The sequence below is a fragment of the Gambusia affinis genome, linkage group LG06 (genome assembly GCF_019740435.1).
Source record: "Gambusia affinis linkage group LG06, SWU_Gaff_1.0, whole genome shotgun sequence".
Lineage (NCBI taxonomy): Eukaryota > Metazoa > Chordata > Actinopteri > Cyprinodontiformes > Poeciliidae > Gambusia > Gambusia affinis.
In genome coordinates, this window is record NC_057873.1 from 7,450,561 (window position 1) to 7,925,223 (window position 474,663).

At 36.4% G+C, this 474,663-nt stretch overlaps 14 protein-coding genes, 1 long non-coding RNA gene and 1 pseudogene across 24 annotated transcripts; 5 read left to right on the forward strand and 11 right to left on the reverse strand.

Annotated features, from left to right (window-relative positions):
• Positions 1-1,488: 1,488 nt before the first annotated feature.
• Positions 1,489-114,101, reverse strand: gbe1b (glucan (1,4-alpha-), branching enzyme 1b). The gene is made up of 16 exons (XM_044119717.1): positions 113,859-114,101; positions 100,931-101,100; positions 97,304-97,419; positions 94,076-94,201; positions 90,009-90,144; positions 84,482-84,572; positions 82,911-83,120; positions 67,668-67,783; positions 66,148-66,275; positions 65,796-65,894; positions 58,239-58,349; positions 57,979-58,150; positions 38,746-38,930; positions 31,123-31,253; positions 15,605-15,722; positions 1,489-2,163 (listed from the first exon to the last, which is right to left on the reverse strand). The coding sequence occupies exons 1-16, from the start codon at positions 113,954-113,956 to the stop codon at positions 2,101-2,103; spliced, it is 2,070 nt and encodes a 689-aa protein (XP_043975652.1). The 5' UTR covers positions 113,957-114,101; the 3' UTR covers positions 1,489-2,100.
• A 27,001-nt stretch (positions 114,102-141,102) lies between these two features.
• cadm2b (cell adhesion molecule 2b) lies at positions 141,103-291,607 on the forward strand. 4 transcript variants are annotated; one of them, XM_044118730.1, is made up of 11 exons: positions 141,106-141,440; positions 240,537-240,563; positions 257,077-257,226; positions 269,613-269,765; positions 270,178-270,315; positions 275,591-275,749; positions 276,051-276,141; positions 276,298-276,476; positions 285,795-285,821; positions 290,145-290,267; positions 290,366-291,607. In XM_044118730.1, the coding sequence occupies exons 1-11, from the start codon at positions 141,380-141,382 to the stop codon at positions 290,482-290,484; spliced, it is 1,227 nt and encodes a 408-aa protein (XP_043974665.1). In that variant the 5' UTR covers positions 141,106-141,379; the 3' UTR covers positions 290,485-291,607. The 4 variants fall into 4 exon arrangements, with proteins under 4 accessions (XP_043974666.1, XP_043974665.1, XP_043974667.1 ...); XM_044118731.1 differs by lacking the exon at positions 285,795-285,821 and having other exon boundaries at positions 141,103-141,440; XM_044118732.1 differs by lacking the exon at positions 240,537-240,563 and having other exon boundaries at positions 141,124-141,440.
• Positions 291,608-299,880: 8,273 nt separating this feature from the next.
• rwdd2b (RWD domain containing 2B) lies at positions 299,881-306,258 on the reverse strand. Its single transcript, XM_044118735.1, has 4 exons — positions 305,947-306,258; positions 305,791-305,858; positions 304,440-304,808; positions 299,881-304,352 (listed from the first exon to the last, which is right to left on the reverse strand). The coding sequence occupies exons 1-4, from the start codon at positions 306,157-306,159 to the stop codon at positions 304,100-304,102; spliced, it is 903 nt and encodes a 300-aa protein (XP_043974670.1). The 5' UTR covers positions 306,160-306,258; the 3' UTR covers positions 299,881-304,099.
• A 429-nt stretch (positions 306,259-306,687) lies between these two features.
• On the forward strand, positions 306,688-312,336 carry usp16 (ubiquitin specific peptidase 16). Its single transcript, XM_044119675.1, has 18 exons — positions 306,688-306,911; positions 307,038-307,105; positions 307,186-307,376; positions 307,464-307,567; positions 307,654-307,766; positions 308,110-308,342; positions 308,419-308,514; positions 308,614-308,744; positions 308,849-308,936; positions 309,201-309,282; positions 309,378-309,469; positions 309,899-309,952; positions 310,048-310,215; positions 310,320-310,974; positions 311,088-311,182; positions 311,267-311,353; positions 311,432-311,573; positions 311,934-312,336. The coding sequence occupies exons 2-18, from the start codon at positions 307,045-307,047 to the stop codon at positions 312,053-312,055; spliced, it is 2,514 nt and encodes an 837-aa protein (XP_043975610.1). The 5' UTR covers positions 306,688-306,911; positions 307,038-307,044; the 3' UTR covers positions 312,056-312,336.
• A 10-nt stretch (positions 312,337-312,346) lies between these two features.
• On the forward strand, positions 312,347-318,908 carry LOC122832682 (transcription regulator protein BACH1-like). 2 transcript variants are annotated; one of them, XM_044119676.1, is made up of 5 exons: positions 312,347-312,499; positions 314,182-314,439; positions 315,624-316,790; positions 316,872-317,078; positions 317,774-318,908. In XM_044119676.1, the coding sequence occupies exons 1-5, from the start codon at positions 312,419-312,421 to the stop codon at positions 318,134-318,136; spliced, it is 2,076 nt and encodes a 691-aa protein (XP_043975611.1). In that variant the 5' UTR covers positions 312,347-312,418; the 3' UTR covers positions 318,137-318,908. The 2 variants fall into 2 exon arrangements, with proteins under 2 accessions (XP_043975611.1, XP_043975612.1); XM_044119677.1 differs by having other exon boundaries at positions 312,470-312,499; positions 314,165-314,439.
• A 3,274-nt stretch (positions 318,909-322,182) lies between these two features.
• On the reverse strand, positions 322,183-343,935 carry LOC122833027 (glutamate receptor ionotropic, kainate 1). 2 transcript variants are annotated; one of them, XM_044120323.1, is made up of 16 exons: positions 343,526-343,935; positions 336,419-336,586; positions 336,067-336,324; positions 332,943-333,124; positions 332,482-332,535; positions 332,073-332,246; positions 330,632-330,775; positions 329,498-329,605; positions 328,796-328,834; positions 327,602-327,715; positions 327,305-327,508; positions 326,993-327,216; positions 326,582-326,700; positions 325,835-326,052; positions 325,465-325,690; positions 322,183-324,842 (listed from the first exon to the last, which is right to left on the reverse strand). In XM_044120323.1, the coding sequence occupies exons 1-16, from the start codon at positions 343,608-343,610 to the stop codon at positions 324,553-324,555; spliced, it is 2,607 nt and encodes an 868-aa protein (XP_043976258.1). In that variant the 5' UTR covers positions 343,611-343,935; the 3' UTR covers positions 322,183-324,552. The 2 variants fall into 2 exon arrangements, with proteins under 2 accessions (XP_043976258.1, XP_043976259.1); XM_044120324.1 differs by lacking the exon at positions 328,796-328,834.
• LOC122833028 lies at positions 334,134-345,642 on the forward strand. The gene is made up of 3 exons (XR_006370925.1): positions 334,134-334,310; positions 334,694-334,769; positions 344,575-345,642. It is a non-coding gene; the product is annotated as an uncharacterized LOC122833028 (long non-coding RNA).
• A 662-nt stretch (positions 345,643-346,304) lies between these two features.
• Positions 346,305-346,891, reverse strand: LOC122833040 (annotated as a pseudogene).
• Positions 346,892-348,441: 1,550 nt separating this feature from the next.
• On the reverse strand, positions 348,442-351,025 carry LOC122832189 (claudin-8-like). Its single transcript, XM_044118714.1, has one exon. The coding sequence runs from the start codon at positions 350,748-350,750 to the stop codon at positions 349,662-349,664; it is 1,089 nt and encodes a 362-aa protein (XP_043974649.1). The 5' UTR covers positions 350,751-351,025; the 3' UTR covers positions 348,442-349,661.
• A 69-nt stretch (positions 351,026-351,094) lies between these two features.
• cldn8.1 (claudin 8.1) lies at positions 351,095-352,982 on the reverse strand. Its single transcript, XM_044118715.1, has one exon. The coding sequence runs from the start codon at positions 352,847-352,849 to the stop codon at positions 352,073-352,075; it is 777 nt and encodes a 258-aa protein (XP_043974650.1). The 5' UTR covers positions 352,850-352,982; the 3' UTR covers positions 351,095-352,072.
• Positions 352,983-355,774: 2,792 nt separating this feature from the next.
• Positions 355,775-357,172, reverse strand: LOC122832606 (claudin-8-like). The gene has a single exon (XM_044119522.1). It carries the CDS (start codon positions 357,109-357,111, stop codon positions 356,212-356,214), a length of 900 nt encoding a protein of 299 aa, XP_043975457.1. The 5' UTR covers positions 357,112-357,172; the 3' UTR covers positions 355,775-356,211.
• A 2,159-nt stretch (positions 357,173-359,331) lies between these two features.
• On the reverse strand, positions 359,332-360,342 carry LOC122832986 (claudin-8-like). Its single transcript, XM_044120267.1, has one exon. The coding sequence runs from the start codon at positions 360,307-360,309 to the stop codon at positions 359,629-359,631; it is 681 nt and encodes a 226-aa protein (XP_043976202.1). The 5' UTR covers positions 360,310-360,342; the 3' UTR covers positions 359,332-359,628.
• A 4,715-nt stretch (positions 360,343-365,057) lies between these two features.
• On the reverse strand, positions 365,058-412,406 carry LOC122832699 (rho guanine nucleotide exchange factor TIAM1-like). Of its 4 annotated transcripts, none has more exons than XM_044119706.1 (27): positions 412,230-412,406; positions 391,173-391,259; positions 390,170-391,085; positions 388,031-388,490; positions 386,870-387,042; positions 385,866-386,090; positions 383,992-384,177; positions 382,930-383,076; positions 382,689-382,763; positions 381,972-382,142; positions 381,720-381,824; positions 381,262-381,343; positions 381,031-381,117; positions 380,065-380,277; positions 378,895-378,995; positions 372,997-373,182; positions 371,797-371,865; positions 371,398-371,523; positions 371,191-371,299; positions 369,415-369,594; positions 369,181-369,299; positions 368,979-369,087; positions 368,032-368,090; positions 367,830-367,935; positions 367,659-367,746; positions 367,363-367,535; positions 365,058-366,657 (listed from the first exon to the last, which is right to left on the reverse strand). In XM_044119706.1, the coding sequence occupies exons 3-27, from the start codon at positions 391,073-391,075 to the stop codon at positions 366,116-366,118; spliced, it is 4,797 nt and encodes a 1,598-aa protein (XP_043975641.1). In that variant the 5' UTR covers positions 391,076-391,085; positions 391,173-391,259; positions 412,230-412,406; the 3' UTR covers positions 365,058-366,115. The 4 variants fall into 4 exon arrangements, with proteins under 4 accessions (XP_043975641.1, XP_043975645.1, XP_043975642.1 ...); XM_044119707.1 differs by lacking the exon at positions 412,230-412,406 and adding an exon at positions 397,907-398,021 and having other exon boundaries at positions 365,074-366,657; XM_044119708.1 differs by lacking the exon at positions 412,230-412,406 and adding an exon at positions 392,225-393,500 and having other exon boundaries at positions 365,074-366,657.
• A 1,134-nt stretch (positions 412,407-413,540) lies between these two features.
• Positions 413,541-438,820, reverse strand: LOC122832527 (SR-related and CTD-associated factor 4-like). The gene is made up of 18 exons (XM_044119353.1): positions 438,589-438,820; positions 437,026-437,109; positions 436,845-436,889; positions 436,352-436,513; positions 436,149-436,266; positions 435,902-436,029; positions 435,679-435,825; positions 435,520-435,593; positions 434,192-434,279; positions 433,978-434,055; positions 433,761-433,840; positions 429,073-429,254; positions 427,395-427,495; positions 427,182-427,295; positions 426,934-427,090; positions 426,742-426,833; positions 414,831-414,966; positions 413,541-414,634 (listed from the first exon to the last, which is right to left on the reverse strand). Exons 1-18 carry the CDS (start codon positions 438,616-438,618, stop codon positions 414,087-414,089), a joined length of 2,364 nt encoding a protein of 787 aa, XP_043975288.1. The 5' UTR covers positions 438,619-438,820; the 3' UTR covers positions 413,541-414,086.
• A 1,516-nt stretch (positions 438,821-440,336) lies between these two features.
• Positions 440,337-441,512, forward strand: LOC122832528 (melanocortin-2 receptor accessory protein-like). The gene is made up of 4 exons (XM_044119355.1): positions 440,337-440,592; positions 440,679-440,775; positions 440,903-440,970; positions 441,398-441,512. The coding sequence occupies exons 1-4, from the start codon at positions 440,418-440,420 to the stop codon at positions 441,427-441,429; spliced, it is 372 nt and encodes a 123-aa protein (XP_043975290.1). The 5' UTR covers positions 440,337-440,417; the 3' UTR covers positions 441,430-441,512.
• On the reverse strand, positions 440,989-457,998 carry urb1 (URB1 ribosome biogenesis homolog). Of its 2 annotated transcripts, none has more exons than XM_044119351.1 (39): positions 457,762-457,998; positions 457,545-457,684; positions 457,303-457,454; positions 456,640-456,766; positions 456,459-456,555; positions 456,287-456,372; positions 456,079-456,204; positions 455,863-455,993; positions 455,581-455,776; positions 454,855-454,992; positions 454,594-454,767; positions 454,394-454,514; positions 453,841-453,963; positions 453,643-453,755; positions 453,444-453,563; positions 452,439-452,555; positions 452,084-452,222; positions 451,838-451,996; positions 451,453-451,649; positions 450,391-450,609; positions 450,129-450,314; positions 449,209-450,043; positions 448,899-449,103; positions 448,272-448,446; positions 448,131-448,189; positions 447,845-448,032; positions 447,639-447,749; positions 447,483-447,546; positions 447,220-447,388; positions 446,992-447,094; positions 446,067-446,227; positions 445,888-445,999; positions 445,562-445,668; positions 445,199-445,342; positions 444,896-445,005; positions 444,020-444,226; positions 443,665-443,906; positions 442,481-443,041; positions 440,989-441,557 (listed from the first exon to the last, which is right to left on the reverse strand). In XM_044119351.1, exons 1-39 carry the CDS (start codon positions 457,886-457,888, stop codon positions 441,367-441,369), a joined length of 6,732 nt encoding a protein of 2,243 aa, XP_043975286.1. In that variant the 5' UTR covers positions 457,889-457,998; the 3' UTR covers positions 440,989-441,366. The 2 variants fall into 2 exon arrangements, with proteins under 2 accessions (XP_043975286.1, XP_043975287.1); XM_044119352.1 differs by having other exon boundaries at positions 441,045-441,557; positions 454,448-454,514.
• Between the last annotated feature and the right edge of the window lie 16,665 nt (positions 457,999-474,663).

Consider the following 474,663-nt stretch of genomic DNA (forward strand, 5'->3'; position numbering starts at 1 on the left):
CACTTAAAAACATCCACAAGCAACAAGGGACTCCAAAGAGATTCAAAATGAAGCGAATATACAGACTGGCAGGAAATCTGTTATCACAGTTATTTTCATAACATACTTTGTGACATTTTGTAAGTGTGTGTGAGTTCAGCAGTCAGCATCAGCGATGTTCCTCGGTTTATTTAAGTTAATCAATAACCTTCTCACAGAACAGCACTGCCGCGCTCCAAGAGCTGTTCGATAATCAAGCAAGTTGAGACAAAAGTCACAAAAGTCACAACTAATTGAAAGAGGCACGTCGCTCTCTGTGTGGATTTCCCTTGGTTTTTTTTTTGTTTTGTTTTTTTCGGGAACGATCTCAGGGGAATGCAACAGCACCTAATGAGCACGGTGTACATAAATCACACACAGGTTCCTAAGGTAGTCAAGTATGCGAGTCACACATGTAATACTGTCTTCTGTCTCACGGTTGTGCATGCTGAGCGATGGCGTCAACGTTTTGAAGTGGGATTTAGTTTGAGAATTTTACAGTAAAATGACAGCAGAAAACTTTATGCAAAGGGAAAAATTGGGTAATTTCAGCACAATCGTTGCTTTCATTTTATGCAAAAACCAAACAAATTTATTTTTAAAATGGCAAACTGATGACTATTCATAAATGAAGTGGTCAATAAATCAGTACAACATCCTAGGAATGTGAAGTGGATTTGAATGTGCTCTGAGATCCAATCCAACATCTAATAATAAATCGCACAGTGTGTGATTTATATACACCTTAGTCATTAGGTGCTGGCAGAGAGGCAGGAGGAGCTGTTGAGATCTGATGCTACTACAATCTGACCACACCATCTTCACTGTAAAATATGGCAGTGGCAGCAACATGCTTCAGGGATAAAGTGATCTGTGATGGATGTAGCTAAATAGAAGGAAATCATGAAAAGAAAAAAAACGTGCTACAAAAGACTTAAGACTGAGGTGGAGATCAGGACAAACAGCAACCTAAATTAACAAATGGTCCAGATCAAAGCCTAATTGTGTGCTAGAATGGTTTAGTCAAAGTCCAGCGCTAAATCCATCTAAGAATCTTTAATTAGACTTAAAAATAAAATTTTATTGACATACTAAAATCTAAAATATGGCTAAACTTGAGCAACTTTGAAAAGAAAAAGAGAAATGTCCCAGTAAATATGCAAACTTGGTGGAGATGTAACCCTAAAGAATTGCGTACTATAAATGCAGCTAACGTGTTTCTACAAAGCATTGACACAAAATGTATGCCACATTTTTCACATTACTATGTGTAACATTTTGAAAACAATGCGTAATTTTCCCAGAACTTCAAAATTACTGTACTCTGAATTTCATCTGGTTCTGAATTCAAATTCCAACAGAATGCACTGAGGCTTATCACTGTAATGTGACAAAATGTAAAAAGGTATAAAAAAAACAAGATCAATTATATACATTGAGTAGCTTTTAAAGAACAATATACAAGACAAAGTGATTTATCAATTTATTATTTAGTGCAAGGGACTTTTTATTTGTAGACAGATATGTTGAGCACAGATGGGTCACAGGTGGTTACATACACGCACATTTTGGTGTCTCTTTCTGTATTTTATTCTAATACAAAATGAATCCAAACAAATCACTTCTGTTTCAGCACATCTAACAGTCTGAAATACTCTTTATTTTCTTTGATCTTTTTTTATGTTTGAATAAATGAGTGCTGGCTCTGTCACAGTTGCTGGTCGTGTTTTTCAGATGTCAAGCCAAATGCAACCAAGCCGAGAAATAGCTGCTGGCTAGTGTCGGATGGACTCGGCAGGGTTTTTTAGCATCTAGCTGCTCGGATAGGTTGGACGCTTCCCAAATGGACCGAACTGAAGTAAATGGGGTTGCACACCGTCTAAGGTTACAGATGGTATTTTGAAAGCGCACAATTTTAAGAAGCCTTACTTTCATCCCTTCATTCAGAAAAAGGCTCAGAGACAAAAAAGTAGGTTTTGGCCGGTGTGCAAGGTTGACACTTTAAGATGAAGGTGATTGTTAACACTCAGTTTGAGCTTGGAATCTGTTCTCAATCCCGGTCTCTGTGGAGACAATCATCCTCTAATAACAGTAATCTATCTCCTCGTTGGCCAGGACAATAGCTGTTCTGCAGGGGATGTAGACCTGAGGAAGAAAGAGACAGGAAGAAAGAAAGAAAAGTGAGACAACTGAAGATTAATGATGTTAACAAGATCACCAATTTGGAGATTACCAAATCTTCAAGTTTATTGTATATATTTTTTTAGAAGTGACACAGACATTTGGTAGTGCCTCATGATGAGGCATAGACACTTTATTAATCCTTTTTAACCAAGGTCGATGTGTCTGCTAGGGAAGGATGAGGAGGAGGAAAAAGACAAAGAGGTATATTCACATGTGAGCAAAAAGTAAGTCCTGATAGAAGACAAACGCCACAGCTTTGATCAAAGTGAACCGTCAAGGTTAGGAAGGTTTAATTAACATGACAGTGTTGCAGCTCCTCGGCCTCTGGATGGCACTAGAGTCAGGAAACTGAGCAAAAGGGTGTTAAAGCCCAAATCCCACTGCTGCTCTCCCCTCAACAACATTTTGGATATTTTTGGTTGGGGAAAGCAACTCTGAGGCGTCTGACAAAAAAAACAAAACAAATGAAACTAATACGTTTACATTAATCAAAAGTTGCTGAAGGTTGCGTCTGGAATGCAGACCCAGGGTCAAAAACCAAACCACCACAAGGCTTCCCACATTAGACTCAGTGCAAAGATTTTAGAAGTAGTGATGATGACTGTGTTAAATTATTTAAGACAAGGGAAGGGGAGCAGAAACACATACATGAGAAGGTGACCCACCTGCTGAGCGACCAAAATGCAAAGGCACCATTTTGAAAGGGCAACCAAAATTTGTGTGCTGAGTAGCATTACTACCAATTCCAGCGACTTATTGCTCAATCGAAGCAGTTCTTAGAAAGATGTTGAGTAGTGAAGTTCATGTTATTTACGGCTTTCACATTTGAGTCACAATTGAATGTGCTGCAAGTGTAGTTTGTGGGGAAAAAAAAACTTTGGCCTTAAGGCTACAGGAAAGCTTCTTTGTGTAAAGGCATGACAATTTGTTATTATAGCACTTGAAGCAATTCAAAGAGGATTAGGGAGGTTTGGAAATTCAAGGCATGTTCTGTTGCTTTTTTTATTACTCCACGCACAATGACAGGAAGTAGTGCTTTTGTCAAACAATTGAATAACCTCTTGATAATGTAAGAAAGATTATGCACTCATCAACCACTTAAGCAAATTGTGTTCACCATGTTTAGGTGCATACGCAATGAGTTGCTGCTAAGTGTTTGGCTGCATTACAATTAGAAGATGTTGAGTAGGTATACCTAATAAAGTGGCCGATCAGTGCTGGGGATGAGGCTTTACATCAGAACTGCAAGCTAAGTATTGCTTAGTCAATTAATCATCCTCACAATGCTATTGGATAGAAAATATTAGTTCCAGTCACCGACCCATGAACATGCTCATCTCTTTAATTTATCTGCATTTGTTCAACTTATTAAAATATCCAAAATTATAGATGTTTGAACTATTGAGCTTTTTTAAAATCATATGTTTGTCATATTATTGTAATTTTTTTAACACTGGATGTTAGCATATTATATCTTTTAGGAGTGCCAAACTCATCTCCATTTTGGGCCCTGTCAAAATTGAACTGGTTGAGACAAATTTATTGATAAAACCAATTAACTTGTTTAAATACTAATAAATTGACAAAATAATGTTTAAGTACACATTTGTTATTTTGAAGGTTCTATTAATGTGGCTCTCTAGAGTCTATGGTGGGCCAGATTTGGCTAGCTTCAAGTTTGACAAACGTGTCTTAAATGGTCATCCAGCACTTCTCGTATGTTCACATATAGACAAAATGTTTCAGAAATTCAAAAAACGTTCTTGTTTGTCTGTCACTTAGTTGTGCATTTAATTATCTGTTAAAATGTATTTAGTTTAGACAATACTTAAACACTTTATACATAAAAACTCTATCTACCTATCTTAACATATTTTGCCTTGCATCTTTATTGCTTTTGTTTTGATTCAATCAAAGTTAACACAACATAAACAAAAAAAATAAAATAAAATTGTTGATGAGAAGCCTTTTAAAACACTTGCCCAACAAATATGTGGGCAAAGAACTTTGTAACTTCATGCTAAGAAGTGTCCAAATAAACTGGACACTTTCCACAGGATGGTGCACTCACACACACCGCTTTTGGAGCAGTCGGTCCTCACCACATAGTACTTGTTAAAATATGGTCCTTATATATATATATACACACACACATATGCGCACAAACACGCTTGCACCTGTTTTAAACTCTATCACAGTTACTGAACATGAACTGAGGTGGAGATAAAATTAATATAGAATAATATCACATCAAAAGCTTATCTCAGCACATTGAAAATAACCAGAGTAAATATTTTATCATGACTTTTGGTAATAAATGGAGAAAGACTTGATAAGATTATGCTTCATGAAATGTACTGCCTGGAGGAAAAGTAAACCATTAACCTTGCAAATGTATCCATGAATTATATTTGGTCTGACAATATGAGGGGAAACTGCAAAATATTTGCTTTTAGCTAGTTGAAATGTTACAATCTAACAAAAACATTAAAAAAAAAAATGTTGCTTTTTTTAACATTTAAAATATGTTAAATGCTCCATCAGAGATCTCCTACAACATCATCTAGCAGGGGAAAAATTCTTTCATATTTTTTCTTGTCTGCACTTAGGTCCTACATCCATTTCTTTAAACAATTTAAGGATAGCTTTCTAATGTTGAAAGCCTTTTAAAGCTTTCAATTGTTCAGTTAATTTTGTTGAAATTTTGTAATTTTTTTTTTTAATCCAAAGCAATTTCATTCACAAAAGAGGAATTGTGCATGAATTGGGGGCGCCCCATCTTCTAAAATGTTAATTTCCAAATTCTCCAATCAATGCAATAACTGTTTCTCATTATCTCCCAACTACTGGCTGTTTATCCATTGTAAATATGGACTTGTGTGAAGAAACACAATCTGCCACCGGGCAAAAACTGATATAAAAAAAAGCTCTGTGGACGAGGCAGGAAAAACAAACAAAGCTTGTAAATGTCAGATTGCCTAAATATATATAGTACAAAGAGTCGGCCTAGTGAGGGACTCATTTTCAAGCCGTGTGGCTAATAAAGCCTTTGATCAATCCTTTTGATATTCACAGAGTCATTTGGAGGCGAGAAGCCATCGTGTATCATTAGTCACTTCAGATTCATGCCAAAGGAAAAGCAAGACAGGCAAAAATGATGCGATATTTCCCCAACAAAACACTAAAAAAAGTGAGCAGAGTTGTAAACAGTTCAATCACCCTGCTGAACTCTCCCAGCCACCCCTCAGCATCAGTGGATCTGAGTTCGCCGTGGATGCGTTTCTTTGGCAACAGTTTGTCATTGAGGGAGTCGAGCAGCCCTCCGCTGAAACACTGACACAGACATTGGTGCCTAATTAAACAGTCACAGTGGGAGAGTCTGCATGCAAAGGCACCACAGAGGGAAGAAAAGCCAGAATGAATCGCTGCACCTGTTCAGACAAAAGCTACCACTGCGCCAAACCTGGAGTATGTCAACAGCTTTTATTTCCACTAAACGGATAGTGTGACAAACAGTGACACATTCTGAATGAAACGGAAAATGTAGAGAAGCGAGGAATACATTCAAATTAACAAATTACTTCAAACATACATTCTGACAAACACAGCTAAAGACTTTCATCTGCTGACATAACTCAAATGCTACGGGATTCCCTCCACAATCCGAAGATTCAATATAACGAAATACTAAAGTCTTTAATAATAAATAATTCAGTATTCAGTAAAAGCTGCTCAAAAAGAAAGTGTGGCATTTCTTCTAGTTAAACTGAGCATAAAACTGCAGCAATGTCAAGAAGCATCTCATAAGGAGCATACAGCATCTACAGCACAATGCAAACATTTTTAATTGCCCTTAATTCCGTTACTTTTTTAATCTTTTTTTTTTTACAATTTAGTGGGGGTTTTTTTCTTCTTTTTTCTACATTTTCACACCTGACTATGTCGGTGTGTTGTGCAGCATGCATTTTATTTGTAAGCTTTGAAACAAACCTACAGCAGATGAGTATTAACTTACACAATTTGTGGTTTCTCTAGATTTCACAAACTCAAATTTAAGACTTTTGAACACTATTATGAATTAAAATATAGTAATAAGACATAAACGTCTAAAAAAAAATCTGAGTGCATATAAGTTGGTATATATATATATACACAGTACAGACCAAAGGTTTGGACACATCTACTCATTGAATTCAATTAGAAAGTGTGTATATAAAGAACACACACATATAGAATAGATTTCATTTTGAATGTAAATGGGGCAAACCATTTGTAGCCACTTCATATTCCAGTAGTTTTTTTTAATTTTCCTTTTATCGTTTACAACTCTTCTCTCTTTTGAGTAATTTTTGACTCCAACAACAATTGCTGGACTTGAATATCCATTTATTTTGCTTAATTACTGGTGCATAATTGATAACTTACTTCATAACTACCTTTTCAATTCTTTTGATTGATAAGGTATGGACAGCGGATACAAACATTTAACATTGGGTTAAGTAGACTTTGCAGCTCAATCAAAGCTGCAAAATCTTTGATTTGCCGTTTGAATCATCACTTTATATGATAAAAGTTGCTGACCACTGTGCAAGTGCCAAGAACTAGTTTCTAACAAGATATGAAAAATTTGTTTTCTGCTAATAAATAACAGTAGTGTTTAAAACGGTTTCACAAATGCATAATCTGTGATAATCCTTATGATATTCCTTGTTAATGACTTCGCATCCCCTGTTAAACCATGTGGGGGATTCATGAATCATCATTCCCATCCACTCACTCACTACATATTCAAATGAATTACTCAGAAATATTCAACTTAATTCTCTTCAATGCATTACTGTTTTTTTCGTCAGGGCAAACTGTCCGATGGGATTTGTGTGAACATGTCTGCAAAGTCTCTGCTGCCTCTGATTACTCATTAGGAGTAGGTGTTTACTACTTCAGCCGCTCTCAAAGCACATTTCATTCCCACACTCATAAGGAACATCTCATATCTAGGCAACAGCAGGCTCCTCTAACGGTCGGATCAAACAGCATTTACTATAGAACAAAAAAAACCTTATCTCCACTTTACTCCATCACAGGTGCACAGCTTAATGAGATGAGAGGGAAGCAAAGTAGATTTCGCTTTTAAATATTGGATTAGCAGAAAGTTTGCCGACACACTTTGTCCTTTTTTTGCCTCCTTTTGTCTGGCGGATGTTCTTTTGTTGCCTCATTGCGTGCTCACATGAGAGAATTTGGATTTTGCACTCCCCTCAAGAGCTGAGTCCAGCCTTTGGGCTAATACTCAATCTGATCAATGTTCAAACACACTGATAAAGGATTCATGAGGCGCTGCGCTGGAACATCCACTCTCCGCTCTCCAGACCCCAGCTGCTTGTGAACGCATTGCCTGACTATCTGTGCACTTTAACTCTCCAGACATGTCTCTGTTTGGCTCCATTACTCACTTAACAAGAATCCACCCGCTGTAAGCACTTCTGTAGACAACATGTAGTTTGTATATTAGACAGACAAAGAATCTGGCAGGGTAACAATTCGAAACCTGCCGTGGAGGTTGGCAAAGGTTTGGATTTAGAGGATTATATGCTCACAAGAAGGGTTACTAGATTGTCAAGCTAAAACATTCCATTCTGATGGATTTTATTTTTATTTGGGTAATCTCGAAAAGAAAAAAGGTTAAATCAATGTATTATTTTCCATTCAATGCACTTGCTGTTTGGAGTATGGATTACATAAAACGTCTAGTCATTTTGTCACATTGTGACCACTATCTAATTGCATTTTATTACAGTTTGTTGCAATATACCAACAAAATTTAGCTCAAATTTTAAAATTTACACATGGCTTATGATGGAGGAAGGTTTAGTGTCCACTTGTATTCAGACTTGTTTTTTATGATCCCTACATGTTAAATAAAGTGAAATCAAGTCATTTTACAAGTCTTCTAATTAATAAAGGTCCACCGATGTGTAATCTCTCCAAAATGTAACTTTCAAGGCAACATGGAAATTGATATGTGTGTCTGCATATCACCCTCAACACATCATCACTATGGAGAAACATGGTGCTGGCAGCATCATGCTGTAGGATTGTTTTTAAGTATATACAGCATGGATCAGAGTGGGCACTCCTGGTCCTCAAGGGCTGGTGTCCTGCAACTCTTAGATGTCTCTCTGGTCCAACACACTTGAATCCAATAGCTGAATCACCTCCTAAAACCACTGAGGTTTGCTTAGTGGCCAGTCTAGCTAACGTAACAAAAATCTTTATGTTTTCCTAAATTGTTGACTTCTAATCACTTTGATTAGATGGTTATTGAAGGAGCATAGTTAAAAGTACAGTTTTTGGAAAATATATACCTTTTTTTTCATTGACAGTTCTGCACTACTTTCTGTTGGTCGATGAGATTAAACCACATTTAGCATAATAGTGTTTAGGCTTGCAGTTACTATGTGAAAAACTAGACTTTTGTGATGCAGTGCAAAGAGGTGTGAGAGGATTTAACAGCACTCTGTTGGATATTATATATGTATGTAAAAGTACGAAGAAGGTCCTTTGCTTGCTGTCACAGTTTTATTCTGTTAGTTCATACCTCCTCATCAACGTCAGGTCTTAGATCTGCGTCACGGAAATGAACAGCTTTTGATCATTTGCTACAAGCCTGCTACATTTCTCTTCACTTTCCTTCTCCTTCTTATTTCAGATTAATTTCTTTTTGAGAAACTGTCACAGGAGACAACCCCCTTTGATGCATGCAAAGTTTATCAAAAGGTTTCAGAGCAGCTAATTATTCTTCACACTTTCTTAGCATTACATTTTTGACATTAGAACACTCAAACAAAACTGTACATGTGACACAAACTCCAAGAAGGATAGCCGAAAATTTCCTCACTGAGGGAGGTTTAATTCTCAGAGTATTTAAAAGTTTCTGTCAAGTTAAACTAATAAACTGTGATTGTTCAATAGTAGTTCTTGATGTACAAAAGCCTCATAAAAGGCTCCCCATAGGAGATCAAACTGTCAGTTCTCTTAGACAAAGAAAGTTGAAGAATCTTTATCTAGATAAAGAGAATGAGAGTATTTCACTCAATTTTATCTGTATCCATTTAAAACAATTCCCTTTTACATATTGCCCTTAATGAGGCAAACTGCTAATCTAAACTGCCACGATTAACAAAGGTTTCACAAAGACATGGTTATAGACAATGGATGGATGGTATTATGTGCTCTTTAAATGTCAGTATCTTTTGGACGTAGATAAAACTAACAAATGTGCAGAACTTTTTTATATAAAACTAAAAAATAAATCTTGAGCTGGGCTGGGAGAAATTATATTCTAGCTACATGCAATGCAGTGAAAATATGATGATTTAATTAATTAAAAGAAAAAAAAAGATATCCATACTAAACTGCCATTTGTGAAAGCATTAATGCTCTCCTTGTAAAATAATAAATTACCCAAATTTTCTTTATTTTTTAAAATTTATTTCCCTTGAAACATCCAGGTCTGATCAAGAAATTGCTTAAATTGTAAATATCTGTAGGCCAAAAGACCAAAATGCAAAATACAAAGCCACACTTTAAAGAAACTCCAACACAGGTGAAGAACAAAGTTATTGACTGCTACAAGGGAAACAAGGTCATTTTTTAAGCTTTGGGACTGAACCCCACTGCATAAAGGTACTGTAGATTATACTTATAGAGTTTTTAACCACATGACTTCAAATCAAATCCGTTATTTTAAGAGATCTTTGTAATTTTATATATGCTTTAATTTGCTTATTTAAAACAACTAGTCTTTATTTGTTCAGTCAGAAAAATGGCACTCCCATATTTTACCCTACCCTAACTGTTTTCTGGAGAATTTCTTTTGTCAAATAAAGGCTGTAAATATTTCTCACTCTGTGTAATGAATCTATATGCAATTATATATTAGCTTCACTCTAAATTCATTAAACATTTTTTTTCCTCACATTTTTACTGGTCAAAGTTTAAAAACTAATTAATATTTTTCTTATCAGTTCACAATGATGCACTAGTTTATGTTTCTCTTTCATTAACAGTCTGAATAAAACATAATATGGTTTGTGGTTGTAATGTGGCAAAATGTGGAAAGGTTTGCAATGCGCTGTGTATACAATCTATAAGCTCTTTTAGGATCTATGTTGGTATTTTCCTTTGTTTGTTTTGAGGAGTTGGATCTGTTTTATCCTTATTGATTTCTTTGATAACGTAGAAAAGGATCCCACAGACAGGCCTAAATAGATTACAGTAAGCCCTGACCAGATTTGCAAACACTGGGTGTCAGGGTTACATAGTGTTCTCCAGAGCCTACCAGGAAACAAGGATGCTCCTGACTTTGCCTCCTTGATCTAATTATGTGCACTCACAGGCTGCAGTGTGATGCGTTCTTGGAAAATATAGAGTTTATTACTGCTCTGTAACGAGGAAGCTTGAGAACAGTCAGACACATTAAAAAGGCGGGAGAAAAGAAGTTTGAGCAGACTTTGAAAGCATTAGTTGTTAAATAAAACATGGATGATGTGGGCACCTTACTGCATCCCCCGCAGTGGCTTTTGTCTGATTATTCTTGTCATTACCCGGTAGGTGTGAAGAGGAGGAAAAAAAGTAGCTTTATTCCAGACTATATTCTTATTGTCAAGTCTCTATGAAGCCGCTTTTAAAGGAGATTGGGTGCCGCGTGTGCAGAAGGGTCCCTGCTTGCCTCCATCCTTTTCTCCCTGTTGGCTCCTTCCCTCTCACTTCCTCTCATTCTCCCCATTAATTTGCACGAGTGCCAAAATTAGCAGATGACTAGCTAACTAAACTTCACATTTTAGCCAGGAGGGACATGACTGAAGAACTTGTGTTTAAATTAATAAGACTCAGAAAAAAAAAAAAGTTAACAGATTGGAGAAACTGTGTCATTAGGTGATGAAACCTAAGCTAATACGATAACGGATCAGAGTCTGCATGAAAATGGAAGAACCTCTGAAATAAAGTGGACAAAATATCTCTGGAATGATGTGTTTAGAAATGGCTGAAGATTACAAAAGAAATTCATGGCAGTTTGAAGTTCACAGCCCAACACCTGATATTGAATTATATCCTCCACCCATTTACAGCAACACTTTCAGTATTGATCCAGAGAGGTTCAAGTGAAGTTCAAATGAACAAGCAACCCAGCAGGTGCAATGTCAAATATGGTACAAATATAAAGGGACAGATCAGATATCTTTAACAGTGGCTCTGTCAAGAAATCAACAATTAATATCTTACATGCAGCAAATACTAACAGCTAGCGACTTCATCTGAAATTCGGGGTAAAATTGATGTAAAATCTTAGCATAAAAAAAGGTTTAAATCACATTGCAGTCGTTTTGTGTTTAGATAATCCAATATATAAGATTTACTTCAATGCACCATAAATGTGCAGTTTTTGGGAAATCCTTTCTGATCAGAGGAACTTCTCATCACACCCCTAGTGCGTTGCCATTTGATATGCTGCACAGCATTTTGAGCTGGTTAAATGCTCCAGGCAGCTGGATTTGGACATTATCAGATTTTTCTCCATTATCATTGATGTACATTCTGCTTGACATTGTTTCCGGTGAGTAATTCAGTTAAGTGCGAAGCGGGCTACATATCTTATTGCGGTTAAAAAATATAAATGTCGACATAAAAATTTGGTATGGTTCACCTTACTTCCTGCACTGTAGCTTCATGAGAAAAACCTTATTGCTCCCAGCGATCGCTGTGTGTTGTCTCTGTTTTGCCCTAGTGTTACTTTTTAAAGTTGCCCTACAGAACAATACATCCAAACATTGTGCATGCACTAATGTTTAAAACAACACTGCATATGTGCATATCGAACTGAAGGGCTTTTCCAGATATGTTTGGTAAAAAAAATATCTGATAGTATAAAAAGATATTAGTTAGGCCCTGTCATGGAAAGGAGTAGGGATCAATCAGCCTATTTTGATCTCAAAATCACCATGGATAAAGTCACTGCTTTAATCTATGGGTAATTTTTATTACAAATTCAATGTCTTAAATTTCATCTGATTAAGATTTATTTTGAACAAAAAAAAAATAGTACAAAAGATAACAATAACAGCAATTCTAGTACTAGGGTAGCTTTACAAGAGACAAATTACTGTTCAAAATATTATTCAAGTGAATAACAATATAACATTCACCCAGAGTTGATGAGTCACTTCAGTGAAGAGAAAGGGGTGTGATGCGTTGGTTCTGAGTTTGTGCAAATATTAGGTTTTTACCTGCATCTTTCACCTTGTTTTGATTTGATTGGATTTTGAATTCCGGCCTGGCAAGCGCAGACTCTCGCAGTCATGATTTCAATTTCAAGGGGAAACTTGAGTGGATGTGTTTAGGACTGGAAAATCAGTAAATTCAACTTCAGAGTACAAACAGAAAATGCCATGATTAACAGTTTATCTGCCTTGAATGCCAATGTGATGCCAATTTCAAGAGTACATAGTTTTTCACACAAACCACTATTATGTGTCTAAAACCAGTTTAGTTTGAGGTATTCAACTTCCAATTGTTTTTAGTCAATCTCCCAGATTTTAAACTGTAAGAGCAATATATATCGATTTATATTTAACAAAGAAGACTTGTGTACTGCAGTCATGATATTAAATGCTTATGACCTATTGATAGAACTTTACAAATTCTGAACTTTCTCTTTAAATAATTTAGACACAACCATAAGATATTTACAAAGCACAAGAACAACAAAGCAAACGTAAAAGGGACAAAAAAAAACACTAAGCATCGCTTCATCATTATACCTAAACTGGATTAAACATAAAGCAGGTAACCATTTGAGTATATCTGGGCATCAGTAAAGCAAACATGACAAAATTGCCATTTTTAGAACCAATGCTATTTGATCGTATGAGCCTGAAGAGGTTCTCATGATGGAGGACCAGCGGTTCGTTGTTTCAGGTAGTTTACATCCCTACATGGTGCCGTGGAGGTTTAAAAGGCATGCACATGAAAAGGTAAGTTCTGACGCCATGAATAATGCACACTGTTTGCTGGGGAGACTGAAAGAACCACAGATATCAGATTCCCATGACGCCCAATAACTTCAGGGAAACTGCCAAGCTTGTGCAGAAGAAAATGCAGAGAAGGCAAATATGATATTCACAAACAAAACCTAATGCAATGGAGACTAGATATAGTACTTTCATTCCCCCTGATGGATGGATCTAGCCTTGATGCATGTAGCCACATTTGATCATTTCTTTATCTGAGATTAAAAGCTTGAGAGGAAGCTGGTAAATTATGGGGCTGTTGTTAGGCTGAGAGTCCCAGACCAGGGAGATAGTGGCACTTTGCCAGGAAAGCAGCCCTCTTTCATGCCAGCACACTTAAACCTCATTAGAATGGCTTTAAAACATTCTCTCACTGCAAACCCCATTTCAGGCCAATTAAGCTGATTTGAGAAATCAAACATTCAACATAAAAAAGGAGAAAACATTAATGCGCTGACAGCTATTTCATCAGACTTTGTTTCTCCTGGCAGCACTTACAAAATTACTTTGCAACGGTAAAACTGTGAGAGTAAAATAGTTAAAGAGATGCATATCTGCTCAGTGAGGGCGGGGTGAAGGCATACATGTTTGAGAAAAGAAAAGCAAGCAACCTCTCTCCTGCCAAGAAGAAGAAAAAAGAAAACCACTGCCAAGAAAGCAAGATAATGTAGACAGATTTTTGGCAGTCAACATCCAACAGCAGTCACATTCAAACTCTAAATGCATAAGAATATACCCCTTCATTAAAGCTATTCTGATTTACTGAGCAAAAGAAGGAAAGGAAACAGATGATAGATATCAATGATAGCTGTCATCAATTTAAATAACATCTTTTAAAACAATGCTTGTCATTGTTGCTATGAATTTATTCTCAAAACTCTAAAAACACTCCAATCCTCGAGATTCATCAATCACATTGTGTCAGTAAGATGTCAGGTTAGTATATATATATTTATACGCAACACTTTAGGCTTTTGCCCAAACTTTACTGAGTGTCACTGCATAAAGTAACATTATCATTGTTTCAGTCCATAAAATATATTCTAGAGTTAATGTGGTATTATTCTGTATTCATCTGATGAATGAGAAGACATCTGTCAGAACTTGTGAGTGATGGAAAATGAACAAAAAGTGCTCAAATCATCAACATGGTGTGTATTTAAATAAGAAAACCCATCTCCTTTCCTTCAAATGCTGCCATAATGTTTTGGATTTTAAAAGTAGGTCTTTTAAACCTCTGGGAATATAAAACATGAAAACAAGCAAAAAAAAAAATAAATAAATAAAATATGCAGGTGATGGTGGCGATCTACATCCACAATGCTGAATCAGGATTCAGCATCAATAATGTGGTTAACTGGGTCTAATGCAAAGAATGAAGCAATGAAATAAATGTACACTGCCTGGCAACAGTATTCTTTCCCTTGAAAACTCAATGTATTCTATTGAGATTTAATATGAAACACCTCATATTGCCACATACTTATGGAGTGAAAAAAAAAAACAGACAGTTGTCTGCCAAATCTTAATCTATATTGCTCTTCATAAAACAGTAAGTAAAACTAAGCTCAGCTTTGTCGACTCAAAAACAACCTGAAGGAGGAGTTACTGACCTTACCTTGGTGCAATCTTTATTATAAATAGAATGAGGAAAAAGATTTCTGTATATATTTCCAGATTAATATGTATTAAGGATCCAGAGTAAAAACAAAAGAAAAAATTATAATAAAGAGGAATTAAAGAAAGTAAAAAAAACAACAACAACAAAAAAAAAAACAGAATAAAACCAAAGATTCTGACACAGTACTGCTAAAAATCTAATATTTATGAAGAATTTATTTCTCTCTAAAGGTTTAGTTGAGAGCAAAAGTTGCTTATCCATACTTTGTTAGATATATATTAAATGTTTTTCTGGCCAATTCCAGTGCTGTCTCATCAACGCCCACAATTCCTTTTGATGCTTTTCAGCTGTGACCAACTCCTCAAAAGAAAAAAAAAAGCCCACATTTGTTTACAGCTATGTGGGACAATAGTGTCTATCAACAGCACACTCCATCCTCATTTAGTATGCATGCTGACATTTTTGAGTCTGCTTAATTTTGTGTGAATATACAACCTCCCAAATCATACTCGAATTAGTATGCAGAATACGACGTTGATACAGCATTGGTTTGGAGAAAAGTGGCCATAGACTCAACAACAGCAGCCCTGAATCTGTAATTGTAGTGTGCTCCAAAGCTAGGACTCAGTGACATTCAACAAAAAAAAGAAAAAAACAAAAACAAAAACAGTAACCTCTGATGAGTCAAAAGTATCAAGTTGAAAATATTTACCAGCATCGAGTTGGAGCGTCCGTTGAAAGGTTGGGGCTCAGTGAAGAAATCAGTGTTGTGGTCGAGCCGTCCGTGCCCTCCATACTGAACCTCGTCTGAATCCAGCTTGATTTTGTATCTGACAAAGATCGGAGTTAAGGTGCAATAATGGTGGGAAGCTAGCTTAAGAGCTTGAAGACAAAAGAAGACAAAAAAGGAAAGGTTTTATCATCGGTGCAGACTTGGTTTAGCAGTGCTCAGGTGGTGTATACTTTCTGAAATCCTCCCATCCATTAGCATTCCTCTACTTCCCAAAGCACTAAAATGTGACAGTGAGAAACCAAAATACTAATGCTGCCTTACATGAACTGAATAAATTAGTTAATGCTTAACCATACAATCAGATAATTTTGTCTAATAGGCTGGATAAATAGTGTTTGATGATAAATTTAAATAAGAGGCAACAGATGTTTATTTTTTTTCTTTAATTTTTTACAACACAAAAATGTAGGGCATAATTACCTCCAACTCCTCCAAATTATTATGTTCACTCAAACTGAGGATAAATACAATTAATTTAGGACTTTACTGAACTCATCTGAACTGCATTTTTTCAGAATGGAATGACAACACAACAAGCAACATATTTTGAAGAACTTGTGAGCGCAGTACCACTAATCTTCAGTTAGCAAGTTCCTGGGAAGTAATTGTTGATGGCAGATTGGGTGCTGATGGCATCAATTGTTGAAGCCATCAGCACCTTGTTGATGGCAGATTTTACTGCCATCAACAAGGTGCTGCAAAACTATCGGCAGAATATTTGACCACTTTTTATATCATAAATGGTAGAACAAATATGAACAAAGAGATTTTAAGGTATTGATGCTGCTTTGAGGCATAACTGTCCACAAGCTTTCAAAAGGGTTGAAATTGCAGATGGTGCAGCAGTTTTCAACTTTCCACTGAAGAACTGTTTGAGGTGAAGTTGAAAAATGTGAATACAGTAAACCATCGTTTTTTGCGGGGGTTGCGTTCCGAAAAGAACCCATGATAGGCGAAATCCGTGAAGTAGTTACCTTTATTTTTTTACAATTATTATACAGCATAATTAAATACTCTACATTGAAACCAAAGAGCAAAACCTGCTTTCAGACCCAAGCATTTTTTAAACAAATATAACGCTTTCTTACAAATTACAGTAAAAATCATTTTAATCCTTAATACAAAGTACAGTAGGACAAATTGTGACTCGCGTATTTCCCTGTTCCTCTGACTGAGACTCTGCAGCCTCACTCCGCTCTCTAGTGTCTTTTTCTTCTGAAGGTGTGTTTTTTCAAAAGAAGAACATACTTATCTGTATTTTTCTGTACTTATCTTTTTTTCTTCTGGGCAAAAACATTTACCGAAATTTGCCAAGCTGTTTTACATATATTTAAATAATGTAACGTTATTGGCACACAGGTAGAGAAAAAGCATGGAGACTGTTTAGCCAATCAGGACGCAGAACACAATGCACTGTGAAAAAAAAAATTGCACTGTTTATTGTTATTTGTTTCTATTTATTGAGGAATAAGATGCTGCATGTCTGACAGTTAATGCCATCATCAGTTATGTTTAAAGACCATTGATGAACAGAAGTCTGATCTAGTGTGTGGAAGAGCACCAAGCTTTTGGCTGAACAGATGAACAGTTAAACTCTTTTTGTTTCATCCCCTTATTTACATTGGATCTGTATTTTTTTAGTACTCATGTAAAAAGAGTACTTCGTTTAAAGCGATATTTATACAGAAACATGAGCATCTGCTAACTTCAAAGGACAACTGCCCTTGAAGGCATCCATATGCTTTAGTTTGATATAATCCAAACAAGCACTTTATCAGTTTTGTAGATCTAAACACCACAACTATCCCTATAATCCCCACATGAACGCTGTTTTAACTGTACGTCAAATGAAATGTGTTCTGTTAATTATACATGATAAGATTTATATTTGACATTTTATTCATTATCTGCTCTTTTGTGTCAGGGAGAGGCTAAAGAGCTGTGAAGGTTTGCAGGTATAAGACAGTTGAATAATCAAGAGAAAATGTGATGCCTTTAATCAGGTGTGGAGAAGCATTATGTACTGTATGTGAGGAAGGAGGAGGAAGGCAATCCCACGTACTGTCACTTTTTTCCCCCTGTACTGTCTCTCCTCTGAGCATCTGAATGAGGATGCAGAGATACTGAAGAGCAGGCCGATGGCAGCTCCCATTATGAGGCTCCCATGAATTGTGTGTATTCTGAAAAAGGGACCACAATAGAAAGACACGCCATGAAATATGTAAATCACGCCATATGCTGAGGCTCCGGGATGTATCCACCTTTCGTAAGAGAACCCAGTTCTGTCCTTCAGCTGGCTTATGCGACCTAGCTGGAAGAGCTATTTTCCAAGGACATTTTCAGAAAACTAACACAAGAGTGCTTGACATAAGAGTAATGCATATCTTCTGTCTTAAGGAAAATAATGGGTGTAAAAGTCAGTTAAAGGAGTGGTATATATGGGAGCCTCATAATGGGAGCAGAGAAAATATATAGGAGACTAAAAACCCAAAGTGCCATAAAGTGAGACTTAAAAATTCAGAAATCCACACATTACCTAGAAACTTTGCAACAGGAAAATTTGGATCCAGAAATAATCTCCTTTTGCAATAAAATGCTAAACTATTAAGATGCAGAGAGGAAGTCATTTACAATTGTCTATAAAGAAGTAAACAAACAATGATACAGGAGACATATGAACAGTACTTTTCCCCCCACATGTTCTGATGCAGCATATCAGACATACCAGATGGACAAACCAGTTGCCTGAATATACCAGGACAGTTTAGAAGAAGAAAGCAATGGCTCCTAACTGCTTTTATTGGCTTTAGAAAATCAGGGTAGCATCTGAAATCGAAGTAGACAGATTCTGTGAATAGAATATGAACTGCGTATGACCCATAACCTTGCAGCACTCGGCACCAACAAGCAGCGAGGGGCAGGTAGCCTCGACCACCAAGCACTGCATACAGCACACCTCCCCACAGAGTAGTCAAACACCCCACTGAGGCAGGTCGGCAGTGAAACACAGGAGCATCAGCCCTCTAACCCCCTTACTCTCATAGCCCCATTAACACAAGCCAAGCCAGAAACCTCCAGAGCAGAACTGCCTCCTCATTGGGAGGTGTCACTGAGTGAAATCCAGAGTCCACAATGCCATGTCTTAACTGGTAAAGCAACTTTCTTTGTTGGTGACCGAATTGCAGTGCTACGGACATCTCCAGTCAAATTTTGGACCAATCCTCTCTGCAGAAACTCAAAGAAATCCTTCGAGTGGCGTTATGAGAGTAAAAGCTTCAGGTCCTTCCACAGCTTTTCTGTCAGAGTGAAATCACAAGAGTCATTAGGTCAAGCTATTACACTGGTAAACGTTTTCATTAGCCACTCCTTTGTGGTAATGTTGGAACATTTTATTACTTAAAGACCCAGCATTGTTTTGGCTGAGAAAAATGTTCTCTGTTTTAGAGTATCTGGTCTTCTTTAATGAGGTGAAGTCATCAGAGAGGCAGTCCCTAAGCACATTGCTCCCTCCTCTGTGCTTGACTGTGGATGGTGTTCATTGGGTCATACTTTGCATTTATCTTCCTTCGGACACAATGCATTGACTTTATGTCAAAGAGCTCAATTCTTTTGTCATCTGACACCAGCACTTTTTTCATAGCCTCCTATGAATTATTTCAATGTTTAACAGCAAACTTGTACAGACAAGTCGGAACATGTGCCTCATACTGCAGGGGACTCCAGGATTTCAGTCTATGTAATGTAGGATGACCTTGGTGACTGGTCTTAAATGTCTTCAGATAATTAAACAACTCCTCTCATGTATTTGTGGTGTGATGAGTCCTTTCTGATGATTGCCCTTACTACACAAACCAGAATGCTGTAGGGAGCTTGAGAAGGGCGATTACTGGTTGGACATTTTATATATTTTTGTTTCCAAATAATCAAACCAAAGGTTGTTGCCTAATTAACATTATGCATTTATCAGGCACATAATGATATTTTATAGCACAATCAAGTAACTATAATGCCTTAAGTTCATATAAAAATGCTGTAAATATTAGATATGTATTAAAGGAAATTGACTACTAACGTGATGCCTTAAAATGAGCCTTTAAAAAAAAAATAAAAAAAATAAGATTTTCTTTTGGCACAAGTTTGATAATAATCTGGCAGGAAGCGGTGCAGAGAGAAGGGGGTAAAGACATGTGGCACAGTCACCAAGGATGGGAGTCAAACTCGGGACTGTACATGAGGTGCTCGCTGTAACTACTGTGTCATGCCTGAGATGTGGGAAGTTTGACGGTAAATAAACACCTTAAGCTGTTTCCCTTTCTAAACTTGTCTTTGCTGTGATGGGAAGAACTGGAATAAAGGGGGCCAGGCTGATTCTCAGTGTTCTGATACTAATTTTTTCCATGTCTGCATTATTGCTTTAAAGAATCAGCCCAGCAGCTCTTCTGTGACTACGCAGGCAAGTGTTAGCTCTTAAAAGCAGTTGGTGCACATATCCCCATCATTTGGACCTCTCCGGTTTTCTGCACTGCATTTGGACACATTTCTCAGGTTGTGCCTCCTTTGGAGTTGTGCTTATCCACTAGTCAAGCAATCTCAATCAAGCCCTTGTTAAAGTCATTCATTTTTACTCTAGACTATTTTCCGTGCTTTCAGCACATCAAATTCAAAATACTGAGTGAGTTTTCAGTCACTGCAAAATATATCCCAGCTCTTGACAGGGACTACTTTAATGAAATAATCAATGTTATTCACTCTAGCTGTCAGTAGTTTTAATATTGAGGCAGACTAGTGTCTATGTGTGTGTGTGTTACACAGAAAGTCCTGGGAATGAGGCACAGTTACAGTAATTTGGAGTTCCCTATCAAACTCTTCTGCAAGGAAGTGAGAACCAGCACAAATTGGTAGTTGGAAGTGTTTGAGCGATTACGTCTTTGTTAGTAGCTACAGACGGCTGCAGAGACAGCTTGCAGTTCAGCTGGGAGACTCTGTGATCAATACAGCCTTTGTGAATAAAGAGGAAGATTAAAGAACACAATCAGTTTTAAGCAATGACTAGAAAGAAAAGACGGCAGACCAAAAGCTTGAAGATTAGAGTCATTGATGACTTGAAAACAATCATGCCATGACCACAATTTCAGCCCCAGCCACCACTCAGTTTCTCTGTAAGCTCATTGTTGCTTTTTTCTACCTGTATGGAGGTAATAGCATGCCACCATGGGTAAACAAGAGTTAAGTGAGCTCTGTGCACACATCTAAAGAATGTGCGTGGCCTTTTAAGTGTTATAAATGCCATGTCTAGTCTTTTTATAGTCAATGTCACCACACGTTCCGATTTAAGTTACATAAGAGAGGAACAAATGGTAGAGTTGATTTCTATCATGGAAAAAAAATAAGAGACATATAATAATGTAAAATAAATCAATCTTCAACAGTGACTAACTTTAGAGAAGGGCTAACAAATTGTCTGAAATAAAGTAGGTATCTAAGTGGCTTACAATCAAAGAATACAAGCTGATTTAACACAATGATTAAATTAGATTTTAAGTGGGAATGGAAGAATCCAACCTTCGAGTGAATGTATTGAGTTGAAAAACCCACATAAATAAAAATAATAAAAAATAAAGCACCGTTACTTCTGCTGCAGGTTACGTCACTTCCACTGTAGCTTTTGTATCTCCGTTGCGAGTATTTTATTTGTGTTGGGGCTATTGTATTTCACCTGAGACCTCTTGGCCACCATACCTAGCTCTTGTCTGATGAAACAAAAATGGAGAAAACCCTGCACATCTGGTAAAAAAAAAAATAAAAATAGTTTCAATCCAACTTATTCAAAAATAAGAAAAATAAGAAAAAGGAATCATCCACATTAACACCTTTGCTCGTAAATACTCTCCAGTGATAAGCAGAATGGTGAGGTGACATTTTATCTTTGCACCTTTTGGTGAACTCTTACCACATCAAGATGTATTAAATATCATGTAACCATTTTTACCAATCTGATAAATGCACAAACTTCCTGTTAAAATCTCAGTGGAGTTTAGCAACCCTGCACACATGTAAGTTTGTGAGGAAAGCAGACTGTAGATATGGATAAGTTTTAAAAAGCAGCTATTTTCTCTTGGCTGTACTTATAACTTATAACATTCAGCATACAGCTGCCTTACCTAAAATGCATGTGCACAGATCTCCCATACTTCAGGGTGGCTGCATCAAATCATATTTGTACCTCCAGGAAAAAATATTTTTAAATTCATTAAAAGTTCTCAGAGACCCTGAAGACAATAACAACAAAAAATTTTAAATTCTTTAAAAGTAGGGTTTTATTCTTGATGGTGAAATTACGCTGCTGAAACAAAAGCTTACTGTATTTTAAAGTTGAAAAGACATTAAAAATGCTGAGTATGTGAAACTAACATTAAGCATTAACAATATTAAACCGTTTTCAGATTCTGATAACTAATTTAACAAAGCTCCATTATTTTTGCACAGCTGGTAAAAGGCAGGTTATATAATGAAGAAAACTGTCAGAAAAAGCACAACCACCTCCACCAAGGCCAAACAAAAGTTTAGCTACAGCACAGCAATACCTGAGGCTTTCTGCTACACCAACTTGTTAAATAAGTTCTTCAGATTCAGCTAGCTATAACTTTTCTTTTCTTTTTTGGTCTTGTAAAATGCACTTTTATGTCCACAAATAAATTACCATTCCATCTAAATTTTTTCCTCGTAGTCTCCATTTAACAAGGCACAACATTCCGTATAATTATGCTTTTAAACTTCAAATACTGCATCAGCTTGATACAAGCTGAGTAAAAAAAATACTCTTAAGGAATCATAGAAGAAAAATCGGAATATTTGAGTATGTAGACTCAAAGGCCAGATGTTATTATAATTAAGAGCCAGACACCCTAAAAAAACAACTTGAAAGTAGAATAACTAAATCACAATAAAAAATTTCCATCCACTTTTAAATAATTCTGATCATTTTAAATTTAAACTTTCATAACCAAAAAATTGCCTTTTGAATCAGACTTTCAAAAATCACATATGCTTTTTTCATATATGGATGATGATATTTAATTTGAACCAACGCCATCTGGAAGCCCGTCATGTCCCAATACAGATCCATTTATTACATATTTTGTAATAGTAAAATGTTTAACCGATGTTTGGTCACTGAATGACAATGTAGGGAAATGATGGGGCAAGTAATTTTGTTACAAAGATAATTTAAGGAAGGTTGGTTAGCTTTGTGAAATTAAATGGGTGAACAGAATCATTATCCAACTACAGACTAAAGACACTCTCCACTGGACACACCTCTTGCCATTGAATAACAACACAAATCTGAAGGAGATAATACAAACAGGTTATGCCAATGTAATGACAATAGCTTAAGCAGGAAGTAAACAGCCAGTTCAAGGCAACAACTGTGGGTAAAGTTAATCAGGTAAGAGGCCGTAACAAACTGTTGTAGAGAAACCAGCTGTGGACAGCGTGCTAGAGTTTTAATGTGGCTATGTTAGGATTCCAAGGTACTCCTCTAAATAAAATTTTTTCTGAGTTCTTTCTCCTCACCGGGCTGGTATTGAAGGCATTTTAAATTTTTGAAGTGGAACTGGAAACTTTTCCACCAATAATGTTTTGGGTGGACAACTGCCTTGTGTTCTTTTTTTTCACCCTTTTTTTATGCTTTTTTCAATTTCTGACATAAAAAAAAAAAAAAGAACATAGCTACAAGCTTGAAAACATGGAAGGTTGTGACGACATGACATTTAAAACACAAAAAGCTACGTTGAAACATTACCTTGCATAGATTGCATAAATGCATTCACTAACAAACAAATAAAATGCCACCTTCTCCCTTTTAAACCGTTTTTAGGGTCACCCTTTGGAGGCTCTAGGCATTACAAGTTGCATATAGAATAATTATGCGTAGAGTTATATTCATTTACCTTGGAGCACTTTGCTATGAGCAAAGCTTAGAAAAAAAGAACTGAATATTTTTTCCTTTACTCATCCAAAAACTGATCATTTTAGGAAATATTGTCTATACACTGTAGTGCTTACTTTGATCAAAATTCTAGTGAGTAAGTGACACCACATCTACAGTTGAATTATTCTGCACGGCAGCCCAGGAAACGCTCAGACAGAAAGGGAGAATGATAACCTGACACAATCGGAACTGCCTATTGGCACAGTGTAAATCAAAGACCAATCTGCCCCTACAGGTACAGCTTTCATGACGGAATCCAGCTGGGATTTCAAATACTCTAACCAGGCAGATAAAGACCACTGTCTGAAGATTGTGTCCACCATGAGATGGAGAGAAAATAATAAAAGACACTGATGGGAGACAGCCCACTGAAAACCTAACGGCCGCTGCATTTTAATGAGCAATGTATTTTGTTGAGGGGCCTTGCTCAACTTTTTTTCTCCTTTTCATCACAGAGAAAGATAAAAACAGACGCATATAAAGATAAGCCTGTCAGAAAGCATAAAGAGGCCAAACTGTCACCGAATGTGTGACTCCTGAGGGATACATTCTTGTGATATTTGTTTTAAAGTCAAAATGTAAAGAGTTTCAGGTTTTTATTTCTCTTCATTTAATTCTGCTCAGAACTGCTACGTCTAGAATTTCCTAAATGATTAAGCTAAAATAAAAAAAAGAACTACAGAGCCAGCTGCACGTATTAACACCAATGGTAAAGGCTATAATGTTCATTTTTAAGTTTAAGTTGGATAAATCAAGCGAAAGCCCTGACGTTGCAATCCTATGCTAAAGTTTTGCCTGACAATGGAGCTATTTACCTTACAGCTCAGAGTATAACACCTCCGAATCTCAACCTCGCATGCATTGCGGTAAGCCCTTTGATCAATCCTCACACTTTGACACAAAACCTCTGCAGTCACAGACTTTCATGCTTATTATCTCTACCTTCATCATTGTAATGCATATAGGATTCCTTTTTGAACAGAAGGAAGTCACTACCTGACATAATGCGTAGGTTGTCTATAAAGGACCAAAATGTTCTTCCCTTCTTTTGCAGACTGCATGATGCTTTGACTGCCTTGCTGTATGATGGTTGACCTTGTTTATAAAGAACAAAGACTGATTATTGTTTTTGACTTACTTTCATGCTTGCATACATTGGATCTCACAAAAGGTAGATTAATTACATAAAATGTGCAAGAGGGAGGAGTGTAACAACACTATCAGCTCATGACAGTAGCTAAAATTACACAATATTATGTTGACTACAACAAAATGAGATTTTGGAGAAAACTTTTTTACACAAAAAGAGAGAAAATGTGAAAAAAACATCCCCAAGCTGGGTCTAAATGAACTTGGTATTGTTGAAGAATACTCTAATCCAGGTTTAACCAGTCTATATATTGCAATGTCTTTTATCAGTAAATATTGTAAATATTTGACAGATCGTCAAATGTGGCTCAGAATAAGCCCTCTAGTATAGTTCTGAGTCTGAAATTGTCAAAATGCCAGAGGAAACGGGGGAAATGCCAGAGGTCAGCAATCACTAAATAGTTTGCTTTTTAAAACTCATAGCCCTTTTATTGTTATTTTTTGAGATAGACCTGACTCATGTCCTATCAGAATCAAACTTCTAGGTTAAGTAAAAATAATTTTATATTTAAAACTGTCAAAGCTATGAATACTTTTGGGCTTAACTTTAGATAAAACCGGGCCCAAAACAATGGCTTAGACTTACTTCATTAGAGAAAGTCATGCTGACAGCACAAACTTCACTTTAATGAAAAATACCATGACAATTTAATATCTTGAGATCTCATTACAACCCAAGTAAAAATAAATTATGTTTTTATTGCAGTGGCATTATCTCACACCGAACAATTTTCTGCATTTCTCTACAAGTGAACTTGGGATATGTATTTACGTTCCTTATCCTCTCTGTGAACTGCAGCAACATAAACTTGAGTTGTTATTTAGCTTTTTGTTAATTAGTATTTGTTTTAACATCTAATTTTTTGGTACTGGGTTTTATTTACAGTTTTTTCCTCCATTCAGAACAGGGGCAGAGAAGAAAGGGCAGGAACCAGAAAAACTTCTTGGTTTGGGAGTTTATCTCTGGGCGGACGCATCAATGAGTGGCCTCTGTATAAGGGATGCCCACGCTTCCCAGCTTTTTTTAGTTCTCTGTAGTTGTTATAAACTTTTTAAATTATTGCTGTCTCAGAGACCATATTTTCAAAAATTACTTACTTTACTAGTCAAATAAAGGTTACATAAATACATTCTACTCTTTTTCTAGTTTTGAGAAGCTGCTAAGAAAAATGAGCCTGTGTCATACCATATCAAATAAGCAATGCATTTCTGTTTAAAGATTTTTACACCGTCTTAGCAACCCAAATTAGAAATAAGGCATTTAAAAAAAAAAAGTTTTGCTACATTTATATGACTGTCAACTATGATGAAAAAAAATGTTTCATTGCAAAGGATTTTTTCCAGTCTGTACCTTTTCCAAATTAAAGGCTATATTTACCAAAAAAAAAAAATTAACGGATGATTATGTAACTGCATTATAGAATGAATGTATCGCAAGTTTTTTTTCCCTAATTTTTAGCAGGCAACTGGCACTTTTTAACAAAAAAGTTCTTGTACACATAAACAACTCTCCGCTTGGTGACACCATACTTACTTAGCTGAATAATTAACTGCAGAAGCTCCACAGGTGAGAAATAACACCTGGAGACCAGCGTTAAAACGCAAGCGGCATCCAACATGTGACAGAAAGCAACAAAAAGAACATTAGTGATGCTTTTTCTTTTCCTTTTTACTCCGGAGGGACACTCACTTATAGTACGATACTTGCTATATTGCCAAAGGAAACATTATTCCTTGGTGGATCAATTTTCAGCAGCACAGAGCATGGTCAGCTTCATTTAGCCATTAGTTCCAGATACGGCTGCAGAGCAGAGCTCCACTGCGACATCCTGACCCTCACACAGGTAGAAGAAAGTTTAAGTATATGACAGCTGAGTGTAATGAAAAAGCACTTTTGGACTCTTTGAGCTTGTCTTGTTTACCTCCACTGCCTCTGAGTGGCACTTTCATCTGTCTTCTCCCCTAATTGGATCCTCTGCACACATTCCCATCGGAGGATCTGCATCTCCTCATACACGTGGCGCATTTACCTTGCTCACACACACAGCACATTTGCCTTTATGTGTTTACCGCCTCTCTGTATAATGACAGCCAGAGCTTTGCCCTCACATTTATTTGCATTTCCTCTCAACCCACACCCAGTGTCTGAGACCTCTCCTTAAACATCAAAAGAAGCACCAGGAGGAAAATATGCGGTTCTATCTAAATGAAAATAAATCCTCAAAAACGATGTTAGAGACACTCTGCAGCTTGGCTATTAGCGCTTTGCCCAAAATTCACCCTCTCGACATCGAGCTAATAACACGAGGCAAAAAGTACAATTATCCCACATCAAACAAACTTACAAAGTATCAACCAATGCCTAGCAAACTTCCCTTGAAGTTTAGTTTTGTTATATTAAAATCACAAATGTCAGAGTGCTTTTTATGGGCATTTTATCCAATAGAGCAACAGAAAGTGTATAATTATGTCATGGAGGAAAATAAATACAGGACTTTTTTTTAAACCTCTCTGTTTTTTAATAAATAAAAATATAAGTGTGGAAAGCATTTGTCTTCATTCCTTGGTCGAACTATTTTTTGCTGCAGTTGTAGATAGCCCCCTAATTGCATTTTTGCTGCATCCTCTAGATGGGACTTCTTATAGGATTCTTCTACTAGCAATGACTACATAAACAACACTGCACAATGATGGATCTCTAGAAGCATTTAGCATCTATGCACCAAAAATCTGGAACAAACTTCCAGAAAACTGTAAAACAGCTGAAACACTGACTTCCTTTAAATCTCAACTAAAAATCCACTTGTTTAGAATTGTATTTGAAACGTAATCAATTGCAAATTTATTGACGGAATCTGACTTGATGTTGTGTTTTTATTGTTGATTCTATGTTGCATTGTGTTTTTGTGTTTGATTTGATGTAAAGCACTTTGAAATGCCTTGCTGCTGAAATGTGCTATACAAATAAAGTTTGATTTGATTTGATTTGATTTAGAACTCATCCAATGTTACCACTGACTTCTTGGTAACTTCTATGATTAAATGCTCTTCTTGTCTGACATGTTTCAGTTTCCTTCCACCTCAAAATGCAGTACATTGTGTTGGTCTAATAGATGCAATCCCCATAGAAAACACTGAAGTTTGGGGTTGTGACAGAAATAAAACATGAATGCTTCCAAGCCTTAGAAATATACTTTAGCATTTAATCTGTTACTGCTTTATGGAGCGATGCTAACCTAATTACCTCTAATCTAACTCTCAGAAAAATGGATTAAATGCCTGCTTGAGATCATTTATGTTTTTATTGATATTTAAATGCATTTTGAAGCTTTTGTTATGGCATCGTTAGAAAGGGGGGTACTTTCACATAAGACATGATCTTAACTCATCGTAGATTAGATTGAGATTTTAACAGCCAGCATTCAGAGTAAAACAAACTTGGATTGCATTCTAATTCATTATCGCTGTATTTTAATCACAACCAAAGAAGCAGCACAGCCTCCTGTCCACCAGGGAAACTGATGGTGTGAGATGTAGTCGGCCTCATAAGGGAGCAATGTCCGCGATGAAAAATACAGATCTGTCAGCTTCCTGTCCCCCTACACATTCCTGATCATTAGGCTAGCTGCAATAACAACTGGGGGACTCATTAAATTCCTGACAGCCAATGTTGCTAAACAGAGTCTTTCTGAATCAGTGGGCTCTGATATTATTTCTCTCTAACAGCATAACAACAATGCAATAAACAACCAACTCATATTCCCCCTCAACAATTACGACACAAAGTGCTAACCTCGGAGATGGGGGGTGGAAAAGTCATTAAAACCGTGCGTCTTTACAAGTCTCGTTTATTTTTAACAGGGCTCCCGCAGAGTGCTTAAATCTCTGATCCACTTCTCAGCCTAGAGTCTTCTCAGGGGACATTTTTAGTGCCCTAAAATGTCTTGTGCCTCTGTCAAAATGTAGGAGTTTAATTAAGAGACAAGTCAAGCCCTTAAGATCATCAAGAGTAAATGTGAAGATTAAAGGAGAGTTTGATGCAAATCTGAGAAAGGAGCACAATATAAATAAAATAAATCAAAATCATGGAAGTTTCTTCTTAGAATATTTAATAGAGAAGGGTTTATAGTAATGGAAAAATCCACAACCTTCATCAGTTCAACTCTTTTACATCTCCATATATAATAAAAATGTTCCGCTGTTTAGGTTAGATCTGACAACATTTATAAGTGTAGAAAAGCACATGAAATCGAAATGTTACTATATCTTTGTGGATGCACTGACAGTTCTTAGTCTGTTGGGTTTTGTACACTCTAGGTTAGCATTTTTCATATATAAATAAAACCAAGAACTAAAGGAGAGTTCACATTCTTTTTCACATAACCGGTTTTAGCACCTAGTAAGGAACGAAACTATGATGATTGACATATTGTTAGTGTAAGCATTTCTTGGAGAGTGCTGACAATAAGAGAAGTGAAGACTGTATCAGCTGCTACATTAGCAATTCTGTAGCATTTCCCTATGCAGCTGATATAAGTGGAATGCGGTTATTACTTTAAATTTATATTATATGTATAATGAGGCATCATTATCTGGGGACTTGCATTCAGTTTTCACTAAGCCACAGAGTTCCTTAGGTGTACAATAATATTTTCTAGCAAGTTAAGGAGTCCACTTCTCTGTGTGTGGATTGTACATATGCAGCTTTCCAATTTTCTGTCTCCTTTTATTATCTTCGCAAAATACTGTTAGCAATTTTCTCGGGAAGGAAAGAGATAAAATAAATAAAAAAAGGTGTCACAAATATAATGCATTAAAAGAGGCAAGTCAATAGCAGTGACATTCACAAGTCACTTTTTTTCCAAACCCAATTCAGATCTCAAGTCTTTAAAATGAGCAGTGTCCCTTCGTCTGTCATCTCTTTGGCCAAAAGTATGGAATCACTGTAGCTTAGGAATTGAATTCAGTTATATGCAAAATCTTTATAATTTTCAGAGCATGCAATTAGACATGCAAAACCTTATCAACTGCTGTGAATTATTTGGAATAGAATTACAACATTTTACATGAAAATAATATATGCCCTACTAATAATTTGCAATTACTACCAAGGTCTAGTATATCTGTGTATTTTTATTAAAATAATAGCAAAAAAATGGTAAACACTGGTCATTGTTAAACTTCTAGAAGACAGCAGTCGATTTAGCTCTGAAAAAAATTGTGTGCAATAATGTTGTTTATACTAGTCCATCACAATACAGTGCATTATACAGAATTAATAGATTTTGTTCCCTCCTTATTTTGAATACAAAGATTTGCAAGATTAGGAATCTATTTACTAAGTCTGTATTTAAAACCATTTGTCTCAATTCTGAAGAGTCAACCTGTCTAAAGGTGTACCAACAGATTATCAAATGGAGAGTGAGGCATGATGTAATAACGGAATCAGAGGGAAAACTGAATTTCTAAAAGTAACTGTGAAAAGAAGTGCTTTTATTTTGAAAAACTGAAAGTATTATAATGGCACTCGTGTAACAGAGAAAGAAGAAGATGTTGAAGGCATGCTAAGTTTATTTTGTTTAGAAATTACCCCAAGCTATTGAATACAGTTTAGTTGGAAAGATATTCAAGAGATCATTATAACATTTAAAATGTTGGCATTAACAAAATAAACGCAGCCTTTATCAGGAGAATTTGTGCCTCTGCATTAGAGTTACAGTCTGTAGCTCACATTAAGTAGATACTCACTCAATGGTGGGACTAAATACAAATAAAAAAAGGTAGAACCAAGTGTTACTATGACAACCTGTCATATGTTTACTCCACAGTAACTCAGAATGGACACAATTATTTACTCAAATGATTTACCTTACAGTCTCACTCTCACCGTGACTGCATAATATAAAGATTGTTTATGAGATTCTGGTCCCAGAAATCAAGCCAGAGTCAAGTCTCAAACATTTAAAGGGCAAATCTCAAGTGTTCAGAGCATCAGTCTGTTGTACCTGAATACAGGTATAAATTAAGTCCCGAATCTTTAAAGGGCAAAACGAAGATGAGCCTCAAGTCTTGAGAGCACGGGTTAACATCTAGGGTCTTTTAAGCACAAGTTTAAGTCAAGTTTGACATTTTCTTTGTACAACTAAGGTGCAACTCAACTTTGCCCCAGACTTGAGTCACCATCTCTGGTAAGAAGGCTATTATTGCTGTTAGTAACATTAGATTTTGTGGAAGGAATTTCAGTATCTGAAAAGAAAGTAGACATGACATGGCATATCAGAATAAAAAAGGATACTTTCCTGGTGCTTCTACACCCACTCTGTAGTCCTGGAAGCTCTTGTTGGGGTGGAAGTTGAAGATAAAGAGCACATTTGCCCTATCAAACACAATGACCTTGTCCCCTTCATGCTTGGCACTGACGTAGGCCTGGAGGAGGAAAAGCGAAGGGAAAATTAAAGTTAAGTATTTCTTCATGAATAGTCATTACCCCTCTCATACTGGATTTAAACAGTCATAATGGGTCACATTATATCAGGGGAGCACAGATACGCAAAAAGAATGAGACATACTCCCACATCAAAATTTCAGGTGGCTCTCATCAGCGGAAAGCAGCGGCCCTGATGGTGTGAGGCAGACGCTGTCAGCTTTAGACAGCTGCGTGTGATAAAGGCGCCTCTCTCTCCTCTGGAGCAAGCCACGGCTAACGTGTCATTAGCAGAGATTATCAATGTCACCCAACCTCCTATTTTTGGTGCCTTGTTCCCCAAGCCAATTTCAGGGCAGCATATTCACGGCTGAACGAGATGATAAGCACCCCTGCAACTGGACCGGCAGAGAGGATGGAGGTTAAAGAAATGAGCTGACAGCCTGGAGTCGCTCCATTTCTCCAAGAGCTCTGAAGTAATGCCAACTTCGTCTGGCTTACAGCGACTCCTTTGGAATTGCAAAATAAAATTTAGCTTGCACCTAGCAAGCAGTGGTCAAATAAACCCATGTGATTCAGTTTTACATACATGTTAAAAAAAACATGCGAATCGTCTACGCTGCTGTTCAGACCAGTTGCAAATATATGTAGAATCTCTTGTTGTTTGCTTACAAAATCCAAATTATGCATTAGAGTTCCACAGTAATGTCCCCATGAGATAAACAAACATATGTTTGCCTGATATCAAAGTGAGAAATTCTAGTCTGAAGTTAGGTCTCAGAGACAGTCGAGTTTCTGTTTTTGTCACCGCCTGCAGCGCCACACTGACCTGGAACAGTTCTGAGCCAATCTTAGCCATGGAAAGAGAGCAGGATGAATCCCCATTTGTGAAGTCAGCACTCTCAGGAAGATTTTCTTTTTTTTGGACGGGGGGAGGAAATGGCTCAAAGAATGCCCACAACCCATCAGTCTACTCCTCTTCCCCCACTGTGACAAACATTTAGTCAGCTGCAGATGCTCTCAGTTTACCAAAAGACAAAATTATATGAAACTTAGTAAGAATTTTTTTGGAAAAAATTTCCAAACATCTCAGTCATTTTAAAAGCTCTACTCCTTAATGTGGTTTGGTTGCATTTGTTTTTTGACTGTGTTTGGAGTAAAGCAGTAAAAGCCCCACAATTTTGCCAATTTTCTCACCCGATCTTTGCATGATTTTAGGATTTTTTTTTTATGGTTGTGAGAAATTATCTAGAAAGGAGCTGACTACCAAATTATAATGAGAGATCTCGAGATGAAATGTCAGAGTAATGTTGTCATAGCGATCATTTAATTGGGCGATTATCTTGAAATACAACTTTTAGCTATCTGTTTCAGTTACAACTTCATCATATCATGTTGTGATAATGAAAGTTATCATTATTTCTGTAACTTTAATAATGCATCAAAAATAACACATCAAGTTTGGTTGCAAAAGCTGTTTAATCATCTAGTTTTCTGAAGTTATCTCACATTCTTGACCTAACAGACAAACAGTGACTTCAATCAGATGCGTCTTAAAGGACATATGAAAGCCAGATTACAGTTTGAAAATCCACACAGGAACAAAGGCCTTCATTGTTAAAAAAGAAAGAAAATAGCCCTGTGGTTTGATGAATGAACATTTCAGCCACAATGACCATCATATTTGTTTTGGTTGTATTCATTGGGAATATAAAAAGCTGGGATCACCATTCCGATTGTAAAATCTGAAAATACATGTTCAAGTGAGGCAGCCTACACACCGGACTGTTCTGCCAGTTCTTCTTGGTTCTGACATCAGGAAGAATGGTGTCAGAACTTCAACAAACTTTTGTGAGAAGTTTGTGGAAGGAAGCCCAAGAAGTTTGACCCAAATCATACAGTTCAAAGAAAAATCTAACAAATACTGAGAACAACTAAGTAAACTTCTGATTTGTACACCATCAATAAATAAATAACTCATATTTTCTTTCTCCCATTATTGCATTTAGCAAACAGAAATCCTTTTGGTAATTCTAACTGACTTAAAACATGAGAAGCTTAGTCTTTAACTTCAGACGGTGAGAAAAAGGTCTCAGCCCGTCCAATGTGGATGCTGGAGTCCATTTCTCATGATGTTCTGGTTTTTATTGGCATTTCTTTCCTTTGTTATAAATCCAGCACTGGTATTGCTGCATTGACAGAAGTTTCGGTTCACATCCACAGTTTGGGCCTTTGAAGCTCTACATCTCTGATGTTTCCACAAATCACAAAGTCTCCCTGCGTGTTTCCATTTTCTCTCAGTTCATTTGCACCTGAGACAAAGTGAAAAAAAAAAAAAAAAAACTGCTGACAAATCATACCGTGCTCCTCCTTTCAACTACAAAACGTCCTTGGATCAGGCCGGCACTGAAATATTGAACCAGCTGAGCTATAGAATGTATCTAATAAATGCAATTACCTTGGCAATGTCATTGATAAGCCCTGCAGAGGATTCAGACTTATCTGGTTATTACAGCTGAATCTCTGAACATTATTGGCATTATCTGTGAATGATGTTCGACAAAGTCTTTTTCTGGTATCGTATTAGCCCCTGAATAAATGAATAAGACTTTTCTCAGCTGCTGCTCTGCAGAGTCTGACACAAAGGGTCAGTTACAGGAGCTACGGCAATAGAAATATTATCTCCCTCTGTAGTTTGGTCTTCAGATAATTTATTTAGTCTGTTATTTGTATGTGCTGTAATATTTCCCAAGAGTCCACTCTAATGCCACAATCCTAAAGCTATAAAGGTAGAATGTTTTGAATTATTCATTCTAATGTATTAGTTTATGAAAAGATTATTAGATCAGATTTGTTTTGCATTTCAAAACAAGCTATGTAATTCTTTTGATATATTACTATAGGATTTTTTTTAATATCTAAAGGGCATACAATACTGAACTATAGATGAGTAATTCTACTTTGGAATAACAGCACAGTAATCACAGTATCTACATGAGAGTTTAACACAGAGCATCCTTTACAATTACTTGCCCCCTTTATGACCTATTAGAGCAGTGTTTATGATTTCTTTGGAGTATGAATACAATGTGAGAGAATATGTCTGCAACGGAAGGCAGAAGTGTGTAGTCATGTAAAGACTAATATTAAATATTTACTCTCTTTTTCCCATTTCTCTTAGCTTTCCAAAATATACAAGAGAACATAATATTCAAGCAAAGTAAATGTAAATTGATCCCCTTAAATCAGGAAATATTTATAATTAAATAAATAGAAAGGTCGTTTAGCACGGCAGGGGCAGTGAATAGGCTGGAAGAGGAGTAAGTTTGTTATGAAACCATGCAAATTCAACAGGACAAGAAAAGTTCACCATTGGTCCTGTGGCCTTCCAGGTCACAAAGTCTTGAGAACCTCTAGTCTATTGGCTTTGAACATGTATTTTCAGATTTTACAACTGGAATGGTCTATTGCCTTTGACCAACAGACCAGTGGTCAAAACACCTGTGTACTGACCAGTGTTTTTGTATGTTTTTTTTCTGTCTATTTACACCTTCAGTCAGTCGTAGCAGAAGAGTGCTCATCCTAAGCTTGACTTAGTCTTTCCTTTTACTGAGTCTTTCCTTTTTCCACATGTTTACTGAGGGATTGCTGGATGTTTAGTCAATCAAACCGTAAAATTGCGGCAACATGCCAATTTAAAAAAAAAAAGTAACGCTTTTTGACCAAGAGTTTTTGCTCCAGGATAATGTGCTTTTTCAGCCATATTAAGCAATTTTTCAAGCAATTTTTCACATCACACGAGTCATGTGATCAACAGCAGGATGTTACTAAAAATGACTCCTCATGAAAAATAACGCCAAAGACAACAGGAAGTAGTATCAGCTGTATAGTTTGTTTTTGTGTTTTTTTTTCAGACAGTACAGCTTACTCCACCAAAGCCCTCACAGCACGACACAGCTCATAAAAAGTTCTGTCATTCTAATGTGTTGAATCTCTTCTGTAAAATCTGCTACTACAATTTCCCCAAAATACCACATATTTATCCACTCCTAAGTATAACGGGTCTGTCACGCCAAAGCCTGAATTAGACGCCGACGTCTCCCCTGATACTGATAGATAATGAGTGCTACTGCCACGGCTAAAATAGCAATATTTCAAGTAGCTGTTTACATTTGCCACTGCCATGATTTTTAATGACTTATTGCGTGAACAAGCTTATTCACATGAGTTTAATTAAATTTCTTACTTAATGGAAACACAGTTGAAAAATTGTGTATTTTTGACAATAGAAGAATATAGACATAGATCTGTGCACATTTCTAATTGGAATCCATACTGCTGCCATATGCTTCCTTGTAGTAAATATACAAAGTAATTGGTTGGGTTTGCTTACATAGATAAATGTTTGCTAATTTACATGTGGTGCCTTGAAATGACATTTGTTGTGAAATGTTTTATAATAGAACTGAACTGAATGGAATTGTGGAAGAGGGTAGAAACCTGCCAGGCAGAGAGAGAGCAAAAAAAGAGGAAAAACTTGCATTTTGATAAGTTCCTAAAAAATCCAAGGAAGGATTCTCGGTAAAACATCTGATTAAAGGAACTTTAATGAAATGAAATGAAATAGTATTAGAACGGCAACATTAAAAAAAAAAAAAATTTATCTTTGTACAACAGGATAACAGAAAGAGGCCAATGTCTACTACAGAGTAAGGTTAAGTTTAGGGCCAATAATCAAAAAACTATTCAGCTTTGCTCAGATTTTAACAAGAAATTATTAGAAATGGGTTAAAGAAATCAAGGAAAACATCCCAGTTCTCAGCATACTTCACTTAACTTTCTGATAGGAGTCTCTGAAATGCCTGGCTAATTTCCAGGTCATTTCTGAAGAACCCAATGGCCCTGCTCTTTGTTCTGCTACAATTTGTCTTTAGCACCAGCTGTGTCTGCTCTGCTTCCACCTGTTTAGCAACAATAGTAAATATCGCATCTGCAGTTAAGTTTTCCACAGCCCAATAACCCTGCTGGGCATTAAAAACAGCTTAGGGGTCGACATTAAATTGAACTAAATTTACTTTGATTTGCAGTTTGATTTGGAAAACTGCCCCGCTGTTTGAAGAATCAACATGAATTTCTTTTTCTCTGCCTTTAGTCGGCTGAGGTGTCAATAAAATGACAAGGAGACATTTTGCTTGTGATGTACGACCCGGCTCTCCCCCAGATCCCTGAGCTTCACACACAAAAGCACCTAAAGGCAATTACAGTCACACACTGTTACTATATAATTTGGCAATTATTTTACACGTGACTTATTTTACAGATGGTGACGTCTTAAAGGTGTGTTGTGGAGCTGTCAATTACTGAACCATTTTACACTAAAAACACAGAAAGAGCCAAGAAAAACAGCCTCCAGTGTGTAGCAGGTCAGCATTCGTGCCAATGATATTTGTCTTCTTTGCCAGGAGTGTCCTCTGGGAACAGCATTTCATATCACTCTCCCAAAAGGCTCCTTTTCCTCTCCCTCACATCCAAAGCTCTGTCTCATTTACTTCCATGGCATGTAAGAAGATGCACTGTTTAATGTTAGAGCAAAATTCTGAAATAATTCCTCTGATCTAAGCATGCGTGTAATTATGCTGGGGGATATTTCTCAGACTCTGCTGCTTTTAATCCATCTGCAGGTCAGCATGAAACATCAAAAGGTGGATTTTGTTTTGAGAACCATTTCCGAGGAATATTAGGGGTGTTTTGTTTTTCAGTCTCATCTAAAACCTGTTAGTTATGATTTTCATCTGTTTTATTCCTTTACTTGTCTTCACACTACTTCAAGAATTAAACCTTTCTTCTCTCGCAATAATAGGTAAAGATAGGAGTTCAAAAATGTAAATGCAATGCATTTACACAACTACGAGAAGATCCAAGAAAAAACAAGTCAATTTACAAAACAAGCTCCATTTTTGAAGCTTTTATTTCTGCATGCTATCTGAAGAATACATGTGTTTGGGGACAAATGTTTAACAGACTTAATCTCTAAATAAAATTTAAGTCTTTTAACTTGTTTTGAGTGCAACTAACGGGGGAAATTCATTACATGTTATTACCAAACAATCTAGAAATATTCAAAGTAAATCACAACCAGATTTTTTTTTATTTGTTTTTTTTTCTCCCCTCCAGGGGGTATTTTGTGGGCTCTAGTGTCCCTTATTTGAAAGTAGGATGACAGGAAAGGGGGAAGAAGACGGGGGAAGACAAGCGGTAAATATCGACAGGTCCGGAAATTGAACCCGCGACGGCCGCGTCAAGGATTCAAGGCCTCCAAGCGTGGGTCGAGCTATCCCCTACACCACCACAGCATGCCCCTATTTGTGCTTTCTTTAAAATATAATTCTAAGACATACTTTTCTGACACAGAGCTACAATTCTCTAAACCAGGAGTCCCCAAAGTCGGTCTTTGAAGGCCGGCATCCTGCATATTTTAGTTCTCTCCCTGGTGGCACCAACAACCTTTTCAGCATGTCGATGTTCTTCTTAGGCCTCCTAACGAGCCATCATTTGATCCAGGTGCGTTAAACCTCTCCCTGGTTTAACGCACCTCTCCCTGCCCTCGAGGACCAACTTTGGGCACCCCCGCTCTAAACTAAAAGGTAATGCTATACATGACTGATCATATTTTAGGTGCAATCATACAGTCCCATTGACACTGACAAAAAAAAAAAAAAAAGTTTACTTACAAGAAATATCTAATGATACAAATGTCTGAGTTTAAAAAATAAATTGGTAAAAATGGCAAGGTTGTCTTCCCCCTCCACAATCAGTCTTTGTTCAATATTTTTTTTTTTTGTTGCAGGATTTTGAAACAACTGGAACCGTATCTTCAAAAGAAATAATAATCCAAAGCTAACAAGGACACTGTGTACGCTTTATGATTCTCCCCCCCCCCCCAAAAAAAACAAACAAAAAAAACCCTCCTAAGTATTGTGGTGAACACTTAATTAGGTGGAGAAAGTAAGACTTTCAGCTACTTCCATTTACTGAAAACCTCGCTAATGCGAAGCATTCAAGGTACGCAGCCTCTAAAAGAAATAGGAAAACGGATCAATGCCAGTCAGAACCAGGGCAGAAGTTATTAGAATTCTGCTATATATGAAATTTTTTCATGCAAATAAATGTCACAAGTAGTCATTTAATACTGGGGCGTTAAAATAGCCTGACTGGACTTTCCAAAGAGTGTTTTAAACAACTGGACAGGGGGCCAGTCTGTCAAATCCAAGTAAGTAGTTTCACACACTTGTTTTTTTTCTCATCATTGAAAACCATGTTAATATCCATCTTTTGAATTAATGTTGAAGCACTGATGCCTGTGTTTATTGTTTTGTACGCATCACTCAACAGGGCTCAGGTGCCTTTCTTTATTTCATAATATTTTTCAAATTCTGTGATTTTATTATTTAACCCTGCACAAAAATTCGAAAGGTCAGTGTGTGTTGTCCTTACAGGTTGAGCCGCCAGCCAGCCGTACTTGTCTTCGGTGCGGTTCATGTCCCGGTCAAAGGCGTAGAGCTGACAGTAGCGGAGATGATCCATATCCACCAGGTTAAACTGCCGCCGGGCGTAGTGGTAGCTCTGATTGTTGCCTTCTCTGGGGAAATCCAGCCACTCAGGATGGCCAAACTCATTTCCTGCAACACAGAGAGTGTTATTAAAGAGCGCACGTAATGAAGGGAAAGGCGAGTCGGCTCAGAATTAGCATACTCTCGTGTCATGCTTTATGAGGTTCTCTTTCCTCTGAGGTTTTGTGAAATTTTAACAAGAGCGAAATAAAAAAAGGATGAGATCAAACACACAAAAGTGGCAGAGAGTTTTTGACCTTTTTACCACCCCCAGAGGTTAACACATCCTGTAAAAAACAGTAAAAGATGTGACAGTCTTGCTGCAAGTTTAGATCTTGTCCTTACTTGGCCCAAACTTAAAAGTAAAACTACAAAAAGCAGAAATATTTAAGAAGAGTTACTGTAGATTTACCAACCAAACCCTATCCTAACAATATGTTGTAATAAATTGAGATATTTTTGCAAGGCTGAGTAAAGTTCAATTCTGTGTTGCAAATTAGAAGATACCCTAGAAAACACTGCTGTTTAAGTTAAAACTACCAGCACAAGGAAATAAAAAATTGACTCCAGAGTACAGCTTTGAGTTAATTCAAAGAAACTTAAGAAAACTTGTACATTTTCTACCATTTTGGTTTTTCTAAAAATCTGGTAATTAGGAGAAAATAAAAGCTAAGCATGTGAATAAAACCTTCAGGAACAGTTTCATTATTTCATAAATCTAGATGCACACTGCGAAGGTATGCGGAACTACTGTATCCTGTCATGCGAAGAGATGAGATAATGAATCCGTCAGTGAATGTCATGAAACATCATAAAACATTGGTTGGGATAATTGAATTCCCAGTAGAGGAAGAAACAGACAATAGACGGAGGAGGTTGCAACCACAGTAAATAAATAAATGAAAATGAAATAAGAAAAACACAGTAATCGGATGGAGTGGAACTGACGGGTACTGACAGCAATTTCTAATGAAAAACATTATGAAGGTGTTAAAGAAGAGGCAAACAATAAAAAAAAAAAAAAAAAAAAATTGAAAAAATGGACTGCCAACAAAACAAGCGCAATCTGCCGCCGTCGCCTCGAAATTAGGGCAGCGAAATTTTGAAGACGAAGAGACAGACGTGAAGAGGAGAAGAGAGTAAGGAGGGAAGGAGAAAGGAGAGAGATACGTTTTTTGTGACATGTGCATGAATAAAAAGCCTCCCACACAACCTGAATTTGGAGTTACACCTCAACTCCAGCACCTAAAATCTAGACTTCTTCCTTTCACTCTCTCTACCAAATGACTGTGTTCATCATATAGTCTGGCATTCCTGTAAATATTTAACATGAAACAGACCAAATAACTTCTGCACACTATAAATAAATAAGCCATTTGTCTGATGCCTAGACATTTTATTTAAGAGGAAAAAATAGAGACAAAATTATTTAACAGCAAGAAAGAACTTTATTGAAACTGTTGTCGGAAGATAAAGAAGAGTATGGAATAATTATGTATGCCATCTCAACATGAACTCACTTCCCAAGAAACATTTTTATATTACATGGACAGTTGGTACATTTGTTTATTTGTACTACTTATTTGCACTTTTTTTTTTAGAATTTGAATATGTTTTATTTAATAACTGTACAGTCTTATTTCTTAGTATTTATCATCAGAGATGGGTGATAAGAGATAAGAAATTTAAATTATGTTAAATTTTCTGTTTTTATACAGGGATCTTAAAAAAACTTTGTTTTAGGCAACTTTTTGGGTGTAGCTGCATGTCTCTACAGTCACTGTCCCACAAACACAAATACTGCAGTTAGAAAACAAACATTTTGAAATGTCTTTGAAACACCAGTTACAAAGAGAGAAGTGACTTTGGTGTCTACATTCCACCAAGTAAAAGCATCTTCACAATAAATTCAAACAGTAATCACGATGATGAAAATGTTCATGACAACAATAAATGACACGATAAACACCCATCCATATTCGCTGTTGTCCATTATATTTTACCTTTGTATGAATCTACAAGCTTCCTTTTGATAGTCACTTTGCTGCTGGTACACCTGAATTTCCCCACTGAGTGAGAATAAAGGATATTTCTATTATATTGCAACATTGCCTATTCTTTCCCTCCAATCATCCATAATGCATTAGCTTTAGTTGTTGGCAACCTTGTGTTCTTTTGTTCATGTGTGCAAGCCTTATTTTGTTATGCATTAGAGTTAAAACTGTAGGTAGCTCAAAACAGACATGTTTCTTTTCCATTTTTCAGAATAGCTATTTTATATTTCAATCCTTTTCTCTGTTAACAAACAACTCTGGTAATTTTACGTGCCAACCAGATAGATGCCACAACTAATTAAGTTCTGCGGGACTCCAGTTTTGCCATAGATTAGCACACTTGTGCAAGCATACAGCACAACAAATCTCTAAACTGATTTTATTATTTCAATCTGATAAATAATGGCCACATGTTAATTCAAATGTAAATTCAAAACTCAACTGGCCTTCCTGCCATCTCGCTAACCGAAAAGCACTTTTTTTTTTTCCTTTTTAATGATTCCAGTGTTGTAGAACAGAATTTTAATCAAAAATACTGGAGAGTCAGCAACTTTCGTGACTTTCCTACAATCAAACTATACGGCGCACTCTAAACCAGGGGTCCCCAAAGTCGGTCCTCGAGGGCCGGCATCCTCGAGGGCATTAAACAAGCGTTAATGCTTGTTTAATGCTTAAGGTGTGTTAAACCTCTCCCTGGTTTAACATACCTGGATCAAATGATGGCTTGTTTGAAGGCCTAAGAAGAGCATTGACATGATGAAAAGGTTGTTGGTGCCACCAGAGAACTAAACCATGTGGGATGCTGGCCCTCGTGGACCGACTTTGGGGACTTCTGCTCTAAAGATTTGGACTTGCACCAAACCGTGTATTGCACTTGTTAGTAAATCAATACGTAAATAGGTGGTAATTGTTATGGGACCTGGTCAAAGTTGTTTTTGCAGAATGAAGAAGCCCCACTCAATATACGGCTGGCGGTAATTACAGTTGAGCTCTAAAACGAAAAACAACTAAGACAAAATATATAGATTCTTCAAGCAAAGAGAGTATTATACCATTTTCTCTTATTGCAACACAAAATTAGTGAGCTAAGAGAATCCAGTGGGATTTTCCCTTCTTAGTTATGAATAAGTGTGGTCATCTCCATGCCCATCAGATTCATGTCTGGAGTGTTCTCACAGTGTCTGTTAGGAAGGATGCTCTTAATAATAATCACCTGTTCCTCCAGCTGAAACTGCATATTTACAGACATAACGACACACTTTTGCTGTCTGACATCAAGTCGGATTTAAGTTTTGCTGTTTTAGGTCAGTTACGATAAATGTATTTGTTCGTGGCGGCACAGCGGTGCAGTTGTTAGCATGAATACAGTACATAATAGGCAGTGTGGCAAAATGTGGTAGCATGCCTCACCTGCTTTGTTTGTCACTGTTCAAGCTGCTTAAATCTTTTACAAATCTCTGCTCCTACCGCGTTGTTATTGGAAGTGGTTATGCAGACATCTATAACATACAATTATAGTAATTTCACGATGACTTTCATCCATCTCTCATTTGAATGGACTTTCATCCATCTTGTCTTTTCCATTTTTAAGAGAGGCTAAGGGGAGTGGGTCATTTAAATTTTTACCATCAAGGGAAGCAATGAGTGATGGATTAGAAAGAGGTTCCTAGAAATTATAATCAACTTTAAATTACAAAAAAAGGAGTTGTATATATTTAATAGAAATTGTTAGTGATTCCAATAACTAAGGCTCTTGTAATTATTCAGGACATACAGATGTTACTGCAAAAAAATATTTTATATGAAGACTTTTACACCTTTGTACCAGAGATGTCAATAAATAAAATGTGCTGTAATTGGAGCTATACAGTGAGTTATTACATATATATATTAAGGCACAACATAGTAGTTGCGGTGACTGAAGAAATAGTCCAAGGAAAAGAGAAATACCAAATAAAAGATTTATGCATGTTATGGCATGTTTTTGAGAACCCAAAATAAAAGAGCCATCATTGAAGTCTTCGTTTTCAGACCACAAGACCCTTTTTCTGCTCGCTAGTCAAACCAATATTCCATCCAACAAAAAAAATTCAAAATTGTTTCGCAGCAATGTATTTTGAACTGAGCAGATTGAACTGAGTACTGATATGCACGGCTTGATCTTCGCTGCCCCTGCAATATATATTTGGAACAACTTTGAGTTATATGGAAATGACAGTGCTGTAGATTGTGCTGTGACAGACAAGCCCAGGCAGTGGAGGAAATTGTTGCAGGCCGGTGGTGCAACAGGCATATCTGTGCTGCACAAGGTACATCAGGAGGTTGGAGATGGAGACTTAATATGTGAAAGTTTTACAAAATTGATCTACTGGACGGCTGATATGGCCGCTGCATTTCGGCCACAGCAAGCACAACCCTCATCTGACTGTCATTTCAGAATGAAAAATCAGTTTAGTGTAGTCTGCTGGTTTTCTTGTAAATATGTGCCTGGTAATTTCACTTACACCGAAATACAATAGATATACAAATACAATGTTTTTCAAAATAAGGGGAAACAATCTGCTAACCATAGGTTCCATACTCACATCTTACCTTTAGAAAAGTAGAAGCACAGGTGGTCAAAAAGGTTTTAAATCTTAAAGAACAATGATTGGTTCATGGTCATCAAGAAAATTACATATCTGAAACAAGCATCATCTCTGACTCAATCTTTCAAAAAAATTTGACAGTAATGCATACTTTCAAAACTCCCCATAATGGCAATAGTCAGGCTTTCATAAGTTGCATACCAATGGTGCAAAATGCTGCTGCTCCACTTTTTTTTAAAACTGGAACAAGTAAATGTGAACACATTTCTCCAGCCTTGGCTTTGTTTCACTTCACTGGCTCCTAGTTCATTTCAGAATCCATTTTATAATTCTTCCATTAGTTTTTAAGTCTTTTAATAATTTTCCTCCATCTTATCTATCTGAACTGCTTCATCCATATATATAGGCTATATATATATATATATATCTTCTCACTCCCTTGTGTCAGTAAACCAGTTGCTTTTAACCGTTCCAAAGGAAAACTTAGAGGTGACAAAGCTTTTGCTGTGGGAGAACCAAAATTGAACAACGCTTTGCCTGTCAGCCTGGCAGCTTCTCTTGTTGTTTTTTAAATCTTGTTTAAAAACACATTTTTACTCCCTGACTTTCAACCCAGTGTGAGACGCCTACTCTGACCTCACAGTTTTTACATTTGTACTTGCTTTATTTGTTTTTGATGTTTCTTTTTCTTATATAGCATTTGTGCACCTCTTGTTCTCTGGCCACCGTTAGCCTTTTATGTTTAGCTTTGTTGTTTTATTATTGCACTTTGGTCAGCCTTGCTGTTATTTTAAATTGCATTATGAATCACATAGCATGGTATGTAATCTTTTGGCATTGTGAGTGAAGAAAGGTCAAACTCCATTCAGATTTATTCAAGTTCTGAAATGACAATTAATGTTACAGCCAGTATGCATATAATTTTGTAATACAGTTACCATCTGTACTGTTATCATCTGATCTTATCATGAAAACTACAGTTAAATCTGTGCTTTAAACACAGAGGCTCGTGTGGGTTTGTTGTGAGACTGTGTCCAACTTCAAGCAACAAAGTTTTGGGTGCATGTAAATTATTGCAATAGCAAAACAAAACCAGGATTCTGAAGTAACTGGGTCACAGTTTAGCTAAATTTCTTCTTCTTTGTCTGTTTTGATAAATTACATGTCACTCTGAAGCTCTGACATGTCCTAATATGATTCTAGCTGAACTGTTCACTGCTGCAGTTATAATAAACATTGCCTTTTGATTTTAACTATATTATTCCTCTAATTACTGGGTAACCTTTTTGTTGTTTAAATATTTATTGAATTTTTATTGAGCATTAAAGCTGCAATATGCAACTTTTATAAAACTTTTCTTTTTTGTTTTTTTACATATTTCTTGAAACTGTCACTATGTCGGGACAATATGGCATGATGCATGTAATCTGTGAAAAAAATTCAACTCCTCTGCCTTCTCCCGGTTTCTAACTAGAAAAAACCAATCAGAGCCAGGAGGAGGGTTTAGAGCTGTCAATCACCTGTCAGTGTGTCGTTGCTATTTCATGTTATGAATCCTCAGCCTAGTTATTATGACCAATGATGATGATGGCAGGTAAACTGTCTTCCTGTAAAGGTAAGTTGTTTCTCTGCCATTTGCACATTTAACTGTGAGAACATGAGGTAGATAGACAGAGCTAAGACCCTCTTCCTGGCTCTGATTGGTTGTTTTTGCTTGTCTTAGCAAACCAGGAGCGGCGGATTTCTTCAAACAACAATAGTAGCTCAGGGAGGAGGAGGAACAGATTGATCTGTTCAAAGATCATCTATTTCATAACATGCTACCATGGCAAGGTGACAGTTTTAACAAACATGTAAAAACAGTTGTTTTAAAAAAATAAAATTTACAAAATGCACCTTTGAAACAAACAACATAAAATACAAATAACATCACAGACGGAACAAAGAAGCACACCATACATTTACAGCTGAATATAAATATGGTCAAATTCATTTTAAAATGGTGACTATGAGTGAAATGATAAAGTGAAGTAACATTCCTTGTTTCTTTCTTGTAAACCAACTGAATATAGAGATTATTTTTCCATTAATCCGTATAAATGTTAACCTGCTTGTCTCTTTACAATACCTGTCAGAGTGGATAACTTTTCATTGGTCACCAACAGATGAGAAATCAAGATGAATGTGGCATCTATATTTGAATCTTGTTTTGTTTGGTCCTTCTACTTTGTCTGAAAAAAGCATTACTGCTCAAGCTGAGAAGAAATGTCGCCTTCTGAAAAGAGCATTCCTGCAAGCATATCCAGAATAATTATAGGTTTCAGAAACAAGTAACAGTTATGTTTTACGATCTGTGATAATTCATTTGTACATGATGTCCTGGTCTTTTCATCCCTGACCACATTCTCAACCTACAGAAACAAAAAAATTACTTCTAAAAATAGTCAAATATGCAATTTGTAGGCCCTCAGTAAAAAATAAAAAGCAAGGAAAAGACCACATCAATAATAAGTTAAATTACATTTTGCTGTTGTTCTATGCGCGTAACAGTGGAGTTAATGAAGCAGCAAAATATTCTGGCAAATACAATATTTAATTTAAGATTTAGATCATCCTCTTAATCTTTGAAAGATGAAGCTATGATTATATATTCTAATCTAAAATGTTGTGTAATGACACTAGTCCACAAGTAGCAAGCACAATTCATACAAAGCATCATGTTTAACATGAGAAGGGCTATAAATAAAAGTTGATATTTTCCCGTTTACTACCAGGCAGCTAATATATGCCTCCTAATCTACTGTTCATAATCCATAGAACTAGTCATTGGCAGTGGGCCAGGATTTAGTCCAGGATGTTCCTGTCACATCCATACATTTTTCTGCTTTATTTATTAAAAATTAATCCAGTGGTAAGATGATGGATGGGTCCAGGAAAAGTTTCAATCTCTTCAGTTTCTCACATACTAGCTCAATATCATCTAACCACTTCTTCTCAAATTCCATGTTTGGATTGTATTTGTCACTTTTGGCATAAAATGTTTTAAACATTTTTTTATGCAAAACAAAGCTACATCATTTGACCAGATGTCCATAATGTCCCCATTCCCAAAACTTGTTTACGCACACACAGTTGTGACATTTTATTTAAGCCCAACTTCCTGGAACCATATCAATCATTACCAGTTTCTCTCCTCCAATCAATTTCTGTTACCCCAGTTAAAATAATCTCATTTTACATTTGGAGAAGTAAACATTCTTGAGCATCAAGATTGTGATCACAGTAGACAAAAATAAAGTAACTTCTTCCATCACTAAGCTAAATTTATTTTAAATTAAGAAACATGAATTAACGTATTCATATAAAGTAGATATCTCAATAGATTTGATTTCTGTGTAAAGAACACAAGAAACTAGTCTGCTTTCCTCTCTTCAAATCAGAGAATTAGAATTAGACAATACTACTCTGTTTACCTTGGATAACAACCTGAAAATGCGAGGCAGAGAAAACTACATTCTTTGAAAAAAAAAAAAAAAAAAAACTGCTTTTTCTCATCGAATAATACCAGTCAAAGTAAGCATTGTTTTCTATGGGCTGAGAAGGCTTTTACATAAAGAGAGGCATAGAATAATGTTTTCAAGCTCTGTTCTAGATTCTCCACTCGAAGTAATACATTAAAAATGAAGTATATGATCACCTCAGGGAACTCTGCTAGAAAAAATACACTCAGATGTCAAACATCAATATGAGGTGTTTAATGCATATTTCATAACTTTACTGCATCCTCTATCACACTGGCTTGTAAATATCTACAGTACATTTGAGTTCCTGCATTTCCCAGTATTACTTTCAGCATGCCCTAGAGAAAAGGGTCTCTGTTGCACTGAGTTGCACTTGGTACATCTCGAAGTGAGAGCTACCACAAAGGCATTGTCCTTTTTTATATAAAGAAGTAAGAATAAAATAGATCAGTTATGTGGTGTGTAGCTCAAACTACAAAAAAAAAAAAGCTATCACAAAGGGACTTTACATACTACTGATGAAACTCCAACCGAAACGCAAGGCACAAATGCATTACACAGGTATTCAAACATTTTCCATAGATATGAAGGCCATCTGGGGTCTATCCATTTGTGATGCAATTCAGAGCAACTTCTGAACATGAGGTCCTCTCAAAATTGCAAAATTATCAAAGATTATGTACTATTGAGAAATCTCTGTAAAACATTACAGCCCTAGAGATCAAGGTAGGAAGAATGGTTCCCTGCACTTACACAACTCATTTTACTGGGATTTTATTTATTGTCAGTGACTAATAGAAATGTGAATGTTTAATTTGTCCAGTGAAATAGTTCAACAGATGGCTAACGCATGCATTATTTAATGGTATCTAAATATTACCCTGCAAACTTTGTATTGTAGCAAAGCTATTTCTCTACAAATGCTGGCTGAATTGGCATGCAGTGTGCTGCAGGTGTTTATTTACCCGTGAGAGGAAATTTTATGCCACCATTATCTGGGCCAAAACTTTTTCCCCCCTCTTGACCTGTAAATGTACTGACATTCTCATCTGTTTTCATAATGCACACATGCACTAAGATACCTAGCAAGGTTTCAGAAGGATTATATCTGGTTGAGGTACACAATACACAGCTCAGTGAAGCAATTTTACAGGTGATCAGAGCAGGAAATAATGCATTCATACAGCGGGAACAAATTTAACAATCATTAACAATGATCTTTTTCAAAACATTTATCTCAACAGTTAAAAAAATAAAATGTATTAAGTTGACAGAGTCTAAGTGGTGAATCTTCGAAGTCATGTATTCTTATTTTTACTGTGCGAGTATAAATCAAATCAAATCTTTAGAACATGTCTAAGTCAAGTTTTCAGCCTTTGTTTTGCAACCAAGTGCGACTCAGGTTCAAATCTCAGACTTGCATCTTAAAAATCACATAGATCATTTTTTCAACTGCCGTTCAAACTGAAATTATTTCACAGTTAAAATAAATATAAGGAAGTCTTAACGGAAATAACTTAAACCGCAGTTTATGTCACCTGCTGGAAAGACCTGACCTGAAACATGGATCAGCAAACAATAACATCTCACTGAATATTCATAGTGAATATTTTTTGCAGTAACTGTGGAAATAAATAAGGGGTTGGCTTTTGCATAGTGCTGCATTTCAAAGTATGAAACTGCTGCATGAGGGATTTTTCTTTAATTAGTTAGTAGCAGTCCTTGTCATATCAATTTTTTTTTTTACCATAAAAGGCAAAAGGAAGCCAGACACACACAACGCACACAAATTCAGGAAGAAAAACAAAAAGGTTTAAGACAGAAAAAAATTCTCTTAGCAAAAAAAACACAAAGCTACGATAGAGGCCAGAGCTCTGATAAGCAGCTCTTTAAAAGATACACTTCATTAACAGCACATGTATGCCGAGTTCTTTCATCTGTTTCAATTTTCAGATGTTGTACTTCCTAAAGTCTAGCCAAGATGATTGCTTGGCTTCAGAAGTTGATACGGCAACCCATGGAAGCCTTTGACTCCTTTTTTGATTTCAGCTTTAAAGAACTACATCTGACACACCTCCATTAGGCAATCATTTCCCTCTTCGCTACAATAACACAGCACAGTTCCTCCCATCTGCCTGCATTAATCACCGTAATAATCACCTTCTTCTGCCTGCCCAGAGAGGAAATAAAGCAGACAGTGTATTATACTGTCCAGGAAGAAGCTGTGATGGATTCTCACCCTGATGTACACATAAATAAAGCCAACATTAGATATTACCAGCATTGCCACCAGGCATATAACACCAGGTGTTTTAGTGTGATATAAAATGATTGTTTGTGATCATTAAAATATCATTCTAGCTTTGTTGCAGCTTCCCAAAACAAATAAGTGTAAGTCTGTTATTGCTCAGTAGAATTTTGTTATCAGTTTTATTGTCTTTTCAAGCAAACCTGAGGAATTGTTTCAATCTCTGTCTGACAGCTCATGTTCTTGTCAAAGTACTAAGTATAGATTTAGTTTGGAGCTTATCTACAAAGAAATTAAATAATAGAAAGTGTGTCTTTGTTTGAACTAAAACATCTTTTGGGACAAACATCAACCTAGAATCATCTGACAACTTCAGGGGAGCTACAGATAGACATCAAGATTGGGCAGCATTTAATCACAGTGTTGAGATCCCATTTACGTAAACATGTCTAAATCAAATTGAAGAATAAGGAGCTTTGTGTACATAGGCAGCGCTTTGTGGTAGCATTTAGGCTTTCCAGAATGGCTGGAATTATAGTTTTGATGAGGGAATGATATTACAACATAAAGCTCAAAAAGTCAAACCAAAGCTAAGAGTTGCATTCCAACTTTTAATTACTTTTCTTCATTATGTCAATGATGTGTAATTTTGTTTGGTTTTGTTGTTTTATATTTTCATCATATAAACCACTTTGAGTTGCCTTGTTCCTGAAATGTGCTATGCAAATAAATTTGCCTTGCTATGCTGTACCTAACATTTTTGTAACTTTAAAATACCCCAAAAGTAACACAGCATAACAAAAGTAAGCTGTTACTTAGAATTTCTGACAGTTTGTATTGAAAATACTACTGAAAATAGAAGCTAAAAGTCTGTTACTAACTGTTTTTGTGAAAATGTTTATCATTCCCAGATCAATGCTCAAATTTCCAAGACAAACTGAGCTTACTACTCTCATCTTACTTCAAAATAAAAGTCTCACAGACAGGATGTAAAGCAAATAGCACTCCTTTATATGCAGTGTCTGGAGTATTTGCTTCTTTACTTGACAAAATGAACTACTGACATCAGCTGAATAGTATGAATTGTCAGGGCAAATATCACTTTGACAGTGACAAGTATTGCAGCATTAATGCCTTATTAGCCCCCTAATTATTAATACTCTAAAACGACCTCTCTGATGAACAATTGAAAACTGCCTGAAAGATAATTTTTTTCAAACAAATTAAAATTTGCAAAATAGACCTGTTGGGCAATAATGCTAATTAGATTTTTTTTTGTCAGTTTCAATAAGAATCAAAATAATTATGCTATTACAGGTAGAACCAGATGTGCCTCCACATAGTTATGTCAGACAGCATTTCAGCTGGCACGTCCCATTACTTGTCTGCACAGCCCTGCATCAGTTAACCGCCTGACAGTGACACAGTCCCCTCAGTAATTAGCAGCACAAGAAGGAGCCAAGGATCAATGTGTTTTCCATTGGAGGGATTCTGGCAAAGGAAGATCAATGAGGGGACAAGAGAGCAAGAGTCACAACAGGTTTTAGTTGCAGTGCAAAACAACAACAAAAAAAGAAGCTACAGATGTTATACTCAGATGATTAAGAATTGTTCTAGATTTATCTCATGTTATTATGATAATGTCTCTTCTACTCTCAGTTTGCACATTAAAAAACTGTTCCTGGTTAAATAACGGAGGCGGGACGGGCACACTCATCCGAATCCCCAAGCAAGCAAGAATAGTCAGCTCTAAGAGGGATTATACATTTGAAATGTATGAGAAAGAAGTGCCGGTTTTCAATTCACTCTTCAAGGCTGCAATAGAATGGCTGCCTGTTGCACTGTAGTCCTCTGTGAATGCAAAGAGGTGGGAGAAGTTTCAGCTCAGAGACTTAGACTGTAAATCTGCAAGGTTATCTTAAGTCTCCATGAGCCCTGAAAGTCAGGAAGTGAGAGCACTTTCATTTTGTCCCTGCTGATGTAGTGATAAACCCACTGAAGCATTTCATTAGCGCCACGCCACTTGGTGCTTTAATGTCATTGACGCTCCAACATCTTTTACTGTATCCATCCAGCAGCACACAGAAAGTGAACACCCCCTTTGTCCTCTTGCTCTGTGGTGTTTGCTAGTGGCCATGAGTAAATGAATGGTTTTTCTAGGCTATGCACTTCAAATTGATTTGCTAGCTCAAATAATTTGCTCTTGCTCAGCACAGGCTAAATGACTCCACCATTATTGATCCAGTGACATGGCAAGTCATCTCAGATTTACTTGATTTTCTTTTGTTTTTTCCCATAAAGGATTTTCCTCAAACACTCTCACAATGGCCTAAACCTGGAAACATTTCAAGAGTGATTTTAAGCATACATTAACTCTCCAATTCTCTGATTTAATATTGTTCAGGATGAAATACCTATAGCCTTGTCTTAATAAGACAGTAGCATTATATTTGTAAGTCAAAATTCATTTTAATTAGAAAATTTTAAATTATTTGCTCTGGTTGTACATCTTTACACTTTGATAGAATATATCAAAGTATCAGTTCTAGACAGTGCCTTAATAAATTCGGAAAAAAAGTGCAAGTATTTGTCTTAATGTCAAACAAATAAGAAATAGAAACATGTGAGATATATTTATACAGATCTGCCTATTAATCTGTAGAGCAATACTTTTCTTGTAAAGAAATTACTAAGAACAAAGCTAGTTTTTAAATCAAATTCAAAGTGTTTTAGAGTCACTTGTTAAGTTCATAGTTTCATGGCGTTAACATTGACATGAAAAATAACAGAAAAGAGATATTCCCTAAAAACACAGAGAAGTGAGAAATTCTTTGTTACTATTATGGTCTGTAAAATGTATTTTTCTCAGTATTAGGTCTGGCCTCAACCAGCCCATGGCACGTTAGCAATAGCATCTTACCCATTATGTAAATATATATATATACATTTATCTATCTAGATGGATGGACTATTTTGTGTTGACTTGGATGTTTGAGGGGTTCACAGTGGTGCCATAATTGTTTTGTGTTTGGGGTTTTGACTTTTGGTTTGATTGTTTCTTATGGATGATTAATGCTTCATAGTTTCCTAATTCTTTCTTTGAGCTCTATTTCATAGCTAATTGTTGTTTCCCTCCCTGAATATTTATTTCCCTCTCATGATGTTCTGTTTCATTTCAGTTCTCTCTTACCATGTTTTGTTCAGTCCCATATATTAATCATTACTGAATAGGTCTTGTAATACATGTTTATTCTTTTTTATTTAATTTTAGTTTGTTCTTGAATTTTGTACTTTGTGTTAGCATACTTTATTTGTCCTCTTTAGTTTCTCTCCTGTTATTAGTCTGCCTCCCATTTCTATTGTATTCACGCTCACCAGTAATAATCACTTGTGCCATTCACCTGTCTCATCATCCCCCTGTATCACCAGGTCTACCAATCAAATAAGCCCTTGATTTTCTACTATTGAGTGCTGGAGTCTCTGTTTTCATGCCCTGAATCACATCTACTTCTTTGTTCTGTTCTATGTCCCATTTTTTCCGTTTCTGAGTTTTGTAAGTCTTGTTTATCACATTTTTCGACAATATCTCCCATAAGAGGCTGTCTGCAAAAAGACTGCTGATGTCACATACAGGTTTTTTGCTGCTTACACAGGTGACGCTGTAGGGGGGGTGAACATACTGCTGGGGAAACGCAGACCTGTTAACACCTGTTACAACACCAGAAAAATTCCCGGTACACACCGACCCCGACATCGGGGTAAAATTTTAAAGTGCTGGTAGTGTGTAGTAGTGCATAATAGCACTAGTTCTAGATATTCTTAAAACTTAAACATTAGAAAATAGAAAAGAGTGACCCAAAATATTTTTGAAAAATAATCAACATTAATTTACGTTGGTTAATTTTGAAAATGCATCTCGTGCTTGGAGACTTACCAGACTGCCACCCAAACAAGAATATTAAAAGCTCTGCTTAGCTATAATTTGCCACAAACATGAGCCCAGTTTGTGACAATAACTAAAAAAAGCAATGGAAAGGCCGGTTAGGATAAATTTATGTTTAATAATTTTAAATTTGTTTGCAAAATTGAATAATAGTGTAATGCAGGAATTAGCACAAATGATTTAAATGGTATGAATAAAAATAGCAGAATTATTTAGTTACTTCTCAGATTTAGGAAGGATCTCCACATGCTTTGATTCAAAGGGCCTTTCCCTTTGATTACATGTTAGCCAACATGTGAGTGGAAACCGTTCCACAGTCCCAATAGGGTGGGGATGGCATTTACTTTAAGAGTAGTTCAAGCCTCTAAAAGTTCTTTCCAACCTCTTAAGCAATCATTGTGCTTTTGAAATTATCTATGAAACGCACCTTTCTACATTGAGAGGGGTAACATTATGACTTTGTCAGGCTGAGGTGTCATTTTAAAAAGGACACTGTATCTATAATCAGATACAATCTTTGTAAATGCTACTAAATACATCTTTAAATGTAATTAAAGTTGTAGAAGTTTGAGATTAGTTCAAATGGGTGCAACTTCATAGATTGTTTTATAGAAATTCAGTGGACTTAATCAGATCATTGTCAAATAAACTTTGAAGGTATTCATCACTCATCCCTTCATCATTCTGAATCTGTAATGATTAACTGAAAATGAATGTGGCACAGAAATCCGTGGGGGAGTCAAAGCACCAAGAGAGCAGCAGAGAGTGCCTTTCAGCAATGCTTTCGCCAAAGAATCAGATATAATTACTTTCAACTGTCCTTCAGCAACCCACATGGGGTCAATCCTCTGACATTCTAATCATTAAAAGCTGTCCAGTTAGAGCTATCCAAAGAGAAAAGCTGTTTTGATTGCGCTCTGTCCAAACCTCCCCAACACGTTCATCCAAGTAGCGGAATTTCTTACCGTAACACACACCACCAAGGGGAACAGAGTCTTGTGCTGAAATCCAGGCAGGTAAAAATATCTGTCTAAACTAAAAAGTTCAGCCAAGACCAGGGAACCAAATCCTCTGGTGGATGGAAAGAAATCTCCAATCTAGGGTCCATTTCTATTCAACACCATCTATATTAGTGTCCCCCCATAAAATCTAATGCAATATACTACCTTGAGAAGTCAGACACAGCCAAAACTCCCATGGTTACTCTAGAGTAGAGTTTAGATTTATGACCAAAGTCCAAAAAAAAAAAAAATTCAAGCTTGATAAAAATTGAAAATTGTTTGCGTGATGATTGAGTCGGGCTAAGGTTTCTGTGGTGCATTTTATAAGCCTACAACATATACAACAAGGAGAAAACGACAATGCACTGTAAAAAGTTGTTATTAAATAGAGGATTTGGATACTTACTCAGTTGAGGAAGAAAGTCAGGTGTAGAGGTTCATTAGAGTCTACAGGAACACGGCACTGCAGTAAATGCACAGTAAATGTGAACGCAACTCCGCTCCTATCACTCACACCCCCCAGGTAATTTGCAATTTACTCAACCTGTGGCTACTAAAATGAAAAATGGAGACAAAATGGAGCTGGAAGGTCTTAACCAAAAGCTAAAAACTAAAGAAGTTACACTGCTGGATTTTGCTGGATAGAGATTGGACACAGAGCCTATATGCCAGGTCTGGTTTTTTAGGCTTGATCTAAACTCTCCTCCAGAGGAGTATCCATGAAAGTTTTGTGCTTTACAAATGTTGCTATCATGCAAGAGTGGCAAAAAGAAAGACATTGTTTAATTGAGTGTTTCCCGGCAGGAAAATAACCATGAACAAAAGTTACAATGGAATGGTTCATGTGACAGAAAGAGCAGGTCCAAGTTCAAATCCAAATCTAATTCTCAGCTGTGCCACATACAGAATAGGTAAAAATTTTTAATTTAAAGACTTATAGCATTACACACCGTAAGACTTGCAGATTTTAAAGGAACAAAAGTTGATTCTCCTAAGAATTGTCTTAAGGGGCCCACATCCAAATGTTTGCCACACCTTTTAAATGGGTATTTGCTAAAAACCATGAATCATTTTTGTTCAACACAAAATTTTAAATTTGGTTAGTAATGAGACAAAATGTCAAGGAAAGTTACAAGGAGTGTGAACATTTTTGTAAAGCATAATCAAAGGTGCAATACAATTTACATTAAATCTGAGTGTTTCAAAATCAAGGAACTGCATTCCTTGCACTCAAGGTCAACTTCCCACGGTATGTAATTAATTATGACTTTATTATCTTTACCAGCAGGAGCAGATAAAGTCATGCCCTGGTTCAGATGATGAGTTGCAAATGAGGTGCATCTCAACAGTGACTGCAGAGCGGATCCATTTAGGGAATAAAAGCAATCTATCTGATTTTTGTCCCACAATTCACAATCAATTCAGGAAAGTGGGGTCAACTCAACTTCAAACATGTTCTTGTGATTCCAATCAGCTCCTTCAGACACATTTTATGAAAAGGAAAACAACAAATTAGACAAGTGAGCTCTTTGTGTTGCATTTTCTTTTAAATTACTATGGGACTGAATAAAATTCATGTTTTAAAAAGCAATGCAGCTAATCTTGAAATTAAACAACTAATGACAAATACAAAAATGATTAATAAAATACATTGCTCACAAAAAGAAGCATTCATATATACAATCTCTATATAAGCCACTGAACTATTTATTCTAAAGGAATGTTTGTTTGCTCTTCTCTGGGCAGCAGCTTGTCTTAAACCGCCTGCTTGCCTGTGAAAGACAGGAGAGTAAATGCATTTTTCTATCTGTTCATTGAACACTTAGGGGAGCGTTGTGTCTGCCTGCGGGCAAATGCTCAAATGCAGCTGGATTACAGTGCATGACAGGGATCCAGAAGCATTTTCCTCGCCTGTTTCAATAGAGGAAAAAAGTGTGAGCTGCCACGTAATGACCTTGCTCACCTCTTCAGCATTTTAATGTCACCTGAACAACACAAATATGTGCCCTGATTGTAAAACATGACCTAATTAGGGAGGACGACATCAAAGTTCACTGCAGAATGATTCCTTTTGTCAGCTCACACAATGAATAAAGCAAAATGCAATAACGGTGCAAACTTGAAATATTTACACCAGATGTATTCTAAAACTGATAAAGTGTTGTTCCTTCAACTTTAATCTTGACAAAATAGTCTACAATAACACACTGAAAACATGTTTTGGGTAATTTAGGAAAGTTGAAAACCCTGAAACGCAATAGGTTATATCAAGTATCAAGAATAATTGCTATTACTCAATGATTTCCACTGATCATCCTTGAGACGATCTTGCAAGTTGATTTAGGTTTAGCTGATTTAAATTCAGTCAACTCAACAGGATTTGGAACTGTTCAAACTTCCTGTGAAAGTTAGCATATCAGAATAAAAACCAAGCACTAAAGTCAAAGCAATTGTCTGTATACTTCCAGAATCTGATTGTATAAAAGCACAAATTGGGATAATGGTACAAAAAGGATGCAGCATCACTGTCCCCAAAACCCCTCTTATCTCCGTTACTAATAAAAAGTGTGAAAACATAGGGATGCTCCGTAGATTAGAGATGATTCATTTCTGAAGAAAAACAGGCAATGTTCATTACCTGGTTGACACCAGTATTACTGTTAATTATGGAGGCAGCAGCATCTTGCTTTGGTTTATCTTTAGTTCATTCATTTAAAAAAAAAAAAAAAAATGTTGGACTAAAATGAAATGCTGCCCTTCAGTTTCTTTTAATTGAGTAAATATGTTGTGGAAATCCACTAGCCAGGTCTTTCCCTTCAGGACAATAGTATTGGTGGTAATGCAGTTCTTTTTTTGTGTTTTTTTTTTTTTCAATCTGTCAAATTGTTTTTGCATTACAACATCTCTTACTTAAGAACTACAACAGATGGTAATAACTTATATGGCTGCAAAATTGTGAGCTAGTTGCATTTCTAAACTTATTCAAAGCTGTACAAATACCTTGATTTTTTTATTTCAGTTTAAGCTTTGGCTTCAATCGATCACAAAAAACAACGTCAACGAAAGACACTGAATAAGATTATTCAGACACAATTCATTAAACAAGTACTCCCTCATCTTATTCTTTAGGTGCATCAAAAATGTTAAGTTTCTAAATTTAAAGAAATCATGCTAGATAACTGTTACTAAAAAGACTGATTAAACACAGTGATTTTATATCTTAATTCTCAAATCAATCATCAACCAGCTCGCAAACCTCAGATCAAAAAGTAAAAGAAAATAAACACAAGTAAGCCAACGGATGCAGGAAATTTAAGCATCTATGCTACTGAAGCTTCACAGACAGTGGGATTACAGAGAGCGGAGCAGGTTGAGAAATTACTGTCTGCTGTAGAAAATGATGCGGGGAAGAGCCGTGCAGAGTAGAACTGTGCTGTAGCATGTAATGGGAAGCCACTAGTAAATGTGCATGTCAGACAAGCTATTATCATGCTGTGCGCAGGAAGTGCTTTTTGAAATAAAAGTAATCAGGCCTCATTCTTTATAACATGGTGCAGCAAAAAAAAATTGTTTGTCTTATCAGTAGTAATTTTTCAGCATTTTTAATTGGACGTTGCCTCTATTTGCAGCATTAATATAAATATCCTAATAAAAGACAAAATAAAAACATGGCACAATTTGTTTGTATTCATATATTTTGGAAAAAGTGCAACTTATACACCCCTGTAACTATAGATTCTCTGTGTTATAGTGATGACTCACCCATAAAGTTCAGGTATCCCTCTCCACCTAAGCCATGTGTGAGGAGGCGGATCATCTTATGCAGCTGCATTCCACGGTCGATGATGTGCGACATGGGAACCAGGGTACTCATATTGGTGTACATCTCTTTGTCCATTAGCCAGAAGGCCAAGGTCTTATCACCAACCAGGGCCTGAAAATGTGTGTGATATTTCATTATTCACAGCAGAAAAAGATGCTGACTGCATGCACTGTAAAGTGAGATAGGATTAAATGAGTACCTGGTCGTGGCTTTCTGCATATGCGATGCACTTCTCTCCATACCGCCTGTTGGTCAGCGTGAAGACAATATTGCCCATGTCCCACTCTTCATCCTTTAACTCCTTCAGGATCTACACAATGACAGAGAGGGCTTATTGAAAAAGGGTATGATAGATGTATAGCTGAAAGATCTTTTCAGACTGACTGATGCCTTCAGCTCAGTATTTCAGTTCCGGCAGTCTTTCTACCTTTCCCAAGTTTTCTCTGGGTTACACTTCTTACCAAGATCAATCTCTGTTTTGACATCTCTATATCCGCACTGTGAGTTATGTCTACCTATAAATGGTGGTAATGGAGTTTTTAATAACTGCACTACAGCCCATGGGTAGTAAGGCATCAGCTCTCCAAACCCAAGATGGGCAAGGTCAGAACCTTTCATCCAATGGAAGGATTCAACAATAAATCCAAACGGTGGCACTGCACTGGCAAGTCAACATGCTCGCTTACTGCCAATTGAGTCATTTCCAAAAGGTCAGGAGAAGACAAGAGGTCACGAAAGCATGCATTCCAGGCACGTCTTTCAAGACGGTATCACAATAAAGAATTTGTTCAAATGCTGTATACAAAAAGTATACAAAACCAACAACAAAGTAAAGGGGTGGGAAAAAAGATCATGTGAGCGCACTGAGAACAAAGATAATTCAATCAAGACGAGGAAGTCTGGAAACCCGTAGAATCATTATGAATATGAAGAAAAAAAAGTCCTCCAAGAATCCTTGGCAATTGACATGTAGCTGTCTGAGAGGTGGGTGACTCGGCAAACCCATTTCAGAGACAGGCTGAAGTCTGCTCAGTGGAATTGGCAGTGACAGCTGATTGACACGTCAGGAAACCTTTATATTACTCTACAGAGCCATAATCCTCTGAGTAAAGAGAGTAAATTGTGCCGATCAATATGTCTGAGATGAACTGACTGGTCCCCCTAAATAAAGGCAATACGCCTCTCTATATCACCATCTGTTCACATTCAATTTTCTTCACCTTTGCCTTGTGTGGCTATAGTCATCGCCATTGCCACCAAAGACATTTACTGGGGCAATTCTTTTTATACTTGCAACATAATCTCAGAGGTTTTAACACCTTGAAGGGCTGACACATTTTCAGATCCTAGAGCTACACACTTAGAAACTCTCTTAAGATAAGATCAATATAAAATATCAACACTAAAATGTAAGAAACACAAACAATCCAACTATTTAAAAATAGGTTGTTGTATGTTTCTCTTCAAAGCAATTCTATACCAAATATTGTAATTCTTGAATTAGAATAGACTAGCAAAGGACCGGCAGTTTTTGGATTGACCAAAATATTTAAATAGGCAATTTCCAAAAAGTGAATGCAGCAAAACTAGGTCTGGAAAGCTGTGAAATATAGTTCCTGCAGAAAAAAATGGAAATGGCTAAAATCAATATTGATAGTTGGCGAGTGTAGTTTTCCTGTTAGTCAGCCCATGATGGCTCTTGTTTCACTGTGGTCTGTTTGAAGTTGATTTTAGAATTTATGTTATGTAGGATATTTTTTATTGCTGTTTTATTGTCTTTGCGATTGTTGTATATTGTTAACAGCAAATGGGGACATACTCTGCAAATTAGCTTGGCTTATAATTGTTATAGTGTCAGTATTTGTCTATACTTAACACTTGTTCCATTGCAAATTAACAATAAGGAAAGAACAACAAGCTGTTTAGTAAGCCATTTTGAATAAAATAAATTAGCTTATGGCATGCATATTTGTTTTAAATTTCTGTTTGTATTGTTATAAAGTACATAATATTTCTACTCACAATGTGGGGTTCCTATACCAACATTGAATTATTAATATGTAGTTATACACCAAAACAAAATACACAAATGTAGTTTAAAGGAAAAAAAAACAAACATAAAATTTTATGTCTCCTCAAGGCCTTTCTTGAACAAATGAATCCACTAGCAGTCCCCAAGAGATCATCAAGGCTGCCTCCACATCTACATACAATCAGACATTTTACACTTCTTTATGAATCATTACAATTCAATTCAACCGCAAAAGTGGTCTGGGAGCAATTAATTTTGGAGTGGGACTGTCGAAGCAGAGACAGAAGTGAACGGGTTGATGACTTCCCTACCACCAGCTCACCCGCATCAGCCCCGGCCAGCCGAGCTTCCTGGCACCGCTGACACTCCACTTCATCAATGATAATGAGCAGTGCACAAATCTTACTTTACAAGCCTGCTGTCAGGAGCCAACCAGAGTGCCCAGATTAATTAGACAGAGCTAGAAATAAAATAATAAAATAAAAAAGTCTTGCCGTGCAGGATGAGGTCATTTTGCTGCCACTGGCATGCTGTGACTGATTTAAGAGGCTCTCACGCAGAGCTGGAAAGGATTTAATGGCGGAGAAAGGTTTAACTTTTAGCCCCATTTTACATTTTTAGGTTGATCTGAGCAGCAGTTTTTTTTTTCCTATGCAGACATCTCATCATATCATACAAACACTGCCTCTCAAATCTACTAATTCTCTGCTTTTCAGCTCCCCTAAGCTGACCCGTTAACATTTATTACAACGTCATGAAGACAGTATTTACCCTCGTTGCTTGTTTGTCACATTTCAGGTCAAACACATTTAAATATAAGACCAAAATAAAAAAATAAAAAAAAAAACATAAAAAAAAATTTAGAAAAATAATTTTAGTCATAGAAGGGAAAATGCTATCTGCCTCTTATTGAATGAATGGATGAATGAATGAAGATACTTTATAAAACACAGAGGGAAGTCATTTTTTTAATTCATTATTGGCTGGAAATAGTGTTTTGCAGAGTTTAAAAACAGAAAAAATTCTATGTCCAAGCATGCAATGGACTCAACACGAGTTCTTCCCAGTCTTTTGACCTGCAGACGGGATTTTTTTTATTTTTTTGAACATTTCATTTTAATATGTAGAAATCTCCTATTTTAAATTCAGTTCCTTGGACTAGAACTATGTCCCAAGTAGACCATCAAAAATAATCTTACTCTCAACTTTGAAAATTTCATCAGGAAAGCCAGGAAAAGTCATTTTAACTGGTTGGGCTACGTTAAAAAAAAAAAAAAAAAAAAAAAAAGATTAAAAAAAAGCATGCACCACTAAGTCCTCCAACACAAACGTCCAGATAACTTCACTGCTTAACAAAAGGTTTTGCCAACAGAAACATTGGTGGACTTTGCTCAGCTAAAAAGGCCCACTTTGGGTCATGTCACAGTTCCTGCTATAAAATGGCTTGCCGAATGCCTGTTAACACCACACCGAGGTGGCCTCAAAGTGCAATTAAGCTGGACAAAACTGAAAAGCTGCTGCTGTTAAATGCAGGCGTGCAGAGGGCGACACCAGCCGAGCAGGTCGGAGCGAAAGACTGGCGATAAAGCCCGCGGCATGTTTACGTAAACAAGCCAAGCTCAATCATTGCTCGCCGACAGCCTGAATTTTATTAAGTCATATTAATTGAAAGTGTTTCTGGCATGATGGACAGAGCGGAGTGACTCAGAGAAGAAATAGATTTTTTTTCTTTCCCTTTCCCTCCCCTGAAACTAATAAGGGGGAGCTGTTCAGACTGATATTTTCATTCAATTAAAATAAATGGAAGAACAGAAGCAAAAATTGAGACAATTGACTCGGAGGTCATTCAAGTTGAACAGCCGAGAGAAGCGGAGGGATGCCGGCGAATTCTCAGCATCAACCTCTCATCTCCTAGCCGCCACCATGGAGCCCTCTTTCTCCTCTGCCACTAATTGTTTCAATTACATCTCAATCTATTGTAGCTTGAGGGAAGGGTGCTTGTTAAATTAGAGGGCTTTGTAACATTATCCATTAGGAGTGACAGCATTTTATGGTCATAATCAGATCGAATCATCCCAACTTGTGCCACCGCGCCTTATCTGGTCCTTCTCATTAGGACATCTTAATTTTTCACAGTCTGTTGGTCCTAACAGCCTTCTGCAGCCAGTAAATGAGTCATATCAATCAGTCATGCTGAGGACAAAACACAGCATGGGGGCCCCAGCTGAAAGAGATTCATCCGTGCACACATGTGAATCTATAAATAAGCTCGCAGCTCTGTTGCTCTGCGTCTTTGTTTCTCTTTCCTTCTGTTTCCTCCTGTCTCGCCCTCCCTTCCAGCTCCAATTCTCCTTTTCTGCAACATATACCTCACTGGAGGCTCCACTTCAGTCCATTCAAATCCCTCCCTAATTGACACTCTGTGAGAAGAGGCAAGGCTAGCCCTGAATGCACTTCACTGACTATACCACAGCATGTTCATATGAATGCTTCCCTGCACAGATATGGAGAACATTTTGCTCTGCCTCCAGCATCCACTCTCCTTAGGGAGGTTACAAATTTAATTAAAACATGTAACAATGAGTAGCATCAAAACAAACAAACAAAAAAAGGCTTTTAATGCAGTAAGTAAATGCAAGAGCAACCTCTCAAGAAGGGTTACTGGGAATATTGAGCGAAGCCTCTGAGGTACAAGCTCAGCAGGCTGCACTGCTACTTCCAGCATCACAGAGGAAGGTCAAGTCGTGGACTAGATCTCTCACCTCCTTTTCTCCTCCCTTCAAACCCAACGCTGAGTAAAACCAACTGCTGTGAGAGACAGACTTGATTAACGATGCATTGACTCCCCCCGTTGGGAAACACAAGAAGTTGTAGTGCATGCATACTGAGCTGAGGTCATACTCTCCATCTTGTTCCCCAACCCTCCCCAACCCTGGAATATGAGTAAATATTTTAAAATTCACTGGACCTGTAGCAAAGAAATATGCTTCCCATAAAAATGTTACAACAGCCAACCTTTTTAGCTATTCTGCAATCACCGCTTTTCTTCAAGCGAAGGAAAACGGCCTCCACGTTCTTCAAACAAACACACACACGCACACGGAACAATCTTCACTCATCCGGCAGCCAAACCCATACACGTGTCTCCCTACATAATATACTGCCTGGCTATATATTTATATATTCCAAATCGACTACGCAACTCCACAAAATACTTGGTGATTAAAAAAAAAAACCAACAAAAAACAGTTTTAAAGCGACAATAAATCGGTGGCATTTTTATCAAAACAACCTTTGTCAGAACACAAACATTCTGACAGTGTGTCAGCTCATCTAGAAACAGCAGGAGAAAGATTTGAGATAAACAGTTTTATCTGTGCATGAAGGATTGGGTATGAATGTTAAATCCCTCCACCTCCATCCAGCTCCCTCCCTCCGCTACTTGGCTTTACCATCACAAAGTTACGAACCTGATGACTGAACAGTTATAAACAATGTTTTCCCATTGTGGGCTATTAAGCACTTTCGCAGTGGCAGTTCGGACTGAAGTGTCCAACTAAAGGGTGCTTCAACAGTTGTTGTGGAGGATTTGTGAATGTTTGGTGCCCATTATTTCCCCTGCAGACAGATGCACTGTTGAGTGGTAACACGCTGAATAATCTTGTCATTTTTTGACAGTGCTCCTGTCATGTAAAAGAAAAAAGAATGAGTTTGATTGTAAAGGGAGAGCAGGTCATTAATTAAAATAAGATTATTGAAAGAAAATGAAAACATTTATAACACAGGTCTTAAACCTACTATTGTAGTGGGCATAATAGTATAACTTAATTCTCAAATTTAATTAGAAAAGTAAATTTCATAAATTTTTTAGACTCAGACACATATTTCAATCACTTGTTTCTATTCATTTTGATTAATTTTGCAATATTAATTGAAGCACAAAATAAACTAAGCTGTAAAATAAAATAAACTATAAAATTGGCTCGAGTTTCTAATCAAGAATAAATTTATTGAATGAAAATGATTTTCAAATACCAGGTGTATAAATAATTTTAGGCCGAGCTGTATTTAATAATCTGCAATAAATAAATAAATGAATAATCTTTTCACTGCAAGACGTTGCTAAGAAAACAAAGCTTTCACATGGTTTCCAATACACAGCAGTTTTCTCAGACCTACAAATGGAAATTAATAAAGTCCATATTAGAAGTCAATATCAACTGATTGACAATAAATCTCATAAAGAATGTATTTTCAGAATGTTCCTATTCAGTGTCCTTTAATAGTGATGCTCTTCACAATGTTCTATCTTATGAACTCAAGCTGTCATAAAAGGTCACAGGCTTCAAAGACAAAGGTGTTCATAGAAAAAAAACAATTTGTGCTCAAGAAAATAATCTTTGAAGAGAAGCATGGCAAGCAGGCTGATCGGTTTAAAAGTAAAACAATAAACTGCTTCTCTCTGATGATACCGCAGGAATGTGCAAAAAAAAAAGGGAGATTATGATCTTTATGGATATTTTGACTGGATAAATTTGATATTAATAATATTCTGTTTGAACAGTGCATGAGGCAATCCCACGTTAGGATACATTACAAGTTAATACATGTGATGACAGCTTGCCTTTCTACAAGTTCCAATAAAGAAGCCTGAAAGTTGACCTTTATGTTAAAATAATTAAGTTTATCTTTTTTCTTCTTCCCACAAAATTATAGGTATGTAAAGACAGCAATTACTGATCAAACAATGATGACTGTGTGCTTTTATTTTTTCGTAATAACTGCATGCGTCATTTATTCACAGCTGTGTGTCTGCTGGGTAAAAAATGTTAGCGCAGCAGGAAGAATCATGGGAGAATAAAGAAAAATAAATTAGCAAAGCTTTGAGAAGAGCAAACACTTTAAGCTTCTTTTGGCCGGTCCACGTAAATACTCTGTTTTACATCACTTGTTCTATAAAACCACCCCAAAAACAGACCTGTTTACCATCATGAATCCAGCAGCTGTAAGGATGTGTGTCATGATTTCAAGAACCAAATACATTATTATCCGTTTTATGGAAGAGCAGCACTTATTTAAAATAGTCATAATATGACTTCCCTGGATGTTTTTCACTTTTTTCATGTCCAAAGACTTTAATTTATACAACATCATGCTGTGGGATGCTAGAGCAGACAGCTGATGGGAAGATGGAGAGATCTAAAAACAGGAGAAAAGACGTCAAATTGGGGAGAAAGATTTCCATCTCGCAAGACATTTACCTCCAGAGCCGCATATTCATATTTTAGAATGGTCTAGTCAAAGTCTGGACTTTATGTCTGAAATTTTCAAGTCAAAACTCTCAAAGGTACATCCAACCTGAATTTTCTTGAGCCTCTAAAGCAAAATGAGCAAAAATTTCAGTCTCCACATGTGCATAGCTAGAAGTGAACTCCAAAATACTGAAGTTGTAGACAAACAGATTCTCACTTTTAAAAAAAATTGAAAGCCACGCATCATTTTTTTTTGCCATGAATAATTATAATCTACTTTGTGTTGATCTTCCACATAAAATCACAATAAAATAAATTATTCAAATGCGACAAATTCTTGAAAGTTGGTATTGTAGAAATGTCATGTTCACAGCATTTGACTTAAGAGGCATCACAAGTGTTCATTTCTAGAATTTTAACTGATGATTTGGTTTGTGAAAAGAATATGTTCAAGTGAAAAAAACCCTCCTACCTGAATCCATTTGTCAGGAATCGCCATCGACAGTCGATAATCGAAGCCCAGTCCTCCCTCCTCCACTCTTCTGCAGAGGGCAGGCATCCCAGACACATCCTGCAGAGAAGTCTTATTGTGTAAAACTACATTTTTGTGTAAACCCAAATCCCATTACTACAGGCTATATAATTTATGTGTTGAGCTAGAAAAATGTCCAAAAAGCACTGATCCAGATCACATTTTTTACATTAACTTTTAATTACAGCAACGGAAAAAAATAAGCAGGATATGCCTGCCTAATAAGTGCTTTTAATTAATAATAGCTACAGGCAGTGCATTTTGCAAAATGTGGGCCGATTTGAGTTTTTACCTCTGCAATAGTGATGCAGTCCGGATAAAGATTATGGAGGATGTGATTGGAAAGCATCAGGTACACCAAAGATTCTTCATCAACTTGTAGGCCAAAGTACTCATTGTAGCCCCCTGAGAAGCCAGTGCCTGAAGGGTAAACACCCACACAGTGAACACTCATCATGCTTTCCACCCCAACTTCCAAACTGACCAGATCTATTTTTCCAAGAGATACAACTATTTTCACTTCCTCCGTTTGTCAAATTTTACCTCCAGCATTTTGGGCTGGTTGCTTTAAACTAAGTTCTCAATTCAAGCGGAACTGCTTTACACTGCCTTGAAAAAGTATTGATACTAATGAGAAACAGGTCAAAGGGTAAGTTTTCAATTCTAACGGAACTGCTTTACACTGCATTGAAAAAATATTCATACTTTTTGACCTTTTTCTCATTAGTAAGTTTTCAATTCTAATGGAACTGGTTTACACTGCATTGAAAAAGTATTCATACTTCTTGACCTTTTTCTCATTCCAACCAAAAACTTTAAAGTATTTTCTGGGATCTTGCGAGATGGACCAACACAAACCAATACACAGTGAAAGAACAATGCTGAAATGTTTATATTATTTTAAGAAAACAAGGATCTGGAAAAGTATGAATATACATTTTTATGACAATTCTCTGAACATAAAGTTTTGCCAAAGATTCCAAATTGGATTTTTGATCATTTTACGACATGAAGACACTTTGATCTAAAATATCCTAGAAGAAAACCATCCACACTATATCATATTGCATTACCATATTTACCTACAGGCATGGTGTGTTAAGAATGCAGCGGTAGTTTTACATCACACATTGTGCTTCTGCCTGTAAGCTGAAAAGCTTAGGCTTTGACATTTTCTGACTCAAGCAACGTCTTCAACTTGTCTGCTCCGTCACCAACCTGTCTGTCAACAAACTATGGCTTCTTCCAGCAACAACTTTGTATTACCACTTCTTCACAAAACATGCATCTATAGACAGCATGACTAATAGTTGTCCCACCTGAGAGGTGGATCTCTGCAGGTCTTCCAGAGTCAATATGAACCTTTCAGTTGGTTCTCTAATATGTGCCTGGTCTGTCAGTTTAGGTGGACAACTAAATGCTGATATTTTAGCTTGTGGTCTCGATTTAATTTCTGGGTATTACAGTGAAAAGCACTCAAAGCAAATACAACATACTTTTCAGATTTTAATTAGTCAAAAAAGTGAAAACAGGGCATCTTTTTCCATCCTGTTTTCTACAGTCATGCATTAGTTTATGCTGATCTTTCACAAAAATCCCACCACAAGGAAGTTTATGGTTGTAAGAGACAACTGTGAAAAACTTTCTATTATTCTTTTCTTTTAAAACTGAGGCATTTTCTCGAACTGTATTTCAGATAAGTCAGTTTTCCAAGTCAGTTTTCCAACTCTATGCATTCTGACGTACAAACAGCACCGTTGTTACAGAGGAAAGAAAGTCTCCCTTGTGTATGCACAGATCGACCAATCTTACCGATGCCATGGTGATGGTACAGCATGGAGGTAATGCCGTCGAACCTGAAGCCATCAAAGCAGTACTCCTCCATCCACCAGCGCAGATTTGATAGCAGGAAGCGCAGCACTTCCCAGCTAGTTGTGTGCACACACAAATGGCACAAACAAAAACAATTCAAGGTCAGATAAGCAAGAGGCTGTGAATTATTCACACATCTCATCATGAATTTTAGTCACCAGAGATTAATTTTCCCCTGAAAGCAGGACATTCACATATTAACAACTGAAGCTCCATTATGTTGGCAAGGGAGTGGCGGTGACAGCAGACAGCGCTTATATTAACAATAGAGGGAACTACGTCTTTCACATTTTAAGATGTCATGATGAAAAATCGGTGGCTTTCTGATTTCCATCAGCCAGCAGAGCAAATATTATGTTCATCTAGGCATCCTGGTGTATTTAAATAAATGGGATTGCAATTCCACGCTTGGACAGCAGAATTAAGTCTTCTTACTTGAAAATGGGACAAATCATTTGTCTTAAGGCTTCATGTATAATGGGTTCCAGTGTTTTCCATTCAAGTGTGTGAATACTTCAAAAAAAGTGTACATAAACTGTATAAACTACCTAAACATTAAATGCAGCTCACCATAGTTTACAGCCGTCAGTGTGTCACGTAGCACACAAATGTGCTGTGGCTGTTGGCTGCAGGCTGGAGGAGGTGGATTCCATAAATGGCCTCCATCCTCAATCCTGACTGGAAGAGTCATCCAGTTCTATACAGTCACTCAAGGCAAAGTACACCGCGCACCTCAACTCTTTCCATTCAGTGGCGTGTCGCCATGGAAACATCAGCAAAAACTCAATATTTGGTCGTCTCCATGCAGTGCGCGTAATGAGCACCAAATGAAACACTGTACTCGGATGCAGCGCTGTAGGGCAAAGCAAAGCACCAAGGATGTGAGACGAATGACACATTCAAGATGCTGATTAAGTGTGAATCTCTGCCTCTGCTGAGGCTGAAAGACCCAACTCAGATCTACAGTATGCTCTCAGTTCCCAACAGTAATTATATTGGCATGTTGAATTTATTTATGGGTGAAAACATGCAAAAACATAATGTTTTAATTTTTTTTCTCTGTAGTTTTATATCAAGTGCATGCAAAATATGTTTATTATATACAGATTTATAATTGTGTTTAGTATAACATAAAAAAAAAAGTTTAGAGAAAAATACTATTTAAAAAATTGCATTTCTGTATGTTTACCAAAATTCAAATCATATATTTTCTCTACTTTTCATCAGCAGCTTATGTCACCAATTGCAACTTACTGATATGTGTGGTAAAATGTGTAAAAAAAAAACAAAACAAAAAAAAAACATTTCAACAAATGAATCTTTTATTGCTGTGGTTTAAATTTGCATTGACTTTAGAGTTTAAATACAAGTAAAAAAAAAAAATCCTATCAGAAGATTTCTGAGCTGAGCTGATTAAAAGTAAAACTTTTTCTGTAGTAATCAGTGTCTGTTCTCGTATGGTGTTAATATGATGTGACACAGAGGTAAAAACCTAGAAAGACAGAATCATTTTTTTTGAAGGATTTTGACAAATCTTTACCAAAAATGACAAAAACATGTGTAGGTGGTGCTACACCTCAAATGCATTCACTGTTCGAAGCTGCAGTATATAATTTTTATAAACAATAGAATTTGTGCATATTTGTTAGGACTGTCACTACAGTATAATATGACAAAGATAATCTGTGAAAAATAATTAAAAAAATAATTCAAACTCCTCGGCCTCCTCCCTGTGGTCTGAATGCCATCTGCCAAAATCCACCATTCAGTCAGAAACAACCAATCAGAGGCAGGGGGAGGGTCTTAGTACTGTTGATGCACTCATGTATAAGGTGCTCACAACCTAGCCCTTGTTCTTTGTTACACTCCACACGTCAGATTTTCTCTCATGTTAAAGTGTAGGACATATAGACTGTTATAAAAAATATGTTATAAAAAAAAAGAGAGAGACCTTTCTACAGTTTAAAAATTACATGCTGCAGCAATTAGGGCTGTGTAATTATATCAATTCTACGATATTTATAGATATTTTTTTCACCCTCGGAAGGTATACATTTTTCACCCACCAGTACGATACTTTAAACCGTAGGGGTCCTTAGGCTTATACCGTCTGGTTTGTGAGAATGTAGCAGCAAGACTCTGCCTCCCCCAGTCTCACTTTCAACTTGTGCTTAAAGCGCACATTATAAACGACACACCAGTCTTTTAATTGTGTTAATAGGCTAAGTTAAACCGGAGTCATGCTAAAATAAGTAAACTATATTTTTCCTAATGTCAAAATGTCAAAAACCAGCTTTTCCGGTTATGTGAAAGAAAATGAGCTTCCAAACGTAAAAAAAACGAAACGCAACATTCGATTCTTTTGTTTTTGGAAATCTCAAAAATTTCCAAAATTTCCAATAAATAACGATGGGCTGTATTTTCTGGCTAAGAAACAAAGTAAAGTTGCTCAAGAAACCATGAAAGGGAAGCGGAACGGAGTAGCGGCGCAAATGGAGCAGCGGCAAAAGAAGCGAGATCGCAAAATTAATGCAAAGTTTGGATATTGGAACGACCAATGGCATCCACTTCGTAATTTGTTTTTAGCTTAGTGGTTTCTGTTCTGTACGTAAATTACATGAAGAATGAACACGCAGCATACAGTGGTGCTCTGTTTTGAGCTGGAAAATGAAGAGGGGAAACCTCTTCACTGGGCGCAGTGAGGATAGCCATGATGACTATGGCGGATCGATCATTCTTATTAGCAACTGACAAAGAGTATCAGAGACTGAGAGTTCGATGACATCCTGGCAGTCTGAGAGGCAGCTACTCAGAGATCCAAGCAGGGGAATGGCGGCACTGCGCAGCTGCAAGGAGTCCATCACTACGGGGTGAGGCAGAGCCACTCCAGCAGCTAGTAGTAAACAGCTTACAGCCACGGCTAACTCCGGGACCCAAGGTAGAAAAGCCTTTTCTCTACAGTCCAAAAGACCCTATTTACTCCAAAACGCAGTCACAGTATGTCCAAAAGAAAACATAAGTGCAATCATTTTCATACTGAGAGTCTACAGAGGCTGATAATCTCCCCACTCAGCTCCTGGATCACTGTTGAAACTTTGAGATTTATGTCTAATCCACATGAATTAAATGACAGAAACTAATTTTCTCACTGCATCTTTGATTCATTTTGTCCAGCTGTAGACTGTTAGATTCTGTCCAATCTGAGTCAGGTATTGTGTAGTTGGTGCTTTTAATCAGTGTTCAGTTAATTAAATCCAAGTCTATGGCACACAAAATGTCACTAAAATCACTCTGTCCTTCTAAAATCTTTCAGAAAATTGGAAAAGTGCATTGAATCGTATCGTATTGTATCATTTGCCAAATATCGTGATACATATTATATTGTGATCAGAATATCATATATTGCATTGTATCGTGAGATTATTGTATTGCTACACCCCTATATGTAATGATTCAACAATTTCTCCCTTGAACAATGCAGAGTGAAAAAAAAATCAGTTCAGCAATAAAAGAATTAATTTTTAACAAACTCAGTAATATTTTAAGGTGTTAAACCTTCAATAAAACAACACAAACCTAATCTTGTTGTCAATACTTTCACTTTAGAAAATGTTTCGATTCATCCCCAGCACTCACTTGCAGAGGAATACATTCTATATGTCACAAGAGAGAATCTGAGTTTCTTTAGAAAAAGAAAGCCATGACAAAAAATAGATTTAAATGTTTTCCCTCCTGTGCTCCACTCCTCGGGGATGACCAGCGCCAGCGCTGTTTGACAGGTGTGAAGCCGCATGTTACATCTGCGCTTCATTCTTCCCTGGAGGAGCAGAACAAGGGAGCCTGGTATGATCCGATATAGCAGCCTTGCTGGGTGGTCACGCAGACCCTGTGATAAATAGATTAGGTCCTCCACTTCGGTGCACAGAGCCAACAAAGGCTCAGACACAGTGTATCCTCAAGGGACGGAGATAATAGCCAGTGAGAGCCAGGGGCCCCGAGATGAAACCATACTGCCACATTAAGGCCCACAACGCCATTCATCATCAGGTCCAATTATAGTGTGAAAGGTAGATCTCTATACCAGATGCAACACATCGCTTATCTATGCAGCGCCGTGAAGTTATCAGCTGGTTTGTGGTGTTAATATAAAAGCAAATTGCACATTACAGCGTCCTTAGATTAAAGTGTAGCAGTGACAGTGAAACCTAGTTAGGGAGCACTAATAGAGTAAAGCTCTAATATTGCTGCTTGTAATGAAAGAGAGGATAATCGGTCATGTTTTCCTGTTTTACATGCAAGCACACACACACGGAGGAGACATACCTCAAGTTAATTCAAAAGAAAATTTTCCCCACTAAAATTTAATGATTGTTAACGGAGCTCATTTTTTCCTCACTCGGGTCGAAACTGTGGCTCAAATCAAAAAAGATCTTCTTTCGTCATTTGTAGCTCAGCTGGTTTTACCTGTGTCTTGACCTTCTTCCACATTTGGTTGCATTACAGCTAAGAACTTAAACACATTTTACAGTTATGTGCAGATATCCACATCTCTTGTGGCGGAACAGTCCACAGGACAAATGTTTGTCATACAGCACACAGATGGGGCTAAAGAAGAAATACTTTGTTAAAAGAGAGCTAGAAGAAGCATGTTTTGAGGTGTTGCTGGGACGTTTTTCTTCAGAGAAATGGGAAAGGAGGGAAACGTTGATGGTAGAGTGGATGGAGACAAATGTAGGGTAATAATAGAAAACAACTATTAGGTCATCATTAGGTACAGATGTTTATCTTTTGACAGGATAGCATTAGTAAACATACAGCCAAAGAAATGGTGGAATAGTTTGGATTAAACCATATTTGTGTGTTAGACTAGTCCAGTGAAAGTCGACACCTCAATCCAATTTTAAATCAGTCGCAACACCAAAAATTGGTGTTCACAAGGCCAAAATGATTGTGCTAATCTTAATAAGATGCATTATGAAAAAGGCATAAAGGGTGCCAATACTTTCAGAAGGCACTGCGACTAAAACAACATGAGTTTTCAAATGTCAATTGTCCATAAAGTATTGTGGTAACTTGTCTTCATAGGGGAGAAAAAAAAAAGATTTAAGTTCTTTTTTCCCTAACGTCACAGGTAAGCTGCAGATAACAAATAAATTCAGGAGGCTGACAGGTAATTCAAGAGGAAGTTGGATGCTCAAACGACGACACAATGACATGTGTGATGGATGGTGACCATTTGTTGAAACAAAAAGGGACAAATGGGCTGCCTCTTCTGACGCATTTCAAACTTCTATATTCTCTTCAGCTGGCACAGGTTGAGGACTTTGATACAACTCTTAAACAGAAGCAGTTCCCTTTTTTTTTTTATTAAAAGTTGATCGGTTCGTTTAATGATTCTTTTTGCCCCCTTTTCTAATGGAATGGTTCTAATTGATTATCTTTTTATAATGTAGGTATAGTTACAAATTTGAGTTAGTCAAATGCGTGTTGTATGCTGAACTAAAGAAACAAATGTTACATGCAACAGCAGAAATTATGTAATGCTCAGGTCCTCTTTGGGAAAACTCTCACTGAGATGTCGATGCTTTGTTAGATATCGGCTGTTTTTCTGGCTTTCTTTAAACTGCCTGGCAGCTACCTGCTCTTGTTTGGCATCCTAAAAGGGTTTCTCTGCTGTCACTGAGAATATATGTTTGGCAACCTGTAATTAGTATCACTTTGTATTTGCTGTCCTTTAGAAATCAGTGGCAGCTTGTTGTTCCTTTTGTACATTGTTGTTTCTTGCAGTGTTATCCAATGGACTAAAAAAATATGCAGGAGGGGTTTTCTTCTCATAAAAAATTACATTATTTTAATACCCTGATCAGTTGGTTAAAAAGGCCCACTATAGAAAACTATATTTTTTGTAAAATCAACAAAAACTCTTAACTAATAAGAGTTGCTATTAGAACATTTACTATTGAATTTACTTTTAAGTCCATAACCTGAGGTATAAATGTAAAACATTAGCTCAATAACTCCTCCTCTAACTAGAAAAGACAAGCAAACAACCCATAGAAAAAACAAAACTTGTTGAAAAAATTGTTGAAAAAACAAAAATTGTTTTTAGCGTAAACCTGGCAATAAGAGCAGTAATTAAAACAACCGGAACTGGGGCTGAATGAGGATACAAGTTGCCACCACAAATAGTGAGGGGAATGGCTAAAGAGGAATAAAAAATTAGCCACAGGGTGCTGTTAGAGAACCGGACAATAACAGCCTTTTATTTTAAGAGTTATGCCCACATCATACCCAGGATACCAAGGACTATAAAATATGCAGAAGACAGGTTTCCATAAAATTCTTAATTACCGTAGTTACTTTGCTTAGTGTCTTATTGCTACAAAATCTAGAGGAAGGGAGTAACATTCTGTTCTAAAAAAATTCATCACATATAAAGTTTTTATTGGTAAATGGCACTTGATTTTTATTAACCTCCATAACTCCACCAGAAATATTTGATCTCAAAGCACAAGCCTCATAATTGTTCAAAGAACTTCCTGTTGAAAACTGAAGGCCATTCTTTAGTTTTATGCTTGCTGTTCTATGAAACCAGGTTCCAGTCAGTAACCAAGACGGAAGGCTCACTATCTTCAAAATAAGACTTTACAGTTATAGAAATACAGTAGACCCATGGCTATTTGGAGTACAAACATTTCTGTTGAACTCATTGCCAAAGTATTTGTGAAAAATGCGTCTATTTGCAGATTTTTTCATAAATAATAGCCAAAGTCCTAGTTAACATTTTTTGGCAGGCAAAGCAGTCAACACAGGAGTCCCATTCAATTTGTTGTTGCTGATTGGCTGTAACCCCAATGGAGATAAGAAATACCGTACATGTTAACTTCCACAGGAGTGCTCATATGGTTTCCACTGTCCCTATTACTGCAAGTTAATGTATATTTCGTGTTTGAACTATTGAAACAGAGTTACAAGTATTTATAAACTTTAGGTAGTTATGGAAGGCTGTAGTTCCAAACCCCCAATGAATGCCAAGTGTCCACTGTAGCCAATTTTATCTCAGATATTGTGCAGCAAACAGATCTCATAGGTGGTTTTATTGTTCAGTTTTATTTGTTGAGTGTATTGTTTGATTGTGTATGTCTTAAAGATGACATCTAAGATGAGTTCAAATGAGCAGAGTCAAAAGGCCAAACTGAAGCAAGCAGACCAATAACTGACCATTTAGAAATACTAAAACAAATTACACCTCAGTATTGTGAGAAGCAACAGGTCTGACTGTGACTCCGTACATGACTACCTCAACCCAATTTTCAAAATACAAGCACAAAATAAGGTCTTTATTCTAATGTTAAATTTTGCAACAGGTGTGTAATTTCTATAGCTAGGTAATGTGTTTTACACATCACTGCTATGAGACTTTATTCTGTTTCCCACACATAGTTTTAAAGGAGGGGTGCAAGCGGCGAGAGTGTTAAACTACATCTTTCCAGCACAAAGTGGAAGCACAACAAGCAGCTTCAACAAGCCACCATTTACACCTACTGCTAAGCTCAGGTAATTAGCTGAAGCCTAGCAGAGGAGAAAACCACTTTTCTCTTTTAACATAATTTCATGGTGCAAAAGAAAAGTGGTGCATGGTGCAAAACAAAGTCTTAAGACTTTGTTCTTCCGTGCAAGTGAAACTTGGAACTAACTTTCCAAGTTTGACTTTACTGAATGATCAAACAGAACTCAGACTTGATATGACCCAAAATTTGTCCAAGTATGTAAAAGTACATTGAAAGAGGAAATAGACATTTCTTTCCCAATTGTCTTACAGTTCCTGCAGACTCAACTGAAATTGATTATTGTTTTGAAGACTTTATTGCCCACAAAATAAATACTGTATTTCCTTCTACCTTGTTTGTGCTTTCAAGCCGTAAAACAAACTTTCCTGCTGCCAATTTTAAAATATAATAGGCCATGTTCAAAGCAGTTGGTTTGGGATTTCGAAGCAGAAACAAAAGAAATTCTTCTCATCAGTTTATTGAAAAAGGTAGACCTTTATTAACACATCTGAGTGGAATAAAGGCCACATATTGAAAAATCTTGTAAAAGAAATATTTTAACTGGGAGCTCAAAGGCACGGCTGATTTCTCAGCGTGAAAACATGAAGAAGAGTTCAAAAAGTCTTAAAAAGGCTGGCCCAGGGCCTATTTTTCATATCTTAAGAAGTCACACAAAGATTGATGAAAACTGGATGCAAATGATCCTCAGAGATGTGGAGGATTATAGAAAAAGCCCACATCAAGCTCCTCAGAATGCTCAGTACTCACCAGTCAAAGCACTGATCTGCAAAAAGGCTAAGCTCCTCTGGTTGCCAACCCGCTACTTAGAGAACTGTAGGCTCCATTCACTAGGTCATCGTGTCAAGGTTACTTGACGTCGTCTTTGAAGAAAATGACTTTTGACTGAACCATCCACATTTCTGCTAACTTCTTTCCACTCATAAAGAGCGGAAAAGAGTCTGGTGCGGATGTAAATCATACATCCTGATTAGTCTAATGGCTTAAATCAGTGTTTCTCAATTCCGGTCCTCACGCCCCCCCCTGCCCTGGATGTTTTAGGTGTTTCCCTTCTGCCACACACCTGGATTGAATATGTGGGTGATTAACAGGCTTCTGCAGTACTTGATGGTCATGCAATCATTTGAATCAGCTGTTCTGGAGTAGAGGTACATCTAAAACATGCAGAGCAGGGGGGCCTGAGGACTGGAATTGAGAAGCGCTGGCTTAAGTCAACAAGCAGGGTAACGTAGTGTGAACCACTAACAAGGCATAGACTTACAAACGCAGCCAGTGTTATTCTCTAACAACTAATTCAACCTTTTAAGAAATGTACCATCAAGAAAAACATACCAATTAAAGAAACATGTGGCCCAAGCTACAAACTGCACAGACTCAAGCAAGTAAGGCTTTTTCAAGATATGCATTGAAATTTTCAGTCGGGCTTAACTAGTGACTGACTCAAGTTGCACTGGTTCAGGAGAGACATCCAGATGGCCCTGTCCCCAATCTACTGCTCATTTTTAGAGATCTCAACATGTTCCCCAGGACAGGTGAAGGTCAATTGCTAATAAAAGATAAAGGTCAGTTTAAAATGCATTTCTCTCCAATCATTTTGTCTTGCATGTTTTATAGGTACTGTTCCTTCATACACACAAAGTGATGTCACCTCTACTCTGAATTAATAACTTTTCATTGCAAGAAGGAAAACAAAAAATTAAGGCTGTTTTGTTGTTGCATTACAGCTCTTTAACAGAAGTCCAAATTGGTTAAATTTGGCATAGGTCAGATCTCTGATTTTTTTTTTCATAAATCAGAGATCTGACATTTACCACAAAATGATTGATTATTGGTACATCTATATTTTGATAATAAACTTGAATGGTAACTCTGGTTAACACGTTGTGTCTGATTATATATGCAATCTATTTCAGTTATTTCAGCATCTATTTTCACACAGGTGTCTTAAGACTTTGTTCTTCCGTGTAATGACTTGCAACTCTTGCTTCTCCTCACTCCCTCCCAGAGTTTATGGCCTTGATTAGCACCTGAAATTCAGGAAACATTAAGATGTTTGAAATAAAAAGGTAAGGTATAATCTTAAAAACAAGCTTTTACTGCTTGCAACAAGCCTTCGTTGCTGTCCTGGAAAATACATTTTTATACCAAAAGAGCTGACTGAAACTGCAGCTTGACTTCTTGGAGAGAATCCAGGTCACATGAGAAATTTACACATTTATTCACTCTTTCTATCAGTAACGACAGAACAAAAGACACTCAACTGAAAAAGAGGATTGTGAAACTTCTGTTGCAGAAGCATCAGTGAATAAAAGAAAGAAAAGACCGAATGCCAAAAATAAAAGTGTGCTTGTGCTCATACTTTTTAGCTTGTTTGGACTTATGCAGTTCTGTCTTGTTTTATTTCTTTTTGTTAAAAAAAAAAACAACAAAAAAAAACAAAACAAAAAAACAACTGAAATCTTAATTGTCAGGTCTGTGGCAGTTCAGCTAAATATGTTGTGGTACAAAAAAATTCATACAAGAGAATAAGATATCCCTCTTTATTTATGAAATGTTTTTGAAAGCTGACAAAATAGCACTCCCAAAAGATGTTCCTATTGGTTACAAGTATTTCACAAGCCAAGTATCAACTCGTCTAATACATTACGGTAGATAAATTAAGAGTTGACCAGAACTGGCCATTTTTCAAGTAGGGCCCTGATTGGTGACTTGCCAGTCTAGTCAAAAACCCACTCTTAATTTGGCCAGTGAATGCACCCAGGAGCACTTAAAAAATGAGTTGGTTAAAAAGTCAGAATGTACTCACAAGACCAATTTAAAGAGCTCAAAATAACAGCGCTTTCATTAACCACAAAGTGTTTGAAGTTAAAAGAGGTACAAGAAAATCTAATCAGTCCAAACAAAATAACAAATTTGACAGCACTGTGCAGTGTAGGCAAGATAACTCTATTCATGACATTTAAAAAAAAAAAACACATTTAAAAATGTACATATACACAAAATTTATATTACTATTGGTTGGACAATGAGTAGAATTGAAGCAGAGCCTGATTGAAAATAATTTCCATAATCTTCCAAAGTACAGCCAGATACAAAAAAAACCCTCTAATTTGCCAATCCCTACCTAGCTCTAAACCTCATCTGTTCCACTATAACAAACACTAATATTTCCAGACTGCAAAAAGGTGAAAGTGAAATTAAAGCTGCAGAGTGCAACTTTTATAAACAATATGTTTTGGGTTTTTTTGGTTTTTTTTACATAGTTATTAAAACTGTCAGTATGTCATAATAAAATATCATGAAACAGAAAGTCTGAAAAATGTTTTGCTTCTCTGGCTTCTCCCTGTAGTCCTACTGCCACGTACAGACATGCACCACTCAGTCAGAAACAACCAATGAGAGCCACTCTTTTTGTTCCTAATACCCAGGTCAAAGAAAAGATTACGAAAAGAGTGCCACTTTAAAACCGAGGTATGCGAGTGATTTTTGCGTACCGTTACAACCCTAATGAACACTAAAGCTTAAAAACAGCAAGAGCATCCTGCAGTGGTGCATGATATGTTGCTTTTTAAGCTATTTTAGCCTACTTCAAGTTGTCAGATTGTGGCCTTTTGATTGTAAAGATATCAGGCCTGACTTTGGTTTGTGAAACTGTCAGTTGATTTCTGATTTAGAATGGTGAATTAATTTGACTGGTTGGTTTAAAAATCTGTTTGAAATAAATGAAATCACCATTTAAAAATGGATTATTATATTTACTCTGTTAATCTTTGTCTAATATTAAAATTTGTTTGATGATCTGAAACACTCAAGTGTAATAACAAAAAACCCCAAACTTCAGCCATTGTTTGTAAATTTAATGGGAAAGACAGATTAGGTTTGTTTTAGAAACTATTTATTACTAAACCACATCCTTCCTCTAACAGCTATGTTTACTTGTTTTAACAAAGTTTTGTACTGTTTCAATCCCTCCCCTGTAAGTTGGCATTCACCAGCAGCATAACTAATTCTAGCATTTCTCTCGCCTGGAACCAATGCCTGCAAAGCGAGACGTTTATAACGCTGAATGTCGATGCGTTTGACTCAGAGGCAACGCAAGTTAACAAATTGGATGGCAGGCATCTATCTAAACAGCATTTTCCCAGGACTGCATTGAATGTTTTATGAGGAAAAGCTAAAGTGGAACGCAGACTAGAACGAAAAAAAAAAGAAGGTGTTGTCTGGATGAAAATGCAGCAGCAAAGGCAGAGTAAAAAACAGCAAAAAGGGATATAAGGGCGACAGTCTGCATCAGTCAGCCTCTGTCATCCTAATAAGAACATCATGGTCAGAGTGCTGTGGCTCATAGAAAGGATGTTTGATTAAAAACACACTGTTTCACGCTGAGTTCATAGTTTGCCTCTGAGGTTCATTTCCCTCTAAAGTGAGTTACAGAATGCTTGACACAAACGACACGTCCAAACATCCTCTGACAAGTAAAGAAGACAAATGAACTGGTTATGACATTGCAGTGGTCCTTTGGGTTTTTACAAATGACTCCTCATATGCCTCCTAGTCGCAGCATATGTCTGCACCCTGTCTAATGAGGGCTTCTGATATGAGGACGGTTCAATAACTAATGAAAGGAGAACCTTGTTCTCTTATTATAGCCCACACAGCTGACACTAAGCATTGTATAATGTATTGGAAACTGCTGCACAGTGACACACACTTATTAAAAAGTGAGTTCAAAAAGGCATTTGATAGACTCAACAGTGCCTGTTCCTCCCAAATGTGCACTGGGATTATTTTCTGGGTGCAAAAGCAAGAGAGATGTCTAATTAATGGGGCTAACAACAACAGCACCCACCAATGTAGCCATACATTGGATTTTGGAAGAGGTAGAAAACAATTCATGAAATATCATTCCTTGACAAGTTCAATTTTGCCAATTTGGTATAAGAAGTGATTTTTCATGGTAGATTAAAATCAACACCTGCCATGTCAGGGGTTTAAGAGGTAACAATCAAAATAACCGGAACATTCCCCCTTAACATCCTATTTTGTGAATTGTGTCTGTCAGATAGACAGCTGGCCGGATTTCGTGAGAATGTTGCTGTGTGTTGCAACGCGCCATCTCTCTGATCATATCATGCTTCTGACCTTCAACATATCATTCTGCATCAGACAGTCTGAGTGGTATGTCAGCTCCCATTTGGCCTCATTTATCAGCCTGTTTAAATATTGCTCATGTTCATTTTACATCATGAACCACAGTAAAACTACTGCACTCATTTATACATCTGATGTAACCAGGGCAGTTTTTTAAATATCCCTCATGAGCTGAATGTGATGGGCAACATTAGGATGCTGCTCTTAATCTCCCCCAGCAAGAACATAAATGAGGAGTCAAAAATGCAGCAATCCAAAGGCCGTTTCCTTGCCTTAATATTGCACCATAAATAGTTAAAATAAGCTCAATTCTGATCTTTTGCTGAAATTAGATATTTTCATTTTTTTTATTTTTTGGCATGGTTGTTCATAATTATGAATTCAATCAGACTACTGTGCACATTAAAAGAAAGATTGTATTGGATGCTGCAGATTTTAGGTGTCTCATGCGACCTCTTTGCGCACAATGCCCAGAGAGCTGTCAGCGTACGTGGGAGATGAACAGAGAACAGTTGAAAGGTACTCATTAAAGTCTAAGACAACAAAAGCAAGGCAATGTCTTTGCCAGGATTTACTAAAACAATATTAAAAAAAGTTTATGAGCTGAATGATGGAACAGTTACATCAAAACATACCAGAGGCCTACAACCATATCAAACTGCTCTGAATTAAATCGATATCAGCAGGACCAAGATGCCAATTAGTGTGTGTGATGAATCAGACATATTTTTAGAAAAGCAAGTTTCCCCTGCAGAAACCCCAGTTTGGACAAAATATCTGTCAGTGTCTAGAGAAACTGAAACTGTTGCATCTGGAATGTAATTAGTGAGTGAGCTAAGTAGGACACACTCACGAAGGGGTTTTTTTTTCCCCCTGTGTCCCGTCTTGGCATTTTAGGCACATTCATAATGATAATCAGTGATGTTACAAAGATGAAAAATTTCCTATGTTAATTGCGCTGTATTCTTTAAAATTCAGAATCATCCGTCATAGCACTGAAGTATCAGTTTATGAAATCACATCTAGTAAATTTGGAAGACACCAAAAATCTTTATTGGGACAGCCATAATATAATGAGAGATTTTACTGTTTTAATGTTAAAATGTTCATTTTATGTAAGATTTACTTATGGCACAAAATAAGCTGATCTCAGAGGAAATGTGTGTACCAGACTGTTCAAAAAAGAAGGTTTAAACAAGACTTTGTAATCACAACATAACTCCAGTAATTAGTGGAACTACTATAATACTACACATAATATTCTGCAAGTCAGCTTCTTTATATGCTGATCTTAAAACTGGCCATGCCCTAATTTTATAAACTGCTATGAAATACCTTAAGAGCTACATCATAATCATTCTATACATGAGGTTGAATGTGGTTATAAGCAGCTTAAAAGCACCCAGAAAGAGAAGCCTAGTCTCCCTTTAAATTTCAGTTGGGTTTGAGTTGAAAGAAAAAAAAAAGAACAAATGCAAACAAATTCAGTTTTTTGGTCAGGCAGCAAAGTGCCTCTACACTGTGAAAAGAGGCTGAAAATTTGGGATATAATGGCCCTCAAACAGCCTTTATCAGGCTGGATTGCTGCTATTTGTAAGTAATATTGTTACCCTTACCCCACTCATCTTTTTAAAAATGCAGCACAGTAACATTTCGCCAAAGTTTTATCTACAAGGTATTAGTTGAGGAAATCATTAATATAAAAGTTGTGCTAGTATTTCAGTTCAAACAAAAATGAATGTGTGTCAACACCAAAACAATTGTTTTATGTCTGATTTCATGAGAGGTACGATAAGGAGATATTCAAACCTGATGTGGAATTATATTAAAGGGAATTGCACACAGCATGTCAAAGAAAACATTATATTTATGATTTACACTTATTTACAATAAATGACTGCAGTGTTTTCTAATTCAAGCATCTAATCCAGTTTTACAGCAAATATTATAGACTTAGATTTAGTTTACTGCTTTAATTCGAGTCATATGGATAGAAGAAATAAAGAAATTATACCCGTTCCTATGCAAAAAAAGGAACAAAGAGAATGTATGGATCCAATATACACAAATATTGCCCGAGTCATCCAGTTCATGTTTTATATAATGATACTGTATTATAATATAAAACGTAAACAAGAAGACATTTAACTCGAACAGAAGAAACATTTCAAAGAGAAAACATATTTACTCCCACCCCCCATTCATATATAAATGTGTTGTCGCCGGTGTAATTTGAGATTTAGTCAGCTGTGTTATGTATATGTAACACTGATGTCATTCATAATATCATCACCATATCAAAATTGTTACTTTTTGCATAATTTTAATTAATAATAGGTATTTATACTTTTCAATTATAAAGAAAATTATATTTAGTAATTCTATTAAGGAATTGGTGCTGATTTTAATGAGAATGATTTGGTACTAAAGATGAATTAGTTACTGGTGCGGTGGAGTGAAATACCTGGCGTAGTTAAAGAGGCGGCTGTCCCACAGAGTGTGTTCCCCTCTCGGCGGTGAGTGGAAGAAGCAGGAGTCGGACCCGTCAAAGGCATTAAGGCCATCCTCCGTGTTCTTGGATGCATGACTGTGGACAACATCCAGCAGCACCACAATGCCCATTGAATGAGCAACATCAATCATCTCTTTCAGCTCATCTGGGGTACCATAGCGACTACGAGGAAAAAAGACAGACACAGATTGAATAAATTAAAATATTTAAACTAGGAATTAATTTTTTAAATAGAGCTGACCTAAACTCCATCAAATCACTAGTCAGTCAATGTCTAAAGGAGGAACATAAGACACATCACAACCATTATTTCCTGTATTACAGATCAGTGGATTAAAATGGAGATTTACAGCACTTTATGCTAATTTGAATGAGTTTGAGTGATTTTAGTAAAAATAGACAAAAATAAAAAATCCCTCTACATTTGCAAAGCTTTAGAGACATACTTCAAAAAGGTAGTACTAACACAGTGGTTGGAGTACTAATGTGATACTGAACGTTGTATGTTGCAGAAAACTTTGAGTGCTATGAATGGAAGTGTAGCTATACTAGTAAAAACAAAAAAGCAACAAAAGAGTCATCTGCAAACATTCAGGCCTACCTAAACATAGTACACATCTACGAAATGTTTTCAAATACATTTACATAATCTTCTGTGATGATTTCTGCTTAAACTAGAAACACATTATACACACTCTTTGCATGAACCTGAAAGATAGATCTATAGCCTTCTCTCTGTCCTCCCAGACATAAGAGTGAACAGGCAAATTCACCCCTTATCTTAGTACACAAATTCCAAGGTTTTAAATTTGACTATCAGGCCATCAAAGGGTGAAAATGCAATATATACACTACTGATTGATGCAGTATAAACAGAAGGAATAAGCATATCTGAAAGACGATAAAGACTCTGGTCTGTCTTTATCTATGAATCCCCCCACTCTATGGATTAACAGCAAACGTGTTTACAGAGAGATTATTGATGGTGCCAGACTGCCTAACCTTGATTTGAGGTGACTGTGCTGAAGCAGCTCACTCAGTTTACAACAGAGTGCAGTTGTAGATACTACATGGAGTGGATAAAACTATAAATAGGGAAACTCTGCGACAAATACGCCTTTGAGTTCTAATCCCTCATAGTTCACTCCCAGCTGATTTGTTAACACCTGTGGTTACTGAAGCAAGTCATGAATCTCTATACTGGAAGCTGAACAAATGTGGCTCAGAGGATTCATCTCACTGTATTTATTTATTTTATTTACTTTATTTCAGTTTTTGGTCAGCACATGACAGGGGAGTGTGGTTCAGCATGGTAATTTCTGAATTAATGCACAAATACTCTCTGCAGAAGGATATGAAATGTGCATATGGATGAGCTTCTGCTCTATCCATGATCATATAATCCCATTTCCAAACAATAACCCAATACATATTACATTTATTGCTGTTTAAACAATGCAGACAATACAAAACAAGACTTGAAACAATACCGTTTAAAAACATTTATTAAAATGAAACTGTACCTGGAAGCGGCAAAGAAACTTGTAATCTGATATCCAAAACTTGCATAGTAAGCATGTTCCATGATCGCCATCAACTGAATGCAATTGTAACCTGAATGAAGAAAAAATTGAGATAAAAAAACATTAATAACTTTTTCGAATTTGCATTGCCTTGAACAAGTATTCATTCCACTTGAACATTTTTCACATTTTCTGAACTTACAAAGACAATATAAAGATAATTTACCAAGACTTTATGTCACCAATTAACAGCATCATTCACAGTTGTAAATTGAGGTCGACACATTGTTCACATGCAATATGACATGTGCAATTGAAAACCAACACTGTACAACATTATGAAACAACATAGAGTTGGCAGCATCATGCTATAGAAAGGTTTTTCTTCATAATCGACAGGGATGTTAACATAAGTTTATAGGATTAAATGCAGCTAATTACAGGAGGATTCTGCGAAAAAAATCTGACAGAATCTGTGTCTGTGAGGCTTCATATGTTTTTAGATTGGGGCGCTTTTTTATTTTATATGATCTTCAACTGTATTTTTATTTTAACAAAGTCAGAATTGTGACATGCATTTGTATTCAACCCGTCTAAGTAAAACCAAGTAGCAAACAATAATTTGATCAAGGTCAAAAACATGATAACTACCACAATAATTTCGTCCATTTTAAATGTAATAAAGTCAATAATGTAATAACTTATCACCGTAACTTGTTTTGGCTGTCTGACACTAACTTAATAACAGTTCAATAAACAAAAATCTAATTACTGCAGCTAATAATGGTCTCATATAAGCAGCACTGTAAATAGTTCCAAATCTAATTGGATGGACATTGTGAGGATACGTATCTCTAAGCCTAGCCACCAATTCTCAATAAGTTACAGGTCTGGACTTTGACTAGGCCATTTCAAAAGTCCTCTAATTTCATGTTTAGAGTAGTTGTACTGTTGGAAAGAATCCATCAGAGGTGTGATTTTCTTTGCCTTCAGATGTCTGAGAAAAATCATCTTTGCTCGATAAAAATCTTAGCAAAGCCGCCACATTCAGAGGATGTAACAGATTTTTTCGTCAGTTCCACTCCTGAGTCCTTCTCAGAGTGCACATGCTAATATTGATTTCATTAACAATGTGCAGACGCATCAGTATCTCTCCATGTCTTAGACTAAGCATGATGTAAAACTTGACTATTTCATGTAAATTAGCTGTTGTACTAACCTTCATTAGGTATGCACTAAAAGCACACTACCGCCACCATCTGGAGGACATTGTTATGTTTATACAATAGAATTATCACGTTTATACATTACATTATGTGTGCACAATATATTATCAAGTTTGTACAGCGTAATTATGTCATAACAGGACAGTGTTCAAAAATACTGTCCATCACTAAGCAAAAGGTGATGATTTTTATTTTTTCCCTTCCTACATGTGACAACCAAATGGCAATGAGTTCCTGATGCAAACAGAGTTTTCCATCTGATACAGCCAGTTCTAGCTTCATTAGATGTTCCCACACAGGTTTGTTAAGTATTTTTTTTCCTCATAGACATTTTGGATCTTTAAACCAATACTGTTATATTTCTGGTTTTGAAACAGAGGTGAGCTTGTTTCATCAGTAACAGCGCAAAATCTCTGCATCTCCATTTTTAAAGGATGATATGATGGTGCTTTCTGCTTTACACAACTTCCCCTCAAGCAGATCAGAGAAAGTTTGAAATCGGGTCAAACTCAGTTCATGCTGCAGAGGCTGTCTGAGTTCATGATTTGGTGATTATATTTCAACGTTTTTGTTTTGAAGCAGCCATGCTTCAAAGTTATGCTATATTATTAAAATGCATACATAAGTTCCAACTTTAAATGTGAAATATTGACATCAATTAGCACTTTAAATTGTTATTTCATCAAAGCTCTGCCTGAATTCATAAGTATTTCATCTATCAGTACTGCCTCAATAAAGCATCTCTCCAACATGATGTTCCTACAAACTTGTTTCTGGTTGCTACATAAAGAAATATGGCGAAAAAGAAATCACTGGGATTTGAATAATTTTGCAAAGCACTGTATGCAAATCTGGATCCAGATGGGATTGTGGGTAAAACTACTAAATTGTGTGTAGTGATAAAATAAGAGTTGAATACGTTTGGACAGAAAGGAACTGTTGCTTAATATCATGGTGCTTTTTTGTTACTAAGAGCATTACATCATTTCTATTTGGACGGTTCAAGATGGTGGGGGGTCTTGTCCTGTCAGCGCCTCCTTTCATATGATTCATTTAACAGGCGCCCGCTGCTTGAATTGTTCCTAAAACAAGCATGCAATAAATTGGCCATGCAGCAAAAGGAAAGAACTGCAAAGCTAGTATGAAAATGTCTTGAGTACTGAATGACAGTTTCCGTTTTGTTCGGATGCACTTAGCTGCAATAATTTAGCACAGGAGGCATCTGAAACCTATTGTTTCTTTTCCTTCTTCAAACCCTGATTCTATGTGACTTGTGCCAGTCGAAGTGTACTAATGAGCTCCAGGCATTTTCTCTTTGACACTAGCTCTAGCACCTTTGTACAAGCTCAGGTAAAAGGGAAACACCGACTATTAGAGTTAGGAGGTCATGTACGACATTTCAAAAAGACCTAGAAAAACTGTCTATGAATAAGAGAACAACAGACTTCTAAAGTGCCGCTGAGCACTCCAGTGGGAGGCCCCAAGGTTTTTCATTGTTGTCTGGAGCACATTTATTTATATATATCTTTTCAGGCAAAGGGAGAAAGAGATAAAACTTTACCTCTGAAGGAGTGTGACAAAGCACTGGGGTGAGAGGAAGTTTCTCTTTTTTATATTTATATATGTACACTCTCCTCAGTCAAGAAAATGAAATGGCAGGCAGAGTCAGCCATCACTGGAGACGATGAAATTTAGCCTCCTAGTGAATCCTATTGTGCAAAATCCCTGAGCTGTTGCAGGTGGATTCTTTGACAGCATTTAATCTGGCAGTTTCTTTACCCGCTAAACAAGATGACACAAGCAGGAAAACAGCATTTATCATAAGTCTCCTGGTGTGCTGCACCAGGCATATTGGCGCCTTTTAATAAAGCGACGGCAAGAAGGCGTGCGCTTACATACAAAATAATGCAAAATGATACCAATGGTGAATTTAACTATTTATATTTAAAGTTTGGTTTAGATAAATGCACTTATTGGTTGTTTAAGAAGGTGCAAGACCCAACATATAAAAAAGTACAGCTAAACTACAGTTTAAAAAGAATTTAGATTTGATAAATGTCATAATAATGAGCAATAGATTTTTAGTTTTACTTTCCACAAAGTTTTTCCACATATTTTCTGAAACGGTATGGACTTGAGACGAACATTTCAGATACTTTTCCATAAGCTTATCACAATAGTTTGCGGATAATTGGATCCGTTATACCAGACAGAATTATTTGGCTGATAGTTTGAGTTATTGCTTCAATATTTCCACAAAACACCATTTGGTCACTATGCCATCAATGTTGAGAAGTTAACCAGTCACTCATGCAGCCAAATATCCACACAACATGATGCTGCCACCACCATACTTCACAGCTGGAAAGCTGCTGTCAAGACTTGATTTATATTGTTAATGCTGGTGAAGCAATGGCTTCTTCCTTGCTGAATGACCTTTTAGTTCATGTTTACAATACATGTTTCACTGCAAATAATGAAGCTCCTTTACCAGCTTCAGCTAGCATCTTTACAGGTATGTACACCTGTCGCGCAAAACAATAAATCAATTAATCGCACAATAAATTAAAACTATCAACCTCATTTTAATTATCAGCTTTATCATTTCTTCCGGCCTTTTTCTCTTTCTGTTAATGACACTAAATGAAAAAAGGCTCAACACCACTGCTCTCCACTGACCCTCCCTTCCTCATATCCTTACTGTAATGGCCAGCACACACGACACATCTTAGAGTTGTTGGCTGATTGTCGGCCCATTTTCAAAACCTGAGATCACACATTAGCCGACAGAAATCCTAGGTATAACGGTTTGATTGGGTTCGATCCTGCCGTGTGGTGTCCAACAATGGTCACAAAATAATGGTTACAAGTCCAGTTAACTAATTTTAAAACCAGGCATTAATCAATGCTTGCTTTACTACAATCTACTTGCAACGCATGTGGCTCTAGTGTCAGCAAGTCCTGACTGAATGTTTATCAACTGCGGTAGCAACTTCGGTCCAACTCCTTCCCTTGTCATTTCTATATGCTTTGCATGAATTGTTGAATATACATTAATGTTAATTAATTAATTAATGTTGTTTCCACATATCATCTCCAATGTCTGCTGGACTTTGGGTTGGCTGTGTCAGCTGTTTGGGATTCCCCTCCGTAATTTCCCTTCAGAAAGCACAGAAGGCAATCCGCGCTTTCTGATTGGCTACCTGTCACATTCAACAAGCTACGTTAACACTCCCAGTTGGAAAAAATCCCTGATTTAGATCGGAGCAGCCACAACAATCTACCGTAACACACCACACACTACAGGATGATCGGTTACGGAATCACAAGCGACAATCTTAGAAGGCCCAACATTCTAAGATTGTCGTAGGGGAAAATTGTGGCAAAAAATTGTGTAGTGTGAACTATTGCATCAGGTAGTCGGATGTGCCCATCTTCTCTGTTTAAATCTAATGATTACTGAAGGGCAATATGGTAAACAGACTTCATAATCTGCACTCTTTTGGTTGAATGCAGTATTTATTTCCACTTTGGCTTTATGTAGTTTAGTTTTTATTCAAGTGCATTTCTTGTTACTGGAGACTAAGAATCCATTTTATTTTTGTTTTTGGTTGTTTTGTTTATTTTATTTATCAGTTCCAGTGTTAAGTGTTCTTTTGAAAATAAATTGCATCTATTTTTGCCAGGAAATCGCATGCATCATAACGTCATTTCCATTAGATCAGTGTACAAAGGTCTTCAAATAATATTATTGTTTATCGCAAAAATCTTTGAGGCAATTAATTGCTCAGCAAAATTTGTTATCGTGACAGGCCTACGAGGTATGTCCTTTAAATCATCAGTTTTGCTCTGACTTGAGATTGGAAGGCCTCTTTACAAAACACTGCCCAATGGCCAGAGATCCCTCTGGGTCGTGTCAGTACACAGGATGCTTAGGTGACTTTTTGCACAGGGAATGTGACAGGTCTGCCACAGAGAAATACTGCTCCTGGAGGAACAGTGGCACTCACTGCAGTAAAGCTTGTCTGCTATGTTATGGGCCAGTGCTGATAGAAATACCTTCAGCTATGTGAATAAAAAGGACAAACAAGAAAAAGTGGGAATTTCTTTGTTTTCTTGGCAGATTGTTGGGTCCAAATTGTGCATGGGAAGGGAGGTATACAACCACTGTTTTACATTCACCTCATCTCTGGCTGGACAATGTGTGATGCTTTTTAGCTCAATTTAAGATCAGTCTGAGCCACATGAAGACAACAAAATAAATAAGAGACCTAAGAAGGAAAATAATCCCACTGTCTTACCTAAATCTTTTATTCGAGGAAGCACATTGTGTGTGAAGTTTTGGTACGAGGCAATCTTCGGCTCTGGGGACCCGATGCCAACATGGGCTTCGTAAATTCTCAGGCTCTTGGGTTTCTTTGGGCGAGGATGGATGTGCTACAAATGCCAAAAACAATATGATATACGATGAAGATAACAGAGCACAGTTTCAGAGTAAAAAAAAATAAATACAATAAATGAAAATGATATGTACATCTTTGCTTAAACATTTTGCAAGGAATGAATCACTTTACAAATGCCTTCCAAAAATATTCACAACGTTTGAATAACGTCAAACTTTCTCATGTCACAGCCACAAACCTCCTTGAAAGTATTGACTTTTTATGTCAAAGACCAATACAAAGTAGTGCTCAATTCTAAAATGAAGGTAAAAATTATATCTCAATCTTCACAAATAAAATAAATTTTAAAAAAGCATGTTGTGCATATGTATTTAGTACCGGTACACTTTACTCTCATACCCGAAATAAAATTGCACAACACAAACTGCTTTCACAAGTCACCTAATTAGCCATTTGATTAGTAAATTGATAAATTAAGTTGATCTGTGTATAGGTGAACCACATCTGTTCTTCAAGGCTTTAGATGCTTAGCAAAGATATAGTATCATGTAGACCAAGAAATGAAGCACACAGGTTAGGGAAATAGCTATGGGGAGGATTAGAGCATGAATTGATTGAATAACCACACATTCCTGTCCAATTGTGGAAGAGCTGCAGAGACGAACAGCTCAGGTGGAGAAATCTGTTAACAAGATAATTCTTGGTTGTGCACACAAGTCAGGGCTTAATGAAAGAAAGCAATTATTGAAAGAAAGTCTCATTTGACATTTACCACAACACATAAGGGACACAAGAAATGTGAAAAAAGTGTTTTGATCAGACAAGAGCAAAATGTCAATGTTTTTCAATGTGGGAAACAATAACAATGTACTTTACCCTGAAAAATAATTGAAGGAATGGTTTAGATCACAGCATTTTTGAGTCAGTCTTAAGTCCTAGATCAGTTTTAGAATGTGTACAAGAACTTGAAAATTTGTGTTCTTTATTGAAGGTGTTCAATCTGAGTTTCTATTTGTGTAAAACCGGTGCTAAGCACACTTTGACTAATCCACTTCCACTATATACTACTGTAATACAGCGATGTAGCATCAGTGGAGCTAAAATTTATGATTAGTGCTTTAAAGTTAGCACAACTAACTTCTTAACTAATGGTGATTACTAAAATAATAATAACCCATACAAAGCTTGTAGAGACATATATTTGCTATAGACAAATTGTCAGAAAAATTCTTCTGGTTTTCAGCTTATGCTCTACTTTGCATTGGTCTCAGCATATTAAACCCTATATTTTGAAAAATAACAATATGTATGAATACTTTTGTGAGGTGCTGTCCTAATAGTTCCCTTAGTCTGTAATAAAAAATAAAAAAAAGAGAAGTGCTTGTTTTATAGATAGACAAAATTTTCTGAGAGCTACCCACAGGGCCTTGAACCCTCTAGCTGAAGTACATGATTGAGGCACTTGTAAATAAAACAAATACAGCACCAGTGAGAGGCCCCAACTAATTAAAATGGTGCCAAATAACCAACGATAAGGAAAGCAAGGTGGACGCTAATAGCCTCTTAGTATTTTTCCCTTGTTCACTCTTGAGCTGAGAACATCAAGTAGTACTGAGAAACATTGAGACACTCTGAAAAATCAGTTTTTATCTATAAACTATTTAAGAATAAAGCAACAGCCTCCCATAAAAAATGTAAAGTTCATTTAAAATGAAGGAGCATGTTATTCAATGCAAGAGAAACGCATCACAATCTAGTTTCAGATGCACAAATTCAAAATTATGTATTTTGATGTGGCACCAAATTATCAAAGCCACAATGAGGCTTTTAACAATTAATTGGAAAAACAACAACAAATTAATTATTAAAGATTAGCTTTTAATGGCCACAAACAGTTACTCTTCTGGAAGGAGACACTTTAGACACTCCTAATAAAAGTTTAAGAACAGGGAACAAAGTTACAAGTTTTAGAATTTCAACCTGCTGGCACACAACAACGTTGAAAGTTGAGCATAAAAAGACAAAAAGAAGAAACCAGGAAAGAAGTAAAAAGATGTAGAATAATCGAATTATTAAAGATGACATGTAACATGAGACTTACGATAGAGCTGCCCCCAAAGAAAAACCTAAACCAGATGTAAAGTGTAAAAAAAGGCTAAGGAGAAAGCAGCCCTATTGCTGAAATTGTTGATGCAAGTGTTAAGGGAATCAACTACTTTAGTAAACCTCCTTCGCTATATATACCTGAATGTTTTTATCTAGATTAAAATGATGAAAACATGCTATATGGTCTATAACAAGTTTGTTACTTCACTCGAAGAGATCCTTCACCCCAGTAGTCACAATACAGCCAAAGGTTCCAAGGTAAGATGGATTCCTATTACTTCCTTCTTCACATAGCCAACATACCAAACTGTGGTTTGATATCATCCTCATGCTGTGAAGTTTCTTTGTTCCATTGAAGGAAAAAGTATCCTGACTATGATGGAACTTTTTCTTTGTCATACCAGTGACGTTCGGAGCCATCATTACCATCCAGATCAAACTTTTTTTTTTCAAAGAAAAACTGTCTTCTTTCTTTCAATGTCCAGTGTATGGTGGTCCCTTGCAAAGTGTAAATGAATACGTTGTGGACAGGGAGAAGACGTGACCGTTTTTGTTCTTCAAGTTCTTCTTTCACAGATGCCATATTGTAGTTAATGGGCTCCAGTCAGCATGCAAGGACCTTAATTTGGGCTAAGGATCTGGCTGTGTCTTAACCGACAGCCCGTCAGATCCTTCAGTTCAGTGAAAGTGAAATTTCTTTGGTCTATCCCATAACTTTCTCATCCAACCTTCATCAAATTTCTTTTAAGAAATTTGAAGTGACTGTCTTTCGGTGTCCGACCTCTGCATTGACGGCAAGTTGCAAGAGGCCTTGCTTGTGAAGCTCTTTAATGCAGCCATGTTCAAAGACAGAAAGTAGTTTTGCCTTTACCCTCGGGGGGTGAGGAGTGTGAGTGTCTGACAGAAAATGACACGAAAGCTAGACTTACTAACAGATTTTGACATTTTACAATTATGGTTTTAAACTTCATTTTGCCATTCAGAGGTGGATTTGCTGGTCTACTGTAGATCACTTTGAAACTCCTTGAAACTCCCATAGTTGCCATGTCGTTCTCACTGTTGAGGCATGAATAATAAATGCAAGTGGATTTTGTAGCAGTGGGCAGATTTTTCTTTTGTCTCGTCCTGGAAAGATTATTGACATGCTCTTTAGTAATTTTGGTAGGCTGGTTACTCTTGAGACGGTTTACCACTTTTCAGTATTTATTTATCGTATTTATTTTTTTGTCATCTGTGGCTAATGGCTTTCAATACAGAGTTGTTGGAGCTTTAGAAATGGCTTGGTAAAATTTCATTTCTTCTCTGTGTCTGGCCAGATACTCCATAATCTAGCCAAATCCTACACTTCAATATTTGTAGATAATGGATCTGACTGTGGTTCACTGAAGTCCAAACGCCTTAGAAACCGAATATGACATTTTTACAAGTTTGTTAAATTTTGGTAGCTCCTTGTCTGATTTTTAATTCCTTTAGATGTGTGATGTATTTGATATTATTAGAGAAAGATAAACAATACACAATAAATGGTCTAGTCACTAGTCAAATTTGGTCTGGAATATTCTGAAATATTTAATATTCAAAATATTAAAACCCAGTTTGTGATTTGAGAAACATGGTCTTTTTATTTACAAGTGAAAAAAAATGGATTCTTTGTTTCTCCCATTATATTGCCAAGGTCTTTCTCATGTCGTTCTTGTGAACCAAGTAATTTGAATCACCTCATATTGTGGATTGGATGTTTTCTTCCACTCACTAGTCATCAACATTTAAATAAAAAAAGATGCCAAATACATAGTTAGGACAAAATAAAAGTAGCAAAGTAAATAAACAATTTAACCATTCATAAAATTCTTGCTTACAACATAAGGCTGAGGGGGATCCCAGTGAACCCAGTCACAGATGACAGATTTCTCCTCCCTGGTCACATATTTTGCCCAAGGCGAGATCCTGTAGATGCGCTCACCATCCTTAGTGTGAACTACCACCTGGGGAAATAAGATAAATGAGTGTTATGTTAAAGCAAGGACACCTTGAGTGATAGAAAGTGGACACAAATACAGCCACTACAGTCAGTTAGTATATGGTTAGAGAACAAAAGCAACTTTGCATTGCCTGATGAGCTGGAATGATAATGAAAAACAATTCAAACCCAAAATGAGCCCAAGATTTGCAGGATTTAAAATTTCCAAAGTTAAACACTTAAACGCAGATAAGAAGAGAAAATCTTTGAAAGTAATCAAAGGCTTCCATCTCTGAGACTCCTGCACATATCTTCCTCTAAATGTTTGTGATTTTACAGCCTGCACTTATTTACGCCTCCCAGCCATGAAATGCTTACATCATAAAACTGAGACATTAGTCTCTTTCCATTACACAGAGAGAATGTGCAGACCGTTCAACCAATAAACTAAACATTTTTTAGAAATCTTTCATCATAAAAACACACTTCTGTTCCATCTCCCTGCTCTGCGGCACCAAATGTATAACTCTGTATCTTTCTCAGAGAAAACAAGGCGACAAGCTGCAAAGTATTGACCAGAACACCAAGTGAACCTGGATTTGGTGGTGATTATGCTGCATTATATTTTCCTGAATGGGGCAACTCTGATTGGTTTTTAAAACAGCAACTTACTGGCTTATCTCAAGAAGGGATTTGAGCCAGGGAGCAAATTAGAAGAAAACAAAACACGACAAAACCCCCCTCCACCAAAAAACAGGACGTCTAAATCATTATTCCTTGCCTTTCATCCATTATGTCCTGCAATTGGGGTTTGGACGGGGCTAAAATAAACACACTTTGGAAATCTGACAAGTTACTTTGCTCCCATTGTCGAATAATAAAGGAGAAAAGCAGTGTGGGAGCTGGGAAAAACCCACCAAGAAATCGACGAATTACCCACAGTATGTGTTCGCCCCATTTTGTCCCCTGCAGAAACGGGCATTAGAACTCAAGTAAATCTGGCCACTGTTGTGAAGTAATGACCGCTCCAATGCCACCTGCCTGTGAGCCGGTAGCCAGACTCCCCTCTGGGGTTTTTTCATTATGGGCAGGCCACCTAGGAGTTAGCTGCCTGGTTCCCAGTATGACAAGCTTCATAGTTTATAGGATTAGGAAAAGATAGTTAGATAAATGGACTGGCATAAAGCCTGACAGAGTTCTGGTCCTGCAGACAAATTGGCCGGAATTAGGAACATTAAGGAAAACTTTGACTGCTGGGCAAACTGAAACACTGCATGAGCCAGAAGAACAACTTGGAGCTGGCCAGTGTGCAAGAAGTAAAGTGAGGCCAAAACATAAAGATATTTGTTTTAGCACTTCAGCTGCTGATTTGCTGTTTGTATACAGTCACCGGAATGAAAATCAATGTTTTTGAGGGAGGTTTACAGAATGATACAATACAACAAACATCTTCTAAGACAAGATACTTGATTTGCCAGCAGATCCTTGCAGATTTACTGTGATCCCGACAGGGTCAATCTGAAGCCTACTGGCTGAATTATATACATTTTGAATAAACCTTCTTATGTAAAACAGTTTTATTCATTTTTCTGTAACCATCAACAACCCTCTGGCATAATTCTAGCTGAACTTTTGACATCAGCTCATTTAAAATTGGATTAACTTTTGCTGTAGATTTTGTTGCTGAGAATGATCTACCATCTTTTTTCAATAGGGTTAAACTTGGGGCCATTCCAAAGCCTTAATGTTTTATCTGGTGTATTCCAAATCCAGTTGATATGCACTATTGTACTTTTGGAAAACCAAGTTATGTCCAAGTTGCATAACTGTTGCTTCAAAGTGAAGTTTAGGAATTTGGAGGTGCTTCTCCGTCACCAACGTAACTGTACTGCTCGCATACTTGACAGTTGTACAAGTCCATTCTCAATTCCTCCAAACATTCTTCTTGTCATTATGGTCAGGTGTTTAAGCAGTTTATAGTTTGGGTTATAAACTGGATTGATTTGGGTGATCCATCAAGAAAATTACTTCAAACACATGTTGAATAAGGCTTGGAATAGACACGGCAAGAGACTATGGTCAAGATTACCAAGTTGAAAACGAACTCATAACTAATCAAAGTGTATGTGTAAAATTTTTGAACCGATGCAGATAAGAATTCCCTTTGTGTAATTGTTGTACAATCCCCCCAGAAAAAAATTGTTAAAGTGCATCACTAAAAGCCAGAAATAAATGGGACATCGATGCCACTGATGAGTGCGTTTATACCTGACCAGCATTAAAATAGAATTTTTGCATTTTCCTTGCCAAAGCAACCCCCACAAAGGGCCAAAACTCGTTTATGAAGAAAAATTAGGCCTCGAACAAAGGGGATGGGAGGGCAAACCGCTCTCCATGAGAGTCATCGGAGGTAGGCTTTTGCATCCACGAGGGAGAGCTGTGGAACTAATTCCAAAGTGGGGCTCACAGCAAGACTGCTATTCATCGGCAGCAGGGGTGCACAAGGAAAGGCCAGGTGCCAGCATTTCCATCTGCTTCTTATCGTCCTTAGACTGACCTCTGCAGACAATGGGAGCTGGGCATGCGGTCCAGGGCGCAGGAGTGTGCCAGTGATGACCCGTTCCCAAGGAGAGAGCCCGTAGCGATGCCATCCTCTCCTCGTCTGGCATCACAATTTTTGGGTTATTTCTCATGCATGCTGAGACAATACATAAGGGGAGGTGCATCTTTTGCATTTAACCCTGAGGAATTATTTACTGAAGCTTAAAACTAATCATGTACATGGACTGTGGGGTGCATTTTGAACCGGGGGGAGGGGGAGGAAGAAAAGAAAAGAGAGCACAGCCCTGAGGTATTCCTCACAGTGCGCAGATGGAAGCTGAAATCATAGCCATCAGATGGGGCTCTTCAGGTGTATCTGCTCTCCGCTGTGCAGTCTGTGTACAAATAGTAATCTCACTTCTGCCCTGTGATTATGACATGTTGTTGATGGCGACATGCCAGGTTTCCCCTCAGTTCATAAGACACCGCACACGACAGCTTGAAAGTGACAACTCTCTGCTCCGTCACGGCCAGACGTCACCCACTGAGGGTGTGACAAGAAGCATGAAGATGTTCTGTTCTTTACCTTCAGCTTGGTGAGATGATCCACAGCTGGAGAGTTGTCAGACTTAGGTGGAATAGTCAATTCCCACTTGCCAAACTCTTTCTTGGAGTAAGGGTAAGAGAACTTGTCCCAGCCATCTATGGGGAAACAAACACAATTTAAACACTTTAAATTCAGTTTATTTACAAATTTCAATATGTTGATCAGGTCCTGATGACAAAAAATGCACGAGTTAGATAAATGGATTAAAGAAAGAAAAGGTGCATGTCTTGTAACTGTTTTTCTTGGTTGGTCTCTGCATTTATTAAGAAACATACAGCTGTGATTCTTCAGATGACAGTAATGGTTCAGTTTAAACCACATTTCCATTACTCATCTCTATCTTTTCCTTTTTGATCACAATAATGCATAACAAATTTTGCACTACAAATATTAACATCCCAAATTTAAAAGTCATTAAAATATATATATTTTTATATTATTTTGAAGAGAAACACAAAAAGTAGATTCATTTAGAGCCTATGTATGCAATTGGTGTTTATTTTCCATACCATCCAATATTTGAGGCTAGAAACATGTTAACGTTAATTTTAATATCAGAGTAAGGGAGTGCCAAAAACTAGGTGCTGTGGTTGGCACACCTCCTCTAATAGCAGAGTTAATTTTTCACTTTGGAAAATATTTAGCGCACAGCTTCCTCTAAAGCTCGAATTTACTTGTCACTTTTCCAAAAACCAAGTAAAGCCATTTCTTTCGCTGAAGCTAAATACCATGTCAGTATATGCCTTTATTATTTACTGAATAAATGCTGGATGATTAGTACTTTGGAAAAAACAACTTTTTAGTTAGCTGTGTCCACCACTGATTAGTGGCAACAATAATTTTTCCATCCCACAAATGGAAATGGGTACATTAAAAACACATGAGAAAATTTCTTGTGAAGATAAAAAGTAAAATACATGAATTTTCACAATACAGAAAAAAAAAATGCAACTGGAGTGTGTCTAAATAATGCATTCTGAATGTGACTCACTCCATTCACTCTCGACATGAAGAGGGGGAACAAAAATAAATAAAAATCATAAAAAATTTCAATTCTCCAGAAAAATGCACAATTTGGCCAAATCACATTGCCCTTCCAGAAAATAAAATTCAAAAAGCACAAAAAAAATTAAGGTACCGAAAAGTGCAAACACAAGTAATAGTTCATTTCTGTCAGTGTAGTTCATTTCCGCTTTTCTTTCTGACTTCTACGATCTATTTTCACACACCCCCTACAAAAATGCTCTTACATAACCCCTTGCTGTTGTGTTTGATCTCTCTGCTGATCTTTGGGTCATGTGACTATTGCAACAGAGAATAAAGCAGAGGCCCCCTACATCCAAAAAGAGAAAAACTGATCAGACTGCATCGTAAATTCGATATTTAAAGGCAACAACATCTCCAGTTGTCTATCACTGACAGAACACAAAACATTTATTATAAAGTGACCACCCTGGCCCGTCAATTTAAGATGTTTTCATTCTGCAACGCATATCTGCTTGCTATTCATGAGTGGATACAAGGCAGGGATAGAAAATGAATCACAGGAGATGCTCTAGAAGTGTTGGGGCACAACCCCAGCACTTTTCACAGGTAGGGAAGTCATATTTTTTCACTATTTATTTATCTCTCTTAGCCTAAACTCGACTGAAAAAAAAAACAAACAAAAAAAAGAAAACAGTGCATTATGCATCCAACCTGCACCATATTCATGACTAGGGCTGCTGGGCTGTTTCCACATTTGCTATGAAATTGAAATCAAATAATATGACTGAGCCGTGTCAAAATGTAATCTCTCACAGAATTGAATGTTGGAATTGAGCTGCTGCCCAAGGTCCTGGGAAGATAATTAAAAAGGAGAAGGAAGTGTAGGAATACAGAGAGAGAAAAGCGCAGACATGAAGCTAACTAGCACAAAAATGAACAAAAAACAAATTGATACATTTCCACTTTTGCACACAGAATCAATCCGAGGGTATTAACATTTCCACTAATGCTAATAATATCGTTTTCACTGTAGCAAAGAGATAAGAGTTGTACCGTCCTGCTGCCTTCTGGGTAGAACTTGGTCTTCCAATGTGGTTTTAAAAATATTAAAAATGTTCAGAAAAACTATCTTGAATATTTAACTTCTGTAGAAGACATTTTTTGGATGTTAGGCATCACAGATTTTCTGTAAAATATATTCACATTTCCTTAAAAAAGAGGAATAAATTTCAAATGATTGCCTATTAGCCAAAAATCATTTATGGTAAACTGTTAAATAAAAAAAAAATGAAATAGATATGGCAGATGCTCCATCAAAGAAGTATTTTCAACACAACAATGCATTTTGTTATAGAGTCATGCACAAATATAGTGTCATATTTGGTTAGAATTTGTAAAAAGTCCCAAATGGATTGATTTTTTGCTGAGCACATTTAAAAAAAATGTCATTATTAATTTTAAAAAGGATGATCAAATGGCGTGGTTTTCCTGAGCTACAAACCATGCAGGTTTTCTGTCAAACAAAAAGAGTTTGAGATCATTGATTTAATTATGCAATCGTTTCTAGTCTCTTATCTGTGCATGCTTGTTTTTTTCAGTTCAGTGTGATAGTCTCATGTCTTTGCTTTGATGCTCTCCTCTTTGTCACATCTGTATGTCACTGCAAAAGTGCCTCTACATTTTGCTGTAAGAGCAGTTGGACAGACGAGTGTGTGCCTCTGTAATGCATGCAGAACTGCAACTTCGAAGCAGCTCCGGGTGTAAGCACACCATTGAGTGTGTCAGCACACCATGGGCTCTGGGTGGTTTTCTTTGTGACCATGACCAGAGCCATCAAAGCCCTGCACAATCGATGCAGTGACACACCAAAGAGTTCTGCTGAAGCCTTGACAGCTCTGTCGCAGGACGCAGTCACAAGTTGCCAAGGATATGGGGGAAAGTCTTGGTTGAGTAGCACCTTCTGCCATCTGTCAATGCTTCGAGATTGTAATGTTTTGTTGCGAAAAAAGGAAATGGACAAAGAGCTCTCCAGCCACTCTGGCGAGACATGAGAACCGTAAAAATAACTGAGTCCTGAATGAGCTCCTTTGTTTTAACAACACACAGTTAGCAAAGGCTTAATCGGGCTTGTTAATTATTTTTTCATTTCTCTGCAGACTCCAGAAAAAAAATAACATCCAAAAGTATTGACCTAAAATTATTTTCAAGGACAGGAACTTGGAAAAATAAAGATTTCATTAAAAACATAGTATCTGCACACTTTCAACAACTTTCTAAGCAATGATGAAATGACGATGCAACTGAAATATTAACACAAATACTCCACATTTAAAGTCTTGAATATGCAAGTTTATACTGTGTAATCAATATTTCCTATATTTCTTTCACCCTGCAGAGCTGTTTGAACAAGCTCTCTTAGTGTTTTATGCTGACCTTTTTCTTACAGATTTAATCAGCTTAGAGCTTCGTGTTTTCTAAATCACCATAAAGACACGTTGTCATGATATTTCAGGATATATTTAATATAACAGGAAACAATACAAAATTTCAATAATCTGGGGTTAATTAGCAAAAACAAGTTCATCTGTTAGGCAAGAGAACAAAACCTGTGCTACTTACTGAATTCACCAGTAAGAAAAAGGGCCTCAGCAGCAGGAGCCCATTCCTTGAAAAACAGGCTGTTGTCGGGCAATCGCTGCACACCAAAGCTGCGATAGCTGCGTGTGAACTGGTCAATGCCTCCCTCTGCCTCCTCCAGCAGAAGGACTTGCTTCCTTAGCATGTCATACCTTTCAACCAAACAGAAAAGATAAATTAATGAAATGAAAATCCCACATCACATTGAAATTCTTATGGCTACATTCAAAGTTCTGCTATATAGAAGAAGGAAAGTTCACTAATTCTAGGTTTATTTCCAATATTCAGAGTGTCTCCATTTCTAAATGATTGTTCCTGAGTCTTTGGAAGACAAACAGCCAGTTGGCTGGTGATCACAATCAAACAATTTTCAGGTGACCAGCTGGTCAGAAATGGAGAAATCTGGTCTTTTACCAATCAGTGCCTGAGTGCTGATGTTAAAGGCCGAGCAATCAGCAACACTCTTGAGTGTGGAAGTTTTATTGCAAGGAGATGCCTCAAATCTTGCCATTTCTGGCATCAGTGCCATTTATTGATGAAATCAGAGCAAGCACAAACTCATCTACTCAACTACTACAACCATATTGTACACAGAAACTCACTGCTCAGGGGAAGCTTTGAGAATCTAGTTAAAATAGCTAGATTCCTGCACATTTTATTGCAGTTCTTTCTATATCGGCAGAAAACCCCAGAATGCACAGAGAGAATGTAGAAACTTCATGTAGAAAGACTCCAACCCAGCATTTGAGCCCAAGGCATTCTTATTGCAAGTTAACAACTGCTCCACCATGCAGACTTCAACAGAAACCATTAAAGGTGAAAGTTTAATAGTTTGTTTTAGTTTCTTAACTTTGGTCATGAAGCATGCTGGATTGGAAACCTTTGCCAGCCTTTTGGAGATGTCAGACTTAATGTTATTGTGTACATTCTTCATGGTATTGACACAAGAAACTCATGTTTACATTTACAAGTACGTCTCAAAAAATGCTAAGTTCAATATTTCTATCACTCATTTCATAACGTGAAACTCATATTCTATCATGACATATTTCAAGCCTTTGTTTCTTGAAATTCTGATAGATAATACTTACAGATAGTGAAAATTCTAAATTATGTGTCTTAGAAAATTTGAATATTGTGAAAATGTTAACTATTGAAAACTAATGGTGTCACACCCCAGTCAGTTAATTCATTAAAATGCCTGCAAAAGGTTTCCTGAGTAGGGTTCATTATATTAATTATAATCACAAGCACTGTATCAATAAAAGTCAGAATAGAAGAAATTACAACATAAAAAGTATAAGCTGGTCACATCAGGACAACCCCGTTTATTATTTTGCCTGAGTAATGACAGAAAAGAAGGCATTTGAACTATTTCTAACATGATGCAAATGTTTGACTGGTACGGTGTTTGGATATCTAAATTGTTAACAACAGTAAAAATAGATTTCCTAATTTCCTTTTAATTGTCAGCGCAACAAACAATTGCAAACGCAAAACAGCGTTCAAGCATTCTGCAGTCATGCATGGGAAAAGTTTGATTTCCTTTATCATTATAACATTTCTCGAAGCATTTCAAGAACATTCTAGCACAAGCAGCCCATGGTGCCTTATTTTTTTCTGCACCTTCTTTTTTTAATCTTTTTGAGGTTCTACCTCCAGATGAAAACTTGCCTCTCTGCCTTCAGAATGTATGACTACAGGCATTTCCTAAGAGATAAACGTCTGTCTATTACCTTGAACTGCAAAAGACAGACTAACTAGTTTACAATTTATCTCACTTTCATTTCTGCAGGCAAGCTGGTGTCCATATCAGATTCCCCGGGTACAGAGTGCCTCTCTCAGCCAGCAGAGTTAAGTGTACTTCGTCCCCTATAGCCCTGAACCAAAGCTGAGGCTTGCCTGTGAATGCCCTGGGGTTTAATGATGATTTCTCAGCAGCTGCTTCCTGACTTAAGCATGCTGGATGCAGGCAGTGGTTACCAAATGGAAACCTTTAAAGTCTGACCAATGCTGCCACATCCCTCCTATAGCACTTTGTCACAATTTTGAGAATAGGCAGAAAGGAAAGAGAGGACAAAAACGAAGTGACCCAGAGTTTCAGTATTTACACCCATAGAAATTCTGCCAATGACTTTAAATGAGGCAAGTAAACATAATTCAGCCCTTTATGGACAAACTGTCCTCTACTAGCAGTGTTGTAAACATGTATTGATTTATTCTGAAACATTTAATTGTTTCATATCAAACCAATGTAATATCAGACAAAAAATAACTTAAGTACTTATGAAAAAAGAATTAGTATGAATTAATTTCTGTAGGGGAAATCTAGCTAAATTTCTTGGACCTAGGTCAAAACAAAGAATAACTAAACCACCACATCTCTAGGACAGTTGCATTTCTACTCAGGACACCCAGGCTTAAGAAATCAGTTGAACTGAACATGTCTGACAACATGAAGTAAGCCAGATGAGCTCATAAAGCAGCATGTTCTAATCTAAAGAAAGTGAAAAAAAAAATGAGATGGTCATCAATATAATTTTTGAAAGCTTTATGCCTCTTTTGAACAAACTAATTTTTTAAGGTTTTTGTGGCACTAGTGAGCTTAATATTTAGAGCAGAAATGGGCAGAGAGAGGGGGGAAGGTTTTCAGCAAAGGTCTCAGGCTGGGAATCGAATACCAGACTGATGTGCCAATGAACTGCCTCTGGAAATGGGGCATCTGATCTATGTTTACATTCACAAAATGAAGAAAAATACAAAATTAAAACCATGTTGAATCTTCCCATGTGTAAATTAACACCTCATCCAGGAAGTCAAAGAACAATGCAAAACCACAGCTAAAGGACTGCAGACATCACTTCCATAAGATCAGGGTTCATGATTCAAATGCCAATAACATCTTGATAATCTGGGGCTGTTTTGGGACCTGAACAGGTTGTCATTATTGAGAACACCATGAACTCTGCTCTGTACCAGAACATCCTGGTAGAGAATATCTGACCATTTCTGCAGGACAATCATCTGAAGCACACCACTAAGTCCACCTCCAAATAATTTAAAGTTAAAAAGATAAAATGGGTCTTGGAGTGGTCTAGTCAAAGTCAAAGTCCAGATTTAAATCTGATGCTGTTGTATAGCCTTCATTTTTCCTCAAAAGCCTCCACTGTGGCCATTAAAAAAATCTTAAAAGAGGAATGGGTAAACATCTTTGCCTTATATGTATATTTTTGGGTGATCTGAAGCATTTAGGAATGTCAAAATAATCATTAACAGCAGAAATCTGGAAGCAGGCAAATATTTTTCATAGTACTGCATATTCTGTGTCTGTTTTTACTTTAATATGAATCAGAACACAATTTCTATACAAACAAACATGACAAACATACATGACAAAATGCACCTCTGAAATTTATTCTTTCAACACAGTTTTTTTATTTAATGTCTTGACAAATTATGTGTTTTATTATAACAAAATTCATGCAGCTTCACATGAGACTCTGAGGCAGCATTTGGTTCGATGACACCCGCACATAAAGCAGCAAAGAGCAGAAGCTTCGGCCATCTTATCACATATGGCAACCCTTTTTTTTTTTCCTGGAGTGCTGCTCCTGAATTCCAAATGCAGTGAAGTCGGTATTAAAACTGTAGAACTGTGGCTCACCTCATAACTAGTTTCTGAACTGCATTCACCTGAAACCTTCCTGGTTCTCTGTAGATTTTTATTATGTGTTGACATTTTATATCATACCATCTGTGAGGTATTGAGGCACTACAAACAGAAGCTAAGGGAAGGTTTTCAGACCCATTGCTGTTTTCCACAGTGAGTAAACCTTCAGATTCAACTTGAGTGAATTTTTTTTAATAGCTCTTTACACATAATTTGAGAATGTTGTAATCCATTCTTCTATTTAAATACACTATTCATCATAATCCTTCCTCTCAACAAGGGAGTCCAAAGTGTGGCCTGGAGGCCCATTTGCAGTCCTTAAAATTATTTTGTGTGGCCTTTGATCACAATTCAAAAATGCCATAAATTTATTAGGTCAGGCATTTTATGCAGATGCACATTAAAAATGATTGGGTGCAATTTTATTTCATTTTATTTTTTTTATTTGTCCAATACAGAAATTAAAACTACTTTGCTTTTTTTCATTAAATATTGTGTTTCATTTAGTGTTGAGCAAGTGAAACAAATAGTTTTTGCAATTTTAATCATCAAAATAATATTATGGCAAGTATTTTAAGGGAAGGTTTAGAATAAATACACCAAAAATTTTGTTGTATTTAATTTTGTTAATATTACATAGAACAAAATAGGAGTTCCCAAAATATTACCAAAACTTGTAGAGGAAAAGATGGTAGTTGAGGCTTTGTCACTTCATCTTCTCATCATGGAGTTTCACACCGGAAAAAAAAACAAAAACTTCTGTTTTGATACATTTTTTTTTCTTCTAACTTTTTTAATCCCCATTTCTAAACCAGTCTTTTAAGATGGCTACAGAAGGTAAACATTGCCTTCTGCCTGGTCCCAAAATAAAAGTATAAACTAGAGGGGAGAAAAGCTTAAATAGTATAATGCAGTCCAAAAATGAATATGTTTTCAAATAAATTTAGATTGTTCACAGCTCTCATATTCAATCTCAAAAAACTGCAGGATGCCACAGCGTAGCAGCACAATCTCACTCCAAAAGAAGAAGAAAAAAAAGTGGGCCCCTAAGCCAGCACTTTATAGAGCCCTCCTCCTCATGGAAACTGACTGATCTTATCCTCTACTTCTTATGAGGCTTTTAAGTCTAAGAATGTGGTTTTTAAAGCAGAGAAAACTCTTGAGGTTTGCCTACTTCGTGCTGCACAGCAGGGGCTCACATTCAGTAACATGTCGAACTGGCTCCCACAAGTACACAAGCGCTCAGGTTGCAACATATAAGAGGAAGACTGCACTTTCTGTTAGGAAAATCTTTTCACTGCTTCTCTGACACTACAAATACCTGATTGCTGCTGAAATTCAGTTTAAAAAAGGGGCAACTTATTAAAGGCCCAGTTAGAACTATTGCATCAGGTTTTTGTTGTTTTATTTTTTTAAGCAACCAAATGTTTGTGTAAAGACCCATCAGGTCTTTACTTGTTCATGTGGATTTCTTGTGTACTTTGATGTCTGACAATTCCAGTTGTGACTTCCCTTAAAGGACACACAGCCTCTTTTTTTGGCAACAAACATTGACAAAAACAAGAAAACAGAAGTGAGGTGCAGGTTTTTTGAACCAGGTAGTTTTAAACCCAACAGGTTAGCGCAGCACTGGTGGGATTGGAAGAGTAGAATATCTGGTTATTTAAATCATTATCTGAAATTAATATACATCAAATTTGAACATGTTTCACTTACTTAGTGATGCATAAAACATTTCCAACAAAGTATATTTAAAATATATTTTTTTAGAATATATTTATTGTTCAGCCATTTTTTTATTTTGTTTTACTTTTACTTGGATTATAAAAAATATCTCCCATCTCAGTGCCAACTATCCAGCATTTAAGCAAATTTGTCTCTAACCGGCCTCTCAGAGCTTCAAAGAGCAGCTGAATTTATTCTACGATTAAATATCGTAGATAGACAAACACATATTCGATCAGATGACTTCTGAACTAGATTTCGAGGACTCAGTAAAGAGGGCTTAGTTCAAATAAATGCAACAATTTGAAGTGCTGTATTTGAACCAAAAATGTTTTTGAAAAAATTTTGTTGAACTATCAACGTATTTATTTTTTAATTTTATGTGATAGTTCAACTCAATTTTTCAAAAAGTTATAATATCATGAAAATAAAGTCTTAAAATCACCAAAATAAAGATGCAATATTACCAGAAGAAAGACAAAAGGTGGCTCTGATAGTCATCAATATCTGACGTGTGTGGCTAGGATTGAGTTAAAGTTGCTTAAAAAGACACTTTCATTTCAATGACAATAAATAACTGAAAATATCATGATATGATTTTAAATTCATATTGCTCACCCTTACACAAAGGGGTTTAATTCTTCTCCACACCCAAAAGATGTTCCTTCTACAGAGCCACAGAAGTGTGAAAATCAAAGTGAGTAGAGAAACATCCAGTCTGGGGTGATTTAGAGAAAAAGTAAGAAGCTCTTACCAAATCTGGCAGCAGCTGTGGAGCAGTTCTGCTGTACTATTTGTGGCCAGAGGATCATTCTTTGACTTTACTCTCTAGAGATTCTGTCTCACTTACACTTCATTAGGAAAACTGGCCTGTATGGGCTTTGTACCAGTTCTGGTTCAAAGTGTCCGCTGCTAGTTCTTGAAGTGAATGTAGGACAAAAGCTTAGTTCCCCACTGACAAAACGAGCCAGCTTCAAAGAGCTTTGAATTAATTAAACACAACACATGTATTTACCTACAATACCATTGGGTGGTTCAGAAAGAGCGGAATTATTTATGAAAACATCTGTATAGGAGGAAATTAAAGTTTTGACAGTAAAGAAAAATGAATATTTCACCTAAAATTATTTTCATATTGGTGGCAAAACTCTCCAAACTGCAAGAGGAGGAAGATTTCATACAAGAATAATTTAGTAAGTATCAGACCTTCATTTCCTGATTTTGGTCAGCCATCCAATGTCACTAACTGGCTTACATTTTATATTCACAGAGTAACAAGCTCAGAATTTAGACATATTTAGAAGATTTGCAGTACTTTCACCTGTTTTTATGTAAACAAAAGCCCCTTTTAGATTATTTAATTTCCTATTTCAACGAGAAACGCACTCATTTTGGCCGATGCAATTTTCTTTGAGGTCTGCCCTGAAGAATAATTTTATGTTTAGAACAAGGACACTCAAAAGCGGAAACGTGCTAAAGATGTTTTGATAAAAAGTGTTGCTTTAAATATAGTCAGAAAAAAATGGAATTGTTCCTATCTGTGGGAAAACATTTTAAATCTTTATCTGACTTTGATAAAGTAAAAAAAAGTTTTTATTATTATTATTATTTGCTCTCCTTAGCCTTGATTACAGCAAATTATGGTAAAATTGATAGATCTTATGCTCTGATTATTTGACTTGTGCATCCCTTGATATCACCACTCCATCATATATGTATGACATAATTGCAATTTTAATACACAGATTGTATCACAAATGTATAACATCAGCTAAAATAAACCACAGAATAAACCCATAAACTCACTACACAAGCATACTTGGTGTTCTGCTCTATAGAATAACAATGTAATATCTCCAGAGGTAGCCAGCATATCATATGCTGTTCAACACACTTGCCAGCTTCCTTAAACAGAGTGATTGGTAGCGCTAAGTGGTAGCCTTCTTTCAGCCAGCCAGCCAGCAATGCCAAGCAATGAAAGGCGAACTGCTCAGTCTGTGTTAGTTTATGCCCACTCCAGCACCTTGTCTGATGAATTATAAACCTTAGGAAAAAAAATCATTTTAAACAACACAACTTTTAGAAACCTTTGTATACCACACAGGACTGTACATTATAATATACAATAAAATCTGCCTTTTAAAAAATATTGTAGCATAGATTTTATGCTTGTGCTACAAAAGTACAAATCTCTATTGAATCAGTCTTATGAGCTAAAAATCTTTTACATACAGGCCTGCTTTGATACCATCAACTGCCCCATACAGTCCTGTCCAGCAAAGATACAGGCTGCTTGTGCTCATTAAATATGTAAGTGGTCTTGTTTTTATATTATTTCGCAGTATTTGTGAACAAAATCAATTATATTCATACATGTGTAGCCAATATTTATATTTATATATATAATAATATATAATATAATATAAATCTTTTTATTTTGACTTGGATAAAAAATATGTCTTAAATAACTTGAAATCCAACTAAATTTAGTATTTTTTGCCATATTGTTAATGAGAAACTTATTCAATAAAGACATAGAGGTCATTGCTTCATATTTCTAGTCAAATTCAGTTCATTTTATTCTATTAAATAGCTTTGTATTTTAACTAAATTTACAGTCTTACAATAGTATTTCAAATAATATTTGTTTCCATCTTTGGGAAAAAGCTGAACTCTGCGTCAGGTTAACACACTCCTGGTTACAAAATGTGAGAATCTAAATATAGAGTGATCGGTTCTGTTGTGATGTGTTGCGCGAGTGATGGTGACAGCTGAAGCACAGTGGTGTCGAGTCCATCCGGATCACATGAAGACACACATGAGAAAGCTGTTCAGCCTTTGATCTTAGATCTTTATTGGGGTTTACGTCAGGTCATAAGTAAGGAGAGTTTAAAATAACGTCCTTCTGACTGAGGATTGAGGAAGCAAAGGAACAGAAGTAGCTTAGAATCTGAACAGAAGTCAATTGTCAAAAAACAAACTTTTTTAAAGTATTGTTGTGACATAATATAAAGTGGTGACTAACTGGTGTCGCTCAACTAAAAACAATTACTCTCACAGAAATGGTACTTGCAGAAAATCCCTCCACTTTTTACAGCCAAATTTAATCAACCAATCAATTCACACGTTCCTTCTCATGTGCTTTTGTGTGTTCAGATAATTACTACAGCAAACCCTCACCTATTTGCTGTTCAGTATTTGTTGATTCACCATTCACAATTTTTTCCCTGTAACACAACTCCAATTTGTAAGTGCAATGTTCCTTGGCACGCCATTGGCTGGTGTTTGCAAAGCAGCCAGTCCAGCAGCAGAATGCATTTCCATGGCGTTGATTGGCTGTAGAATGAAGACAAGGAAGACTGCATCCATTAGCTTTTTAATTTTTCTAAGGACTTTATCTATTAGTATGTGGCTGTGACCTTTAACCCCTTTGAATAATGGGAGTCCACTTAACTTAGCAAAACTGCACTAATAATGAAAATAATAATCAGTTTGCTCCAAACACACTGCATTACCATTTCAAGCAGATTAACATTAATTGCTGGAGTTTTAGCTTTTGCTGCAAGCCCTCTGCTTGTATTTGGAGTCCAGTTAGGGAGGGAATGTTAAATAAAGTATGTGAAATAAACCAAGATATAGCTAAAATATAAAAACTTTTGGTGGTTTATGATTTAGTAACTTCTAGACCCACTTTGATCAGCAACTCCTAAAAAAAAAAACAAACAAACACATTTGTCTTTAGAATACTTTTTTACACAGAGCAGACCCACACACTGACTGCAAGATGCCCGGGCCCAGTAACAGCAAAACAAGACCAAGTCATTTCTTCTCCACCACTGTGTTAAGAGGTCTGAGGTCTCTGCGGTGATTTACCTCACCAGACAAATGACCTAAATACAAGAACTTTGGAAAGACAGTGACCAGTCCAAGTAAACCCAAAGGCAAGTCTTCCATACACTGATACTAGGCAAACTAAAAATGGTACAAATTCTGAACTTGAGGTCAACTGGTCCAATATAAAATATCTGAACTCTAAAAGTGAAGAGACATGTACTTTTTGTTTAGTGAGTCATTTTAAGATATAAATTGTACTGCAGTTAAAAAAAATACACTACTCAACCCTTCCTGCTGAATTGTGCAAGAGGAACGTTAAATATTGAAGCATGTCAACAGAACTCTGCACATTGTAGCAGTAACATGCAAACAGTCACAGCAGCTGTTTTCACAATCCCTTTCAAAAACCGCATCCCAGTGAAATTAAACAAGAGGAGAAACAAGCAACCACAAAAACTAATTGGGATGAGAGAGTTCTCCTGGAATCAGATTAACTGTGCATAGCATCTCTGTCTGACGTGAAAGTTGATTACACCTGAAAAATGGGCAGCGCTGAGCCCTGGGTTGGTGCTGAAATCCAAAGAATCAATCTTTGTGGTCATAGGTCTCCTTCTGATAAGGCTGCTAAATTCTTGGCACTGGGACTCAGCATGCCACAGCAGCTCAAAAAAGAAAAAGAGAATTTGATTTCAGCTTATGTTTGTGTTATGGTGTTTGGTCTCCAGGGATGAGAACACTGGGAGCTTATCAAGAATGAACCTTGACACAGCAGCAATTCTATATGTAAAATACTTTATGTGCAGCGTTTATCAGCAGGACAGGTGTTGGAGACATGTCTAGTGTGCAGTGAAGCCTAGAAATCCCAAGCTGTGTCTTAGATGGAACTGACATGCTCATCTCTCTGCGAGGCTACAGCCCTGATCGCTGGCTCCAAATACTAAGCAGGTGGTCCCTTACCTGCCACATTAGAAATGAGATCTGACACGGTAATGAAAACACATGAATCTATGTGGTCCCTTAGTGGAGTTTTGAGGCTTCGTTTCACTGAAGAATGACCCAAAATGAGCAGATGACTCTCTGGGTTATTTCTACTGTCATCTTCTGACTGAGAAACAGGACATCATCAGAAGAGGGTGATTTAACATGAACTGGAAATTAAGTGAAACAACTTCAATGCAATGAGATGAGATAGAACCATTTCTATTCAATAAAGTGTCTAAGGTGAGATAATAAGCAGCACAGAATTACATTTCTGGCACAGTTACGCAGCAGTTTTTACAGACAAGCAGACAGTGAGAAAAGAACAACTCATCTAATGTAAAAAAGTATGAGTAAAAAATTCATAAAAATTATATATTTGTCCATAGTTAAAGAAAATAAATTCACATATAATTGCTAATGTAAAACTTAGGTTTTGTTATGGAAAACATAAACTATGGCGAGAGTTCAAGTAAATGCCAAAAATTGCCCTTCTTAAGAGCTCATACAGATATACAGATTAATGATTTATGATTAATGTTTTTAAAAAAGTATATTTTATCTTTTTTGACTTCTCGTTTGTTTTGACTGATTTACATTTCTTATTGCGATTCTGATGCTTCACTTTAAAATTAAATTATAATTTGTGAATCTAAAAAATAAAAATGAAAGTTTGCTTATCAAGCAACAGTACTGTCATGAAATATAAATAAATAGTGATTTCCAAAACTAATTGAAAATATCAAGTAGAAAATCCTCATTCATCCCTTGTAAAAACCTGTGATTGTACCAATCAGTAGTGCTGGTCACCTCTAACAATTTAACCCATTGGATTTATTTCAAAAGCACAGTTGCTTTTAGACAAAAAATTCAAACTAAATTATTAGAAATTTGAATAAAATTGTGGGAAAAATAATAGTTAATCAGCTGTTTTAAGAAAGCTTACAAAATGATGCTCAAGTTCATCCTCATTAGATAAAAGAACAGTTTTAAAGTGAATAATTTGACAGTTTTTTCCACTCTAAATTACATACAGTAAGTTAAGCATCTAGCAAAAATTTAAGTTTATTACATCAAGCCTCAAAACGTCCATCCATCTTATTTTTCTTTTGTGACCAACCAATTGTGAAGAAGATTCAAAGTGTCGCCCACAACTTAAAGCTGCAGTATGTAGCTTTTATAATCATCGATGTACAGAAATTAACTTAAAACCCAACTAATCAGAGCCACAAGGAGGGTCTTAGTGCTGCTAATCATGTGGTGCTCAATGTCCTGATGACAGAGAAACAACTGACCATCACAGGACAACTCTTTATCCGCTTTTAATAGTGGCCAAGCTAACTAGGTTGAGCATCCATGGCAGACTGTGCAGGGAACTAGATATAGGGCAGCAGACAGTAAGGGGGAGGATGTGACAGTGATTGACAGTCCTAAGATCCTCCTGGCTCTGATTGGTTGTCTCTTGACCAAGTGGTGCCTTTCTGCAGATGGTCAGTGGGACCACGGGGTCCAAATATAAAACAAGACAGATTGCATGTCTCTTTACAAATATGCAAAAAACATAATGTTTGTAAACCTTACATACTGCAGATTTAAACCATAAACTTCACTAAAACAGGTTGGTTTTGATGCTGGTGTAGAAGTTTGATGGGTGTAAAATGTTTTGAGATAAGTAACACACAAATTTAAGGCAAAAATTTCCAGGGATTTGCAGGTTCTATTTACATACAATTATTCAGGGCTATCATAGTAAAGAGGGACTAAATACAAATGCACACCACACCTTTCCGATTTTTTTGTAAAGTAACAGAAACATGCAATGCTTAACTTCCACACTTAAACAGTACTTTGTGATAATTAACCAGCTAAAATAACAGCAAAATATAGTGCAATTTGAGAGCTTGACAAGAGAAAATGCAAAGGTGATAAAAAACTGCAGGACTTTTTAAGACATTTGAGAAAGAGGAGTAACTGACGCCATGAAATAATTGCTAAATATTGCCAAACAGCCTGTCAGTTGAACTTAATCCAAACACAGTCTTCCACTTCATGCATGAGTCCAAGTCTAAATTTGTTTCAATGTCAACTCTGGGTTAAAAGGAGCAAATTGTGTAACACACTCTGCACCGAGAAGAGGTCAGTGAGAATGCAGGAGCTACAACACTTCAAGTGGCTGCAGCTGCATACCCAAAGCTCTGCACAGCAATTTGATGTTTCGTTCACACATAAAAACAACATCAGACACACAGGCAGCCGTGTGAACATTAGCGCCGCCTCAGCACATCACCTGACTGAAGCACGTCGGACACTTCAGCTGTCACACACAGGAAGTTAAAACGACTCGCGTTTTTCTGCAACTTGTCACGCACAATGAAGCTTTTCTGGCAGTTTTTCATTACTTTCCTATGGGCTGCAGTCATATCTGAATGCCAGCTGGTAAGAGCAGGGTGATGAAGAGGGGGAGGGTTGAAAGGTTAGCCCACTGTGCATGAGGAGCAATGGAGCTCTGTGCTACTTCTCATTCGTGCCGTGGCCACAGAAGGAGACATTCTATTGCACATTGATCGAGTTTTGAATGTCAGATGTGTTTTATGTGTTTCAAGACACGGATGCAAGGTATGCGTGGCTCTTTCCTCGCTTTAGCGGGCGTCTTGGCTTTGACACGCTGTGCACAGAAACCGAAGTGTGAGTCGGTTGGTTTACCTCCTCCTGAAGTCGTTCTCGTAATTTTTGAGGTTAGGGTCCATCTGGAGAAGGTTGTTGAATTCGGGAATTGAGACATTATCCTCACGGTCTTCCATGGTTTCTGCAGGTAGACGAAACCAATCGAGTACCGACCGCTCCGGAGATGACAGTGACAGAAAGGGAAAGAGAGGGGAGGGGACGTGTTTAGGGCTTCTAGTAACCGGAGCCCCGCAGCGAATCACGCTGCTTCTTTGCCAGAGCCCGTCCCACCACACCGGGCTGAGTTTACGACAGACCAGAAGCCTGACAGCTGATCCTGTCTGATGTGCTGCTCTGTGCCTTTAAGGAGCCGCTCCAAAGGAATATAAGTCGATGTTTTGACTCCTTTGCAATGGATTTGATTATTGTTTTTTAAACTACAGTACCGAAATTTTAAAAAGGCCTCCAGCTACAGGTAAATATGACATTCTTAGTAGCAAATTCAACATTGTTACACATTATCGTAACAATTAAAATTTTATTCTCAAGAATGTCATTGAACATAACAGATTAGGGAAATTACAAAAGAGTGGAATAGAACAATTAGCATCTTAATAAATCAGAATATCATCATTAATTTAAATAATTTGTTCCAAAAAGTGCAATTCATTCAATGGGGCCTGCCATACCAGAGCATTGAAATGCCTTGTTTTGGAAGGCATTTCAATGTCTCCATGCAATTACTCTTCACTTATTGCTCTACACCTCAAAATAACTGCCGCTTCTTTTCACCGTTAGTGTACCCCCACACTAGATATATCAAAACATGCGGCTGGATCTCGCAGGCTATTACTTCTATTGGTATTTCGAGTAACCATGGCGACGAAATTAGCAAAAAAAAAAAAACGAGGCAAATTCAAATAAAAACAAATTCTAACTTACACTGTTTTCTATCTCAAAACAGAGATAGAATGTTGTCTCCCCCTCTGTGTCTCACCCACACATGACAGTTTTCAGAGAGGATTAATTACCATAGCAACAGGGCAGAGATGTAGAGTACTACAGAGATGGGGGGGAAAACTCATATCCTACAGAGGACGGCAGAGCTTCTAGTTAGAACTGCAGAGATGCCACCTTGGTGGAACACTCACTACAGAAAAGTATATGTGTTTTATAATACATTTACCACGTACGACAAAAGAAAAATAAATAAATAAATATATGTATATTAACTTTTCTGCAAAATTCACCAACTGCACAATTCTTGTTAATTAATTTGGTGTTAAGAGATGAGCGATTTTGATAGTAATGAACTGCCGATATAACGAAGTATAAATCAGATTTTTACTTTTGCGTTGAATGGCAGCATTTAGGCTAACATTAGCATTTTGGCTCATTTCAGCTTGTACACTAATTTCAACATACTAACTTTTCAGCTGTTCTTTGTTAACGTGACATAAATAGGTTATAATGATTTTCATTCAGTCAGGACTGACACTAGCCACATGCGTTGCAGGTAGATTGTAGTAAAGCATTGATTAATGCCTGGTTTTAAAATTGGTTAACTGGACTTGTGGCCATTATTTAGTGCCCATTGTTGGACACCACAAGGCAGGATCGAACCTGATCAAACTGTTATACCGAGGAATTCTGTCGGCTAATGTGTGGTCTCAGATTTTGAAAATGGGCCGACAGCTCTAAGATTGTGTAGTGTGCGCTGGGCATTACACTAAGGAAGTGAGGAAGGGAGGGTAACTGGAGAGCACCGGAGTTTAACCTTTTTTCATTCAGTGTAATCAACAAAAAGAGAAAAAGGCAGGAAGAGACGATAATGCCGATAATTAAATGACGTCGACAGTTTTAATTTATTGTATGATTAAATGGTTTATAGTTTATCGCAACAGGCCTAAACGTAGCATTTATTTTCATTTCTGTAATTGGTAATCATTATGTGCACTATCTGATGTTAACATTCTTTAAACATTTTTTGTGTTTTTTTTGTTGTTATTGTTTTTCTATTTAAGGATGTTTTCATGTCTATGTAATGTATGAACATTTCAGTACTTTATGGACGTATGTCATGTGCAAATGTAATGTAAAGAAAAAGAGAAGAAAGCCACTCAGCCACATTTAGACACATTTAGGTGGATGTCTTTTTACCCTTCATATACAATGTTGTGTTGCTTAGAGAGAATGTGTCTTCTAAGTTTATGCAATAAATGTTGCTAGAGATAGATATACAGAGTTAGAATTTCCCTTGATATGTCTGACTTGCCATTGAGCCATTTCATGCATCCGATAGTATTTATGGAAAACCAGCAACATTGATTTGTTCAAAGTTTACTTTAAAAAAAATGTGTGTTCAGTGTCAAAGTTTACCATCATGTAACTAGGTAAAGTGGACTGTAACACAGAGCTGACATGGACGCCTTTTTAGTGCAGAATATTATCTACAAATCCATTGAATAAATGAGCTTAATATGTTCGTTCTTAAAAGTCAAGTCTTAAAATTCAGCAGCTACTCCATTGTCTCTTCCTCCTATTACTGTTCTAAGAGGCGCATATTTCCAAACTGACTGCTCAAATTATTCTAATCTTATTCTTTATTGCCACAACAGATCTCCCCACAAACCTCTTCAGAATTGAGATGACAAAGTTATTGAATTCAAGATGATAACCTTGCAATAATTTAGATTAAGTTCCTCTTTGGAGGGGACTGATAAATATGCATGCTGCCTGAAGACACAGAGCAGCTCCTGAGGAGTGTTGTCCTTGTCACAAAATGAAACCGTCCTAGCTAAAGGTCAGAAAGTGAGTGTCATTCTAAAGAGCCATCTGTTGGTAATAGATGGAACAAGGGTGTTGCTGTCTGCTACAGAAGGTTGTGCCAATAAATGCTGTCTCTTTGATTCACGGCTAAATAACAAATGTTTACAAGTAAATGTGAAAAAGCACAGACGCCAAGGACAATGACTGACAAAAATGTTAGATTTAGCTGAAGGATCATAACCTGAGAAGATGTGGCGATGAACTGCTGATTTTTTTTTTTTTTTTTGTTACAGAGAAAGACTAAACTTTTCTCGGTTTAATTTTTCACATATAATAGAGTCTACAATTATAAAACGGTACATATCTCTGATTTCAGATGTCAAACTTATTCAGCACCGTTTACACCTTCCCTTCTTATACAGAAAAAATATTTCTTTTAATTAATAGGAATCCACATATTAAAGCTGACTGGCTATTAGTTTTTATAATAGATTTACAATACATGTCTGTAATTCAATAAAAAGATAAATCCAACAGTTTGCATGTTCTCCCTGTGCATGGTGGGTTCTCTCCGGGTTCTCCGGCTTCCTCCCACAGTCCAAAAACATGACTGTCAGATTAATTGGTCTATCTAAATTCTCCCTAGGTGTGAGTGTGTGTGTGAATGGTTGTGTGTCCTGTCTGTTTCTGTGTTGCCCTGCGACAGACTGGCGACCTGTCCAGGGTGAACCCCGCCTCTCGCCCGGAACGCAGCTGGGGATAGGCACCAGCAACCCTCCCGACCCCAGAAAATGAATGGATGGATGGATGGATGGATAAATCCAACATTTTAATATATGCAGAATCTGCCTGACTGAAACCATGCAGTGATGGTAGGTGCCTTACTTCTTGGTGCTGCCGGACCGCACGACTTTTAACTCTGTTGATCAGTCTGTCCTTCTGTCTTGTTTACACCACTAGGTTTGGATTCGTCTCTCAGCACTTAAATTATTTAAGTCTTATTTCACAATCCGGTACTTGAGTGTCTTCTTCTAGCACTCCTCTGTCATGTGGTGTCCCACAGGGTTTCATTCTTGTTCTGCTCCTTTTCCCCTTTATCTGCTGCCACTTAAAACAACTGCATGACCTTTCCTTTTACTGCTACGCAAATGATCTACAGACCTGTCTTTGAAACATGATAATAGTGACTTTTAGCACTTCTTTTCTGTTTGTAAAGGTACAACCACTGGAAGCCTCTTGCAGTGGTTGTACCTACGCTGAGATCAACTTAATTAAAATAACATTCACATCTGGCTACCACAATAGTGCCAAACACCACATTGGATCAGAATGCATAGAACGTACTTTGGATTTAGGTCTGTTTTATTGATTTTTCACCGGGGGTTAGATGATGATGTGTTATTAGGTAGACATTCAAATATTACGATCTAGATAATCCTCTGTGGTGTTCAAATTAATCTTGACATCATTTCCAGCATCCCTCTGACCTCAAACCAGCAAATTATTGCTTTCCAAAAATGTTTACAAAACATTTTCGGGAAGCAGTTCTTCAGCATTTCTCAATTCTAAAGAACTGAGAAGTGCATGTGGGAATTAGCCCCATCGGATTTGATGTTTTGAGCACACCCACTTCGTGGTACTGCACCGTACACCCACAGCGGCAGTCAGAGAGGCATATCAGACATGCAAAACACAGCCAAAATGCCATTTCTGTGTGACTTAATCGGAGCTGACACAATTCACCTTCTCATTCAACTAAAGTGGCACTAGTACACAAACCCGCTACACTGATGTCATTTGTAATAAAGAAAATATAATTAGTTCTTCAATACCTGTAATTATTTATGAAAGCATTATTGTTCGCCCAGGCTGAGAGAATTACTTTCCAGTGTTCAGCAAATATGAAATCCCTCCAAGGCAAATAAGTAAAAGCTGCTAGAAGATTTAGCAGGGGGATGTCAATAAGTGGTATACATGTTTCAAAAAGTACTTGCTGTAATAAAATAGTTAGATGAATTGACTCAAAAACAACACAAAGCTAAACAAATATTTATTTTTGGAAAACAGCAGAGATAAGAAATCAAGTGTTATGGGCCAAAAGAAGAAAAATGTGAGATGAAATTGAGATGGTATTTCTTGCTTTTTCTATTTTTCTGAAAAGCGGTCAAAATACAAACCACACTCACGTTTCACCACATTTGACCTTTAGTTAAAGTTTCCTTTTTCTAAATGTGAGCAAAACACATCTTTAATTAATTGAAATTCCATTTACAGACTAAAGACTTCTTACATGTAAGCGATGAATCCCTGCTTTCAAAACCAGCAATGACAGTTTGATGTGATTAAAAAAATGCAAATCTCTTTGAAAGGACAAATGTGAAAGTAAAAAAATTATTATGTTATGAAAAAGGAGGAAGAATATTCAAATTATTCTAAAATTAAATAAAACAACATTCAAAACTGTTGGGGTTTTTTTTTTTAGCTATTTGCCACAATTAAACATGTGATGCACAAGACCAGATTTACAGTGAGAGCCATGGTGGAATGGTTTAGATGTGTTACAATGGCCTAGTCATATCTACATAAAACTGTAAGCATGGACTTTTAGAATTTTGCTCTGCTTCATGATTAGTGGCTCCGATACGGCAAAACGTAAAAAAAAAGAAACAAATGCAATTCTTCTGACTGCTTTTGTTACGTTCTACACATACAGTACCTGTCCCAGAACTATTCTTTTTTTTTTAGCTATAGCACTGTATGTGTACAGAGAACGTGATTTGAGGATGCCTATGAGTTGGCATCCCAGATGTTCGCAGCTGAATATTTTATTCAGGGAGCAGCTTTTCCAGGCACGCAACATCTTCAGACTCCAGCTGTCATACAGGAGTTGAGTCAGCTCCTCTGTTTGTGAGCTGGTTGAAAAAAAAAAGCTACGGCATGAGCATCAACACAAAATACATCAGTTGAACCAAGCATAGGCATAAGGAAGTGGCTCTGTAATTGCAAACATCCGGCAGCGTGATTAGTTTTCATTGTCTGTATCTCAAATTGCTTCTGAATTGAAAAGCTGTGGAACAGTTGGACATATTACCTAAATCCTCATTATGTTTCTGAGTGGTTTGTGGTTTACAGTCCATGAAAGCCTAAAAAAATATGCATGTAACAGCTTATTTTTTTTCTATTTTAACTGCTTTAAAATAGAATGACATAAAACTGCTTAAACGTTTTTTTGAAAGGTTTCAGTGACATGTTTAAAATGCCCTTGGAAACATAACACATTTTGTCAGCAATCACAAACTTTAATATATTTCATAGGGATTTTATGCGATGAACAAACTCATAGCAGTGATCTTCTATTATTATTAATTCTTACCCTGAACTCATTATTCAGTGTGTGCACGGCAGGAGATGTTAAGGTCTGATAGGAGTGTATCCAGAATTTCTCTGTCTTGCGCAGAGACTCTGGTTTTTCTAATTAAAAGATGAGATAGTTTAAACCATTCTCCTGTTATTTCACAGTTTTAATTATTACTGATTAATGTCACCCTTTGAAATGACTTTGCACTTTCATTCAATGGTTATGAGATTTTTGCTAAAAATGTTTATATGGCCATTTTGATTTTTTCAGAAGATATTTGAAGTGATGTTTTATTGGGATAAGGACTTTGGATAATTTTAGAAGAATACAATAGAAAAGAAATATCCTTAATCATCCCTCAGAGGAGAAATGTAGGCGTACCTCCAGCAAAGTTACAGGTTTGATTGTTAAATATAGGAGACTAATTTATTATTTGATTATACAATAGTATTAATTTGTTTACAACACTAAATGGACTGAACTTATATAGCACTTTTCCAGACATTTTGCCCACTTAAAGCATTTTACACTAGAGTCACATTCACCCTGTGGCACTCACAAACATTCAGACACCGACACACAGATCTGTAGGCAATGTGGGGTTAAGTGCCTTGCCCAGAGGCACAGCAACATGTGGCAGGAGGAAGCTGGAATCAAACCTACAACCTTCTGATCGCAAGACGACTACTCTGCCCACAGTCGCCCCTTTAACATAACACTTACAATTTTCACACCACATAACCATTTAGAGATATGTATTGGTCAAGTGAAATCCTTTCAAAAACACTACTGTGAAGTTTGGGGGTAAATGTTATAAAATGACGTTAAAAGATAGGGAAAAGTTAATGATGTATGAGCACTTTTGTGTGGCATTGTGTGTCAGTATGATGTTGGTCTCCATTTGCTGGTAATAAAATCAGATGTCAGCCATTAGTGTGCTGAAATACTGCGATCTGCACAGATTCTTTGAAAGGTGGACAGCCGTCCTCAATGAATGCCACCAAGTGAGAAGGTTAACACAGAGCAATAAATGGAACCAGAGAGAATGGAAATGAAGCTAATGAGAGGCGATAAGATTCACTCCAGTCTTCAATTTCAAGCATGGAGTAGCTGGGATCTCAGAAAGGACAAGAGACAGACATGAGAATGGAGATCTTTAATGAGACATTTACAGAGGGCAAAAGAGATACTGGTGTGTCAGGCAGAACAAAAAGCCCACGCTGACAATAATTTCTGATTCTGTGAAGTATTACTTTGAGGAGTTTAAACGTTCCAAATGATATGTCAGGCTGTCACATGCAAAGACTAATCTGAATAATTCAAAATTGTGGATATGGCTAATGACAAACTAAAAAAGGAAATAATGCCCCAGTGAGTGGTCTCCGTTGACGTCATACTCACTGATATGGGTTGAGATCACACAGAAGTAAGCAGAACTCATTGTCGGATACAGGATTTTTTTTTTTTGGCAAAACTCATTTATGAATTTCAGACTCGTCAGCCCCCTGAGAAGAAATGAATTGTTAACACCTGACCTCACAATATAAAAGGGCCAAATGGTTTAAATCAAGCAGAAGGGGCTCTGGGGACGGCGTCAAAGGAAGAGGGTGAAAAGGGACGAATTTCAACTCGGTCTCAGAAAGGGAAAGTCTTGACTTTTTTTTTTTTTTTTTTTTTTTACAGAAACAAGGACACTAAAAAGGAAGGTTAGAACAAAAATAATTACACCAGTCTTTCAGTTTCAGAGAAATCACGATTTTTGTATTTGCTGTGGATATGGCAAGATTGCACTGAGCAAAGTAAGAATAAAGCTTCCCTCTCAATGCGTGATTAGTCGCAAATAAAGTAACATTTGAGGTCAATCTATGGAGCAACACATTGTTCAGATTTGGACAAATGCTTAAGTGTTGTTCAAAACTAGACAATAAGAAAATCTTTTGAAGTACAACTGTAAAAGATGGAGATAATGTAAGATCAGAGACTCAAAGCTGTCTTATACAACAGCAACATAGATATATCTTTGCTAATTGCTTCCTCCACAGTTATTGGAACCCTGGTAAAGTTTGTCAAAAGAAATATATTCACCTTTATTCCATTAGCATAATCTCTTTTCAACAACTGTTCAAAAGTACATCATTGCTACCAATAAATGTAAGACTGCTTATTATTATTTACTAAAGCTAAATATATTTCAGTAAATATAATATGTTGTTCAATAAAATGTTTATCTGTTGTTCAGCTAGCAATAGTTTCCAGCTGACCACAGGGATCAAAACTAAAGCACTAAAATCTTCCAACCTAAGAAGCTTCTGTTAACAACTGACTTGTAACTTTTATACTGTCACTACTTGGTGATACTTTTAATAAATATTTAAATAAAAATATTGATTATAAAAGTTATCTACTGCTGGTTTGAACAGGAGAAATGGCAAAGATTGTTCAATATTACTAAAACTAAAGTCAGTGTGCAAATAAATCATCTCACCTGGTCTCCTGCCAGGGAGAGCTGCTGCTCAGTTGCCTCTCCTTGAAGGGGCGAGTTGACACAGAACCAGACAGAGAAGCAACACAGGCTGTATTTGTTTACAAACTGAAATGAACTTATGTGTTTAATTATCTGCATGTGCGCTCCATGAACGCTCTTTTGCAGCCATGGATGAAGAGTAATCGTACAAAGCAGAACAGGTCTGTTCTTGGTGGCGTCACAACCTCTGTGATCCCTGGCCCACTTCTTTGAGGGGGTGTCTTTTAAAGCAGGCAGCTGAAAAAATGCTAAAGTAATAATCTGTAGTCACCTTAAATGTTTCCATTGCTAGATTAACAGAATTACGAAAGGAGGAAGACGAAACAGTTTCAAACGGCTCACTTTAGTACTGTACAAATTTCATTTTAAAGAACATGAAAAGATTCTGGTTAAAATGAGTGACAAAATAATCACATCGGTAAAAACAGCTTCGGTCTATAATATTTGGAATTCAGTGGCCCTGAATTCCAAATATACATGTTAGTGTCAGCAACAGACACACTAACCGCAGATGGCCTCTAATAGGAAACAAAAAGAGAGGGATTTTTGACCGACTGTCTGACAAAGAGAAGGTGTCTAACAGAAATTAAGTATTTCAGTTGTTAATTAATATTTCCAGCTATCAAGTGATAAATGAAAAACCGTAAAGATGGACTGGCGACCTGTCCAGGGTGTACCCCTCCTCTCGCCCTTTAACTGCTGGAGATAGGCTCTAGCGCCCCAATTTACCCCAATGGGATAAATGTGTAAGAAAATGGATGGACAGATGGAAAACCATAAGGTTTAGAATATAATGTATTTTAAACAAACTCTCCTTATCATAGGGTTTATTTCCCCTTTGAACAAATCTGCAAGTGGTGCCAAAACATGTAGAAAACATAAATGTGGGTATGTGATTTTGGTCTCACCTGACCATAAAAACCTCAAGTCTCATTGAGTTTTACAGTAAATAATAATTCCGTCCATCCACCTATTATGTGGACTCACTTGTCCTTTCGGGCATTAAGAGGAGCTGGCTCCTAACTCCTGCAGTCATTATTATATACTGCAACAAACATTTTATTTTTAAGCTTTTTTTTTTTCTTTCTTTTTTTTTTACCAGAGGGGCCAACCAGTGTGGAAGGTGCTGCTGTACTGCTACAGATAGAACAAAACATATACACAAAAATAAAAACTTAAAATCGATCCACGGAAACATCCAAGATTTAAATGTGGTTACAACTGGGTTTTTATACTCACAGGGACAAAATAGAGAAAATAAATACTGGAAATGCTGTGGTATCTGCAGAATCAGCACTGTGTTGCATTTATGCTGCATAATTATACAGCTGGTAAATTAAGACGGTCTAATCTATATTACAAAAGCAAATCTCAGTGATGTCATGAGATTAGGATCCATCATTCCTGATAATACATCATAAGTAGGTCAGGTTCTGCACCAAAGACAAATCAACCTAGTTTACCTGGTTAAAACTGAGAGTCTAAGGATAATGTTGATATATTTCCATATGAAAGACTTTGAAGTGGCAAATCAGTGATACTAGCGGCATTCTTTTCTTTAAAAAGAAAGGTTTTAGTGAAACTAAAACTCAACTAAAGAGCACCAATTACATCCTTTGCATCAAAATGAAGAGTCATCAGTCTAAAAGTTGTATGATTTAACTAAATGTATGATAATATATGGAAAAACATGAAACTGAAAAAAATCTCTGTCCAGAAACCCAATTTTTATATTTTGTAGATTTGATTGACCAAATAATGAGCCCTTAGAGCAGCTGCGGCCACAGTGGTTAAGTACAAGGTTTGTTTCTCTCAACATGATGCAAGAATTATGACAAGTCTTTCATTAAGAGGCAAAAAGTGGTTTAATAACATCCATTCATGTTCTTCTCTTGCTCTCACACTTTAAAGGCCTCTTGTGAGGCCTGAGCCTATGTTTGAAATTTGTCGAGCTGCTTTGAAAGAAGTCCATTACAGAGTCATATATGATTATCTCCACAAGTCTCAACTTTACAATTTGCACAGGGGAATAATTTGTCATTTCATCTTTATGCTCAGAATCACTGAACACTGCCATGGCCAACCACTTCAAATGTCTGCAGAATGTTTGGCCTCCAGGTTCGTAGACAGAATTTAAGAATATGTGGTGAGAGTGTTTAAAATTTTTGACTTTTTAAATCAGAAAAATCATCAGTTAGAAAAAGACCTCTATGAATCTCCTTTTGGCTTTACATTCCTGTTTTATTCCTAAGGATAAGAATGTATTTGCAAATTTGCGTCCACATACACTGAAAGCAAAATGTATTTCAACAATAAAATGTATAATTTACAAAGAGGTTTTTTTTTTGTTTTGTTTATTTTTTATAATTCCTAAGGATAAAAAACAAACTTTTCCATACTTTGTCATATTTTTCCAATGTTTCTGTGTTTATATTCCCAGATATGTGATGCAAAACAGGAAATTTCCATCTACTGTACTGGATATCAAATCAATACCAGGTCAGGTCTTCTTTTGCAATAAATGCTGCCTCCATTTGCTGTGGTATGAAGCCCATCAGTGGTTCTGCTGATGTTCTAAGATGGCGTCTTGCTCTGATGTTTCTTATCTTTCTCTTGACAACACTTCTTGTAAATTCTCTGTGGGTATTGGTCAGCTCGCTGGCACAGATATTTTATGGTTATTAAGAAAGGCAGTATGGACAGGTGCCAGGTCCTCAACATCTCTATAAAACCCATCAACAGAGGAGAACATTAGGTGCTCTAAAATATCCTAAATGGCTCCACGGAGTTCAAATTTGATAAACACAATGGACCAACACTAGACAATCATGACTGATTGTAAAAATGTCCCACTACAGCCCACGTAAAGTAACTTGGCTTATGGACCTCTTCACATTTCCTTCAGAGTTTGACACCTTGATTTCCAAATGCTGAATTTATTTTCATGTGAAAAGTGACTTTGGAGCACTGAGAAACAATGGTGCAGGAGTGGCTTCACACTTGAATCTCCTCACAAAGGGCTTTTCTTCACAATGTACTCAAGCCTGTGCTTATTCCTGTTACTTATGCAACGTTTTCCCTTCCACTAAAAAGACCATTAACCTGCTTGAACTGAAAACTCTGTCAAAAGTCAGCTTTTTAAGCCATGATCTTTTGTAGATGCCCTTCTCTTTGTTAGGAACTATCTGCTGGACAATTGTCAAATCAGACATTTTCTCCACAGACCACATTGAAATACAAATACAGGTTCAAAAATTGGGACATGCATAAAACGTTTAAATCTCTTTGTCACTCTCTTAGGAATGTAAAATTCATATTTTTACAAAAAGAGCGAAGTATCTCAAGGCTTTATTTCTTAAATTATACAATTATGGTTTTGTAATATATGTATGTCTACGTAAGAAATAAAACACGAGTTTTATATATTTTTTTAAATCAAACTACTAAAAATAAAAATAGTCATATTATGAGGCATTCTACACTGTTGTCAGGTGTCAGCCTTTCATATCCTTTTCCATTATATTGACTGACTAATATTTTTTAAGCCACTTTTGTTTAGAAAACTTTGGTCTTTAACATTGCTTATTCTTGAAACTTTTATTTAAAATTGCCTACAAAATAACCAAAGAATCATTATTGTAAAAAGATGAACAACATTCAGTTTGTGACATAACTTGTCAGTGTAACTTTTTGTGTGTCTTTTAAATGATAAACAAAAAGCAGGAATAAAAAAATATAATCTGAGGCTTTAATTTTAAGCAGCGTCACAGTTACATATTAAAAAACAAAAGACAAAAACAAACTTGTTCACATCTGTCTCAGTGGGAGACCAAACCTTAGGAAATATTTATTTTTCTATTTATTAAAAAACACTGATCCTTAAAAAAAATGTAACTGAAGCCTTCAACACTTTTACTGTTTTGTAAGCATGAGCAGCATCTCTGAATTATAAATTAGCAATATGTGTATAAAAATGGTAGAAAGGCACATTCCTTTTAAATGGGCCTTTCTACCATTTAGAAAATGGGAAAGATATGAAAATATGCCATTGAAAAACTGTAAGGTCCATCTGTAACCAAGAAAAAGATTTTCCCTGATGCCATGTTGCCAAGTTTAAGTGAGACAGTACTATTTGTGTTACTTCTATCAAAACACTAGTGTTATGTACATTACGGTTTCTCATATGGCATCACCTTTCCAATCATTGTTACTTTGTCGGAAAATTTGAATAAAGGGTTTTAAACAGCCAGCTTGCTATTTTTCTCTTGGTTCCAGTTTATTAAGGGTAAAAATAGTTTCATCAGAATGAATCACTGACATGCACCGGCGCTCACATTTCTATACTGATTCTGCCGGGGTATACAAATTGTATCTCCATACCAGTTAGTCAGGAGACATGAGTGCATATAAGCCATACATAAATTCTATTGGCCAACTTTGAAGAGCTTGACATTATATTATTATCACTTTTTAATATTTCACCACAGTAGTCATTGTCAGACGCTGTCACTGTCAGATGTGCCAACAGTGTTTGCCAATCATACAGACTCTGATCGAATTCAACTGTCAATCAGAAGCCAGTCAAGTTGTTTTCTTGACTTCAAAAAGCTTCTTTTGGAAATCATGACAAAAGATTCTCATCTTAAATTTAAGATCCCTCTGGGTGACAGTTGTTTAGACAGAACAACTGGTTTTGATTTATAAAAAGAAAAAGAGACAGATAACACTTTTGAAACATTTGGTATGACTTTCAATAGAACATCTCTTTACATAGAAATACATAATCTATTCTCAAAATAGGGATATGTGAGGAAACATTTTGCATGTACATTTGTCTGTGCTGGTGTGCATCTTTGCTAAAAGTGAATAATGCTGATGACATCGTTGTGAAGATGAGGTGAAAGCAGCCTATTATCTGTCAGTCTGCCTCTGCCTCCCCCTCCTGGTGCCCCGATAGGGCTCTTCTCATTCAGACCTGTTTTGGAGTAATGCCACAGATGGTGATGAGCCTGTGTAATCCCTGTAGATTTCCACGGTTTATAAACAGCAAGACAAGCAGCAGGTCCCGCCGATCTGAACAAACACTTCCAAATCAGGAGGTGTTTATCATGCCTGTTTGGGGTGGAGGTTGTAATTATTGCAAACAAGAGCAAACATGCAAAGAGAAATGGATTTCACAGATCTAATTGATTGTGGGAGAAGCAGGAAATGTGGCTGCTGTAAAGCCAGACTCCCCCTCCCGTTGCATTCGCCATCATCAGATGATGAGTATGAGAGTTTAAAATGTATCATATTTTACAGCACCTGAAGTATTTTCAATTTTAAATGAGGCACAATCAGCGTGAGCAGTTCAAAGTTAATTTCCTGTGGCTCAATCCAAGAAACAAATATGACCAAATACTGCATTTTATAATGGTGTAAAGCAGTGGTGTTGTTCAAGGCTTTATTTAAAGCAGAGAAGACACATACTTTTTCCTTCTACATAAGTTATTGTACATTGTATTATATTTGTATGTTTTTGTAAGATCTCTATGTTAAAGTGTCACAATATTTCTCGTTGACTAACTAAAAAGGTGACTAACATCTTGCGTGCATTAACCTCACAAAGATGTAATAGAAAATTCACCAACTTAAATGATTTGCTTGGCAGAATTTTGGGTTTCCAGAAAGAACTTTTAATGGTGACAGAAATGTGTAAGAACTGCAAGTTACTCAGGAGGCAGAAGGCGTTGCTGTGAAGGCTAATAGCTGGACATCAGTGGGTACGTTGAACTGCGTCATCAAAGCAGCATAACGCTGACACTAGCAACTGGGGAATGGTAAATGTGCTGTACACCATTTGAAGCACTGTCCAAAGATACAAAGAAGGTCAAGAAAACAGAAAAAGGAAGATCTGTTTTTTTGTGGTTTTCTCTTTACCAACAGTTCCTTCTGTCTATGAATTGATAAACACAGCAAAGCGGCAAGCTAAAAATAATGCTAAAATTACTATCTTTAATTTAGACATGGATTTATTGAGTGATGATATAATGTCCTGGCCTTTCTTTTGATATCAGTAGTATCTTGCTTCTACTTATGTTAGCAGTGTGTGCTCACTTCCAGCTCCTTAGGGAAGTAACCATACTGGGTGTCTTGAATAGTATTATTACACAAAATATTCAACATTATTTTGCCGTTCTTGTCTTGGGAAGCAGACGACCCAAATGCAGTCAGTGACGATTCTGTGCCGATAAATAATCGTATCTCTGCTCTTAGACTACAAAAATTTCCAAACGGCGGTGAGTTGAATGTTCTGCCTGTCTGGATGGGAGTGAAGTGAATCAGTTGCATTTAAAGAGACAGCATCAAAACAAGTTGCTGTCAGGCAGTGGAGCTGCAACAACCAGGAATTCAGACCAGAGCAGTTCCACTTTATCCAGACAACAACTAAAAGATTTAAAAGGGAAAAAGGAGGTTTTAAAAGCGTGATATGTTCACTTTAAATGAAACGTATATTTCAGTTTAAAAAACTGAAATTTATGTTAAAGGTCTGTAAGCACACTGTTTCTTGGAGTAATAATACCTGAGGGATTTTTATATATATATATATATGTATATATATATATATATATTTATGGTTTTTTCGTTTCTGTTGCTTTACTGTGGAACAAGAATGTGAAAATAACTAATTTGACAATTGTACATGTAACATTGAAAACAATCTGCATATTCTTTCTGTGAAGTGCTTTGAAAAAAGACATATGTTAAGCACCCTTTTGTTTTTGTGTTTCACCTTGTTTTAATGCAACCAGAGAGTTGTCTAAAATTAGCAGCACAGTTTGAGAAACAGCAGGTACAGCGCACCGTGCTAATAGACTCTGGAGGTGAATTAGCCATTAACTGAAAAGGCTAATTCACCTCTAAACCAGATGTCTTTGTAAAAGTGGAAAAGAGTGGAACTGTAAATACAACACAGAGGTGTTGACAGATATATTTAAAGTGTTTGTGCAACTGCTTAGAACGCCACCGTGACTGCAACTGAATTAAACTGATCAAAAATAGAATATGAGCATCAATTATCAATAACATCAAATAATTTGTGGTTTTCTAAAACTAAATGTAGAAGTTGAATTCATCACATGAAGTTTAACTCATTGCATTTACTTGTGATTCTCATATTAGCTTTAGCATTACCACTTACTATGTAAAAAAATAATAATTAGTTTGTCACATTTTGTCAGGTTTTAGCAAAACAAACTTCAACATGCTGGGATTTCACTGTATATCATAAAACACAAAGAATCATATAATTTTGATAAACGTATGTTGTGTATAACAATGGGCCAGTCAAAGTCCAGACCTGAAGTCCAGACAGGAGATGTATTCCAAAAGGCGTGCACGTATATTGACTATTAAACCTAATATCCTTTCCTTTCCACTTCAGTTAGTGGGAACATTGTGTTGGCCTATTAAATATTGTAACATCTGACATTACAACATATAAAGCATTTCAAGGGGCTTGAAAATGTTTTGAAAATAAAAAAGTTCTGTATCTTCCATTTGCAGATCAAATCAAAGCGCAGAAAAATCTTCAAACGAACAAGTGAATCATGCTGTTTTTGTTTGTCTTTTTTGAGCAATAACATAAAACTTAGCCCACAGAAAAACATGAAGATACTTTCAACCCCAAGTTAGGTGAAGAAAGTTGAAGCTCAGCTGACTTTTAATAGTTGATTGGTATATTTTCCTTGAGCTAAAATATCATTATAAACATTTGGATTTTTGTGCTTCCACTAGCCTGAATCTGTTTCCTTTCATACCATCACTTATTTATTTCAGTTTATTTCACTTTGATGTGAGCAATGCTTGTAATTGCATGTACCTCAGTCATCATGTTTCCTTGATGAAATTTTTATCTGCATATAAATTATGCATTAGTATTGCATAATATATGGATGGAATTCCACTTTTTCTACAAAACAGGACTTTCTAAAGTTTATTTTCTTAATTAAAATTTCTCTTGGTGGTAACCAAATGTCTGATGCTTGTGTTTTGCAAGCTCAAGGAGCCCCATTTTAAAAACACCATTACAACATTTGCAAACACTAATGATCACCATGATACATTTTAAACAGACCTCAATTTTATAGAGGTTTTTAAGGGGTTCTGCAGTGAGTGCAGTGCATTGGTCATTTGCTTAAAACCTTAGATGGGCGGAGGAACTCCTAAAATACTCGAAGCGGATTCCAGCCATTATGTCTAGAAGAAACTATGGGAGCAGAGGAAGTTTATGGCAGTAATATGATAAAATATAGGCAAAGTCCAACAAGTATTAATACTTTTCAAGGTGCTTGGAAAGTATTGAAAAATTAATTTAACAGATATTAAATGAGAAGGTAAGTGAAGCTTTCTTTAAGTTTTTATTTTACTTTGTTGTTAGGATAGTGGTGTGTCTAAGAACTTTACTTTAGTATGTAAATACTTTCTGTATCCCTGGTCAGTCACCATGACGTAAGAACTGGTTTCTCATAGTCATTCTTCAAAACTAGAAAAAAAGGAGAACATGCTTTTCCATTAAGGCAGATAGATGCATGTTAGTCTTCTTGAGTTGGGGAAAGGGACACAGGAAAATAGATGCTCTCCTATACCCATATATTTACTCAAATCAATAATTCAACATTTTAAAGCAACTAGAACTATGAGAAACTAAGCTAGAAAAAAATTTGCCACCAAAAAACAAAATCCCCAAAGCTTACTGTTAGACAACTGGAACAAAGACGTGCATCTTGGTGGTGACAATATGTTTATAACAACAACACATACACTTCAGATTTTTTTAGTGTTTGAGAGGTGAAGCAGGGAGGAAAAACTATAATATCAATACCAAGATGTACTCAGTGGAAAGGGGATGTAGAGGCAGAAGCTGGCACATTCAGAAGATTGGCAGCAGGGAACAGATGGTCAGGAGGAGAAAGGAAACATGACCAGGATGTGTAGTTATGCAAAGATAAGCAAAGGAGGTGCAGGGAGTGCTGATGAGCTCTGAGACACTGGCATCCTAATCCTCCATATAATAGAGCTTTTCAAGTATCAAAACTTCTGGTAGGAACAGGCATCAAAAGACTTTGCAGAGTGTCCCAAGTTATATCTGTTCCATTAGATAGCAGATTTTGCAACATTCTTTTTCTATCTAGATTTTGGAGCTGTTTGGACTTCATATATTTTAAATTCACACTGATATGTTATGTGCTTTGGGCACATTATAATTATTTTAGCTTTTTTTCCCTTCTAGATTGTTTTGTATTGACTTTAGTTAAATGACTTTTGTTTTATATACTTTGGAGTTTTGATAATTCCTTTTTGTAATTAACTTGGTCTCGTTAATTTGTGGTGCTGTTGGATCTCCTATAAACAGGCTTGGTTTCGACATGTTTGGGTCAGCCCTACCGCCCTTCCGCTCTCTCCATCACTGCCACCACCAAGGATGTATCCTGACGCGCACATCTTCAGTAGCTGTAGGCCGCAGCTGACTTCTCCAGGCTGCCATGCGATATTTTTTGTTAGCTTTTGTTTGTTTGCCATTTTTGCTGTGATTTTGGCCTGGTGGGACCGGTTGTCCTTGTTTTCGATTCTTTCTTTGTAGTTGATTCTTTTTTGCTATAGTCCAGTACTAGTAGGGGCTTTGATGGCCCTGTATAGGGTTGGCCCCCTGCTGTACCATTTTATTCTTTTTGATCGGCTCACCAGGTCCAACGTTTTGTTAATACTTTTGGGATTTTTGTTATTCCATTTCTTTTTTTTTATTTGGGACACAGGGAACTGAGAATATTTAATTATCTTTTTCCTCCACAGACAATTAAAGCAGTTGAACCAAAGGAAAACGTCAAGAGAGTTTAAAAGTTTAAAATAATTTTTTGAACCCTCAGTTTTGCCTGGGCATCCTCAAATATGTTGGATGTAACATAGAGATTCTAGAGATATGACTCTGATACAAGCAACACAGACAGGATTTAGCTAGAGCCTTTATTTGCAGATATTTTGCAAATCTCAAAACAATCTCACTGTACAAAATTATCAATCAAGAGAAGGCTCTAAACAATTCTACAGAAGACTATGACATGAAACCAAATTTGAGCTTTTTAAGCCATAATTCTAGTATGTTTGCCCAAAACTTTGAGCCTTACCAAAAGTACAGTATATCCACAGTACAACACTGTACAGTTTGTATCATGCACGGTGGTTACTTCTCTTAAGATAAAAATGCTTTTTCTATTGGAGACTGGGTCACTGAGTATGCTAATTTCTGACCCAATCTTCCTCTTCCGACAATCTTAAGGATGCTCAGATTGTCATGATGCCTCTAAAGATAATCTTAGGAGTGATCTAATCTGATAGGATAGACATCGGGACCATTCCAACCTCAAATCAGGGATATTCAACATGTTGGCGTGATATCCCAGCCTGTGTGGTGCTGCAAGGACAAATGAGCATACTGCTTGACAAAAGAGACTTAGAGCCAATCAGAAAGTGAGTTGACGGAAACACAGAGGGGATTCCAAAATACAAAAGACCAAACAACGGTCATGGCGCAGCAGAGAGTCTGGTGAAGGTTGGTAAAATCTTCTTACATTGTTTTATTCAGTTAAAAAGTAGCTCACAAACTATTGCCTCTTCCTTGTCTGCCATGTTTGATTTTGAGAGGTTAAGCAAAACTTCTGACATCTGAGTGAAAGCCCTGTGGCTGCACATTACACACTGTAGGAGCTTTTGTAGACAGAAATCTCTCAGATTTTGAAAATCAACCAACAATTTTTAAAACTTGCCATTTGAACCACGGTGAGTCTGAGCAAACATCCAATTCAACCAAAGAACTAAACACTGAAACATTAAGTTTTCACAGGTCAAGCCAGAGTCCAAACTAAGTCAGATAGAAGATCTGTTGGTTCATGTGAAGAGGCCTGAGGGGAGAAGATGTCCACACAGTTAGACTGATTTAGAGATGCTTTGCAAAGCAGAAAGGGCAGATATTGCCAAGCTAGATATGGGATGCTAATAGAATCCCACCAAAAAAAAACAGAATGATATTTCAAAAAAGTATTAGTGGAAAAAGTTTTGAATTTTTTTCCCTCCCAAATCTCTGTTGTTTTAACCTCTGTGGGCACATTTTCAAGATCCACTCTAAGTCTGCGTTGCAGCTTAGAAATGTTGACCTGATTCGGTGTGTTGCACTGATGTTGCTGTTTGAAGAGACATGCTACATTCTTCCAGCGTGTAAAAGCATGAGCATTTGTGGTTGAATCCTCAGTTCAAAGTAAACGCTGAACAGCTGCGCACTAATGATGTTGCTTTATTAAAACTCAAAACGAATCCTACTTACTGCAATATTGACCAGCGTGCTAACAAATCTGAGACTTGGGGGCTTCAAATCTCTGTTTTAATCTTATGCAATTCCATAACTAAGTGGTTCTGGCCCTGATAATTGGCGAGTGAAAAATCCACCACGGGCAGCTAAATCCTAAAATCAGCCCATTTTCCATGCAGTGGTCTGTGAGAACACCAGCTGCCAGAGCGCCATCATGTATGCGAGCCCCAGCACAAAGTACTTCACTCTGCGTAGGGCGCAGAGTTCTGTTAGTGTCGGTATGGATGGGGAGATGGAGGAGGGAGATTGAATATGCATTTACGCTGGTCCCAAAGGGATGATGCGTGTCCTTGAAAACATCCTTTTGTTTGTGAAGTTAAAACAAAAGGCCAACATTAGTTCAGTTATTGCAGCTCTTTGCTTCCAGCACTGTGCTGTAAAGATGCAGTCATTACCTCAGATCTTCCCTGACCTAAAGATGACTCATCCTTTAGTGGAAGCCTCAGTAGATAACAAAATACATCTTGATTGTGTTATTGAGAAGATTTAGCTTTTCATTTGAAGTTGTTGAGTCAGGATAAATATGAGGAAAAATGTCACTGCAATGTGAACCATACACATATCCTTGTAAACATTTCTTCAGTAAATGATGCTGCACCGTTTCTCCATCACCAGTAAAACTGTGGCACGCACATCCGGTAAAATTTATAGTCAGTTTAATCTATTACTAAGTAAATAATTAATTTCTTACTAGGATTTACATGCTGGTAAAAATATGAATTCACTGAAGTATACTTGGATCTGTTTTAAATGGTCCAGTTCATCTTGAGGTAAAAACAATTTGAATGTAGAGCACAGATGTCCTCAAGCTAGTTTAAATCTTTCTGGATGAAATTTTCATACAGTGCTTGTTTGCTGCTATGCGATGCAGTGCTCCAAATTTGAAACAAGCGTTTACATATGAGCCTTTGCATTTGAATGTAAAGCAAATCTCAAAAGTGTTCACACCACTGACAAAGTACCAGGTTTTTGTTATGTACAAAACTGAGTCTATTGTAAATCACAATTTTACCATCCTTAAAATGAAAGTTATCAAACAAGAAAATAAGCTATATGTGTCAAGAAGTGTGGGGTGTGGTGGTGAGGCAGACACCGTAGACCCAGGTTGAAGTAGATGAAAATGAAGATCTAGTGAAGAATACCAGAATAAACAGTCCACACAATCCAAAATGCCGGGCAGCACGGTCGAGAGGATACCAGGGCTCAACGCTGGTAGCAACCGGTAGAACTGAGGAAGAGACGGACTGGGCAGACAGACGACAGCAACAAGACGCCAATTCATACAAGAAACGACTAGGACCTGACGAGGAAAAGGAACAGATAAATACACAAGGAGTAATCAAGGAAACGAGACACAGCAGGGAGCAATCAAAGGGTAAGCCAGGACAACAGGGAGACTCAGGGACAGAAACTCGAAATAAATACACTGTTGTGGCCATTTATGCTAAATTTTTGTAGTTTATAATTTCTACCAATTTAGTTTTGTTCTTTGGGTAGTTAAAATATGTTTAAGTTAATTTAGAACCAAAATTTGTAATTAATTTTTATATTTGTAATTGTTTTGATTACGTTGCTAATTGTTAGACCCTCCAATTAATTTGTGTAATTAAGAACACACCGGATGCATGAAATATACATGAACTTTGACTCACAATGCTGATGCACGTTTGTATACCTTCGTATTCAACCTTTGTGTCATTTAAACCTCTTTAAAAATATGAGATTCTGAGGATTGAAGTTTAAATTTCTTTCTGTATTGACTTTGCATTTTCTCCTGGTTCATTCATGGGTTCTGTCTGGATAGATGGATGTCTTCACTGTGCTGTGGTACAAGTCATATTGTGGATTTGTATTTTTTTCTTGACTGATACCTTTGAGCATTAAGGTTGTTTTGATCTTTTGAAAAGTCTACACAAACTAACTGAAGCTGAAGGAGAGCTTTATATCTAATTAATCAGATGCGCAACAGCTGATTCATTGTGTGCCAATGAACATAAAATGCACAAAAGGTGCTTTGACTAAGAATTAATTTAAACTGAGGCATACTTGATAAATCAAATTATTACCTGTTTTTAATCTTTCCCCCCATTTTTCTCACCAACAGCTTTGTTGTTGTTGCTACAAAAGTACAAGGTATTTGTCACATTAAATGTGGAAAATAAAACTTGCCATTCTAACAGAGTGTGAGCCCTTTTGTAATCACATACACCAACCAACTTTGGCCTTTGAAACAAAATATTAGAAAAATAAATATTTTCATTCAGATCTGTATTTATAAAGTTCTATGACATTCCATCTTCTGCATTGTTGTTCATTTTCTTTAACTTCTTTTGTTCTTATTTTGTATTCATATGTATTTTTTCCATTTGCTCTCTGTCTTGTATCTTGGGAAGAAGAATGAAGTCCAACCTAAGTCCCACAGGGTGAGGGGTGAAAAACAGGTCAACAGTCCATCACAGAGACAAATGAGGCAATCATGCTCACTGGCACTCACACCTTTAATCAATTTGGAAGCCCCATTTAACCTAACCTGCTTGTTTTAGAATTGAGGGGAAAACTGTTGGGAGGACATGCAAATTTCACACAAAGAGGTCCCTACTAAGACTTAAAATGGAAACAATCTTCCTGTGAGGCAATTTGCAGAACACCATTCATATACAAGGTAATTGCTTTACTGGGAAATAAAGGAAGAGATATTAAAAAAAATAAATAAAAAAATAAATCAAATTAAAAACCAGAAAGGCATGAAAGTTTCAAAGACACAACAAAACTCAGAAATGTTGAAATACTGATCAGTAGCAAATAATTATCCAAGAAATTATTTAAAAAGCTTATAAGGTCAACTTTGACCTTTAGATTACATGCTTTAGTAAGCAGCTACTGCATGATCTTAGTCCCGATTTAATGAAGCCACTTCTCATGTTTTTTGGTGCTATGCACAGGTAGAGGGAACAAATAAACCAAATGCTGCCTGCGCTGATTTAGTTGTGGTCCTAGAAACACTGAGTGAACCGATCTTCAACCTCAGGGGGATTCATGGTTCATTCCTGACAAGTAACTCTCAGATCTATTTAGGCCTAAGGCCGTTCAGTGCTTAATAGACCAGTGAGGTTTTAAAATATCCTTTTACAAACAGGAAGCCAGTGCAGTGATATAAAGACTGATGTGATGTGATCCCTTATCCTGGTGTTGGTCTGGACTCCACATCTTAGACGACCAGATGGTTCTTTGGTTTGTTTTTTTGACATATTTGACTTTTTTTTCTTACTTTTTTACAGCGACATAAAGATACCACTACAAAAATCGAGCCTACTAAAAATAAATGCATGCCACAGTCTTTTGTGTCCTGCTTTGAAGGAAAACCCTTTAATCTGCCAATGTTTAAAGAAGGCAAGATTGATTTATACAGGATCTCCTGTTGCGATCCTAGATCTCAGTAACAAGAAACCAAAGTCTATTTAGAAATAAACTTTGCAAGCTTGTCAAATTTCAGATATCATCTCATGTCAGCACCTGCATTTCTTGCATTCCTGGAGTTTTAATCTTACTTGAAGCTTACTGAGTGCTGATCTCAAATCTTGCAACTTTAGAACTTAGGGGGAATTTTTAGACTTTAAATAAAAGTAGTACAAGAAGCAAATGTTAACTTTGCTTGATCAAATCATAGCTGCCAAATAACTCAATATCCAACATTTAAGATCTGAACCAATCAAGCACAGTGCCAGATAATTCCACCTAATTTACACTCAGCATTTTATAATCAATCCTCTCAATCTCAGGGTTGTGTCAGAATAATGGGTTGTTTGAGTTTGTTTTGGGTTTGTTTAACAGAAATAGCACAGGTATAAAGTGATATAAAGTTAAGTTTCCTTAACTGTTTAAATGACATAAATTCTTGGCAATGCAGCATTTATTAGGTGAGACAACTGTCAAGAGGAGACCAGTATATTTACACTTTTATTGAAAAATAGTAACCACAACATACATACTATCTCTGGACAAGATGTCTGGGTGATTATTTCTAATTTAACAATATATACAGAAATGTTCATATAGTCCTGACTTGCAGTGTCCCATGAATAAAGCAATAAACAGATGAAATTGTATTCCCACTCGCCATCAATAACAAGTATTGCTCCTGGGGTAAGGAAAAAAAAAAAAAATCCAAGAAGCATATAACACTCTCAGCACACTGTCCAATTTCAGACTTTACAAAGCTTGAGAGAGCAGCTGTTATTTCCCAGAGGAACACTGACAAGAAAAAAAAAAAAACATGTACGTGTCTGACACATTGAATTATAAAATTCTATTTACAAAAATTTTGAATAGCTTTTATTTTCACTGCAGTGCAGCAGTTAGTTGACAAAAAGTTATCAAACTGAGTCCCAATGCAATATTTTACTGACAATCATTTATCTAGAAAATTATGTCACAAATGTAAAATGCACTGATCAGAGTGTGTGTGGAATAGTTGCTTAGATCAGTGAGGTGGTTGAAATCTTATCGCTGATGGATTAATGCATATTAATGAGTCGCACTTGCTTTGCCTTTTGTCTCGCAGTTTCTTTTGATTTCTTTTGTGCATTTTGGAGGCTTATTCTGAAATAACTTGAAGCATTTTCAAATTGTTTTGTGTCACAACAGGTAGTTAGTGTTTCCAATGTGCGGCTTGTAACCTCGTTAAATCGGGTCGTGCACATGACGGAGAATTCCAAATTATACAAAGCAAGGAGCAGAACGCGATGAAAGACCCACAGAGAATGTGCTCCCCCACATTCACAGATCTGTGTCAGCACCCCAAGCTTTTCTGCTGAACACAGATAGTCAATAAATTCCCGGTGTTAAGAAGGTGCATGAGTTGAATTCTACTCTCAAAGATCTAATGAAATGACGAGAAACTGACCTTCAGGACACATGGGATTGATTCTTAACCCCCATCCTCTTGGTAATTGGCTTTGTATAGTTCTGCTTCGAATTATAAGTGAGTTGTAAAGAGAATGTATGTCACACAAGAGCACTCAGTCCTTCAAGGTTTACAGTTCAAAAAGGCATCAATAGCTCCACCGGGAACAGAGATGTGCATATAGTTCCAAGTTTAAAAAGGCTAAAATGCAGCCTCAGCACATCTAAGTAAAAGGTTCCCTTTTGGATCGTTCTGATTAAAAGCATAATTGATTACAACATGAAAATATACTGCGTTCATTTCTTTTTTGCCGATGAAGATTAGTGGTCCAACCGACTGTTTAAATGATAAATTTTGCATCTGCTGTTTTCCTACTGAGAGAGAAGCCAAGGCTGTAAAAAGCCTGGACTACATTTTCAGCCCCACATCTTTTCTCAGGTCGTTCACTCAGGTCAGCGATTTGATTTGAAGTGGGAGTGGCATGGCGGACCACTGAGAAAAATTGAACCAAATTTGCCAAGCAGAATGTTAAACCATGTGTAAAATCCTTGCGATCGGCTTAGCGAACGATCCCTGGCTGAAGCTGCCATTTCCCCTTCTCACCTCTGTCTTTGAGAACGGCCACACTCATTTCTCTGTGCCTCTCGTGGGAACCCTTTGAAAGAAAGGAGGATGTCCAGGAACCCATTTACCTCTCCTGTGTATGTGCAGTCATTCCTGACATGCACCCAGACTCGGGGTTACCACCTCTGGAAAGCAACTGTTTTTTCGCACAACATGAGCAGGTCTTTCCATCATCACCACATGCTGTCCCTTCCAGTCCTCTAACACGATATGTAGTAAAGCATTAGGTGTCAGTTTGGTTAAATCGAGTTACTTGTGTTGATTTCTGGCTTATTTGCTGTTTTGGATCTGAAAGAGTTAATTTATAGTGCCTTGTAAAAATGTTCACAACCTTTTCCCATCTATTGCCACATTCCAGCCGCAAACCTAAATGGATTTTATAAGGATATTATGTGCTAGACTAGCACAAAGGAGCACACAGTGGTGAAAGGAAAATTATATGCTTAATTTTTTTCTCTACAAATTGTAATGAAATGTGTTAAATCGCCTTTACTTTGATAGCTTTAAACAAATCCATTGCAATCAGTTGCATTCATCTGATTGCAACTGAGGGAAATGGAAATAGTATGGCATGATGGCAGACCTATGTAGGAAGCAGGGCCAATTTTACAAGGATATGGAATCCTGGGCTGGAGACAGTTTTGGTGCCCTGTCCACTAAGAAATAATTATTTTACTAATACAAATTACAGTTCCTTAATATATAGTGCTATACATCATCAGATTTGAATTGATGCATAGTGGGTTTAGTACATAACCAATGCAATGACTCCATGTTGTTCACAAAGAAAACAACTAAAACCTTGTAATTTTCCAAATATTTGAATATTGTTTATAATAATAAAAATCCTAAAATATTCATCCAACTCACCTAATTTTGTCGTAGGAGTTTTAGATAAAGTAAAATATATGCAAAGCAGGCATTTATTAAAAAAAAATCTGTGCTCCCCATATCCCTTCAAAAAAATCATGACCCTGGGTCCTGAAAGCAATCGGGCGCAGGTAGTGCTACAACCACGTGGTTGTCTATTTAAACTGAGAAAAGAGAGCATTGACCAGAGATGGATGACGACAGTGACCATAAGAATATGGTCAGAGCGAATGCGATGGTTTAAATCAAAAGTTGCTTGTGTTTTAGAATGGCTCAGTCAAAGGTCAAACTAAGATCCAATTTAGCAGCTCTGGCTGGATTTGAAAAATCACCAAGAAGACTATACAACCTCTAATCTTAAGAATTTGCAAAGTTGGTAGGAAAAAAAACACAAAACTAGCTGCAACAAAAGGCTGTACAAGAAGAGCACACTGCATTTTTCAGATTTTTGGAAAAAAAGTTTCCATAATTTCACGATCCTGAGTTAAACAGTAAACAGACATTGCTACAAAACACGAGACTGAAATTATGATCATGATATAACTCATCTTGTTGGACTCATATGATCCTACTATTTATTTATTTATTTTATTTTTTTGCGAAGCTACGTAGTCATATTTCTTCAGAAGCTTTTAGAAATCTTAGCACTGATTGCATTTTTTTTTTTTAACAAAACAAGAATCTAATAAAAAAATCAGGCGTTCGAAACTGATATAACAAAGTAACCGTGTACTCTGTGAAATTGTTTACCGGAGATCCGAAGTATGTCTAGGTGTTTTTCATTGGCGAAGCGTCTTCATTAGTCAAAAGGCGTGGGCGGGACTCTAGCTCTCTGCAGCGAGTCAAAGTGAAAGCAATAAAGGGAAGCAGGAGCTGCACTTTGCCGACGAGCATCTCTGCCGTCCTGCTTCACCACAGTCATCACTGCCCCCTCTGATCAGCGAGAACACACAGGGACTCCTGCAAAAACGGCAGAGTTCGTCAATGTAACTCGGGTCAGTCAGAAACTGCGCTGTTCAGCTGGATAAGTCCAATCTTGGCAGAAGAGAGAGAGGAAAAAAAAGGAGAGAGTGGAGTGTTGGCGTAAAATTGTGCAGGAAAAGAGAAGAATATGATGCTCAAGCAGCACTTGATCTTCATCCTCTACAGCCTCTGCGCGAGCTTCTTTAAAGGTGAGCCCTCTTGGACGGATGTTGCTGTTGTGCAGACGGGCGTGGTGTGCGGGGAGGTGGAGGCTGCGTGGAGTGTAAAAGATCATTTGTGTTTTGTGACACGTGAGGGCAAGTTGTTTTATACAGCGCAAACACAAGAAAGGGGAGAGTTGGCTCGCCTTTAAAACGGCGCAGCTTTGGCTGCAGCAGTGCACGGCTGCCGCTGTCTGCCGTCAGAACCAAGTGTGCTGGAATGCCTGGAAGTTGTATTGTGCGGCGCAGTGAGGAGCAAAATGCGGCTACACAAGTTTCTGTGTCGGGGGGACAACTTGGACGTCGCTTCAGTGACCGATAAAAGCTGCGGATTAGTTCACTGAAGCCTTCTGTGTCTGTGTTCATTCAGCTGGGCATGTGTCTCCTGAAACTGATACAGGATGCAGGAGAGGTGGCTGGTGTCTTGTTTGCTGAGTCCGGTGTCATTGAGTAGATATTTACAACCACAGGCTGCGCTTAGGTTCATTTTATGGAATTTAGCAAATATATTTAAAACAATGAATTTGCAAAGACATATATAGCCTATGTATAAAATAAGTCCTCTATACATTTCGTTGGGTTTTATATTGTAGTCACTGTTTGAAGTGTAGCCTATGCATGTGCATCTCCAACAGTGACGGTAACACATTTTAGGACCAGCATCGTGCACTTCTCTGCTGTGCACGACCTGCGGAGACGCAGGTGAGGTTGCGTGACTTGAAGCCAATTTGCAGCTCGGTTTAGACGTCGCCTCATGACAATAGCCGTTCTCCCCGCAGACCGTCCCGCTCCTGGACATGCCTGCGCAGCCACCGCCCTATAGGCGACCAGCGTTCTGAGCCCCCCCTCCAGAAGAGCTGCTGCTGGTGCCATCACAGTCCATATGACAAATGACCAAATTAATCTGCCTTCCTCTTTTAATAATAATAAAAATCCATAAGACATTAATGACATTGTCAGTGCAGATTTAGTGTAAGGTATTGTATAATGAAAGTCATTAGAAGTATTTTAACATAAAGCATGAATGATTTATATTAATTCCACTCAGGATCACTGTTCCCCTTATTTGAGCCTGAGAAACAAAAAGTTAATACCTGCAGGATCTCTGTTTACTCGGAAGTCCTGCATATTTTTTTTTTTAAATTACATTGAATTATGGAATTAACATAAGGTAAGTTTTAGATTTTCAGAGGAATCCCACCACATGGCCAGACACACCAGAAAGTTTTCAAAAGGGTGATCAGATTGGACAGCTGATAAGGTGACACCACAAAACCAAAGCCTAGTTGTTTTTTATGCTGTTAAACAGGGATGAACATTCAAAGTAAGGCTATGTATGACAAATTAAATAACCACATAATTACATAGATTAACTTAATCATAAAAATGTTGCAACTCACTAACACTTTTACTTTCTTTTAACTCTTTCCTACACATTTGTAAAATATTAAGCATAAAACAGTGTTTAATCAAGGGAGACAACAGTCCTAAAGGGATAGGCACTGATTTGGCACACATGTAGATGCCTAGCATTAGTCCCAGTTTAGTTTAAATGCTTGTGAGAGGATTGGCAATAAGTCAGAGTCTAGATCGACCAGATTGCTGTTAAAAATCACGAAATATTTATATAATTTGCCTTAATGAATGCTCTGTTTTTGGATAGTTGCTGTCAGCAAGTCTTGCCTCATCTAACAGAGCTGTCCAACTTGAAATGCCATCATCTGTTATGCACAGCTGTGACCCGAAAAGACATCCAACCACATCCACAGCCAGAGCTTGCCTAGAGACATGCCCCTTTTGGAGAGGATTATGGTTTGTGTTAAATAACCTTGGATGATTTATTAACCTCAAAATGTTCTCATAACTTCTAACTGGAAATGCTGTCTATTTGTCGGTCTGTCTGCAACCCTGTCTGTCCGTCTGTCTGTCTCTCTGTCTGTCCGTCTGCCTGGTCTGGAGTACAAATACGTGTTCTTGTTTTGCACACTGTACAGACAAATCAAATGTGCCGCAGTTTGGCTTCTGAGAAATCTTTCAACAAGTGAATTACATTATAAAACTAGTCATTAAAATACATTTTGAAAATTAGAATCACCCGTTTAGTTCTTCTCTAGTAACACGATCACCTCACGGAGCTCTTGAGTGCAACATATAAACGATGGTGCAAATGACTGTACAGACAATGTGTTCTGGGTTTGCTGACATAATGAAAACCTATACCACCCATGTCCTGGAGTTCGGTGCAAAAGTAGAAGAATAGTAGATGAAAACAGGCCTTACATATTAGTTCAACAAAAACCCATGATATGCTGGGAGCAGCACTACTGTATATGGTGAAACAAATTAAGGATCCTCTGACTTTAACTTATGTCAACAACAATCGTTGACTCAACAACGATTGTTGTTGATCGAGCCTATGATTAATAATACATGAACATTATAATAGTCGTAAAGGCTTAGAAATACTGATATTGAAGAGGTTTCTCAGCGGTGTAAAGACTAGTGAGTGCAGCCGTTGCGGCAGGTAAAAAGAGAAGGGATCATTTTAGTTTTTTGTCAGATAGATTGAAAGATCTGTCTTGTAGTTTTCAAAGCTCAACAGATAATAAAAACTGTGCTATTCATTCCTCATATTTGAAAAAATGATGGCTATTAACTACACAGACTAATTTAATTTAAAATAAGCCCAATTTGTGGGACTGTTTTTATCACCCTTACAATGTAGCTGGTGCTTTACGTGAATAGCTTTTACCAATTCCACTTGAGGCTTTGTTCCTTTAACTTCCATCCCAAATATTGCCAGTAAAAGAAGAGTCACAATTTTACAGCTGTTTTCTTTTTTGAGTTCATCAAACTGAGTTATATTAGGGAAAAAACAGGACTTTAAAAAAGACCTTCAGATAAAAGTTTTACTAATCTTCTGTGTATACTATTACTGAGGGAGGCAGAAAAAGCGTGATATTAACATTATATTTTTGTTGTCAGTAAGGCGTTTAGATTTAAGTCAAGTTAAAGTGATGCAAGCTCTTTGAAAGTAAACTGTTTTCAACAATATGTCAAGACGTATGCCTTTCATTCTGGCTGAATGGACTTTCAGCATAGGACTTTCAGCAAGTAACTGAACATATATTCAGTTTAAATTCAAAAATACTTTTTTGATCCCAAAGGGAAATTAAATGTTGTAATTCATTAATTCAGATTCTTCGAAGAGTTACTGTAGATGGTGGTGGCTGTTGGTGGGAAAGATCTCTATAGCGGTCTGTATTACAGCGAATCTGAAGAAGCCTCTGACTGAAGATACTTAAGACAGTCGCATGAAGAGGATGGTCATGGTTGTCCATAGTTTTCTTGATTTTTTGAGGAGGCCTTCTTTTCATCATCATCTCCAGAGCAGAACCAGCCTTTTTTTTAAAATCAGGTTGTTGAGCCTTTTTAGGTCCCTAACTCTGATACTGCTGCCCCAAGATGACCTCAGAAGAGATGACGCTCTCAAGAACAGACTTATAGAAGATCTGCAGCATCTCTCTGTAAACCCTGACAGGACTTTAACTTCCTCCAGAAGTACAGCCAAATCATATAGAGTGCAGCAAAGGTTCTTTGTTTTATATTTTTGAGGTACTTCTTGTAGAACTTGGCAGATTTGGCCATCCTGACAGATTTGAGGTGTTGAGGTAACGATTTGTATTGTCTAGAGCAGTGGTGTCCAAACGTCTGGGAAAGAAAACAAAAATTGTCAAGGTGAGAGGACAGCGAGCTGCAAAATATCTATTTTTTAATAATTGTATTGAAAATAAAAGTAGGAAAAAAGCATTTGACTTTTTTTTTAACAATATACTAAACATGCAAGATTTTAATGAAGCAAATGAACTATTCGCATTTAAAAATAATAAACAAATTGTCCATCTGCATCAACTGCCTGTGATTGTTGGCCAATTTCATGGTCTCCTGACTGCATTTTTGACATCCCTGCTCTAGGGAACACTCACATATAATATAAGATCACCAATAGAAGAGGCTAAAGATAGTTTTATAAAGTCAACTCTGTAAGTCTTGAGTCTTGTTTAAAAATAGCAAAACCATTTATAAATAAACTGAATTAAATTGAACGGTTTTACAGCAACTGCTCTCTCACACTCTTCCCGGTTATCCTTGCAGGGTCATTTGGGGCTGATGGCTATCTCCAACGGTGTGTGATGGAATGGCACACACAGGTTGCCAGTCCATCACAAGGCAAAACAGCCAGGCATGTGTAAAATCATGTCTAAGGGTAACTTAGAGTAACAAATTAGCCTAAAAAGTAATGTTTGGTCAGTGAAAGAAACCAAAGTTCCCAGAGAGAGTCCAGGCACGCATGGGGAGAACATCCAGACTCCATGAAGAAAGGCCCCAGGATGTCAGGTCAAATAATTTACCAAAGCAGGAGAACAGAAATCATCCATGAAATTCTAATCAAATTATATTAAACCCAGCTAAAATACTCCAGTATATAAAAAAGACAAGCTGCTTTTTGTACATATATTTTAATTTCCATCTCTTACCAGCTTACATTGATGGCCCAATTGTCCAGTTCCACTCAATGGAAATCTCTCACTACATTAAACAGCCTGCCATTGTATTTCTATGCAGTAGTTGTCTTTCATTATCATTTCAAATGCTTGATATTATACAGCTGTGATCAAATTTTAATTTCCTTTGTCTATAAAAACATGAAGCACCAATAATTGCTATGTCCTGCACATCCTTTTGTCTTTATGGGGCTTGTTAAGATCAAAAACTTGAACAAAAGTTGTGCCAGTTTTGAGGATAAAAATAATCAACAGAAAGCTAGCCTACTTGGCACCAGATTTTGGTTCATGAGAGGAGAGTGAAAGAACAGGGCCCAGAAAATGTATCTTGTCCAGAGGCTGTTCTGAGATAGCGCCCACTTCAAGGGCTACTTAAAATATTTATGATATGAGGATAAAGTTTAGATGCATAAGGTGCCAAGGCCAGTGCTCCAAAAGTACAAATTGTATGTTACTTTGTAAAGATGTGAAAAGTCAAACAACGAACCAAAAAGAGAAATAATAAATAAATAGTCGTTAAACAAAGCATTGCATCGAGAGAAGGGCTGCACAATTACCCAAACATGTCATTAAAATGATTTGAATTTTTAATCTGCTTCAATTGTGGACTCTTCTGCAAACATTTGAGCAATTAAATGATATGACTTAGGAAAGAACTATTCAGATTTTTATTTAAGTGAAGCAGTTAGTGCACTGTACAATCCTGCGGGAGTAAGAGCTTAAAATATTACCAGTAAAATGTATTTCTCCTACGGCCCAGTCTTTTTCAAGCTTTGCTTTTAGAGTGCATAAGAAAACTGCTTGTGCCTCTTCTGGATAGATTGAGCTGCTTATACATATTTTTTTGTGAATACATGTATTTTTTTAAAATAAAGTGAAAGGGAAGAGATGAGAGAAAAAATATTAAATAAATTTTGTAGTGCCTGTTTGGGGACGAACATATAAACATTTCTATTCAGGGACACATTACAGAACTATTAAATATGTTCATCATTCATATAGCTAATCTACACATAATTATAGAAATGATAACAAACCCTTTTGGTAATTAACTCTTCTCTTTTCCCTTTCTAGTTTAATTTCAAATAGGATAAGTACAGTATATAACAAATGACTATGAAGTGAGAAGTTTAGAGGAGAAAAAAAATCTCTCTTAGATCAGTACACTTTATGGTCTGTGGCATCCCCTGTTTCCTCTGAAGTCATGAGCAATTTTCTGAGAAACCATCCTCTCTAACAGGCAAACAAACAAATGGGACTGAAAACATAACCTCTTCAGCGCAGGTATAAGGGAGCGGAATCTACTGAGCGTTTACGGCCTAATCGACAGTTAAATTGCAGTGCACCACATCACATACTGCAGCGATTCTGTAGACAAGACTTCAGCCTCAGCAGCTCTGTTCATGCACCATAATGTTGTGAGTCATTTCCCACAGACTCATCCTATTTTTTTTTTTCCTTTGTCGAAGAAATACGCTTATTATTTTTGCTTATGTGAAATGCTGAAATCCTGTTTGTTACTTTAGCCCATGGGGTGGGTTGTTGTCTAAATGTTTAAAATGACTGTTTGGTTAAATATATATATATTTTGTTGCCATGTGAGGGTTTTCAATGAAAGGTGCTGTTTTTGCACCCATACGTGCACAAGTGGGAACTTGCACCAATCTGTGAAGTGTTGAGGTATCACAACACCATCAGAGCATATTTCACCAAAGGCAGCTAATGAAGACAGCAGACAGACTTGTCAAAGAGAGTTATCAGGTAAGATGGCAGGCAGGCTAGTAATGCTAATTAGCCATGTGGTGCAGCCATACCCAGGGTCTTCGCAAACCCCTTGACTGGTTGTAACATGAATGTACGTCTTATGATCTGCACATTTCTTTGTAGGACTGAGTCTTTGTGATTTCTGTTGAGAAACACTCCTTCTCAAGTGTTTCATCACTTTCCGTCTTACTGAGCCCAGAAATCTCCCACACCACCAGGGGAACTTGCCTTTTGTTTGAGTACGGCGCCTTTCATCATGGTTTATCTCATCAGACATGTTGGCGAGAGTAGCCTGGCAGGTGACATTTGGGTGTGCCTTTGACCGTGATGTGTGGGGGCAATAATGAAGTTAATGGAGGACAAATAAAAAGTACTTACTCTCATATAAAATACGCAGATATTTAAAAGCGAGATCAAGGCGGTGCACTTCGGGTATACCTTTATAACACAAATTAAAAATTTCCTTCTTGAATAAAGATAGGATTGAGAGCAATCAAAATACAAAACCAGTAAGGGAAGGTTTTTAAATATTGGGGCATGTGTAGAGTTTGCCAAAAAGTTCTTACGAATTGTGATTCACATTTACTACAATTCAGAATAGATATAAAATGTCCCTTATCAATTTTTTCGAAAATTAAAGAAATCTGCCGACTGTTGACCTCCATTTTGTAACACCACAGGATGTCCTGATGTCACCATGAAGCCAGTAATGAAACATACATAACCATAGAAAGTACCAAAACAAAAAGTAAACATTTGGACTCACTTACACAAAATGTGAGGGAGCTTGATGTGAGCTTCGCTGTCTGCAAAGTTTGGAAAATATAGATTAAACACCACGAATGCACTGAGACAATCTACAGAGGAGCCAATCTCCCATACAGAGCTGAGAGATGTAATGTGTGATTGGTCAGAAGTTTGGGGACGTGTTTTATGCAGAAACGCACTCAGAAAGCAATGTCGATATTTCACTTTAATTAGTTTACTTCAACTATCCAGTTTTTGTATCCGCAGGCGATGTGATTACTTTTGAGGAATGTTTATGCAACCCTGTTTGAAATTATGCACAATTCTTCACTAAATAACTTCACAAACTGTCAAATAGCTAAAAACTCCTGGATGGAAATTGGGATGTCTATGTCGACGGACAAGGCTGTCTGCAAAAAAGTGTGGCATTCATTCTGTAACTGTCTTGTAAAAGCAAAACAGAGGATGAAGGGAGGAAGTAGGAAAGACTCTTTAATGTCCCCATTTGTCATTCTGTTTTGGATAGTAGACCAGAGTAAATCATGAGGATCCTTTGCACACCTACAGAATAAAGCAGAAATCATAATTGTTTTGAATCAAAAATTGATTTTGAATCAAATTTTCCCTCCAAAAATCAGAATCATATCATATTGTGAGATTGTAAAAGATTTACACCCCTATGAGAAAGATCCACACATTTTTGACGTTATGAAGACTGCCCATTTTAAATGCTTCCTCTCAGTACGTAGCATAATATATTACTCAGTCCACAGTCAATACTCAGTCTATTGTCTGTTTTGCCACTAAAAACTTTTCTTTAAAATTAAAAAATACAGCCTTTAAGTCTTTTTAAATTCAAAGACTGACTGACAAAATATCACAGATTTTAAAAAATCTAAGTATTAATTTCACACATTTTAATTTAAGCTGGCAAAGAAAGTATTGTTTTATTTGGTGATACAACTGTGATATGCAGTTTGCACATTCACACTTTAATCAGCCAAACAACACTACAAACTGTTCAATCTGCAAAAAGAAGTCAAGAGGATCAGAATTAAATCAAGCGTCACCTCTTAGTGTTCTTGTTTAAGCAACAGTTGAGCGGTTTAGAAGCTTATTGTTGAATATACTGAGAACTTGTCACTCTCACCATTAGGCTGCTTGATTCAAACAGGATTTTAACGCTTCTGAAATCACCATAAATATGAAAAGTACCAACTGTCTTGGTTGTTCACTTAAACTGTCAGATTGGGCATACTTTCACACTAAAACTGGTGCACCAGACATTTTTTTTTTTTTTTTGCTCTTCTCTTTCTCTCTTACTTTTGGAAAGTGAGTTCTGTTGCAGCTTGAATCTGATTCCAGCCAATGTGAACTGCAAAATGCCAGACTGTGAGACACAGGGAGCCTGTGAGATGTGTGGCTGAGCACATCTCCTGTGGGTTAGAAAAATCATTCAGCAGGAATAAGCTGGCTGAGCTGACGACAAGGTATGGTGGAGAAGGGAGGTTTACGTTCAAGGATACCCTTTCCCCACTGCTGAGGGTTAGCTTATCCCTGCAGAATGTCTCCCAGCTGCCAAATGCTGGGTCTGGCGCTATATGCAGCATGCCACTGCAAATGATAATCCAGTAAAAAGAACCAATATGCTGCAAAAGAGTCAGCGATGCCCTGTTGGCTCTCTGTTGACAGATATACATCTGTGGGGATAAACCCCAAACTAGAGGCAAATGTGCTCAGACAAGTGGGGAAGGGGCTTTGAGATTAGCTGCTCACCGCCTCAGCGTCATACTGTGTGATGTCAGACCCCCTTTGCCCTGCTCTTTGTCATCCCACGTTTACACACTATGCGCCATTCGAGTGGCTGTAAGCTCAGCAATGAATCTAAAGGACTCCAAAGGAATTACACTATGAAAGACTATTTTTGTCCAATTCCTGGAGGAAGGTGGTTAAAAAGAAGCCATGAAGCCTTCATACCTGATACCTCATGATAAGCTTGAGGCTTTACTTGAGCCTTGTGAAAAGTAGCTAAAGCAGTGTTTATCTCAAAAAGGTTTCAGAGATCAACATGTAACTTAATTGAGGTTACATGTTTGCCTGGTAATCTCAATTAGCTCAGTCAACAATGGTGTTGCAGCAAAAAAAATTTATATTTGTGTTTGAAATGATCGAATATACATGACAAGATAAAACTAATTTTTATGGCAAACCATAGATCCATACAGTTAAATTTTCTGCTGTAGTTATATTCAAGAGATTTAAACTGTTAATAATAAACTACATTTTATTATGGCATTATAAAAGCAGAATTTATTTTGACATGTTTAAAGTGATTTGAAAAATGGAAATATTGGAATATGAGACATTTTGATGCAGGTCCTGGTGTGAAGCTCGGTAGTAGGCGTGTGTTCTGTGAGAGGTTTGTGCGTTCCCGACATTACAGTATTGTGTCTGAAATGAAGCCTATACTTCATTTCATTGCTGTTTGCGGAGTTGACCTTTACCATTCTCTCTTGGCCTTCATATCTGTTGAAGTGGGCTATTGCCCGACTACGGATGAGCCTGTGAATCTCATTTACTCTGTGCAATGATCTCCCTTTTCTCCTTTTGCTGCAGTCACTGAACAAAGTTAATATTTTTTCTACTGAAATTGCATCAGTACACTAGTCTTTGACCCAACAGACAGGTAATCTTTTAGGTTATTTTTATCACAGTGGGTGTTGTGCTGCAAAGTTAAACAACTAAGGTTTTCTGTTTTCCAGACTGAAAACGTAGTTCTAAGAAAAGAAGCATGTCGTTGAATTTAAACGAAAAAAACAGTTAGTACATCAACATCAATGCTTGTTTTTGAATTGTATTGGATTGATCTGTGAATGGACAAATGATGCTGGATGTTGTATTTTTTTTGTCTTTTTCCTGGAGGATTTCCAACAAGAAATCCAAAATGAGATCTGTTAAACTGTTTTACAATTCCCCTTAGTCTAAGGGAGACAGAAGCATTTCTGAATTGGTTACCGAGTGCTCCTTACTGTCTGTGTGTTTATTCAATGCCACTGCATCATCAGATGCAATTTTTTTAAAATTTTTTTTTTACTCTGTGAGAAAATGGATGTGTGGTGTAAGAAAGCATGTAACGTGTGATCTGCAGGAGTCTCAATGAATGAGAGTTTGGAGCTTTGTATTGATAAAGACCAGAAGATAATGCATCATTGTATCGATGTTTGGGCTTAATCTCAGATTGTGAAACAGACACAAACGAAGAAAGTTTAAATGTGTTCACATGAACACCGAAATTACACAAAAGTCACTTTTGTTGTGGCACAACAGAAAAATACTGTGTTTAGGTAGTAGTTGGTTTTTGTGTTGAGAGAAATGTTTTGGATATGTCAGAAAACTTCGACAGGAATATTTTCTTGCTTTTACTTCTGTATAGGTTCAAATAACATGTGCCATGTGTTGTGGCCATTTATGCTACATTTTAGTAGTTTGTAATTTCTACCAATTTAGTTTTGTTCTTTGGGTAGTTGGAATATATTTAAGTTAATTTAGAACCAAAATTTGTAATTAATTTTTATATTTGGAATTGTTTAGATTACGTTGCTAATTGTTAGACCCTCCCATTAATTTAAGTAATTAAGAACACACCGGGTGCTTGGTGGAGGATTGTTTGGTAAATGTCTGGTGTGGGCGGGAGGTTTTGTAAAATGATTTTTTTGACAACTTTTGTATACCTCCAAACACTTTTTTATACATTCAAACCACTTTTTTATACCTTCAAACCACTTTTTTGCACCTTCAAACATTAAATTGAGATTATTTTTCGTTACGACTAAGTTACAAGACGTTTTTAGTAATTATTTTGTCTCTACTTTTACAATAAATAAATCAATTCGGATGTGCGTACAAATCCAAAACCCACCTGTTACCACCCACGGCCTTTATTGGAAATTTTGGTTTTTTGGAACAGAAGGCCGCAACACCATGTTTTTGTAATCTAAACCATGTACTTATTTTTGAAAAATCTTCCTCAAGTTAACCAGGTAGAATTGTTTGTGTTAAAATTTCTGTGGTTTTGATGTTTCTTTACAAACTCATAAAATTTTAGTTTTGATATCCACGACCTTCAAAATACTGAAAGTGGATCTTTGTTAGTCTAGTAAAAGAGTTGCAAGTATTATTATTATTATTAATATTATTATTATTATTATTTTAAAATGGTGTCCTGGGGCGTGCTCCGGTGGCGTAGAGGGTAGCGCGCCCCAGGCTTGGAGGCCCTCAGTCCTTGACGCGGCCGTCGCGGGTTCGATTCCCGGATCCGACGACATTTGCCGCATGTCATCCCTCTTTCCTGTCAGCCTACTGTTGAATAAGGGACACTAGAGCCCACAAAAAGACCCCCTGGTGGGGAAAAAATAAAATAATTATTATTTAAAAATGTACTCCCTTACCAGGTTAGCAGGTCATTCCAGACAAACATTAACCAGTTGAATTCATTTGGCCTTTTAGAAGATCCCAAATTTCCTCCACCACCACACACAAAAAAGAAACAATATGCCAAATCCCCCCCCCCCCCCAAAAAAAAGACAGACATCTTTCTGGTATGATATAACCCAGCTACATCCAGCAGTCCTTTTGTAAGGACAATTAAGTTGTTATCTACTATGCATATATTTGGTTTTCCTTCTCTCTATCTTGAAAAAGACAAAACTGAAAAGCTCAGGTATGTTCTGTGCTGTGAAGGTTGCATGTTCATATTAGAGACAACATCGGGTTCCTCACCAAAGGCGGACAGGAGAAAAAAAGTGGCCCGTGAGTTGCTGATAGACTGACCCACCTCCAACTGCTTGGTTGAATTTTAATTTTAGGTCTATAAATATAGACGTATAGTCACATTTCTAATGTGATGATCCTTATTCTCAGATGGCCAATATAATTTCCTCAACAATATGTACACATAGATTATACATAGTCTATGTGTACTAAAACTAAAGATCAGAAATGTTTACATTTTTTACTTCATTTTCATGGAGACCTTTCTTATTTTTATGTCTTTTAACTTTTCAGTGCCACATTTATGTTTTGTATTTTGCTTTCACTGCTTGGTTTTCACAGCATTTAATGTTGCTTTGCAGCCTCTGTGGTTGTGCTTAACTGAGGAATGGCAGGCCAGTGTACACTGCTTGAAATTTAACAAATAATTTGTAAATAAATTTCTCAATAATTTGTTTATTTTGTAAACAATAAACATTTGTTTATTGAGAATGAGAATGATACTAAATTTGAATTAACAGGTAACAGTTTTAGCAGAGATCATATAAAAGGTTTTAAAATGCTTAAGATCTAAATTTAAGAATTATTTGGCAAGTTTATTTTGTGAAAGTGCAAAGAATAATATTCATAGTTTGTTTTGTTACCATGGCCACAACCTGATGCAATGAGTTTAATCATTGTCTCTGGGCTCAGTTTCTTCACAAATACTTCTTGGCAAATAACCAATTTGCTTTTAAGTTTGGCCAATCAAACTGGGCCCCCTCTCTCAGACCCCACCAACTCCATGTTGAACTGCTGCTATTGTGGTGATGTTCTTGGTGGTGAAGCGGGGCCCCTAAATCATATTCAGCTTAAGGCTCCATACCACCTATGAGCCAGAACCACTGTACTGCTCATCTCTCTGAGGGACGCGAGAGACAAACAGGGAAATTTAATAGATGTGGTACTAGTAGGACAAGGTTTTTCCATTCCAAGACAGTTGTTTTTTTTAATAAGTGCCACAGAGACTTTTGTTTTTCTAGGCCAACCTTCATAGGACAGGTTTTTCTGATTTCCTCTCTTCATTGTCAGCCAGCTGGCCCTGTGGCCCTTGTTCACATGTTTACAGGTCCACTCTGCAGCCCCGAAAACAACAGCGTGCTACGGGACTGGTGAGGAGCACAAAAGCAAAACCACCGGCCCACTAACCCAGCGGCACACCGGGAAAATTCCTATACGCCAGTCTGCCCCTGTTCCTCTCGCTCCTCCTAAGCATTCTGTTGTCTTGACAATCTTCCACGTACGATACATGGGGATGGACATGCAAACATGTTTATACATCTCTTCCGGCAAGAACCCGGAAAATGGATCTACTAAATAATGCATCTTTTTCAGTTCTAAAGACTTCACCGACTACAATCTGCATCTGAAAGATAATGAAACGCTTGAAATGCACCAATCAGACCTTTGTGTCTGATTTGTGGTTGTTGCCCATCTCTGACATGCCATTGCCAATCTTAGCTATAATTAAGAGACAAGATGCAGCAAATCAGTTTAATAGAAAATAAGAAATATATATTGTGGAGAAAACATTTTAAGCTTTATTTAGCACAATGTAATAGATATTAGTGTGGTTAGTATTAATAATCGTCTCCTTTCCCTGCAGACTGGTTAGGGCTGGTCAAGCTGAAAATTAAACCGTTCTGGTCTACAGTTTATTCCTTAGTTCAACTTTACGTCAAACTGTAATGACATTGGTTTTGCAACTGCTAAAGTTTGAAAAATAGTTGTTTTTTTTATTATTGTTTCATTGCATTTATGGACAATTTTCTAATTGTAGTAAAACGTTAAAATACAAATATAAAATCTACATCTACTTAACAATGCAATATTACATTTTACACTTTTTTTTTTTACCACAGCAGCATGATAAAATAATGTGAAAGTCTGGTTATTTATCTTTTAACATGAAATCTGTGCAAACCTGATTCAGTGATGTCAACTATATGCTGTCCTAAAGTTTTAAAACACGTGAATCTGTTTCCTTTATCAGCTTTTTTTAATACAGTATTGACACAGAAAGTCCATCAGTTTCACATAGGCAGCCGGATTTTGCATCACTGACTTTCTGTGTTCATAAAGGCCCTTCAGTCAAGCAGTCAGGCGGGATGAGCTCCAGATAAAAAGACTCTACTGCACTATCTTTGGAAAATTGATAGCTCGCTGGAATAAGTAACACATTTTCAGGGACTTGTAAGCACCAAATCATAGGTAATGTAGTTCTTCATTGCAGGGTCAGAATTTGAGTATTGGTATTAGGATTTGATATGCTTGGCAGTTCTTGACACGGGATAGTAATAAGGAGGTTTGGCAAAAACATCGAGTACTTCACGGTCTTACTAGCACAGTATGTAAGAGATGTAAACCATATCAACACTAGGTATGGGTCAACATAAGACTTAAAACAAAATGTAAGTAATTTAAACCACGTTGCCAACCAGCTTATCCCTCCCCAACTGTTATGTTAATAAAGTGCCATCTTAATAAGTAGTGAGTGAGATTCTTTGTTTACACAATTGTGTGTCAGCCACTAATATTTTACAAAAAAAAAAAAAAAAAAAAAATGTCTTTGCTGTAACTGTAAAGTAGCAGCCTTGATTCAGCCAGGTGATCAGCAGTGGAGAAAATACTGATCAGTCAATGACTTGTTCTGTATCTAATTTAAAAAAAAAAAAAAACGTTTAGCATTATGAATGATGCAATGTCAAATTAACTATTAACCTAACAATTCTAAAAATTTGGAGGAGGAGGGTTATTGTAAAAAGCATTTTTCCCCATCCCCATTGCACACCTTAGCAGGGATCTGGAAAGCATTCACACCTAACAAATAAGGCAAGTAACATAACAACCACTCATTTTTTGTGGAATATTGCTCAGTTTTTCATACCTGAAGCTTATGTAACTTATGGTATAAGCTTGTGTAGCTTATAGCATCACAGTTGGACACAGGAGCCAGTGCAGCCGTACACCATCCTCTGTCCTAACAACTGTGTTGGCATACTCATTATCACAACCTGTCAAATGTTGTTTTAAATCCACAGGATATTCTACATTACAGCTGCTTCTTACAGTTGTGTTCGCCTCTGGGCCTGTGTCCCCAACCCAACATCTTCAACGTTTGGTTTGTTTTCTGCTTTCTCTGCAGTAGTTTTATGTATAGATTTTTTTAAAAACAAAACAATTGTAACTGTTTAAGATATGTCAGACTCATGCTCTTCAGCCAAAAAACATCCTTTACACTAATATAAGGAATTCTGCTAGGTGATTATTGATGTAGAAGGTTATGAGTCAAGGAAAATCCAAGCCTGCTTACTTTTTGCTCTATCCCAAATTGTTTCTTTAATAATGCTATATGTCTCTGTGTGTAACAGATACACACAGACAAATTCTGCTTTTACTTCAGTGTAACGGGAGGACAATTATTTTCCTCCAAAACCGGTTTAAGTGAGATGTGAGATGAGATCTATAAAAAAAAAAAAAAAAACCTAACTTTAGGATAAAGACTCAAAAAGCACAAGCTTAAGCTCTTGCATGTTTATACTCTTTTATTGACTTCCTCTTTAAAGGCTTCCCACAAGTCTCAGCTAAAGCTGGAGTTCAGATACTGAATGCAGGCATATTTGCAAGTGAAGGTGGGGATAAAAGCGCTGAAACTCATGTCCTCATAAAGAGAGATCAGCAGTGTGTACGGGGACTGCATACCGATGCAAGAGATGCCAATGCTCAGAGCCAGAGAGCACGCTATGCTGAAAAAAAAGCCTTAAGCTGAGAGCAGAGGGATAAGGAAGGAGAAGGTGAGAGGCAGAGAGGCACACAAACTGTGTAAATCCGAGGATGTGTTATTATGTAAGGTATCTGCCACTTCCCTTACCTGCTGTGGCTTGAAAATGCAAAAGGGGTTATTGCAATTATATGTGAAAGGTTAACTATTACATGTGGCATTATGGATCTACCTTCTGAGCACTTATTTCTGATATTAGCAGCCTGATGTGATTGTTCCTTCACAGGTGTGTGCATGCAGGTGCTTACGGATATATAAGATGTTGAGAAATAAAATATCTTTTAGTGAGCTATCCACTTGTTGCCAAGAAAACCTGGAGAGCAGCAAGGACTTGTAGCATTTTCTTGCTGCAGTATTGTGACATTCAGAGGACATGTACACAACAAATATCTGTGATTTATTTATTTATTTATTTATTACTCTAAGGGCCAATTTGAGTACAAGACAATGGCAACAATAGATCTCTTGTTATTTTTTTGTCATGTTATAGTTAATATCTGCCAATATGAAAGTGTTCTTTTACACATGCATTTTGTAACAGGTGTGTCTGTGTAAGGAAAATAATCCTTTGGAGTTTTGGACAAATTTTCGACGAGTTTAAGTTTTTGTCAGTTATCTAGACTGCATACTAAATTAGACATGAAAATCAAAATGCACTGATTAGACTTTGTTGAGGATTTATAATCTTCAATTTTAGTCAAGTTTTGATAGACTGATATTAATTTGAGGAATTTTTGATTTCTCTTTAGGAAATATATGAAGAGAGAAGAGCAGTATTCAGATTGGTTTTGTCCAACCTGACAGGTTACACTACTAGCTGGTATACAAGTATATGACATGTTGGGATTTAACCTTCTGACCCACATGCAGAATCAACAAGTCCAAGTAAGGAATAGGTTTTATTTCTTTCAAAAGAACAAGCAACAATTGACAGGTTTGCTTCATGTTTCTGGGAGTGGTTAGTGTCACGCAATCGGTGGCGCCAGGAATGAGAGTTGGGTTACTGGTGGCCTGAAATGAGTTGATCAGAGCTGCAATATGAAACTTTAGAATGGTTATGGTGAAGCATGAGAGAAAGGTGCCCAGGGGTCCTGTGTGGAGAATGGTTGATGGTGCTTCCAGAGGCAAGTGCGAGGTAGGTGGTGACAGAGAGCCAGAGGTCTGATGGAGCGGATTAGAGATTGGGGGGGGATGGTAGAGCAGGCAGGCAGGTACTTGCAGGTAGGTTCCAACGGAGGAGAAAATGGTTGAACTGATCCTTCTAGGAAGATCCAGTGACAAAACCTAAAGGCAGCAAAGACAATGGTTATGAAACTTCAGGTAAGTACTCAAGAGACTGATTAAAAGCTTGAGATAGCTGACTACAAGAGGTGGCCAGAGAGACTACCAGTAGACGTTAATCATCCAGCACTGAGCGAAGGCTCTGCTGCTCCTTTATCCCCAGCACTCTGATGAGGCTGATGAGCTCCACCTGTGAAGGCTGCCCAGGCTCTCCTCCAAGATCCTCGCTGGAAAATATGTATTACACACACACAGGAACCCTGACAGTATAGGTATGAAAGTACATATTGGCAGAGGCATTTACTTGCCTGCCATCAAACAGTAAAGAACTTGTGTGATATGTATTTCTAAATCTGTAGCATTTAATATAATCTAGATTGACCCTGTGCAGATATAATAGCTCTCTTGGAAGCTGCACAGAGGTCAGGACTCTGTGCAGCCCAGTCATGTTCTTCAGCACCTGAAGAACCTGCAAATGTTGAATAGACTACTTCACCTTAAATTGACATTTCAATTGTCTTCACAGCAATTTATATTACAATATGTTGTTGAACATGCACTTTTTACCATCCATGACTTTTAATCATTTAAAAAAAATTAGCAATAGACTTTGAATTTGTATCTAAAGTCCATGTCAGATGCTCATAATTCTATTAACAGAAGCATATCAGAAAGAATCCATGAAATCAAAAGCAGAAAATATGCTTAAATAATCACTAAATAGATTCATATTAGTGATGCACCAACCAATGGATTGGCTATCAGAAGGTCAGGTCTAGAAGACAGATTTTTTTTTAAATTTTTTGAATGATTAAATTATTTAGAACTAGGATCTCCCACCATTTTCAGTTGTAAAGACGCTAACCAATAGGCTACTCTTTGACTCACTTTCTTAAAGTTTGAAAACCAGGTTGAGGATATACACTCTTATGTGTAAGAGTGTACATCTTGTTGGATTTGAAATGAAGTCAATCAAAGAGTCTTAATATTATTTTTTTAGCATTTCATTTCATGTGTTATAATTCTTATAACACATGAAATAAATATAACACATGAATAAATCAAGCTCAAAATCTGCAGATCAGTCTAGAAATAAAACTGTCATTGGCCAGAAAAAGCCTGATCACTGCGTTACCATTTCTTCTGGCTTTTAATAATCTGCAGAATGAGAAATTGTTTTACCTGCATGAGTAGATACAACTTTACTAGTTCTATGCCTTCATATTACCAATAGGTTTTGTATGTATTTGAATCAAATATCAAATTTCAGACAGTCTAATATGAAGGTAATGGAAACAATATTCTGAAATGTAGAAACGGCATCAGCTACAGCAACAGAGTTAACTTTGGTGTCAATAACAGGCTTGCCTTTCCCATTGTCAGCTATATCTGCTATATTTCACAAATCACAAAGAGAAAGACGCAGTTTTTAAGCATTATACTGCTGAAATAGCAGGAGAGGAAGTCGAGATGGAGGCTACAATAAGCCGCTATAATGGCCAGTCTGGATAGACCCTGGACTCCATGGACTCTGGGATGATTATACATTTAGTATCCTCTAGAGTGAGGACATCCAGTGTGCATCAAGTGACCTTAACCACTAGAGCTGTATAGCATCCCCCAGATAATGACTATTCTGAACCCCAAGAGCAGGCCTCATCACCCCATAAATACAGGGAACATACAGACTCGCAGTGGAAAGCTACACACTGTAACTTTTCAAATGCACTCGTACTTGTTGAGGGGAATGTGCTGCTGACAAAAAAGAACTGGTTGGCATTCAATGGTTAATAAGAACTTTGTTGTTTGGGACACTGTACTTTAGTTATTCTGGTCTAAATGACAAAGGATTTGCTAATACTAATATCTACAGTGAGGTATACAGAGTATGACAAATTATCTTGGATTAGAAAAACTCTTTTTGGCAACTTTGAGCAGAATTTATGTTTTCTAACAACATCATCTTTACAAATTATTACAAAATATGCATTTTATTAGAAAAAAAAATGATTTTGTAAAAGCTAATTTATAGTTCAACAAGGCCCTGCTGATAGGTCAGTGAACCTGGAGAAGATTTCTTTTACAACAAATACAATGGAGCTGATGTGAAATGTCTTTTTCAGGTTGGAATAATACATAAAACATTTTGAAGCTCTTTTTTTTTCTTCTCAGGGGTAGCACAGTACAAAAAGGTTTCTCGTTTCAATAGTTTCACTCCTGCCTGAATTGTCACTGTGGGGCCCCACTTTTCACTCAATGCAGAAGTGGACCCTCTGGACACAACTGCTTTCCGTGCTGCTGACAAACTAACCACTTCTGTTGTGCAGAGCTCCAAGCCTCTATGTCGTCTATGTATAATCTGAACACTAACTCAGAACTGCAGACTTTTTTTCCCCATATGTGTAATTTTGACTAAAATATTGTGTGCCTTGCAAAAACTGTTTATATCACTAACTCTTCCAACTGTTTCCATAGTTTAACTACAAGCTTCAATGTATTTAATGGAGATTTATGTGCCAGGTGAACAGTGGCACAAAAAATGTGAAAGTAATATTCTGAAACACTGGACGACATTTCTATTTTGCCCATTTTTTCTTCAGTACTCCAAAACAAAATCTTACACGGCCAATTACCTTTCGAAGGTGCCAAACTAAACTGAGTGTGTGCAATTAATCATAGTATCAATTCAACATTCAGTTTGACAAATACATATGAGCTGAACTCACTCAGACTTCTGTTAAATAACATAAATGAACAAACAGCTTCAGTTAGATCAAAAAACACCATAGACACAGGTTAGGAGGGAGATTGTGGAGGGTTTTAAAGCATGGTTAAATAAAAAAAAAATCAATGCATTAAGCAAAACTGGAAACAGTGTGTCATAGGTTGATAGTGACTCTGGAAGAGCTGCAGAGATCCAAAGCTCAGGTGGGCAAATTGCTGGCAGGACATCTTTTTGGGCTGCTTTGCCTGTTTTGGATTTTGTGTCAGTGTTATGCTAAAACAGTGTTGTTGATACTTATTATATTTTAAAATGCACATTTTAATGTAAAATATCTGTTCTTTAGTAAAGTAACTTTAAAAAGTGCTTTGAATTGACAGCCAGTGTTAGTCATGAAAACCTTTGCAAAATTTGGGAAACTCAGATCATTTCTTGTGGGAAAGGCTTTTTTTGAAGGGTGGGATCTATTTGTGTAAGTTGGGTTTCCTCTCCACATGGTGAGTGTTGTTCAGCCTGTCAAACAAAATGTTCTCACAAGCAAATAAATAGTGTTTGTAGGAAATAAAGTGACTTCTGTGTGGTGAACTATAACTTTTTAAAGCTGTTTTCTCAAAGAAATGACATCAAAAGACAAAAATAGATTTTGATTTTCGGCAATAATGCATAAAGTTGTGAGATTAAACACAGATTTATCTCAAAGGGGCTACATCTCAAAGCAAAAGAGGTTCCTGTTTCAAAATTTTATGTAATTCAATAAAAATAGTGTTAGCAAAAATAAACCAGGTATAGGGCAGTTTAATACAAATATAGTTGCTCTAAAAAATGAGAAAGTATAGATGTTTACACAAATGTTTCAAGTATGTAATAAAAAGTGAACAGACATATTTCCAAATAGTCATATGTGTCTTATTTGAAAGAGGGGGAAAAATGGGGTGGCCATTTTTGAGAATGTTGATCTGTAGGCAGCAACATGTTGGGGGGGAGTGATCAATATGACTAATGATCATTTAGGCTCAACTAATAAATTAACACAGCTGTTTTTTGTTTCTGTTTTTCTTTTTTTTCTTTTTTTTTTACAAAAAGACAATTCTAGAAAACACTCCTGGAAAATTTCAAGGTATTCTAAAGACTGTACTGGACAGATTCTGAATTACTCATGCTTTTTTTTGTGGCAGCAGAAGAGCAGCAACCGGAAATGTGGGGTTTAAGATATTCTTGGCTCTGCACAGGCTTTACAAATTTATCCCAGACCTATGAGCTTCAGCTGAGAGTTTTACATTTAGAAGTAGCACTGAAAATGAAGTTTCTTCACTGAAAGATTAACTTTAACTCAAAAGAATTATGCAGAATATGAAAGGCAAGGAATCAACTGACTACAAGTCCCTGGAAGTCCTGGAAGAAGAATCTCAAGCTAGATAATAATATCACTTTTCAATATTATTAGACATTCAATAAAGTGCTGTTTGCATTTGGTTGGTTCTTTTTCTTTAGTTTTAGTTTCTGTAAGAAAACATTGTAAATGAAAAGTTTCAATTGTAGTCTAATGTTCTATATACAGTCATATTCAGTAAATGGGAATACAATGGAAAATTCAATTTACTTCTGAAACTTCTAAATTGTTTCACAATTTACAAAGTGAAACACATTATATAGATTAATTAAACCCAGACTGATGTTTTATATATCTATTACCTATATAATAGATATACCTATATCTATTAATTATAATTAATTAATTATAAATAATTAATTAAATATAATTATAATTTTCTGCCTGCAGGTAATGGAAAGAAAAATTATATTTGAATCACACCAATGAAAAAACTTTTATATTTCATAAATGTGATCTTAAGTGGGGTGTTACACAAAATTTAGTTTGGTAAGCTCTATTTTAATGCTATTTCTTCATCAAACACATAATCAGAGTTATGTTTAAGGAATCCTTGATTCTCCAGTGGTAGCCAGTCCCATAACACCTTCTCATACAAAGCTCCGCCTATTTTCCCAAAGCTCCACCTTGTAGCTACCATGTCACAGAGCCCCTCCCCCCAACAGTTTTACATGGCATTAATTGACAGCATGGATAACTGTTGTTGTGAGGGGGAGTGTTTAAGAATGAGACCTCTCATTCTTAAAGAGATGGAGGTCTATTGCAAGATGCAGATACAGCTCTGAGGTGAAATCAAATTGTTTTTTTTTGTGTTTTTTTTCCCCCTCCAAGGGGGTCTTGTGTGGGCTCTAGTGTCCCTTATATGATAGTAGGCTGACAGAAAAGGGGGAAGAAGAGGGGGGGAAGACATTCAGCAAATGTCAGTCGGGTCCGGGAATCGAACCTGCGACAGCCGCGTCGAAGACTCAAGGCCTCCAAATGTGGCTTGCGCTATCCCCTACGCCACCACAGCTCAATCAAATTGTTTTTGATATATACCTAATTTTCAAAATACCTGACAGTAACAGAGTTACTTGATTGTGCTATGAAGTGGCTCTATGTGTCTAGAAAAAAAACAACCCTCTTTTAATGAAGATTAACTTTAATACCTGCTTAAAAAAAATTATTTTCCAAAAGTACTTTTTGTCTGACAAACAAACTTCACAGGAAGCTTGCTTCTCACATAAAATAATTTATATATAACTATATATCTGGATATAAGCATTTCTTATCTTGTTGTTGTGTTTTTTTTTCTTTAATTAGTAACAACTTTACTGTTTAAGTGTTGTTAATGTTAGTCCTAAAATTGTGTAAGTAATTAATTGCCTTCTTGACAATTGTAAACAGTTGTTAATCTTCATTTAAAACAGGCTCCACTAGGACATAAATGGATTTTTAGTTCTCCAATATTCAGACTGCATTTCATTTAAGTGGTTTGAGTTTTTATTCTAAATTGCATTACTGGGCAGAGTAGAATTTCTCAGAGCAAAGTGGCTCCATGTAAGTGGAACATTAAGGTTGTTGACAGATCCTTCCAGTAACGGACACCCAGCTTTTTGGTATTCCTTACGAAGGTGTGACATTTATGGGGAGATCATTTCATTCACAGTATAAAACCTAACACATTTTTAACATGTGTAACGTCAAGAAGAAGCAGTTCTGTGTGCTCCTCATTGTTTGGCCTTTAGAAATTGTTAAAGGGATTAAAGTTCCTTTCTTTAACAGGAGAGTAAGTGGGTGCATTATTACTGTGAATTAATGGGAACCATGGAAACGGCACTTGCAATATGCTTTCTTTAAAATCCCTTTGCTGAGAAAAGTTTTTTAGGCATTGGCTCAAAGCTTCAGATTGCATCGCATCTAAACAAAGAACAACCACAAAATCATCTGAATTCATCTTCTCTTGGAATATACCACCATTTTAATTTATTGAGGTTTTTTTTAACTTTTATGTATTAGTTCATTTTGGTTTATTGTTTTAAAAAAATATGATAAAATGTACATAGATATTTTTTTTGGCACAGCTCACACAAATTGACAAATGTGTAAATCTGCAGAAGGTAAAGATGTGAATTGTTTTCATAAATGATATTCAGCTGAAGATGGACAGAAATGCAACAAATCCTCAGAAATCTCTCTCTTAGAAATTCATGCAAATTTATAAACTTCATAAAAATGTATAAACTCACTCCTACACATCAACAGAACATGTTTTGCTTTATGAAACTGATTAATGTTATACTGTAGACAGGGAGATGCATTTAATCACTGACTTTACCTTGAAAAGTAACAAATATGGTTACCAGTAAACTTCATTAGTGACACCAAATTATAACAAAAAAGATTTTAACATTCTTGTTTTTCCAATTTACTGATTTTCTAACCAAACTGATGAGCATCTGAAATGAGTGTAATTAATGCAAATTCTTTTCTTGCTGGTACAGTTGACTCTCTAAATTCATACACCATGCTGAGTTAAGTGTAACAGCAGTGGGTCGGTAAGGCGCTCATTTGTACATCATGATATCATACTAGATCAATCACACAAATTCAGAGGGGAGAGGAAATTTTTTTTCATTTACCATCAAGTCAATTTACTTTATATATAAATTAATTTTAATTTCTTGGTACTATTTGTGTAAATGGGATTTCACTACATTTTTAAAAAAAATTACATTCTAATTTAGGAGCGATTCCATCATGTTTTAGTGTGCAGCATTTTGGTATGATGGTGTTTTTCTCATTATTTTGTTTCAACAACTCCTGATCAACACATAGTTGAATGAACTAATTATTATCAACTGACTAAGCACTATGTGTGATAAATACCTTGTATATATCCCATTCTGATGTTAGTTTTAATTTGCTTGAACAAGAACTTTGGGTAACACTTTATTTGATGGGTTGCGAATAAGACTGTCATGACACTGTCATAAACATGACATAACACCTGTCATGAACATGAGTAAGTCTTCATAAATATTTCTGACTGTTGTCATAAAGTGTCATTCGGTAAATCATGGTGCTTTTAATACAAAGTTGACATTATTCAAAATGTCTTCATTATGACAATTTGATATTAACCAAGAAATCATAATCTGACTTAAATTTGTTATAAAAGTATAACAGTAAAAGTTTAGTGTTTAAACTTTAGCTTTAATAACATAAAGCTACATCATTTTTAAAGTTTAATCACTAAATCTTTACTGTTATACTTTTATAACAATGCCAAGTTGTCATCACGAAGACATTTTTGTCTAGATACATAAATGCCTTTTTGCTAAATAATTGTGACACAGTTAAAGTGATTGCTAAAAATCTTCTTTTTTTCCTTTGCAAGATTGAAATTTTAGAAGTCAACAAAATGGAACATTTTGCTGGTGATTGATGCTCAGTTACTTGTTATTACAAATACCTCCTTTCCAATTCTTGCGTTAAACAATGCAGGTTTTAAGCAACAATTGAAATCTGTGTTAAAGGGCACAGAAAGGCTAGAAGCATTGTCCGTTTTGTGTGTATGCTCATTACTGCCACTGTTCTGTGCATTAGGAATTTGCCTCTCCTTTTATCAAAGTGAATTATCAAGCATGACATAAACAGCCATAATTAGACTATCAATCAAGTAAATTAGTTATGGATTATCTTTCTGCAATTGACCCTTTTTTGTGATATGGCTTCAAAGTGACACATTACCAAGATTTAAAAACTGAGATGCCACCGCTCTTCTGCTTTCCTTCTTGCCTTTTTATAGTTTTATTTAGATCGACCGATTTCCAACTTCCACAATTTGGTTTGCCTTCCAAACTGCTGCTGTCTTAGCAGTGACTGATCTTCTGTATGGTTTTCAAAATTTAAACAAATCCACACTGAAGATAATTTATTAATTTTGGCTTTTTACAAAGCAAATTAAGCAAATTACCCAAATTATCATATTGGAAATATTAAATATGGCATATCATAGTTGAATAAGGGGATATTTATACAACTAGCAAATAATCAAATGTTACAATTTCAACTCTTTTCCTTCTGTTGTGACAGACTTTAGTGTGTTTAACCATCTCAGTCACTGTTACACAAATAGGCATCATTCAGTCCATATCATAGCACACAATTGATTATGATTTTGAAAGGATTATGATCCTCTAATCAAAGATGATGTTTGATAGTTTTTGCCTGTTTGACATGTCCAGAATGAGTGAACCAAACCTTTTCTAGTCAGGGTTGAGACTCTTAAATGAAATTGATATACAGTATCAGTGGAGACCCCAACAAAAGAGCTACCAATGTGTGGAAGTGATTTGTGGGCCTTCAGATATATCTGAGTGAGCTCTCAGACTGGCTTCAAGACTCTTTGTTGGAGCAAGCAGAAAGTCTGATGTCCTGAGATGCAAAGCTGTTCAAAGGGTGGGGCAGCTGTGTGTGTTACTCTTTCCTTGGTACCCACCTAAAAGGATGTGACTGTTGCTTGAAAAATCACTTGACCATGTCTGAGAGTAAAAAAGAGAGATGAATGAATATGTAAGAGTCAGTTTGTAGTAGTTTTCATTGTGATATGATATTAGAAAAGACAGGCCAATGTGATACAATGCTTCGCCAAACAATTATTGCTGAAATGATTAATCATATTAATTATAAATTGATTATTAAAATAATTGTCAACTAATTTAGCAATCAATTAACCGATGACTCAAAACATTTCGCTGGAAGCACAACATACTCAGAGCAGTAATTAAGCCAAAATTGAACAAAAAATATAATTATTTTGTGTTTGAGAACTTCTAAAGAGGCTTGGTTTTAGTGTCACCTCGTTCAAATGCTGTAAAAGAGAAAAATACATATTTTGCTATTCAATTATTTATTGGTCATTAAATAAAATAGTCAGAAGATTAGTACTAAACTGTACTGACATTAAGCCAAGCAGAAAGGGCTAAGCTTGTCACACTTTGATGTTATCCTTTGCTACAAATGATCAGGTGTTCACAAAAAAAATGTAGTTATTAGCTGTTTTTGTTATTTAAAATTATTTTAATTGTTTGATTATTTGGATTTTTTAATGTGTTTCTAATATTTCATAAAAAAGCTTTAGTTGCTAAATGGAAAATATGCAGAATGTTTCATTTTTGGTATCCGAGTAATTGATTGGTATATATGTTAAAACATGATACAGTGCAGTACAGCACGACATAATACAATACAGTATAAACAATACAATGTGCTACAGTGTGACAAACTTTTGTTAGAAACAGGAATACCTCAAATCAAAACACTAATTTAATGTACTCAACATTTTAGATACAACGATGTTCAAGGTTAACAACCCATGATTGAACAAACAGAATAGGACATTTCCAGGATCAACTGTCATATTTATTAGGCCAAGATTTCCTCCAAGCTGAGCAGACCATGCTGAACTTTATGTGCAGCCCGCTGGGAGTTAAGTTCAAAGATGTCATACACAAAGCACAACTTGAAAAGAGCCCTGTATTCTTGTTTTCTAAGGTGTCAAAACCCACTGTTGAGCCTGTGATGTCTCTGAGAAACACACAAAGTATCCTTTGTTGTCAGAGCTTTAAAGGACCAACCATGACAATATTGACCAATGAAATGAAATATGTTTTCCTGAATACATTTATTTATTTCCTCTGTGGAATTTAAAGCTTATCTGGCAGAAAGTTCCCGAAAGATTCATGAGTGACACTTCAGACCGGTTTTAATCATGTTTTTATATTTTCTAAAGAGTAATCAGTTGTAGAAAAAGATATTTGCAAGTGGAACTTTTTGACAATTCAAGTCTGGTGAGGAAAATACGACCTAATATTTGTCTCCTCTTAGACCTCAATTTGAGACAAATAACAGTGTAAAAGCAGATCATTTCCTTTAAAAAATAACCAACAGGGATTTTTTTTTATGTGTCTACAATGCAATTTATTTCAGACAAAACCTGCTAATGACAAAGACTGATGACACTCAAGAAAAAATAACATTTCATATCTGACTTTCTTGTCTGACTGTGCAAATTTTGTTGCGTGACCTATTTTCTATTTCCCCCTGTATTCATTGTATCATATAGTAATTGTGGAGCAAAGTGTCTGCAGTACTGGGTATTTGTTCCAGTTGTGTGCGTGGGCGTGTGTGTGTGTGTGTGTGTGTGTGTGTGGGCGTGTGTGTGTGTGTGTGTGTTTGTGAAGGAGCATGCAGGGAAGGCTCATGCTGAGGATATCTGTCACTCCACTACTCCAAAGAGCTTATCACAGAGGGAACACTTTATGCCTCAGCAGTTATATGAATTTGGATTCTTTCTGTGCAGCATGTCTGTGTAATACAGATTTCTAAGGGATGACACTGGTGGTCTAAAGGTGTAACCTTACGGTGTCTTGCTAAAGCATTCTGAGTCATTGGATGTTTGAACTTTTTGCCATGTTGTAGCCACAAACTTCAGTGTATATAATCACGAGTTATGTGAAAGACTAACACAAAGTACTGCACTAGTATGTAGGTAAAGGAAATAGATGATGTACACTACTTTCAGCCTTTTTTGTCACTTAAATGTTTTAGATCATCAATAAAATTTTAGTGTCAGTCAGAAATAACTTGAGTAAATACAACATGCGATTTTCAAAACAGGATTTGATTTATTACGGAGTAAAATGTTATCTTGACATATCTGCTCCTATTTGAACAAGTAATCACCCCCTAGATAAATATTTGTTTCCCCACTCAGTCTCTGATTGTTGCATCTTGAAGACCAAAACAACTGAGGCCTAAAGTGTTTTAACGACAAAGATAACCAGTAGTCTGGATACGGTTGTGACCTCTTGAATGAGTTGAGGAAGTGAACCTGGAGCAAATTCGGTTGCTGGTCATTTCTCAGAAGGTTCTCCACTGTTCCAGGTTTTTCCAGTTAAGAGTAATGCCTCACAGTGTCATGTAGGAGCACAAAATTGACTCCTGTCATGCTCCAACATTAATCGCTCTGTTTCTCATATTTTGTTTTCTTAAAGGTCTTTTGATGAGGGCATGATGTGTTGGTTTTTGAGATTTTTGAACTTTTGAAAGGTTTTATTTTAGTGAATGCTTTTTTTTACAGGTTAGGCAATAATCAGGCCTAGTGTACCAAATGAAATTTACCCAAAAAGATGTGGTTAATCACAGTTATTTGTGATTTAACAACAGTGGGCATCATGTTCTCATACAGGGTCGAGTTGATTGAGATATATGTAATATACACATATTATTTGGTATTTGTTTGATCAACTCTGTCTGAATTAGAATTTAATTCATAATGTTAAACTGTATGGATCTTTGCAAAATATTCTACTGCTTTAAGATTTTAAATATTAGATAAAAACTGGTTTAATATATGTATACCAATGTTTTTCATATTAATCCTCCACTGGTTGTTGTGAAGGGAAATGGATAAATAAATTATTTCACCTACACTATTCTGTGAATTTAACATGTTAAAACTTTCGAAACCATTCATTTGTCTAATTACTGAACTAAATAAATCTTCATTCCTTTATCTTCAATGGAATTGTGCCACAGATATGGATGAACTGTTTTCTATGTGTCGGTTCAGTGTTCTCACAGTAGGCATTAATGTCAAACACACGATAAAGCAGATGGCAAAATGATGCCTCGAGTAAAAGTCCTTTAAAGGCATCTGCTAATTGTTTTTGGAGATGAATAAAAGTTGATGCATTATGCAGGCACAGTTGTGAGACATAAATGTTCCCATTCTGATCAATATTATTAATACATGCTGTACTTTAAAGCAGATATGGACTGCAGATTAAAAAAAAAATCATGGATTAGTTTTCTAATATTTCTTCTGCAGAATAAGGTATTACCAGGAATGAATAACTCTTACAGTTTCTCTCATTTTTGTTCTCTCCTTTAAAAGCCATAAATCATTGAAGAGTAGATTATGTTCTAACCAGAAATAACTAAATTGTTTCTTTTGAGATGTTGAAAGACTTTTCATTTCAGTTATCTCCAATAGGCTGTATGAAAGTACCTTGACCATAGCCTAGCAACCATAAAAAAATAACATGAAAAATAAATTAGCTGGAAATTATTAGTGTCTGTATGAATGTTAAATGATGATGATGATGATAATAATAATAATAATAATAATAATAATAATAATAATAATAATAATAATAATAATAATAATAATAATAATAATAATAATAATAATACATAATTTGTCCTAGGATAACACCAGTGTTCTTGGCTGTATTGTCTTACATTTGTCCAACAAAAATGTTGAAAATAGTCACATAGTGCCAAGCAAAAGATGTTACAAAACCTGAAACTTTTTTTTTTTTTTTTTTACATTTTGTCACTTTACAACAACAAACAATGTATTATAATGGGATATTGTGTGATAGACAACCTCAAAGGTAGTGCATAATTCTGAAGTAGAAAGAAGACTATACCTAGTTTCAAGTTATTTTACAAGATCTAACATGTTAAGTGCACATACGCTTTGGGTGACATATGTATTTGCACCCCTTTCCCCTCCAACCCCCCCTGAGTCAATACTTTATAGTAGCACGTTTTGCTTCCTTTTTGTTCCACTTCATAATTATGAACTACTGCCTCATGTAATCCCACAAAAATTCTCAAAGGTTTATTGTTGTGAGGCCAAAAAAATGTGAAAGAAAATCAAAAAATATAAATTTTAGGTAATCTACATGCAAAGGTCAGAATAATACTGTAACAGAAAGTAGAACACTTGATTTTAAACCCTTATAGGTTTCTTATATTTCAGGTTCTTCGTTATTATGTCTCTCTATTTTTAGCCTCATTCCGCCTTTACTTACAGTCCAGATAAACTACAACAATAATCATGTAAGCATTGAACAGCCAACACTTTGCCAATAAACATAAAACGCACAGATCAAAAATGGTAAATGATTCTGACTCATAAGTTTATCGAATCAGTTTGAAGAAATGTCAGATTTTATATATGCCAGTACAGCGGCAACACTTAAGCTTGATAGATGTTAGGCAAATAAAATAAAATAAATGTCAAATTTGATCTTGACATTCCTATTTTTTTCTCCCCCATGCTGTTTAAATTCATTACCTGCCTCACATTGATTTGCCCTCTGTGTGCCCTGGCGATCCCCATTCTAATTCGCTGAGAAAGATATTCAGTCATTGCCCTTTTTAACAGCCCAAAGTTTCCTGACAAACTTCGCGGTAATAACCAATCAGCCCCAGAGTCTGCCGTTGTGTTGTTGCCTGGAATTTATTTGTCCTCCTATAAATTATTCAGTATTTTGCATCGACTAACTGCCATACCTTTAAGGTTGTGGATCCAAGACCTTGGCACACCTTGCATGTTAATATGGCCAAACACCCAAGGTGAGAGACAAATCAAAAATGACCAGGGTTTTATTTGGATTTTTCTTTTTCTACTGGAGCAACTTCTCCCATGCCTCTACATTGTTTGCCATTTTTATCAAATAGAGCTTTATGAATATATATTTTTAGCCTGAACTGTAAACTGCATGTTAAGCCTGTTGATATCTGAATGATGCAGTAACAGCTTGTTGGGCTGAGCATCAGATTATTGCACAGTGGAGGCCTCCTTTGTTGTCGGGCCAACATAGTGTGAGGTACTGTGGTCTGTCACCATCAGAATGTCAATGCAGATCCCCAGTCCATCTGTCTATAGACATCTACTGTGAGGGCACACCCCATCCCCTCCGACACCCAGCGCAATTACAAGTGCCTGGCAGCGTTACGCAGCTTGTAGCTAAGCTAATACAAGCTCCCAGTGAGCCTTGCTGCTCACATTCCATCTCAGTATTAGTCAGGAAATTAAGCTGAAACCATGCATGACAGCAGTATTGTTGTGGAGGGCACTCCAGATAACCATCATTCCTCTTACCGTCAATACATTTTTCGGCTTTTTCTTTTTTATTTTATAAGAAAAAGGTCAAGACTGCTTTAGTTGGTAACACATCTAAAGAGAGAGGTGATAGAGTATCAAATAGACTTGAAAAAAAAAAATTCTGCTCAATTAAAACTCACTGGAAGCACAGTCTGTGTGAGATATAACTTAACTTTGGAAAACAAGCATTAACTAAAATATATCACTTGTATCTTATGCTGATCCACTATCAGGTGTAAAAAAAAGTGCAAAGTTTAAGGGTTTTAACATTTACTTACATTCTGTCAGCAGACAAAATAAGGTATTCAAATTTACAGATATTAAAATGTGTATTTCCTGCTGCCAACTGTGGATAAGGTGAGGTTTTATTTTTACTGGTAAAGTGATCAAACGTTAATGATTGTCTTGGGGAAAAAAGAATTTTTGCAGAAGACCTTAGTCAAAATATTCAATCAGGTGCAGTTTCATGTCAGTTATATTTGTGAATGCGATAAAGGAGGTGATGAGATGAGGTATAAAAAATGCAAGGAAATAACACCTTGTTGCCTTTCCATGGTGTTGTACCTTACACCGGATACACAGCTCCTCATATGTTTAAAGAAATTATTTTCTAAAGAGTTGAGTGTGGAACAGTGTTACATAGATAGGTTGTTTGTGTCATTTGTTATTATTTCTGTTGTGTCAATAATCGGATTATTCAGATATTGAAACATCACAATATTTCTTGTAGAAGTGAATGCTTTGCTGTTGCATTCACCATGACTTCTAAATAATTTCTGTTGCAGCATTTTTTGTATTCCAAAGAAACTAAAGGTGACAGATAAAGCATGAATGTTTGAAATTCAAAACAACTCTCTGTCATATAGAAACAAACCGACCCACTCCAGGTCTAATTAAAACAAAATCATATAGGTTAAGACACAATTGCATATAATGCAGTTTGGTGGAACAAAACAGTACAATCGTATGTAATGCTGATTGATAGAAAGTTATTTATCTAAAGAAGCCCAAAGACAAATCAAAATTATATATAATATACTGTCTGGTCAAACATAGACTGAAATATTCTACACTTATTATATGTAAAACACAGTTTGTTGTGCAGAACAGTCTCAATCACAATGTTCTCCTGGTGCCTGCAAAACGGCCTGTTTCAAAAACCTTCTAAATTTTGGCATACCAACCCAAGTCAGGTTCCGCTCCTCACCTGGCAACCCAAGTGGAACTCCGCCCACCTCATTTGACAAACTAAGTTACCACTGTGTTTTCTTTAAATATAAATCGGCTGGAATGCACAGCTTTTGTCCATGCATTTTCTCCCAGTCACGAAGAACGTAGCTGAATGGCTACATTTTATTTTTCTTTATGATGCAATATTGCCAAAGAAAGTTGTAGTTTGCGCAAATAAGCTTAGGAAGGAATCCTTTGAAAACTACCAACGGTACCAGAAGACTTGGACTGAAGCAAGATTCTGTTCGTCACAAATCTGCAGTTGATGCTGATGTAAGTACACAATGATGTGTTTTGTATTGTTCGACGTGCACATGATTTGTCCTTTAGCATTTAGCTAACGCTGAACGATAGCCCTGCTAGTCCTGTGTCTGACATTGAGTTACTCAACTTAATGCTTAATCACGCAGTAAATGCGACAGTAAGCTTGAAGTGATAGTTTACATTGAGAAGGTGCAATGTTTGTGGAAACATGTCGAACTCTTGACATTACTTAAGTCCCCCCCCACCTTCCCCCTCCTTTTTTGCATGTTGGGAGAAATGCTTCACCTCTAACCTTGCAAATACATATTTAAAAAAAAGGTCACATTTGCGGGGAAAAATACGGCAGCTGGTGGACTTCACGCATGGCACACTACCTTGAAGCAAAATAAAATAATCAGTTTGAATTAATAACAATATAAACTAATGTCAGATCCGTAGCGTTTAATCCTTCAGTGGTTGTGGCTTGATGGTTGTTCAGGCAGCTCCACTTCTTCTGCTTCTGGGTCAAAGATGTACTTTGTGCATCTGCTTGTTTCCATTTTCACGTGTCTGAGGTGCTAATGTAAACACAAGTTAGGAGGGCTGGGCCTGCAGCAGCTCAGTTGCATAATCGTGAGGTAGTTCCTTAATGAGCTCAAAACTGGCAGAACTGAACAGGTAAAATCTAAATATCTGATAATAATGTTATGTATTAAATGTTTTGAACATGTTTTGTATAGCTCACGTATGCATTATAGGTTGACTTTTATCCAAGCCTAATTGTGGACATTTAAAGAATTAATCAGACAAGCAGATAAGAGGCTAATGGTAACTGAGGTAGCTCTGGAGGAGCTGCAGAGCTGAATCACACTTTCTAGAAAGACTATAGAGTACTCAGTGTAAACTCAGAGTTTTAATCAAGGGGTCCAGATCAAGGCACTTTTTTTTAACTGAATGGCTCTTTAAAGTATAAGCCTAAATCCAAATTGATATCTGTGACACAATTTAGGGACACTTAATAGCTCAGTTGGTAGAGCATGTCACTGGAGCATGTCCAGGACACCATGTTGTCCTGGATACCAGGCATATAATGTAATGTTATGGCATATAACATTACAAGAGAGAGTAATGTTATATGCCATTACTCTCTCTTGTCTCCCTGTTTCTTGTCCATTTACTGTTCAATGAAGGCCAGTAAATATGGGGAAAAAATGGTGACAAAAATGAATCATTAATATTTCTTATTACTTTTAATCTGAGCTTGAGATGTTTTGCAAAGAGGAATGGATAAATGTTTTAGTCTATAATTTGTGTAGTTTGACAAACCCCAATGTGTTCCTGAAGCATTAACTGAATTTAAATGCATGTTATGCTTTTATTTACTTGTAAAATATTTTTGAAACCATATATTCTTTTCCCTCCGCTTCACAGTTATACTACATTGTGTTAATAAAGTAAATAGAAGTTTGTGACTTTAATTTGACAAAATGTGAATACATTCAAGAGATATGAATTGTTTTGCTTGGTACTTTAACAGATGTACCAGGAGGAGTAGATATAAAGCTTAATGAATTACCACATTAAAAAGTATTCTTAAATTTAAAAATAATTTTGAACCTCATATACAAAGGAAGAAATGAAATTAATCTTAAAAAAAAACTGTAACTTGCATGTGTTAAATTTATTTGGCAAAAAGAGGACATGCATCATAAATTAAAATTGGCTCTCCGTATGATGCAAGAGAAAGCAAACTACCTAAACAAAATAATCTTAGACAATTTGAGAAAAAAACAAATGACTCGGATGTCTAAACATAAAACATGCAAAGTTAATTGCAAGAATGACAGCGCTGTCTGTTGTAGTAGCTTCTAAAATTGCATTTTAGGTTGCAATTGTAATATTTCACATTTTTCTTTTGAGTGGCCATCACTGTTGAGTCTAAAATCTTTGCTGTTGGATGTTGTACCCCCAAGGAGTTTTGTTATCTAACCAGCCTCCGTTACTATGTCCTGACATTAGCATCTATTTTCTTTAAACCTGCTCTCGCAGGTTAGTGCTGATGTTGTAGCTGCAAGCAAGTCATCTTTTTTTCATACAAATTTATTCCTGCAGGGATGTGCTAGTCCCACACGCTCAAACCTCACTCTCTTCATACGGCAGATTCAAAGTAAAACAACTCATGTGAACTTCCCATAGCGCTGATCACCGAGCAGTTGCTCTGGAGTAGATGAAGGTTACGTGGTTTGCTTAGAGGCAGCCTTAAGGTAATCATGAAGCAGACTTTCCCAGATGGAAAAGAAGATTCCCAGATTGGATTTAAATGGCTTACCTTCTGTTCATAAGTCTTTGTTGGCTTACTGAATTATGTGTACAGACAACTTCAAGAAAAGCTGGGAAGCTTTAGCCATTTTGTTTCATATATCCCTCAACAAGCACTAGTAAACAGAAGCTTTCTGTTTCTTCAATTATCAGATTTATTTTTTGTGAAAAAGTACAAAAATGTAAAATTTTGTGCCAAAACAAAACAAAAATCTTTGATCCATGCAGCTCCTCCAGAGGTACCATGAGCCCTTCGGCTGTTTTCCTAATGCTCTTCCTGCTCGGCCTGTTTGCTTAAGTGGATGATCATATCCTGGCAGCTTTGCAGTTCTTCTATAATCTATTTGTGGTCTATTAAACAGCGCTCTGTGGGATGTTCTCTAACAAACATTTTATACCAAAAGCAATTGTCACACACTGTATTTAGTGCCTTCTGTACGCAGTTGATAATCACAACTGGTTGCGGTGCATTTTTTTAGGGGTATCACCGTAATTGTAGCTAAAATAATATGGATGTCAGAAGTTTCAGATTTTTATTTGTAAGAAATTTATTTTGGTCAGTCCCATATGATCCTAATAAATATTACATGCATTACAAAGAAGTAGATGTAAAAAAAAAAAAAAAAAGTTATAAAAGGTCAGTAGGTTGAAATAACTCTTCAAAGCTCCATATAGAATGTGTCGGCACTTGGGATGTGCCGCCTTTGCATGCTTTGCATTGTCAGCTTGGTAAATGTGTTAAATAAGATAATCAACATTTCTAAATAATCACTCAGTGACACAAGAACGGGGCAAAGAAACGCACTTACTCTGATAAAAGGAGCTGTCAGAAAGGATGAGAGAATTATCAGTCCAGTCTAATCTCCTTCTTTCAGTCATTACGCATCAGTATGTTGAGTGTCTGCGTCCTCTTTCACAGTTCATGTTAGAATCACTTAAATTCAATCACTCTTTGCCAGTTTGGATGTAAGGAGCCTTATAACAGACAATTACGCTGTAAAATGTGACATTTGCAACAACGAAGAAAATTGCAGCCACTATGTCCAACCAGCAGGCTGTGTGAAAATGTATAAACAATCTGCAGAACTTGAGAAACTAAATACAATTCTTCTTTTGCAAGTACAGCACTTATCTCAACATACCTAACCTTGAAAGCTTAATGGATTCAGACTTGTTTTTATTTTTGCTTGCAGTGTGTTCTTTCTGATCATTGTACTGCTCTAGATGTGAGTTCAGGAGTTTGTGCAACCAAACAACAAAGTTTGTTAGAATAAGCACTCGACATCTTAATAAGCCAAGCATGTGTCAAACAAATGAGACCTGGCAGTATGTATAGGCAGTTTTATATTTAAACAAGAGTGACCTCCAGACATATGATGAGAGCTGATGTCTAGCTGAAGAGTTTTATCCAACCACCAGCAGCTTTTGTTTTCAACAATATAAGTAATTAACAGTATTGGATGTCTTTGACTTGATGACATTATCAACTTCGGATTTGATGCGATGTAAAGTCAAGCCAGCCATATTTATCTGAACAGCATCATTCAAATAAATATCATTCATACATAAAATAATTCAAAGTGCTTTAAATAAAAAATAAAAAATCTTCAGAAAAAATATTTGGCTTTTATGGGAAAGCTTCAGTATACAGTACTGGTTTAAATAACTTGTGCGTTCCTGGATATACAGGGAGCTAGTTTTTGGGGAGTTAGTTACTGAACTAAATGCCGCCTTCACCAGTTTAGTTTTATTCTTGAGAACACCGACCAAACATATCATAAGACCCAACAGGTGTAAATGGTTTATACTAGACAAGAAACTCGGTGACTGACACAGTTGTGACTTTACTGAAGGTAGAACAGCTGTGAAACCGAACACAGTCAAAGTAACACAAAATGCAGGGCTCCAGAAATCAAGATGCAAATAAACCACAATGAGCACAAGAAGTGAGAATACCAACAAATAACAAATTTTCCAATCTGATCGTGGTTTATCATTAAATACTATTATCAAAAACTTTAATGCAAAGACAAAATAATAACCAAGTTGAAATACTGTTGTTAGCATCTTAAAGTTGTCATTAGTTCAGGTGATATGATTAGCATAAGGAACTGTATAAAGAGGTTGTTTTGCATTCTGTGGTTAATGTGAATGTTAACATTTCCAAAGCCAGCATGCCCCTATGACAGTAAGAGGTTGAGAACTCAGAATGCTAAATACATTTTTTTTTTCTTTTTTTGCTGCTTTCTTGGTATCTGTTCCCTGTTAAAAAAAAACAAAAAAACAACAGCACTAATGAACGACCAACATGCCGAGCATGTGTCATGTGTCTTAGAAGATACAGTTTCTCTCTGGATAGTTTGTTACACATATTCTTTTTCTCATTTAACTTTTAAAGATCTCTGATACTGAAAGTAACTAACGTTATACCTTTTCCCTTCGGCAATACTTTCTACACTTAGAAGTATTATTTCCAACTGAGTGGGCTGATGGAGCTGCACATTTGTTGACTACAGTTACATAATTGTTTTCCCTACACTTTTAAGGATGTATTTCACTTGGCAATAACTGCAATGATAATAAAGCAACCTGATTATTTTAAGACAATTGGTGTGGACGAAAATGTTGTACTGAAAAGACTTTGAAGATGCCACCTTGGATCCAAGTTTCTTCAGTCAAGCTTCCTCAATTTCTTTTATGCACTCGTTCAGCTGTCAGATAATTGCTTAGTAAACAGCACGCTAATGAACGAGCTACTTTTTTTCTTCAATTTGTCATGCTTCTTTCCGGTCAAAGTCAACTGAACTGTCAGGAACCTATGAGCTCATTTCCATATTGTTTGCAGTTGTATAATGACTCAAAATTAGCTTCTAATTAAATCCAAGGAATTCACACTTGAGTGAAGACAAGCGTGTGTGTTTGTCTCTGTGCTACAATGTACACACTTTTGTGTATTTGTGTGTACAGTGTGGCTCCATCAACTGAACTTCATTTTCTTGTTCTTCAAAGTAAAGTAAAAGAAAAATGGGTGATGGACTGAAGCAAAAATGGGTCATCCAGGATTCAGTTTGCTTTAAGTAAAAGCTAATAGCTATTGGTGGACTGAGTAAAGGAAATGTATATTTTGAGCATTTTTATGAACATATTTTTGTGTGTGTGTTTTGCATTTTGTTGCGACTTGCAGGAAGTTTTACAAAGTGTATGGTCGAAACTGCTCAATGGTTTGTTCTCAAAAACGCTGGTTTGACATAGAAATATTGTAGACCGCTTTTAGTTGCATTGATTCTGGAAGCCATGTTTCTACACCCCTGGCATTTAAAATGTGCTTTGCTTCCACTTTGTCTTATCCTGCCTGCTCCTGCATGGTGCCTGGTCTGAAAAATCACTTATCAATAACTTCTCTCTGGTGGCACATGTAATCAATCAACCAGCAAACTATAAAAGGAATAGATCTAAGGGTATTTCTTTTTCCATACAAAATGTTGTTGTTGTAATTCAACTGAGTTTTGCTTCTCTCTCTTTCTCTTTTATATGAATAGCTGTGTTGATGTGTAGTAACTACACTGTAAGATCATCAAAGTACCTTGCTAATTTACTGCACAGTCCTGTAAACCATATACATGGAAGTGTACTCTATGAAGGCAGATGGTTTTGTGTGTTTGTGGTCGTTAAAGCACACGTTCTCCTTGCTGATCAGTTATTTAAATTTGCATTTAAATGTGTTTGACCTTGAAACGTTGCACATGCTGCCTACTCTTTGTTGCTTCACACCTTTAATTGGCTAATTATTTTGGGTTTTGTGCTCTGCCTGCTTCATTATATTTGTGTGTGTTTTCTCTTTAGTGTGTTGTTGGCAAGAGGTCATTAGGCAGGACATTTGTAGGTGTCTGTTTTTCACTCCTGTATTTTTTTTCTTTTAAATGATTTAAAATTTTTCTGAAATTTATTTTGAAATCAAACAATGTTGGCTTGTTTCATTGCTTATTGCTTACGGTTGCCATTCTGATTATGGCCATAATCAGAATGGCCACCTTGCCCTCAGATTTGTTGCCCAGTTAATTTTTATCTCAATTAGTTTTCCCTAGAAGTCCCAGTAGAGGAGTTTATGCAGTAGAGAAGCACAAAAGTGGAAGTAAATAAATGAGGTAAGCCTGGAAATGGTTTCTTTCTTGAAAAGACTAAGAGTCTACTTTTAAGCACTTTCATGTCATTTTAAAGGTTTTATAGTCTTTGCTAAGGTTTTTTTAATAAGGTTCTGGTCATGTTGTTTCTACCTTTTTGTACTTTCGGTTGTTCTGTACTTGATGCTTTCGAGTTTATAAAGAAGCTGTTTAACAATGCAAGCACCAATACCTTCATTGGAGACCTTTCTAAACTGGCTTTGACAAAAGGGATTTTCTATAATCCACAGTAAGAAAACGTGTTTCTATAATTTCAGTAAAGGTTGCTCAGATTTAGTATCATTTGTTCAGAAGCCAAAATGTTTCATATTTATATATATATAGATAAGCCAAACCAAATGAGGAATAAAATCACAATGAATGGGAAAAGTGGAGTTCTCTCAAGCTCAACATGTAAGATAATTTAAAATATTAGAGTAGATGTTAGCAATATTTAGAAGTAAAAAGCATCCCATTCTATTTTGTTTTCACAATTTGGTTATTAGGTTTAACAAATCCCGAGCTGTTTAAAAAAATCTATGTTCTGCTGAAAATTATAACCAGATGATTAGGTTTGAGCAGTTGAAGTATTATAAACTTGGAATATAGAAATTATTCAAAGCGGTTTAGAATTTAAAAGGGTCTTTTTAGCTTCAAAATAAGAGTTTCAAACATTGATGCTGTATGGCAAATGTGTCAAACTCGATGCCCGTGGGCCAAATCTGGCTCTCTGTAACATTTATATGGCCCTCTAGATTTGCATAAACAGAACTCAAAGATAATGCTTGTGAGTTTAAATATTATTTTATCAGTCAGCTCGCAATACTTCTTAACACAATGATTCCAAATTATAGTGGGAAAATATGTTTATATTATATATATATTTTTTTAGAAGTACAGCTAAAATAGTCTAACTATTTGTTAATAAGTAATATTATCAATACATTCTGACACAATTCTGACACAACTGGCTCTTTCAGGACATTTAAGATCTAGATCTAATTCATTAAATGCTTAAAAATGTAATCAGGTAAAGTTTAAGAACACATACTCATTGAGTTAAAATAATATTGAAAAGTTCATTTATTTCAGTAGCTCAATTCACTAATTGAAACACATTATATAGATTAATAACAAGCCTACAGCTAATGAAACATGACATTTAGGACTGGAGTAATGCACAAGACCAATTAGAAAAAAACATTTTTAATACAGAAATGGGCTTTATGACAAGTGTGTTTAATAGGTGCTTTAGAGTTATTTTCAAAAGGCATTACCTGTGTTAGTTATTTCTTGTTCCGCAGCAGTAGACTGAAACATATAAAGCAGCAAATCAGCAAAGGCTATCACTGAAATGAAAGCGCATTTAATTGAGGGATAAGAATTATTCAAATTTATTAATTAATTGTTGAGTCGGTTTATGGCTACAGATTTGATTTTAATTTAACATCTCGGCAGGTTTTTCAGTCAACCTCGCAGGGTCCTCTGCTTCTTCCCATCATGAACACACACAAGCAGTGACGATCCCCTGTACCCTCATATGCTTAAAGCTGTCACATCAGAACAACAGTTTGTCATTTGGCTCAGCCTCTCCAGGGCACAAACCATGACCCCGGTGAGAACTGCCTACGTCTCCGTAAGCTTCCCGCACCGGTGGGCATACCCTTGTTTGATGAGGACACGCATAAACAATCAGGCTTGTTTTAGGTAACATAAATATTCTAAACAGATGGAAGTATGCCTCCCGAGGATCACTGATGAAAGCTTTTGTAATGATGAAGAACTGCTGTGAAGGAATTTGTTTGTCAGCAGGCTTATATTTTATATTTCTTTTCATGCATATCATACCTCCTTAAGATTAGCTAAAAATAAGAAAAACTGATTACAGGTTGAAGGAGGTACAAAGCACAGATTATTGATCAACTCTCTAAAATATTAATACAACTTTCATTCAGCAGGAACTTGTCTGTAAAACTAAAAGATTACTTTAAACCTAAATCTTCCAAAGGATTAATTATTTTTGGCTCGATTATAGATTCACTGCAGACTGAGCGATGTATGTCAAGTGTTCACAGCCAATAAAAGAAAAAAATCTGTTACTTAAAGAAATAGAATATTAGACAGGACCAATAAAAAAGGATTTTTATTACAGAAATCCTCTGGACATGGTATGACTGGCACCAGTAGGTTCCTAAGTGCGATCCAGGTGCCATTTGTGGCACTTGAAATGATTTTATGTGACCCTTAACTGCAGTTAAAAATGGTACATATTTGACCCACCAGCCGGGACGTTAAAAGAGGTGGCCAGTTTGTGTAGCTTTCTATGGCAAGATTACTCACTAATTTAATATCCCACAATGGAAAATGTTAGATGCATCTCAAAAGAGAGTTCCGATTGATAAAAGTGGGTAGATTGCTTTTTTTAATAAGTCAAACCTAGAAGATTCTTTTTATGTGGAAGATCAAGAATGATTTACAAATTCCTTTAAAAATTTTGTCCACTTAGTTTCATCCATCCATCCATCCATTTTCTGAACACCCTTCGTCCCTAATGGGGTCAGGAGGGTTGCTGGTGCCTATCTCCAGCTGCGTCCCGGGCGAGAGGCGGGGGTCACCCTGGACAGGTCGCCAGTCTGTCGCAGGGCAACACATAGACATACAAGACAAACAACCATGCACACACACTCACACCTAGGGAGAATTTAGAGAGACCAATTAACCTGACAGTCATGTTTTTGGACTGTGGGAGGAAGCCGGAGAACCCGGAGAGAACCCACCATGCACAGGGAGGACATGCAAACTCCATGCAGAAAGACCCCGGGCTGGGAATCGAACCCAGGACCTTCTTGCTGCAAGGCAACAGCTCTACCAACTGCGCCACTGTACAGCCCCCACTTGGTTTCATTCAAATATAATTTCATTGGTAAGTGGGGTCCAAATGGAAAAGCTTCTGCAGTTTTAAGTGGAAGAAAAATCATCTGGTTTGTGATGACTTTCATCTTGGTAATTTTGGCTTACATAGCACACTCCTCGTCTATTCAATCATGGACAGGTCTGATGACTTGACAGTTATAATGTAGAAAATAATGGAGACCATCTACAAGAATAGTAAGCCTCAAAGTTAATTGATAAAGAAGTAGGCTGTAATGTAGTGCAGTAATGCATTATTACTGGAAAAGTGGAGGGGAAAATGTCAGAGAAAATTTAGGTTGGAAAAAGGTGAGAGCATCCAGCTATGTTGCTTGCATGCTGTATTTTTCTTACAGATACAAATAAAAGTTATTACTTTAATTCAGAGAGAAGGCCAGAGGACTCATTGCTGCCAGTGAGCATTGGTTTTAATTCTTTGTACAGCCACACTTAAACATTCTTTAGAAACTTTTCAAACCAGTTTCACATTAAGCTGATTATTTGCTTCTAAACATTTTCATTTTGCAGCCGTCTGTAAGGATTAAAAAACATTTTATTTGATAAGAGCCATGTAAGAAATATTTGCCAATTGTTTTATAAATTTTTATTAACTCTCATCAAAAACTCATCTTCTAAATGAGCTGCTGAGTGAATAGGGTTTTTTTTCTGTCAGGTTTTCAGTTTGTTAGCCTGATTAAAAGGACTATTCTTCCCCAAAGATTTATTATAGCTTTTTGGCAATGCAGACACAAATTTTATCATCAAGCTGTTGGACCACTTTGATAGACTTGTCTGTTTTCAAACCAAGCATCTGCATCTTGTTTACTCTCCATGGTTTTCAGTGTACTGTAGCAACTGCGAATGAGACCATCTGGTTGTGTGTCGGAACGTGAAAACATTAACTGGTTTAGATTTCAGACTAACAGGAAGACTCTAAGAAAAAAGTAGCTGCATCTTTAAAGCGCCAAAGACAGCTTACTTTCTATTTTTGTGTCTCATTAGATCAAAAACCTAACTGATGTTGCTACAGCCTGATATTCAATATTTGTGGCATATGGACCTCTAAACTTTTACTCCTGACTTCACAGTTGAGTTACCAGCAGTTAAATTGCTGCAGAGGATGATAGCATTTAGTGGCTTAAAGAGAAATCTCCTTTGATGTGTAGCAGAGAGATCATACCAAGTAAAAGACAAGTAGTTGGACATCAGATATAATTGGATTCGATTCCATACCAAAAAAAACTGCTTTTTCAGCAGTCGATTCCCTTATTTCTGTGTTTGTTCTGTTATGATTTTTTGAGTCCTTGTCAACTGATATTAGTCATCAATCAGTGGGATGTGGAGATGTTTGGTTAAATTATATCAAATGTCACACAAATTTTCTATAAAAACATTTCAGGCTAATAAGCCTATAAAACGCAGGAGCTAAAAAGAGTGAAAAACAGAATGACGGATGACAGACAATCAGATGTAATACTGTCGGGCACCTATTTTAAAGATGAAGATTACATAACCTCTATGCAAATGGTACGTTTTTTCTTTCAGCTGAATGAAAATCTAAGATAAGAAGTTGGTAGCTTTTTAAAATTTGGAAATTAAGAAAACATGATTTGCCTCATTAAATCTACCATCGAGACTTTATGTAAACTCATAAACTCAAAACTTACCAGTACTTTGAATTGAGTTTGTCACTTAAAAAAAATATATGTAATATAATCTTTTTCATATTCATTTAGCTCTTTTGTTGTAAATTATTTTTTCCAAATATAATTAAATTTAATCTCTAATGTGCACTTTGCTCTGGTGACTTCACACAAGGCATGTGGCAATATATCTTTCTTTTGTGTAAATCCATTTGTAGTTTTTGGGTGTTTTCCTCTTTTATTTGCATATTTCTAATTAAATTGTTTGGGGCGAAAATTGTTTAGTAGATGGGAGTTTGTCCTGTAACCAGGAGATTGCCCGTTTGAACCCCTGCTTTGCCTCTCTGTCATTGTGTCCCTGGGTGTCTATTTTAGGAAAACATGGCATTGATCAAACGCTTGGAATGAGGATAATGGCAACAGATCATTATGGAAGTTATTTAGTGAAAATTTAAAAGTTTTAAACCAAATTACAAATTATTTTTTATTATTTACATCATTTATTTACCTGTCAGAAAAGGTATGTTCCACTTTGAATTTTTTTCTTTGAGGCCAGGATTTTATTATGTTTATTTTGATTAATTAATTGCATCACATTTCCATCAATGTCCCACCACTGTTTTTTTCACAAAAATAATTTTAATTATATTTTCTAAGAGAAAAGAAACCAACAACAAAACAAGCCCTTTAGTAATTTAATTGTACAGAATATTTTTACACATTGCATGTATGTCATTGGATTTGTACCGCTTTGATGGATGAGATTCACCAGTTAGAGTCTTATAGATTTTGTAGGGTTCAGCAGTGTTATTTTAACAATCTCTTCCGGCTTTCCCTTTTTGTTTTTTTATTTTTTTTTTTTTTTTGAGTAGACGGATGAAGGTAGGTATGGGCACAGTGAGGGCAATGGAGTGTGCCTTGCCTCAACCCTGTCACTTTGATAGAGTGAATACATTGTGAGAGATAATGGAAACTTTCTATTCAGCGAGGGCTGGAATAAAGAAAGCCTTCCTACTCATTCATCAACATTGATTACTGTACAGCCCATGGCCTGGAAAGAGCATGGGAGCACCACTTCTCACAAAGACTCTGCTGAATTGCAGGTACAGAAATAAAAAAAAAACAACAAAAGTGCAATACTTGCCTTTTAAGAAACATCACCCCAATTTGTTTAAGGTGAAGCTGTACAGCATCTGATACATTGAGCTCTAGGGTTATGAGGAACATTGTTTCAAGTAATGTGTACTACGTTGTAAAAACAACATGCAATACCCCTCTGATATTGATAGTCTAACAGGGTGCAGTGACTAATCTTTTGTTAAATCTATATTTGCTGCACAAGAGGCAGAAGTTAATGGTGCATTAAGTAAAAGCTAACACGAGACAGGTACAGCTTTTGTAAAGCTCGCAGGACTCTATAAAAACAAACAAACCCTGAAACAAAACACTTTTAGAAATCTGTGTGAGCGTTAATCTGCTTCTTCTTTCAATTTAGGGTTTTGACACAAGTTTAGCGGATTTGTTACTCCAGCTGAATTCCTAGAACATATAATTTTTTTTCAAAATCGATTTTACATTTCATGGGACTTCTGTAGATTTTCACATTTACTGTTGTAAAAGTATAACTAAACAAAACTGCCACCAATTTGCATTTTTCCATAAATCACTGAAAGAAAAATTATAGCATGGTTTACTGAAGTGATTCTCAAAGCCTTTTAAGGGGATGCTGACTTGGAGAGGCCTTTCTGATATGTTTCAGCATTATGTAATTAACAATTTAATGTTTCCATAGTAACAGGACAATGGATAACAAGGTGTTTCCTGGTGTGACGAGGTCTTGCCTTAAATCAGGGATTCTACTTGTCTGAGTGCCAGACTTAAGTGCTGGTACTTAATGCTTCACTACACGAAGCATCAAAACCTGAACTGTCTTGAAGTGTTTTTTTTTATTTGAAGCAATTTGTTTAAAAATTGCTTCATATAAAACGTGCTATGTATAATAAAGTATTAATATTAGATTTGCAAATTATATTACTATACACAACTCAGCTTTTTGTCCCTCTGCCCCCATCATTTGGTGACGACCAATCCAATTCTTTTTTTCAGATTTTTGCAGACCTCCACAGTTATGGACTGAGTTTATGCAGCATTTACTACTATGACATTCAAATATTAGTGTTTTCTTCTTCAAGTTATAGGTTCCTACAATCTTGATATAATTTAAGATATTGCTTTATGAAGCTCATTTGTCTAATAGGGAGCCTATTGCTTAAAACGTTGCCTTAATGCCTCATCATGATGCATTAAATGAACCAGCCTCAGATTCCTGCTTCCCTCCTCTTGTAATGTTTAGGGATGTCCTGATTTGATTCTAGGTTTTTGGCCTTAAGGTCCAGTTGAGGCATCTTCCACTTTTCAGAATCAGAGTAGTGAATTGCACTCCTTTTTGTCTGTGTTGCTGCCCTACTGGAGTTACTACTAGTCAGCGACAATTTTGAATCGTTTCAAAACAAAAAATAAAGGTAGTTCAGTTGTACTTCGCAAGCTGAAAATGGAACAGTGAAAAAACTTTCAAGTACTCCAGCTTAATTTTATACTTAAAAATTAAACCCTTGGCTGAATAGGAGTTCTCCCTCATAGTTCTGAAAGCAGGCACAGTGAAGCAACACATTTTTAGATAACTTGTACAGAAAGCACACGAGCTTCCACTAGAAAGCAGCAAAGAAAAAAAAAATTCACAAAGGTTGACTAAATTTGTCGCTCTGGATGACCAACTCACCATTGTGGTGGAGAATGTGGGTTTCTTTTTCAGCTGATGACAATACAGTATGACCTTCATTTCTGAGAGCTGACACAACAAAACCTGAGCTGGAAAAAAGGTCACCATCACCAGCTAGTTATTTTACCTGTGGGGACTGGTATTGGCTTGACTATACTGTTCAGAAATTTGCACGATGTCCCTGCTTAACTTCATGACACAGTGGAGACGCACTGTGAACTTCATGGCCAATCATTTTGTCCATTTCAAACTGCAGAACCTATTAGCTAGTAAATAAGGATATGCTGCAAAAGGTGGGAAATTGACAAAATGTGTCATCATTTCTTAGCATTAATGTAAGAAATACCAAAAACAATAGACCACATAAACCCAACCATGTGCTGCTTCATGCATACTGCAGTCAGTTCTGCACAAGATACTCTGAAAGTGCAGCATGACAGAAACAGTTCCCACTGAGAGCAGAACACTGATTTGCTCAGACACTTTAAATGTCTTAGAACTACTAAGGTGTCAACCATTAACATTAGATAGATTTTTTAGCTTTACTTGTGCATGTAGCACATCATTAAAGCGTATTTGTGCTATGAAAAATACAGTACTTGCAAAGAGATTCCAAGTACTTCGCTTCATAGTTCTTGGAATGGCATTCATTCCAAGTACTGTGAAAAATATCTTGACTGACACATCCTTGCAAACAATTTTTATTTTGATGATTTTGAGTTCTCAGCCATCAAACAGCTGTGATTTTCATTTGATAAGTGACCTGAAATTATTTGATGTGTGTTTTGTTTTTTCCCAGCTTTCAACTTGATGACATTTATACACGTTATTCACTGCATGATTCATCCTGGCAAAGATGCTTCTCTGTTGCCAGATCTCAAACATTAACCCTTAAACTCTGCGGTATGTGCAGGTGAAGTATTCAAACGTCAAGTGACAATTGGGAGTCATCCAAACACATTTTTCTTCTCCTGCTGCAAAAAGCTTGTGCAGCAGCAATAATTGTCGTTATATTATTGTTTGCTTGAACACACTCCAGTGGTGCTTGCTTGTCAATATTTTCCCAACCCACCTGGTAGAGATGCTGTAAATCGCTCACATTATGCTTGAGAGCCTTGTGTTTTGCACTTCATTTAGAATCTGTTCCATTGGTGTTACTTGGCTGCCTCGCCATAACTTTGAGGTTGGTTATTGCCTTAAAATACTTTAAGCTCAATGAAACCAGCTTATATCTTTCTTTTCATGATCTTAGAAGTGAGAAATATTTAATTCTTGCTGATCTGAAATTTGTGTGTGATGTTTTAAACAGCCACAAAGAGAACCATTGGGAAATTCTGGTGTTTTACTGTGGCAATACAGTGCTTGTAAAATAATATAGTCAGGATTTCAAAAAAAAAATTTGTATTTTTTTTTTCCACTAATTTGTTGGTCTAGATTAAAAGATTATCATACAGCAATGTATGATTTCTTTGTTTGTTTTTTATGGCTATTTAGCTATATTAAGCCTAGATAACCTAAAACTTTAGGATAAAGTCATCAACTAAATCCAAACTTGTGGGTAAAAGGTTTGGCTACATACTACTGCTCATGTTTTCAGTCTGCCAAGTCACTAAAATGGTTTGGCAGTAATATTTTCCATGAATTATATTTACTCATAGTCTTAGTTTGAATCACATTTTCTTTTGTTGTTTTACTATGTGCTTAATATTTTTAAATCTAGAATGTTTCTTTATTTTCCATATTTATAGAAGAGATCTTAATCATCTGGAATCATTTTAATTCTCTAAAAGTTATGGTTAATTGTGTTGTAAACTCCAAAAATATAAATACATTTTAGTTTAATTTTCTTACTTTCTAAATTAAAATGTTTTATTTAGTACATGTTCATGAAACTTGTCTTTTTTTGCAGCTCTACATTTTGTTCTGTAGCTGCGGGGGCAAAAGTGACTGAATTGAAAAAGTTGCTAACCTCTGCTGTAAACTGTTGCCTAGTTTGAATTAAAGCTGGTCCATTTTTTTGGAGAGGCTATACTTGTTGTGTCTGTGTGGTTGTTTTGCTGTGGCTTTTTCACCCAGTTTCAAAACATACATGTAAGGTTGTTTTTTTGTGGAAGCTTGCAAGCTTGTTTTCGAGGAAGTCAGTTTCTCAAATTATGGGAACCAAACTGTTCTTTCAAAGGTACAAATAGTAAAGTACAAAATGGTACCAATTTTCAAAGTGCAGAGTTTCTACCTTGTTGGGACAGTTAGTATGACAAAGCCTGCTGTATGTTTACCCCTTTTAGAGCCATTTCTAGAGCCTCATAATCTAGACAACAAGCAAAGAGAAAGTGAGTCATCATTTTAGAAACAGGGCCAATCAGTATTGCGGAGAGCACAAATGTCAAACAAGTGTTTGACATTTTCTTTCTAGCATCCATTGCCTAGTTTAAGAGCAAACTAAATTAAAGCTGTCTTTCCAAAAGATATAAAATTGAAGCAGCAGAACATCAGCATAAAATCACTTCTGAGTATAAAATGCACGGCACAGGAAGAGGGTTGTTATAGTGACTACATCAACAAATGCAATTACAATACATGTAGCACATCAGAAGGAAAATGAATGAGATTGGACAAAACAATTATCTCATGTTGTATGCCAGCACCTGTACATTTCAAATATCGCAGTACTGTGAAAGGTGGAAGTGTCATTGCTTTTTAGGATTAAAGCTGTCCCCAGAAGTTACAGTCAAACCCATACATCAGTCTCTTACCTAAGCTGCCAGGCGTCCATGTGAGGCTGGAGCTCCTTTTGCACTTGGCTCATCTACTCAGTGAAAAGCATCTAAAGGAATTTTTCGATAAAAATCTTCTGTTAGTATATTTGTGATTAAAAGGAAATAAAGAATTGAAATCAAGTAGCTGCTAATTTTGAATGAAAAATGGCACACCTAACGTGTCAAAATGGCAGGACTAAAACAACACATGGTGGCAGGTAAACGGGGGTGTGAATGTGAAAATGAAGAGTGAACTCTGTTACTACAGCTGGTTCCTGCATCCTGTTCCTGCATTTACCTGACTAGTTTGGCTGCTTTGTGTCTCCACTCCTGCTCGGAACTTAATATTTATTCAAACTACCTCATGCTGCAATTACAATTCTTTAGTTATATGTCTATATCAGATTTGTACATATAGGGACAAAAAATTTTGTTCATTCTTTGTTGTAAACGAGCTCAAGCTCCATCAGATTTGACAAGAATTGCCTTTTTCAAGTCTTGCCAAAACTGCTAAATTAAATCTTTGTAGCTCCTCTAGAGTTAGCATTGGCTGTTTCTCTGATGAATGGTCTTGCCTGGCCTACATCTTTTGGTTTCCAGAGGATAAACTGAACAGTGCTCTGTGATGCTTTTTTATTTTTATTTATTTTTTTGCCTACCTCTGCTTAAACTTGAACTCAAACTCATTAAAGCATAAAAGAATCAGAATACATAAACATCACATAATTTGAGTTAATATATTTTCGTTGGATTTATCTTTGTTTTATCTGTAAGTATGGCCTAGACTCAAATCTTGATCTTTTACTAACCTTAGCCTGACAGGTAAATTGTAAAATGTATTGAAAAATGTCTATTTAACCAAAACTTTGGGTATTTTTTTAAAATATTTGTCAAACTGCCCTTAATGTCAGAAGCCTGCCTAGCAGTTAGTGAAAATGGAAGAAAGCACCAGTGTACTGAAAAATATTCTCAAAGTTGAATGTCCGACCAAGTAGTGCTCCCAATATGAACTAGAATGGTTTTTTGAAACCAAATTGACAGACCATATATTTTAATAATAAATATGTGTTTTAAAAGGCAGTGAAGAGTTGCATCCCCTGTAGTATCTTGTTAAAGGGTGGAGTGCAGTCAAATTTCCTCATCCTACTGTGGGCTGATTTAATGTGTTGGATACTGGCAGGAAAGACAAGTATGTCCTTCACATGGAGGATTTGATATGATCAGCTCGTTTCCTCAGCCTGCTCAGCACTAAACTAAGAAGTACAGGTAGACAATGATGGATCTGGAGTGCTTGCTGGCAGTTTTTAACAAACTTATGACTTTATGTTAATGGCTTGACATTAATTTAAATGTTTGTTTCTGCATATATGACTTTAAAGTCACAGTTGTCAATTTTACTTTATACTTTTACCATATCTACTAGGAATGGAGTAGTTATTTATTTTGATAGCTGCCAAAAATGTCTGATTTTTATTGACAATTTAAACTATTATTTTTTTTAGCGAGTTTAAAAGGAAGAACACTTAGACAATGTGGCTTTTTACCACACAACACACTATACAGCATTTGATTTCTAGGTATTTGGTTGGCTTGGAAACAAGGAGCTGTAATTGATGGAGCAGGTCAACTCAGCCTGGTTGCAAGCTGGTTTTGTCTCCATAGATAACAACATAAAACAAGTGCACCACAGAGTTTCTAATAGCATTCGTCACAAGTAAAATAAGGTTGCCTAGCCTATCTGGGAATTGTTGAAGGGAAGAAGAAGTAGGATTACCAAACCTTCAACTGAGAGTCCTTCCATTAATACCTCCCACCCCCAGCGGATACTTTAGTTTACTAAATATAGGACTGTAGGACTGACTCAGTTTATCAAAAACCCCTTGAAATGAGCAATTGGAAACAATATAGATGGTTATTTTCTGATAGGAGTTTTTAAAAAACAGCCTTGCCAAGTATTCATCCTTGTGTTTTTCTCAGTCGTATCAATTGTGAGCTTCTAATTAATGTGGGAATTACATTGCAAGATGATGCAGGCTGCACAGGTGACTTCCAGATTAATTTCAACTCAGCTCATCACAGTACGCATAAGCATTGTTTCCTCAGGAATAACAGAAGGTAAACTGCAGCGCAGTTTCTAATTAAGTTTGTTCACTGTAGTGGAATCTAGGGCTCTCCTGTGGTGGTTACCTACTAGAAATGAAAGTTGTTATACTTTCTTCGATGTCAAATTATGTTGATTAGAAACAAAAGCACAATAAATGCAGGTTCAAAGAATGACTTGGCAAGCTTGGACTGCTTGAGCTCTCCCATTATGTGCCAAGTGGGACACACAGATTAAATCTGCTGTTGATTTGTGGGTTTATCAACAGTCACATTGCCCTTGGCGAGGCCTCCTGTTGCTTGAATAAAGCACTGCTTGTGGCCATGTTTGTCTTTCCTGAAAAGATACCAGCTTCCACAACTGAGATATTAGAATTGGCATCCAGGTCTTGAAGTTATTTTTCAATGACTATTTTGTAACTGCAATTTAGGAGGACTAAGCATAGCTCTCAATAGCTATGTTGCATAAAAAAAAGATATGCATCAATAACAGAATAAATTTAATTTTAGAGTAATGTGATTAGATCATCATAAACACCAACATTGGCAGTTATTTGCAGCTTTTAGAGACAAAAAATATATAATACAGAAAAATTCAGGAAAAAATGACCCAATTTCAACTACTTAATTATAAAACTCTAGAGGAAATTCTAAGTCAACTCAGCTCCAGTTCCTGCTGTCTGGATGTCCTACCCACACATTTCTTTAAGAAAGTCCTGCCTGTTATTGCTAGTAATCTGATCCAAATAGTAAACTCATCGCTCTCATCAGGTATTTTCCCCCAGGCTTTGAAAACAGCAGTAATCAAACCACTGATAAAAAAGAACAATCTAGACAAATCACTACTGCAGAATTACAGGCCGATCTCCAACCTCCCATTCATCAGCGAAGTTATTGAAAAAGCTGTGTTTAAACAATCAAATAGCTTCTTAACGATAACCAACTGTTTTGACTCCTTCCAGTCTCACCACAGCACAGAAACTGCCTCGTAAAAGTGTTCAATGATATCCATATAAATAGGGACTGTGGAAGAACCACAGTGCTGGTTCTGTTGGACCTCACTACAGCTTTTGACACTGTTGACCATGACGTATTACTGAATCGACTGGAGAGTTGGGTCGGACTCTCCGGTCCAGTGCTTAACTAGTTTGAATCTTACATAAAGAACAGGGATTTCTTTGTTTCAAATGGAAACTTCTCATCAAGGAGATCAAAAAACCTACTCTATATTACGATGTCACCAGGTGATTCAGAACCCATCCAATCACTGAACAGATGCTTAGAACAGACAAATGTGTGGATGTGCCAAAACTTTCTCCAGCTGAATAGAAACAAAACTGGAGTTATTATTTTTGAATCTAAAGAGGAACGATCTAGAGTCAGTGCACATCTTCAGTTATTACAACTAAAAACCAGCGATCAGGCCCAAAACCTGGGAGTAGTGATGGATTCTGACCTGAACATTCAGAGCGACATAAAGACAGTTACAAAGTCGGCCTTCTACCACCTGTAGAACATTTCCAGGATTAAAGGACTAATGTCTCAGCCAGATCTAGAGAAACTCATCCATGCGTTTATCTTCAGTCGCATTGATTGTTGCAACAGCAGCTTTAGCTGATCTAGAATGCTGCTGCTCGCGTTCTCACTAAAACCAGGAAGATATAACACTAGTTTTAAAGTCCCTCCACTGGCTCCCCTGTAGCAGCATTCAGCATCTATACACCACAAATTTGGAACAAACTTCTAGAAAACTGTAAAACAGCTGAAACACTGACTTCTTTTAAATCTCGACTAAAAACCCACCTGTTTAGAATTGAATTTGTAATCAATTACAAATTTATTGATGGAACTTGACTTAATTTTGTGTTTTGATTGTTGATTCTATGTTGCATTCTATGTACTGGTCCGTGGACCAATTGGTACCGGGCCGCGCAAGAAATAATTAAATATGTCCATTCTATAAATGGAGTCTGGAGGAGCTTTTATTTTGAAAATACTAAAACGGAAGCTGTCGGTTACGTCTTGCGCGTCAACATGCAGCAGAATGAGTAATAAACAACGGCCTCTGTCTTGATCCTTACGAATACGAAGGGTTGACCGGTCCGCTCTACTAAAAAGGTTGGGGACCACTGATGTAAAGCACTTTGAAATGCCTTGGTGCTGAAATGTGCTATACAAATAAAATTTGATTGATTGATTGAACATATTTTCAGGAAGTGTAATTGGAGAGATGCAATGCCTTGCAAAGTATTCCTGGCCCTTAGACTTTTTCGGTTTTAGAGTGGCTGCAGCTTTACTGTATTTGTTTTTGACTAAAAGATATCTTTGTGTTGTCTGCGGTGACAGAAGGGACATCTAAGGGATATCTAACTCTTTCATGTTTTCATCATGAAAGAATTGTGCCAAGGTAGTTATCCCTGACAGAATTTGCTTTCTCTGCGTTGGCACGTACAGATGCTGAAGTTTGCCATTTCCCTGGTCTCTGTTTGACCGGAGCAACCCCACAGAGAAAACATTGCCCCCTCATTTGAAAATAAGATCATGAAATAGAAAGAGCATGTGAAAAAGACAGATTTGAGAGACAGAAATTCTGTGAAATATGTACATGTCATTTATATTAAGTGGTATGGTAAACAGTGCTAAAATTTTTAGTGCAGTTTGGTTTAATTCATAGCTTCCATTTTCTGCTCTCACTTTACTTTGTTTGGTAACACTGGGAGTTGAAACTGCCTGAACTGATAGTTGGTAAAAGGCTGGGTCATCTTTGAGATATATCAAGTTGAATTAACTGAAATATTGAATAGTGGAGGACCTTAGACTATAAATGCAAAGTTTCATATAGTAGGGGGATTTTTAGATAAAAATGATTGCAAAGGTAAAGCCATTTGTGTGATTTGGTAACCTTGAAAAGGTTATCCATGCTTTTATTTTGTCCCACCTGAGATGGTTGAAACATTGAGGATATTGGGCCTCTGCAGTAGCTGCTCAGAGATAGTGGAGTAGTCTGCCATGATGCAATAGGACCTCTCCTACATTAGATATTTGTAGAACTCATCTGAATTCATGCATTTTCTATCTGTGATGGTATTTTTTTGTTTTCAGTTAATAAAATGTTTCATAGATATTGATGTTGTTAAGTGTACTTTATTAATAAACTGACATGACTTTTATGCTTAATGAACTCTTATGGAATTAGAATGACTTCCTACTGTTGATTTTATCTGTAGCTTATCGCACACATTTAATGCCAAAAGATTTCAAATTCGTGAGCAAAAAGGTAGCTTTTTCATCAGTGCTCATACTTTACATAACTAATTATGGCAAAAAAAAAGAAAGAAAATAATCTCTTTAATTTTACTAAGCTAAATTTTGTTTTGCACAGCAGATTTTTGCAATTTTCATTACTTATAACTTTGTAATTAGTTAGAGGATTAATAAAATTCTGACTTTTTAAAAGGAACATAGAATATAGTTGAACGATTGTTGATGCACATCAGCAAAAATGCGCCTGATCCATTAAACTTTCAAAGCTTTTATACACTACTCTACTGGGGGCTTTAATTGGTTTTCATGAAGGCTGCTACTTGTTTTTTAGTATGTTTAGCATTATTGTTTCTGACTGAGGACACATCACACAAGGTCTCTCATGAATCTGCCATGCTTTTGTTAATTGTTTTTATTTGGAAATGTTTTCTGAAGGGTATTGCTAATATTACCTCTTGTTTCATCTGTGATCAGTCCTGGCTCAAGTATGTTTTTTTTTCTCCAATTCTATATAATCATGTCCTAATAAAGTAATTTAGGGAAAAAGTTGTCCATGCTCCTAAGTGAAGTTTTCCTTAATAAATTTAATATTAATGTACCGTGTTTCAGCTGCAGGTCACATGTCACAGACAGACCAGCGTCTGCAGCAGCCCAAACTGTTTCTCTTCCACTGTGAAGGTTTTACACTAAACCGTCCCTTTTGAAGCAGTGAGAGCATAATACAACTGGAGTGAAATTAGCATGTAATGCTGTTCTCCATAAAGTTAATACTTATTCTCGTAACTATGTTTTACAAATATTGTATTTCATGATGAGTCTAACTCCATATCACTCAGATGTTATAATTTGTTGGATTTCCTGCCAGTACAAAATTATTTCATATCCAAAATTCTAACCTTAGCCGAAGAGGGGATATCTGCCAATGACAGAAAACTTTTCGCAGATGCTCCACACCTTTGTTTTTGTTACATGTCAGTAGTGTTGTAATGTGTTGGGTCATATTTTTTATTGATGCAGGCATCCAAAATTAACTAAATCCTAAAAAAACCAAAACAAACATGGAAACCTTGAAGTTGATGTTTACTTTATCAGTATGAATTTACACAAGTTAAGACATTTATGTGGGTATTCTCCTAAAGCCCTGCTCGCTAGTGTTCACATGTGCAAAAGAGCTTTTTGATCTTTATCTAGAATTAAAGTTATCCTTTATAAGCTGAACAGATGCACATAGGAAAAGGTTTTAAAATGGCTTTGGATGAGCTTTCTTTATGTATCCCACTTGGTTTGTGCTGTAAATCTTTAGATTTTAAGTGCTTATTCATGTCATAGGGCTGTGATTTTGATCTGAAGATATTTAAAGATATGTGACTTACAAGATCCAATATCTGTGGTAATGCAATTCAATAAGCAATTTTAAAAAACCCATCGTGGTCACAGTAAATCTGTTTATGGCCCTTAATGGCTGTTTCCTAAAGGATGCACTGAATTAAATTTAATTATTTAGTAAAATAACACATCTAAAATTCACATCAAGTTTATCAGCTTTAAGCTTATGTATTCTTACAAATCTTTTAACGGCCCTTCTTCAATTATGGTTACATTGTCAGAGGCTGTGGGGAAATTACTGTCCGCTGATGTTCAAAAATTAGATCAGGACAATAATAGGATTCAATAAATTTCTCTGCCCTCTACAGCAGACGTTTTAATGGGAGTTGAGACCCTACAAGACTGTCAGCCAGATGGATCAGAGCAACTTAATCTCCAAACACTGTCTTCATTGAAGCAAATGGCCTAATTAGCTTTATAATACAGGGCATTTCACTGTTAGTTATAATTGCACTTGAAATAGAAAAGGTGTTGAAAACAGTATCACATCTTGTCAAACCAAATATTCAGAAGCATAATAAAATTATTTTGAAATTGGAAATATTCTGATGAATATTTAACATTACTTCTGCCACATTTAGAGATACCCAGGCAATTAGTGATAAAAGGCTCTGAAATAAATCTAATATTCTAATAAAGGTTGACAGAAAAACAAATGAAGAGGTGATAGTCTTCTTGGTTGACCTTCACTTTTTTTTTGTAAAATTATATTACAAAAAGGTACTTACTCCATGAAGCATGTCAAACTCCAGTGAGTGCTGTCATAAAATTTGCTCATCTGGCGAATTTACATGGATCATTTCTTTTGAGATGTAACTGCTCGCCTCCCCACCCCCCCAATTTTTTCTTTCTTTTTCTTTTTTATTGAAATCGAGTCTGTTATGACAGTCTGTTCTGTTAATACCTGAAGTACAGTATACTTGACACATAGTGGGTGGCAGGAGACAGAGCATACCACCCCCATGTGATAACCTTAGCAATCAGCAGCTCTAAAGTGGGTTTGCCGTTGTGCTTTTAGAACAGCTATGATTGTCTTGGACAAAGAAGAAAATATTTTATTTTATTTTATTTTTTTTGTAGGAAATGGTTTCACACCAACAAGTTTTTTTTTTTTTTTTTTGTCTTATAGGCACATTCTCACTTTAGCATTAGAATAAGTTAAGTCCCACCCACCCCCCGAGTCAGAGAAAGACACAAACTCAGCAAATTCATAGTACACGATAGAAACAGACTGGAAATCTTTAGAGATGGCTATTTTCATCCCGGAATTGCATTATTCCAAACCAGCAGCAAGGAATTGTTTCTTTATGTGCATTTTAGGGCATAATAAACGGCTAGGTTTTAAATAAGAACGTCCTAATCAACATTTTTCTTCCCCCAATGAAGATTTATATCAGTTAAGATAAGATTAAGCATTTTCAGCTACTGAATGTTAGCATGATTTTTCATTGCATATATGTAATTCCATCCGTTTCAGTAAAATAAATAAATAAAAACACATTTTTCTAGTGCTGCATGATCTACCCGAGTATAATGGCTCTTTTACTACCCAAATCACTCACCAGTAATTTACTAGATGTAGTAAAATTTTCCAAGTTGTGCACATTAAAATAAAATAAAACTCAAAGACTGGGCCTTTTAAAACCGTCATTGTAAGTAAATACACTTTCACAGATAGAAATCACATACTGCTTGTGATTTTTATCAAACTGTATAAAATAAAAAAATTTAAAGAAATATGAATGAATAACACCTACAAAATTATAATATTTAAGAGATTTTCAATAAGTTTGAATAATGTGGATAAACCTTGGATTATAGCTTGAAGCCAATTCAGATTCAGACCAAAACATCCCTCAATTTAAGCCCTTGTCTTACTAAAATGCATATAGGAGTGAAGATCTATAATTTGTGTTAAAATGAAATGCCAGCTTAACAAACTATCCTGATTATGCTACTGGTAAATCCAACGATAATTATCTAGTTACTGAATACAAGGCCAAACATCTGAATGTTTGTTGTGGCTCCTGACTGAGAACAGAATGCACTTAGTACATTGTGACAATGCACATCTTCAACTGTCTACTAATGAAGTACCTTTTAGTATATCCATGGTGATGTATGGTTTTCCAAAAACAGCAAATTGTTTACTTTATGCTGAGTAACTTTGTCCTGAATATGAACATATGGGACACTGGGAATTCTCCTAATAGCTATGCAAATTACCCTATTCAGTCACCTTTTATTGAAGGATTATTTGTATTTACCTGCTTGGTAAGTGCATTTTAGAGAAATATCTGACAGAAGATGGGTTTTTTAGCTGACAGAATCACTGTCGCTCTCATCTTTATCACTTGTCCTTAGCTTTTATGATGTACTTGTGTTTTATTTAACTAAAAAAATAGCTAACAATAAGAAGTATAATTTCTTTCATAAGTATTCACAAAACTATGGCATTCTTAATTTATATTACATTACTGTCACAAACATCCCTTGAGATTTTGGACCAATAAAAAGTAGTCAAACTAAAAATAACAAACATTTTGAAATATTGAAATGTTTTGCACAACATTTTTTGCAAAACTGGAAGTCAAACTGGATGGACAGCTTCCTCGTTGTTACATAGAAAAATAAAAAGTATTCCAACACAATGATTCTGCCACAGTTCTTCCCTGTGAGAAGGATGTGTTCAGATTCATGTGTAATGTCAGCTTTTTGTCATACAGGGCTTTGAATTTAGTTCAACTTGATAAAATCAGACTAGTGTACATTTCTTCAATCTCAAACTGGATTTCTTATGTTTTTCTTTCAACAACAGCCACTTTTCTCTAAAGGCCAGATTTGTGAAGTGCCAATTTGCAAAAGACAAAAAAACAAACTAAAAAAAGCAAAGAATGTTTGAGTCAGGACCAGATGTAGTCAAGATGCCTAATTAACATTTGAGTTGAAGGAAAAGATGGGACAGCACTGATGTCACTTCTCTTGTTCTGCAACATGAGCATCTTTAAAAGCACATAGTTGCAGTGCTTCAGCACTTTTGTTTGGTCACTTTATATGAGCTTATATATGCAGTTATAACATAACATTTATGCTGCCGCAATCTCCTCAATGTGTGTCATTTAAAAAAATAAAAAATACAAAAATCTTAATATTCTTTGCTAGAATGCATTAAGGCTGAGTGATTTGTCCTCAAGCTAAAGAGCAGCTTTGTAGTGACAGAAGGTTCTTTTGTAATTATTGGCTAAAAAAATCAAAATAAAGACTGCTATTGTGAAGGAGCACATTTTAATAGGGGATTGCATTTTCATTTCTCTTTTAAATTATATGTCGGTTACAGACAAGGTGACATCGTGTCACCTAGTCTCTTATATACTGAAAGAACATGCAAGTCACATTCATTGCCCCAAGGCATAAATGTAGGTGAATGATTGTCTCTTGTAGCCCTATGATTAACTGTTGAGTCTTGTGTTGTGTTTCTCCGCCTTTTTCTCGATATGTGCTGGGATTGTCTGTGTGACCCTGAATAACAATAAGGGGGCGAATGAATTATTTATTTTATATTGTTCATTTCCCACTCTGATTGAACCAGCGACGTGCTATGGACTAGATCACATTAGGATGTGGTTTATCATTCTTGCAGTGAAAGATGGGACTGTCTTCACAATCTCATTAGCCAAAGTAGTTTTCTGAGTAGTTTTCAGTTGACTTTAAACCTTTTGGTGTGACTGTTTTCATGTTTAAGGAGTTGGACAATGTGGCACATCTCCAATAGGTGTGAAGTCAAAGATCATTTCTGTATTTACCCTAAAATGGTTAAGCTCTGCAGTGACTCCAGCAGGATTGTTACAGCAGATTCTTTTTCACATTTTGCAAGTTACAAACCAAATTTTTTCCAGTATATATTTTTAAGACAATACATGATAGTTACACAAAGTTTGGTGTAATTTGTAAAGTGGAACAAAAATGTATATAAAATGATATATGCATTTTATATACATCAAAAAGTTTTGATAGAAATAAAAATGTAGACAGAGTGCCATGCTTTTAGCCCCCCTGGGTAAATACTTTCTAAAACTGCCTTTAGCAGAAAACTATTTGAGTGATGAAAATTAAGGGCATCTACAACTATAAATTTCCAATTTCAATTGGATTTTTCTCTAAATTCAGACTGTCATTCTATCAAATAAACATGCTTGCAGTCAAATCACTCCATTGAAAAACTGGTTGAATGTTTATGGTTTAAGCTTCATCCAGCTTCTCTGTACACCTCCATGTTTCTCTGTGAAGATGCTATCCATAAGATGCAGTGCTAGTTTTTGCAACACATAGAATTGGTTTTGTAGGCTAAACGTTTCACAATCCTAATTTGACCAGAACACCTTCTTCCAGATGCTCACTGTGTCCCTTATATGGCTTCTGTTAAATGGTGGACATGAGTTTTTGTGGGTTTCGTTAAGCCATTCTTTCATAAAGGACAGATTTGTGGGGTGCATGGTTATTAGTTTTCTTATTAACAAATTCTCCTACCTGAGCTGTTGATCTCCACAGTTCCTACAGAGTTACCATGGTTTCTGATTAATGCTTTCTCTGCTTGTTAGTTCAGGTGAAGGGGCATGTCATAGTGGATTTGTAACTGCGTCACATCGTTTCCATTTCTGGGTAATGGATTAAACGGTGCTCAGTGAGATGTTCAAAGCTTGGGATATTGATTTCTAAGCTAACCCTCCTTCAATTGTCTCTATAACTTTATTTCTGACCTGTCTGTGGTGTTTCTTGGCCAAATGCTGTTTGTTCACTAAAGTCCTCTAGCACAGTGGTCCCCAACCACCGGGCCGCGGACCGGTACCGGTCCGTGGACCAATTGGTACCGGGCCGCGCAAGAAATAATTAAATATGTCCGTTCTATGTATTGAGTCTGGAGGAGCTTTTATTTTGAAAATCGTACACCGGATGCCGAGGGTTGAGCCTTGCGCTAGCTCACAACGCGCGCACCCTCCCCCCCCCCTCCCGTTCGATCTTTACAACGCACGCACGAACCCCCCCCCCGGTCCGCAGGAAATTTACGAAGGCTTGGGCCGGTCCGCTGTACTAAAAAGGTTGGAGACCACTGCTCTAGCAAACCCCTGAGTGCCTTCAATAAACAGCTGTTGGCAAATTGTGATTAATATATCTACTGGTGGACTATTTACTAATTAGGGAATTGTGGAGGCAAATTGTGGCAGAGGATTTTATTTAGCAGTCTCAAAGCAAAGGAAGGTAAATACAGATGGTATACTTTTCAGTTTTTTCCCCACTGTGCATACTTTTCTTTGCACTTCACAGTTAAATGCTACCTAGTGTTGGTTTATTTTGAAAAATCCCAATAAAATATTGCACAATGAAGTTTTTTCTTGTAGCATTGCAAAATGTGAAAGACCTCAAGGGACATCAGTACTAAATATTTTATTTTGAAGGTTAGTTTACTTGCCTTTCTCCCTTTCTTAAAACTGTGTTGTTGTTTTTTTTCCTAATAGGTGTGTTGTTTAAATATTCTTTATGTTTAAATGAGTATACACTGCAGGAATAGAGTTTGGTGGTCTTTGCATTTTGTTTTTCAAAATGCTATCTCACAATTTAGAGCATAATTTGTTCTTCCAAAAGCAATTTATTTCATTTTCCAGGGCAGTTATAAAATTTCTATGACCATCACGTCTGTATAGTGATTTCACAGTTCTTTGTCAATGTTCCTTTTTTCCATTTGATCCTTGCATCTTTAGTTTATTATTTATTAATGTAAATCCATGAAACAAAATCCATTTGTTTTGACAGATGCTTGTTCTAGGGCTGTGGCCAAAGCGCAGCTTGATTTTTTCCGGACTGTCACGCAAAGACTTGTAGTTTTTCTGCTTTGTTGTCGAATAAATTTGTTCATTTGGCACACTAATAAATAATCTCTCTCCTCAAGGGGCTGTGATTGTTTAGCTTATTTGGTTTGGATATACGCGTTTGCCTGGTACAGCTTTTTGGCCTGGCTGCTGCCATGGCTGTAACGTTAAGCTGTAGCTCTAGTGCTGTTTAAAAATGCCTTAAAAGTCTAAAGCAGAAATTGAAAAATATGCTAAAACAATTTTTTTTTTAAGGGAGATTTTATGGCGCTCCAGGCTCAGTACCGTACTTAAGTTTGTGTTCCAGATGACATGTTTTCACTAGAAGTATTACTTGTGGGAGATTTAGGCAACCCAATCAGAAATCCTAAGAGATTTGACAAGTCTTACCCTTCATGCAATAACTGTTAATTATGCGTTTAATCATTTAGGGTGTCTTTAATTTCAATCTTAATAACTCCCCCTTTTCCCTCCAGCATTTAATAAATGCAGCGGATTAGCAGTCATGTCTAAATGTATATCTCTAAAAGGTAACATCAGTGTCATTTCTTGGAGGGAGGGGGGTTGAAATGGATGCTTGGCAGAGATTTCTCATCAGCTTAAAATAAATCCAGAAATCCTTTGTACAAGGTGAAAGAGTAAAAAGTAGGAGCTTATTTATTTACAGTTGCTGTAACAGCCCCGAGTGATCCGATTTAATCCTTTCAGGTAGCTAATAAGCTTTTATCACAGAGGAGGTGTGTTCTTTTCTTTGTGGGAGAGGGAGTCATTATCAAACCGCTTATTCTTAATGCCAACTGGGTTGTTGTTTGTTCAACTGTTAAGCATCAATTCATGAGGTCCTGTCTGCTCTGAAAGCTCTTTATGGGCCACTGAGGCGCAAATAATGTTTGGTGGGACAATCAATATTTCTTAACAAAAATAAACTGTGACAAAATTGTTTTAGTGCAGCCGTCATTATGCATTTACAGAAAAAGTTGTCATATATTTGAACTTTTCTATAGTCACGCTACAGATATGAACTTCTAAAATAGATAAAAACAAAGTAAATTAGAATTGTGGGAGATTTAAAGTGGAAGGAAAGATAGTTTTCTTTCTTCATGAATAGATATCCGATGAACACTTATGTGGAGATCAGAAAAGAGTCATAATTTTTTGTTTTTATTACAAAGGAACGAAGTGCAGGAGATTTGCTGAACAGAAAATTTTAGTAGAAAAATCAATGACGAATACAATAAAAAGCAGCAGAGAACAATGAAGGAGAGCTATTTATATTGAGGAAAGAGTGACATAGGAACCAGAGGGACTAATAAGGGAACAGTGCACAACTGAGGGAGAATGCAGGCAGAGGAAATGAGGAGATGAATAACAGCTGTGCAGGGAAGCAAGCTGGAGGAAGGTGAATGAGAGAACAGAGGGAATGGAGGTAAAGAATCATAAAATAAATTAAACTAACTTGAACACTGAGCAGAAAGAAACACTAATCAAAGGAAACGAGTATCAAGCACAAACAATCAGCATAACTGAACTACTACAAGAAAAACTACAATGGCTGAATCTAAATAAATAAACAAGCAAGGATCCAAGCAAAAACATATATGAAAACAAAAGTTCAATAATTTTAGTTGCAAAACTTTTTGAAAACCATTTATTTTTCCTTGCACTTCACTATTACCCAGTCCTTTTTGATCAATCACCTGCAATCCCAGTAAAACGGATTAAAGCTTTTGCTTGAAACATAACAAAATGTGGAAACTTTAAATGAGTATTAGTACTTTTACCAGGCCCTTTGCCCCCCTGCAATGCAAAGTGAAAATTAAATTTTCCAGTCCTCAGGAGAACTCAAAGAAATTCTGCTGCAGTCCTGTTTAGATCCAGCAGCGCCTCATCGTTTCAAGCTTTGATAATGTTGAATGGTTGCAAAGCATTTTATCCACACAGGTGTTTGCAGCAGCAATCAGTAGTTAACAGTTCACACAGCCCTGCTTAGGCAGCTGGTGTTGCCTCTGAGGACTGCTTCAATCACACAAGGTTTTCATGTGTCAAAAAATTTGAATAGTGACCTTTGTGACTCACGATTACGCCGGAGATGTGTTCTGCAGGTTGTGACGCTAATCTTGGCTGGAGTCTAAACAGGGAATTTATTAGCAGTGCTGCGTACATGCATAACAAACTCCCATCTCAGCCACATTTTCAAAGCTTTTGAGTATTCTGGAGTTGTCGGCAAGGATATTTGGAGGTGAGTTTAATTAGAGCGCAACTCCCCTCTGCAGTGCTGGCAAAAGAATGCATAATAGCTTGAAGACACAAGAAAGCTGCTCTATAAGCTTGTCATGGTTCTGATTTCTTTACTCTAAGTCTTCATTCTAGTTTGTCTGCAGCAAATCAGTGCTTTCATTTACAAGTGAAACAATTGTCTTACAGAAAGTAATTTTGTCTCCGCATCATGAAGCTGGGTGTTGAAACTAAATAAATTTATTCGGGGTGGAGAAGTATTCTGGCAGAAATTTTATACTTATTTTACCATAAAATTTTGATGTAGTGCTGTGTACAAGCAAACCCTGGGAGCTCAAAGTGTGTGTTACGAAAAGTTATGTTTCTCTGACTCTCCTGTGATTGCATCAAAATGGGATTGTTACTTTGCCAGAGTATTTATTTATCTTTTGTTGGTGTGGATAACAACACAGGGAACCTAATGATTGATCTCAGCAGATGTTAGTCAAGTGTTGTCTCCTAAAATATCGCACTGACAAATATGAGCAATTAACTTACATTAAACTTATTTACTTTTAAACAAAAAGAGAATTATAGGTGAAACGATAATCTGTTTTTGTGTTGAGTGTGATCAGGTAGGTTAGATTGTTTTAGTGATGAGGAATGAATTAAGTTTTTGACTTAATTGTCAACTGAGAAATAAGTGCCTTTGTGTTTCCTACAAGCAAGGTCCTGTTCTATGATCAATTCACACTTTCACCAATTCATTTCCCCACTGCACACATACACACATACACTGCCTTTTCATTTCTTGCTACTCCCATTTTGTACCAGCAAGTTCTTTCATACCTGTATATTTTAAGGCATTGCATAATAGTTTATATTTCTTTGTAAGACTTTTTATGAACTGTGGAGACAAAGCAAGCTGTGTCCAGCTCGATACAATTACTCAAATCTTAAATAAAATGTATTTTACACTATTATTTTTTGAAGACATTGTCTCACACCATGACTCCATTTATGCTAGACTTGATCCCAGCGTAAGTACTTCATTGTGTTTTAATACCCCTTCTGGTAAAACCATATTTTATTACAGCAGGGTCTGAAAAAATATACACAAAAATACTTTTAAATATTAGTTGTCAAGGTGAGTATGAAATGTTCCCCCTGGTGAGTATGAACGGATGAATTGTAGGTACAAAAATATCCTGCGAGAGACGCCTTTAAATCAACAAAGATGTAAATTTGACACATGGGAAATTACTGGCTTTATGTTGCTCAAATAAGGATGATAAATGTCATTTTAAGGGCTGCACAATATTTGGAAAACTTGAAAATATGTTATTATTGACTATTTTGATGACAATATTCACAAATATCAATGTGACACACTTATAACCCAGTTTTTATTTTATTATTATTTTTTTTAACATGTCTCTATCAATTCTCTTAAGCTTTGGATTTGGTGACCATAAGATGTAATTCAGGTGTGAACATAAAAGTTTAGTAAAGTCTGTTGTTCAGCTACAGTCGTTTGGGAAGAAAAATCTTATATCTAAATCTTGTAGTGAGAAACAATATTTTAGGGCACGTTTCTTGTGTTATTTATTTATTTTCTTGTTTCCTTATGATTATGATAAAATTATGATAATTCTAATGAATCAAGGTGTTTTTAATGAGGAATATGTTTCTATCAAGGACACTAGTTCTGCTTCCTTAACTGTTTTTAGAATATTAAAAATGCCAACAGGCAGTGGAGGTAAATATAGAATTATTAAACAAGTTTTTAAAACTATGAAAATGTTGCTGTGAAAATGTTAAATTATGTAAATGTTTTGACCTTCTTTCATTTTAATATATTAGACTCTAATATCCATTTTTTGTTATTTATTAATTATCTTCTAAGAAGGACTTCTTCCCCAATTTGTACCATAGTTTCATATTCCTGCTATTGCAAATTTAACCAAACATACTTTTATTTTGTCCTTATAGGTTGAGATTCTAACTCGTAAAGTTCATTTATATGAGAAAAAAATCCTGGTTTTCTTCTATTTTGACCATCCTTTGACTGTTTGTATTTCTATTTCCTTGATACCATGTTTACCTTCTTCTATTGATTTAGTATTTAAAATTTGTTTGAATAGTTGGATTCTCTCTTCATCTCAGCATTTTCCTTCAGTGTTTCAAATCAATTAGTTTCACTTGTTCTTAGTTCAGTCATCATTCCTCTGAGTATGTAGCTCTAGCAGTCTGTTCGTCACAGTCAGGTTTCCCTGTTTACTTACTTCTTCTACTCTGTGATTAATTTTGGTGTCTTGGCTTAATAAAAGGTCAGAGTTTGTTCCTGAACGTGTCACTTGAACATGATGCTGATGAGCTGCGAGGAAAATCATGAAAGTACTATGTCCCGTTTATATAAGTGACTCTAAAGGAACACAAAAAGTAATCCCTATATTTACTTATTGCTTTATTTTTCTTTACTGTTGAGATTTACGTCCTTTATAATATTCCTAATCAAGTAGAGAAGATAGTCCTTGTTTTTCATTCCTAGTTGTTGTGAAATTTATTTCAAAGATTTTAGGTTTAGTTGCATCACTATATGTTGTGGCCTGATTTATGTCTGAAGACCAGTTCTTACTAGAATGCCATGTTCTTTTCTCTTTCCAATTATCACAATAAACAAGAAAATATGTCACAATATATTCAGATTTCAGCGACACAGGCACAGTTTGCAAGTTTAAAAGTTAAGCTACGTCATAGGGATTTTTTTCGGTATGTAGGTGGCAACAACCAGATCCTACGATATAAGACAGCAAGGGGGAAGAGGGATGGACAGTTAACACCCAAAATCTGTTCTGTAAAGCACTTTGATTGCTCAAAGTAGTTGGTGAGTTTTGTCCTTTTTTTTGTCTTTGTTGTCGATTCTGTGAACAATCAAGAACAGAAGAACAACCTCTCCACATTTGTCCGTCGACATGGCATTCTGGTATAAATCACACAACCATCTGTGATGGCTGATCATGGAAGCTGTCAGCCAGAGAACTTTTCAGGCAGTCCAGGTTCATCGCCAACTGCTTCCAGACAAGATTGATGTCAATGTTGCACTGAGGGATTGCTCTCTGGTGCAGTCATTTGGCACAGAGACTGAGGATCACCCATGGCAGCATAATGGTGACATGACTCATCACCAGGAAATTATACAGGGAAGAGATAAATGGAAAACATAAGGCTCATCTTCAATTGATCCTGTTTACTGGAGTTTTGTAATGAGCATCAAACAAGAAGAAATTGGAGCCCATGTTTTTTAAATACTGCCTTTTGTTAAATGGCAGATTTGTTTCATGTTTGAGAATGCACCACATTCCAGTAGTTCAATGAACTAATGGAAAAAAAAAATCTCTTAATTCTTTTTGCATCTAACATCGGACTGCAGTAATTCCAAGTTGAAAGATAACCAGAGTTTTAGCAGAAATGTGTCCATTAAAATGAAATAATGTGCAGTTTTCTTTTACATCAAGCAAGTTTATCACACTGTGGAAGTGAGTCGAGGGCTGCAATGTCAAAAAGAAATTTCAAATGCTGCAGTAATTTCTGGTAATGGCATCCATTATATAGTATTGGAAAGGAAAGCGATGTGATTCTTTTTAACTTTTTTTTTCACAGATGATGGAAAAAATTGTCATTTTGTTCGAGTTACAAGATGACTTACACTTGACTTTTTTATGTTTCATTTTTGCCATACATCATGCATTTTCATCCTCTTAATGTTTCAAAGACTTCATAAAAAATAGATTGTGCCCTTTGATTTATTTTTTTTGTTTTATGCAAAGACAAGTTGTCCCTCCAGTCTTTTTTTTATATGAGTGAATGATTAGCTCTTTAAACAAATCCCTCTACCTGTTCCTATCAAGGAGAATTGAAGGTCATCCATCTGTCTGGCTCTATTTTTCCTGCACTTTGTTGTCGAGTTGCTTTTCCAATATGTGAGGAGAGTCATTTCGTTCAATACGCCGCCTGCCTCGGCAGTATTGCTCGGCACAGTGATAAATCACAACACAGAGAAACAGAACTTTATTTGCATTCAGCTTCCATCCACTTTTGAAGCTGGAGATTTGGAATTGAATTTTTTTCCCCTCGCAGCTCTCTTTTTCTCCAGTAAGAGGCTATGATCTGAAAGCTTTCAGCTCTAAAACTTTTTTTTTTTTTTTTTTTGGTACAATGAAACCTAATTTATACCGTCTATCTTAAAATACAGCAAATATTTGCATATGTCCCAGACACAGCTGTTTTTGTGGAGAAAACCACGCCGGGAAAATCGGTTTTAGTGCCATAGTAACGATGTTAGCAAATGTACAGGTATTTATATGTCATTGTAATTTTAATTAGAGGATAGAGAGGCTGAGGTAGGCGTAGGTAAAGCATCCAATCCTTAGATTTTGGTAGACGCACTGTAGGTTATGAGGCAAAGTGTTGACTAGCTTCCACCAGGCTTTGCAGTCTGCAAAGGGGGGAATCTATCATGTCAAAGAGGCCATAGCCTCCAGCACACTCCAGATTGCTCCCTCTGCATACATACGCTCACACATCCGCACATTCACACAACCGTGCCTGCTCAAGGGCTGGCCCCTTCCACTTGACCGCTCTCTGTGGCAGAGAGAGGGTATATACTCCCTGTGACAGTGCCACTCTGTCGTCCTCCTGGAGATGAAGCTCAGCCTCTCCGTCCTGCCTCGGCGCAGAGGGCTGGCCCCCGCACCGAGCCCCGTGCGTTGTGACCTTCGTGTCCTACAAGCAAAGGTGGGAAACAGATAGAGCCTGGAACGACACTACCTATCAGGTTTAATGCCAGACGATGTTTCATCCGTTTGTCCGCACTGAACGAATTAGAGATAATTTTGTATTCATCTGTGAGTCAAATGAGTCAACAGTGTCTGCAGTGTAGAGCCAGGCTAATCTGCTTTGCTTGCTGCTGTTTGAAAATTACTGACAGAGTGCTGATAAAGCCAAAACAAATTCAAAGCTCAGGCCACTGTTTCATTGGAAGATCTCAAAAGATAGCTCCCCTCGGATTTCATTTTAGCGGGATGGAAGCACAGGGAGCCATGGTAATCGCTTTTTTTTTTTTTTTTTGGCCCCAAGTCATTTTTGCTTTAATTTTGAAACAACAAAAACAGATTAATCTTAATAATTAGTAAACCAACACAGGCTTAACAGCATGTACATAAACTTTTCTGTGTGCATAAAAATATTTGGGATTTATAAAGGCTCTAATTGTAGTTAATGGAAAGTAGTCACCTCAGGGTATAGTCATTCCTTTCCCAGTTTGTACCACCAAAATAAATTTAGAATCGTTTCCATTTTGTCCCTTCCAGCTTGCACTTTATACTCATAAAAAAAAGAAACATTAAAGCAGCAATTGGTAACTTTTGAAAATAAAAATTGAGTAGAATAAGACAAATCTGTAAAATAAAAAAATAAAAAATGTCAAGCTCCTCTGACTCCTCCCAGTGGCCCTACTGCCATGTGCAGGAATGTATCACTCCCAGTCAGGAACAACAAATCAGCAACAGGGGACTCGTACGGTGTTCTTGTTCAAAGTAAAGTCCACATGTTTCTCATACTTCCCTTCTGCAGCTTTGACTCCTAACAGTTAAATAGTTTTATGAATTATGTAAATAGTCAAATAAAGCCCAGTCTCAGGCACAGTTTAGCTATAAAGTGGACCAGTCCCTTTTCCAGGTTCAGTATTCCTCTATCCACATGTCCATGTTGTTTCTTTTCTGTAGAACTTCAAATTGTTTGTGGAATATCTCCCTCTAGGCAGATATTTTTCTGAGCATATCTAAAATATTGAAAAGAAAATGAAGTTTGGGAAGCAGTGCTACTAGACATGGATTTGCAAAACACCCTATCCAGGAGCATTATTCGTTTTCCTTGACACTTCCTGGTTATACTCACAGGAGAAAAGATAAAGAGAACAGTGAGCCAAGCTATTTTCCCCTGTCCACATTGATGCCCTTTTAAGTATATTTGATGTTTGATCTATCAAAACAGGCAGTTACAGGCTTTGGTGATTCTGACAAAATGTACCCCAGTAGACCAACAGCAGGCAACAGGAGGTATTTGGTGGTCAAACTACCAAATATGCACTGTTGACAGGAAATGTTGAAAAGACCAAAACTGCAAAGATACAAAATAGTAAAATGACAAATTGACCAGCACCCAAAATGGCAATTGGAAGTTGTTTCCAAACACAAGCATTAGGAACAGTGATTTCAGTCAGTTCTTTTCTTTACCAACCGCTACCCTGATTTTGTACCTATGAACTGATTTTTGCCCCCTTCTACCTTCATTTAATAACTGTAAACGAGCTATTTAATACCTATGTAATACCTACGTACTAAATGATTTCTAGTTTTTGGTAGTCAGGAATTTTTATGTATGATTCAAGTACATAAATAACTAAAATAGTGGGTGAGTGTGAAACAAAGCTTCAAACGTACACAATTACAAAGTGATAAAATTACTATAACCCTTTTATCATATTCAAATAGTATGGCTTGTGGTTGTTAGTGTGGAGATTCTAATATGAAATGTAGTATATAAAACACACTTTTTTTGTTAAAGTGTTATGCAAAACGAAAAAGAAAAATGTCAGGTTCTCTACATTTGTCCTTGTTTTGGCAGGTTAATGAATACCAATGGGACAATAACAATAGACTTCTTAATGGAAATTTCTACAGTTTCCTTTATCAGAAAATGGCTTTGAACTCAAAAAACAGTGAAACCATCCAAATGGTTTAAAGCTCATTTGTTTTTTATTTGGAAAAACGGTCAATTGAAATTGTTGCAATAAGGTGGTGAATTGGATGTTTTATTGAGTTCTACTCTTATCTAATTCTTTCATTATTTTCACAGTTTTTTTTTTTTTTAATCAAACTTATCTTCCTTTAAGAAATTAATCTTAAAATTAATATCTGTTTTTACTGATTTTATGCCACAACTCTTGGGGTCCCTGGAAATTTTTCGTACACGGACATGAAGAATTGAAATGCATGTTGTGAAGTTTCCTGTTCTTTCACTTAAGAACTTAAGAACAACTATGTGCATCTCATTCTTTGCAATTATGTTTGTATTGTTTTTTTGTTATCTGTAATGTTGACTGCGGATATGATTCATTGCAGAAATAACAATGAAACATGCAAAGCAGTTGCATTGCATCACAACATGCTATTTAAAAAGAAAAAGATCCAAAAAGGGCTAGAGCAAAGGAAGAATGTCCCACCAGCGGAAGTATGTAATCTACCATCTGACTCAGACACAGAATCATAACCCTTGTCAGATGTAGTGAAGAGGCAAAAGATGGGGATAAATCTCCCACCAGGTCAAACACCTCAAGCATATCTCCAAAAGCTAATTTTCATCATTATTTTTTCTTTGCTAAAAAATGCTTACCTTACTATAGTATAAGCAGTTTATGTGAAATATGCATTAGTGTTAGAAAATGTACTCTCAGACCAATAAAATGATAGTAAAATAAAGTCATTAAATGATAAATCAGAAATTTTTAACCATTTTTCAATTTTTCTTTTCTTACTATAATGTTAACTATTATTCTGATATCTGAATATTCAGATTACAATGAATCTTGTTTACAGATTAAAATGTCTTTTTAAAATAATAGCCTTTAAACAGTAATTCTTTACATTTCTATTTTAAAAAATGGTTCACATTACACAGTTTATTTGTCTGATGTAATATTCTATTTTTAAATATTATGTTTTCATTTACTATAAGTGGACAGTCATCATAATTAACAGAAATATCTGTGTGTAATTAATTTATGCAATGTCTTTCACCTATAATAAAGTTCCTAAAATAAATTGGCTTTTCATTAATATTCTATTTTATTGAATGGGTCTGTAAATCCAGTAAAAGAAATGCTGAGAATTTGATGCAAATATTGACTTAACAATAAATTCCAACAGAGTAGATTGGCAGAACGTACTGTTTGGTATAATTAACTCTTTAAAGAGTTTTTAAAATAGCTCTCTGCTGTTTCACTCCAGCAGCAGTGGCTAGACAGTTTTAGCAGAAGTCACAAGTCACTTATGTCATTAAAATCACCACTCTCACATTTGTTGTTTTATGCACTGCTGACCTCGGCGTCATTAAATACATTAAGGCTGGCATGATTAGATCTTGAATGAATGCATTATGCGAACAATTGATTTGTTCTTTTGAATAATCATTCTAGCCCTTCTTAAATTTAGTCAATACAGTGGGAGGTAATGAGTTGCTGTTGGAAATGCATTGGAGGTCCTTCGACACCTCACCGAGTCCCAGATTGCTTCAGGCGCTGACATCCATTCTTGCTTAACCTAATGAAGCATCGTACGCTCCTGTGGCAGACTACTTAATCTCCCAACCATGGCTGCGCTGTTTGAGAAAAAAAATTCTATGTTGAAAAGTTGGAGGTCAGAGCACAACTCCCCATATGAACACACCAGTTCACACGAGGTGCCATCTGTTGATGCGTTTCACACCATTCGGTCTTATGTTAGAACCACAGGTCATTAATCAAGGGCTCTACTCCTTTTATTAATTGATTTATATTTAGTAAATATCAAACTTGTTAGTTTTATGCTGCATAGATTTTTAAATTGAACAATCACAGCATGAAATATAGCACATTATTTTCCAAATAATTATATTTGCATGTACCTTTATTTTATTTCAAGTTCTCCCAATTCAAAAATGTTTCTATTCTGCAAGAGGAGACACTTTATACATATTTTATTAGGTTGTCAGAGGCAACTGGGCACCCTCTTGTGCTGAAAAGCATGCAGGCCACACAGACTGTAGCTAGGTAGTGTAATTTTTACAATATCCAATCAGTAAGTGCATCTGGAGCATCTATGGGTGAAATGTGCATCTTGTCCATGTGCCAAATTCAAAAGTTTAGGTTGTTTTCATTCTTGCCCTGAAAGATTGCCTCATAGATGTAAACAGCAACCTACAAGAAAGAGACATTTTGTCATGCATAAACTATTTTGTTCAGCTTATGGAAATAAGAGAAGAAAATGGTGTACAGTTACCACTTGCACTTTACAGCAAGCAGGTGCCATCTTCAAATAGTCTGCTGGCTTGTCTGTTTCTATGCCTGCTTGTTTTTTCCCTGTATATATAGATTTTTTTCCTTATTTGTTGTTTTTGATTTCAAATGGCTTCATTTTCTTCCTTTCCGTATCACTGGACGGTTTAAAGAAGTCCATAAATTACATTTAAAAAAATAAAAACAAAAATCATTTCTCTCATTATGATTATGGCAGTTTAAGATTGATGTTAAAATCTTTTTTTTAATTCTTGTAAGATGCTTCCAATTAAAAAATAACCAAAAATACACACAAAAAACTTCAAACACTGTACAGCTCAGAGATTTGATTAATGGTTATATTGCAAGTGAAAGGGACTTTTGTTCCTAACTCCAGTTGCATTTTGGATGTAATAACTTCAAAGTCTGGGCAAATAGGCATCAAAGCATAAACATGACAAGCTCTGCATTTCTAAAACAACTAACACTGTCACAGATGAACACGAACAGGCTTTTCTTTAATTGTGAAGTCACTGAGTGCTTCACCAGATTTCATCACACCGCCATGTTTATGTTGGCATGTTGAGGGGTGAAACATTGTTATAGAAATGCATTACCACCCCTCATCAAACTGAGACCAGTCACAGGCAGGATTATGTAAATGAGCCCTGATATGAGAATCAGTATGCCCAGGACAGAGCCAGCAGTGCCAAGATGAGCTGGCTGCAAAGCTTTTACTCTGAGCCAAGAGTCCCTGGCTCCAGCAGTGGAGAACATGTGTTGGTCTTGATGTTACAGTTACTTTGCATTTTTGCTCCTGACAGTCCTCATCACCCTTTTGGAAATCATAGAGGTAATTGAGAATATGTCAGCAGTTTAACTCTTCTTGGACAAAGCTTTGTCCCCTCTTTTGCTGCTTTACAAATCCGGTGTAATGGACCATTTTTTGAACCATCGCAATGCAAATCAATAAAGTGGAGTCCATCTGTGAACTTTTCTGTCCTCTTAGCACCTCAAATTGGCTGGTTACGTTGGCACAAATACATAGAATTTCTAAAAGGTTGGCTGACATGCAGTTGTTAGCAACAAATTTTAGGAGAAACTATGTTTCTGTTGCTAGAATTGTTACAGCCAGTCCGCATTGCATTTTGTTACCTAAAGCAACTGGAATCTTGAAAATAAAAATGTATGCTCAACAACCAACTAAGGGATACTGTAGATAAATAAATGGAGACTTTCCGACAGGAGGATATTAGAGAGTCAAAACAGACTAATTCAGCATTTTACAATAACATTAAGTATTCTCTGCAGAGTGAGACTAATCCTGTCAGCTCAGGGCGAGAGCAGTACCTGCACATTAAGGCCAAGTGCTGCTCATTTCCCCACACAATAAAAGACAGACATCTTCCCATGTGAACACCATCAGGCACATTTTTAATATTCTCGCCATGAGGAGGTTCCTTCATAAGGAGCATCAGCATCTCTGAGCGTGTGGCTGTCCTGGGGAGTGAAGTTCCACAGAGCTGAAGATAATGGCCATATTGCCCGCAGCTCTTCAAGAGAAGGCATGAGTGTTGCCCGAGGCCACTGTCAGGAGAGGAAGGCAGTGTGCAAAATTTGTCACGGCTCTTGTTTAAGAGCCGCTTTGAGATCCATATCCTACTTTCCAAACTAAACTATTGGACTTAGGAATATCATACTTATAATAATGGCCGCTATTTAACAGCTCTGATGTGTTCTTTGTGAAATGCTCTTTTAATGAGAACAGCTGGGGGCATGCTCCACTTTATAAATTATACCTCATGATTGCCTCAAGATTTCACCTAGCTTTATTCCTGACTCCCTCACCTGTATATTTTCGGACAAATTTGTAGCTTTCTTGAACGTTTTGCGTGTGGCAGTAACTACTTACTGCCACAACAACATTATATGTAATGGGTGTGGCATGCATCTTATTGAGCTTAACAATGTCCATTAGGACAGATACATTCCAGGAAATACTTTAGGCAATGGGCCTCCGATAGAAGATGAATAATGCCCTTGGCTCTAAGTACTTTGTCTAAAAGCCACAGATCACAGCCTGCAGACCCCATGGCCCTGCAGACCACCACTGGGCAGTGAACATTACTAAATGACCAATGGCTCCTTTGTGATATTACATTTTCCCTTGAGATATGCTGCTGTAGCAGAAATGTTATATTTCTTTTTTGTTGCTCCGTTAATGTGCTATTCCACAGAATTCAATGTGTGGTTTGTTCTGTGTATTTTAGCATCTCTCATAAAATAATTTTCCCATATTTACTAGTGTAATCCTTGTTAGTTTCTCTAAAATCAGATTAAACATTTGAAGAGCAGTAATAAAACCTAAAACTCTGAAAAGCAATATTTTAAAGTGCCTTTTTGATATGCAACCTGAAACTTTCTTTCCCAGTGCTTAACTTCCTGAATCTTTTATTTTTGCTCTGCCTTTCAGTGGTGTGCATGTTCTCTCTGGGATCTGAAACTGGGCTCATTAAGTAAAATAGGACCACTGACACTAAGAGGTTCCTCTTTGTAATATTTAGTGGCATTAGTAGCCTTTATTTAACTATTCAGACCAGAAAGAGGTCAGAAAGGGAAGCAGGAAGACATGCAGCAAAGATCCTTGGATATGGAGTCGACACCCACTCTACGCTACGCCACACTGCACCCAGAGCGTTCTACTGCTGGAGTGCTGTTTCACTTTCAGGGACCTGGGGACAAGGATTCAATCTAAACTTTGTGGAACAAGTGTAATAAGAACAATGTTTACGATTTTCAACTTGTTTAGCTGTTTGCCAATTTATAGTAAATGGCATTAGTTTTGTCTGGCAAGGCCAAGAACTCCTGGCATAGGATAGATATACATAGCAGGCATTTTTCTTTTGATGAAACCAGGGTGGGTCCCGTCTTTTACCTTGTTATTTCATTGCAGGATCCAGAGTCTGCGGCTCTCTGATTTAAGACTCTGTGGAGCCTGAAAAATAAACACTCTTCAAAGCCATTTGTAGAGATTAATATCAGTATTGATTACAGAGATTTAATTTTGAAGATTCACAGCAACAACCTCCTAATATTGTGTATCATTAACAGATTTTAATGATCTAATAAAGATTAAATAAAAAAAATCATTTCCATATCCCTTAAGTTGAAGCAGCAACACACTGGCAGTATGAGAAGAGATCCTGTCATTGTCAGTGGATGTAATTTTTTGTAAAACTTACTGCCTAAACACGGTCACTTGGGGTAAAATAAAATAAAAGGCTTTATGAAAGTACGTTTTGAGCTAAAGGTTCCAGATCACATAATCAAAATGTTTATATTTTGAGTAAGTGGAGTGGAAGGGTAAAAATATCTTCAATGAGATAATAGATTATTTCAAATATTCTCAAATATGCTTTAAAGATCATTTTAAATGCTGTCAGCTATTTTGCCTATCCACCTAGATTTTTTTTATTTATTTTTTTCTATGCAATTTTAATTTTGATGCGCTGTGTTCAAGCAATTTGTGATTTTTTATTTTTATTTTTTTTAATCTTTGAAAGACCAGACATATAAATGAACTTTACTTAATAACCAGTCCAAGGGCTGTTTTCCCCTTTGAACCGACATTAACAAATTCCTAATTGTTTCCATGATCAAATATTAAAGGCAGTTTGCTTGCAGAATAAATTATAAATTAGATCATGCAGAAAAGAAAGAGGATATGTGACTGGTAAAATGTTTTTTCTTCTTTCTTGAAGACTACTAGGACTGTAAAGGAGCTGAAAAATAATCAGATTTAAAGAATATCAGCTACAACCCTGCATTCTGAATGCCAGTAGGCTGCTGGTAGATTTGTTAGTATTCACTCTCATCAGGGATAAGCTGGTAGCCATTTCTGTCAGCTGTATAATGATGATAATTCTTTAGAGTGTCATCTTATCCCTGACTGCTTCAATGGACCAGTTAATTTAAGAGTGTGGCTTTCTATCCTTATACAATAGAGTGGAGGATGTGTGTCTGTGACCATATGGGTGTTTTTGATGGACTCTGAGGATGTAAGTATAGGGATATGTTAAAGTGGGGTCACGCACTGTAGACTTTAAGATACGTTTTGATCTGTTCGTAAAGGACACATTGATTCATGGTAGTTTAAAAATGGTCATATTGCTTAGGGGATTTTTGCATACATACACAACCTTCCACACTGGGTGAAGATGTGTGAAAAGCTTTAAAATGAATCAATTTTTCAGTGCAGAAGCATGAACTTACACAGATCATGCATTTCAAATGTCAAACCTTTAAATTTAGTATTACTTAAAGGAAAATGTGAAGAGTGAAGAGTGTTGCAGAGTGCCTAAGTGTCGGGCCATATTTGTACTCCAGGGAAACAAGAAATAAGAGATTACTAATAAAATGTTCCTCAATACTACAATCAGAATTAAAGTACAAGAGGTAAAAGTAAGAAATTTCCACTAGCCTAAACTTGAAAACATCCATAGACAAAGACATGACGCAAAATTGTAAAAATAACTGGTCTTTTAACTAACATGACTAAATGAGGAACCATATCTATCTTCTCAGAATACATTCAGGAAGATGGTCATGGGGGGTAAAAAAAATCTCTCAATTTCAGTGTTTGAGCCCCTGTGAACCTTTTAGATAGTTTTCATAAAGAACTCTTAAAATTTTCATCAAGACAGGAATTTAAGAATGGCTCATAAGACATGAAATCAACCATTTTCCTTTGAACATTTTAGTCTTCACAGGTATAAACAAATTTTGGGGTAAACTAAAGAGAGAACAGGATAAAAGAGGAACCAGGACTGAAGACAATCAAGAAAGACTATCCAAAGAAGAACAAATCTGTACAAGAACCACTGATTTAGGATAACTTATGTTGCATAATTTGTTGTTGACATCTTATTAAAGAAGTCATTTGAAGAAAGAGGTGTAGAGAATTACAATTGGGGCCAATTACCCTTTCGTGCAGAAAGAATACTTGTTAGATCAAGAAGTTGGCCTAACTGTGTTGGTCTGCTAGTTTCACCATGTAGGTTTTATGAGCGGTATGTTTGCCTGGTGAGAAGGAGGAGTGGTTGCAGTGAATCACTACTGTGAGTTCTGGAAAGTCAAAGCTTGATAGTTCCAGTGAAAGACAACATTCATGCTGAGCCGATGTTACAGGCTACTGGAACTCTAGCATTTTATTGTGCGTTTCCCTTCTTCCTGTGCTTCCTCCCCAAAATTGTCTGCTTCCCTCCTGTCATGAATCGTTGGTTTTTCGCAGAGTTGGTAAAGCTCCTTCACTCCGGTGGTTTCTTATGTGCCACTTGAACTAAATGAAAAGAGTACAGTCAAGAAGAGATGATATATATGATGGAATAGAAACATGTCAATATGAAGTCTCGTTTTATCAATACTATGTATTCTAATGTTGAAACCATTATGCTACTGACAAAAAAACTCAGGGGTGTATGTGGCACATGCTCTTACAGCATTACTCCATTATAAAAATGTGCATGTTTCTCTCCAGCTCTTTTACCCCATCGCAGTATCTACTCTTCATTTCAACTATGTAAATAAAAAAACCTTTTAACAGAGCATCACCCACAAGTTGGTCATCAACATAGCAGATTTCCCACATTTTCTGGATATGAAGAATAATTCTATTGTATGAGTACAAAAGTTTTCTTCATGTATAACACACTTGAGGCTAGCTGTTCAAAGCTGAGTTTTGCAATGAAGTGATTCTAAATTATGTCTGAGGAAGAACAGAGTTTTAAGAAGCTATTCATTTCGGTGGTAAAAGTGTGCGAGACAGCAAAACTTTCAGCAGATAACAGAAAGGCTTGGAGATGCTGGTAGCCATTTAGAAATCTCAGAGTTGATATAAAGATTTGTATTCTCTAGAATATAGCTGCATTCCTAGCTGCACTTAAAGCTAATTTATAAATTTCAAATATCAACTCCATAATAGGGCTGAAACGATTCCTCGAGTGATTTGAGTATCTCGATTATTAAAATTACTTGAGGAAAATGTATCTGCCTCAAAGCGTCGTTAAGTGATGTTTTATTATTTAGCGCACCATGTTCCAGCCGGGTTATTACTGCCGTTGCGCAGCACTCTCACTTCCGCCAAAGTTGTTGTCGAAAGATAAGTGTTAGCAGCATAATGTCCAGTTTTAATGTTTGGCCTGGGAGGATTTTATTGTTTGATGATGATGTCCGGGTTTTTGTCGTTTTTCAATAAGCACCTTAAAATGACTTTGTTATGGCAGCTTTTCTCCTCCCGGAGCTGCTTCCTGGTGGCTGGTACAGAGCGAATGGTAGAGACGAGCGCTGAAGGTGTATTTATACAGGTGCGTGGATAGATTGAACGCTGTAGGCGGCTGCACACTAGATGATTAACGCAAGTGTAGCTTTAAGGACGAACCAGAAAACTTATTTCATATCATCCCGGTCTCAAGAAATGGGTGACGAAGCGCATAGTGGAGGCACGTAGCTGGTAGATGTGTTTCTGTGTGTGACGAACAAAGATGTTAAATCCCGTCGCTAACATGAACACAAAAGCTATAAACGTCTGGGCAAGATGAGAGTTCATCTATGAAATTGACTGAAGATGAATGCATAAACAAAAAGCTGGAGTACTGACATTTTTTTATAAGCGTATTTGTGAGCCTGCCTCTTTATTATTAAATATAATTTCAGATTTTTGTATTATTTTTCGTCAGGTTAACTTAGAAGGTGAACTATTATTGCTAAAGTTTCATTTTCTAAACTACAGAAAAATAACTGTTGGGGACCCTCAAATATAAAAAATTGGACTGATGTTGATATTCCATAATAACTCTGCTAGTATGTTAAATTTACCAATGTTTTATTGATATCTCTCTTTTTTTTATCCAATTACTCAATTAATCATAAGAATAATCAATAGATTACTCGATTACTAAAATATTAGTTTACAACAGCCCTACTCCATAATAATTTTCTATTAAAAGACTGTTTAACAATGAATGACCTCTTATGTTACAAGACCTCAGCTCTGCTCCTGATACGATTAATCGTGGTTCACAGTGGGAAGGCTGGAAAAATCTTATAAATGCTGTTGCTTTTGGTTCATGGAAAAACTGAAACCAGCTAAAATGATTATTGGCAGGTTAAAACTTTACAGAAACTGGAAATCAGTCACAAAACATTAATCCGGGCATTTCTAGTTAGAACTTATCACAAGAGACAATTTTCAGCATGTCTACTTCAGTACTTCATTTAAGCATAAGACAGTCTGACAGGAACTGAAACCAAAATTTTATTGCACTTATTTCACACAATGAAAAATGACTGGCAGTAAACTTAGCAATTTTAGTTGTCGCTCAGCATGCTGACTCCTTGGTGACATACATTTGAGCATTGGCAATACAGGTATACCAAATGTGGAGAATCAGCCGACTGGGACGTCGTGTAAGTGCACAGCACTCATTAGATTCTTATTAGTTCTCCTTTTCCTTGGAATATTGCCCTAGATGATGATTTCATAGTATTTTTATCTGTTCAAGCTGCTGTTGTCAAAAATAATAGCACTGTGGGGTAACGGCCAAGAAAAGTGTAGTGACTGCAATTTTTGTTCTTCCAAAAGAGGAATAATGAAGTTCATGGTCTGTGTTCCCCATAGGAGATGTAATTTGTGTCTCTATCCTCTGACAGTATATGATGTGCATTTTTCCCAATAAGAGGAAGAGGAACCAGATATATCTACTTTGCCACTTTTACCTGACCTAATTGGACATTTTTCACATAACGTTGGTGACAGGTGCAAATGCACCTATAGAACTAGTAGCTAAAGAAAAGTTAAATGTTATTCTCAAAAGGCATTAAAAAGAAATGTTCAGGCCTTACAGTGGAGCATGAAATACTTTATGCTTGCTGTCACTGGTTCGTGTTATATTTCCAAACTGTCAGATAAACCACACACAACCATGAATTAACTGAGACACCAGGAGCCCAAGCTTTGCACTTTCTCTTGGGCTCTGCAAGCTGATTGTAACATTCTAGTTTTTCGCCACTCGTGGATAGATGAGCCGATGCTCTGTCAACCATGTCAACAAATCATTATAAATCTGTGCTGCACTTTTGATCATTCTGCTGCTGTTCTAACCTTCACTTTTATTGCAGTTCATGTGTAAAATGGTGCTGTGGCTGCAATCTGCTGTCCAATATCAGCTGTCCTGTAAAACCAGAGTAATCTGTCTCTGCAGCTCTGTTAAACTGCCTTCATCCCACAACAGAAATGTCAGTTAGGGGACCAGAGATGTTATTATTGCCTGGTACCATGTAAACTAAAGTCATGCTTGATTTCATCTGGCATATCATCTGTGACCAACCCAACTTTAATACACAGTTATTACATTCAGAATATCAAGATTCACTCTTCTTGACTCCCCAATGTCATTGCTACATGTGTCAGACATATGGATGTGAAATCTTGTGTATCATACAGTTTTTCTTATTTTAAAAGGCATCTTCAAAGGCACATAAGCTTTTCGGATTATTCCTAGAGATGTTCCTTTACAAGCCAATCTTCCAGTAAAGGTATTTTTATTCACTACTGCTGAAAACTGACTGGTTGTTGGAAATATGATGACAGAAAACAATAGTCATTTACAGTGTCTGGCAAAAGTAAGCTTTGGTGCATTTTATTGGGAGTTTGTGACAGACCAACAAAGAAAATAGCTAATAATTTTGAAATGAATGCAAAATGGATCATGTTTACTTCTAATAACTTTTTATAAATAAACCAAAAGTTAAACTGTGTATTTGTATTCAATCCCCATGTGTTAATATCTTGATCCAAGTCTTTTAGATAATGTCTTTAATAGCAATACCACCGACTAAAAAGTCGCTAGCAATGCTACAGAGATACCTTACACATAAAAGAAAGTATACCAGTCAAATGAGACCAAAATTTAACTGTGCGGCCTATGTGTAATGGAGAATTAACATCACACATCACTCATAACCCACCATGCCACTGCATTTCACTATGGTGAGATAGGGGGAGTACTATGCTGTATGAAGGCTTTCATCCAGGAGGGGAAAGAAGAGTTTATGGTAAGATGGACTGAGCTAAATTCTGGGGAAAAAAAAACCTGTTCAAAGCTGCAAAACATGCGAGTTAGTCAGAGGTTCACCTTCCAACTGGTCAATGAATGTGTACAGTCATCTGGAGCTAAAATGGCCCAGGCACACATCTAAATCCATGTGGGAATCTGTGACTAAAGCTTGTATATAGATGCCTACAGATGCTCTCTGTCCAGTTTGACTCAGCTAGACCCAGTTTGTCCAAAAACAAAAGTTTTACTGTACTTGAAGCCTAGTAGGGAAATTCTCCAAGAGATTTTTCAGAATTTTATTTTAATTAAATTCTAATATAATACTTTGAAATGTGTGAGATAAACTGTGGGTTTGTGAATACTTTTCAAGCTATTGCATTCCTGAGAACTTTACAGTTAATTTACAAATGAGATTTGTTTTTGAAGAAATTAAAGATTCGGATTATAATGTTTCAAATTTATTGTTCCAAAAAGAACTTTTCTCAAATTATGTTAGATTATTTTTAATTGATCGAAATTGACCGAGGCATTGATAGAACTCAAGATTTCCAGGGTTTTTAAGGTTAATCTCTCCTGAGACCGAAATGCAGGTAATCAATCCCCGCAGAGTGTTTTCTCTGTCCATCTTGTGAGAAGTGGGATAGAAGGCTTTGCTGGGGACATCACTTAGCGAACACCTCACCCAGCTCTGCGCTCTTTCTAGTGGCTTAAATAATGCTTCACCAATGTGTGTGAACAGCCTGCATCCCACGCAATTCCTCCATCATTGAAATCACATAGAAAGCCTACATATTAGCCTGAGGTGATTGTATTTCAATTGTAAATGGGCTGTTTTTTAATTAATATTTATTCATTGTGGCTGCTTTGTAGCACGCACTAGAGGAACCTAAATTTAAAAAATCCTTTGTAGTCAAGGGCATTCAGAGCACAGCTTCCTAGGGATGATGGTTGAACTGACAATGCTGATAAAATTGAGGTTCTTGTTTTCTGTCAACAAGGTGACGTGCAAATCTGATGATTGTTAGTCTATGAAAGCCACGATCAGCAAGACTGTGATAGATATCGGTTATGACAGTGCAGAACTACACACAACACAAGCAGCAGAAATGTGACAGAAAGACACACTTGTTTGGACAGTTGCTGAAATCAGATGACACTGAGGTGTAACTATAATAAATCTGAGAAGTTATTTTAGGCAACAGTCAATAGTTATATATTTCCTTGTTCTTCTGGAGTGAAGAGTAAAGGGCTGAATACATAATAGAACAAAACCAAAGCAGTCTAATATAAGCAACAACCCCTACAAGACCTATTAGTATGAGCAGCTTGAGCTGAACATGAAACTAATTCCAGTTTCCCTCAGTATAGCTGCGCAGGGAATACGAACTTGTGGTAATATGAAATGAAAATAGTTGAAAGTTACTCCTCAGTGTACAAAAGATGAAACTATTTTGCACAAAAAGGAAAAGTTTCCATATGATTGCAAAAATGAAAATTCTGAGTCTTATCTAGAAGCAACGTCTTCACCCTTAGACTTTAGCAATTGGTGGATTAGAGAGCTATAATTATCAAACATGGTGTGAGAAAATGGTATTTACTGGCTTTATCTCAGTTCATGATGTCAGCCTGACTCGATTAGCTCCTTTAGTCAGGAGCGAATGAGGTTACGGGCCTTATCAGGTTGGAATGTGCCTGCAAGCTGTTTGCTATTTGCCTGTTTACCTTTGTCAGTCACCAAGACCTTCTTATTGATGGCCAAGGTCTGGGAGGCTAAACCGATATTACAGTTTTTAATGGCAGCAGAGCAGATACTGTTCCCTCCTTACAACTCAGTAAACCTTGTTCTTCCTGCCTCCAAGCAAACGTGCCTTTAATCAAGTTCTGGACGATGTGCTGAAGAGTATCTTAAAAGCCGTGTTAATTAATGAAAAGGAAAGACGCACAACTGTGTTCAAAGGCAATAGCTGCTTTTAATTCAGCTATCCTGATACCTTTGTATTTCTCCGTTTAAACTCAGTCCAGGCAACATGTTAAAAAGACAGATTCAAATAGTAAACTGGTAAAAAGAGGGGCTATTTTGCTGAAAATATCTGATGCAGTTTAATAAAAGCAAAAGCTGAATAAAGAAGTGTGGATGCCAATTAGTGAGGAGGCTTTAAAAGTATCTAATACCAACATCCTGGGTTCAGTAGAACTTGAATACGAAACACATCTTACATATTTTTATGACGGTAAATTCACAGTATTCATATACGAAAATAAAGATTCAAACAATGTTTAACCTAAAGGATATACGGTTCTGTATTTCAGATACAGAACTGTGTTTCAAATAAAAATACAAGCCTAAACAGGAAGCCAATTTCACAACGTACCTTTTTGTTTTATAAATCTTTTATACAAGAGGTCACATTAATTATAAGGGAGAAAGACAAAAAATGGTATGTTTTTATTACATTTATTGTTCTGAAATAAACAGAAGAACATTTTCTTTGGGCACAGTGGTCATCTTTATACATTTCTTATATAATAACTGTGGCATGGATTTGTAGTCTGGTCATTATTCTTCAGGAAGGTGAACTTCCTTCCCAGTTTCAGGTCTTTTGCTCCCACTAGCAGTCAATTTTGAATTGACAACAATGGCTGCTCTGGATTTTATTTAGGGGCATCCGAGTAAAGGTGAAGAATATATATTAAAGGTAATTTCAAACACATATATCACTTTTTTTGTTGAAACCATCTATCATTATCTTTTAAATTCACAGCTATGCACTAGTTTAATAAAATAAATTAAAGTTTATGGTTTTATTTTGATAAAAAAAACAATGCAAGGGCCTTTGGAAGGCCCTCAGGCCTCTTAATAATTGGAACATAAGGATGGTGCAGTGTCAAGGAGAATGTATGTTTATTTTGTCTTGGAGACAGGATGCCCTGAGAACACATTTTAGAGATAACTTTTGATAGCGTGCCCAGGTGTGAGAACATTAGACCTGCTGGTGTGTAACAGGTGTGTGAGAGACGATGAGAGACTCAATAATGAGAGGTGTGGGAGCAAGACCCCCCATCTGCTGCAATGCACAAAAATCTGATCCAATAAAGTTTGACACAACAAAGTTTTATCTCAGATGAGAAATGTGACCTCCAAAAGTGAGGTTTTTTTTACTTTGATGCATTTTGTGTAAATGCATTTTAAACATTTGCGCATGCCTTTCCTTTTTATTTTTGTTTTACACAAATATATAGACTATTTTAAATTAAGCATTGTTGTTGTGTAGATAAAGGTGTGGAAGGTGTCAAAGCAATAAATGTTTCAGAGCATGCATGCCCTTACTTCTTACTTCTGCAACACTAAAAATGTGCTTTGTCTGTAACTCTGAATTTTATTTATTTTCAAACTGACTTTGTTTTTGTGCACTCTTCCCTTTTTTGAGTCTTTGCTCCTTTCTTATTCTATCTTCCTCATAGAATCCTTTGTTATAAATTAATCAATAAGAATATAAAGTTTTCTGAAACTGTACATAAAACTCGGGTTCATTCATTCTTGTTTCTTTGTTTATTTATTTTTTGTAGGGGGAAAAAGGCAGTCTTCTAAAATATTAAGAATGAATGATGGCTCTGGGAACCGGGGTACTCCGAAGGTCCCCTGATGCCATTGATATTTTGTGAGGAGATTTTCTACTGTCAGCCAAGTGGTTCCCGTGTTGCTGGATCATGGTGTGTCTGTTATCAAACGACAAGTGATTCCCCGTGTAGCCAACGTTCAAGCCTGTCAGGGAACTGCATTCAGTCTGGCAACTGGCTCATTTCCAGCAGACAGCTCGTCTTGGCCACAGCAGGGCGTGTCTCTGGTCAGGTGACTGTTGCCTTTTTTCTTCCCTCCTTCGATGTTCACAGAGTGACTTTTCTTTCACTAGATTTTCTCTAGTTTGCAGGCCAATGTGTTGCTGACTTTTTCTCTGTTTGCCTTAAAAATGACAGTAGTTTCATTGCACCTAAGCTATAATACATATTCAGGGACTATCATGGTCATAGTAATGATGATTTGTCCAATTGTGAGCAGAAAATGTTATTTTGGAGATCCTACAAACCAGAACCCAACTCAAGGGTTTAAAAGTCTCAAGTGGTCAATGTAGTCAGAGATTAATTGTGAAACAAACTGTAAATAGAATTTATTCAGGCAGCATTTAAGATTCATTTAGTCATTCACATGCATGTGTACAAAATACCCTGCTGCAAACAGGCTTGTACTGGCACTTCCATTTGATGTTATTGAAGTTGCTGGTATAGCTAAGTATTAAACATGTTGGAGGAAGCTATGGAGGATGTGATAATGTGTTAAATTTATGAATGCAATCTGTGAATGACAACGGATGTTCTATTCTGACAGAGGACACATAAAAGTAAACACCAAGGCAAAATCATGCATTTTCTATCTTTAGTCAACTTATGCTCATAGCCACATTGTTGGTTTGGCTGCAAACTCAGCTTGATCCATTTGTCATTGCAGTACTAATGCAATGACGAATAGTACGTACTCATTACTCAGGCTTGAATGTTTCCTTTTCTTAATGTCAGAAGAGTATCAAAAACCTTGGGCAACATTTTCTTTAAACTAAGTGACTTTTTTGCAGATGAGAAGAAATACTACCTTTTGAAATATTCACTTTAATAAATCTTACCTTCTTCTGAGCTGCAGGATTTCAGGGATAGTAATGTTTACTCCATCTTTTTCCCTATTCCCATTATACTTCCAAACATTTAGTATGGATTATCATATTTCCATTTGAAAGGTCTTTCCTCTCCACCAAAATATCTGCCAGTTTTTCTGTCTAGAAAACTCTGTGCTCTGATGTTACCTAATGTTACATCAGCATCCAAGTATAGTAATGAGAATGATTGTGGAGGGGTGTCACTCAAAAGGCTCATTTTATTTTGAAAAACAAACAAACATGCCAACAAAAGTGAGTTTTACAGTTTATGAACTTGGAAAACAATTGATTATTTGATTATTTATTAATCTATCACAGTTTTAAGAGTAACCAACAATATGAGTTTTATCCTTTAAAATTTGTTATTTTTTTAAATAGAGAATGAGAATGGGAATAATAAGCATGTTAAGATTGGAGAGAATAGATAGAATTTTACTCCTATTAGAAACGTTTTTTGCTCTACTCTGATTTCACAGAGTAGGGTCCTGGATGTCCAAGTTGTTTACATTTATTCTTTGCCAGGGAAAACTTCTGATCATTTGCCACTGACTGGCTTTGTGTGAGCCTAAGAAAAAATATATTTTTAGTGCATATTCACTATAAGAATAAATGATTAAGAACGCCCAATGAGATAAAAAATCAACTTTTTAACTAATTTGAATGATGAATGAATTGGACTCCTTTGCTTGCTAACTATGTAATTGGAACGGAATCTGTCTGCCTTAAGACAGCAGGTGTAAATTTGCTATATAAATAAATTGAACAAATTGACACTGGGAATAAATTTGGTTTTAATATACACCTCCCAAACTGTGAAGGGAAGTCATTACGGAGTATTTGTCATTCCCTCGTGCCTTTTTTTAAAGAAACTTTAACAATCGTTTCTTAAGTGTGACAGATAATGGAAGAAAAAATTGGAGCAAATGTGAGCAGACATGTTGCAGATCCCTCCATCTGTTGTCTGTGCCCTCTTGTCCTGTCATGACTGCAGGGTGGCTATTGACTATCACAGTCATGGGAGGAAGCTGGGGAACCTGAAAAGAATCCACACATGCATGGAGGGAACATGCAACCACCACCATGTAGCCCACATTGCATAAGAAATTCTTAAAAAGTAAATAAACTGAGAATAACTGCATATGACATTTGTTTTGTTTGCCATGTATTGCATTTGGATACAGTAGGTTTTATGATGGAGGGCTAATGATGACAATTTTGATGACAGATATAATAAATGGCTACTTGGCTTTGATGTTAAAAGCCTGCCACTGAGGGATTGCATGTTTCATACCAACTTCTGCAACTTCTTCAGAATAGTATCTTGTAATTCTCAGCAAGTTTTCAATTCAGGCTCTTGTGACATTGGCACAATTCTTTGCAAGCCCAAATGATTTGCGAGGCAGGATTGCGCAAGAAGGTGGACGACTTTAAGGATGACTTGCGTAAAATCAAACAGATTCATCAGAGTGGATTATTTTTCAGCCTGTAGCTCTAACCAAAGATTGACCATCTTTGGGACTGTATGTCTTTGACATGGAAATTACTGTTTTGAATGAATAACAGATATACCAGGAAGGTGATGAAGCACATCTTAGACATACCAATACCAACCTGCTTTCTTTATTTTTCAGGCTTTCTAGAGTTTTGGATCATCTTATCCTATTCAGCATTCTATAAGTCTTTCATTCTCTAGGGCAGGGAAGATGAACATGTCACACTTGTCAAGATACAGAAACGTGCCTCGACAATTTATTCAGTATAAAGACATTTTATTCAACAAGCATTTGCTTTAAAAATCGTAGAATAAAATCACTTGCAGAGCTCAGCATATAATTCACCATTAAAAGATGCATTTTAAATTGCGGTAATGTTGGTCATAGGTCGTAATACAGAAAAAAAAATCTGCTTTTTGTATCAAAATACTTTCAATGTCATTTTTTAAAATCTAGTTATCAAAACTTTATTCTGTTTTGTTTCTCACTTGTTGGTCAGCTTAATGGATTTTCTCATGTCTCATTATCCCTTGAAAATCATTTAATCTATTTGAAGGTCTGTTCTCATGATCAAATTCACATTTTACTCTATTTTTCCTAAAGGAAACTAATTATCAGGATTATGTGTTTGTTGGTGTTTTCCAAACAATAAATATTCCCACAAGATCTTGTTCAGTGAAGGAAACAACACATTTTCAGATGAGGTTTTTTTTTTCTATTTAATTTATTTGAAGCAAAACATGCAGCTCAAACTGATGACTTGTCTTCATTTTTTGCATTGCAGACAAGGTTAATTTTTTTTAGTCTACATTTCCTTCATGTTTTACATATAGATATGTAGTTGGACAGCATCTGCAAGATGCTTGGCATAAACTAGTGTACAGCTGTGGTGTGAATTCCTGCCGTTATCTTTGGCGGTGGCACAAAGACTTGGAAGGACTCAGGAATTCTGGATCGCCTTAAGCGGAGACTCTAATCAGCATGCGTGGGGCTTCAGCAAGACATCTGGGCAGGCACATAATGTCAAGCAATTTTCTGTAAGTGAAGGAAACCTGATTTGGTGTAGAGTGGCTGAGTAGATGGGCTCTCTAAAATTACTTTGAAACATCTGAGTTTACATCAAATACAGCTTAGCTGGACTGAAGCATAACCTCCTGGCATGCACATCATGGCAGGCACCCTACACTACATCTAACAGGTAATGCTTAGGGACAGAGACTGCTCTTTGGCTGACCTTGTGTTTCACTTAACACAGCTGAAAAAAGTTACTTGAGTTACTATATCACAAACCTGTAAAGTTAAAAACCAATGTTTTAGTTTGATAAATGTCTGCTTTGCTGCATTTTGAAAACAATTGTAGCAGAACTGCAAGGGGGAAAAAAATTACTTAAATTTCACATTAACCATGTGTCAGTTTGATTTGGATTAACATAAGAGATGTTTCACACTTGTTTTGGCAACTAATGATTTAAAATAATTGTGGTTTAGGTGATTCAAATGAATAATACCAGCAGGAGGCCGCTTAGTTATTTCTCTTTGATCAGTAGCCAGTTAATCATATTGGAGAGTTAGTTGCCCCTAAACGAGGATCTAAATCATAATCAATGGAAATGGGATATTGTATAAAGCTTTCTTGGAAATAATGCACAATTACTTCAAATTAGAAATGACATTTGAACAATGTTAGAATTATTTGTTTCAATAATTCCACAACATACTAAACAGAAATAAACTGCATTTCAAAGGTATATACACAGGTATAAAAATTATTTATTTAGGCGTATGACAAAGTGGCTCACCATCTTGTAACAAAAATATCTATTTACAACACATGGGTCTTCTATAGTTTCTTTTATCAATCATTAGTACTGTTCACATAGTTAGTATTATCATCAGTAAACCTCATTCTATATGTGCATTTCTAGTAAATAGACTCTAGAAATGTCTAGAGTCTAAGCCAACTGTTAAGCCAACTGGTTTAACAGTTAAATTATAAAAGTAGCATGACCTGTTAATATGAACTATGAGTTCAGCTGCCATTTTAATTACTGCTGTTACTTTGTAATTCAGTGCTGATAGGCTGGGCCCTCATGTTTTTCTACAAAACCAGTTTTGCAAAAGAATTTATTTCTATTTTACATACATAAGATGACTAGTATTGGACAAAGCAGGTACAACTTGTGCAGATTTTTGTTGTCATTTTCAGAGCCACCACCATACATAACTGCCTGGGTTCACCACTGAAATTATCTTCTGATTTCCCCTTAAGGGCATTTGGATGTTAGCTGACATAAAGATGAAGTGCTTTCCCATCAAATGTTTACTTATGGGCAGATTGTCCTTGGAGAGTTTGCTGTGGGACGTTGACAAAGGAAGAGCAGTGACCTCAGTCATGGCCAGCTGAGGGACTGAGGTCAGTTCTCACTATGAGAAGACAAACCTCTCAGTGGTTGGTTAAACTCATCACTACAGGGACAAGCAGCACACAACAGAAATGTGTTTGACAGATGATGATGGGATGTTGTCACTTTTTTTGAGTTCAAATACAAGTAAGATGTAGGCTGAGTGCTCATGATTTACACCTCTGGTGGTTGTGCTTGCCAGTACCCAATCTTTCTCCCTTGTTATGTTTCTCCTTTTCCAATTTTCTTTCTTATCTTTAGTCAGTGATGTGCTACTATCGGTTTTGTTATTGTGGTCTTCAACAAATTACATTAATCTGCCCTGTGCTTGTTCTCCTTCAGTCATAGTCAAGGTTTAATTCGTTCTTTAAAATAAAAATAAAAGCATTAAATCATTGGGGGGGGGGTTTTCTTCACTTGTGGCATAATTTATTATTTGCAAAGAAGTGGATATTTTTTATTTTATTTTTGTGATAAGTAAAGATGAGGCAATTATCCTCCTTCAAAATGTATGTGTCCGTCTGTTGCGTTTTTAGTTGATGTAGGTTTTTCAGTGTCAAGTGACAAGTGCTCTTCATGTGCTGCTTGGATATTATTTATTTACCGTAATCTTCAGGTTCATTAGGAAATAGCATTTTTCTTTTCTTAATCAAATCAGCAAAGAACCGCTTAGTCCAAAGCAATATATCAAAACCATTAGTCAAGCTTATTCAGTTATTAAAGGTAATGTTGTTATTGCCGTGTGCGAGTCAATTTGCCAGATTCAAATTAAACCCTAAATATTGAAGGTGCCAAACTGATTGTTTACTCTGTGACATCCCTTTGCTAAGTTAATTACAAATGGGACTTTGAAAGTTTGTATGTTTTGAAATGTAGAAGTGGACATACACTATTATAAAATTTTTTTTAGTAATTTAACTAAAAAAGGTGAAACTCATTTCATGTAGGTTCATGACACAGCTGTGTATTTCAGGTATTTACTTCTGTATTGTTTGAAAAATGTTCTTTACAGCTAATAACATCCAAAATTCAATTTCTCAGAACATTAAAACAGTTCATAATAACAATTAAACAATGGGGTTTTAATGCAGAAAGGTTTTAAAGAGACCCAGGCGGTTTTAACAGCAGCCTTCAGCTTGTGTACATTGTCGATTCTGGTGTCTCTTATTTTCAAGTGATTTTTTTTCTTTGTCTAAAATCATCTAGGAATGACTCCCAACAGAGGGCACCGGATAACTCTACTCAATTATTTCTTTTAGTTTCTTTGGTTGGTTGATGAGACATAACATATACAACTTCATTACTTATGATTAAACCTTAAACCTTACATTAAACTAGGAGATCTTATTTATAGTATATGAAATGCATATAATCTTACAAAAGGTGTTTGGGTTATTTTATTGGTTCTCAGTAAAAGTTCTCTTAGGAATGTCAAAATGTTTTTCTTTCTCAGTAAAATTTATCGATATACCTGCTGTGTGCTTGCAAACACTTTTCGTTCACAGGAATGAGATTCTTATCACTGTATCTGAGTTTGCCAACACTATTGCAGGAGAGTTGTAGATTAATAACTTCCTACCCAAACAAAAACAGGTAAAACCAAAGACTTGTGGGAAAAATGAATGAGTGCTAAAAACAACAAATTCTCCATTAGATTGGCATGCGCCAACTTTGATGTTCCTGGTTTCCTCATCTGATAAGACTTTGGTCACAAATTACCAAGAGATTACCTGTTTTACAGATAAGCATTTTGTCCTTTTCCCACTCTTCAGGTTGCCAATGACCTATTTTAAAGTCAAAAACAGTTTATTTTTTTTCTCCACAAGGCTTCAGTATAAACCCCAGCTATCTTATCTTATTTATTCTGAGTAACCTCATTGAAACCTCAAAACATTGTCCTGAGCCGTATGCAACGAAATTTTGTTATGTATACACCCCTGTGCATACAAAATGACAATAAAGTCTGTCTAAGTCTAAGTCTAAGTCTAAATACTATAATGAGCAAAATTACCGCTATTTTTACTTTGGTTTGCATTTGCTCTAAATTTTAAACGCATAGGGCATGAGAAAACTTTTTCATTTAACTGGCAATAAATAAAACATTTCATATATACATGGGCATGCAGTACTTTACAACAGATGGGGTATTTATAAGCTCTAAGGAAATATTACCAGCATTTATCAAGAATGTACAGTGGATAAACACACAAGCGTGACTTTGATGAGCCTGTTTAATACAAATGCTTATGCAATGTTCATGGCTTTAGAAATATGATAAGAATGATCATGAAAATTGTTATCTGTTAAACTGAGTGTAATGTCACTCTAAAGACTACTGGGTAAAAATAAAACAACAACCCAATAACAGTTATTTTGCTGAACCAGTGCTTTGTTAGATAAGAACTGATTCAGGCCTTTGTTGATTTAGAAACAGTATGATGTGGTTGGACACATCATACTGTGTTAGGTTTTTAATCCAATAAATAAGTTAAAGCAGTTTCAAAGGACCTTGTGAGTAACTATCTGTTGTTGAGGCTCAGTGAACTCAATTATTTCACATTTTTATTTGATGATAAACTTTTATTGCTAAGAGGTGACATGCCATAGTGACTGCTGAATTTATTTTATGACCAAATGAATGATTATCCTTTAGAAGAACCCTTGTCATAAAAGGAAAAAGCTGTGGAAGCACTTGTATTTCAGTTTATGCTTAGTCTGACAGTTTTAATTCTAGATGTAATTTTTAAAAACGGCTCTCTCCAGTTCTCCACACACATGGCCACTTCAGCCCAGCCTGTAGCTCATATGTACTTAAGAGTTGAGCTGGATTTAAAAATTTAATAGAGATCACTTTGTTTCAAACTATCTTGTGCCCTTTAGCATCATGGCCAACTATCATCCATGTAATTTACTTTAGTGAGTCTCCAACCAAGAGGCTAAATATCTTATAGGCATGCAAAGTGTGCATTCATGAAACTGGAAAAGAGAGTCAACAAAAGTTGTATTCCAAACAATTCTTTACTAAAAATTTGCTGCTGGTATTGATGACATAAAATGCATGCTATCAGAAACTCTACATTGTGCATCGATTTTTCCATGTAACATGAGGAAACATTGGTAGACAGTTCAAGAAAACGATAGTCAGCTTTGAGTGAAAGCAGACGGATAAAAACTACTCATGTTAAAAGTCTGATTTCTTTTTGAATTACATAGATTAGTCTGACATTTAAAGGGGAAAATTGTCATGAAGGCTATAACATAATGAAACAAGTCACATTTAGGTTAAAATTAATACAATTTACTTTTAGTTTAATCCTATTTTAAATATTCTCAGAGAAAAACAGTTTAAAACAACATTTTTAATATCTTAGGAGACTCACTGACCAACGTTTGAATTTGGACGGCACATTAGTTTCTTTATAGCTGACATTCTAAATAATTTTTGTCCATATTGACTTTAAAGGAGATTCTTTTGGTCAAAGTATGAACATATCTGTGTCAGACTCCTGAGTTATTTTGAGGTGTGTTCATTATTTTGTGTTCCTTAGTTTCTTTCTTTGATCCAGTTTCATTTGTGTTTTTATCTTCGTTCAATCCTTTTTAGTAATTCTAGTTATTTTCTTGTCCCTATTTATTCTATGTTACTCTACTCTAATTATGTTTCTTAGATCTAATCATCCTTTAGTATTAGATTTTTTTTTCCATCCCCTGTTTACTCTCCCTTGCCCCGTGTGCTACTTTCTCTCTCTCCCCTCACACCTGCAATCAGATAGCCAGTCATGCTGGTCCATTGTTCCACATTCACTCTTCAGTATTTTAACACTTCTAATTCTCTCACTCTTTGCTGGTTCTTCCTGTTAAACCTGGATTATCCTGCTGGCTTTTTATTCTGGATTCTTGTTTTTGTTTGGCTCTGGCTCCCTGTATTCCCTGTGATTTTTTTTATTTTTTATTAAGTTTTTTAGTTTATTGCCCAGTGATAGTTTGATGTTAAATGGGGAAGCAAGAAACCTGACTCACTGTTTTGAGGGACCAGCGTTTCCTTCACAGCTCTTGCTGTTTTGTTCATTATTGTGTTTCTCTCTAGAAAAGCCTTTTTTCATTTCATGAAAAAGTGGTATTTATATATGCTTGGTGCCATAACAGCTGTAGTAATGCATTTTGCTCAGCTTATTTTTGAATATTTAACCAACAATTCAGTTGAACTAAAATCACATTGTCCAGTTATCCAGAGTAAAAGAGGAAAAAAAAAAGAATAAAGATACATCAAGACCATACCTAAAAACAAAACTGGACATTGGGATTGTTGAATATTTAAATTTAGCAGAAAATCACATATGTGGAGTACATTAATATATCTTCCACCCCATTGACAGATTTGATCTCACAGCTAGGTTAACATACAAGATTGTTTTCTCTTTTTTTCTTTACAAAAAGTGCAATGATTTATATATTCGTCCATTGTATATATCTGCTCCTCCACAGACTATCATAGGACAACACACAGACACATTGGATAAAAATTATGCACACGCGCACTCACCCCTGCCGTCACAGCCATATGCAATTTCGAGACCAATTAACCTCACAGTCATATTTTTTGAATGTGAAAAGAGAATTCTATCCTTCCAGCAGATAAAGGTTCAGCTCAACAGCAAAAAATATCAGAGCCATGCACAAGACACTAGAATGTTAGGATCTAATATTTTTGTTTGTAGCAAAGGACCCCTATGTAAGCCTGAGTAACATATTCTGAAATAATGAGTAACATGTTTACATGAATCTGCATGAAACAAGATATCAATGTTTAATTCACGTTTGATTAGACTTATAAATTTTTTTGTACCAACTATTTTCATCATTTCATAATAATTCATAATCTCCTGCTTATGTCAACATAGTATTCTGATAAAGTTACAGCTGTATAGTGGCAGTATTATTATATAAGAGCATTCTTAACAAGAACTAGTTCTGAGTTTAGTTTAGTTATAATTGAATTAATTAATTTCTTTCCTGCCCAGAGCTATCTACATCTACAGCAACTCTTTGAACAATTGTGAATTAATATGAGCTACAACATTTAATTTCCCTTTGGGATTAATAAAGTATTTTTGAATTTGAATTAAATTTATATTCACCACCTAAACATTGTGAATGAATTTTCAATCCCAACATAAAGCAGTTCAAATTCAATCAAGAATTTTTAATGAAATTAAGTGTTTTAGAATTATACCTTTTGATAAAATCCAGACAAAATTCACCCATTTCATTGCTTTAGGAGTTAGAAAGCAAAAAGACACTGCAATGTGTCCTTTGTACATTTGACTAAAATAAATTTGGTGTGACACAGTTGTTTCATCAATCATTGTTACTACTTCCTTCAGAGATTGTTTGGCTGCAACTGTGTAATATAAGAACTTTGTTGTGAGGCACTACGTAAGAACTAAATGCCATTACCATAAAAGATTTTAAGAATATAACTTGCTTGTTCGAAAACACAGAAGAATGGCTTAAAAAAAAAAAAACACATAGCTGAGCTACAACTTTGTTGGACCACCAGTAAGCTAACTCAGTGTTTATTTACTACTTGATTTATTGACAGACAAATAAATAATTTATGTAATGCAAAAGTAAAGTCATTTTGCACAGGTGCAGCTTTCACATTTGAACTGAGAGTTAAAAGCACATTCAAGTGCTGTTTTATTCCCCCAGAAATATCCAATGTGAGGGAGCACAGCAGGAGGGGCTGCCTGCTCTTCCCATTGGTTTGGAATGAAAGAGCTCTTAGTTTCAAACATGCACTGAATTGTTGAAGCTCTCAACTTGATGCCTCATCCAACACCTTTCTAAGAAAATTTTTTGGATTTGTGGAAAAGCAGTTTAAAAATTGCCTATCCGTTTAAATGGCAATGTTCATCTTCATCATATTTAAGGAAGTAGTACGAATCTCCTATCTCTGGATGTGAATTATCCGCTGATTTAAAGTTGAAAGAAAGCTGTATGATCAAAACACATGCAGAGTTGTATAACCTGAAGGACTTATCATTTTCCTGTTTCCCCAGGGTTTAATCTCTTTTATTGATGTTTTTCTTTCAGATATGATGAAGGAAAAAAAAAGAATATAACTGTAACACACTGAGTATTTTTTTTCCTATCTTTCATTTGTTCAGGTTTCTACTTTGATTATCAAATCAAATATGACTTTATTTGAATATATGGACATACAAAAACAGAGAAATATTTAGTGGAGCAGCAAATTAATTTGCCATTCTTTTTCACAGTTGTTCCATCAACCATTGTTGATGGTTGATAGAGCAACCATCAGCATTGGTTGATGGTTGACAGTGTCTGTATTGCAAATTACTGAAAGCAAATCAGTAGTTCAATTTACTTTCACAGTCAGAAAGTTGTGTAAACCCTAATATTCCCAATTCCCCTGAAAAAGCCCTTTGTGTAAAATGAATAAACATTATGAAACAACAATACTGATCTGATAATGATCTCAACATTTCTTTAACAAATGATGTTTTTTTTTTGTTGCAAAGTATTTTTTAAACGACATGTTTTGTTTTAAATCATTGTAATAACAGTGAAATAATTCACAGAACAGAGGTTTTACAAGTGACAAACTGTGTTATAAAGAATCTTGATTAAAGTTTGAAATATTCTCTGCAAGTTTGATCAGTCTACATGTGCAACATTGCATACTAGTGATTGTTAAATCCAATCCAAACTCACCAATGCAGCCTTTTGGATTAGCAACTAATCAGACATCAATTTGTACGTCATCGGTTTATATTTTTCTTGAATTGTATGTACCACCAGGGGTTTCCCATTCCTACATAACAAGCAAGAAAGTGCTTCCAAGGCACAAATGGCAAACATGCTGCGCTGGACAAAAGGGTATATTACGCCTGTAAAAAAGATATAAGGCACTGTTTGCAAGAAGAAAATATTTGAATTTATATGGTTGGTAAATTACATTTTACCTCAGACCATGCAGTTTTACACTAAAAACACTAAGAAACATGCCACTTAACAGGCTGGTAAATAATTTGCTCCAATGCTCACTTAAGAGACCAACACGATTAAAATAGTTTAATAGTAATGAGCATTCAAATCAATGATTGATAAATTAACAACATAAAACATTTGCTTATTCAGTAGTGAGCAGCTACTCAATAATCTCTCAGTAAACCTTCCGTTTCACAATAAAATAAAATGAGCCTAAAATAAAAGATTGTGTCAAAAAATGTTTAAATGTTCAGTTCTGCAAAAAGCAAAAAGCTGCCAAATCTAACTTTGACTTTTTGTGACAGCTTAGTTTTTTTTTCAGTCCATATAACCAAAGAAGGTAATAGTTATACACAAAGTTCTGCAGACATGTTCCACCATTATTCACAGAACTCTTCAGTTTCTCTTTGCTGCAGGGAAGAAGGTTGCTCTGACTTCCACCACATAATACCCAAAAGGTGTCACAGCTTTTACTTTCTTTTTATAGAAACTCCTGTCTGATTTCAGTGGTATGCTTTGAATTGTTATCGTGCTGGAACTTTCTTCCTTTCTCGTGCTTCAGGAGAATGGAAGTCATCTTGTCAGCTCATATTTCAGTACATTCACAGGAGCTTTTGGTGATGTCTTTAAATTTCATGTCCCAAAAGCTTTTGCACTTTGCAACCCTCGTATTATTAAATTATGGTAAGAGTTCCTCACTTCCTAGACCAGGAATTCCAGGTCAAGTTCATGCCAAATAATCTGAGCTGAGCATATTTATCTTGTTCTCATTATAGCAAAGGACGTGCTCCCAATATTCATTAGGCTTCCGTCATGTTCTCTAGCAAAATCTAATTTTGCAGTTTGGACTGTAGAAAAAGCAATTTTTTTTCTCTTGTAGCCCATCCACTGAGGTCAATAATACAGCAACCCATGCATTGTATAAACTGTCACAAAAAGAGATTTTTTCCATTTATAAGCCCTTTGACAAATTGACTGCAATATTATGTGAATAGTTCTCCACCCTTTGAGTTAGAAAATCTAGTACCTAATTCGCCATACACATGTAGATTAAATGTATTTATCTTTGTAGATTATAACTATTTGTTCTTCATTTAGTTTGTAATCATACATACAACGAAAAATGCAACTGACCATTTATGCGTTTTTTTGCGATATAAATGGCATAATATTTATGTGTTTCTTGCCTTTTTAGAAACTATAATTTCATTGTTTCATTTAGCATTAATTAAGCCCTACATTCTGCTTCCATTTCTACTATTCAATCATGTTGTTTTTCTGACTATGGCAAGAAGAAGAACAGCAAAAAAACACAATGCTATCAATAGAAAGTCTTGATCCCACCTATCTAACTTATTGTTTTCTTGTTTTATCCCTTCATGCTATCAGTGGCTGGGACAAAAAGCAAAGCGAAAGGTGAGTTATTGTTTCCATTTTCTTGGTACATGATTTATGTCGCACACAGTTTCCAATAAAAAAGCTCTGGATCAACCTTTTATCTCCAAGAGCCCAGCAAGCATTAACATATGTTGCTTTGAATGAAGCTTTCTCTGCGTATATATTTTTTTCTTTTCTTTCAAACATTGATTTCTTCTGAAGAGGTATACTAAGCCTACTCCCTCATTCCCAGATACGGGCTGCTTCACATATGTATAGATTCACACTAGGGAGCTGCCCACGTCTCCCAGTCATTCCTCTATACAGGGGTGTAGAGCTACCGTGCAGCTCCAGTGAAGCAGCTGGGGCGTGTTCCTGATTCAAGGACAGCTTAGAGGAGAGGAGTGAGAGGAAAGTTTCCCTGTCTTCATCTCCCTACTTAGTTCCAAGTTATATTAAAGTCTTTCTAGTTAGAACATTGCTTTTCACGCTTTTGTATTTTATCTCGATGACTTGCTTGACAGAAAATTATTATGATCCGTCACCATAATAATTGTTGCTTTTCTTAAAACAAGTAATTTTGAGACAGAAGTTGTTTAGTCAACCTGTTGGTCTGATATTAGATGAAAAAATAGCCTCATTATTTCTTAGAGACCATCGTTTGAAAGATAGAAAATTCTGAAATGATAGTGTGATATTGATATCATCAGACAAGGCATGTTCATATGTATAGTATATTTAAGCAACATGCTCTTTTAAAGTGGCTTATGGCTTAACATATTGGAAACATAAAATAATTAACAAGCAAGAAACATAAAATTTTTTTCAAATGTCAACATCAAATTCTCCAAAAAGCAACATAATAAAATATTGGACCAAAAACTAAAAGTCAGGTTCAGTTTTGCAAAAAACAAAAGCTTAGTTTCATTTAAATCAGGGATTTTCAGCCTTGATTTAAAGGGAACTCAGTGTTCCAGCAGTTTTGTAGTTTTCTGGAAGTTTATTCCAGATTTTTGGAGAATACAAATTGAATCCTGCTTCTTCATGTTTGGTTCTGATTCTAGGGATACAGATTAGACGAGAGCCAGAACATTTGAAGTGGACATTTGGGCTAGCTAACTCCAGTATTCACCCCTTGACCAAAGAGATAGTCAAAAAGTCAACATAGACAGACAATAGGGATAATTAAAATGCTAGATAAAAGTTTTATTGGGCATTCGTCTTTACTTTTGTATCTGATAATCTAATAGATATAGATTAAATACAAAATACAAAACATTAAAGAAAGTTACTTGTTTAAAAACCCACAATTGCTTTTTACCTTATACTTTGGTAGACATTAATCACGTTCATCCATACTTTTGGTTAAAACCTCATCCAGTATGATAACTTAAGTGCGTGACCCAACCCAAATCTGGAATAATCTGTGTTTATCCCTCAAGACTGGCTTTAGATCATCTGAATCGTGTTATTTCATCCCGCTATAGGTTGAATCTGCTTAGCTGTTAGTGCAGACTAGCTCTGTGGTCAGAATTGTCAAATATTGCACTGAGTCTTGGCTGAGGATTTGCAGTGTGAAATTTATTCTCCTACATACATAGGCACTCCAGCTTCCTCCATCAAAACATGTGTGCTAGCTCAGTTGTCCACTCTAAATTGGCTTTAGTTGTGACAGCATACATGGTTGTTTGTTCTGTGTACATCTGTATTGCCTGAATCTATCCATGGTGTGCTCTGTCCTTTTGTTTTGTTTTTTTTTGTTTGTTTGTTTTTAGGCAGTTAAAAAAATCAATTAACTTGCATTTTGCAGCAAAATGCACAGAGATAAAAAATGGACATGTTTAAACAAAGCAAAAGAAAGTAACCACAGGCATAACTGGAATGAGAAAAAAAAGGATGTAACACAGAAAAGCAAAAGCATAACTGCTGACAAGATGTAGGTGATGAATGTAATTAGCAAAGTAGGACCAAAGGCAAAGAGAGATCTGTAAGAAAGATTTAATTGAAACAAACTGGGAAACAGGCATGTAAGCAACCCGAGATACAGAAACATAAAGTGTAAAATTTCTGTAACCTTAGAAGAAGACGACTATTACTGACAACAGTACACAGACTTTTAGAATCTATAAATGTTTTCTGGTATTTTGAAATTCTGTGCTTCTAATTCTTTTTGTAAGTGTGGGGCTTTTGTTTGTGTGCTTTTTATGTTATTTTTTCCTCTTTTTTGTATTTTGGAAGTGACGTCAGCCAAAACTACTGGTGAATGTTCATTTACATGAATGTAGTCCACAGATTTTATTTTACATTCTTTTCCAAAATGCAGTGCTTCCTAATTACAGAAGCAATTAGGGTGGTCGTTTTTAATTAACAGAAGATACACATTCAGCATTTGTACTTCGGAAATCTAGTGCAACGCTTTTTCCAACAGCACTTTCAGCACTCTAATTATGGTTGATGACTTGTATTAATAATTATGAAGATAATACCATATATATAACAACATGTAGCAGCGTCTAATAGTGATTAATAGGTTTTGTCAGGTTTACGCTTTCATGGCGATGTAATTTTTTTCATAACATAAGGAAAAGAGTTGAAAAATAGAAAAAGAAAACTCCCGAAAGTACTCATGATGGGTTTTCCCACATGATGTCATTATAATGGAAAACACGACTCTGAATACCCCTCGGAGGACTCGGCTCAAAAAATGAAGACGTGCTTTGACCAATATGAAGGCACAGTAAAAGTGAACCACTCATCAAAATATGAAAAAAAAATGTATGAGAAGAGTAAACTCAGCAAAAATTTTGTGTGAAAAAAAAACTTCTTTCTGGATACAAATTTATTCTTTGCAGTTGAAAGTAGCAATGCAGCTTTTAATGCCGCTGTCGTCATCGTCTTCTTTTTTTTATTTTATTTTATTTTTTTTTACATCAGACCACTGGGATAAAAACAAAGGATACTTCCTCTGCCTTGGAAGTGTTGTATTGTTTAACTATTTAACATTTACACATTTTGTCATATTAAAACCACAGCAGCTAATGTAGTTAATTGGGGTATTATTTGATAGAAAAACACTAAAACGTGGATTATTTAGAAGTGGAAGGAAAATAATTTGTGATTTTAAAAACCAGACAAACTTAAAGCCTGAATGAAAACAATAGAATGAATGAACAGCTAGAAACTCAATTTTAAAGTTTTTTTGTAAAATGCATTAAAATAAGTCAAATTGGTTCATTAACAGTGTGTCTACATTGTCATCTCCACATATTTTGAAGTTGACATAAGTTTGGACTTTGCACCTTTTTAAGATAGCAACATGACATTGTAAAGCATGAGGCTGAACCAGTGAACATTGTAACTTATAAAAAACATATTTATGCAGGCTTTATTTAAATTCACCAAGATGTCTCTAACAGAATTCAATTTTTGTTGGTTTTTCTTTGTCTAAAACCCTTAGCTGTCACGAGAACACTGGTGTCCTCATGGGCCCTCTGGATAACATGTAAGCGTTTTGGGGGGTGACAGTTAAGAAACATACAGCTACCTCACTACACCATCCATATAGCAACATAATTCCAAAGCCAATTTGTGGAGCAACAAACAGAGTATGGTAACTAATACGATTTGAACTTGTAATTTCTCTTTGAGACAGCACCATATTTCTGACCCACATTCTAAAGCTGATATATTGCCTTTCCTAACTTTTCCTTCTTTTTTTACCTGTAGAAAAAAAACCTACTCCAAAGACTTTTTCCCAGCAGGGATATTTATTACCAGTTCTGTCGATTTAGCACACCTACCCTTTCTCCCAGCCTCCCCCACTGTGGGAAATCACAGGGGAGGACGAGGCTCAGAACCACCTCTCTGCCGGGGAAGGTTCACTTTTGCACGGATGGCATTCAGTAACAGGCTCTAAGTGCTTTTTGTTGATGGCGGATAAGGGTGACAGACAGCTCACTCTGTCCTGGTTATTTCCTTTGTGAAAGACTTCATCAGCTCAATCAAGTGACTGCATCATTTAAAATAACACTATCAGCTCAGACTATGATTACAATACTGGGCTGATACTCAGTTGTATGCTCACTGCTGGGTTATCTTGTGTCTGTGTTGTCTGTAGCTCAAGAAGCATTGTAGGAAATCACTGTAATCCCAGTTGAGATAAAAGATGAGCAGAGACTAATGTGTTCTGATAAGATTCTGCAGTGAGACTGATACCAAATGTTTTACAGTACAAGCAAAAACTTAGGAGTCATTTGCACAGAAGTGACAGCGTGCAAGACAAATACTGCTTTTTCATTATGTGGTCTTTAGTGTTTACTCATAACTGACCTGCATACAGTAAATAAGCCCACCAATCCTTGTTGTATTTACATTTTGATGGGGTGTGAAAGAGAGTGACATTACCAGTTTAGGCTCCAGTAATTACAGCCTTTAATGTTTTACTATAATTGTATATGGATTTTCTATGACTGAATGAGCTTTGTTCTGGAGGGCTTGTTTTGCAAGAATTTGAAATGTTCCCCGTTGACTTTAAATAGAGACATTATCTAAAGCTGACAGTGCTCAAACTGGTTGTGTTAGAATTCACCTTGGACGGGTAATTTACAGATTACCCTGAGTTAATGGATCAGAGTTAGATTTAGTGTTAATTAGCTGCTGCCCCCACAACAGTTGTTTAAATCTCCCTAATTCACTGGGCTGATTGCTTTTAAAATTGCATCATTTACAGAGATCCCCAGAACAGCAGGTTTGCACTAAACAAGGGATGCTTTTCTGTTGAGGTTAACCCAGTGGGGCATAAATTACACTGCCAGAGTAAATGATTGTTTTAGGTGACAGATGTGACCTTTTAAGAAGCAATAAATTAAGTGAAATATGTTATAGCCCATGTCGTTCCTGTTCAGGAAAGGTCACTAAACAAACAATCAGATATGACGAGACTTGGCCACGAGCCAGCAGATAAAAACAGACTTATCATCTCTTAAGTCTTTCACTCCCACTTTCTTTTATTTGCTTAAATTTTTAGTTGATTTTTATACCAAAAACTTAATGTTATATCAAAATCAAATCTTCAATTTAGCTTTGGATGGCTTCTCTATTCTGGACTGACAGCTCATTCAGGGGAATTAAATGTAATCAGCACTCAGATTATTTTAAAGTGTAATTTACAAAGCTAAATTTCTCTAATATGTTTTCAACGAATTATAAATAAGTGAAATTTATTATTTATACATCTGTATTTGTACAGATACAAATACAATATGAAGACATGAATATTTATTTTCATTACCCTCATTTCAATCTGACATTTCTCAAACGCATACCTGTTAGACATACATCACCTTGTGGTGAGAAAGTCAGTTTATAGGACATTTTGTTTCTTTTTTTCTTTGAAATATTTAGCAGAACATATGACCGTTATTAATAAGTATGCCCCATTCTGATTTCAAGAATTGGCTTGATCTACATATCAAACCGTTCTAGAAATAATCCTTCTTGGAGTCCTTGTCAAAACTCAACCCCCAATATCTGTTATGGATTTACTCTCTGTGATTTTCATTTAGTTACAGTCCAGGTCACTTTTTGCCTGGAATCTTTCAATCAATATTGAAAACTGACATCCTAGTTGTGTATACATGATCTAATTTGTAGTAATTTTAATATCAAATTGGGAGTTTGTAATGACTTGTGTCAATGTTGAGGATTAAAAATCCTGAGCCAGACATCCTTATAATAAATTCAAGCTTGAAATACACTATCAGAGCTTATGAAAATATACATCTTTTGTAAGATATTATTAGTGTATTGAGAAAAGCTAACAAAATATTCTGCTTTGTGAAAAAAGGTTTAGGAAGCAATTTTTTTTGCGTTAGGTCTGACAGCCATAGATGTCATTAGGTTTGTTTAATCAAATCAAAATTTTATTTGTATGTTTATGATTCCTTGCCAGGCATTTTTGTATAATGTAATCATTTGTGCCTTTAATTTGTTTCTAAGTTGGTTGTTTCAAATTTGGATGACTAATTTGTCCATTTTGATGTATTTCACTACATTACCTAGAAATACTCATGGGAATCCTTCCTGTTTGTTTTTTTTAGTCATACTCCCAACTTGTAGTACAATCCAGTCAAACCTTGCTGCATTTAAAATGCAGAACAATACATCCTGATCCATGTCGAAATCATTCAGCCGCCTTCGTCTGCTGTCAAATCATCAGTGACCCTGTGCCATCTGAAGTCCTTTTCACTCTTCCACATCCAGGTGTTTTACAAATGATGCTCGGTGCTGTGCATCATGAGTTATTTCACTTTATTTTACTCTTTTCTCTTGTATTTTTGGTTATACTCGCTTCATTCAGGTCAGGTTTGGTTTCATTTGTTTTCGAGATGCTGTTTATTAAATCCTTTCTCCCTTTTAATTAATCTTTTTGAGCCAAGTCTAATCTTAAGGTTTTTCTATACATGAATCTTTTCTGTGAGAATTTCTCATTATAAGAAAACCCCCTGATGCATCCACTTTGACGGATGTTGTTGAGGAGTTTTTCATTGACATGGAAAGAATCCAATCATTTAACCCTGGATATCTATGCTATTTTTATGGTGACTTCCTTTTATTCTCTCGGTTTTCACATTAAAAATGTGAAAAAGGTCACAAACAAAAAAAAAAAATTATGCTGTAGTTGCAATGGTTATGTTATTCTTAGCGAAAACAGAAGCATGACCAAACTAAGTTTAGATATTTAAAAGATAAAAGCAAAAATTTTGAAAGCGTTGGTCTGTTGGCATTCTTTTGTTATTTTTCTTTTGTTTCCTTGATCTCAGTCACCATTCTTCTTCCCACGCTTGGGAGAACAGTTTTTTAAATGTTTCCCAAGTCAGTTATTGTGTTAATCTAAAATTCTTCTATGGCTATATGCGAATCAGCGGGGAATCCCAAGGGTGGTTATATTTATAAAATAATTCTTGCTCGCTGATCCAAATCTTTATTATGGAACACTTTGATGTAGTTTGGACTGCGCTTTAAGATATTGATACAGTGCTCAGCATGAGTGATTGCAGCAAAGTGAAAAACTCGATGCAATCAGTTGTCAACAGCTACATGTTTATTCAAGAGTAATAATTGTTGCAAAGTCAGTAGCTCGGTTTCCCTTACAGCAAAAACGTTTTCCCAATTTGAATAATGAAGCTAAAATGACTGCATTGTTTCGTAAGTAAGATTGAATTGGAATATGTGTGATTGATCTTGAGACAGTTTATTAAGCTGGCACCATGTTAATAAACTGAATTAGAACTAAATTTAATAAGGTGCCCTGTAAAGACAGGGCACCTTATTAGCATCCAATTCTAATAAGGATATTAGTTTGGATACACAATATCCAAACTTTTCAGGATATTGTGTTGGTCTATAACATAATGTAATAAACCAACAAAAGTCACGCAAAAATTGCAAAATGAAGGAAAAATTATGCATCACTTTCAATTTGTTCACTAATAAAAACATCTAAAGAATGGGGGCATTTGTATTCATTCAATGCTTTGCACAACTCTGCTACGAATCAGTCTCTTGAATTTTTAGAATTGTGTCATTCATAAAACAGTGATAAAGAGGGGAATTGGTGTTTGGTTGTCAGAAAGGAGTGGTGCAAAGCCTAGTTTATTCACCTATATCAATCCTTGTATATACAGTAGAGTTCTGAAGCATAATTAAGGCCTTCTACATGCAGCACTTTCCACACACTTCACTTCACATTACTATCCGGCGAGAGAACCACTGAGGTGGAAGTTAAAGTGCCTATGATCCCGATACGCTCAAGCGAAGGATCTGCAGCACAAAGGTGTGACAATTTGATAATATTGGGATTGTTCAAACAACATGCCAGGAGGTTTTAAACACAATGAACGATCAACAGCAAATGATCCTGCAACAATACAATACAGTAATTGACAATGGCTGATGTCCATTAACATCTAGCAACAGATGTGTTTATCTTAGTTCCTCTCTTAGGTCCCTGTTAACTCTCAAGGCAATAGTCTTCATCGTTAAAGTGTACATCGACTTGCTTTGATTTTTAAGACAATTGAACCAGACAGTAAAAGTCCATCTGAATTCTTGCTTATATAAGTATAAAAAAGGTTCACATATTTTCACAGAATTTATCTGGATGTGTTCATCAGCAGTGGAGCATTATCTAAAGCCTAGCTGCAAAGATTTGGGTTCACAATTGTGAGGCGAGAGACACCCACCTTTTCTGCTGTTGTCAAATATTCTCAGCATCATGCTTAGAGTGTGGGAGAGGCTGCTTCTGAAATTTTTGACATTTTTCTCTTGTGATTATTAAAAAGTTCAAATACTTATATCTTTGTCACCAGCAAGAGCCTTTAAAGGCAAGGTAACATTATTTATTTAGCAGATTTCAGCAGCAAGTCAATTTAAAGGAACATGTTTAAAGTACAAAAAAGGAGTGCTTTGCAGTGGCATGATAAAAGACTAGTAAAGAAAAAATGTACTACAGACTAAATGTATGATGTTCCAGTTATTATTAATCAAAGACAACCCTTTTAAATGAAGACTTTTAACCTTCATTTAAAAGAACTCATGGTTTCAGCAGTTTTGCAGTCTTCTGGATGTTTGTTCCAGATTAGAGGAAGTGGGCTGAAATGCTGATACAGTGACAACAAATCTTTGATGTATTTTGATTCTAAGCCATTCAGTGATTTATAATCTAACAGAAGTATTTTAAAATCTATTCTTTGAGCTCCATGGATCCAGTGTACGAACTTTAGAAGGACTCTATTTTCCTGGTTTTAGTAAAGATGAGAGCAGCATCATTCTGGATCAGCTGTCAATCAATCTGACAAAAGATAAACCCATGGACGAGTTTCTCCTGATCTTGCTGACACATTAGTCCTTTAATCCTGGAAATGTTTCTCAGGTGATAGAATGCAGACTTTGTAATTGTATGTATCTCAGAAGGTTCAACTCTGAGTTCATCATTTTACACAGATTCTGACCCCGGGTCTGATCAGTAGTTTCTAGATGGAACGGTTATGTAACATGTAAAATTATGGTGGACATATAAATTTTTCATGCTGGTTTATATCAAACATTGAGAGACAATGGTTAAGATGGGTTTCATGCGTCGTGAGACTACAAAGTATTATATAATACCCTTCCTATAGCTGCAACAAGGTCATTTTCATCTCCAACAATGAGATATTAAACTAGTGAACTGTTATCCTTGCAAATACCAACAACAATACAAACAAGATGATGTTAATGTCCATTAAAAATCTCTTTTCTGATGTATATTCAGTCACTATGACAACCAGCTATTCTACTGAACTGTAAAGACAACCTTCATCCATGGATGCATTGATGGCAGTAGTTTTTCAGACTTTGAAAATAACTGGTTTAGCTTTAAACTTAGAAATGCACCAGGACATTAGGATAAACGCTCACTTATTATGCACACCAAGGGACTTTTTTTAAGAGCTTTCTTTATTGTTTGTGGCGTAGATGCTACTATGTAGCATCTATCAGTATTTTGACAAATAAACTTTGCTTAATACTGATAAAGCCAAAAAGTTAGCTAGCTTTTTGTTCAGCTGGGGTTTGAGCATTGCAGTATCAATAATAATGTTGTCATTGATTATTGAGAAGGGGATAAAGTTTCCCTTAAAATATATTTTATCAAAAATTAGTTTTAAATTGAAAATATTCTACATGATTAAAATTATGTGATGGGTATTTAATGCAATCTGTTATGTGAATCCAGTGCTAAAGTAAAGTAAAACAGCAGGAACAAAAATGCCACAAAACAAACAAAAAAAAGTCCCACCACAATGGACAGGACAATGTGAATACAGTAAACCCTCGTTTTCGTGGGGGTTGTGTTCAGAAAAGCCCCTGTGATAGTCGAAATCCGTGAAGTAGTTACCTTAATTTTTTTTACAATTATTATACAGCATAATTAAATACTCTACATTGAAACCAAAGAACAAAGCTTGTTTTTTGAGGCCCAAGCATTTTTTAAACAAATATAACACTTTCTTACAAATAAATACAGTAAAATAAACATTTTAGTCATCAATACAAAGTACAGTAGGACAAATTGAGACAAATTGTGACTGGCGTATTTCACTGTTCCTCTGACTGTGACGCTGTGGCCTCACTCCACTCTCTAGTGTCTTTTTCTTCTGAAGCCTGTGGTGCAGGTGTATTTGTTTGAGAGAAGAACATACTTATCTGTAGTTGTTGTCACTCTTTTTTTTTTCTTCTGGGCAAAAACAATTACCAAAATGTGCCAAGCTGTATTACGTAAATTTAAATACCGTGATGTTATTGGCACACAGGTAGAGAAGAAACTTGGAGACTGTTTAGCTAAATCAGGATGCAGAATACAATGCACTGTGGAAAAAAAACTGCACAAAAAAAATCTGCGAAGCAGCGAGGCTGTGAAAGGTGAACCGCGTTAGAGCGAGGATTCACTGTACTGTCAAATAATGTGCCATCATATCCCATGAGTGTGAACTGCTCCCACTGCAAATTCATCATGTAAAAATCCACATAATTAAGTTGGTAGTGATCAAAAATTGAGTTCCACTTATGAACGCAATATATATATAAAAAAAACACATTCTAATGCTTTCATTTGATCAATCAGGGCTTAACATGGTTTTAGAGTATTAAATAATCCTTTTTAGAAATTTGACAGAAAAAGATGAATCGCATAAACTGATTCTTTCATAGAATTTTATCACTGGCAGGCGATGTAGTTACTACATCTCATCAGTATGCTGAGTGGAGCCCAACACATCCAACACCTCTATTTGCAAAGAAGCCTCTGCAAAATCAAGCACGAGAGGTGAACTTGCTGCTTGATAACTGCCTGGAAATCATTCCAAGGGAAAATGAATCATTGTTATTAATCCCTAATGAATGAGGGCATTCTTGAAACTATATTTTGAGTTATTTGTTTTCTTTCACCCCTGCTCAGTTTACAGTTTATTCTGCAGTGGTGTGCTTGACTGCACTCCAACCATTCATCAAGCCACCGCTTTCCATTATTTGGTGCAGTCAGCTGAAACTGAGAAAGGTTTTTGGGGTGGTAAGCCTCATTCTGCCTCCACTAACTCTCTGTTCTCCTAAACAGAGATATTTTTCATACTGTTTCTCTTATGCAATGACTCATTGGTCATTAGATGATTCGGTAAATTTATTTACACAGCTGGGTTTCATTATGCTTACATTTTCCAAAAATGCCCCACAAAAGTCTAATAAAATGGCACAAAGAGAGAAGCTATAAAGCCATCCATGTAAAACCATTTGTCAGTTTTTTCTTACCCCTCCCTTGAGGTGTAGTCTCACATTTTCTGCATACAGAATCAGACCACAAAGCAAACAGAATCAATAACATAAGTATCATATTCTTTGTATCTAATATTGCCCCAGCTCAAATTTCATCAGGCTATGGTCTGAGCTGCATTCTGATAAGACCCAGAGCTCATCTGAGATGAAATGAAACAGTTTATTGCTAATGTACACTCAACTGCTAGCCGTTTTAAACATCTGTATTCATTTTTGCACACTGCACCTGCTGCACAGACTTTATCCCTCGCAAAAAGAAGAAGCATCGACATTTACTCCGTGTCATGTGCTAGCAGACATTTGTTTCTATGGTTTCTCTTTAAAATCTAATCATTAAATATTTTGTTTACAGCGAAGATGCAATCTCCTCATCTGATTTACATTTTGACGTGTTTTAGCAGTGCAGTAACTATTTGATTCATTGGAAAGCGTCACCTGATTCCATATGAAAGTTAATGTCACCATAGAGAGATGTGTCAGCAGCATTCTAAATGTGTGAAGCACAGCAAACAGCTTGACTAATCTCATGTGTGCTGACATTGTGACTGATGATCAGTGTGCCGGTGGCCCACCTGAGTGTGGACTATAATCTCTTAGCTCATGGTGATATTGCCAGGTTCAGCTTCTACTGGAGTAGCCTTTTTCTACTCTAATCAAATCAGATGTGTGTATATACATATATATATATATATATATATATATATATATATAGTATATCAACATGATTGTCACAAAATATTATTAATAAGTTATCAGGGAAAGGGGTAGTGGTGCTGAACAACCACATCTTGGATTTCATATTTAAATGATAAAAATTACAACATAGTAAAACTTTGAATTGTTGGTGACAAGTATCATTGAGAAACTCAGTTTCAGATCAGATTCTCAATATATCATATTTCAAAGACTAATAGAAGGAGAGAGAAGAGGTCCTATGAGAGAGAATGACAGAGAAATGCTTATAGAGACGTTATACATTTATTTTTTTCTCACTCTGATTTTACAGTATTTACAAGTTAATAGTTGTCATTTAAAAAGCAAGTTCTTAGCATTTATTAGCTAATAGCTACTGTCTTTTCTTAAGTGGAAAAGACACAATATTGCCTGATACTGATTTATTTATTTTTTTTTATTCTACCAAGCTCACATGCTGTTTGAGCTTGGCAATGTTTAGAGGATCTTCCAAAGGCACATCCCAGGAGATCAGGCTCAAGTTTGATTTTATCATTTTATCTTTTGGATCATTGGGGAAGCACATGTTTAATACAGCAAGATGGTTATTTTTATACTCAATACCTATGCATATTTGAAGTATGTACTCATTTATGGAGTTCTTGTTTTCAAAATTTCATTGTGCTATTTTGCAGATGATAAAAGTAAAGTACTTTATGAATTTCATTTGTTCAGAAAATATTGTAATAATTGAATTTTTTATGATACATTGTACATTGCATCACAGAAAACTGTAGCAATTTTTTCCCATAGAAAATATATATATTTTTTTAAATAAAATTAACTACTGCTTTATTGGATGTTCAACAGAAACCATTTTAGATGTGACATTGAACTATTTTACTTCATAGTTTAGAATTGCGGTTTGGAAAAAGAAAATGAATGAGGATAATTCCTAGCCCTTTTCCTTTAGAGATGGGGTCAGAAGTTTGTTTCTCAGCTGGACTGGGAACGCCTGGGGATTCCCAGTGAGCAGCTGGCCCAACTAACTGGGGAGAGGAAGTCTGGGTCTTTGTGCTCAGGCTGCTGCCCCTGCGATCCGACCCCAGATTAAGTGGAAAATAATGGATGGCAAATATCAGCACTTTTTTTTAGATGAAGCAATACATCACAGTTTGTATCATTTTAGCCTTGTCATTATATATTTTTAAACTAATTTCAGCAAAGGTTTCCATTAAATCTAAGATCTGGATGTTTGCTGGATCTTCCTTTCCTGGAAACGTTTTTTTTTATGCTTGTGTAGTTGCTGGGTCCGTGTTCATTTTTAAAAATGACTTCATAGCCAAAGCTACTTTTAATTAGAACCACTGTAGAGGTGCTGACTACCATTGGTTCGTCTCTTTTAATTAGTACAAATTAAAAGAGACGAAATGGGAATTTCTCTTTTAATTAATAAACAGTCCCATATAACCAGTAACTGTAGAAACTTTTTTTAGGTAGTAATCTATATATGTTCCATTGTGACGCCACCAGATAAAAATTTAAGCATAATTTGCTTAAACAAATCAAATTCCTGATTCGTTCCCGAGTCTCAAATTCGTCCACTCATCCACCACTCTAGTCTTGTTTTCCTTGTTTCCTTAATACACTTATTGACTCCATTTATCTTTCTTTTCAGTCGTTGTGCTTTTTCTTTTTAATGCGTTTTGCTTTGAGTTTTCCATCCTGATGCTTTGATATCCTGTCTGATCTATTTAAATGCTTCCCTTTTACAATTTGTCCATTTTGTTGCACTTCCACTAAAGGTACAAACAATCTGAAAGGAGTTTTTTCTTCCATCCTTTCTACTATTTTGGCTGACAGCTCTCTTTTTAGGTCCATGTTTCCTGTCAATCATCCAGCTGTAACACGTTCTCAATGTCTGCGAGAAATTTAGGCATGTGCAGCTACTTAGTTTAGAAATGAAAATCATAAGATTAATACATTTTTCTCTTTTTTTAAAAACATTAGTATAAAAATGTTTACAAGTTCCATATTTCAAGTAGTTAGACCTGTGCAATTGGTACCCACCTCATGGGCCATTTTTGTCATTTCAGAGGAGACACGTGGTCAAATTCTGACATTTCTAGCTGAATTCTGCCATATGTGTACTACCTAGCTGAGTTCTTGAGACAGCATAGACCAAAAATATATGATTCACCTTTTTCACACTCATCAATTCATTCAGTGACCCTATGGATAGGGGCATTCTCATCCTGGAAGAGACCACTCCCATCAGGATAGAGATGTTTCATCACAGAGTAAAGGTGATCACAAAGAAAAAAACTGTATTGATTTGTCCTGACCCTACCTGGGAGCACAAATGAACCCAAACCATGCTATAGCAAAGAAGCTCTGCGTGATTCTGTTTCTTTCCCCTTTAATTTGTCACCTGTCTGTATGTAGGCAGTGGAGGTGATGATGAGTCTTTGAAGAGATTTGAGCAGTTTGGAAAATGACTTTGGAAGCCAACAGTATGAAAATGTCTATATTTTCACATAGGTTTTTGGGGCCAGTGGGGTAGATATGAAACCCTATATATATATATATATATATATATATATATATATATATATATATATATATATATATATATATATATTAGAAATCAGATTTTTTTTTTGACGAAAAAGGCTGATTTTGTTGAATATTTTTAGACCTTGATTTAGCCATTCTGTTCCACGGTAACTGGGTGAAAATGTAAGTCTGTTGTTCTGTTGGAAGGTAAAGTTCTGCCCCAATGAATCACAGAAGTTCCTCTGGGATAACCCTGTATTTTGCTTTACCCTTCCTCCCACCAACTCCAGCTATCTTCCCTGCCTTTGCTGAAGCTTCCCCACACATTGATGCTGTTACCACAATATTTCATGGTGTTGATGGTGTGTTCAGGGTGTGATGTGACCTGTGCAGTAAAAATTCTTTTGACATTCTGCTTGCCACTTTTCCATATGGTCAGATTGGTTGAGTGTGTTACTAGTAGTTGCTACTACTAATTGATGTTTAATCTTATTAAAGTCCATCAAGATTTGCGGTGCTTACTGGCAAAGTGTGAAATGTTTGTGCAGTATGAAAAGATTATTATTATTTTTTTTTTTTTTCAAATCTCTGTAAATTCAAATCTGGTTAGCCAATGAGTGTTTTTCAAAGCTGTGTGCTATATAATTACCCATTGTAGGAGACAAGTGTTCAATTAAATAGTTAGGAATTTAATATAACTTTAATGCATGATCCGTGTATGTAAGCATGCAATTGTGAAAACGGTATCTGTAAAACATGTAAAAATAAAATATATAAATACTCATACAGCTTTAATAACTTGATTTATATTGGAGGAATACATAAAAATAAGAAAGATTACTAAGAAATCTATTTAAGTCTATTTAAGTCCCTTAAATATTAGATGCTAAATAAATAAATAAGCACATAAAGAGAGTTAACAGGTCTGGTGGAATGATTTCCAATCACTGCTCATGGTCAAGCTTCCCCTCACCTCCAGCAGACGATTGGCTTCATCAGTACAATCTAGGTCAAGAAAGATCTACAGATCTTTGGCTCTCCCATCGTCCTCTGCACCCATGTGTGAGTGGGACTAATGAGGCAGACAGCTGCTCCCCAAGCTGAAAGTCCCTGCGGTGAACTGTAGCACAGACAATGTCACCTTCAAATCCAGGGACATAGGTGTACCCACGGAAAGCAAAGCAGATCTACAAAAATCCAGAGGGACATGTAAATCTTCTTAGCTTGTTGGTCCTAAACAGCCTCGTCACAAATTCAAGAGCTGTAATGCAACTGTTGCTTCCTGACATGCTTAAAAGGGAGGATTTGGGCTTTAAAAAAAATCACCTCCTTCAAAAGAGTATTAGTTTAAGACGTGATTCTGTAGCTAGGAAGAGTTTAATAAAATGCACACAGGATAAAAATACTCCTGCAATGTAATTAGGGGGACTTTCCTGAGACGACAAGTACAAATGTGGAATAAGAAGGTAAAATCCAGCAAGGCTGTGTGATTAGGTCTCATTTGGATGTATTCGGCACACTGCAACAAGCGGCTGTTCTGGGGCACGGCAGTCGCTTGGATCGAAGGCCCACGTTGTCTGGGATTATGTGTCAATTTACCACCCAGCTGCAGATCCACACTCTGCAGCAGAACATGACTACCTCTAATTAGGCCATGCTACCAATTAGGTATTTGCAATAAGGCAACACAAAAGGCAGTCTGGGTGACTAGCATGTACTATTGTCACGAGAAAAACTAACATAAGTCCTTTAGCTGCGATGGCTGTTTAAAGCTTTGTGTGATATTCTGAGGGAGAATATTGTAACCAGGAGTTATTATGTTAAGGTGTAAAGAAAACTTTGGTTTTAGTTTTGAGTGACAAAATATAATAATAATAAAAAAAAGATGTTAACATGCAATATATAACTGGTTCTTGTTATAGCAATTTTCTCAAGCTGTGTTTTACAAATCCCACAGGGAGCCAGGGTCAGTTCCCCATCACTCAGAATGTGACGGTGGTGGAGGGGGGCACAGCCAACATGACCTGTCGTGTGGATTACAATGATAACACTTCCCTCCAGTGGTCAAACCCTGCACAACAAACTCTGTTCTTTGGGGACAAGAAAGGTGAGTGATCTTTCCAAACATGTTGAGGGAAAAAAATTATGAAATGTTAAGATGTGATAAATATGTCTGAAGCAGATTAAATTGCATCAGCATCTTTTCAGATTATTTTTTTAAACTCTGAATTAAACTGTTCGAATATGTCTCGTCTTTTCAGTCAAACTGTGCTTACAGGCACAGTTTGACTGAATACAAACAAACGTGATAAAAGGGAAACGCATTCATTACTCCTAATGCCAAAGAAACTTTTCATGTTTTTTTTTTTTCATCTTGTTGATGTCCCAGGGGGCAGACTAAGCAGGAATAGACTGTTTTTGTATTGCACTCTTGTAATCACGCAGCACTCACTGTGCTGTTTACAACATTGTAGTGCCTGTGGATGTTGAGATGATTGGTCTTAATTAGTGTCTATGCTGCCCTAAATTTGTATTGTTGTTTGGATATCACTCTGATCTGGAAGTAGAGTGTTGCAACCTCGTGAAACATGGCCTCAGCTTGGATGAAACATAACGCACTCTCACCAGCCAAATCCAATTTAAAGGTGACAAAAGTCTGGATATGATAAATTAGAATTGGGGTGAAAGGGAGTGTAACAGAGTACTGGTCTTGTAAGGGTCGGGGTGCTCATCTATCAGTGTTTCTCACAGCATATTACCCATTTCATTTCTGCTGTAGCTGCTAATACAATATCATTGGTTCAGTGATTGAAGATGAACTTTCCCTTTGAATAACAATTGATGGGGAAAGGAAGATGCCACAGCAAACCAGGAGAATGAGAGTCCATCTGGTTTGAAGAAATACTTTCCTCCCTCACAACTGATTGGATTTAGTAATGAGGTCTAAGGTGTTTTATTTGATGAAATTGCTTCCAAATACAATTAAATGAAAGTTAACTGAATCTTAAGCAGATCCTCGTGTGTGAACAGTGTGGGTGTGCCCTGAGGATGTGAATTGAAGTAGAAATCAAAGAACAGAACCTATTCCTCTCCTAAAGATATTATTCTATGTTATAGATTAATGAAAGTTCATTTTACCTAGACTTTATTCTTTCAATGTTTGTTTTATGAGAGGATTCTATTAAAGACTTTTTGTGGTTGTTAAAATTCAAGCCTCAGTCCTTAACTACACATGGCTTTCTTTGATGCAATGTGGTTTTTAGCCTCTGAGTTTGGTTGAGAGCTGAAATCTAACCATGCATATTTAGGAGCAAAATCTCTTTCCTGGAGGCTATTGTTCTCTGTCCACTCACTGATGCATCCTAAGCATACAAAGAGTAAGAGCTGTGCTAATAATATTTGATTTGAGCTAAGACAAGCATATATTGAATAAAAGTGGCCCAAGAATGCAACCTTGAGAGACCTCAAGTGTGAACTTTGTTCACTTGTCAGAACACACATAGTTGCCCCAGTGTACAGAGGAAGATCTGAACCAAGTTTAGCAAATTACGAGACAATTTTACCCACTTTTTCAGTCCATCAGGAGCCATGATATAATCAAAACTAGATGAGGGATGTTTCATAATTCCTCTTAGAAAAAACTCATAATTTTGTGTGAGCTTGAAGAACAAAATGAATAACGCCACTTTGCTCATCATGTTTAGCAATTTATAATGCAAACTCCTTTTGGTAAGCAATGACGATGACAAAATGAATGCTGTTAATAAGAGTAGAAGTTGACAGAGCTAAGTGTGGGAACATTTCCTCTCTGCCTCCCACAGCCAAATAAAAAGCTTTATTGGCACAACAAATGCGATGCCTGGGAGGCTATCAGGAGAAATGGGAGGCGTTGAACGACACAAGATTCATATGTAGAACAAAGTGGGACACCTGGAAAGATACTTCTGCTGTGCCAAATCACCAATTAATTGCTTGGCATAGAGCTGCAACTATCCTCTTACTTGTTTTGGCCTCTTGTCGAGCCAGTGAAGAATGCTGCATTTAACCTCATGCTGACTTTCATTTCAACATGAAACTGTTGAGTTTAAGGCAGCCCTGTTCACTTTCTGTGATAAAAACCTGGTCAAGGATTGCTGTCGCTGAGTAGATTAGATTATGGCAGCAATGATGCATTACCCTACACACTGTTTTATTATTTTAAACTATCTGTATCTGCTAGATACATATCACTTTTTCCTGTTGCTTCCAGTCCTTCTAGTTTATCTGTCCATGTTGTACAGTTGTTTTGAATGACTGTAAAATTCCTCTTCTGTCACTTGAAAAAGATTCAACACCAAAGGCTTTTTACACTTCTGATGTGTGGTTCTATATGCTAATGAAATGATTGGGATTGTTTTTTTTATCTACTTGATTTTATTCCCTCTAGCTTAGTGTGAAAGATAAGGACAATTGCCGTGATGTGTATTTTAGGTTAAGAAAAGGTGAGAGTGAGGAGTTTTAACATGCTCTTTCAAATTTCCTTGGGACTAGTTTCCATTATTTCTAAAGTCATATTAACATAAGATAAAATTTGATCTTTGACTTGTCTGAAATTTGTTCAATTTTGAACTAGGTGGCTATTTTTGCAGGCACAAAAATTAGCTTTTACAACAGCTTCTACAACTTGACCAATAAAATAAATGGCCAGAATTACAACTCCTCTTCATCAAATAAGCAAAAAAAGATTATTTGTTGATAAAGAAATGTATATATTTAAAGATAATTACATTTTCTTAAAAAGAAAAATCTGCTTCGGGAACCTCTTGGTCACCAAATGCCATTGAAGGCGTAGAGTAGACTGTGGTGGCGTAGGGGATAGCGCGACCCACATTTGGAGGCCTTCAGTCCTCGACGCGGCAGTCGCGGGTTCGAATCCCGGATCCGACCGACGTTTGCCGCATGTCTTCCCCCCTCCCCTTCCTGTCAGCCTACTTTCGAATAAGGGACACTAGAGCCCACAAAAGACCCCCAGGAGGGAAAAAAAAAAAATAAAAAATAAAAAATCTTAAAAAAAAAAAAAAAGTGAGGCTGATTTGTTGACTTTAAAGGGGATCTATTATGCAAAATTGACTTTTTGCAAATTTTTGTACTTCCATTTGGGTCTCTACTGTTTCTAGAAACAGTCCAAACACTATAAAAAAAACCCACTCAACCTTTTTTCTGGCCATCATGCAGTCCTGTTTTGAGTTGACTGCAATAAACATATTTCCCTCTTCTGCTTCTGGATCTGACTTGGAATCAAAAATGTATGGTTGTACAGCTGCACATCTGTTTACAATCATTTTCACATGCATACAGTGCAAGTGTAAACATGGAGTTTGGAGGCGTGGCCAGCAACAGCTTATTTGTGTTAAAGTGACAGAACCCTAGAACAGTTCATTCTGAAAGGAGTTCAAAATGAGCAGAACTGATTATATAAAATCTCATTATCTGAGAATGATTTTTGTGCAAAAAATGTAATACATATATTTTGTATTGCCTATAGACTCATGCCAACTTGTTTGGTAGGAAGCATGGTAGGTTTCCTTTAATAAACACAATACTGAATGATGACTTTAGGCAGATTTCAATTTGAATTCATATTTTATCAGGTCAGAGCAATTTTTACTTGAAGAATACAACTCCCGGGGTGTGCTGTGGTGGCCTAGGGGACGGCGCAACCCACGTTTGGAGACCTTGAGTACTCGACGCGGCCGTCGCATGTTCGATTTTTGGACCCGGCGACGTTCACCGCACGTCTTCCTCTTCTGCTGTCGGCCTACTTTCATATAAGGGACACTAGAGCCCACAAAAAGACCCCCTGGAGGGGAGGGGGAAAAAAAGAAGAAAGAATACAACTCCTCTGGAAAAGGAATTTCAGCTGCAAGCAGTTGTGCCAGAGGCTGAAACTAGTAGTGACAAGGATGACTGTCAATTTCTATTTAGATTGTTTGAATGTTTTTTGTAAATTCTGTGTTTGGCTGCTCCTCAATTATGTGACATGCCAAAACAGCAGGCATAGAGATGTAATACAAATGCACTGCTATATTCATCCAACCCCTTCAAGGTGCACAAACGTATTGAGGACTTTTTTTTTTTTACTGGTGCTACATTCACTAAAGCTCACTCTTTGAGCAGTATTTAAAAACAGATCTTGGATTATGCATTAGGTGTAGTGGAGCTAACTGCTGATCATTGTGATTGTCTTGGACGTCCCGGTTCAATGTACAGTTCTTAAAAAAAAGAAAATCTGTCTATAGACTGAATAGGAAGTCTGTTGTGTAAAAGGAAAATGAAATGCTACCATTTGGATACTGTCTTGCTATCCAAAGACAGTATCCAAATGTCTTTGGATCATTTCCAATCAAAACAAACTTCTTAGAAACTAAAGGAATACCAGAATTAAGCAAGTGGCCATTACAGATGATTGTACTAAAGAGGAATCATTTTGGTATCCCAGAATTAGCTTAGCTTTCTGTAATTTAAATTTCTTTGGAAGAATATTAACCGACCTAAGATGTCACATGAGATCATGGCTTAGAATCTCTCTGCATATTAATCTAACGGTCAAGATATTCCTCGTCTTATATCTTGCCAGCTTTCTCCTTGGGCTGCTCAGTCTCATCCATTATGTATTTCCAATTCTAGGTTGAATGTGACCACCTCAGAGGTTTCAGCTCACACTATGGCAAATAGCTGGTTCCTGTACAGACTTGAGAAAACAGAGATAAATTACCGTAATAGTTAGGCCATTGCTTCCCTCATATATTAGGCCAATTAGTGGTCACCACTGCTTTGGTGGGTTGCTCTGATAAAAAAAAGTCATTCAGACCATATGATTTTGTTGAATTATCCCTACTTTAAGTCGCCACTGTTATGAGTTATTATTACTGAGCAAATGTACAAATGAGAACAGAACTGTCCTCTGCTGTCTTCATTATGATTTATTTCACTCTGGCTTCTGCGGGGAAAGGATAAAATGCTCGTGAGGCTATAGAGAATGGTAATGACATTTCAGAAGGCATACAGAATCTTTTATCAGATATGGTGGATATGAATAATACACTCATTAAAAACATTCTGTGGAATTCAAGTGGAAGGGAGATAACTAATTTCATCAACATCATATGTTGCAATGTGGAGATATCTAGCTATTTAAACATTACATACATATTAGAGATTTATGTCAAGCCCCAAAGTTACATAGATGTTTTTTATTGCATTGTCCATTTCTCTATTTTAGTCCCATCTTTTCTTAGTTCATGGTTCATCATTCATGACATTTAATTGGGGAACTCAGAATGAATCATAAAGGTCACAAAGCAAAATTGATCTTAATTGGCTTGTTGTAATCAAAATGCTGTTATGTGCTAAATGAATGCTCTAATGTGAGCATTAAAACATTCATTAGCTTGAGAGAATGAAGGATAATTACCAAGGATGCAATTACAGGCGTGAGCACCAGTAAAAGCACATTTAAATCGCAAATCTAGTGAATACACAACATTCGTTGTTGATTTTAAGTCTTTGAAAGATTTTTCACTGGTAAGAAGCCATGAGTTTGTTCCTTAAAGTGGTGTTTACTTCTCAGTTAATGTTTTTACAAGGAACAAAAATGCTGAACAGGGCCTCATGGCCAGGGCTAATGTCTTCCTTAAAGGACTAATGGGCTTTTAAGTGTAGTATTTTACTGCTAGCTTCACTGAAATGTGAATTTTCTATTATGTCACCGTGCACTCTCCGCTGACTGCTAATGTGAAGAACAACAAAACACTGGATCCTTTCTGACTAATAATTTTCTTATATTATTTATAATAACTTCTTTAAAATAACTAAGGATGCTGAAGAATTTCAGGTTTGCTTAGAGAAAAGCCAAGTTTTTGTTGTGGGTTTCTTGCGACTCAGTTGTAAACACAAAAAAGTTAAATAACTTACAAAAGTTAAATGATTTGAGTAATTTCAGAAATGAAAAATGTACTTTCATTTCAAAGATGACCATCAAGCAATTGTCCATTCTTTTTCTTCTTATGCTTGACAAGAAGCTAATGGCTCTTCTGGTTCAGAAGTGGCTTAACAAGCCTGTATCGCAGACCATCCCTTGTAAACACCCCCTCAATTTAAATAGGCGTTTCTTCCAAGTCTATCTTGCTCGAAAATCAATGTCTTCCACAGTTTCCTGTCACTTAACTTTCCAGTAATATTAGGATACCACCAGCTTGTTTTGCGATGAAGTGGCTCACCATCTTTGCTGAGGGTTTTTGTTACTTCCTGTTGGACATCTCTAAAGGCAGTCATCTTCCCCACTATAGTATAGGCCTTTTCATATCCATAACATGTCCACACATCACATTTATGCAGTAAGAGACTATTATTTTGTAATTTATACAACATGAGAATTTTCTGAAAATGTTGGTTTTCAATAGCCATTATCATCAAAATTATCAGAAAAAACACTTGGAAAATATCAGCCCATGTAATGATTGTGTAAAAGAAGAGTTTCCCCTTTTTACTGGATTGCTCAAATAAATATAAAAAATCAGCCTCAAATTGTACAACTAAGCTTATTTATTAAGGATCTGAGAAACACAAAAATGTTTCCTGTCTCATTGCCTGCTCTCTGTCTCAGGTGTATGTATAGCCATAAAAAGATTTCCTCCTTTTTTGGTATAACCGCTTCAAGCAGTGAAAATTAGTCTAATTTGAGTAGCATCTGCTCCGTGGGATTTCTGAGTGAGCAGGCAGTGACAATGGCCCTCTGGAACAAGGCTCTTTCCTTCTGTTAATTGTAGCCACATGTGTGGTGCAGAAGAGCCCCCTGCCTGCACCACTATATACTTGGAACATGTCCAAAATCACCCACACAGCCACCAAGCGAGCACAGCCAGCAGCAAACACCCTCTAATTGCAAAGAGTGGAGTCCATGGATGGAAAGCAGGCAGGGGGTGCTTGCCAGGATTCTGTGTTCTTGCTGAAGGACAGCTAGTGCTTTCACATTTTGAGACAAGCTCAAAGTGGTAATAGGCCATGTAAAAATGGTGACATGGGAACACAGATGTAAAATATTTTGACTGAACCTGACAGCTCTTTGTTTGGCTCCAAGTCTAATGGATGGACTTAAAATATACTTTTTCTGACTAGGCTTTTAGAAAATTGTTCATATTTAAGTAGCTAGGAACAATTGCTAACATTTGTGTGATAAAAATAAAATGAATGTCATGTGACTTTTGATATTCTTGATTCTGTGTCTCCAGCATAGCTGAAGAATATGGTGACACAAAAATTCTGTCACCATATTCTTCTGATGACAGAAGAATATGAGCAATCTTAGCTTTATTCTTCCAATGACAAGCACATACAATGAAACTGAGACCCGACTTAAAAAATCCCAAAATGCATGTCATTCCTACTGTATTTAATTATTTTGATATTGCAGAATACTTTTTTTTTCTTGACATACTAAAATAGAAAAGGTGATGTCTTTAATTGTTTAAATTAAAAAAAAACTAAAAAAAAAAAAAAAGGGGGCCAAAAGAATAATGAATGATGTTATGTGGAAATAAACTGATATGTGGAAATTAGTTTTCAACAAATAAAACTGTCACGTTAAATTATGCATTAGTAATGTAGTACATTTTATATTGGAAATGGTGTGGTCATAGTGTTTGTTTTCTGACGCACAGTAATTTTATGTAGGCAAAAGAAAAAGTTTTCATTAAGTCTCTCTGAACAGACTTTTGCCCACGTTTGCTTTGTCCTCTCCTGTGTGCTTCATTGAACAGCTACCTTAATAATGAAATTAAAATACAAATAGGTGGACTTTTACCTAAATAGGTTGCAGTTTGTTGTGCTAAATTTTATTTGGAGCTAAAAGAGTGAAAAGGACCTCGTATAAATAAGCCCCGTACTTTTCACACTGGAATAACTTAATTTGGAAAGCATGATTTCATTCTTACTTGTTTTGTTTAAAAGTTAAAGTTTATTCTGTAACAAAATGCAAAAAAGAAAAACAATCCTACGGGTATGAATGGTTTACAAGGTACTGTGGTAAGGTAGAGCTAAGTTCTATTGGGAAAATAAATAAAACATTACATGCAAACCAGGGCAATAAGTTCAACTGATCTGAGACAACCTTGGGAAGGCCTCCATCACAAAAGATGCACTCCTGCCATGTCATTTAGCTGCCATGCTACAAGGCTGGAGCAAACACAAGGCCAGGGTGCAGATTTATGTTTCTGCCTAAGCAGAATGTACAGTAGCAGAGCCATCTAGAGTTTTAGGGGGAAATGAACCTTTTCATCACATTGATTTCCCAAAGTACCTGGAAAAAAAAAACTTTGTCAGCCATGGCATTTGGGTCTGATTGTGACAGATCTACCCACACCCTGGACCCTTTGTCAGGATTGAATTCCTAGTAGTTTGTTGTCCTGGTCTTATGATATTTGAGTAACAAGCAATACTTGTTTTTGAGTTGTAAATTTTAGTCGATCAATACAAGCTTTTACTCATTTGGTTTTAATGCCACTGGCTTTTCAGCAAAATAGCATCGGTCAACCCCACCCTCTTTTAAGCCGTAGGTTTCTGTCTCTTCTTGGATTTTGTCTATGAGATTCAATATTTCAGCACCTGACATTTGGATATATTTCAGTTCTGAATAGTAATGTGATGTTCATGAATTACAGAAAATGAGCTCAATCCTTTTAGCTTTAAATGTCACTTGAAATTATCAACCGTCTGTATTGCATTGGGTCACTCTTTGGTATTTAAAAACAGACACAGCATCAATTGAACAGCAGACATTGATAATGGGCCTTTTTAAAGTTGGTGACAGAAGAATATGAGACATTTTAGCTTTATTCTTCCAATGGCAAGCACATACAATGAAACTGAGAATAATATCTTACTATACCAGAAAGATCCTGGGAAAATTGTGTTCTGTAAGTTCTGATACCAATGTAGTTCTGTTGCAGTATATGTTTTTCACAGTGCCTTCATTTTTACAAATAAATGTGCCACCAACTGCTTTCAAAAGTTAAAAAAAAATGGAAATAGTGTGTGGCTATGTATACTCATAAATTCTACTGTTCTGTGAAAGCCTCAGATATTTGTTAAAAACATATACAAAGCTTTCAATTGGACACTGTTTAATTTATCATCTGGAAGTTAATAGAATTTGGCACAATTGCAAACATAACAAGTCCATCTAAGACAAAAAGCTGGTTAAGGAGAGCACCAAGCAGAGGCACAGCTAAGAAAACCATGGTAACTCTATGGGAGCTGCAGAAATCCAAAGCTCAGGTGTTGACAGTGTAATATGAATCTTATACACTCAAATAATTTTGTTTATATCTGTGAGAGCGACCAGAAAAATCCATTCTTTGTGGAAAAACATGAAAAGTCATGGTTGCATGTAGGGACATTGTGACCTTCTGAGAAAAGGAGCTTCAGTTAGATTGGACACAAACAAAATTGTTTGACCTTCGTGCAAAATGGAATGTTTGGTGAAAATCTAAAGCTGCACTTCACCTTGAACCCACACTCCCCACCATGGATGATTACTGCTGTGGGGATGCTTTTCTGCAACAAGACAACTGCTTTGAGATCACAAGAAATGGAAGAATTTCAGGTGCAAGAGACTCAAGAATGAGGCAAACACCCTGAACATACACATCCACAACTAGACTGGTATGGTTTAGATCAGGGCATAATTGTGTTTTAGAATGGCCTACTCAAAGTCCAGGCCTTAGGCCACTTGAGATAAACCTTGAAGACTGATGTGAACAGATACTCTGCACTATTTGAGCTATTTGCAAACACAATTTCAGTCTAGATATGCAAAGCTAGTAGAGACAAGCCCCGAAAGACTTGCAGGTGTAATTGCAGTGAAAGGTGGCTCTACAAAGTACTGACTCAGGAGAACTGAATGCGAAGGCACACCACAACGTGTTAAAAACATTAATACTTCTACTAGGCACTGCATGTGCCAGTATGGAGAACTAAAACTACAAAAGCACAACATTGAACCTGCGTGTGTAATTATCAAAAATGGTACCTATTTTTTATTGGAACAGCAAACCAAGGAGAGTGTGCTCTGCATTGGGGAGTTGCACTGGCATTTTAATCCTTGTTGACAGCACTAAAAAATGTGTTGAAACAAGTATAATTTCATGCTGATCACACCTACTGGAAGGGACTGCAAATGTTTCATGCAAACGCTTACAAGTTACTGGCAGTTCATCGCAAAACAAAAACAGCACCTTTCCATCAACAAATCTGTTGGAGAACACAGAAAACATTTAGCAGCATCTCAAAAAGGTGTTTGCGCTTCCAGGAGCGGGGAGTTAGGAAGGAGAAAGCTTGGCTTGTTTCTTTCTGTTTTTCCTCCATGTGTTACAGAGATAGAGGGATATAGGCCGAGACAAGCGTATCATCTCATTCACAGGTTTGATCCTCCCAGGCCATAATTCCATATCTTGAGTTGCTGTGCAGCGTTTGCTAAGACCTCATCACCTCTCCAGTTTGTGGATCCACCAAAGACTTTGCTGTTTTCTGCCGAAGCCTTTGGGCAATTTTAGGCTGCATTGTGAGGGTGCTTAACTACAAACAACAGCTTTGTTTCAGGATTCTGCTTGCTACAGCAGGACTATCAAATGTTTGTTTTAAACCCTGTAGCAAGTAATGAGCTGGTTGCCCATTGGCAAAGCTTTTTATAAATTTGAATTATTGCTTGAAGATTTAATTTATTTACATTGCTCTTTCTTCTTCAAAATGAAAATTTAAATCTCCATTAAGAAACTTCTTCCAGGCATTGGTCTTTTGGTCCCCTTTAAGTGCATGGCATTATATGATACTAATCATTACATGTAATTAAGGATAAAGAGCAGCCTTTCCGATAATTATCTATTTTCTGTGTAAAACCTAATAAGCATGTCAGCCCGTTCCATTTTGCTGCAATTTACATCTCTGCTGTTTTTGTATCTTTGAAATCAAATGCCAGCTGTGACCTACCACCAGTCTTAAATCCTAATCAGCAACCTTCCTGCTGCATTTTTGCCAGATTTTCTCTTTGGAGTGCAGCACAACAGAGTTTAAATTACCTTAAATGGAAACAAAGTCCCAGAAGGGAGCTGGCCAGGCCTAAAGGGACTGAGGATTAAGAATGTGTAATTTATTCAATGAAGCCACTTTGCCTCCTGCCCTCTGTGGTTGCTCACTTGTACTCATACAGAAGAAGAAGGTTATTCTGAATTTAATAGTGTAAAAAGGGATAAAAGGCACAGGCTGACCTTACTATCTAGCTTTTGTAGGTTTTTGGATGTAGTTCAATGAGTGGCAAGGACGTAGAACATTAAAAGTAGCTCTAGATTTGCTCAGACTTAAAAATCAATTTTGATTTTTGATTTTTTGATATATTTTTTTGCATGTAAATGTGGCAATATTTTTATATAGAAAGTGTTAAAATGAGTAGTAGATGCTCACAAAATATTTTGGAAAAAATATAGAAAAAGTTGAGGGGGGGTTTGTGTGTCTGAAATTAAACCAGACTATTTTTTTTCTGTTTTAGTTCAGTTAAGACTATCAAAATTAATATCAAAGGCAAAAAGAATTTCACCCAAGTCTACTTTAGACATTTATATGTATTCCCTTAGTGTTTATTAAAATTGTCTTTTAAACTGTCTAACTTGGATCAAATATTTTAGATATGCTTCCCCAAGACTTTCACAATAGTTGCTGGGATTTGGGCCTTTTCTCTCCTATAAGAACTGGTTTAATTTTTAAATCCTGTGTTAAATATTTTCACAGATTTTGACAGGGATATTTTTCTGATATATCTTGGCACACATTCCCCAGTAAAATGGATCTGGTGACTTCCATAATTTCACACCTGTAAAAGAACATTAAAAATGAGTTTCAAAGTTACAAAATTGGTATTACAATCATGTCCGTGATGAATGGATGGAAACTTTGTACTGAAGCTTTGTACATTTGTCTGCTTATAGACAGTAATGAATTATTGTGTGGCTATGGTTCTATAGTTTAGAGTTTTTTAAATAAATGTGACTTTTACCACTTTATTTGGAGACTGTTGTCTTTGACTGTGATAGCAAATGACACAAGCAGAACCAGTTGCTATAGTTATAAATAAAAACCAAGAATATAGTTGATTATTAAAATAAATAAAATATAAATAATATAAATATAACTTGAGCACTATGTTTTTTGCTGCTGTTGCACTTCAGTGCACTGCTCTGACACTTTCTGTACTCTCCGTGATTGTAAATAAGCTTGTCAGCCTAGAAAGCTAAACAACTATTTTTGAAATAGGTTAGGACAGAGTTTATTCAGCATTGTTCTGGTAAAGGTTACAGAAATCTTGGACAGTATCTCTACAGCTGCGGTTGCCAGGTCTATATAGGTTTCCTAATCAGTGAGATGTCTTTCTCTGCTCTTTTTCATTCTGTTTCTCCTTCCTGTCAGCTCTGAGGGATCACAGAATTGAGCTTGTACGAGCCACGTCACAGGAGCTCACCATCAGAATCAATGACGTCAGCCTGTCAGACGAGGGCCAGTATACATGCTCACTCTTCACCATGCCTGTCAAGACAACCAAGGCCTTCCTCACCGTTTTAGGTAAGCATGACCAGTTGTTCAACATGCTTCCTCCTACACTAGATTTGTCAAATGCACATTTTAAATTATGATGTAATTGTGGTATTTATAAGCATGATATACAGGAGTATATCCAAGAAACAAATAGATTTTAAATTCTATTCTTTATGCAGGGAGCCAGTATAGTGTTATAAGGTCTCTAGGCACAGCACTTTGGATGTACTGCAGCTGATTAAGAGCTCCATACCAATTAAATAATCTAACTCGATGAAAACAAAAGAATGCATCAGTTTCAAAAGAATCCTGGAAATGATGCATGTGATGTTATCAAAGGACGATATGGATAGCTAAACTTAAATGAGTAGCAATTAGCAAATTAGTGCTCCACACGTATTCAGAATGCTAATCTTGTTTATGGCCCGATGCACCACAGGAGTGCCAAGTCGGCCAGAAATCACAGGATTTACCAAGCCAGCCATGGAGGGAGACGAAATCACCCTGACATGCATCACATCAGGCAGCAAACCTGCTGCCAACATTCGGTGGTTCCGAAATGACAAGGAGGTCCAAGGTAAGCCTGTGATATGGATTTAACAGAGAACTGTATCCTTTCTTGCAGCCTGCCCTCTCTAGGAGACATTCCTACTGTCAAGTCATTCAACTGCTGCAATTCCTTTGTGCTCATATTCATGCTCCGTTACACTGGTCTGGGCATTGCTGCTGTCCTTGTAAGCTGACAGATGTCACAGAACTGGCCACATATGGGAGATTTTAAAGTGCATGATGTGGCCCTGTGTTGTGGACTGTGTTTTAGAATGAAAGTTGCACAATTGTGTGTGTTATGAATTTAGGGCAGAAAAAGTTACTTTGCAGTGGCTTAGGGCCAGTTTATAAGGATGTTGACCTTCTTTTACACATGCAAATTATATCAAACTGTTGGAATTCAACTTCCAGGTTTACATATCACCTCTGATAATAAATAATAACTGGAGTTGTTTGAAACAGTTTCTTATGTTTATTCCTGTTTTTAAATTTTTAATGATAACCTACTCACCTGTGGATAAAGGTTACTACTCTATATACAACATATTATAGTTGATTAAGTATTATCTGAATTAATCAGAATATATGTCATCATATGTCATACGACCTTGAATTGGAACTGCTTATAGGACTTGACCTACTAAGGTGAGTGAATATTCATCAATGCAGATGAGCGTCTGCATAGCCTAGCATGAAATTAAGTAATGTTGACATTTGCGTAGCACCTGCAAATGTTCTATTGCTGTAGTGCATAAGTGTATGTGACTAGAAAATGCATTTTTATTTTTTTTATTTTTTTTTTTATGTGTGCAAATAACTTCATGGGAGTCTGGTTTAGCTTGTAATCAGAATTATGTATGCTATAGCATCAGATGGGAAGAAATGCAATATTAGAGCATTGTTTACTTAAGCTGCAAAGGTCTGTAAACATGAAATAAAAATAGCAATTCTGTGGCTGGAAAAACTGCAGAATGAAACACACGTGCAAATTCAATACTAAAAGATTCCAGACCAGTTGGTCCCCAGCTTAATGACAGAGGCGGTGCAGTACAGAGATCTTTAATATAATGGAGCTTTCTGTGGAGGTTCTGTGTGACAGTTGCTCTTTATTGAAGATTTGCACCAGAGAGCTTTTTCTTGGTGGTTCTGTCTGTGTCTGGCCAACATGGCATGATGATTGATGGGAAAAGAGCTGGGATATGAAGTTTTCCTGTTGGAATGACATGCACGTAGCTTCCTGAAAGGCCAGTGGAGAGCTGGCTCACAGCAACACAACCAGACACGCTGTCCATCTCCAGAGGCACTCAGATGATCTCTTTTGTACTTTAGAGTTATAAAATGCACTTTAGGATAAATCATTTAACCCCAGAATTCTACGGTATACTAGTATGTGGACATACTTTTACCGAATTTACTGCACATCTAAAGAATGAAATGGTATGTACGTCTGTAAGTAAACCCCATAACTCTAAAAATAATCAGGCGCCACGGATCTGCATCAGACTGGTGTCTTGTGTACAGATGTTTTATTAGTTTTATTTGGGTGCACTGGGTTTGATGCCGCTGGGGCAAACAGACGTGTGCACCTCACAAAGAGTGATAGAGAACATTGCAAAGACTGGAGGTCTTGACTTAAATACCTAATTTCCATGTCAAAGTGTCAAAGATGGAGAATGTCAATCAGTGCTCCAGGATCGAAATCTTTTGTAGGCTTCGCTTTAAAGCTTTCTTTGGTGTGCATATATCCTAGGAGCAGCATGTTTTGCCACTGGTTCTTCTGTGGAAGATCATTGCCACCAGTGTCTCCTGTCAGTCAAATGTTTCCCTGCGGGGTGGGGGAGACCAGCCTCTATTGCTCCAAGACGACTGCAGGTGTAATAGCTAAAAGATGTCATATTTATTTCATGCTCTGATGATTTGTTTTTCAAAAATGTATATTAGAAGCACACAGCCTTACAAACCTCAAAGTGCAACTGTCATCCAGAGTCAAGTAATTTGTTTACAGGGAGCAGAGCAATACAAATTTCTTGTGCCACTGAATGACAGCTCTGCTTCAAATTGTAATCTGCTGATTAAAAATCCACCCACCATCACTCTGTTTGCATACACAAAGTTTCCTTTGTGACAAACAGATGAATTCCAATTATCTATTCAAGGCAAGGAAAGTTCTTAAGACATTTGAATTCAGATAATGAGAAACCATGTTATCACAAATGTTCTGTGAAATTCAACTTTGATCAGTTCAGCAGCGTTTCTAAAAAGAAAAAGAGTGCAAGAGTGATATGCGGTTTACAAGGCCAAGGAGTATAACTTCAGTTTATTCATTTAGATTTTATGAAAGAAATTAACTTAAAGCAGTTCATAATTATGAAGTAAGATAGAAATAAAGGTTTTCAAAGGTTTTACAAATAAAAAACCTTTCATCCAAATAGTCCACTACCTCCCCTTTTCTGAGTCAATATTTTTGCTGCATTTCCAGTTTCAAGTCTTTTGGGACGTTTCCACCAGCTATGCTATCTAAAGACCCACATTTTTGCAACCTTCTTTCAAAATATTTTAGATTTGTCTGATTGGTTGGAGAGATGATCTGAACAATAATTTAAATGTCTAATCACAAATTCTCAACCCAATTTACCACAATACTTAGACATTATAGCATTGGGAATTTCATTCTTCTAAACCATTTTATTATAACTATAAGATTAAGATGGTTGGACTCCTGAAATGTTTACCTCAGTTTTAAGTTTTTCCTAGCTGGATTGTCCAAGAAGTAAATAGATCATCCTGTACTAGATTTTATCCGTCTCCCCATCAACTCTGAACTGTCATTCATTTATTATGTTTTAGTTGTATCACTTTTGTATAAGGCCAGATGGAAAACTAGTTGTCAGGAAGTTGGGAGTTCTGGATTCTGGGTTTCTTTCCTGCCACTTCACAAAGTGTCGTAGGGCAAGACAATTTACCCTAACTTGTCTATTATAGACAGCAAATGAAATACTGTATAACAAGATCTTTCACAATTAGTTTTGGTCATAAGATCTTGGACATATTTTAAGTCAGTCACTGAGGTGCTAATTCTCTGAGTACAGGCATGTTTAAATTTGCCAGGCTGTCGGTCCTCTGGCCTCTTGGGCGTTGGTTGAAAGCAGATGCACCTGGGCACATTCCTGTTTCTTACGAAAGCTGGCACGACATGCTCTCTGGCGATGCCAGCAGCCGCCTTGAAACAGGCTGACAGCTTCTCTGTTGCAGCTCCAGTGCTGCAGGCGGCTTGACAAAATGAAAGTAAACACTGCAGAGATTTCTGTTTTATGCCGCAGAGACACATCCTTTACCATCTCTGTACTGATAGGCAAAATTCAGAACATTCAACTTTAGATAAAGTCTTGTCATTTTGCTCTTTTTAAATTATAATAGAGGCTTTTTATTGCTATTACTTTTGTATTTGCGTGCTTTTTTCAGGTTCTTATTAACTGAAATAAATGATTTTGTGAAATTAAGAAATTGTAAAGGATATTAAGACTTTAAAATTCCAAATTGTTGTACTGAATACACTGTAGCTGCAGTGGTATGTGATGGAGCAGATCAGCTCAAGTTATGAGGGTGTTGCTGGTCTAGGTTTTATTGCAAATAGGTTTTAGTCTTTAAAACTTATTTGAGTTTTTTATGATACATATCACAAAAAATGAAGCAAGTTTTCATGATATGTATACCCCTAACTAATTGTAATTTTTTTTTCTTTGTTTAATGAGATTGGTGACAGTACCAGATTAAGTGTTGGGGGAAGGCTACGCAGAAAGTTTTTTAAAATGTCAACCTTGGATGCACAAACGATGAAGAAATCTTCAAAGGTTAACCAAAACTAGAACCAGCAACTGTTTAAGAGTCAACATCTGCGAATGAAACTAAAACAAAATAAAAGAATATGTGAAAATGTGACAACAACTGCAAAATTCCCCCCAGTCTTCTGGTGAAGTGTGTGTTTTTGTTTGAGTGGGATGTTTGAGAGATGGTCCTAGAGGAGCAAACACACTCAACCAACCGAGTCAATGCTCACATTCCTCTCTTTTCTCTACTCTCTCTTCCTCGCCTCAGCTTTCAGAGGCCAAAGATTCTCTCCCTCAAAGGAGATAGAGAGGAAAATAACACTCCAACGTTCTTCTCCACATCTGACAGTTTTGAAATATAATTTAATATTTCCCTTTTTAACAATTTAACATGGAAAGTTTTTGTTTCCCTGTTTCTTTATTTTGTAACACTACAAACACAAAATTGAATTTATTTTATGAGGACAGCATGCAGATATAGTGGACACAGAAAACTTGCGGGGTTCTTTTGACAACTTGCAAAATATTATGTGTAAAACTAACATCCTGATGGATCACTCTCGCCTTGAAACATAGAGGAGACATCATCATGTCGTGAGGGTCTTTCATCACTGGGGAAACACCAAATACTGGGAAATTCTGGATTAAAATTAGCTAATGACTTGAGAATGGGTTGGAGTCTGATGTAACAATCCTGCCGAAAATCCAAAGGAGCACATTCCGCAGTCATGACAGGACGTTTATTAATCGAGAGAGTATAACTGTGATCACATTTATATTTATTCAGTGGCCCAGAGAGCAGTAAAACACACTGCTTTCACTCATCTTTACGCCTTTTCCAGAAAATTGCACTCGCTCACTGTTTAGCGGGCATATATGTTAGTTAGGGGCGGTAACTCTTCTGGTTGATTTGATAGGTCAGATTTCTCAGCTCAAATGTGGTGCTAACATCGAAGTTGATCTAATACAAGAAGAACAGGAGGCGTAGGTGGATGAAGAAGAAGATAAAGAAGAGGAGAGGAAAAACAAACTTTCCTTTGCCTTACCTTCCTACAGATGGGTGGATGGAGCGTGTTTTATTTCTCTGCAGGTTATTTTTATGCTGGCCCGAGAATAAATGGAAATGCAGCTGCCATCAGCGCTATGTGCTCTCACAATTAAAATAAGCTGTTGTGATTACTTAATATGCTCCTCATGGGTTTTGTCAGGAATGTGATGCCATATTGGAAGTCCACCTTTCTGCTGGACGAAGGCCCTGAATGTAAAGTCAGTCCTACAATAAAAGAGTGTTTGTCTATCACACACAATCAAAGTAAAATCTATTGATGTTTGTCATGAAGGGACAAAATGTAGAAAAGTTTAATGTTCTTAGCACTTTTACTTTTACAGCACTGCATTTCAATATAAACATACGGCAATAACTCAAATTCAACAATTACTCTTTACATTAATTTTCATGTGTTTCTCTCAATATAGGCGCCACAGAGATCAATGCTACAGGAAAATCCTTCACAGTAAGGAGTAGCCTCCTTTTCCAAGTGGACAAACGGGATGATGGCGTTGCTTACACCTGCAGTGTGGAGCACGTGTCTCTGTACAAACCCTACATGACAACTGAAGTCCTGGAGGTTCACTGTGAGTATTATCACCCATAAAGACGGATTAGGTGTAAGCACTGAAAATTAATACAGAGAGGAGAACATTGGATTTTACATTTATGTCTGCATGTGTGGCTTTGCATTTGTTATGGATTAGTGTAGGATTAACTTGCAGGTAACGGATTACTTCCAACATACAACAAAGATACAAACTAAAGCTAAGGCTACCCCGAGGGTAAAGAGCTAACTATCTTTATGCTTTGTTAGTGTTAAAGCTTGTTTTGCACACAATCATGTTACAGTATTGAATCTTTGTCTTTTTTTTCTGTTTTTTGTAGATGCTCCTCAACTGGAAATCACACATTCACTGATAATTCCTCAGGAAGGACAATACTTCAAACTGGAGTGTGTCTCCATAGGCAACCCAATGTAAGTTTGACTTCATTCAAAGTTACAATTTGTAGTTGCTTGCTTTTAAGAACTGCATTTAAGGTGTTGTTTCTTCCCTTGCCGCTAGTTTATTGATTAGAAAAACTGTAGGAAAAACACAACCTACAGGATTTTCTTTGGTGTTTTCTTTCCCAGACCTGAACCAGTGCTCTGGTCTAAAGATGGAGGAGAGCTGCCAGACATTGAGCGTATGATTGTGGAGGGCAGAGAGCTTACCATCACGACACTAAACAAAACAGACAATGGCACATATCGCTGTGAGGCCAGCAACCATGTGGGAACCAGCTTTGCTGAATATATTCTGTTTGTATATGGTGGGTACTTAACTGAAGGCTTGTTTTGTTGTTTAAGATCAAAAGTTTTGTTTAATGACACATTATTGTTTCATATCAATAATTTATTGATTAAAGGAAAAAACAGAAGTATAGCAAGTCTTTAGCACAAGAAAACAGATTAAAACTGTTAGAAAAAGATTACTGGTAAGCATTATCTCCCATTTTATTGGTAGAAAATCTTTCCAATAACAGAAACGATAAACTTCAGTTTCTCCTAGAATTTGTTTGACTCCCCCTGAAAGCTATATAACAAAAAAGTACATAATTAAAAATATCTGAAACTACTGTAATAAAGAAATGTAGTAAATTGAATAAAAATAAACCTTGTTGTAAGTTACTGTTAATTCATGTTTTATGTAAGTGGAAAGATTTTTAAACTGCTTAGCTAGTGATTTTATACATAACTGAGTTGCAGAATATTTTAGGCATAAATGCACATGTACAATCTTGAGAATTTAAGACATAAAGTATCCTTGGTCTGGTTAAAACTGGACAGCAATATTGAGGTTTGATTTAGTAGTTTATTAATAAGTGTGATTTTGTAGGATGTCATTTCACTTCTACCATCTACTCAGTCTATTTCAAACTGACCTAATTATTGTTCTGCCTCCTCCATCCACCATGTCATATGTGAATAACACATTTAAATGTGTGAGCGTTTAGAGTTCTTCACCAGCATCTAAATCATTGTGAAAAAGTATTTATTCTCTGCCAGATTTGTTCTGCTTTTGCTTTTTTGTCACACTTATATGTTTCAGTTCAATTCAGGTCAATTGTAACATCAGATAACTTTTGTAAATATAAAATTCTGCTTTCAAATGTTTATGATTCAAAAAGGGGGGAGTTACATAAACAATTCTGATCCTATGTGAAAAAGTAATTGCCCCCAAAACCTAATTTTCTGATTGTGTCACATTTGACATGAACAACTGCTACCAAACATTTTTTAATAACTGACAATCAGTCTTTTACATCGCTGAGGACTTATCCCCAATACTTTTCACAGAGTTGTTCAACCCGGACATATTGGGGGGGTTTGCAAGGATAAAAGTTTTTGTGTAATGTAATGTCACAGCACCTCAATTGGGTTAAGTTGAGTCTCTTGCTAGAGTACTCCAAGTATTTTTTTTTAATTCTTTGCCATTTATATGGAAACTAGCATTTATTCCAAGTATTTTTGGGCTTGATGTCATGAACTGATTGTCGAATATTCACTCTTAGGATTATGTAATAAAGAGCAGAATTCATGGGTTTATCAATTACAGCAATGTCCTAAAGCAGCATCACACCATCCCACTACTACCACCATGTTTAACTGTTGGTATAAAACCTTTTTCTCTCTCTTAGACATGTTGGTTTGCCTAGTCTGTTTCATATCGTCTGGGTTATTGAGTAGAACAATGACTTTAACGAAAGGAAGTGAAGCCTGCAGAACATTAGGTGTAGTTCAAGGTTCATTTGTGTCCTCCTGGATAAGTTGTCAGTGCGAACCTGGAGTTATATTAGTGGCCCAGCAAATTAAACAGTTTACCACTGTTTAGTTTTTTTTCCATCTGTGAATAATCCCTCTCACTACAGTTCGCTGGAATCCCTGAGTGACAGAGATGGCTTTTCAAGCCTTTTCATAGCGATAGATGTTATCGCTATGATGTTGGACATTGTTGCATTTTGAGATCTTTCAGTTTACTTTGTGTTGTTAGATAGGTTATAGTTAAGTAGTTTCTTGATTCTACAGCTCAGCCAGTAGTCAGGCCTGAGTGTGTGCAGTGAATTAATTCATGATTTCACAACACGGTGTTATGCAGTACTAGAATTTGTGTGTTGATTTAAAACATTTAATTTTGAACAAAAAAAAGCAAAAATCTACAAGAGGGTAAGCATTTTTTTTTATTCAGCTCTGTATCTCAATATGTATTGCCTAATAACAAAAGATTTTGTTCTGTGTTCAGTATGTATTTAGAAAAACTGTCAGGTATCAGGAAAACATAAAGTACCTTAAGTAAAGACAGTTTTGAGAATCTGAAGCACCCAGTTTTATCTACGGTACTTTATTTAACAGTGAACCTAAAATAGAAACTCTCATTCAATAATAAATTTGACCATCCATTAATCGGGACATACCTACATTTTTTAATAGTTTTACAAAGGCATTACCCACATGTTTAGAGGAGACCTCAAGCCATGAATCGTCCGATTAATTTGCATTAATTGAGTGGGGAGCACAGGTGTGTTAATGTCGAGGTAAAATGCAAAGGTTCTTGTAGTTACTTAATAATTATTTTAACATAATTATAGAAATGAACATTCTAAGTTAATAATTTTATCATTGTGTACCTCTTTGTGATGGCCAACACAATTATCTGAAGTCTAGTTCACTGCCAAAACTTGTATTATCGGAGGATGAGAGTGTAAAATTTTGCACAGTTGCAGTTCAGGAAAAGGCATTGCAGTCCCAAGACAATCACTGGGTTGAAAAATCAGATACTATGTTGCAGGATATAAATCATCACTACCTTTCTGTTGTGTTTATAGGCTTTTATAAAATTAATCAATGAATACAAATTTGAACAAGAGCACTTTGTTTTTGAGAAGAACTTCTTTCGACATAGGGGAGTTTCTCGCCTCACAAGTCATTACTTGATGCATACCAGGATCTTTGGGAGATTTAGAAGGGCTTTAGGATAAGGATAAAGAAGTGGCACTATTTTTCTTTCAGATCATGTTATCTCTGTGCTCTGTTCTGTTATTCAAAGAGTATGCTTAAAGAGGACAAAGTACGACCTATATTATCCTATCATACATGCTGCCCTTTGGTGAGTCTTTAGTCACATGTCAAAGCTTAGTGGCTGCTTAAGAATTTGTAATATTATTTCAGATTTTTTTTTAAAACTTGTTGAATTTACTAGTACTGCAAGGTTTTTATATGCTTAGAATGTTTTTAAGTCTTACACAATCAACTAAAGAAATGGGAAGTACATCTCTCAGTAACCCTCACACACTGAGGTCCTAGTTACTTGGAAAAATGAAAAATTGAGTCAAGCAGGTAAAAGATGTGTTTGACAGACTCATTTCCACTGATGATGACACTCATTCTTCGGGGCTACATTAGGACGAGCTGAATTCATGCCAGGTCTTTTCGGATCATCTCAGCCTCTAAACCTAATTTGCTAATGACAGGGAAGACGAGGAGCCATAAATGTCATCCATCAAGCACAATTTATCACTGTCTAAAAATACTGCCTTTAATAAACCATCTCAAGCACAATAACACTGGAGACAAGACTTTGAAGCTGTATAAAAATTAGTTTTCCTAAATAAAGATCAAATCCCTATGAAGCTGTAGCTCATTTTGTTTACGTTTTACCCTCATATCACTCTGTTTTTGAATATACAATTTTATCTTAATAGACTTAAATATGTGTTAAATAAACTCTTCTACTTCTAAAAGTACTTGCCCCAAACTTATTTCTTTTTTTCTGTTTGAAGATTTTGAGACATTTAAATATGACAAACAAATGTTAATATCAGACAAAGAGAACCTGAGTAAATCCAAAACACAATTTAGAAATAATAATTTGAGATTGATAGGGTAAAATCAGTCTTCAAGCTACACTAAGCCCGTGTGAAAAAGTAATCTAGTGTCTGGTTGTACCAACCTCAACAACAACAACTTCCCTTAATCAATGGCAAAAACTGGCAATGAGTCTTTTGAATTGAAGTGGACAAAGTATGGCGATTATTTAATTCAGCAGCACTGGAGGGTTTTTAAGCTTGAATGGCTTGTTAAAGGTCATGTCTCCCATGTCTGTAAAACCCAATAGGAATTGGCTGAAGGTCATGAACTGATAGCCTGATATTGTTCTTCAGGACAGGGCCAGACTTTATGGTTTACAGATACAGCAAATTATCCATTTTCTGAGAAGATGTTGTCTCATTTTAGATTGCTTCATATTCTCAGGCACTACTTAAAGTATTTCCTCTTTCTACAGATAAGCTAATAATTGAGCTGAATGTGAAAACTCAAGGGGGTCAATCACTATTTTAAATAGGGCGAGATTGTTTTTTCTAATAAATGAAATGACCATTTGAAAACTACTGTTTTAACATTGTTATGAGTATTAATAATGTTCATTCTCTGGAATTAACAGTATTTATTACAAAAACTAGCAAAAATAAAATTTTAATTTTTTTTTTTTGTGCTAACCTATAAAATTGACTCCAGTCACTGTACATTTTCAAAGCATGACCAACCTTCCATTTGTCAATTTTAAATTTTTGTAATGCAGAGATTCCATCATCAGTTTACTCAGAGCGGCATTAACAGGGACACTTACACCCTCACCAAGGCCCCAACAATTCATGCACTCAAAAACATGATACTGAGCACACATTTGATGATTGATGAGCTAACAACTAAGCTATGAGCTAGAAAATAGACTTGTTTCAGATGATGAATTCAATGTGCTCTCCTTTTCGCTTTCCCTTTTTATACACAAAACTGTTTTATTACACTGTTCCAGATTAGTTCAGATATTACAGGAGCAAGTTATCACATTATTTATTTCATATTCACAAATGACTGCACAAATAAAAATATATTTGCAGAGGCGGAAAATAGAAAACTCAAGCTGTTTGGAGTGTTCTTATGCTGAAGGGTTTCTACCTGTTCAACAAATCAATGAGCATGCACTTGTGCTACAATGATTGCCAAAATCATATAATCCATGTGCAAGCTGTGGTTTATATCTCTGAATGTTATTAGTGTAGTAGTGTTTATGCATGACTTTTTCATTCTGATCCACAAGAGCACTCTGCAGGTAAAATATAATAAATGCTTACCTTGGCAGTCAAAACAGCTTTTCTCTTATAATGGGAAAACATAAATAATGGAGAAAGATTTCAGATGCAGTCATAAACTTTGATTGGAACAATGATACGTTTACTAGTAAACAACCAAATGTTTTGTTTTTATCTGATGCTTTTAGTAAAATAAATTCTGTTTGTCATTAGGATTTGACAAACATGGTGAAGGAACATTTGCAAGGCTACTTTAACCGTTAGCTAAATTGAATCGAATGTTGGAAATGCTGTATAGCAACCCCAGAAAAATGGCTTGTATGTTTGGAATGAGGAACCTGTAGTAAACTTAAAACAATAACGTCCAACACATGGTTTACAAGGAAACTTTGCCAGCATGAAGAACTTTAAAAAGCACCCCTTTTCTATATTTTCTACAAATAAAAATTTTATTATCGTTATGAAAAGTGAAAAATAGTGTGAAGAAATCTAACAAAGGGTTAAGTTGTCAAAGAATATCTCAACCTTTAGCCATCTTAAGGAGTTCTGCTCAATATATTTTGTAAAAATAAAAAGAATCTATGACAAGACAAAAATTTGGTTTTCAAATACTATTAAACATGTTGGAGCTTAAATTGATTTGCAAAGAAGAATGGGGAAAAGAGTTTAAACTTTAGATGTATAAATCTGATACCAAAACAATTGTAACTATAAATGCAAAAAAACTGATTCTACCAAGGAGCTGAATAAATACATGTCACAATTTCCTGATATTCCTGATAATCTATTTTTTTCTACCTTACAATAGATCAGTCACTAGATCTTATTCAAATGCATTGACAGTTTTGGTTGTAATGTGCAAAATTGTGACAAAAGTTAAATGCTAAGAATAGTTTTACAAGATATGGTAGATTAGGGGTGGACAGAATAAATAAGCAACAATAACAAAACAAACATTAAAAATGTATAAAGTCCAGTCAATTTAACAGAGGAAGGGCAACTATTTAAAAAGTAAACAGTAACAGTTTAAGATTTAAAAACACAGGCACTTTTTGAAGGATTTCCATTCTTGGTTTCTTAAGATGAGGTGGAAAGCATTCAGTAAAACAAGTTCTGACAGTTTCAGTTCACATTGGAAGCTGTTCCAAAAAGAGGGGGCAGAGAAACTGAATGCCTGCGCTCCTGCACAAGAGAAACGTAGAGACACAGAATGTCATAACAACTTTTATTTCTTAGTAGAAATGTGCATAAATAAGTAGTATCCAAGCCAATAAGAGTCTTGTAAATCAGAGTCAGTGTGTTTGTCGTCTTACATTCCAGGAAGGCATGCCAGCTTTAGAATATAGTTCATAGTTCACAATGCTGGAACGTAATTATTAGAATAAAACTGTCAAGTTGCCTGTCCTCAGCACAACATCAAAGCTTTTTCTCTAAAGATATGTTATAGAGACAATAATAAGTAGGCATATGACCTAAAACATGCAGAGCATTCAAAGAAATAGGCAGGTACCAAGCCCCAGGCACAGATTGACTGAACAGTCATTTAGGACCATAAAAATAGAGTGATGAATCTGTTCTCTGCCTATGACTAAGGAAGACTATGATATGTGTGCTGCTATGCAAAAAAATGAATAAGTAAATAAAAATCATACACTGAGAGCTTTACTAGAGACCCACTGAAAGCTGCTTTCTGCACAAATTATTACCATATGCAACAAGGATTTGCTCTGTCGTGTTGCTTTTCTGATCAGCCATGGAGATCCCAGACATTCAGTCGCAACCCAGTATTTAAAGATATGTATGATAAGATGTAAAAGCCTGGCTAAAGAGAACATCAAGACAAGAAAGTTCTACAAAATTGCGCAGAGGGTATTACCAAAAGGGCTCTTGCAGACCAACACTGCAGGATGAGCTTAATGCTGTGTTTAAAGATGCTGCATGTGGAGTACAGCACTGAACATGCAAAGGTTTTAAAATGTTGCATTAATAATAAAATAAAGGTGATGTTTTATATATATATATATATATATATATATATATATATATAAATGAGAAATTAGAAAAAGAAAAAGTCAGGATAAAATGCTATAACCTAGAGAGTGTTGCTGGGCTTGTAAAGCTGTTCTGTTTTTGTATTGAATGGTTACTTTCCAGGGAGCACAAGATAGATATCCTTTCTGTTGTGGCTGTGTGGTGAAGGCTTTGCCCTTTTGCTTAGCATAATGCAAAGTTGGATTTGTGGAGCTCTTGCAAAACCAATAAATTAGTTTCAGAGGTGTCATTGTCAATTTAGTATAAAAATCCCTGTACAGGAAGTGGACTGAGTAAAATCTGTGGGTAGCGACTATGAGTTTATCTTTGAAAGAAAAATTGCCAGAGATGCAGGGCTACATATGAATGGATGATGTACTAGAAATTTAATGCCTTGTTTTGTAGATACTTGGAGGAGAAAAGAATAAGTCCCTACAATAGCCTTATGTTGTTGAAGTTGAAGATAAAGGAAAGTTACAGTACTGACTAAACAACAATTTAAATAGCAATGGAGTAAAAACACAAAAGAAGACTGCAGACAAAGGTCTAAAACACCTGACATTATCCCATAGATTTACTCGATACTAGCCAGAACACAAAGACAGCAGATAGATCAGTCATACAAAAGTTAAGAGAAACACCTTACAAGGTAATGGACATTGAAAGAGCCACACGAGGTCCAGAAAAAGAGGTGATGGCTAACCACGGCTAAGCTACGATATCTGAGTTTGACAAACTGGACACAAGGACACCAGTGAAGAAAAGTAGGCCCAAGTAACTGCGTTATCAAGAAGAAATGACAAGAGAACGACGAGACAATTCAAATGTAAAAACTATAACAAAGGAATAGAAATTCAGGTCAAGAGCAGCACCATTCCATACCCTAACTCAAGGAGAGCCTTCCTAGCAATATTCACAGAATAGAATAGAATAGAATAGAATAGAATAGAATGGAAGTACTTTATTCATCCCAGCAGGGAAATTACTTTGCAGTTGCAGCATAAAGACAAGACACAGTAACAACTAGTTGTAGATCAAATAATATACAATATAAAATATAAAATGCTATAAATTGTAAAATTGTAAAGTGCTGTAAAATATAAAATGCAACTTAAGAGCAGTCCTTGCAGAGATTCAAAAAATGCAGATATGTATATGTAAATATATGTACAGCAAGTGTGCCACAGTGCAGTTGTGCAAATTGGGCTGATTAGTGCAGAACAATGATTTAGCTTTTATTGTACAGTGAGATGGCATGTGGCAGGAAGGGTTTCCTGTATCTGTCCCTACGACAGCGGAGCTGGAGCAGTCTATGTGAGAAGGTGCTCCGCTGTCTGTCCACTATGTGGTGGAGAGGATGCTGAATTAAAGAAGGTGATTCATCATTTAAAACACTTTATAAAATATTACTTGTTTATATAAACTTTGTAACCAATTTTTTGTCCAAAGTTTGACTGTCAATCATACCTAGCACTAGCTACTACTGGCAGGAGCTACCACTAGCATTAGCTTGTGCCCACTACTCAGTCGCTAAAATGCTATTGTTACGTGAAAAGAAAGCAAACTCATTCAAATAAGACCTGCACATTGTTATAAAGAAATATTTTATTATCTAACCATTTTCCATTTAAAAAGGTTCTGTAAATATGTCAGGTCATTCTGTAGGTTAAAAATGGCGACTTTTGAATAGTGAGCGATCTTTCAGACTTTTCTTCAACCCAACAGACAAGGTCACAATTGCCCTTTGGCTTTGGTTAAAACTACCACACTTCTGTCTGAATAGCACAAATCCAAAATTTGGAATCAATAAAGAAAAGTTTTATAAGAGATAAAAGGCCTGTGCATTCTTCAAAAACCGAGAAATGTACCCTTTCTCACGGAACTGTAAGATATGACATTAGCACTGCTTTGGAAGTTCTCACAGTTTGTTCTCGACACATAAGCCTGGCAGTTCTTTTTACTGGTGTTGCCCCTGGCAGTTCGTTTTACTGTTGTAGTCACTGACAACTATTGGGCAATTGGTCAGAAATTTGTGAGTGTGGTAAAAGTTAAAAAAGTCTTCAACAAAAGAAGCACTATTGTTCTTATCAACTTGAATGGGTAAACAAATTTCTTGTTTCTTGTGGAGTGTACATAGGCTTTATGTATTCCATGAAGTGAAGGGGAAACTCGTGAATTTAATTCCTCTTTGCTAATGTTTGGTAGAATACTAAATATGTACTTTGAGTTATGTAAGAACATGTATATAACATTATCTTCTGTTGCTCACCTAGGGGATAATTTTTCTTCATTCTAGCTCAGCATGACAGCAAGCTTTCCTTTTTGTCACTTTTGCACTCAATTAAACAAAACCCAAGATTATGCTGAAATATTACGTTTTGCTTTGAAACCTGTGGTCACCTTTTATATCATGGTGTTATTCCCCTCATCTTTTCCTACTGCTGTCACTGTCTACAACCATGGCAACAGCCAAAGACTTTCCAGGGCCTACAACAGGTAAATATCCCAATGGATGATCATTGCAAGCCAGAATTAGTGTGTGTGATGCTGGAACTGGCTCTGGGTCAGGACACATCATGGCCTCACCCTGCATGAGCCAAATCATCAACATGCATGGATGCTCACTCTGCTGACACTAGACGCTTTCTCTCTATTCATACCACGGACTGCATAAGTTATAACACAACATGTTGGTATTTTGGTTTGCCTTTTTCATACCAAGTTATACCTCAGAGAGGAAAAAGTGGACCTTTGTGTGATAGTGTTGTTAAGTGTATCATTGAGCATACAAAAATGGAAAGGAAATTTATAAATTATTTGTGGAGTCTGCTCATGTTATGAATTTTGCAGAGATATTTCTGTTGACTACGCGTTGGGTTCTTTTAGTATAAATCTACTTGATACTGTAATTATCGCTTAATCATATCTAATGTGAGTGCTTTAGGTTGAAACTAAATGGGCAGTAAAATTAGTACAACAATAGGGTTATTTTCTCAATGTCACTTAACATCAGATCAGCCAAAATATTGCAAGGTAATTTGCTGGTTTCTTTATGAGCGGCTAAACCAAAGTGACTGCAGTTTTCCAAGAGATGCATAGAACCAAAAGTGGCTGGTGTCATGCCACTCCTGCTGTACTAGCATATGTCGACTCTTTTGTGATCATCCGCAACTCTAGAATGAGATTTAGTGGCATATGCCAAATCAACAGCAGTGACTCACTGTCCTCAGATAGAATGCTGCTCATGTTCGAACGATGCCAAGAAATTTTCGACGCCTCAGACTGTCACATTAGTACTGCTTGCTTGGTGCTTAATATACATTGTAAAGCAATTAGGCAAGCTTTATTGTCAATGGAGTGCTATGAAAAGTACTTGAGGAAATGTAATAGCACCATAATTTCCGTTGCTAAGTAACATCGTTATGAAAGGCGGTATTTTAAGGAAATGCTTTTCAAATGTCTTTTAAATAACAAAATGAGTGAGCTATCTAATCAAGTTAACTGAAAAATCAAGCAGTGTATTAATATTACTTTTACATTGTAATCCTTTCAATAATATGACAAATTAACATAGGCATTTTTAGAATATCCTTAAAATATCATCAGTCAGAAGTTGCATGACAACCTGATGTTGGCAGAGAAAAAATGTTTTAATATTTAAATTTAGTGACAAAAATTAAATTCTTGGATAATGCTATGTTACTTTTGGACATGATACAGTACACATCCAGGAAGGAATGCTGATGCAGCATACTTTTTTGATGAGTTTTAAAAACAACCAAGGCTCAAAATTGTGCATGCAGTGCACTCCCATTCATATTTGGTCATATGCCCTTTAGCAAGTTACAATCTGCTAAACCACAGATTTTTTTTAAACTATTAGTACACTAGAGGCATGCTTCTCATTGAGTATTTGACCACTTTGCTAGGCACAATTCTTTGACCAGCATAGATTCTTTTTTTTAATAATAATCCACACTGTAAAAAAGGCTGAGATCAAGCAATACTAGAAGTCTGATCCATTCCAAAACCAGTTTTCATGTGTTTGGGATCATTGTCTTATTGGTGCACCCACTTGTGAGAAGGTTTTTAGCACCAGATCCAAACTCTGATCCTCAGAAAAAATGTGAGGATGTTCAAGAGCATTCCAGGAGCTACTCAGACTCAAGACATCTTAAACTAAAAACTGCAGGAGTGTTGCTGTCACAGATGAATCAAGTTTAACATCACTTTGGACTGAGGGGGTGCCAATCAAGAATAAAACCTACAGTTGCCTACATAGACAAGTCAGAAGTCCTTTAGAGTAAAGTTTTATGGTTATAAATTATAGAAATTTGTTATTTGATGAGCTGAGAAAATTGTAGGAGGTAAGTTAGGATTTACAGCCTAATAACACTGTCAAATGTGGTGATGTTAGTACCATGGTGTTGGTCTGTTTTGAAGCCTGCCCTACTGGTCTTCTGTGGAACACAGAAGATTCTTCAGCACTCCACCCTCCACATGAGACAAATGTAACAATAATAAAAGAAATACGGTAATAAAAAAAAACTCTACAGCATTGTAAATTCTGATCAAATTGTGATTCATGTTTGCATTTGGACCAAAGTTTACTTGTTTACACACCAGAGTTCAGATGAGATTGCACACCTGCTGAAAGAAACCGGTTATACAAAGAAATCTGTTTTTACCTGTGCCGATTTTTAAAAAAGGACACATTCAAACTTATTCTTCCAATTTGTGTTTTTAAAAACATTGAGGTTGAATATTGTACAAGACTAAATAAAATCTTTATATATGACAAATTAGTATAACATCATTCATGCAGACAGTGGGTGTAAATAAACATTGCATTAATTACAAAAAATCAAAAGTGCGCTTCTGTAGAACTGGTAACTGAGCCAGAAAGGTTGCCCCATCAGCTGTTTTTGTGGTATTGGCACTCTTTAGTTTTCCGTTGTGGCTTTCTGTGATGTATTACATGTCATTCAGCTGCTTTTGTGGCCTTTTTCTTAATTTTGCCTTTCAAGTCTTATTTGTTTTTTAGCTCAGGATAGAAATAAGAAAGGATTTATTGGTTACATGTTAACATTTACAGAGCCTGTTTGGATACATGTGGTTTCCTATTCCAGTTTGTATTTTGTAAGGAAGTGCCAAACAATTATTTTCTCAGTGATGAGAGCGAATGTGAACATGTCACATGACATTTGCTTATGCCATCTGGTGACAGTGGATTCACTGGTATGAATCATTATACCCATCAACATCTAACCAACTTCGGGTTACTTTGGAACGTGATCGTTGTCTCAAAACCTGATGTTGTAGCTCATGAGTCCCTGTATTGTATTTAAAAAGCATGGGATTAAAAAAAAGAAGCATGACACACAACTTCATCCTTTCAAGTTTTGTATTTTGGGATGGTAAAAATCTTTTGTGTTTACAGGGTTTGTTAATATAACCGTCATTTCCCAGGGTCACTTTGTAAAACTGAGCATGAGCCATGGCTATTTATCAGGTTGAGATAATGAGAACACAAGAGGTGCACAATAAAGACACAGGCGCTTAGTTTATAATAGGACAGACACCGGGGCATCATACAGAAGCTTGAAATATGCTGTGCTCGTTTTCTGCTCAGAAACCTAAATGTGCATTCTTTTCTGAGAAAAATGTATCAATAAACAAGTATACAATGAGCACATTCAACTCTGGCAATATAAAAACATTTCTTCTTTATGGCAGCTTTTTATAGAGATTTGTGGTTGCATCTGAAATTATTTGTACAGTTCAGGAAGATTTGTTGATTGTTTTAGTCACTAGTTTAATAGGCACACAGCAATTTTACAAACATTCTTCAGTTGAGTTCTGGTTATTACATTTATGACTGTAATTTAAAGTTGAATTTGACACTTCAAACTCAGTCATCAGTTTATAGTCCAATGCCGACCCAAAATAATAATGGCAAAAATATTCATAAAGTGAAGACTTGTAGAGTAGTTTATTCAATGAGGAGGAGGAGGCCAGGAAAAATGTTGTCTAGGAGCAGTAGATGGTACACCCAACAATCTGGCACACAGTTGAGGGATTTTAAAAAGTGCTGTCGTGAGTCCAGTCTGCCTGTAGTTAACCACAGTGGAGAATTACCATTTTTGTCAACAATTCTAATTCAAAGCACAAAAATAAAATTGCCAGCATTCTGATTGATGACATAGCCTCATTGTTTCTGCAAGTCTCACTGCTCTACACATAAGTTTGTTTTATCCATGACAGTTTATCTGTCTTACTACTCTTCTTTTAGCCTGTCTGCAGTTATCTTACCTTAAACAGCTTGCCATTTGTCCATAAATATTTAGATAAACCTAGATCTATAGATTTTTTTCTCATTAATTCTAAGATTCCTATTATTTCATAGTCCTAAGGAAAGTTGTTTCCATGCAGCTTACTGTTTTTTATACAAAACCACACATCCAGTCGACATATTCCCAATATAATATTTTAGGTTTTTTAATCAAGAAAACTCTTACACACAGAGTCATTGGTTCCAATCCCATTATGTTTATCCGTTTTAGTGGACGTGACAAAAAAACCCTTTTGGTTTCAGAAAAGTATGCTCTAAAGAATGGCTAACTGTTTTCAAGACTTTACTTGAGAGTTTTCTGGCTCAAAAATATAATTTAAGCTCCTTAAATTCAACATCTGACATTATTTTCAGCATACACACTGCAGCCAAGTAGTTTTCTAAATGTCAGAAACTCTTAAACAGCGGCGTCTTGCTATTGATTTTGTTCCCTCACATCCAGGCCGTCTCTCATTGTTTTCTTTCAGATCCTAATGCTTTAGGACAACGTGGACCTGACCACGCTTTAATCGGCGGTGTTGTTGCAGTCGTGGTCTTCATCACCTTGTGTTTGATAATAGTTCTTGGAAGATATCTGGCTAGACATAAAGGTAAAAGAGGTCACTTGCATTCTTTTTGTATTGAATAAAAAGATGCTATGAGGTTTTCCACTGGTGGGTTTTTGATTTGTCTGCGTATATATTTACAGGAACATATCTAACACATGAGGCCAAAGGAGCAGAGGATGCCCCTGACGCTGACACGGCTATTATCAATGCTGAGGGAAACCATGTGCATGCAGAGGAAAAGAAGGAGTACTTCATTTAGACCTCTGGCTTCTTTCTCCTTCGTTTCAATCTTCAACAAGAGACATGCAATTTCAAGCTGCCTCAGTGTTACAACATGATCTGGGTTTACTCCTCTTATCTTTTTCCAGAAAACTCATGCTTGGTTTAACTTGACTTTAAAATAGCGTTCTCCTTTTGTAATCAATACAAACTAAAGGTTGGATTAGATTTTAGTTTTCTGGTGCCTAACCGAGACGTTTTTCTGCATTTCTTTTGTTGACTGCATTAACAGGTTTCTCTACTCTCTTATATAACTGCAGAATTTTTAAACACAGAAGAGACGGAAGATGTGCTTGATTTTAAGACAGTCAAGGTTGAGTTTTTCAAAGTGTTTTACTGTGAGAACAGAATAGCTGAAACACATCAGTTTATGAAACATTTACATAATCTGACTTTTCTTTCTGATTTAAGCAATTGTCCTGGATGTCTCCTGGATTTTATCCTATCATAGCCATAATGTATGACATAACATGACAGACACTTTGATACAACAAAACATAGAAGCACAATCTATGCGATTGTCCCAAAAAGAAACCATCTCCCTCTTATGAAGGTGTATACTCTTACACCCATTCGTTTTCAGTTGTCTTTTATCTTGTTATTTTATACTATGAAAGTCGGAATTTTAAAGCACAAAGTCTGAGGACTAAAAAAAAAAAAAAAAAAAAAAAGAGGGGAAAATACGAGAACTGTATCTTGTCTCAGGATTCAAAATGAGTCTAGATGGAGAAATGGAGTCTGACGTGTTATAAAGATTTTGGTCATCATAATGGATCAGGAATATTTGTTTTTTTGGTTGGCTATTTAATGTAAAATCCAAACTGAATGAGTGGACTTTGTAGGGCTTTATTATTTATGTTGAATTTTATTGAACAACAACTATGCTTAATGTGTGGATATTGCTGTAAAATACTTTGCTAACGTGAATATTTGTGAACAATATTGTTGAATCTTGGGATCCCTGGCACATTACGTTTTGTATATTAGCATATACACTATTTCATATATTCCACATCTCATGACTTTTTTTCTGTATTTATCTAACCAGTTTGTTTCGTCACAAGCCATGTATATAGCTGTGAAACAGTATATGTTTCCTTACAGATTTTGTCTGCGTTTTTATTTTATTATGGCAAAAGTTTCAGATCAAATTTTAAACTTTGACAAAGATAACTTCAAAAATGACAAAATGTTATTTTAAGAAGCTATCCAAACTAACCTGGCATTAATATATATATATTTTAAAAAATCCCCCATCTTATTAGACCACAATGCATTTTTAATTCAATTTTACTTGCCACACCCTGGTCTGATTACTTTCAGAGCCATTGAATCAATAAATAACTTTAATAACCTGTCTGACAACATGAGGTAGGCTAAAATATGCCACAAAGCCACACATTAGGACCCAGTCCACATAAATTCAAAATCATTTACATCTATCAATCTGCAAAGGGTAGCGAAGTAGTACGCTTTGACAAACCAGAGTGAAAGCTTTTATCTACAAATGGAGAAAACGTGGAACAGTAGTGAACCCATCCAGGAGTGGTCAGCCAAACAAAATTACTCTAAAACCACATCTACAACTAATCCAGGAGTAACAGAAGAACATTTAAAGTGCTGCAGGCTGCACTTGCTTTAGTTAAGATCAGTCTTCACGATTCAGAAATAATAGGATCAAAAAGACAGAAATAGTTATGGGATAGTAATGGGATCAAAAAATAGAAATCTATTCTGAGAAAAATAAAAGAATAACACAAAGGCAAATACCAGTTTTATATTTGCCAAAAGCTATCTTGGTTATCATGGAATTCTTTGGGAAGATTTTTAGTGAACTACAAAAAGTGGAGCACTACAGCATTGTGATGGACTCTGGCTGCTTCCAGAGAAGAATAACTTACTCTGGAACTATGAAGCCGACTCTCTAGCATGGTAGAAAATCCTCAAGGAGAATATTCAGACATCAGTTTACTATAAAAGTCACCTTTTGGTGTGGCTTAGTCAAAGTCTGGACTTGAATCCAAATGCAGTTATGCTGAGTTTGTATTTAATCTTTAAAAAGCCGTTTGATGATCTGGAACATTCCACTGTATCAACAAAGCAGATCTGAAAAGGGGAAAATACGTTTTCACTGCACACCAGACATTTTCAGTAAAGGGAAGAGGAATGCATTCCATTCCTGTCACGCTGATGAGTGTTTTCACACTTTTGAAGGTTTCTTCAAACAGGGATTCTAATGAATTACTTACAATTGAAAAAAAAGATGACTATGTGTATTTATTATTATGACTGATTCAAATTTATTATATGATACTATATTAATTAGTATTATTGTTGTTAACACTGAAGTAGTTGTCTGACATTACCTTTTCCATTTTATAATTCTGTAATTTATCATAAAGAACAGTACAAGGATCACCGTTATGGCCTTTGAGTTTGCTGCAAACAGTACATGACATAACATATTGAGGACCTGGTGAATCAAACATCCTCAAATTGTATATAATCATTGTATCAAAGAAATTGAACGACATTCCCAATGCCCATACATGTTATTTTATTGGTTCCGTATGATGCTATAAATAGTCATTTTGTACAAAGACTGAATTGCTGTAATTACTTTGCTTTTTATGGAGGGTGTCTGAGGTCTGCTTTATCTCTCAGTACTGAATATTCATTTTTCAACTATGCCACTGTAAAAAAAAGTAAAATAAAAAAATAAAGAAAAAAAAAAGAGGGACAAAGTGCCAATTAAAAACATGAACATGAAAATTGTAATTTTGTTGTGACTGATTTGTGGTGTGAAAAGAAAACTCAAGATCAAAGATTTTTACTTGGGAATTACTGAGCTCTTACCTTTAGTCATATTATTAGTCTTTACATCTTTGCTGAGTGAAAGTGGCATATTTTGATTGACAGTGCTTAGGCTAATGCTGCACTGCAATTGTTATACAATGGAACTGTCTGTGTTCATTATTCACTTTCCTTCAACAGTTCATTCCCGTTCCCCACCCATGCTGACATGCATCGCTTTAGTTAACTCACCTGTTTGACATTCCAGCAATTACTCCTTTCTGGTATTTAAGCAAATGTTCTTTTTTTTCCATTCCTTGCTTGATTCTATGTTGTATTTACATTATTTCTGGTGCATCTGAGTTTTTTTCCTCCGTATTTTTTTCTGAACTTTTATTTTGAAAATATATATGCAAGATTGAACTGAACAAATAGTTCACGAGTCCTCCCAACAACAATCCAAATTTCAGAATGTTGGGTTGGCCTATCACATAAATTGCTACCCCCACAAAAATAAAATTTGTGATAAGATGTGAAAAAGCTCAAGAGTAGGAATACATTTTCAGGGCACTCTAGTGAGCTAAAATGTTCTTACAAACAAAATACACATTTCTTTTTATTTTTTAACAATTAAAATTCTAAACATAAGTGCACAAGTATTTATTTTATGCACAGCACATTAGCTTATATGTATGTGAACAAAGTGTAATGATCTGTTCAAGGAGGGTAAGAAATCTGGGTGATCAGAGGTAAATTTAAATCTGATTACTGAACCTTAACAACAGATCTGAAAGCCACTTGGATACTGGCTGCAAGACACACCAATAAAGCAAAAATAAAATAATACACCTTTTATGGTCTATTGTCACTGCTTCAGTGACACAAATTGCCCTTTTGAAATTTGGGGATTAATTTGGAAGCGTTGTGCAGATTACAGGGGTCACATTAAATATCGCAACATCCTCGCAGGGAGATCTTGTTCCAGGACACAAGACGCAAGTCATAATGTTCCTCCATTCTTCAGATCCCATTGACCTTGAGCATAATGTTGCTTCCCAATAGACTAATGTTGCCATTATCAACAGACTGTCCGGCCAACCATCTGCTTGCTTCACGCAGCACAGCTCCCCTTCTCCTCTCACAGACACCGCTCCCAGTGCTCACTTCATAATCATTACCAGCAAAAGCCCAGCCAGTTCAAATAAACATCAGCTCCCTCTATTGCACTTCTTCTCATTATTAAAAGCTCAGTGCTTCGTTAAGCTATGTAAATTGTGATAGACTGTCTTGAGTAATGCCTTGCAGAAAATAATGCTTAAAATCCATCATAATTTAGTAATTGGATATTGAGACAGGGGAACATTTCTGTGCAATCACAAATAGTGAGCTGGCAAATGGATTTTCTCCTTACCCTTGAAATTTGAGAACCGTACCCTGGGCTATGTGAGAATCACAGCGTGACCTCTAAGGAGGCCTTGTAAGTCTGACAAAAGTGAAGAAACTGATCCCCACTGTACCCTGTGGGCACAGTCTACATAAGTCACCCCAATAAGCTCTTATCATTGCAGAACAGAAGAGTCTAACAAAAAACTTCTTTGGGGAAAAATTTGTATCTTAAAAAGAAACATTAACATTTGCACACATTATGTATGAAATGCTTTTTTGATTTTGAAATTACCTTAATAACATGAATTCCTGTTTTTAAATCCTTTTTTGTGTGCAGTCTAATTTAATCCTCTTAAGCATTTAGTCTCTCTAGTCCAACCATCAACAGCCTGGTAGGTTCTTCTTTGTTCCTCAATTTTATTAGAGATTGGTAAAAATCTAGAAAATCTGTTTCTAGAGGATTTTAAAACAGGGATTTTGAAGATTAATTGGAAGCTGCATGCTTAACAGACAGATATATTGAAGAAATAGTTTCATCTGGACCAAGCTTTAAAATTTTCAATATGAATGAGCTTTTTAGTCGGTACAAGTAATAAGAAGCATTGGCAAGAGTTGTATGAATAGTGCCTTAGGATGACTCCTCCTTCTGTCACCCTAAACACACATCTACATACTCAACAGAAAATATATATTACATGTTTTTATATGTAACTTTATCAGAACAATTTTGGAACTATTTTTCCTCATCGAGAAAAACTTTTAGAAATTTTGTGAACTGCAAATTTGGCACTAAATACGGTGTCAGCAGCCCAACGATGCTTTTTTAGTGATATTGTAGATCGCTAAAAAGGCAAAATTCCATTTCTGTTAATTTTTTAGAAATACGTAATAAACATACATAAACACAGCATGACAGACTGCACAAATATTTTGATATCTACATTTGAGGAAAGCACAAACTATTTGAGTAAATGTAGGTGCGTTTCTCTGGAGGTTTGGAAAATTTTATTAGTGAGGATATTACTATGGCCTACAGGCAGCAGAAACCTAAAATGAGGTTTTTCAGAAAATTTGAATATTAAGTAAGAATTCATTCAATATGGAGAGATTATATTTTGATCATGTTATGTTCTACACAGCTATGGCAACGCTTGCTTTCTTGATAGTTGTCAATTCAAAGTCCTCTTTTCTTCTCAAAGTTCATCATTTGGAAAACAGAGTCCCATAGTTTGGAGGAAGACTGGAGCAGCTCAAAATCCAAGTCGCTTAAGGTTTGATGACTAGGGAGCACTGTCGCCTGCTTTTATTTATCCAAATATTTTGGGATACATTGGGATCAAATCCACCTTTCCTTACCTTACAAAATCCTTCCCAAGATGATTTCAACACAGGATTAAAGGATATTTTCTAGAGATTTCTCTGTTATTGATCATATTTCCTGAGATTTTGTAGCTCACTCAAAGCTATAGTGACGTGCTTTACAAGGATGGTGTCAAATGATCTGGAACAAAGAACCTAACTTATAAATCCCCGAGGATGCATTACAATGCTGTTAGTTTGGATGAATGTGTACAGTCAGAGACGATTCCTTGATTTGCTGCATGAGGGGCTCCTTTTTTTGTGGTAGTGGCTTCCCCACTCGAATGAGGCCACACGCAGGCCCATGGATTGATGACAGAAACGGGGCTAAGCATGTATTTTATACTCATTCATCTAAACTGACTCTCACTCTCTGTGGTTCATCTTTAAATAGCCTGCTCAGGGATCGTATGTCTGCCTTTTGATTTATTCTGCACCGTACCTTCAGACCTAATTAAAACAAACTGTCTGCAATTGTTGGGGTAAATTTAAAATGACATGGACAAAAAGGGTTGCTATATGTGGAAGTGGTGGAAGGATAGAGGGTACTCTACCTGTAGCATAAAGCTATGCAATAAACAGCTTGCCATCTGTTGGAATCTGAGCAATAAAGGTTGCTTTAAGTAACTCGCTAGGGACTTAATTAAAGTTGGAACTGTTGCTTCGGTAAAATGACATCAAAAGGATTTCTCTGGTTTTTAATATACATTTTCTTTTTAAAGCCATTAAAAAGTTTTTAATCTAACAAATTATTTTAATACAGACATCTTGTAATTTTAATTGAATGATGGAAGAAGAAAAGAAAAGAAAATGTCTAGAGACAGTACAGTGTAAATGATTTAAGACAAATGCTAACTACGCATTCATTTACAGTACTAATTTAATCAAGTTGAAATTTTTATAAATCAATCATCAAATCAAGACGAATCATTTTCTTTGGAAATATAAAATCTGATAGCAGAGTTTACAGTTTTATGTAAACTCTGTAAAGCACAATTGGACTAATGTAAGTTCGTTGTGCCAGTCATCTTTGGGAGATGACTGGCTTTAAATATCAAAAGAGACATGTCATCTTGGGTTTGAAATATCAGAAACAAGGGTCTTTAAGTTGAAAATGTGGCTACATAATAGTTAAGTAAATAATTACATAACTAAATCTAGGTTATATGTTTGTTTGATGTATTTTCTTTTAAATTAGACTTACCTCATTATATAGTGTGGTAAAAGACAGATAATTTTTATGTTGAAATCATAAAATATTTGTTATGACTGTAAATCCATCCATAGTAATAGAATAGACACTATTTTATAGCAATATTGTCAATTAAAAATAGAGACTTACAGATGCATCTCATATTATGAAAAACTTTCATGTAGTTCCATAATTGAGTTCTAAAAGTCAAACTCATTATCTGTGTATACTGAACTGTCATATTTTGTCATTTTCATTTTCTCGTAACAATCAGCTTCGCTGACAAATCTTTACATCTCTTTGAGCATAAACAAATAAATATCAATTAAAATTTACCAAAAAGACATAAAGACTTTGAACAAACTATCTGAATTTGCATTAAGTTTCTTTCATTTCCTGAAGCAATATTCTTGAAGATATATGAACAATAGATTAATTATGCACAGATGGTGGGATATAATTCAGGCATTAATTTGGTATTTTTATTATGATTTCTTGTTGTCAGCAATGAGGACTGAGGTCCAGTGAGACATTTCTACTGTCAGTGATAATTTAGAGAGTCATGTCATCTGTTGGTGTTAGTGTTATATAAAGTCCTAAACCAGTGAAGTGGTATATCAGAACATTTCATAGCTCTTCATGATTCCCTCGACTGATAAGCATTGTGGAAATTCAAATTACATTTTCCAGTAGAATTTGGCACCTTTCCACACTGCTAAAGCTTCTGATACCTGTTTTATTGACCATTGCGCCACTTTGTTTGATTGGCCATAAAACTGGCCTGACCTAAATCCCACAGAAAACCCTTGGAGTTTTGTCAAAAGGACAAACAGAGACACCAGACCCAGCTATGCAGATGTGATGAAGGCCATCTGGCCTCCTTTAACACATCAGAGTTATAGGATGGTCACCTTCTAGGTTTAAATCCAACCCAAGCATTTCAGTGTTGTGTTTGCTTCTTCTCTAGATGCATGAGTGGGTTTTCTCTTGGTACTTTCCCTCCTTTCTCCATCCTAGAACATGCATATTAGAAAAACTGCCCACTCTAAGTTGCCCTTAGGTGAGAGAGTGTTTGTGCATGCATGTCAGTCCTGTGTGTCTCTTTGTTGGACTTATGACAGACTGAAGACTAGGCTAAAGTATACCTAGTCTATCCTCTGCCGACAACTGAAGGTAGGAAGCAAAGCTGATCCTGAATGGACGGACGGACGATAGGACACATGGACATCTATCTACATATTCTCTCCTATGTTCCACTGTAGGTATTTTCCAGACAAACTGGCAGCTCTTACTGGCAACAGAATATTAATATGTAAACAGCATGTTGAAAAGGTTCTGACAAACTGCTGTGCCTGCAGGATGCCAGCTGTCTAGATGTGGGTGGGAATCAGGTGGTGCCATTAGCTTCATTATCATAGTATTATCATAGGACAACATGAAATTTAATCTTTGTGATTCAACATTTGGTTCTTCATCCACTAAAAAAAAAAAATCTTAATCATGTTGTTCAAAGATAATCATAACAAGTTAAGCACATACCGTTAAAACTGAATAGCCAAAACTTATTCGGAAAGCATGTACCGTAAACAGCTGATCTTTTTTTCTTGACAGTAATGAGCTGCTGGCAGTGTTCACCTCAGCTGACTCTTGTATTTTTAGCTGTAGGATTGTGGTGCAGTTTGAACAATTTTGTAAAATATACCGGAATAATTCAATAGTAGAGCTGCAATATGCTATTACTTTTAATATTAATATTTTATAGAGCTGTTTCAAAAATAGTTACCAGGGCTCGTCCTTAAAATGTTAAGATCTCTCACTGATCCAGGATAGACCCAGAGGTTACTAAAGGGACTTCAGATCTATCAAGGCACTAAAGGATCCTCCAAAACGAGCTGAAGTGTGGCTGAAGGGAGATGGACTTCTGGGTTCCACAATCTAAACCCTCATATCCGATATGTGGAAGACAAAACATGGATGGAAGCATGGGGTGCAGAGTGGTGTGTTAGTCAGCACTGCTGCCTCTCAGCAAGGACTCTTTCAAATTTCCTTTTTGATGTTCAGTCTGCATATTTTCCCTGGGTCCTCTGCGTTTTCTACACATACCAATTTCATCTTCGACCAGAAATTCTAAACTGACCTTTTTTTTCTGCCTTGAGACAAAATGTGTTGTGAGTTGGTGCAGTATAAATAAATGGAACTGAACTAAGTTGGATAGATGGTAAACAAGTAGTGTGTGGGAACTTACCACAGTGCATTGAGATAGACAATCTAGAGAAACTGGGTAGAGAAAATCCTGTAAATCTTAAAATCAAACATGTTTAAAATGAGAAACAAAGACACATGACAAATAAGCAAATATCTATGATACCTGACAGTTGACAGAATTGATTTGTAGCACTACAGTGGATAATAGCTGCTTAAGGCAACCAAAAAGCACAAAACAGCCAGTGGGATGTGTGGTGTATAGTTGTTCAGAAGAGAAACCATGGCTATGTGCTTTATAATGCCAGTCAGTGGAACAGTGGAGCTCTGGGACTACTCCAGTCAGAGAGCTTGGTAAGAAAACTGATTAAAGAGAAGTGAGACAAGAGAAAATGTTTAATTTAACCATATTTGGTATTCATAGGGTGACAAACCATACAAGAGTTCACCTTGAGGGGTCATCAGGAGGGAAGGTCCAGAATCCCAAAAGAGACCAAGTAAAGTTTTAACACAACACTTGGAAATGCATTTGATTGCATTGTTAATTGCTTTGATTATCAAGTTTATTTTGGCTGAATTGAAAATGGTAATTCAGCACATAGAGATTTGACAGACTGTTTCTCTTTTAGGAGTTCTGGAGCGCAGCCCCTGTGACATAGTAATGGATTTACAACTATAATCAATGTAGAACTTCAAGCACTGAATACAAATGAATACATTCCTTCATTCTTTCAGTGTACTCCATCATTACAGCCAAATCAAATGTACTTCTGGTTTACAGGCTTTATACTGATATTGCTCTTTATGCCTGTACACCATAAGAGCAATATCATGGTGAGATATTGCTCTTTTAACATAATGAGTAATTTTGTATGAATGCATTTTGTCAAGTTATATTATATAATCATAATGAATTCGTTATGTCAAGGCACAGCACGGAATATACTCCACAAACACAGAAGACAGCGAAACTACTTAAACTACTTTAGTAAAAGTACATCTTGTAGTGTGGTCTAAATGCACAGTGCTTTTAAATCCCTTTAATTATTTCTGATTTTCACAGTCTAGGATTGCAAACCTTACTATTTTCGTGAAGTTTCCCTCCCCTATTTGCTACAAATGGAATAGTGTTTTGAGGGTAATACAGTGTGTACATTTCCCATGGCGCATAACATTTTGAATGTACATACATTTTGGATGCTTTGCTGTTTAATGGTCTACTTCCGTTTGAAGTTGTGCCGTTATTTCCATGTACATCTAGAATGTCTATGTGTGTCTAGTCTGGGAGAGCCCAAAACCAACACAAACTGCTACTTCAACCATATAGAACTTTAATCTCAAAATTATTATTGTATTTTCTAAGACTGCTATTTTATGAACCTCTATGTTTAAATTGAGAGGATATCGACACAGAAGTTGTTGATTATATGCTTGGAAATGGATGTAAGAGGTGTTGCACCACTAATGATCTTCCTGTGTGAAACACCCTGAGAACAAAACGTGAAGAATTTTTTTTGGGAGAAAAGTAGAAAAGTAAAGAGGTGTAGAAAACAAAGGTTGTAATGAATTAAGGGAACAAGAATTATTATTTTTTTATTTAGTAAAAATAGATATTTATACCCAGACTGAAGATGCTTTACATTCACTGTTCTCTTTCATACTGGAAGATCTTTGGTGTTGCACCACCTCCAAAATAAATCTTTTTTATATAACTGCCCAATGCAAGCATGACAGCTAAAAGATTTTAGAAATAGGTTTCACATAATCCCCCATGACATTTCTTTTACTTTTTGAGTGGTTTTAGGGTAGCAGAAATCCAGTTTTGTCTGAACTCTTTTGGATGCTATAAGCTTAAGCCCCCAAGTCCAACTAATCTGGCTTTACACAAAGTGAAGACACAAAAAGAACCAACTGCAACCAACATTTTACCTGTCTCAAACCTGATATTTGAACATAAAGCTTTGTAAATCCTGAAATATTCATTAAACATTTCACAAATATTGTTGAATGGTATCAATCTCAATATTTGATATTAACTGGTGCCTTCTATTTAAATTCTTGACTTCTAATAAGTGAACCTTCAAACAAACCTAACATTCAATTTATGCTTGCTAGTCACAACCAAGCTCTTATTTCACAGAAAAATATGACCATGTCACTTAATGAAATACAGTGAAGCGAATAGGTGGAGGGAAATAAACGGCACTGTTGCCCTAACCTTCACCTCCTGCACCACCGTCTCGCTGCTGTTTTGTGATAATGATGCTGAAGTCACAGGGGCCCATGAAAACTGAAATGCCCCATAAATTCCCACAACCGCAGAGCCTTGATCTACTGAACCATCTCATTGACATGGAGCTTAAATTCACATTGTCTAGGTAAGAGAAGGATAATCATCCCACTTCAATATCCTGCCAGATGTGGAGCAGTATTGTGATTATATAGCTTGTTAAAAAATGGTAACTAAAACTTTTGATTCACAGTAGAGTAGTACAATTACATTCCTATGGCAATTGCTGAATTTGGAAAAAAAAATAATTATCTGAACATGTAAATGCTTTCTCTAAATAATTTTTCTTTAAATGCTTCTGTGAGCAAAGGACATAATTCCAGATGGCCTCTACAATAAAACGCCACAGAAAATATTCACTAATTTAAACACTAAAAATGAGTTTATCTCACATTAAAATATACAACTGTTAAATATACAGGATAGTCAATACCTTTCATGTTTTAAATGTTTTGTTTAAAGGAAATACGAGATCTCCTTAAATTAACCTATAGAGGTCTAAAGGTCAATTGGTCTGCTTGACCAAGCTTGATATTCCGAGTCTTTGTTTAGGAAAAGTTTGGATGGAAGCTTTAGGCTATAAAGGTGCAAGTTCTGCTTTATTTTCTGGGCCAAATAAAGAAGAGGACTGGCTAATCTTAAAAAACCACAAAAAGATGTCCATAGGTGCCCAGTGTTGGGAGGGTAATGTTTATCAGGTGAAAACTGTTATCTAAAATTGAGTGAGGAAAGCAAAGAACATGAAATGGGTAGTGATGGCTTTGGTGTCTCGTAGAAGAAAACTCGGTAACTAAATGCAGGAATAATTTGAATTCAAACAAGCAGTTTTACTTACTGTGTAATACTACAAAGTCTTCACAATCACCAAGAAAGCCCACTGTGAAAAATTAAGTTTAATGTCATATTAATATTTAGAGTTGTTTCTTTTTCTTATAAATATTTTATCCTACTTCACCTTGTCATTCAGGTTCAAATAAAGTGTTTGGATAGTATTTTTAAAATTAAATGAAAATAATAATTTAAAAACAGCATTTTAGATATGCGTGTGTGATCTTTGTCTGATTTTACAATTTGTTGGATGATCTTAATTATTTAGGTGTGACCAAAACAAATTAAAGAACACTACACCAGAATACTTAAACCACAAGGAATCACTCCATTTTAAAAGGGAGACCAGGCTCCCTTCTAAACAGACGGACTCAACTCACAGACTCAGAGGAGTTGGATTTCATCTCACCTGTTTCTCATTTGCTGTGAACCTTTTCACTTCAAACTGAAGGTCAAAATACAACCACATCATCTGCAAAAAGCAAAGATGAGACCCTGATGTTTCCCAAACAAACATCTTGTTCATGACGATGCCTTGAGATCTAGTCAATGAAAAACCAGAAACGGATTCGACAACATGGGGCAACCCTAGCAGACAAAACCACACCAGAACAAAATTTGCCTCGATGCCAAGAATGCACAGAGAACAAGACCAGACAGTTTGTCTCAACAAAATACCTTGAGTCCAGTGGTACTCATCAAATTCAATATTCAAGTATAAATTACTTCCTTTTAATTCTGTCTGAAAAAGGTTAACCAGCCCAAATATTTCAGATTACATAACTGGATTATTTACCATAAATGAAATATATAACATTGATTTGGATTAACATATTATACAAAATGAACGTTTAATAACCACATGGCTACTGTTACAAGTGATCCATGGCTACTGTTACAAGTGATCGATTTCATATAACCCAAGTTCTCAGAATACAATGTTTGCATTTCCATTATCTACTAGTGCCATCTGCTGGACACTTTCAGTTTGCAAATTAAAACTTTGCATTCATGTAAAAATGTTAATAATTGTGAAAATTTAATTTAACAGGACTTTCTAAAGTCATCTGGCATTTAGTACTCAGTTTGAAAAAGAAGTGCTAAAATGCACTTTTAGTGAGCAGGTAAAATCTGGATAATGGTGCCTATACATTGAAACAATTGTGCTAAAAGTGATCTTTTAGAAGTTTAAACACATTAATATTGTAAACTGAATTTTGTAAATTGTTAAGCAAATATCTATAAAGACATTTCACACAGAAGTACAAGATTTTGCTGTAAGAGCAATTTGTTTAAAAATGGAAATCATGAAACTAAAACTGAAAAACAATAGAACTTAATATTAGGAACATATTGGGGATCTGCCAATGATCCATCACTTTTATTTTAATCAGTGTTCTTTAGTTTTGCCAAAATAAGGAAATAATCTCTAAAATTTCAGAGTAATTCTTTCTGTATTTTTTATCATTGGAGCTGTTTTAATAAAACAAAGAAAATGGTTAATTTATTTTACTTTAATCACAACCTGTGCACAGACTTTGACTACTACCTGCCTTCAATGCCAAAATAAATCTGGAAGATATCACAGCAGCCCTTCTCATTTAAGAACTGGTAGAGCTGTCCAAGGTCCATGTGATTGCCTCTATTCCCATGAGGGTCAAACATTGCCTCTTCAAAGCCTGTGAATTTGCGCAGGGAGTCTAAACTCTCAACAGTGTTGCTGTCGTCGCCTTGGCGATTAAGGGTAATATCCTCTCTGTGTCGAATCATGATCTTCTTCCATGTCAGAACCTTCACTCTGAAATAAAAAGTTGTTTTTTTTTAACAATGGCAATCTTTTTTCTGTTACAAAATTCTCAAAAAGCAGAAGTAATCAAAAAAGCACCTGGACCAAAATTCCTCACAGGCAGATTGAGGACCTTCAACACACACAATACCAGGCTTTCCAGGCATGCTGAATCCTGAGAGGCCCAACTCTTTTGACCACTCCAAAATGTTCTTCCTCTTTGACTTGTTGTAGATATGATGACTGTAGATCCACAGTCGACTGAAAACTTCTTGTGTAGTTTGAGAAGCAGACTCCAGCTTAGCAGCCGGTGCTGTTGAGAAGCTCTTCTTAATGAAATGTTCCAGGTTTTCTTTCACCCAGTCCACTGCAGCAAGCACACATAAGTCTCCCAGGCAGTTTTTCATAAGGTATTTATTGAGATCTGTCTGGACTTCTGTCTGCTGGGCCCTGCTAAGAGCTGAACACCTAGACCATCAATAAAACATGTGATCAATTAATACATACATTTTGGAAAACAGATAAAAAGACACAAAGTGCTAGTGTGAAGTAAAGGGATGATTCATTACATGATCCTAGTTCTAAAACTTTTTCTGTCAAGATTCCAGAGTTTACCACACTCATATTTCTCCAGTTCTCAAACATTTTCAGCCAAACAGGGTGGAAGGAAGAAAGCCAGTAGATGTATAAATGGATCATGTAAATCCAAAAATAAATCTGAAAAGTGTCATTTGAAATTGTATTCAGTACCCCTGAGTCAATATTTTACAGAACTAATGTTTGTTGAAAGTCATTTGGTGTACGCCTTTAGCTATACACACTTAAATTCTAATGGGTTTTTTTTCAATATTTCTTTACAAAAATACAGTCTATTTTGCAGTTTCTTTTTATTGTGATAAGAATTGTGATTTATTGTGAAAACGCTAAACAATTTATTGTGAAAACATTAAACTCTAACTGAAAATGTTTGCTAATCCCCTAAAATGACAGTATGGGTTAGAATAGTAAAACTATTTGAAATATGTTTTCCGCTTTTGGTTTCATGAGAATTATTTAGTTAGAAGTAGAATCTTTAGCATGACCTGTTTGATGTGTTCTTTGGTACTCACGACGCTGTATGTTTGGAAATATTGTCTATCAAACCTCTTAGACCTTCAAAGAACAGCCGTATGGTGATATTGAATGACACACTGTCTTGTGGATACCTAATTACTAAACTGATTGTAAACTACCGGTAGTCCGCTTCACATTTAGTCGCTACTTTGATTTGCTCTACAATATGAAAGCCCAATGACATGTTACAATGAGACTTATGGTTGTAATAAGAAACTGTGAAAGCAGTATGAAGGTATTGTATATCAAGTATGTTGTCATAAAGTTAAGTATTTGGTCTTTTATTCAAAACCTTTAACATTTATTTTAATAACCAACACATAAAAGACATGCTTACCTTACTGTTATATCAGGTAACACACTGGGGTATTCAGACGGATAGGCACAGGACAGAATAAACTCCGTCTATGTCAGAACAAGTTAAGATAGGACAGAATAAATACTAAACCTTTATAAATTAACAACGTTTAGCTCATCATTACACACTCATTACCTCATTCGTAACTGAAGAGTCCAGTCTCTGTTTGATGAAAAACTGGGGTCTGGCGGGAGGAGGCTTTTCCCCAGAAGCCGAGTTTTCCACGTAGCTCCTGAGTTCAGCCAGAGCCAGCTGGTCGGTGAGCTCCAGCTCGTCCTGACCGGGAAACATGCTGATTAGCAGCTCTACCTCAGCGAGTTGAGACTCGGCCCACTCCATGTAAGACATGCTTTAAAAACAAATAGTGACGTTGAGTTACATTTATATACCTCGAAAATCCCAAATAATTTTCTAGTTAACTCCCGGAGATTTCAACTCGGACTTTTACAAACGGGGCACACAGGAAGTAGTCGACCATTACTAACGGTCCGTCAGCGCTTCCGCCATGTTGTGAGTGCCTTATTGGTTCATTTTGGAAAGCAGATGTGCATATATTTGCTTCTTTCCCAAAGGAAACAAACACATTAGCTTGTGTTAATCTGATTTGAGGAAGAATTTATTCAACAAAAAGATATGCTCATTTTGTAGTAGCATGTTGATAGATGAGACAAACATTTAAATAGTTCTACTTGCGTGCTTAGCCTACCTATAAAAATCTAATCACTTAATTTGACTCAGTTTAAAGGTAATACTCGTATTCTAAAATATGCTGTGTGCGTGCATATATGCGTTCCTCAATAAAAAATGCCACTCACAATATGGGAGGCGTCATTCACGTACGATCCCGGAAGTTCATGTGGTGGTTCATGTGGTTTCTATAACACACATCACATTTTGGTTCCTCTCTTGGCCGCATGTGTGTCATCTGGTGTTTTTGAATAAAATCACCGTATCGGTCTGATCCAAAGTTATTTTGTATACGTCTAATCGTTCCTGCTTTTATTATCGGAAATAAGTTAATGATGTCCGGACTTAGGAGCCCAGCGGAACAAAGTAAACGAAACTGAAAACGTTAAAGGCTTTAGCCTCTGTTTGCGACAGTAAGTTGACTTTAAGAGTTTATTGTCACATTTGTTCTCTTGAAATGTTACAGTGTTGTGTGACTCCTTAAGACGTTCTTAGGTAAACGTTCTCTTTGACATTCATCACTAAATGAATTGTCTTAGGTAAAGAATGGGAAAGAAGAGAGGTAAAGACAGGAGCTTCAGAGAGGATGAAGACGTTGAGTTCACAGGTACAATTTGAAGTCAAATGACTTGCATGTTATTTCATAACCTTCTGAAAAATATAAAAATATTGTTTTTTATTGCATAGGTCCATCCTGCAGACATATTAGGAAAGGCACTGACCAAACTCTTATAAAGAAACTGTCTGCTGTTTCTGATTGGACGAGATGTCAAGAATGCAAGCATGACGACAATGAAGAAAATATCAGTACGACCAAGTCAGAGGAATCTGAAGAGGAAACCGTTCCATTATGGATGTGCCTAAAATGTGGACATAGGGTGCGTTTATAATAGGTCTTTATGGCATTGATTTATCTTTTCAGTGTATGAATCTTTTTAGATGACTATCCTCTTGTTTCTTACTAGGGTTGTGGGAGAGATTCTGAGAATCAGCATGCCATCAAGCATTATGAAACTCCTCGATCAGATCCACATTGCCTGGTGGTCGGTTTGGACAACTGGAGTGTGTGGTGAGCATGTTTTTTTGTGTGATAAATAGGAACAAATATAATGTATTAAAACCACCGGTCTTTTGTTGTATTTTATTTTCTTCAAGGTGTTACATATGTGATGATGAAGTTCAGTACTCGGGTACAGGGCAACTGGCACAGCTGCTGAACATCCTGAAAAAACAGATTTCTACAGATCCCATGAAGAGACCTCAGAAAAGTAGGTTATAGTGAGTAACTGGATGTTTTATTCAAATATGGGATTAAATGTTTTTATTATTATTATTGCTTTAGTAGATTTAATGTTTAGAGGACTTACTATAAAAATAACTTTATTCTTCACATTCAGGTGGTAAAGGTGTAGTCTACAAAGACTACATCTTCTCTTAATTGCTCCTTCTAAAAGTCATCCATCTTTGTCTATTAATAACAGGGATACTTCAAAATTCTTGTTGAGACAAATCACTTGTTCACAGAGAGAAGGACAAGAAAAATCATAATTTTTCAGCCCAATGAAATAAATGACATGCACTTTGTATTACCAAATTGTTTTCCCTATTTAGGAGTGAAAGAGGATGTGGATGAGATGAAAATTAAGCCGGAGACAGAAGCTGTAAACACGGACGAAAATGGGGACAATCAGAACAAAGATGGCAGCAATAGGCGGAAGAAAAACATCAAAAAGGAGAATGCTGTAAAACCCCAAAACCACAACGCACCTGAAGAAAGCTGCAGTGTTCCAGTGAAAGGGCTGAGTAATCTTGGAAACACGTGTTTCTTTAACGCAGTCTTGCAGGTAAAGTTGTGCCATTAGCATATTTTAGTCTAGAGAGAGGTTGGAGTTAATCATTTTTATCACTGTCCATTTGCAGAATCTTTCTCAAACTCAACTCTTGAGACAAATGCTCAACAAAATAACAGAAGAGAAAATGAGCCTCAACATTAAACCCCATGCCTCCTTGAATCTGGTATGTTTTCACTGTGCATAGCCACTTACTCACCCACGTAGACCTCACCCAGTTTTTAGACCGTCACTAATAAAGTACATTTATTCACTCTGAGTGCAGGAGCCCATACTAGTGCAGTTAGACCAGCCTGGGTCTCTTACATTGGCTTTGTTTAAGCTGCTTAATGAGATCCAGGAGTCCAAAAGGGGTGTGGTAACACCGCACGAGTTGTTCACGCAAGTTTGTAAAAAGTAAGTGTCATTATTATTCAATGAAGTGCAAGTGCTGAACTTTACTTTTAGTTCTGTCCTTGGATGCATTAGAAGTTGTTCATCATTTCCTCTAATCTTTGCAGGGCTGCCAGGTTTAAAGGATTTCAGCAGCAAGACAGCCAGGAGCTTCTCCGCTACCTGCTGGATGGGATGAGAGCTGAGGAACTTAAAGTATGCATGTTTTTAACGGATTTCCCTTTATATCACACCAGAAATAAAGTTTTCTCTTTATTTCCGACCACACCACAGTATTTGTAAATAGTCATTATACAAGTCAATAGAATTACTATTATATTCTATTATATAAATAAGGGACATCAAAATGTCCCATATTTAGTACACAAAATTATTTTATATGTATATTTTACAAAACAGATACTGGGTCTGGCTACTTATGGTTTTTTTCATAATTTCTGTCTAAACTTTGTTCTGTAGAGAGTAAGCATGGGAATTACAGAGAGTTTGAAACAGTCAAGTAAAGTTACAGATGAAGAAAAGATAAAAGCTGCAGTAAAAGGTAAGCCGATTAAACCCGGTGTGGTCCATCTTGCATGCATCAAAATCGATGTTTAGTAGTCTTCACTGTGTTTTCTTGTGTTCCATTTTTTTAAGAGTATGAGAAAAACGGAGTTCCTAAAAACTTTGTGGACCAGCTTTTCGGCGGTGAAATGACCAGCACAATAATGTGCCAGGAGTGCAAAACTGTGTGTACTTGTAGCACAGAACTCATTCACATTTTTTCCATAGTTTTGTCACAAACTTGCATGTATTTTATTTGGATTTTATCTGCTATGCTAGCTAACACAAAGTAATCCGTCATTGGGAATTCTGAGGAAAATTGTACATTTGTATTTGAAAGTTTTTATTAAAACATATAAACCAAACGTAGCCATATCTGAACACTATTTTTTCAAATCTGGCCCGTTTGTAATTTCTGCTATCGTCTTATGAACTCTGACCAGCAGGGAAACCCTGCCACTTTGTCCACTTCAAATTTACATAGTGTAATGTAATTAGGATAACATAAAATCTTAATGAAGTATATGGAAGTTTGATTGTAAAATGACAAAATATAATAATCCTTATCGCTGTACATAATAATAGCCTTTACTCCCTCACTTTTTTTTTTCCAGGTGTCTGTTGTTACGGAGATGTTTTTGGATCTTTCCCTGCCTGTTTCCGATGAGGTGAATCAAATGTTTTCTTTAGACCATGAGTTGATGTTTGTCCTAGAGATGTTTTCATTAACATGCTTGTGTGTGTGTGTGACAACCTCTTGCAGGCGTACAGAAAGAAAAACCCCAAAAAAGTGTTTCCAAGGACCAGTGAATCAAGCCAAGATGAGAGAAATGGCTCTGATTTGATCAGCGGGAATGGCGATTCTACAACTGGGGGCAGCAGCAAGTACCAGCAGAAAAAGGCTAAAAAGCAGGCAAAGAAGCAAGCAAAGGTATTTCATTAATTGCAAATATGTAATTTTTTTGCAGCTTTTGTGTAAATAAATTTTTCTGGTGTGTAATATAAGTTTGAAATATACATTGTGTTCTTTTTTAGCATCAGAAACGGCAGCACAAGCTGGAAACCAGAATAACTTTAGGAAGTTCAACATCTCCAAGCAACGCAGATGGTGACCAAATTGATGTTACTGAAGAGGCAAAGGACACAGAGAACGCTGACCATATGCCACATGAGGAAGACTCACTGAACGAACAAGATCCTAAACCTGTCTGTGAATCTGAACAGGATCAGAATGTCGAGCAGGAGAACAAGGAAGACAAGGATTCACTGACTGATGATGTCTCATTAGCTGAATCGTCAATCAGCAACCGTTTCACCGTCTTGTCAGAGGAGCAGCACTCGCACGACAGCACCTCATGTAACGAAACATCCAACACGGATTTGGAAGGAGAACTGGACACGCAGTTGGCAAATCAACTGGAACAAGTGACTCTGAATGACCCATTCATAGAGGATCTCGATTCCATGGATCCAGCCACAGAGAGCGAAGACGAAGTGGAATATACAATAATAAACCAAGATCCAGAGTTGGCCTTCAACACCCTGTCCACCAGGAGAAGCCCAGAGAAACAGGAGTGTTCAGTGGAGTCGTGTCTTTTTCAGTTCACCGAAGTGGAAACGCTCACACAGAACAATAGTCTGCTGTGTGTCACTTGCACTAAGCGACATAAGAAGGGCGAAAAAACTGGAGGTACATAGGTTTACTCATCGTACTAACATGACCCACAAATATTTAGTGTTTTTAAAAGTGACCAAATATAATATATCCGAAATTTTTTTTGTTGTTGTTGTTGATGGATTTAGGATCTAAGAAGAACATCTACACTGATGCCTTGAAACAAATGTTGGTCTCCTCCCCACCGTCTGTACTTACCCTTCATATGAAAAGATTTCAGCAGGTACGACAGCTTGATAAAGTGTATTTAAGCCTTGTTTTGTTTTTGTTTTTTTAAAACACATTAACTTTTGTCTCTTTCTTGTAGAACGGTTACAGCATTTGTAAAGTGAACAGACATGTTCAGTTTCCTCTGATTCTGGATCTGGCTCCCTATTGTGCAGCCAAATGCAAGGTTAGTGCTGGAAATATTTCTTTATGATTTAAAAACAACCAGTTTTGCAATTATTGACAAATACTTTGTTCCTCACAGAATATTTCTGAAGGAGACACTCAGATTTTGTACAGCCTGTATGGTGTCGTAGAGCACAGTGGGACTATGAGGTCAGGTCATTACACAGCCTATGTAAAAGCTCGACCCGACTCTTTAAAATCCTCATCAAATGGTAAACAAGGTAGGTGGAGTTGAGTATGTCAGTCTGTAGAACAGATAATTTCTGAAAATAGTATTAGTGCCCTTGAAATTCTTCCACGTTTGAATCACAGTCTTCCATGCATTTTCGTGGGGGTTTATGTCATTTGGTTTTTAGATTTAAATGAAATCTTAAAACATAAAGCTAATGAAAAACATTCTCAAAGACTTGCAGCAAGGCCACATTTAAAAAAAAAAATCACATATTTTTATTTCTACAGTAATTTAAAAACCACAAATCACTTTCCTACAGTAAAACACTACTGTTTTCACATAAAGTTTCTCTTCAGTATATACTTTTCCAAGGTGTATTACATTCAGTAATAATCAATTTCCCTTTTAGGAGAGACAGACCTTCCCAGAGGATCCTGGTTCCATATCAGCGATACAAGTGTTCAAGCTGTCAGTGAAAGTAAAGTTCAGAGCTGCCAAGCCTACCTCCTCTTCTACGAAAGAATCCTCTAATTTAACTGTGCATATATACTCAGGAAAGACCAACCGACTTGCTGCTTCAACTTCATGCACAAGAAATCCTATCTAGGACTTGTATAAATTTTGCATAAAGAATATTTGACAAAAAATATTTGAGTTACTTGTTGTTCTGCTAAATATAAGTCATTATATTCAGCATAATAAACATTAGGCCAACAGGGAAATGAGGGGCGAATGATAATCTACGAAATCTATAATTGCCTTCGTTTATTTTTATGATAATTTCTCATGTAATTAAAAGCCGTTAAACCGGAGTCTTTTTGTGTGGAGTAGTTCGCTGACGTTCACGGAGCATGCGCAGTAAGCGCTGTTTGGTTTTCCTGTTTCTAATGTCACATGATAAGAGGAAAGTCCAGCTTCGGTCGACCACAATCTCCCAAATTTACTTATGTCAGTGTAAGTCATCTAACATGGCAGGTCAGTGAATGTTTAACTCTTTTCTAATAAACATCGTTCGTTTAAAGTTATTAACGGATGCTCATATTTTAAGGCAACAACAGAAAGGAAGAGGCAGTTAAAGCTAACGGTGTGGCCCACCTATCGTAAAAAAAAAATGAAACAGTTTTATGACTATAAATGTAATAAAGAGTTTGGTTTTGAAAGGAAATACGTAGAAGTCTGGAGAATTTGCAGATATTCGGCGCTTTCCGCTGCTACTCTTACTTTTTAACTTGGTTAAACATGAGTCAGCATTTTTTTGCTGCTGAACTTGTTTAAAGCTTAAATGTCAAACTTTAATCCATTTTGTGGGCAGGCAAGTTCACATTGATAACCCTGCAACTAATTTCAAGTAGATATGTTCACCATAGTATTGACGATAGCAGATTTGTTGTGTAAAGCATGTATTCTTTTCTTTTGTGTTTTTATTCTAATCTAAACATATCAGCTGTTTGTTCTCTTTGTATCTATACATGTACCACTAGTAGAACATAAATGCGTATGTATTTTTTCATACTCTTGATGTATTGCCATACGTTTATTTTTATTATGACTCTGAACCGAAAGCTGTCGATTATCTTGATTATGACGTAATACTGCATGTAGTAATATACATTTTAAAAAATTAATAGATATCAAAATGTTTAAAATATTAATAAACGTTTAAAGCATACAGATTAAACATATTTTGTGAATAAAACATAATGTTTTATCAATCCACCTCTTTATCCTTGGAGGCGATTAAAAATGCTGATTATAATTATGAAAACGACCTCAGCTAGGAGATTTATAATGCCTCTTAGCCAATAGCATTTATTGTTTAAAACCTCTTGCCATTATCAGACTACAATATTTGCAGATCATTAAAGGTTACTGACTTTTAGCATTGCTTACTTGCATAGGAAAAGCATTTCCCTGACTAACGAGGCAATAATAAATAAAAAAAAAAAACACAATTACATTATATTATACACTGCCTGACCAAAGAAAAGTCACCAAATAGTGCGTAAGCAAATAGCCACTATTTAGCAGCTTCTGCAACATTATATGCCCAAAGAATTAGGCCAGATGAATACTTGAACATACTGAATGATCAGGTTATTCCATCAGTGTATTTGTTTTCTTCCCTGATGTCAGTAATTCCCAGATGACAATGCCAGCATTTATGAGGCTCAAATTGTAAAACAGAAGTAGAGGAAGCATTAGAGATCATTTTTGCTCATGGATCGGTTCCCACAGAGTCATGATGACTATTGTTACAGTAGGAGGAAATCGAGGGAAGCTTGCCAAATTCATAAAACCATTCTGGGTCACAAATAGACAAATAGGTCTTCTTAATAGACAGAATTAAGTTACAAAGTGGCTTATAGACAACAAAGTGAATGTTTTGAAGTTATCATCCTAAAGTTCTGATCACAGTCCCCATAGAAAGTGTTTACTCAAGTTGAAAAGATGTAAAAGGTTCAAGCAGCTGACAGTTAAAGAAGTTAGAAGAAATGAAGAAGAAAGTCATAAAAAAAATCCTGTAGTTATTCTGTAATTTACCGTAAAAAGATCATTTTCAAACTGAACTATAACAACAAAGAATTCCAACTGATTTAATAATCACATTTTTGTCTTGTTTTTAAAAACTATTACAACCAGCCATTTTTGCCTCCTAGGGTGAGCCTCTAAGAACCATGACTCTGCAAACTCCTCGCACATCAGCGTTCACCTTTCAGTCTGCGTTGCACAGTGCCCACGTTCTCCAGTGTCTGAATGAGCAGAGGCAGCAGGACATCTTGTGTGACGTGACGTTGTTGGTGGAGGACCAGAGTTTTCGGGCCCATTGCTCGGTCCTGGCCTCATGCAGCGAATACTTTCGTAGTAGGGTTACTAGTGTCACCAGACAGAATCCCATCATCTCCTTACCTGAAGAGGTTGGTGCTCCAGCATTCACCTAAATGATTTTATAAAACTGCTAGTTATGTTCTGTAGATTATGTTAAAGCATCATCTGTTTGAAGTTTTACGGAATTTTTTCATGTTACAATCGCAAACTTCCATATGTGTACTTTATGTGATGGACCAACTCAGAGCGTGGCTATTTACCCCAAGCTTTGTGCTTCTCATGGTGGGTTGCGTTATAACTACACATTTCCAAGACATAGCTGACTTGCTGAGAGCGACAAGAGAGTTACTGAGAAAAACATCCGTTTCTGGGGAAGCTGCAAAAATCCCCACCTCCTGGAGTTTGCCTTTTCTATAAGAGAGGGAGAAAGAAAGCCAATATGAAAACAACGCAGAAGGAAGTCTTATTCATATTGGAGTTCGTATGTTCCATTAGTCTGGAAAAAACTTCTGAAACAATGACTAAAAACCCACTGGTTTAGAATTACTGTTAATAACACCTGGACAATTCATCAATATATTTGATGAATATTTGTTTGATGATTTTGATGGTGGCATTTGACAAAATGTAATGCTTATTGCTTGTTTCATAATTGGGGACTGTATTGTGTTTTTGTGGCGTAAAACACTTTGAACTGCCCTGTTGCTGAAATGTGCAATGCAAATACACTTGACTCATTTGCAGTTTGCCACTAACCATGTAGGAGCCACAGCAAAGACACTAAAGAAAGTGTTCTTATCAGCTTACTTCTGATCAGAGACCAGAAGTGAACGTTGGGATTTTTTGGCAAAATTCCATGTGGCAGGAATCCAACACTGTGCATCACCCTAAACAAATCACCCCCACAATGAAAAATGGTGGAAGCATCATACCATAAGGATTTCTTTCAGCAGAAGCATCAAAACTGGTTAGAGTAAGACGATTCAAACTAACATATGAGAAGAAAATGGTCAGAGGTTGTAGAATTGTTCACTTATGAACTACTTTGTGTTGGTACATCACAGAAAATCCCAATAAAATGCATGGAGGTTTGTGGTTGTGACTTGACAGTTATTAGAACGTATTTAAGAGCATACTATGTTTAAGTTTATAAAAATTAAATACAGCTGTTTTTATTGTAATAACCAGTGCTTCTTTACAAGGTTAGCCAAGTTTTATTTCAGCTTTTTATGGTGCCGATGCTTCTGGTTTAACAATTGTCTGTTTTCTACAGGTGACCGTGGAGGGGTTTGAACCCTTGCTTCAATTTGCCTACACATCAAAGCTGCTTTTCACCAAAGAAAACATCCATGCCATTCTTACCAGTGCTGAGATTTTAGGATTTCGCAACTTGGAGTCAGGTTGCTTTGATTTCCTCATCCCCAAGTTTTCAGAGACCAAGAAAACCTCCCAGGCGGTCAGGAGTAAGCGCTGCTGTCAAAGCTCAGAGCACGGTACCAGTTTGGACTCCTGTGTAGAAGGTAGCCATGCAAAATCATTTGAGTCAAACAGCTCAGCTTGTCCAGGGGGTGATGAGCAAACCGACTTCTCATCACAGTGCCCTCAGAGCACACAGGGTCAGGCAAACAGTGGGGAGGAACAATTTTGTTTTGAGAACTGTGGGCCGCAAATGACTCCCTTATCTTTAGAGTTAGCAAATGGTGTGTGCCCCCTGTTGTCTTTGCCGTGCCCAGGCCCTGACAAAGCCGATCATTCCTCTCATTTTTGCGAAAAAGACATTTTACAGATTGGGGATGTAAGTGATGGAAGTGAGTTGAGGAGTGTGGTAGGGTGTGACGCAGAATGTGAGCTGTCAACACCAGGAGATGAGAATCCACCAGAAATCACTGAGGTGGGAAGCACAGATAATGAACCGACTGTTGAGACACTTGGTGCTGAAGCCAGCTGTGCCTCAGCCTCCTGTCCAGTAAAGACGTCAACGGCGGAAGATTGTACTGCAGTATTACAGCAAGATGAGGTTTGTCCTGAGCAGGGAGCTGCTGGCGGGTTATCAAGACCTGCCTTAAACCCCCAAAGCTTAGAGGCAGCAAATGGAGAGCGCAGCCATGTAGAGAGGGAAGTGGCCGAGCATTTAGCTAAAGGGTTTTGGTCTGACCTGTGTCCAGGTCAGTCTCCACCGCCATCCCTTGATTCGGCAAGCCAAAACAATATGACCAAGGCCTCAGACTTTCACTGGCTCAGACACTTGGATCTGAACTCCAGTGTAGGCGACTGTCCCTTCCTACGGGATCTCGATACAGATGACGAGCCTGGTACACATGCTGACAACTTTTCACAAGCAGAGAAGAGTCCCTGCATGTCCTCCCCACTCAATTCTGGGGACGAAAGTGAACTGGAAACAGACGGGGACACGGAGGCCAATCACAAAAGAGCAGCAGAGGTCATTGTCATAGACAAGCAATTTTATTCTATAAGTTTAAATAGATAAAAGTACATCTAACATCTCAGTCTTTTTTTATAGATTCAGCTCCCATTCCCGGTGGAGCAGATCTCTGAACTGAGCAGAGCTGCATTCCAACAGCTCGTTAGAGACCATCGCCTGACAAAAGAACAGCTTGAGTTTGTCCACGACGTCCGCAGGCGAAGTAAAAACCGTGTGGCAGCACAGCGCTGTCGGAAGAGGAAGCTCGACAGCATACACCAGCTGGAATGTGAAATTAAAAAATTAGTAAGTTCACTTTTATGTCTTCAGCTTTCTTATTATAAATCAAGGCTTTAGTCGTAACACTTGATAGGACCATCATTCACATTAAATAAATAGTTCTACACATATAGCATCTAAACATAACTCCTATTTCAAAAACATTTTTGGTTTATGCAAATGCTACTTTCTAAACTTTTAAACCATTGTCACATTGCTTTGAGTGGTTATTTACACAAAGCTGATCTTATATTTATGTAAATTGGTGAACCTAAAACTTTACTTCAGTTTAAGGGCTCGTTACTTTATTGATTTTAACTCTGTTAACCAATACTTCATATTCCCCTGAATTAACCATGATGTTAGGAAGTGTTTCTCTTTTTATTATTTAGCTGTTGTTTCAGCATCTCAATGACTGAAAATATAGACCAACTGTGGACAAATCTAATTAGCCTAATACATTAGTATGGTGACTGTGATATCCTGAATTATAGTATCTTACCAAATATTGAAGGAAAGCAGTCTGTTGCAATTGTGGCATCGCACACATCAATATTTTAATCATGAATGCAGATTTATTTTGGTGCAGAGTTTCAAGTATAATAAAAAAATATATATCTGTCTAAAGGAAACCGTAAAAAGTAAAAATGAAAATGTATAAACTAATGAGTTACTGTCTTTATATCCTTTTAATCTATCTGTGATTTATTTCTGTCTCACAGAAAAGTGAAAAAGAGCAGTTGATTCAGGAGCAAAAAGAGCTGAAGAAAAATCTTGCAGAGATCAAGCAGAATGTGTGTGGCCTCTGTAAGAGCGTCAACATCGAGCCTGACCAGGACCACTTGCAGCTTCTCGCTAACCTGTCTTCATCTGTCTTTCCCGTCTCATCGCCCAGCCTTGTAGCAAATAACATAGAGTCACAGCTTGCCGTTGAAATGGTGAGTTCCTCTTTAGAGTGTGGACCGATGGAACCACCTTTAGTTTCCGTTCAAACTGCAGTGCCACCATCCTGCACAGAGGACACAGGCTGTCCTGTCTCTGCTCCTTCGCTTAGTTCCTGTTTGGACATGTCCAACAGCTTGTAATTGGGTCACAGTCTCAGTGTTATTCTGAAATTTACAGGACCAAAAAGCAAACGGTTGATCATCGTTTTACACTGCAGTCCTCTTTTTGCAAATGCTTCCTTTTTATTTCATTGACTCATGTCCTGCTTTAAAGGAGGAACTGAATCCAAACACAAATATGTATCATTTCATTTTCTGTGAATCTAACGGGCATTTCTCCACAATGAACACAGAAATACGTATTCATGATTTCAATAGTAATGCACTGGTCCCAAATGAAGTCTTTAGGATGTTTCTAAGCTGAAGGTAGTTTTTCTCAGGGAAAATTACAACCTGATTGTATTTAAATCCCACTTTACAGCTATTTTCCAGACAAAATAATTATTCATTGCGCTTTTTTAACAATTAAAAATTGTTCAGTAGATTACAAATAAATTTTAGAGCTAAACTACCTTCTCAGCAGCATTATGCAATTGCACATGCAGACTACGGTAATTTTCATCCTCTTACATTTTGAGAAATGGTTCTATAAAATTTGATAGTGTTTTGTGGAAATGTTAGAACTTATCTGATATGAATAAAAATGTGCCTTATGCTTCAGTATACTATTAAATCAACAAGATTATGTTGTTTAATGAAAAAATGTTCATTGTTTTAAGGACTGTTGCACATTAACCCAATACTAATGTTGATGGCATTATCTTTAAATGTTAGTACTTCTGCATGTTGAGCATTGTTTTTATAAAATGGTTTTATGAATTACAAATTCAAATAAACATTTTGTTAATAATCAGTTTTCTTTAAATCATTTTAACACACCACAGTCAGGGATTTTTTTCTGTTTTCTGTACATTTGCAAACTTTGGCCAGCAGATGGAAGTGTAGCTCTGCCTCAAAAGCTTGACTTTATTGATTAAATACAAAAGTCTTCAAATTTAAAATTTATTTTGGATTCTTCATACCAATTACCATTAGTAACCTTATTTTGCAGGCCATTATTTTTGAATAAAAATGAAAAAAAAAACAGATTTCAAACAACATATAAGTTTGATCGCATAAAGCCCAAGGTATTACGGTATAGTCATCATATTCTTATGTAACCAAATTGACCAAATGAGCATCATATGGCCTTTTGCTCCATTTGAAACTGAAATTAGATTACTGAACTGAGATGCAAACACTCTCTCACTTAAGTCCCCTGTCATATAGAGAAAGCAAAATAAACTATTTGATTTTAAATTGTACAAACCATGAATTGAAGTGCTTTTTAATCTACAAGGGTTGATATGGCTTATAGACTCTTAGAACAAGAATGTGGTATTATTAAGAAAGGCATAACCTTTAATAAAAAAAAAAATCTTGTCCCTAAGATACAGTCATCAAAACATCATGATGCTCACAAAGCATTGCCAAATCCTTTGATGAGTTTACTACGTCAATCTAACTCTTCTGAAGAAGAAAAGTGTTTTTGCATTTTGTCAATGTGAAAGGAATTTCAAATTGAGCATACAGGAATGTTTTAAATAAGATACAGATAACCAAACAAGTGTTTTCTCCTCTCCTGAAGCGCCACTGTCTGGCAACTTCTGGATGCGTTCCTGCTGCACCTGAAGCAAAAGACTGGACTACTTGTTATCAGATTTATGTTTGTTGCAGCATGGATCCATCTAAAAGTTGATAACAAAAACTATCTGGCACACAGTTGTTTTAATGGGATGGTATTATATATTTTCCAGGTGCTGCATAGTTTTATTTTGTAGCACAATCAACTAACTATGTTACCTTCAATTGTTATAAAAAACGCTACATATATAGAAAACATGATTCAAAAGAAATTTGACGCCATGAAATTGGGCATCTATCTCTTTAAGAAGCTCCTACTCTTTTCCTCAGGAAGTCATTACACAATCCTTCTCATGTTGTTTACATCAGTTATTAGAAGTGCTGGACTCGGGCATGCTGTGGTGACGTTGGGAATAGGGCGACCCACGTTTGGAGGCCTTGAGTCCTCGATTTGGCCGTCGCGGGTTCGATTCCCGAACCCGTCGACATTTACCACATGTCTTCTCTCCTTCCCCCTTGTCAGCCTACTTTCAAATAAGGGACACTAGAGCCCACAAAAGACCCCCTGGAGGAGAAAAAAAAAGTGCTAGACTCAGAAGTAGTTTCTATGATGAGCTCAGCAGACTCGCAGTTCCAACAGATGTTTGCTTACTGCTGCTCCCGCTAGTTTGATGGAGTTGGGTGAGGAAGTTGTTAGGGAAGAGTGCTCTGTGACGTGAAAGTTTGCCTGGAGATTATAGGTCCAATGAGGAGCTTTGTGGCAATAGGCAGCACTTTGTGAGCACAAGCATTTATGTACCCGCAAATGTTTTCCTGCGGGAGAGTCAAGGATTCCTAAAACATGCGTTAAAAGGTATCTCATCCAGGTGTGTTTTTGATGAGGGAATAACATAACATGATATAAAGGCAGCATTTTTTTTTTCAAACTTTGTAATATTATAAAGTGATAGAAGATTGAATTCAAAGTCGTTGCAAATTTGTCAATAGGCCTTTGTCCACTGATAATAATTTTTTTTTAATATCAGTTGAAATGTAATGGCTATAACTTGTGGATGGTAAAATAACTTTAAAAAACCTTTGCCTGATATATTACCGAGTTTAAGCATTGCGTATAGAACAACAAAAAGAAAGAATTTTATCATTCAAAAATAGACAAAAGCAACTTCCAAATCAGCATGGGATAAATGAATTTGTAAAATTGTCTTCGCAGAAAGAATAGGGCTCTAATGCTCAGTGTTTGTGTTTTAAATACAGTTTAGATCTTGGAGCATTGTAGTGCAAAAGTAAGATTCAAGCTATACGGGACGAGAGACTTGATTTGAGGCGGAAGCAGCTGTGCAGCATGGGAAGGTCAGAAGCCCATAATCCGCGGCCTCATTCATGCAAGATTAAAAACCTGCTCTGAGTTCTGATTAAGAACGCAGGGTTAGAAGATTAAAGACCAGCAAACAAAATGAAAGCAGTTAAAGCCCAATCCTGGAATTCATCAGAATACCAGAACCTTAAACAGTCATATCGTGAGATTAATGCAAAGCCTGCTGTATCTGTCTTGATGAATCTTCTGTGTCAAAGCCGAAAATTCCCCTTTTACCCTGAAATCCAAAAGATCTGTCTGTGTTGGCATTGTTTGTTTTTTTTCTGTCCTTTACACCATTTCAAGCTGCAAAATTCTAAAATTATTATGACATGACTCAAATTATTGTTGAAGGATTTTTTTTTTGTTACATATATTTATTTAAAAAGATAAATCTACTTTTTTCTTAGTACCGTAATTTCTGTATATCTAATCCTTAACCTCTAGCAGACTTTGAACCTAGGACTTTAAGTGATGGAAGTAAGAAAGTAAAAGTTTGTTAAAAAAATATAAAAAGGTTATAATAACAATAAATAAATACCTTTCAATGTGACATACTGTTAAATAAGGTTCAAGCTGATTTTTTGTGAAGATATACCAAAAGGAAGTTTTTTTTTATATGCTTACTTTATTTATTGCACCATTTCTACCTAGCAAAGATGCCAACGTGACCAAAATTGTAATGTAAGAATAACACTCTTACCTTTTCCTTCACACTGGCAGTTAGCTTGTCAAGTACCACCACAACAAAGGCAAAGGAAATTGTGAAGATGCTGATTGAAGCTGGTAAGAGTATCATTGACCACACAATGAATAGAATCCTATACAGACATTAACTGAAAAACCACTCAGAGAGAAAAAAGCTATTAGTAAATCTACACTTTTTTAGACTTTGCAATAATGCACAGGAATTCTGTAATTAATATTGATATAAATAATAAATATTAAACAAATTAAAGTACATTAGTTCTTGCTATTCCTCACAATAAAGAAATAAACAGTGAACTGTGCAAATTTATAACATGAACATTTCTCCAGCATGGGTCAAGATACTATAAAATGACACAATACTTGAATCAATCCCAGTTTAAGATCCATGACCTCCTCACAAAGTCTTAAGCCGCTGAACTACTGTGTGCTCGCTGATTACATACCGAAGTGACTTTGAACTTAAGTTTGATGGTGGGGCTGTGCCCCATTCACAAGATTATATAAATGAGGTCCATAATACTGTAATCTCAAAGAGAAATGAGAGAAAGCAGGGGACATGCTGACCCTAGTTAGCTAGAAGCCTGATATGCAACAGTCAGATTAACAGCTGCTTGAAGTGTGACAAATTACACTCTAGTTGGTGTTTAGACATGACAATCATCCCGGTTACACTGTGAACACTACATGAACAAATTAAAGAGAATATAAGTGAAGCATTTCTTAGAAGTGATTGCAGGAGTTGAGATTATTTAACATGACAAAGTTTCAAAAGTTTTTGGGGAAACGCAAGAAGCCATACAGATAATGTTTTTTTTGTTGTTGTTTTTTCTTGATTCGAAAATAACTTGATGGTTTTATGTTTCCACAGAAGAAAATGTCGCCTTATTGTTATTTCCTTTCCAAATGTAACATACACAAATATTTTGTATTCAGCTGGAAAAAGTTGACTGCTCTTTATGCCTATGCCGGATTTTTGTTTGCATTAGCTGGCAATTAATTGCCAGTTAATGCAAACAGAAATCTTCAAAAACTGGTAGAAACAGTACAGCAGTTCTAAAACCAGGTTTATTCTTGATCAGGATATTTCATTCATTTGGGGGAGTCAAGATGCTTACTGCCAATTCTGCTCATTGAACTAAGAGCTACAGATTATATTAAATTGGAATCAGCAGCAAAACTTTCATCTGTCCAATGTTATGATTGCAAAGAAAAGCTTGAACACATTATTTGGTTGCCTATAATGTTTCAGGTGTTATGAATTAATATTCTGATTGCCCATTGGATGGAATTTGTCTTCTCTTCATGCCTATGCCTGATGTATCTTGATTACCAAGATCCTGAGAGTAGTATTATTTTTTTCACACAAATCTCTGTATTTTCATGCTTTAAAAACTATTTAAGCAATGAAAAAAATGTAGGTTACCTTCCTAACAGACTGACTTAACACAGGAAATTTTCAGATGGATTAAAGGTGACAGGTTGAAAATAAGGTTAAATGTCTAATGTATTTCTAAATGGCAGCATTCTTTTAATCACAAGTTTGACAATGCACCACAAAACATTTGCAAACATTTCAGATTTCCCTAGCTGGAAAACTGGGTTCATTTGTTTTTCTCTGACCTGCTTTAGTTCTATCCAACACCACAAGGAGTTGATTTTTCCCCTTTTCTTTTCCTTCCCCCAAATCACCAGCAACTTTCAGGGAAACTGTTTAGATCCTCTGTTGTTGTTGTTTTTTTTTTGTTTTGTTTTTTGAGAATTCCAGGTTTTATGAAAACATACAGATTACTTTCCCATTAATTTCTGGATAATGTCTGAAGTGATTACTATTTAATATTAAGCTTTCCTGAAACTAAATCTGTTGTAAAGCAAAGGTGGAATATTTGAGAAATTATCTGATAAGTGCAGTGACAGATCTGTGATGTTGTTGGTTTGTTTGTTTCTCTTCCAAAGACCCAGTGAATGTTGTTAGAGTGTGTAGGATCAAGGATTCTTTGAAACACCAGGACATTTTGAATGCAAATCTGGTGTATTTTGCCAGCAATATGAAAATAGCTTGTCATTTGAGCATTCAACAAGATGAGTATCCAACACACATACATACCTATTAGAGTTTTGTATTAATACCTCTTATTCGTAAAAAATGAAACAAAAAAAGTCGAATATTAAAAGGTGTAACGTTCTCATACAACTTTAGTCATCCCAAATCAATTTCAACACAACAAATCTTGAATAGGCATGTTCATAAACTTCATATTAGACAAAAAAATGTAAACCAACTTCATGAACAAGTATTTCACTGAACAATCATTCATAAACAGTTTGAAAACAACAGTCAACGAATAAGTTCATTTCTGTGCAATGATGCGCTAAGATTTAAATCCTCCCAAACACACAATATTTGAAGCTACTATGGCAGAAATAAAATGTTCTCAAGCCTCTCACTTCAGACGAAATGTGACAGCATAACAATAATGCTTCTGACATGCAGAACAATGTTACATTGCATTCCAAAAAATATGGCCAGCCCAGATAGTCAAGTAACACAACTCATATGATTTGTTTTCAGATAAAGGGATTCTAATAAAAACTTTCAATCAAGACTAACATCTTTGTGTTCGCTACGTTAAAAACTACTAAAACATTGTTAAAAACATATTCTTTGATTGTAGCAATGCAGTTTTTAAGTCTAGGTTTAATTGGACTTATATTTTTTATTATTGGCTTTCTTATAACCAAAGTCCTGCAAAAGAATATGATAACACAAAGTTATAGCAGGTGCATTAAAGTCTTTGAGTCCCATATTATGTTAATATTTGTTGTGCCACTCACACTGGCCAACACTCACCTCCTCAATGTCCAAGTTTTTTCTGGATTTGTAAATAAATTCTCCAATTGCAACAAAAACTGAGAGGACTAGTCCGGCTGCCAACACTATAAAGATTCCTCCTATGTTCTCCACACCCAAAGCACTGGCCTCTTTGCTGTCCTCCTCTGGACACCCATTCCCTCTCCACCATTTCTCCTTCATCATATGCAACTTTCCTTCTTCCTGAAGCTGCAAGATGGCGATGGTGACCTTATCCCGGTAAGGGGAGCCTGGAGCAGAACACAGCAGAATTATGCTGATATAATGCTTTACTTTGCATAATACTGTTTATTGGACAAATGTTCTATAGAACTTTTCATAACCTTGAAAACTTGTCACATTTTGTCGTGTTACAAACACAAAGTTCATGAACCAACACATAGCAGCGCGTAATTTTGAAGTCAAAGGAATATGTGTGATGATGTCCAAATGTATATCATATATATCATATATATCATAAAATCAGAAATACTTGATCTGCATTTACATTCAGCTCACCTAATTTAATACTTTGTAGAATCGGCCTTTAATTCAGTTAGCATCCATATCACATGCTGCTGTCAATACCATGTTTCAACATGGTGATGGTGTATTACAACATGTCTGAAAAACATCATAGAGCTTCAAATGGTATTTATACTGAGATGAAATTACATCTAGGTGGACTCCAGTTGCTCATTCGGTGACTTTTGAAGGCTAACCTTAATTCATAGGGTTACTATAAGTCTAAATATGTAAGCACACCACACTTTACAGATCTTTATTTAGAAGCAACTTTAAATATTATTCCTTTCACAACAGCAATGTGTTAGTGTTCTTTTTCTTACAGGTGTTATTAGTCTGCTGTCTTACCAATTGGAGTTCCCACACCGTAGCCCTTAGAATCTATCAAGCCTCCAATTTGCGTGAGGTTGCAGTTGCGCTGGCTGATATACTCGATGCTGGTAGACTCCATCAGAAGAGCATAGTCTGTGGTGAGGACCCGCTGAATCCCTTCCCGGTTGTTTTTCACCAAAGCTGTGTTTTTCCGGCTGCTCATAAATGCCCACATTTTCTCATAAGTTGAGATCTTAGATTTCTGTTAAAAACAAAATTACAATTTGTGTACGAGGGAGCAAACATGTCACATTCATTTCAACAATAAACTACCCAGCTGCTGTACTTAACTTTATGTATCTAGACACATCTGTCACAATAAGTTTTAGCATATATAAAAATGTACCTTGAAAAAGGTCATGGTGGACCCATCTCGCACTGCACCATACTCTATCTTTGTTTGCTTGGCCAAGTCATCTGCAGAGTCAATCGGTGAGTCCATTCTCTCCACAGTGAGGAACGCAGCCAGATTGGCAGTGTATGAGGAGATTATGATCAGTGTGAAGAACCACCATATTCCTCCTACTATCCTTGTTGAAAGAGCCTTAGGCATTAATTCAGACCCTGGTGGAATAGTAAGACATATTAGATCATCCATCCACAATTAAAACAGTGATGAAACCTGGAGTTTTAGCAGAAACTCCAGGTGGTTTTGCTGTGAAAACTACATTAAAAATATCATGCAGTTCCCTCCAAACTCATTGGCCCACTTACAGATATGCAAAAAGCTTTATCAAATGATTATGTTTTGCAGAAATGCAATTCCGCAATTTCGTTTTTAAAAGTCTAGGGAAGAGCAATGATACAGGGCAAAACATAGTGTTTAGGAGATCTCACATATCTTTGTGAGTAATTAATTCGCAATTTCATACCAAATAACCTAATATGTTTTTTTTTTGGTTTTTTTTTGGACAGTGGGAAGAAGCCGGAGTACTGAGAAAGAACCCACGGGGAAAACATCTTTGCGGAAAAAAGCCATGTTAAGATTTGATTCCAGGGCCTTCTTGAAACAATTTAACAGTGCTACCAACTACTCCACTGCACACTGTACTGTGTGAAGTGTGCTGTATATCAAAAACATTAATAAGCATACCTTGCTGCATAAGTGCTCCAACTCCAAACCAGACACTGTTGATTAGGGTAAAGTTGTTTTCAACCACATCTGAGTCTGGATTGCAGGGGTGAGGGTTGTACCATTCATAAGGAGTGAACCTGGAGATCATAAATTAAAACAGAATGAAATACAACACAAAGCAACCACAAAACTTACATTTACTCTGATCCTTTATTGTTTAGTGAAACATCCCATTGCTAAATTATATGCCAGTTGGATATTGGTTGCATCCTCATGATTATATCTCTAAAAATGCTGTAACCATACAAAATTGTGCTTCTTTGTCCATTTGTGCATCACTGTGTGAAAAAAACATTTTGAATTTGAATAATTAGGATAAAACTGAACTCATAAATTAACTGATTTCTTTTCAGACTTGTGTAAGAATACCTGGCGATGACAAACAGCACACAGCTGACTCCGAGGCATGCCAGTAACACATACATCCAGATATCAGGAGAGAGTGGGTTGAGAAAGGAAAACACTCCAGGATTTGTGCCATTTGGTTTGTGGTAGAGGATGCTGATTCCTAATGTCATGAAGGGCTTGGAGAAGTCTATCACCTTTTCCCTGACGTAGGTAATGGTGAGAGGGGCCACAGCGAGGTCAGCCACCTGGGAACAAAGAAAAGCTGCACATTCAGGTAATGTTACAGACCTTTTGTCATTCCTATAGGAAAAGATATAATAGAGTAATACTCACATGATCAATAAGTTCACGCACCATGCCGTTCCACTCTCCCTTGTCATTCTGTGCTCCGTATTTTCCATCTGACACCAGTTTTACCTCATAGGAGAAGCCCAAAATGTTTGAGAGCTCTTTGAGTAGGTCAAGGCAGTAACCTTCAAAGCGGTCATTCCCATATAGTGGCTTGTCTGATTTTTTATACATGACATAAGGATTTTCCTGGTAATGGACACAAGGGATGCACTACTTTAGTTTGAAAGATTCTTATGGTAATCAAATGTTACCTAGTGATAAACTTTATTCTGTTCCTACCAGAATAGTAGTGACAATGAGGGTCCTGTTGGCCATCGAATCTGTGACATTTGTGGAGGAGTCCCTGTTGGTTTCTGTTAAATTAAGGCCTGTCTGGGAGTTCCAGATACCAATCTGTAAAGAAGAAGAAAACAAAAACAACTAAACCAAAAGAAGAGCCATGATGTATAACTAAATCAACTAACACACAATCAGGGAAAACCACGCAGGAGAAAACAGAAACACGTACAGATACAGTGGAATTCCAGACAGAATTTTAAACATGTATTTTCAGCATGAATCCTATTTTGATTTTGAGTTTTCAATTATTTATTTTGACCTGTTCTTTCTTTAGGGTGTAATTATCACACTGCATACAACAGTAAAGTTATTATGTTCCTGTTGATGTGGATTTTCTCTAAAACATGTGGTCACAATTATAGCCATTAGCATACTTCTGACCTGAAAAAAGCTTGTGGTTCCTTTAGGGCAAGCTAAGTGATAATTAACCTAATATTAGGGGGTCAGGAGAGAGGCAGGAGGGCATTAAAATTATTGGAAAAAAAGCAACATTAATCTTTTGAGAGGATCCTGACCTCTACTCAGTTGAAAATGTAAGCACTAAAAAGCTGGGTTCATAGCTGCAAAACATAACAATTTAAATGACAGCCAGCTTGTTGATTGTCTCTAAAAGTGAATGTTAGAGGTTTAAACTAACAAAGCTACATTTAGCCAAATATTAAATGGGGTGTGTGTTTGTGCCTAAATATATAGTTTTGTCCCTTTTTAGATTAGAAAAACATTATAATAAATTTAAATGTCTGCACTCAATATTGTTGGTTTTTTTAATCACCACAGCTGTTAAATAATTACCTCCCACCCCTTGAGGGAAAAGGACAGTTATTGAATTATTGTGACATTAATCCCCATGATGAATGAGTGAAAACTTCTGACCAGAATAGATGCTGTTAGCAAGAGAATAAATAAAAATACACCAGAAGGAAAGGTTTGGATTTTTTTGCAAATTGAAAAATACAGGGAAGGAAACAGAACAAAATAACTAGGAACAAAACAGCCAGAGCAGAAATGTTAAACATTTCTTTCCACCAGTTCCCCAAATCTTTTTATGAAAAAGAGAAAACATCACAGAAAGCACAGGGATAATCATTAAGTATTATTAATATTTTAGCCTGCCAAGGCAGCTAAAATACAGACCTTTTTCCACACTTTATGCAGGCGGCTGCCCGTCATTGACTTGCAAAAATAATAAGGAGAAAAGAAATTTATCACAGAGCCCTGTGCTTAACTCTGAATACAACAATGGATGTTAATTCTAACTTCAAGGTAAGTTTTCAATTAGTTCTAATGTAATTTTTCATTTTTAATTGTTTGAACTTGCCTAAAAGCTTTTAGGTGTTATTATTCCATTTGCAGATAACAAACCTCTTACTACACTGCCATAATGTAGTGTACTATTTTAGTGAGCTTAAAGGAAGGTCAAAAAATCTGAAAGGTTCAATTATTTGCATTACGGTATAAAAATATTTGACAAATTTCTTCATGTGAATTATATTTTAAACACGACATATTAAGGTCTATGTTTTCATTAAATTTTTACTGAGCAAAAAAATGGTTGAAAACCTGTTGAAATAATATTAGTAATCAGAGACAAATGTGTTGTTGTCATAGTGTCAGTTAATAACCTAATTTTTTTTTATAAAGTGTGCTGTGGCAAAGTATTTCTAGATTTCTTTTGTTTTTGTCTTTTTGTCTTAGATCATCAACAAGGTCTTAATGTTAGACAAGAATAATTTGATACAAATGAAAATATGACTTGGATAGAGAGAAAAGCCGTGCGATTTAAAACTTTGAAAAATGCCAGTGTTGATCACTAACAGTACGTTTCAGAGGGTTCACCTTCTCCAAGCCATCTTCCTTTAGGCTGATCACATCTAAATCAAATTCTTTGCGCAGACCTTCTGTCTTGTTAATGGCGATTTGTCCTGTCAAACCGTCCCATTGTGTCTGAGGTAAAAGAGAGGACAGAAAACACAAACAGTTTCTCTTTTGTTTTATGAATAACTGAAAAATCAAGCCCAGAAAAAAAATCTGAGAATATTTTTTAGAGAATTAATAATTAAGCAGAGAACCACATTGAACAAATGTACTGTATTTTAATAAAGCATTTATTTCTTCTGGAAGAAATAAATGTTTTCAAAAATTGATATGTGTATAATTAATCTACATCATTTTTTACTTAGTGAAAAGATTTCTGAAATAAAATAACTTTTCAATATTATTCTGATTTATTGGAGGTCTTTACAGGATTGTCCTTTATGAGAGTTCTTCAGAAGAATCAACTGTTACACATACAATGTTTGATGGTGTTTAGGATGAAATTATTTTCAAGTTCTGGACTGAACTTGGAGCAATGAAGCTATAGAGAAATAAATAAACTTCTAAAACAATTTTTTATGTAAAAAAACACCAAATAGTTGCTTTGGTTTGTTCTTGATCAGTTTTATATTCCCACTTACAAATGAAAAGCTAATTAATAAAAATAAAAAATAAAATAAATAAAAAAAAACAACCTTGGATTAAACAATAGACGGCCATATCATGTTTCATTTAATACATTTTAATTGACATGAGAAGTCTGGCTTCTACCGTTAAATTGTCACGATTACCACAAGATAGACAGGATGTTCTTAAAACATTCTTTAATTATATTTGTCTCATAGTGGTTGTATCATCTGGTCTTAAATCATGTGGGAAATTTTTTAAAATAATATTGAATAGAGTAAGGACAACAAGATAATATACTGTCCCAATTATCAATGTAAAGACAGGTTAAGAAGAGGAAAGGGTGGTTGTTTTTATTTAGTTTTAATCGAAGTACTTTAAGCAATAAAATTGATTGGAGGATGGATGGATGGATGGATGGATGGATGGATGGATGGATGGATGGATGGATGGATGGATGGATGGATGGATGGATGGATGGATGGATGGATGGATGGATGGATGGATGGATGGACAGAGATAACTCACGTCCTTCAGCAGGTTCATGAAGCGCGATCCGAAGCGCCAGGGTTTGTGTCGGTGGCACTGCAGGGAGCTGACGGTGATCTGTGAGGTGCGTTGTGAGGCAGCAGCCACCATGTAAACAGCATCATACATCAGAGCCGCCTCCGTCTGGAAGAGAAACATATCCATCATCATAATCCATCTGCGGGATCACAAATCGCATGCCGTGCACTTATCACGTCAGGACTGTTGATGCATGTGCACGGCCTCATGTGGTTCTTTGAATCAGATGCAATCACACAGAAAACCACAATCACTCACGGTGAGCACAGTTTGGTGTTCAATTTTCACACTGTACACACCGTCAGAGACCTGTTGCATCCACTGCATGAAATAAAATGAAATTAATCTCAAAAAGATATTGTGCAAAATGACTTTTTCTTTATCCTGATTAATTGCTGAGAGCCCCAGGGTGCTTCATATTATAGTTTTTTTCTGTAATCTGGTCTTGAAAATAGACTTCAAATATATCTCTGGTCAAAACAGTCTTCCTGAGCACGAATAGCTTATTATATTTAGGCTGTTGTTGATTTTCTTTAAAGTATAGCTAGACCTGAGGGGCACATGTTTGCATTTACTACACATGTTCTCTAATCTACAAATCCTCTGTAGAAGAGTCTTAAATATATACAAACCCTCCACAAATGTGTGGATTTCAACCACATATTTCTTTTTGGCATCAACAAGCATTTGGTATAATTCTGGCTGGATAATGGATCACATTTTTTGGCATTTGTAGTAGAGTGCTTTTAAATTGATTGGTTTTCTGGCACAGGTTTGACTTTTAAATAAAAGTACAATTTTCAATTTTTCAGTACGGTTAAGGTGGGGATTTGGGCAGGCCAGTTGGTAGTTGAATGTTAACCTTTTTTATCCATTTAAAAATCTGTTTTTATGTGTCTGGAGTCATTGTCCTGTTAGAACAGCCAGTTAGGTCCATGTTTTAACTATTTGATCAGAAGAAAGGAACTTAGTTAGAAAGGGTAGGCAAGTTGTCCGTATGCCTTCCACTCTGAAATCAGTATCATCAAAACTGCCTACGTGGATAAGCCAAATGTCTTCTGGAGAAAATGTTAAAGATCAGATAAGACAAATATTTCCCACTATGAAAAATAATTTAAAAAAATAATCAAATACTGTATCACAGTTAAAACATTTGCATGTGTCAACTGTGGTGGTGGTGGTTTTATCAGGCTACAAAATTGTGTGATGTCCCTGTAACTTGCTGAGAAGCATTTATTGAATATGTGTGGGATCTAAGCATATATTTAAATACACAATCATTGATCCTAATCAGGGAAAGTAAACTGTTCTAATAAATCAGGCCAGTAACAAATGTTATTCCCATGTATATGTTGAATGTCTGTAGGCTTCTACCCAGATTTGTATGCCAGGTTAAACTTACAGTCATCATTCCTTCCATCATTCCAGTCTCGACTTTGGAGGGAGCCTGCAGTCGCTCCATGGCCCACCTCTCCAACACCGAAGCCACTCTAGGATTGTCCACGTTTAGCAACCTAAATCCCGTCATGTTGACCCCACTGTAGCGGTAAGGCTCCAGGTCAAGAGCGAACAGGTCCTGTAAAATTCAACAACTGGGTCAAAAGTTAAGAATCAATACAATGTGCATTAAGTTGAATTGAAAAATGTCATGTTTTCTTTAACTAAAGGCTTTCAAACATTAATTTCTGTGTAACTAATTTATATAATATGTTTCACTTTAACCCCGCCTCTCGCCCGGAACGTTAGCTTTAATAACCATAAAACAAAGCTTTGCCATACATCAGGTCATTTATGGACAATTTTTTTCTTACCAATGTGGTGAAGAAGTAGTGATAATATTCAGTCATCATTCCCATAGACAGGATCTAAACAGATATAAAGACAGTGTTCAGTTTTCCCTTTAGTTACACTTTTTACAGGGATGAAGTGAGAATAAAACATAGTCTTTTTTACTTTTTAGATCAAACCCAAACCACAATTTTGATCATGCATTCATTTACTTTGATTCATTTTGTGCTATTTGGATAGTTTGAATTAACATGAATCCCAGTGAGTAAATGTCATAAATTTGTTCTTTTCCAATTAATCTGTGCAATGTCTCTTCCTGGATTGGAAGTAGGAAGTAGGATTTCTGAGTAGAATTAGACTAATCTTGCTCAGCAAGTGTGTTGCTGTGGTTAAACCCAAAACCACAGCAACACATGTCACTTATATTTGAGAATGTTAAATAAAACTTATATCTGTAGCCTGTCTATCTGTAAAACTTGATTACCTGCTTTAGGACGTCAGCTGATGTTTGGTAAGAGCAGTCAAAGATGACAAAGAACTCCTTCCCCTTCTTCATTTCTTTCAGCAGGGGTCGGGCATCTTTGCTTCCTGATGGCAGCTGCCGGATCTTGATTTTGATTGTATATCTGGATGGAGCTTTGATCAACTCTTGCAAACGAATCAGACCTTTAAATTAAACAGCAGACCACTATTATTGGACTATACACATTTCAGTGGCACTAAACCAAGAAGTAAATAATATTTATCTATCCTGTGGTGCCCTACAATTCACTTTTCTATATCTTATCAGGAGTTACAGTCCAACACAATGTGTCATATTTTGTTGAACAGAGAAACAAAGAATACACATATTTTGCATGTCATTTTTACAAACAGAATCCGGAAAAAACATAGTTGGGCATTGGTATTTACAGCTGTAAGCCTTTAATTATGTCTCTGCCAGCTTTCTACATCTAAAGACTGTTGTTGCCCATTTCTCTTTGCAAAATGGCTCAAACTCAGCCAGAGTAGATGGAGAGCACCTGTGAACATTAATTTTTAAGTCTTGCCACATATTCTCCATTGGATTTCGGTCTGGAGTATGACTGGGCCATTCTAACAAATCAGTATGCTCTAAACTAAGCACTGTTTCAAGCTTTTGGTGTATGCTTAGAGTTATTATTCTGATGAAAGATAAACCTTTGCCTCAGTTACATGTCTGAGGAATAGAATCAAGTTAGTATTATAGTACCACTCACATGTTTCACAGTACATGAAAGATTGGCTTTTTCCTTTCTAGTTTTCCAGAAAGGCTACATTTCTTGAGAGTACCAAGACTGCTGCAATATGAATGTGAGAGAAATATAATAAAACAGTGACCCAAAGAAATGCAGCCCATTTTATTTGGTGTCAGTTTGGTCCTAGAGCACAACAGCAATGATGACACCTTTCTAAAACAAACATATTTCTATTTGTTTAACAATCCCGTGCAAATTAGCAGATGCTAACATCTAATTTGATTGTAAACTACCGTTCTTTTTGGTCTATTTGTCAAGTAATAACTTTGACCGATTGTATTATTGCAGGTCTTTGGGATGACCTCTAGGGGGCAGTGATAGGAAATTTACGTTTGGAATCACACAGTAAAGGAAGTCGATGTTTGGAGTCTGTTTCTTGATTAGTTTTGTTTGGTTAGCATTACAATGGGTAAATTCAAATTAAAATGATATCAATACAATCCGTTTTTTGTACAAGTAAAGCCATAAAGAATGTCTTTTTATTGCAATTGTTGACCGTTATACAGCTAATTGCTATTCTTTTTTGTAGCATTAGAAAGTTGTCGAAGAATGGAGAATGTTGGACTTCCACTTTGGTAAGTTCTTGGTTGATTTTGAGATAAAAACTTGTTCGTATCAACTGAAATATGCCTGTAAATTCCACCTTATGAAAATATTTAAATAAATTATGCGACTTTCGCTATCGTTTTGCGTCCTTCTATTTAAATTGTTATGTTAATTTCGGTATAATTACTTCGTCTCCCTCTGGTGGACACGAGGGGAAACTACAAAAGTAACTTTACTGCATTCGAATTAATAAATTAATACTATTTTCTGGTAAAAGTGTGAAAAAGTGGGTTTCGTTTGTAAAAGTGGTTTAGAATAAGCCCATTATGATTAGGAGTTGTGCAGAAAAAAATTTAAGATTGCTTACAAGCTGATAGAAAAATGTGAAAATTGTCTTTGTGATTATTTTCAGAAGCACATTTTGGACACCGACAATTCCACGAAATGCCGGGAAACAGCGTTTGAAAAGTAAGCTGTTTATTTTAAAGGTAGGTAAGCTGTTTTGTTTGCTTTATCTTTGTGTTGTGTAATGCAGGATGGAGTTTAAACATTTCATCTTTATTTCTAGTACCTACTTTTATTCCCTATGAAGAGATGCTGTATTTCTCCTTGATTTATGTGCAATCGGTTTTTTTTAGTTGTGCTTTTGTGGTCTGCTGGTGAGTGACAAATGTCTGTGACAGTGGAGTGCAGTCACTCACAATGAAAGCCTGCGGGTTCAGAGTGTTACAGCTGGAGAGCGATGTGTTGCCTTTTAAGTTGTGATAAGTTTGATTGTACAGTTGCATATGACAGTAGCCAATTATTCTATCTTGTTATAAATCTGTAGATTATTCCTGAGACCTGTGGGGATCAGTTAAATCATTTTGCTGTTTCCTGTATTTTTAGAGTACATAATAACTGTTTAAAGTGGGTTAGTGTAATTCAGATTTTAAATAACGACCAAAAATATAGATTTTTGTTTTATTTTGGAATATTCTTTTGTTTCAAACATAACCTGAAAAGACCATTAATAAAACCTAGAGTAACTGTTTAGGAATTGTTTTCTCTTTTTTCCCCCTCTCTTATTTGTATTATAAGTCAATAAATAATAATAAAAGTACATAAACAATTAATAAATAGGAAATGAATTAGTATATGACAACCATCCATTGCATTTACATGCATTTTATTATTTTGATATTTTATTTATTTTGTACAGAAAATAACAATAGGAACAAAATATTTTAACAAAATTACTTCACAAACCTTTTTTCCAGTATTTAAAAAAAAATGTTAACTAAAATTACCTATATCGACTGATATCAGCTCACAGGTCCACAGCTAGATTTCACCAGATCACACCAATACATGTGTATGCTTTATTGTAAACCATTCCTTTGTGGATATGGTTGCATGTTTAGCATCGTCATCCTGGTAGAAACTGAACACATTTGCCTTAAGCTCAGGACTTTTGCAGTCTCTGTCAGGTTTCCTTCCAGGGTTGTCCTATTAGTTCATCTCAGAGGTTTACCACCTCTGCAATTTCCAAAGACAATTTGTTGGAATTGACTTTATTTAGGTGTTGTGGTTGAGTAGAAATGCACATTTCAGATTGACAAAAAAATTAAAACCATTGACCATTTTTCTTTAACTTGACAACTGTGCTACTTTGTCTATTGCATAAAATCCAAATGAAATGCATCAACGTTTGTGGTTGTAATATACCACAATGTTAAAAAGTACAAGAGGTATGAAAAACATTTTCATACCTCTTATTTTTGTGCATATGTCCTTTTGACTCACCAGTCGCATCCTCATAGACCACAGTGACTGCTTTCCACTTGTAGAACTGCACTATGTCTAACACAGCTCTGCTGATGGAGGCGTATTCAGGGTGGAGGTTAATGTAGAAGCTATCTTTGTTGTCCACTGAGGGGTGTTTCCATCGGGTCTGGATGTGAGGGACTTCCAGTGCGTTGCAGATAGACTGAACAGCACTGACAGATGAGCTGTGAGATGGACCAAACACAGCGCCAACTCCCAGAGCCAACTGGTCACATGCTGGAGGAACACATGGAACAAACAAATAGCCATCAGGGTCAAATTCATAGTTCTGCCTAAACTGTAAAATGAGTAGGGAGCGAACGATCCTTACCTCTTCTGGAGGCTTCAAAACTGTCGAATAGATTTATTCTCTGGATGTCGTAGGTCAGCGTGGTGTTTGGCATTAAGGTCCGGTTCCTGTTTATGTTAGTTACAGCAAATTTAAAGGCCAGTTCTTCAACGCTAATTGGTTCATTTTCAAGGGTCTCAAAGATGCCCCCTGTAAGAGAGAAAATATAGGTTGAGAACCTTACGAAAATCTTATTAGGTATATCTCACCATTGTTACCTACACAGTATTTACATTTCGTACCATTGTGTTTGTTTTTTCCCTCAGTTTGAATTGAATTCTCACAATTGCATTAGTTCAGTGTCATGTTTATTTCTGCCATGTAATACCTACTAAGAGTCCTGCAAGAGATGACTGGATTTAGTTTCATTCGGCTCAGAGCTTGACCCTTCATGACGTGAGCTTATTTACATAACCTGATTTTCACAAACTGACACAATAGCTTTCAAAACAGTATCAAAGGATTGGATAAGGTCGATGTACCAAAAGATAAATTTTTTTGCAGTCCAGTGGAAGAGAGAAAACATCTTGGAGGTTAACATCTCCAGCACTAGGACAACATTCGAGATTGTAAAGTTTGGAATCTTTGCATATACATACATATAAAGTATAAGATATACATATAACAGCAATATTACTTTTTCATCCATTTAAGCATAACATTTCTTCCTGTTATGGTACATACTGAATTTAGACATGTTGGCAGCATTGTAGGAATCTCAGACTCATTGAAGGGACGCTTATTCCCCTTTGGAAATGTATACAAAGACTGCTGTTTCATATATTAATGGAATGCTTCTAAAAAATGGCTGGATTGGATTGAATTTTCTTTAAAAAAAAAGTATTTCATAACATCAGCAAAGGTTTACAAAACCAGAGATGGCAAACCAGTTAAAAAAACAGATCAGTGCATCTCTAGCCATAATGAACACTTTAAAGAGACAGAAACTTTACTCTGGATCTTTCAGTATAAAAACCACTGAAAGACTGCACTCCCTCTATCCCCCCAATAAAAACATTCTAAATATATTTACATCATCACAATTTGTAAACACTAAATATTATTTCTTTACTTAATTGACATCCACATTGTCTTCTTTATTTTCTGCAGAGTTATCTTTCATCAACTGTGACTGTGCGCTCCTCTGCCTCAGGGAGGAGGGGGTTGTTCCAGTGTTTGGGGGAAAAAAAATCATTCTGAAAACTGTCCAAATCTTAATCCAGCCTGCTGCCCCAGAAACATGGCTGCCCTGGCACAGCTGGCAGTATACACATACGTAACTCCGGCCAGGCATGAGTACTACATAAAATATGTAGATAAAAAAGCTCATGAAGAACATTGAGATTAAGGCCAGGGAAATGTTGAATTGTCACCACTTCTTGTTAGTGAATTATTTTAAAACATATAGGCCTTTCGAGGTGAGATTTATGAAAAGACACTAGAGATACATCTCTAGAAGTGCATTGAAAAGTAGATTTATTTCAGTAATTCAATATAGAATCATCACATACAGAGTATTATAGTTTATTTGCTTATTTCAGTTGATTGTTATGGCTTACAATTAATAAAAATCAAATTGTTTCCCAGAAAGTCAAAATATTACACAAGACTCAAAAAAAAAAAAAAAAAAAAAAAAAAAAGCTCACAAACTTGAAAAGGTTTATAAATATTATGTTATGGCTTACACAATCATGGAAAATACTCCTCATTTGACAGTTTTCCAAAAAAACTATATAAAAATGGAAAAGTAAGTGGAAGGAAAAGTTGTGGTAACATAAAGGTAAATAATTAACAAGCATAAGGACAGCTTTGTGAGTATTGTGAGGCCTAGCCTATAAAAGAGTTTAGGTAGATTCTGGTAGATAGTAAGTGGGTAGATTCTGAAGGCGTGGGCTTTTTCGTGGAATGTAACTCCAAATTATTTGTGGAATTTTTTGTAGAGCATATCAGAAATATGCAAAAGAAAATACAACTGAGAAAGTTGGCATAGTTAGGCACAATGCTAGTTGACTTGCTGTTGGCTGATGTTTTGCAAAGCAACCAATCTTGGGATTCTATTTATTTTCCTTGGTACTAATTGGCAATTCCCCCATGAGTGGCGATATGGAAGACTGATATTAGCTTCCACTGGAAACTGTTTCCTCTGTTCATATTAAGTGTTTTTGGAAGATTTAAATTGTTTGTAACTGGCTGTAGTTCCTAAACCTTACTAATATTGGTGGCCCACTATTTTCCAATTGTTTGAGAGTCTGAAGGTTTGATTTTCTTAATTTTAATCTTAAAGACATAAGACTCTCACATAAAACTATTATATTCATTCTCCACAAAGTGACACATTTATATTAATAAAACAGAGAGTAAAATATGGTAATTTAAAGTTAGCAAAGTTCAGAATTGTCAGCTTGTAATTATTTTTCAGAATAACCTCAGATAATAAAGATTCAGTTTTGATGTTGAAACTAGCCTGACTTTAATGCAGAGGACACAGACGTAATAGGTCATTGCCCTGTTGAACACTCTTTGAAGAATTGCCTGTGAAATTGTAATTGATTTTGGAAGGAGAGAGTCCTTTAAAAAAGCTCCCCTTGAGACCCTGATTGTGAATGACCTTTTTCTTCGGTGTAGCATAGCCTGGAACCCCAAACTGAGAGACCCTTGTCCAGACTCCCTGTTCACTAAAAGCATGCTTGAAAGTGCCAATCCTAATTATGGTCACCAAGCCTCAGAGAGCAGCTGCTGGGAACTGTTAAAATCCTTAATTCTCTGTCCACTGGAATATACAATTCTCACAATACGTGCGATGCCTATCATCCTCTAAGTGAAATGTGGGAGCATACTCCTGAGATGGTTTTTCATATGTGTAAAACAGGAAATAGGCCTGTTCTTGACCATCTGCTCCATTTTGTTAGCCATGTGTGCCAAGGCTGCAGCTTTATTATCGCTCCAGAAACAAAACAATCCAAGTGGCAGTCCCACAACAGGATTTTTCCTCATATTTGAGCACTTTAAAAAGCATCCATTATTAGCAAGGAGTGAAAATAAATGCTGCTATTCAAATATGTTCATTCACATTTTTTAATTGCAATCCTCATTTAAAGAATCTCCCTTACATTTTAGCCAAAAATGTCTTATTTATAACAAAACATTGATTGCCAAACAATATTGATGACACAACAATAATTATAAAGGCCTGAACATTTTCATATACTTTTGTTGTCAACAAAGGACAAATGTATCTGATTTGTTTTCCTGTTTTCATTTCTTCGCTGAAGCTCAGTGGAAAGGCACAGAGAGAGAACGTAAATTATTTTTCCTTCATTTCCGCTTGAGTCAAGAACTTTAGCTTTTTTGCTAAGTGTAATGAGTTTCTGGATTTGAAGAGTGCAAAAGAGAAGATTAAGAGCCATGGTTATTTATCCTGAACATGAGGAGTGTTGGGCTAAGAAATCAACCCTGTTCCACATCAGCACATATGCAGAAAATGTTCTCTGCAAAAAACCTAATATCTAGGATGACACACATCATGAACATTAGATGGCAACATCTAATACAAGTTCCTCTTGTATTGTGAAAAACTATTTTCAAATGAGCTTATACATGCATGGTGGTGAGAACTTGGAGCTTTCGATTATTAGACTATGCAAATTATTCTGCTTGTATCAACCAATAATAATTATGTTTGTCTCTGCTTTAGGCTACGACAAATGCTCTCCAATGAGACTGGGTAAACGTTGTCCGCAAAGGCTTTTCATGATTGCCCCTGACTTCTGGAGAGAATATTTATAATATGCAAAAGTGATTCAAAAATAGTTTTCCATATCTGGAAATTGGTTAGCTTTAAAATACGTTGGTGCAAACTACAGTAGAAATTATTTATCTGTGTAGTAGAAATCCTTCATACCACCAACAGACTCAAACAAGCTTACAGAAGTTACAATAAGCAAATACAATCCAAATAAATGTGTAGTCATTAAAAGATTGTGACTGATATGAAGAATGAGTGACACTATAACTAATCTGTCCAACTTGTTCAGCGCGGCTTTTGATTTTAAAATGATTTGTGCGGAGTAGATGCAAATCATTGAATGTATGATAGGAATTTGGTTGCATGCGGGATAAAAAGAAACTGTGAAACATATTTCCATGACCCAATTTAAGGTTTTAGCTACATGGCATGACTTCTATACATTTTGCAATAGAGTAGAATTGTTCATTTTGGTGCAACAATTTTGTCAGCCGATTATTCAATTTTTTTTTTGAATAACTAACAGAAGCTTATTATTAAAATTTGTATTTTATCTGATACAAATTTGATGTAAATCAAATTAAATGCTGCGACTTAATGTATTTATAGATTTCCTTTTGTTAAATGTATTTAACAAATGGAAATAGTCAGATTATTCAGAATTTGTCCTTTTCACCCAGCAAAGCTGATAAAGGAAAAGTAGTCAGATTACAGTTTTGACCTGTTGATTGATGCACAGAGTTTTGTCCCAAAAGCTGCAACATAAAAAGACAATCATAATACCTACAATTTTTAATGTCTTTTTTATAAACTGTCACAATAGACTAATATTCATTATGTGTACTAAGAAAAATAACATGAGAAGTAAATATTTCACCTTCTCTGTTTAGTGTTGACACATGGGGCAGTCAAATAAATTACTTGTTTATCGCTGTATTTTGCTATCTTTATCTGTTTAGAAACTAAAGAATAAAAAATAATGTTCAAAAACAAAGTATAGGTTAAACATTGCTGCACAGTATTACGATTAATGAGCTCTGGAAAAATCTGTTATTGCTGCCATTAATAATTTTATAGATAATATTTAGGATCATTGCCCTTCCATTTGTTTGCTAATGGACCGAATAATGAATGCTAGCAGGTCACTAAGATAACAGATTCTGCTCTGGTTTCTGGCAGATTCTGATAACCTTTAGGCAGTGTTTGTTATGGACCTCTTTTCCTTTCTTTTATAAGAAAATAACTATAATACCAATGAGTTTTATCACTCTGGTCGTAAATTTATAGGTTACCTTGATGAATTTGATTTTGTGACTCAGAAATATCTCTTGAAGGGGAGTCTTTTTAAGCGCAGAATCACAATGACATAGTGTTGTCTTTTTCTTCTCCTCACCATTCTGGGCTGCTACCCAGTGAGAGCTCCTTCCCCCCCAGCCCTTTAACGCCACCACTCCAGCATGGGTTCATGCCAGACTGTGAATGAAGGAGGAGGTCCTAAACAGTCTAGTTTGCTCGTTTGATGTGGAGCACTGAGGTTTCTCTGTTTACAAGATAGTTGCTCACAAGCCCACGAGCAAAAATATTATCCCCATAAATAAGCAAATCTTGTGTCATCTGCATAAGACACAGACATCAGAAAAATAAATCTTAAATTGGGAAATAAAGTGGAAACCAGGAGCTGCTGCCTCTGCTCTCCCCAGCGATGAGATTCATGTGCTGCCTAAGTACCATATTTGGGGAAGAGACTTTTCTGCATAAAGAAGATTAGTATTAGTTGTTTAAGGGCTTGGGGGGAAAAGATTTACCATTATTACCAAGCCCAGTGAAAAGAGTGAAAGCCGGTCATATTCTAAACACTTGCCAAGTTAGCAAAACGTTAATTGAGTCAAGCCACACACCATATGGGGGAGATTAAGAAGTGTGGGGGTCATGCAGAGAATGACAAAGATTAGGTGACCTCGGAGAATGATAGACGATTGAGAGAGATTAACAATACTGAGCTCAGCTGGAGAAAGAGGATGATAGCGAAGGCCTGATAGCAATGATAGTTATGCGACTCCTCAATTATATAATATTAAAGTCTTAAGAAGTTAAAGAAATTGAGAAAAACACAAGCGGTGCCCGTGGCAATAAAAGCGGAGAGCAGGGAGTCCTGAAGTCGAAATTTTAAAAAGCTATATTTATGATGCAATCTTCTAACCCATGGGAGGAACAAAAAACTAATGGCAGAGAAGAAAAGAAGTAGCAATCCTTAATTTGCTTGCAAACACCAGCTCATTGTTGCAGAGTTGCATCAGAAATCAAAGAGGAATAATGAAACAGGAGCAATGGGATCCACTTGAGGCTAAAAGAGGTTGAAGGAGGGCTGGCCTGAGGTACAAGTGAACTCTGTAACAGCTGAGGGTCCCTTGGTTGCTTTGGAGCCCCTTGCCCCAAAAAACACTTAAGACATATTGCCAAATGTGTCGTTAGTTCACTGACATGTGAAATCCTTCTTAATTTGAAAATCATGTTAACAAAGTCCTACTTTTAAGCTGAGCTAATAATTTTTTCTTTTTTTTTCTGAGCTGGAAAAACATTTCATTCTCACCTTAACTGAGTAATTACATTTTTATCTGTTTGAATGTGAATGTAATAGAAAAAGAAGCACAATCATGGACAATGTAATGGTGGGTAAGTGATGCTGTTAAATTAAATTATGCTTAAAACCTTGAGCCGGCTCTGGTTTTCAGTATAAAGGCTGCTCACTTTTCTGTTTTGTCTATTTCACACTGCTATGCTACAAAAGTATGTTTGTCTTTTTTCTAGAATATGCTGTAAGATTCAACGGATGATTAACTAATTCATTCATTTCACTGCAGGCTATAATGTCAACATGATAGCATAGGAATGAGAGAAGGACATTGGCAAACCAAAGTGGATTAGCATGATTTTGAATAAAAAAATTATGTCATTGACCAGCCAACAGCTGTATCTATACCAAACAAAAGCTAGTTATGCTACAATGTCATTGTGTTTTACATAAACATTGATATTTAACTGATATAAATTCTTTAGTAATTCTGAGGTAACGCTCAGAATTTTATCACATTTTATTGACAGCAGAATTTTTTTTTTTACTGTAATTAGAATCTGTCTTTATGTAAGTGTTATGATTGATTTTTGTTCATTTCTCCTCATATATAAAACATGCAATATAATAATGCCACAAAATGTCCTTTATTACATTTTAAATTATTGAACAACCTCCAGGCTCGTTGGAAAAACAATGAAAAGTCATACACTAAAAGAGCTAATGAGTGCACAGTGGAGATTACTTTTAAAAATGACTCTTTATAACTTACCAATTCTCAGGACTTGCTGCGAAGTGAGCCAAAGCTCCCCCATAAAATACACCAGTGAAAATAACAGTCCCGTTCTTTTCACCATGGTCAGTCCTCCAAATTTGAATTTAACATTGAGATCAAGTTGTTTTTTTTGTCCTCAGTAATTCATGCTGATAACTTGCCAGTCCTTGTATCCATGGCGAAAATAAACTGGAATCCATCCCTCATCCATTCCTCGCACATTGTGAAAAGCAAAACAATCCCAATGATAAAACATATGTGTCACAGTTTATAGCTGTAGTTGCCACTCATCAAATTTTTTTTCCCATTCTAGGATCTGTTATATGGCTCCATTCTTTTACTTTTCAGATTCATTCTCAAAGCAAATTTCTTATTATGTTTTCCCGGTGAACACTTGAGTTGTAAGCTGCGACGGAGGAGGAGGAGGAGGACCGTGCACTGTGCTCCTTCTGTCAATTATGAAAGAATAGAAAACTCTTTCTGTCAGAAATTTTCAAAATAAAAGTTAGAGAATAAAATATTACTATACAAAAGGAGTCAAATCCTAACTCTGCTTTGAGATAATATTTCAGACAATTTCTATGAATTATTTTTATTTATTTATTAAAGAAGTTAAGTCAAAGTATACATTTCTGAAATGCTGATCTGTATTATGTAATTTTGGAAATCAGCCAAATATGAATGCTCTCTAATTTCATTCTTATCTCAATTGTGGACATTATTCTATTTTTTGTAAAGTGTATTTATAATTGAAGATGTAAATTTGGATGTTTATTTTCGGATATTCAGATTTGGAACTTATTTTGATTTTCAGCTCGGGGTTATTTTTTTAGAACTTTTTTTTCTACCTCTACTTTTTAAATTATGTTAAGACTCTAACTATTATAGAAATATCTCTGCATTCACCCTGGCTTAGTTTAGCGTTTACATTAATGCTTTTATTCTGAAATCAAGCCTGTCTTGTTTCTGCTCTAACTGCATGTGCCTTTGGCTGATTTGACAATGCTGAATACCCCCACCACTACCACCACCTCCACCCCACACAGTCGCTCAATTGAGGGCACAGCCAAGCCGTTGATCTCCAAACATGGATACGTCCTGAAGATTAACTTCAAATCTGGCAACATTCGACCTCAACAACATCTTTGCTTTGGTACACCGAGGAATGATTAAATCTTTGCTTCAGTCCTGATGGAAATGCAAATTTAATCCGCAAACTGCATGGAGATGCTCCCGATAAGATTAACTATCTCAGACTGCTTATATGACACCGTATTTAAGTTAAATGCAACATGTTAGTGTTACTTTATTTCAATCTGCTTTATTCCTTAAAACAGTGGTTTGAGAAAAAATTTTGTTAGACCCATTGGTCCTGATACATATTTGAAGCCTTAGGGCTAAAATGCTTGTGCCTCATATATAATTAGATGAAAACACAAATACATGAGGTATATATATTTAATTTAACCTGTGGGTAATTAAATAATTGTTAGATGAAATCATAATTTTCTGACTTAGGCAAAAATCCAAATTTAGAAGAAAAACAATTTCATCACATACTTGTGTAATGTATAAACCTGTTTGATATTTCTAAATTATTTCTCTTATGTGTAGTTTCTATCAAAAAATAATCATGGAATACAGTGGATGAAGAGAAGTATTCCTCTAACACGCGTTTCATAACATTTAGAGATATAAAACCATGTATCCAGGCTCGCATCGTTTTCTTTTGGTGTCATCTAGTGGTTTAAGTTTGGAAGTACAGGGGTGGTTTCTAGATGCATAATTATTGTATTTTTGCATACTTTTGTATTTCTATTAGAAGAGTTATAATAACTTACTTTTGACAGTATGATTTTATAGTACAGTATAACAGTATAATGTTAAAGTACATATTAAAAGGCAATTTCAGCAAGTACTAAGGAATTGTGCATAATCTTCTGAATCTAAAAAAAAGACAAAAACAAGTCTAAAGTGCTGTTTCTTTATTCTGGCATTGATTTATTCTGGTGACCTTGGCATAAAACAGAAAAAGTTTAATGTAATCAATTAAAACGATTATGTTATTTTTATGCAATCAATACAAACATCTGGTGTCTATTTTATACCCCATAGTCTGAGGCAAATATACGGATTGTTTTTTCCAATAAACGTTGATTGGGTCAAATGTATTGTCTGTTCATATTATAACCATAAATTCACAGTTTGCGTATGCAGTCTAAAACTTAGTTCTATATACATTAAATTATATCATAGATCATGTTTACTTACGAATGAAACTAAAATCTATAAAACAGTGTTTCATAAAGATTCAGAAATGGTAAATAAAAATAATACAGAATAGTTTTGTAAGACTGTCAGATCATGAATACAACTATTAAAAGCACAGGAACGCCATAAAATCATATGTTAACTATAACGGTAAGCAAATGGATAAATCACCCTACATTAAATCACCTTGACCTATGTTCAGATCGTGTGCATATTTTTTTCCTGTAAAATTCATTAAAAAGAAACACTGGCTTCTCTTAATAATAGCACTTATATGCAACTGGGTCACACAATCGTTTAAATGGTGCAGTGTTTGGGGTAACAAACAATGAGTTCCCGGGAATATGAATGCTTCCAGCCTGGATGAAGGATGTCGACTGGTTCACCAGTGCTTCACTTTTGTCATTTCTGGAGCAGCATTGTGAAGTGATATAGGATGTATCAAAATTTTGCTGTTGTGAGAATTCCTAGTTGACTTGAGGGTTGAGGTGGGATGATAGCTTTGCTAGCTTGTCATAGTTGGTTTGTTGTCTGAGGGGAAACATGGGCAGGTAAAAAGCAAGGCTGGGGTAAAGAGGAAAGTTCCAGTAACCCAACTGATATAGAGGGCTCCTCCCATTTCTCTCTTTTGGGTATCTGTCAGTGGTGGATCGAACAAATCCCTTAAGATGACATGACCAGTCCATGACACAGATATAAAAATACAGATGCAGGCCATGAGTTCATGGTTGCTGTATTCCTCCAGCAACCATTAGGATCACAGTTTTAACCAATTTGTTATTCTGAAACCAAGGAATGCATTTCATTCCTGCTAGAGCGAACAATAGCCCTAACCCTGACCAGGCTACTGAACAACACATTAGGCCTCTTCTAGCTTGCAGATCAGGGGACAAATACAAGGAGTCGTACACCTTACACTGCATCTTGATGTTTGCCTGACTGTAGTAGTTCATCCACAATCCCTCCCAGCATCTCTCCATCTCAGTTTTCTTCACTGGAAACTGTGACCTTCCACATTGGCAAGCCAGTCGTAGCAGACACTCCAATCAGGCCGGTGCAGATTGCAGCGATCTCAGGAAAACCTTGAGTCATTGTTTAGTATTAAAGAGTCTTGTGTTCACATTTACAGCTAATATTTTTTACACTACTTAGCACAACATTTGAGAGCTAAAGAACATGTCTTGTTGAGGTGAAGACATGTCTAGTGCAATGAGAATCTTTTCCACAAGCTTGTTTGGTGTAACAGCCTGCTTATTATGGGAAGATGCTGTGTAACCCCCTGATTGGTTCAGGGAGATTTGGGTAAATATAACGCCTGTATATTTTGTGTTTATGAAATACCAGCAAATGGAAACATAGCATAGAACTAATTTATATTTCTTTCAGTCCAAAAACCATCCATAACCTTAGGAGCTCTTCTTGCATTTATATGTTTTATAGAATTGCTCTGTTAGCCATAAATTTTAATTTTATATTATATTGTAATGTTTTTTGAACAAATTTTACTGTTGAGAAAACATTTGCTCTAGTTAATTGGAGGAAAATTACAGTTTGAACATTGGAACTTGACCTCTTCAGTTCAATGGAGTGCCGTTAAATTTCCACTGGCTATTGAGACAGTAACAAAAGTTGAAAATCTGGTCCTCCAAACCTGCACAGTTCACTAAGAGAACTTTAAATGTAATAAATACCAATTATTTTTACTTAGGTAGGTGTGTCCCCTGCTCTTCCCCACACTTGGCTGTTTCCCTTAGTGTCACTTGGCACTGCCTACTATGGTGGAAATTATGACAGTGGATTTTAGCTGACCAAAATGTGGCATGCATTTATATGTAGTTCAATTTAGTATCAATTTTGAAAGAAAAAATATTCAATTGAAAAAAATTATGTGGAAAAGAATTTAAATCAGTGGAAAACTGTTTGATGGCATTACAGCAATTAAACCAGCTTCCAATGGTGTTCTGACAATGCAGACAAAGACAATATGCTTATCTTGTGTTTGCAGTTTAGCAGCTCTTGAGGGAATAGCACTTGAATGTTAGTTTCTTCAGCAGTAGAAACAAATGATGATAATAATAATAATAAAAATAATAATAATAATAATAATAATAATAATAATAATAATAATAATAATAATAATAATACCAGAGTCAAAAAATGACAACCAGAGGAATTAATTGGGGTCTTTTTTTTCTGTAATTATGTGTGATACAAAACAAACAAAGATTAGCACACAGTAAAATGAACAACTCAGACTTCCTCAAACACAACTCACTTTCCTGTTTTGCCCACTGGGGAGCAGAGAAGAGCTTTGAGTTGATGAAACAGGAGGTTCATTGTATGTCAAATAGGATTAGAGTTTCTGGCATTTTCTGACATTTAAAATGAAATATTGACAAACTTTGATATCCATTTGTACTCTATTAAGGTTGCTTGAATGTATTTTGAATGTCAGTTTTATTTAATTTTTTCTTTTTCTTTATAAAAACGTGGTAGTGAGAAGGACGAGTACGTACAGCGCTGTTCTTTATGGATAATGGTAAACTCCTCCTTCACAACATCTTGATGGGCCAGAAAGAGGCTAATCCCACTGCATTTGAGGATTGAGAGGATCAGGAGATATTTTGTCCTCACTGCCATTAGGGTGCACAGTACCTTGGCAAAGAAAATGGCCTCATAAACTAGGCTACTGGTTCTTGTAGTAGCAACAATAATTTTTTATGTTTTTTTTTTTTTTGTGCAGTACCTTTTTTATTTAGTTGTTGTTGTTTTTATTGTATTTTTTGCACTTTTGGGCTTCAGGTGCCTAGATTTTTCTTGTGGAATAATATTTCTGTCTGTGAATCTATTTTAGTTTTGTTTCAGTCTGAGAAGTAGCCAGGGAAACTGCTTAATTCTTCATTCATACTTCATTCAGCTCATTCGTTCTGTAACACCTCCTGGTTGTTGTATAAGCACCAGCTGTTGTGGCATTGACCTTGTAGAAGTCCATGATGGTGGTGGTGTGTACTGGACATATTTAAGGCTGAAAATGCAAAATATATGTTATCATCTTTCTGAATAACCAGTTTCTTAGCTTGTTTGTTGTTCCTGACTCATAATGTACTCTGCATCAAAACAAACTAATCAGCAAAGGCCAATCTGAGTCACAGCGCAGGATATAAAACCTCTTGCAATTGCCCTATTGAAGCTAAAGGCCAGCAGTTTCTATGTTGGATTTTTTTGTGTCATACCAATGTACCAAATTCACATCTTTTTTTTTTTTTACTTTTTTTGGGTGGTTGTGTAATAGTCAACAACAGTAGACACCACCAATATTTTGTAAATTGGTTAGACACAAATTACTAACAAAATGTATGTTTTTAATTTGTTTTACATAATTATTTGTGTGTTTCAATAGTTAGTTGTCACCATTAGATTTTCATTTATATTTTAGGCCTCAGGCCAATCTGTAAGAAAGAAGTGAAACATTTACATATCGGGATATTCTTTTAATAAACAGTACAAAATTATTTTTTTTAAATCACAAAATTATTGTTTTTACATTGATCCTAAATCTCATAAAAATTGCAAATAATTTCCAATAATAAGTATTGATCAGGCTGTCTTCTTAAACTTATGGCAAAATATAAATATAGATTAATTTTATTCTAACTACAAATTTACTATATAAAATAAACCAAAACAATAAAAAAATACAACAAAACACAATGCAATAGACCTATGTTCCCAAGAGCAAGTTTGATACATTCAAGAAATAAACCCATATCAGAATTATGTGATCTTAAGTGGTTCATAGCTCAGGAAAATGTCTTTTTCATGAGCTTTACTTTTACATATAAGTTTACATATAAACTTTACTTTATATGTACACTCCATTGTGGCTGAGGCTGCGAGACTCTGGATGAACCATGGATTCCTTATAGGCTATGAAAACAGGAGTTTGTGCAACAGGATGAAAGCTTGACTGGAAAGATGAAGGTGTATTGCCGGTGTAAGTTGTTGAATACAGAGTGGGATTTTGGGTCACATATAGAGAGTTTCCTGGAGCGTATATGCTTCCAGAATGGTGAGAGCTCCGCACTGAAGATTGATGAGCCATGCTTCTTTGATAGAGGATTGATGCATTTTCAGGAGGACCAGGAGTGTAGACAATAGTTGGGTTCATCAGGGTTCCATTGCTTATTACTTGATTGACATTTTGTGGTGGAAATACATTTTGTTGCCCAACCAAGCTGTTGCTCTGAAGAGAACTTTGATGTGCATTCGACTGGATGCTTGGAACGCTGGAGATGGGGTGATATCTTGTCATTGCAGGTCTGTTCGCCTCTGTCCTGTAATTTAGCAGTTTAAGTGGGGGATATACGTCAAATGACCCTCTTTCTGAGGGTATCCGTCTACAGATAAACAGTAAAGCTGAGGCAAACAATAAGGCTCCCGTCACCCAACCGATATAAAGAGCTTCTCCCAGCTCTCTCCTCTCGGCATCAATCAGCAGTGGATTGTAAAAATCACTTATAATGACATGACCAGTCCAAGACACCGGTATAAAAACACAAATACAGGCCATGAACTGCATTGCTCCAGCAACCATTAGAATAATTGTTTTAGCCCATTTGCTACCTTGAAAGCAGGAAATGCATTTCATCCCTGCTAGAGCTACCAAGAGCCCTAACCCTGACAAGGCTACAGAACAGCACATTAGACCCCTGGCAGCCTGCAGGTCAGGGGGCAGATACAACAAGGAGTCGTACACCTTACACTGCATCCTGATGTTTGCCTGTCTGTAGCAGTTCATCCACAAACCCTCCCAACGTGTCTCCATCACAATGATGTTTGCTCCAATGAAAGCGGTGACCTTCCACATAGGCAAGCCAGTTGTAGCAGAGGCGCCGATCAGCCCAATCAGTCCAACACACATCGCTGCGATCTCAGAGATGCCTCGAATCATTGTTTTTTATTCAAGACTCCTATGTGTAAGTCCAAAATTTTTATAATCTTGCAGGCAGAAAAAGAGAAAAATGGGTACTGTCAATCTTTATCAGAATCTTTGAAGAAAAAAGTTTGTTTAAGGTGAAGGTATGTCCAGGCAGTGAGGCTTTGTCCTTCCTGTTTGCTGTTAGGCTGTTTGTTATGGGAAAGATGCTTTACCATCACCTGATTGGCTTAGAGAGATGCAGGTAAAGAGGATGTGTTCATATTTTGTGTTTACAGGTAAGCAGTTCATGTGGGCAAGACACTGATAATTTATCTCAAGCATAACTTCTGAGTAAAAGTAATGCACAACTCCAACAATTGATAATGTCAGATTTTTATTTCAATGTGATAAATGTCATAAAACAGCCAAAAATCAGTATACTGTAAAATGAATAACTGTGACAGCTTTCTGCTTTGTCCACCGGAGAGCAGAGTTGAGCTTTGGAGGTGATGAAATAAGAGGTTCACATTGTATGAAAAAGCATGTATTTTCTGACATATTAAGACCAGTGATACACAATTATATTTGAAATTGTGTTTGAAATAGCAGAACACATATGCAAGTATCAACATTTCATTGTATTTAAGGTCACAGAAAGAAGTTGTGCTTCTTCTAGAAATTGAAATGCTGTGACCTTTAAGCTTAACCGAATCATTTATACACTTTGCAAAAATAAATATATATTTCTAAACTTGAAGCTCAACAAACAAAATAATAGGGATGTATTAGTCTAAATTCAAAGTGACTTGCATATTCTGGTCACATGATCCCTTTGTTTACTTGGCTTGGTTGAGTTACCTTTGCGTCCACGCCCATAGTGTCAACACTGGGTGAAACTGGTACCGGACGTTTAGGGAAAACAAAGGCCTCATTGAGGTTTGTAATTCTGGAGAAGTTTTGGCTCATAAAACACAATTTAAAATGTTTTTTTGTCACTTAAACAACATGGATCATACGCCAGCAATAAAATACATTTCAACAGTGAACACCCATGCACTTCTGTTACATTACCAAATGGTTGAAGATTGCATAATAGTTATACACAACATACAGATTTTCAATATTTCACCCCATTTTGATAATACAAGTATAAAGTTTCACTTGCACAAACAATTAAATATACATAAACATGCGTGGTTATCTCTTGAAAGCTTCTGAACTGGGTTTTTTTTTTTTACAAAAAATATAAGTACAGTTAAATGAATACATAAAATGTATTGACATTTTACCTCTAATTAAGAATTTAAGTGTTTTTACCTTGTACCATCATGACAGAAAAAAAATATTTTAAGCGTTCACAAATAAGCAACTCCACTGTGCACAGAGGGGTATCTAGATTCGTAACTGTAGACGGTTGACGGATGTCTTGACAGCATTGAGTGGGGTTCGGATCGAGGGATAAACACCAGCTGCTGAGGCTGTAGAGGCTGGAGTTGTGGCTGTGGGGTGTAGGCCCTGTACCCTGAGGTTTTTGAGTACATGTACTTCTCTGGTTTTTCATCTTCAGACTGTATATTGCAACAGATAAAAATGCACCCTCCAGCAAACAAAAAAGCAGCCGCCACCCAACCAATATAGAGAGCTTCTCCGAGCTCCCTGCGCTGGGCATCGATCAGCAACGGGTTGTAGAAGTCCTGAATGATGGCGTGGCCTGTCCAGGACACAGGAATAAGGTCGCAAATGCAAGCCATTAAAATCATGCTTCCTGCGATAATGAGGACCAGTCTCTTGGCTCGATCGTTGTTCCTAATGCACGCTGTGCACTGCATCCCGACCAAACTGATCAGCAGACCAATGGCAGCCAGAGCCAGAGAGCAGCACATTAACCCTCTTGCAGCCTGCAGGTCTTGGGGAAGGGCCAGCAGAGAGTCGTAGACTTTACACTGCATCCGTATGTTAGCTTGGCGATAGCAGTTCATCCACAAGCCCTCATAGCGAGTCTCAAACACGATGATATTCTCCCCAATGAAGGCTGTGACCCGCCACATTGGCATTCCAGTGCTTGCAGCTGTTCCAATCAGACCAATTAGGGACAATAAAAGTCCCACTATTTCCAATGTTGAGTTGGCCATCCTGTCTCTAGTCACTCATCCAAGTTCATAGGCGGAATAGCAGATGGACACTATTTGGATATAGCTCAGCGAAGTAATTTTCTTTTGCAGAGAGGCAGTTCAATCAAGTGGAGGAGGAGCAGGTGGTTGTTGACTAGTACAACCTCTTCCCACTGGATGTTATAATGGGAAGGGGTGGGAATTTGTACCTGTAGCTAGGAGACAGAGTCCTTTGTGTGTTTTGAACCTCTGTACACTAACACCAGTGCGCTGCTACTTTGATTATTCAGAGGTATCCATTTACATTCTTGGATATCTCTTTACAAGAAAGTATTGAGGGGAGAAAACTAAGACTTTTATGCAAGTCAATAATTTTTTATAATATATTAGCATTTTATCTGCTGATTTCAGCAGGTTTTATCAGTAAATTTGACTTCTAAAATGAATAAAAAAATCTATCATCAAAACAAAAAAGAACTTTAGTTTGAACCACTGACAAGTAGTCCTTCCCTCCTTTGCCCAGATAAAATGCTTATTTTCTTTTTCTCTCCTTTAGCCAGGTAAAATTCTTCTGTCCTTTTTTATGGATAAACAGAATAGTTTTGAACTCTTTTGAGTTAGCTTATATGCGGTGGCTTTAAAAGCACGACCCTACCCACACTGCATCCTGACCAAACCTTATTGCTTCACATGCGTACCCCTTCCCCTCTACTCCTCCTACTATGAAGGAGCAACACACTACCAGCTCTCCATCTGATGGGTAATATGAGTTTCCTAAGCATGCTGAATATTAAACTGTTCAGGTCTGAGAAAAACTCTTACTTAAACTAACCCGTCAAGGAAGACTTTCCTAAATCTTAGTGCCCCACCCTGCTTTCCTCCCCATGAATTAGTTGGGCTGAGAAGCCCAGCAGTCAACTAGAAATGTATCATGGACTTGAAACCCCAGTGCCGGTCTACTGAAGAAATGAGCTCAGGCAGAAGGACCAGGCAACAGAGAGCAAGCAGCAGTTCAGAGATGATCGTCTGTGACCCCTGTTTACTAGATAATGACAGAAGTCCTTGCAGAAGAAAAGAGTATTTGCTTTTGCCTTGGTTATTTGCCTTGGGCCTCTACTGCCTTAGCCAACAATACACACCCATGTCAGAGTCTTTCAAAATTATTGAGGTTGATTCCTCGCAAAACAGCATTTGGCTGCCTGCAGGTCGTAGATTCACTTGTGCTTTGTTGCAGGGCTATTAGTCCGTCTTAATGTGAGCATTAAGACGGACTAATGTTCAGGCTGGAAGGAAAGAATGAAGTAATGTTATCAGCAGAAAGCGCTGACAGGTAGCGCTTTCTGATTGGCTACCTGTCACATTCAACAGGCTGCGTTCTCGCTCCCAGTCAGGGAAAACCCCTGATTTAGATCGGAACGGCCACGACGATTTACCTTAACACAGCACACACTACAGGATGATTGGTTATGAAATCACAAGCGACAATCTTAGAACGTCCAACATTCTAAGATTGTCGTAAGGGGAAAATCGGGGCAAAAAATTGTGTAGTGTGAACTATTGCATCAGGCACAGAGAAGATGTACCCATCTAAATCGAATGATTACTGAAGGGCAATATAGTATACAGACTTCATAATCTGCACTCTTTTGGTTGAATGCAGTATTTATTTCCACTTTGGCTTTATGTTGTTAAGTTTTTAATTCAAGTACATTTTTTGTTAATGGAGACTGAGAATCAATTTTATTTTTTGGTTTTGGTTTTGTTTACTTTATCAGTTCCAGTGTTAAGTGTTCTTTCGAAAATAAAGTGTATCTATCTCTGGGAGGAAATCGCATGCATTATAACGTCATTTCCATTAAATCAGTGTAAAAAGGTCTTCAAACAATGTTATTGTTTATCGCAATAATTTTTGTGACAATTAATTGCTCAGCAAAATTTGTTATTGTGACTGGCCTAATGGTGATCACAGAATTATTTATCTTTAAAATCATCAATACATCTAGGCTGCTTGTATAAGCCCAGGTTAATCATAATGGCTTTTCTCAGAATCGCATGAAACCTGGTATTGAAAAAGTCCTATTTGAATCATTCTTTGTTTTAGTTTCCCATGGGAGTAAGAGTCAATCTCCCTCACTTTGACAACATATAAGTCTACCCCAAACTCTTACTATCTAATAAAATCCACTAGTTCTTTAAATAATCTTAAAAATATATTTAAAAAAAATTAAAACCGTAAGGTGTCTGTGACTGCTAAATATCTGTCAAGACTACAGTTCCCCCCATGATTATGTAACCTATAACATTTTTGTTATGTTAAACTATGTCTTAATACAATTTTAAGTGTTTTTAATTAATATTGTAATTTATATAACATTTAGATTTTTTTTGCTGCATTTTAAATTGCTTGTTATATTCTAAAATTGTATTTATACCTATTTATTTTTTTTTAGTTTTAATTTGGGAGATCATTATCAATTACATTCAGGTCACAGTAAACATGAACCTGTTTTTCTAAAAGTCTATACATTATAATGATATTGTGTAATATGACAACAAAAATCTCAGATTTCACATTTTAGGGCTTTTGTAGACATAAATAGATTGTATAATTGCTTAATCGTGTATTTTTAAGTTGACAGAATGTGTTATTTCTGAATTTTATTCACAATTTCTACTTGTCTGTCATGTCAGTCTCCAGCTGAAATCTGGAAGCTGCACATTTTAAGTTTTGAGACATAATCTTTCAGTGCCTTTTGCTTTTTTTAGATGTGCTTGTAAAGCCTGCTTTTCTGGTTTGGGCACATTTGTACTCGCAGTGATTAAAATGACACACCTTTAAGTGAAACAACCGGAGTTTCGGCAAGAATATCTAGATTCCAGACAAACAAAAGCTTTTGGAGAAATGATTGTTGGATTAAAGAAATAAAATTGATGAAAACAAACAACTTTTATTACCATTTTTTTATTTTGTATAACAGCTGACATAGTTTTTCAGTATTGGTTTTGAAAAATGTATATATACATTTTTATACACAATCTCAAAAGTAAACAGAAGTTACCTACAGGTATGAAAAAAAGCCAGTGCATAATTTAAACTCAAATGAGCATGTGTGCAGATTCTGTAAAGACATTATTACATTGCTCCTTTATCCTTATGAAGGGGGTAAAACACCCACACAGTAGGTGCAGTAAAACAAAAAATCATTTCAGCAAAGGTCTTCATGATCAAACTCAATCACATTCATAAAACATTTCAGTCTTAGCAATAGACTTTTTAAAGTAATAAATGGGCTTTGTCTAGTTATCCCCTGTCTTTGTCACTCCATCATCTTTTTCATTTGAGCCATGTTTTTTCTGGTTTAAAAATCAAGTCCAGAAATCTCCTAGTACTGACTCGGAGTATATCCCACAGATCTTGGTGGGGGTACAAAGTATGCAGGTTGGTAGTTGTTTTCTGGTTGGTATGAGTTCGGCTGGTATGTGTATACAGGTTGATAGACACTTCCAGGGTTGTATATGACTCTCTCTTCTTCTATATTGGTGCGTGGAGCATGGCGACACAGCAGGATCACTCCAGCTGAGAAAAGCAAAGCAGATGTCATCCAGCCGATGTACAGAGCTTCCCCGAGCTCTCTTCGTTGGGCATCAATCAGCAGTGGGTTGTAGAAGTCCTGGATGATGACATGGCCAGTCCAGGACACTGGGATCAGGGTAGTGACACAGCCCATGAGGAAGAGACAGCCTCCAGCCACAAGAACAATGTGTTTTGTTCGAGCACGGTGGTCCACCATCTTGGTACATTTCATTCCCACCACTGAAACAATCAGGGCGAAGGATGTGAGAGCCACAGAGCTGCACATGAGGCCTCTGGCTGCTTGGAGATCTGGTGGCAGGTACAGCAGGGAATCATACACCTTGCACTGCATCCTTATGTTGGCTTGTCTGTAGCAGTTCATCCACAAACCTTCCCAGCGAGTTTCCATCACAATGATGTTTTCCTGAATGAAGGCTGTTACTTTCCACATGGGCAAGCCAGTCACCGCTGCTACTCCTATCAGTCCAAGAAAACCAATGACGAGAGCCACAATCTCACAGCAGACTTCATTACGGCTTTTCCTCTTCTCAGCTCTTCTTTTTTCCTCGTAAACAGAGTCCTGGTAATCTGGGTTTTCTTGGTAGTCTATGTAGGACTGGGGTGGCTTCTGCAAATTTGGGTCGTAGTAAGACGCGGCATAGGACATCGGTGGCTTGGTATAGCCACTGTAGGCTGTGTAAGAGGCCATTGCAGGAAGCACCAAAAGCCAAAGATGCTCTCTCTGGCTTTACTCTTACAGCTCCGGAGGCAAGTCTGAAGGAAAGAATGATGAACACAACATATACACCCACAAAAACATGCAAATAATGCAATGCAGCCTGACCGGTTCATCTGCCCTGCACCCATCAGATAGGTGGTAACAAAGGAGTACTCCTTGTTCAATTGCAAATGAAACTGCTCTGACTTTCAATCAACTGTTTAGTGTTTTTGTTTTCTTTTTATTATGTTTTTTTGTTATATAAGAAAAGTGCAATCATTTGACAAGTTGAAGATAATCAATTTTAGTTTGAAACATTAGCTGGAGAAAGAACAGAAAAATATGTAATTTACACAGGATTGGGAAAGAGTTCAAATATACATGGGTCATGAAGTGGTCTATATTGTCTGGAAAATGATTGTATTTAATTTTGGATACGTATCAATTTTCAAAGCAAACGAAACAAACTTATTTGTATAAATGCACTTATAAGGATGTTTATATAGGGACAACTAAAGCCAGTCACAGATCCCATAGCCTCTACATTTTATATGTAAAGGGAGCTGGTAAGAAGGTGTTGGATTCAGAAACATGAGGAGGATTGGTTTCACTTGCCAGAACTTCTCAACTCTTTTTCTAACACATTGAAGTGTTACTGATATATTTATGGCGATAGCTTCAAATTCATCATTTTCAGGTGCAAAAAAATAATTTTATTGTTACCGACCTTGAAATGGTTTTTTTATTAGACCACTTTGATCTCTCAGAACATTTTAACCTCAGCTTATTTGACATTAAAGAAGCTGTTTAATTTGCCATGTTTTTTTGTGGAACTGTAGCCTTGATTGGGGGCAACCAATCAGGGCAACCAAGAACTGAACTCAACTTGTTGAGTTGAGTTGAGTTTTATTATAATCTTATAAAATTATAAGAGTTTTATAATTTTACAAAACTCTTATTGGGTTATAGCTAATCAACTTTGTATGAAGCAAAGGTGGTTAATAAGTTTGGAGCCCAAGAGAGGACCCTGATAAATATGAGCTAACAATAAGTGTGTTCATTAGACAATCAGGCTTGAAGTGTGATTCAATGATACAACTCCATGACTACCAGTTTATTGACATGGATTATTGTGCATCAATAATCCAATCTGAATAAATAAATTACATTTTTTTAGGCATTTCTTAATACCTAAAATATTTGACTTGTACTGCTGTAACTGTAGGTGTCTTAAAGTGTAATTTCTCCTAATGAATGAGTAATTAAGGATACCCTCAATTTCAGTTTCAGCTAATAATCTTTAAATTTAGTCTCAAAGGATTATTTTCTTTGTCATGGCATGAGAAATGTCTTTTAACATTTATCATTTATCCATAAAATAACCTACCTGATGAGCAGCTACTGGCATGCCAGGAAAGTTATGTCTAATGTCTCATTTAAAAAAAAGAATATATATATAAAAAAAGAATATTGTAGATAATAAATAGTGACTGCGCTCTAAGGGGAGACATGTTCGGTCTGCTGTGTTTTTGCCTAGATATGTATGTAAACAATTAGACAGATGTTTGACTGCTTCAATGTTATTCAAATACAATCTGCTTTACTTCATCTGCTTTTAATCACATGTGTTTGTTTACATAACATTAATAAATAAATTGTGCATTTAAAAAAAAGATACATTTATAAATACTATGTAGTACTGTACACAGTTAAATTCAAATTTTAGTAAGCTACATCAGATAATAGAATTGATCCTTTGGTGTAATTAGGATTAAACTGAGGCCTATTTTGTTTTATTTCTTAATTTAGACAAATATTTTCCCTCTGCATACCCTGGCCTTTTATTTGTAAATACATAAATAGTACGTTTATTATTGTTATTTTAATGATTACATTAAGCATATAGTTAGTATATGTTTAATGCAATAATAATTATCTATTTATGTTTTCATGTTTTGCAATAAAACCTTAAGTTTACTATGTACAATTAAAATAATTTATTATTTTAAAATATAAATGACCTGTCTTCTTTGGGGAAAATTGTTTTTTTTTTTACTAATAGCAAAGTTTAAAAACATTATTAATAGAATGCTTCAGACTGACGGCTCTAATCCAGTGCAGTCAACTATGTTGACTGACTCACAAACATTGTTTTAATTTACAGTGACCTATGTTGAGATGGAAAAGCTAATTCATCAAGAGCAGTTCACCAAAATTAGTTTATTAGAGCACAAAACATCAAGGACATGCGTGCATTTGTTAAAAATTAAATTAAAAGAACAAATACGCTTAATAAATGAATACTTTTTATGTGCAAAATTGGTTGAATGGTAAAGAACATTTGTTACCAGTACCGCTTGTAGTAAAGTAGCCAGACCTCTAAGTCACTAAAGCCCTTAATTTTGACAAGTATGTGCAAATCAGCTTGTTAAGTTTTCCTTAGGCTACACATTGTAATTTTTAAATGCAAATAAATACATTTAGCAGAAGGCAAAAATTAACAATTATTTACACATATTCTTGAAATTTATGCATGCCGGATCCTGTCTCGGCGAGATATACACTGTCCTCTTTGATGGCACTCTTTTCCTCCATAATGTATACACCATGGTCTTCTTTGGATCTTCGTTGGCTGTATCTGATGAGCAGGATGATTCCAGTGGCCAGTAACACACCAGAAGTTCCCCAGCCAATGAAGATGGCTTGTCCCATCTCTCGTTTCTCAGCGTCCAGCACAGTTGGATTGTAGAACTGCCTGATAATCGAGTGGCCCACCCAGCTGACAGGAATGAGTGTGGTCAGAAATGAAATCAGATACAAACATCCCCCGACGGCCAGAATGATGTTTTTGCTCTTCATGTTGTCACCACAACAGTTGCTCTTCTGAATTCCAAAAGCTGCGACAATCAAGGCAATGAAAACCAGGGCGATGGAGACACACATGAATCCTCTGGCCGCCTGCAGCTCAGCTGGGAGACTCAATAGTGAGTCGTAGACCTTGCACTGCATCTTGATGTTAATCTGTCGGTAGCAGGTCATCCACAGGCCTTCCCACAGTTCCTCCATGACTATAAGATTAGCCCCAATGAAGGCAGAGACCTTCCAGGTAGGCAGAGCTGTAACAGCAATTGTCCCAAATAGGCCAAAGAAGCCCAGGACCAGGGCTACAATTTCCAGCTTCTGTTTCATGGTTTAGTGTAAGAAGTATGATCTCGACTTGTCTTTCTTGTCTAATGCAGGTACTACCTAGCCTGTTTGTTTTACAAGGCTCTAAATCTGATAGTGTCAAAATGCATGCGATGTCACTCTGCTGGTTGGGATAACCTTAAAATAACAAGTGGTTTCAGTAAAGGGAAAATAATCTCCATTTGTCTTTGTCTTAAAAAAACAAAAAGTCAACGCTCCTTCTCTTGCATAACATGAACAATGTACATGTGTTAAAAGACAATGGATAACCTGACAGGTCAACGTTCTAGCTGCACAGGTGTTCGGTTGTGACTAAATCTACAAGTATAACTTTCTGTTCCTTCCCCAGTTAGTTTACTCTTCAAAAAACATAGAATGTTAAAAATCAAGTAGTCCACGTTTACATGCTTCGCAAAGAAATCCTAATTTAAAAACTCAAATTCCTAAAACTGAAAATTTTATTATTTCAGAAAGAGGTGAATACATTTTCTGATTAGTTTGAGGAAAACAGCATGACGGTACTAGAGAGAACTGTATATATCCTCATCTATTGAATGCATTTTGTTAATCTGAGAGGTTTTTGAGGATGAATTTAAGTCATTAGTTTTTTCTGTATGGAATAATTGTATGAAAATATACTTTTTAAATGCTTAAGTGGATAGTATATAATACCCCAATACCAGACAACTTTCTCTATACACATAAAGTACTAATTGAAATATAAAAAATTAGGTGAACAAGTTTAAGTTTAGTTTATATTTCCTCAATCTATACAATGTTAAAATTAAACATAAAGGCTTAGATTTAAAAATACACTCTCACTAACACTACATTCATGCAGGTGGTCTTGCTGTTCAATTCTGACTGGTCTGATGAAATCTCTTTTGTGTGTGTGCGTGCATGTGCGTGTGCTTGTGTGTGTGCGTGGTCATTCATACTGCTAAATGAAGGAATGAATTAATTAATTTCATTTTCACTATACTTATGTACAATGAGATTAAAGCCAAAAAGAGCCAACTCCAAAAACAGTTCAGGCAGTGTAAGAAATATAGTGTAAACATAAAAATTTTGATTTCTTTTAATTAAATTTTTTTATAAGAAAGATATAAAAGTATGTATTTTTTAAAAAGCTGCTACCACAGCATACACAAACATACATATACTGTATTCACCATAGAATCAATGCAAAATCACAATCAGACGTCTGTGTGTGAATGAATTATGACCCAATGTGACATACATACATAGAAGAAGAACATTGATGTCACACAGCAGCCCACTGTCTATGGGAGTAATAATGGATGGAGCCATATTACTTATTCAGCAAAGGGAACAGACAGTATTGTCACAAGATTGTAAGGATGTAACTATACAAAGGGAGCTAATAAAAACAAAGCACAATAAACCGCAACTTTTTGTGGAGCATTGACTAAACTTTCTATAGGAAGGTCTGTTTTGATGTGTACCAAGAGCCAGAAGTTGTGGGATTATGATGTGAATCACATTACGTGATTCACTTCAGTGACATTCTTCTTTCATATGTTCATAATTCTAATTTTCAGCCATTGTTTACGTCCATATTTAGTGTGTCTGGCTTTTGCTGGTGTAGAATTACCATGCATGTTTTACATCAATGATAGAAAAGTCGGATAAAATGTGAAATGAACGTTCTGACTGCAAATGTTTTACAGACAATCAGATACCTATCCAATTTTCTATCGCCTATGGAAGTTGCACAGATCAAGTATATGTGGGAGGTGAAAAGATCGGAATTGGGTTGTTCGGACTGCCATGAAAATGTTGTCTGTAGGTCGCATATGGACCAAAAAATCTGACTTGCCTTGTATTTACCTGCTATTTGAACATAGGCCTAATACTTGGACAAATGTTCTCAAGCAGTTTTTAAAAAAATCAACAAGACAAAAACTTTTGCTGCAGCAGGAAGTATAGTCCTGGTTACAGTGTCTGTGTTTGAGGAGCCACATCCTGCTTCTATGCAGATTTATTACTGTTTGTGATCAGACCCATCGTGAGGCTTTGAAGCCTCAGAACAAAGCAGAGTTGTGTGGTTTTATCATCAGGCCATCTTAAAAAAAAAAAATAAATAAACAAATGACTAAAAGTCAAAAATGAATAGAGCATTCATACTGATGAGTGCATCTGGAGATCCAACTGGATCAGCAGGTCTTTTTTCAGTGTTAACTCGCATGGAGGCAACTTTCTGAATGATTGACTTAAAGTGTGAATATACTTTCCTTCTGCTACTCTCGGCGGGGTAATTGTTCAAGACTTTTCTCAAACTGGAAAACTTGGACAACACAAACACCATATTTAAACAAGCGTTTTAGTTTGCTTTAACATTAAGAGACACTGTTTTAAAACAGTATAGGACTTCAGGGTGGTGAAGATGAACCACTCCTTCCTTCAAACCTTATTTGGTCTAAAAAGAGGTGACACCCAATCGATCATCGTGTTTCTGAGAAGTAAGAGACACAAAACAGCACCACAGGAAACAAAATATGGCATGAGAGGTCATAAGACAGAAACTGGAAAACCTGCTGAACAGGTTCTTAGGGGAATACTGTCGTCATCTGCTTTGAATGTAAACAGATAGCATCATGATGAAAAACCCATAGAAACAAAGATAGGAAAAGTAGGCTGTGTTATGAAAACTGTTATTGCTAAAAGTTTAAATTCTATTTTCAATATGGATTTGATAGGAAGGAAATAACTGATTTTAACCAAAAAGAAATCAATATGAATGAGTGAGGAGTATGTTGTTACCCTTTGTTGGAGGTTTTGAGGGCGAAAACAACTAAATTACAGCAGGCTCAATGCGCCCTCTGGTGTATGTAAATATGACTGCAGACCAGTGTTGACATTGATGAAAACCTACGTTTTCCAAGTACAAATATGCACAAGCATATTTTGAATTAATAGTTCACAGTACCTGAACGTTTCAGTTGTTGTGTATTTTATGATAACAAAAAAGAAAAGAAAATCTTCTTTTCTGAGTTCAAAAATCTTAGCAATCCCTTCTTAAGGTCAGAATTTAATTGTGAAGGACTGAGGTTTCTCACAAAGCTGTCTTCAAAAAACTCATTCATAAATTCATAAATTTCTCCCTGACATTTTCTTATCAAATCTTTCCTTAAAATAACAAAATAATAGTGTTTATGTTTGATGTTACATAATAATGAACTGAAAACAAAATTAAAAACATTAAGGTATTATAATAAACATGGGACAAGAAAATAAGAAATGGCATAAAATTAATTTGAACAAAAAATGATCTCATATTTTAGTACTCAAATACTATAAAATGTCTGTATTAACACTTTTGCTCATTGATCACCTGGTAACAAATCTTACATAATATATTTTTCATCTGTACCTGCTTTGCCACACAAATAGACTAAGTACATTCATTTGCTAGGTATATCCAGAATTATATTTTAGAAAATGATATAAAAAGTATTTTTTGATGATCTGGTTGAAATTACAAAATCCAGCCCCATTCTAAAATCCCAAAAGTAAAGATGGTTATAGATGGTATAGAATGCTGTACTGTGGTATTGTATGCTGTACCGTGGTATAGAATGCTGTACCGTGGTATAGATTAATGCTGTACCGTGATATAGATTAATGCTGTACCGTGGTATAGTGTCTACTTTAGTTTGTCTACTTTATCCACTTTAGTAGATAAAGTAGACACTTTACCTACTAAAGTGTCTACTTTATAGAATGCTATATTATGGTATAGTATGTCATGCCATGATATAGAATGCTATTCTGTGGTATAGTATGCTATACCATGGTATAGTATGGTATACTATGGTATAGTGTCTACTTTATCCACTTTAGTATATAAAGTAGACACTTTATTTACTAAAGTGTCTACTTTAGTAGATAATCCCCTATATCCAGTAAAGTTGATGCAAGTCCCTTTGAGAACCTTAGCTCTGAATAACATTCAGTTGGAACGGAAGTGGTTCAAATGTATTGAAACTGATGACAAATATAATGATGTGTACATTCAAGATTTCAAAGTGCAGATCCATTAAAATCCAACGTTGTACCTAAAGCCACAGAGCTGTATTTTAATGACTTAAATTTTTTAAAATTATTTTTCTTTATTTTAAGGGGTTAGCAGAATTGGTGGTAGAAGTGTAGAGGAATGAAAGTCGGTGATAAGTAGAACCACCATCTTTTATTGTGTGGCCTTAATAGGTGTGCTTACATTAGTCTTCTTGAAATTTGTCACAAGGATGCTGGAATTTATTTGAATTACCTAAATTTTCCAGAAGCTAGTTGTCAAACCGGTAATTGATGAAGTTATAGGTCATAATACACAAAATTGATACAGCGCATTTTCAAATTTAAACAGAAATCTTTTTCATGTTGGAGTGACCTTGTAAAAGAATTGCTTCATTTTTTTTCTGATAAAATTTTATGCCAGCTAGATAAATTATTTTCATAAGAATTTGCATAAAAATTTTAACATTGTAAAATGGTCTATCTGTACTTACAGTGCTAAAACATAATAGGGTAGTAATATTAGCATCTAAAAAAAATTGATATTCAGAATGATTTCAAAGTAAATGTGTTGTGTTGCACAATAATTTAATATTTTATGGGGGAGTATAATTTGTTTCATTAAATTGCATTAAGAAACTAAGAATACTAAGAATTTTTCTAGTACAATTATCCTTATTAAAATGTATGGATTGATTGAAGACAACAATTCTGAATTAGAAGTAGGAAACAAATGTATTTATTATGATATCAATACATTTTATATATACACAAAATAAAAATGCAGTCCTAGAAGCATAATGAACTTTTTTTAAATCATGACTTCTTTCATTGGTCAGACATCTTGCCAGTCTTTCACCTTGATTGCATGAGCAACTTTGGACTTTCTTATTGGGGAAAAAAGAATTACTTCTGTTACTAGCAAATTATTTTACACACAAATAAATAAAACCATTGCTTTGAAATCCATTACTAAAAATATAAGTGAACACAGAAAACCTTCTGAAGAAGCTGAAGTGTAAAGTATCTACAATATTGTGTGCATGTGATATGTCAGTGTGTCTGAGCTGCAGTACTTTAGGTAGTACCATTGGTAAAATATAACAGTAGTAAAAAAATGACACAGCAAATACAAATTCAAGTAAAAACAGGATAAGGTTAAAAAAAAATTAAAACCCCATTGCTTCAGTGACATTACGGCTTTCACATCATTCTGTTATTAAATGTAACAAGAGAGCTAAAACTAAAGATCAAAATCATGACACAGCAGTGTATATCCATGTAAAAATGTACAGTAATCTATGCAAGACTGTCATCTGGAATTTATTATTCTATGTCTTTAAGGACAAATAATATACAGCCCTTAGCTATGATAATATCTTGAGTCACAGAGACGAAACAAATATAAATGTTCTCACAATACCCAAATTTGGCAACAGCAGGCAGGACTACAGAATGCCGCCCAAATGTGCAAACCATGCCAATCAAAGCAAGTGATTAGATCCCATGATTGTACCATTATTTCACCTCTCTAAGCAAACACTTGACTGTTATGAAACAGCATCTGATTTGGGATACAGCTCCCTCATTCTGGGTTAATTATTGCTCCACAAGTGATCTTACCTGTACAAAAAAGCATTCAGCATAAAGTAAGGTAAAGGAGGGTATACTGTTTATTTTACTAGCTGTGTGATATACATCAATGCTCATGCACGGTTTGTGATGAGTGATCGTTGTGCGGCAAACATGGGGAGATTCCTGTCCCCTTCAGCTCTTATGTGGGGCATTCTGGAGATGAATCTGATGGTTCCCTTCGAACCCAAACCTCAGCCTTCTCTGCTTGATTCTTATCCTCAGAGTTGTCAGTTACAGAGCTCTTCCTCTCTGTGTCGGATATCTTCTCTTCATCTGGTGTGTCGCTCACAGTTGGAGACAGCAGGCTCTTACTCCCATCTGTTTCCGCACCCTCCAGGGATAAAGCCATCAGGGGACTCTCCAGATCAGTCTCTTTAGATAGAGCTCTCGGTGTTTGGCAAAACTCGTCGTCATCATCGCTTAGGATGTCTGTCTCCTTCATTTCTTCTTCGTCTTCATACTCTTCTAGGTCAAACTGCTCCTCCACCCAGCGGTCTGTGTCTCCCGCTAACTCAGACTGCTGCTGCTGCTGCTCCTTCTGCTGCAGCGGAACTGAATCAGATTCCTGTGGTGAAGTGAGATCCTGCTGTTCCGAGTCCCCATCAAAAACAATGTCGGTGTCTATGGTGAAACGATTGCGCACCAGCTTTCTCCTGCCTAGCGTCCTGGTTGGGGCAGATGCTGTTAGGACATATAAAAAAAAAAAACAATTTTATTAGAAGTAAGAATTCTTATAAATAATTTTGTCAGTGGCACTCAGCATTTGTATTGAGCCATTGCTTTACATAAAATTCTTCTGTATTTTCATAGACATGTCTTGTAAAGTATACTAGTTCTACACCCGTCTTGCTACAGTTTTGCTCAAGTCCCATCTCCATTCAGTGCTCCGTCTAGAATTTCTCCCATTGAGTTTGATTTCTCTGGTAGAATTTCAATCAAGCCAATCAGCGAACAGAAGGCGTCACAAACAATGATGTTGATTTTCTGACATGTTCTTGAATTGTAGTCTGCCTGTGTGTGTAGGGTTAATTTTTGGCAATGGCAGAAGTGAAAAAAGCTGTTAAATCCATGTTGCCCACACTTTCAAATATTGAATTAACATTAGAGTTGGGGTATTATTTTATAACCCTTCTCTTTTAGAAGTTGCTTAAAATTAACCCTGACTTGTCTGGTGGGCTTGTTGGTCTTCATGATGCCGTTTGTTCACTGATGTTCTCTAACTAACCCCTGAGATGGAGTTTCTTTCACTGGATTTTGTTTATAAAAATTACAAATACCCTGGAGCTTTTTTTGGATTCTGGATTCCACCAAAGATCCTGTGTCAGTTTGGAAGGAATTGGGACACTTTAAGCTGTAGGGTGAATGAAGCCAACGACTGGCATTTACCAGCTCTATTTATGGCTGGCCGGGCTCCTTTCAGAGCACAGAGTCGTTTTCCTCCAAATGGCACATACTGCTGGTTGAGGGGTAAACTCTCTGTTTTTAGGAGCTGTCGGCGGTGCTTTTCCCTCAAGATGGAGTGGACTGTCTTCAGAAATTCCTTTCTGCTCTCCGGAGAGCTGAGAGAGGGAAAAGATGGGTTGAGTTATCAGTTTGTCATTGTGTTCAGAGCAGCAAAAAGGAGCAGTAGACAGGCTTAAATCTGAAGCTGAACTCCACCTCCTTCAGAAGAAAATCCTCACCTGCAGCACAGGTGAAACGTCCTCTCTGGTCTTCCTTCTGACTCTGATTTTGTGTGAACTATTTCACACATGGCAGAACTCTCACCATCTGTGGGATACAAACAATCTGCATCATTCACAAAGAAACATGGTGAGATTAAAATACAAAGCCGTATTTAGTGGATCATTTACCTGTGTTTGACATGGATCTGATTTGAAGGGCATCTGTAGGAATCATGTGACGGAATCGGAAAGGATCTTTTTCTTCCGAAGATACAGAAACTCGATGTGAGCCACCCTTAAATTAGATAAACATAATATTTATATTAAAGCTACTTCTAAATGTTGCTTGTATGGTTACAGAATGTATGTGCCTTTTTGTGTTAAAACTTACAATTTTCTTCTTCTGCTTGGACTCTTCTTTGCATACAAAAACCACAGCAGTTTTGAAAACTGAAAGGCGGAAGAAGATGGCAGATGTCAGTTACCTCCAAATAATCACTAATTATTGTGCAGAAAAGTTTCTCGATAACACAGTTAAAGCATTTTGAACAGTGAAGAACTACTGCACAAAAATAATAACCTTAAAAGTTGAGCATTTGTTCACATTGTGACATATTATGATCACATATTTTAATGTTTGATTGAGATTTTATGTGTTAGACAGGAACTTTTCAAAGTTTGTAAATCTAACTTACAAAATAGAAAAAGTAAGAGTTTCCTGACCCCTTTTACTAAGTTATTTAAAAAATGGTACAATGACACAACCAGCATCAAAGCCAATATACTGGTACACTTAAGTTTGAACTGCTGTTACACCAAAACAAAGTAGTGCAAAATTATAAGTTGGAAGGAAAAGGATAGATTTTCAAAAGTGTATCTTGTGTTTGTTTTCATCTTCCTTTACTCTTGTGCCCTTTTGTGTGTGCTTTGTATTTTTAATGGAAATGGAAATGTAGACTTCAATTTCTCTACTGTATCTGACAAATATCTATTACTTAAAAGAAATAACAATTTTTAAAGCACATTTTATGTTTGTTCATTAATTTGATTTGCTTGATTATTTTCAATCCTACATATTTTTGCATTTAAATATGTTTTTGTTACTAAATAAACCCCAAATATCGTCAGGGGGTTGCCTTTTTTTAATGGAACATAAGATTACTCATGGTTATGATCATAATGAATACTAAATGTCAAAGTAATGACAAATGTGAAATTCTGGGTTATATATTACTGTTAGCCTTTTTTAACAAAGTACCATTTTCTAGTACCTTTAATGCTGAAACAGTGTAGGAAAACAAAATAGATTGATTAAACTGAATATCATCAGTGGCATACCAAATGTTGCCATCTGTGGTTCTTTCTTCCATTTTCCCAGAGAAATAGGCGGGTTGATCCATGTCACTGTGTTGTGAAGCAGCAAATCACCCATCGATAAATCAGCCACCTGGCAGTTGTGTGAAAATATCAACATCGTCATCTCACAGGGATTTTTTTTTCTTTTTGACAGAACAAAAAGGCTGCACTTGTCCAAACCTACGTCTTTCTTTTCACTGCTTTGCTCAGTGATCAGCTGGTCAAACACTGCTCCAAACTCCTCGTGGATCTTCTGCATTTCATTGATGTGGCTGGCAACCTTGTTCATGGCCTTTATAGCAACTATGTCAAGCAAAAAACATGTTTTGAGGTAAGCTGTTGTGTCCGTTCAGGGATTCGCTTCAGTTCTGTGATAAAAAGGATTTTATATCGTCAGCAAACTTTGACATTGTCTTACCATCCAAGTGGTAGTGTTCCTCACTGTCTGGGTCTGTCAGTGAGTAGAGCTCCCTTAGCAGAAGGGGGTATTTTAGCACCCTCTGAATGGGTTTAATCAAATAGGATTCTAGGGTGGAGGAGTGCTGCTGCTTGGGGTTCCGCTCATCAAGAAAGGCCTTGAAATTAGGGTCGGTTTTGGCTGCAATGACAAAAATAACATTGTGTTTGCAAAAGGTTGGAAGAGATCATGCAATCCTTAGTAGTGTAAATAAATATTTTTTTACATGTGGTTTTGATTGGGTCAGATAAAATACTTGTATTCAAGGGATGTCAAAATATAAATTGCTAGCTTAGGTGAAGCGGGCAGTAATTATTTGGAATATAATAGAAAAATAACGTGGTCATTTTTAAATATAAGCTTGAGTCCAGGACCTGCCTCGTTCATTACCCAAATAGCTACACCGAGTGCCTCGAACAGGGCTGCAGTAGGGGATACAGCTCATTAAACAGCACCCACTCTAACCGGACAAAGGCAGTCTGATGCAGGTGTGCGCACAGGAATGAGTGGAATCAAAGCAGCATAACACACAGGCTGAAGTTAGTGGTAAATTTCCGATAATCACAGATTCATGCAGGAGTAACAGATACTCCATTTTGTATGATAGGTTCAAACAGTACATGTAATTCCATTGAAAAAGTCTAATTCAATGTCAAAGACGGACATGCTGGCAGCCAGATCGTTTGTCCACAATGACTTTACATGGCAACAAGAATTTGGATGTTTGATTCTGCTTTATAGCTCCGCTTAGCAGGTGGAAAGTCATAAGCTTTAATAGTTTTTACTACATTTGTAAATATTTAAAAGCAAACTTTTGATTAAAACTTTGTATGGATGCAAAATATGCATTTTTTTGTTTTTTGTTCTTCATTAGATGTTTAACACTGTACAAAAATTGAAAACAAAGTAAAATCTTATAACTGTATGTAAATACCATAGAACTGTGACAGTTTAACTCGGAGTTATCATATTGTGAGAATCCCATAGTTACCATGCCCAAACGTACTCCAGTTCAATTTAGTTTATTTATATAGCACCAAATCACAACAAATGTCATCTTGAGACACTTTACAAAAATAAAAATAAAATAAAATAAAGTCAATTCAGTCACGCGTACATTGCAATCAAAGAGCACATTCAGCTTGGTTAATTATCCTAATAAGTTAAAAAAATGTCTCAACCTCCTAAACCCAGCAGATTGCATCAAGTCATGGACTTGAGAGATAGCCAAGAAATAATAATACTAATAAAGGCCTTGTTATCGATCCAGAGAGCACACATTTCTGCTCCTCTCTCAGAAAAACAAAACCACAAGCTTGCCAAATACAAACCATTTTGTATTTTTTGTGAAAAGTGAGGAGGAAGAAAAAGTAAGCATATTTGAACTGCTTTATTTTAATACCACCACCAAAACCTGCACAGCAGAAAAGCTTTTGACTCACTGAATATGAATGTGGCAAACAAAGCCATCCAGTGAAGTTAGAAAGGGAGTGGGTGTAGTAGCTTCAGAAGAGTCTGTTCAGCACTTCTAATTACATATCATACAATCTAGCCAGGCTTTTAACCTCAAGAACTTCCATCTGGAAAGTATAAGGGGGTCAGATGGACAACTGCGGCTGACAACGATAAAGAGCAGATTTATAGAGAATTGCAATACACAGCAGATGGTTAAATACACACTGTCCTTAGAGCCAAGCTGGAATGTCAACCCAATGGGGGAAAAAAAAATGTACTCACCCTTCACAAGAACCTTTGGGACCTTGGTGTGACTGGCACAAAAAGCACTGTAGATCTTAAAACGGTCCGCATAGTACAAGAAAGAGCCTCCCAAAGAAAAGAGTATTTTCTGTGAAAGAGTTCAGAGTCAGAAAAAAGTTCATAGGTCTTCTGAATGCTTGAATGCTTTATATTCCAGGATTATGTCTAAAAAAGAAATATTTGTACCTTAAACTGATCCACACTCTCCAGCTTCTCCAGATCTGGAACCAATCTGGTTCCATCTTCCAGCGTTTTTAGGAACTCAACCTGGAATTCCACCATTTCTGGCAAATTGCCAAATAGAACATCCAGCTGGCAAAAAAAATTAAATAATTTCCATCATCTAGTATTGTCAAATTTTTAGTACTTTGTAACAAAAACTCTAACCAACATACAACACGAATTTTAATGTTGCAAATGCATGTAAAAAATCTGTCTCTCTAATTACTATCCATCCCTCTTGTTCTACAAGGTAACACATCACATGATTATGCAACAAACCATTAATAGAATACTTCACCAGCACCGGCATCTAAAAGCCAAGCTACCTCTTAAAAGCTCATGCATGGGAAACATTTCACGTACCTCATCCTGTGTGAGGAAATTCTCTTTCTGCAGTGGGGTTAAAAATCTCCAAATGAGACAGTTGAGATCCTGCAAGGCAAGAGTTAAGTGTGTTTAGTTGTGTTCTGTCACTTATGTGGGATGCAATAGGAAATAAACTCTTGGTGATAAAAGTCAGAGAGAAATGTTGCCAGTCTTGAGGACTTGTTTTAATATGAATGAGCAAGAGACTATTATAAACCACTGTAGACAGTAACAGATTTTCTATACACCTTTGTCCCTTGTGGGGTCAGGAGTGTTGCTGGTGCCTATCTTCTGTGAACCTTTCGGGTGAGAGGTGGGGTACAGCCTGGACAGGTCGCCAGTCTGTCGCAGAGTTAATTCTATCTATAGATTTATTACCCACAGATTGATATGGTTAAAATGTTTATTAAAATACTTTTTCCTTTTATTTTTAAATTTGTTCCTCAGAAAATCAGATTGCTATTGCTATAAGACTGAGTATTGGGTTTTCATTAGCTATATACCTTTATAATAAAAATTAACAAAAATATCACTCTGTGCAAATCATTAGGCGTTTCCCTTTTTTAACAGAATTAATTAAATAAATGACCCTTTGGACGATATTCTAACTTACTAAAATGCATGTGTATAATAAACTTGTATACCAGCAAACCTCCAAATTAATTTGACTGCAGCATTCATTTTAAATCATTAATTACCACAGAAAGTCCTCTCTGGCATTTGTTCCTCTGGCTTTTAAGTCCCTATGGTGTTTTTCAGCAGCAATTAAACATACAAACATAAAATGCACCAGACTAAAGTAAATTAGAACAAATCACCAATTCCCCTTGAATCTTGTGTAAAATACAATCATTTGTAATGTGATTTCTATAGTTAGCCCATTTGTGCCCCCTGGACTGAGAATCATTAAGACAGTCTTGACATTTTCCCATTACATACCATCTCTAACCCAGTTATTCCACCGAGCCACTTTTATACCGAGCTGGAAAAGATTAGAAAATATCCAGACAAGGACACAGCTGTGTCCCCCATCACATCTCCAGGGACGCGGAGATAAATATGGAATGGTTATATAGAATAGATGATGTGAAGGCAGAACACATCTCAAGACGGATAGAATCTCTGACTGCTGCACAGGACAACATATGCACTCACAGACACCATCTGCTTGGAACGAGTCTGGTGATCGATACTGACTTTGACATAGGTGCGCTCGGTCTCCACGAGTTCACAGATCACTTTGCGGAGCTTGTCGGCATCAGACAGCTGTCGGGGAGTTGCGGTAGGCGGGAAGGGCGAGTCCGGGCTCGGCGAAGAGGACACGCACTCTGAGGGATTCATGTCATGGAGACTGCGACAGAAAGCGGCGACCTGCTCTGTACTCTTTAAAGGAAAAAGGAAGACAAAAGAGACAGGTAAGTGATCAAAAACAAGCAAAAGTATAATCCAAATGTGAGGATATAAAAGGAAATATGCATGAAGCAACCAATAAACAGTGTAGGCATCACCTTCTACTTACTGATGTGCACATACTCATGACTGTGCAGAGAGTGAACCTAGAAAGAGGCAGAGAGGCAGCTCTAAAAAAATCTTTTGCACTAATTTGATCTATTTCAGTCTATCACAACTATGACTTTCCGACCTCCTTTTTTTTGCTCACTTCCCCGGGTGCTTTCTTCCTGCTGATGGATTAGTGGTGTAATGATTCAACTCTTTCACTGGATCAAAATATACACACACTGTGTGTCCACAAAGAGTATGAGTTGCCATGGTGACTCGCCCTGATGTGCATTAGACTATTATTTTGGACAAAAATAGACCCCTCTCAACAAAAGCCTACATGGCTGAACAAATAGTTACTTTGTTTGCAAAAGGCTACAGCCTCGGCAGCCAAACAGAAAAAAATTAAAACAAGAAATGCTAGCTTGTAACATCAATACAAACACAAAAGAGAACGCACAAAGAGGGTCCTTCCTTATCCATCACAACTTGATTTCATCATATTGTGGATTATCATGACACAAAAGAGATCAGCTGAGAAAATCCAGCAGAGCGGTCGGGGGCCATACAAAAGGCACAACCAGTAGGAGTACATTAAAACCCCTGAAAAGGGGGGCAAAGATGTCTCTCGCTTGTAATATGGGCAGTTTTATAGACTTGATGGAAGCAATTTATCCTGTCACACCTACAAATACCTCTGGGAAATAATAATGATATGGACTTCACACAGCTGCAAAAGATGGATGCTTCTAATCTTAATTAAGATCAAAGTTGCTCCCAGTCAGCACATCTCACAATCTCAACACCATCTCCTGTGCATAAAATGCTCGCCAAACAAAACTTGACATTTATTTCTTCAAAAGGCCTGTTTCATTACATGCAATTCAATGAAGAGATTCATGTTTGTTTTAAATTCATCATTCAGTTATATGTAATAATTGAAATAAATTCAAATATCTTCAATGCCAGACGAGTCTGATCTCAAGCAGCTTTTATAAATTAAACTGATTGTCAGCATTATCTAATCAATGAGACATTTATGTGAGGCACGAAAGATGACCATTTGTTCCGCTTGAAAAATGCCCAAAAATTCTCAGATGGCTTGTACACCAACTAGGAAGTGGTAAAATGGCTGTAAATGTGTTGTCACAAATGCACTTTATAGCATATAAGTAGAAAATTTGCTAAATTTGTGGAGCAAGCATCTATCAAAAATTTCTCAACATGAAATTGTTGCTGTCTTCAATTGTGAATAAAGGACAACAAAATAATTTTCGAGTAGGTTTGAGTATTTGAAAACTGAAAGCAGACAGAACTTCTATAGGTAATACTTACCACTGAAAGCACTTTACACTAGAGCCACACTCAGATATCCAGCTCTTTCTTTGCTCAAAAGCCAAAAGAGTAGAAGTGTGTCATTAAAAGTCTCCAGACTTTGGAATGGTACATTATTTCACAAAGCAGGGACATTTTTGTTTGGACCTTGGATCATTCAAGCGCAACGTTTTTTTCCCCCTTTCTGTGTTTGTGGATGTATAGCAATGGGGGAAACCATTAAGACCATTAAAAAACAGTAACATTTTTATATCAATTCTGTAATAAACAGCAAGCCATTGAAGTGAAGCCAGAACTGGAGCTAGATGTTCCTGTTTTCTAGTTCCTGATAGTTTGTCAATGATAAATTACACACAACGGACCTTTTAGGTATTGCCAAGTGTTTGAAATCCATGAGAATTTGGTTTAAAACAAAAAGAACACATTCACAAATAGATAGCATTTGGCATGGCATTTGACAAAATGTAATATTTATTCCTTGTTTCACAATTGGTTTTGGTTTTATGCTTTTATGGTGTAAAGCACTTTGAACTGCCTTGTTGCTAAAATGTGCCATATAAATAAAATTGACTAGATATTCAGCAATACTCTGAGTGTCATTGGTCTATTGAGATGCAAGCAGTAAGAAGTGCTAATAACTTTAACTTCATTTTACATAATGCAGCAGTCATTTAGATCCTAAATCTGGAGCATTTTAACCCATTACAGTCAGGATCTTTAACACACATTGGACGTGTTGTGCCAAAGTGTGTCGAGATGAAATGGATCATTAGACTCAAGAATTGTAAATTTTATCAGAGGTCTTTTTGCTTCTAAACTACAGGGAGATGAGCCTTGTATCATCGCGGACCTGAGGCAGCAGGTGTGGTATGTTTGAATATGAAAATTATAGAGCTTGTTTTTTGGGTGGTGGGTTCATGTACTGCTTTTAGTTTTCCTAACGATGCTGTTTAAATCTTTTTTTTTTTAATCATTTTGATCTGGGGCTCACAGAATTGTTCAATTGTGTCTAAATAACAAAAATAAAGAAGCCATCAGCAGTTTAGAAGAGCCTATTAATCCAAGATGAAATAAGTAGATGTGTTTTAGGATCTCTAGTTCAGAGCTCCTCATCACACACAAGAGGAGTGTTATAATTGCCTCTGACTGCCACCTTCTGCCTGTGCTTCAGATCCAACTAATTATCCCCTGCTTAGTTTTGTTCTTTAAGGTGTCTGTGACCATAAGAAAGAAAGGAAATGGAAATAAATTCCATCTGATAACTGATCAGTGGCACTCATTTTCTACTCGACTGGTAAATCATTGGTGAAGTAGGATGTGCAAGAACATTTGTGCAGCAGTAATGTAGAGCGAAAACTGGAGAAATAAAACTGACTTTTTTTCCCTACTACTGTGCCACTTCTCAAATGGTGAGAAGAAACACAAAAACACTAACAGTACAAAGTCCTGACACCTTCAAAAAGGAGGCTCTGTCCCAAAATGCTGTTTACAGAGTATTGTATGCACGTATGTTAGTGGAAAGTTAAGTGGAAGAAAAAAAACTATAGTATAAATAGGTGCACGAACAAGCCAAGGATTGTTATTCAAAGTCTATTAACAGAGTTGGGGTTAAGTGTGGACTGCAGCTGGACTCAAAGGATACAGGCAATAACCTACAACTGTTGAATTGTAAAACCATTCTATATAAGAACCTGGTATGAAGTCCGCTAATTCCTCCTCCCTTGGTAAACTGACAATACAATTTAACAAGTTTCAGTAAGCCACACATGACAGTCACAGTCTTCACAGTTTAGTCTAATTAACACCATTGCAGTTGTGAGCTTCTAAACAGTCATAAGATGGCAAAGAGACAGACGACGAGAAAAAAAACAACAAAGCTTTTAGGATAAGTACGAACAGAATATAAATCAAATACACTGTCAAGGGTAAAAACAGTGTGAGACTCCAGTTTATTGACTCCCCTAGCTTATTAAATATGGATGAAACACATAAAGCAGCACAGCGCTGATGAGGTAGAGAGAAGGTTACATGTCTGCTCTGTGAATCTGACAAGAGATTGATATCACAGCCCAAGTCTGCGAGGGAGAAAGCTCCCCAGCAGTCAATCACCGCACCATCGTGGAGGGTAGTTTGTCAAAGTCGTGTCAGGTCCAAGTTTCACGGGAATGAACTCCTGCATGTAGCCGTTTATTTCCTTATTATCTTGTGAAGAACTCCTGTGATTATGGGGCAACTATGCGACACATCGATGACTCACAGCTTCCTGTCTTTAGCAGTCAAGAGGGGGATTTTCAACAAAAGCTATGAAGGTGTTTTCCTCCCCTAACTAGGACTAAACAGCTACGACCGCAGCGACAGCAACCCAGGTAAAGAGATACACGATTGAGATCTCACCAGATGAAGCATGTCATAGATGGAGTCTGCGGAGCTCTTTCTGTGCTTGCTCCACTTCAGGACGGACATTGCCCAGTGCCAGTCAGTGGACAGTCAGCGGCAGGTAAAGTGCCCGAGAGATAACTCCAGGTTTTTTAAAAGTCAAGCCTACTCTGTGCCTCTGGAACACATCTCTTCGCCCCCTTTTGTCTTTCCTGTTTTAAAAAAGAAGGTGCTGTGGTCCTTGAGTGAATCTGCACAGCCTCCTCCTCTCCGCCCACCAGCACTTACAGCCTTCCAGCTCCCCCTCTTTTGCGCCTTCACAGTCTGCTGTAGCTCTCTCACTAATATTCCCCTGTTTTCTCTCTCTGTCTTTCTCTCTTCATTACAGGCTGGCTAAACTCAGGCACACGGCGTGAGTGTGAGGATCTGTCCAGCTTTGACAACATTGCAAATGAGTTTTAATAATCCCTGTGACTGAACCTAGAGCAGAGCAGGAGGAAAGGAGTTTCCTCCTCCAGGGTTGCAGTGCAGCAGGATTGGCTGGGTGAGCAACACAGCAGTAGAATATAAATGTAGGGTTTGATGAAGAGGAGGGGTGAAAGGAGCTGCAAACAAGCAGGCTTTGCAGGAACAAAACATAACGGGGAATTTTATATATAAACTCTTATAAATTATATGAAATAAAAGCTTAAGTAGGCTATATACGCCAATTACAATGATGACTTTTACATGCATTTCATTTGTGCATGTAAAATGTGCTTACCAGATAGATAATTTGAACATAAAAGAAAGTAACACTAATATTAGTCTTCATTTTTGTCATTAACACCACAGAAGAGGATTCACTGCATGGGACAAAATCAGGATTGTAAGTGGAAATGGATAAACTCCAACTGATACTCAGGAAACATGAATATAATTTTGCTCTGAAAGCAAAATTGCCCTTCATAAATTAATCATCAGAATGGAAATTATCAAGCTCATTTTAATTCATAATCCAATTGAGTAATTTTTTTATTCCAGCAGTCTTATTCAAAATTATGTGCTACTTTTTGTTGGTCCATCACAATCCCATCCCAACAATTCCAATAAAACAAGACTTATAAAACTATGTAAAAAAAAAACCCAGGAGGTGTGAATACTTTTGCAAGGAACTGTACTTTTCTTGTTTAGTCATCAAGAAAATAAACATCTGGCAGAAGCATAAATAAGCATAACCTTATTTGGATTATGACTGATTAGAAATGTTGTAATCAAGAAGACACTTGGAAAACCTTTTAAAGTCAGTTATGAAGAGAACACTAGAGATCGGCGTCTTAACTAAGCCGCATTTTCCATTAGCATGGAAAAAATTTTAGCATCAGCCAAAAGCAAATTAATGGCACTGCTACTTCTTCATCTTGACAGTTACATACTTCTGCAATTTGTGTCCCTTGATGAATGCACCTCATTCATCCTAATGGCCAATAACTGTGCATTATAAAGACATTAGAAATTAAGCTCAATGAAGACAAATATCACCAACATGTTTCATTCAAAAAGCTTTCAGTTTAAATACTTTTGTTGAGGCATTTTTAATATTGAGCTGTTATTAATGTTATGTTGTCTGAGGCAACTATATTCCTTTACAGCAGTAGTCAAAAAGAGGCCCGATGCAAATTTGCAGCAGCACCCATAAGTGAATGTGAACAAAAACTGCAGAGCTTTTGTAAAGTGCTGAAATGAGCCAGTAATAGGTGGTGACTCAAACTGTGCTGCAGCAAATGTTCGTTGGAGGTTTTTTTTTTTTCCTTATAACAACAGAAAGCTGAGAAGGGTTGCTGTGAAGGGCAAGTAGGAAGCATCAAAACAAGAAGTGCTGTCACGTGTTTGCTGCAGTCTTACCTTTCCGCATTCATCAAATTCGCTAAAGATCTCCGAGTCATCATCCAGGCTGTCTCCAGAGCTCTCAAGCAGCAGTCCCACACCATCGTCCAGAATCTCCTCTGCATCAAAACAAAACAAACACAAGCGCTTTTTGTTTCCTGTTAAAGCATTTCACTATTTTTGCCATGTTAGAATGATACATCTAAAGCCATGGTTGTTTAAAAGTCTAAACTGTGCCACCTTTCATTTTTCTAATTTATTTAGAATTGTTTCGGGACACATTCTGTGTCTTCCCAATATTTCCATACATTTTGCAATTAAAATGTCTCGTCACCCGTGGAAGTGAACAGCTATTCAAGAGCTGCTAAAAATACTGGGAACATGACTTAACTTTGGACAAATTTAGTACATTTGACAACTAAGCATCTCTTCATTTAGGTGACAATCATGCATCAACGATCTGTTTTTGAGAAACCATTACAGCCACCAACTCTTCCTGAAAACATGTTTATTTATAGTTGTGTTCATTTATGCCTCATTTACTTTTGATGACACATACAGTATTTTTGTTGTTGCTTTGTAAATACTAATTAAATCAAAAGTCAATTTAACCCTACACACCTCAGTGTCTTAATGTCACGTCTCTATTTCACACACAAAAGAAAAATTACATTTTTCAGGGGTTTTTTTTACCTGAACATTAGAGATCAGACCCTATTGTTCAGTTTTTGAATGCTGTTGGGTAGGGGATTTGTATTTACCTCTCCTCAGAGTCAGAAACCAACACAACTTGAAAATCTTTGGCTGAACTGGATCTCTATGAAGATCTCTGTGTTTCACTGGACCAGGTTATTAAAAATGGATGTTTTCAGTTTTTTGTGGTGATCATTAAAGTGTCTAGAACATGTGTACATACAGGATTTTTGCAACACTTGTACAAAATGATGAATAATTTAACATTTAATGTTACATTTTTATAAAAACAAAATCTAAAGATACATTTTCCATCTCAAAAGTACTCCTAGGAAATGATCAACATGGCTGAGCTATGTTTTATCACTTGTAATATTTCTGAGGTTAAAAATGTGTGGAAGTAATGTGTAAAGACAAAAAGCTGAATGATGGAGAGAAGAGACAGAAACATTTGCTACATTTTCTCAAAAGGCTTTACTTAAAAGCACTTTTTACCTTGACTTTGGGAGAAGATGTCAGTGTAGAGGTCTTCTGCCGCATCAGAGCGCCGTGGTGGAAGGTAGCAAAGCTGACGGCGGTCCACTGAGGGCAGAGTGTTGACCGTCAAAGCCAGAGACACTTGGGAGAATGCAGCCTTCATGTCTGAGAAATTGAGACTGTGGGAGTCTTTCCCATTCAGCTGGAGAATTTCATCTCCGGCATTCAGACCTGTTGAAATGTAAGAACAAGATTCACTTTTTAATTATTCATGCAAGAGTTTAACTTTTTTTACTGTCTGCAGTGACAGATAGAAATATAGTATGTCCAGTATTTCCAGGAATGTCTAACAAAATCAATAAAAGTAGGAGTTAGTTGAACTTTTAAGATGGTTTTACATTCCTTGACATTTTATATGCAAACCATTTACTTTTTCTGAGTTTTAGCTTTAGGTAGAACCATCTGTCTTAAAAATGAAATGGACAGTTTGGAAAAATTTAAAATATGACAACATAAACAGGTCAATAAAAACACTCTTTTTGTCACCTAAACCAGGTCCAGATAAAAATCTAACATGCTTTTAAGTTAAAAGTGTCTAGAGGCAAAAGAACTGCCAAATAGCGATGTGCCAAATCCAAGATGAAGGACATGAATGGCTCATAAATCATTCATAAATAACATTTCTGCATTTTATTCTTTGACATTTGAGTAAGACTCTAGTAACCAACAACCAGACCTGCATAAATCAAATCTTTGCCTGACTTTTCAAGATTGCGCAAAAACCCATTTATCCTCATTTATTGACTAACACTGGCCAAGTTACAAGTTCATCACTAATCTGCACGAATATGAAAACAGTAATTTAAAAAAATGTAATAAAAATTCATAAGTGCAGTGAAACATCTAATGCATTTTTTACTGCTCTTTGCCGTCTTTGTAACAAATTAATTGCAACAGCAGATAGTTTTTCTATGAGACACAAACCTTTGGCAAAGGCTAAGCCCCCAGCCTTCACATCAGTGATGTAAAGCTGCTGTACTCCATCTTCTTCCACCACTGAGATAGAAAAACCTTATGGGGAAAAAAAAAAGGGAAAACCAGAAGGGTTAAAAAAGGAACACGACTCATGTCAGGGTTAAACATGATCATTTCTTTCTCATCAAAACAAAAGCGAAAAATATGAAATTTTCATTATAAAACAAAAACCGCTCTTACCATAACCAATCATACAGGATTCATCTCTGTCAAACTGGATTACTTTAGTTATTTTGGAGCAGAGTTCGATTTCTTTGTACAGCTGTGAAGAACAAAAAGCAGTTATTATATAAATCCTGAAGCTCTGTCTAACTTTAGTCATAGTGTGGTGGGCGAGTTATCGACAGCAGAAAAATAGAGCATTCATTTTCTTCCTTCTCACACAAAGCAGCACTAACAATACCTTGACAGGGATGATGTAAATACAAGAATGTATCAGTTTATTGTAAAAGGTCTCCATATTCATGTTTTGGAGCATGATCTCCCAATGATTCTCTTTTTCTTATGAATTAAGTATTTTGCCTTGTGAGTCCTCATACAGCTAAAGCACTTTAAGGTTCATTTTATTAAGTTTGACTTCATGAAGGCTTTTGGTATGCAAGGAAAAAGATCATTTCCAATCAAGCAGTCAAATATACCAAGTCATAGATGTCCTCTTCTGGCTTGGGAATGTAGAATTGCGTTTGGTTTTCCATAAAGAACTTAAGTCTCAAGTAGTGTTTGGTTGGGTCAAGCTCATGGGTCTGCAAATACAACAAGTTGTGTTTAAAAACCAAAGTAAAATATTTTTTCCCCTCATATTCTCATAACAGCACATATGCATACAGATCCTTGACAGAGAAGACTTGGCTTAAAAAAGATACATGTTCAAAGTCATATTTAAGGCTTACCTTGCATATAGACTCCAGAACACACAGTGCAGACTCTCCTGGCTGGATGGTGGTTAACACAGGCTGGTCATTTGGCAGACAAACCCAGGAGGGAGTGAGGTTTTCAGGAACCCACATGTCGCTATCAGTGTTTGGTCGAGCAAGGTTTTTCACAGTTCCGTCTTCTGTTTTCTGATGACACGGATATTAGAAGGCTGGTAAATTACAATCCTTTGATTAACTGTAGTCCTTGAATTTCATCATCTCGGTAGAACCTCGCTTCCACTCTTTTCTTAAATAATTATTTTTACTCCGAGTTCACCATTTTAATTTTAGTAGTTATTTATAATATGCTGGAACGTTTGTAAAGTAGAATATCATCAGAAATTAAGTTTTCAATATCTCTGTTTGAAAACTGGATGAATGAAACTGATTCTTTCATTGGTAGTAAAACAAATTCATGTGAATTTGGGTGATTATTAGCAAAACTTCAATCCTGAAAAAAATAGCATATAGTGCTATATGCTATTTTTGCTATAACCACAAACCATTTATTATAAACATTAGAAAGTAGTAAATAATCTGCCAGAGAAATAAGTACTTTATCTTCAATGTGAAGGAATTATTTATTTAAAACAAGCTCCTTTAGCCTGCTGAAATGTTTGGAAAGACTGAAATAAGGTATGTCTGACCTAGTTTTTACAGAATAATTTGTGTTAACAGAGAGCAAAAGCTTACTGTGTTTTCTTTCACAGAATCAACAAATATGCGATCTACTGGTTTTTTCTCTGGCTCTTCACCATCAGCAAACACCTGCAAGGCCAAAAAGAAATAGAGAGGTGTAGTGTTACCTCAGGCAGAATAGAGAAGGGCTGTTTTTAAACAAAAGGGCAAAGGAAAAGGATCTGTGCAGATAACTGTTGTGCCAGTACCTTGAGATTCAAAAAATATCTATTCAATAATGTAGGACCACACAGACCTGGCTAACCGTAGGGTGGGCTTTTGTTTTCTTCTTTGAGGTTGTGTCTACACCCCAGAGGGAGGAAAACCTGCTTTTGCGCTTGCTGCAGGAATGAGACATGGCTTGCGTTCTGCGTCTCACTCCAGTTTCTGTGCGAGCTGCCACCTGTAAAAACATAAATAATTTTTTTTAAATTATGTTCTATGAGATCTTCGTGACAAGACACTAACAATTATTTGGAACATTTATCAGAAGACATTTATCTCACAAGCATCTAATTGCAGTACACATACATCTAATGCTTTTAAATAGACTCATACTCATAAAGATGTTTGTGAATGTCAGGGATAGACAAACGAGACAAATGAAACAGCAAGCCAACTCTTCAAATCACAAACCTACCAAACAGCCTGAACACCCACCTGCCCTAGATCGCTGCGTTGGTGGTTGCAAAAGAAAAATAGCACCTGAATGAAGTCTAAAAATCAAATTGACGTTTCTCTCTGCAACAGTTCGTTTTGTATGTGGAGTGCATAACCCTGCTGTAGCTGTAGGAGGCTGGCACACAACTAAAGCCTATCAAATGGTGACCCCTGGTAAACTCAAGCACCTAAATAGCCATCATGGCATAAAGAAATATTATTTGAGGCAATTTTTTGTGCCAGGTGAGTCATCAAGTTAACTCTGTGCTGCCAAAATATTCTATGAAGGAAACTGCTAATGCTTTCTCAAAAAATGCCCTCCAAACTGGAAAATGGAATATTCAACAATATTACGTTGAAAATTACAATGAAAATATTGGTTGTGACTAACCAACATTTTGTACCACGAAGCATCATGATGTACATTGTTCAGGTTTACCCATAAAAACGCAAAACATCCTTCCAACTAGCCAAAAATGCAACCGGTAAACAGTTTGAATAGATGACACTTGGTATGTTACAGTCTATCCAAACAGTCCTTTACAGTTATTATATTGCTGTTATTATAGTTTGGTTTAAATGCATGTACACTTGTAGCAAGATCATATATTATGGTTAAGTCAGATTAGTCAGAATGAAGTATAAAGAGGATAAGTACCAGTGCATGGAAGGAAGAGACTGAGAATATTCCCAATCTGCCCATGGTCAGCTTGGTGGGGCGGGAGGCAAAGGCCAGGAGGCGTTTAGGGTTGGGCAACTCTCCACCTTGCAAGCTGGCCAGGTAGCACCGAAAGCGAAACAGATCCATGTGGAACTGCTCCAGGTTCTGCTCCCACAAGAAGATCTGTGGATCGAAACAAACACAACAACACATATATTTAATTATTAGTCAACTTCAAATTAATATAGAGCAGTGGTTCCCAATTCCAGTCCTCGGGGCCCCCCATGTTTTAGATGTGCCTCTATACCAGAACAGCTGATTCAAATGATTGCATGACATCTTCTGCAGCCACCAAGTACTGCAGGAGACTGTTAATCACCCAAAGATTCAATCCAGGTGTGTGGCAGAAGGGAAACACCTAAAACATGCAGGCAGGGGGGCCCGAGGACTGGAATTGGGAACCACTGATATAGAGCATCTTTTCTCTTACTGAAAAGCTCTATTAGTTTATTCAAAGCTATCTGCACTCTCTGGGCCAAATAGTTAAATGTTTACTGGGCCAGTAGAGCGGGAGATTGTGATTATTCACTGGGCCGTCTCCTCCCAGTCACGGTTCTGACTGGTGTTTGGAAAAGGTCTCTGACATTTCCATTGACATGGGAGAAAGTTCTGTTTTACTGCCAAGTAACCCAGAGATGGAGAAACAATGCTGCACATTCCACTGGCAGATAGAAGCAGGAAGAGTTTCAGTTTTTTAAGGACCAGTCCTATATCCATTCAGCTCTGCAAACTTTCCAACCTGATGCTGCCAAGCAGAGCAGCTCCAACTAGGCAGTCCCTACCCGACCGAACAAAGGCCATTTGATGTGCCCTCTCTGTAAGCAATCCTATTAGACACAATGTGAGCTTCTCAATTATTGGAGAATGGGGCTCTGTTCAGCAGTGCCAACAGTACACCAAGTTCAAAAAAAATATGTGTGCCGCACCACCAGCTGTTCAGACAATAACTCTGAAAATCTTTTAGCTCGTCTCTGCATGCAACGCTTCTTCTCTGCCCCACTCTTGTTTTGTCATGATAAATCTCTCCAGCACGGATTGTGAAACGACTACCAAAGTATTCAAATTGATAATACATGTTCTTCCTCTTCTTTTACTTTAGATTAATTTTATTGCATTACCAATCAGAAATGTCATCCAGTATGGTGTTACTTGGAAACTTTAACATTCACAATCATGACACTTATAAAAAGTTTCAGAGCTACCGTTCATGTGTCGTAATTTCATCATCATTGATGGATCATTTTAAAATGCGAAAGGCTGTTTACTCAAAAGAGCTTCTTTAATGAAGTGGAGCATTATTTAGACCTAATTTTAACCTAGAAATTGTATCACTTGTGTTTTAGTCAACATACATTAACATCAACAAAATAAACTTTTTCTACTTTTAGGTATTTCGAAGACAATATAAGTGAGTCAAAACATATTTTGCATTTAATAATAATATTTTGTTCTTATTGCAACACTAAAACACCCCTTTCAGTTTAACTCAGTTAAAGCCAAAATGATAGAATGGTAAATATAAAGTTATCCCTTTTGGAAACATTTGTTTCACATATTAAGTAACAAAAAGGGGGGAAATTTCATTGTTCAATACTTTAAATAATACTTTCATCTTTTTTGGCATCATCAAAATAAATAAATGATATTTCAAGCGGAAACTGTCATGCAATTAACAGCTAAAAATCTCAAAGTGAATTGATTGTTAAAGCTTAACCTAGATATAAAGAAGAATTTGAGAACAGAAAGTTCAGCACATCAACCGATGGGATAACACCCAACAACCCGGCAGAGTGAGGGGTTATGAAACCTACTTGATCCAGGATTGTCTTCCTCTTCTTGGTGTCAGTGACAGCAGACAGTTGCATCTCTCCCATCTTTTTCATCTTTTCATCCATGTCGATCTTCTGCTCCAGCTTCTTGATCTCAGCCCGCAGCAGCCTAACGGTGTCCTCTCTGTGATGCTGGCGAGCGACGGCGGTGGCGCATGCTGAGTGGATGGCGGTGATCCAGTTTTCTAGCTCTGTCTGGCTGCAAGTCTTCATGGAGGCAGAAAGTAGAGGTTTAGAGGTTAAACGTGTTGACATGCAATTTGTTGCAAAAGTATTCATGTTCCTGTTATTTATTTTTAGATTTTTAGTCACATTACAACCATAAAATTTGATTTTGTGATAAATCAAAATTCAGCACATCAGTCAGACAAGTGTGTAAACTGTAAGTGAAACTATACATTTAAAGAAAAATAATAAAACAACCAGTTTGCCTCCTGAAGGTGTGTGCATTTATTCTTTGTCCAAATATGTCATTTCTGCTGCATCCTCAGTTGTTTTAATTAAACTGGCATTCTGGGTAGGAATGAAACTTTGTAACTTTAAAAGCATTGTTTCTCATAGAAGCAGCCAAGACACAGATTTGATGAAAATATGGATGGAGCGAAATACAGACCAAGCCTGGGAGAAAAAAAGAAACTTCATCAAGGCTGTAAAATACTTGATGCTGGGGAGGACATTCATCTGTCAGCTGGATAATGAACCTTCGTCCAGTCAGAGGACAATTTATATTGAAGCATGTTCATGGGTGGTGGCTGAGTTCAAAAGAATGCATTATTTTTCATATTTCTGGTCTCTCACCCAAAACTATAGTAAAACAATTGGAAGTTTGTGCTGAATACTTATTTATTGCTTTGATAGAAATTCCTATAAAATCTTCTACAGTAAAGCTGAGACTTTGATTTGTTAACGTTTATGGAAACAATAATTATTTAAATATACTGAACATTTCTCAATGGCTACCTGGTGACACAGAGACATTTTCTTACCTGGAAAAGGTATGCATCCCCCAAGGAATTGCTGAGGCAGAACACAAAGTCCTTTTTGGGGTGCTCAGGCACAGCCTGGACAATACTGTTCTCCACCCATATGGCATGCTTGGGAATACTGTTGTTGTCAATCCCTGACCGGCCATCAGTTTCATAAAAGAAGAGAGTGCATCCTGGAAAACCAAATACTTTTTTTTAAGAAGCATACTTGCTGGTTTCAGTCTTCATTTTCAATGAAAGCCTAAATCACTTCAGCAATTTACTTCTGCTCTCCAGTGGCCAAGATTAAGAAGTGCAGCAGGGCTGACTTGGATAAGGGCATGATTTTATTTTAAAATACAAAAGTAAAAACACAAGTTTATATGAAGTGCTATTTACCTGTACCAAGGTGTGCAAAGGTTTTAAGTCAAACATGTCATTATTAATATACAATTTAAACCAGAAGTTTACATATACAATATAAAAAGGGAGGTGCAGCTTGGCAACAATTTCTAGATGCCTGAATGTGCTACTTTTATCTCTTCAAACAATTAAACTCAATTATAAAGGCAATGTCCAACCATCACACTGTTCAGTTAGGATGACGGGTTCTGTGTCAAAGAAATTGAGGTCTAAAATGTGCATTTCAATCGCAGAACAAACACTAAAGAATTCATAAAGATGCTCGTTGAAGATCCTTTCAGCAACTAAGAAGCCATTTTCACTCCAAAAGTAAACGGTAGTTTGCAAAGACACTCAGGGACCAAGATCCTTATATTTGGATTCACATCTTGTGTTGTGCTCAAAACTACTTGAAGAGTTTAGCCATAACGACAATTTTTACATTGGGAAGAATAAAGAGGAAGCTGGAAAGTTTCAGGGGTGACAAGTGCAAACAATCTGTGGTTATAACTGACAGGTTGTGTGAGTGTAAACAAGGTGGCCTACAAAATCTTACCATTACTAAAATTCTATGAAACTACTGTAGTGTGAGAAACTCATTGAAAGATACCCAGAATATTTGACCCAATTCAGGCAACTTTAAGCTATTCAAACAAATAGACAAATAAACAACTTTAGAAATTCAAATCCAAGACAGTAAACATTTTTACTGATTCCATGTCTGACATTGAGAATAAAAAGGGATGTGTGATCCTAATACTGCACTGTGTTTGAACTTACCTTTTAGGGAAACCCAGTAAGTCTTCCACTTGCGTCTTGTGGCAGACTCAACTTTCTTGTTCTTTTTGTGCACAAGGAAGTTCTTTACAGCAAGTTTGCCGGCTTTACGGACCATCCCCTGGACGACGCTTAGCAACAGATCAGACTGGTAGGCGGAGCTCATGGTGCTCTGCTCATCGCTAAGGGCGGAGCCCGCTTCCTCCAAGCTCTCCGTCTGGCAGGAACTCATTTGTAGTTCTTGACGGAAGTTCTCGTACACACCCTGCACACCCTCGCTGGCGCCACCGCCGCCACTGCTGCTGCCGCTGTCACTGCCAACAAACACGTTCCGCCCGTGCATGGAACAGACGGAGAAGGACGCCGACATCGTCTTGTAGCGTCGAGGTTGGTGCACTGCATCAACCATCACCCCGTCGATCCCGCTGTCTTCATATTCACTGCCGTCTCCGGCCGTGACATCCTGGAAGATGAAACAAGGCAGGTGAGACAGCATGGCAACCGACTGTTCTTCATCACCAGGAGCACAGGCAGGAAACAATAAGAAATCATGAACGATAACTCAGTAATATCTCCAAATGCAGAATAGAGCTATTCTTGAAAAGCAAGGCAGTTTTTAAAAACCCTAGACTAGTATAAGCTAAAGATGGATCTAGAATGTCTAATGCTCAGATTGTGCTTAAAATTAATGAACAGCAAGGATTCTTCTGCATGAATACGGCCTGCCCTTCCTGTGGCACCACAAGGTCTGCACTCTCCTTCTCACAGGGCCAAAGCCTCCTGGGAGATAAAAGGGGATACACACAGAGCCTGGTATCTCTATCTGGTCACATGACCTAATCATGCACGCTGGAGCTCCATTCAACAAGGTTGACGGTATCCTGTCAGGACAGGGGCCACCACACACGTTTTACTGTTGCACTCTTGCACAGGCCTCTCCTCATTATCATAACAAAGGCCCTGGGCATTTCTAACACAGTGACTAAATCTGTGCTCACTCCCTCCCTTCTTCCCAGTCTCCTTTCCCAGGAAAAAAAAATAAATGGTTTCATCCGAGGTGAAATGCAGAAACTTTATGGGGTGGGTTCAATACAAGAAATTCTCAGCGACAATGGGGATTATTAATAATCATCAAAAATAAAATAATGCCATGTGTTGTCTTGACTAGGACTGTGGTCATTAACAGTTTTTCCTTTGCATTAATTAGCAAATTATGACAAAGTATCTGCTTTATTAGAGATCTTAGCTAACTTTATTTGTCACACTTATTTTAAATAAGCCCAAATTTTGATATTAAAAATAACCAAAGTACGTACAAAATGCAATGTTAAAATTATTTCATTAAGTAGGCTAAAAATGTATCCATATTAACATGATCCCAATAACTGTCTCCTATACATAGTAACTTGTTCATCCTTTAGCAGCAACAACTGTCACCAAGTATTTGAGACTGGTAATCTTTTATGTCACTGTGGAGCAATTTGGTCCAACTAATCTTCAAGGAATGGGCTGAAGGTTCATGCACAACATTTCAATATTTTACTATTCCAATCCAAAAACGTTCATTGGGATTTTGTTGAGCCATTCAGAGGTGGGCTTGGTGGATTGGATCATTGAGTTACTGGATGACAAATCCTAAACTTATGGCAGGTAGCATTGACTCTGAAGAAGCAAAGTAGCCCCAGACCATCACACTACCACCGCCAATTTTGACAGTCCCTACTTTATTGTTTTTCAGAAAACTGCCTCAATAACAGGAGATATGCCTATGGAAAAGTTTCACTGTTGTCTCTTTTGTCCACAGAATATTTTACAAAAGTCTTCTGGATCATGAAGATGTTTTTTGGGCCTTTGTGGTCCAAAAGAATAATGAATACAGACAGTTGTGGTTTTGTTTGAGTAGTCAATTACAACTGTAATATTAAATATGCTAAAGGAACAAATGTACCTTTTCCATTCTAGGAAAATGTAAAGGTCATGTTACAACATTTTGTGTAAATACCTTCATGCGACGACACCTTGGTGTGTTTACCTAAGCTTACCCCGTTATGAACAGTTGTTTCATGTCGCATTTCAGAAATGATACGCTAAATATTATTAAAGTTGTGAAAGGTGAACTCACAGACAAAGCAAAGATCTCACCTGTATGGTCTGTGCTCGCCGGCCCTGCATACTCTTGCACATTGTGGCTTGGAGGTTGCTCAGGCCTTCAGAGAGGCAGTGGGAACGTCGGCAGGGAAGAGTGTATGCGCCGTATGAAGTCCCATCCTCCTCTGATGGTGACAGCCTCTTACCGTCCTCTCCCTCTCCCACAGATCTGTTGGTGTCATGCCACTTGGCATAGCGGCCATGGGTTCTGGAGGCTGGGCTGGTGTCGCTGTACAGTTCATCCAGTGAGTTTGCTCTGTCGGCAGAGTCTGTTGGGCTGAACTGCATGTGGCCTTCACAGTCAGGGAAGTCTCTCTCATTAGCCATGTCGATGATCTCCTCGGTGCTGGTTAAGTTATCTTGACTGACATCAGACAGGGAAAATTCTAGGCTGTCATCTCGCCAGGTGTCTGCAGATTTCGATCTCTTTTTGAAGCTGATTGTCTCTTTGGAGCACTCTAAAGTCTGCTGAATATATTTAACCTCATTTGTGTACACTTCCTCATCCTGCGTCTCTTCCGCAGTGGGACCAGGTAGGGTTATGTGCATTGTATTCATATGCACTGAGGGATTGGCCAGATCATTATGAAATGATATAGGGCGTAAACTCATTGCCACACGATCCACCCAAATGGGGCTTCCAAAGTCAGGGAAGTTGTTTGTTTCATTGAAGGGTTCCAAACCATTGTCAGCTAGGGACTGTGGGATGCTGGGGGTGCTACTTGACCGAGTGCTCGTCTCAGAGTTTCTGTGCTCCATTTTTCCCGACGAAGGATGCCGAGAACGCCTTGACTGTTTGTTGGAAATGCGTAGAGACCGAGACATGTGCTTCCGTGACAAATAGCCACGTCCAGTACTGTAGAGGGCATGTTCCCCGTTTTGGCTCTCAGTGTTCCCCATGATTTAAAGTCTAAGTAGAAAAGAGACAAATTTATTTTGTGCTCCATTTACAAATCATACTAAGAGACATGGAAACTGTTCATCATTTTTGGCATACCTGCAGAACTTTAATAATTTTTCTGGCATCTTGTCACCGAATCTTCAGACGACTTGAGACTTCAGCAGCTGTCAGGTCCACAAAACCCTAAAAAATACAAATTCATGTTTGTCTTTCAAAAAACATTCATTTTATTTTAGTAAGTAAAAATAATCAATGGCAACATTACAAGAAATTGCAAAGTATACAAAACTAATTAAAAATTGTAGTTCAAGAAAAGACAGGAGGCAGTTTGTCACTAGTGACCTTCCTGTTAGGAACAGGTAAATTGTTTCCAGTCAAGTGTAAAAGTACAAAATATGTTGTTTTAATTAAACACTAATTTTATTGCATTTTACTCTCCTAAACTTATCTTCCCATATTTTAAGACCCTGTACATGAGCAATTCTTAGTGTATTTCACAAAGAAGGATCATTGGTGGCACATCACCTCTAATCTCCATTCTCCATCTAAATTACCATTGGGTTCGTTGTAAATAACAACCAATTGAAACCGTCACAGTGGTTTAAAGGTTCATAAAATAAAAAATGCACAAACTGTGCCATTTTGAGGTTTTTCACTGTGGTAGTTTTAGTTTTGGCCCTTCTCAAACTAGCCATTAGCTTCACCCCAAAAGCCCAACTACTCTGGATTTATACTAAATAAAGACTCTCTATTGCAGATAAGCAGTTGTCTTACTTATAATGTTTTGATGCAAATGTCAGCAAAAATCCAGAATTATACCTTTGAGCCAATAAAGACAAAAATATAAATATAAGAAGTGATGTATGCATGTAACCTGCTACACTTCCTAAAGGAGATAACAAAGGGACATTAATTTTAATAAGGGACATAAATAGCTGTGTAATGGCGTAAAGCAAATGCAACTTCAGCAACTTCAACCTTTTACTTTCTGACCAAGGTTTGGTTATATTAACAAGCTAAAAACTCCTATTAAACTGTAACTATATGATTGAGTCAACCCCTTTTAAAATGCACCAGAGACTGCAGTGACAGGCTGAGTGAACATGAGTTATTTAAAGCTGAAGTGAACCAATGTGTTGTTCAATTACCATTTGTTCTCAGAAGCTACCCCCTGCTGTATAGAGGGACTGCAAGCAGGAGGAGGGTTTTCACCAGACCACTTATTCAGACTCCATCCACCATCCTCAAGGCAGGACAACTCCCTCTGTTTTAAACTCAGAGATCAGCAGATGGGAGTGAAGATTACCCAGAGATGTAGCTTTTATCTCCCCTTCATGTTTCCTTCTCTAGCTTTAGGACTCTTTAGGGGTTGCAGTGTTTTAGTATGAATGTGTGTAGCTGATGCATGTAAGTGAAAAAAAAAAAAAAAAAACAATCTCCTGCTGCTGCATGCACTCAAGCTTGCAGTGATGGGAGTGTTACATAAACTCTTGCTGACCTTGTTTTTCTACCTTGTTGAGCCCATTTCTCTCTTAATTATGTCCTCTGATCACCACTGACTTGGACTGCAATGGATAATGTTTTAGATTATTAATGTAATCCTCCTCTTTTTATATAATTCACAGGGAAAACAAACAAACAGGAACAAACACAAAGTATAAGAGCCTTCAACATTACCCTCTGTGCTACATCAGGGCTGTAACATTTCCTGCTAAAATTTCTTCATATTTTATTTGTTTGAATGTTAAAAATTAATGGTTCTGCAGATGTCATTTGTGTAGAGAAAAAGAATGTATTTTAGACCTGAATCTGTGTCTGCGAATAAAGGTTCAGCTACATAAAGATGAACTCTAAAACTGTGGAATCTTTTAGTATATTACATTATGTTCCAGTATTAATGCTGCATCAAGATGTATTTACTTGATAGCAAGTTGGACAGCAAACTGCACACAAATGTTTTTTTCTTATGGCACAGTACAGTCTATTGTCCACTGTAGCTTACTAGTGAGTGTGTTTATGAGAAAACAGAACTTATTCAAATGTCAGACATTCACTGATCACTGCCCCAGATATCCTCCTATAAAAAGATAGTACAGTTCTCTATAAAGGCTGTTTTTGGCAACAAAACCCAAGACAACTGAGAATGACTGAACCTGCCTGCCTCTTTAACCCAATATAACTTGCAACATTTAAGTACTTTTGCTTTTTAAGCCTGGATCCACAAATTAAGTTAACAATTTTAAGACATGTGAACAGTTAAGTAACAGAAAGACAGAAATCTGGGATAACAATATCTCTCTGTCTTACTAACCTGCAATAGAAAACAAGTAGAGTATTGTTCCAATTTTTTCTAACCCGACTTTCCAATCCCCTTTAGTACTTTTGTGTGTAAATTGTGTAGTTGTAACACTATAAAAAAAAAAACACTCCAAATTAAAAAAAGGTTTCCACAGTGCCAGGGCCAACCATACAGAACAGGAATAGATCTGTTTCTCTTCTTGACACTACCCAGCACAGACAAAATGTAGCCACTAGTGAGAATGTCAATCATTCCACATTGATGCATGGCAGGGAAAGCATCATGCCACTGGGGTTGATGGACACCGATTCTGTAATAAATCCTCATAGGGGCTCATCAACATAACCATGTTCTCCACAGAAAACAATCTTTAGTCGCATCACATACTGCTACCCCTGTCTTGGAAAAACAAAGTACACATGAACATTTATGGATTTTGCTTAAAGCTTCATTGGTGCCCTGGGACTTTTAAGTTTTCTAAACATGAGGTAAACAGTGATTCGCCTCACATTTCAGTGGGATGTGTAGGTGCAGAGAATAGCTTGACTCATAATTTGCTTCTGTAACAATCCAAAAATAGGAACATAACCACAAGACTTTTTTAATGCATCTGCATAACAGCAACAAAACCACTTCTAGGAAAGTAGAGATTCAACAAAGCTACAACCTATTTGGGAAGGTGTGAATACACAGAAAGCATTATGCTGCCTTTAGATTGGGCAAAAAAATATACACTTATCTGTACCTTGTTTAACCATAAACATTTTTTAGATATGTAAAATCTTGCAAAAAGACGGAGACGAAGTTGGTAGCACTGCTGGGTTCAAAATCCGGCCTGGAGTATAGATTTGAGTATAGATTTTGTACGTTCTCCCTGTGTATGCAGGCGTTCTCTAAGGGTACTCTGACTTCTTCCCAAAGTTACAAAACATCACTGTTGGGTTAATTGGTCCCTCTAAATTGTGTCACAGTGTGAGTGTGTAAATGGTTGTTAGTTATGTACACTTTTGTGTTTCAGGTTAAAATCTTGTTTAAAAATAAATACACTTTGCTCTAGAAGCTTGATTGCCTTTTGTTAGACGTTTGTCATGCAGTACTTACTTCCCATACGTCAACTAAAGCTGTGTGGAGTTTGAGCTGCAGCCTTAAGGTTTTTTGTTTGCAGTTTCTCAGGATGCTGCACTTCAGTGGGAGCTTTCTGGGACATCCACTCTTTGGAGCATTGCCAACTCTTAAATGCTGTATCCACAGAAATCATTCTCTCTGCGGAACGGGTGACTCTGAATTATCTTGGACTGGCCTTATAATCCATAGTGATTCTCCAGGATCAATACCGAAGTGCTTTTCAAATGCATTTTGTAAAACTGGATTCAAAAGATCAGCAAATTGCAACAATATCCGGTCACACTTAATGATAATTAAGTCAATCGATGCATCTAGTAAGCTGCTCCCAGCTGCTAATTAACCTCATAATTCCAACACACGGCTTTTCCATTATAGCTTAAGTTTATGTTAAATAAATGCTTTTACAGTTTTCCATTTGGAATTGTTATCCTTATGCATTCCCTGGTAACACCACAATTTTTATAATGTCCTTATAAATAAGAATTTATCTAAACAATGGCCTGAGGGAAGGTTGTGTCATTATGTCAGGTCTAAACTATGTGAAGGGTAGATTTAAGGTCCTTTTGTTGCAAAACAACACTTAAAGGCACATCTTACCACTGAGAAATTCCTAGGCTTGCTGGAGCAGGAAGAGGAAACTGAGGAACAAAGTTAAATGGGGGTTTTGACTTGGGGACCCAAAGCCAACTTACTTTTATCTTCTGAGAATGTCCCCAGAGGCAAAATTGGATCTACCAACAGCTAAAGCTGAACAAAGTCATCAACTTTAAATATGCGGTCTAAATAGTTTAGCCACAAAGCCTATAAAAAATATTGAGTAATATAAAAGGGCAAGAAAAAAAAAAAGATGTTTGCAGGGATGAGAGACGTGCCTGACACCAACTATGTTGTTGAAAAGAATGCATTGGGCTCACTAGTAGTGACAAGCTGAAACACAAAACCCTGTAATCTAAACACGGCAGGCTCTTAAGATAATAACACAGGTAGGTATAGAGAACAAGGGAGGGGCTCGGCAAATTAGGGCTGCACTGAAGATGTACGAGCTTATTTTCCAGCTAATAAACTCACATCCGTATGTATGCAGAAATAAGTCCCAAATAGCAAAACTATGACTGCTTTTCTTCAATTGGTCATTGTTTATCTGCATATAAAACTGTATTCCTAGTTCTGTTCAGGCTCAACAGTCCTATTCTGACAATAATTTTCCCACCCTCCTTTTATTTTATATTATCTTTATTTAAACTGAAATCTCATTTTGTCTATATTTCTTTTTTGTTTTTAGTACTGGTCATACTTACAGTATAGAACTATACAGTTAAACCCAGAAGTTTACATCTTTTTTTTAAGATGTGCCTTAAAAAAAGGCACACCTTTTTTTTCTCACTGTCTGAAGTTGAACCAGACCAAACGTCTCCTGTTATAGGCCAGTTAGAATTATCCAAATTATTTCTATTTATTAAGATCCAAAATAATGACCAAACAAGGTGCTGTTCTCGTGGCTATTGATGGCTGCATGCTCAGTGTTGGGGCCACTGGGGTCTGAGCTCAGTGGGGTATTATCCACAAAGCTGACAAGTGGCCATCTGGAGTGTCAGTGAATGTCTGGCTGTGTTGTATATTGTGTGGTACTCCAATGCCTCAGTCAGAACCTGTTAACACCGTTCTTCCCCCTGATTTAACAATGGTGAAATCTGTGGTGTCGTTAACTAAAAATTAAAAGCCTGTGTCGTATTATTATGACAATACTGTACATACAAATGTACATTAATCAAGCAAACCACATTTGTTGGTTAAAATTAATTGCAGGTTTTAGGATTTACAATTATAATAATGCTGTTAAACATATTGTACTTTATAAAAATGTAGATACGATAGTTTTCACTAGACAATCAAACCCTCAGTGGAGACAAAGACTACCTGTGTGTCTTATTGGACACATTGTTACATTTTAACAACTTGAAAGGATGATGCTGATACATAATTATGCTTTTATGCTTATAGCCAACAAAACATGACATTTAAGATTAGAATATTGAATCATAGTAATACAATACATTTTAAACACAGAAACGTAGGCTTAAGGAAAAGTATATTTATTACCGGTTTAAATGTTTTCCTTTTAAAAGGCCAAACCAATTGGCATCATCTGATCATCATTTGTTTTCTTGTCATTAGGTTGGAAACTATGTGCTTTTTTAAAGTCATTTTCCACCAATATCATCCCATTGAAGCAATTGTTTCCATCTTCTTTTTCAAAAACTTGGATGTTTTTCTTTATTTTACAGCCTATAAATAAAAACATTGTGCTCCCTTAAAAAGGCTGCAGATCCCTGCTTTAGACCAAAGAAAAAACTTCTGTTTCAAACAAACACACTGGGATGAAGGAACTGAACAGCAATAAAAATTACATGATTGCTGTTTGTCAATTAGTTTGTTTTCACGTTCAGGAACACAGTGCTGAGTTGTTAAAGTCGGTGTACACATGTTTGTGTAAAGCATCGTGTGTTGTTCTTCCATACAAGCCCATTAGAGTCTGGAACCAATACTACTACAAAGTCATTTCATGCAGGAAAGAGTAACCACTTTACGCCTTTACATTGTTTTATAACGTTAAAGCTTGTGAGAGCCTTCACTTTGCTCTCAAAAGCTAGATGACAGTGTGGTTGTTAGCAGGTTTTTAGAGCAGTTTAAAAAAAGGTCCCATGTTCTTTAAAGTGACATGGAGTTTGATGCTGAGCTGCAGCTGTTGTTGTTTAAAAAAGCCTAGCGACATCTTGGTCCCTACCAGTGTTTCCTCTAGGGCAGGGGTGGGCAACTCCAGACCTCGAGGGCCGGTCTCCTGCAACTTTTAGATGTATCTCTACTTCAGCACACCTGAGTCAAATAATGAGATCATTAGCAGGACTCCAGAGAACCTGATTGCACTTGGGAAGCGATTCAGCTGTTGGATTCAAGTGTATTGGAACAGAAAGACATCCAAGAGTTGCAGGACACCCCTCGAGGACCAACACTGCCCACCCCTGCTCTAGGGTATCCCTGCATGCAAAGGCCACTACTATGCCTGGCAAAAATAGGAAACTACCACATTGCAGGATGTTCACTTAGCTATTTTACTTTGTACTTAAAAAGAGCAAATATGACATTTTTATTTGATAACTCAACATTCTGGTTTTGTAAGTCTAAAAAATAAAAAAAGACTAGTAATCGGATTTTTTCAGATAAAAGTAGAAGGAAGTGTAATTCTGCAATTGAGATAGAAGTTTTAAAATAGAGATCTTCTCTCTTGCAACTCCACAGTTTTTAGTCAAAACAATGCAAAGGATAATTTTTGTACTTTACATTAGACTATGTAACATCATTAATATAGAAACTTAATGTAAGAAAAAAAGTAGGAATTCATAAATACCTCAAAAATGAAATGAAGAAATGCTAATATCGTCTGTCCTTGATATTTAAAATTTCACTTCAGTATCGGAGGTGCCAGTTCCAGGCTTTTTTTTCCACTGAGCTGCTACTCAAATGCCAACTCCAACACACAGACTCACAGTTTCTCATTGACAGCTTTTCAAAGCACTTCAACAGCTGCAAGTTGAAAGCAGTCATAAACCACTAGACCTCAGACCAGCATTTGGTTACAATATTAGCACTTTCTCATGTTTATTATTTTGCCAGGGAGGAAATTTGCATTTTTGAATCATGAAGGAACCAGAGGAATTTTTGGTAAACAGTCCACTATCTTGTCTTTCAGTAAACAAATATCCATATGCAAATCAGGAAAAAAAAACATTTACATCTGCAGTCTCGCAACGGTTACACAGTTACATCCAATCAGAGGAATGAAACTGGTGACGATGTAGGAAAGAAAAAGGGCCCATTTTCCTGTTGACATTAATATTGTGAAACAATGCCCTATGTCATAAATGACTCTGACTGGCTTCATCTGAAAAAGGTTGAGTGGAAATAGTAATGAGAGTGGAGCCAGATGCATAAAATGTGAGATTTGAGACGTAAACTGATCTCTCAGGACTAAAACGCAACTTCAAAATATAACACTGTTCTCAAAAGAGAGAGCAAGATTCAGGATTTTTTCTACCTGGAGTTTATCAGAATTTCCATAAAATCAATATTGATATATTTCATCGCTAGGTGCTGAGAGTCCTTTTCAGACTCAGATGTTTAAAAAACAATTGAAGAGGGAAGAAGCTATGTCATATTAACATGAGATTAATTCAGAATGTGAAAGACAGAGTGAAACTAATAGCAGATAACAAGAAGGATGAAAAAAGCTACACTGTTTTATCAGTTGGATTTTTCAGTCTTTGTCATGGAACAAGCTAGATTTGGAGAAGTTAGCAGCTTTTCCTAAATCACAAAGTCAAGGTAAGGATGGACATTCGTTAAAATACTCATACACAGACTACATTTTTAGCAATGCTAGCTGCGCTAACAGAATTGGACATCTCCATCTCTATTGATCTCCTAAATTTGTATGCCAAAATATTTCCAAATGGTCCAAACTTAAAGTGTTATCAAAACAATGGAACAATATTCTCCAAAAGATTAATTCATGCACTTCCCTTGGGCATTTCCAAACAGCCAAACATCAGATTCCAGGTCAGTAAATGGAGAAAAACCATTCATGCTTTCAGCCTGAGTGTGTTTCCTTTTAAACACCACCATAAGTACACACTCCACTCCAAATCACAACTGGGTCAACGTCAAGATGAATGTTCATATTTATGATTCCAATATTAATGAGCAGGGAATTCATGTTCCAGGTTGTTTTGCAAATAGAAACTAGAGACATAATAGGTCTATTCCTGTTAGATGCCGCAGTGGGAAAAAATGTGACTGTCTTTTCCTACCTAATAGTGAATGCAAAAATCACTTTCCAAAATTTTAAAAAACTGCGCAAAAATAATTGTGCTATCTTTTAATTCCTGCATAACGTCTCCAGCTCACCATCAAGTTTATATGTTCAATGTTCAACATCTTCAAACTATCTTTCTAAATCCCATGAAGTTGTCTACAGTACACCTTAACAATAACTTGCCTGAAGCTCCCAGCTTTCTGCTGTGATGCACTGTTCCCCAGAGCAGAAACAAACAAGATCTCGGCACACATGACTGCACAAAGCAAGGTAGAAAATGAGTCAATTTCCTCTCAGCAACTTTGTTTACAGTTCCTATAACAATCCTCTTTACTAAACTGCATGTGCTGGACCCTAACATGTCTCAGCTAAACTCGACGTCACTGCTTCCCTGTGTGTTACCACATTATGAAGGTTAATACAAGCATAAAGGATATAAAAGCTAAAAATAAGTGTTTAAATGTTAATAAATCTGCATGCATGTGAAATAACATTGGCTTTTACATTGTGTAGAGAGAGATGTCTGCATAGTGGCTGTGATCCTGCATTCTGCTTCAAATGGTCAAAGCGTTACAAGCTTAGTTCTGAGAGATCACATGATCTTAACAAATGCTTGTGGCTTGTAAATCTACAATATAGCCTTTGTTTAACTGTACAGAGGCTTCCCAAGCTTAAGTGTGTGCAAGCAAGCTCCTCCACACATTTGCCTTTTCTGGAGACAATTGTTGAAAGAGAATAAAAGATAATTACATTTTCTGCATATTATTTTTGGGTACAAAGCTTTTTTTTTTTCCTCTTTTTAAAAAGATTTGTTTCATTATTAAGGTAGCTCTACATGATTCAGAAGCGCTGTTAAGATTTACAACCCAGGCTGTCAGAATCTGACCTCCTGTCCTGCTGAGCCTTGAACAGCACATACATTACCATAACTATGACAGCAGATGACCATTTCTCGCCCTTCTCCCCACCGCAGGAGTCACAGCGCCTTTTAAGCACAATGCTCTGATTTTAAATGAACTCGGACATCATGAAGTCTGCAGCTACCCCCCTCCAGGATGTGCTCTGGGGATTCTTTCTGACTTTGACCACCTCTCACATTTGCAATTCATCATTTGTCTTTCCCAGCATCACAAAACCACCAGTCCCACCACCAGCAACTGCTTTGTCATTACAACAACAAAGACAGGCTGTATTGTTTGTTTCCTGTAGGAATAGAAAGCAATTAGATATAGGTAATATATTTTGCTTTACACTGGTGTTCTACAGGTATAAAATGGTGGAAAACAAAGATCCTTTTCCGACGTCACACATTAAGCTGGGCCTGAAACGCCTTCTTTACACATTGGGTCCTCATGTAAAAGCACAGACGAGGAATGGGAGGTTGTAACTGATATACGGTGGATACGCCTCTCGACTGTCAACTACACCAGGCACAGAGTCAAATTGCCATGTATGTGTGAAGAAGGGGGTGGAACGAGCACACACCTCTCTAACCAGCAACACTTTTGTCAGTCGCAATTTTAGCTCGCGTCTGTAAAAACACAACGATTCGGCTGTGAGCGCCTCTGTTTGGTCTGTGAGAATAACCAAACAGAAACAGCTGTGGTGTCACAACAACGTCCATTTACACCTAGAATGTTTAAGGAGTGTTTGAAATGGGCTGAGATTTTTTTAAGACCTCAAAATATGGTCACAAAATAGAAAATATTTTAAAAAATAAACTAAAATAAAGTAAAAAGAGGAAAATGCAAACCAAATCGAACAGAATACAAAACACTGAGAAAGCAGCTGGATGAATCTGCTTGAACAAAAATACCAACTTGCATCTTAAAACCTTATCCTGCAAACTCAACACAAACTCAACATGCATCACCTGTGGAGAGTGTTATTTTTGTCCATTTGGAACACAAAAAGTGTTTCGTTTCGAAAAGCCAAACTATAACCAGCGAACATAATGACTTACCGTATTATGTAAAACCAGGTGTTGTTTTGTTTTCTGCCACAGAGAAGAGTGAAGTAAACTGGAAACTATGTTTAAGATCCTCTGCAGTGAATTCCCAGCAGAATGACTACTATTTGCACACAGGAGTTGGAAAACCAGAGGAGGGAAAGAGGGGGAGTGACTCTTTATTAGCCACCCACCCCCCAAACACACTCCAGCTGACACTCTCCTCCCTCTCTTATTCTATAATTTCATCTCCATAAACTACAAATCTAGTGCCAGCAGGAATGCTTGTTCTCTCCCTCTATAATTTCCCTCTAAAGGAAACGTGATATTTACTCAAATCGCTGACCTTTCAATGGAGGAAATTGGGGGTTTGTTAGTTTTTCAGAATAACTCAAAAAATAATCAGTTAAGCTAGACTGTATGGCCAAAAATATTAATCTGCCTTTGCATGCACATGTACCTGAATGACATCCCATTCTATAGGATTAATATTTTGTTGGCCGACCCATTTGCAACAATGGCAGCTTCAACTCTCAAGCCCAAGATACACTGCTTGCATCCAATTCTCCAAGTTCTGATCCGTTTTTCCCTGACCCACAGGCTTCGGCTCAAGAATCCCTCCACGGACTACTGGACTTGCAGGGTTGAGTATTGCAAGTCCAGAGAGTACGTGCCGGAAATCCCGCCAGCATGAAAGTAAACTCAAAATGCTCCAACAAGCTCAGAGAAGATTGCCATTTCATTTATTTTCTGTACTTCTGAGCTTCTATCATGGGTACATACATTACGCTTTTGCTAGTAAAAGATTTAGTTTGTGTTTTTCCACAAAGCGGAAGTGTTTTACTTTTCCACCGTGTCTCACTTCCCATTTCACTCATAACATTACCATCAAATTGCCTCGTAGTTCCAACCAAGGTAGACATGGAGGCTATTTTGGTCAGACATTTGGAGACACAGTCACAGGGAATCGCCAGCAGTCTGAGGCCCCATTAAATTTTATGTGTTCAAATTGCTCATTTTGGTCAAATCAGATGCCAAATTGGATCTGGTGCGTCTTGCTCTTTATAGTCAGTTTTATTGTAAAAACAATTCAGCTTATACGCCTGTTAGTTCCAACCATGTTTGAAATGGAAGAAACCTTTTGGATGAGAAGTAAAATGAAGAATTAAGGAAAGAAATCTAGTTGCTTTCTACTTAAGCTGTATAGGAAGGAAATAAGGTTAAATTACTTAAATTACTTCTTCTCTTACTTTAAAATGACTAAACAATACAACAGGGTGTTAAAATTTAACTTAACTTAAAGCTTTCTGCCACTCGACCAAACTTACTTCCCCAGATCAGGCCACAAGTTTGAAGCAACTGCGTAGCATGTTTTCATGACAGACTTTCTTTGCCAGAAAATATACAAAAAATTTCACTTCAAGATTTTGTTGCACCCCAAGAAAACAATCCTGATTTGACATCCCTTCTTAAGGCTCAAGGATAGGCTTGGTAAAATTTGATTCTGGAAGATGAAAAAGACTACTCTGTTGTCATGTATAATTCTGAAGACTTAGGCAACCTAGTGGACTACACGAGAAGAGCACAGCATATCTTGTATGGTAATCACGTCAGCTCTGATGCAGTTATTTTATTTTTTTGAGGAAATAGAACTGTAGAGGACACAGCAGAGGAAAAAAAAATAGATGTGGGAGAAATGTAAGCGTGAGGGCAACACATCGCATGCTTAACAGCAGCCTGCATCATGTGCCCCAGAAAACAGTTTGCACACCGAGCAGTGAAAACATGCCCCAAGCAAGTGTGTGTGAGAAACCTCCAGCCAAGGAGGGAAGACAACAAAAGGTATGAGCTGATGTGTCTTCTGTTCAAACTCACAAGTTGGAAATTTCGACTTCTAAGTTGAAAGATAAGTCAAGTTTAAAGACTTGAAAAATCTGATTTACTGACCTCCAGTAAATCAGTGCAAAGCCCAAAAAACAAATTTTGGTCATGATAATCTATTGCCCTGGGTATGACTAAAGCTGTGCAGGGCAAACAATTCTTCCAAAACCACTGTGGCACATCATTGCTTTGCCTAGTCTTCATCATAAATGTGAAGTTTATTTGAAAACAGGGTCATAAAAACTGATTTAAAAATATTGATCCATTTTTGTTTTCTATCAGAAAGGGGGAAAAAACCAATAACAAAGTGGTCGTAGACACCATATTCCCCTATAATCACCAAATATCTAGTTTTATTTTGGAAAAAAGCAAAGGAAAAAAACAAGGATAATATTTTCCATAAGATTCCATTAAATGGTTTCCAGTGAAACCATAATATTTTTGTTGCAACTGAACTGTTCGCTTACACGTCACCAGAGTTCGACACTGGGACTTTTTGAAGGTCTCCAAGTGGAACTTTTTGGTAGCACCCCACATGAAAGTGTGAAGTACTCTGCAGGTGTGAAAGCAACCATTCGCAGAACGCACAGCTGCAGGATGACGTTGACGTTCAAAGGACGTGCGGGGTTTGACGACATGCTCAAATCCCAGTGCCATCTAATGCCCTGGCATGGCAACTACAGCTGGCTCCAGGTGGCTCGGCAGTCTAATCTAAAGATGGGTGAAGTGCTGTCTAAATGTGACACTTGTTCCCAATCACCATCAGATGATACCAGCAGTTTTTGCACAGCAAACTTATGTAAACAAAGTCTAAATCATTTGTTTGATCCTGGACCAGAGTTGCAAATACAAATGTCAATGTCAGTTTGGCAAAAATATTGTTATTCTGGACACGCTTTGAATGTAATAATTTAAGCAAAAATAATTAAAACATACAAGACTGACTTCCCATTCTGAGACAACCTTCACGTGGTTCAGAAGGTTGTGACCCTGATAAAATAACTGAAATGCCCTCAAAAAGACAAAGGTGCCTTGTTTAGAGAGGCATTACATAAGATGAAGCTCTGAGCTAGATTCCACCAAACTAGGGTCAGTAGATTCCCTATTGATACTTTCATACTTTTCAATTAGCATTAAAATGGCTATCTTGTGATCTTAAAAAGGACCTGGAAGCACATGATAAAGCATGAAAAATGTCAATTAAAACATTCTGTAACCCAACCTTATGCACCCCTCCTTTAACAAACAGAACATTGAAATAAAAATGCATGAATGATGTGGGTTAATGCTGATGTCTTGCAGACTGTCACCACAGGCATTTCAGAAATGTAGATTGCTAGTGTGCAGCTCAGCTTAACTTAAATCTGTTTATGTCACTACTAGCAGAAGGCTAAACACTCAGCCAGAAACTGATGTAGCTGAACATCCAAGGCATTGATTGTTCTGGAGCAATTTGCTAGGTGATGCTACAAATACAGACGTTTAATATTTTACATTACTGGTATTGTCCAAGGACCCAGATGCGTTAAGCTCTTTGATAAATTGCCATTCAATGCATTTGCGGGCAAGTAAATCAAATGAGTTCCACTCTCATCAATGCTAATGAATAGACACAGACAGTCAATAGGTTCCCTCTAACTGCTCGTGTCTTTCATCAATTTTCCTTAAAGGGACGAGGAAATCTTTAATGTCCGGTTCTGTTAAAATGTTATTGACATTAAATATCTTACACACAGAAAATAACTCTCTTGGCATCTTTATTCAGTGTAAGTCAAGAATATTTGGTTCTGAAGGTTGAACAGAACGGTCCAAGACCAAAGAGGAATTTATCATCTTAAAACAACAGCACAATAAATAAGTCATCAGCTTTACACTGGGTTTTGACTACAAAGAAAATGATTTACATGCAGCACTTGTGATATTCTTGTGAGAAACAGGTAACATTTTTGCTTTTTACTTTTACATCATGTAGTTCTGACTAGAAATACTTGATATTTTCCATTCTCAGGGAGTGTTTCACACAGGAAGAATATTGTGGATGCACTTCCTTCAAATTGCAACTCCCAAGAAACAAATCTTTGTGTAAATCAATACCCAATACCAACGTCCCAATGGGTTATGGGTTCATAAAATATAACATAATGTTTTTGAGACTGGCATTGTTTTAAAATTGCAGAGGTCCGCTTTGGTCTTGGTCCCACTAGGACAAGATTTAATCTCTAACTATCAATCTTTATAATCTCCACAGATAGGGTGAAACATAAGGGTGCAGTGAAAATGTCTGTTTTACAAAATGTTACAGGATACATCTCAGTTTTACATAACCAAAGGTTGAATTGCAAACTTGCATGCGTCAAGCAGTCTATAAATTAAGATTTGTGTCCCAGATAATAAAAGGGTACATATAGCTGCATCTGGGCAAGGTTTACAGCAATGACCTTCAAACAACATAAAAATGACAGAGATATTCTGAATATCCAGAAGATACACAATTGGGAATATGAACGGTTGCTTGAAAAGCCTAAGACCAACCGTTTTAAACAATTCAACTCTCATTTTTCTTCTTACGTTAAGGTCACTTACATCCAGAATTGTTTTACATGAATCCTAACTTGTGCTGGTTTATAAAGTAAGACAGCACACAGATTTCCAAGTAATAAGCAACCTCTTGTCTCCAGTAGAGATAGCTTCTTTTGTCTTGTACAAATTTCTAAATATGACTACTGAGACTTTCTTTAATGCCATTTTGGGTTACTGTGTAGGGATCCGACACATAAATTATTACTATTTTGTTCTCTGGAAAGGATGTTAATACCACTAGATGTGGTAAAAGGCAGCAGAGTTCAACCCTTACTAAAGGCAGCAAAGCCCATGTCTAACTGGCTAAATCATAGTCCTGTTGCCCAGAAGAGATTGGATAAAGGTCAGTTAATAAATAGCCACAGCGTTTTATTGTAGGAACTGTGCATAGGCCACTTGATGAAATATTATTCAAAATGATGTAGTTGTGATATCAAACTCTTTATTTTTTACTATTAATTTGAAGGCCATGCAGTAAATACAAACAATGCTGATCACAAAAAAGTTTTATTTCAGTTCATAAGGTCACAGTAACCTTACAAAATGTATTTTAGAATTATTACACAAACCTAAAGGCCATCACCAACGACAGGATAACAATTCAGTTCTGCAAGTGGTGGGGGAAAATAAAATCCATGAGAACGAAGGTTCAAGTGTTTTTATTTTCCACGCATCCTCCTCTTTCACACCGCCCCCTTCCACACCTATATTCCTCAGAGGAAAGAGATGATCCATTGTACCAAACAGCACCCTGCACAACTGACATGTGAAAAATGAAAAATGTAAGTGCTGTGCAAGACATGAAAGAAGTAACCAGTGCAGGGCAGAGATCATTAGCGGATGATCCAGTGGTCTCCAGCTGAGAGTGGAATCTCAAGAGTCAACATCAAAGACAAGGGTATGGGAGAGGAAAATAATTTAGAGTTCAGAGAGAAAAAAGCTCAGATTCATTGGACAAGACTGAGCCTATACTAGCATAGGTGGCTGCTCGCCAGAGTTACTTATTAGGGAAACTTTGAATAAATTAAAGTGCAACTTCACAAGCGGCTTCATTTAGTCAGCTATATGCCGAGTTAGTTACACAAAACACTTCACCCATAATTTACCTTAAGTGAATCTGAAACAGGAGAAAAATAGCTACATTAAGCTTTTCTTTACCACAGTGTTGGAATAGGACTGGAATAGGATGTTTTGAATTGCCCTAAATGTATCAGTACTTAATGTAATTCCTATTTAATTAAACACATTCATTATTCTTTCAAAAAGTTTATATAATCAGAGTTTCTTCAACTTCAACCAAGTAGGTCATCCGTCTTCTTTCCAATTTAGAACGGGTTGTTTTTTAAGACAAGGTTTTCTGTTTCAGTTGAATACTAAAATAGTCCGAGATGGATTCTTCAAGGACAAGATTAGATGAGCATAAAGATCTGAATGTTCACACACCCTGAAGGTTTAGAAGTACAAAAAAATCTGTTTTCTTGCTCTCAAGTCATTGCTGCAGCAGGATGTCACAGTGGGTAAACCAGATGTTAAGCAATATTTGCTCCATAGTTTCTAAATTAATGTGAATTGAATTCATTGATCTTGTGATGGAAACAATATCCACCAGGTTTAGTTCAATTAGCTTTGATGCTCACTTGAATCCACCAAATAGACACTCAAAATGAAATGTTCTAAAGATGAATTATTCAAAGTATGCTACTTTAATTACAGCTTAGCTCCAAGTCAACCCAAAAATACTCAGAGTCAATTTACTGTAGTTGTTTTTCTGACTGATAGTGCGGTGAAGTTAGCCTAACTCCAGTCTTCACAAAGTGACTCATAGCCTCAGCAGTTTTGCGCACTTAATATCCATTATTCATCCTGGAACTACAAGACTGGATCAGCCATGTGAAGCTGAAGACCATCACCATGCGCATTTTTGACAGCAGTGCCCATGTTTTTGCTCCCAGCTTCAGAACAGGTGAAACTGAGATGTGATGAGATTTCTGAACAATTATTCATCCCCGTAAAGAAAGATGAGGATGTTTGGGGATGAGTACTTGAGTCCAATATGTGGTTAATTTTGAATAGCAGCCCACAGTAATTTATCAAAATCCTGTTAAAGCTCTTTAAAACTGGCTTTAAAGCTCAAAACACAACTCAATCCTTGTTTCTTTCTAGAATGTGCTACTTTTTTTTTTTTTACACTTTGATTATAATTTCTGGCTGAATAATTCACGATGATCCAAGCTGCAGGATCAAAGAGCTGCAAAAGCATTTACTTTAGTAATACTTTTGGATCATATGTTGCTTTCTCAACTTTTTTTGCAAACATTAAATGCATACATCAAAGTCGTGCTGATGCGCAGAAACTGTTGGCCTGTGGAAACCATCTAGAAACGAATCTTGCCAAGCCATCTATCAGATAATGTTGGCAGTCAGCACATTACCATTCCGTCATCTTAAATATGATGCAAGATAACATCTTCTTAGAAAAATAAAAACTTTATATTAAGCAATATGTGTGCTATGAAGAAGGGGAGTTTCCAATGTTTAGTAGTGAAAACATGAAAAACAAACCCATATAACCTTGGGATACACTGCAAGACTGAATGTAGAGAATTAATTTTATTAAACTACAAAAGATGGCAGAGGACCAAAAGAGAGCAGCACCATCAGAGATATTTACTAACAAAGACAGATTTCCTGTCAGGCGAAACAAGGGAAGGTTGAGCTCTTCTCTGTTACGAAATGCACCTTAGATGCAAGCACAACAATATTGGAAAGCTTTCTTGTTTGTCATCAAAAACACAGCTAGACAAAATGTGATCATGTGTTAAACATGTAAGAAAACGGGGTGTTATGTTGAAATATGTCAACACAACAAAAGGTAACCGGTCTTTACAGAAAGGATTTTAAACAGGCAGAGAAGTTCATTCAAAATGTACTGGCACCCAAATGTGGTTTATTTGTATATATGTAAATTTAAATAAATCATTTATTTAGAAGTTTATTTAGAAATTATTTACTTAGAAATCTATGGGGCTGCACAGTGGCACAGTTGGTAGAGCTGTTGCCTTGCAGCAAGAAGGTCCTGGGTTTGATTCCCGGCCCGGGGTCTTTCTGCATGGAGTTTGCATGTTCTCCCTGTGCATGCATGGGTTCTCTCCGGGTTCTCTGGCTTCCTCTCACAATCCAAAAACATGACTGTCAGGTTAATTGGTCTCTCTAAATTCTCCCTAGGTGTGAGTGTGTGTGTGAATGGTTGTTTGTCCTGTTTGTTTTCTGTGTTGCCCTGCGACAGACTGACGACCTGTCCAAGGTGAACCCCGCCTCTCACCCGGAACGTTAGCTGGTGATAGGCACCAGCAACCCTCCTGATCCCACTAGGGACCAAGGGTGTATAGAAAATGGATGGATGGATGTTAAATCTATGAGAATAAAAATAACAAAATACTCATAAGGCTCAAAGTGTATGCTTGGGCCAACAGATTAATATTTGCAAAGTATTGACATAAATATCTAAAACAAAAATGTATGATGATCACGATCTAAGAAGTTTTACTGCAAATTAAGAATAATTGGGCTCTTTGGGTTGCAGCTTAAAAATTGGAACATATTTGTTTTCGTGGGTAACAGTTTGTGTGCAATTTATTTTTTTTTCCAAATTGGACTATCTGTGTCTTGTGCAACTCAAATATTTCAAAATAGCTAAATTGATATCTGTTGTAACTGAGAGTAAAAGAAATGATGCCTTTATTTCAGCCAGCAACAGGTGGGAGAGGGGTAGGGCTGTATCATTCTATGCTCCGTTGTTACGGCCATAAACAGAGGAAACTTTGATCAATCATGCATGTTCTCTGGCATCACATTAAAAACACTTTCAATTGTAACTGTATGGCAAAGTAGATTTTGACTGTAGCCAGTCAATGCCTAATGCAACTTAACAATATTAAGAGTAATATTCTTCTTCTAAGCTTCTGGAAACTATGGGAAACAGGAACCAAAACATTCCAATGAATTGATATTATCACAGTATGCTTTATTTATTATTCACTTGGCACAAAACATAACATCAGAATGTAGTTAATATGTACTTTGCAAATGAAAGAAGAGTTATGCGCCAGTGGGATGGAGATGAATTATTCACAAGAGCCCTTACGAGGGTAAGATTATGCACATATCAAGAAAACATTGTTTTGGTAGCACATACATGAAGCACAAAGTCATGGATTGTCTGAAAAGTTGACAAAGTACCATATGAATGTGCAGACATTCTTTCGTGAGCAGACAGTTGGTCGAACATTGAAGATCCTTTAGAGTTACAGAGCATGAATACAAGCCAGAGAAGAGCAAAACTGGCTGCTGCTCAACCACACAAATAGGGACAAACAGAAGGTCAGCTCTCTGAACAGGCATGTCGCACAGAGAGGGGTTCATGTTACCACCTTTAGGACACATCCCTGAACACTGAGGTCATTCTGCTTGGGGGGGGGTCTATCTCACTTTTCCACTTTCAAATGCTGACTGCTTTTGTTCAACCTTGCATGAATTCCGAAACCACAATTTTGTATTATTTCTTGTTTAACCAGAAACGCCCTACAATTTGAATTGGCAAAATGTAAAAAGCATAGATGCACATAAAGCAAAAGACCCCTCTAACCTTCTGCTTTTTAACCAAATGTTCAGTTTTCATAGTCTAGCCAATTAACCAAATAGTAGAAAGACCATATTAACTTGACAAAATCTCCCACCAGGGTAGAAAGTATTTAAATATGCGAGTTATTCATGGAAAACAACCTTGATTTAGCTTAAATTGACTTTTTAGGGCACCTGTGTCTGTATCACCTGAGACGTAGTTTGAAACATGTCAATATTTCAGAATAGAACAGAGTAAAGAATAATCTGTAAAACTAACTGTTAGTCCAAAGATTATTAATATACGGTAAAATGAAAATAAAAGGGGGCTTAATATTGAGTCTTGGTGGACTCCTTTCAAAATTCTCTAAAAAACTGAAGTGTATCTATAGGAAAAACTTGAATTCTTGCCTCTTCATTGGAAGCAACGTCCCTGATGATACAACATCTCACCGAACAGATCAACATTCAGGGCAGCATATTGCTGCTCCGTCACCAACGCATCAATAATGTACTTTATTAGAAATGTATCTTCATTTATAATGAAAATCTGAGAATAGTGGATAATTTGTATAGGATGATGATTACCATCTCAGGGGATCCACTTTAAAAAGCCAGTCCATAAAATATATTACATATCATATTATTGTAAAACTAGTGAACAGATAATTTCCAATTTCCCCAAAACAGTAAGCAAATATCTGATGCGTCACCTCTGCTGATCTTTGAGTGTTTAAGTTGAATAGTACTACCGACAGAAGAAGCACTGCTGCAACAACCAGTTCTATTCACTTTTCAAGTATTCCTGCAACTAAAACAGCATTCTTGACACAATTTTGGAGGAGTGAAACTGAATTCTGCAGCAGATTTAAAACACTACCCTGAATTTGTGGGTCATGCTTGTGTTGGCTCATCATAAATACAAGCTGTTGAGAGAGAAACTGCCCCCCAGCAAAGAGTGAGGTTGTTTTCAGTGCAAAAGCTGTATTTCTCTTAGTAGACTGAACTGCATGGCAGTATCAAAAAATGCATTTACGTAAACCGGTTCTAAACAGATGTGTAATGAACAAATATCACTATTATACTGCATTTTGCTGAAATAACTCACAACAAGATGTGGAGCACAACTCTGTAATCTAAAGAAAGAAAAGGAAAATGAGAAGAGGATACCGCAAACAGCGGATTGTAGCTGTGACGCTGCAACAATGCATGACACCATAAGGTCACTGGAGTAAAACAACAGCACCGGTGACAGACCACCTTCCACATGACTCACCTGTATTTTTAATACGGGCAGCACCGAGTTAACAGTAAAGCAACAAGAAACGCGCTAAAAAGCCAAATAGTAAAGATCAAGCCAAATTTTACCGCAATAGATCATGAGAGGTAGAAGATGTTTTGGGGACCTGAACGGAATTAATGTTGCCTGTCGTGCATCTTTAGCAAATGCTCTACAATCATGCAGCAGAATTGAAATCTGGACATGCATGCGTTAAACCTGACGTGTCTCGCCATTCGGGCACATGCCCGCTGTTGCCCCCCAAAACAACCGACGGTGACTGGATCGGCCCCATTGGTCGCCAAACGCTGCGCACCCTGAGGGTAAAAAGCGCATCCTGTTGGCTTGCCTACTGGACCGTACCGCATCGCACTTCAGTGCGCCAGCGTCTCGCCTCCAGTAAACTTGTATGACTGAGTGACGCGCTCATGCGTGCACGCGGCGATGGGACCACGTAGACGCATGATTGGACGGTGACCGAGCTTATATTTTTCTCCCTCTCATTAATAACGGACAGCATACTTCCCGGTCCCCCTCACATGTTAACGTACCTGTCTTCAACTCCTCTGGGACATGGCAGCCTTTTTCCAGACGCTGAAGTATCCATTCTCCCTCATGCCGGTTTGATCTGCGGGTCTGAACGCCGCCGCCGCCGCCGCTCCTCCAAGGTCTGTGTGCGTCCACGGACCATGCGTGTTGTTTCCACATCATTGAGAGGGGCGGAGCCCACGACCCTTGGAGACGGCGCGCAACTGGATCATGACAATGCCACTTACTTACTCTTCGAGCCAATCAGATGCCAGTCCATGTAAATCACCTGCTGCTGTTTGCGTCCCCTTAGGTGTGGATATAATGTTTTTCCAAGATGAAAGTGCAACATTTCTGCTTTTGGAAATTCTGGAAAAAAAAAGGTTGATTCAAATTTAGAATAATGCCGGGTCCATGCGTCCTTTCAGTTTCTTTTAATTGTATAAATGCAACAGGAAATTTGTCACTGAACATAACAAGAGGGAAAAAGCTGATTCACCACAACCCTATATTACTGGCCGCCTATGCAAAACGTAAATCACAATTTCAAAATATAATAATGCTCAAGATCATCTCCATAAATCTTAATATTACCAGAGATTAAAATGGTGTCAATAATTGCATTTAAAAAGCACTACTTATTCAGATGTTTTCCGCAAAGTGATATATTTAATTTTGCTTTCTGTGAAAATTGTGTTCAGTAAATTTAAGGTTAGGGAAGAAAAGTAGATTAAAAGGCTGCACATGCAATATTGATATCCATGTTGAGAGGATTATGAAAGAATGTCCTGGGAACAACTCTTGAAGAACTGATTACACTACACCCTTTGGGAATACCTGAAAAAACTTTTCTTAATGTGATTAGTTTCACAGTATTTTTAAGGCAGATAATCAACTGCATGTGCACTTTCTTTCTGCTCAACGTCCCTTTAATATGTAATATCATACAGCCCTCTGTGAAAAGATAACTTTCATAATTAGGTCTACCTTAAAGTGTTAAAGTTACCAGTCTTCCTCACGCTTGTGTTAACTTCTGTGATACAGTTTTCTCTTGTTGATTAAACTCTACCAGTAGAGTTCACATACAGTGCAGACCTAAAGTTTGGACACACAGTTGTGTCCAAACTTTTGGTCTGTACTGTACATGTTTCTGTTTGTAATGAGAATGAATTATTATTTTTGCAGTTATATACCTATTTATATATCATTGCAATTAATTTATTTTTGCAACAAACTGCGTGCACCTGTAGGAAAAACGAAAAACTCTTTACCCTTTTTCAGAACTGACCAGTTTAATAAAAAAAAAAAAAAAAAAAAAAAAAAGATAAATAGAGTTAGAACTGTAAATACACACAATAAAACATTAGCAAATGGTGGACATTCTATATTCATAGTGCATATTTTTACAAGTTGTGACTTCAATGCGTCACAGAGGTTTCAAAAAGTATTTGGGCTTATTCCACCCTCTACTGGCCGGGAATGAAAGCTTCAATTTTTTATTATTATTATTATTATTAATATTATTTTACAATGAAATATATCAGTTTCTAAAAAAACAGATAGAACATTTTTTTCTTCAGAAGACAAAAGCTGACTGTTCAAAACGTATGTCTAAGTCCTCCCAACAAAGTTGAGCATATATAAACTGAAATATACAAAAAGTTGAATATATACACACGTTCAATTTATACAGCAAAAACCTAAAACCAACCAAACAAGAAACATCTCTGGTAAACTTACAGGAGCAGATTAGGGACGCAGTGTTTTATTTGTTAGTGTTGGAAACGGAGAAAGGGAACAAGTCTGAACAGGGGCTATAGCTCCCCCTGGTGCTCAAGAGTTGTTTTACAGACGCTGCTTTAGTTTAATCAAGCCATTTTCTACCACCTCCCTCTTTGAAATGGTGGGCGTCCAAATCCTGGTCTAACAGCTCGGAAATGCCCCCTTTCCCCATCGTTCATAATCTCTGGTCCCATTGATGGATGTTGTTGGAAAGGAGGGCCCCGAGGAGGGAAGGGCATGGGCATTCTGAATCTATCTGATGGAAACATCGGCCCTCCTGGCATCATTTGCGAGGGCATGCGTTGCATGTTTGGTGGACCAGGAAAGGGAGGCATATGAGGGTTTGGTATGCCAAGGGGAGGCTGCAGAGGTGGCATTCCCGGTCTGGGGGGACCCTGCATTCCCAGTCTGGGAGGACCCTGCATTCCCGGTCTGTGGGGACCCTGTATTCCCAGTCTGGGGGGACCATGCATTCCCGGTCTGGGAAGGCCCTGCATTCCTGGTCTGGGGGGACCATGCACGACTGCAGGGTTTGGCAGCATCATAACCTGTCCTGTTGGAGAACCCAGCTGGCTGTCAGCAGCTGAGGAGTGATCTTTGGCTCCAGTAGGATCTGCAGTGGACGCCACTGGAGCTTCGAAATTTCCTGTGATAAAAAAGGAAACTGTTATTGTTTCCACATAAGAATTATCTTATGTGGAAACAATGCAGAAAGAACAAATGTGGACAAGAGGTTTCTAGAATAGTAGCATTGGTAGATCACCAATGCACCCAGGGGTAATATAATGCTTAAACTTAAACAATAGTGGATATATGAAAAATATTCTCTCTGCATAACTTGCCTCCTACTTGATGTGTGGCATCAAACTCTGTGTGTGAGAAAGGAGCTCCTCTAGGAGGTAACGACGGGGAAAGCATGATGGGGGCCGGAAAAGCAGACGGACTTCCAATCGGTTCACACTGCGGAACTGTTGGCATCTGGAAAACAAAACATAATGCCATCTTATCAAAATTACTGTCAATTAGAGTTAGTGTGAACTACACTTAGAGAAATGTTGAACAAACACCCTTTGATTCAAACGTGTGATGTAAATTCACCTGAGGGAAGCAGTATGAAAACTGCTCTTTTAAAGTCTTAGAGACAAAAGTAGAGAGTTATGGTTGGAGTAAGATACTATGTATCCAACTAATCAGTTGGATACATAGTAAAACTTAAGGTAAAAAACTAGCAAAAATTTATTTTATAGTTTGAACCATGTTTTACTCAGATGTAAAAATTCCTCTTCCAGTACAATGACTTATCAGTTTCCGATATCCAAGTCCTGTATATGCCAAGTCTTAAAAATGTAACATTGCAAAACAGAAAAAAACTTTCTATCATACACTTTCTTTGACGTTCCTTTAATGAGATTTCAGATCTAATTCCAGTGCTGCCCCTCCTCCAGCTTTCTGCACCCTGATTGTCAGACTAATTCACTTTTTTCTCACTTCAAAGAAAAATATATTTGAATGTTTCAAACATTTTCAGTCTCACACCACCATCATGAAACACATAAACATCAGGAGTAAGTTAGCCCATAAAAATGTGAGTACCAGAAAAATATAAACACAAACATAGTTTGATTTTATTTTTGAAGGAAGATATTCTAATGAACAAAGGACATATTGAGCCCTAAAGCATTATTGCAAATGATTTCTTCTGTGGTTTAAGTGTCATCAGAAACTAGAACAAACAGGAAATAAAAACGTTCTTGACAGGCAGCGTCTTGCCTTGATGAATGTATCCTTTGGTTATTTTTTGCCAACCATGAAGTGTTTGAAGATACATTAATTATCAATATTCTCTGGCAATGGGAAACAATTTTGTTTCCATACACATTCTTGTCATATAATGAACAAGACGAGTTTCTATTAGTTAAAAGTGTTGGATAGCAATATTACATTACAAGTCAAATTAATTGAAGATATATCATAACAATTCTTTACTCCTCATCTGACAGAAACATGGGTTGATACAGAGAATGCAGATGGCATCATTTCTAGTTAACTTGACCTAATATAGAAGTAATAAAATCTTAAATTTCTGTCAGTTTTCTTATTCATCACTGTCCACACCACAGATGATAAAGACAGGAGATGACCTGAGAAGCCTTGCAGCTTTAAAGTTTTTGCATTCAACTAACCAAAACATACGAGGTTTATTCGTAAATGGTCTTAAAATACTGACTTCTAGTTGTAAATATGGACCACATGTACCATTTTATTAATATTAATATTAATAAATCATGAAAATAAGAAAGGAGGTGTCTTATAATATTATGCTATAATTATTTCACTTTCAAATTATATATATATATATATATATATATATATATATATATATATATATATATATATATATATATATATATATATATATATATATATATATATATATATATATATATATATATATATATATATATAACATATTTAATAAAAAAAAATATCTAACACAAAATAACCCCTTTAAGTAAGTATTCAGCTGATGGCTGCAATTACAGCATCAAATCTGTCAGGTTATGTGGGGATCGATTGTGAACACCCATTTCAAATTCTGCCAATTATTCTGTATGGGGTGGATGTCTGCGCTTTGACTGGGCCACTCCACAACATCCACCTAGTTGTCTCCAAATCATTTTTGTGTAGCTTTGCTGGACGCTTCGGTCATTGTCTTGCTGGAAAATAAATGTTCTCTGCAGCCACGGTTCTCTTGCAGATGGAAACAGATCCAGCCTGACCTATACGAGGGCCATGTTTGATCCATTTCTAGAAGATGGATTTAACTGAACTCCAGGGGATGTTCAGTACCTTAGAGAATTTTTGTATCTATCCCCGGACTTATACTTCCCAATAACCTTTTCTCTGATTTACTTGGAGTGTTCTTTGTCTTCATGCTGTAATGGCAGCCAAGAATACCAATTAATCAGTGAAAGGACCTTTGAAAAACAGTTGTCTTTTTGAGAATCACTCACTGAACTCAAGAGATCTCCATTCCAGTCATTGTGAAACTACAAGCACCAACTCACTGCATCTCTGATGAATTAGGTCAGTCCCTTTAAAGGGGTGAATATTTATGCGCTCTTCTTTTCATTTTAAATATTTTTGTCAATATTTTGTAGAAATTAGTTTTCACTTTGACATTAAACGTTTTTATTTTTTTGTAATTCTTGTCATGTAAAAAAGTCAAATTCTGTTAAAAGCAAAAACAAATAATTAAATATCCAAGGAGCTGAATACCTTTTATAAGAAGTGTACATTGTTTTGCAAAATTATTTAACCTAAGGGCTTTTTATCTAACATTAATATCATACACTTCAGTGTATTTTATCTGTTTATCGGTTGTTGTTGATTGTCCTGCATTAAACTGAATCTGACTTCCCATCAACTCTAGTGGTCCTGACAAGTTCTCCCACCTGAGCTGTGGATCTCTGCAGCTCCTCCAGAGTTAACATGGGCCTCATGGCTCCTTCTATGGTTGGCCAACTTGTCAGTTTGGGTGGATGGCCATTCAGATCTCAATGTCTGCAGTTGTATCATATTTCTTTCTGTCTTCATACGACACATTGAACAATGTTCTCTGAGATTCTTAAAGATTTAAATATTACTTTAGGACTTTATCCCTGACCTGTTTAATGTGTTCTTTGTTCTTCATATTTATACTGAGTTTAAATCAAATTCAAGTAAGATTTTTTTTTATCAAATAGATGACTTCTGAAGGTGACTAGTTGCACTGGATTTTATTTAGAGGTTGTACAATTACTGTAGCTCCCGTTTATATTTGCAAGGATTTTGTAGTAGAAAAATATGACAAGATCAAAACCTTTAAACTTTTTTCCACAGATATGATGTATTCTGTACAATTACACCGAAACACAAAATCTAGAGGTGAAATTACATAATTGCACACCCTAAAAGTAATCCTTGAACTTTCTTGAACTGTTTGACTTAGTTCCAGTATTCTGTTTCCTTCTTTAGATGCCTCCCATCAATTAAAGTGAATCTGGCTAACCTGAAATAAAGCTTAGTTGTTCCAGTAGGATTTTTTTTTTTTTAATTTGCTCACTGTAATGAATTTGAATAACAACTAAGCATACAGTATGCATTTCAAAATTCAGATTTTTATTTATTTATTTTTTAAAATCAGATTTAAATCTATCCAAAGCATCTCTTTTGCCTGCAGGCTAAATTGCATGAAGGAAATATGTTAAGAAAATTCAGTTAATTTAGAATTTTAAGGCCACACCTAGAACAGATTATTGTTGTTTTTTTTTTATTATTGTTTGCTTATTTGACATGATGGGAAAGTCAAAGGAAAATTGTCAAGATATAAGAAAGATAAATGTCACGCTTTCATATCGCTCAAGAAGGAGACAGATTCTGCGCCCCAGAGAAGACTGTGTTTTGGTGAGAAATGTACAAATGGAGTCCAGAAATGCCAAAGGCCTTGTGAAGATGCTGGCTGAAGCAGGTGAAACAGTGTCATTATCTGGAGTGAAACGTATCCTGTTCTGACATGGGCTGAAATGCCACTCAGCAAGAAGAAACTTATAAATCCAAAAGGAATATAAAAATGCCAGATTACAAACCTTCGGTGCACAGAATGAACCAAAAAAAAAAAAAAGAAAAGAAAAGAAAAGCTGCTAATCCAGCATAACTATGTACACAATGCCATTAAGAATTTCCAAACATTTTGTAGAAAAGGCTGAAGGAAGTATCAATTAACTGATTTCTTTTTAACGTAAATTGTGACAATTTCTGCCAATGCAAATAGGCAGTTACTGTGGAAAGTCAGTGATGCCAGAATTTCTTGTTTAGTTTGGACCCAGTGTCCTATCCTCAAGGATGCTGAACATACCATGATGACTTTACTTAAGTAATAATGCAAGTTCTCTGCATTATTAATTAAACCATATTGATATAATGGTTCCTATATCAAAAGGGAAAGAAACTGCATTCATTACTTCACATACTTACGTCTACCAGTCTTAAAACATCGGAATAATAACTATTATTTTTGAAAAAAAAAAAAAAAAAAAAAAAAAAAGAATCTGAGGGCTGATTGTCTTTTGGCTGGGTATGGCTGATGTGTTATTTTTAATAAGGGAACAAAATGCTAATACATTTCACTTCATTTGTATTCTGAGGTTCCATCGTAAATCATCACTAGGCGAATCCATAACATGCATTAATTGTTTCTCTGAACAAGATTCAGGTCAGCCAGAGCATTATGTACTAGAAGTCTACTTGGGCTGCTGATAACGTATTCCAGGAATACTTTTCTGACCAGTATCCATCCATTAAAACAATGACTGCTTCTGCCTGGCAATGCACAACAAAATATCAGTGTTTTAAAACATCACCTAAAACCTACATTACACCAATAATACATTATGTCGTTAATAGCATCTGAAATTACAACTAAATCTACCTTATATGATACTAAATCTGACCAGGATTTATTTAGATTAGTCATTGGACGTTTTTGCATATTAATGTTTACAGACACTGATCTGCATAACAATTTAAAGAACACAACACTTTTTAAGAAGTGGGGTATTGAACTTAAAATACTCCAAATATAGTTTACAATTGTTGTAAACAATACTAGATCTGGTTTGTAAAAATTGTCTACATTATACATAATTCTAAGATTATTTAGGCATATGGAACAAATGGAGTTTATACAGCAGTGAAAATCAAATTGAACAGGTTAAAATTCCTATTTCTTTGTCTGAATTTACTCGACTGTAAGACACAAATAGCCAACATCAATGTCCAAATTCAAAAACATAGCCTCACAAAACAGTGCATGCACAATTTCTAATGAAATTAATTAGAAATATTTCCCAACTTATAGCAAGAGGGAAGACAGGTATTTTTTATTTTGTTTTTACCAAGCAGAGCTAATCACTTGAGATTTTCCGTATTTGCACTAATAAATGGAGAGACGACATGATAACAGAGAACATTTAAAAGGTTCTGCTCTTACCCTGTTTATGTGTACTCCGTCAGCAGAAAAAAGGAACAATAGCTGCATTTTCCCCGCTGCTTAATTCCTCAAAGCAAACCTCAGCAGGCAGACAGCCAGGCATTCGAACTTTCAGCAGGATTCTGTTCCTGATAGACTTTAACACTGCGTTTAGTTGGCTACTTCAACAACATGCAGAATTAACATCTATTATGAGATGATGATAAGAAACTTCAAGTAATGAGCCATAATTCACCTCTTAAAACTTAATCTAAGAAACATAAAATTTTTCCTCCTACTCACCTTTTAAGGCCAAGTTGTCCATGATTCTAGTTTATAGATTTTTGGCCTTATATAACTGAAAGAAATCCTCTTCTTGAAAAGTTAAGCTATTTAAAATGACTAACAGCATATCTGCAGAGATTTTTCATTTCATTCAAAGAAATTGAATTTCCATTTTACTGTTAGCACTATTTAGGTGCATGAACAGTTGGAAATATTCTACTGGGCTCAGACCAGTTATCAAAATAAAAATACACGTTCAGGCATTTTAATGAACAAAAATTTCATTAAAATCCAATTCATATATACATTTATAAATAGCAAATGTGCTTAAAGTTTTTTCCTATATTTAGAAATATAGTGTCTTCAAAAACAGGTTTACCTCTTATAGCTTTCCACATTTTCTCATGTCATGTCACTAATTTCAATGTATTTCATTACAATTTGTGATAAACCAACACAAACTAATGCATGATTGTGATATGAAAGGAAAATAATCTATGGTTTTTACAATTTCCAATACATTTTTAAAAATGTGGTGTACAAATGTATTCTACTTGAGTCAATAAATTGTGGAACAACCTTTGAAAGAGTACCAATAAAGCCTTTGCTGCCAATTTTTGTCCAGCTTTCTGCTTCCTCTGGAAAAAAACATCTCCACGGCATGATGCTGCCATCACCATGTTTCATGGTGGCTTTAGTATGAAGCATTCATTTTTTATTCACACTCCTTCCCATTTGTAGGAAACTGTAAAAGGGGCTTCTTATAGCCTTTTTTCAAAATGGCACAGATGACAGCTGCCGTCTTTTGTTTTAAACTGCTCTGTAACTTGATCTGTGGCCCATTTTGTTCCTTGGTTCTCTTGAGGCCATTAGTGTGTCCTTGTCTTGTAACAATTCAAAAATATTGAAGTTTAAGAGGCAAAAATGTCTTTAAAACATAACTTCAATGTGCAGTTTCAAGGCACTGTGCACTGTACTGAAAGAAGGGAGAGCATATCTGACTTCAAATTCCTAGAATTTCACAAATTTTAAAATTACATCCTCATGCTAAATATAGTCTCACTAGCAAATTTTAGCTGGATGGTCAAGAACTAAGTCTCTTATATTCCTGACTACTAAGCTGTTCTCCAGCACTTATCTTCAGGATTTTAAACAGACGCTGAATTGTGTTGCCAAATGTGTAGACGTTAAAGAAAGTCAGTGCCACCAACCAGATAGAATAAGCACAGGCAAGTATTACAGCCAAACTGATCCAAGAAGCTAATTCCATAGATTTGTAAAGTTTTACAGGAGTGTTTGTATCACATGAAGGTTAGCAGTGGTCAGTAAGATATCCATAAGATCCAGGAAATTGTATGCATCAGGAAATTACTGGAAAAGACTGTTTGAATGCAAGAACTGCTGAAAGTAGGGAAGTGTTGTTTATCACACAACACAAAAAGAACCAATTAGTAAGGACACTCTAAAGGAGGTAACGACCCGATTTATCCCAGGTTGTATTCAAAAGAGAAAATCATATTGTTTTAACTTGAGCATGCATAGGCTGATGATGCAACAACAAGCAGAGTTCTCAGTACAGGTCCAAATGTAGGACAGCATGAGGACACACTCAGACCAAGTTAGCTTGGGGTCCTTACAGATGAAGCCACATTCCTTTGGAAGTGTGTCCAGATCCACATCGAGGAGCAACCGACTCACCTGATGTGATTCCAAAAAAAAGCCCCTTTTCTCTGTTGTTGTCCAGAAAGAATTTTTTTTTACATATATATGACACAGAGTCCACAGACAGATCTGGATTCTCAATCCAGCTGGTCCTGCAAACTAGTTTAAATCCTGGAGCCAAAAGTCAAGAGGCAAGGCTTGTATATTTACATTTTGTGAAAATAGGTATTTTAATCTAAAAAATGCTTATATCAAATCTAAATCTGGTACAAGTCAGTAATGTGTTTTTGCACATGCGGTGCTTACATTTCTCATGTATTTCAATCGGTTTGCTGCTCTGAGCAGAGCATTCTTTATAATGAGCAAAGCATTTTGAATGGAATTCCCCGGTGGGATTTCAACCCGATTAGTGAGAGCAGAAGGAAAACTACAATAGGCTCAAAAACCTCAGTTTTGTCATAAAGAAGAGTCGCACATTGAACTCCACAACAGCAGAAGTCTAAAAACCTCAAGTTACTCTTAATTCTCTCCTTTCAGAGATATTGCCAAACAAATCCAATTGATATACTTGCCAGAACACAGCTTTGAAAACAAGAAACAATCAGACATTAATATGAGCTAGTAGCTCCCAAAGAAAAACAAAAACACTTGATTAGATGATATATGCAAGAGTGCTGATTTTTACATTTGGTTCTAAAAATGTGTACAGCCCAAGAAAATGACTCAGATGGTTTAAATATGCTCCAAAACCCATCATTTTAAGGGAGTGTAAACTCTTTTATTTTTTCTCTCATGATCTAAAGAATTTATGTTTAATTGTGAAGACAGAGTGTCATATAAAAGATGTTAACTTGTCCCAATTAGAAATCAAAACCATAAAACAAGTTCATGAAAATCTGTCAAAATGAAAAGGATGACTTGCATGAACAGTTTTTCCCTTTATTTTCCTCCAAGCTAAGACATATCTACCAGAAAAAATCTTCAGGCCAAAAAGTGTGTTAGATTAGAGAATTAATTAAATATAATTACGTTGCTTCCTCAGAGGCTTTTCCTAGGTTTTTCAATGCTTTTGTATATTTTGTACATGCTCATATGGCTTGTTCATTCCCCCCCCCCAAAAAAAAATTTTCTATGTGGAACTAAAAAGCAATTAACTTAGACCTTAACAGTACTGCTACCTGTAAGACTGAATTAATTTTATTTTAGCAGATCATTCGGTGAAATGAGGGATTTAAATAGTCATGGTTGCTGCACAGAGATTAAGATTAAAACTCTCAGGTGATTCTGGTGTTTTAAATGTGCAATGACACAATGTTAGATTAATTCCTGCTTTAAAGGGGCGGTATTATGACAAATTGACTTTTTTGAGCTTCACATCATGTTATGTTATTCCCTCATCAAAAACATACCTGGAGTGCTGCCTTGATTCTTTCATGCATGCTTGAGAAATCCTTTAACCTGTTGCAACCATTCAGCAGTGCAAAACGCCTGGGTGAACCTAGGGCTGCCTTTGAGACGCAGCTCCTCCTCGGAGCTGCAGCATCCAGGCTTCCGCCTCGCAGACCAGCCCGTCCCACAACTCCCCCAATCAGATCCTTCAAACTAGCCAGCAAAAATTAGCAAACACCTGAGGGTACTGCACATCTGCTGAGCTTATAGCTATGCTGGTAAAATGTTGTTAAAGGATTAATAGAGGAGCGTTGTTGTGATGACTTTGTGAAGGCAGAGTGTTGGAAAGAGCGCAACTTTCTTAAAGCGACAGAGGCCCAATTTTAAGGTGTTAAATTACAAAGTAAAACTGCTTTTATGTCGTATTTGCTAAACATGTGTTTTCCAGCAACAACTGGCTGGAAAACACATAATACTGCCCCTTTGATAGCTTTTCTGTGATACCAAACAGATTCATTTGTGTATTTAGTCTTTTTTCATGCCAGCCTCCATTCTGACTCCTCAATGTGATTGGCCTTGTATTACACCTCCAGGTTTTGTATAAATACAAACATATCCAGTTAGTAACCCTGGGTAACTTACCGAGTTGACGACCAATTTCGCAGTATTGCTTGAGCACATTCTTTGAGAGTTACCTGATCTCTCAAAGGTAACTGTAATATGTTAAATCTATTAAAGGATGCTGCCGCTTTATTATTGAATTATCACAGCTCTCAAAAATGACAGATACAACACATTTTGCAGTCATATTTTGGAGCTCGGCACTTATTTTGGGAGGGTCAAGTTTTAAAACTGGGACCTTGTTGCCGAGAAGCCCTAACTCTTGTCTACCTGCACCACATCATGTTGTTATTCCCACCCAGTTCCATGCTCAATCTAAATTAAAATGTAGTTAACTGTAATACTGAAAACATGGATTTTGCACTACTTGTTCATTGTTGATTATTTTGAAGTCACAAACAGATTGAAGCTTTATTACTCAAGTATTAAATAAGGTGGAGTAAAACTTTTCCTTTTATTTAGGAAAAACATTTCTGGGATCTTGAGTCATATGAGAATAAAGTTGTAGTTTTACAAGAATAAAGTCATAAAAGTGACTTTATTCTTTAAATATTGCATTACCCTCAAGTCATGTTATGACTTTCATTTGATTTTATTCTCATAATGCTATGCCCATTCTCAAATTTATTCTCATCATTACTTTATTCTCATCCCACTTTATTCTTATAATTTTATTTTCTTGTTTCTTTTTCCTTAGTATGGCCCTAATACTCGGTCGTAATTATGATACATAATAAAAACATGTTTAAAGATGTCTCTAAAATCACCAGACCAGGCACCCACTAACAACCAGAAGACTAGGCAATGCATTTGTGAGCTTACCTGGTTTTCCACTCTGATACTCCTCTTCCCAGTCACACCTTTATGTCCCACCAGAAGCCAACAGTTTATTTGGTTTTGAAGATCTTTGTAATGCACGTCAGCACCTGACCTGGAGACCTTTTCTCCAGGTAAGGCACTAAGCCAATCAGTCCCACAATATATGGAATAATACTGATTACCAATTTTATTTGGGTCATTTGCTGGTCATTAATTTAGTTTGTTCATTTAGTTTTTTTGGGGTTTTTTTTTTTAACAGCTTCTTCTAAGTTAAACATTTTTACATTTTACAAAGCTAAATAAGAAGTTGGAAATCTACGTCTTTCAAGTTATTGGATACATTCAGAATTTCATTTAAAATTCAGACACACATTCACATTTTAATACATGTTCAGCACATTCTACCAACTCTTGATATATAATGGTTGAGAAGTATTTCACAATTAGCATTAATCACATATCTATTTAGCCAGAAAACCGAATGCTAAAGAAATGCTGGTGTTAAATGAAGCTTGGTACTGAGCACAGAAAGGATAACAGAAATGCCTCCCTTCACACATACCACAATAATGAAAGTTTTTAATTACCATTTTTATTTGAATAAGATGTTACAGAACAAGATTACTGTATAGATATGCAAAGACTTAATGAGAAAGAAAGAAGTAAAAAAGACTGATCTACAATCAGAGGAGCCTATCTGAATTATTGCAAGGTAGTCCAAGACCAAATTTAATTGTATGCTAAACTACAGCACCAACAAAAACATGATACATAATACTTTAATTCAGTCCTTCAAAATACTATAAGAATAGCAGAATTACTACGGTTGGCTTTAAATTTATTAATGAACCAAAAAGTAAGAGAATAAGTCATTAAGTAATCAGCTGATTTTAAATGGACATAACTGAGGTAAGCTTTCAACACCAATTCCATGAGGTGGAATACAAATTATTATTTTGTAGCTAAACAATCAGTGTCACAATCATTAGCAGCCCTTGCAATGCAACTTTATTTATACCAGTCTTAGTTGATTGTAGTGTATAGAAACCTTTAACTAGTAATAAATAACTTCCTGTTTACTTGCAATACAAATTATTTAACGCAGAGGTCCATTTCTAACAGCTCTTTGAAATATTAAAGATGCAAATATGTCACCTAAATATCCAGATTTTGCATTGTAGAAAAGGTTAAAAGAAGAAAATGAGACAAATGTGAGGCTTGGCATCATGTAGTTTTCTTAGGCCTTCAGTAGAAGACAAATTAAAACATTGTATAACGATTAACTATAAAATGCTGCCCCAGTGCACAGAACATGTGAACCTTTTCTTATTTCTCTGCTGGTCATTCTTTTGCACTTCGTACCTTTCTAGATTTGTTCATTTCACCCTCATCTTTTTTTCTGTACAAAATGGAGCCAATTGCCAGATATTTTATACTGACCATTCTCCAACATATTTCAAACCTCGTGTGAAATTGAGTGACCTGATGCTTTTTTTTTGTTGATTTTTTTTCATATGATAAACAGTTTGCAGAGGTAATCCTCCCACAAATACTGTGTTCTTTTCTAAATTTGTGTAACAAATTAAAATTCACAAGATCTTCCTCAGTTACTAAAGAGCTGGAACGATGTCTGTCATTAATGTCATTATGTCATTCACATAATGCACCAAAGTTTTGTTTTAAAATATTTATAACAAGCTAGAAAAGCTATTTTCTCCCACAGTGTTTGAATAACTACTGACAGAACTGCTCAATACCAAGCAAAAAACTTTTAATGTCATATCTGATCAAAATTAATCTTTAGCTTTCACTTATTTCTTTGTATTTTAATTTTGAAATACATACAAAATGATTCAGATAGGCTCCATGTAACCAATAATACCTTATTTTTGTTATTACTTCAATGAGACTTCAAGAAAAGTTTTAGTACTAACAAGAAAGTGCTTAAAGACTGCAAAAAACGTTACCTGAACATGAGCACTGACAGCCACATCTGGTACTATTTCCATTGCTCCATTTACAGCTGCCTGGCTCTTAACTTCTTTGGCAGTATTCCACTCTACAGTACCGATAAAGACAAGGATAAAGTAAAGAAATATGTATTGTAAAACCTTGTGGTATGCGAATTGAGGTCACGCTGAAAAATGTCATGTATTTACCTGGATTTAGGGTTTCTGGATCCAGCATGCCGCCCTCCTGATAGCTCTCCAACTCTTCACCTTTGACTTTGCTCCAAGGAATGTAAGTAACCCCTTGTTCCACATCCCAGAACTTTTTGTGTGCTGACTTTATACCTTTGTTTAAAGCCCAAGCAATCTGGGAGAAAATTAAATTAGGTGCAAGTGATATTTTTACGCAAAAGAAACTATACAATTACAAAACAAATCTAAATGCCTAAAGCACATACCTTAGTAGGTTTCTGGTTGGCTTTGTACGCCCCTTTACTGAGTTTTTTTAAGGCCATATAAGCATCTTGTCTGTGAACCATAACAATATAGGCACAACCTCTCGGAGGAATCATCTGAACACAAAGTAAAGGTTCAAAGTGAAAACAAAGTTAGCAGGATCTGTTGGTCACAGAAGGTGAGAATTATATTTCACACAAACTGCCCAAACTTACATTGATGGACTCAATCTGACCAAATTCTTCTAAAAGGGACATTACATCAGATTGCTGGGTTTTCTTGTCCAGCTGCCCAACCCAAAGTGTGGTACTGCAAACTAGAAACAAAAGAAAACTGAAACTACTGTGGGGATTAAAATTAAATATAGGGTTTGACAAAATGTTTTCACAGTGATTTTAATACTTTAACTAATAGTTCAATATACCAAATCCACTTTGCTATAGATTAACATGCACAGTGGAAAAAGTCTACCGTGGACAATAATATCTACAGTTTTATTTCCAAACTTGGTACAGTCAATCAGCGCCAAGGAGAATAAATGGATCCCCTTGATTGGTTGCCTTGCAAACACCAGCCAATAGTGTGTCAAGTAGCATTGTGTATAGGTATTTTGGCTTCCCAATATACATTTGCTTTCAACTATATTATATATGCTCAACAAATAAAATCCTCAAATAGGTGTGTTAAGACATTTCTTGCATTTGGAAAGGACTGCTCTGGAACACCAAGAACTTCACAGAGAGAGGTCCAATTAGAGTCAAGAAGGTTTCATTAAACCAAAGAAGCTCAAATCAAGTATCTTTCTAAAGAGTGAGCGACAGTTCATATAGCCACCAGTACAGAGCTAACATTGACCCCGTTGGTGACAACTTAATATAAACTTAGAGCGAGTAAGTCTTTTGTACAATAGGCTTCTGTCAAGAAGGGGAGGAAAAAAAGGAACTTATGTTTTAAAACAAATATATCAAGAACAGACTGAACATCTTCAAGAATTACACGGGCTACTGCTAAATTTTTTCAGATGAACCTTCATTCTGATTGTTGGAGACATTTAGAAAAACAAAGAGCATTGCTATGGTTCGCATGTCTTGCAGACTAATAAAGCAATCACACAGAATCCAAGTGTAATGTTGTCACTTATTACATTGTCACTTACATTTCTGAAACTGGGGATACTATTCTGCCACATTGGTTAGAATAAAAGTAGTTTCAGTCTCCAACAAAATCAATCCAGACATAATTTGGTGATTAACAATTCCCTTTTCAGTATGATTAGTTGTCACTGGCAAAAGTAGTTCAAAGACTATGACACTGAAATTAAGGATCAGAAGTCAGGAAATGTCTGATAACTGAGAACATGCTTTCAAAAAAGCAAGCGGCTGAATAAATGCTGACAAATTGTGACTAAGTTTTCACTACCCCAATCGGATAAGAAGGCACCACTATAATTCATGAAATGCCTACAATTTCATATCTAGTAAGCCTTTCAAAATAACAGAAATTATGAAGAAAGGTTAACAATATGAATAATTTTTTAAAACTATTAGCAAAAACTAGGTTTTTGTTAAATTTTAGCCTTTTAAACTATGACTGTTTTATTTTATGTTCAGTATATCAAAAGAAAACACAAAATATTACAAACGTCAAAGATGCCATGTATCACTGTTTATGTCACTGCCAAAACTTTGTCCATTACTGTACATTGAGGCAGAGCAGACTTCCTACATAAACACATCAGATAAATTATTTTACCCAGACCCAGCTAATGTTAAAAGAACAATGAAGAATTGATAACACCTACTTCTAATACTATGACCAGATGTGGCACATTTGTGACTAACTTAATGCTGTACAATATATTACTCAGTGACTTGTTTCTGTATTGGTACATACCGCTGAGAGTTTGGCTCTTTAAGCTGGGAAGACCTTTCTGTCTGCGTTCTCTGTCCTTCTCTCTGTCACTCTGGTCCTCTGAACTAGCATGAGATCTCCAGCGGCGTTCTCTGGAGCGAGAGCGTCTGTGCCTTGACCACCTTGAGCGAGATAAAGATCTTGATCTTCTTCTCCTTGGCGATCTAAGGTACAAATAAAAGATACAGTTTAGGTGCAACAGAAAAAAATATTTCTCAAATGAAAATTTACACTTTTTATCATTATCTGATTAGTGGCAAGAGAGCACATCCTGACAGTTGTGCTTGTACTGATGTAGAATCTCTTCAGTCAGGATCTACTTCTAAGCAGAATTTGATGATGACTCAGTGAAAAAAACTCAAACTCATTGAGAAGGCTCTGTGTTTAGAAGCCCTTTCATAACACATTACAGCTGTAGAGAGACAGAAGGATGCCATAAAAGTTTAGATTAGTCTTGATGAAACCCAATGTATTTCATGGTGGCTTCAATTAAAAGCTCCTTTAATGCCAGGCTGCAGCATATGGCAGTATAAAAGATCCTTACTCTCAGCAGGAGTGTAACACAGGTCAGTGCTCCTAAAAGACCAAGGCAGGGGGCAATACTTCAGTAGAACCTTAGTCATAAAGTCACAGATGAAGGCTTATTTGCAGTTTTTTCAGTGCATGTTTATACAATTTTCTTATTTTAAGTCAGTGGACATCTTTCCTGGTTTTGTACATTTATCTTGCACATACCTATCCCAGGATATGTAGGGTTTGTTGAAATAACAAATCTGCATGTTTAAATGAATGGCTTGTATTCTTCATCTAAAGAATGACAATGTTGTGTAAATATTTCTTGCCAGTCATCTCAAAGTTAAAAATAGAATCATCACACAAACAGAAATACATTCATCCATTATCTTGCACGGTTATCCCTAGTGGGGCCACCAGAGGTACTGGTGCCTATCTCCAACGGTCAATTGTTTTGTGCAGTTCTGATGATTATGGCTTACAGATAATGGAAACCCAAAATTTAACATCTCAGAAAATTTGTAGTGTTAAATGGACTTGTTCATATAAGAATATCAAACAATGTGTGGAATAATTGTTTATTTTTAATGAATTTTTATATTTATGTGTAAATGGTTTATTCTTCCCCTTTCTCCTCTTTCCCGTTGGATATGCAGGTGTGCAGTCTGATTGTCTAATTGTAGTGAAGCCTTATTAATGGTAGCACTCTGATTGCACAGGTGCCTGGGTCTGTTTTTCCTTTTTTTTAATTAAAATTAATAGATGTCAAAGTATTAAAGCAAACTTTAAGTGTGACATGTGACCTCCCACCTGAATATTCAACTGAAATGTAAACACAAAACTTGCAGGTAGAGACTGTTTTATCGTGAGCAAAAAACACTCAAACACAAAGTTCAGCAGTGTTATATGTAGCCCGGTGCAGCATGGACTGTTCAGAGTTCAACACCGGAGAAACTAAATAGCAGCTAAACAAATGGACTGCCCAACACAGAAGAGCAAATATTGCTTGAAGAAACAGCAATTCCTCTACATCTGAAAGATAAGCGACAAATGGAGGACAGCAATGTAAACATTTTGGATAGGGAACACAGGCGGTTTGATAGAAGTGAAAAAAGCAATGTAAGTTTAGCATGAAAAACAAACACTAAACATAGGAGGTGGCCTTAGATTCAATCTTTCAAATGCCAACTCTGCAGCCATGGTTTCAATTCCCAAATTCACAACCTTGGAAAATGTCACCAAAACAATTCAGATGGCATCATTAAGGACCAGCTTGGATAATCAGGTAACCACCAAACATTGCCATGAACAGAGTCTTAATTGGTGACTTTATTGGCCCCATTACTGTGATTGTTGTGCCCAAACATGTTTAGAACTGAAAGCTTTTGTGTGTGCAGTGATAACTTAGAAACAACAGTTATTCATGTAAAACCTGTTTACCATAATTTCCACCACCATTATATTCCTCATAGTGAGGTTTAGAAATTTTAAAAACTGCACCCATATGTGAGAATAAAACATGATTAAATCACATTAAAGTTGTTTAAATATTTTGATAACCCAGTGTACTAGCTGTACCTCCCTGAATGCAGCATGCGCTACTGCTGTGAAAATACCTTCTTGTAAATGGAGATTCCTACAACTTGCAGGAATTTCTGTTTTAAATTTGAGCTGGTTCCAAAGTCTACTGATTTTTCTCCAGTATCTGTGGAGTTCATATTCAGCCTAGTATATTGTTTCAAGTGAGTAACTTGGTTTAAAAGTGTTTATGCTGCCATGACGTTTTGGTTTGGCCACAATACATCAATTCTTATCAGCCCACAGTCAGACAGTGGAACCTGAAATACTTCACATTTACTAAAGACTGCTAAAATCCTACTTTGGTAATTAACCAAGGATGTGATGGCCAGTTGGTACAAATACATAATGAATGCTTACTGAATGAGAAGAGCTGTTTTGAAAGATGAGGACCACCAAGACAAATGGGATCTATATGTCTAAATCCTCTCAAGGATGAATAAAATATTTATTTTAAATTTATTTCACCCTGCACTGTCTGTAAATATAATATTTGGTAGCCAATGCATTTAAATTCAAGTCATCCACTACCATTGCTATACCTGCATCTACAATAAGTTGTAGCACAAATGCCCAAAATCTCCAAAATATTTAGTATTATAACATACTTTCAACATCGATCATAAAAGTCATTGAACAATGTGTCAGGTGTCTAATTTTGTCACCTACAGACCAAAAAAACAAACTAATAATCTTTTAATAGGACTCATTTCAGGTGCTCCACTGGTCTTGCACCTCAATTTCTACAAAATCACAGGCAAACCTGAATTGCAGTTATTCACCCCAAGGGTTAAGTGTGCAGTTTAGAAATGCATGGGAGTTTGTTGTGCACTATTGTAAAAATCACTCACTGGATGCAAGTGGCTGTGTGAGAAAGTCACCAAGTACTTATTCTTCTTCTTTTTTTTTTAACCACCAAGGCCACTGAAACAATCCCAGGACTCATTATGCAGTGTTTAAAACTCAGTTGTGTCAGAGAGATAACAAACTGGTGTTACTGTTCTCAAAACAGGATAAGCATGACAAGAAGTCCAAATGCCTCTATTTAAGAACCTTTACCAGAATGTTAAAATTTTGTTGCAATTTATTTGTTTCCAATATGCAAAAAAATAACATTTTAGATTAAAACTCAAAATGGAATGTCAGATTTCAGCATTATATTAAGTTCAATAAATCACCATGCAGTCACAAGCTTAGCTTTTATATTAATTGTCCCTACTACCTAATGTCATTACATGTGGTGTAGAAAGTTTCAGTTTCTTTTGCAAACCGAGAAACAGCTTTGCAGGTATTAAAACCTATTTGTAAATTCCTTGGAAAACAGACTGAATCAACATTTGCATGAATTGAGAACATGCTTAAAGGAAGGGCTTTATGTGTTTTGCAGGCTTTTAAGAGCATTGGACTGAGAAGTAGCTTACGCGATAAGCTCACCAGGTGTTTGCTAATTGTTGCTGCCACTGGTCAGAAGCTCAAAGGTGGAGCTTTGGGAAATAGGAGGTGCATAGTATGAGAAGGCATTAAGGCACCCCAAAATGGTTGGCACTGGAGATTCAAAGATTTCTTAAACATGTATCACTGTGTCTAAGCAACACTCCAGGGATGTATTTTTGATGAGGGAATGACATCACAACATGAAAAAAAACTCAGAAAAAGTTAAAATTGCATAGTACCTCACTTTAAGCAGGAACACCAGGTAAACAATAACCAAACAGAACAACTCCCAGCAAAACAGATGAAACAAGTACTACCGTAACTAATTTTGCAACTGAAGTGATTGGCATTGCCAACATTAACAAAACCATGCAGAATGTCTTTATGTGATGTCTGAGATAATGGGAGAACCCTCAGCTGTTCTACTCCGCCTCGTCTGTTTTTCCTTGGTAAGCTGTTATAAGTAAGTTTGCTTAAATACATGATTTTCCTCAGTGTTCTTTAAAAAGCTCTTCCCGGGCGATGACACTCAGTATGACTGGATTAGAGATCCTTGTGATACAGCTCTACCCACCTTGATTTGGCTAGCTACTTAGGGCTACATTTAAAAAATACTAAAATATCTTTTATGTCACAAAAAAACCATAAATGGTGCCTTAAACTGAAAATCTTTGGATGCCTCATAAGTGTTTTAGGTGTTACAACAGTAAAATTACCCTATTTATTGCAAAATGCAGCAGCAGCATCTATAAAAGCCTCTCTGAAACACCTGGACTCAACACTCAACTTAAAGGTCAGTGCCTGCCAGCTTTTAAGTGAAGCTTTGCTCAGCAAACTGAGTATTAATATGGTCTTCTTTGCTGATTTCAAATTTAAGATCACTCCCTTCTTGTGGTACCAGCAACAGAAAAACATTTGACCAATCAAATATTTGCACACCTTTTAGTAAAACCATTCCTTATTGCAAGATGAACCTTTGAAATTTGCCTTTTGCTTTATTACTGAGAGCTGAGGTGGTAGGACTACTACTTATCACAGCAAATTTAGTACATGTCACAACAAAGACTGTCATTAGCTAAAGCTGCCCTCACAACCGCTAAAAATTCTATTATTAATTACATTTGTAAGTGACAAACAGTCATTACCTAGAAGGAGATCTGGACCTCGCACCATAGTCTCTGTCTCTCCCTTCCTGCTTCAACGAAGAATTTTCTCTTGAGTTTTCCTGTTAGACACAGACAACAAAGACACTGTGAAAAAACATTTTCCCTATTTAAAAAGCCTAATTATTAAAAATTGTACTTAAAGACTAATCAACAATTGTTTTGTTTCAACTAAATATCTTAAAGTTGGCAAGCTTACCCATGATTCAGACTCTTTCACAGAATTAAATCCATCGGGTGTCAAATTTTGCTCAACATGACTCATTCCTTCACTATGCTGAGAAATAAAGAGAAAAAAACCCCACAAATTATGAAAAATACCCACAAACACACAACATTGCTGTAAAATATTGACAAATTTGAAATAAGTTATTATTCTGAAAATTTATATTTTGTGTTTTTAACAAATTTACCTTTATGTCTCTAGTCCGGCCAAACATATTAGCATCTGTGTTTAACATCTGAACGGGAAACTGGTTTGACATGTTTTCAGGTATACCTCTGTCAGGACAAAAACTCACATTAACACGTAGGCACACTAACATATGATACTAAAATTCTAGAATTTTTCACAATCATTAACTCATTCAACTGCAAAAATATTTTAACATGTAAATACAGTGTTTAATATTTCATTTTAATTGTGCAAAAACTCCAGAACTGCATATAAAACCATAGTTATAAAAATTGGATGGTGGACTTAAATTTATTCACTTAAAACACCCAGTGGCCATCTGTACTATCTAAAACTATCTATGAGCCAGTTCTCCAAATACATCAAGATAAGACTGCAAATTGGTTATGAGTTGAGAATCCTGCAAAATTATCTCAAGAATCTCAAACTAATTCTGTTGAGCCAAGCAATCATTTACTTACCAAAGATAATTTGAGCTTGCTCCCTTACTGCAGTTTTATTTTCAAACTATCTTAAATCTGAGATGCCAAGCTTATTTTGCCACATGAAACGTTTTTCTTTGTAAGGCAGAAAATAAAATTATAACTTTGGTATTATAAATTAAAGAAATACTGAGACTTCAAAATTTTGAATGGCAAAAATCGCTCAAAAAGACTTTTAGCTCTGGTAGAGATTTTCTCATGGTAGACCATGTTCTCTGAAGGAGTGCATTTTTAGTATAGTTTTTTTTTATTTTGCAGCTTTTGTTTATATTTTCACTTTCACCTATATCTTTTGCTTCTACACAGACAGATAAATACTGGACCTGCCATTTAATATGAGTCAATGGAGGGGAAAAAAAAAAAAAAGACACCAGTCTGTCTTTGCTACCCTTTCTACCATTAGGTTTACTATCTAGATATATACATCTTCTTAACAAAAAAAACAAAAAACAAAGCAAAAACAGAACAAAAGCTTTGCTGGCAGTAGTATGCTATTAAAAACAGTGTTATTATTTTTTGCATCCGGATCGTTTAGCTTCAACTGAGCATTATTAATAATTAAGAAATTAACTCATAGGCCAAAACAAGAAAGAAAAAAAGGAAAAATTGTTAAAAACTAAAACCTTGTTGTCACTGTGCTTATTTCATGTTTTGGAGTTTAGATCCTTAAATGGCTCTACAATAACCACCAGAAATTAAGCAAACAACAAATAATCCCAGAATGTAGGCTTTCAAAATAGTTAACTAAACAGACAAAAAGCTAAATGTGTAGAATACATAAACTAGCAATTTTCATCTTTGACTTTGATTTTTCTTTTCTCACACTTTTGTCCTTAGCACTCACTGTGTCTGAATGTTGCCTTCTGACACTGCCATATCCTCAGGTTCATCATCATAGTCAAATCGGTCAAGTAGTTTCTGAAAAACAAAACATAAAAGTATAAAAGGGTAAATGACAGAACTGAATTTCAAAAACATTTAGGAGACAGAAAATTATCAGTACCTCAGCTAAAGAACCTTTCTTTACAGTATCAGTCCTTGGGTTGGGCTGGGCTACTGGCATCTGATGTTGGTTTGTTATGTTATTTGCAATTGTAGATGTTCCAACTGTCCTTTCAGCCTGCTGAAAGTTCTGGAGCATCCTCTGCAGCTGGTGATCAAAATGAAATGTTACTAAACAAAATCTTGGCTCATTTGATGGCGATCTACAACAGTTTATTACTTACCTCCTGGGCATGAGAGGACTGAAAGAGTTGTGCCACAGCAGCTAAAGCTTCTGGAGTGGGTAGGACAGACAGTACATCTGAAGTATTACCGGTCGAAGGTGTAGTCTCTTGTTGGAGGTCAACAGGAACTGCTCAGAACAGAAATATTAAATTATTTAACAAAGGAATATTACTCACCAAAGTATGAAAGACACTACATTTCTTTTAAGTACATTTATGTGTGTTACAATGTTTAACACTTCGTTACCTTCTGCAGCAGAATGTGGCACAACAGTGCCATTGGCCATATCCATTAGAGGCTGAAGGATCTCCATATCAAACACACCATTCTTCTGCCAGAGATTTAGCACTCTGATAATTTTATTCTGAAAAGAAAAAAATATTCAGACATTGAAGTTTTACAAATATCTCAATCATGTTACAAAAGGACATTAAAAGTACAAATAGTACCTTGTCATCCTCCGGACAGCAGTAAAGGTTTCGGAAAGTATCTGTGAAGTTCTTTAAAAACCGGGGGCCAAAAACATCCTTTTCAACACCAAACTGATGGCGTGACTGGCGGACAATGGAATCAACCACATATAGACCAGGAACCTTCAATTCTGGCTTGCACTAAAAAGAAAGAAAACAAGAAAGAAAAACATTGATTATCTTGAGAACATTTGCAAATGCTCTCAAGATAAAGTTTAAATTAAGAACCTTTTTTGTAGTCTGAAAGCAAAAGGAAGCATTTTACTGTGTTTGTTCAATATGGAGTGAGTGCATACATTCCATCTGAAACTACTTTTTTGTTTTTCTGTCTTTAATAAATATTTTATATCAACCACACCTCTACAGCATATTTGCTATCTCACAGATAATTGTGTGTTTAGGGGTGTTTCTAAATGTTTCAAATTTTAAAAAAAGGAAATTCAGGAAAAACAACCAGAAAAAATGTACATACCTTCTTGATGAACTTTTCAACAATCTGGACAACATGTTTGTACAGCTAAGTAAAAGAAATAGAAATAGAAATCAGTACCAGCAAAAAGTATATATATATTTATTTTTTTTATATACCAGGCATGTACACCATATCATAGTAAGCAGTTCATTTCCTTTGTGAGTATTTTATACACATTTACCTTAATGGCTTTAATAGCTGATTTGGTAACAGACATCATTTTAGCCCGGGATATTGGAGGCTTCATCTCGATCATAGCGAACAACTGGTTGAACAAAAGAATTAGATTAGGAAGGCAAACAGTTAATTAGTTTAATATTAATTGCCGATTAATGGTGTCATCCATCCAGCCATTATCCAACATCCTTATACTTGCAGGGTCGCAAGAGGGATAGTCCCTATCTCCAGAGGTTCAACGGTCAACGGACAGGTTGCCCCTTGCCAGCCCATCACAGGGCAAAACAGGGACAAACAGTACAAACTAATGAAAATGTTCATGGGGAGAACATGCAAACTCCATAAAGTAAAACCTTCCACCAGGATTCAAACCCGTGCCACTGTCCAGATCAATGGTTTGTTAGATTAGTTCCAATAGATTAACTAAAAACATCCACTTAAACCTTCTTTTAAGGTTTGGCTGCCATCCAGAATATGGAGCTGCTGGTCATCTTTAAAGCTAAAGTATGTGACGTTCACAAAGAAATGTCTTTCACATGTATGAATAAAGTTGTATTTACTTACACTGTGTTCAATGTAAGTATTCTCAATGTTTTTTAGTGTTTTCGCTGAAGGACTTCAGTGCAGAAAATAACTGAACCCTTAAGAGTAATATTACTAATCCCAGTATTCCAGGAAATATATGATATAACTATACCCCAATATTAATATATTAAGTCTGTTTCTATACGACAAAAGTTCCTTCTGCACGCTTACAATCCTGATCAGCTGATCTCTTATCAGCACCACCAGCTCTACAAAACTGAAGTTAAAACAAAGCTTCTAGCGCAAGATTTTTTTTAACACCACTCTGGGAACATTAAAACAATGTAAAAAACAGTCAGAAACAGTATTTATGGATCCAGGGACAATGTTGAGGCTTTTATGTCGACAGACACGCAAATAAGTGTGGTTAAGTAAGCTTCAGCAATAGACTAGAATCAGCTTGGTGGAAAAGGCGCCAGACGCGTGTGTTTACATACCTTTTTAAACAGCACATAAAAACTTATGCTTATAAAAAGTTCTATTTTATTCACTCATGCGATCTTTGCAGTTTGATTTGTGCATGCGCGACAAAAAAATTATAATATAACATTTGGAATAATTTTGTAACAAGAAATACCAGAGCTACAATAAATAAAAGCAAGATAGCGATTTAACTATTCACCTCTCGTTCATTTCTAAACAAATCTTTTTACAATTTCTTATTAAACAGTACTAATGTACGCGAGGTAGTACTACCAACTGTATTTAGAAGACAGTCGGTTTCTGAACATTCGCATTAAGTCTGTGTAGGAGTTTGTTATTATCTGTAGCCCAGTATTATTGGCCTGAATAACCAAACATTAAAACTAGGTTATAGAGAAATGACGTGCATCTTAAAAATACCGATTTAATTAAAGATATTGGTTGACAGGTTCTATTTTTAAGGGCAGGACAACTATAGATCTTACCAGGTGAACAAAAAAAAAAAAACGGATAGAAGTTAGCTTAGCTTAACGGTTTAGCATTGGGAGTAAAAACTTACCTCCGTGTTGAACGCGTTCACGGCATCCATTACGGCTTATTATTAATTCAAACAGTTCGAATCACACATTTATTGAGCTAAACTAACTACAAATTATTATATAAAGCAGTTTACCCAAAAACATTAAAACGAATCTGTCAAATGGCTTTTTAGTATCCGAATTCAGAAAAGGCTAAGCTAAAAGCTAGGAATACCACCCTCTACAGAAATGTATCTAGCGGAGCTCCACAGGAAGCGGAAATACGAAATGGGAAGTACCTCTTTTCTGGAGGAAAAATACTTTTAAGGAACTAAATTTTAATCTTAGGTGACCTCGAAAAGAACAAATTCCGATTTAGGTAATAACAAATGGCCTGTTACTAAGATTTACAAAATTTTATCACATATTGTAGGTTAGTAAAGAAGGCATAGAAATATGAATGTTTCGGCATTTACTATCTTGCTCCCCCTGGTGTCTGGGCATGAGAAGCTTGACAGTCGTTGCGTCTGGAGGGAATAAGTCTGGAAATATCACAACATTTTTGCTGTATTTGATTCTAAAAAAGATTAGGATTTGTTTCAAATGTAGCAGAGAAAAGGGGCGCGGTTTACTGAATACTGAATTCACTGAAATTTGATCAACATTTTGAAAGATATCCCTCTCTTTTTTTGAAGGTGACCCCCTAACTTATTCCAATCATAAATCACATTTTTGTTTTATTACAGTTTAACTCAGAACACATAGCTTTGTTATGTATATTATATGCTGTAATATTGCACAATATATTATTAATAATTCTGTTTATATTTTAACACTTTTATTTTTGTGTGAACCTCTCTACCAAGATGCTGCTGTTACACTTCAATTTCTCCATGGGGACAATAAAGGATATCTTTATCCTATTTCTTCTGTATAACTACTAACTAATAATAGCTTGCAGAACTAGAACATATTATTCGACTGGAATCAGAGACAAAGATCTCAGAAAGTGTTCATTTGTGCTTATTCCTGGCCTTTCCGGAATGAAACTAACAAGTCAATGAAAGAAATAAGAAATATATTTTTTGCATAATATATTCCTTTAATTCTAGATGTCATATACCGGCGATGGAAAGAAGTTGTGTTTATAAATGAGTATTTATTCTTTGAGGGCTTTTTTGTGAAAGCCCTCAAACTTTACTAAGTTTTGTGAAAACTTAGTAAATTAACGAGAACTTTAGAAATTTTGCAATTGCACAATATAAAAATAACCCCAAACACCGCTGAGCTCTATCCTGTGTTGATTTACAATAAAGTGCGACGTCACTAGGTGTTGGTGCCTTCAGTACTGTTGGAAAAATTATGCATCTGACATAATCTACACAGCAACTAATCATGTCTTAAGCAAATGTTTTTAACTGTCTTTACACTAATTTTAAAATATAAACAGCAAACTCATCCCGAGGTATGATGGAGGACAAAATAGAGGGGTGATGTGGTGAGTGAATATTTAAAACTCGTTAAATACCTAACCTAGACGTACAAAAATGTAAAACACAACATTAGCAGATTCATTAAATCTTTTGATATGCTTTTTATTGTATGTAATTAGGGATGTGTAGTAAGACCAGACCATTACCCTTTACAGATAATTAAATTAAACATTTTCCCCACAACTGTTTTTCGGAGTTCAATTGAACGACTCATACGCCCTCTTGTGTCAAATTGTAAGTACTGCACGCACCTCCAGTAGTGCTCTGTTCTCAGACCTGTCAGAAGAATTAACTGAAGACCACTTAAACACACGAGTTGGAATAATTCCTGGGTTGCATAAATTAAACATTTTTCTTCAGGTTCTTTTGTTTTCACCATGTTCAGATCGACTTCGGCTCTTCACTCTAGCAACAGAACAGCAAGCTTTTTCTCCAAAAATGACACTATTGTTCCGGGGAACTCCACCAGTGCTCCTCTGTATGAATGGGAGTACTACTTGGATTATCTCGATCCTGTTTTTGTGGATGAGAGCCAGCTGAAATACCATAAATGTAAGTTTTTATTAACTCCTGATATTTTTCCTCTTATCCTTGTAAAAAAATTTTTTTACAATAACAATGTCCTTGTTTCTTTTCAGACTCAATTGTCATAATACTCTGGGTATCTCTGGCTGCTTTTGTGGGATTTCTCTTTCTCATTTTGAACCTAATGTCTCTCAGTGTGAAGTTGCCAAAGTAAGTGTAGTTCATCTATTGGAACAGTGGACATGAGTAAGGGTTTTTCACCCAAATACATTATGCAAATTGATCTGTTTCTACTTATGTATATATGTGTTAAAATGCTCTATTATGCTCACTCCAGAATAAACAAATCTAAAGTTAAGCGTCACCACAAAAGCTCAGGTTCTTCACCACGGGCCGATTCTGGAGGTTAGTAGTAAAACTTGCTGGCAAATACTAATTTTTTTTTTTTTTTTTTTTTTAAACACACTTTAAAATTACCATTTGTTTAGCAGTGCAGGAAAAACATGCAAATGATCCCATTACTTACAAAGTACAAGGCTGTTTACACAGATGTTATATAAGCATTACACAGCAGTGTGTGTTCATGAGAATTATTCAAAGAATAACAGAAAATGGTCAGATTGTCTATTTTATTGTAGATAAAAGATGAGTAGTCTGCATAAACATATTACAACAAAACTCTGCATAGAGGCTAATAAACAACAAAACAAATAAAAAAAAACAACAATAAAATATTAAAATAAAAAATCTGCCAAACTGTAAGGATTTGAAAAATAAACAAAAAAATTTTCAAGCATTTGATTAACTTTTCATCTCAATTATTTCACTACAGATGGCTCCGATGGCTGTTTGAATCCTTGTTGATTTGGACCCTTTTTGTCTTTTGCACTGGGCTCTGGTCACCAAGGTGACATGGGACAGGAACAGGTCTGCTGAAGACGATCCACTCCACAGCTCATGGATGTACAAAGACAACAAAAACTGTCCAGTTTCTGGAAAGAAGAAAAACGTTTATAAAACCCCAACTCATTACAAAAGAGTAGCATTGTGTGTGTGACTTTGCCATTTAATAAAAAAAAAAAAAAACATAAAAAATGTCTTAACTTCAGTTTTTTATTAGTTGGCATACTACCTGGTGATTTATAAGAAATATTCATGTCCACACAATTATCATAAACTCTTGATGTGTGGGGAAACTATATAGCAAGATCTGAAGCTATCCACTTTGATTCCCAAAGGAATCAAAGGATAGCTATTTCAATTTGAATTGAAAAAGACAGAAAACATCTTATGAAAGCTGTTCTTATTTTTAGCATCTACTTTGTTAGCTTACATAATCGAGTCAAATTTTCCATCTACTGGTTTTGTTGTTGTGTTTGTAATTTTTTGCTTGTTTGCTTTATCGAAACAGGTCTATCTTGTAAATGAGATCTTGGATCTCAGTGAAACAACATGTATAAATAAAGGTAAAAAAATATATACATATGTACTGATGTTTGTCTTTTAGAGCAGGAAAAGTTTGCTTGGCTTCTATTGTGTCTGTTGAGGTCCATTTTACATGCCCTTGTGTAACAGTTGGAATCAATGAAACTTAAAATGAAAGTACATCAATAAATAACTGGTACTATATATAAAAATTTCTTGAGTCATTTTGTGACTCATAAAGATCAACACATAACTACTGTCCCTGATTTGGATGTTCTTTTGTCTTTCACAGATTGGAAGCAGGCAAAATACTTACTGCTCATTTTTAAGCAGCAGATAAACACTAGGTATATGTGATATGTTGCTGCAAAAAAAAGTTATTTACAGTAGTTTATGACTTTTTAGACACCAACTTCACCAGGGGTACAAATAGCGCTTCTGCTCTCATTTAAATTATGGACCGTCTCAGAATAAGCTGTCTGGTTCTCACCATGTCTAGACTGGTCCTGATCGGACATGCAGGCAGAGATAATGACCCGATGGAGGTCCGGGAGCTGGCCTCGCATCTCCAATAAGCGGATCATAGTGTTGGTGAAGAGCTGGCAGGTTTCCATGCTGGCGTGACCCAGAGCTTCAAATGAGTTATGGAAGAGCTGAAGGAGATCAGCTTTCACGACAGGATCGAGCATCAAAACATCCACGATTTCCCTGTGTTTGATCACAGCCTTTTCAAACCAGGTTAGGAACTCCTTTGTTCTGTTTTCGTCGTACCCGTCCTCTACCATCCACCTCAGGGACCATTTTGTAAGCAGGTGTGCGGTATCACAGGCCAAGTGCCTGGAATCCAGTTTGCCTTCAGGCTGAGCTGATGGTGGTTCTGACAGTTGAAACACAGGCTGCCAGTAAACAAACACACTGCTGAGGTGAACTCTGCAGCCTGCCAGAAGACTCTCTTCTTGTTTCACAGTCCTGCTGTCTTCTGAAGCGTTCCCATCTCGGGTCCGTTCAAAGGTAAGGCGACCTTTACTTCGCACCTTATACTTTCCTAAGCCTGAAGATGAAGGAAAACATTCAGTTTTTATTTAAAAGAAATCAAAATGCCACAGCATGAAACAATGACTATGTAGTGGTCACTGCTGCTTTAATATGCCTAAAACCTTTTTCACATTTTGAGTGGACACAGAAAAAAATATACATGGCAGTTGCAGAATTATGTAATGAGAATACTTTTCTACAGGATTCTGGTGAAAGATGATGAGAAGCCAATTTTGGAAGAAAATCAATTAAGAGGCTAAAAAAACTGTCTTACATAGCATGTACTTAAATAGGGTAGTTTTGAAAAGACCAATGGGCAAGAATTGTATTATTTTTATGTGTAAAGACTGGCATAACCCAAAAGACTTGCAGCTGTTACCCGTTAGTACAAAGAACTGACTCAGGTAGTAAAAATACTTGCCACACTTTCAAATTTTATGACTACAAAAAGGCTAAAGTAATAAATCATGTCTCTCTAGAATTGGTCATCATACACTATTTTGTGTTGGTCTATCACAGATAAATCCAGATAAAGCACATTTAATTTCAGGTGTAAATAGAGGTGCACCAATAAATCAGCCTAGATTTCCTTAATTTTGGAAGCATCGGCCAATTCTCATTACATTTTTAAGCACTCACCCATTAATTCCTTTATTTTGTGCTTTTCAGACAGGGCTTGTATTTGCGCTAGAATGGTGCTGTTGTGGGACAAGGAAGCCCAGCAGAAAAGCAGGGAAAGTGTTTCAGTAGATGAGAGCGGCTGTGGATGAAGGGTGAGTCGGTCTGCTTGTTTGTTTACATGGAGAGCGCTGGCCCGATGCACGAGGACGGAGCCGAGAGTCTGCACAAACAGGCTCAACTGAGCGGCCTTCACACCCAACCTGCAAAGAAGATAACACAGAAACACTGGCATCCATGACCAAAAGACACTTTGTACTTATGCTATAAGTTACATTTTCACTGCTGAATGTATTTGGTAAGTATGAAGTTTTACCTGAGGTGTCTGCTGATGGCCAAAGCCACACAGAGAAACTCACTGATGAGAGGGAGTGGAAGACATTTCACTAAACACAAAGGTTCATCCTCAATGGACAAGATGGCACCATTTCCATCAACCTTCTTCTCCTTCTGCCCAAGGCTGGTAAACCACAGAGTATGAAGCAGATCAATGACCACAGATATTGTTTGCTGGGTCAGATTCCTGTGGGGACAGAAAAACAGATTATTGTTGCAAATATGAAACAGACCGTAAAGAATACATAGCACTTTAACTTCTTCCCATTTTTACACTTTCAACCAACATGTACAAAGAAAACAAAAGGGATTCTCAAAATCTTTTACAAACAAAAATCTGAAAATGTGTCAGATTTTGACTATGCCCCTGAATTATTTCTTTGTCGAAACACCAGTTGCATCTTTTGAGAAATATTTCCATTAAATTTATACATTTACTTGTATAAGTAAGTAATAATACTTATTTTTTTAATCACTTTCACTAAAGTCTTGACACAAATGCTCAATTGGATTGGGTTGCAGACTGAAAATAGAATTTCTTATGATTTCTTTTAACAATGGCTTTCTACTTATCCATAAATAATAGCTGTCCTGTTTGATCCATAACTCATTTACCAATATGAGCTATGGATCAAAAACATCCCTGCAACTTAATCCCTGATCTGCCTGCTGTGGTTGTTGGTTGGTCTTTAACAAATCTCTTGGGCCTTCAAATAACAGCTTTGACTACACAGATTAAATTATCTTAAATGGTCCTTATATTACCCCAATTAGAAAAACTTCAGAGGGAGTGAATGTTTTTGAGGTGCATTATGCAGTTTAATCCCCCAAAGTATTTAGAAATATGATAACTTACTTCTTATCAACTACTTGTATCATCCAGCTCAGGAGTCCACAGTTCTTGGTGAGGTCATAAACTGCTTTTGGCACACGGGCAGCCTGACACAACACCTTGATTATCTGTGCCTAGGTAAAGATTTACATATCAACATCAAATAATTTCTTTACATTTTCTTTTCTTTACAATAATCTTCAGGAATGTTTTCCCAACTACCTAATAGTTCAAAGTATTCAAATAATCAAACATTATGAAAATTAAATGAAAAAAGGTCATTATGTAAGGTGATAGTTACATAACTGTGTCTGCAGCAGTGTGTACCTGGATGTATTCACTGCACAGGGGGCTGCTGCTGAAACCCAAAAGGACCTGAAAGATATGTTGATGGCTGCACAGTTCATAGCTGTGTCCATCACTTATTCCTTCTCGCAGCAGATTCAGGATCCACTCACGCTCCACTTTGTGCTAGAGGGGGAAAAAAGGGGGTAAGTCAACTCCCACAGCTGCCCTAACCCTTTCCCAGAAAAAGATAACAACCCACTGAAAAAGGTTGAGCTGAACAAGCAAACATATGAAGGTTACATGCTGTTGATGCAGAAAAAGTTTATTTAGTCCTTTATTTATTCCAGAAATATCCAACTCATCATTAAATAAAGGTGATTTGAAAAAAACTGAATAATTTACCTCCTGGTCAAAACCATAAAACAGCTTGAAGAACTCTGGAACTCTTCTCAAGTCTAAACTTTGGCGTGACAGCAAAAATCTGTTTAACACCACATACATGTGGTTCTCTAAGGAAACACAGAGACAGAAGGTAAAGTTCAGTAATGCTGAAATGCATCGGATTAATCCTAAACAGCAAAAAAAAAAAAAACACAAAACAAATGGATTAAATTTAATAAGTTTAAAGAATTAGTCATGAGCTAATTTCATTAGCAGATGTTTCAGGAAGTAATGAGGGTCAAACAAGACCGGTCAGGGACTAAATCCAAAGGTTCAGGGATACAGACCGGGTCTGAGCATCTGCTGAGCCACTTTGCTGATATAAATAGCCAGGACAAATGGAAGCTTCTGATTCAGCTTTGGAATTCCATTCTTGAGGTTGTCCATCAAATACAGCAGCTGTTGGACAAAAAGAAAAGGGTCATGAGGTCAGTCCCAAACCCACACGGTGTCCATCACCACATACCTGTCTCTTCTCTCTGAAGCGAGCGCCCTCCAGATGTTGGTAAAAACAGGCCAGTACATGGTATGCAGCGGCTCTCATGTTCGGATCAAAGCTACTAAGAGCCATCACAGTTACTCCAAGGGCGTTGCAGGACACGAATTTAAAGCAGTCAATAACACATTCTGTCATGGAGCAAAAAAAGGATTGGATTTTGTATTAATGTCACTTCGTCAGCTGTACAAAATACTTTCAAATGCTTTGAAGTGATGTAATGATGGAAAGCTAGTACATTTCTAATGTTAAAGCAGAAAGTCTCACATGGTAATATTTGCTCCTTTGAGTACCTCTCTGAACCTTACTTTGCACTCAGCACCACTGTCATTTAATCTTCACACCAAACCAAGACCTTTGGTTGTTATTTAGATTTATTAATCTGATTAGGTAAAGAATTGTTTATTGCAACTCAGAAACATGTCCGATTTTACAGCTTGTTTTTAAACTTGTACAATGGTTTCAGCCAGGAATATATATTTTTGTTTCTTTCTAATGCTGGGGTTTTTACGTTATCTGAATAGACAGAAGTTCTTTGTTCTAGATTAGTCAGTAAAGGTAGTTAGTTAGAGCTGTTGTTGTAAGCCGTTGATCAGCCCCCCTTTGTCAGTCAAGTGTGCATTTTCATTTATGCTTAAGAAATAGCTTAAAAAACATTTATTTTCCCTGTTTTTACATTTTTAATACCATGCACTTTTAATTTGTAGTTACAATAATACATTTTATTTTGATTCCACTGAATTAAACATATTCACAGTAATTTTCTTACTCTCCGGAGGGTTGTTTGAACTTCAAATTGGTTAACCATATTGTTTTAAATTTGCTTCACAAATGAAGTTGATTTGATTTGCTAGACATATTTTTCGAAACGACAGCTTGTGTTAGAACATCTCACCTGGTCGCAATATGGCACTGAAAAGTGGCAAAAGGAAACACGGATCATACAAATCCTCCAGGTTCTCCACTCCATCTTTACTGTGCAGCAACTCGGAATCATCCTAAATGAGAAACATAAAGAAAAATCTCATTCTAAAACCACTTTGGCTAAGCGGGAACTCATCTTTCACAGCAATCTTTTTCGAAATGGTACATTTACAAAACAAACATGATTAGAGAAATGTACCTGGGGGATGATTCTGCGCTCCTGTGGAAACTTTAAAACTGTTTGGAGCATCTTGTCGGCTTTTAGCAGTGCCAAAACTTCGTCTGAGCTCGGCTGCTTCCACAGAGAGGCTCCCAGCGTTTTTCTGGTTTTGTGATGCTCTATAGCCGCAGGGCCCCATAGGAGCGATCTGCTCAAGAAACCTCACACTCAGTAATTGGATCAAACAAGTGTGCTTCTTTCTGGGCACCACATAAAATACTAAAATAATAAATCAAACTCACTGAAATTTCAGCAAGCTGACTTGGTGTCTTTCATATTGCCGAAGAAGCATTAACAGTTTTTGATCTGCATGGCAACATGTGCGGAGAGATGAAAGAACATAAAATCAGAAATTACATGCTGATCCATCCCTGAATTATTATTATTTTTTTTTTTACCTGAAGTTGAAAGTGTGGCTCCATAGGCTGCCAAAAGTACAATAAAGTGATTTATGTTGCACACCTTTGGGCATTTCTGTACCAGACACAGAAGTAGTGAAACCAACGCTTCTGAAAAGAGAGTAAAATATATATTTATATCTAACAAGAAAATAAATAAATGACTAAATTGGCTGAAAATAATAGGTTCTAATATAAAATTCAACCTTTGACTTGATACTTGTTAGACTCTTCACTGGAGTCCAGCATAACTGGTAGGAACTGGGAATGGCTTGTGGTCATCAGATGAAGAGAGGATAAAGGAATCAGCTCCTTTTGGTGTTCTGCACTTCCGTACATAACTTCCAACAGACTGCTCAAGGTGTTGAGAAAATGCTGATTACAGTACCGATACCTATAATATTTAAGAAAATTATAAAGCCATTGATAAATTTACAAATTCATTGGTGATGATGTATTTGATGGAAGAAAGCATTTGGATGTATAGATTACTTCAATCCATTTTTGACAAAACTGTTCCAGTCAGATACACTGATATCTTCAGCAGATTTCTGTATAAAAAAATATAATTGAATTACTTAAAATGAAAAAAAAAAAAATCTTTAACTGTATGACTAAGGATATTAAACCCACCAGGAGTTGCTGCAGTCTTTTTAAGATCCCCTCCTCCTGGTCGGTCTGATCTTTAGAGTGGCAGTAAGAAGCTATTAAACACTTTAAGGCGGCAGCGACAACTGATCTCCTCCATTTTTCTTGCTCGTCTGTGCGGTCAGCCAGCTTTTCTGTTATAATGTCTACTAGATTCCATCTAACAAAAAAAACAAACTGTTAGCTGAGAATGACTAAAAAAGTTTTAGTACAGTATATTCTGACATGTTACACCCAAAGATGTCAATGTATTGTCCTGGGATTTCATGATAAACCAAAAACAAAGAAGAGCAAAATTTTGAAGAGAAAGGAAAACAAGTGTTTATGGGAAGGTGATAAAAATAAACCCATGGTTAAAATAAAACCCTAGGTAGAACTGTTTGAAGATTACCACAATGCAGGTAAAGGGTTGAGAAAACACATGGAAAAAGATAAAGAAAAAATCTTTTTGTTAATTTGTTCCACCCAGAACTCCTGAAGTTCACATGGCTCATTTTCTATATTTTTATTTATCCGATTAATAGGTTGATCCTGAGGATAAACGACAGAATAATCCATTACATAATTGTTCACTGCAGCCTTACTGTGCTTTGTGATTTTTGAACACTTTACCTTTCAAAACTTTCTGGCTTTTGAAGAAAATCTGGAAGATTGTTGATCAAAGCTTGGATATCGTTCACATCTGCAGAGAGTTTGATCAGACTTGCAGCAGCTTCTACAAGATGGACTCCATGGTCCTCACTCAGGTTTCCCAAAATACTTTGAGAAAACATAGAAAGGAGTGCTTTTTTCATGGGTTTTAAAACCTCTTTTTGCACTGTGGAGGAAAGAAAATGGGATTTTAATTAATGAATATTTAAATGTAAGAAAAAGAAATGACTTAGAAAATCCCAAAATCTACATAAAATAAATCAGAACAAACCCTCTTTTGGTCTTGCTGGGTCTTCTCTTTGTGCCACCTTTAAATAGGTATTGATCAGTGGGAGGAAAACCTTTGTCTCTGACAACACCTCCATATTGGTGGGTTCTTCACACCACATTTCAAAGCAGAGGCGGTGAGATGAGCTGTTCTGCAGCAGAAAAGAGACAACAGCCAGAGAGTCTGGGCGAGAGCGCCGCAGGCAGCGAAGCAGCACATCTGTGTGGATAAGCTTGGCACTGCCCGGCCTGCTGGACAGAGCCTGCAGCAGGAAGGCGTCCAGCTCAGGGCTGGAGCAGGACAGAAGAAGAGCGCCTAAGCCATGGAAGTGTGCTTGTGTCAGAAATATGTTCTGGTTCTGAGAAGAAGCAGAATAACACTTTGTGAGGATTTGCAGAGCCACATGCCCATAAACGCTCAGCTCAGATTGTGGCCCTTCAGTGCTGGGACAGATGAGGCTTTTCTGAGGCAGGAGAAGCAGCCTAGACACCAATTCTCGGAGATTACTAGAGTCCATGTAGCTGTGCAAAGAAAGGAGTGCCTGAAAAGACTTAGAGTACGTCTTTGCGGGGTGGGAACCCCTTTCAGCCAGTTCCTTCAATGCAGCCCGTTCTATAGCTGCCATGTAGCCAGAAATAAGCTCCAGACGATTGAGTTCATCGAGAGCAGGAGCGCTGATCTTCAGTAGGCTCAGGATTTGCTCGGTCAGCTGAGCACATAAGCGCTTCAGTGCAACAGGTTTCAGAGAGTGAGGAGGCAACGCAGCCAGCTCCAGAGCCAGAAACCACTGCTCCAGACACGGATGCTTGAAGACGGAGCCCAGAGCTGAAACAACAACCTAAACACAGGTGATTTACATTAGAATAAGTTCAGCTTAAAGCTGTTTAAATAGTTTCTTTAAGAGTATTTTTTTTTCCCCTAACCTGTTCTTTATTGCATTCTACCGTCTGTGACTGGTTTAGTTCCAAGAAGAGATCCGATCCCTCCTGGGAGTTTTCCATGACTGCATCTGAACTTGTAGCTTCCTCAAAACTTTGTAGTTTGGTTACTACATCCTGGAGCATTTCCATCAGGGTCCTAAGAAATGCATCTCCGAGTTCTTTGGAGAACTAACACAAAAAGATAAGATGCACTGAGCCTTTTTATTATTTATATCTAACACTGAGGCTTATTTTGTGCTCTTACCTTTCCGAAGCTTTCCACTGTGGATTTAATGTAAAGTAAAATCTGCTTGATTAATACTGGAAACTCTGACAGTGACATGACAGCTAGAGCTTTTTCTGCATCTTGTCTGAAACAGTCCTCAAGCAAAGCACCTGGTCCCTGAATGTACGCAGCTTTTATTAAGGAAGAGTACGAGCTTGGGGCTGCCAGATCCTTGGAAAAGCTTTCAGAAGATATGAACTGATTAGAAAAAAAAAAGAAAAAAAAAAAAAAGACATTATTCTCATTTTCTGAAAGCAGAACGATTTGCAGAAGTATTCATACCTCTAGAGATTTTACATATTTTATGATGTTACAACCAGATCCTTAAGGTTTTTTTGGGGGGGGCTTTTATAATGATAAAACAATTAAACTTCACAAAGGGTTTGACATCAGACCAGAGGAAACAGCCTTCTAATTAAAAGTCAGAATTTCTACATGGTGTCGGCCAAAAGAATTGCTTGCGATAGCTTTTACAAACATCCTTTTAAGCTCCGCTTTCCATAAACAATTAGATGTTTTCAGTTTAGAGTTGGAGGCGGTATATGCAATATTTATTTTAGACTACTGTTGATGCAAGGAGCGGCTATTTTGAAATATGAAGTCGAGGTTACATGTCAAAACTGGGGTTAGTCGTTAGGATTTCCCACTTTCCCAACGGGAAATCCAACTTTGCAGGGTGTTAAAGTTGATTTTTACAACTGGGAATTTGGAATTTCCAAATTCTGAGTACAACTGGAATGCAGCATGGGAATGTCCCAGTCAAAGTTGAGACCTAAATCTAAATTTGAATCTGTAGCAAGACTTCATGGTGACAGTTGTTTTCTATCCTATATTCAGCCTCTAGATTTATGATGCTGGTAGCTTAATAAACAAATGCAAAACTTTTCACTTTTTTGTAGATTTTTTTGTGTTGGCCTTCCACATAAAATCCCAAAACATTTGGTTAAGAGGTTGTAATGGGAGGAAATCAGTTCAAGAGGTATGAATACATTAGCAAGAAAATGATATTTCCTCTAGAGTGTATTAAAGGCTCAGACTCACCAGCTCCTCCCTGCACTGCTGCGGCAGCCATCTGGTGTAATACTGATGCAGCTCTGCGATGGACTGATGAAGAGGAGGGAGTTGGGAAGAGACTAGCTCTTTATCATATTGCTGAAGGGCCAGACAGAGGGGCAGAGGGTCTCTCTGACAGTGTAGCAAATCAGACAGCACAGCTGACAGGTACTCACACACAATTCCTGATGGAGGCAAACGCAGATGGTTACCGACATCGCAACATAAAGTGCATTTTTAATGCTCAAAGGTGAATTTTACTAAGAAAATGTGCAGATTTGATTTTTATAAAAAGTCATAAAACATGAATCTTATCATAATTTCTGAATATGTGTTTTATTCGAATTGAGACTGTGAGGCATTTAGCATTTACCTTTGTCTGCAGGAAGTTTGTTCCGAGCTTCCAGAGCGGCAGGCACTGCCGCACTGAATGGGAAGGTTTGGATGATGAGGTCTTCGCTCAGAGACGGCCCAAACTCTTCCATCTCACCCTCACTGCCCTCCATAATGACGTCCAGCATGTCTAAAACATCTGAGGGTCAAAATAAAACAAAAGACCCTTCAGACACAATAATTGGTTAAAAAAAACAAGTTCGGGTTCTTTTGCTTTCATGCTCACCATCGATGTGAGACACTGGAACACTCGCTGTCTCCCCCTCCTGGACGCTCAGATTAGCTTGGATATTTGCTGCTTCCTGAACGAAACCAGCGACTCTGTCTGTGTAATCGTAGGAGTTGCACACCAATTTGACCAACACCTGGAGGAGACCAAGAGGAGTTTGTTTTGATGAAGCAGTCCAAATGTAATCTTCTGGAACGATCCCAACCACAACCTATAAAGAATTTCTGAATCATACAAAAAACTCAAACAATGTACATAAACTCCAACAATTCTGATAAGAAGCCAGAAATGGGTCAGAACCTTGTTGTGCAGAACAAAAATTGTTTTTCCACAAGCAGCTAGCTAGACTTACCCTCTCCAAGAACTGGATGACTGTCTCCTGTTGGTTTGATTTTATTCTTGCCAGCTGGTCCAGCCAGAGGTTGAACTCAGTGAAGGTGTACTCAAACACCCCAGTGTCCCTCAGCACCTGAATAAATTCCAGGGAATATAAATGTCCATATATTAGCTTCACAGTTAACAGAGGTTTCTGTTCCATTCACACTTTAGGAACATATTAAATGGCATAAATATACAAAGTTCTTCCTACTAAGAAAAAAGTTCCAATTTAAACCTTGAAGTCCCAACTTACTGTTGAACAGTTCAACCTCCTGAAAAGATTTTCTGCCATCAAATTCAATAAAACATCCTTTTACAGAATACTGACCCACACTGACCAACTACAAAAATGTACAAAGTTGTCTACTTGGAAAAAGAAACTTAAATATGTACAGAACCCTACATAATTATTAAGACCCAGTTTTATTTATCAGATCGATACAAATATGTAAAAAAAATTTTATATTAACCAATACAATGTTAGCCCCCCCTTAATTTTACATTTTTTCTAAGAAGTTTATTTCAAAATTAAAAGGACAAAAAATCATTATTAAAATTACCATTTTTTGTAAAAAAAAAAAAAAAAAGAAAAAAGGCTAATTTATTTTTAGAATATTGCAAAAATCAACAATTTTGATGATTATTTTTTAGGAAGAAAGTGTAACGTTTACTGGGATTTAGACAGGAACTGTGGGCTTTGAGTATAGTGGATGATACTAGTGATCTAACAATCCTCTTCTTAGAGAGGAAGCTGGTGGTCCTTTCCAGAAAACTGAAAATTTGTCATGTTTTTTTTTTTTTTATATTCTGGACAGATTTCACAAGTTTATCTCCGGGACTGAATAGAGCCTGATTGGATGTAATATCTAGGCACACTGATGGTGTTTCTGTCAAAAATAATGTTGAGTGTTTGATAATTAGGCTGCTGCAGAAATATCCCACTCTGAAAAATAGTGGCAGTGTCAAAAATGCTCCTTACTTTTAGAATTAGCTTCCGTGTGGTGGAGCTCAGGTGGCTGCTGCTGCTGGACACAAACATTTTCAAAAGTAGGTAGAGGACAGACTTCTCACCAGACGATGATTCTGAATTTGCAACATCCTGTGAGGAACATTAACACAGAGTATAAGGACAAATGGCTCTCAATGGCGATTAAATGAAATAAATAAAACTTCATCACCTGCAAGCGAAACCAGGAAAACTTGTTTGCAGGGAGATCTAAAGCCAGTTGGAGTATTTGATACTGCAAGACCGGAGGTATCTCCTCTTTCATTCCTTTCTCAGACACAATTCCTGAAAAAAATTGGTTGGAAAAACTAGTTTTATTTTAACATGGCAAATAAAAAATAAATACCAGACATAAGGAGCAATACTTTACCTTTCAGTAGTTTGCTGAAGTCAAATTTGCACTGTGTAACAAGATGTGGGACCACTTTCTGGTAAAGACATATGACTTGAAGAATAAAGGCCTTCAGCACAATGACCTCAGCCTTCTCTGCAACTGTTCAAGAACAAAAAGCGTGAACCGGTCAGCTGAGGATGACTCACATTAGTCATAAATATTTGAACAAGTTTTCTCACTAAGTTTTCTGGCATTTAGAAAATAGAAATAAATTTGGTAATTCTAACTGACCTAAAATTAGACAGTTTGGTCTGATATAATTTCAGACAGTGAGGAAAAAAATGCGCTAATTAGGTGTATGTAAATAACGGGCTTCAAATGTAAATAACTTTTTCCAGATTTAGCCTTTTAATCAAGCGTTAGATTATTAAAAAAAACTTTGCAGTTTAAATACCCAGCACTTTCAATGACTTTATACAAAAGTCAAGCACTTTCCAAGCCTTTAAAGCACCTAATTAAAATACAAGCATTTTCAAGGACTTCAAGCACCCGACAAACCCTGAACAAAACAAGAACCAAAGGTTCCTACCAGGAACTTCATTTTTATTGTCAGCCAGTTCTTCACTTTTGATCTTCTTCTCACCATCTGCCTTTTCTTTCTTGCTCAGAGATTGCCATGTTGAAATTATCAGTGTTATATCAGGCAAAATCTGGAATAGAGCATGAAGGATAAATAATATGTCAACCCACAACAGCAAACCTAATAAAACATCCCTTTAATGAGCTTACCTTGCCAAGAGTCTCCCTGTATTGCTGCACAAGCTCCTCCATCATTTCAACAGTGTACAGATTTGACTGATGCAACACTGATTTGTCCAAAAGATACTCTATGCTCTTATTGGCTTTGTTCAGAATGAAATTGATCATGGACATAGTTGTAAGCTGCACTGCTGAGTTTGAAAGCTGTGGATTAAATCAATACATAGTTGAATATCTTAAATGTTCATGTATTAATATGCATAATTTATAATATGCACTTAAGTGGCTTACATTGAGACCCTGTGTAAAGAATGCCTTGTTGCACACAGGGGGAAGAGAGATGACCATAACCATGGACAACAAACGAGGCAAAGGAATCATCTCCCCGCTGTGAAAGATTGTAGAAATCTCTGGCTGGGCCTCATAAATCTGATTAAGAAGAAAGACAGAAGAATGTTAGCGCCAGCTTGTTTGTTTGTTTATTTGCATATTTTAATACACTAAAGCAACACCACCAAGAAACAGAGCACAGCCCAAAATCCGTAATGTGCAACATAGTTTGTTTTCAAAATGGAAGAACGTTGGGATGAAATGGTATGAAATTCAGGTGTACTAATTGCAGATTTCTGGCTGATCATTGATCTTTAAAAAGTCTGACCTGCCCATTCCAATTTTGCCCAACACTGACCTTTTTGTATGAAAAGTTGCTGAATATAGCAACCAAGTCACTAAGTTGGCAATAATGGGAGGACTATTGTTAACCCTGAACACCAGAGAAAAATGAATCAGTGGTTGATTTTTTGAGGATGTGGACAAGATTGGTGGATAACATCACTTTCACATTCAAGTACTGGCCATTCGCCAATCTGTGAAAATTAAGAATTTCGAAACCAATTTATTGGTGCCCCCTATTAAGAAATGACCATACAAACTACTAAAGGGGCAGAATGACCCAAAGCTAAGGCTTTTAACCCACACAAATGTTTCTAAATAAGAAAATATATCAATAATAGTTACCCTTTTAAGGAGCTTGACATTGTCGTGCCAAGCACTTCTGATTCGCGGGGTGTATGAAAATTGAGACTCCTTGAAAAATCTGGACAAGATGTCGGGACTTTCTTTCAGTATATTCACCACCAGCTCTGCCACCAGCTCATCCTCAGTCGCCTGTTTCAGTCCAGCCAAGAACTGAAGCAAGACGAGGTTGCCAGGTCTGCACAAGTAAAATTTTACAATCAGCATTCTGCTTTTTTAATCTTTAAATTAGTAAAATATGTGCCTAACACATCAACTACTGACCTGCCAGAGGTGCCAAAGCTGGTATCGTGGAAGCTGATGCCGTGCTTTCGAGAGCAGCAGAGGTCAATGAGGAATCTGTGGACAAGATCCCGGACAACCGATATCCCAGCAGCATCCGAGTCCTCTGCCATCTTATGAATACGAGATTACATACAAGTTATCAGGCTGCATTTAGCTGAAATGGTTTTTATGTTATCAGAATGAATGTTAACTTACTGTGTCATCATCAGCAGTCGCATCAACAATCCCATTCCATTTGTACAGAGATGCGATATTGGCCAACACAGCAGGGGTGAAAAAGCGCACTTTCTGCGTTTTACTGATGGCTTTGTTTAACACAATCTAACCAACCACAGACAAATATTTCAACACAAAGCTCATAATCAAGAGATTTCACTTTAAATGTGAGATCTGATGTACTTACTCTTGTCTTCAGTGTTGACAGAATCAAATTGACAGTGGACATCCTGTCCTCCTTCAGACCCGTGTTCAGGATTTGTGGCAGGAGTTCTAACCCAACAGATGAGCAGATCATCAGCATATAAGAAAATAATAAAAGTATTTTGTAAAAATAGTGAGCTACATTTAAATCTTACCTTTAACCTCTAAAACCTGCCCAATGATTGCACTATCTCCAGATACTAAAAAGGACAGGACAAACTGGATAAAAGCCAGTCTGACATCAGGTTTACCCTGCAAAAGGATTCAAAGGACACAATTTAGCTGAAAAGACTTTGACAGGTAGACAGAAATGAAAGGACAACACCTGCACCATACCTTTTTATCTTTTCTCTTGGCCAGTCCAAAAAGTGTTTTGATTTGAACATGACTGAAGACTTCTCTGGCAGCTTCAGCACCCTGAGACACCATGGCAGACAGCAGATTGAGGCACTGACGGACAAATCTGTTAAACAAAACATGAGGTTATTGTTGCAGAATTGCAATGGATAGCAAAAATACTCTCACTCCTTAAAATTTGCCACATTTTCTACACCACAAAGAAAAGCATTATAGTGAAGTTAATTATGATACAAAGGCTTTAATATTTCTATGCTAGTAAAAATCTGAAAAGTCCGGCAACCATTGAAAAGTGTCTGTGAACATAAATTTTCAAAACGTATTCATTATAAATTATATCTAGGTCTGGACACATTCTAACACAAACATACTTTGATTTAAACTAGGAGGTTGCCTATAACTCATCTGGCTGATAAATTGGCCCAGTTTTCTTTTATTTTGGGCAATTAGACGATACTGCACCTGAAATCAATCTTATCCACCGATTTTTTTCTACCTTTGCAAAAGTTTGAAAATAAACAACTGCCCCCTTTTTGCTCTGCTTGATATTGGATCATATAATGACAATTAAATACAACGGGGCAATTTGTGTTTTAAATGTAATAAAACTCTGAACATTTTACACATAATTATAGTACCAACCCGTGATTCGGTGAATGAAAAGACCCTTGCAAAAGCTTCATGTAGTTAGAAGCGATCTTTTTCACTATTACATTGCCGACCATGTTGAAGTGGGAGAGATCACTGGCTGTCCTCAGAAGGATAACTTCCAAGCTCCCAAAAATCAGCATCATCTGGACAGAAGCGACGCTCGATGAGCCGGACGAGACAAAAACAAATCACGAAAGTAATTCCATCCTTTGAAAAAGCTTGCCCCAGCTTACCTCGGTCTCTAGGGGCTTTTCTGCTTCAAGCAACTTGAATATTTCGGCACACTCCATCGATATTTTAATATAACCCTCGACCACATCATACAGGTCGGAGCTTGGTAGCTTCTTCGCGGTTGATATGAATCTTTCCAGCCCTGCAGGCAACAATTAAGGAGTTAAACTCGACATAACGTTCGCCATGTAATATCACAGACTGTCAGAATACTCTTACCTTTCATGGCTGTGGTGGGATTTTTCAGCATGGTTTTGAACACAGTCCCGTTAAACTCCGGCGCTTTCTCCCTTTTCGCCGGAGCCTCCGACTCCACGGGGGCATCGCTGGGGCGCTTTTTACTCATTTTGATTAAAACAATTATTTGTGTCTATTCAGGTAACTTTTCATCTCACTACTTAGACTTCAAAATGCCATCAAACAAACCCACGTTGAGGCATAAACAGAAAAATCCCATCTGAGATTACTGTTCGAGCTGAAACTCTTGCTGCTGAATTTTAGTTCCGCATTATTCACGTGGACTTCAGCAAAATTAAGCTCTTTCATCTTTCGAAAAGAAAACAACGTTTTCCATTAGACACTACCTGTAAAATAAAACAATTTATTTCACATAAAGTTAAATTATTATTTCGGAATTTTATAGAAGAATAATAGAACTACAAGAGGTGGTACAGTGCCTTGCATAAAGATTTTATTTTGACTGTTCAAGCAAGATCACCTTGAAAGAACACTAATTATTCTAATATTCTGAAATGCCCTTTACGACTGGTGATATGAAAAATATACGGGGACATGGTGGTAGCAGCATTATAAAGTGGGGTATATAGCACGGACAGAGAATGTAAGTAGAGTTGATGAGAGGATGAAGCTAAATACAGGGCAGTACTGAAAGACCACCTCAAGGAAGAGCTGTTCCACTCCTTTTATACTCACTTATTTTGAAAATAAAACAATAAAATATAAAGTAATTATTTATGACTAATAATCCCTTATTGGTTTGTCTGACACATTACTTTCAGAGTTTGAAACAGCAGCAAAGGTATTGCATTGTTATTAATTTATTTGCTTGCTTGCTTTGTTTCAGTTCCAACATGCCCTGCTTTAGTTTCCACCTTGTCCCAGTAAAAAACAGTGAGGTACCATACATTTAGAGCATGTAAACATAGTTCTGGCTAAGCTTTGTTGCCATTTTGAAGGGTTTGTGGTCTATGGCTAAATTGGAGCTTCTTCTTGGTTTTTCTTTCAACAGATGGCTTCAGGGGCTGACTGACCAAACTTTAAATGTTATCTTGAAACGATGAACAGCAATTTGTGTTCAGCAACACCTATAAAAAGAATGTTTTTTATTTTTACAGGGTAGTTATTGTGGTCCCACAAAGAAAAGTAGACCTTCCTATAATGCAATTTGGCATCATTGCATTGATACAGACACAGAACCCTCAAAGGTATCATTGCAATGCCTTACTCTTGTTATTGTGTTTTAAACTGTCTTTTATGTCTTTGATTAAATCAAGAAGGCTCATCTCCCGACAAGCACTGTAAATTATCTTAGCGTATTATCTCCACCAGGGGTCGCATTTGCCAGTTGCATAGCTTAGCTATGATGCACAAAACCTGATCCTGAAAACAAAAGGCCTTAACAATGAGCAGATGTTTCTTTAATCCATTGGCTCACTTGTTAAAATTTAATCCAGTCAGATAGTCATGTTCATAATAAAAAAAATACCATGGCAGGATAGTGTAATTTGTTGTGGCGTTTATTTGTAGTTAAGCCACCACTTCGCTGCATGTAACGTATGGTCATATAACATCTATTGTGAGGTCAGCCTGACAGAGTCTACTATTGTCTGGAATGTTACTTGGGTTTCAGAAGATTAAATTATAGCTCACTGCTGTGTATTCTATAAAACACATCTGCCTGTGGAGTAGAAACCACTAAAAACTACTTAAATGGCTTTTCTGGACTAAATCTTCCTAAATATTCCTGTTATGACAGCATAAAAACATTCCCTGTCTGTTCTTTTAGCTAAAACAATTTAATTATGGTTTTTGAAAATATTGTACCTGACAATGTCCATTTGTAACGCTCTTTTTATATATTTCAAATATTTGGCCAGCATCTCTCACAAAAAGTTAAGATGTTACATTGGTTGAGATGTACTAATCTGTGTTGTTAAATATCCAAAGGAGTTTTAAAAAGTTTTAGCTTACAAATAAATCAGATTATGTCTGTTTCTGCTTAACTTCCATATTTTTCAAAAAATAGTTTTCCATAAGACCAGGGTCTACAACAAGTTCTGTTTTCTTTTGATGATGTCTTTTGGGTTAATAAGCAGCATGATCGTAACATGGGCTAGCAATAAAATTGCAATATTTGGTGGAGTGGAGATGGAGGAAAGTCAAATACTAAAGAAAATAAGGTTAAAGTTTCATGCTAAGTGGTCAAAAATGATTAAATGGTTCATAGGTTTCATATCAAAAATCTATCTTGTTACATTTTTATTAAATTATTCTTTTCTTTTTCTCCCAGTCAGCTACGTATGGATTATTGTTTTAGCAGATTTATTTTCTAATTTGACCCTGAGCATCATTTCTCCTTCTGAATTTTATTTACCTATATTCTTGATTACATAGTATTCTGTTTCTCTCAGTCATTTGGGTCTCAGTCATTTGTCCCTTGATGGAGGGATTAACATGTCTAATCTTTGTTTGTTGCCTTCCTACAGAAACTACCACTGATATTGTGATTCTGTGTTTAAGTTCTGCTCCTTTCCTGGAGGAAGCCATCGACAGAGCTCTTACAACTGAGGGTACTTTGTGTTTTTCCTTCCCATAAATAGTACCTCTGGTTCCAAGTTTCTATCTTTTTTTCCATGTCTGCTTCTTGTCCTCTCAGCGTCTAGCTGGTCACAGCAGATGGCTGTCCTTACTGAGGTCGGTTCTGATGGAGGTTTTTTTCTGTTGAAAGGAAGTGGTTTCTCTCCACTTTTGCCACATGTTTGCCAATGATGAAGGACTAATGCAAAATCTCGAACTGAAATAAATCATTTGGCCTTCAATCAATAGAATCATCCATATACTTCATAGCATTACATCATCAACTAGATTTTACTGTATTGTATACACTCACTACTGGCAACTTTCACACCTTACCTGTATTGGACCTCTTGTATGCTTTTTGAAATGTCTTCTTTTTTTATTCAGTGATTAAATGTAACTACTTATTCTGTGCATTTCATTCATGTAATGTCACTTTTTAACCTATTGTCTTTTATTTTTATGTAAAGCAGTTTGAATTACCCTTACCATAGCACTGTACTATGCTCAAAGGTGCTATGCCAATGCTTCATTTTGTTTTCAGGACAGCCTCAATTCTTCCTGGCATAGATTCAACAAGGTGTCATGAACATTCCTCAGAGATTTTGGCTCATATTAACCAGAAAGCATCACACGATGGCTGCAGATTTGAATCTCAAATACAAATACTCTGTTGGGATGTGATTTGGCGATAGTGAACGGCATTAGAGCATGGTGTACTTTCTTTCAAACACTAGACATCAGGGGTAAAACCAAATTCCATAGAGAAAATTAAAGACAGAAAGTCTTAGTCCAATGTCAGTCTAGCTATTGCTTCTCACTGGTTATTTACCCTTTTTCAGAACATTCTATGAAAACTTGATCAATGGGTGTGGATGAAAATCACAGTAGATCAGCAGTTTCTTTACCAGTCAGACCTTCCCATTTGGCACCAGCAACCAGGTCATGTTCAAAGTCACTTAAATCTAGTTTCTTCATCATTTTGATACTCTGTTTGAACTTCAGAAAGTCATCATCATATCTGGGTGCCTCAGTGCACTGATTCTTCGGCATGAGATTTTATCACTGTGTTAACAAGTGTATCAAATAAAGAGGCCAAGCAATTATATTAGGATAGAATTGGAGTGCAAGTACTTCAACTAATTGGATTATATTGAAAATTGTATTGATTTGAACTGAATTTAGACTAAAAGTTGTAATTGCATATCAACTAAAGCTATTTATCTAGTAAAGTGCCCTAAAATGGCATGTGTTGGGAAGCGGGTGGTAGAGATAAAAAATGATATGCATCTCTACTAGCCTATTATATGTACAATTGTATATTATTGTTAACATTACTAATAATTCAATATCCACCCCAGACTATACATATTAGAGGAAGTAGGGGTGGCGCTGTCTACTGGTTCATAAACTGTAGATTTATTTGGGGAGGTTTGGCATCATGTGAGCTCGTTCCGAATATAAGTTCCCTTTGAACCAAAATGGTGGGTGTACAAAGCCTGTCACGGCTCTGACAGGGATGGTTAGGCCTTTATGGCTCCAGGATGTAGGAGTAGGATATTCCAGAGTTCAAAGTGGTTAAGCCATGTGTGATCCTGTCGGGGCAAACCCTTTCCATTTCTGCCAGCAGAAGAAGAAAGGGGTTATTTATTACTCTGGTTTTCTTAGTTCCAGCTTTTTGCTATACCAATTATTATTGATATGGATCAAAAATATAAGTCCAAAAGTTAAATGCAACAAAATAGTTCAAGGAATTTTTTTTCAGTTCTTCAAATATTTTTTTTTACCTCTATTACTGAAAGACTTACTGAAGAATGTTGTTTTTTTTTTCAGCTCAATTGTAAATCACAAGCCTTTATTATACGTGTGTTGACTTCTTCTGTTACAATGCCAGTAGCGCAACTGGGTCTGGAGCGAAGCGCTGGGTGGCTTCCAAAGAGCTCTTTTCCACAGCTGAAGCCACTTTACCATGGCTGTTTTCACCACAGCGAACCACAGGCCCTTCTGTGAGGTTGCTGCGCTTCCGTTGTGAGCCTCTCAGAACATTTCAGGCCCTGCTCACCATAACAGTGCAGCCAACTCTGCTGATGGATCAAAGATCACCTTCTGCTTAACAAACAGCAACACACTCTGCCTATCAAAAACATCTGGGAGTGGTTGGTTGCAGCTGCTGGTGTGTGCCCACACCCTTGAAACAATCAGAGCAGATGTGATGATCATCTCACGTAAGGTACAGATGTTTCTGTTAGTCAGAGTCAGTCACCACAGGATGCTTTTTGAGGTCTTATTAAATTTAGACTGTTTGTGCTGCACCCAGATTGGGTTTGGTGCCTTGGGTTATGCCGCTGGCTTGTGGGTTGTCGCTATTCAGTAAAATGATTGAAAACAGTGCTGAATGCAAAGTGCTCGAAGAAAAGAGTGCAAAACAGTGTTTTCTCTAAGTGGGTGGGAGGAAATATTGTCAATGATAACAAAGGGATATAATGCTGCAAAATCTTTCGGCAGATTTCAACCAACAGATGCAGAATTGACCTAAATTAGAGTTTTATTTATCCAGTGAGATTTGTAATGTTTACTGATGTACAGTTCATTGTAATTTTTAATTACTGTAAATCAAAGCATGCAAGTTGTTTGTTTTTCCATGTTACCTTTATGTGTGATGAATAGAATAAAGTAATAAATTGATTATTATTGAAAATGCTCTCTTCTGTGTAAAAGAAATACCTATTTTTTCAAGCTACTTGCAATACAGAAAAAAATAGAGTTGAATCTAATTTTAGATATTACAATTTAAGTTAGCCTAGGTGTCTTTAAACCTTTGATAGAATTCAAATGAATATATTTGAATTCAAAATGAAATTGCAAAAATGAACAACCATGAAATGCATCAACCTATGTGCATGAACTTTTATTTCAACTAATACTCAGTTGAACAGAATTAATTACAAATGATGCAGTATTTTTTGATAGGACCCAATTACTTGCCACACCTTGACTTTGCAAGTCTGTTTTGGCACTGTTTTCCCGAGTGATACATTTACACACACTGCAAACTGTGAAAAGACGCAAGTGAGAAATTGACTGATAAATTATTAAAGAAATGATTTCCTATGTAAGCTTGGCACTGCACAGACACCTAGAGAGTGGCTGTAGCGTAGACACAGTGATGAAGTGTAGATGATGTTAAAACCAGACCTTTTCAAGTCTGGAGAGAATCCTTCACTCCCGCAGGCTCCCTATGGTGATTATAAAAACACTTCGGTGGACATTACACCCTGTTTTTCTTTTCCTCCACTGTCTCTCTCTGCTCTCTCTCTTTGCACCCTATTAAAACAACATCTTTGGTCCAGTCTGACCGATCATGACTTCTGAGGCAAGGTTCAGTAACCTACCCTCACCATGACCCTTCATAGCTCATTCATAGGAATAAAATGCTGTCCATTCTGTACATCAAAGAGGGGTCTTCTGTTTTTACTGGCTCTAAATCTTCCTCAGGTCTCTCCGGCAACTTGGACATAAAAAAAACTATGAGTAACCTATATATATATATATATATATATATATATATATATATATATATATATATATATATATATATATATATATATATATATATATATATATATATATATATATATATATATATATATATATATATATATATATATATAATTTTTTTTTTTTTTTCCAAATTTAAATTGTACAATAACTATTTATGTACTCCTTTCTCTCCAGCATGAGTTTGTTCTCAAAGTGGATATTCTTCTAGCTGTCAGAAGATTGCTGAAGGCTGATGTATTATCTCTGACATTTAGGTCCAGAAATGAGGCAGTGAAATGTGAGAACATGTAGAGAAGGAAGTTAATAAGGTTATCTGTGCTATAATGGCACTTTGTGATAAATCTCTCTGAGGCTTTTCAGCGAGCTGTTATAATTGTTAATCAATCCCTTATAACTGCACAATTCAATGGAGGATATATAGGTGAAATTGCTTCAGACTTATGCCTTTCACTTCTTATTGAAATATTAGTGGGAAAATGAGCATGAATCTCAGTAACAGTGTAAGAGTTGAATTCTCATGAAAGCTGTTTGTTCCAGACATTTCATTTGAATTTCTCTGATGTCATATTTTAAAGACTCATTTGGCCTTTTTTCTGTTTGGATTTATTTGTTTACTCGCAGCGTTCAGCACAAGTACACGATGAAGCACTTAGTCAAATGTTGGAAAATAAACCTTGAACACTTGCCTTCTACAATGTCAGAAAGGCCAAGGCTGCCTTTTCAACATGCTGATCTTTCAAACAGCTTTAGTCAGCCTGCTACTAAATTGGTTTTGCCATCTGAACCATTTCTGAGTTATTTGGTTGAAGGTCCTTAAGCTGATTATTAAGAAAAATAATCATTTTGCTTCATGAAGATTGTGATTCAAATCCTAAGTGACTCAACGATAGGGTTAAAGCGGATGCAGTTATTTTTAAATAAATGCTTATAAAATAATTTCCGCATTAAAAGGATTTTGTGGGTGCAATAATTTGTAATCTTTAATGCTCCCTCCTGATCATGGGATCTGTGCCATTTTTTAAAGTGCTACTGAATATAGTGTTTGTGAAAACCAAAGCACATGTGGCTTTTTACAAAATAGCAGCTCTCATGTTTAACATCTGTGCATGACTAATACTAAAACACGACATACTGATGTAGAATCTTCCCATGGGTGCCTCTTACTCCACATCATCGTCGTGCTCTATCCTTTTTGCCCAAGCGTGCCATTGATTTCTCTGGCCTTGCTGTTTAGAATTGTACTTAAACTTTTGACAAGCATTAATTATGTTTCCCAAGATGGATTTAATTTGTCCAACAGGCTGTATTTCATCCTTTGAAGGGTTTCACAGATAACTGACTTGCTGTCCAGACCTTGAATGAATGTGTGTAGTTAAAGCTGGGTCTTCATGGCCCTTTGATGTCAGTATATTCCCCTATACTTGAAAAACATAAAAATAAGCTGGGATTCTTAAAGGGGCAGTATTATGTAAAGCTTTAGTTCATACATCATGACATATTGTTATTCCCTCATCAAAACATATCTGAGGTTTTGCTTTGATTTGCTTTCATCCGTGTTTGAGAAATCCTTTATTCTCCCGTGGCAACCATTCAGCTGTCATGTTTTTAGACTGTGGGAGGAAGCTGGAGTACCAGGACAGAGCCCATGCATGCACAGGGAGAACATGCAAACTCCGTGCAGAAAGACCCTGGGCCGGGTATTGAACCCAGGACCTTCTTGCTGCAAGGCAACAGCGCACAAGTACTGCACAGTGGCAACTGCGCCACTGTGCAGCTGCTATACAATATTCTCAAAAGTAAAATTCACATTTAGTACTGCTACTTTAAATTCGAGGAGAACTTAGAACACAATATTCAATTCATACATTCATTCACCCATTGTCTGGGTGAATGAACCAGAACCACTTATCTGGTTTCCAGCTGTCATTAGGTAAGTTGATAGGTACAGCCTGGACAGAGTCTTTCTGAATGGATGTTCTCCCTGCACATGTGTAGATTCTGTATCCTTCAGTTATACGTTAGGTAAAATGGTCTAGTTTAGTTTTTAATAGGCTATTTAAGTTTAATTTGACATGGTAGAGCTTTTCACTTTATTGGCCAAAATTAATGTGTTTCTAATGTTTTTGGAGACTTGTTTTAGGATCTTGCGGTCTGCTTTCATGGTGAACTTGGAGGGATAGTTAGACTTAGGTCTGTTGGTAGATGTTCTGGATGGCAAACCTCCTTCCTGGGATGTGCTGTTGTGGCGCAGAAGTTAAGCACAGCCCACATAAGGAGGCCTTGGTCCTCGATGCGGCCGTCGCGAGTTTGATTCCCGGCATGGCAACCTTTGCTGCATGTCTTCCCCCTTCTCTCATTACCCACTTTCCTGTCAATTAACTATCAAATAAAGGCCACTAGAGCCAATAAAACCTTTTTAAAAAAAGCCTCCTTCCTAATGTTAATAATAATATTTGGATCAAGTGCTCTTGTTGTTCAATGTATATATGTGCAGTTGTAGGCATTTTAAGTGAAAAAAGTTTATCCTTCACCAGAAATGTTTTTTATTTATTCAAAAAAAGTACATTTAATGAACATGATAAAAGTTTTTTTTCTCATTGTTTAGTTGATAATATATTGAGTTTTTTTTTTTATATTGTTAGAATTTCTATTAAATATATGCGCAAATGTTAGAAAAACACATATTGTAGTTGGAACTCCAAGGAGGCACATCTTTTAATTGTGCAACAAACTGTAAACCAACCAAAGGCATTAATTTAAATGATGTTATTAATGCAAATTGGTCGCCTAAAATGGAAAAGGAAAGTGTTGTCAAAATTTATGCGATAAGACCCATGTGTCTGTTCTTTTAATTCTGCTCAGTCTTGCCAGTGGCTATTACATATTTTAACTCTAGTGTAAAACAGGATAACCAACAGCTTTTTGTACAATTCTTTCACAAAACTGAAAACCATTTCTAAATGTTCCATCCTGTTTCTCGTTATACAAATGTCTGCTGAGGAGCATGGCCATTTAAACCTTTGCGATCCAACACTTGATATAGTTGAAAATATTATTAACTACCCATCTGTTATTTTTAAAGTACAACTTCATTGCAAAACAAACAAAATCTTCTAACACATTAACTTTTCATGTCTTTTATGGAACTGTTTAGCTTCTTCACAATCTAATTTACTAAATGTTTATACATCATTATATTTATTTACTTTTTCTCAAAATTTATTTGCTTATTCCGTTTAGAGGAAATGAGAAATGATATGACTTTTATTATCTGCACTATAAATAAGGAAGAATAATTTACTGGCTTTCGGTGGGTGTGGGTCAGTCATGTTTCCTGTGGAACCAACCAAAAAGCTTCACATCTGCCAAAAAAAAAAAAAAATCACAGCCAGTGACTCAGGACAGGGAAAATAGTTTTCATGGTTCTAAATTATTCCTGTTTATCCTGTCATCCACCATGCTTTCATGATTTAGTAAAGTTCAATAAGGCTACCATGGCAAACACATGAAGGAATTCCCTCAGGTTTTTCCACTCTGACCCTGACTGTGATTGCTCACTTTAGTGCCAAATCTTATTGCTCAGAAAACTATGGAACGAATAGACAACAAAATCTAAATGTTCTCAAGTGACTGCACTAGTAAATGTGAAGTAATGAGATTATACCCCTTTTTTGCTGAAGGGTTTTTTCCTTCAAAGAAATGTTTGCTTGAGCAATTTAATTGTTTTGGAAATTCCAGGGCATCGCCCTCAGAGATGTGCATTCCTTGTTTCCACTACACAATGCATTCCTCAGGAATAAAAGTGATCTCCATCAGAATTGGTCAGACCCCCAGGAAAGTCTCAGGAATTTCGTCCAGCAGGAAAACAAAATGTCAGACAATGTGATTGATAGTGTATTAATTAGAGAGAAGTCTTGGCTGTAGGTGTCTTTGTTATATGCCAGACTGCAGAGTGGCCCAAAAACATTTCAAACTGAAGCAGTTTTTAGAAGCAATGAATCTGTGGAATAAAGAATATTTGGGATTCCAGTGTTGTCATATACATTGCAGCTGCTACCATAAAAATACAAGAACAAAACAAAAATACTAAATAATATTCTTTGTGTGGCAGATATTTTAAGAAGGTTCTGCATGTTTACATTACATTGCTTTTATGAATTTTGTGCTTTTGAATTTCTGAGACTTCATTGATGGGAGGTTTTGCATCAAATTTGTGTCAACTTCGAACCTCTTTGACTACTAATGAATTAGGTGATAATTTCTTATTATGAACTCATAGTCCACTCATAGAACTGTGATTTTGTGACTATTTAATATTAGAGATGATTTAAATTAGTTTTGATTTGATCAGGTGTCCTACTGCGTAATATTTAATAAAAATATGATGAGAGCAACCATACATGGAAATTTAGGGTAACATAAAAACTAACCAATTATGTCAATATATGGGCAGACAGGAACGTATACAATGGGACATCTAAGGAGGTTTATGATGGGAGTCTGAGGAGATGTCTTCTTCAATTAGACACAGAGAAAAGGGATAGAAGACTAAAGATTGGATATTAATAAGAATGGCCAAGAAATAAAAAGTAGTTCTATGGTGTAGTGAAGTTGTATTCTAGAATCACCACTTCATTATGGAAAAAATTGTGAAATCAAACTTTCTCTTTTTCAGGTATTTGCAACAAATATCAGTGGGATTCACTGCATTGCATTAAATTCTATACAAACTATTACTTGTTTGACCTGATGAGAAAATACAGTAAACTCTTAATACAGTCAATGTAAAATAGAAGGAAAGAACAGAGGAAATTGTAAAAAAATAGAAAAGAAAATCATTAGTGTATTTCCAACAAGGGAATGTATGAGTACAATTTAACTGATGATGATGACCATATATAACCATAACCATATATAACCATATATAAAGAAATGTGCTGTATGAGGCACCAAATGCTTGACACATTTTGTAGTTTTTATGAGAGCCAAATGCAGGAAAGAGGTAATGCAGGAGGATTTTGATGTGTTTTTAAAAGGAGTAGAAGGAGCTTGAGCCACAAGCCATGGGAAAACAGGAGGAGAAATCAGAGGGAGACAATTAAGACTGGAGAATTAAATACGAGGAAACAGTAATTACTGGAGCAAGAAACCAGTGAGTCTAGCTAATTGAATGGACAACAACACTTTGGGGAGCATGTTTACAGGAAGGAAAAATTGACTGATACAGAATAGATACACAGAAAAGAAAACAGGAGAGGCTAAAATACATAAAAAGAGCAAAATCATTAAAAGTTGCAAAACACAAGATTCTAATTGAAAAGTAAAAAAAAAAACTCAGAAAAAAATTCCAAAAAAGTCTGACGGGTCATGACAGCACGAGTTTCTAAGGGAAGATCTGGATAAGTTGAAAACCCCTACACATACATATAAAGATTACAAAGCCATCCACCCATCCATCCATCATTGGGTAAGAGGCAGGGTTGCACACCAAACAGGTTGCCAGGCCATCACAGGGCACTGCGAAGTTTTCTTGCAGTAACACATTACAGATGTTAGACGTGCTTAGCTTCATCTCCTGGTGGCAACTGTAAACAATATAAAATCTGTTGACATGCAGTAAATAGGAATAAAACAAGTGACTCATAGACAACAAGCAGCTTACTGCTTTGTTGTAACAGAAAACATTGTTGTCAAAACAATGTATGAAACACATAATTCCACTACGTGGTAAAAGGACTTTTTAGCCCATTGTATATTTACAGTAACTTTGAGGATCTCTGTCAACCATAGCTCTGTTTTGCATTCATAGAGACACACATATTTTGAGTTCAATTTGTTACACACAAACAAATCATTCCGCCGAAGTCCATGCTGTCGAGGAGAAGGAGGGCTCTGCCAAATTTAAATGTCACCTCTGGAATGAAATTCAGTGAAGAAAACAAATATGATCCTTTGAAAACTAGGCTCGCTCTTTCCTTGAGATAATCCTGAATTTATTCCCTTTGTCTTCTATTTCAGTGTGGAAATAGAGAAAGAAGTTTAGTATCTACTCTGATAAAATACCTCCCTTTATCCAATTACTATTCCAAGCCACTAGCCCCTGGAAAAAAAAAAAGTAATCTACTTTTTTTTTTTTTGACTTAGGGCAGACACAGTATTTTACTTTGGCACTATGAGTTCATGTGAATGTCACAAATTTTTAATATATGTATATATATATATATATATATATATATATATATATATATATATATATATATATATATATATATATATATATATATATATATATATATATATATATATATATATAGGCAGATATATATAGGCAGATATATATATATAGGCAGATATATATATATAAGCAGAGAGAGAGATACCATGTTCATTGTATGCAGAAGCAGAAATCAATCAAATCTATTAATTAACCTCATGACTAAAAGCAAGGAGCTCCTAGATCTGTTTTCACACAAATGAAAACCATCTGTGCACTCAACACCATATATTCTCCTGAAAGGATTACACAGTGTAGGTCTATGTAGAATAAGTCCTTACAGTGCATACAGTGAATATGGACAAATATGCAGTGAACTGGTCTCAAATTTCTCCAATTGATTTATATAGATTGTTTCAAATAACCTATGAACTTGTCCCATTTCCATCTTTGAGAGGTAACATTCACAGAAGTGGAGCTCATATTACCACACATGCAAAACAGTCTGCAGGAAATGTTCTGACAGGGCTTCTGGCTAGTGTTTGGTCTCAGTAAAGGTCTACATCAGACCTCTTGTTGAGATAAGTACCCTACTCTTTCATTCATAGCTAACCCATGTCATAGAAATACTTCCCAAAATGTTTTGATCCAGATAGTTGACAAGTCCAGTCTCTCCTTATCCACTTTTAAATTAAAATTAAGAGATTGCCCTGTCTGAAATAACAATATGAGTTGTGCAAGTTAATTTGTGTTTTAGTAACTGTGAATTTTAGCAAAAACACTATTTATAATGATAAACTAAATAATAATAAAAAAAATAATAATACAAACAGACTTTAAAATATTTTAAAGTTAATAGGAATATTGAAACAGTATTTTATCTAAAAAGTAGGTCTATAGTAATCTATCTATCTATCTATCTATCTATCTATCTATCTATCTATCTATCTATCTATCTATCTATCTATCTATCTATCTATCTATCTATCTATCTATCTATCTATCTATCTATCTATCTATCTATCTATCTATCTATCTATCTATCTATCTATCTATCTATCTATCTATCTATCTATCTATCTATCTATCTATCTATCTATCTATCTATCTATCTATCTATCTATCTATCTATCTATCTATCTATCTATCTATCTATCTATCTATCTATCTATCTATCTATCTATCTATCTATCTATCTATCTATCTATCTTCCTTAAACCTGCCACTCAAGTGCTATCCACTGTGACTGACAGCAAAGATTAAGAAAAAGTAGCCAGTAATCTTAATCAGCAGTCTGGGGGAATGTTTTGAAAGGCAAGAAGAAAATTTGTGAAGCTCTGGAAAGCCGATTGGAGCTGAGTTGTATACTGATTATTTCTTATATTTTTACCAAGACAGGGAAAGTAAGGTTGATCCCAAGTCAGATGAACAATTTCATGGACAAGTAAGTGAATGATGAATCTTACTTCTTCTGTAAGGCTATCATGCTGTATTTTCTAATGGACCATCAACAAACTCTTGTGGATTGAGTTGAGATTCAAAAGAGAGAATTTCAGTCATGGAGTGAGCTATGAATAAAGATTAAAGCTCAAGGTAGGTTGTTGGAGGACTTTGGGAGATTAAGATAAAGCTGTGATTTTTTGTTTGTTTGTTTTTTTACTGAAACCATAATAGGATTAACACAATCAAGACAGATAATCTGGCTGATGAATAGGATCAGTGACATGAACAGTGGAAGCAGCACTGCTCTTAGAGAATATCCTTCAACTCAGCGCTAAGTCTAAATTTCAGACACACACACATAGTTGTCTTGGTGAGAAATTGCAAAGTAAAAGTAAGCATACATGAAACCTACAGAAATTCTTATGTTATAAAGGGCAACTAAAAAGTGATCCTATGGTCTGTGGTAAACTATGGCAATTCAAAGGTATTTAAGCTGGAACCCTTTTTGTTTTAGATCATAGTAACCTTTTCTGGTAGCTTTTCTACTCTTAACTTTATCACTGATTAAATTTGATCTGTTTATTATTTCTGCCATGGCTTCTGAGCGGGGCTCAGTGAGCCAAGTGCTGTGGTTTTTGTTCCAATTCATGGTTTAATATCTCTAAAATAGGCATGACAGAAAAATTACTAGTACTACAACCTTGTGATGTGGACAGGGTCTAACCTCAAAGTAGAACTGCAGATTTATTATTCATTACCACACCTTAGTTTTTATTCATAATCTGTAATGACTCACAGGAGCAGTGAAATAAGTATCTATGGGCACTGAACTACAGTCACTGCATTATACATGTGCTCATACATTTTCACAGAGTCTGTACTAATCTGCCCGAACTCATAACTAAATGAATCAGTTTGACATTTTAATTTCAGTACATCTTTTCATCTTTGAGCATACATCACATTGAAAGTCAATTCTCTCATCTTCGCATGTTTTCTGATAAGAATGCTAACAGGAAATTTGACAATACATAAGTCTTATGTCTATAAGACTTATACTGAAATGAATTTGCAGACAAAAAATTGATCTTGATAAGTGCCTTCTGCCTTCCTTAATCAAACCCGAGGAAAATAATCTCATCTCATTTATTACTTTAGCTCACACTATAAAGCAGGTTTAGCAGTGGTTCTTGAATGAATGGCAGCCTGGCGAGCTACCAGAGTGACGCAGTTTAATTGTGGCCTGTCCAGGCATTTTGGATTTTGAACTAGAGATAATCAAATTCATTGCATATTTCTAATAAAACGAAAACCAATAAAGCAATAGCTAAAGTTTACTTTAGATTTCAAATTCAATTCAGATACTAACTTTAACCACGGCACACCGCCATATTTTTTCATACCATGTACACCATAGAAGAGTGGCCAATCCAAACCGACTGGAAATAGAAATAAACAAAAGAAAACCTTTTTTTGTGAAGCAGGAAATTTCTTTCTTTTTTTTAACTGCTATTGTTAAAAATTTAAACATTACTGCCACCTGGCTGATTGATACACTGGGTAGAGAACCACATCACTCTCATCAAAAACTGTCTCTTATCAGTTTTTGTGAAAACAGAAAACCAGATCATTTTTTTTTTGTTGTTGTCATTTTATCATATTTTTGTGTAGCCCTACCTCTGCACCCTGTACACTAACTTCTATTAAACCTTATAATTAAGTTGTGCAGACATTGCATTTCTTATGCATTGTGCTCTATTATCCTTTCTGAACACTATCAAACTTTATGTCCAAACAAGATGTGTATTTAAACAAAATCTAATTTCCTGAATTGAAACTGTGACAGTTTTTGCAGGTAGAGTAGATGATTACCCTTGTGGAAGCAAAGTACTGGGCTATCAGGGCTTTTTTGGAAGGTGCATAAATGTCTATGTGAGTTTGTGTATACTGCTGTCACAGTTAGAATGAGAAGCTGGCACCTCTGGAAGTCATTCCACTCTGTGATAGAGAGGTTCACATAGTGGGGGTAGATGATTGGGCTGCCGGGAGGGGAAAAAAAGATTTAGCTGAAAAAAATCTTGTGCTCTGGCAGGGAACACATTGTCCAACCACTTTTCATTTATGGCTTGGTTTTCCTATTCACAGCATACAAAACAATACATCTGCATCATTGCTTTAAATCATGCGTACTGTCATTGGATTTGTTTATCATAAGTCAAACTATTTTATTTTGTTTAGCCAAGAGTAAGTATGGTGTCTTTTCTTTGTGATCGCGACATAAATCCTGAAGACGCATCCAAACGGTATCAGATGTTCCTCAGTAGGACACTGGCACAGCGGTTAGCACTTTGTTGTGCTCTCATTTATCAGCTCGAAATAAAACATGACACAGGTTCAGTCTGTTTTAATGCTTCCAATGACTGACAAGGTAGCAAGGCACAGTTATGACTCCAGCACTACAAGAGATAAAAGTGGGCTTCCTCCAGGGAGCTGACAGATGATGCAGCCAATGTGCCTTTCAAGAGTCACAAGATCCCAGGAAAAGTTGCAGGCTTTGTTTCTTTTCTAGACTTTAGATGAAAAATACCCCCAGGGGGCTCCTTGACTGCTAACATCTGAGGGAAAATGCTTTGTATATGATGGCTAGGCCTTCTCGTGATGCTGTGTTTTGTTGAGGATATTAGGGCAGTAGTAAATTAACCCTTGGAAAAGAGCCTGAGTGCCCCTAAGCGAGAGCCATTATTTTACATTACAGTCATTTACATTGTTTCTGATAAGTTTTTTTGAAGGTTTTTCTTCTCGTGTTAAAATAATTTTATTGATTGTGTCACCAGTCTGGGGAGTTTTCAAAATAGACAACCACATTATGCTACAGTTTCTCACCACTTACAAAGCATCATCGTAACAAACTTAAAGAGGACCTATCATGCCAAATTTACGTTTTGCACATTTTTATACTTTTATTTGGGTCTCAATTGCATCTAAAAATAGCCAAAGCACTCAAAGCAACCACCCAGTCAGATTTAGGCTCAAAGTTAATATCTTTTGGTGTCTGGAAAATGAGCTGTTTCAAAAACCCCCCAATT

Bases quoted from the DNA above. Each gene is read 5' to 3' on its own strand.
- gbe1b (XM_044119717.1), bottom strand. From the start codon at position 113,956: ATGGAAGACCGTGAGGATAATGTCTCAATTCCCGAATTCAACAACCTT. The intron at 58,350-65,795 runs GTAGGAGGGTTT...GTCATTGTGTAG, and splicing joins TTCCTGACAAATGGATTCAG to ATCCTGAAGGAGTTAAAGGA. The intron at 38,931-57,978 runs GTGAGTCATCAC...TCTGTGTTGCAG, and splicing joins GGGATACCTGAACTTTATGG to GAAATGAGTTTGGCCATCCT.
- cadm2b (XM_044118730.1), top strand. From the start codon at position 141,380: ATGATGCTCAAGCAGCACTTGATCTTCATCCTCTACAGCCTCTGCGCG. The intron at 270,316-275,590 runs GTAAGCCTGTGA...CTCTCAATATAG, and splicing joins AAATGACAAGGAGGTCCAAG to GCGCCACAGAGATCAATGCT. The intron at 275,750-276,050 runs GTGAGTATTATC...TGTTTTTTGTAG, and splicing joins TGAAGTCCTGGAGGTTCACT to ATGCTCCTCAACTGGAAATC.
- rwdd2b (XM_044118735.1), bottom strand. From the start codon at position 306,159: ATGTCTTACATGGAGTGGGCCGAGTCTCAACTCGCTGAGGTAGAGCTG. The intron at 305,859-305,946 runs GTAATGAGTGTG...GTTCTGACATAG, and splicing joins ACTCTTCAGTTACGAATGAG to ACGGAGTTTATTCTGTCCTG. The intron at 304,809-305,790 runs GTAAGCATGTCT...TTGATGGTCTAG, and splicing joins TTACCTGATATAACAGTAAG to GTGTTCAGCTCTTAGCAGGG.
- usp16 (XM_044119675.1), top strand. From the start codon at position 307,045: ATGGGAAAGAAGAGAGGTAAAGACAGGAGCTTCAGAGAGGATGAAGAC. The intron at 309,283-309,377 runs GTAAGCCGATTA...CATTTTTTTAAG, and splicing joins GATAAAAGCTGCAGTAAAAG to AGTATGAGAAAAACGGAGTT. The intron at 311,354-311,431 runs GTTAGTGCTGGA...TGTTCCTCACAG, and splicing joins ATTGTGCAGCCAAATGCAAG to AATATTTCTGAAGGAGACAC.
- LOC122832682 (XM_044119676.1), top strand. From the start codon at position 312,419: ATGATAAGAGGAAAGTCCAGCTTCGGTCGACCACAATCTCCCAAATTT. The intron at 312,500-314,181 runs GTCAGTGAATGT...TTTGCCTCCTAG, and splicing joins TAAGTCATCTAACATGGCAG to GGTGAGCCTCTAAGAACCAT. The intron at 314,440-315,623 runs GTTGGTGCTCCA...TGTTTTCTACAG, and splicing joins TCATCTCCTTACCTGAAGAG to GTGACCGTGGAGGGGTTTGA.
- LOC122833027 (XM_044120323.1), bottom strand. From the start codon at position 343,610: ATGGTGAAAAGAACGGGACTGTTATTTTCACTGGTGTATTTTATGGGG. The intron at 328,835-329,497 runs GTGAACCCTCTG...TATTTTTGCAAG, and splicing joins AGGAAGATGGCTTGGAGAAG to TCAATGACGGGCAGCCGCCT. The intron at 327,509-327,601 runs GTAGGAACAGAA...GTCCATTACCAG, and splicing joins TCATTGTCACTACTATTCTG to GAAAATCCTTATGTCATGTA.
- LOC122832189 (XM_044118714.1), bottom strand. From the start codon at position 350,750: ATGATTCGAGGCATCTCTGAGATCGCAGCGATGTGTGTTGGACTGATT.
- cldn8.1 (XM_044118715.1), bottom strand. From the start codon at position 352,849: ATGGCCAACTCAACATTGGAAATAGTGGGACTTTTATTGTCCCTAATT.
- LOC122832606 (XM_044119522.1), bottom strand. From the start codon at position 357,111: ATGGCCTCTTACACAGCCTACAGTGGCTATACCAAGCCACCGATGTCC.
- LOC122832986 (XM_044120267.1), bottom strand. From the start codon at position 360,309: ATGAAACAGAAGCTGGAAATTGTAGCCCTGGTCCTGGGCTTCTTTGGC.
- LOC122832699 (XM_044119706.1), bottom strand. From the start codon at position 391,075: ATGGGGAACACTGAGAGCCAAAACGGGGAACATGCCCTCTACAGTACT. The intron at 378,996-380,064 runs GTAAAAAGTGCT...GTTTTGATGCAG, and splicing joins CATCTTCTCCCAAAGTCAAG to AGGAGATTCTGGACGATGGT. The intron at 371,300-371,397 runs GTACAAATATTT...ACTCTTTCACAG, and splicing joins AGAGTGTGGATCAGTTTAAG to AAAATACTCTTTTCTTTGGG.
- LOC122832527 (XM_044119353.1), bottom strand. From the start codon at position 438,618: ATGGATGCCGTGAACGCGTTCAACACGGAG. The intron at 414,967-426,741 runs GTAACGTTTTTT...TTTGTTTTCCAG, and splicing joins CTGTCAGTGCTCATGTTCAG to ATGCCAACAGTTCCGCAGTG. The intron at 414,635-414,830 runs GCAAGTTATGCA...TTTTTATCACAG, and splicing joins TGCCACACATCAAGTAGGAG to GAAATTTCGAAGCTCCAGTG.
- LOC122832528 (XM_044119355.1), top strand. From the start codon at position 440,418: ATGTTCAGATCGACTTCGGCTCTTCACTCTAGCAACAGAACAGCAAGC. The intron at 440,776-440,902 runs GTAAGTGTAGTT...TGCTCACTCCAG, and splicing joins CTCAGTGTGAAGTTGCCAAA to AATAAACAAATCTAAAGTTA. The intron at 440,971-441,397 runs GTTAGTAGTAAA...ATTTCACTACAG, and splicing joins ACCACGGGCCGATTCTGGAG to ATGGCTCCGATGGCTGTTTG.
- urb1 (XM_044119351.1), bottom strand. From the start codon at position 457,888: ATGAGTAAAAAGCGCCCCAGCGATGCCCCCGTGGAGTCGGAGGCTCCG. The intron at 455,994-456,078 runs GTAAGTTAACAT...CGTATTCATAAG, and splicing joins CGACTGCTGATGATGACACA to ATGGCAGAGGACTCGGATGC. The intron at 444,227-444,895 runs GTAAGTTATCAT...CTGTCCCCACAG, and splicing joins ATACAAGTAGTTGATAAGAA to GAATCTGACCCAGCAAACAA.